The 442,555-nt window shown below is 42.2% G+C and overlaps 2 protein-coding genes, 1 non-coding gene and 2 pseudogenes across 13 annotated transcripts in view; 2 read left to right on the forward strand and 3 right to left on the reverse strand.

The window, feature by feature from the left end:
* The first annotated feature begins 38,431 nt into the window (after nt 1–38,431).
* Nucleotides 38,432–373,244, forward strand: Erc1 (ELKS/RAB6-interacting/CAST family member 1). 11 transcript variants are annotated; one of them, XM_028880482.2, is made up of 20 exons: nt 38,432–38,707; nt 65,569–66,389; nt 97,968–98,381; nt 111,488–111,562; nt 117,792–117,947; nt 119,305–119,388; nt 124,979–125,146; nt 138,304–138,471; nt 151,633–151,770; nt 154,326–154,466; nt 155,472–155,612; nt 162,007–162,200; nt 175,463–175,474; nt 190,381–190,516; nt 199,290–199,421; nt 219,679–219,839; nt 296,385–296,529; nt 307,814–307,912; nt 344,042–344,230; nt 368,240–373,244. In XM_028880482.2, exons 2-20 carry the CDS (start codon nt 65,721–65,723, stop codon nt 368,375–368,377), a joined length of 3,360 nt encoding a protein of 1,119 aa, XP_028736315.1. In that variant the 5' UTR covers nt 38,432–38,707; nt 65,569–65,720; the 3' UTR covers nt 368,378–373,244. The 11 variants fall into 11 exon arrangements, with proteins under 11 accessions (XP_028736315.1, XP_028736322.1, XP_028736320.1 ...); XM_028880489.2 differs by lacking the exon at nt 368,240–373,244 and adding an exon at nt 309,336–309,402 and having other exon boundaries at nt 344,042–344,123; XM_028880487.2 differs by lacking the exon at nt 199,290–199,421.
* On the reverse strand, nt 72,050–72,750 carry LOC119087568 (annotated as a pseudogene).
* Nucleotides 222,508–223,866, reverse strand: LOC114700753 (annotated as a pseudogene).
* LOC114700771 lies at nt 231,900–232,011 on the forward strand. The gene has a single exon (XR_003735734.1). It is a non-coding gene; the product is annotated as a U6 spliceosomal RNA (small nuclear RNA).
* Nucleotides 373,245–438,230: 64,986 nt separating the features above from the next.
* Fbxl14 (F-box and leucine rich repeat protein 14) overlaps nt 438,231–442,555 on the reverse strand; it is a 27,100-nt gene continuing 22,775 nt past the window's right edge. Inside the window, exon 2 of the mRNA XM_037204202.1 lies at nt 438,231–439,149. Coding sequence (XP_037060097.1) covers nt 438,703–439,149 — 447 coding nt within the window. The 3' untranslated portion in view covers nt 438,231–438,702. The remainder of the gene's footprint in view (nt 439,150–442,555) is intronic.

Here is a 442,555-nt window from a genome sequence, read left to right on the forward strand (position 1 = left end):
CCTCCAGCCTGATGACACAAGTGCTAGGCTTACATGTGTGAGAAACTATGCCTGATGCAGCAGTATCTTTAAGTACACGAAAGAGTCTCTCTCTCTCTCTCTTCCAAGTGCTGGGATTAAAGGCATGCACCACCACCGCCCGGCCACAAAATGTTTTCAATAACAATTTGTATTGTAATCTTTAATAAGATATTTGTTAAAGTCTCAGAATTTACTACCAGTCTGAACAATGTGAACCCAATGCCACCTGGCTGACAAGAAACATCCAATTTCAGAAATGTGACCGTGTTAAAATTGTATTTTGGGATTAAAGAAATTACCCTCATTTTGTAGGTGCAGCACAAAGGGATTTAGTGATTTTACAGGAGCCGTGTAGTTACCAGCTTAATCAGACTGGTGGCTGGCTGGGTTTGTTTATTCACTTTAGTTTGTGGGTGCTGGTGGCAGAACCTGGGGTTTCACATGCTAGGGAAGTGGTCTACCACTGACAGAGACACACATTTGACTTCGCCAGACTGTGACCTCAGGGATCTGCCTTAGAGTCAGTATCTTTGCCACAAAGAGAACTTCAGAGTCTAATAAGAGAATTCCCTATACATCTTCACCAGTCATCCCATTCCTGCTGGCAGAAACCTCCCAGGAAAGTAAGTCCTACCATGCACTTTAGAAATCTAGTTTGGGGCTGAGGAAATGGCTCAGTCATTGAAGGACTTGCTACACAAGAATAAGGACCAGAGTTGAGAGGACTAACATCCATGGAATAAGCCAGGCATAGCAGTATGCACCAAGACGAGGCCCAGCTTCAGTGAGAGACCTTATCTCAAAAAATAAAATTAGGCCGGGCGGTGGTGGCGCACGCCTTTAATCCTAGCACTCAGGAGGCAGAGGCAGGCAGATCTCTGTGAGTTCAAGGCCAGCCTGGACTACAGAGCAAGTTCCAGGACAGGCTCCAAAGCGACACAGAGAAACTCTGTTTTAAAACAAAACAAAACAAAAAGTCTCCCAGGTGGTACTGGTTTTGAAGGCATTCATGGAGGGCTCATGGAGAGCAGGTGAGGCTTTAGCACTGTGAGAGGCCAGAAGAGGCCACTGTTAAAGGTGCAGCCCCAGTAGCAGCTGAAGCCCCAGGACTGAAGGGGTCATGCAGAGAAGTTGAGGCTTGGCACCATGAAGAGAGCCCAGGAGAGCCTATTGGTGAAAGTGCAGCCCAGCAGCAGCAGAGACCCCCCCCCCCCAGGACTTTGGAGACACCAGCGCCCTGGGATGACTGCCAAGACAGCAGCAGCCATGGGGTGGAGCCAGCCTGAGCTCAGAGCCAGGCTGTGTGTGCTGTGGGAGGAGCCAGACGATGCTGAGTGAGCCCCAGAAGTCTGACGCTGAACTTTACACTGTTGGATTTTGGTTTTGCTTTGATGTGATTGTGACTGTGTCCTGGGTCTCCCCTCTTGGAAGAAAGATTTATGTTGATTTTATAGGAGCTCACAGTTGAGAGACTTTGAACTTTCAAAGTCATTTTGGAATTTTAAAGACACTGAATTTGTTGTTGTTTTTGTTTGTGTGTTTGGGTGAGTAGGCTGGTCTTGAACTCACAGAGATCTGCCTGCCTCTGCCTCTCGAATGCTGGGATCAGAGGCGTGTGCCACCACTGGCAAAGACACTGGTTTGTAAAGTGTTTGAATTTGTAAAGACTGTGGGATTTTAAGTTTGTAGTATGTTTTATATTGCGATATTTATGAATATGAGATTTCTGGGATGAACAAAAAGTAAAGGTTATTGTTAAACAGTGTTGTATTGTACTTGTGTGTCAAGTTGACCAGGAGTCAATTGTACTGGCTAGTTTTATGTCAACCTGACATGAGCTAAAGTCATCTGAGAGGAGGGACCCTCAATTGAAAAAATGCCTCCATCAGATCCAGCTGTAGGCAGGCAAGACTATAGGGCATTTTCTTAGTGATTGATGGGGTAGAGCCCAGTTCATTGTGGGTGGAGATCCCCCTAGTCAAGTGGTCCTGAATTCTACAAATAAAAAAAAAAAGCAGGATGAAGAGGCTATGAGGAGCAAGCCAAAAAGCAGCACTCCTCCATGGCCTCTGCATCAGCTCCTGCCTCCAGGTTCCCACTGGGTTTGAGTTCCCGCCTTGGCTTCCCTCAGTGGACTGTAATTTGGGATATGTGAGCCAAATAAACCCTTTCCTCCCCAAGTTGCTTTTGGTCATAGTGTTTCATCACAGCAATAGCAACCTTAAGACAGTCGTCAACTTAATTGGATCTTGACTCAGCTAAAAGACACACACCTCTGGGCAAGTCTGTGAAGGTGTTTTCTGGATGGGTAAACTGAATGGTGAAAAATCTAGAGTGGACAGAACCTTCTAGTGTCCGCCCATATAGAAAGAGGGGAAAGTGGGGCTGTGATTCTGTTTGCTTGCCCTCACTTCTTGCTGATGAGTGCATCTACTGTGCTGCTGCTGCTGCTGCTGCTGTTACATCCTTCAGTGACATCAAAACCCAGCTTCTTGGGACTTCCAAGGAAGACTGAAGACCAGAAGTTGTCACCTTTAACACCAGATAGGGACTGCTGAGTCTTCCAGCCCCATAGGCTAAACAGCTAGCAGCCTTGTTCTCAGCCTCTCCCATGTGCAGACAGCTATTGTTGGGCTACTCAGCCTGTATCAAGTAAGGCAATCTACTAAATGCCCTCTGTAATAGAGAATCCTGTCAGTCCTGCTGCTCCATTCTGCCCAATGGAGGGACAACCTTTCCCTGAGGTGTTGGGGGGCGGGGGAGGGGCACCACAAGACACATTGTTAAAATGTTACTATAGTGTTAATGACTAGTTCTTTAGGTGAGCACTCCTTTGGTGTTCATTGTAGCCAGAGTCTTCCTGCCTTGCCCACAGTCAGGACAAATCCTTGTTACCCGCCAGTCCCACAGCTGCTCAGACCCAACCAAGCAAACACAGAGACTTATATTGCATACAAACTGTATGGCCGTGGCAGGCTTCTTGCTAACTTTTCTTATATCTTAAAGTAACCCATTTCTAGAAATCTATACCTTGCCACGTGGCTCGTGGCTTACCAGCATCTTCACATGCTTCTTGTACTGGCGGCATCTGGAAGTCAGTCCTTCTGCCTTCCTGTCCTTTTATTTCTCCTCTCTGTTAGTCCCGCCTATCCTTCCTGCCTAGCCACAGCCGATCAGGTTTTATTTATTGATCAATCAGAACAACTTGACATACAGACCATCCCCCAGCACAGCCAAGTGCAGACCATCTCAGACACCTGCACTCAGGCCCATGGTCCTAATCATCCTCTATGCGGACCTGCTGGGTAACGCCACAAAGAACCCAAGAAGGGCTCCCACAGGACATACAGAACATCCCACAGCAGTTCATCTTCCTAAAGAAGCAAAGCTTTGGGGACTAGGGCGATTTGACTCCCTAATTAGTAGCTGTTGGACTCTCCCTTGCTAGCCTGATGCCTTGAGCAAAAGACTTACCAGTCTGACCCCAATCAGACTACCCTTATCCAGCAATAGCTGTCTTGAACTCCCCTAAAGACACCTTGAGACACCCCTACAAAGATTGCAGCTGATGATCCCAGCTCCCGGAGACATAGACAGACTGTAAAATACTATGTACAGAATTTTGTTATCATGAGCCTTGATAAACTCTAGGTAACCCTATAAGAAGTAGACTATTATGTGTCCCGGGCCAATTAGATGTGTGGGGGTGGGTGGGTGGGGCTTCATTAGTTTTTTTTTCCTTTGGGACAGGGTTTCTCTGTAGCTTTGGTGCCCGTCCTGGATCTCACTCCGTAGACAAGGCTGGCCTCGAACTCACAGAGATCTGCCTGGCTCTGCCTCCCGAGTGCTGGGATTAAAGGCGTGTGCCACCACCTCCTGGCTTTCATTAGGTTTTTCTATGTTGCAATAAATACCTTGACAAAAAGCAGCTTGGTGAGGAAATAGTTTATTTCATCTTACAACTCTCAGGTCACATTTCATTGCTGAGGGAAGCCAGGGCAAAATAAGCAGGAACCTGGAGTCAGGATATGATGCTGAGACCATAGAGGAATGCTACATACTGGCTTGTTCCTGTGGCTTGGTCAGCTTGCTTTCTTATATAACTCAGGACCACCTGACCTGGGTGGCACTGCCCACGGTGAGCTGGCCCCTCCCACATCAATCATTAATCAAGAGAAGTCCTCACAGACTTGCCTACAGGCTACTCTGATGGAGATATTTTTGTGTCAAATTGGCAAAATCCAACCAGCACAGAGCATTTGAAAGGCATGCAAGTTTTGGCCTATAGAAAAGGATAGAAATTTCTCCTGATCAAAGGATTTTAAAGCCTACTGTCTTTCACTGATGAACCAACCTTCCTCTATCTTAGGCTTAAAAGCCAATTTATAATAGAGACAAACTGGGCTCAATCCTGTTTATGATTAAATCTATTTCTCAAGGATTGGGCTTTGTCCCACCTGTGACCTTACTTACAAATGGTTTTGTACTGCTGCTCCAGGAAATAACAACCATGTCTTTGTTTCAAAAAGTTGTTTATAACCATCTTGCACCCTCACCCTGCTCTTGTTTCAAAAGGTAGTTATGACTACCTTGTTATGACTGCCTTGTTATGACCACTTACAATCACGTCTTCGTTTCAGGAGGTTATTATGACTGACTTGTTATGCTTATGTTCTGCTCCAGTCACCCACCTATTTTGCCTGACAAATCCCCCATTTGGAAAACCCCTATGTAAATGGAGTTTCTCTGTCCCACCCCATCCTGCAGCTAATTCCAAATAACCATTCAGAGGCTTATATTAATTATAAATGTTTGGCCAGTGGCTCAGGCTTATTATTAACTAGCTCTTACATTTAAATTAAGCCATTCCTATTAATACATTGCCATATGGCCTGTGGCTTACCTGTCCTTCAGCATCCTGCTTCTTGGGTAGTTCATGGCATCTCTTTCCACACCATTTCTCTTCCCCTCCTTAGTTTGGTTTTTCTGCCTAACCTTATCCTGCCTGGCTATTGGCCAAACACCTTCTTTATTAACTAGTGGGAGTAATACATATCACAGTGTACAGAAGGACCACCCCACAGCACCCCTGTACTTGAGCTGTAAAAATTTTGTCTTCCTCACATCCAATGCTGACCTCTCAAATCCTGCTTTAGGGGGAGGCAGCTCATGTACATGAATTAAAAAAAGCTTGCTTTAATGAATTTCTTGCTTTAGTTAATTTGACCATCATGATTTGGGTCAGCGGTCTTTCTCCTCGAATCTTTGGGATTAACATCACCTCATCAGTGTAGTGGTTATTTTTGCTTTTACTCTATGCTGACATCCTTATCTGCAGAATTGTGTAGTAACAACTGCATCACTTTCACTAGTCTCTCGATTATCTTATTTCCAACAACTGGGCAACCTTTGCTACCTACCTGCAAGAGGGAGCACTATGCCTGGGGCAGGGAGGGGATTACTGCAACTGGAGCTAAGAGACAAGACTACCATTGGTCCAAAGCACAAGCCTCTATGACTGTGATTGGTGCTAAGAGACAAGGTAGGCAAACGGATGGCTCTGACTGGTCCAAACACCCTTCTTGGTCTCATGGCTCCTTCCTGCTCTGGTGTTGCACTTTAGGTCCTCTACATGAGGCCCTCTAAACGACAGGGTCGGGCAGGTAAAAGTGCTTGCAGCGAGCCCCGCAGACCTGAATCTGATTCAGGATCCCACAAAGGAAGGAGAAAGCCAAGTTGTCCTCTGACTCCACCTCCGGCTGTGGTATCCCCCCCCCCCACTGATAATAGTTACAGTAATTTTAAAAGTTCAATCTCTCAGCCGGGCATGGTGGCACATGCCTTTAATCCTAGCACTCAGAAGGCAGAAGTGGATCTCTGTGAGTTCGAGGCCAGCCTGGTCTATAGTTTCCAGGACAGTCAGGACAGTTACGCAGAGAAACCCTGCCTTGAAAAACAAAACAAAACGAGGGCAACAACAACAAAGCTCAAGCTCTCGGTCTATCTTTTCTGGCCAGCTTTTGGGAGCGCTGGCTGTTCTGTGCAGGCAGCAGCCGTGGAGGCAGCCACAGCAGAGGCACCAGCCCCGGAGTGGACCGGAAGGTCCGACAGTTGGCAACCCGTGCTGCTGGGAATGCAACAAGGCAGTTTATTGATTGACAGCCGAGGTAATCACAATGGTGGTCCTGGCAACTCATTACTAGCTTGAGGTTGCTGACTCAGGCTCCCAAGAGCCCAGCACACATATCCACCCTACACCCTGTTTCTGAAGCCCACATCCTGGCTTTGGTACCCAGTCCCAAAGGTTAAGAAAATGGCAGCAGCCAGGACAATATGTTAATCCCACCCCTCTCCATGGGGTGTTGGTGCCTGTGACTGAGGCTGTGTCTGGAGCCCAATTCTTCTGGCTCTGGAGCAGTGGGAGGTACCCTGGTTTGTACCCTGTCTCCATGCATTGTCCCTGAACAGGCAGGCACTCCAAGTTGTCCTGGAAGTGGCCACTGAACTGTGTGAAGAGGCAGCTGACTCAACGGGAAGGGGTGGGGGGCAGGAACAAGATAGGAAGCAGGAGGAGAAAAAGGGAGGGGGGGGGGGGGAGGGGGGAGAGTGGAGCTGGGACCAAAGAGGGTTAAGGGGCTGTAAGGAGCCTCAGAAGAGACAGAGACCCTGAAGCCTGGGTTACCAGAATAATTCCAGACAGCTCTCAAGTCCTCAGCACCCAGGGTGCCACACCGGAGATCCAGTAGTACCAGATGTTACCAAGGGCTAGTGGCCCCAAAGCCACACCTGTAGTGTAGAGGGTCCCCGGTCTCTGAAGCATGTACGAGGCCTGAACTCTGGTGTTTCGGTCTGCCCGCTGCTACCTTTACTGTTCTCAAATGAGTTCATGAGCCGCTAAGGGAGGGGAAGTGGGACATAATAGTTTGAGTTTTTTATGGTCTTTTGCCTGCAGCAAGTTTCCATCTCCTTGTGGTTTTTTAAAGAAGATTGATTTTATCGTTAATCGTGTGTGCTTATTAGCTTTTTTTTTCTTTTTCAATTTGACACAGTCATCTGGGAAGAGGGGAATTGCTTAACTGAGGAATTGCTTCCATCAGAATGGCATGTAGGCAATTCTATGAGACATTTTCTGTACTCCTGACTGATGTGGAAGAACCCAGCTCACTGTGGGCACTGCCACCCCTGAGCAGATGGTCCTAGGTGTTATAAGAAAGCAAGTGAGCACTGGGCAGTGGTGGCGCACACCTTTAATCCCAGCACTCAAGAGATAGAGCCAGGTGGATTTCTGTGAGTTCGAGGCCAGCCTGGTCTACAGAATGAGATCCAGGACAGGCTCTAAAGCTACACAGAGAAACCCTGTCTCGAAAAACCAAAAAAAAAAAAAAAAAAAGAGAGAGAGAGAGAGAGAGAGAGAGAGAGAGAAAGAAAGTGAACAACAACCTATGAGGAGCCTTCTGGGGACATGTTAAATACCTCTATGGAACAATCTGAAGCCCATTCCCAGTGACCCAGTTGGTATTTTGCACTTTCCTGGCAAGTAGTTCACTGGCCAGTGCTTAGAACTAATACATTGTTATACATGAAAGCAAGTTATACCCACATAAGATAATTAAGTTATTAAATTTTACATATAGGTCACTTATATTGACATTGTTCCTAGAGGTCTGGGTCTAGGTTGAGTATTTCTAGGTCCTTGGCCCCTTACTTAAAAAAAAAAAAAAATAGAAAAGAAATAGAAATGAAGGCTCACACAGATTTAGAAAAGCAGAAAAGGAACTTTATACCAAACAAAAAGAATAGATCAGATGAGCTACTCTGTCAAGAGTGCCAGCAGGCCACATGAGGACCAGTATTCAAGGACCTTGACTATTGTTCGGGGCTTCCTTTTATAGGGCTCAAGAGAAGGAGGAGTTTGGTTGCTAAGGAGCACAGTTCAGATGGTTTTCTATTCTAATTGACAGATTAAGTTATACGACCACTTTTCTGCTATACATGTCCCTTCCAATAATGCAGCAGACTCTAATCATATGCACACCTAATTATGCAAAGGCATAAAACAGAAAATAGGAGATTCTAAAAGTTTGCTTAGAGGACACAGTTTGCCTTACTGCACATGAACCCCAGAACTAGTCCAGAACAGATCAGCCTTCCTACCCTCATAGCAGATTTATTGGGAATATATTTGAATAGAAACTGTTCCAAGTCTTACGGTTGTTAAGGAGAGGAGAAGTTTATTCCAATGTTCAGAGTGCACTGTGCACGCAGCTCAATGCAGGTGGGAGGCGCAGTTTGCTAACAGATGGCTAGATGCATTGTTTAGAGAGGGCTGTGTGCACATCGTGCATGCAGAGAGGATGCCAAGTACATTGCTGGAAGAGAGGCGCGTGCAGTCAAGCCACCCTTTCGTTTTGCTCAGCTGTTCCCTGTGTGTGCCTCTCTCCAAGTCCTGAGTCCTGTTTTCATCTTAGCTCTGCCACCCGTTGCCTATCTTTTGACCTTGTCTGCCTTCCCACCCTCCCTCCCTCCCTTCCTCCCTTCCTCCTTCCTTCTTTATATCTCTCTGTGCTGGAGATCAAACCCAGGGCCTTGAGCATGTTAAGCACATGCTCCACCACTTAACTACACTGCCAGTCCCTCTCAAATTGTTGCTGCTTCTTCTTCTTCTTCTTCTTCTTCTTCTTCTTCTTCTTCTTCTTCTTCTTCTTCTTCTTCTTCTTCTTCTTCCTTCTTCTTACTTTAAAAGATGAAAATAAGCCAGAAGTGGTGTGGGGGACCAGCCTCCACCACTTCACTCCTCACTCCCCAGGGTACTCTTGAGGAGTGAGGAATAAGAGATTTAGGTAGAAATATAGAGGGGAGAGAGACAGAAACACAGGATAGCCTCGGGAGGGCCTGGATCCTTATCCACCAGCCCCTTCTGTCTCTTCTAAAGAACTTTTTAAAGCAATGCCAAAGGATGGAGCAAAGACTTCCCCCTAGCACAGATGTTTGCAGACCCTTCCAAACATCTGGTAATCACGCACATGGTCAGTCCATCCCCTTATACACCCCTGCTGGGTAAAGCAAGCTCAGATCTCACTAGGAAACCTCTGTGGGCCTCCACAAAGTGGTGGTCCACACTTGCCTGTAATCCCAGTACTTGGAAGGTGGAGACAGGAAGATCAAGAGTTTAAGGTCATCCTTAACTTGAACTCATAGTAAGTTCAAGGCCAGCCCATGCTACGTGAGATCCTGTCTCAAAAAAAAAAAAAAGGGTGTGTGTGTGTGTAAATACTTAAAGTCTATGTTGTTCAAAATAAATGGCCTACACTCATTATAAAAATCAAGGCCATGAAGATCAGAAAACCTGATGGGGAAGCACAATTTTTTAAATACAAGATCTGCTCTAAATGAAGAAAAAAATCATAATAGCTGAATTAATTCAGATTCTGATTTTGTGGTTATTGTTTGTTTGAGACAGGGTCTCACTAGGTTACCTAGGTTCCTGAGACACTGGACACAAACAATTCTCCTGCCTCAGGCTCACTGGTAGCTGAGATTATATGTGTGGATTCCTGTGCCTGTCTTTGAAATGTTTTTCTTTTTTTGTTTTGTTTGTTTGTTTGTTTTTCAAGACATGGTTTTTCTGTAGCTTTGGAGCCTTTCCTGGAACTCACTCTGTAGCTCAGGCTGGCTTCCAACTCACAGAAATCCACCTGCCTCTGTGCTGGAACTAAAGTCTTGTACCACCACCACCTGGCTTGCCAGCTTTTCTTAATTTAAATCACCCCATCTGCCTTTTGCCTCTGGGTTTTTACCTTTCTCTATTTCTGTATACCTTTCTTTACTACTTATTCTTGGCTTGGATGTAGCTGGGGAGCTGGCCCCTGGAATCCTCTTCTCCTTTTCTCACTCCTCAATCTTCTCTTCCCAGATTTCTCCTCCTATTCATTCTCTCTGCCTGGCAGCCCTGCCCATCCCTCTTCTGCCTTGCTATTGGCTGTTCAGCTCTGTATTAGACCAACCAGGCACTTTAGACAGGCAGAGTCACACAGCCAGCTTCACAGAGCTAAACAAATGCAACATAAGAGAATGTAACACATCCTTGCATTATTAATCAAATGCTCCACAGCATAAACGAATGTAACACATCTTAAATTAATATTCTACAACCAATCACATGACCGAAACTGCAAAGTTCTGCTGCTTGCTGGGGCTGGAACATGTCCCCCCTCATTCAATTACTGCTTTACCAACTCTCTGTTTTTAATAGTTTATCTTCATTGCCTAAGCTTGGCTGTCCTTGAACTTGCTCTGTAGACCAGGCTGGCCTCAAACTCAGAGATCCACCTGCCTCTGTCTCTGGAGTACTGGGATTAAAGGCACACACCACCATACCCTGCTCTAAGCTTTTCTTTAATTCCTTTTCACAAGTTGAAAATTTAGCTGGGTGGGATCTTGCCCTGAGGTCACTATTCCCTTTAGTCCATTTCTTAATCTGTTTATCTCCAGCTCGATTCCACTTCCTGCTGCTCCTTTTCTCTTCAAATTTTACATTTTCCTGCTCCTTTTCATTATAAATCTATGTAAGAGTGACCAGTAATACCCACACAACAGTCAATACTAGGCTGTTTTGGGATCTTGCCCTGAGGTCACTATTCCCTTTAGTCTATTTCTTAATCTGTTTATCTCTTTGAACACAGGACTTAGCTCCATTTCACTTCCTGGTGCTCTTTTTCTCCTCAGCTTGTTCCTTTTCATTATAAATCTTTATAAGCATGAACACTAGTAACCACACGACAGAGTCAGTACTAGGCTCTGCCAATTGAATTAATCCAAATCTCTTCACTTTAGCCTCAGGCAGACTCTTTGGACAAAAAGCAGCCACTTTCTTCACCAAAATCTCACAAGAATGATCTCTAGGCGATATACTAAAATTTGTCACCTCTGAAACCTCTTGAGTCAGCCCCCCCCAGTTCAAATCATTCTCAGCACCTCTGTCTTCCATGCTCCTACTAGTATGACTTATTAAACAGTGCTTAAATTCCACTCCTTTCCTAACCCAAAGTACCAAAGTCCAAATCCTCCAAACAAACATATGGTCAGGCCTATCACAGCAATATCCCAGTCCCTGGTGCCAACTTCTGTCTTAGTTAGGGTTTCTATTGCTGTGAAGAGACACCATAACCATGACAACTCTTATAAAGGAAAAACATTTAATTGGTGGCTTACAGTTCAGAGGTTTAGTCCATTATCATCATGGTGGGACATGGTGGCACACAGGCAGACATGATGCTGGAGAGGTAGCTAAGAGTTCTTACATCTTGACCCACAGGCAATAAATAGGAAGTGGTCTGAAGTACTAGGTGTGGCTTGAGCATATCTGAGACCTTAAAGCCCGCCTCCACAGTGACACGCTTCCTCCAAGAAGGCCACACCTACTCCAACAAAGCCACACCTCCCAATAGTGACACTCCCTGTGAGCTTAGGGACGCAATTACACTCAAACTACCATAAAACCCTTCCTTATGTTGCTTTTTTAAATCAAGTATTTGGTTATAGCAAGAAAATTAACTAATACAGTGGTCATAGAAAACAATGTACTTTGATAACACACATTGTTAGGTGTGTTTAATTCCAAGAAAAAGTTATATTTGAAGGAATGGATGAAAACCTTAACTGCACGCCAGGCAGAGGTGGCGCACGCCTTTAATCCCAGCACTCGGGAGGCAGAGCCAGGCGGATCTCTGTGAGTTCGAGGCCAGCCTGGTCTACAGAGTGAGATCCAGGACAGGCACCAAAACTACACAGAGAAACCCTGTCTCGAAAAACCAGAAAAAGAAAGAAAGAAAACCTTAACTGCATCTTGATAGCTGTGCCTCCTTCTTAGGTTAATCATCTCCCTCTCACTCCTCTCCCCACCCTCTCTCTCTCTCTCTCTCTCTCTCACACACACACACACACACACACACACACACATACACACAGAGGCACACATCTTTTAGTTGGAAGTATTAATACCAATTTTATCCACCTCACAGAAATGTGGGAAAGATCAAATAAATCTTGTGAATTAAAGAGCTTTCCAAGTACTAATTTCCCAAAGATATGAAACACAGTTACTACTAATGAAAAGCCCTTTATAAACCACTGGGCTCTAACAATTGTAAAACAATCAATTTTTTGTGACATTTTCATAGCTCCTATAGAAAATAAGTCTAGTGTTGTCCATTAGCTCAATTACCGCTCCTTTGCAAGAAGATTCCTCATGTCAAGGAGGACCTCCGCTTGGTTTCGTTGCTTATAGTAACTTTATGTCATTTCTTGCAGAAAACCTATATCCTGAAAAGTTATCTCTTGTTCTGCATTTGCTACCTGAGAATAGATGGCCTCCATGCCCTGCGGTAGAATCTTGTGATTTATTTAGCAAAAGCAATTCAGGAAAGCCATCATTGGAAGAATCTAAGCGTGTTCCTGTATCACTGCACACTTATGGGATGCTGTCCTCTTTGAGCAGGTTCAGAGTGACTATGCTAAGCTGGGCAGTGTGTGCTCAATATTTCCTGAATAAATGACCTCTGGAAGGGAATTCGGGGCTTCTGTATAGTTGAGTGGACTGTTTGCTTTTCTTCCCCGCTTCTGATGTGTTTCTTCTTTTGTATGATTTGTCAGTTTAAACCAGTACAAACCAGCTTTGGGGGTTTTGTTTGTTTTGATTTCCAGTACTGATGCTTGGAACCAGGTCCTTGTATATGCTTGTCAACACTCTACTGCCCCTGTGCTCTATTCCTGCCTCCAAATGGCCATGTTTTTCCACGTTAAAAATGGTGGAACAAGACAGAAATAGTGGGCTATGCCTATAGTACTGGCACTTATGAGGCTGAAGCCGGAGGATCACAAGTTCAAGGCCAGCCTGTGCTATATAGTGAGACTTTGTATCAAAAACAGTCATACCCATTTGTGTATACTTCCTTGCAATGGCTTGACTAAATGGAAGTAGATTCCCCCCCCCCCACCTTATAAAATCTCTGAAAATCTAGATGTGGAGCCTAACACTGGAATAGTGGCTTCACAGCATTACCAATGTCCCAGGCTCCTGGTGCCTTTGAATCATCCACCGTCTTAGCTAGTGTTGTTCATCTTCTGCTTTGTGCCTCTTGTTGCCAGAAGTCACTCCCCGACTCACAGCCATATTACAGAGATCACTGTAGCTAGAGTTTTCCTGCCTTGCCCACAGTCAGGACAAATCTTTGTCACCCGCCAGTCCCACAGCCGCTTAGACCCAACCAAGTAAACACAGAGACTTATATTGCTTACAAACTGTATGGCCGTGGCAGGCTTCTTGCTAACTGTTCTTATAGCTTAAATTAATCCATTTCTATAAATCTATACCTTGCCACGTGGCTGGTGGCTTACCGGAGTCTTCACATAGTGCTTGTCATGGCGGTAGCTGGCAGTGACTCTGCCTCAGCCTTCCACTTCCCAGAATTCTCCTCTCTCCTTGTCCCACCTACTTCCTGCCTGGCCACTGGCCAATCAGTGTTTTATTTATTGACCAATCAGAGCAATTTGACATACAGACCATCCCACAGCAGATCACAAATCAAAGGACCTTCTAGCTGAGAGTCTGACAAATATAAGAGGCTTTTGTAGAAACTCCATCATGTAGGCCTGCGGTGTGGGATTCAGTGGGAAAGCAACTGCCTAGCATGCAGAATCCCTGGATTCAATCCATAGCATGGGGTGGTGTGCAGCAGGGGGTGGGATTGTAAGGACAGATGTGCCACCTATGCAAATCTCTGTGGCCAGAACAGTCAGCACCCACCCAGGGAGGCACCTTCATCCAAGTGTATTGCAATCCTGAGCAAACTTATTGACAGTATTCTGTTAGTAAGGGAGAAAGTCAGCATTGATATGGAGCTACTTAGGATGTCTAAGTAGAAATTTTCCATCTTCTTTCTTTTGTGGTGGTATTGTGTTCCCTAATATATTGCACCCTAATAAACTTACCTGGGGTCAGAGAACAGAACAGCCACTAGATACATATAGAGGCCAGAAAATGGTGGCACACACACCTTTAATCCTAGCATTCTGGAGGCAGAGATCCATCCGGATCTCTGTGAGTTCAATGTCACACTGGAAACAGCCAGGCATGGTGACACACATCTTTAATCCCAGGAAATGATGGCAGAAAGTAGAAAGGTATATAAGGTGTGAAAACCAGGAACTAGAGCTGGTTAAGCGTTTAGGCTTTTAGCAGAAGTTCAGCTGAGATTCATTCTGGATGAGGACTCAGAGGCTTCCGGTCTGAGGAAACAGGATTAGCTGAGGAATTGGTGAGGTGAGGTAGCTGTGGCTTGTTCTGCTTCTCTGATCTTCCAGCGTTCACTCCAATACCTGACACAAGGTTTGTTTTTATTCATAAGTCCTTTTAAGATTCATGCTACATTCTTTCTTTCTTCTTCTCCCCCCCCCCAAGACAGGGTTTCTCTGTAGCTTTGGAGCCTGTCCTGGAACTTGCTCTGTAGACCAGGTTGGCCTTGAACTCACAGAGATCCTCCTGTCTCTGCCTCCCTAGTGCTGGGATTAAAGGCAAGTGCCACCACTGCCCAGCCCTCCATCTTATTCCTTTAACCAAAGATGTAGAGGAAGGGTCAATAACTCCCTGCAGCTCATAATACAATATCAGCACCCGTCTGTGTGAGCCCCCTCTTTTATGTTTATTTATTTATCCCTTTAGTCTCACAAACCACTCCCATTTCCCTATGCCACTTCAGCAGTGGTTTTGACTGTAATTTCCTTTACTTAATCAGCTTTCCTGAGTTGTAATTTGAATGATACAATTCAACAATTTTAGTAAAATCTAACAAATTATGCCCAACCACCACAATTAGAATACAGAAAATTGCCATCACCCCCCAAATCCACGTTGTGCCTTTGTGGCCCTCATTCCCAAAATGTTTCCTTTATGTCTATCCTCCCGCCCATTTTTTCTATACAGTGTTACTCTTTCATATACATGAAATCATAGTTAGCCATTAGCATGTCGTCTTTTGACAAAAGTGTTCCTATGCTTTGAATACTTCTGTTTGTATTTGGAAAGACTCATGCCCTGTGGAACACACATCAATCTGTTCTAATCTGTCTCTACTGACTTATCTTCTGACTTATGTTTAATAACCTTTTTGAGGCTTTATCTATTTTTATGAGTGTTTTGTCTGAATGTATGTGCCCCAGGAGGCCAAAAGAAAACATCACATCCTTTAGGACTGTTATGTGGTACCATGTGGAAGATGGGGATCCAACGTGGGTCTTCTGGAAAAGCAGCCAGTACTGCTAACTGCTGAGCCACCTCTCCAGCCTCCGAGTTCTTTATTTTAGTAGAATATCTTTTATTTATTCCTTGATAACTTCACACATGTAAACAATGTATTTTGAGTACATCCATCCCAAACTCCCCCCATACTCCAGCTCATCCCCTCCATCATTTCTGTCCTCCCCTCTTTTGTGTGAGTGATCTACTCAATCCAACTAGTGCTGCCTGTTGGGATGTGAACTGTTGGCTGTAGCTGGAGAGCTTCTTTCCGGGTCCTGCTGAGCCCTGGCAGTCTGACAGCCCACTTGCCACGTGGCTCGTGGCTTACTGTCATCTTCACATGCTGCTTGTCATGGCAGCAGCTGGCAGTGTCCCCCTCTGCCTTCCTGTTCTCTCAATTCTCCTCTCTGTTAGTCCCACCTATACTTCCTTCCTGGCCACTGGCCAATCAGTGTTTTATTTATTGACCAATCAGAGCATTTGACATACAGACCATCAGCACTTGGCGGTTTGACCTGTGTCACTACACCACTTATTTTAATTTTAACTTTAAAATTAAAATATTATAGCACTTCCTTTTATTCCTTTTCCTTCTTCCAACTCCTTTCAGGTCCCATTCTCCTCCTCACTTGCTACAAAACCCTTGGCTTCATCATCCCTAATTGTTATTGGTACATACATACACACACACACACACACACACACACACACACACACACACACACAGATACAGGAATACAATCTGTTGTGTCCATTCAATGTTACATGTGCATGATTTTGGAGATGACCATGTGGTATCGGATAGCCAATTAGGAGGTTGGATAACCAATTAAGTGATTCCTCCAAAAAGGAAGACTGCTGCCCCCTATCCTCCCACCCTGTAAAATCCCTTACTTGTCTAAAGTTCTTTGTGGTGATTTGAATAGGTATGGCTCTCAAGGACTCATGTGTGTGACTGCTTGGCCATAGGTTGTGGCACTATTAGGAGATGTGGGCTTGGAGGAAGTGTGTCACTGTGGGGGTGGGCTTTGAGGACTCATATATGCTCAAGATATGCCCAGTGACACAGCTGCTTCTGCTGCCTGTGGATCAAGATGTAGAACTCTCAGCTCCTTCTCCAGCACCATGTCTGCCTGCACACCATCATGTCTTGCCATGATGATGATGGACTAAACCTCTGAAACTGTAAGCCAGCCACAATTAAAGGTTGTCCTTTATAAGAATTGCTGTGGGGCTGGAAAGATGGCTCAGCGGTTAAGAGCACTAGCTGTTTTTCCAGAGGTCCCGAGTTCAATTCCCAGCAACCACATGGTGGCTCACAACCATCTGTAATGAGATCTCTCTCTCTGGCTGTCCTAGAACTCCTTACATGAACCAGGCTGGCCCTGAACTCAGAGATCCACCTGATCCACCTGCCTCTGCCTCCTGAGTGCTGGGACTACAGGCAAGTGCCACCAGTGCCCGCTCCATTTCTCATTTGATTTCATTCTTTTTCTTTTTCTGACATATCTCTCTGTGTTGATTAGAGGCAAGAGATAACTTTTTTTTGCTAGGACTTTGGTTCCAGGGTCTTTGTTTTAGAATTCTGGCCCCCCACACTATGCAGAAATAAATTTTTGTTGCTTTAAGACATCCTATGTGTGATAATTTGTTATGGTGAACAAATAAAATGTGATTTTCATCTATTATGTTTACCTGCCAGAGAATTTTCCCTACTGTGCCTATATCTTCTCTGGACGCAAGGTTACTTTGGACTCCATACCACCATAAATAATAAAAATGGACATAGTCACAGATATCTACATTTTAAATTGTACGAGACCTTTCTGCGGAACACAGACGAGAGTAGAACTGCTGGGCAGAGCCACAAACTATGTTAGTCACTTGTCTCATCATTGGGACAGAACACCTGACAGAAGTCACCTAAGAGGATTTGTTTGGGCTCGTGGTTTCATGGAGTACCGTCTATTGTAGAAGAAAGATCATATATGGCTTTTGTATTTCTGGGTCTGGGTTACCTCATAATGTATAAAATTTCCCATTTCCATCAACTTGGCTGCAGATTTCATAATTTTTTTCTTTGCATCTGAATAAAATTTTATTGTGTTCACACATTTCATTATCCATTCTTCAGTATGACTCCCTTCTCCAGCTATTGAGAATAGAGCAGCAATGGACAGGGATGTGCAAGTGTCTACAGTGTTTCTATAGACACAGAGACTTCTGGATGTGTCTAGGAGTGGTACAGGTAGGTCACATGCCTGAGGAGTTCAGAAAAGAGTGGTTGTAAGCCACCATGGATGCGGGAAACTGAACCAGGGTCCTCCGTAGGAACTGCAAGTGCTCTTAACCACTACCCCATTTTTCCAGCCCCATTTTCTTAATTATAGCCATTGTGACTGGGGTGAGAGGGATCTCCAAGTAGGAATTTTATAGGTGTCCGCTATGAATGCTGGGAACCAAACTCAGGTCCTCTGCAAGAGCAGTATGTGCTCCTAACAGTTGAGTCATCTTGCCAGCCCCTCCAAGCAGTTTTAATTTGTGCTTCCCTGATGTTAAAACTTGAAACAACTACTTTTTATTATTATTGTGTGCATGTATGTATCGTGTGTATGAGTGCAGGTGTGTGTGCCATGACAGGCATGTAGAAGTCAGAGAACTTTCAGGAATCAGTTTTCTCCGTCCACTATGGGATCTGGGCATCAGCTTCAGCTGGCAGGTTCCCACAGCAAACACCTTTACTTGTTAAACTATCTTGTTGGCTCAGGATGCTGACATTTGAAAAGGCTTTTTTGAAAGCCATTTTTTGTGTTTGAGAGTTCTCTGTTTATTTCTGTTTCCCCGCCCCTTTAAATTGGGTTGCTGTTTTCTTGAGGATCTTTTTTGTTGTTCTTTATGTATTCTAGATCCCAATCCCATCTGTGGATCGCTGGTGAGGATTTTCTCCACTCTGTAGGCTGTTTCTTCACTTGATTTATTTGCTTTATTGTACAGATTTTGGTTTGTCGTGTCATTTTCAGTTAAGTCTAAGAATTTTCAAATTTCCTTCTCCATTTCTTCAGTGACACAGGCATCACTCAGTAGTGTCCTGCCTAGTCTCCATGGGTTTGTAAAATTTATGGCTTCTATTGCTATTTCTAACTTTATTTCTCAGTGGTCAGATATAAGGAATTACCTCAATTTTTTTTTATTTGTTAAGAGTTGCTTTGTGTCCTAATATATCATCTATTTTAGAGAAAGTCCCATGGGCTGCTGGGAAAAGATGTGTATTTTACAGTGGTTGTATGAAATGCTCTGTGATGTCATTTGTTTCTCTCTGTTTAGTTTTTGCTGGGGTAATCAATCTACTGGTAGAGTGGGATACTGAAATCACCCACTATGATTTTGTTAGGGATAAACAGTGATTTTATATCTAGTAGAATTTGTTTTATGAAATTTGGTACTCCTGTGTTTTGTGTATATATATATATAATGTCCTCTTGATGGATTATTGTAATGAGTCTTTTCCTGTCCCACCAGCCATCTGCAAAATAATGACATGGAGACTTATTAATTATGAAAGCTTGGCCTATAGCTTAGGCTTATTCGCTAACTAGCTCTTATAACTTAAATTAACCCATTTATTTTAGTCTACGTTCTGTTGCATGGCTCAGTACTTTATCTCTCTGCACTGCCCATGCTGCTTCCTCCATGTCTGGCTGGTGACTCTCTCCTTCCCAGAGTCCTCTCTGTTTCTAGAGATTCTGCCTAATCTCTTTCTAGCTATTGGCTGTTCAGCTTTTTATTACACCAATCACAGCAATACATTTTCACACAGTGTACAAATATCCCACAACAGATTATTCTCTTAATCAGTATCAAGAAACCTTCTTGCTGGGCACGGTAGTGCAGGCCTTGAATCCTCGCACTCAGGAGGCAGAGGCAGGCAGATCTCTCTGAGTTTGAGGCCTGGTCTACATTGTGAGTTCCAGGCCAGCTAAAACTACATAGTGAGATCGTGTCTGTGGGCTGGGGGTGACAAGAGAGTGAGAGAGAGTGTGCTTCTTTCTCTCTCTTGAGTGGATTTGGTGTGAAGTCTATTTTGTCAGATATTAGAATAGCAATGCCATGTGTTTAATTCTATTTGCTCAGAATATCTCTTGTGCATCCTTCTATCCTAAGACAGTGTTACAGCTTCCTTTCTGTTGCTGTGATGACACACTGACTAAAAGCAAAGGGATAGTGTGAATAGGAATGGTCCCCATATATTCACGTGTTTGAATGCTTAGCCCATAGGGAGTGACACTATTAGGATGTGTGGCCTTGTTGGAAGAATATGTCATTGTGAGGGCAGGCTTTGAGGTCTCATATGCTCAAGCTATGCCCAGTGTGGTACATGGTCTCCTGTTGCTTGTGAATCATGATGTAGCACTCTCAGCTCCTTCTCCAGCACCATGTCTGCCTGCACACTGCCATGTCCCGCCATGATGATACTGGACCAAACTCTGAAACTGTAAGCCATGTCCAATTAAATGCTTTCCTTTATAAGAGTTTCTGTGTCTGTGGTGTCTCTTTACAGGAATAGAAACCCTAACTAAGATAGGTATTTATTGGGATTAAAACAATATCTACTATCTATCTTATTTTGCTGACACTTCCAAGCCACAATCCATTAAGGGAAGTCAGGGCAGGAACTCAAACAGGAACCTGAAGCAAAAACCATGGGGAAACACTGCTTGCTTGCTAGCTAGCTCTTGTCTCACTCTGACACATGCTTAGCTACTTTTCTTATAAACCTAAGATTACTTGTCTAAGGATAGTACTGCCTACAAGTGGGCTGGCCTCTCCTGCATCCATTAATAATTAAGACAGTCTCCTATAGACAGGTCAGTTTGACCTAGGCAATTCCAGAATCCAGGCTTTCCTCTCAGATAACTGGCTCTGTTGACAATGAAAGCTCACTAGGACAGATTATGTGTATCTTTGATGGTGTGTTCCTTAGAAGAACAAATAGATGAATCCTGTTTTTGAAATTTCCTTTTCACATTTATTTGTGTGTATCACACACACACGGGGGTGGGGGAGGACACAAACTCCAATGACGGCCTCATGAACGAGAACACCATTTGTTGGACATCCTGTTATAGTTGAACACATTCGGATGCAGTAAACTGACACAGCATTTACTGTAGTGGTGTTTCCTGGCTTCTCAGTTCTGGGATTAAAACTGTTCTAAGGACCATGAATTTTGTATTTGGGCAAGTTTACAGTTTGAGCATTTAGCTTTAAACTCTAATGTCAAATTTTCTTTTTCTTTCTCTGTGTAGTCCTGGCTGTCCTGGAACTCACTCTACAGACTAGCCTGTTACCAAACTCACAGAAATCTGCCTCCCTCTGCCTTCCAGTGCTGGGATTAAAGACACGCACAACCACTGCCTGACCCAAATTTTCTTTTTACTTTTTCCACAAAGTTTTTTATTTTATTTAAACACTCATTTGTGTGTATGTGCACATGCCGCAGCACTGGAGATCAGACAAGTGCTTGTGTGTGTGTGTGTGTGTGTGTGTGTGTGTGTGTGTGTGTGTGTGCACGCGCGCTTGTCTGTGTGCATGCATGTTATAGCATGTGGAGGTCAGACAGGTCTGGCTAGCCAGTTTAAGTCATTGTTTACTGTTCTAGTTTACAGTGTGAATCTGGGAGAGTGGGGGCCTAAAAAATGAGGCGGACTAAAATCTCACACAATAGCCAACTTATTCAGAGCACTGCACAGTTTATATTGAGGGTGAAGAAGAGTCACCTGAATAAGGTGTTCAATCACAAGGACAAGCTGAAAGTGGCAAAAACATGTTTTCATAGATGCTATGAACAACAACAGCTGACGTAAACTCACTGCTGTATGGGAGGAGCATAAAAACACATTCCAAGAACAATTCTGGTTTGAAGAAACTGAGGTCACAAGATTCTTGTTTTCTTGGAGTTCTCTCACAAGTACTCAGAATTCTCACATGACTCCATTCTTGGACTGTGTTCTGATACTTCATTTTTGAGTACCAGAACTATGGCCAGGCCATCACATACATCTAGCATCTGAATCCCAGCCTTCATGCTTGATGGGCAAATGCTAACCATTGAGCAACCTCCCCAGCCCTGTTTGTCTGGTTTCTGAGATGGTATCAGGAAGGCCAGCCTGGCCTGGACTCTCTGTAGGCAAAGGTGGATTTGTACTCTGTCTGAGAAGGGACAGCTGAGTCCATTTTCTTTTTAGTTAAACAATGTTAGACTTTGATCATATTCTTAGTCAGAGGTCAACTTTCTTGACTGGTTGTTCCTCAATAATCTTGTGAATTAGATATTCTAAATTGTTTCCATTGTTCTGAGACTTCACTGACCAGAAGATGTTTTGTGGTAAGTTAATTGTCTGACCATAAACCTATAACATGTAACTTTCTCATGATCAAAATAACGGCAAAATTCCACTTTTAATCACTTGTTCACTTGGTATAGAAAGATGACTCTGCCTTTAATCTTGGCTACTTTCATTACTGTACTATGGGAGACTGAAAATATGGACTGGCTGTTGTTAAATGTTCACTTTGCAACATCTTGGTGTTAGCTACCTGGTTTTCAACACCCTAACATTTTCCTTTCTACTTCAACTTCCTGAGTCCTGAGATAACAGGAGTACCTCCATATAACCCAGTTACTACTACTACTTCTTTTTTAAAATTTTTACTTAGTTTTACTCTGTAGCTTAGGCTGGCCTTGAACTCAATGATCCTCCTGCATCAGTTTCCCCAATACTAAGATTACAGGTGTGAGCCATCATGCATGGCTCTCAAAACTTTCTATTCCCTGAGGACTCTTCATCAGATGCTTCCTAATATGCAGTATCCGTGAAAACTGAGTCATAAGCACCTGCCTGAGTTTAGTGCCACCAGGGATTACCCACATTTCTTAGGCTCCACAATCAGTAAAACACACCCAGTAGCATCCAACTGAAGGCCTGGATCATCTTCTCTGGGTTCAGTTTCCTCTCCTTTCTATTCTTCCCCCAACTCCCCCAAAACCACTGCCACTTTTCCTTTTTTTTTTTTTTTTTTCCTTCCCGAGACAGGGTTTCTCTGTGTAGCTTTGCACCTTTCCTGGAATTCACTGTGTAGCCCAGGCTGGCCTAGAACTCACAGAGATCTGCCTGGCTCTGCCTCCCAAGTGCTGGGATTAAAGGCCTGTGCCTCGGGCCCCCCCCCCCCCCCCCCGACACCCAGCTGAGGACCGAACCCAGGGCCTTGCGCTTGCTAGGCAAGTGCTCTACCACTGAGCTTTATAAATTCCTAAACCCTCTTTCTTCCTTTCTTTTTTTCTCTCTTCTTCTTTTCTCTTCTTCTCTTTTTTTCCCTGTTTTTCTTTTCTTTTTTTTGGGGGGGGGTTTATTTTATTTATTCATTCATTCATTCATTCATTTATTTATTTATTTATTTACTTATTTATTTGCAGTGTTCTGCCTATTACATGTGTCCTTGCAGGCCAGAAGAAGGCACCAGATCTAATTGCAGGAATTGCAGATGGTTGTGAGCCACATGTGGTTGCTGGGAATTGAACTCAGGACCTCTAGAAGAGCAGTCAGTGCTCTTAACCACTGAGCCATCTCTCCAGCCCTTTTCCCTCTGTTTTTCAAGACAAGGTTTCTCTGTGTAGCTTTGATGCCTGTCTTGGAATGCACTCTGTAGACCATGCTAGCCTTGAATTCATAAAGATCCACCTGCCTCTGCCTACCAAGTGCTGGGATTAAAGCGTGCGCCACCACCCAGCCCACCACCTTTTCTTGAGACAGGGTCTCACTATGCCACCCTGGCTACCCTGGAACTTGCTGTATAGATCAAACTGGCTCTGAACTCACAAAGATCTGCTTGTCTTTGCTTCCTGAGTGCTGGAACTAAAGGTATGTGCCACCTTGGCCCACACTTTTTTCTTTGGTTGTTGTTTTGAAGGCAGAGTCTTATTGTCTAGGCTGGCCTCAAACTCAGGGCAATGTTACTGTCTCATTATCCCAAGTTCTGGGAATACAGTCATGTGCCACCACATCTGGTTGAAATTTTGTTTTTTAGAATAATAGACATGTATTAGGGCAGAACCCACAGTTCTATAAATATTTCAGTAATGTTTGTTGTACTACTTTTCATTTCCTCACTTTTCATTTAGCCCACCTGAGAGGCTGAGTTTGCAAATCCATGGCAGATCACTTAACTAATGTGCTTGAGGCCTTAGGTTTGATCACCAACACCACCAGAAACCGAACTAAACCAAACCAAACCAAACCCAAAAGATGCCATATTGAAGAGTCTTTATTTGGGCATTTCTCAGTGCTTTTTGTTTAAATAAGAGGTTAAGAAGAAATGACATTGTTTATATTGAATACTTAAAGGAATCTAAAGAAGGAAATAAAATTCTCGTATTTACAACTATGATCAGTGGCACCTACCTGTAATTCTAGTACTCGATTTGGTGGATGTAGGAGGCTCATGAGTTCAAGGTCACTTTCTGATACAATTCAAGGCCAGCATAGGCTATATGAGCCTCTGCTTTAAAAACCACAAAACTGTACCATTTTAGACAGACACGGTAGCTGACACATAACTTTAATTCCAGCATTCAGTAGGCAGAGGTAGAAATGATTACTGTAGGCACAGGGCCAACCTGGACTGCAAGATGAGTTCCAGGACAGCCAGAGATACAGGGTAAGACACTGACTCAAAATCCTGGGGCTGGGGGCTGGAGAGATGGCTCAGAGGTTAAGAACATTGGCTGCTCTTCCAGGTCCTGAGTTCAATTCCCAGCAACCACACGGTGGCTCACAACCACCTATAATGAAATCTGGTGTCCTCTTCTGGCATGCAGGCATACATGCAGACAGAACACTGTATACATAATAAATAAATAAATCTAAAAAAAGAATACTGGGGCTGAAGAAATGGCTCAGTGGTTATGGTGGTTTGAATGAAAATGGCCCCCTAAAGGAGCGGCACTATTAGGAGGTATAGCTTTGCTGGAGTAGGTGTGGCCTTGTTGGAGGAAGTGTGTCACTGTGGAGAGGGCCTTTGAGGTCTCCTATGCTGAAGCCATGCCCAGTGTATCTCAGACCACTTCCTTTTGCCTGAAAGTCAAGATGTAAGGACTCTCAGCTACTTCTTCAGCATCATCACGTCAGCCTGCACAACACCTTGTCACACCATGGATGTGGACTAAACCTCTGAAAATGTAAGCCACTCCAGTTAAATGTTTTTCCTTTATAAGAGTTGCTGTGGTCACGGTGTCTCTTCACAGCAATAGCGACTCTAAGACAGTGGTTAAGAGCTCATACTGCTTTTGCAGAGGACCTGAGTTCAGTTCCCAGCATCCATATCAGGCAGCTCATAATGTCCTGTAACTCTAGCACCAGGGGAATCTGACCCCTTGGGTACCAGCACTCTCATGCACACATTCCCCTCCTGCATACTCAAATACACAATTAAAAATAAATAAATCTTTTAAAACAACAAAGTTAGAATTTTACCAGGTACTGAGTTATCTGAGCAAAGTGGTACTAAGGCAAGAGAATTGCTTGTGCCCTGGAGTTTGAGATCAGCCTCTCTCTATGCACGTATATTCATGTATGTGTGTTAGTGTATGTGAATATGCAGGTGCACAGGTGGGTGGGTGCCTGTGACAGTCAGAGGGCAACCTTAAGTATCATTCTCAGGAATAGTGTCCATATTCTTTGAAGAAGGGACTCTCAATGGCCTAGAGCTCATCAATTAGGCTAGACTGGCTCTCCATTGAGCCCCAGAGATCCTCCTTGGCTCTGCCTCCTCAGGACTGGAATTACAATAGAGTGTCACAACACTTGGCATTTATGTGGATTTGGGGATTGAATTCAGGTAGGTCCTTGTGGTTTTAAGGCAAGCACTTTACCAACCGAGCTAGCCCCAGCCCCAAAGATCATGTCTCTGTTAAAAAAAATATTGGGGCTAGAGCGATGACTCAGGAGAATGTGCATTACTCTTGCAGAGGATCTGAGATCAGTTCCCAGCACTCACAATGATTGCCTTACTATTGCTTGTAACTCCAGTTCCAAGGGATCTGACACCTTTTTCTGGACTCTGCAGATTACCTGCACTCATGTGTACATAACCACACAGATACATATATATTTAGTATATATGTATATGTTTGCATATATATTACAATTTTAAAAACAATATAAAATAAATCTACCAAGAAATATCATTTTGGCAAAATGGGTTTTATGCATATTAATTTACTCCTTTGTTAGGAGTATGTCATCACTTATGTTGCTCATGAATCTTGCTTTGGGTAGCTTTACCTCTCACTGTGGCATAAGTCAGGGTAGCTGGCTGGGGGCTGCAAGATCTGTTTTTCAAGCCAGCTCACTCCATGGCTGGCAAGGAAGTGCTGGCTCCTGGCCCAGAGTGCAGCTGAGTTCCGGGCTCAGTCCAGGTTCCTCTCTGCATGGGCTTCTTCACAGGCTGCCTGGAGTTTTTCCCTGGCATATGACTGGACACTGAGAGCCAGCATTCTCAAAAAGCAGAAAGCTGCACTAGCTCTGATTTTATCCAGTCTCCAAAGAAAACAACGCCCCTCTCAAAGACAGAATATCAAAGTCACAATGTAAGAACCTGTGGAATGGGGTATGGCAGTGCATCATTTTGTGAAATTATTACCCACCACAGAATACTAACAAATGGCTAGGGAATGAAGTGGCTGCTAGGCCTCTGATCTTCACATGCAAGACAGGCTGAATTGGAGGGACCTGGGTGGCACAGAATGAATGTAGTGATTCAGAGCTCTTGTGTAGAAAACAGAGGTGGGTGGGGTGCTTCAGTGGCAGGAAGGCATCTGGCTGCAGGAGGTGCTAAGCATTTTCCTTAAGCATCACCATGGTAGTTATTAGTCATCTGGCATGGCTCCAAGACTTTGTCCCATTGTTGGGATGGGTGGGTAGATAGGGTACTTTTGTTGCTGTTTCCTATCCTTGTCTTTTGCTTGATGGTAGTGGTACAGCCTGTCGGGTAGGTGCTGAGAACTGAATCTGGGTCCTCTGGAAGAACTGTAAGCTTGGATGGAAAGGTATCCTGGCAGCCCGGAGCCAAGGAATACCACAAAGTCACACCACACAACAAACCTCACACAAGAAATTTATTAGGAGGGAAAAAACCAGGAGGGTGGTTGCCTGTGCTCCAGTGAGAAACAGCAGCAAACTGAACAGGATACAGAGCTTATATAGAGTTTCTTGAGAGGAGGGTGGAACTTTTCAGGATGGAGACTGGTGGGATTTCATGGGATTTGGGCTTTTTGCTCTGCAGGGTGGGGGCAGGGTCCAGCAGTTAGGGCAGTTAGAGTGTCCTGTGGGTGGAGCTTGGCAGTTAGAGGTCCTGGGGGAGGGGCCTGGCCACTTGTGTGGCTCCAGGGGCTTACAGCAACCAATGCTCTGAACTGCTGAGCCATCTCTCCAGCCTATAGCTTATTGCATTTACGTATATAATTTTCAGGCTAAGGGTGCAGCTTAGTGGTAGACTACTTGCTGACGTGAGCCCTCAGTTTGATTCCCAGCACCTCCAAAAAGAGTTACATTTTATTCATTTAACACATTTTAAGAGGTGGGAATGTAGAGTGCTTGCTTGCCTAGAATGCACAAAGTGCTGGGTTCTATCCCCAGTACTACATAAATCCCAGCAGTAGGAGGTGGAAGAAGGATCAGAATTTTAAGGTCAGCCTAGATTACTCAGGGAATTTGAGGCCAGCTATACGAGAGATTGTCTCAAAAGAAAAACAAAATCCAAACAAAAACACTAAAACCAAGCAAACCATCTCTCTCATATTACTAGCCCTTCTCTTGAGTTAACCTTGTTCTAAACATTAAGAATACAGCTGTGGTGCTAGAGAATGGCTAGGTGGCTTAGAGCTGGCTGCTCTTCCAGAGGACATGGGTTTTATTTCCGGCACCCACATGGCAGCTTACAAACATCTGTAATTCTAGGTTCAGAGGATCACCCTCTGTTGTGGATATTGCTCTGTGTAAATAAAATGCTGATTGGCCAGTAGCCAGGCAGGAAGTATAGGTGGGACAAGCAGAGAAGAGAATTCTGGGAACAGGAAGGCTGAGTGAGGAGATGCTACCAGTCCCCACGATGAGAAGCAGATGTTAAGATACTAGTAAGCCACGAGCCACGTGGCAACTTATAGATTAATAGAAATGGGTTGATTTAAGATATGAGAACAGTTAGCAAGAAGCCTGCCACGGCCATACAGTTTATAAGAAATATAAGTCTCTGTGTTTACTTGGTTGGGTCTGAGCAGCTGCGGGACTGGCGGGTGAGAAAGATTTGTCCTGACCGTGGGCCAGGCAGGACCAGAAAAACTCTACAACCCTCTCTGGGCCTTCCCAGGTATCAGACAGGAAAATAGTGCACATACACTCAATCAGACCAAACATTCCTACACATTAATAAGCCAAGAAAAACAAAACAGAAACAAAAAACCTGTGACCAGGCTGGGTGGTGGTGGCACACTCCTATAATCCCAGCACTTGGGAAGCTGAGACAGGCGAATCTCTGTTTGAGGCCAGCATAGTCTACAAATCAAGTTCCAGGACAGCCAGAGTATGTAGAGAAACCCTGTGTGTGTGTGTGTGGGGGGGGGGAGCAACTGTGGCCAGGTGTGGTTGTGCATGTTTGCAAACCCAGCATTTGCAGGTCTAGATTTAGCTCCATGGGACCCTGTCTCAAACAAACAAACAAACAAACAAACAAAAAAAGAAGGAACATTGGTAGAGTTGGAAAGACCAACCAAGTATAGTAGCAAGTGCTTGTAATCCTAGGACTTGGGAGGCTGAGGCAGGAAGATTACCATGAATCTGAGGTCAACCTAGGCTATCTAGTGAATCCCAGGTCAGTCTGTGTTATATAGTAAGAGCTTGTTTCCAAAAAAAGTTGGCATGATAATGACAATAAATGAGGGTGATGTCTGATGATAACTTTCCTTCCATACTTGAGTTACAAGAACAGGCTAGTATGGTTTGAATGAGGAATGTCTTCCATAGTCGTGGGCATTTAGACACTTGGTCCACAGTGGCACTGCTTGGGGAGGTTTATGAGGTGTGGCCTTGCTAAAGAAAGTATGTCCCTGGTGGGCTTTGAGAGCTTAAGACTGGTCCTGCTTGCATTTGGCTCTCTCTGTTTTGTGCTCGGGTTTTGAAGATGTAAGCTCTCAGCTTCCTGCTCCAGCTGCCATGTCTCTTATCCCTCTGGAACTGTTAAGCCCAAATAAACTTCCTTCCTTAAACAGCTGTGGTCGAGGTATTTTATCACAGCAAGAGAAAAGTAAAGAGTCTGTGTAAAGAGTATCTGTAAGAGTTTATAGGTCTAGAGGTGAGTGTGGTGGCACACACATAGATTCCAGCCTGGGAGATTGAGGCAGAAGCATCAGGATTTCAAAGTCACCCTTGGTGTCTAAATGAGACCCTATCTCAAAGCCCCCTCCTGAAATAAATCAGTAAAATAATATAAACTTCTAGTACTATTTCAGTGTTCAAACATGTATTATTATTATTATCATTTTTTTTTTTTAAGACAGGGTCTCACTATGTATAGCCCTGGCTGTCCTGGAACTTGCTCTGTAGACCAGGATGGCCTTGAACTCAGAGACCCGATCCACTCACCTCTGCCTCCGGAGTGCTGGGATTAAAGGTGTGCTTACCCCCCCCCCCCCCTGCCGCCTGGCCTTTTTGTTTTTTTTTGTTTTTTTCGAGACAGGGTTTCTCTGTGTAGCTTTGCGCCTTTCCTGGAGCTCACTTGGTAGCCCAGGCTGGCCTCGAACTCACAGAGATCCACCTGCCTCTGCCTCCCGAGTGCTGGGATTAAAGGCGTGCGCCACCAACGCCCGGCTTTTTTTTTTTTTTTTTTAAACAAAAATAGAAATAAAGAGATTTAGTAGTGTCAGCAAAGACTAGCAGTAAGTATTTGTTTTGGGGCAATATTAGTCTCCATTACAACTATTCAACTCTGGCATACTAGTGTGAAAGCAGACACAGACAATTCACAACTTTTCATTACATTATATTATTTTCAGATTGTGATTTGTGCTGTTTTGTTAATTTTTTTTTGTCAACTTGATACAAACATAAGACAAATTTGGAAAGAGGGACTCTCAACTGAGAAATTGCCTCTATTAGATTGGTGTGTAGGGACTTTTCTTTCTTTCTTTTCTAAAGATTTATTTATTATGTATACAATGTTCTGTTTGCATGTATGCCTGCAGGCCAGGAGGTACCAGATCTGATTCTAGATGGTTGTGAGCCACCATGTGGTTGCTGGGAATTGAACTCAGGACCTCTGGAAGAGCAGCCAGTGCTCTTAGCGTCTGAGCCATCTCTCCAGTCCTGTAAGGCATTTTCTTAATTGACTGATGTGAGAGGGCCCATATTATTGTGGGTGGTGTCATCACTATGCAGGTGGTACTGCACTGTATGAGAAAGCAGGCTAAGTAAGCCCTGAGGAGCAAGCCAGTGAGCAGTGTCCTTCCCCGGCTTCCCTCCATGGGCTGTGTAAGATAGTAAGTCAAATAAGCCCTTTCCTCCTAAAGTTGCTTTAGCCAGTGCTCTATCACAGCAACAGAAAGCAGGCTAATACAGTTCTTGAAAAAGTTAATATAGGCAGGAGAGGGGCTCAGTGGTTGAGAGCACTTGCTGCTCTTGCAGAGGACTTGGATTTGGCTCCCAATGTCCACATGGCAGCTCATAACCCTTTGCAATCCCAGTTTCAGGGATCTAATGCCCTCTTCTGTCTTTACAGGCAAAAAGAACTGGAGTCCTGGAGTCACAGATGGTAGTCAGCTGTCATGTGGGTTCTTTGGGAGAACAGTTAGTGCTCTTAGCTGCTGAACCCTCTCTCCAGCTCTAAGGAAATTAAAAACAGCAAAATTATACCCAAACCATTTTTAAAAGAGGAAACTTAAGTTTTGGTAACACAGCTGGAGCAATCTTTAGTGGTGGTTTAATTTGATTTTTCTGTGGTTGACTGTTGACTAGTCTCATGGAAGGTTTTTTTTTTTTTTTTTTGGTTGCTTGTTTATGGCTGGTAGTGGTGGCATAAGCCTTTAATCCCAGCACTTGGGAGGCAGAGGCAGACAGGCATTTCTGTAAATTCAAGCCCAGCCTGGTGTACACAGTGAGGTTCAAGAAAGCCAGTTACATATTGCAACACTGTTTAAAAAAAAAAAAGAAAAAATTGCATTTCATTATGTTCATGTTTCACATCCTGTAAGTGGAGGTCAGAAGACAACTTTCTGGAGTTGCTTTTCTTCTTCCACCATATGGGTCCTGGGGACAGAACTCAGGTCCTCAAGTTTGGTGACAAGCTTTAACTGTCCTCTTGCTAACCCCAAACAATGCTTTCTTCAGTCCAGAAGACTGAAGGTTTTCAACACTGATTGCCAGAGTGCTCTGTTTAATGATTAAAATGTATATTTCCTGAGTGCTGGATTAAAGGCATGTGCCACTATGTCCGGCCTGTTACCAGTTTTCTTAATCAGCAGCAACAACAGCAGTTAAGAAAAATAAAGGAAAAACATGCAAGAAAAAAAAAAAAAAAGACATAGAAGATGGTGGCTGCTTTCTAGGTGCTGATACTGGGCTTGTGCTTTCCAGGGCCACCACCTGTAAGTTGTACAAAGTCCTGGCGCTACGGCCAGCAACACTATGGGCATCATGGGGAAGATGAAAGGAGGGTAATGGGAGACAGAGACACAGACTCTGGGCTCCCTACAAGAATAAACCATGTTTTATTTTCCCCACTGTTTACCTGGCTCCTAGAGAGAGCACTGTAAGCAGAGCTTGATCAAACAGTATCTTTGGCCCTTAACTGCACTCTTCCTTCCACACTTCCCTGTAAATATTATCTTTTCCCCTTATCTGACTTCTTCCTTTTGCATTTCTCTGTCCTTTTGGCCTTGTCTGGCCCCAGAGAACACTCTTCCTAGGCTTTGTCTCATGCCTGCAGTTTTCCAAAGTCACAGGGCCATTTCTGGGTCAAGGTTTGTGTTTGAGGAAAGAACTATAGATCATCTGGACCCCAACACCTGGATGTAATGATGGTGCAATCATTTTGAAGTGGATACATTATCATTATGAAGAGGTTAGGTATCTTGCATGCAAGCTCTCTTCTGTTTGGGTATTTTATGCCACTTCTGCTGTGAAATGGAAAAACATGTAGAAAACAAGTATATGAGACTTTACAACACTTGAGAAAACACCTCGATTCTGTTTATGCACAGTGTACTATTTCTGCAGATAGCATCCAAAATTCCCCACAGGCAAGGCTTTCATTCTCATTAAAGGTTGGCCTCAGCTAGCCATCTGGGACTGTTCTATTGTTTTCAGAATTTTACATCCAGTTATGTACACTTTCTAGAACACATTCTCTATTAACGTTATTAAAAACAAGTTTCTAATTTACACAGGTACTTTTTGCAATGGCAATTTAGTTCTTTTACAAGTTGACTCCTCATAAGAAAATGACTGCTTATTTGTACATTGCCATTTTAGTAATGATTCTTGCTTTTATTGTCCTATCATTGGCTTTTTCTCACACCATAGTGTTTTTTTTTTTTTCTCACCAAAAGACAAACAAAAACTACAGCAAAACCAAACCAACAAATACCCCAAATCCCAAAAACAGAGGGGAAAAAACACCCTAAAACTAGCCAACCAATCAAACATACAGAAACCTCAACCCTTCCCAATTTAAGGCAATGCATACTGTACTGTGGGTTTATGTACTAATCTTATACCCCAGGTCCCCAGGCAAGGGACTGCCCCTGGGCTTAATTTTCTTTTTAAGGACATGGGGATGTGGCCTTTTTATTGATCTGAGCTTACTTGGAAGGTAAACAACAAAACTGAATGTCTCAAAAATGAAAAGAATGAATTCTCCAGTGGTGATTGCAGGGATGATTCCTGAAGAATTAGTGGACTGAGATGCTGCTGAACTCTATGGAAGCCATAGGCTATGTGATGCTCTTCAGGAGTTACGCTCTACTGGAGAGCCATGTCTTTACTACTTAGCCAAGTAATACCATAAGAGGATTTATCACTAAGTCAAAGTGGGCTCACTAAGTATGGTCACCCTAAAGTTCACTTTTAGCAGCTACTGTCACTGATATCCATTGTGTGAATGTGGGTTCAAAGGCGAATCTGTCACTTTTCCATCTTGTGATTTACACGTTCTGGGATCCTAAAATGAATCTGAGCTGTTCTGACTTCACCCTTCCTGGTCTTCCTTCCACCATGTCATGTACATGATCAAAAGAATGACTGCCCAGAATGAGGCCTACCCAGCTTCCTCAGATAGCCAGGTGGAAGAATAATATATGAATGGATGAAACAACCCAGTATTCTGAAAATATTTAATGGGAAAGGACCAGAAACATGGGGTTTCAAGAGCTGGCATCTTATTAGCAGTTATTTGCCAATACTCTGGGATTTAAGCAATCGGGGAAAGAGCAACCTTGACTGAAGTTTGTATTTATTGTTCTCACGGTAGTTTTTTTTAATAGCTTCTGAATTGATAGTGTTTTGTTCTCTCTCTAGTTATGAATGAAACACTGCTGAGTGTTCCTAAACACAGAATCTACTTGCTTTGAAATGGTTAGAGTAGTTTGACTTTTAAGCACACTGTTGATCAAGCGTTTCATTGAGGAAGCTGTCAATCAGCTGTGCCAGTCTGATTCTGTAATGAGCACAGATCCTAATGAGTAGATTTGCCCTGTTTCCAGAACAATGCTTAAGGTGGATTCTGTTCTTGAATAGTAATCTAGGAGATTTGATGACATTTTGTTGGCATGAGGCCTGATCTTCCTAACAGAATTAAGAATTCTAATGTTGAAAACTTGCACAGATTTGTGTGGGAAAAGCTTAGGAAAACAAACAAAACAAAACTCTGCAGAGTAATCTGTCCTGGAGTGGTTTGAGGAGGGGGAATTTTGGTTGAGATGGTAAGATCGCTTGAGCAGAGGCAGTCGGAGCTGGCCTGGGCAACATGGTCAACCCTTTCTCAAAATAAACACAGAAGACATTCAACCTCCAGAGGTTGATAAGCAGGCAGAGGCTGAAACCAGGAACTGCAGTTCAAGGAATGCCAAGAATTTCTAGGCAATCACCAGAAGCCAGGAAAAGGCTGGAAGGCACCTCCCTACAGGTTTCAGAGGGGCATGACCCTGTTGATATCTTAGAATTTTTTTGAGGTGCTAGGAATTGGGGGTTAAACCCAGAGCTTCATGTATGCTAATCATGAGCTCTACTACTGAGCTATTTCCTCAGCCCCAAAGCCGTGAAACAATACATTTTTATTGTTTAAAGCTATCCAGTCTGTGGCATTTGTATTGCCCCAAAGAAACGACAACTGCTAAAAATATTTCTGTGGTAGTGATTGAATCTGGGTTCTCATTCATACTAGGTAAGCACCCTACCACTAGGCTACATTTCCAGCCTTCTTTTTACTTTTTATTTAAGAAAGCGTCTCCTAAGTTGCCCACATTATTGCACTCTATAGGCAAGGAGACCTTGTCTTCTGTCCCAGAATCCACAGTATTGGGGAGTACAAACCACACTACCACACTCAGTTCTTGTGTGTCTTTAACCTACATTTTTTTCATTTTATAGATACCTTCTTAAGCCGAATCTTCTTTTTTACTTGTTCTTAGATGTATCTAATGTGACTTAAGTTGTTTTTGTTTTGTTTTGTAGACAGGATTTCTTTCCCTGGCTCTCCAGGAAGAGAAGACCAGGCTGGCCTTGAACTCGCAGAGGTCTGCCTCTGCCTCCTGAGTTTAAAGGCGTGTACCTCCACTGCCTGGCATGACTGAAGTTTTAATGATTAGTAACTCTTTTAAGTATGTATTACATTTATTTAGTGTGTGTGTGTGTGTGTGTTGTGTGTGTATACATGTATCACAACATGCATGTGAACTCAGAAGACCTTTTGAAGAGTTGGTTCTCTCCTTTTACCATGTGGGTCCTGGGTTGGCAGCAAGCATCATTATCCACTGAGCCATCTCTCTGGTCCAAATTTCAGTAATTCTGGTAAACATTTGAGTTTCTCTCTCATAATCACTTTTCTACCTATTTTGGTAACAGACCATCTTAAAATTTTGTTTTATTATTATTATTTTTTAGAGAGTCTACCATGTAGCCCAAGTTGGCCTCAAACTCTGTATTTTCTTCCTCAGTATTGGGATTACAGGATTACAGAACCATGGACTACTTTTTTTTTTTTTTTTTTTTAAACGGTAGGGTTCTTTTCTAGTTTGGGGGCCTTGAGCTCCTGATTCTTCTGTATTCCTCCCAAGTGACTGGGATTAGAAGTGTGTACTACCGTAACTTGGCTGTAGGTCTTAATTTTAACCGTATGAGTGGTCACCCACAATAAAAGCTCCATTTCCAATCTGCCCACAGGGAAGAAGGGCTATGTACTAAGTTTTCATACGAGATCTATGCATTAGTGGTGTGTACAGCTTTTTAGAAAGTTTGTTGTTGCTGCTTTCAGTACTGGGTATTGAACCTAGGGCCTCTTGCCAATCTTTTATTGTTTTGGAAACTGAGTCTCATCCTGTAACCCAGGCTGGCTTCAAACAGCAATCTTGCCACTTCAGTCTCCTGAGTGCTGAGACAGTGTTTTGCTCTATATCTCTGCCTGGCCTAGAACTAATTCTAATGATTAAAGATGTTGAACAATTAACCTCTCCAGTTCTTTTTGACTATTTGGATATCTTTGGGAAAATATCTATTCAGATTATTCTATCATTCTTTAAATATGGGTTGTCTTTGTATTGCTGAGTTCTAGACATGGAAGAGATATGCTTTACAAATCGTTTCCCCAAATCCATGTTGCCCTTTCATCTATCTTTAGGCCCCCTCCTAGGCTCATTTTATTTGATTTTGAGACAGTGCTTCACTAAACAGCACAGGATCACTAAAGCTCAAGTCTCAGCCTCCACAGCGTTGGAACTACAGGCATGGCCACTACATTCAGGTGTTTGCTTTTGATGTGATAGTGTCTCGTGTTAGTCGGTTAGTGTCACCACACCAGACTGAAGATGACCTCTTTGAGGATAAAAATTTCAAAATCTGAATTTCAAAGGACCTTAACTCAACCCATACAATTCTGTCTTCCAGACCACTCAGATTTATGTCTCCCCTCAAATGAAAAATGCAGTGTATGCATGCCAAGAGATCATTCATGTTCAAAATCTTACCTAACTAAACACAGGTTAAATGGGTGTGGCGTCACTAGCCTGTAGTCTCAGCATTTGGGAGACTGAGGCTTTCATATGTACCTTTTTCAGGAAATATATCCTGAAAGTCATTTTATACAATAGTTTGAATTTGTATATAAAGCAGGGTTTTTATAATGTGAAAGGGTATCATTTGAGCCCAGTGGTTCAAGACCAGTCTAGGCAATACATTGAGATTCCCACACCAGGAGAGGCTAGAAAACAACTAATAAAAAAGATTTCCCCAAATTAAAGCAAACAAAGAGATTAAGCATCGTTAATTAAAAAAAAAATCTGAAATGCTGCAAAAGCTGAAAGTTTTTGACCACCATGGTCAAAACTTGGTATCACAGGTGGAAACTTTCATATTATAAAGCCCTGCTTTATGGACAAATTAAAACTATTTTATGAAATGACTTTCAGGACATATTCCTGAAAGAGGTACATATGAAATAAATTAACTTTGGGTATAGAACTTGGGTGCCACATCCTCAAAATGCCAGTCTATAAGTACACCAGTATCTATTCCCACCCCAGGTTGGAAGGTAGTGACACCTACCTTTGGTCCCAGCACTTGGGAGGTAGATCTCTGAATTTGAGGCCAGGACAGCCAGACAGAGAAACCTTGATTTGAATCTCTTGCCCCAAACAAAACAAATCAAAACAAAACCAAGGAAAATTTGAATCACTTCTGGTCCCAACATTTCAGATAAGAGGTATTCAGTGTGTATTATCTAAATTATGTATGGGTTGGGATGAGTTATCCTGAGGCAAATTCTCTCTAGCTAAGAACTACGTAAGTTACATGCTTCCAGGAAACAATGGATAGATATTTTCATTCCAAAAGAGAGAAACTGGAAAAAAGGGAGGCAGCCAGGTGCCAAGCAAACATAAATCACAGCGAGAGTACTAGACGTTGTGTCCCATGCTTGCAGTACCATCCTTTGGGAGACTGAACCAGCTACTGTTGTGAGTTCCAGGGCATCCCAGACAAGCCCCGACACACAGAGATACAGACACCTTTAGCAGGCCAGCTTCTCTCTACTTACTATGCAGAGAAGGATCTGGAAAAATAGTCAAAAATCTGGAAAAATAGTCAAAGAAGAATGGCTTTTAATGGGTGAGTACCTAGATATCTAAGAAATGAAATCTCAATCTCAATTTGTCAGTGTGTGTGTGTGTGTGTGTGTGTGTGTGTATGTGCGCGTGCGCATTGGCAAAGGCCAGAGCAGGACATCAGCTGTCTTCCTCCACTGCTCTCAGCCTTACTGCGTTGAGACAGGGTCTCTCACTGAATCAGAAGTTCATTTTTTTTTTTTTTTGCAAAACTTTTGGGATCAACCTGTCTTCCCTCCCCAGTGCTGGTGTTAAAAACACCTGAAGCCATGCTTGGATTTTATGTGGGTCCTGGGGATTCAAACTCAGGTCCTGATGCTTGCAGAGCAACACTCTTATCCACTAAGCCTCGTCTTCCCAGCCCCAGAAATGAAATCTTCTAAGAGTCCTCTCTGGCTGCTCTACAGTGTCTTGTTTGGCTGCACACACTCAAACAATTGGTTGTCATATGTTAGATGTACTGAAGGGGACTCAGTTCAGCATGCCCAAGCGCTGTCATGATCCAAGTGCATTTTGGGAGGGAACAACTAGAGAATCTGGGAAGGACAAGATAGAATCTGGTGAATGAATGTGAATACTACGGCTGGATGGGGGAAAATGTTAATGAGATTATGAACAGTGTAAGCTGGCTAATTATGATGGTGGGAGGTTAAGGATGAGTAAAACGATGAGTCTTAACTCCTCTCATCTCAAAGGCATTTTAAATTAGCTTAATAAACCCTGGGAGTATGGGGATGAGTATAATTCACACCACCCTTAGACTTCTGGCTTAGAGATAGCTTATCTCCATTTCAAAATTAATGACTGCGTTGTCCCTACCTCTGTATTTTTGCCTGCACCTGACAAAAGGAAAAGGTTGAGATTCTGTGCCAGAGAACTGGGTTGTCTAAAATAAGGCAGCAGCTGCTTCCTAGTTCGCCTTGCTTGGTGTGAGGGCTAAATAAAAAAGGTAACGTGGTGAAGCATTTGGCACAGCGCACGCAGCGCATGTGGACATCAGGTTCCGCCCACGCTCTTCCTCCCCGGCAGGATCGCTGCAGAAAAGCCACCTACTGAGGCGAGGGTCCTTTACGATGACCGCTCGGACAGCCCAGATGACTCAGAGTATTGCCTTCCGCAGCCACATTTCGCAAAAGCCAAGTGTGAGGGGCAAGCTAACTTCTCCTGGACAAAGGGTGCCCAGGCAGCCGGGGCGGCTCTAAGTGACAAGCCCAGAGTTATTTCCTAAGGTGGCAGCGATCCCAGGGTCCGGGTAACGGGCCTGCCAAGGAGGGGGCGGGGCGACTCCAGGTTTGGGAAAGGCCACCCCACTCCTGGGGCTTCCAGCAGTCCACGTCCTACGGCAAGCAGGAGGAGACAAACGCCGCCCCTCCTCGCCCGCACCTTCCTGGCTCGCCATCGCGGCCCCGGCTCTCCCGTGGACGCTCGGCCGTGGGTGTGTGTGTATGCGGGGGGCGGCTCTGCGTGTGGCACAACTCGGCCTCGGCGCCCAGTTACCTTCGTGGCCTCGAAGCGCCGCGCTTCGCGATCCTGCTGCGCCGTCGTCCCCCCTCCCTGAGCCGCGTCGCCAGGCGCTTCCCAGAGGGACGAGGGAAAGCCCGGCGGCCCGCGAGAGCGGGAGGCGGGGCGCGGGCGCCGCGCGGGCGGCCGGGGGCGGGGCTAGGTGTGCGCGGAGGGCGGGGCGTGGTGACGTCGCGGGCGCCGGTCGTGCTGTATCTGTGGCTGTGGCGGCGGCGGCGGCTGTGATAGTGGCGGCGGCAGGGTGTCCCGGAGGCAGCAGCAGCAACGGCAGCGGCAGCGGCGGCGCCGAGGAGAGTGAGGCGGCCGTGTCGGCAGCCGCCCGCGCGTCAGGCGGGACCTCGAGCTGTCCGGCGGTCGCAGGCGCCGAGGCATTTGCCGTTTCCTACCCGGCTCGGCGTTCCCGGCCCTGGCTGGGCAGGGCAGAGCGCCCCTGGGGAGGGGCGGAGCTGTAGGTGAGGTTTCGGGACCCCTCCCCCTCCTGATCGGGCCGGGGGCTGAGGGGGGAGGGTGGGCGGGAAGGATGGGGAGGTCGGGAGGGTGGACCCCGCCCCAGCGCACCCGAGCCCACCGGCGGCCGCGCCCTGCGGAGCTCCGGGATTGGGCGGGAGCGAAGGCGCTGGCGGCGGGGACCTCCGCTGTGGGAGGTGGGGGCTTCGGGCGCTCCGAGACTGGAGGTGGGAGGCATGATGTGGGGAGACGGGGGCATTGGGGGGAGCCTTGGAGTTTGGGGTGCGGCCAAGGTAGCTCTGATGTAAAATGTTTAAGATGATCTTTTTATTATTTTGGACCTGGTGAGATAGAAGAAGAAAGGTTGTATTTCAAAGAGGAAAATGAAGCGTGGATGTTGCCCTCGAGGTAGCTGGAGGGGCTACTGAAGCAGATCTCACATTGCCACTTTAGGGTTTTGATGCTTTTTTTTTTTTTTTGGCCGGATGATGAGTGGAATTCGCGGAGGGAAGAGCCCCTTTGCGTTGACTTGGGGTAGGTAAATTGTGAGCGTGAGTGAATCAGGTTTTACACACAAGAAGGAAGATGTTGGTGTTTAGACAACTTCATTCTGGAGCAACCATGAGGGAGTGTGTTTCATTACTCTTAGACTCTTAAAAGTGCTGTCTTCAGTTTTTAAATTTTTCCTGCGGGCCCCCTACCCCACCTTGTGCTTGATGTCTTTGTACCACTTTTAATTTTTAAGCTGACTTCTTAAGATAAGGCCCAGGACTCAGTTTCTTTGCCAGGCACATTTCAGAGTAATAGTTGCAGGTGGTTGTGGTTGATGGCTTTGAGTGGATAAAACAAACTGAACCGTTCTGTTGGAGCTAATTGTGTGAAAATTATACATGTTTTAAAGTGCAGCTGTCTTTTACACCTTGCGTTTCGATAGACCTTGATCCATTTTGTTTTCATTGTATTCATTGGAGATGCTTAATTTTGGATTAAAAAAATGGACTTAAGAAAAGTGTGTGCGTATGTGCGTGCGCGCTCCCGCTTTGAGGTCAAAGGACAGCCTTTGGGACTCGGTTCTCCCACTGTGGATTGCTGGGGTCAAACTTCAGTTGACCCGCTTGTGCTGTGAGCACTTTCACGTGCCGAGTTATCTGGCTGTCCCTGTTTTCTAGATTTTTTTAAGGCAAGGGCTCACCCTATTCCAGGCTAGCCTCCAACTTACTGTGGATTCTTCTGTCTTAGCCTTCCAAGAGCTGAGACTGCAGCAGACATGACCTACCATGCCTGGCTTTCTTGTAGATTGCTTTTATTTTTCATTTTCATGTGTACTTATTGCAGTTTTTTTTTCCTCCCGCCACTCCGACAGGGTTTCTTAGTGTAGGCTGTTCCAGGAACTCACTCTGTAGACCAGGCTGGCCTCAAACTCAGGTGCTTCGGATTACAGGCATACACGACCACACCTGGCTTTATCGTAGTCTTTATTAAACACTTTCAAAATGAAGTAGGGTTTTTTTCATTACGTAGGTCCCTCCATTTCCAAGGAATATTGTCAATGTCAAGTGCTTTTAAACTGTGCTTCTGGTACCTTGTGGGAGAATGTGTCTTACTTTGTTGGGAGATGTTACTGAGAGTGAGTGGTATTCAGTGTTCTAAACATCAGCATTTCACAGTTTAGCACAATAAACCTGAGTTTTCTGGATTCTTTTTTTTTCTCTCTCGAGACAGGGTTTGTCTGTAGCTTTGCGCCTTTCCTGGAACTCACTTTGGAGACCAGTCTGGCCTCGAACTCACAGAGATCCGCCTGCCTCTGCCTCCTGAGTGCTGGCATTAAAGGCGTGCGCCACCACCGCCCGGCTTTTCTGCATTCTTGCTTCCTATTAGATTATAGTAGTCACAGCCCTTATCATTTATGACTTAAGCTATTTCTTGTTCAGAAAACAGGTCCTTTGATGGATATATATTATGATATAATGAGAGGCAGGACTCTCAATGGTTTACTCATGGAAGAAGAGGAAACTGTCATAAAATGAAATTTAAACAGTAACTTTCCTAATGCTTACCTAATTTATTTGGGGAAATGGCCAAGGGAGTGCTTTTCTGTAACCCAAGAGAGAAATACATTGATTAGTTTCAGTAGTTGGAGATCACTGCCTGTTTTCATGTTTACTTCATGAGCAGACTCTTATTTACTAGAAAAACTTCTGCTTGTAGAGATTGGTAGGAAATAGAGGCTATGATAGTTAATTGATAAAGTGTATAGTTGAATTTATAGTCATAAAATTAGAGATTAAATGATCTATATGTAGACGCGGAATAGTTGGTTGGTACAATGAGTAGTTGTAATTTTAGATTAGCTAGAACAAGCTCCACACTTTTACCCTCACATTTTTACCCCCTCTTTGATATTGAGACAGGGTCTCACTATGAAGACTAGGCTGGCCTTTAATTTACAGAAATCTGACTGCCTATGCCTCCTGAGCCCTGGGATTACAGGCATTCACCACCACTCCAGGCTGGTTTTCAGTTTTGTTTTTTTTTTTTTGAGACAGGGTTTCTCTGTGTAGCTTTGCGCCTTTCCTGGAACTTGCTTTGGAGACCAGGCTGGCTAGTTTTCAATTTTGAAGATTCAGTTAGATCCTGGCTACTGGGATGGATATGTTGGTAGTATACCTGCCTAACATGCAGGAAAGCTGTAGGTTCGACTCCCAGCACTGAAGAAAACAAAATCCAAAAGATACTGGGTGAAACTTGGGTGCACATATTAATGTTTACATAATAATGAATTGTGATTCTTGTAGAAATGAAATTGTGTAATTTGGTGAAGTGTCAGAGGTAGAAATAACCTATTTAGAAACCAGTTTAGAATTTTTGTCTGAAAAAAATCTTGCATTTTATTTAATTAATCAGAATGTATTACTTGGGTACTGGAGAGATGGCTCAGCAGTTAAGAGAGCTTGCTGCTCTTCTAGGGTACCTGAGATTGGTTCCCAGCACCCATGTCAGACTACTCAAATTACCTATAGCTCTAGCTTTAGGGGGTCTGACTTCCTCTTCTGGCCTCCTTGGCCACCTGCACTCATATTCACATCATTCACACTCCCCATACACATAACTGAGAATAGAATAAATCTTAAATATTTTTTGCTAGCTGAATGTGGTGGCTCACACCTGTAATTCCAGTGCTTAGGAGGCTGAGACTGGAGGATTGCCTTGAGTTTGAAGCCAGCCTGGGCTACATAGTGAGTTCCAGACCTGATTGAGCCACAGTGTAGTTTTTTAAAGGTTGTCTGCTTGTCATTCCCTATGCTATTAGTGTTGAGTCCATTGACGTTTGTTTTTCTTCATTACTAAAGTTATAGGGAATTATGTCAGTCTTGTAATCCAGGTTCAGACTAGAAATTTAAAAGTGAAGGTTTTTACAGAAACAGTTGGTTTTTATGTTGTTTATGCCCTTTGTAGGAAGGAGTATGAGAGCTGTAAATGCCTTTTATATATAAGGTATCAGAACCACTGATGGAGAAAGAGCAGAGAACAAAGTGCTATATGTAATCAAATAAGTAGTACATCAGTTATTTTGAGAGCGATGGGCCATGATTATGTGGAATATAATTGAACCGTATGGCGCTTGAGGTTTTCCATGTTTTGGAGTGTCAATCCTGGAATTAGAGTGTTTAATCCTAGCCTTGCCATTGTATAGTGTAGGGCATATTGCTTAAGCTTAGTTCTTTCTTTTTTTCAAGACAGGGTTTCTCTGCATGGTTCTGGCTTTTCTGGAACTTGCTCTGTAGATTAGGCTGACTTTGAACTCAGATCCACCTGCCTTCGCCTCCTGAGTGCTGGGGTTAAAGCATATGCCACAATATCTGGCCTTAACCATAATTTCAGTAAAAAAAAAAAGACAAATTCTTCTGAAAAATTAGAATAATAGTATTTAACCTCTTAGGATGGCTAAATGAACTAATGTAGTTAAAACAGTGTTGGCACATAATTAGCTTGTTTGTTAATACCTTTTGGACTGTATTCCTTGAGCATTATTTTTGCATTCAGTTAAAATATACACATTGAAGGCTGGGAGATGTTTCAGTAGCTAAAGGTAAGCCAAGCTGAACACTTTGAGTCCTCAGGACTTACATGGTGGAAGGAGGGAACTGACTCCTACAGGTTGTTGTCTGGTTTCCACATGCACCTGTGCACACACAAACACAAAGTAAATAATGTAATTCTATAAAACAGTACATGTTGAGCATGTATTATGTGACAAGTATTCTAGGTGCTGGGACTCTAGTAGTGAACAAGGCCGACAAAAATCTGAAATCTCATGGAACATTTGTGCTTATTGAGGAGATACCTGGGGTAAAATGAGTATGAATAAGTTGCACACATTGGATGTTAATAAGCATTGCCTTAGTTCTTTTTCCTATTGCAGTTTTAAACATCCTGACAAGCTTTTTGGAAGGATGGTTTTTGTGTCTGTAGATGACGCCATTTGAAACAATAAAGTCTGTGAACCCTAAAAAAGAATTCCTGACAGAAACAGCTTTGGGGAGAAAGGATTTGAACCATAGTTCCGGAGGGACACTGTTGACTGTGGTGGGGCAGACGTGGTGGCAGGAAGGGGCAGAGGGTTGCTTCATCACACTGTGTGCGCCTACGAAGCAGAGTGAACCGGAAGTGGGTCTGGGCTTATATAAAAAGCTTCAAGGTCCTCCACCTGTGGCCCTCTTTCTCTAATCGGTGTTCCACCTCCTAAAGGTTCTACAACCTTCCCAAATGGTGTCACCACTGGGGGCCAGGTGTTCAAACATGGGACTCCGTGTGGGGGGGCATTTCAAATCACAAACAGAAATGAGAGAGAAGGATAAGTATATGGATGGGAGTTTCCAGTGGTTTATAAGCTGCTGAGTTTTCGGACGGTAAGGGTGCCAGTGCGGAGCCTTTAGCACTAGACTCTGAAATCAAGTACTCTGACTTGTGTTTTAGAAGAACGGCTGTTGCTACTTTGTGGGAAGTTAGGGCAGGGTGGGAGATGGAAATAACCATACTAGGCAGGAGAGTATGTTATGTTTCAGATGGGAATGGTACTGACCAAGGTGACAGGAGAATGAAGTGGTGAGAAGTGGTTGGATTTTTAGTATATAATGAGGGTAGCTAAGTGGTAGCAATTGAATATGGGATGTGAACAAAATAGAATCATAAAGAACAAGTGAGGTTTTTGCTTGAACAGCTAGAACAACTAAGTTGCCATAACTGAGATGGAGATAGCAGTTGGGGGAATTCTGAAAGTTTGGGGAGATGTTCGGGCAAAGTAAGCAATTTCCATCTGGTATTTAAAATTGTGGAGTGTTGAGATCACCAGGGAGTGAATTTAGGTAGAAAAGAGATCCGAACCTCTGAGCTGTGGGGGTTGATTCATCATTTGTTCATCCTGTCGTGAAGTTAGTATGGTTCTCGGTGCTCTTTTGGGGATGTGATAGCAAGCTGACAAATACCTTTATGGTCCTTACCTTAAAAGAAACTGCAAGATACCTGGAGAAATGAAAAGGAACTGGCAGAGTAAGGTCACTGAATAAGAAGGAAAGCCGGGGAGTGAGATGTTCTAGAGGAGCAAAGGGTGTGTCAGAATGTTGGGTAAGAGAATTCTGCTTGACTGTATTGTCTAGCAACACAGATGACTCACTATCTTGGTTTGAGGTAGAGGAGACAGATACAAGCATCGTTCAGTTCTTTTACTTGCCTGGATTGATTAGAAAGTTAAAAATAACTCAACGAAGATGTCTGTGATTTTATTGTTTTTATTCTTATATACATGCATTATTTGCTGAAATAGGTAGTATATGTAACATATCAAGAATTTAGGAAAAGATTTCTTCTGTCCCATCTTAATTTTTCCTAGAGACAGTCACTACCCCTCCCCGCGTTTTGTTTGTTAAAAATTAGAAAAAAAGCTGGGTGGTGGTGGTACATGCCTTTAATCCTAGCACTCTGGAGGCAGAGGCAGGTGGATCTCTGTAAGTTTGAGGCCAGCCTGGTCTACAGAGTGAGTTCCAGGACAGCCAGGACTACACAGAGAAACCGTGTCTTGAAACAAAAACCAAAAACCACACATTATTGCATTGTATGTGTATGGACGTTTTGCCTACTTATATGTCTGTACACCACGGGTGTGCCTGGTGCCTGAGGAATCCAAAAGAGGGCGTTGGATCTCCTGGAACTGGAGTTACAGCTGGTCGTGAGCTGCCATGTGGGTGCTGGAATTGAACCTGGGTCCTCTGCAAGAGTAGCAATGCTCTTCTTAACTATTGAATAGTCTCCAGTCCTCCTCTGGTTTTTTTTTTTTTTTTTTTTTTTGAGTCAAGGTCTCACTCTGTGTCCTGAACCAAGTGACAGTCCTTCTGCTTCCACCTCCTTCGATTTCAGGCATGCATTACCATGTCTAGTTTTTGTTTTTCCTACCAGTAAAATTCTGTGCAATTAAATGCTATTTAGTCATTCTAAAATTGCATTAAAATATTTCATTTTCTGGTCTAATGATGAACTCTGGCTTTATTTTAGAATAGACAACCTAATAATGAGGAACTCTGGCTTTATGTTAGAATAGACTATCTAATAGATAGTTTCAAACCCTTACTGAGGGAAATAGTGATTACTAGGGTTCCACAGAGATTCACTGAGTCACCCCAGACAATAACAGTTTCATAGAATGATATGGTTACTTGACTGATAAATAAAAGAAATGTGGTTGTCATGTACTGGATTTCAGCTATATCTTCTCATGCTGTCTTTGTGGAAAATATGAAAAAAAAGTCCTGTATTTCATTAGGACAGTGACTATCTGTCATGTGTTCTCTGCTGAGCAAATAATAGGTAGTTACTATATTTGATGAATGAATGGATAATAGTACAAGTAAATGAATTCACAAGTGATTGAATGGCTGGAGACAGAAAATAGAGTTGCTTACTGAGGACGGAGAGGTTGAAGAACTGATGTTAAAGGACTCATTCATGTGTGTATTGAAATGAGCAGGCTGGGAGCAGGAGTGATGGTGTAGAGCATAGAGAGCACTGTGAATCTGGTGCCCATACATCCCTGTGATTGTCAGCAGTCAGTGAGGAGGGAGAGGTAGAAGACTGTTGACCCCATAGCGCAGGAATCAGAACAAGGGTTTTCATGAGGATTTAGGAATAATGGCCTAATAAAGGCCATTTCCCAGGATTGGGTGTGGCATGAGAAACTGAAAAAGGCCAAGTGATGAGAAGTGTCTTGATTGGAAAGCCAGTTTTCATTTAAGGCAGAGAGGTAGTGAGAACATTTCGAAGAAATTTAGAACTTTAGCAGACTTCTACAGAAAGTATATTTTCTCAGTTGGCTTACCATTTCTTAACTTAAAAAGTCTCTTCTTGAGAAACTCCACCACTCCATATTTTATTGTTCTAAGTTGCTCTCAGCTTTGCAGCCAAACTTTGTTGTTGTTTGATTTTAATTAATTAAATTAATTAATTTTTGAGGTAGGGTTTCATGTAACCCAGTCTGTCTGGCCTCAAACTCTCTATGACCTGATCCTTTCTCTTCCCTACACTTTGCAAATGTAGGAATTCCAGGCTAGAACCAGCATCCCAGCTATCCAGCGAGACTGCTTGGGAAGAGTTGTCCACATGTACTGTACTGTTCCATTTTTTCACCTGTGATTTTTCTTCTTTGTCTTCATGATTTCATTGAAACTGAAAATAGCACATGAACATAGCCAGTGACTTTTTTCCTGTCCTTGTATTTAATCCTTTAGCAGCTGTACCTGTGGCCTATTGCTACATAATAAATAACCTCCAGATTTAAAATAGGAAGCATTTCTTCTTTGGTAGTTTCTGGGTCAGAAGTCTGGTTGTGTCTGTTGCCTCTGATTCAGGGTTAACAGTGAGGCTATAGAGGTGTGGATTGAGGCTGCTGTGAGCTCGGGCTTCACTGGAGTGGGTTCTGCTTCCAGGATCACACACATGGTTGGTGGTAGGCTGCAGGTTTTTGTTGGCTCTTTGATGGATAAATAAACCAGTCCCTTGCCATTTGTGTCTTTGTGTATGATTACAGGTGCACTTAACAATGGCACCTTGCATCTCGAGCTCTGAAAGGAAGGGGAGATACTAGCCACAGTGTTTTGTAACCTAATTTTACAAATGATGTGCTGTCCCTTTTGCTGTATTTTGTATATTAGATGCTTGTGTCTAGATCAAACACACTCAAGATGGGATTTCATAATGCTATGAAGGCAGAAATTATCCATGTTGGAAATTGCCTACCACAGCAGACCTCACAGTGCTGACCCCCCCCCTTTTTTTTTTAATTTCAAGACAAGGTTTTGCTGTATCTTTCAGGATGGTTTTGAACTCACTACATAGCCCAGGCTGGCCTCAAATTCACAGCAGTCATCCTGCCTCAGCTTTCCAAGTGCTGGGATTACAGGCAGGTGCCATGATACCTAGCTTCCTCCTTTTGTGAAACTCTCTGCCTTGAGGATTTTCTGAGGGTGCTCCTGTGTTTATCGCTCAGTCTCTTAGCTCTGCTTTCAGTCACCTTTTGAATCCTTTTCTACCCACTCATTTAGTGTTTTTCCAGACCATTTCATCACTTTGTGTTTCATTTTATCCTGAGAGGATGTATTTTCATCTTCAATGTATCCCTCTGTCCTGAGTGTGAAGACCAGTATATCTAACTTGTTGCTTGGTGTTTCCACTTGGAGGCTTCTTAACCTCAGTGCATTCCGATCTGAATGAATGATTTCTGCTCTTCTCTAGTGTTTCTTAGTTAGGACATCAATCCAGAAATATGTGTGGTTTCTCTCTCTTTTCTACCGCCCAGTTTACTATTCCTTATTGATTTTCTAAGAGGAGTAGTGTTCAGTGATGGTGTGAATATTTTAAAGAGGTATTTAATGCATTTCCTCCTGGGTTGCAAGCATTGAATGAGTGCTGAGTAAGATTCCTTAGCCTGTGCTCATAACTATTAAAGTTATGAGGGTTTTGTTTTGTTTTGTTTTGTTTGGGAGGGGGCGGAATTTCTCTGTGTAGCCCTGGCTCTCCTGGAACTCAGTCTGTAGACCAGGCTGACCTCGGACTCAGAGATCCACCTGCCTCTGCCTCCTGAGTGTTGGGATTAAAGGTAGAGCTCCACCACCACACCTAGCTACCTCCCACCCCCATCTTGCTTGCTTTTCTTTTCTTCTCTTCTCTTCTCTTCTCTTCTCTTCTCTTCTCTTCTCTTCTCTTCTCTTCTCTTCTCTTCTCTTCTTCCTTCCTTCCTTCTTTTTTTTTTGAGAAAAAGTCTCTAGGTACTCCAGGCTGGCCTGGAACTTGTCATCCTCCTGCCTCAGCCTCTTGAGTATTGAGATTTCAGGCCTGCACCACCAGGACCTGGCTTTGTATCCGGTCCTTCCTGTGATAATGTGAAATGATACAATGGCTATGAGATAAGATATATAAAGTGAATGACACAGGTATTGAGACATAGTGTTAGGCTACTCTAGAAAGGTTACTTGGACTCAGCACCTTGAAAGTAGATCTGATAATCCAGAAAGCCATCAAGAGATTAATGGGTAGGTAGCATACACAGCATAGATTCAGTAGATTCCTCAGAAGGATGAAGTAGATGGCATGAGATATTTTGATGCTGTTCAAATAACATACAATTTAAAACTTATTAGTTATTTCTGCAGTCTCCCACTTAATATTATTATATTGTGGTCGACCATTTTGTACCTGAAACCACAGACAATGAAACTACATGTTAAGGGGTCCAATGTATAGACTTTCTAGGTTTAGGTTTTTGTTTTTCAGCTTCATCTATATGGAATCATATTTATCCTTTCATACTGGAATCTTGACATAGCAGTATGAGTTGCTGAGGTTTGTTCATTTTCATTACTCACTAGTTCTCTGTTGTATAAATATACTATCTATACTATCTATCTATCTATCTATCTATCTATCTATCTATCTATCTATCTATCTATCTGTTTTTCAAGACAGGGTTTCTCTGTGTATTTTTGGAGCCTGTCCTAGAACTCTCTCTGTAGACCAGACTGGCCTTGAATTCACAGAGATCCATCTGCTTCTGCCTCCTGAGTGCTGGGTCTAAAGGCGTGTACCACCACTGCCCGGCTATTATGTTTTTTTTTTTAATTTGATTTTTTTTTTTTTAAACTATAGGGATGTTTGTAGCCCAGCTGGCTTCAACTTACTGTGTAGTTCAGGATGACCTTTAACTCCTTATTTTGTACCTCCTAAGTGCTGAGATTATAAACCTGGTAGGTTTGTTCATTTTGAGACAAGGTCTTCCAATATAGCTCAGCCCAACCTAGAATTTGTTACCCTGATATGTCAGCCTCCCCGGTGCTGGGATTATAGTGTGATCTCCATGTCCAGAGAGGTTGAGAATATCTTTGTCTCTCTTGGTCACTGGGTCATTTTGTTTAGTGAAATGCTTATTCAAATGTCTGGCTCAATTTTCTATTTGAGTGTTTTTCTAATTAATTTATAGGAGTTCTTTATATATTTTGTTCATGAGCTCTGTGTTGTAATATTTCCCTTCACTCAGTAACTTTCCAGTTTGGCTCCCATTGGGCATTTATTAAAAAACAAATTTGCTATAGTCCAGTCAATATTTGCTGCTATTGTTAACCACTTTTATGTTTTGTTTAAGAAATCTTTCCCACTCTGTGGTCCTCACATTCTCTATATTGTTTTCTGAGGGTGTTATTGTTACACCTTCCTGTGATCTGTGTAAAATGGACTTTTGTATAGCTTTAGTTAGGTGTTGAAGTTATCCCCCCAGCATGACTGCCTGATTTTTTTTTTTTTTTTTCTCGAGACAGGGTTTCTCTGTGTAGCTTTGCGCCTTTCCTGGAACTTGCTTGGTAGCCCAGGCTGGCCTTGAACTCACAGAGATCTGCCTGTCTCTGCTTCCCGAGTGCTGGGATTAAAGGCGTGCGCCACCACCGCCCGGCGACTGCCTGATTTTCTTAGCATCATTTATTGATGATCTCTTCCTTTCCTACTGCTTCATCACAAAATAGGACTTTTCTTTTTCTTTTTTGCCCATTGCCAGCCTCTTTTAGTGACTATAGGTTTATGGTCTGTTTTAACATTTGTGTAAGAAGTGCTTCACCTTGCTTTTTAAGATTGTTTACTTTACATTCAGTAGCCATCAGTGACTGTCATGGTTGATAATCAGAACAGTGTGGAATTGTATACAGATATACATCTATACATACATACATACATACATGCATACATATATACATACGTGTCTAGGTGAAATGAATACAAAGTCCAGAAATAGACCCACACATTTATGGTTAGTTATTTTTCTTGAGTAGGCCATCTTTTTTGTTAACCTGTATTAATTAAACAAGTTAATGAGCTTTACTGTGGCATTTTCATATGTGATACACTGATCATATCTTTCCTCCTCCTGCTGTCTCCTTTCAGTTTCTCCGCACAGCCGCCGCTATCTCAAGCTCTGTTAACCTGTTTACTCTTGTGTCATCCCTTCCCCCTTCCAGTTTCTACATAGGAAAGAAAAACATATCACACTTGTTTTTTTTCTGTGTTTTGTTTTTTTATATAACAAAGTGTCATCCAGTTTGTGCTGGTTACTTTTTGTCAACTTGTCACAAGCTAGGGTCATCTGGGAAGAAGGAACAGTTGAGAAAATGCTTCCATCAGATTGGCCTGTGGAACATTTTCTTGATTAATGATTGATGTGGGAGAACACAGCCCACTATGGGTGGAGCCACCCCTGGGCTGGTGGTCCTGGGTGCGATGAGAAAGCAGGCTGAGCAAGCCACTAGGAGTAAGCAGCATTCCTCCATGCTCTCCGCTTCAGTTCTTGCCTCCAGGATCCTACTTGAGTTTCTGCTGTGGTTTTTCTCAGAGATGGACTGTGATGTGTGAGCCAAATCAACCCTTTCCTTCCCAGGTTGCTTTTGGTCAGTGTTTATCACAGCAACAAAGAAGTGAACTAGGACATAGTTCTATCCATTTTCCTGCAAATGGCATAATTTTATTCTTCTCTATGATGATTAATGATGATACATTTCTTTTCATATGTTGATAAACATCTATATGATGAACATTCTATGTCTTTGCTATTATAAATAATACAGCAATAAACATGGGGGCACAGATGTCTCTTGTATGCTGGTTACATTTTGGTTAATTTGTTTTTGTTTTTGTTTTTGAGATAGGGTCTCTATGTAGCTCTAACTGTCCTGGAACTCTCTTGACCTGCCTCTGCCTCCTGAACCACTGGGATCAGAGGTGTGTGCCACCAGGCCCAGCTGATTAGTTTTTGACAGAGTGCTAAGGTGTATTAGAACAGTTGGGTATCAGCATATGCAAGACAAAGAAAAGAACCTCAAATTTTACCTCATAGGAGAAATTCTGAATTACTGGGTGAGGAAAGAATTTCTGTTTTTAAACTTTATTTTGTGTGCATTGGTGTTTTGCCATGGGTGTCTGGTACCCTCAACTGGAGTTACAGACAGTTATTAGCTGCCATGGGGGTGCTGGGAATTGAACCCGGGCCCTCTGGAAGAGCAGCCAGTGCTCTTAACTGCTGAGCCATTTCTCCAGCCCCGAGGAAAGAATTTAAGTTAGTATTTTAGGTCAGCATTCAAAGTATTGAGTGTGTCATTCCATTTTGCTCTGTCATTCTGCTCCCTCTGCTGCTGCTTTTTTTCCTTCCAGGAGTTTGTTTTTTCCTTGAGAGGGATTCTTGGGTCCTTAGTATGTTTTCTAGGCTGATGCTAAACTACTAGGCCCAAGTGATCTTCCCTTTCAGTCTCTAGAGGTAGCGGAACTACAGGTGCGTCCATGCCCAGCATGGATTGCCTAGGTATTAGGTTAAGAGCATAACTCATATAAGGAAATAACACAATTTGATGTTTACCAAATTAAAAGTTTTTGGTCAAGATTGGTAACATGCCTTTTAATCCCAGCACTGGGGGATGGGGGAGGGAGACAGAGACAGACAGATCTCTGTGAGTTTGAGGCCAGTCTTGTCGACATAGTGAGTTCCAAGACAGGCCAGAGCTATATAGAAAGACCCTGTTCTCCCCAAACAAAAAACAAAAAAAAAAGTTAAAATTTTTACTCTTTAAAAGCTGTCACTAACAAAATAAAAAACAAATGACAGATAGGAGAAAAATACTTGCAAATCATATAGTTGATAGAGGACTTGTGTCTTTTATTTAGAACATTATTCTTCTTTTTAAAGATTTTATTTTATTTATATATGTGTATATGTGAGTACTGAGGAGACCAGGAGGAGCATTGATCTTTTGGCGCTGGAGTTGCAGGCGTTTGTGAGCCTCTTGATGTGGTGGTCTGGCCCTCATATAGAGCAGTGAGCATTCCAATTGCTGAGCTGTCTCTCCAGCCCCTTGCATTTAGAACATATAAGGAACTCTTTCTAATAGGACAAACAAGACAAGAACATATGAACAAAAGATTGGAATAGAGCCTTCACTGCCATGGTAATAAGCACCTGGAAAAGATATTCACCGCCATTAGTCATTAGCAGGAGACACCACAGTGAGATAACCACCCACACCCTCAGAGAATAGCTAAAATCAAAAGAATGGGGTAGTGCAGGTGAAGATGTGGGGGAGCTGGAATTCCTGTACATTGTTGGCAGCATTATTAAATGTTGCAGATATTATGAAAACAAGTCAAACATATTACTATATGCCCTTTGCTTTTGTAATTAGGTGTTTACAAAAGAGGAAACGAAAACAGGTCCACAGATTTGGGAGTGGATAGTCACAGCAACATTAATTACAATAGCAAAATTTGGGAGCAGGTGAGGTGATAAACAGTAAAAACGAACAAACTATTAATAAGTTTAACATTATATAAATAGTCTCAAAATGAAGAAATAACTGGTTTATAATTTTATTTATGAGAACTTTACAGGAAAGTCAGTCAAATCAATTGTCAAATCAAGGGATAAGACTGAGGATAAACTGAAAATGAATATAGGATCTTTCTCCTTGCTTTGGATCCCAGACTGGCCTCAAGCTACATATCCTCTTGCCTGAGTGTTTTGAGTGCTGTGTTTGTGGGTGAGTGCCACCATCCCTGGCAAAAGAAGCTTTTTTGTGTTAGTTGAAGTGTTTTAAACATCGTGATGGTTGTATAACTGTACAAAGTTACTAAAACTTATCAACATATACTACAAAATGGTATTTGAATTTTGACTTAATAAAACTATTACATTTCTTTTTTGGCTATGGCCTGTTGGATTTTCATTTCAAAGTTGGGATCATCTTGTCAGATTAAGAACTGCGTTGAGGTCGGGGCTCATGCCTTTAATCCCAGCACTCAAGAGGCAGAGGTGGGTGGATCTCTGTGAGTTTAAGGCCAGCCTGCTCTACAGAGTGAGTTCCAGGACAGCCAGGACTATACAGAGAAACCCTGTCTCAAAACAAAACAAAATATAGCTGTATTGAGGGCCCTGGGGATAGACGGCTTAGTGTTTCAGTGCTTGTCTAGTATGCTTGATGCTCTGGGCTCAACCAGTAGCTTAGTGAAATAAACATACAGGGCCTTGGATATAGCTCAGTAGTAGAGTGCTTGCCTAGCATGCATGAGGCCCTGTATTAGATGCTCAGCACCTTATTAATTGGACATGATGGTGTAAGGCTGAAATCAGGGAAGCGGCTGGAAGATTAGAGTTCCAGGTTATTCTCAGCTGTATAGTGAGTTCAAGGTTAGCTTGGGCTACATAAACCTGTGTCTCCTTAAAAAAGGGGGGAGGGGCGGCGCTGGGGAGATGGTTCAGTGGCTGCTTTTCCAGAGGTCCTGAGTTCAATTCCCAGTAACCACATGGTGGCTCACAACCATCTATAATGGGATTCTATGCCCTCTTCTGGTGTGCATGAAGACGGAGCACTCATGTACATAAAATATGTAAACAAATAGATCTTAAAAAAAAAAGGGTGGGTGTTGATGCTGGCACTACTGGGTAAATCTTAGATAAGGTGGGAGGTGAGCAGACACCTGAGGTGTTTCTCTGACTTGTGAAACATGTGGGTCAAAGAATGATTGTGCCTGCACTCATACACACGTGCACACATGGACCCCTTCAAATGATAACAGGAAGGGGAGGTCCTACATTACAATTTAGTTGGACTTACAAGTTGGATAAAATTGCATCTTCATGATGTGGAGTCTTGAATTGTAAAATGTGATTCCATTGTTGTTTTTCATATCTTAGGTAATTTAAAATTACATTTATTTGTTTGTGAGTATGAGAGAGAGAGAGAGAGACAGAGACAGAGACAGAGAGAGATGGCCATGAGAGCTTGTGGAGGTCAGAAGACAACTTGTGGTACTGGTTACCTCCTTTTGCCATGTGGGTTCCAGGGATGAACTCAGGTTATCAGGCTTGCTGGCAAGTAAGAACCATCCCCAAAGTGCTTTACTTGTTTGTGTTGATTGTTTGCTTTTTGAGACATTGTCTTGCGATGTAGCCTAGGCTGACCCAAATTTATAGCAGTCTTCTTACCTCAGCTGCCCAGAATACTAGGATTACAAGTGTGAGCCACTATATCAGGATCAGTAATGGTTTGTAGTTCTTTTCTTTTGCGGTATTCTTACATATCTTTTTTTTATATTTATGCTTATATATATGTAATTTTTTTTTTTTTTTTTTTTTTTTTTTTTTTTTTTTTTTTTGGTTTTTTGAGACAAGGTTTCTCTTTGTAGCTTTGGAGCCTGTCCTAGAACTCACTCTGTAGCCCAGGCTGGCCTTGAACTCACAGAGATCCGCCTGGCTCTGCCTCCCGAGTGCTGGGATTAAAGGCGTGCGCCATCACCATCCGGCTATAAATATATTTTTTGTATTATTATTATTTTTTAAAGAGACATGGTCTCACAATGATGTTCAGGCTGGCCTTAACTTCCAGGCCTAAGTTTCCCTACCACCTCAGCTTCCTGTCCCTAACTAGCTGGGACTATAGGCATATACCCCTGTGCCTGGCTTTTATTTAAATAATTTTATTTATTCATTAATAAGTAATAAACACCATCCCTGTCCACCCCCCACCCCTGGTTGGTCTCTGTGTAGTCCTGACTAGCTTGTAACTGATAGAGATCTACCCCTGATTGCTAAAATTAAAGGAGTGTGGCACCATGCCTGACTTAATTATTTAATTCTTGGAGATGGGGGTCATGCTTTGTAGTCCAAGCTGATTTTCATTTTGTGATGATTTTGAGTTCATGCCTGCAGTCATCATGCCTTAGCCTCTGTAGTGCTGTGAGTACAAGGGTGAGTCTGGTTGTAAGGAGAATTTTGAAATAAAATTTATTTTCTGTTTACTGTTACTATGTGGAGACAAAATTGAATTTTCAGTATTGGCTGCATTTTTCTAAGTTTTACCAGCCTTAGCCTAATAATTTACTTGTAAACTCTCTTTGATTTCCACATTGTATAATGTGTAAAAACTGTTTTGTCTTTGTAATTCTGGTACCCTTTATTCCCTTCTCTGGCTAGAATTTCTAGCGTTTGGTTGCATAGAAAGGTGATGAGAGATGTTCTTGCCATTTTCCCATCCCAGAGAGAACTGTTCGTCTTTATCTCTGTTAATGGCAAGCACAGTATACACATAAAGCATGGTCAAACCTAGACCTGGTAAGATGAGCCCTTTTAGATTTAGGCAGTTTATCACATATGGCAGCCTAAGTGCTAGTCCTCTGGTCTTTGTGCCACTTACAAAGGATGACAAACTTTTGAAAATGTCTAACTGTCAGCTTGGGGACATTCTGTTGGTAGGGATCTAGTCTAGTTGCTGCTCAAGGAGATTTTTTTTTCCTTTTTCCTGGAGACAGGACCTCATATAGCCCAATCTGGCTTTTAATTCCTGATCCTACTGTCTCCACCTCCTTAGTGCTGGGATTATAGCATACACCGTTGTGTCCTACTCTGCTTGGTGGTTTGATATGTCACTGCAGGAGGCTGTGACAGCTGTCTCATGATAGCCTCCAGAGGGCCATAGGAAAGCTGTAGGGATAACTGGCTGTATCTGGTTTTTTCTTTTTCTTTTTCTTTTTTTTTTTTTTTTATTTCCTAACAAGGGTTTTCTATTGAGTTCAGGCTGGCCTTGTGTTGGTGATGCCCCTGACTCATCCTCCTGTGTCCTGGGATTGCAGGCCTGCCTTCATGCTCTGCTCTGGTAGCAGCTCTTTATAGGCCTCCTATCATCTGCTGCCTTAGGATTCGTACATACAAACCTTAGCTTTCAAAACACCTTGGGAACTATTTCTCTACAGGTATTTGTTGTGGCTCTTTTATAGCACATACCTTTTATTAGATTAAGAAAATTTCTTTTTATCCTGAATTTCCATCATTAATAAATGCTGAAAACAGATGCTTTTCATATCTATTGAGATCAAATGTACTTAATTTTAACTTGTGTGGTTAATTAGATGGAAATTAAAGTTCATTTCTAGCTGGCAGTGGTGGGGCACAGTTTTAATCCCAGCACTTGGGAGGCAGAGGCAGGCGGATCTCTGAGTTTGAGACCAGCCTGGTTTACAGAGCCAGGGCTGTTACATAGAGAAACTCTGTCTCAAAAAATCAAAAAATCAAAAAATAAATAAAAAAAATCATTTCTATTAAAGGATTTCTTAAGTATTTTTGCTTTAAAAGGTTTTACTTGCCCCCCTCCAGGTATTTCTTTTAATGTCTCTCCACCTCTTAAAAAAAGTTACATTTCTTTACTTATTTATTTATTATTTACTTTTGTTTGTGTGTGGGCACCACCATAATGGGTGAGGATTTGTCTTTCATGATTATGGAATATAGCCCAGGCTGATCTGCAATTTTAAATCCCTGCCCCAGCCTTTCCAATGTTGGGATTATGGGTGTGTGTTATCATGCCCAGTGGTTTTGAGTTTTGGGGACAAAAATCTTGCTGCATTGACTTTGAAACTCAAGGTTTAAGTGATTTTCTTCTTCAAGTCTTCTTAGTGGCTAAGACTACAGGTCTGTGCTATCTCCTGGTGTTGCTGTTTTTAATATCCTTAACATACTCATTTTCAAATTTGTTGCTTCCCAAATACTTACGTTGTTTTAAGGAAGAAAATACTGATTGGTTATCTGAAAATTTTCACTTAACATTTAAAAAAATATGAAATGTTTCACATATTCAAAAGGATGAAGAATTACATAATTAATATGTGCCTCCTACTTACCTTGAAAGTGTTGTATTAAAAAGCCTTTGTATAACTACCTCTCTGTATGTCTTTATTTGTCACTAATGATGTAGATATCATTAGCCAGTAACACAGATCTGTATCCACAAAAACTCACAGGTTTTCAGATTTAGAAAGTGATATACATATAATATATTACTTATTTTAATGACTTATTTTTAAGTGAAGTATCTGTGTCTGTGTGCATGTGAGTGCAGGTGCCCAGGTAGGCCAGAGTAAGGGGTTGGGTTTCCCCGGAGCTGGAGCTACAGGTGGTTTTGAGCTGCAGGGCTGAGTGCTGGGAGCGATCCTGTGGTCTGCTGAGGGAGCAGTGTGAGCTTACAGCTGCTGAGCCATCTCCAGGCCCTATGGAATTTAAAGCAGGTCTCAGGGACTGGGACTCTAGTTCATCCGACATACTGCTGTCTCTATTCTGGTACAGGCCTGGTTAGGCCACCAGATTAGTTTCAAACGTTTTGTATTTTGTGAGATTTTGGAATTTGGATTTATGGATAAGAAGTTGTGAACAGGTACTTGTGGTTTTAAATTTCATTATTTTTAATAAACAGGGTTTTACTATTAAGTTGCCCAAGTTGCTCTTGTCTAACTTGGGTTCAAGTGTTCCTTCTGACTTGGTCTCCAAGTAGCTGGGACAACATGCCCTTATCACACTTCACCATGCTCATGATTTATTTCACTTAGGATGAGATTTGGTATAAAATGCGAGATAACTAAAGTTACAATTGAATATTTTAGCATTGTAAAAGATCATGCTATGAGTGAGGCCTAGAGATAAGGGAAGCTCCACAACCTAGAGCTTGCCTCCCTTGAGCTGAGTGGCAGATCGTTGATAGAGGTCTAGGGCTCTGATTACACCACTGTTTACTCTAAGTATCTGGTTGACAAGGTTCTGTCACTGGGGAGAACCTTGATAGAACTTACAATTAACTTGATTAACTGATAAGAATTATTGAAACCTGTAGTCCAGCTGCTTCATAACTGAGTTACTGACCCTTCTGTAAACGGGAGAAATGAGAACAGTGGGAAATACTGTGGTTGCTCCTTTAATTCCACACTGGCTGTTCCTGCCAGAGACCATCTTTCAGGTTGCTCTGCCCTTGTGGTGGCGCTGCTGGAGTTCCCAGTCTCCAGGAGACACTGGAGAGAGGCAGGGTAAGCGTCTATAATCAGGCACATGGCTTGAACAAACCTAGTTATACCAAGTTACACTCAGAAGGTGGAACAAAGATGTATGCTTTCTTTAATGTTAGATTTCTTTTCTTTTCTCTTTTCTAAGTCTACTGTTTATGGAAATACTAGCAATCAGTGTTAAGACCTCTGTCATTGGTCATTGATTACCATGAAAATTAGTGCTGAATGGCCCTTATTTAATGTTTTAGTTTTATAGTGAGACTTTTAAAAAACATGAAAATAATACAGGCTTCTTCTCATTTTGTTAGATGAGGTCCTGTCTTGTACCCTATACTGGCCTTGAACTCTCAGTTCTCCTACTTCAGCCTCCAGATGCTTTTTTTTCTAACAACACATTTATTTTTTTATTTTATGTGTAGCCATTAGAGACAATTTGGGGTCATTTCTCTTTGTCCACCATATCCCTGGGATTGAACTTAGATTGTTGGCCTTGGTGGAAAGCACCTTTACTTGACGAGGTGCCTTCAATGTCATCTCCAAAGTTCACACTTGAGAACTACACAATCAAAATCACAAAAATTTCAGAAAGAACTAACAAAATGACTTAGCGGGTAAGAGTGCTTGATATGCAAATATGAGTACCAGAGTTTGGATTCTCAGCATCCAGGTAATTGCCCACCTGCCTATAATCCCAGAACTCTGGAGACAGAGGCAGATGATTTCTGAAATAGCCTTCTTAGCTTGACTAACCAAAGCAGTGAGCTCTGGGTTCAAGTGAGAGATCCTGTCTCAGTATGTAAGGAAGAGAGTAATCAAAGAAGATAACTTACATCAACCTATGGCCTCCATAAGTATGTGCATACACATCATGCATCCATACACATGTAAACATTGCGTACATGTGGAAAATCACAGAGAATTCTCATAATGTTTTAAGTAAGTTACAATTTTGCATGAGGCTGTATTCTTAGCTAGCCTTGGCCACTTGTGACCCAAGGGTTGGAATCAGTCCTGTGTGTATATGAACATATATATGTTTATCACTTTGTATACTAATGAGTTTTATTATATGCACTTTTTTATGACTTGCTTTTCTATTTTATAGTATATTGTAAATGTCTTTACATGTCAGGTAAAGAAACATATTTAGAGTTTGGAAACAGCAATTTATTTAAACCAGTCTCTTGTTGGAAATTTACATTCTTGCTGGTACAAATGAGACAGTAGTGAGGATCATTGCACATCTACCTTGGAACCTATGAAACATGTAGACTACTTTAACAAGTGAAAGTTGTAGATGTTGGGCGTGATGGTACATGCTTAGAATCCCAGCACTTGGAAAGTGGAGGGAGGAATATCAGGACTTTAAGGCCATCCTCAGCTACATGACAAGTTAGACCGACTAGGATACATGAGATCCAGTCTCAAAACACAAGCAAAAAGGTAAAACTTATAAGCTGGATATGTAGCTCTGTGGCAGAGTTCATCCTTATCATGTGTAAACCCTCGGTTCATTCTCCACTACTATAAAAAAATTAAAAGTTGAAATTTCTTTTTCAAATGGTAGTTCATTTCAAATTTTGATTCTGCCAAATTGTACTTCAGTATGATTTTTAAATCTTTTTACAGAGAGCTTAAAATGAATATTTCTTGATCCTAATAGTTTTACAGCTTTTTGAGAAAACAAACAGGATCTTTCAAAAAATTTTAAGTATAATATTTAAAACACTTAACTCATTTTTAGATAATAAATGATCATTACTGGTGATTATAACCTGGCACAGCAGGCTAGTATAGTGATTGTGAGAGAGAGGCCAGAATTTTAATGGCGGGGCTTTAAATAGCTAAGAGTAGTATATTATGTTTTTGCATTTACATTCTCGTAAATGTCTCATAGCACATTTACATGAGTCTCTTCTATTAGAATTAATTTAAGGTAGCTTACTATAATATGTTGCTGTTAAAGCATTTTCTAGTTCCATTTGTCTTAGGAATATTTGGAGTTTCTCTGGAGAGTGTCTTTGGTTGTAGAGAGCTATTGTCCTGTGATCTGTCAGGAAGGAGGGAGAGATTGCTACTTGTAGTTCCATGGTTTGCTTACAGCTTTTGTAGCAAGAGTGAGAATTAAAGGGTCCATACTGTTAATGTGTATTTGTAGACCTTTGGATACACTCCAGGATTCTGAGTAAGAGAGTAAGTGTATCTGTGGTATGGGGTTAGTGGTGGACATTGTATATTTTTATCATCTAGAAGCTTTGTGGTGGCATGGTGGTGGCCAGGCTTGAAAATCGGTTTTATTGTTCTATTTTGAGAACTTATTGAGATTAGGTAATAAACATGAAAAGTGGTATTTGGAGTATTATGAAACAACTTAGATAGCAAAGAGTTTGACACCCTCTGCTGTTCCTCCTTAACCTTTCACCTAAAAGGTCACATTTGATTCCATGTATATGAAATGTCCAGAATAGGCAGATATGAAATAGTTATTGGTTGCCAGGGATGGGGGACTGTGAAATGGTAAGTGATTGGTTATGGTGTGTGGAGTTCCTTTTTGATATTCTGCAGGATGAGGGGCTTGTGTAGGATGGATGAGGTTGTGAATACAGTTGACCTGGATCTGTGGGTTCTGCATTTATTAGATCAAACCAACTAATGATAAAAAGTATTTAGAAAAAAATATATCTGTATTGAACATGTACACACTATTCTTGTTACCCACTTTCTTTCTTTTTTTTTTTTTCAAGACAAGGTTTCTTCTGTGTAGTTTTGGTGCCTGTCCTGGATTTTACTGTGTATACCAGGCTGGCCTTGAACTCACAGAGATCACCAGGGTCTGTCTCCCGAGTGCTAGGATTAAAGGTGTGAGCTACCACTGCCTGGCCTCTTGTTACCCACTTTCATAAATATAATAAGCATTACAGTTATTTATAGAGTGTACATTGAGTTAGGTATTATTAATGGGACCAGAAAGGACTTAGAGTATAATAGTGGATGTGCATAAGTCTATATGCAAAGCCATCTAATACAAGGAACTCAGGTTATGAATTTTTGGGAGCCAGTCCATCCTACCTCTGTATCCCTCCAACTTTGTCTCTCTCTCTCTCTCTCTTTTTCTTTTTCTTTCTTGTTCAATAATCTTAACTCAAGTTTGTGCTGTCCATATACTTCTGGGGGTTGAACCACACACTGGAACATGGTCACCTAAAGGGGGCCATACCCTTAAAGAAAACTGACTCTCTTCCTCGAGAAGCCATCAACTGTTGATAGCTCCTCAGTTAAGGGTCTGTGAAGGGGCTTTTGAAGCCCTTCCCACTCAGTGTTAGAATGTTGACTGACTTGATCGTGTGTCGGCAGCCACAGCTGCTGTGAGTTCAATAGTGTAGTGGTCCTGTCAGCAGAAGACACTGTTTCCTCTGGGTTTTCCCTGACCTCTGGTTCTTAAAATCTTTCTGCCTTCTTTTTCTCGATGGTCCCTGAGCCTTGGGGATGGGGTGTGATACTGATGTCCCATTTGGGACCAAGCATTCCACAGTCACATGTTCTCTGCACCCTGACCAGTTGTGAGTTTCTGTGCTAACCACCATTCACTGCACAAAGAAACTGAGAGTGACAATACTCCACAGATAGAGAAAATTTAGAGGGCAGCTTGGTATTATATCTGTTTACCAAAATAATTTTTTAAAAAAGTAGTAGGTTCACCCCGGGCTGTGAGCTCCCCAGGCATGGGTTCTTGGGCAGATTTGCAATACCAGGCATGTGTTTCCTTCTGTGGAGCAGGCCTAAGTCCAACCAGAAAGTGATTGGTTATTTCCGTAACATCTATGGCAGCCCCTTTATTGCTGCTCACAGATGGGGAATATTGTTGATAACTTATATTTTCCTCTAATAGCCAGCCTGCATAGCACCTATTATGAGAACGAGGCACCAGGGAGGAACCTTCCTGGTCTTTACCAGCTTGATTTGTGTTCTGTGACCAATGAGTGTCGTGTCTTCAGAAATCAGATCTTACCATTAATATCTGGCCATCAACCAAAAGCCTCTATTTTATTTTTCCAGTTCTGGAAAAAACTGAGTTTTGCTGGATAAACACACACACACACACACACACACACACACACACACACACACACACCCACCCTGGTTTGGAACTTGCTTTATAAAATCTCATGTTGGCCTTGAACTCACTAACCTCTTGTTTCATCCTCCCCAGTGTTTGGGATTACAACCATGCTCAGCTGGTTTGTTTATTTTATTTTATCTTTACTTTTTGAGATGTGGTCTTACTATGTAGCCTAGATTGGCCTCAAGCTCTGGGTCTTCCGACTCCCTATAGCTGTGATTATAAGCATGTTACTATGTCTGCCTTTGTAATAAAGTCAGTAGTTCTTTATGAGAATATGATGATCTGATGTGACTTTGTTTCCCAGAATTTTTCTCAGAACATCGTTGGGCAGTATGCAGTATCTTTTGATCATGCACATTATTTTATTAATGAAATATATGATACTTACACTCAGTGTTACACATGAAAGCACTGGGTAACCTTATATCATGACAGGTTTACCTGCTAAGTTAGTTTAAAAAAAGGGAGGCAGGGGCTGGAGAGAGAGCTCCGTGGCTAAGAGCTCATATTTTTAAAAAAAGATTTATTTATTATTTTAATTAAGTATATGTGGAGGGTGGGTATATACACATGAATGCAAGTGCCCACAGAGGACGGAGGTGTCTGATTCCCCTGGACATGGGGTTACAGGCAGTTGTAAACTGCTTCATGTGCATACTAGGAATCAAACTCAGGTCCTCAGGAAGAGTAGTATAAGGCTATATACTATTACAGAGGCCCCAAGTTAAGATCCTGACCTCCATATCAGGTGGTCTACAACCACATCTAACTCCAGCTCCAAGTGATCTGACAACCTCTGAGAGCACTTGAAGTTGCTTGTGTATAACCACACACAGATACATAATTAAAAATCTTTTAAAAAATTAGTTTTTGAATTTTATGTTATAAATGAAGGATTATAGACTTGTAATTTATCTTGCACTGGGGTGTCTTTTCTAAAAATAGTTTTAAAATTATTTGCTTTTACTATATTTGATATATGAAGCTTTGTATGACTGTATGACTGTGTGTCCATGCATACCTGCCTGTGGAAGCCATAGACTTTGGATCTCACGGAGCTGGAGTCACAGGCATTTGTGCGTCACCCTTTGTGGGTGCTAGGAACTGATCTCAGGTTCTAGGGAAGAGCAGGAAATGGTCTTAACCACTAAGCCACTTTTCTAGTTCCATCATTTTTTTCCTTTAAGAACAAGATTTACTTACTTTTATTTTATGTGTACAAATGTGTTGCCTACATGTATACACACTACAAGCATCCCTGGTGCCCATGGAGGTCAAGAGAGGGCATTGTATCTCCTGGAACTAGAGTTACAAATGGTTATGAACTGCCATGTGAGTGCTGGGAACCAAATCCGGGTCCTTTGAAAAGCAGTAAGTGTTCTCAACTGTTGAGCCATTGCTCTAGCCCCTCCTTTTAAACATTGATTCTGTGTGTATGTGTGGGTATGCGTGTGTGAGTATGAATGCCTGCATGCATGCACATGTGGAAGTCAGAGGACGACTTTGGGGAGTTGGCTTTCCCCCTTGACTTTTATGTGGGTTGTGGGGATTGAACTACTTTCACCAGGCTTATGTTAGGTATTACTTTCTATTGCTGTAACAAAACATTACAGCAAGGTATCTTGTAAAAGAGTTTAATTGGCATTAAAGTTCCAAGGGTTAAGAGTCTGTAATGGTAGAGTGAAGACATGGTGTGAGGCAACTGGAGCAGCAGCTGAGAGAACACATCTCAACTCAAAAGCAAGAGAGGCAGAGAGCTAAAACTCAAAATGGCTGAGTCTTTTGAAACTTCAAAACTGGTCCCTAGTGACACACCGTCTGCAACAAGGAAGGCCATTCCTCCTAATCCTTTCCATACCAATGGGGACCAAGTATTTAAGCATGTGAGCCTGTGGGGGCCAGTCTCATTCAAACCACCACATGTGGCAAGCACCTCTACCCATGGCCTTCCTTTTGTTTTTTTTGAGACTGGTTTCAAGATGCAGCCTTGGCTGCTGTCTTGGTATTTGGCTTATAGACCACATAGACTTCAAATTTGTGGTGATTCTCCTGCCTCTGCCTCTGTTTCTGCTCTACCGTGCCTGGCTAGTTTGGCTATTCTTGTACTTTGAGTCCTCCATTTGAATTTCAGAGCCAGCAGTTTTGAATTGTGAAAAGTCCCTGGGATTGTGCTAACGAGCTGGGGGAAGAACTAACCCTTCATGGTATTTGTTCTCTCATCTGGTAGCATGGATAACCATTTATTCCTTCATTCGTTTATTTATTATTTATTCTTGAGGTATTATTTCATGTCTTCCCGTAGAGTTTTAAATGCTTGAAGATTTTTGTTATGTTTAAGGTCCTTTATAGGTTTGTTGCTGTTAGTAGGATTTTATTCTTTTGAGGCAGGGTCTCATATATGTGAGTTTGTAGATGATGATGACCTTAACCCTGCTGTTTCTACCTCTGAGCTGCAGTGATTGGCATGTTGTGTGTACAACACCCATTTTATGCAGTGCTAGGGCTCAAACCCAGAGCTTTGTTCATGCTGGGCAAGTCTTGTTTCCAACTGAGCTATAGCCCCAGCCTGAGTTTCTCTATTTTTAAATTAAAAGCTCATTTTCTTCTCTGTCTCTCTCTCTCTCCCCTCCCTCCCCCTGTGTGTGTGATATGTGTTTGAGTGTTGGTGGTGGTCAAGTTCAGGTGTTGATCCTGGCTTTCACCTTGTTTGAAACAAGTTGTCTTGTTCTTCAGCTGGCCCCTGAACTTGTGGGAATTTTCCTTTCTCTGTCTCCCATCTCGCCATAGGAGCAGTGGGATTTCAGGTGCCTGCTATTGCACATAGCTCACTGGGTTCTGGGGATGTGACCCCAGGTTGTCATCTTTGCATGGTGAGCACTTTACCCACTGATCCATCTTCCTAACCGTAAAAGCTAGTTTCTAATGGTCATTCCCAGTTTACATGAAAGTATTGGTACTTAAATATTAACCTTGTATTGGACTCTAGTATATTTAGCTGTTATTAGTCCTGATAACGTGTTGAAGTATTAATATTTATATATTGATCTTATGTCTGACTAATATGTTAAGTTCTTTTATTAGTTCTGATAATGTATCCAAGTGTTGATATTTATACATTGATCTTACGTGAATAATAGTCTGAGTTCTCTTATTCAGATATGTCACTTTGTAATTATCAGTTGATATTCTCCCTTTTTCAGTTAGAAAAACATAACATTATGGGTTATCTGATTTTAAAGCCGTGAGAATACTCAATGAAAGGAGGTTCTTCCTCAAATAAAGGTAATAGAACATTTCTGAGAAGGGAAATATTTATTGTTGGGGATTTAATGTGTGATCTTTTCATTACAGATATGGCATAAGATATTTCTTCGAGATTGGACAGCTGGTGACCTGCTCTTTCTGATGGCCTTAAGCTGACTTTATAGCCATAGAGAAACCTCACGGAATTGTGTTGTTTTCTGCTTTACACCATTTCTGGCGCCGGAGTTCGCCCTGCAACCATGTATGGAAGCGCTCGATCAGTAGGGAAAGTGGAACCAAGCAGCCAGAGTCCTGGGCGATCACCTAGGCTTCCACGGTCGCCTCGCTTAGGTCATCGGCGAACAAATAGTACAGGAGGGAGTTCTGGAAACAGCGTTGGAGGTGGTAGTGGGAAGACCCTTTCCATGGAGAATATACAGTCCTTAAATGCTGCCTATGCTACGTCTGGCCCTATGTACCTAAGTGACCATGAAAACGTGGGTTCAGAAACACCTAAAAGCACTATGACACTTGGCCGTTCTGGGGGACGCCTGCCTTACGGTGTTAGGATGACTGCTATGGGTAGTAGCCCCAATATAGCAAGCAGTGGGGTTGCTAGCGATACCATAGCATTTGGAGAACATCACCTCCCTCCTGTTAGTATGGCATCCACTGTACCTCACTCTCTTCGTCAGGCAAGAGATAACACCATCATGGATCTGCAGACACAGCTGAAGGAAGTATTAAGAGAAAACGATCTTTTGAGGAAGGATGTGGAAGTAAAGGAAAGCAAATTAAGTTCTTCGATGAATAGCATCAAGACCTTCTGGAGCCCAGAGCTGAAGAAAGAGCGAGCCTTGAGAAAAGATGAAGCTTCCAAAATCACCATTTGGAAGGAGCAGTACCGAGTTGTGCAGGAAGAGAACCAGGTTAGTTCATTTGTATACTTATCTTTATGGGCTGAAGCCGTGTCTACAGGTAGAGGAGGCATCCCTTTTCTCTGCTGTCTTAGATTTCCCCCATCTTCGTTCCTTTATTTTTTTATTTATCCTTTTTACTTTAGAATTCTGTTTTTACTTTCTCAGTGTTTTCAGATTTGGTCCTATACATGGTCTACAGGTGTGTTCAAGCAAAACACTCACACACGTAAATTAACACAAACAGAAAATCTTAAACCAGGTGGTGGTGGCATATGCCTTCAATCCCAGCACTCAGGAGGCAGAGGCAGGCAGATCTCTGTGAGTCTGAGACCACCTTACGGAGTGAGTTCCATGACAGGCAGGGCTACACAGAGAAACCCTGTCTCAAAACAAACAAACAAACAAACAAACAAAAATCTATGTTTTGAGTACTGCCTTGGCTACATAGTGAGTTCAGGGCTAACTTGGGGTTATATATTGAGACTTTGTCTCAAAATTAAAAGCAAACAAACAGGACTGCACACATAGTTCAGTGGAAGAGCAGTTTCCTAGCATATGCTAGCAGATTCTTGGACCTGACTTGCTGCCTTAGATTGTTCTGAGTGCTCCAGGGACTTTTTGGTGACACAGTTACATTTGAGTCATCTCTGCCCTTGTCGGTAACCTGTCACACATTTTCTTGTAAGTAACCTTAATAAAAAAAAAAAAACATTGGTTTACCAAAGTGAGTAAATAAAAGTTTCAGTAGTCAGTCCAGATCTCCCCCCCCCACTTCAGTATGTAGCTTAGGCTGACATGGAGCTCTTCTGCCTCTACTCCTAAATGCTTAGATTTATGTTAGCTTGTCTCACCACCAGCCTAAGATGATCTCTTCAAGAGTAGGTTCTTTGTCTCTCAGGACATAAATTTAAAGCAGATTTGGTGTTAACCAATGATAGTATTGAGTTACCTACTCATCAATGTGCCTTGCTGAAAATATAACGACCAGTAAGGTAGTTTTATTGTCAAGTGACTTGGAAATGTCTATTTTATTGAAGAAAAAAGTAATTGGAATATTTTTTTGATTTTGAAATAAAATATTTTCTTATGTCTATGCTTTGGAAAGTATGGGGGTTGGGAGAGAAATTGAGTGCAGTATCCTTTCTCTAATTATGCTACATTTAAAGGTAAAATATTTAATCTTTTGAGAAGACAATTATGGGTACTTACCAGTTTTCTGGAAAAGAAATGGTCCACAGGTTTTTCATGCCAAGAAAACCATTATGTGCTGAAGAGGGTGAGCACCGCCTTATCTGGGTCCACCCTGGGCCTAATTAAACACCAGTGCACACCAGCGCTGGCAGAGACATTCTTTCTGCACCACTGTAATTACCACAGAGTTCTAAAATTGTGTAACTTTGGTCCAAAAAACAAAGGGTGCAATTTTAAAGACAGTACAGTGAGATACAGAGACTGAGAATGCTAATTAATAGATTATAGTCGGCTAGCAGTGGCCCCTAATTAAATAGTGCCTTCATTATCCTCTTCATAGCTCCCAGAGGTCAGACAGCTTTCATTTGTAAAGAAGACTGCTTTATTAGACTTCCTAGCAATTAAATACATTTCTGTATTTCAGTTTGAGGTTGGGGATTTTGGGTCATTTTAAATGTTTGATCTGATTGAGCTGGGTCCAGAATCCTATCAGTATAAAAACATATTTGCTTAGGATTGCTTGGTGTGCCTGGTTCATTATTATGGCATTCTCATAGAAGCTTGTTTCTAAAATAAAATTCTCAGATGTTTTTATGTCTCAGACGCCTTTTGTTACTTTCAGATAGCTGGTGATTGCAGAATTAGGAATGAGTGTGTGTGTGTGTGTGTTGTGCACATGCACAAGCACACCTGTTGTATATCTATGTATATCCATATATATTTTGACAGAAAAGTCCTTTTCTTCTAAATTATGACTAAGGGAGACTTTAGTGTAAGCTTGCTGGAAAAGAATGAAATCTTCCTGTGAGCTTTGTGCAGTTGCAGAACTGGTGAGAGCTTTTGGATAAATTACATCTTAGATTTTATTTTACTTATTTATTTAGTTTTTTTCCAAGACAGGGTTTCTCTGTGTAGCTCTGGTGCCTGTTCTGGATCTTGTTCTGTAGACCAGGCTGGCCTCGACTCAGAGAGATCTGCCTTGCTCTGCTTCCTGAGTCCTGGGATTAAAGGCTTGCGCCACCACCACCCGGCCTAGATTTTATTATAATCAACTATTGCACTTTTTATTTTATTTATTTATTTATTTATTTGGTTTTTCGAGACAGGGTTTCTCTGTGTAGCTTTGTGCCTTTCCTGGAACTCGCTTTGGAGACCAGGCTGGCCTTGAACTCACAGAGATCCACCTGCCTCTGCCTCCCAAGTGCTGGGATTAAAGAAATGTGCCACCACTGCCTGGCCTATTGCACTTTTTAAAAAAGGGTTGTTTGGACTGGAGAGATGGCTCAGAGGTTAAGAGCACTGGCTGCTCTTCCAGAGATCTTGAGTTCAATTCCCAGCAACCACATGGTGGTTCACAACCATCAATAGTGAGATCTGGTGCCCTCTTCTGACACACAGACACACTGTATACAAAATAAATAAATGAATTAATAAAAAAAAGGTTGTTCATTTATGTATATGCATGTTTTGTCTGCATGTATGCCTGCACATCAGAAGAGGGCACCAGATCCCATTAGACATGGTTATAAGCCACCATGTGGTTGCTGAGAATTGAACTGAGGACCTCTAAAAGAGCAGAGTAGCCAGTGCTCTTAACCACTGAACTATCCCTGCAGTACCTTGTACTTCTTTCTTGATTATGCCTTGTTAGAGTTCTGTATGTTGAATTTAGTTAGATGCTTATTTGATGGCAGAGGAGAAAGCTCAGTTGGTAAAAGACAAGTATGAGGACCTGAGTTTGATTCCCATATCCCATGTAACAGATGGATATGCTGATGTGCACCTGTAATTCCAGCAGAGAAGGAGACAGCTTGCTGCCCAGCTAGTCTGGTGGCATCCACAAGCTCAAGGTTTAAAGAGAGATGCAGTCTCAAAAAATAAGTTGGAGAGTGATTCTGGAAGACATCTGACATCAAGCCTTAGCTTCTATATGAACACATGTATATGTGCTTGCATACTTACATACTCACATATTTTGCACATACATGTGCACACATACACAAAATAATTATTTTAATGTTCTTTCACTGAAATTTTGTTTGAACAGAATATTCTGTTTAATATTGTAGGATGGCAATTTTTTGATTGTTTTTTGCTTAAATTTTGTGTGCATGTGTGTGCAGACATGCATATGCCATGGTGCATGTATGGAGGTCAGAGTACAGCTCTTGGGAGCTGGTTTTCTTCTTTCACGGGGTTCTGATGGGCACACTCAGGATCTGGAGATGAATTCTTTTGCCTGCTGAGCCATCTTGATAGCCCTAATGTTTTCTTTTTGCAAAGAATATATATTCTTTTTGGAATTTGAGGCTTCTTTTCTTCTATTGAGGTGCTGAGGATTGAATCCAAGGTCTTCTACATGATAAACAAATGCTCTACCATGACTATACCCCTAGCCTAGGATTTTAATTTTATTTATTAGACCTTTGCATGCATGGAAATATGTAAACAACTATTAGACATTTCTTCTTGTAGAGTTATATTTGCTTACCTAGAATATAGCAGGATAATTGGGAAAAATATTCAGTGACTCAAAAAAGTTGCATAAATATCCGATATGGTTTACTTGTAAAGAAATTAAGGATATTTTCCAAAGAATTGAAGTTTCTTAGTCTGTTCTTTCTCCTCTTCAATTCCATGGTGTAATTTAAAATTTAATTTTTGTTCTTTAGTTTTCTGAGACTGGGCCTTACTACACTGGCTTTTGATTTTTCTGCTGGGCATTGAGTACCAGGGCCTGGTTTGTGCTGGACAGGCGCTATTCCACTGAGTTACAACCCACTTCTGGTTTCATTACAGCACAACAGGATTGTTGTTAAGGATTTGCTAATTTATCATAAATTTTCAAAACAGCAGCTTAAGTATAATTTGGAAGACTCACTTTTTATTCTCTTCGCAAAAGAATCAGGAAATGCGTTTAGTCATTAGAGTAATCCTTAGTTTTTGTGGTACTCAGGATCAGGGAGCCCGCCCGCCTTTGGTTGGTAAGCAAGTCCTTCATCTCTGAACCTTCCTCGGCCCTAGCTATAGTGATACCCTCCATTCTGTGAATCCCAGGGGCTCAATTCAAGTTGGCTTTTTTTTTTTTTTTTAAAGATTTATTTTGTGTGTATGGATGTTTTACGCACGCATGCACGCATGCACGCACCGCAAGTGTACCTGGTACCAGAAGAGGTCATTGGATTCCGGGAACTGGAGTTAAAGATGTTTTGAGCCATCTTTATGGGTTCTGGGAATGGAATCTTGGTCCTTTGCAAGAGCAACAAGTGCTCTTAACCACTGAACCATCTCTCTGTTCCCCAGGTTATCAGTCTTGTTGGCAAGTGTTCTTATTTGCTGAACCATCTTGTGGCTCCAGTTGTAGTAATGTTGATCAGGGAAGTTATAGTTTCATTTTACTTTTCAAAGTCATCCTGTGCCTGGAACCTGACATCCCTTTATGGGTGGTGTCCATAGGTGTGTTGGAGGGCTCTACAAGCTGTGGTTTACATAAACGGTGGCTGAAGAGAGATTGTTCTTTTCTTTCATGTTATTTTTATTGATTATTTTTAGCTCTAACACTAGGTAAATTAGTGCAAATATATGGGTTTTAGATTTTGAGTTCTTGGAGAAATGTATTTTCTTTTAAAAAAGTCTTAGCTGGGCACCTTTAATCCCAGCACTGGGGAGATAGAGGCAGGCAGATCTGAGTTCGAGGCCAGCCTGGTCTACAGAGTGAGTTCCAGGATAGCTAGGGCTAAACAGAAACCCTGTCTTGAAAAAACACAAAACCAAAATTCTTTAAGGTTCATTTATTTTTTTTTCCAAAGTGGGAGTTAAGTTCATACACAAAATACTTTAATTATAGTTAAAAAACATTATACAATGTGTAAATAATGTCACAAAATGTAAGGCAAACTAGCTGGTATTTTGGGTAATCTTGCAGTTTATTAAAAATGTAATAAATACTAGTAGACATTTATGCATAGTTTCCTGAGGATTTCTGTTTTTTAGCCCTTTCACCTTGTCCAACATGTTTAAAAATTAACAAATACAAAACAGCATTTTGTCTATGGCATTTTATCTTTATTTATTTATTTAGTTAGTTTTTCGAGACAGGGTTTTTCTGTGTTGTTTTGGTGCCTGTCCTGGATCTCGCTCTGTGGCCTAGGCTGGCCTCAAACTCATAGAGATCTATCTGCCTACCTCTGCCTCCCGAGTGCCGGGTTTAAAGGAATGTACCACCACCATCCAGCGTTGCTATGGCATTTTAAACCTTAAAACGTTTTACAGCCAGGTGATGTAGGAAAAGCTCCAGGAAAAGCTCCAAACCCTGTCTCGAAAACAAAAAAACCCCAAACAAAAAAGAAAAGAATTTTACATTGATAGATCAAAGGCTTCAATGGACTGACAGCTGTATGAAAGGGAAATATGTGTGAAATATATGTAGATAAGACAGATGGCTTTACTTACTAGATTAGGGACAGAAATGCAGCCTCTTAGCATTGAGGCAGAGCTGGTTGTACCTGGGTCCTTGCAGAAGTCCATGCAGCACTGAACTTCAGTGTGAGCAGCACCTTGAACTCTGAGGAGCTGCTGTCCTAGTCAGAATCTCACACAAATCCTGAATGTACCAGGCGCCATTCACAGTTTCTAGGTGAGAGAAATACCCTTCTGCAACAGAGTAACACTGTGAGGAAGTCTGCCCCAGGAGGGGCATGTACACTGAAGCAGTAGCATACCCATGCTACCCTGTTGTCCAGCCTGTCTTTCTGCTGACTCACCACATCTGGAGGAACCACTGGGCACATCATCCTGGCTTCTCCGACCAGGTTTTGCACTGGTCTCCTTTGAACAAACCAGTCAATGTTTGAATTTCAGTTTTGGCATCATATGTGTAAATATGGTTGGTTGCCTCCGCCATGACTCAGAAAGACACAGGAAGCCATCAGCATCTACCTCATGATTTTGGTTGTAGTGCTTTGGGATCATTAAATGGTTTCACTTCAAATCCTAGATCTGAAAACGTTTGAGTCAGGTTGTCCCTGTGTGCATTGTCGCCCTGCCTCTCAGAGTGTCAAGTGCCAGAAGAACCGCTTGGGATTGAAGATTAGTGCAGTTCTTCACCTCTTGTAGTCCATCTGTACTGTTCTGCCAGATCAGACATTTCACCTTTGTAGAAGGCATCTGTTCCTGTCATGTTTTACTCTCACCTGTGGGCAGTCTCTGTAATGTATTTTCTTAGAAAGTGTTATCTATTTGATAGAGGAATCAGTCCATGGCCAGTGGGGGCTAGATAGCTCTTTGACGGCTGTCCACATTCTTTAAGTCATTCTGTTATTAAGTGTGAGTGAAATAAAAGGATACTTGTGAATAAATAGAAGTTTGCCTCATTCTACACCCACTTACCTCTTTTCTTTCCTCCCTACCTCCTCTTAAAACTTTTTTAACATTAAAATTTTAATTTTGCTATTTTCTTTTTGTGTACATGTGTGTATATGGGCACACACATGCCACAACATGTGTGTAAAAGGCAGAGGACACTTGAAGGAATTGGTTCTCTTATGTGGGAGTCTGCTGGAGTCCACCTCTGACCTGTCAAATGGTTCTTGTAGGGAGGCGAGAGGAATGAGGAAATGATAGATAGAAAGATAGAAAGGGACGATAAGAAAGACAGAGACACATGAGAGCTTCTGGAGGGCCCTCCTGCGTCAGTACCCAGTTGCCTCGAGGTTTATTCTAAAGGGCTTTTTATACACTGCCAAGGGGAGAGGCAAAAGACCTCCCCCTTTCAAGATCAAAACACAACGTTCAGCCAAGTGTAGACCCTTCAAAACACCTGGTAAGCACGCCTGTGGCCACGTCAACCCCTTATGCAGACCTGCTGGGTAAAGCAAACTCAGATTCTCCGACCTTGAGTAAGGTCTCACTAGGGAGGCTCTGTGGGCCTCCGCACTCTTATTTCCCCCATCTGGGTCTTAGGAATTGAGCCTAGGTCAACAGGTTTTGTGGCAGCTGCCTTCACTTGTTGAGTCACCTTGCCCCCCCCCCCTCACCCCCAGCTTTATTGAGATATAATTGAGTTTACCCTTGGAAATATTATTTCTTTGTTTGGAAGAAGAATTTGAAGACGCTTGTAGTAATTTGGCCTAGGGAGTTGTTGGACAGTGGGGTGACTGACATACATGCTGTTCTAGAGCAGCGGAGGTGACAGGAGGGAAGATGACAGGGACCTCTGGGAGAGGAGGTCAACGTTTGTGAGACGGCTCTGAAGAATGACTCGGACAGGGACTAAGAGCAAGAGGCCCGTGTCTGTGGCATTACTGGTTAGAATTTAGTTCAGTGTTTGCATATCGGTCATAATGTGACCAATGGGTCCTTGGATGTGAATATTATAATGTGTGCATGTTAATGTTGGGGAATTTACTAGACGTTCAGAAGTAGAGGCTGGCGTATGCTTGTTTACCAGAGCAGTGCCAGGAAGGGAGAAACTGTTAGATGGCAGGGCTTTACATGGATTTTTTCATCCAGATAGTTTTTCTGTTTTGGTTCAATAAATTATGGTATTTTTCTTTGAGGGCAGATAATTTGACAATCTCTGAACTTTCTGAAAATCACTGTGCACTAAAAAAAGTTAAGTCTTTGTGTCTGTGGTGATCTCTCCTAGTCTTCCATTCTAGTTAACAAGTACATTGGAGTTTGTTTGTATGATGAACTAGGAGGAAATTTCTGAAAACAAGAAATATTGCAGAAAATGTGCTTTCAGTGAAGAAACAGTTTTGTATTGGAAATGTTCTGTTCTTCCTCTACAGACAAAATTAGAAATGCTCTTATGAACCAATTTTATGCTGTCGTGTGCATCTCTAAAAATACTCTCCCCCCCCCTGTCTGAAATTGGGGAGTTAATCCTTAATACAGATTAAATACTTTCACTTATCTTTGTTATTTGCACTAATGTTCATTGAAAATTTTTCTTTAAACTGGGTGTAGTGGCAAGTTTCAGATCAGCCAGAGCTCTTACAGAGAGAAACCCTGTCCAAAAAAACCCAAAAGACAAAACAGACAAACTATATATTGTCAGTCATACACCATTTTTGTTTTGCTAAGTGGGAAATCATAAAATGTTTTATAAAAAAAAGAATAATAATTACACCTTTAAATGTTAGTATAAGTAACATTTTAAAAATGTAACTAACATTTTTTTAAATGTTCAAACTGTGTCTGATAGCTCATGTTTATTTCTTCAGTGTCTGGCAGTTTGTCTTGAAGTAGATGAAGAAAATTAATTAGACCTCACACAAATAGGTAATCAGAAAGGACAGTGGCTTTGGATAGTTGAGGGTTTGCTTTGTCTTTGTCTCTTGAGACAGGGTGTCTCTGTGTAGCTCTGGCTGTCCTGGAACTCACTCTGTAGACCAGGCTGACCTCAAACTGTCAGAGATGTGCCTGCCTCTTCTGGGATTACAGGCATACGTCACCACCACTGTCCAGTTTATAATTGAGGATTTTTAAGAAAATTCAGAATTCAACAAGTAGTACATTTATTGAAATATACCTTGTATATCATTAAATATGGTGAGATTAAGCATATAATTCAAATTTACTGAGTCATAAACTATAACCATATAATCAATCATAAGTCATACAATCATAATCATAATCCAGCTTTAGGTATTGGGAATGTACTCAATGGTAAAGCATCACCTTGGTTTAGGCTCTGCACAGTTGAAACACACCCAAACAACAATAAGCAGTTTTGATCTATACATATCACGTGGTAGTTTCTTTTTTTCTTTTTTGGTGTTCTCTGTGTAGCTTTGCGCCTTTCCTGGAACTCACCCTGTAGACCAGGCCGGCCTCGAACTCACAGAGATCTGCCTGGCTCTGCCTCCCAAGTGCTGGGATTAAAGGTATGCGCCACCACCACCTGGTGAGGACAATAAACTTTCAATTGTTGCAATGTTTAAGCGAGATTAAAGGAAATAGTATGTGTAAAATTGTGGATAAGAGGCTGGGTGTGGTGTCGTGTGCCTTTAATCCCCCTACTTGGGAGGCAGAGACAGGTGGGTTTCTGAGTTGGAGGCCAGTGTGGTCTACATAGTGAGACCCTGTCTCAGAAAACAAAACAAAAAGCATGGGCAAGACTGTCTGACATAAATATTCAATAAATGTTTTAGTTGATTGAAAAGTTAAATATTACATGAATGTAAATTTTATGTATTTTTCAAGTATAAATGTACATTATAGTCTGCTACTACAAGAAAGCCATCAATCGCACGGGACATGTAAGGCCTTTAAGAAAGTGGGTCACAATGTGTAATAAACATTGTAGATAACTAACGTGGATAGCAAATCAGCCTTAATATTCCTGAAGGAGTTACCAGAAACTTTGAGTAGGGTAATTAGTTTGCAGGGTTTTCAGTTACAGTGATGTTCATTATTTAACATTTTTATTTCCATAATGACTCATCAGTGAATTATAAAGTGCTTTCCCAAAAGGAATGTAATACCGCTTGAATTTTTCCCCCTGCCCTGAGTGTGTGTCATGATCTACTGTCTCGCCACTCCTGTAGTAAGGAGTTTCTGGCTGGTTATTTAGAACAAAACACTGCCAGTAATTTTAACTATGTGTTCTTGTGTGAAGAAAACTTAACCTCCTAAAGGCCATGGAGATCTCTTTAGTGTAGTCAGCATTTAGTGCTTAAATTTACTCACTCTGCTATTTTAAACTTCGGTTTTCCACTCTTTTTAAACCTTGAACTAAAAATTTTGCTGAAACTTTGTATAAATGCATAACACTATGTTCACATTTTAATTATTTGTTTCATTTACATTAAAACTGGCATTACATGTTGACACATCTTGATTTTTATGTATTCTGCAATAGTTCTGTCCATGAAAATGTTCTTGTAATGGTACTGTTGCCAAATATGTGTCTGAGTGTTAATAAGTATTTCAGATGCTACTAATCACTGTTATAGAGCACTTGTGGATACCACAGTAAATACTTTTTGTTTTGGTGTGTGTGTGGTGTATGAATGTGTGGACTTGCACATGTATGTGGCTTTTATGTGGAGATGAAAGATTGACATTGGGTGTCTTTGTCAGTTGTTTTCCACTTTATTTTTAAGTTTTTATTTATTTATTTATTTATTTATTTATTTATTTGGGGGGTGGTTGGCACATGACACAGTGCATGTGTGGTAGCTAGAGGATAACTTGTAGGAATTTGTTCTCTTTTTCTACCATGTGCGTTCTGGGGAATGAACTTTAGGCGTGGTAGCACATGCCCTTCTCTGCTGAGCCATCTCTGGCCCTTCCACCTTATTTGATTGCAGTAGGGTGTTTCATTGGACCTAGTTCATCTATTCAGGTAGCCTCTCTGGCCAATAAGCTCCAGGGATCCACTTGTCTGCCTACAAACCAACCTCCCAACCCACCCCCCAACCCCCGTCCTATGCCCAGCTTTTTATGAATGCTTGGGAATTCAGACTCAGGATCTGGTGCTTGCTTGACAGGCTCATTACCAGGTGACTCCTGCCTCTCTAGATGCTTTTCTTTACATTCTTTAAATTTTTTGAAATTATATAATTGCATTTCCCCCTTTCCTTCCCTCCAACCCCTCCCATACACCTTCCCCTTGCTCTCTCTCAAATCATGGCCTCTTTCTTTAGTTCTCCCTATATGCAACCTGCTCAGTGCATATAATGTCACCTGTATGTTTATGATCTCAGAGCTGACCACTTGATACTGGATACCCAGTTGGAGGGCCCTTCCCTGATGGAGACCATTTCTTCTAGTCTCTGCATTCCCCGTTGTCTGTAATGCTCTGTTAAGGATTGAGATCCCCAAAGCTTCCCCTCTTTGATGTTAGCATGCTCATTGGTGTTGTCATTGTTCAGATCTTGTTTAGGAGCCATGTTGATGAAACTTAATGTGTGTAGGCTCTGATATTTCTAGGAGATACAGCCTCACAGCAAACTCCCTGTTTGTCTCTCTTTTGAGTTTTTCTGTTCCCATTTCCTCCATGATCCCAGAGCCTTAGATGCAGGAATTGTGTTGTAGATAGAGCAGCTGGGACAGGACACCACAGGATCTCATTCTGTGCATTTTGGATTGGTTGTGGTTTGCTGTAATAGTCTTGTCTGTTGCAAAGATAAACTTCTGTGATGAGGGGTGAGAACCACACTTACCTGTGGGTATAAGGTTAAATATTTAAAATGTAACTAGTAATTTGCTAGCTTAATAAAATGGTAGTTGTAGATTCACCTCTAAGATCCATGACCTCACTAGCTCTGGATGGTTGGATGGGTTTCTAGTACTAGGCATAGATTCCTCTTGTTGAGTGGGTGTATTATTTCTAATCTTCACAGTAGTCCTGTAGGTAAGTGATACTGTTGACATTTATAGATGAACTGAAAATCAACAGAGGGACATCTGGATTTTTTTGTAGGTCTCACTTCTGGTTAGCAACAGATATTTCTCTGGTTACAAAGCCAACTAAAGTGTGATTTTGATATTTTCATTTAAGCACAACAGAGTGAAATGTTGGTGTGTGTTTAAAATATTTATTGGGGCTGGAGAGATGACCCAGTGGTTAAGAGCACCTGTTGCTCTTGCATAGGCCCTGGGTTCTGCTCCCAGCACCCACATAGTGGCTCACAACCATCCCTAACTCTAGTTCCAAGGGATACAATATCTTTGTCTGGCCTCCATAGGTACTCAGCATACATGTGGTATATATATAATCATGTAATCAGAATACCCATACACAAAAAAATAAGAAAAATAAATTTAAAAAATTAAAATATTTGTCAGCAAGACATCAGGGAGAGTTTGTGAACCTCTAGTGGGTTGCTTCTGATTGACCTGGACCAGCAGTTCATTCTTCAGTGACATGGTCCTGATGGGGAGGTGCCAGGGAATTGGAAAGCTAGAAGAGATTATAGGTGGGGTCACTAAGTCTTACACAGACTTTGTCTTATGCACACAGATTTATTAAGAAGTTTTAAAAAGTACTCATTAAGTGCAGAGACCGCATTAAGAGTCATCCATATTTTAATTGAAGATGATATTCCAAGAATAGAATTAGGAGTATGATAGGATCCCTCACTACAGAGGGTTCACATTGAGAGAAGGAGTTGAGAGGATAGGGATCTGTTGAGATGTTTGAAATGTAATTTGAGTAGTTTAAGTGGTTGCTCTCCATCAGCAGGGGTCATTGTCACATGTCAGTGCTTTTTCTTTTTTTAAAGATTGTGTGTGTGTGTGTGTGTGTGTGTGTGTGTCTGTGTGTGTCTGTGTGTGTAGGTATGTGCACATTAGTCCTGGAGTCCCCAGAGGCCACAGAGTTAGAGTTACAGGAGTTGTGAAACACCTGATTTATATATTTAACTGGTCCTCTGGAAGAACCGTGTGTGCTCTTAATTGCTGAACCATCTCTCCAGCCCCACTTTACTTGTTTTAATCAGGCAGAGAGTATTAGATTAACGATTCCCAGACTTGATGGAACATCTTTAAAAATACACACTTGTATATCCTCTTGGTATGTACCTATATGCCATGGTGTGCACGGTGTGCATGTGGAAGTCAGAGGGCATCTTGGGGGAGTTGGTTCTATGTGGCTCGTGAGTAAAGGACTTGCTGCAGAGTTTGGTGACTCAAGTCCATCCCTGTGGCCTCTGGGGAAATGGGGAAAGGAAAAGAATGGACTCCTACAAGATTTCCTCCGACTCCAATGGCTGGTGTGCCATGAATGAGCTGGTTGATTCTCTTTACGTCTCCTTCTCCTTGTCCCTCTCTCTTCCTGCCCCCTCCCTTTCTGTCGTACACATAATAAATAATATAATAAATAAATGCAATTAAAATTACAGTGGCAATTTTCTGATGGCTTGATGGGAATTTGGCTGTGGACTAGCTTTGAGAAGCATTGATATATACTAGGAATCCATCAGATTATACTCATCCCAGTTTGTACTTCCTGCAAACTAAGAATTGGTTTTATGTTTAATTGGCTGAAAAATAAAATTTGTGACACAAATATTGTATGAAAATTGAGTGTCTCCAAAACTTTATTATAACAGTTGTGCTTATTCATGCATTGTCTGTGCTTTTACAGGAAGCTGGTAGTGTGCGAGTGACCTTCACAGAGCATGCTTGTTGACATGGTGTAGACAATAGGATTAATGCGCTGTGTAGTGTTCACAAAGAAACAGGCCCTGTTTTATGTGCTCTGTATGAGATAGGTAGTGTCTACTGTTAATTTATTGAACAGTACTGTCCAAGTGGACTGTCCAAGGCGATACCGACAAGTGCCGGAGACAGAATTCTAGTCCAGAATCTGTGCCTCCACAGCGCTGTGTAGTCTCATGACACCTAACATTTCTTCACTTCCACACTGACTGTTTTAGAAAAAGAAGAAAGGAAAGTATCTGTCTATTGTGGTTGCTCACAGTTACCCCTGAAGAATTGAATTCAACATTCATTACCTCATGATGTGTGAACATTCCGTTTATTTTTGTTAGATTCCATGGGTTTTCCCCAGAGGTTTGTTGATTGAGCTGTTGTACTTGGTGATGTTCTACTTACTGAACTTTTGAACAATAAGTATATAATTTCTCAACCATGAAAGACTTCAGTTTTTATATCATTAGGATAATACATTAACTATCAATTTTGGGGAAGGTAACTTCTGTTATTCACCCTCCTCATAAATTAACATATTATATTGTTTTAAAGGAGTATAGATATGTCTCTCAAGTCATCAACTTAAACTAAAAACATTTATTGAAATACATACAGAAGCCAGGAGTGGTGGCACAGGCCTTTGAACCCAGCACTGCGGAGCCAGAGGCAGGTGGATCTCTTGTGAGTTCAAGGCCAGCCTGGTCTACGTAGTGAGTTCCAGGATTGGCAGAGCCACTCAAGAGTTAAACAGAGATACACTGTTTCAACAAAACAAAACAAAACAAAAATGAAATACAGAAGTGATCAAAAAATAAAAATTTTAAATGTGATTCTTTTTAATAATTCTTGTTTTCATAAAATATGTATTCTTTGTGTACCAAGTCTGAAGGGAAAAAAATTAGGTTACTAGTAACTGGATATTTAGATAGCACTAGCAAACAAATCTCTATTTCTCTTAATTTTTTTTTACATATTTAATTATTTACTGGTTTATTGATTAATTAAAATTTTTAATTTTGTTAGTATATTTATTTGTTCAAAACAGTTCCTTCAACAAGACAGTCCTATTATTGACCGCAGACTCACTGTAAGCAGTGAATTTCACAGTGTTGTGTAGGAATGTGAATCAGTGCCCACAGAGGGAGAAATGCATGCAACAGAAGAAACAGGATCTGCACAAGAGAGCCAGTACAGTAGTGAACACAAGTGAGTCTGTGCAACAGACTGAATACATTTTGTGGTGTGTATGTGTGTGCATTTGTGTGAGCGTGTGTGTGCTGTGGTGCTTATGTGGAAGTTAGAGGACAACTTAGGAGTCAATTCTTTTCATCATGTGGGTGCTGGGATCTTACTCAGCTCATTAGGTTTGGCACCAAGCACCATCATCCACTCAGCCATCTTACTGGCCCGCCTTTTTTACTTTGAGAAAATAAGGCTTTCAGGGAGGAAAGCAGCTTTCAAACACTGCTTGAATGAAAGGATATTTACAAATAAATGAGAATTCATAATGACTTATATTTTACAAAAATGCTTTAAAATTATTTTTATTTTTACTTTTGGCATCTCACTGTAGAGCCTAGGATGATCTTTGAACTTGAGATCTTTGTAGCTGGAGTTTTCCTGTGTCCCAGCCTACTGGCAGTCAGGGCAAATCTCTCCCACTAGCATCCCCCAAGTAAACACACAAGATGCTTATATTATTTAAACTGTTTGGCCTAATGGCTCAGGCTTCTTGATATCTAGTTCTTATATCTTAAATTAACTCATTTCTATAAATCTATACCTTGCCACATGGCTTGTGGCTTACTGGTACTTTACATCTTGCTCCCCATGGCGGCGGCGGCTGGCAGCATCTCTCTGCCTCAACCTTCTTTCACTCAGCATTCTCTCTCCTTATCCCGCCTACACTATCCTTCCTGCCTGGCTACTGGCCAATCAGCGTTTTATTTATCAATCAATCATAGCAACATACATTCACAGCACACAGGACATCCCACAGCAGATCTTCCTGCCCCAGCCTTTAGATTGCACATGAATGCCACTGTGTCCAGCTTAAATAATGTGTTAAAGGTGGCTTTCTTACATTCTAGATACTGCATACATTGCTGATTTAAATTAAAAGAGGTCTTCGGAAGGTGGAGAGATGTCTCAGTGGGGAAAAGCACTTGCTGCTCTTCCAGAGGACCTGGTTCAGTTCTCATTGCTCATGTGGTGGTTCACTATCCCTACCTCCAGTTCTAGGGTTTCCAACACCCTCTTCTGACCACCATGGGCACCAGGCACGCATGTGGTATATAATCCTACATTCAGGCAAAACACTGATACACATAAAAAAGAACTAGAGGACTAATGGCTTCATGCTTTCTGTATTAAAGTACTGTATTTTGCGATTTAAAAGTAATAGGAGCTAGGGCAGGTGTGGTGGTAGTTGGAAGGCTGAGGCAGGAAGACTGTTGCAGCTATACAGTTAATCTGGGCTTCATAGTGAGAACCCAGCTGCTCAGGGATGCATAGCCAGACCCTGTCTCAAAGAACAAAAAAAGAACAATAGCAATTGATGTTCACTTTATTGCCCAATGATTTTTACCTTTTTAAAGTTGAAAAACCAGAGAAGGGCTTAGATACAGATGTAGATGGGGCTACTGAGATAGTGTTGAAGTTGGTTTTTTGATTTGTGGGCTCATTTTTACCCTTCTACTTGGGAAGTTGATTTACTAAATAATTTTGAAAAATTTAGAACTTGCTTACAGGCTTGAAACACAATGCATGTGTAAAACTGATCAGAAGAAATTGAATTTGTGTCAGCAGATTTCTGATCTTTCATATCTCTCTCTCTCTCTCTCTCTCTCTGTCTCTCTCTCTCTCTGTCTCTCTCTGTCTCTCTCTGTCTCTCTCTGTCTCTCTCTCTCTCTCTCTCTCTCTCTCTCTCTCCTCTCTCTCTCTCTCTCTCTCTCTCTCTCTCTCTCTCTCTCTCTCTCTCTCTCTCTCTCTCGTTTTTTGTTTTTTTGTGAGGCAGGACCATACACTTTAGCCCAAGATGGTCCCTAGCCCATCCAATCCTCTTGCCTCTGCGTTTGGATGCTGGCATTGCAGGCTTGAGGCAGCATGCTTGACTCTGATCTTTAGCTCCTGCCCTCCTCCCCCTTCCCCGCCCTCCTCTCCTCTTTGCTTCTAGACTGTTGTTCTTTTTAATAGATAGGGTTACATTGTTGTTGTTCTCTTCCTTGTCCATTCCATTCATAATTTAACATGAGTAAATTTAAAAACTGATGGCCATTACAACAGACAGCTATAATTACAATCCAAAATGTGAGTGCCTAGATTGAGGTGGTATGTTACCGCTCTTGTGACAGATGGCTTACCCCTTCCTTCCTCCTCTGCTTTTTTTTTTTTTTTCAGAGACTAAATCCCATGTGCTCCCCATCTTGGCTCTAGTTGTGTTCTGCCCACTCATTGGCTTCACAGGAACTCCAAATTGGATGTCCTGGTTACTGGCATTATCGTAGGAAGTGGATACAGAGTGACTCTTTGTGCCAAGTGTTCATTTATCAGGAAAATTGTAGCTTCATAAAATTAAACATTATTTCTTAGTCATACTGAGTAAAGCTGAATTTTATTTCTTTTTAAGAATATACTTTTAGGCTGGGCAGTAGTGGCGCACGCCTCTAATCCCAGCACTCAGGAGGCAGAGGCAGGTGGATCTCTGTGGGTTCGAGGCCATCCTGGTCTATAGAGTGAGTTCCAGGAAATGTGCAATGCTACACAGAGAATCCCTGTCTCGAAAAGCCAAAAAAAAAAAAAAAAAAAAGAAAAACCAAATAAATAAATTAAAAAAAGAATATGCTTTTAAAGTCCTATTTTATTTTTAATTATTTGTACATACATGTGTCTGTATGTGAATGTGTACACATACGTGCAGCTGCCTGTGGTAGTCAGAGATGTCAGATCCCCCTGGAGCTGGAGTTATGGGTAGTTGGGAGCCACCTGACTTGGGTGTTGGGGACTAATTCAGTTTGGTTCTAGACAAGAGCAGTACAAACTGTAAATGCAGCACCATCTCTCCAGCTCCAGAATGTACTATGGAAATTGTTACTACACTTCTCTTTCGTGTGTGTTTGCATGCACTGTGCCAGAGTGTGGGCGTGGATGTCAGAGGACAGCTTGTGGGAGTTGCTGCTCTCTGGGATTGGACTCAGGTTGCCAGCTTGGGAACAGTTATCTTTCCCGCTGAGCCATCTTGAGGACCTTTAGCATGTACTTTTCAGTTGATGTTCCATTGTGAATATTTTTAGTGGCGTATTTATTACAAAATAGGTTTTTAAAATCTGAATTTAACATAATCAGAAATTTATAGTGTGTTGTGCTACAGTGTATTTGTTCAGGGCACTGAATGAGTAGACCTAATTGTATATATGTCTATATTGTATATATGTACTGACTAGCACAAAACAACAGCAGGGATTCTTTTGACTTTATATTTGAGATAATCTTGTGTGGTCTAGGGTAGCCTTGGATTTACAGTCTGCTTGCCTAAGTGTAGCAGGAATCTTAAAAGTTCTTATTAATAAAATCAAACCCAAGGCGAGTTATTGGGGTCCATGCTGGTAGATCAGAGAGACAGAACAAGCCACAGCTATCTCACCTTGCCAATTCCTCAGCTGGTCCTGTTTCCTCAGACTGGAAGCTTCTGTGTCCTCATCCCAATGAATCTCAGCTGAACTGTGTTGCTCCAAAGCCTGAAAGCTTAACCAGCCGAATGCTTAACCAGCCAAAATCTTCTAGTTTCTGGTCCTCATGCCTTATATATCTTTCTGCTTTCTACCACCACTCCCTGGGATTAAAGGCTGGCTTTCTGGGATTAAAGGCGTGTGTCACCATGCTTGGCTATTTCCAATGTGGCCTTGAACTCACAGAGATCCAGAGGGATTTCTGTCTCTGGAATGCTAGGATTAAAGGCGTGTGCTATCATTGCCTAACTAGTGGCTTGTCTGTTCTCTGACCCCAGATAAGTTTATTAAGGTACACAATATTTTGGGGAACACAATACCACCACACCTAAGCCTTCTGAATGCTGGGATACAGGTGTATACTCACTGCCCTGCCCAGCCATGACAGGAATTTAATATTACAGAGACTTAATCATAATAATTGAACCTGTGATGTGTAGTATTGAACTTTAAAATTTCTAGTTGCTGTCACAAGTCTCAGTTCATGAGGATTTGCAAACTCTGAAGTTAGACCATGAGTGATGGCCGCCGCTGCTGGTGCTGCTGCCGCGGCACCCCTGCCGCTCCTCCTCCACTTTCCAAAGTTCATTCTGTTCTCTTAGCTTTGACACAGGTATCCCTGTGTAGCCCTAGGTGTCCTGGAGATCTGCCTGCCTCTCATTCTTTTCCTTCTCTCTTACTTTCCTATTGATAGGAAGAGAGAGACCAAGAGAGCTTATAAAATAAAGTGTTTAATGTGGGGCTCACCGGACAGGGTTAGAGTCCATGGCCATCATTTCAGGGAACATGGCAGCAGGCGAGTAGGCATGACACTGGAGCAGTAGCTAGGAACTTCCATCTTGATCTGAAAGTTGGAGGGAGGGAAGGAGAGGAGAGACAGAGACAGACACTGGGAATGGCTTGAGTCTTTGAAATCTCAGAAGCTGTCCCCAGTGACACACCCCCTCCAACAAGGCTACAACTTCCTAGTCCTTCCCAAACAGTTCTACCAGCTGAGGACCAAGTATTTGAACATAGGAGCTTGTGGAGAACAGTCTCATTCAAACCACCACATCTTCCCCTCCCCTCTTCTTTTACAGGTTAACCTCTCTGGCAGTCTTCCTGCCCCAGTTTCCTGAGTGCTAGGATATGGCTTCTTGTAGGCTTCTCTCTTAAAATTTAATGCTTATTTGTGTTTTTCTTTTTTGTTTGTTTCAGTTGGATTCCCCCCCACCCCCCTCCTCAACTCCCTCCCCACCTCCCGTTTTTAAATTTACTTTCTACTTTGACTATGGCTAGCAAATGAATGTACTTAACCTTAGAGAGTACATAATTTAGCATTGAGACAAAAATGAGTGTTAGCTGTTTTTCTCATGGTGTATCACTGCGTGTTCTGGGAATACATTGTGATTATGTGTGTGATTCCCAACGAGAAGAAGGAAGAGATCTAATTGCACTCATTCCTATAAGATGACTGTTGGTATTTCAACATAGCATTGTCTAATCAGTATGTCAGTAAGTATGTATTGAGTGCCTGCCATGCATGCCAGCTAGCATGCTTGGTGTTTTGAGGGATTTCAAAAGAGGAAAGCAGGGAGAAAGAAGAATGGATATGCACATAAAGAGTTTAGAATCACATGAACATGGAGTATGCATATTATGTGGTTTATAAATAGGAGTTTTTGGAGCACTCAAATTTTAGAGTATTTTGACCTGGATACTTCAGCAGTGGAGTTACCTATAAGTTGAAGCTGTTTCCTCACATAGGTATAACTTTTTTTTATATAAATGAAATAGTTAATGTTAAAGATTTCCTTGAATTTCATGTTTTACATACAAGTGTGTAAAATTAGTATGTCTGAAAATAGGTATTTCCCACAATATTGATACTTACAAATTATTGAAATTGGAAGATGTTCATTCATTAATACATTAGAGGGAACATGTACTATGAGTGTATATGTGTTTTGGAAGTAGTATAGCGTCATCATAGCATCATTTTAAAGCACAAACCATGGAATCACTAAGCTCAGAATGTAGAGAGAGATTCCAAATCCATACAATGAAGATAATACTGTATCATGAGGAAAAGGTGGGATTAAATAAGTTAAGATTCGTGGAACATTTAGAATTGGGAATTACATGGAGTCAGTACCATGTAATTCCTTGTTACTGTCTTTTCATTGTAGTTTCTCTTGTCAAGTTTATATTGATATAGAAACCCAGAAAGACCTTTTTTTTTTTAGTGTTTTCTCAGTGTAGGATTATTGATTAAAATTTTATTAATGGTTTTTTCCTTGTAATGAACATGAATTTGTCATATATAAAGTAAAATATAATGGAGACTAAGATTAAGTCTGTACATTTATATGTCATTACAATACAAAACACAGAATTAATCACTTGGAATTCTGTAGATTTTTGAATGCTATTGAGTGTACTTACTGTTTAGAATAATAACTGGATGGTGGTGGTGCACTCCTTTAGTCCCAGTGCTAGGGAGGTGGAGGCAGGCGAATCTCTGGGTTTGAGGCCAGCCTGGTCTACAGAGTGAGTTCCAGGATGGCCAGGGCTGTGGTTACACAGAGAAACTCTTGTCTTGAAAAACAAACAAACAAACAAAATAAATAAATAAAAATAAACATGATGGGTGGGGGGGGAAACTTAGAATCTCTTGTTCATATTTCTTCACTGTATCACTTACAAATCATATAATATCAGTGTTAAATTTATATTGATTGGCTGTTTGTTCTATTTTAAAGTAATTATTATTTTTTGTGTAGACTTTTCACCATTAAGAAGTTTTTGGATTGAAGTATCCTGCTTTTGTTTAATACTTGATATATGTATATCTTAGGATTTGATTTCAGTTTGGAACTAGGTAGAACAAATCTATTCCTCCTTCTAGAATAATGATATGTAATAGAAAAGGGTTTTTTTTTTGTTTGTTTGTTTTTGTTTTGTTTTGTTTTTGTTTTTTTGTTTTTCAAGACAGGGTTTCTCTGTGTAGTTTTGGTGCTGTCCTGGATCTTGCTCTGTAGACCAGGCTGGCCTCGAACTCACAGAGATCCGCCTGCCTCTGCCTCCTGAGTGCTGGGATTAAAGGCATGCGCCACTGCTGCCCAACTCGAAAAGGGTTTTATGAAATAGATACTTAGTGGTTCAAACAATTGCTCGTAGGGCTGGAGCATTTGGCTTCAGGCTAGCTTCTGTAATACTAATAAGAAACTTCTACCATCGTTGCTTTCCTGACAAGGGCAGATAGTCCTCTTGGTGTTGTGATGACACCATGAGCCCAGCACTGCTGGATTCCTCTGTCAGCATATGTACGAGCTAATAAAAACAGCCTCATTCTTCATGTCACTCAGGTCCATCCCAGTCTTGTGTACTTTTGTTTCATTGGTAGTCTGGATCACCTGCCTGTGCTACAAGGGAATGTAGGAATTTGAGTTTTCACTCTTACACTGGGAAAGCAGGACTCATAATGACGTTGTTTTTTAATATTTATTTTGTCCATGCCTAGTGCCTGTGGAAGTCAGCAGGGGGTGTATTTAGGGTGGTTGCGAACCACTGTGTAGTACTGAAAATGGGACCTGTCTTCTGCAAGAGCGTTTGTGCTTTAAACGCTGAGCCCTCTCTCCAGTCCCTGATGGCAAGTTCAACTTCAACTTCAGCTACGTAGTTAGTTGGCAGTCAGCCTGGGATGGATACTTGACACCCTTTCCTAAAGAACAGAGCAAAACAAAAAGTGCAACCCTAACGGATTGTCACTTTGGTATTGTTTCTGAGACAGTCTCACCATGTCTACCTGGCTTGGAACTCACAGTGATCCACCTGCCTCTGCCTATTGAGTGCTGGAACGAAAGACTCCTAGATGGTGTTGTGTACTTGAAAGACACTGTAATCACACTTCAAACAATTGTCATATAAAATAATTTAAATGGGATGCTTCTTTAAAGTAAATCTGTTTTTTTTTTTTTTTTTTTTAACTTGGAAGAGGAAGGTCTTGGGATATATACTGTAATTGGGTATAAACTAAGCACTTTTTGAATTACAGCCCAAATAAAAATCAAAATGTTTTGTGATTTTAACGCTTGCTGCCCTTTGTGGGAGATGTCCTTAACTATTTTAAATTTGATTTTGCTTTACTGAAAAAAGTGACTCAAGTATTCAATTATTTTTGAAACACATTTTATAAGTGAATTTAAAAGTCAGTAGTTGATAATATAGATGTTTTTGCAGTTACATAATGACTATCAATTCCTATAAAATTTCACTTTTGGAAAGTTAGGAATTTGAGGGAGAATACTCTCAGTATATATAACTTTATAACCAGACACTAATAAAATACCATTGCCTTAGGAGATGGATTGCATAGTCCCAGGCCTTTGTGGCTGCTCCAGCAGGTACTGGAAATGTATAGGGAAAATTGAGTAGACATGCTGTTTGCTGTACCGAGACCGTGCAGAGTAATGCTTCTTCAAGTGCCTGAAGAGGGCAGGTAATCCTGGAAGTAGTGTGCAGTTTCAACTTTCTAAGGTAAAGATGAACGTGTTCTTGGTATTTCCCCCTTTTGTTTTGCTTCGAGACAGGGTTTTCCTGTGTAGCCTTGGCTCCTGAAACTCCATATATAATAGTTTATGCTAACCCTGAACTTACAGTTATCCTCCTGCCTCGGGTCCCAGTGCTGGGATTATAGATGTGACACCATGCTTTGCTTTCTGTTTTTATGTAGGAATTCTACCTCCGCTCTTTGTAGATCCTTTGTGGAAAAGTTGCTTATGAATCCACAGAATTCTGGTTCAGTAATAGTCTTCTCTTTACCGTAGTTCTGCATGAACTAACGCTAGTACAGAAACAAACTGGAGAAGCAGAAAGACTGTGTGTTTTGTAGTTTGCCTCTTTTGTTACATTTTTATCTTAGTCACTGGTTTTTAGAGTACTTGCCATAGCTGGTGTGTCAGTTTGACATTTTGATTTCAAAGATCCTATTATAATCTTGCCCCAAATGTCAAACAGTTCCTCAGCAATAGACATAAGCTCCCACTGATGCTTCGTTAGAATGTAAGATGATTTTATAGATTCCTTGTTGTTATGTCCATGGGTAGAGCTTAAGTGAGAACATTTCTATTGACCAATGGAGCTCTTATTTATCGATTTCAGGTTATTGGCTAAATTTTGCACTGTCCTGACTTTGAACTTAATTACATTCTTGAGGCAGAATGGGAAAGCAATTTTTAAAGCAGGAAGATTTTACATACAAGAGCAATCACAAAAATTATTGCTTAATAGCCTTTAAATGTCCCATGTTAGTGTATGTTTCAGTGTTCAGCAAATTTCTTAGTGTACTTGTGTAACTCAACATAGTGAGCTCACTCACGTCTTGGTGAGTGCAAAGCCAAACTGAGCAGTCAAGACATAAAAGAGTGGAGAAAGATTTATTACCTGCAGCAGGCCAGGAGAGCTGGGGAGTTATTTTCAGAGCAGTGTCCTCCTCTGACAAAGGAAGCATGTGATTTTATTCATCTAGCCTATAAATATTCATATAAGTGCTGGCCCATTTCTAAATATGCTCGGGTTAGGAGTACATTCCTGAGCACGTTCAGTGTAAGGTCATGAAGCACATGTTTAAAAGATTAAAGTGATAGACAAGAGTGCTCTCAAAAGTTTTACTGAAAACAATGGAAAGTCCAGTTTGAAGACATGTGAATACAAGAGTTTGCTTCTGACAGTGTCTGCCTTGCTTACTGGCCAGCACTAGCTACAGAAAACACTTTCAGCTTATGGAATGTTTACGTAGTTGTAAGTAATGTATATTGACTAGAGACCAACTTGATCTTGAGGAATTGATTTTGAAGTCTTTAGAAGGGTGTATCCTTCAAGAAACATTGAGAAGGATATTGATCTGTGTTTGTGAGAAGAATGCTGTATCTAGTTTCCTTTGTTACAAGCACCAGTGTGCTGTCTTTAGGAAGCCGATGTATTTAGCAGTGTTGCTTCTCCATTTACAAAGTCAATAATGGGTAGAATAGACATTTTTGCAGAGAGAGAAAGTTTAATTCCTGTAATTCTCTGATACAGATGTGTGTACATGTGTATGTGAGTGTGCATGCACACACATTATATATATGTGAGTGTGTGTATACATATATAAATACAAACATTTTGCAATGGTGGTCCAATGTGTTGGTGATCCAGCAGGGCCTTAGGTATGCTAGGCAGACGTTCTGTCACTGAGTTGCCTTCTTAGTTACCATATTCTTGTTTATATTAATAAAACAAAACAAAACAAAACCCAGTAGGCTGGAGAGATTGCTTAGTGGTTAAGAGAATGTATTGTTCTTGCAGAGGACCTGCGATGAGTTCCCAACACTCAGGTTGGGTGGCTTATAGCCATATGTGGCTCCAGCCTCAGAGGATCCAAGCACCTCTGTAGGCTTCAGCACTCAGGTGCGTGCATGCACACACAGGCGTATCATGATGCCATACTTTTAGCTACCTTCTATTGTTGATGAATATTTTTGTTTTTCATATGTAATACTACTGTGGCTATCTTGGCTAGTGTATTTTGCATTTTTTATATTTTCTGTGATACATTGTTGTTAAAAAATTGAATGTATTTGCCAAAGGTGACCCAAAGGAATTAAAAGAGAGAGCCAGTTTTATTATGTACATTGTGTATTCTTTAAAAGTTTAACATCTATCTGCAACTTTTAGTTTGTAATAAGAAATAAAGTTATGAAAACAAGTCTCCAACTTGTTTTATTACCTGCCTTGTATTTAGAAGCATGTTTAAAATACAGTTTTGGCTTTCTTAAGGTGGCACAACTGTGCTTACAAAACGAAAGGTATTCTGCTAGGGAGTAGCTCAGTGGTGGAGTATTTGCCTAGCATGCACAAGGCTCTGGATTTCATACATAAAGCCTTGCAGGGAGTGGGTAGTACGTGTGTGTATGCACGTGTGTGTATGCATGGATACGATCCCTGGTCCTCCTCCACCTCCAGTCACTTTGATTCCGCCTCCTCAATGTTGAATCCTTGAATAAAATTAGGCCCCAGTACCCTAGATGTCCATTTTGTGGATGAATTACCCCACTTTTATGAATTTTCATGTCCATTCTCTTTCTCTCTTCTGCCTCTTCCCCTCCTTCCCCTCTTTCCTCCTTTGCCTCTCTTCCCCCCATTCTCTTCTTTCCTTTTAGTTATTTTAGTGCTTATTTCTTTTAAGGTTTGGTCCATTGGTAGTCTTGTTGAATTCTTTTCATACTCTTAGATTGTTACAGGTTTATAGTTTATATTTATTTATTTGTGGTTGGCAGAAAAAACTCACACCAAATATGTCTATTTTTGACATTCTTTTTTTATTTTTTGAAACAGAATTTCTCTGTGTAATAGTCCTGTCTGTCCTGGAACTCACTCTGTAGACCAGGCTGGCTGCGACCTCACAGAGATCCGCCTGCCTCTGCTTCCCAAGTGCTGGGATTAAAGGTGTGTACCACCCCTACCAGCGACATTCTGACTTTTAAAACAGTGTTTCTTTTTTTTCCTTCAGTGCTAAATATCATAATTTTCTTCATTATTTTATCTACTTAAAGAACTATGTAGATGTTTTTATGAAAGCATGAGCAAAAGTTTTAACTTACGCGCGCGCGCATGTGTGTGTGTGTGTGTTGCATGTGTGCGAATGTTCAATTGTATGTACCTATGCTCATGAATGTGGAGGTCACAGGAAGATGTTGGGTGTCTTCCCTTCTGCCGTATTGGCCTGAGACAGGGACTGTCATTGAGCTAGTCTGTTTGGCTAGTCAGCTCCCAGGATCTGCTTGCTCTCTCCTTTCCTATTCTGCTGCTGGGGTTACAGACATGTGCTGCCATGTCCAGCTTTTATATGGGTGCTAGGGATTTGAACTCAGTCCTCTTGCTTATGCAGCAAGTATTCTTACCTACTGAACCACTTCCCTCATTTCCAAAGACATATCTTGTTTTATGTTTGTCATTGAAGTTATTGACAAATTATGTCCAGATATTTATATGAGTGTTTTGCTTTCCAGAGAATTTTGTGCTTTTTCTATATAAAAGCTACAATTGTTACTGTTTTGTTTCCCAAGAATGTGTTTATTCTTTTCTTTCTAACACTAATATTATTGAGTATTTTATAAGATATGTGTGCTGACTAGTTTTATGTGAACTTGACATAAGCTGGAGTCATTTTGGAAGAGGGAACCTCAATTGAGAAAATGTCTTCACTAGATTGCTTTTGGGCAAGCCTGTGATGCTTTCTCTTAATCGATGTGGGAAGACTGACTTCACTGTGGGCAGTACCACTCCTAGCCTCATTTTCCTGGTTGCTATAAAAAAGCAGGCTGAGAAAACCATGAGGAGCAAGCCAGTAAGCAGCACCTCTCCATGACCGTGCATCAGCTCCTGCCTCCAGGATCCTGCCATGTTTGAGTTCCTGCTCTGATGTCCCTCAGTGGTGCACTGTGAGGAGGAACTGGAAACTAAAATAAACTTTTTCCTTCCCAAGTTGCTTTTGGTCTTGGTATTTTACCACAGCCATAGAAACCCCGAGACAACACTTCATCTCAATCATGCTGTCATTCTGATTGACAGAGAAATTACGACAGTTGTATGAGTTCCTTTTCTCGTTCTTGTGACCAGTTATCTGACAGGGCGAATCGTAAAGGAAAAGGGCTTCTTGTGGCTCCTGGTTTGAGATAGCCAGAGCGGGAAGAGCATGGCTCTTAGTTGTGGCCAGTGTCTTATTCTCACGAGGCTTCTCTTTTCTCTTAGTTACACCTTTAAAGACAGCCTATAATATAAGCTGCTGGCAAAATGGGATGTCAACATGCAGAAGAATGAAATTAGATATTTTTCACTGTATAATCATCTCACTGTATTAAAATAAATTTAAATTTGATCAAGTGCCTAATTTAAAACCTGAGATGGTCTGGGCATGGACATGCACACCTTTAACCTCAGCACTTGGAAGACAGAGGCAGGTGGATTTCAATGAATTTGAGGCCAGCCTGATCTACATAGGGAGTTTCAGGCCAGCTGGAGTAACACAATGAGACCCTGTCTCAAAAATAAAAGCAATGAAAATTCAAACCTGGTGTTATTGCTAAAGGAACATATAGGGATACTTGGATAGAGTCATCAGCAAGAATTTTCTGAATATTTAACAAAGGAAGTAGCAAAGGAAGTAACCTTAAGAATTGACGAATAAAATTATAAAGCTTGCCACAGTGAAAAAAAAGTCAACAGAGCAAACAGCCCACAAACTGGGAGACAATTTTTACCAGCTCTACTGCAAACAATGGATAATAATTAGAATACAAAAGAGGTACAGATCCTCAACCATCAATCAGTAAACGAGCTAATAACTGAGTAGATAGTTCTTAAAAGAAAAAATACAGGTATTAATGATCACATGAACAATAAATATTTTTGAAAGTGCCCACCATCTTTTGCCTTTAGGGAAATGCAAATTATAACTGCTTTGAGATTCCATCTCACCTCTCAGAATGACTATCCTCAAGAAAACAAATTTCAACAAATGCTGACAACAGTGTGTGGAAAAGGGAACTGTCATTTACTGTTGGGTGTGGAAATTGGTACAGTCAGATAGAAGTAAATACGGAGGCTTCCCAAAAATCTAGAAGTAGAACTATCATGTAATCTTCCTCTTCCACTTTTCCACATGTTCCCAGCCTCTATATCCTACCACTGAAATACTTTGACATCATGTTTATTTCTGCTCTGTTCACAGTAACAAGGAAATAGATTCAGCTTAGATGTCCATTAATAAATGAATAGATAAAGAAAATATATGCACATTAAAATTTTTTATTCATCTGTAAAGAAAAATGAAATTTGCAGGAAAATTGACAAAACTAGAAAATATGTACTAAGTGCGGTAATCCAGGCCCAGAAAGAGAAATATCATGTGTTCTCTTTCATCTGTGGATCCTAGCTTCTAACTGTTAAATGTAAACATGTAGGTGAGAGTAGGTGCGGGAGAGCCAGGGAACTAGAAGGGGCCGGCTCACGAGTCAGAAAAGAAGAATCTGAGGAAGGCGAGTGGTGGGTGAGGTAGAAGAGCAGATGGTCTGTGAAGGTGGAAGTCCAAGGGAAACTGTTGCAGAGGATATGGGGGGATTGAGGAGTGAGGTGGGGCAGGGCAGGAGAATCAACCCAAACTAAGGAAGGATGAAAAGGCACCAAGAAAAGCTGTATTTTGTATGTTAATTTTTAAAAAGTTACTGTAAAAAAATAGATTTTTAAAAGTTTTGTTCCTGAGCCGGGCAGTGGTGGCGCACGCCTTTAATCCCAGCACTCGGGAGGCAGAGGCAGGCGGATCTCTGTGAGTTCGAGGCCAGCCTGGGCTACCAAGTGAGCGCCAGGAAAGGCGCAAAGCTACACAGAGAAACCCTGTCTCGGAAAAAAAAAAAAAAAAAAGTTTTGTTCCTGTGTAGAGAAATGTGAAATTTGCTATGCTGATGGTATTTGAATGTTGTTTTTATTTTGAACCATGTGTATGGTGTGTATTTTTGTGTGGGCATGTGTACAGACAATGCATGTTCTTCCTACTGAGTCTTCTCTCCAAGCCCCTTGATGTGATCTTTCATTCACTAGTCTGTTTTTTGCTTAATTATGTGGGTGTTTGTCCATACTTTCTCACTTTTTCCTCATACAGTCTCTGTCTAGGGATTTGTTTCTTCACTTCTACTTTGCTTAGCTTTTATTTGTGTATTTTACTACACTGGTTAGCACTTGTGTAAGAATTTGGCTTGATGGTGATAGCAGATGCCCCAGTTCTGATTTTAAAGTGAATTTTTCCGACATTTGACCAGTTTCTTTTTGGGCTCTTTCTCTTCTTCTAAAATAGCTGGCAGCAGGTGGATTTTTTGGGTAGGGTTAGGGGAGACAGTAGTTATAATAAAGGGAAGATATCTTGATTGTAGCCTAAAGTGGGGGTATTGTCTTGTGTTTCACTCAAGAATTGCCTCTGAGTGCCACTACCACTAGTTACATTTCTTCCTTCTCTAAAATAGTAATTGCCCCGCCACAGTTACATGGTAAAGTATGTATAGGATTATTCGCTTTAACTTCCATGGCTTCTGACCTCTGAGAATTGATAATGTTAAAAAAGAGAGGAATAGCCTCACTTAAATCATTTCCCTCTTGAATTTCGATTCTGATAGATTTCTGAGACTGTTTTAGACTCGGTAGCTTCTACCTTCCAGGAGTGAGATTACAGGGGTGAATCAAAACTCTGTTTTACTTCTGATATTTTCTTTTGCAGGGCACTCACTAAGAACTGTCTGAATTTTGGGCTTTGAAGGGTAATGAGGAAAAATAGACTTTGAGGAATCAGCATTTCCATGCATCTTTTTACTGAGACTACTAACATGCCATTTGTAATCTGTTGCTGGCACTTAAATGAATTTTGAAAATTGCATTCATACATTAAAATACCTGATAGTTTATTTATAATTGTATCCATGTTAAAAAAAAAAAAAACAACAGTTTTTTTTTTTTTTCCAAGACAAGGTTTCTCTGTGTCATTTTGGTTCCTGTCCTGGATCTCGCTCTGTAGACCAGGCTGGCCTTGAACTCACAGAGATCCGCCTGGCTCTGCCTCCTGAGTGCTGGGATTAAAGGTGTGTGCCATTGCTCCCCGGCTTTACAACAATGATTTTTACAGTTTTAATATTATCAGAAATAAAAATTTACTGCTTGCTAAGAGAATAATACCCAAATCAGAGACTAAAAAGAAAAGACTGTCTTGTCTTTATCAGAAAACCAATCAACCAACCTACCAAACAAACAACACAAATCCAGTCTGGAGCCAGGGCATAGCTAGGTGGTAGAATACTGGCCTGTCATGAGCAAGGTTCTGGGTTTGATCCCTAGTACTATAAAAACACACACACTCACCCCCCCACTCACTCTTGTGCGCACACGCATAAAATCTCTTTAGAAGTCACACGAGTGATCTGATGAGACAGCTCAGTGCGAAAGGTGCTGCTGCAAGATGATGGTGCTGAGCTTGATTTCCAGAACCATGTGGGAGAAGGAGAGAACTGACTTGAAAGTTGTCCTCTGACTTCCACACTTGTACCGTGGCTGGTGCACACATACACGCTCGTGCTGTCTTCCCCTCCCCTCTTTCTCTCACACAGAGTAAGAAAAATGCTGTAAAAATCATGAGTAGTGCTAAGTGAAAAATGACAAAATTGGAAAGATTTGTGGCATACACAGAAAGTAAAAGTTTACTTTGCTAGTAATATTACATGAAGAATCACCTCCTTACTGGAATACTGGTATCTTAGTTACTTTTCTGTTGCTGGAGAAAATACCCCAGCAGTAGAAACGTAAAAAGAGGAGGCTTGACTTTGGTTTACAGTTTGAGGTGTTGTGGATCACAGGAGGGAAGGCAGGGCAGCAGGGGTTTGAAACAGCTGGTCAGGTTGCCCCCACAGCTGGAGAGAAGAGAGAGACATGTCTGTGCTGCGCTAGCTTCCTCCTTTTCATATACTCTAGAATTGAAGCCTGGGGAATGGTGCTGATCACTTGTCGTGTGGGTCTTTTAGCCTCAGGTAACCTCATCAGTCATCCTTCACTGGTATGCCATGTGTCTTGTCTCCTAGATGATTCCAGATCACTCGAAGTTGACAGTTAACACTAACCATCGCTTGTCGATAAAATGGAAATAGTATACCAAAGAATTACATTCACAGAATCAAAGAATATAATGTTACTTTGCCAGGGTTTGAGAAAAAGGAACTATGGAGAGCTATGTGCCAGTGTCCATAGATTTTCAGTGAAGCAAGATGAGAAAGATGTAGTCCAGCAGTGTACCTGCAGTCAACAACAGCATTTTAGACCCTTGAAATCCTTAGGAAGATAGGGTTATGTTAAGCAGTTTTACTTTTTGATTAGTATGCATCACTTTGGCCTCAAACTTGAGATACTCCTGCCTCAGTCTTCCAAATACTGATATTATAGACATGTACTATTATGCCTGGTTTTGGTGTTTGTGTGGTGTTCATGAATTTGTGTGGGTGTATGTATGATACTGAAGGTTAAATTATAATTAAAAATATATATTAACCACTCATTAAATACTAGTACTTGCTAATTAATGTTTGCAATAATTAAAAACCATCTTGTGTTTTGAAATAAATTTTGTTTTTATTCCTGCTGATGTAGTCTACCCTCTCCCTTTACAATACCTTCTGTTAAATTTTGAGAAGTCTAGATTTTATTGTGGCTTATAAAACTAAAGGGCTGCCATGCTTATTTTCTTGGTAGGAGTAAGCACAAATTAAATTGCTGATAATTGTGGCTTATTACCAAAATTTTAAAATTTGAATGAAAAGAGGATAAGGTAAATCCTAATTTGCTGAATGCAGATTTCTGAGAACCCTTAGAGCTATTTTTAGCTGCTTGCAAGCTGCTCTGTCTTTGCTAATTGAAGGGAAAGCTGATTTTGGGTGTTTTTTTGTGATGTTCCCAGCACATGCAGATGACGATCCAGGCTCTCCAGGATGAGTTGCGGATTCAGAGGGACTTGAATCAGCTGTTTCAGCAAGATAGCAGCAGGCCTGGAGAGCCTTGTGTGGCGGAGCTGACAGAGGAGAACTTCCAGAGGCTGCACACTGAGCACGAGCGGCAAGCCAAGGAGCTCTTCCTTTTGCGGAAGACCCTGGAGGAAATGGAGCTGCGGATTGAAACGCAGAAGCAGACCCTAAGTGCTCGGGATGAGTCCATTAAGAAGCTTCTGGAGATGTTACAGAGCAAAGGGCTGTCTGCCAAAGCCACGGAGGAAGACCACGAAAGAACAAGACGGCTAGCAGAGGCAGAGATGCACGTCCACCACCTAGAAAGTCTGTTGGAGCAAAAGGAAAAAGAGAATAATATGTTGAGAGAGGTGAGTGACTGCCTTTTCAGTTGGAATTTCCTGATTGTCTTTCCCCTTATTAATCAGAATCTTGACCTAGATAGATTGATGTGCTCTGCTGTGCTGCTGACTAGGAATTTCATCTTTTGTGTTTTAGTGCTTCACTGGTTCTTTCTTCTTGAATTGAATGACATCATCTGGCATATCTGTTATCAATAACATCCCTACTCCTGTCACCCTCCATGTGATTCCTAGGTACTCCTGAGTCACTGGGGGGATACAGGATTGTTTTGATTTGTTACTTGCCTCAATTTGTTCATAGAGACAGAACAGCAAAACCAGAAACAGTGTAGCAGCCAATTGCTGCCCAATAAAAAATACTAGTAAGAGACAGTACACTGTTACCTCATTTCGCCTATGCTGGTGAAGCTTAAGCAGGAATGAATGTTTGCCTGTGGTTTCCCTGGAAACGACACCTTGCTGTGAAAGATATGTGTTAAAAATCATTTGCCCTGGAGGTGTAGCCAGAAGGAGTGATGTAGAGACACACTGTTTTAGAGGAAACAGACTTAAGCTGGCTCTGTGATTAGACCTCACTTTCTGAGGCAGTGTCATTTTAAGAAAGTGTTAAGGAAGAATTCATCTTACCTGGAGCTAATTTAAAACTGTAACAGATTTTATAAATCTAGTGTCTTAGTTAGGGTGTCTGTTGCTGTGATAAAACACCATGACCAAAAGCAACTTGGGGAGAAAAGGGTTGATTTCACTTACAGTTTGTATCCCAGCCCCTCACTGAGGGAAGTCAGGACAGGAACTCAAGCAGGGCAGGAACCTGGAGGCAGGAGCTTATGAGAGGCCATGGAGGGTGCTGCTTGCTTACTTCATCCCTATGGCTTGCTCAGCCTGTTACTTGTCCGTCCCCAGACCATCTTCCCAGGGATGGCACCCCCCACCCTGGGCTGGGCCCTTCTACATCTATCACTAATGAAGAAAATGCACTGCAGACTTGCTCACAGGCCACCCTGGTGGGAGCATTTTCTTAGTTGGCGTTCCCTCTTCCAAAATGACTCTAGCTTGTGTCAGGTTGACATAAAACTAGCCAGTGCTTCTGGTTAGGCATACAATTCGATTTAGCTTCCCTGGGATTACAGGTACATACTGTCATAGCCAGCTAACTTTCAAAGTGTGATGGGTGGCAGGGGAGTGGGGATCCTCACATTGTTAGGATGAGTCTGAATAGTCCCCTTTGAACATGATTTTGGAGGAAGGAAATTAAAAAACAAGCATGTCCAACTGGGCATGGTAAAGCACGCCTTCAATCCCAGTACTTGGAAGACAGGCAGGTGGATCTCTGGGAGTTGGAAGCCAGCTTGGTCCACACAGTGAGAGAGTGTCACAAACAAACAAACAAACAAACAAAACCACCCAGGAAACTTAACAATGACAGCAAAAACTATGGAGCTGCCAGGTGTGGTGGTGCATGCTTTTAATCCCTGCACAGAGCTGAGTCTGAGTAATCAATTCCTTTTTATAGCTAAAGTACTGAAAAAACTTGAGAGCTTTAGACTATTTTAAAAATGTAAGAAGTTGTATGAATAAACTCCGTACATGGTATGGGAGATATATCCCCCTGTGAATATACCACCAACAGTTCAACCTGCCATTTGTGCATAAGATCTTACAGGAAACACAGTCATGCTACTTAACATTGCTTGAGGGCAAGTGGACACAGTGTCTTTGGAAATACTTCTTTGTTTTCTTACTTTAAGACTTAGCTCACATGTCAGTTCTGCACTGAAGTTTCAGTGTATAGTGTTGCATGTACATGCAGTAGCAGTGATCAGATTACTGAGATCATACATGTGTGTTTCTTTAGTGTTCACTTGCCATTTTACACTAAAGATATATATTTTCTGTCTTTGTTTAGGTTAGTATAACAAAAACTGTAGATGCTTGCTTCTCATAGTTCTGGAGACTGGGAGTCCAAGACCAGGGCACTAGTGCCAGGTGAGGCCCCACGTCTTAGTTTTTGGTCAGCATTCTTCCTGCTGTGTTAGACAGCAGGAAAGAGTCCGACAGTCCTCTATGATCTTTTAATAAGGAATGAGATTGTCCTTAAAACTGAATTACTGAACAAAAAACCCACCTCCTAATACTGTTTTGTTGGGGATTTAGGATTTGAGCATGTGAGTCTGGAGTATCCAAATCACTTTTCTTTCTTTCTTTCTTTCTTTTTTTTGAGACAGACTCTTTTTTTTTTTTTTAAAAGATTTATTTATTTATTATGTATACATTGTTCTGTCTGTACATATCCCCACAGGCCAGAAGAGGGCACCAGATCTCATTACAGATGGTTGTGAGCCACCATGTGGTTGCTGGGAATTGAACTCAGGACCTTTGGAAGAGCAAGCAGTGCTCTTAACCTCTGAGCCATCTCTCCAGCCCGAGACAGACTCTTAAGAATCTTACTAAGTAGCCTTGGCTCTCCTTGGATACCCCTCACCCCAAACCAAGGATGCTAGATAAAATATACATTTTTACCACCAGACCAAATAAATGCTTAATAAAATAAGAACTGAATGATAGTTTTATAGTCTGGTAAAATAACGGTACTGTGACTATATATTAGAAAGCATTCTACTGACATACTGAAATTAGGAGGAGGTCAAGATGGTTGTGCTAAATCGTGTTTAACACTGTGGCGGTTTGGATGTAACTGGCCCCCATAATCCGAGAGGGAGTGGCACTATTAGGAGCTGTGGCTTTGTTGGAGTGGGTATGGCCTTGTTGGAGGAAGTGTGTCACTGTGGAGGTTTCCTATGCTCAGGATGCTGCCCATTGAGTCAGTCAATTTCCTGTTGCCTGCTAGATATAGGTCTCTTAGCTACTCTAGCACAATGTTCCCCACCGTGATGGTAATGGACTAAACCTCTGAAACTGTAAGCAAGCCACCCCAATTAAATGTTTTCCTTGTAAGAGTTGCCGTGATCATGGCATCTCTTCACAGCAATAGAAACCCTAACTAAGGCAGACAGCATTTTCGAAGTTTTATCTATTTATTCCAACTAGAGAAGGGAATAGAATAAATAATATCAGTAATGGAAAGGATGGGACTCAATTTTCATTATTGCAGAAACTAATATACAAATGTCATTAAATTAAATTCCCTTAAATGTATCAATTTAGCATATCTATGCTGGGAATCCTCTGGTAACTCTGGAGAGACTTACGGTAGGTAGATCATGAAACATGCATTTTAATCCACTGGTGGTTTCTATCTGTCCTACCAGGACTTGGGAGACAGTGACAGAATTAAAGTTCAAGGCCAGTCTGATCAAGGAAAACAGAATAGAATCTAGAGATAATGCAGTGTTAAGTATTTGATGAATATTTTGAGATAATGACCATCATTTAGAAAATACCTGGTTATGTAAAATTAAGTTCTAGATGAGGTCAAGAACTACCTAAAAAGAGACATTAGAAGAAAATGTAAACAAAAACTTCATTAAATATAATCTTTGACATGAAAGACTTGTTGCTATAGCAAGAACATTAATAAATTAATTATGTATATTAGAGGATATAAACAAAGATATAGTGATAACCTGGGGCATAGATTTTTTAGCATGTACCTTGACCTTACTTATAGACTTGTTTCTAAAGTCCTAAGAGGCTAGAGGGGCTTGATCCTACTTTATCTTTTTCATTTATTCCCTTACTCAGTGATTATTTAGCCCTTAGTGTGTGCTTGATCTTGTAGATAAAGTGGAGATAAATTTTTACAGTCTGTGTTCTTCTGAGACCCCCAGATTTGAACTGGAGAGTTGGTTCTGCAGTTAAGAGTGCTTCCTGTACTCTCACTTCATTCAGCACATGGAAGAGTGATATGCCTTTCGATCACTGGCTTCCCAGCCTTGGTAAATGATAACAGTAAAATAACGTTTATGATATTAATCATTACAATTTTTCTGTTTGATTTATGAACATGATTCTATGAACCCCACCAAAATTAAAACTAAAATTTTGATTGAGTACTATATATTTTCTGTTTGTGTTGAGTTCCATTGTTGTTCAAACATGAATTTTCTGTTGGTAATGGAATTATATCTTCGCTTGACTTGCTAGATTTTGTGCTTTGCTGGCCCTTTCCTTTGATAGATGAGTGAGGACATCTGTTGGACAAGCAGTAAATTACATGCCATACTTGGTTAGTGCTTTGGTCTTGAACAGTTGGAGTTGTAACAAACTTTGCAGATGATTGCTATACAGCAAACTTCGAGAGCTAATCTATGATTCTCAGTGTCTTGGCAGAGGAGATTGAAATTAGATAGTTGGCTATGGAATTTTAAGAAAATTTTATTCAATTTTATTTTATTATCCAAAGCGTTTCATCTCAACAATATATTTCAGATCTCTTTGCCTCTTTTTTTTTTTTTTTTTTTTTTTTTTTTAAAGATGAGGTCTGGCTATTTAGCCTAGGATGGCCTGGGACTTTTTATGTAGACTAGGCTAGCCTTCAGCCTTTGTGATCCATCTGCTTCTGCCTCCCCAGTGTAGGGATTACAGTTGTGTTCAGTCATACCAGGCTACATGTTCTTTTAATGAGTTAAACATTCTGTTTGGCTGGGTTTGTTTGTTTGTTTTGTTTCCTATAACGTTTTAATCCAAATCTTGTTAGTACAGATTTTCACCTCTTAGGGTTTATAAAAATGTTTGAGGTTAAAAGTGATAATATTTGTATAGATTCTAGACTGTGAATTCAGAATTTTTATTTAGCATATTTGAGAAGTACCTGTGAGCTTTCTTGGCAGTTGGAAGTTACAAGACTAAGAAAGCAATAGAGATGTATAGAGAAAGAAACAGACATTGGACTGGGGATGTATCTTAGTTGATTTAATTTCAGCACTGTATAAACCATGGGAAGGTGGAATCAGGAGGATCAGTAATCCAAAGGTCAGTTGTGTCTACATAGGGAGTTCTAGGCTATCCTGGTCTGTATGAGATCTTGTCTCATAGAGGAAGATAAAAGAAGCAACAACAGATAGTGAATAGGAGTTAGAATGAAAAATAATCCCAATATTAATATGTTTGATCTTTTGTTCTGATTTTGGAAAATGAGAACAATTACATACCTTGTTTATTTAGATATTTCCTGTTTTTTTTTCAAAAATTTATTTATTTTTACTTTATGTACATTGGCATTTTGCCTACCTATATGTCTGTGTGAGAGTGTCAGATCCCCTGGCACTGGAGTTACAGACAGTTGTGAGCTGCCATGTGGGTGCTGGGAATTGAACCCAGGTCCTCTGAAAGAGCAACCAGTGCTTTTAGCCACTGAACCATCTCTCTAGCTCCTTATTCTTGTTTTTATTGTATCATTTTCCTTTCATTTCCATTTTGTCAAGAAGATAGGCTGTCTTAGTATATAATGCAGCTGCTAGCGATGGCAAAGGGCTGTGATCCCACACTGTTCATCACTGGATGAGAGAAGGCACCTAGCAAGTGGTGAGGAGCCTTTCCATGTCGTTTTCCTTCTCCAGCTTTTCTGTGAATACAGTACAGTCATCTAGAGCTTGTGTGTAGGATTGACTCTGGGAGGAGACTTCACAAACGTTTGACCTAAGAGCAATGAGGGTTGAAACTGAAATTTGAAAAAAGAGAAACGTCAGACTTTTAAAGTGCTACTTTCTGTCATCAGTTCTTTCTTTCAGTCATGTTGATAAAAATCAGCCTATTTTTATGGCATTGGGGATTGGAAATATGGCCTTTCACATGCTAAGCCCGGGGCTGTACTATTGAATTAATACACATTATTATTATAATTATCATTATTTTATGATTACAGAGATTGAACCTAGGGTCTAATGCATGCCAGGCAAGTGCTGTACCATTGAGCTAAATCTCCAGCCTATTTCTTTTTAAAATGAAGGAATTTACTGAAGAAAAGGAGCATAAATTGTTCCTAACTTGTTTTCAAACTTCAGGTTATCCATTCGTTGGTAAATTAGAGGAGATAACATATTTCTTATTTACACTAGAAACTATGCAATGTTATTAGGAAATTCAAATAATTCTAAATATTTATAAATACATAATTCTACCCATATGTATTTATATAAATTATCCATTTATATTAAAAATTAAAAAAAAATAAGCCAGGTGCTAGTGCACGCCTTTAATCCTAGCACTCGGGAGGCAGAGCCAGGTGGATCTCTGTGAGTTTGAGGCCAGCCTGGTCTACAGAGTGAGATCCAGGACAGGCATCAAAACTACACAGAGAAACCCTGTCTCAAAAAACAAAACAACAACAACAACAACAACACACACACACACATATATGTATATGTATATATATATATGTGTATGTATATATAATATATTATATATATATAGTCTCACTGTGTAGACAGGCAGGTTTTGAATTCACCTTTGCCTCTTGAGTGCTGAAATGAAAAGTGTAAGCCACCATGCCCAGCTTTTACCTATAATTCATTTATTTTTTTTTCCAGTCTTCCCACCCTATTCTTCCCTCCCCTCCCCTCCCTTTCCTTTTTTCCTTTTCCTATTCCTTTCCTTTCTCCCCTGGTCCTCTTTTCCTTTCCCCTGGCCCTTTCCTTCCTCTTTGCCCATTCCCCTCCCCTCCCCTTTGTGTTCTCCCCCCACCCTGATTTCTTTTTTCCTTTTCCTTTCCCCTTCCATTCCTTTCCCTCCCCTCTTTCCCCTGCCCCTCTTCCTCCCATCTTTCTCCCCCTTTCCTCTTTCCCCTGTTCCTCCTCCTTTCCCTGTCTTTCCCTTTCCTTTCCTGCCCTGACTCCTTTTTTTTTGTCGTGTCCTGTCCTGTTACTCTTGTCTCAGCTTCCTGACTGCTGGAATTACAGGTGTATACCACCGTGCCCAAGTTCAGGGTGTGTGTGAGTGTGTGAGTGTGTCTTGGTGTGTTTGTGTATGCCCAAAGGTCAGCCTCAGGTGTTGTTCCTCAGAAGCTGTGACCTTTTTTTTTCTTCTTCTTTTTAAAATTTTCGAAGACAGGGTTTCTCTGTGTAGTCCTGGCTGTCCTAGAACTCTCTCTGTAGACCAGGCTGTCCTCGAACTCACAGAGATCCACCTGCCTCTGCCTCCCAATTGCTGAGATTAAAGGCGTGCGCCACCATGCCCAGCGTCTATGTCTTTTGAGACAGCCTCTTAGTGACCTGACTTACTGAGCTGGCTAGAATCACATGAATTTGAGGATTCCACTTGGATCCTTATGCTCTCATGGAAAGCACTGTACTAACCGAGCTGTCTCCCTAGTGCCCAAGTTGTATTTGTTTTTAAATGAAAAATTTCAGCCAATAGGGATGAAATGAAGTGAGCAAATAGTGCATTCTTCTTATACCTACTTGAATAGTAGTTTACTTCTATGTTCAGAGTTTCTTCCATTATTTACAGGGCGTGAGCCAGAGTCTTGATATGCTCAGTACGAAAGGGGAGTTTGTCAACCCACTGAATGCAACATGTGTTCACAATGAGCTTTAATGCGAAGGCCCATGGTTAGAAATTGACTGATAGCTTTCAGATAGCTCAGTGGGAAAGCTTTATGCTTGAGAGTGAGCTAGAGTACATTCTAGCCATCTCTTATTATATATGTAGAAGGATCTTTAAAATTCAAATAGTTTTGTTTTTCTTTACCTTTTCTTTGCCTATGTGCTAAGGTTTAAAAATAAAATTATAATAGTTTACCACAAAATGAAGCATTTTGAAATTAGGTAATGGGGAAGAGATTTCATAAAATTAGTTGAACATCTAAATTGTGAAGCATTTCAAAGAAATTCAACTTCAATACTTTCAAGGATAGAAGCACTAAATAACAAATATAAGTATAGAGTTATGCCCTTTGTTACTATGTGAAAATTCTTTATAGTTAGTGTAGTTCATTTTATTTTTGTTTATATAATCAAAACATATTACACTCTTGTTGAGCAAACATTAGAAGTCTCAACTGTGCACTCAACGAGTAACTTGTGTACAGTGTGGGGAATAGATTCATTGTGAACAAGCTATTGGTAGTGTGTTTTAATGCAGGTGGGAGATTAATCTGGACTGAACAATGTATTTAAGTGCTGGGATGGAATAAAGAAAACATGAATTCAATAGATTATAAAAGTTGAAGACATAATATGAAAGTGCTGTGAATCAGGGCTGGGGATGTAGCTTGGTGGAAGAGTCATTGCTTACCGTAATATACAAGTCCCTGAGGCTGATCCTAGCACCTCAAAATAATAGTATCAACAGCTTAATACAATTCTGTAGCTTAAAGAATTATGAAGTATACTCCCTTCTCACCACCACCCGGGTACAGACAGGAACTTTAAAAGTCATCCAGAGCTCCCATGTAGCATCACCATCAGAGCCCCTTTTCCCTCTAAGAACAACCCTGATCTGGGCTTTTATGATCTCTCATTTGCTTTTTACTAAATTTTACCACATCTCTATTCCTAATATTATAACATTATTACACTTATATATTTTAGATTAATATCTTTAATGCCAATAGATATCATAGCTTTGTTTCATCCTTTTTTAAAAAATGTTAATTAATTTTTTGGAGATGGTTTTCTATAGTCCATTTTGTATTGAATTCATTATATATTAGAGACTGGACTTGAACTTTTTTTGTTTGTTTGTTTGTTTTCGAGACAGGGTTTCTCTGTGTAGCTTTTCGCCTTTCCTGGATCTCGCGCTGTAGACCAGGCTGGCCTCGAACTCACAGAGATCCACCTGCCTCTGCCTCCCGTATGCTGGGGGGACTTGAACTTCTAACCTCCCCACCTCCTCTATTTTATGCAATTCTAGGAATCCAGCATCACCTGAGGACTATTCATGGCTTTGTGCATACTAGTCAAGCACTCTACCAGCTGAGCTGTATCTCCAACTCTTGTTTTTTCAAGACACTTTAAAAATTTTAATTATAGATTTAATCTTCCATGTGTAATTCAGCTACTTCTTAGCTTATTGGCTAGAATAGTAATTCCATTCTGTTTGTAATTTCTGTATATGTGTGATGGAATGCACACACACGCACAAAATAATTAAATATTTTTTAAAAAGGTGATGACAATCAAGAGAGTGTTTCATTAGGGAAGACACCAGACATGGATACTCCATAATGACGTACCCATTATGCTCACCCCATAATAAATTACTAGACACACAAAGCAGGAAAATAAGCCTATTTCAGGAGACAGGCATTCATTTATTCTTTTCTTCACCGGAGAATTTAAAACAATATCCTGGCATGATAATTTTACCTCTATTGTCTTTAGTGTGTATCTGTAAATCACTTGGACATTTTCTTGTTTAAACATAATGATATCACAGCTAATACACCTAGAATATTTAAGAGACATTTGAGCTATGAACAGATGGAGGTAAAGTGTTCATCTGGCATGGGAGATGGGAGAGAGTTCAACAGCTCAGCATATTTGGGGAACAACTAGGTGTCCAGTATGACGGAAGTATAGTGATGGCATGAGGTTTTATAGTCTCTCAAGAAAACGTCATATGGGGAGCCTTGACAGCTGTGGTAGTTTGAATGTAATTGGCTCCCATAATCTCATAGGGCATGACGCTATTAGGAAATGTGGCTTTTTTGGAGTGGGCATGGCCTTGTTAGAGGAAGTATGTCACTGTGGGGGTGAGTATTGAGGTTTCCTGTGCTCAGGATACTGCCTAGTCAACTTCTTGTTGCTTACAAGATGTAGGACTGTCAGCTATTCCTTCAGTGCTACATCTGCCTGAATGCCTCCATGCCCCCCACCATGATGATAATGGATTGAACCTCTGAAACTGTAAGGGAGCCCTCTCAATTAAATGTGTTCCTTATGAGAGTTGCCATGGTCATGATATCTTTTCACAGCAATAGAAAACTAACTAAGACAACATGGTTTTGAGTGCTCAACTTGGCTTTTGTTTGTTTGTTTTTTGAGACAGGGTCTTTTGTGTAGCTCTGCCATCCTGCAACTCACTCTGTAGACCAGGCTGGCTGGCCTGAAACTCAGAGATCTACCTGCGTCTGCCGCCTGAGTACTGGGATTAAAGGCCTGTGTCACTACTGCTCCTCTGATCAACTTGGTTTTTAGAGGATCTTTGTTGAGTAAGGGAGGCAAAATGTAGGAAGTTGTTAATGAAAGGTGTGGTTTTTTGCATGGCTCATATTAGGTGGTAGTATTTAAAATGCAGGAAAGTGTTTGGATTTTCGAATGTCTTTTTGTTTTTTCGAGACAGGGTTTCTCTGTACAGTCCTGGCTGTCCTGGAGCTAGCTCTGTAGACCCGCTGGCCTCTGCCTCCAGAGTGCTGGGACTAAAGGCCTGCGCCACCTCTTTCTGGCTGGATTGTGGAATGTTTTGAAGGTACATCTAAGTAGGTTTCCTGTCTTTGGCTTATGGGAGACTAGAAGGTATGAGTGGCTACATGTGTGGTGCAGGTTAGGCTGTTGGAACCTAGTTTTAGGAAAATAGCTTTTGGTCTTAGTTATGGTTTCTATTGTTGTGAAGAGACACCATGACCATGGTAAGTCTTATAAAGAGAAATATTTAATTGGGCCTGGCTTACAGTTCAGAGGTGCAGTCCACTGTCAACATGGTGGTGTGCAGACAGACATGGTGCTGGAAAGATAACCGAGAGTTTAGCATCTGAATCTGAAGGCAGCAGGAAGAGAGAGTAAACCACTGGGCCTGGCTTGAGCATCTGAAATCTCAAAGCCCACCCTCCAGTGACATTCTTCCTCCAACAAGGCCACACCTCCTAACAGTGCCACTCCCTATGAGCCTTGGGGGCCATTTTCATTCAAATCAGCACACTTTTGAAATGTTTGTTACCTATGTAAGTGTGACTATCTCCTTGGATACTTAAAGCTACAGTTAGTAAGAATTATAGCAGAAAGAGTATTGTATATTAATAAAGATTGAATCTGCCTTCCCTTAAATGCTTTGAGCCAGAGTTTTTTCAGGTTGTGGGTTTTTTTGGAGTTTAGAATATTTTCATAGACTTCAGCAGTTGAGCATTTCTAATCTAAAACTGAAATCAGAAATGCTCTAAAAATTTGAATGTAGTATGAAAAAACATTTTGAAAGGGCTTTTGTTCTGTAAGCATCTTAAGAAAAGTTAATCAGTGAGTTTCTGGGTCAGACAACAGTGAGTAAGTTAGGTGAAAGATACAATCAAAATACTAAATCATAGTCATTTTCAGTATTCTTAACCATTTTCATATGGAGTATTGCACTCTGTTCTCTTAGCTAGCGGTGTCCCAGGTTTCAGTATTAGGGAGTAATTCAGAGATAGACACAGATCTGACAAGAGAATTGTCTGTAACTTCCAAGTGATCTTCCAAGTGATCCTCAAAGACTATTAACAGGGTTGGGGATTTAGCTCAGTGGTAGAGCACTTGTCTAGCAAGCATAAGGCCCTGGGTTCGATCCTCAGCTTAAAAAAAAAAAGCATGTATCAAAGTCTATTAACATCCTTCCTATCTATCAATTTATTTATTTATTTAAAACTAGGCTGGTGTCAAACTCATAGAGATCTGCCTGCTCTGTTTCCCTTCATGGCTTGTTCAGTTTGCTTTCTAATAGGCCCAGGACTAGGAGCTGAGGGTGGCCCCATCTATCACTTAAGAAAATGCCCTATATTAGTGGTTCTCAACATGTGGATCCCAACCCCTTTTCGGAGGTTTATGATCCTTTCACAGGGGTCACGTATCCGATATCCTGCATATCAGATATTTAAATGGTAGCAAAAGTACAGTTATGAAGTAGTAACAAAATAATTTTTTGGCTCGGGGTCACCACAATATTTGGGATTGTATTAAAGGGTCATGGCATTAGGAAGGTTGAGAACCACTGCCCTCCAGGCTTCCCTACAGCCTGATCTAATGGAGTTGTTTTCTCAATTGAGGCTTTTTTCTTTCCATTGACCCTAGCTTATGTCAAGTAGGCATAAAATTAGCCAGTATAACTGACCCCTTCTCAGCTTGACATACAAATATACATATCACTGTTAAGTCACAACCTTTCATTTCTTGTTCATCCCAAGATCACACATTAATAAACATATCACAATATAAAACATTAAACTTAAAAGATTCCACATCCTTAAGAATTCAAATACATTAAAAGTTCAATCTTTTTTATAGTATCTAGTCTCTTTTAAAAAGAATGCTGGAACCAAAGGCATGTGCCACCATGGCTGACCTTCTCCTTTCCTGTCTTAGACTCATTAAACTTTGGTTTAAAAAAGAAAGCCATTTTAAGACATTTTCTGATTTTGAACTCCTTGGAAACTTATCCAACGGACTACTTCTTCCTTCCCAGAGTCCCACTGGAGGTGTTCATCATAGGTCATTAGGCACTTGGTACTCTGGAGGTGGGTGCTGCATCTAACAGAGATAACTTTGTAACTCTGTGCATTGCAGGCTGGTTGTGATAGCCTTTGTTTCTGCCTTTTAAAAAGGGATCTTTTCAGCCGGGCAGTGGTGGCTCATGCCTTTAATCCTAGCACTTGGGAGGCAGAGGCAGGCGGATCTCTGTGAGTTTGAGGCCAGCCTGGGATACAGAGTGAGTTCCAGGACAGCCAGAGCTACACAGAAAAACCCTGTCTCAAGAAACCAAATAAACAAAAAAGGTGGGAGTTGTGTTTTCTGGTTCTCCTTTTTAGATCATTTGCAGTTTTAATTTCATGTCTTATTGATATGTCAATCTAGTGATGTGTGGCAGTTTCTACTGCTTTAATTGGTATTACTCTGACTAATTAAATAACTAGCTGTTTAGAATCAAGGGTCCTCTCTGGTGTATGTTGAATTTAGTCAGAATGCAGTCTGGATTCCCCGATCCACAGGTAAGAATCTGTGACAAAGGGTCCACTTACCACAAAGGTTGGCCTAGTTATTTTAACATCTCCCACTTCAAAAAGCATGAGAATAGCTAGGTGTGGTGGCACATGCCTTTAATGGGAGGCAGAGGCAGAGGATCTGGTGGATCACTGAGTTCAAGGCCAGCTAGGTATACACAGTGAGCCTCAGGCCAGCCAGAGCCACAAAGTTAGACCAAACAATGCATGAGCATAGGAAGACAGCTACTGACTCTCTTCTGCTTCTGTTTAGGAGATGCATCGGAGATTTGAGAATGCCCCTGATTCTGCCAAAACAAAAGCCTTGCAAACCGTCATTGAGATGAAGGTAAGTGAGAATCTCATGAAGAACCTTGAGTCACCTTTCCCTCTTAAATGGTTAGACCCCTTCCTGCATGTGTAGAGAGTTAGGGTAACAATAGTACTTTGTAAGACTTCAGGAGCTCCTTTACAGGATTTTCAGTTTCCTTTCAGTTGTTGGACATAATTCAAATGAGACCAAAAGGAGTTGTCTAGTATTTTTTTAAATCAAATGTCAAACTTCTTAAAGCAGAGAGGGGATTATTAGAAGAAGGAAAACTAGTCAGGAGAGAGGGTGAGAAGAGAAGTAATGAGGTAAACATGATCAAATTATGTTCATACTTGTACAAAATGGCACAATAAAACTGGTTATTTTATGTAATTAACATATGCCAATGAAAAGAGGAATTATGGAAAATAAAACTTCTTGGCCTCCAGAGATAGCTATCAGTAAAAGGTTTACTGGGTACCTGAGCTGGATCCCTAGAACTTATGTAGAAAAGTTGAGCTTGTTGCTGGTAACTTCAGCACTGGGGAGTTAGGAGCTTCAGGAAGCTCCCTGAGGCTTGCCAGCTGGCTAGCCTCTCCTACTTGGTGAGCTCTAGGCCAGTGAGACACTTTGTTTGTCCTATAAAACAGGGTGGAGTTTACTTTTTGGTCTATACATGCATACACATGTATGTTACCCACATGAATATGCTTACCCACGTGCACATGCACGCGCGCGCATGCATACACACACACACACACACACACATACACACACACACACACACACACACACACACACACACACACACACACACAGAACTTCCTAATGTTAGGATTCCATAATTCTCTTAAAGTTGATAGGCCAACTTTTGTTTTGTTTTGTTTTTTCGAGACAGTGTTTCTTTGTGTAGACCTGGTTGTCCTGGAACTTTTTGTAGACTGGGCTGGTCTTGAACTCAGAGAGATCCTCCTGCCTCTGCCTCCAAGTGCTGGGATTAAGGTGTGCTCCACCACTGCCTGGTGTACTTCCTACATTTTTAAGAACAAAATTTGCCAAAACCTAAGCCTTAGTAATCAGTTTGCCTGTCGTGTTTTCAGTAAGAGTTGTGCTGTAGGAAGGAAGTACCCAGCTCAGCTTGCACCTTAAAGCACCCTGCAAGTGCTGTTGCTAGGGACAACCATTGTTCTTCAGCATGCTGCATAAGTGCTCCATGCTTAATTCCGACTTTCTCATATATTTGATGGTTGAGGTATATTAAAAGTAGTGCATTTTAACTGCTTAATCAAGGGCATTCTTTTAAAATTTTAGTTATTTATCCTTTTCTTCATTGCCAGTTTATCTCCCTACAGAATGTCATGACTACTACTGTTATTTAGTGTCACTGTCCTGGACTTGTGTACCTTTGTCCATTGTTTCCTTTATCAGTGCAACTGTCAACACATCGGAAAGATCCAGTGATAACTGTAAGATTACTTCGAAAATAGCTTTAGCCCTGAAGACTCTCTGTCTAGAGGACCCCGGAATTTGAAAGATAGTATTTTGAAAAACTGCTTTAAACTAGTCATTAGTTAGGAATCTCCAGGAGTCACAAGAGTTTGCTTTCTGAGATAAACCCTTTTGATTTAAAAATCTAGCTACATTTTATCAGATATGTGACAAGATGCAAGTTCCTAACCTCTCTATGGCTCTCTCAGATTTAAAAAAAAAAATCTGTTAGTGGTAATAAGAATCTCATTCAGTGGTTAATTTGAGGTTCAGTAGTTAAAACCTGTAAATGCTTTGGACATAGCTAAAAGGTGATGTTAGGTGGTGTTACTAATATTTTTATTAGACATATGGTCTGGTTTCCTTTGTTGTTGTGACAATTTATCTTACAGTTCCATGTTATAGCTTACCACTGCTGGGGAGTCAGAGGCAGGAACTTGAGATAGCTGGTCACATTGTATCTCTAGCCAAGAGCAGAGAGAAACAAACGCCCTATTGCTGTCTGCTGGCTTGTTCTTATCTATCTTTCTTCTATCTTGTACAGTTCATGGTCAGTCCATGAATTGGTGCTATCCACATTAAGGGTGAGTCTCCCATCCCACCTCAATTAATGCAATCAAAGCAGTCCCTGTGTAGACAGTCTGATCTAGATAATTCCTCATTGAGTTTCTCTCCAGGTGATTCTTGGTTGTAACCAGTTGATACTTAAAATTAATCATCACACATGGTCCTCCTTTCCTCTCCTTGTGTCCCAGACTGGTTTTGAACTTGCCATCTTCCTGATTTAAGATAATCCTGAGTTGAGGATTATAGGCATGTGCTATCATACCTCTGCTTTATGTTCTTCCTTACAAAAGCCTATTTAGTTCTTTAACTTCTTCATACCCCACCAGAGGCTTGGTTTGTATTATCCCTCCAAATTTGAGAGGTGTGTGTGTGTGTGTGTGTGTGTGTGTGTGTGTGTGTGTGTGTGTGTGGTGTTCATGTGTTTTTGAGATAAGGTCTCACTCTAGCCTTGGCTGGCAACAATATGAATTGACTGGCAATGATAAAACTTTGCTTATGTTGTATTTATTTTCTTTTTCAGTGGGGGAGGGATTTATCAAACAATTTAAATGACTAGTTTTGGGGCTCTTTGTAGTTATATAATAACAAGCTTGAATATAATCTTATAAGGGGCCTTTCAAATGGTTTAATTTTATGGCTTTCCCTCAGTAATACGACATAGGTTTATTTGTGCATGTTATTTCCTGATCCCTGTTGATGCCTAAGGATAAAACACATGTTCACACATGGTTTGGTGTTGTTTGTTTTAAACTCTCCTCACAGATCAGGGATGTGTAATTTTGTTAATTGGCAGTGGATATATTTTAAGTTTTGCCAAGCTTGTATTGTGAAATGAGAGTCTATCAACAAGAAGGGTCAGGTGGATGGTGTGTTGGTTATTTTTCTCATTGCTAGAACAACACACCTGGCCAAAGAGACTTCAGAAAGGATGGTTTATTTTGGATCATGGCTTGGGGGTAGAGTCCATGTCTTGAGGGCAGAGTCCATGGCTTGCGGACAGAGTCCATGGCTTGCGGACAGAGTCCATGGCTTGAGGGTAGAGTTCATGGCTTGAGGGCAGAGTCCATGTCTTGAAGGTAGAGTCCATGTCTTGAAGGTAGAGTCCATGTCTTGAGGGCAGAGTCCATGGCTTGAGGGTAGAGTCCATGGCTTGAGGGCAGAGTCCATGGCTTGAGGGCAGAGTCCATGGCTTGAAGGTAGAGTCCATGGCTTGAGGACAGAGTCCATGGCTTGAAGGTAGAGTCCATGGCTTGAAGGCAGAGTCCATGTCTTGAGGGCAGAGTCCATGGCTTGCGGACAGAGTCCATGGCTTGAGGGTAGAGTTCATGTCTTGAGGGCAGAGTCCATGTCTTGAAGGTAGAGTCCATGTCTTGAGGGCAGAGTCCATGGCTTGAGGGTAGAGTCCATGGCTTGAGGGCAGAGTCCATGGCTTGAAGGTAGAGTTCATGGCTTGAGGGCAGAGTCCATGGCTTGAGGGTAGAGTCCATGTCTTGAGGGCAGAGTCCATGGCTTGAGGGCAGAGTTCATGTCTTGAGGGCAGAGTCCATGTCTTGAAGGTAGAGTCCATGTCTTGAGGGCAGAGTCCATGGCTTGAGGGTAGAGTCCATGGCTTGAGGGCAGAGTCCATGGCTTGAAGGTAGAGTTCATGGCTTGAGGGCAGAGTCCATGGCTTGAGGGTAGAGTCCATGTCTTGAGGGCAGAGTCCATGGCTTGAGGGCAGAGTCCATGGCTTGAGGGCAGAGTCCATGTCTTGAAGGTAGAGTCCATGTCTTGAGGGCAGAGTCCATGGCTTGAGGGTAGAGTCCATGGCTTGAGGGCAGAGTCCATGGCTTGAAGGTAGAGTCCATGGCTTGAGGGTAGAGTTCATGTCTTGAGGGCAGAGTTCATGGCTTGAGGGCATAGTTCATGGCTTGAGGGCAGAGTCCATGGCTTGAGGGTAGAGTCCATGGCTTGAGGGTAGAGGCCATGGCTTGAGGGCAAAGTCCATGGCTTGAAGGTAGAGTTCATGGCTTGAGGGCAGAGATGAGGCAATAGGAGTGTGAGAGGCATCTGATCACTTTGCATTCACAGGAAGCAGAGAGATGTGAGTGTTGCTGCTTCACTGGCTTTCTTCTTTTTATTTAGTCTGGACTCTTGCTCATGGGATGGTTCCACTCATGTACAAGGTTGGCCTCCCAACTTAAACACTTACCTGGATATATATACCCTAAGACACCCAGAAATTTATCATCCAAGTGATTGGAAGCTGGTCTTTGGTGTTGCAAAATGAGATCGTTCAGGGTAATTAGAGCCTTCAGGAAAGCCTACTTTGGTTGGGGAAATGAGACAACCTTTGGGATTGGAGATGTGGGGAATTTCTCAAGGAGTAAATCTCAGAATGCCCATTAGGAGTTTGCTGACAGCGATAGGGGTCAAGGTTTGGGAAATAGTGGGAAAGTGAAAGGGAACTTAATTATCTGCTCATTTCACAGAGAAGTGCAAAACGTGATTGGGAGAGCTATCCTCACATAATCCCAGGCTTGGTACCACTGGAGTTTATGCTAGAACTAGTTATAGTAACAAGGACTAGTTTAACCTGATTCCAAAGAATAAATGGGTAGATCTTTTCCTGGGCAGTCCATATTTGCCTTGAGGCTTTCACAGCTACAGTAATGGTTTTCTCTAGAAAGAAGTTTTTTTGTGCTGTATGTTTGGTAGTGAGTTGATTTTGTCCTATGTTATTGTCATGAATGGAGAAGTAAGGCTTTGGGTGAGGGCTGTGTAAAAGCTGTACAGGTGGTCTGCTGTGGATATACAGAGCTAGGGCTGTTACTCTGGGACACTGTTGTCTTTTTCAGATCAAAGCTGTGCTAAAGATACACTCCCTTTTCCTATCTGTTCATTCCTCTTGTTGCTCCTAGATGTGGGTGTGGCAGAACTTACATTTGACTCTCAGCTATTTATACATGTCTGGTGTTTTAGTCATTTTAAAGAGACCATGTCCTGATACTTGCAGAAAATTTTATGTTAGTCTTAAAAGTGAATTTCTGATTATACAATTAAAGTGTAGGATATGAGCAAGGCAAGAGGACTTCTTCCTCTGTAGCTCCCCAAACCTGAAAATTGCTGGTTGAAGTTGTCTCATGACAGATCCTTAAGTTCTGTCTTTCTGCTCTAGGAATTATGATAGCCAAAACAGCCAATCCAGACATCTTTGATGTAAAGTAAAAAGGAAGTCAGTTTCAGAATTCCATCTCAAAATGTTCTCTCTAAAGCTCCCAAGTCAAATATTAAGTTACACTTAAATTTTTTAAAGCTTCTATTTCTTAGGCAAATAAGTATGTTCAATTACAGATATAAAATTATTTTCATGTAGCCATTTTTCTATAATTGATGACATATAGCATATGTTGAGGAGATAAGTTATATGTTGCCACAAACAAATCAAGAAATTGCGTATAGAAACCTGTAGAACTAGAAGGTGATATTTATGGTAATGGTTTACAAGAACAGTGATTTATTATTTAACATTTTTGAGATGGGGGTTGTCTTACCATGTTGCCTAGCTATCCCTGAACTCCTGGTCTCAAGTAATCCTCTTGCCTTGTTCTAAATACTGAGGACTTTAGACATGTGCTATGGAATTAGTGATTTTTAAAACATTTGTAGATACTTCAGATATATGCCAGAAGTTCAGAGAATAAGACTTCTAATGTATAAAAGGTAACTGTTAATATATAACTATTCACTCTGAAATTCTTCTTCAATTGGAATGCTAGATAATTATTATATATAATTATGAATTTTATTGTATAGTACTTTCAAACAAACTTGTATTCTTTTCTCTTATTTAGTGGCAGAAACAGCCCCCCCCCCCAGAGGTCACTAAATAAAGTAGTGAAATATTAGAATAGGAAAGGTTTTACTGTTAATATTACAGTTTTTCCCCCATTAGACATTTGCTGGTCATAAAGTGCAAAGAATCTTTCACCATTTTCTATTGTTTCTACTCTTTGGTTAATTGTGTCTGCTTGAGTTGAGAGGGTCTGTAACTGGAGGAAGAAATGTGTAATCATGTTGTGAGGATGTAAGTCTTTCTTGTCCCACATGCTGTAACAGCAGGTTTTTCTTTATAGTTGTTGTTACTAAATTCAGTATTTTGAGAGACCCAGTTATTCAGCTACTTTTAATCTTGGTAAATATTTTAACACTTTAACTCTTCCATTGTTCCTAGGATTCAAAAATTTCTTCCATGGAGCGTGGTCTCCGAGACCTGGAAGAGGAAATTCAGATGCTGAAATCCAATGGGGCTCTGAGTACTGAAGAGCGGGAGGAGGAGATGAAACAGATGGAGGTGTACAGGAGCCACTCTAAGTTCATGAAAAATAAGGTATGGAGCAGATGCTTCAGTTCCTAGAAGCTTGAAAAGTTTATGGGTACTTTTCCGTGTTAGTGATGGTGAAGATCTACTTTATGTTTTGTTAGACTTTAGAGGAGTGGTCTTCCCACTCCCACATAGAAACTTCCCAGAATTACTGGTATCATTTAGTTACTGCAGGCTTTTATTTAAATAAGAATTGTTTGATGTGACTAAGGTCATGTTATAGTTTAACTTTCTGTTTCTGTAAATACATTGGAATGATTTGATGGGACTTGGCCCAGTTGCGTTTCTCTTACTGTATGAGACAGCCCATTCTCCACCTCTTCTTGGGAAGTATTGTAAGTCAAATCCCTGAGAAGTGCTTTTTCCAAAACAAGTTCAGTGTTTCCCCTGTAAATAAGCTCTCTCCATTAGGGGAGTTCATTGGCTACCAGGGTTGTTCTTGCCTATGTGCTCGCAGGTGTATGAACAGTGGGGTGGTCAGTACTGAGGCCTGTCAGTGTGCGTTTAAAATCAGTCACAGGATTCTTTCTTCAGATCCAAAGTCATTTAGTTTGAGTCTATAAACTCCTTCAATAAAATTGAAGACTTTAGTTTATTGTGGTTATCAGTTTTATTGTGGTTTAATTAAAAATCATAATTGTAAAAAATTGGACATGGTGGCTGGCACATGCCTGCAGTCCTAGCACTTGGTAGACAGAGGCATTCAGACTGCTGCAACTTGGAGGCCAGCCTGGTCTACATAGTGAGTTCCAGGTTATCCAGGGCTACGTAGTGAGGCCCTGTTTCAAAACAAACAAATACACAAATAAATAATTTTAACAATGAAATTTTAGCTAGAAAAGTATTACTCACTGCATTTCCCAATGTATATAGCAGCTATATTCTTCAGTTTCTTGCAACTGAAAACTGAAGCATTCCCCAAATTTGACTGTCAAGGAGTGGCACAGGTGTGACTTTCTAGTCCGTGCAGTCTTTTTGTCGTGTCTGTATCTGGCATATAGCTAGAGTTTCCCTCTATTACTAAAGTGTCTGTTATTGATTATTCATGCTAATTACATGTTAATTTTAAAGCTAAAAAACTGATGTGCTCAACTTTTTGTTAGCTTGGATTTTCTCCATGATTTTAGGACAAAATTTACCGTATTATAATCTATATTATATTTCCTTTTGGTTGGTCAGCACACTCTAGTTCACTTGAAAAAGTTTGAAATACAGTGTATGCCTTTGAAAATTGAATAAGGGAAACAGATTCAATTATTTTATGTAAGTTATTGTTATTTCAGAGGTCACTGTGGCTCAAAGTCAGATAATTGGAAGATCTAAGTTGACACATGAGTGAAAAACAATAACAATGTCGTGACAGGTAGAGCAACTGAAGGAGGAACTAAGTTCGAAAGAGGCTCAAGGGGAGGAGCTGAAAAAGAGAGCGGCTGGTCTTCAGTCTGAGGTCTTTGCAGTAAGAATTACCTCTCTGTGTGCAGTGATCCCACAGTGGGACCCTGCTGGCTCTGGCTTCTGGGTGGCTTACACTTTCATTCTCTAGCTGGATGGCAGCTCTGCCCATTCTTAGCACTAACCAGCCTGCTCTGCTCTTTTCACTGACCTTTGTTCACAGTTTGACCATGATGTCACTTGTGTGCACTGAGTTCACGTGGGTTCTAGAAGCCCTACACCTGGTTCTTTATTGTATTTGCTGCTCTGTGGATGGTATCTCAAAACTCCCATTCCTGATCCCCTTGTTGAGTAGATGTATTTTGATTTATACAAATAGTCTTTCCTTCCATTCTTTTTTAGGTACAGGAATATACAGATATCACTAGGCCTATCACCTACACCTTACCTGCATTTGAAATTCTTGAGAAAAGTACTTTAATTACATGGAGACATTATCTTTAAGTTCCCATTAGGAGATTTTTGCAACAAATGTTATTTTCTTTAGGACAGATGTATAGAGAGTGATAGCCTAGTTAAAGTTACCTGGGAATTTAGAATTAGTGTGATACTTATTTTAAATTACTAAAACTGCATTTCAAACCATTCTAATAGACAATAATAAAATAACTACCTTTTGTATACTTACTAGAAGCATCTGGGGTGAGCAACACTAATTTACAGATGAGAAAACTCAGGTAACAGATGATGCCCGAGAAACCACAGCTCCTAAAGGCAGGTCTTGATTGGCACCAGCAATCCTGTTTTAAAGTTTACTTGTGACTTCTTCACTATTTGGTCTGTATTGTACATGCACATCTTCCTCAAAGTGTCAGAGCTGAATGGAAAAACTACCCTTGGGAAGAATTGTGGACTAAGACAGGAATGCAGTATAAAAAATAAATTTTGGGTCTGGAGAAATGGCTCAGCGCCTAAAAGCACTGGCTGCTTATTCCAAAGGTTGTGAGTTCAGTTACCAGCAACTCCATGGTGGCTCACAACTATCTGTAATGAGATCTGGTGCCCTCTTCTGGCTTGCAGGCATACTTGCAGATAGAACGCTGTATACATAATAAATAAATCTTTAAAAAATAAATTTTGATAATTTGTGCTTTCTATTAATGGCTAGTTTGTATTGTAAGTTAAAAAGTAAATTACTATGTTTGGAAGAGATCTAAATTTGCATTATGGCGTTAACTATAAGTTATCTGGAGGAGAAATTGGTATATAAGTTCATTTTTTTCTTATCTACTATTATTCACTTATGCATATCAGACAGCAGGCCAAGTACATTTCTTACATTATTTTATTGAATTCCTAAACAGTATGAGGCTTTGGTATAATTTTCCCATTGCCAGTTAGGAAACCAAGATGTAGAGAATAACATTACTGATCTCTTCAGCAACTAACTGCTTCCACGTGCTCCTCACCTAGTCCTCTCTCCTGGGTATTCTAGAAGGAAGATTCATGCTTCCAAATTTTTCTTTACTTTAAAATGTTTTCTTTCTCAGTCTTTAAGGGTTTGTATAGCAGCATGTAAAGCTCATTTAATAATGCACACGGTAAGGAAACAGCAGTCCTGTGCAGAACTGACGTCTCTCTCCGTGCATGTGTGTATTTTGGAATTTTGAGCAAGGACCTTATTATGTAGGATAGTCATCAAACTTGTGATTCTGCCTCAGGCTCCTTAGCATTGGGACATTTGGGTGTGTTCCTCCATGCCTGGCTTCTCTTTATTTTTGATCCATGTTTAGAAGTATCCAGAAATTTGGATACCTTTAAAGCATCGTTTTTTCCTGAGAAAGTAGTAATACTTTGAATATTCTGGACATTTATTTATAGAATAAATATATTTGTAGCCCAATCTATATATTACAGATGGAATAATACTAATATGTATTATTGTTGGTAAAGAGATAGAACTAGTATCCTTACGTATTTGCATATCAGGAAATAGTTTTCATGTGTATAGAAAAATGCTTGTCTTATTGAAAGAGAAATGATTTTAGTGATTCTTAAAAGTCTACTAATTGGTTCTTCTTTCCTTCCTTTCTTTTCTTTTTTCTTTCCTTTCCTTTCCTCTTCTCTCTCCCCCTCCCCCTCTCTCCCCCTCTCTCCCTCTGTCCCTCCCTCTCTTCCTTCCTTCCATTGCTGTTGTTGTTTTCCGGGCAGGGGTGGGGGAATCAAATGTAGGGTCTTGGTGGTATGTGTGAGGAAAGAACTCTTCCATTGAGGTATGTTCCCAAACTAGAAGTCTAATTTTAAGGTAAACTTTGTTTCTTCTTGTGAAATTGCTTAAAAAACCTTTTCCCTTTACCTAAGATTAGTGTAGTAAAATATTTTAGAGATACTCAGTTTTCTAAAACTCAAGGAATTTTGTTTCATCTGCCATAAAAACTACTGACTTAACTGTATTTCTGTTCAGTAGTTAATCTGTCTTGTAGTTATTTCCTGCATGGTAAACCTAATATAAAATCAGAAAATGTCATAAGACAGCTTCCTTTTTAAGTCCTTTTTTTCTTTTAAAGTTTAATGAGTTCAAAATAGGAAAGAATATGGCTGGATGTGGTAGTCACACCTTGAATCTCAGCACTTGGGAGACAGAAGCAGATGGAGCTCTGCGTTTGAGGCCAGCCTGGTCTACATAGTGAGTTCTAGACAACCAGGGCTACACAGAGAAATCTTGTCTTGAAAAAAATAAAAACAAATAAAATTCTTAGGAACAACGTTGGCTAAGAAGGCTCAGTGAGTCAGAACACTTACTGTATAAGCATGAGGGCCTGGGTTTAAATTTCCAGAACTCATGTAAGAAGCCGAGTGTGGTTCATGTGTCTGTAATCCCCGTGCTATAGGGACATGGAGACAGGAGGATCAGCAGGGTTTCCTTAGCTTCAGGTTCAGTGAGAGCACCGTTCTTTTTATTTTTTTTTTAATTATAATTTTTTACCTTATAATTTAATTTTACATATCAGCCACAGATTCCCCTGTCCTTCCCTTCTCCCATCCCCTCTCCCGCCCTTCCTACAGACCACCCCCCATTCCCATCTCCTCCAGGGCAAAGGCTCCCCTGGGGATTCAGTTCAACCTGGTAGATTCAGTCTAGGCAGGTCCAGTCCCCTCCTCCCAGGCTGCGCAAATTGTCCCTGCATAAGCCCCAGGTTCCAAACAGCCAGCTCATACATTAAGGACAGGTCCTGGTCCCACTGCCTGGGGGCCTCCCAAACAGTTCAAGCCTAATCAACTGTCTCACTTATCCAGAGGGCCTGATCCAGTTGGGGGCTCCTCAGCTATTGGTTCATAGTGTTTCCATTAGTTTGGCTATTTGTCCCTGTGCTTTTTCCAATCTTGGTCTCAACAATTCTCACTCATGCAAACCCTCCTCTTTCTCACTAATTGGACTCCTGGAGCTCCACCTGGGGCCTGGCCATGGATCTCTGCATCTGCTTCCTTCAGTCATTGGATGAGATTTCTAGCACGACAAATTAGGGTGTTTGGCCATCCTATCATCAGAGTATGTCAGTTCAGGCTTTTTCTCGACCATTGCCAGTAGTCTATTGTGGACATATCTTTGTGGATTTCTGGGGACCTCTCTAGCACTTTGCTTCTTCCTATTCCCATGGGATCTTCATTTACCATGGTCTCCTATTCCTTGTTCTCCCTCTCTGTTCTTGATCCAGCTGGGATCTCCCGCTCCCCTAAGCTCTCTTTCCCTTGAACTTTGCCCTTCATTACCCCCCCTTCACGTCCAGGTTGTTCATGTGGATCTCATCCATTTCTCTGTCATTGGGCGATCCCTGTGTCTTTTCTAGGTTCCTGTTTGAGAGAACCAATCTTAAGGGATTAAGGCAGGAGGTGATAGAGCGGGACACCCAGCATTGACCTTTGTCCTCTGCATGTGTACATGCAAATATAACACTGCACACATTTACTGTACTCACTGGATGTGCACCTGTAATCCTAACACTTAGGAGATAGAGGCAAGATAATCAGGAGTTCAAGACCAGCCTTGGCTATGTAGTCAGTAGTACAAAGCGCTCTCTCTTTCTCTCTCTCTCTTTCTGTCTCTGTCTCTCTCTCATGCATATACACATGTGCACACACATAAATGCTTAGGAACAATATAAAGAGATATAAATATAAAGAGATATAAAGAAAATGTTCAAGAGGAAGTATTTGTTGGTGTTAAGAGAACTTTGTGGAGCCAGGCGGTAGTGATGCACGCCTTTAACCCCAGCACTCATGAGGCAGAGAGTCTGTGAGTTTGAGGCCAGTCTGTTCTCAAGAGTGAGTTCCAGGACAGCCAGGGCTATACAGAGAAACCCTGTCTTGAGAAACAAAACAAAATACACACACACACACACACACACACACACACACACACAGAGAGAGAGAGAGAGAGAGAGAGAGAGAGAGAGAGAGAGAGAGAGAGAGAGAGAGAGAGAGAGAGAGAGAGAGAGAGAAAGCTCTGGAGATTGCATTGTACTGTTTGATTTATGAGTTGCTCATTCAGACTGATAAACTTCAGATGCCACGTGTAGATTCTCTAAGTGAGAACTTACACATTCTTCATTTAAGTCCAATGTGTTTATCTGTTTATGCTCTTTGATGTGTGTATAGTTGATTAAACAGGTGACTTTTTTTTTTTTTAAGAAAACATCTCTCTAGCACCTTAACCCTGAAAGGAGCTTGGCTTCCTCCTGTTTTCATGATACAGGGTCTCACTATATACCGCTGGCTGGCTTGCAACCCACAGAGATCCAACAGCTTCTGCCTGTTCTGTCTGGGATACAGGTGTGCACTACCACATGTAGCCTAGCTTCTTAGAAGATAAAGCTTTTTTTTTTTTTTTTTTTTTTTTGCTTGAGAAAGAAAACCAAAGAAGCATACCACTAGGATTTGAATTTACCTTCAGTAGAAATATGAAGTTACTTTCCCCTCATGTTTTACGTGCGCACTAATCCTGCCTCTGACCCATAGTCTTCTGGAGATGGAGGCCCAACAAAATGAAGTGGTATTAGGTGATGAATGCTGCCTGGTCTGGTTGAACTGTAATTTCTTCCTCTGTCTTTTCCCTCTAAGGTAGTGGTTCTCAACCTGTGGGCACAACCATTGGAAAACATATTTCTCATGGTCTTACAATCTGAGACACTGCTCAGTAGTAAAATTACAGTTGGGAAGTAACAACGAAAATAATGTTATGGTTGGGGTTCACCACAACATGAGGAGCTGTATTAAAGGGTTGCAGTGTTAGGAAGGTTGAGAACCACTGGCCTAAGGAGTTTCAGAAACTATTTAGAGACAATAACTGAAGATTAGAAGTTTCTGTGTTTGTTGAATAAACTTAGTTTTTGGTAAGGAGCATCCAGTATTAGATGGTGCAAAAAGATTAGTATGCCCTGGCTTATTTATTTGCCATTTGATGAGCCTAGGAACTCAGGACTGCTAGACAAGTGCTTTACTGTTAAAGCACCCCCCCCCCTTCTACCTATAAAGTCAGTTTTACATTTAGTTTCCTATCTTGTGTCATAAATCTGCCAGAGGTCCAGCTACATGGTAGTTGTGTAATTTCTCTTTTCCTTACAATGTTGTTGTGTTTTCTTTTCCAGATTGGCCAGGTGAAGCAAGAGTTGTCCAGAAAGGACACTGAACTACTAGCCTTACAAACAAAGCTAGAAACGCTCACGAACCAATTCTCAGACAGTAAGCAACATATTGAGGTGCTAAAGGAGTCCCTCACTGCTAAGGAGCAAAGGGCTGCCATCCTGCAGACTGAGGTAAAGAGTGTTCTGTGATTTGTGTGGGATCCAGTCCAGTCCTAGTTTCAACATATTATATTTGTTATGTTTAGAGTCATGTGATCATTTTTTTGTGCTAAAATACCATTTTATTTACATTGTTAGGTCTAATTAAAACAGGTGCTATTTCTTTTATGATTTTTAGTATTAGGAGTTATACCATATCTGTACTTCAAACTATGTTTTAAGTTATTCAGATGAGAAGATAGTTATAAAAATGTATCTGATTTCATTTAGATTAAGAAGCAATTCTTGGGGGGGCAGTGAAAGAGTTTATTTCAGCTTACAACTCTCAGGTTACAGACTATTAATGAAGGAAATCAGGGCAGAAACTCAAGGCAGGAACTGATGCAGAGGCCATGGAGGAGTGCTGCCTACTGAGTTGCTCCTCATGACTTTCTCATCCTGAGTTCTTTTTTTATTTTGTGTCTTTCACATCATGCATCTTCATCCCATTTATTTCCCCAATCCTTTCATATCTGCCCTATGACCTTGCAACCCCCCCCTCCATAAAATAAAATGAAGTTTAAGAGAAAAAAAAAAAAAGAAAAATCAGTCTCATCATGGAAACTGCAGTGTGTCACAGTGAGACATGCAGTAAACTCTTTAGTCCATATATCTTTACTTGCAAGTGTTCATTGCAGAGAGTCATTGGTCTGGTTCGAGGTCTCTGGTTTCTGCTACACTATCGATGCTGGCCTCTTGTATATCTTGTTGTTGCCCTGTGTTGTGGAGATCCTGCAGCTTTGAGTCTGTAGGTCCAGTCTCTTCATGTGCTCTAGCAGTTCACAGATGGGGTGGATGTTGGGGTGGGCCAACTCATAACCTGTTTCTGGGCCTGGGTAGTTGCATGGTTGGTCAACCTGCCAACTCTCTTGTCTTCACCACCAGGATGAGCTCTCTTGCATTGCCCTGGTTAGGTCACCCCTTGTAGGGATGAGCAAGGAGCAGGGCCGGTTCTTCCGCTTTCAGATCCTCAGGGTCAGTTCTCCCACACCTACAAGTTCAGGGCTAGAGAAGTATTCATTCTTATCCATGGTAAATTATGAAGGACAGTCATCTTGGTTAGTTTGCATTATATATAAGGTGACACACACACACACACACACACACACACACACACACACTTATGTGTGTATTTATTTGGGTGTATGTGTGTTCATGTGTGTATATGCATGTGTGTGCATGTGAGTGAGGTCAGAAGAAAACTCTTGGGAGTTGATATTCTCCTGCCACCTTGTGGAATCTAAGTCATTAAATGTTCACACTAGCACCTCTTCCCTGGGAGCCATCTTGCCAGCCCTGATGGCATAATTTTTAATGAAGTTCTGCTCTTTTTGTATTTTTATTGGGCTGATTTTGGATTTATTTAAGGAATTTCAAATATGAAATAATGTGGAAAATATCACCTTCAGTTCTTCATTTATAAAGAGGGTTATTGTTTTGGTAACTTGAACATGCATTGCCACAAAAGATTCAGAAGGCAGTGCCTGTGTTTTAAAGGTCTGCCTCACTTCCAGTTTGCTACTGTTAGCTTGAGATGCAAGCCAGCCATCAAGCAGTTGGTTAATGACAAACATGTAAAAGTTTGTCATAGTCTGATAAATAACATTTCTTCTCTGGCAGTCCACTATTCCCTTTGTACCCAGCCTGAATATTATCTTCTTAGCTAGGTCTTACACAGATGGGTTTCTTCTACTGTGAATGATAAAGACTGTATTTGTTATCTCTCTTGAATGGTTTTATATTTGTCTCTAGCCAGGATAGGAGTAGCTGGTTCTCAGAAATGACCTCTGTAAGTTAGTAGGACAGTTGCTCCAGTACACCATCCATCCTAACTGTTAAGGGTGTAAAAGTTAGCCTCTTTATGAATTTGGGGGTTTTTAAGAATTTAATACATTTATTTATTATCCCTTGCATCCAAATAATTTCTCTAGTGACATTTGACAACAGTTTTTCCCCAAGCAACTTCTTTTGTTAGAGCCCAATAAAAGGCAGTTTGTACCAGTTCCTTGAAGGCTGTCATATTTTACTCTAAATTGATTTTGTCCACTTTATTGCAGCTGCTTGATCTAATGTGGAAACCAATGAATTAAACATATGGAAAAGAGCAGGGATCATGGAGCTTTTAAAAGTTCCTCTGTATGTGTATGTGTAACGTGCATTCTTGTGGGTGTGTTTGTATGTATACATGTGTGGAGGCCAGAAGCCAACTTGAGGTGTTCCTCAGGTGCCCTTTACCTTGTTTATTCCAGGCAGGCTCTTGGCTGCCCTGGAGCCTGCTGGTTGGGCTGGGCTGATTGGCCAGCAAGTCTTAGGGATCTTCTCTCTTCTTCAGTGTTGAGGTTACAGATGCATTTTGGGGGGATTTTACTCAGGTTCTCATGCTTTCACAAGCACTTTACTGAATAAACTATTTCCCAACCCCTCAATTAAAAAATTCTTCAAGGAAAACATTGATCTGGAGAAAGGTCTGTGTGGTATCCCCTCCTTCCATCTTCTGGCTATCTAGGATGAGGACTTCTGGTGTTCAGCGCTGTATAGTATTATTGAAATTGTTTCTAATTATAAATTTCTCATTTAATCTGTTGACCTTCACAGAAGTGATCAAACTTTAGTAGAAATAATAATTGAGAACCGGAGAGATGGCTCAGAGGGTAAAGAGTACTGGCTGCTCTTCTAGAGGTCCTGAGTTCAATTCCCAGCAGCTACATGGTTTACAACTATCTATAATGAGATTCAGTGCCCTCTTCTGGCATGCAGGCATATACAGACAAATCACTGTATACATAATAAGTAAATAAATCTTTAAAAAAATCGTTGAAAGTGTAGGTTTAGTTGCACATCTCAGTAAGCCCAGTGCAGATGCTGGCAGAGCCCATGAAGCTATACTGCTAGTTGAGGGGCTATCGATGGCTGCTGGGAGGGAGTGTGGCTGCTGGTAGGTTGTTCATGCTCATGTACTAATTGGACTTAATGGATTATTTAAAAAACGTGAATATGGGAGGGCTACAAGTTTAGGAGGCTTCTTGGGAGTGTGAAAGGGGAGTTGGGCTGATATGATCAAGATACATTATATATATATATATATGTATGAAATTATAACATAATAAAAAGTACTTCAAAAAAAGAGGTTGGGGTGGTGGCGGCGCATGCCTTTAACCCCAGCACTTGGGAGGTAGAGGCAAGGCAGATCTCTGAGTTACAGGCCAGCCTGGTCTACAGAGCAAGTTTTAGGACAGCCAGAGCTATACAGAGAGACCCTGTCTTGAATCAACAAAAAAGAAAAGAAATAAAAAAATAGAGCTTTTGGGTTAGACCTAGGATTGATGCTAACCCTCTGTATTAATTATTAAGTGACTATATAGGAGTTGGTTTTTAACTCGTTTTTAAGCCTCTATTTCTTCTTCTATAAAATAAAGATAATGAGTTTACTATTCCTAAAGTTGTTTTGGCTAGAGTAGATGGTTTATTACTTATGTCTCTCCCAAACATGCAAAGATGCTTTTTGTTTGTTTGTTTGTTTTTTTGTTTTGTTTTGTTTTGGTTTGGTTTGGTTTGGTTTCATTTTTCAAGACAGGGTTTCTCTGTGAAACAGTCCTGGCTGTCCTGGAACTCACTCTGTAGACCAGGCTGGCCTCAACCTCACATAGATCCACCTGCCTCAGCCTCCCGAGTGCTGGGATTAAAGACGTGTGCTACCACCGCCCAGCTCCTTAAATTTTATTTTTGAGGCAAGTCTCTCTATGTAGCCCTGGTTTTTCTGGACCTCTCTATATAGACCAAGCTGACATCAAACTCACAGAGGTCCATCTGCCTGTGCCTCCCGAGATTAATGGTGTGTGCCACTCTGTTTGGCTTGTAATACTTTATTTGATACCAGCTGTTTTATTTGCTCCTGCATTAGTTGCTTGAGCATCCCTGTGGCCATAGCACTTCACAGAAACAACATAATAAAGGACAGATTTATTTTGGCTCATGGATTCCAAGAATTTCAGTTCATTATGGTGAAGAAAGCATAGTGGAACAGTTGAGTTCATAGTGCTGTGAGCATATATTAAAACCAGGATTCAGAGAGTGCAAAGGAACCGGACCCCAGTGTCACCGTCAAAGGCCCACCTATTGTACCCTACCAGACAGACCTCACCTCTTACAGGTTCCATAGCCTCCCAACATTCTACCACCAGGTTGGGATGTAGTGTTCAAAACATGAGCCATTTCAGATGTAAATCATAGGATTCTACTCCTTTTCTATCTCTCCCCCACCCCCACCAAAGTCCTTGGTGCTCTCATAATACAAAATGCATTTAGTCTAATCTTAAGAGTCTCTCATAGTCTCAACATTTCCAGCATTGTTCAAAAGTACCAACTGAGACTCAAAGCAGTCTCTTAGTTGTTACACCAGCCCTTGAAATATCAAAAAGAAAGGTTTATAAATTAGGTGTGGTGGTTGTATGCTTAGTCTTACTTCTTGAGTGAATAGGCATTAGGATTGCCAGGAGTTCAAGGTCAGTCTAGGCTACATGGTGAGACTCTGAAAAGCAAACAAACAAAACCCTGGGCATCTGGGGATACCAGAATTCTAAGATGGAGTCATTCGTACAGCTGATGAAGAAGAAACTGATGGATATTGAGCCTGGGAGAGCTGCCAAGCTGGATATTGATGTGGGATTTCACTTCCAAAGGCTTGGAGTATTTCAGAGAGATTACGACATCACAACAAGTACATTAACGTAAGGAAACGGAGAATCAATGGGCCAATGTGATACTGGCAGCCAATGTGCTTTTCAGCTCCTCAATTTTTTTATTGAGGAACTCAAACATGAATGATGATATAAGTACCTCTGAAGAGGAGCCAGTATTGGGGGAGGGGGGTACTCTGTATTCCTGAATTTGACAGCTTGCCTAATACCCATCCGTGATAAATTCAGTTAAGGCTAAATTTTTTTCATATACTTGATGGAGAACTCAAGTCCAATAAATGGAAACTGGTCCATGTAAAACAAACAAAAACCAAACAAATAAAGTTATGTATTTCCACTGTTCAATGGCCCATAATAAGCATTCCCATTTCAAAACGGAGGAATGGGAACATAGAAAGGAGGGATATAACTAAAATAAAACCAAAAGCTAGGGAGACAGACATTAAATCCTGTAGCTCCATGCCTAACATCTGGAGCATGTTCTGAGCCCAGGTCGACCTTCAGACTATGACCCCCCCTCCCCCATGGCCTCTTTCTTGGTCTGGCTCCACTTTGTGCATGTAACTTTACTCAACAGGTATTCCGCATTCCTGACTTCTCCAGTGTCTTGACATCTCCATTGCAGCTAAATTTACTTTCAAAGTTTCTATAATACTGGCTCCCTGAGAGAAGAGAACCGCCCCCTGCCATACATTTCCTGACCTTTCAGACTTTTTTTTCCATAAAATTTTGGTGGGAGCATCATCCTTGACTGTTGTATCCTGCATGGCTGCAAAACAAGCACGATGTAGCTAATGATGGATCCTGTCACCGACTAAGCAGTAGGAGTTTCACTGGGTCATGGCTTCAGTGTTCTTCAAGTGCCCAGCTAGTTAAACACTTCCTTAGGTAGCTCCGTGTAAGTAAAGCACCCCAGATGCACTATATTTGAAAAGAAGATCTTCAAAAGCATTTTCAGTTTTGCACTTTGAAGCCTTTGATAGGTGTGGTGCTGGCAGGTCCTGAAATGCCTTGAAGGTACCTTTTCTGTTGTTTTGGTGCACATCACTTGGCTTCTTTTTAATAGTGCTGATCTCTTTAGCAAATAACTCGTTGCCACCTTAAATGTGTTCCTTTTCTGGTCCCAATGTACATTTTTCACATTTTCTGCTCTGCGTTTTGTTCCCAATTCTCACTGTAAACTTGGTTAAAAGCAGCCAGCAAATTTCTTCAAGATTAATTAGTATCTTAGTTTTGAATGTGTCCTCCATCAGAATTTTAGCATCCTGGCAAAATATAGACAAAGCAGCCGGGCGGTGGTGGTGCTGCACGCCTTTATTCCCAGCACTGGGGAGGGAGAGCCATGTGAATCTCTGTGAGTTTGCGGCCAGCCTGGTCTGCAGAGCGAGATCCAGGACAGGCACCAAAACTACACAGAGACACCCTGTCTCGAAACAACCAAAAACAAACAAAATCAAAAAAACCACAAAACCTGCCCTTTGTGGCATACTTCCTCCTTTCAACGTTCTAAAGGTTCCATAACCTTTCTAAATAGCATCACAAATTGTGGACCAAGTTCAAATACATGAGCCTAGAGGGTACATTTTTTATTCAAACTACCACACTACGGAATTGAACCAAAGGATATTTGAGTGACATTCCTGCAAAAAATTTGTTGTTGTTATTATTTGTATTTTTTTATGCGGTGCCCTGGATTTTAACCCAGGACCTTGTCCATGCTAAAGATGCAATATCATTGAATTATACCCAAAGTCTCTAAAATTTGAAGTTTAACTTGTATTTTTTGAACCTTTACTTATTTCTATATCTGTGTTTCATGAGTGCTAGGATTCAGACTTTTGTACACATGATAGTTCAGCATGTTCCTAACCACTGAGCCATCTTCCTAGCCCCTTACATCTATCTCTCTATCTGTCCATTGTAGCTAGAGTTTTCCTTCCTGGCCCACAGTCAGGACAAATTTCTGTCACCCGCCAGTCCCACAGCCACTCAGACCCAACCCAGTAAACACAGAGACTTATGTTGTTTACAAACTGTATGGCCGTGGCAGACTTCTTGCTAACTGTTCTTATAGCTTAAATTAATCCATTTCCATAAATCTATACCTTGCCACGTGGCTCGTGGCTTACCGGCATCTTCACATGCTGCTGGTCATGGCAGGAGGCTAGCAGTCTCTCCCTCCGCCTTCCTGTTCTCTCAATTCTCTCTGTTAGTCCCTCCTATACTTTCTGCCTGGCCACTGGCCAATCAGTGTTTTATTTATTGACCAATCAGAGCAATTTGACATACAGACCATCCCACAGCAGTCCATACATTCATCCATCCATCCACCTACCTATCTTGTGTGTGTACATGTATGTTTGTGTTTGTACATGCACACAGACACACACCACATCCCATGTGTGGAGGTTAGAGAACAATTTGCAGGAATTGGTTTTCTCCAACTGGGGATCCAAGTCAGGCCATTAGGCTTGGTAACACATCTCCTTTGCCCACAGAGATATCTTACTGGACAAGATGATGTAACTTCAGATCAAACACTCTACATCTCGGTTCTGTCGATTTCTGTCTCTCTCATGGAACTCTGCAAATTACAGGGAAAATACAAGAAATAACATGAAAGAAACTTCCAGTCAGATTTAACATACATTGATAGTTATCCACATTATTCATGTTTGAATATTTTTCTTTGAAAGGCCCTAAATGAAGAAAAAAAGTCTAAAATTATTAATGGAAACACTGGCTTAAATAGGAATATTCTTTGAATCTCAGGGGTTTAGAACTAGTTGGGGTTAGAAATAAAGATTTAGAAACTATCATTATGGTGATTGATAGAGCCTGTGGGCTGAGTTAGTTTTTCTAGACGGAATTTTTTGCACTGTATAGAGAATGTTGAAAAGGTTCATTCAGAGTTAGGAAGATTCTCATTGACAATGCCAAGAGAGACATGGAAGAAACCAAGCAGGTTTTCCTACTCTGTTTATTGTACAAGTGTGCATTTGCTTTGTAAGAGAAAGCAAGGATGCTTAATAGTTTGATGATCAGAATTATGAAAATGGCAGAAAGGTAGATATTTTTCTGTTTCCATTGGTAGAGCAAAACCTTGTGGTTTTAGTAGGTTGGCCTACCAAATTTACCACAGACTTTGTTCTTGGCAAACGAGATAGATGTTTCTTGTGCTCAGTTCATAGGGATAAACAAGGCCTTATCCCCCTGCTAGGAGTGGTGTTAGGTTGATGACTGTGTTTCCTGAGGGATTTTCCTACAGGATTTTATGTGGTTTGCAAAATATGGACCTTATATAAAATTACACTACACATACAGGTCATTCCAGACCAATAAGGTTGGTGCAGAATTCAGAGCAAATCAATACAGCTGTACCAAAGTGGTTTTTGTGGTGGTTTTATCTTAGATCACTTGACCAGCACATTTAAATTCTGTATGGCATAAAAAAAACTGTGAGTGCATATGTGCACGTGTGTACAGACACACACACACACACACACACACACACACACACACACACACACACGACATGAGTTGAATATTTAGTAAAAAAAAAAAAAGTTAGTTTAGTAATTAGGGCAGAGACTTTGATAGTTTCTGTACTAGTTTCCAGTCACTCTTACATCAGAGGTTTATATGTTTATAATGAGTTATCATTCCTTTCCACTCACCAGTTCCTGTGGGTCTTGAACTTGGCAATCCCTCACAGTGACATGCAGGTATTTATAACTGGTCAGCATTGTCACATTCCCAAGCATTAAACTGATTCAATGTGGAAGTATACCGTATGTATCTACATGCGCTGGGCAAAGAAGCAGCATATGGGGAGCCTCACAAATGCTATCCCATGAGACACTGGGCCATTGGAATGATTAACACTGAGAAATGATGAGGATATTTTCCTGCTGTGTTATCATCTCCAACTTAGAAATGGATAGCCTTTCATTTTCCTAAAATTAAAACTTGAAAGAACTTGAGAGACCAAAGACTTCCCCACAGTTTAAATAGACTGTTCCCACAGTCGGCACTTGAGTTGTCCTAGTTCTTGGCTGTCACAAGTGAACCTTCCATGAACACTGTGTGCAAGTCTTTTTGTGGATAATACTGTTATTCACTCAGTGAATTTGTGGATCATGCAGTAACTGTAACTATAGATGCATGTTTAACTCTCTAAGGAACTTCCAAACTATTCTTTAAAGTAGCCCATACAAAGTGGCTCAGATTATTTTGTTGTCATTGATATTACTTTCTGTTCTCCTCTGCCCTGCAGCATTTATGTTGGGGAGTGAGAAAGAAGTTGATGGTGGTTTGAATGAAAATGGCCCTCACAGGCTCATAGGGAGTGGCACTGTTGGGAGGTGTGGCCTTGTGAAAATGACAGAGATAGAGAATGCCGCAAAAAAGCTCAAATGGAGAGGCACCAGCCACAGAGAAGGGGCAGAACAAGATAAAAAATGATGGACTTGATTAGATTAGATACAGCTTCCATCAAGGGGATGGGAGGGACCCCCCGACGTGAGAGTCTGCCCAGGGTCTCTGGGTTAGACTTTTTATGAGCTCCTGGGCTCATTTCCCTTCATAACTTCCCTTCTTTCTCTCTGATTGGTCTTGTCCTTGCCAGCAAGTTCTAATGGTTTCAACATGTAACTCCCTTGGGATGGAGGGTATAACCCCTGGAGCAAGGGTCAGCTCATCTTAAAACGACCAGTCCCCTTTCATGCTACCATATCTGTCTTATGTGTGTTATGTGAGACATCTATTGGGAAGATGGGACACAAATGTTTCTTCACACAGATGGAAACTGACAACAGACCAAGGTAACAATTCTATTGAGGTCTAACTTGGTGAAACATTTAGTTTACTGGATGTACTTACAGGAGCAGGAAGGACCCAAGGCAGTTGTATCATTGAAAAGCCTACCCCAGCTCACAAAATCCTGAAGCCTAGAGCCCTCTGTATGACTTACCATCAGCTTGGTAGGTTACAGACTCTCCTTTAGGTAGCTCGACTAGTTTCTTCTAAGAAGCTCCCCTTGCTGCTTCTATAATCTTTTTTTTTTTTTTTTTTTTTTTTTGCTTCCAAACCATTTCATTGTTTGTATTAAAAATATTTTCTAATAGTGTATTAACAGAATCTGTTTAATAGAGCAGGGCAGGATGGGGCATGTGCTTTTCCCAGCACTTGGGAAGCAGAGGAGGTCAAGGCCTTTCTGAGCTAGATTCTTTTTTTTTTTTTTTCCACCTTTTTAAAATTTATTTTTCTATTATCAGCTTGGTACAGTACAAATTCCCATCCCAATTGTCAAATGTTTCATTGAGGATTGCCCAGTAGTTGAGCAAAACCAAAACTCACTATAAGCCACAGTTATCCTAGGTTCCCCCCTGCTATATAGCCTCCCTGGTTCTGTGGGTTGCGGTTTGATTGTTCTTTGCTTTATATCTAGAATCCACTTATGATTGAGTACATACCATGTTGACCCTTCTGGGTCTGGGTTACTCACTCAGGATGATATTTTCTAGTTCCATCCATTTGCCTGCAAATTTCATGCTGTCATTGTTTTTCTCTGCTGAGTAGTACTCCATTGTGTATATGTACCACATTTTCTTAATCCATTCTTCCGTTGACGGGCATCTAGGTTGTTTCCAGATGGCTATTACAAACAGTGCTGCTATGAACATAGTTGAGCATGTATCTTTGTGGTATGATTGAGCATTCCTTGTGTATATGCCCAAGAGTGTTATAGCTGGGTCTTGAGGTAGATCGATTCCCAATTTTCTGAGAAACCACCATACTGATTTCCACAGTAGTTAGCATTCCCACCAACAGTGGAGGAGTATTCTCTTTGCTCCATATTCTCTCCAACATTGACTGTTATTAGTGTTTTTGATCATAGCCATCCTGACAGGTGTAAAGTGGTGCTTCTATAATCTTGGGGAGGGGCCTTGTGAATTATGTAAGTTTCAGTTTTCCTAGACATAAATGTACTTCTTGAGTCTTAGGATCCTCCTTTTTAGAATTTCCCTAGTCTTAAAGAGCCTTTCTCTAGGAGGGAATGTTTTAACCTGGAGGAAATTGCTATGTAATAATGTGATACTGTCATCATTATATCAATTATATCAATAATATAATTCAGTGTAAGCATTGAATTCCCAGTGCTTCCTGTGAGCCAGGGCAGCACACTACCAATTGAGCTATGCTCTCAGTCCTAGAGCTATTTAAGTTTCAATGTAGAGTTTAGTTAATATTGACAGGGCTAACCTCTCAGAGCCCCTTAGGGCCTTTTGTAACTTTGAGGAATACTAAGAAGTCCTGTGATCACAGAGTTCTGAGAAGGGAGCAGGGGGGCTCTATTCCTAGTACTGGCCTCTTGGTCTTCAGAGGGCCAGCACACTGGGAATGATGCAAGTCTTCTGAAATCTCAAACCCACCCTAGTGACACACCTCCTCTAACAATGCCAGAGCTCTTAATCCTTCCCCAACAGATCACCAACTGGGGAGCAAGTATCTAAACAAATGGGGCCCATTTTCTTTCAAACACCACAGGCCTTTGCAGATGTATTCAAGGCCAAGATTTTCCAGGAGTCATCAGAACGTGGGGAGAGGCCAAGACAGAGCTCCAGCCCTCACTCAGTGGGAGGCTTGTTCCTACACATACCTTACTTTTAGACTTTTCTTAGTCCCCAGACCTGAGTGGGGAAAATAGATTCTGTCTGAAGCTGCCCAGTTTGTGGTACTTAATTTTTGCAACTGTAAGAACTGAAGACTGAGGTGTTTGGGATTTCTAGCTTGTTGGGTATTTTTAGAACATTATCATGTATGTCAGTTACTTTCAGAGAGACTTTTAAGAAATAAGGTTCTGCTTCCTTCCATAGGCTAAACTCACCAGTCTTCTTCATCAGAAAGGTGAAAGCTTATCTTTGGCTATTCTCTCTCATTTTTCCTTTTTATGGGCAATGAAATTCAAGCTTCTGGACCTGACCCTGATGTGGACCTGTCATTAGCCTCCTTTCCTGTGACCCCTACCTGTAGCCTAACTATTCTCTGTGTAGCTTCTTGGGATGTTAACATCTCTGATCATTGGTATTTATGGTACCTGCACTCTGAAAGGTTCTCTCGTTATCTTCCTCACCAGCTAGCATCTGCTCATCCTTCGTAAGTTGTCCAAGCTTCTCTAGCATCCAGTCACAGACTTTCAAACTGAGTTATTCTTTTTCCTAAACTTGTGTATTTAGTGTATGCATTGGAGGTAAGAGGATGACTTCTGTTTTCTGGGGATTGAGCTGAGCTTGGCATGCTTGGTCATTGCCCACTGGGCCATCTCTCCAGTCCCTATTCTGTACTTTTAGAAACACTATGCTTCAGTTCTAGTGTTTTCTGTAAAATACTTAGGTGCTCCCCAATGTTCCTGTCTTCTCCATTAGGTTCCAACTTCTGCAAAAGGAGGGGAGTAACAATTGTCTTTGTGTTCCCAGTGACCAGAGTATTATAATTTCTGGAACAGAAATACTGGCCATCATTTCCTCCTCTTTACAAGTCTTCTATTGGCTTTTGTTTGCAAACAGGATAAAATTAAATACTGTATTTGGTAGTTGGGGCCTTACTATATGTCATTTTAGGCTTAACTCATGCCCTTCTTTTTGCCTTATGCTCAGCTATCTCAAATGAGTTTACTAAAAGATGCTGTGTTGGATGTTTATGTTTCAGAATACTCTCTTTCCCTTCCTAGACTACTTCTGCTTTCTGTTTCAGGTCTAGTAAGGGTCTATTTGTCATTTAAAGACCAAGTCAAATGTTGGTTCTTTCAACAGTCTTTCTGACTAATACACTCTTTGGAGGAAGGCTGCTGACTCCTGTGAACTGCCTCGATGATTTTTATTTGATATTTTTGAATACAGTAAATTTGGAATGTGTAAGTTCTAATCATTTCACTTATTGTAATTTTTAAAATAAAGTAATTTAACTCCTCTGAATCCCAGTTTTATTGTCTTTAAAATATGGGCAGCTCTATTCCAAGGATTTCTATTCTGTAGCTAGTCTTTCCCTGTCCCACCAGCCAGCTCCCAAATACTGACATAGAGACTTATATGTAATTATGAAAGGTTAGGCTTGTTTCTAACTAGCTCTTATAACTTAAATTAACCCATTTCTGTTAATTTACTTTCTGTCTCGTGGCTTTATTACCTTTATTCTCTACTGCCCATGTTGCTTTCCTGATTCCTCCATCTTTGGCTGGTGACTCTCCACATCTCTGTCCTTCTTCTTCCCAGTGTCTTATCTGCCCCCCAAATCCTGCCTAGCCATTGGTCGTTCATCTTTTTATTAAACCAGTCCAAGTGACAGATCTTCACAGTATACAAAAAGATTATTCCACAACACCATTCCTCTCCTTTCTGTTCTGTTCATTGTTTGTATATCTTCTATTCTTAGGTGGATGCTCTTCGATTGCGTTTGGAAGAAAAGGAGACTATGCTGAATAAAAAAACCAAACAAATTCAAGATATGGCTGAGGAGAAGGGTACACAAGCTGGAGAGATACACGACCTCAAGGACATGTTGGACGTGAAGGAACGGAAGGTCAATGTTCTTCAGAAGAAGGTAAAGCACAGATGTTCTGAGCACAGTGGCCCACTTGTGACAATCTTATTCTGAGCACTCTGCCACCTGACCATTAGAACTGCTCTCCTTCTGTTTACATTTTGCAGAGGACTTGGAATCATTGTTGCAGGAGGTAGATTGCTAAAGCTGCTCTACAAGTCAGCCTTTCGTGAGCTCAGCAGTATGACTGTCTTTCAGTAGGATTTCTCATCCTGTTTCTTAGAAGTATCTTAGAAATTGACACAGTATTTGGCCAGCTAACCTACTATCTTTCTTTCATTGGAATAGACATCTATTAGTAGCACATGGATCATCCACTTCATTGCTTAGGTGACAGTTTTGAAGAGTACAGCTTCCTGCTGTATTAAGCATATAATGTACAGGACAGACCTGCAAGCTGAGTTGCTTTACTTTGTCCCTCGATTGCAGCACTCCTCATGAGGTAGTAACATGCAGTAGTGGAAGCCTGGCTCACCTCTTTGACCATAATCATTATTGGAAATGGGCTTATTTTGGAATAAAATTAAAACTACTAATATTTTTTCTAGTTTTTAACTTATATAAAAGCTGTCCTTGAGGTAATAGCTATAGACATGTCATTTGTGGTTCATTTCTGTTGAAATGATAGATTTGCAGTGTTTAACATTTTCCTAGTTTACTGTTAACTTGCTAACAGTCACCAAGGAAGAACCTTCTTTGCTGAATTTGGCAAAGACTTAGCCTTTTTTCGGAAGAGGATCATATCCTGTGTTTTCACTTTATGTTCATTTGTTCTCATTTATTTTTTCAATTGTAAAGCTTTGAACACTCTAAATATCAGTTGACTGTTCTGTTAGTGCATGCTAATTTGTTGTTTTAAAAATCTGGTGACTTTTGCCAGGCAGTGGTGGCATATGCCTTTAATCCCAGCACTTGGGAGGCAGAGGCAGGTGGATCTCTGTGAGTTCGAGGCCAGCTTGCTCTACAGAGTGAGTTCCAGGACAGTCTGTTAAACAGAGAAACCCTGTCTTAAACAACAACAACAAAAATCTGGTGCTTTTTATATCTTTCTACCCACGTGCTCACTTCCTCTATGCTTCAGAGATAGCTTGCACATAGAGAAGCAAATATATATTCTTATTCTGTTTACATTTTTGAGGTATTCTTGACACCTGCATAATATATATATATATACAGGCAAAAGTATATGTATGTGTGTACATGTGTGCATGCGTTTTGACACAAATCTTACCATTCCTATTACTTTTCCTTTTTTAAAAGTTAATGTTTCCAAGCTCCACCCAAGGATAGGTGTTCCAAAGGCATTATTATTGTATTGATGTTTTACAGTTATGCTAGCAAAGTTTATTCTGGGTGGCATGGCTACATTTTCTGCTTTATATAAAATAATGTTACAAAAAAATATTTACAGTTAGCTTATATTTGTATAAATTACCTTTCTAGGATCAACTCCTTGAAGTAGAATACCTTGGTGAAATGATAGGCATTTCTTTTTTGATTTTTCGAGACCGGGTTTCTCCATATAGTTTTGGTGCCTGTCCTGGATCTTGCTTTGTAGACCAGGCTGGCCTCGAACTCACAGAGATCTGCCTGGCTCTGCCTCCTGAGTGCTAGGATTAAAGGCGTGTGCCACCACCTGGCATGATAGGCATTTATAATTTTGGTGACCTTCCCAAGTATCAGCTGTTTCCTACCACCAGTGTATGAGGGTGTGACCCCTAAAGGCTTATCTAGAGTGGGTTTTTATCAGCCTTTTTGCTTCTGCCAACCTGGTAATGAGGAGATAGTTTGGCATTATGGCTGTATTTCTTTTCTCGTAAACACGATGGAATGTAGTTTTAGGTATTTAAGGTCTTTGAATTTTCATTTCTGCAAAGTGTCTGTTCATAGGTTTATTTACTTTTTAGTGATTTGTAGCAGTTTTTTTTTTTTTTTGTTTTTCGAGACAGGGTTTCTCTGTGTAGCTTTGCGCCTTTCCTGGAGCTCACTTGGTAGCTCAGGCTGGCCTCGAACTCACAGAGATCCGCCTGGCTCTGCCTCCCGAGTGCTGGGATTAAAGGCGTGCGCCACCAACGCCCGGCGTGATTTGTAGCAGTTTTGTTTCCCAATTAAAAACGGAACATGTTTAGTTTGTTGTAACTTTCAGATGTTTGGTTTTTGACTGTATGTATGAATGTCTGTTTAATCAGTTAATTTTTTAATAACATGAATTTTGTGGTATATTTCAAAACTTATGTGTTAGAATGTTTCTTTTATTGGTCTATATTTAGTGGCTTTGTTTCAAGTTTTGTTATTTGTGGTATATATTAATAAGCTATTATTTCCACCATACTTTTTTAAATTTAGTGATGCCTAGCTATTTGTGGTTCTCCATTTCCTTGTGTGAAATTTAGAATCTGTTTATGTCTTCATTGTTGTGTGACACTATTCCTGGGAAGACTTAAACGTTTACTCACCTCAGTTAGGGAACTGATGACAGACCAGAGTTTGGATAGGACCAAAGTCCACCTTGGTGAATCAGTGAGTTTTACTGGGGTTACATGCAAGAATGTGGCTGAGGCATTACTTTCAGGAGTAGAAATGAGGCAAACACAGCTGCATCAGCACAAGCCTACCTCACTCAGCACAGTGGCTGTCCACGAAAGTTAGCAACCTGGAGCACACTGTACAGCCTGCAGGCGGCTCAGCAGTTGCAGGCATCTTTTCCTTCTGAGTCAGTTGGTCTGAGCTTCTTCCAGCAGCTATGCTGGTCTTTGTTTCTTCTGGGCTCTTGGGCTGATCAGTTTCTTCCATGCTACTTTGTCTCAGCCTCTTGTAAGTAGCTCAGCTTTTCTCAGTTTTTCCCCAGCAGTCTACTATTTTATACTATTAGGGAGGGAGAGGCCTGGGGATCTGCTCAGTTTCAGGGACTGATTGAAGCTCTTTTGATTTGTTTACTTCCTGTTAAAACAGCTTTCCTGGAGGATGGAGTGTTTTTACCTCCTCTTAGGACATCCTTTGTTTCACCTTTCTGTAATCTGCTTTTGAGATTGGTTCTCCCTTCCACCATGTGGCTTCCAGGATTGAGCTCCAATTTTGAAGGGCAGTGGCAGTCACCCTTATGCACTGAGCTATCTTGACAGCCCTTTGTATTAAGTACTCAAAAAATTCCCTTTAGAGCTTTACTCTGAAATTACCTGGCCTGTGAGAAAATTATAACCAATTCTCACATCATGAATTTGACTTGAGTGACTATAGCCATCTTTATTGTCCTGTTAAAATTATTCAGGAGAGAAATAGAATTCAGTGTTCTTTCTTTTAGCCTTGAACATTTTCAGTAAAGAATGTAAGAAACTTGTCTGCAGTGCACTACTGTAATGTAACTTACTACGAAGAAGTTAGGCAGCCCTGCAGAGATATTTTCTTTGTAATACTAAATCCACAGTGCTTATCAATTTACACATTGTTCCAGGAGCAAGGACACTAGGGAGTGGTTTCCCTTGTCATCCTGTTTTTGGCATTTGAGTTCTCTGGGAAGGTGTCCTGGGTGTCCTGGGAAGTAATTGGTACTTTGACACAGTGATGGCAGTGGTAATAGCCAGGTTGTTAGCCCCTTGACTAAGCCGGCCTGGTTCCTCTGGGCTGCGTTGCCCCTCATAGTCTTCCAGTTCTTATGTACTCTCCATATCTGTATACATTAGTATATCCCTGTGTTCAGAGAGTACAGGAGGCAATTGCAGATGGCCAGGGGTCACAGTGTGATTGTCATTGGACTCCTGCTTCCTAGAATTCTCCTTGAAGGAGTCTTGGTGTTATAGTAAATTTCTTTTCTCTATAATAAATCAGTGAGCTTGAAAAAAGGTAAATATTCGAATCTGAGCTACCTTCAGAATCAGTTTTAAAACTTTACAGCTTCTTGCTTGATGCATGTCAGCATCTTGAGTTGGTTTGCACAGATGTACCAGGGATCCCTTCTGTTTTTTTTTTCCCCTTGCTTGCTTATTTTGCCTTGGTGAAATTAACTGAAATTTACATTTTAAACAAGTGAAGTATCTTATGATTATTTCCTACAGACTTATTATTAATTAAGTCTCAAAGGTTTCTTTTATTTGTTGTCGCCCAGCCTTTCTTTGGTTTTACAGAAAACTCCCCAGTTGACAGCTAAGTTTATTATGTCTCAAGAATGAGCCTGTGAAAGCCTTAGGTTAAATAAAAGTTTGTTTGGATGCCTTGTAGAAATCCTTAGAGGTTTCTATGAAATTAATAATTTGTGTGTATGAATGGTGTGCCTTGGCACTACTGTGGAGGTTGGAGGACAGTTCAGGGAGTTAGTTCATGCTTGCCACCTTAAGGCATTTGGAGATGAAACCTTGGCTGCCCGGCCTCTGCGTAAGCACCTCTACCTGGTGAGCCATCTCCCTGGCCCCCTAGAGAGTTTCTGTGTTACTGAGTGCATATGACTTATTTTTTTCTTTCGTCATTATCAATAAAACTATGAATATCTATCCTGGATATTTGAAAAATGTGGCAAAGCTAAAAAGAGAAAAATGTGCCAGGTGGTAATGGCACACATCTTTAATCCCAGCACTCGGGAGGCAGAGCCAGGCAGATCTCTGTGAGTTCGAGGCCAGCCTGGTCTACAGAGCAAGATACAGGACAGGCACCAAAACTACACAGAGAAACCTTGTCTCAAAAAAAAAAAAAAAAAAAACCCAAAAAAACAAAAAACCCACCCCCCCAAAAAGAAAAATGCGTAAAAATAAGCTTCTTTTTTAGATTTGATATTTTTTTTTTAAAAAAATGGTGTGTATTGTCTGTATGTTGGAATGTGAGTGTATATATGCAGGTGCTGGTGTTGTCTAGAAGACAGTGTAGGATCCTCCGGAGCTGGAGTTCCTTTTGATTGTGAGCTGCCTGACCTGAATGATGGCAACTGATCTCAGGTCCTCTGCAAGGGCAGGAAGGGCTCTCAACCTCTGAAGCACCTCTCCAGCTCCTAAGCTTCGCTTTTAAATTGGAAAAATATTGGACATATTTTTAATAAACTTTCTTTATACAACAGTACATAATAAGCCCATCTCTGTATCTTAGTTCTTGAGAATATGAGCTGTAATGGTTGCCTATCCCCTAGTGCGCACACTTTGGCCAGTCTCCTTTTGCTTTGTCTTTGACTTTCACTGACTTGGTTAGTGTTACAAATAATAGATGAAGTTTTTCTGTTGGAAACTAAGCCTAGTGTGCTGATTTAATTATTAAAAAACATATTCTTTTATTAGATCTGAGATGGTTTAATCTGTTTAGCCATTGTAACTAGAAAGCTGAAAGCATTGGTTCACACACAGGATAGACACCGAGATCATAAATGCAGTCACACTGTTGCTGTTCTCTCAGGCTTGGTCTTTTAGCAATTTCAGTACATTTAAGCTGTGCAAAGTTTTCAAAAAATGTTTCTATTATTTTGTATGTATAAATGTCTGCGTACTACATGCATACCTGGTGACTGCAGGTGCTGGAAGAGGGCATCGTATTTCCTGGAACTGGAGTTATAGACAGTTGTGAGTCACAATGTGGGTGTTGGGAATCAAACCTGGGTCTTCTAGAAGAGCAACCAGTACTCTTAGTTACTGAGTCTCTCCCCAGCTTTGCAGAATTTTTAACATATGCCAACATGATGTAAAAAGAATTTCAACTATTTTCGTAATTGCTTCCTAATAGATCTTGACAGGCAGTGATTTTGGTCTCAGCAACTTTTGCTGCTTTTTATCTAGTTCATTATGCAAAAGATCTTAGAAGGTAGTGTTCTATACAATGAACAAGACCATTAGGAAATTCCCTTTCTTGCAATTAAAATCTATTTGGGTTGTATTTTTGTAAGGGTCATCCATATACTTCTTACATATAGTAGTACCTTCCCTCACCATTTTTCTTTTGTAGTTGCAGTTACCTGAAGCTAACTCTGATCTGAAAATATGAATAGAAAATTTCAGAAACTTACACATTTGTAATTATGAACCTCTCAGGAGTGTGGTAAAATTTTATTTGTCCCATTTTTTCTTACACAGGACTTGAATTATCCATTTGTCAAGTGTATTTGCACTGTGAATACTGCTGCCTGTTGGTCAGTTAGGAGAAATCATTCAATAAATAGTCTTCATTCTTACATTGTTCCCCAAACCCAACCCCCCCCCCCCAGACAGACAGCCCTGGCTGTCCTGGAACTCACTCTGTAGACCAGGCTGACCTTGAACTCAGAAATCCACCTGCCTCTGCCTTCCTGGTGCTGGGACTAAAGACTTGTGCCACTATGCTCTGTGTTCTTGTATTTTCTAATAAATAGAAATATGCTTAGTTAAATAAAGGCCGGAGGCCAAAATAAATAGGCAATATAAAAGCTGCTCTTTATGGTTCTAGTTGTGTCTTGTTAGTACACTTTATCAAACTGTAGGATGACAGAAATTAGGGCTCTTACTTGAAGAAAGAAAAATTCACTGTGCATTAGTGTGTTTCTGTTTTTGTAAGTTTATGATCATCCAGACTACTTCTACCATCGATACTGGAAGGTGTTTGCAGAAAATGAAGGGGAGGGAGGGCCTTTCTGATTGATGGGCTTCATCATCATAAATTTAATTCTGCTTAAAAAAGCTTGTGGAGGTATTGTCAAAGCTGTTTCTCAAGTGGTCCGGGTGATTGCAGGAAGTACTTTGGGATTTCTTTGGTAGAGGAAGCCTCTCTTGGCAGGGATTAAGGCAGAGTACTCAGTTCCTCTTGACTGGACTTATGTGGATTTATGTCTACTCATAAGCCACTCAATGAAACGTGATGACTCCTGACAACTGTCCAATGCTGATAAAAACCAGAATAAAAGATGTTGGTAAATCTTTTTTTAGTGTATAAAAAAATCTGTGGCAGTGTATAATTGGTATGTAGATTTGGTATTCCTCGTGCAGTGTTGAATTTAGTTTTATTTTTCCTCTGGTATCAGTTTTTCTATAAAAATAAAGTATAAATCAGGTATGGAGAAGACAGCCTCATATGCTATTTTATTTTCAACTCAGTAATGTGATGATGAGAGAGGTTTCAAGAAATTAATCTTAGAGTAACTTTTTAAAATAAAGAATATTTCTATTTCAGTTCACCTGTGTTAGATTTTCTCTTTAGAATAAACTCCAGTTCGTTTGATTATTAAAAATTTTTATTCATGCAGAAATTTGATGCATGCTTAAATAGGTACTTACTGTTTTTTGTTTATAACAGGTAGGTTATACATAAAGAGCCCATAGAGGACCAGTGAGGCTTGCCACTGAACCCGACAACCTGAGTTGGATCTCTGGAACCCACATGGTGGGAGAAGAGAACTGACTCTAGCAAGTTGTCCTCTGTTTTTCATAAACACACCAAGGCATAAGTGTACCCACACAACCACATAATAAATAAATTAAATGTAAAACAAAAAGTCCTTGGGATTGCAAAATGGGTCACCTTACACAGCAATTTGTCTGGATACTGTCTATAGTGTGGATATGCTAGATAGAGGAGTGAAGGTTAATCATACTTTTTGGAACAGTGTGCAATTGAAAGTTTATAAAACATAGTAGGTCCCCCCTTTCCACAGTGTGAGTTTTTCGACAGTTTCTTGAATACAACCCAAGCTGGCTTTGACCTCATGATCCTCCTGTCTCAGCTTCCTGAAATCCAAGACTATGGTTTAGTACCACCATACCCGGCTGAATTGCTTTTTCCCTAGAATGTTTCGTCTAATATTTTCAGATTATGATTAACCCCTGGTAACTAGAAGTAGAGTAGAAAGTAAAATCATGCAGAAGTGGTAGACTATTCATTTCCGTAGTCTTCATGTCTGTCAATAAAAATTAGCATCATGGTCGGTGGTAGTGCACACCTTTTTTCCCCAGCACTCGGGGCAGAGACAAGCAGATCTCTATGAGTTCCAGGTCAGCCTGGTCTACAGAGCGAGTTCCAGGACAGCCAGGGCTACACAGAGAAATGTAGGTGCAGTTTCTCTGTGTCTCGGCCGCCGCTTCCAAATAACCATTCAGAGACTTATTATAATTATAAATGCTTGGCAATCGCTCAGGTTTGTTACCAGCTAATGCTTACATTTTAAATTAACTCATATTTCTTATCTATGCTCTGTCATGTGGCTTGGTACCTTATCTCAGTACGGCAAATTCAAGTCTTTCTCTTTCTCCTGCATATCTTGAGACTCCTCAGACCCTGCCCTTCTCTGCATTCCCTCTGCCCTGAAAATCCTACCTAGCTATTGGCCAATCAGCTTAACAATGAGAGAAACACAGTGTATAATAGGATTACTCCACAGTGCAGAAATCCTGTCTCATAAAAATACAAGAAAAAAATACAGAATTTTTTTTGTATGCATGTTCTACCTGTTATAGACAAAAACCAGTAATACCTATTTAAGCGTGCATTAAATTTCTGCATGAGTAAAATTTTATGAAATAGGATCTTTATATCTCTAAAGTCACAGAAAAGATTATAATAATACCATACTAATAAAACTTCCAGTGTACTTACTGATCATGTCTACCCACTTTTATACCCTCTTCTTGGTTTCCCTTGGTCCCCTTCTTAGCACATTTTCTAGTTTCAGGTCCTTTTCTTTCCATATATGAAAACAAAAAACACATAGGAGTTTAAATATTTAATTTGCCTTCCTCTTCTATTTATTTTCCTGAAAGTCAGGATCTTGTTCTTCATGGCTAGTAATACTGTTGTTTACCATTTTTGTTCACCAATTGTTTGGCACTTAGGCCGATTCCACACTTGGCTATTGTGAATTTTACAGCAAACTTGCATATATCTCTAGTATGCTGTCTTAGTTAGGGTTTCTATGGCTGTGAAGGGACACCATGATCATGGCAATTTTTTTTTCCTGTTTTTTTGAGACAGAGTTTCTCTGCGTAGTTTTGGTGCCTGTCCTGGATCTTGCTCTGTAGACCAGGTTGGCCTCGAACTCACAGAGATCCACCTGGCTCTGCCTCCCCAGTGCTGGGATTAAAGGCATGTACTACTGCCGCCCAGATGACCATGGCAATTCTTCATAAGAAAAACATTTAATTGGGGCTGCTTACAGTTTCGGAGGTTTGGTCCAATATCGTCATGGCAGGAAGCATGGCAGTGACACATGGGAAAGGAGCCAAGAGATTGGCCGGTATCAGGAAGAGAGGGTGAGCCACTGGGCCTGGCTTGAGCTTCTGAGACCTCAAAGCCCACCTCCTGTGACACACTTCCTCCAACAAAGCCACACCTCCAATAATGCTACTGCTTATGAGTCTATGGGGGCCGTTTTCATTCAAACCACCACATTTATGGATTCCATTTTCATATTAAAAACTCAGAGGTGGGAAAATGATATGGGAGTTCTATCTTTAATGTTTGGAGGGACCTCCATATTATATTGCACACTGGCATTATTCACTTACATTCCTAACAATGTATGAGGGCTCTACTTTGCCCAAATTTTACTAAAATATCAATTTTAACTGCAGTAAGTTTTCATTCGCCTGAATGCTAAATGAGCATTTTTCACAGTTAGTGGCTATTTATATTTCTTTGATGTCTCCTCAGACTTTCTTAAACTTTTTTAGTTCTATGTGTAGTTGGAGTCTTACGTAGGAAATCTGCCTGTGTCAGTCAGTATTCTGAAGTTTTCCCCTAGGCCTTACTCTAGTGGTTTCAAATTAAATTTTTGATCTTAAAGCCTCTTGTTTTTTGTTTTTAGAGTAAGATAAGGGTCTAGTTTCAGTCTTGTATATTTGGATGTCCAGTTTTCCCATCAACTGCCCTTTATTGAACACATATTTTTAACGCCTCTCATTGAGACTCAGTTGAAAGTTCCTTGATGAGTTCACGTGTGTCCACCTGGTTCCTGTCTGCTTTTGTGCCGGCGACGTTCTTTTTGTTACAGTGCCTGCAGCGGAGCCTGCGGCAGTGCAGTGCCTGCAGTGGAGCCTGCGGCAGTGCAGTGCCTGCAGCGGAGCCTGTGGCGGAGCCTGCAGCGGAGCCTGCAGCAGGGCAGTGCCTGCAGTGGAGCCTGCGGCAGAGCCTGCAGTGGAGCCTGTGGCGGAGCCTGCAGTGGAGCCTGCGGCAGTGCAGTGCCTGCAGTGGAGCCTGCGGCAGGGCAGTGCCTGCAGTGGAGCCTGCAGCAGGGCAGTGCCTGCAGTGGAGCCTGCGGCAGTGCCTGCAGTGGAGCCTGTGGCGGAGCCTGCAGTGGAGCCTGCGGCAGTGCAGTGCCTGCAGTGGAGCCTGCGGCAGTGCAGTGCCTGCAGCGGAGCCTGCAGCAGGGCAGTGCCTGCAGTGGAGCCTGCGGCAGTGCCTGCAGTGGAGCCTGCAGCAGGGCAGTGCCTGCAGTGGAGCCTGCGGCAGAGCCTGCAGTGGAGCCTGCAGCAGGGCAGTGCCTGCAGTGGAGCCTGCGGCAGTGCCTGCAGTGGAGCCTGCAGCAGGGCAGTGCCTGCAGTGGAGCCTGCGGCAGTGCCGGCACTGGTGCTTTTTACTCAGGTTTCCATGGCTACTTAGAGACTTTTTATATTTTTTTTGATTTTTTTTTTCTAGTTCTACAAATTTATTTTCGGTATTCATGTTACCCACTGTTCTATTGAGGCTTCAGTATTCCCGTCCCTCTACCCCCCACCCCCCCAACCCCCACCAGGCTTTTTCTTTTGGGCAACCAACCAGCTCCCACATTGTGACATAGAGACTTACTTGTTTTGAATGCTTGGCTTTGGCTTAGCTCTTTTCTTGCTAGCTCTTGTAACTTAACCTGTTTCTTGTTTCTCTCTGTGCACCTTTGCCTCAGGGCTTCTTACGTTTTTTTTTTTTTTTTTACTCTCTTGCTGTCTCTGTGTCTGGCGGGCTGATGGCTGCCTGGCTTCTTGCCTCGGGCATCTCTCTCATTCTCTTCTCTTCCTCCTTCTCTCTTTCCTTTCTTTCTTCTTGAGCCTAGATTTCTCCTCCTACTTATCCTCTCTGCCTGCCAGTCCCACCTATCCCTCTTCTGCCTAACTATTGGCCTTTCAGCTTATTAATTATTAGACCAATCAGGTGCCTTTGGCAGGCCAGATAAAACAGATGCAACACATCTTTACACAATTAAACAAATGCAACATAAACAAAAGTAACATACCTTTACACAGTTAAAGTAATATTCTGCAGTATATCTCTTTGTCTAGTAGGTTTGTTTTTTTGTTTTTTGTTTTTGCACCCTTTCAACACTTGGGGCATATGAAATTATTGTATTTCATTCCAGTTTTCTTCATATAGCTTTGAACATTTTTCTCATTTCTCTATCTATATCTAGATACAAATTTCATAGTTTATTGTGTTGGCAATATTTCTTTATTATTTCTCATTAAATTATCTTTTATTCTAGTTGGATATAATGTTCTTAATGATGGTGTTTAATAAATTCTCTTCTGAGTGTTAAGGGTTCCCCTAAGCCTTGTCCAGTTGCAATAATCTTGGTTTGTAGTTATTTTCTTTGAGGACTGAAATGCCTCGTTCCATATCCTCCTAGCATGTAGAGTACCTTATATGAAGTTTTTCACTGGCTAAGGTATTTGCCTTTAAATATCACTTGGCACTTCTCTATTTCATAGTGTAATATTCTTTCTTAGTCCTGTACTTTTAAAAACTTGACTATAATAAATTTTAGTCAATAATTATAATAGAAAGTAAATATAAAAGAAAAATAAGAAAAGATGAAGAGCAAATGTAAAGACCACATATCAGACTCATTGGGAGAAGAGGTACAGGTTGGAGGCATAGAAAGCCTCTTTAACAAAAATAATAGCAAAGACTTTCCCCAAATCTTGGAAAATGGGAAAACCAACTATAGGAAGCATTTAGAACCTCAAACATACATAACCATAAAAGTACTTTGCCACAACATTAATTATAGTCCTTGCCTTACTTTCCATGTGTCTTAGTCACTTGTTTGTTTTTTAGGATAGAGTCTCATGTAGCCAAGACGGGCCTTGAACTAACTCTGTGTCTCAACTTGACCCAGAACTCTTGCTTCTCCTGCCTCTTTATCTCAACATGCTGAGATTGTAGGCATGCACCAAATGCACAAACTATGTTTGGTTTGTGGTGATCTTTAGTTCCTGTAATCTCAGAATTATTTACCAAGTCTTCATTGAAGTCGTTTCAGTTTCATTTCCACAGCCATGAAAATTATCTAAAGTTGACAGACCATTTCTAGGATTGAAAACTTCTAATTATTCCTCTCTTTCTGAAATTCATTCTGTTCCTTAGGAGGCCAGAAGGTGCACATACTGCCCAGCTTTAGCTTTATAACAGGAGCCCTCTTTCTTTCTTCTCATGTTATATAATGAAAGCAGGCCTCTTCTTTTTTCTTAGTATGTCAGTGGCTGGCTTGTTACAGGGAAATTGGTAATTGTCTAGTGACGTACGACTTTGAATGTGCCCAGTCTTGTCTTGTCTAACCCAAGCAGCGTCAGGCTGGTTAGTACTTGGGTAGGAGAAATCAATAATTCTTTTGAGTAAATGAATGCATCTAAGTGTGTGAAGAAACGAATGACCACACTGAGAAGTTTCATTGAAAATACTTGCTGTTTAGATAATGGGTTATTTAAAAATCTAACACTAACATTCATGAACAGGTTCCCTTACCCAGCTGATTTGGTTTCCTGTCTGGTTGCAGTACTCTTAGTCCTTCTACTTGTTGTGCAGCAGTCTCTCTTGGCATTCCCAGAGGCATCTTAGAGGTCATCTGGCCGGGCGGTGGTGGCACACACCTTTAATCCCAGCACTCGGGAGGCAGAGGCAGGTGGATCTCTGTGAGTTCGAGGCCAGCCTGGTCTCCAAAGCGAGTTCCAGGAGTCCCTCTCAGCACCGCTGTCTTTCTGTTGGGACTTGCCGTTTGACAAGACAACTTTGTCTTCTTTTGTTCGGGATTTGCCTATTTGTATTATATTTATAGAGTACTTATCTTTTCTCTGTGGTGGTGTAAGATTCTGGCTGTAGTAAGGGTATAGAGGTATGTAGTAAGGGTATGTGTTGCATATAATTTTGAAACAATTAAACTTTAAATTATTTCTACAGAGAACACATCCACACCATAATTAGTTTATGCTTTAAATAATTGTTATTTCGCCTACTTCTACCATTTTTAATGACTTTTTTCAGATTGAAAATCTCCAGGAACAACTGAGAGATAAAGAAAAGCAGATGAGCAGCTTGAAAGAGCGAGTTAAGTCTCTCCAGGCGGATACCACCAACACAGATACAGCTCTAACGACCTTGGAGGAGGCTCTTGCAGAGAAAGTGAGTGATTGGCCTGACTCTTCCCAGACCTTTGAGTTCTGCTTTCTTGTTATTCTGAAATTGGCTATAAACACAGGAGCATCCTTTCATGGAAACAGTTCTTTGTTGCTGATGTGCATAGTATAGAAAGAAAGACAGTTTAGTTACTGTTGGATGTTAGCACCAACTACTAGGCAAGATTGGTTGCATACCAAAAGGCAATAGTCACATTTCCTGAAGAAACAGCATGTGTTCCCCATTTTGCTGCTTTCTGAAGCAAAAGAAAATTCATTATTTAACAAAATGTGTAGGATACTGGACATTGATTATCAGGATGCTATCCTGGATTAGCTCTCCTCTGTTACCTTCCTATGACATATATGACATGGATTTTATTCATGAATATTACATACTTACTACTTTTCTAGACTTGGCTTACCCCTAAAATAATTTAAGTTTATTTATTTTTATGTCTATAGCTGTCTGTGCATCACATGTGCCTTGTGTCCTTAGAGGCCAGAAAGGACATTGAATTTCCTGGTACTGTAGTTACAACCAGTTGTGGCTGCCATGTTGGCTGGGAATTGAATGTTAGTCCTCTGGAAGAGCAGCCAGTACTCTTAATCACAGACTCAATCTCATGCAGCCACTTGGCTTGTATACTTAATTTTACCTTTATGAGCACATTTGACTTTTTAAGAAATGGTTGAATGAAGAAGTCCTCTAAACCATCTTAGAAGGTATTTTAGAGAATCTCCTTATGGTGTTTTTGTTTCGTGTTGATCTTTTGTTTGTTTGTCTTTGTTTTTGGATGTGGCTTGTTTTGTGATGGAGGTCTCATGTGGGTTAGGCTGGCCTTAGGTTCACAGTGTAGCTCAGTGTATTTGGGTTCTTCAGAGGAACAGAACTTATAAGATGAATCTGCTATCTACTCATCTGTAACAAGAATCTTAAATGGTCTAATTAATAAAAAACTCAGTGCCAACTATTGGGGTAAATTCTACAAGATCAGAGAAACAGAATAAGCCACAGCTAACCTCACCTCACCAACTTCTTAGCTGATCCTGTTTCCTCAAACTAGAAGCCTCTGAATCCTCATCCGAATGGATCTCAGCTGAACTGCTGCTTAAAGCCTAAAAGCTTAAGAGCCTGTAGTTTCTGGTCCTCACACCTTATATACCTTTCTGCTTCCTGCCATCACTTCCTGGGATTAAAGGCTTGTGTCTTTCCCAAGCAATACAAGAGATCTCACGTGCTGGGATTAAAGATGTGTGTCATCATACCTGGCTGTTTCCAGTGTGGCCTTGAACTCACAGAGATCTAAATGGATCTCTGCCTCCAGAATGCTAGGATTAAAGGCGTGTGTGCCACCATTTTCTGGTCTCTATGTCTATCTAGTGACTGTTCTGTTCTCTGACCACAGATAACTTTATTAGGGTACACAATATATGGGGGACACACAATATCACCACATCCATCCATCCATCCATCCATCCATCCATCCATCCATCCATCCATCCATCCATCCATCCAGTGGGGTTAGAAAGGCTTACAGACTGTGGTCCAGCTTGTCCAACAATGGCTGTCTACCAATAGAAGGTTCAAGAATCCAGTAGTTGTGAGTTCTCTATTCTGGGTGTCTCAGCTGGTCTTCAGTATATCCTGAAGAAGAAATGAACTTGCTCGTGAGAGTGAGAGCATGCAGGCAAAGAGAGAGCTAGCTTCCTTCCATGTCCTTTACATAGGCTACCAGCAGAAGGAGTGGCCCAGATTAATCTACCTCAAAAGGTCTGAATTAATGGTTTTTTTCCCACCTCAAAGATCTGGATTAGAAGTGGGTCTTTACACTTCAAATGATTAAGAAAAAAAAAAAAATCACTTACTGGTATGCCCAGCCATTTGAGTTTTAGTTAATTCTAGATATAGTTCACTTGACAACTAAGAATAGCCCTTAACACTCAAGGTGTTAAAACTTGATCCTCCTATCTCTAATTCCCAAGTGTTGGGACTAAAGGGTTATCCCATTATGCTGTACATTCCTTGAGATATTTAACTGGATTCTTTTAGAGGCATAAGGCAGCATTCCTTAGGGTAGCAGAAGTTTTAATTTTTCTACCTCATCTTTGCCTTCTTTTATGTTAGATAATTGTATCATAGCTTGCCCCCCCTTTTGATATATGAGTTATGAGTAATTTCTGTTGCTTTGTAGGTAGTGTGTGTCTGTATCATTATAGTGAAGAATTATGTTACTTATTGTCCTAAGGGCATACACATAAGTTTTTTGTTACTTGGAAATTGAATATAAATGGTAATATTTCAAGAAAAGGCTTTAGTGATATCTAATAATATTCGAAATGATAGGAAACCACTCTTGGTATTTAAAAATAAACAAAGTTGGACATTTCTTGGTTACAGTAGGAAAAATGAGTTCTTTGAAAAGTGAATTCTTAAAGAGCTTACCATTGTCTTTTTAATAGATGATAGAAGTGTTGAATTTGGCCAGAGGTAGCAGAGTATGTTACATAATATAAGTACACATGGGTGTTTCCTCTTGACTTGGTGTGCTTTCTTTTTAGGAACGGACAATTGAACGCTTGAAGGAGCAACGGGACAGAGATGAGCGTGAGAAGCAGGAGGAGATTGATACCTACAAAAAAGATCTTAGAGACTTGAAAGAGAAAGTCAGCCTGCTGCAAGGAGACCTCTCGGAGAAGGAGGTCAGGGTTACCAGACATACTCGGTTTGCTTAGTCATTATAGTGTATGCATCTGCTGCTGTCTGCACAATGCAGGAAAGGTTCTCTGAATGTTCTGTGACAAGCTTTCTAGATGCTCAGGAAGCTGGGAGGGCTACAGTAGATTGCTTATCACTCCCTAATCCTTTACTACTTTGTTCTCTGTTCTAAGACTTGGTTTCTTTTGTGATACCGATACTTTGCAGATGCTAGAGTACCTGCAGCCTAGTTATATATGGAGAAACACTGCTAATAGTTAGAAAAGTGACACACAAAAGGAAGAAATCCAATTATAGCCACTGTTAGAAACATAGTTACCTGTAACTTAGGTGACTTCATGAATCTTGATCTTAATTTTGAATAATCCTGTTAGTATAACTTAAATAGCTAAAATGTTGACTGCTGTGATGAGTAATCCTGTAGGTTTGTCTAATGTCTTTAAGAGAATTTATACAAGTAAGTTTCTACAAGAATTTCCTGCTAAAAAAGGGGAGAAATCCACATTCAAGTTAGTGTAGTTACTAAGTTTGGCTACTTATGTTCTCAAAGCTCAGTCTCCGTTTATTTCGTGAGAGTAAGTATATTAGGTTAGAACTCCTGTTCTGTTTTGAGACAAGGCCTCCTCTATCTCAGACTGGCCTTCAACTTCCGCTCCTCCTGCCTTCACCTCCGAGTGCTGGAATTACAAGTGTGTTCTGTGCCTGGTCTATGTGGTCCTGGAAATTGAACTAGGACTTGATTCATGTAAGGCAAGCTTTTTACCTGAGCTGCATCCCAAGCATTTTTTAGGACTCTCTATGTCACTGTTCATTAAGTCCTGAGGATCAGCATTATTTTGATTGATGTCTGGAAACTAAAGCTAATCCTGTTTTATAGTTCATAGATGTTCTTGAAATGGAAACTTGTAGACACTATGAATAAACATTTAAACAGTTAAATCTACATTTTATTTCACAGTATTTATCTCAACATGTCTTGCTGCTTTTAGGCTTCTCTACTGGATCTCAAAGAGCATGCTTCTTCCCTGGCTTCCTCAGGACTGAAAAAGGACTCACGCCTCAAGACCCTAGAAATTGCTCTTGAGCAGAAGAAGGAAGAGTGCCTGAAAATGGAGTCCCAGCTGAAGAAGGTTGAAGAGAAAGTTCCCGTTCTTACTTCTCTTTACATACGAACACAGTAGATAGCACTGAGTCTGTCCATCTTCCCTCCCTCCCTCCCTCCCTACCTCCCTCCCTCCCTCCCTTCCTCCCTCTCTTCCTTCCTTCTTTCTGCTAAGGAGTTCAGTGATCATACAGATGTTATAGTTCTTTTCTTTGCTTTCTTTCTTTTCTTTTCTTTTTTTTCTTTTTTACTGTTTAGATGTACGTTTGGTCTTGTAGCTGTGACCAAACACCTAAGATATACAACATTAAAGTAGGAAATGTTCCTTTGGATTTACAGTTTGAGCGGTTACAGATCATGGTGGGATGATCTCATTGCTTTCAGTCTTGAGTGCGATAGAGCATCTTGGTCCCCGAAAAGCAGATAGGAGTGAGGACAAAGTGTTCCTTTCAGGTCGAGTGCCTGGTGACCCACTTCCTCTACTGAGACCTTGAGTCAACCTCTCAGCAATGTAGTCACGTTATGGTTCTATGATTAACCCTCAGATTAGGTCAGAGCCCTTCTGATTTACCCACTCACTTCTCAGTTCTCCCAGTTCTGAACATCGCATGCACAAACCATGCCTTCAGCACATGTGCGTTTGAGAGGAGGAAGACTTTCATCTCTGAGAGACAGCTTCTAAAAGGTTCCTGCAGACTGCTCTTTGCTTATTCAGGACTGCTTCTCTTTCCTTTTGTTTCAACCATGCTGTAGCTTCTAATCACCCCAGTTTAGTCTAGAATTTTGCTAGTGTATTAACATACTGGCCTTTCACTAGAATCTTTGAAGTCTGTGTTTAGTCTGTGTATATATGTTTTTTTTTTGTTTTGTGTGTGTGTGTGTGTGTGTGTGTGTGTGTGTGTGTGTGTGTGTGTTTGTTTGTGTGTGTGTTTTGAGATAGGGTTTCTCTGTGTAGTTTTGGTGCCTATCCTGGATCTCACTCTGTAGACCAGGCTGGCCTTGAACTCACAGAGATCCACCTGCCTCTGCCTCCCGAGTGCTGGGATTAAAGGTGTGCGCCACCACTGGCCGGTTTGTCGTGTATTTTCTTTCTGGTTATTTTGACAATTTCTTAATAGATATCGTACATACTGATTATTATCACCCACCTTCTCCTTTCCATCCCTTTTACCCACCTGAGTCCCTTTCTCACATGCACTTTTTTTTTTAACACACTGAGTTTAAAGCCCATGTCTCAGTTTACTTTCCATTTATGTGATAAACACCTTGACCATAAGCAACATGAGGAGGAAAGGGTTTATTTCCTATAGCTTACGGTCCATCATGAAGGGAAATGAGGGTACGAGCTAAGGCAGGAACAGAGCAAGAGGCCATGGAAGGGTGCTTCACCTCCTGGCTGACTATTCAACCAAGGATCATCTGCCCAGCAGTGACATTGCCCACATTGCTAAGTCCTGCCACATCAGTAGTTAGTTAAGAAAATACCCCGCAGACTACAGGCAGTCTTATGGAGGCAATTTGTCAATTGAGATTCCTTCTTCCATGATGATTCTAACATGTCAGGTTGAAAAAAAACAAATCAGCACAGTGGGCTGTGTCACAATGGTTTGGTATTCATTGGAACTTCTTGAACTCATCAGTGCCTACTACAATGTTTGCCACTCACCATTTGTAGATCATAGTTCAGCAGGACAGGGTAGGGCCATGTAGGCCCCTCCACAATCTATGATTGACTTGACAGCAGGCCAATCTCATAGAGGCCCACTGCTGACAGCCATTGCTATGTGAGATCATGATTGCATTAACTATATCATGCTCACAATATAGCATTTTATAGTTGTTTTCCTGTGTCTCAGCCCTTGCACTCTTCCCACTTTCTCTTCTGTAATATTCCCTAAGCCTGAGATGGGGTAGTGTGAGTGATTTGTTGAGGACTGAGCACTCAACCATCACCTTTTCCTAGTATCTGGAGCAACCATGAGTCTTGCATTTTGCCCCCTTTCATTCCAAAGAGAAGTTTCTCTGATTAAGAAAGAAATTTCAAAGCCATCCTGGTATACAAAGTTTTAGGATAGCCAGAACTGTTACACATAGCAACCATGTGTCTAAAAACAAACAAACAACAAAGAACAAAAGACAGAGAGTAGTATTTCTATGTGGGTGTAATTAGAGGTATTTAGAAGGCAGCTTGGCACTATGTTAACTTAGCCAAACAACAGTGTTAAGTTACTCCTTGGGTCTAAGACCTTCTTAGCTCTGGGTTCTTTACCTGTGTTAATAGCATCAGGCATGAAATACTTGTCATGGAGTGGGCCTCAAAACTAATCAGAGTGCCACTATTGCACCAGGGTTACACACTGCCTGGCAAATGGGTATTGTAATCCATAGGGTTCTCAGCTGGATAAGACCGTTGATGCCTTTTATTCCTCAGTAGCCTGTAGTGCACTCTCTGTACTATGAAAGCTGGCTACCAGAGAGGACACTTCCAGCTCAGTCCCAGTTTGATTTCTTTGTATTCATTTTACTTCTTTCTTTTGTCTTATTACTGTGTCTAAGACAAAGTACTATGTTGAATTGTAATACAGTGTCTTATTCCTGATTTTAATGAGAATGCTGTGAATTTTTCTCCATGTAGGGTTATGTTGTTTACATTTGTCATATATAGCTCTTACTATGTTGAAATAGGTATTTCCCATGCCTAGTCTATCAAGAAAGAGTTTTTAGCATGAAGGGATGCTGGATCAGAAAACTGTTCTGTATCTATTGAGATGATTTCTCTTCTGTTTAAAGTTTTTTTTGTTTGTTGATTTGCTTTTGTTGTTTTATTTATTGAGACAGGGAGGGTCTCTATATCCTTTTTGGCTAGTAACTTGTTTCTGTACCTGTACCTCTGCCCTCAGAGTGTTGGGATTACAGATTTGTGCCTCCATGCCTGAGGTTTACATCTTGAATTAAATATTCTACTCTATTTGCAAAGTTAACTAATTAATTCATTTATTTTGAGGCGTGTTTCCACTATGTAGCCTTCACTGTCCTGCAGTTTGCTCTGTAGATTAAGCTGGATTGGAACTCAAAAACTTCCATCTACCTCTGCCTCTCCAGTACTAGGATATATGTTACCATGCTCAGCTGTAGAATTGTTTTAAATAAATGTTTGTAATAATTAAATATCCTCAAAATTCCATTTTAAAGTATAAATGAACCAAGAAGAGTTTAGATATCAATGTCTCTGGTATAAAATTTGTTATGATGTTAAGAGAGGGTTCATAATATTTTTTACTTTTTATCCCCTTGTAACATATTGATCTTATCCTTAATGGTTATTTATTCTGGATCATCATTGGCCCCTGAGTTATGTTTAACCTTGAACTCCTCTTTCCCAGTCATTCTTCTTTTCCCACCATTCACTCCTGTGGACTGATCTATTTTACTCTAAAAATATTTTTTAAAGGTTTATTATTAGGGCTGAAGAAATAGCTCAGCGGTTAAGAGCATGTATTGCTTTTTTGGCAGACCCAGGTTTGATTCCCAACACCCACATCAGGCAACTCTCAGCTACCTGTAATTCCAGTTCCAGTTTCAATGCCTCTGGCCTCCATGGGCACCTACATTCACAAGCACTAACATATACACATGATTAGAAACTTTTTAAAAAGATTTATTATTATTTTTAATGTGTATATTTGTGTGTCAGAGTATGTGAATGTGGGTGCTTATAAAGGCCAAAAGATGGGTATTGGATTCCCTGGAAGAGCAGCAAGAGCTCTTAACTGCTGAGTTATCTTACATGCCTCATGCCTGTTTTTAAATCAAATAGAAATTCTTTTGAGTACATTATACAAATTCATTTGTTAAGCGATTTTCTGTCCTGTCAATTAACAGAGTGGGCACTGAGAATGTGGTGGTAGACAATATAGAACTGTCCATTGTCTTCAGAGAATTAATAGTCTCTGGTAGAGAAAATAGACACACAGCCAGCAAAGCCTAGTAAATCACAGGGTCTAGGGTATAGAGGACCCCTCCATGGAAGTGACATTTAACTAACTGGTGACCTCAAAGTTAGGATACTCTAGCATGTATGAACCTCAGGCCACTGATATTTATACTTTCATATTTATAGCATAAATAATAGCTATATAATCAAATGTAACTAGATTTCTCTTAGTGGCATTGATTAGAAGCTGTTGTTGATACTTGTTTAATTGCCTTTTGTTGCCCCTCCCCCAAGCCTCTTTCTGTTTCCTATTTCCTGTTATCTTTTTGTATGTGGATGGCAGGGATGTCTTTATTCATCCTGCTGTTGTTTGCACCTTCGGTTTCTCTTTCTTTTTTTTTCTTGACTTACACATATGGTGAACGTTCTGTGCAATGCCTCTTGTCCTCCTTGCTGTTAGACACACTGTTTCACAAGAATCAGTGTAGCTTTCTCCTGTCCATGAGAGACTGATCCACACAGGAATTTCCCTCCTCCTTAACTACAGAATTGACAAAAGAATGTGAAACAAACCAATTTCAGACAGTTGAAGAACAGTTGTCCTTGTTTATTTCCCAAACTTACATAGTTGTTTCTCAAGTCACTTACAGGTTAAGGCAGTAACTTTGGAGGAGAGTAACTTTTTCCCCCAACTGGGAATGGAATCTTAAACAAATGAACTTAGTTATGTATTCACTCTCAAAAATGTAGATAATACTTTCATGAAAGATTTAACTTAATTTATACACTTTTCCTTTACTTAGGCAACTTTGTGTCACATTTTCCTAAAATACTTTCTGAAGAATTTATCTTCTTCTGTAATAAGATTTATTTTTCTGCTTATTGAATAAGAAAAAATACAATGTTCTTAGTCTTTATCTTCTCATTAAGTACATTCATTATATACATGTGGCTTTAGAAGTTTGGGAGAAGGAATATTTTGGTTTGCTGCAAGCCATTTGAAACTTGGTCCTCAGCTGGGGGTACTGTCTTAGCAGTTACAGAACCTTTTAGAAGTGAGGTCTGGATAACAGACAGAAAGAGGTCACTAAAGCCCTTAGGTTAAGGTTTTGGCCGGGTTAGACTTGTCACTGAACTCTCGGCTTCCATCTGTCCCCAGCATGTCACCGATCATGCTCTGTACTTCCAGCTCCCACCACCATGAATGGAGCCCCGACAGCTATTACTTCTCCATGATAGATTTTACCTTTAAAGCACGAGCCAAAACAATCCTCTCTTCCCTTCAGTTTCTTTTTTCAGGTATTCTGTTTAAAAGAACAAGAAAATTAATATGATGACTAATTTGAAAATTAATTTTTTATTATTTTATTTTTATTTTTTTGGATTTTTTGATAGGGTTTCTCTGTGTAGTTTTGGAGCCTGTCCTGGATCTTGTTCTGTAGACCAGGCTGGCCTCAAACTCACAGAGATCCACCTGCCTCTGCCTCCTTAGTGCTGGGATTAAAGGCGTGCACCTCTGCCACCCGGCAAAAATTAATTTTTTTTGTCTTTTTTTTTTTTTTTTTTTTTTTTTCAGAGCTGAGGACCGAACCCAGGGCCTTGCGCAGCGCTCTACCACTGAGCTAAATCCCCAACCCCCCAAAATTAATTTTTAATTATTGAATTTGCAGTATACTTTAAAATATACTGACTTTTATTAGCTGCCTTTTACAACAGAAACCTGAATAAATATGCCTTTTCTTAGGTCTTAGAGTGGGTCTTGCTTTTAACTTCATTTGTCAGTCCCAGGTTATCTTGTAAAATTCCGAACTTTTGCTTTAGCAAAATATACTTGAGAGTAGCTATTCTTTCTCTCTCTATCTCTGTCTTTCTTTCTTTGTTGTTTTCAAGGCAGGGTTTCACTATGTAGACCGGGCTGACTTTGAACTCAGAGATCCCACCTGCCTCTCTCTGCCTCCCAAGTACTGAGATTATGCCCAGCAGAAAGTAGCTATTTTCTTAACCCAGCTCCATTTGCACAGCATCCAGTTGTATCTGTATGATTCTAAATGCCATAGGCTATGTGATTCATACATTTGGTAAAGCCACATATAGAAGGAAATTCAGTTAGGAACTAAGTCTAGTCTCAGCATTGATGGAAGAGGAGAAAGATCAGAATTTATAGCCTTCCAGTGCCATCTTCATTAATTTCACTCAATTCTGAGGCATCAATTGGGTTATGATGAGTTTTGGCCTCATAATAAGTATTCCAAGATAAAATAGTTTTTAAAAGAAATCCATTTGTCAACTAAAATAATTCCTTTCCACTAATCTTTTCCCTTTGTAATCCTTAAGCAGAGAAAGGCCATTAGAAATTGAAGATTAGCCATTTAAATAGTTGATAACACTCTATTTACATTGTAATATAAGTAGTTCTTCAGGTATGGTTTGCTCATTGGCCCTGTATTGGCTAGATTTTGAAAATGAGACATTGAATTTTTTTTTGTAGGCACATGAAGCAACATTGGAAGCTAGGGCCAGTCCAGAGATGAGTGACCGAGTACAGCACTTGGAGAGAGAGATTGCCAGGTACAAAGATGAATCCAGCAAGGCCCAGACAGAAGTTGACCGCCTCTTGGAAATCTTGAAAGAGGTGGAAAATGAGAAGAATGACAAAGATAAGAAGATAGCTGAATTGGAAAGGTAAGAGAAGGGAACCTGAGTGGAAATCCCTGTGGCAGAAAATTAAAGCATGTTTTTACAACTTTGATGAAATGGTGTTTTCAATATTATCTACCTCTGAATTAGGTTCTTCATTGCCTTTTACTACTCCATTATTTACTTATTTTTTTTAAGTCAGTGTAAATGTTTTGTTACACTCCCTAAAAGATGACATGAAATGGGGATACAGTGAGAAACTATTACTTGAACATCACTGACAAGAGAAAATGTTTACTGATTAAGGGCTATTTCTCCTAGCTATTCAAGAGAGTGCAAAGAGATCCTAGGTTTTATCATTGCTCAGTATGAGTGAATGATCCTAAGTATAAGAAGTTGATATCTTGCCCTAGAGCTCTGCTGCTGAACTGATGCTCTTTTGGGCTGTGGATTTTTAGAATGCATAATTTAGAGTGCTGGAAAGCAAATGATTATAGCAATTCGCTTGTCAAAATTAGGAGGGACATTACGGTGATAATGCAAGAGACTCAGGTGATTCTTAATCAGGTTCGAATTTTGAAATCTTCACAGTGGGCTGCATTTGAACAGATCCTGCCAGATAGATAGCTGTCCTGGGATATGTTTTGTCTTTTTGTACTGAAGATGAAGTATATAGTCTGTTATTACCCTCTCCACTTACATGGTCTATTTAAAATAATCTCACACATACAAATACCTTTTCCTGTATAACTTCATAGTCAACATATTCTTCTGGATACCCACAAAGATTGACAGTGACTGCATGAAGTCACTAATTCACATAGATCTTTAGAAACTTGTTTTAGGAATAATTTATTTTTCATTTTCTTCAAAACTAGGAATTATCAGACATCATCTTTAAATTGTTTGTTAGGATTTAAATTTTGGGAGTTAGTAATAGACTTGATATTTTCCTTTCAAACTACTATTTCTCCTATTCTATATCCATAGACTTTGATTCCTTCAGTGAACCAAAAATGTAAATAATAGGATCTCATTCTTGCCTGTACATCTCTTTAGTTTGATATTAACTCTCTGTATATTCTATAGTTCTTGATTATTTTTATGTGTATGAGTTTTTTGTCTACATGTATGTGTCTGCACCACATGCATGCCTGGTTCCCTTGGAGCTTAGAAGAGGTCAATGGATCCCCTGAAACTGGAGTTACAAATGATTTTGAGCCATCATGTGGATGCCGGGAGTCTATCCTGGGTCTCTGGAAGAGCAGCCATTGTCTTTAACCACTAAGCCATCGCTCCAGCCCCTTTGATAAAGTTCTTTAAATCTAGATTTTAAAATTACTAGAGCTTCCAAGAATATAGATTGTGCACATTTTCGTTCATCTTGATCTTTGAACATCTCCCTTTCCACAGCATGTTTGTGTGCACACACTTACTTCTATTCTTACGTAGATGAGTTCATCATTGAGGGAAGCCAGGGCAGATATTCAAGCAGGAACTTGGAGACAGAAACCAAAGCAGAGCTCATGGAGGAACACTGCATACAGGCTTGCTCTCAGGTGACTCACCCAGTTTCCATCCTTACACAATCCAGGACCACCTGCATGGGGGTGGCACTGATCCAAAGTGTGCCGAATTCTCCAATCATTAATCATACAAGTGCCCCACAGACATGTCTACATGCAAACAGGGTGGAGGTAATTCTTCAGGCGAGGTTCCCTCTTTCCAGATAACTCGAGTTTGTGTCACATTTGGAAAAAGACAACCAGCATACCTCAGGAAGCAGTGACCTTCCTGTCTCTGTCTCCACAGTGCTAGAGTTATAGGTACACATACAGCTACACCTGATTTTTTTCCCTTCTGGGGATTAACCTCATACTTATCCACTCTTAGCCACTGAGCCATCCCCTTGGCTCCTATACAAGTAATTAAAACAGTACTGATATTACTTATTATGCAAAAGTGATTCAATAGAGACAAGCCCCAATTACAGGATGGCCACATATTACTTATACTTCTAGCCATTTCAATTCCAATTTTTCTTTGGTTTATTGTTTTCTTTGTTGGTTAGTTATTTGTAGTTTTGTTTGTTTGTTTATGGGTCTTTTGAGACTATGTTCTCTATGTAGCCCAGACTGGCCTAGAACTCTCATTGCTCTTGCCTCAGCCAATACTAGGTTTTTTTGGTTGTGAGCCCAGCCTTTAACGGCTCTGAAGAAGATGCCTCTGACTTGATTCTGCGGCTAGGCAGCTTGTGAGTTTTGGGATACATTTTGGCCTCTTTTCCCATTGATATTTACTGCCTTTTCCCTCTAGTATAGTGGTTCTCAACCTGTGGATCATGGCCCTTTTGGGCATCCCATATCAGAATCAGATATTTACATTACAGTTCATATCAGTAGTAAAATTACAGCAATGAAGTAGCAATGAAATAATGGTGTGGTTGGGGGTCAGCACACCTGAGGAACTGTATTGAAGAGTCACAGCATTAGGAAGGTTGAGACCCACGGCTCTAAAGTTTGCTTCTACAGATTATCAACATTATCTGTGCTCCAGTACTTGACCCACATTAAGACCAGTATGCTGAGTGAATGTGTTCATCATTGTGAGAAAATGACCACAAGGCATCTTTGTAGGTATTACAGAAGATTGTTATGGACATAATAACATACCCTCCTTCAAACCCATGGGTGAAATTGTCTCTGTCTTTTCACCAGCTCACACCCAATGTCTCTCCTGGCCATTCTCTTGCTCCTACTCCTTCCCTACTCCTACCACTCGTGGTCTCCTGAAGTTCTAGCACCGAGTCCACTCTCCAGGTCTGCCCCTTTAAGGTCTGTGAAAGCAGTGTCACCCTGTAGAGCCAGCCTTGTCTGTACTGGCATGTGACTTGAAAGCTGATGAGAAGTCTTGTCCGACATGCTGTGTTCACTCTGCACCTCGGTGCTTTTCCCAGATGGTCACTTTCAGGTTATGTATAACTTATTTGGATTTAGCTTCCTGGGTCTTTTGTCTCTGACTAGAGAGCAAGAATATACAACTGTGACCTTAAAAGGGTGTCCTACATCCTGGTATAGTGCCCCCACTTTTTCCCCTTGCTCCTCTCTTCAGTAGAATTCACAGTAAAAACAAGCTCTGCTTCTCAGCCGCACAGCAAATGGCTCCAGGAGGGTGCACGTTAGGGCCCTGGGAGACCTAAGTTTAAAATTGACCTCCCTTGCTGACTGCAGGTGGTCTTTACTAGCTGCCTATCTTCCTAGGCGTCAGAGAAAAGTGAGGATGTCATCTTCTAGGTGACAGTGTGAAGGAAATGAGTTATTGTGTACTAATGCCTGGTAGTCAATTGTTAGGCATGGTTTGGTTTGGTTTTACTTCTAGAATTAGATTATCCCAGCCGGGCCTTAGAACAGAAAAGGGAGAACAGCAAACTTTTACTGTTTTCAAATCAAAATCGAAAGAAGGTTAGCCAGAGCAGGCTCTGCCCCAAACAAAATGTGGAGAAACCCAAACTACCTGGTCTGGGGTAGAAAAGACTTTAAAGTGTTGTTTCTCGTAAATGTCAAAAAATCCAAACCTTGGAAACTGAACGGGCCATCAGCAAGTGGTGGTAGATGCTGTATACAAAAGAGCCTGTGCCAAGGATGATGATGATGATACAGAAGATGACCAGTGTGTACAAGGACAGCTCCTTCTCAGAGATTTCCCAGATGACACAGTGATAGGGACCAGGACAGCCATCGGTGCTACAGTGAAAGTTGTTTTTACTTATCAGGGGCAGGTGTTTGTTTGTGAGCAGGCAAAAAGACACAGTCTGGATGCTGACCTGCAGGAGGATGTGGAACAGATTCAGATATAGTATTTCCTTTTCCTGGTGGAACTTCAGGAAGGATATCTTCTGAGAGGGGCTCTGTGTCTGGATTGCCTTCCTTGAGCCCTTCTCCATTTCCACTGTGTCCTCTGACACCTGCTGCATGAACTTCACCTTTTGCTTGTTGTGCTTATGCCGAATCTGAGCTATGAAGAATTCCGTGAGGAAGAACAGGATTATGAAGATGAAGTAGAAGTAGCACCACATTCCTGAAACAGGAACGGTAAACGTTTGTTCAAAACACTCCATAAGACAAGGGTAGGGGATATTTCCATGGCATTTGAAATCCTCGTAGATTTGGTACCATGGCATCCGGACTACATACACCACCAGGCTGTACACTGAGATTAGTCCTAACCACAGTGTCCGCCCAGCATAGTGGCCAGATTTGTCACCTGCTGCTGAGTACAGCACAGGGATGACTCCAATCATCAATGCAGACTCCATATCTTCTGATTCTAGGAACTGATGGAACTAGAGAGAAGAGCTCTTGGCAGCACCCTAGGAAGGAAAGCAAAGCAAAGAGAAGTTGGGGTCAGAAAGCGAGAACAGGTTCTGAGCAGTCTAACCACCCATGAAGCCCAACCTGCTCAAGTTGTAAATAAGTGTCTCGAAGATTTTTGCCAGTTCAGCAAGTCCTTTGCCAGTCCTTTCCACAAGCAGTCATTGCCTTCTCATGATGTATGTCCTATGTGTCCAGGTCAGCCTAGAGCCTCTGGCCACCAAGCAGTCCTGCTGTGTAACAATTACAAATGTAACGTCTAATTTTCTTGTTAGATTATGGAGTAAGTGCTCGGGGCTATAAACTCAACATTTAGGAGCCCATATTATCCATGATGGCATATCAGCATAATGTGGACCTAATTACATAAAAAATTCCCATTGTGTCTGTCTATTCTAGGTTTATTATGGAAATCTTTATACTTTATCCCTTTGCCAGGAAATTTCCCGAGACTAAGAAGAAAATACACATCCTTGTCTTTCCTGCTGTTAAGCACACAGGGCACATTACTTATGTTCACTGTGTTCTGTGTGCAGCTCTTGAGGTACAGCTGCCACCATAAATGTATAGTAATGTTAGCAGTGACAGTTCATGGACTGTAGGTACAGTGTGAGCTTTGGGTTAGGTGTCCATCTGTGCATTCATTTGTTTGGAAGATAATTGGGTGCTTGTGTCTCCTTTTCTCTGTCTCCCCTCCTCCCTCCCTCCTCTCTCTCTCTCTCTCTCTCCCCCTCCCTCTCTCCCTCTCTCTCTCTCCCTCTTTCCCTCCCTCTCCCCCTCTCTCTCTGTGTTTGTGTTTGTATGCATGCACACATGTGCGTGCGCACATGCTTGCTTGTGCTTTACTAGGAATCAAACCCAGGCCTCCACATATGCTAGATAGTAATCTCCTTCAGTTCTTTATTTTTATTTTGAAATAAAACAAGGTCTCATACTGTAGCCCAGGCTAGCTTTGAATTTGTTGTTGTCCTGCCTCAGCCTCCGTAGTGCTAGATTATAGGAATATGATTCGCCCTGCTTTAGCTTACACATATCTTTTATATGTGTAAGCTTACAATAGTTAATAGATGCTTTCAGGGTTTTATTATGGTAAAATATTCCTAGTATAAATTCTATTGTTGAACCAGGCGGTGGTGGTGCACGCCTTTAATCTCAGCCTGTTGGGAGGCAGAGGCAGGCGGATCTCCGTGAGTTTGAGGCTAGCCTGGTCTACATGAGTGAGTTCTAGGACAGCCATGGCACTTACATAGAGAAACCCTGTCTCGAGAAACTAAAAAATACATAACCATCAACTCTACTCATCTACCAAACGATTTTATATTCTCACATTGAAACTCTGTACCCACGAAACATTGTCCTTCCTCTTTGAAGATTACCACTTTGCTATGTAGTATTCAAATTTGTAGTTTTCCTTCCATTTAAGAGTCTGTATATGTGCACTGTGTGAGCGTTACCACTGTAAGTGCCAGCCGACACTGGAGCAATTCATGCACAAGGAACAAGTGATGATGGGTACAGCACTTGCTGATGGGTCTGGCAAAAGGGGTCGATGGCAAAGAAGGGCCAAAGGAGGAGGTGAGGAAAAGGGAGTATGAACACTCTGGGTAAACACTTGTGTGCCAGGCTCTTTACTATAAGCTGACAATTATGAACTGGGCATAATTATTCTTGTGTTTTAGTTAAGAAAACTGAAGTTTAGTTTTCTTTAGGGGCTGGCCACTGGGAGTTGCCATACTCCATACTCCAGTGAGTATATGGACAGCACAAATTGGTATATATTTTTTTGGTATATATATTTTTTCTTCCTTTTTGTGTGTGTGTGTGGGGGGGGGGGAAATCACAAGGATGGGGGGGTGCACCTGGGAGGACTGGGAAATGAGTGTGATCAGGGTGCAATATATGAAATTTTTAAATAATCAGTTCAAACATGTTGGGAAAAAAAAAACCTGAGACCTAATTCTGCTCAAAAGACTTACTTCTAAAGTGATTTATTGGCAGTTAGGTTGTTCTGCTGCTAGGTCACAGCTCAGAGTCCCTTGTACCTGTTTTTCTGCAGCAGTAAAGCTGTACTGCGAACCTTTGACCTAGGACATCAACTGCCACTCTCCCAACGGCTTTGGAATTTCTCAAAGAGCCACTCCTTTGGCTGTGGCACCTGGCAGTCTTTGTGGGCTCTACCAATCGGGAATGCAGGGAAATCTACAGATTAGCCTCCTAAAATAGATTGCTTTAGAAGGAGCCTGCTGTCAAGATTTGGCCAGGGCTCTCATGCCATTTCTGTCTGGATCTGCCCTTTTTCTTCAGGCTGTGCCTGTATTTTCAATAGTGTGAACTTGGGAGCGATCATCGGGTTCACCAAACATTATTATCAGCCTCTTTCCCTCTTCTTTTTAATTCTTCAACCTCTAGATTGTGCCTTCATGTGTGTTCATGTCCACAAAGTGTACATTTGAGTGTGAATTCACATTTACATGTTTGGGAACCAGAGGTCAGCCTTCAGCTGTCATTCCTTAGGCACCATCACCTTCCTTTTTGGCAACAAGGACACTTACTTGGTCTAGGATTCACTGATTAGGCTAGGTTGGATGGCCAGTGAGTCCCAGGGATCAGCCTGTCACTGCCACCATAATGTTGGGATTACAAGCATGTGTTAAAAATATGCCTGGCTTTTTTTCCCCTAAGGGTTAAATTCAGGTTTAGCAAGCGATTTGCTGACTGATTTCCCTCCCATCCCAGCATCTGTTTCTACATTCTCCTCATTGCCTGCTTTAAAACAGAAAACACAGAAATTATTAGCTAAGATCCTTGTTTATTTTCCAAATCTACAAGTCTGTTTTTACTGATTATTGCTCCTTCTTCTCGGTCACAATGGTAGAAAGACTCTGTCCCTTCCCTTTGGACAGTCACTCTCTTCAGTGAGCTCCACATTGACTTAGAGCCCTTGTCTGTTACTCAGCATTCCCATAAACTCCCAGCTTCAGCTCCTCTGCTAGAACCCTCCCCTAATTAGCATGGAAGCCATCTCTTGCGTACTGTGGCCCCAACTCTCCACTGTACTTCACAGTGAAGCTCCTTAAAGAATTGACTGCTGTCTTAGTCAGTGCTCTACTGCTGTGAAGAGACACCATGACCATGGCAAACTCTTATAAAGGAAAACATTTCATTGGGGCTCCTTATAGTTCAGAGGTTTAGTCCATTATCACATGGCAGGAAGCATGGTGGCACACAGGCAGACATGGTGCTGGAAAAGTAGCTGAGAGTTCTACATCTGGATCTGCAGGCAGCAGGCAGAGAGTGAAACACTGAACCTGGCTTGAGCTTCTGAATCCTCAACACCCCCCCCCCCATAACATACTTCCTCCAGCAAGTGTACACACATTCCAACAAGACCATACCTCTAATAATGCGACTCTGATGAGTCTGTGTGGGTTATTTTCATTCAAACCACAACTGTTTATCCAATTTGTTTTCATATCCCTACTTCTAACCCACTTTTAGCCCTTTCACCCTTTTGAGTATAACTCTCATCTCTGTTACAAGAATGATAAATTTGCTTTTAGTCATACAATGAGATACCTAATTCCCTGGTCAGGTTTTTTGTTTGTATTTTAAAAATTTGTTTTGCCTGAACTCTCAGGCCTTCATTCTCATTAGATTTCAAATAATTCTACTAGATGAGATGTATATGCTATATTTTCCTTTTCCAGTACTTTAGATTTTTGTTTGATACCATAGGCTGCTGCAACCTCCTTGGACCTACAGTTGTAAATAGATAAGAATAGAAACACTTGGTTCAGTTTATGTTTAACTCAAAAAGCCTTTCAAAAGAATGATTATGTCCATCATATTCCAAAATGTGGAAATAGTGCTTATTTCTGAATCCCAATTGAGTGACATAAGGTAGAGCTCATTGTGTGTTTCCTGAGAGTGAATGGAGGTACAAAACCAAGTGAAGAAACTACAAAATGCTGTAGACTTGGTAAACACAGTGTTGTTTAAGTATGCCTGCATGGCATCGAAGAGTAGAGGAGGAAGGATGTAGTTACACATGCTTGCAATCTCAGCACACGGGAAGATGCTGAGAGGAGAACGGTCTATTTAAAGAAATGAAATGGCCAAAAGGAAAGGAAAGATGGGCGCATAATTCGCCTGCACATGACTGCTTTTTTACCTGGTCCTGTTTGCTTCAACTTCTTTCTGAGTAAGCTGCTTGCTTTTGTCTTTTTGATCAATTTCATTCTCTCATTTAATAGGAGGGCAAATTACATGGTTTTACAAACTTAGGCCTTCCATCATTTCCTGTTGTCATTTGTTGATCTTCGTCCCAAAGTCCCTAGTGGGTTCAGCACCTTAAAATCTGTTATGGCTTTGTCTTTGTTTTTTATTTTTTCCCTTAAAACTGTGAAGATTCAATATAATTAATATTAATTAAAGTATAATTCAAAGTGTAGATGTTTAGCCCTGAAATGTGCTCATTCAGAGGTGTGCGTATGCAAAAATTTAAATATATGCATATTTTAAAAAATTATTGATATGAGTGCCTGCAGGCAAGTGCCCTGGAAACCAGAGGTCTTCAGATCCCTTGGAAATGAAGTTATAGGAGATTGTGAGCCACCTGATTTTGGTATTGGGGACCAAACCCAGGATTTCTGTAAGAGCAGCAAATGCTTTTAACTACCAAGCCTTCTTTCCAACCCCATGAAGAGGTGTATTTTGATGCTCAGGTAACATAATGGCTCATGATAAATACATTGGGTAAAAATAAGATTTTATTTGTTCATTTAAGAATATGCTTAGTTTTTTTTCCCCCTATGGCCTTTAAAAAGGCTGGTGTCTTTAGATGTTAATTTTATTACTGATTCTAATTTTTTGACTTTTTGTATCCTAAGCAACGATAGTTAAAGATCATTAGGAACTGTTATCTATCTACAGATTGACCAATCTTTGCCTTTAAACTTTGTGTTTGACACTGTCTGATATATGATGAAGGCCTGTGGATTCCTACAAATTTCTAAAATATATCTTAGTGTCAAGTATGCCTAAAGGAGGTAGACATTTTTATCCTTAGACATCAGACATCTTCCCTGTTGCTCTCTGATAATGTTTTGTTTGTTTTTGGTTTTGAGACAGGGTTTCTCTGTGTAGTCCTGACTGTCCTTGAACTTACTCTGTAGGCTAGGCAGGCTTCAAACACAAAGAGATCCACCTGCCTCTGCCTCTCGAATGCTGGGATCAAATGTGTACGCCACCACTCCCTGGCTGGTGACTTTATTTTTTAGAGATAAGGAAAGTCTCTCACTAACCCTGGGCTCCTGATTTGGGCAAAGCCTGAAAGCCAGTGATGTGCTTTCCCCAAACAGTAGAGTGATATGTGTGCCAGCATTCCCAGCTTTTCCGTGAGTGCTAGGCGGCCACACTCAGACCCTCATGCTTGCGCAGCAAGCACATTACCCATGATGCCATTTCCCAAGCACTCCACTCCTTTATTTGAGTCTGGGTGTCTCTGTAGCCCCTGTAGGCTTTGAACACTTGATCTTCCTGCCTCACAATTACAAGTGTGCACTACTGGCTCATTTCTCTGTTTTCATTTCATGTCTTTATTTTATTTTAAATAATGAAGGTATTATCTTTTTAAAAATCCCATATGACTTTTAAACTTTGTCTCCAAGTGTATATTGAATTAGACTTGTACAGTAAAGCACTTTTTTTAAAAAAAAATTAAATAACAAATTGAAATTTTGCTGCCACATGAAATGGTTATCTTTTTCTTTTCATTTTTGTTAAGGTGTGAAAGGTTTTATTTTGACTCCCAGCGTGAGAGGGTGGGCCACATTGCATTGGCATTCAGGGAGCTGATAGAGGTACATGTGGACGCTTTGCTTTCTTCCCATTTCAAAACACTCTCTCATTCTCTCTCTCTCTCTCTCTCTGTTTTCCTTCTTCAGTCTGCAACTCTAGCCAGTGGGTAGAGTTTTGGCTAACTGAATATCTCATCACAAATATGGCTGTAAATCTGATCACATTGGCAATAAAGGTTAACTATCATATGTCTCCTTCCTTGTCAGTACATTATAGCATTCCATCTCTGTTCTTCAGAGGCTTATGGAGCTTATAGATATCTCATAATACAAGATGCCTTTTCTTTTATCTATAGTAATGACCGAAAATCTCAGTAGTTGTAATATTGCTTGGAAGCCATTAGTCTAAGGAATAAGGTTGCTCATTGAGCAAAGGCACTTGCTGCAAACCTTGGTAGCCTGAATTTGAGCCTCAGCATCTAATGGTAGAGGGAGAGACCCAACTCCTGCCAGTTTTCCTCCTGTCTCCACATTTGCTATGCCATGCACATGTGAACATGCAAAGACATACACAGATAAATAGCTTTTAATGAACCAAGACAAACTCCTAACTACAAAGCCCCTTGAACACAATGTGTAAAGATGGACCAAAGTAACACTGAAACTTGTTGGGGCAAACACCGGATGCTACAGTTCCATTTGTTTGCTGGCTTGTGATGGAATCATTTGGACTCTTTACAGCCTTGGGTAGCCCCACCCTTCAGCTGTGCTACAAGAGTCTCTCTCTCGGGTCAACTGTACTCTTTGCCTATAGCTTTCCCTTAGTCGAAGTCTCACAGTCCTGGCATTTTCTACATCCTGGAGTCTCCATTCCAACTCACTTCCTACCTTTGTCTTTTTAAGGTCCCTTTGCAGGCAGTCTAACTCTGCTGTCTACTGTCCAGCCTCAGTGTTGTTCTGGCATCTTAGTGTAAGCCTCTATGACACCACCACACTTGACTCTTGTGTATCTGCAAGCTACATGGACAGTGCTGCCATGTTCTGTTGCAAGGACAAGATGTGGCCCATCCACGGCTGTGATGCCTTTGTGCTTTGGCAGCTGAGCCTGGGAAACCATTTCCCTAGGTAGCTGGTTTTAGTCCCTTTATTTCCACTCTCAGCTCAGTCCTCTGTTGCAAGTGAATGCATTTTTGCAAGCTTTGGGGCCTTGTCCTCAAGGAACCTTTCCTATTGTTCAAGTATGAGCTTTCCACTAGTTGCATTAATCACTTTAATAATCACACCTACTTCCTTCACTCTCACCTTGTCTGTAAGTTTAAACTCACTCATGTGCCTTTCCTTGCCTAAGTGCATATGTTTAAGAAATATCTTTGTATTTCTGTTCTGTTTCACTGTAAATCTGAGGAAGTTCAGTCAGTCTGGATGTTAGGTGATGTAGAAATTTAGTCTATTACTTTCAAATTCACCCTAACTTTAGTTTGTAGGACACAGGCAGAACATAAGACAAGTTTTCACTTTCTGATAGTCTTCGTTTCCCCTGAAACCTTTTGAACTAGGTCTTTACCGTCTGCATTGAAACTCTTCCCAGAACAGCCCATTCATCTTGGCTTACATATTAGGGCTTCTCTAGCGTCCTGCTTCAATCTCTTCCACATTACTTTTACAAATCAGTTCCAAATGCCAGAGAACCACATGGTAAGTTTATTACATCAACAGCCCCACTCCTTGGTAGCAATTGACTGTATTAGTTACTTAGTTGTGGTCACCAGATTTCTTACAAGAAACAATTTAAAGGAAGAATGGTTTGTTTTGGCCCCTGGTTTGAGAGTGTAGTTCATCATGGTGGGAAGGCATTGTGGTAGGAATGTGAGGCACTTGGTTCCAATGTGTCTTCAGTTAGGGGACAGAAAGAGATGAATGCTCTGTTTCTGGTTTTTAAAGTAAAAATTAGGTCATGAAAGCAATCATGATGACATTGGGCATTATAAATCTTAACTGCTGAGGAAGTAGTACTTATTTCAGTTATACTGACTAATTTTCTGAAAGAGAAGCCTGCCTATTATAAAAGGCAGTAATGACTCATAGAACTTTTGTGCTGTGGAGGGCCATTAAACATGGCTACTTTGTATGTTTAATGCTAAACAGTGTTGGAAATGAATTTTTTAAACAGAGCCATTCTTGTTCATTATTTCTGTTACACTGTGTTATTCAAGGATTTTAGTAGATATAGATTGAGGAATGTTATGATTAAGGAAAAATTCACTTTGAGAAAATTATTTCAAATTTTTTCTAGGGTATTTGTAATCTAAGAGGAACCAAAGCTGTCTGTGTTGTTCTTTTTCTATGGGATGAATTGGGGCCTCTCCATGAGATAGAGTGCTGAGGGAGTAACCAGACTTAAGGTGGAATCTAAAAAACTCAGCTGGGGAGCTGGAGAGATGGCTTAGAGATTAAGAGCACTGACAGCTCTTCCAGAGGACTGGGTTCAATTCCCAGAACCACATGGAGCTCACAACTGTCTGTAACTTCAGGATCTGACACCCTTATACAGATACATATGTAGGCAGAATAATTAAATAAATTATTAAAAGAAAAACTCATCTGACTGAAACTATAAAGCCTCTAATGCTGGGACTGGCTAGAAGGCTCAGCTGGTAAAGATGCTTGCCACCAAGCCTGAGGACCTGAGTTTGAGCCTTGGAAATGCACATGGTAGAGTGAGTGTAGACTCCTAAGATTTGTCTTCTGATTTCCACACATACGCCATAGCCCACCTATGCCCATACGCACACAAACCACCCACTAATGCTAGTTCTAACTATTTAAATCAGAGAATTGACACCCTCCCCCTTGTCTTTAAGAAATTTGCTCTCCACTACAGGAAATGGTCAATTTTAGAAAAAAATTTTAAGGAATTTTCATGAAATAAAGTATTAAACTCTAATAGGAAATGTATCTATTGAAATCTGGAATTCTGGTTTTTAGCACCTGTGAAGAATCTGCATGATCTTGTCTTCTTTACTCTGTATTTTATACCTTACCTCGGTTCATGAATGTTAGTATTTTTTAATATTGTCCTCATTAATTCTTTCTAACTTTCTCTTTCACGTTTTCTTCCTGGATTTGCTGTTTCCTTCAGTCTCACTTCAAGGTCAGTATGCTTGCTCTAAAACCAATGTAATTGAGGCTCACTTACTAACATTATTTCCCATTCTAACAGGGACTAGAATGATAGAATGTATTCCGAGAAAGTGATGCCTTGAAATCTAGTTCTGTTTTGAAGAATATGAGTTTTTCATGACAGTGGACACAAACTTTTGTGCTTCTGAAGATAATGAGACTATTCAGAATGCAAAACTTAAACTGAGCAGGTTTTCAGTGAAATTCTGAAGATGTAAAGAGCCGCTGCGGGGTAGGGTGGGAGAAATTGTTTTCATGTTGTTGGCACTTTTTTAGAGATGTCTTAGTTAAGAACTTAAGCAGGGTAAAATGAGCAGTAACATTTTAAACTGAAGTGTAAAAATTATTGTGGAGTTAAAATTATAAGCTTGCATATATCATATACATTTTACCTAGCAATTTTCTTATTATAATAGTGAAATGATATGTAGTTTCTGTTTATGAAAGCATCCATCTCTTGATACTTATGGCTGGTGCTAGACAGGGCAAGTTATATATTTTCATGGGGATCTAGGTACAGGGAACATGGTTGCCCCAGGTTCAGGCAGGCAGTGATGATACTTAGTTGTGTGTGATGTTGTGCTTTAGGTATGTTTTTCCCCAGACAGGGTTAAAGTAGGTAACTCATTTTTTTTTTTTTTTTTTTTTTTTTTTTGGTTTTTCGAGACAGGGTTTCTCTTGTGTAGCTTTGCGCCTTTCCTGGAACTCACTTGGTAGCCCAGGCTGGCCTCGAACTCACAGAGATCCACCTGCCTCTGCCTCCCGAGTGCTTAAAGTAGGTAACTCATATTGGTCTTAAATTCCTGATCTTCCTGTCTCTATATTATACGAACTCCAGACTGAAAAGTAGTCCCAGATTGGTTTTCCTAGGTTTCTCATGTGTAGGTTTTTCCTTTATAAAATTGGGATGATTATCAAATGTAGTGATTAAATGAGTTAATCCAAGTGGCATAAGGGCATAGGAAATGATTATCAGATGGTATTATTATTATTATTACTACCCCTTTTTGTCTTTTTAATGGAATTATATTTGGTCCATTATATTATAGCACCATTGCCATATATTTCAGATTCTTTAGAACACTGTTATTCATATTGCTTCATACTGTCACTAATAATTAAGGGACTGTTTGGAGAAGTGTGTCAACAGATGATTTTGTTATTGTGCAAATACAGAGTATATTTTATATACTTAATGTATACTTAATACCGAGAGGCTTGTGATGGCACAGGACACTATAATTTCATGCAAGCACAGAATGTGCTGCACATTGTACTGTGCAGTGTTGGCTGTATAGCCCTGCAGCTTGTGATTGTATATGTGTAGAAGATGGCATTTCATCTATAGGGATTGATATGTGATGGCTTCACCTTTCTTTTGAAATGTAAAATGTATATCACAGACTGTGTGATAAAGAAGAGGGTTTATTAGACACTTTCTTCTGTTTCTTCTCATTGAAATTTTAATGCTTAAGTTGAAGACCTAAGGTATTACATTTGAAAAGATATTATTTTGGTGAATTATCTTTCCCAAGCTTAACTCATGAAAAGAAAGGGGGTCTTCAGCCAGACTTACAACATCTTTTTCTTGTCTTTGGTGAAAGCAATTAATGATCACAAAACCAGCACTGCAGAAGATACTTAAAAGAATTGTATACACAGGAGGGAGAAAGCTGGTCGTAGCTGTAGAGTATAGCAACATTAAAATCTGATCAGAGGACTAGAGCAGCAAACAAGAACTAGAAAAGAATCAAATATATCCTTCGAGGTAAATCAGTAATGACCTAAGATAAAGCAAAGAAAAAGAAACAGCAAATATTACTTGAACCACCTTTGCTGGCCAGTTTTCTGTCAACTTGATATAAGTGAGAGTCACTTGGGAAGAGGGAGTCTCAGTTGAGGAAAAGCTACCACCACATTGGCCTGTGGGGCATTTTCTTGATTGAAAATTTGAATGGGAGGGCCAAGCTTATTCTGGATTGTGGTCTCCATGGGCTAGTGGTCCTGGATGCTATAAGAAAGCAGGCAGAGCAAGCAATGAGGAGCAAGCCAGTAAAGCAGTATCCTCCATTATCTGTACTTCAGTTCCTGCCTCCAGGTTCCTGCCTGGCTTGAGTTTCTACCTTGACTTCTTTCAGTGATAGACTATTACCTAGATGTGTGAGATGAAATAAACCACTTTCTCCCCAAATTGCTGTTGGCCATGGTGTTTATAACAGAAATAGAAACCCTAACTAAAATACCAACCAAGGAAATAATCATCAGAATTACAGAAATCAGCAAGTATTGTTTAGTAGTAACCCTAAATGTTAACTGCTCCTAGTTCCCCAAGTAAAGACTATAAACCAACTGAGTGAATCAAAATTCAGGAGCCATGGACCAGAGAGATGGATGGTTCAGCAGTTAAGAGCACTCATTTTTCTTGCAGAGGACTCAGGTTCTGTCCCCAGCACCCCTTGTGGTGGTTTATAATCTTACATAATTCCAGTTCCAAAGCAGTTGATAATCTCTTCTGGTCTCTACATGCACTTGACATATATGTGGTGTACATACATAAATAAATGTAAAAACTCATACATAACAATAAATCTTTACTGCCCCACACACACCAAAAATAAAAAAAAAAAATTCAAGATCCAGCTGTTCATTGTTTGAGACGGACCTTATTGGTAAAATTACATACAGAGTGGAAGTCAAAGAATAGAAAGCTGTATGGGTACCAAGCAAGTATAAGCAGGAAACGGGCAGAAGTAGCCATTCTTATATCTGACAAAGTAGACCTCAAGCTCAAGTTAGAAGAGATAAAGAGGGGTACTAATTATTTATAAGGGGAAAATTCAAAGATGACGATATAATGATTATAAATACTTAGCACAGAATGTTGATGTATTGAGTTTCATAAAACAAATACTGTTGGACATATAGAGACAGTTGGGTCCAGATTAGAATAATACTTCATGCTCTATAATAGAGAAGTCTTCTAGACAAATAACAAAACAAAACAAGAAACTTCAGACTTAGACTGTATCTTAGATGAAATGGAATCAACAGATATCTACAAACTTTCAGCTGGAGAATATACATTCTTCACAACATATTACAAGATAAATACCACATGTGCGCCTTAATCCAAGTGTTAAGAAATATAAAGATTTGAAATAATTTCACATATTTTACAACATTGTAATGGAATGAAACTAGAAATCAACAGGAAAATAAACTATACAGATGTGGAGATCCCCCCCCCCCCCCCCGTGTGTTATATACTTAGATGCACACATACTAAGTATGTAGATGTGACTAGAGGCCAGAAGCCAACATTCCTCAGGCTCTGTGCAACTTTTCCTTTCTTTAAAATAAAAATAAAAACCATTGAGACATAGCCTGTAACTGGTTTCTCTCTGCTTCCTCATCTCTGTGATTGCAGGTGTTTGCCACCATCCCTAGTCTTTTTTCTTTTGTTTTCAGCATGTGTTCTGGGAATCTAACTTGAGTCCTTGCGTTTGCTGAGTGAGGACATTACTGAATGAACCACATCCCCAGCCCCAAGTAATACACTTTTGAATGATACATCTATAATTTGCACCGAGTTTGGAGTAATGATAGAATCTCTTTCTCTCAAAAACAAACAAACAAACAAAAAACCCCACAAAGGATTGCGTGGGTTCTCTTTTTAATTCTACCATATATTTAATGATAAGACTTTTCTATTTACATCCCCCCCCATTGTTAATTAGTTGCATTATACTCACTCTGAGCTTCTTCTAAGCTAGTATTACCATTGTCTCCCTCCAATTGTCATGATCATCTACTAGGACCTTAAGTGCCATGACTGTTGTCTGATATTTACATGATCCTTTCCTAGGAGAGGACATGGTCGTTAGTAGGACTGATTGGTAACTTATTGATTGGTGGAAATACCTTTGCTTAAGTTCTGAGGGCAGAGTTTCAGAAAATACAGCAATCACTGGTTGAATACTCAACTATCACCTGTTGAGAAAAAAAGCTTGCAAAAGAAACTGATAAGTACCTACTACTACATAATTATATACTTACTATTTATAATATTATATAATTATATAGTTCACTCAAAGCCAAACCCAAAGAATAAAGTTAGCAAAGGGCTCAATTTTTTTTTTTTTTTTTTTTTTTTTTGATTTTTCGAGACAGGGTTTCTCTGTGTAGCTTTGCGCCTTTCCTGGAACTCACTTGGTAGCCCAGGCTGGCCTCGAACTCACAGAGATCCGCCTGGCTCTGCCTCCCGAGTGCTGGGATTAAAGGCGTGCGCCACCACTGCCCGGCTATTTTTTTTTTTTTTTTTTTGAAAGGGCTCAATTTTTTATGACAGGTAATTCAGAAGCAAACACATTCTTGCTAACTTTAGTAACTACCAGTTTTTTATTGGTAAAATATGAATCAAGATGGTATATTTGCTTTCCTGGACTACCATATGGTAGTGTGACTCCATATATGATTTTGTTATTTTTATTTGTTTTAAATTGAGACAGGACTTTACTCTGACTGCCCTGGAACTCACTATGTAGAATCGGCTGGCCTTGAACTTACAGACATCTATCTGCCTGCCTCTGCCCCCACATCCTTGGTGCTGGGATTAAAGGGGTTTGCCTAGCCAGATACAATTTTCTTTAAGGATGGTTTCAAAATGGAAAAATGTTAACAAACTGTAAAATTTCTTTGCATTAATCACCTGTCATTGTAACTAGCTGCTGCTTATCATTAGGACTCATACCATCTTGAACCCTTTATTTTGACTATGATTTATTTGTAATAAGGATGACAAAATAATGTCATATATGTTCACTAAAATTAAATGCATTTAAACTTAGTGAAAAAGATGAACATTTGTGCTTTTCATTCTGTTCTAAGATCAGAAAAACAAGGAACACTACCAGCCTTAGTTTATGAAGCTGTTCATTACACTGAAACCAGATCTAGATAAGGACTCAACAGCAAAAGAAGAATTATAGAGTTGGGTTCATTGGGTAAAAGTGCTAGTGGTGCAAGCATCGTGATCTGAGTTTAATCCCCAGAATACACAGGGGGAAGAGAGAACTAACTTTCAGAAGTTGTCTTCTGAGCTCCACTATGCACCCTAATAAGTGAATGTACATCCAGAGACACACACAGGTAAAGAATTTTTTTTTTTTTTTTTTTTTTTTTTTTTGAGACAGGGTTTCTCTGTGTAGCTCTGGCTGTTCTGGAACTCACTCTGTAGATCAAGCTGGCCTTGAACTCACAGAGATCCACCTGCCTCTGCCTCCCAAGTGCAGGAATTAAAGGTGTGCGCCACCACCACCTGACTGATAAAAACATTTTTTAAGAAAATAAAATTATGGAGCAATTTCCCTGATGAATATGAATGCAAAAATTCTCAAATTCTTAAAACCAATTTCATCAATATATTAGAAGGTTCATTTCCTGTGAAAAAATTGGCTTGATTCCATGGTTGTATGGGTGATTGACTCTCTGGAAATTGATACATATAGTATGTGATCACTTCAGTAAGTGCAGAAGAAATCTTTATAAACATTTAGTGTTCATTCATGATCATGGATCCTCACCCAGAGAAGCTAGGAATAGAAGGAAATGCCTCAACATGTCAAACCTGCAGCAGTATTTTACTAAATTTTGAGAGACTGAGGTAGGAACAAGACAAGAGGGTCTACTTTTCCCTCTCTTATTCAATATAGTACTTCAAATCTTACTTAGAGGAAGAGAAGGAAGACATCAAACTCTTTTCTTTGCAGATGACATGATCTTGTACTTAACAAAGTCTAAATGGTCAACCCCAAACTCTGAGATTCCACAACCACTTGGAGCAATGTAGCAGGATTCACAATCAATACGAGGAAAACAAGCTTATCTCTGTACCAGTAATGAAGATACTTAGAAATCAGGAAAGCAATCCTACTCATGATAGCCTCAAAACAAACCAAAAAACTCAGGTTACCAAGGAATATATCTAAGGAGGTGAAAGACCAGCACAATGAAAACTGAACAGTGAGCCGGTGGTGGCACTCACCTTTAATCCCAGCACTTGAGAGGCAGAGGCAGGTAAATCTCCAAGTTCAAGTCCAGCCTGATCTACAAAATGAGTACCAGGAAAGCCAGGGTTACATAGAGAAACGCTGTTTCGAAAATAAAAAACAAAACAAAAAAAGCTGAACAGTAAAGGAAATTAAAGAGGACAGTAGAATATTAAAAGACTGGCATAATTAATATTGTAAAGATAGTTATTACCTACCAAAAATCCTGCAGATTTCATGTAGTTTCCATCAAAATTCTGGGGATATTCTTCATGTAATCAGAACAAACCATCCCCAAATACATACGGGACCACAAAGTACTGAATAGTCAGAATAATTGTGAGCTGAAGGAGCTGCTCTAGAAGTATCTACTACTGCGTGTAAAGTCACACTATGGAGCGGTGGCGACAACAGCTGTGCATAGCTGCACAGGTGACACCTGTGGACCAGTGGATTAGAAGAGAGGACCCAGGCAGAAGCATGGACAGCCAGCCACCTGAGCTGTGACAACGGTGCTAACAGCAAACAAAACTTAGATTTTAGAAAGGACAGCTTAACGGTGCTAACAGCAAACAAAACTTAAATTTTATGAAGGACAGCTTCTTTATAGATTGTGCTGCAAAACAGGATATACACAAGTAGAAGGTTGAAATTAGATGTGTATCTTTCACTATATACAAAAATCAACTCATAATAGATCAAAGACCTTGATGAAAGAAAGCAAACATCAAAACTGCTAGGAAAAGTGTAGGGAAAGCAGTTCCAGATGTAAGCATGGGCAGGGATTTTCTGAAAAGGAAAAGGGAGTTCATGAAGTAACAGCAAGAATTGAGAAGTGGGGCTGGATAGAATCCTAAAGCTTATTGCAAAGGAAGCAATCTATAGGATGAAAAGACTGCTACCAACAGGAGGAAAACTCTGCCAGAGATACAGCTCGGAGAGATTAATACTTAGCATCTGTAAAGAACTAAAAAGTGGAAGTACCCCAAACTAGTCCAGTTCGTAAGTGGGTAAATGAATTAAACAGTTCTGAAAGAATTACTATGACTGGCCAGTAAACATAAAGGGAAAAAAAGTTCTTTGCAGCCATGTAAATGCAAATCTCAAACTGTTGAAATTCCATACCATCTTTGTTGAAAGACTATTATCATGAAGACATATGCTGGCAAAGACAGTAGAAGAAAAGGAATTCTTAATGATGTTGATGTTTCATATTTGTTCCTACAAATTCATTCAAGAAATACCTTCTATTTTACTAACATACATTTTGATGATATTTCTTTTTATGTACTTATTATAGAAAATAATCGAAAAGGGTATATAATGAGACAGGAAACTCACTGTGCTCTCCTCTATTGGAGTTACTTTGTGTGTATACTCCGCTCACATTCGTCATACACACAAGACAAGGTAGGCAAAGTCATTGGAGAGAAAGGCCAGGTAATGGTTATTCTTAGTCTTTAGAATGTAACAGTATTAGACACAAACTGAAATAAAGAAAAGATTGAGAATGAAAATAAGGAACCATGTGGAGAGTGTGGACCACGTTCTCCTTTAAGATGGAAGCTCTCTTATCTTTGACAAGAAGTTAAAAGTAACTTGTCTAGAAAATCAAGAAAAAGAAACTTATAAAGAAAAAAGCAAAGACACCTTGATGTTTTAAAATTTCTCCTGTGTAAGCATGCAGTCATGTTTGGGTGCGTGCTCTGTGTTGCCAGGTTTTTATTAAAGTTTCTGGAATTAATGAAGGCAAGTCACTTGAATGATATATCTAGCATTTTGAAAATCAAAATGTGAATTTTAAAAACATACACAAATGGGGTACAGGGTAGACTAGATTGCGAGCAATGGGTTTCTTAAATTCTTTTCTGAAATAAAATTCAAAACTGTGACCTAGTTCTGTGTTGTAAGGAGTAAATTTAAATTTTTTTTACTTTAAGATATAATTATGAATTTAAAAAGTGCTGAAAAGTAAAATTGGCTTTGATTGGATCAAATGTTTACCCTGTAATACATGCTCTTAACCCAAAGCCAATCCAGTGGTTTTAAGTGGGTTCCTTACTTAGTGTGCCACAAGGCCTCCAATAACTAGGCCTTGCTACAGACATCACTGGCTGCCAGCATCATCTGGAATAACTCTCAGATACAAGGTGAATGGATTTTATGCATATAGTATGTGAAAAGCATAAGAACAATTTTGAAAATAAGCAGTTTGATTCATGAAAGCACAATTTTTCTTCACTTCCTTGACTTTTCTAATGTTAAGTCCCTGATCTGTTATGTTTTCTTCTTCTATTAATTGATAGAATGCTCCATTTTGGAATTGTTAAAATGAAATTAGGAAGTTGGAAAATTAAATGTAAATGTTATTTTTATTTCTTCTGGTACTATTTTATTGTGCTGTCTCTGGTGGACAACTGTAAACACTTCCTATGACACAGTGAAGTCTGTCACTACCTTCCCAGTGGTGTAGGTGTGTAGGTTCTATGATTTTGTTGTCAATGTCATTCATTCACCATTTCCTCTGGACCACTTCTCCTCCACAAACACTAACTACTCATAGCTCCACGGAGGGTGGATCCTTCTGAGCTTATCTCCTACCCATGGTAGCATGTCGATGGGCCTACTTTGTTTTTGAAGCAGAGTCTTGCTAAGTTGGCCTTGCTGCCCTTGAACGCACTCTAGTCAGGCAGGCTTTGAATTGTGGTCCTCCCAGCTCAGCCTGGGACTGCAGGCCTGCACAGTTCTTTTTTAAAGGATACATTGGTTTGTTTTTAAAACAGGGTCTTACAGTATAATAGAAACTGACCTGAAATTCACTATACGAGCCAGATTGGTCTCAAACTTGTGATTCATTCTTCTTTTATAGCTTCTGGGGTACTGAAATTTCAGGTGTGTGCCACCACATTGGGAATTGATTTCAAGTTTTTGAGGAACTTCCATACAATTTTCATAATGGTTATTTCACTGTACCAGGATTCTTTTTTGTCCACATCCTCACCAACACTTGCTATCTGTTTCTTTTTTATTATAGCCACTATAAGAGATGATATATTTCTGGGCAGTGGTGGTGCATGCCTTTAATCCCAGTACTCAGGAGGCAGACGCAGGCAAATCTCTGTAGTTTTGAGGTCAGCCTAGTTTTCAGAGCAAGTTCCAGGACAGCCAGGGAGATAGAGGGTGCGGGGGGGGGGGATTCTAAGAGGTGTTATTTTATAGGTTTGATTTGCATTTCCTTGTATTGTTGAATATGTTTTCATATATAGATAAAGCTATTCCTTTTCTGTTGAACACTTTCCCCATATAAAAGTTGGTATTTTGCATTTTGTTGTGTAAAATATCAAATCTTTTGCTCTTTTACCCTGCAACCAAACCCCACCTTCTTTGAGATGGATCTTTTTGAGTCTTGTTTGGACTAGTCTTGTAACCCTGGGCTCACATGATCCTCAGACTTCAGGCTCCATGTAGCTGGGACTGTGTCAACTGTTACCCAACATCCTTTCCTGTCTTTAATTTTGTTCTTCTTAGTGAAATGAATTTTTTCTTAATTTGCATATTAACTTTCTCTCAGGTTTATTTTCTGGTTTGCAAGTATTTTCTGCCATTTTGTCTGTAGGATTCTCTTTACTCTGTTGTTTGGCATGTGCCAATTTTTTTAGCTTGATTAAAACCTCTTCTTTGTAGTGAGTACTTTTAGCACAAAAATGAATTGCTTATTGTTAAGGAATTCTTTTCTTTATGTTATCTTCTGGTAGTTTGATAGTTTTTTGTTCATTTAAATTTTTAATATATTTTGTTTATTCTTTTGTATATGATATGAAAATATAGGTCCAAGCCAATTGTTCTTCATGTAGATTCAGTTTTCCAGTATTATTCATTAAGAAACTAGTCTTTCCTCACTTTGTGTTCCTAGCATCTTTGTAAAAGTTAATTGACTCTAACTGCAAAGACTTGTTTGTATGGTGTCTATTCTGTTCTAATGATGGCTATTTCTGCTTATATACTACGGACACTATAATATTTTGGTTAATGTATATTTGCAATACAGTTTGAAATCAGAAAGTGTGAATTTTAAATTCTATAAATACAAATGTAACATAAAGCAAGTAAAGAAATAGTTCATAGATTGGGAGAAAATATTTAGACAATGTATAAGAGATCTGCCATTAAGAAAAAGATGTCCTAAACAATGATAGTGCTAGAAACAGGAAAGACCAGAGACCATATTAAAAGAGGTTCAACCTTGATAACCAAGAAGCTGCATTTTGGAACTTTAATGGACTGGGCTGAGAATGTAGGACAGTGGTAGAGGCTTACTTTAGCATGTGTGTAGGGCTCTGGGTTTCATGTCCGCATTCCACCCCACCCTTCAGAAAAGTCCCATACTTGAGAGACTGTCTAGATAGTGCCAAGTGTTAGTTGATGTGGTGACATGTGGCATATAGTCAGATATTCCCTATGAGAGAAAATTAGTAAAGATATACCATATGACCTAGTAGTTTGGGTTCTGAACTTATCCTTTGGACAATCTCTTGCATAGGTCTGTTACTTTTTACCTAATAGCATTGTTTGTCATAGCAAGAAAATTGAAAAAAATCTAATTGTGTATCACCTTGAGAATGTATTAAAAGTTTCATTCATCATTTATAATATTATAGTAAAAATTGAAGGGATTAAGAAAATCCATCCCACTTTCACTGATAACTCTGAGTTTCAGATAACATATGGAAAATATATAGTAGTTTCTTGGGAAATCTTAAGAAATTAGAAAATGTGTAATCTAATGAAGCATCTATGTACGTGTAACAAAATTGTAAGAAAAGAATTTTCATTTTATTTGGAAATAGATCTCACTCCTGTATATGAGACTGACCCAGAGCTTACTGTGTAGCTTAGGTTGGCCATAAAATTATGGTAGTTCTTCCTCACCTTTGCACATACTGAGATTGTGGGCATGAATCATTGTACCTGACAAAAAGAAGGCTATTTTAGACATAGCATTGAATTTCATACACTTTAGACTACTCACAGTGAAGGATAGAGTGATAGTGTATGAGAGAGTGTGGCACAGAGGAAGCTGTGGTAATAGGTAAGAGATTTTGTAGATGAAGTTTTTCTGGTCCCACCTGGCTCACAGCCACTCAGATCCAAATAAACACACAGATGCTTATATTAATTAAATTTGTTTGGCCTAAATGGCTCAGGCTTCTTGCTAGCTAGATCTTACACTTAAATTAACCCATAATTCTTACTTAGGTTTAGCCACATTTTCCTAGTTCTGCCTTCACATTTTGTTTCTCATGGCGGCTGCTGGCAGCATCTCCTGACTTCGCCTTCCATTTCCCAGAATTCTCCTCTCTCCTTATCCTGCCTACACTATACTTCCTGCCTGGTTACTGGCCAATCAGTGTTTTATTTATCAATTAATCAGAACAACATCTTCACAGCATACAGAAAGACATTCCCAGCTGTAGCTAGAGTTTTCCTGCCTGGCCCACAGTCAGGACAAATCTCTTTCACCCGCCAGTCCCACAGCCGCTCAGACCCAACCAAATAAACACAGAGACTTATATTGCTTACAAACTGTATGGCTGTGGCAGGCTTCTTGCTAACTGTTCTTATAGCTTAAATTAATCCATTTCCATAAATCTATACCTTGCCATGTGGCTTACCGGCATCTTCACATGCTGCTTATCCTGTTGGCGGCTGGCAGTGACTCCTTCTGCCTTCCTGTTCTTGCTTTTCTCCTCTCTGTTAGTCCTGCCTATACTTCCTGCCTAGCCACTGGCCAATCAGTGTTTTATTTATTGACCAATCAGAGCAACACATTTGCCATATACAACATCCCACAGCACTCCCCCCCCCTTTTTTTTTTCTTCAAAAAGGAAGGTTTTAACCTTAACAAAGTAAAATACATATAATTTGGGAATTTGGGCATAGCTTCTCTAACTACTTTCTGCTGGAGCGGGGCGCTGTATCTTATGGGGACACAAAGAAAATTTTAGGATTATGGAATAGTCCATGAGGCTGTATTGTCTGAGCCAGTTGCCTTGAATCTGATCTGGACATTGGATTATCTGGGCCATAGTGTCATCGGAGACTTTTAAGGGGGTCTTGGCTGGTCAAACCTGATGTATCTTAATCTACAACAAATCCATAGCCTCTGGCTTTCTGTGGGAACAAAAGCAGAGTCTCCTTTCCAAAGCAACACATCCTTACATCCAAATTTTTAAGTCAAAGTATCTTTAAAATATACGTATTGGTTTATTTCAACATCTTTCATGATCAAATGTTTTTCTGTAGTTAAAAATCACAAAGACAACACAATCCAGATTCTCTGTGTAATATTCATCTTTACGTGGCTTATTTTTTATATTAATTTTGTCTTTTTAAAGACTTTATTTTTTAAAACTATGTATTTTTTATATAACTATATATCACCTTTTTTGTCTCTTTCAAACCTACATATATTTTACACACATTGTAAACTATTACATCTGAATCTGTCTTATTGTGAATCTATTGCTTTAAACTGCAGCATTTGTAAGACTGAAACAGCACTATGGCTGCTGGCTCCCCCCACCTCAGTTTCCCAACATGGCGGTGGTACGTTTACCGCCAGCTCTGGGAGCTATCGTGGGTCTATGCTTTTATCCAGGCAGTGTGTAGCCCAGAAACCTCTTTTTTTTTGTTTTGTACTAGCAAAGGCTAAATCTACCATGCAGCTTAATGTGTCACTTGCAGAGGCCTCATTCCCGCCATACTGCATACAGATCGAGCGCGCACGCTAGGAACCCGCCAGTAGGCAAGCTGCCGCTCATTTGAGAAAGACAATTTAGGAAGCTGTTTTTAGCTCCGTTTTAGAATCTTTTTTTCTTTTTTCTTTTCTTTTCTTTCTTTCTTTTTTTTTTTTTTTTTTTTTTTTTTTTTTTGGTTTTTCGAGACAGGGTTTCTCTGTGTAGCTTTGTGCCTTTCCTGGAACTCGTTTTGGAGACCAGGCTGGCCTCGAACTCACAGAGATCCGCCTGCCTCTGCCTCCCGAGTGCTGGGATTAAAGGTGTGTGCCACCACTGCCTGGCTAGAATCTTTTTTTCTCAGGTTTTAGGTAGAAACTCTTGCCAACTCGTTGGGCGCCATTTGTAGTTAGAGTTTTCCTGCCTGACCCACAGTCAGGACAAATCTCTCTCACCCACCAGTCCCACAGCCACTCAGACCCAACCAAGTAAACACAGAGACTTATATTGCTTGCAAACTGTATGGCTGTGGCAGGCTTCTTGCTAACTGTTCTTATAGCTTAAATTAGTCCACTTCCATAAATCTATACCTTGCCACGTGATTCGTGGCTTACCGGCATCTTCACATGCTGCTTGTCCTGTTGGCGGCTGGCAGTGACTCCTTCTGCCTTCCTGTTCTTTCTTTTCTCCTTGTTGTGGATATTGCTCTATATAAATAAAACACTGATGGCCAGTGACCAGGCAGGAAGTAGGTTGCCAGGCAGGAAGTAGGTGGGACAAGGAGAGAGGAGAATTCTGGGAAGCGGAAGGCTGAGGTGGGAGACACTGCAGCCACCGCCAGGACAAGCAGCATGTAAAGACTCTGGTAAGCTACCAGCCACGTGGCAAGGTATAGATTTCTAAAAATGGGTTAATTTAAGATAAAAGAACAGTTAGCAAGAAGCCTGCCACGACCATACAGTTTATAAGTGATATAAGCGTCTGAGTGATTATTTTATAAGTGGATTGTGGGACTGCGGGGCTTGGGGAACCTGGAGAGAAGCCCTCCAGCAACATCTCCTATCTGTTATTCCTGCCTATACTTCCTGCCTGGCCACTGGCCAATCAGTGTCTTATGTATTGACCATTCAGAGCAACACATTTGCCATACAGAACATCCCACAGCACTCCCCCCCTTTTCTTTTTTCAAAAAGGAAGGTTTTAACTTTAACATAGTAAAATTATATATAACAAAACAATTCTCACGGACGAATTATAGTTACAATAGCTAGTCTATTTTTAATAGTCTATTTGTATTTGGTAAAATTAAAGAAGAAATATTCCATATTTTTGAGCCTACGGCTTCATATCTATCTTATCTTTTATCATAACTAAGGAAATTATAACTATCTAGTCTTCAACTACATCAGAGACCTCAGAAGGATATACTATTACCTGAGAAATGGTAGAAGGATGCAAGCAACTTTCAGGAGTCTTTCAAGAGTAGACAGAGACAGCTGGCCGCCTGGACAGTCATCCAAAGTTGGGGCATCTCTCTTCAGCCCATAGGCTTAGAGTCTCGCAGTCACTTCCCTCTGTGTCTTGTAGAATGTCTGGCAGATTTCTTCTGTTTCTTCCACTAAGTTCCGAGCCATTTATATCATTATTTTCATACACATATACAATAGATTTCACCTATTGCATATTTGAAGCATTTAATACAGATGCAATGATTTAATACAGGTGCAATGATATCTCAAAAACATATCTTACTTAACTAGCCAACTAATATTTCAGTACATTGATGTCAAGATAGTGCTTCTGTTTTTCAGGCCTGAGGCTTCAATTGATTACTTTATCATTTCACAGCCTCCTGTGCCTTTCTTTTATTCTGTAATTTCATTGTATGCGCCAAAATATATTTCCATTAGGAAATTGCAGCATTATTGTGTATAGTTTCCTATATTGGTACATAGGAAAAAACTGGAATTATTGAAAAAGAATTTTCATCAGGAACATTTTGTTGCTGTCCAGATACTCCTTGTTGGGCATGACATATAAATAAACATCTCCCTCTGGTGCATACATGAAAGCTTTGTCTTCCTGTCCATCAACAGGCAAGTGAAAGACCAGAATAAGAAGGTAGCCAACCTGAAGCACAAGGAGCAGGTGGAGAAGAAGAAGAGCGCACAGATGCTGGAGGAGGCCCGGAGGAGGGAGGACAGTCTCAGCGACAGCTCTCAGCAGCTGCAGGTCAGAGCCCCGAGTCTGAAGGAGTGCATGCCAAGATCTGCTCCCCGTTGTCTGCTGTCTGCTCTTCCTCTGTCTTCTCCTCTTCCTTCTCTTTCTAACCATGCTTGCTGCCTTCCTCTTAGACGACCTGGTTAGCCAAAAAGGAATGGCTTTTAAATAGAAAGGCAAGGTTTATTCCACAGCTATGTGAGGATACCTCAGCGTAGGAGGAGTCATCTTGCTTCAAGGTGTTCACATTTAATGGTAAGTTCAGTGTCAGTTTATTGAGTGTGTTACAGAAAGCTTCAGGGCTGTCAGTACAACTGTCTGCCAATTCCATTCATTACAGTGTGTTGGTAATTTCGGAGTGTGTTTGTGTCGGTCTTCCTTTTTCCATCTTACTTTGTATTTTCCTCCTATTCTTTTTCTTTTAAAGTTTTAAAGTTATTATTATATAACAGTGTTTATAATAATAGTTATTATTTTATGTGTATAGGTCTTTTGCCTGCATGTATATGTACCACTTTTGTGTGCCTGGTACCCTCAGAGGGTGTTGAATCCCCTGATACTAGAGTTACATATAGCTGTGAGCCACCATGTGGGTGCTGGGAATTGAACATAGTACTTTGGAAGAGGTGCCAGTTTTCTTAATCACTGAGCCATCTCTTTAGCCTCCCTCTTTTTATTTTTTTAAAGGTAGGCACCATCCTTTTAATTTTTTAAAAATATTTTTATACGTATGGATATTTTGCCTGCATAGCTATCTGTACCTCATTTGTACCTGGTGCCTGTGGAAGTCAGAAAAAGGCACCAGATATCATGCAGCTGGAGTTATAGATGGTTGTGAGCTGCCATGGGGGTGCTGAGAATCAAGCCCAGCTCTTTTGGAAGAACAAGAGCCCAATTATTCACGTTAATTAAACCAGGCCTAATCACAATAGTAGCAGCTATAGTGTGATAAGTGCCGATTAGCTTCATAGTCTTTATGTTAGGTCTAAAGCAGTTGGGGAATTCAGTGCAAAAGCACTAAAGTGCTGTAATGGCCCAGCTTCCTAACTGATGCAACAGTGATTTTAATGCCACATCTCCTATGTCTGTAGGCTGGCCCCATTTCTCGTGGCCATGATACTTTAGAAAGAAGGTTTAGTTTGTAGAGTATGCCAAGCATTTGCTGGAACCATCTACAGCCCACTGCTGCCACCTTCCTTTTTTGTCCTCTCAGCTTTCCTGAGGTGTGGCAGGCACACCGTGCAATTCACAGTTCTTGACCACAGTGCACATACATTATGTAATACTGCCAAGGTGTTGAGATGAGGAGCCGCATGCCTGCGTGGGTTGATGCAGTGGGGGTAATCTCAGAGGTCAGAAGAGAAAGTGGGCTCTCCTGAAGCTTGAATTACAGGTGACTGTGAACCGTCCAGTGTGGATGCTGGGATCTGAACCCAGGTGCTTGTAAGAGCATTATGTGCTCTTAACCACTGAGCCATCTCTGTAGCCCTCTTCGGTTTTCTTGACCTGGGAGGGCATAGTTTGGCTTCTTAGATCTAGGTCCTTGCTTGTCCAATTTTTCTGTCATATAGTCTCCAAAATTCATTGTTGGTAGAGCTTTGGAATAGCTTAAATATGTATTTCTGTACAAAAGACTTTACAAGACTTATTATACCATGAATATTTAAAGTTTTTTTAAAAAACACTGTCTATAGCATCGAACTGTTTTTCAATTCCAGTTGCTATTCACTAATACAGGACTTGAGTAGTAAAAGTAAGGTTCATGTTAGTTATTAGTTGTCCCGGTTAAGTTCTTTCATCTCCCTCCCTCCCTCCCTCCCTCCCTCCCTCCCTCCCTCCCTCCCTGTCTCTTTCTTTCTTCTTTTTTTATTATACTGTAATTTAGTCTCATTTCAGTTCAGTTCTGAAGCATTTTTTCTAAGCTATAGTTTAACTTAAATTTGATGATTCACATTTCATGCAGGCTGTTAGGTATCTTTGGTAAACAATTACTGAGTACTTTTTATAACAATTGTGCTTAGGGTTGGAAGGACACAGTGATAATAAGAAATGTTATTTCCTGTACATGAACACTAGATATACTTATTAAAATTTTTTGTTGCAGAATATGACAAAAGATCTAGTTTGATACAATAATTCTAGTTATAGTAATTGCTTTGTGCTATTACCATATTTTAGTGAAGCTATATTTGAAATGTAGATGATATGGATATTTTGCCTTAAATATGGACAGTAATAACAGAGAGAAAATGTGAATAGTTCTTGAAGCATTTCTTTTCTAAAATTTATGTTAGTCTCATGAATTATATTTTATTATTTAATGTGTATAGGTGTTTGGACTGCCTCTGTGTCTGTACACAAGAAAAAGATGCTGGATTCCCCAGAACTGGAGTTGTACATGGTTGTGATCTGCCATGTGGGTGCTGGGAATCAAACCCTGGTCCTACCAGCTGAGCCATTTCTCCAGCCTCATCTCATGAATTAGAAGGAAATTGGATTAAGTTTACATGAGCACTTACTTGTAGTCAGTTTGAATCAAACCATTTAAGTGGTTAGACAGAAATGAAAAATAATAACAAACAAAAAGCCATAAACTCATGATTCTAGTCTTAAACAAAAGTATGAAATCACAGCTTAACAGATCAACAAACAAAATGACACATACACAGTTACAAGAAAATAATTGTGATTAGATAGAATACAGTTAACATTAGAGTGCATGAACAGATAGAACACAGTTACATTAAGTGCATGGACAGATGGAACACAGTTAACATTAGAGGGCATGGGCAGATAGAACAGTTACATTAGTGCATGGATGGATAGAACACAGTTATTATTAGAGGGCATGGACAGATAGAACAGTTACATTAAGTGCATGGATGGATAGAACACAGTTAACATTAGAGGGCATGGACAGATAGAACAGTTACAAGAACAGTTACATTAAGTACATGGATGGATAGAACATGGTATACATTAGAGGGCATGGACAGATAGAACAGTTACATTAAGTGCACGGATGGATAGAACCCAGTTAACATTAGAGGGCATGGACAGATAGAACAGTTACATTAAGTGCATGGACAGGCAGAACACAGTTAACATTAGAGTGCATGGACAGATAGAACAGTTAAATTAAGTGCATGGATGGGTGTAGCAGTTACATTAGAGTGTATTCTTAGTAGAACAGAGAAGATTGTCGTAGGGGAATGCCAAGAGGTCATCAGTAAAGCTTGTGCAGACTTAGGCTCACATCTTTCCTTGTTTTAAGAACTGATCAGCAGAGAAGGAGACTTACAAATACAAAGCTCTAAATAGCTAAAGTCAGGAAAACTGTGGTCTGTAGGTTAACAGGGTGATCTAAAATTTAGCAAAAACAAAAGAATCCTGATATGAATTAAAAAATGTCAGAGGCGCAAAGCTACACAGAGAAACCCTGTCTCGAAAAACCAAAAAAAAAAAAAAAAAAAAAAAAAAACCACCAAACCACAAACAAATGTCAGAATTGCATTTTAATTCAGGTTATATAAAGTATAGATCATATAAGGATCAGTTCTTCCTCAAAGCTTTATCTTAAAAGAAGCTGTAACAGTATTTCATTTTGCTTAAGAAATTTGTTTCACTTGGCGACTTCTAGAGATGAGTAGATGGGGAAAGTATGACAATCAATCAATCAATAGATAAATAAATAAATACGGGAGAAAACGAAGTTTTCCTTGTAGAGGGAGCAAAGATATAGACAAATAGATGGGACCAGAGGGTTGCAAAAGTTCAGTCCTTGGGATTCTCTTTAGTTTTAATACAATCTGCAAGTGTTTCTTTGTGATTTCCTATCTTTCAGTATCTTTCTTCAGTTTTGATAATAGTTATAAAACTATCTTATTAATCTCTTGTAAGTTAGCAATATTATCATTTCTTCTCTTAGCTGCTTCTAAATTTTATTTAAATAGACTGCACATTTATTTTCTTAAATCCATTGCCTAGGACTTCTGCTTTAGAATGCAAAAATATCCAACTTGGAAATACCCAATGTTCCCCATTTTCTTTTCAAATATTTACAAATTAAATTATCATAATCATTAGATATAAAAACAACTAGAGTACCAAATAATGTCCCCCCCCCCAGATATTTCCCTGTTTTTGAATTTCTGTTCTCTATTTTAATATTTTTTTTCTTTCCTGAAAATATCAGTCTTCTCTTCTGGCTGTATTGTGTTTGCTCTATGGGAGTTGCTCTCTCCTCTCCCTCCCCATTATGTGTTTTTTTATGGGAGTAGCTCTTTCATAGTCTGGCCCCCCATGTTGGTTCTTTCCACAGTGTCTGCTTTTCACCTTGTCCATTTGTATAAACATACGGGAGCTCAAAGACCCTGAGTGCTCACCCTTTATTTCTACTTGCCTGGCCGTGATAGACAGTAGGTTTCTCTCCAACCCAGAAACAGGCTATGTTGTCCTGCTTCCCTAAGAGTTTGGATCTCCTGGGAAAATCAGGGTAACACTTTGCCCTGTTGTTCTGAAAGGAACAGATAGATTTAATGTCTTGTATCTGTTTGTGATCAAGTATTCTTAGAATTTTAAACTAAAAGGGGAAGACGGATAAGCAAGAGAGATGAGACAGAAAATATGTAGTTAGCTCGTGAAGAAGTGGCAGGAGGAGGAGTCCAAATGCTGATGACAGTGCTTTAGTCCATTATCTTCATGGTGGCGTGCAGACAGACCTGGTGCTGGAGACAGCTGAGAGTTCTACATCTGGATCAGCAGACAGCAGAAGCAACTGTGTGTCACACCGAGTGTAGCTTAGGCAAAGGAGACCTCAAAGCCCACTCCCACAGTGACACCCTTCCTCCAACAAAGCCACACCTCCTATAGTGCCACTCCCAATGGGGGCCATTTTCTTTCAGACCACCACACATGCTGTCTTACAGTTTGTAGAAGGCAAGGAGACAAGAACAGAAATAAATTTATTTGCGAGGCAGGCTTGGTGGCAGGGGAGTGGGGGAAGTGGAGGTTGGGGAATGTGGTTAGGTATCAACTTGCCTCCTTGGTTGTAGAAACAACTTTTTTTTAAAAGTCCAATGGAGGAAAATGACATCTGAAATTATCCCATTCTTGAAAGAAAGGAATCCGGGGTTTCTCTGGAATGTAAAACTCTGACTCATTCTGGGTCTGACCGTTTGTTGCTTCTTGGTCCATTCTTTTGATAAGTCTAGAATGGGAAACTTTTATATCTTTTTCTTGGTCAGCTTCAACTAATGTTTCCACATGCCTGTCAAAGAGGTTCATATTGCAACTGTAAACAAAGGTAACGGTTTATTAGATGAAAGGGGCCCAGGTACCTCTTTAAGAACATCTTCCCTGCTACTTGCCAGGGCTTCAGCATAGCATCAGAAAGCAAAGTCTAGTACTCTAGAGGGACCGGTCTCAGTGACTTGTGCAAGGGAATTGCTTAGGGACCTAACACTCCTATTAACTTGCCCGAGTGACCTTCAGTTAAGCTGCCACAGGCTTTGACCTAATCACCTTTGAATATGGTGTGCCCCTCTCCCTTTTTTTAGGAGATGAGAAATTCATTGATAGCTTCCATTTCCCTTTCCCATCTCTCTTAAAGTAGTCACACGTTTATTTCTTTTACTCTGTAGTGTTCTTATTTGCCTTTGCTGAATAAATGTTGTTGGCAAAGTAGGCTAATCCAGTGATAGGAACCAGTGGTATGTTGTTAGTTCTGATGAGTGTGTAATACCAATTGAAGTTAAACTGCAGATACTGCTCTTGTTTTAAGTGTTTGGAAGTATTAGAAGATGGTAACACATGCTCTTTCACTGTTCTCAAATAGCTGTTAAGTGTTTGTGTGTGTTACACAGTACTTTTCCCACCTACCCTATTTCTACTAGGTTACCAATTTAATAGTTACTGGTGCTATTGAAACGACTTGCTTGGAATGTAGCTCAGCTCAGTGGTAGAATACTTGCCTAGCATATGCAAGGACCTGGTTACACCCCAGCCTCACCAAATAGGTGAACAACAGTAAAAAATTGATTAGCTCCACATATTAGCCCACATATTTTCTTTGTAGTTTTATTTTTAATAAAGAAATAATCATTGTTTCTGTTTAGGTGGTATAATCTGATGTTTATTATATGCTTATGTTGTAGAGTAATACATATCTTCACATTCTTACTTATTTACAATAAAAACATTTAAAATCACCCTTTTGCAATTTTTAGATCTGGGTATGATGGCCCATTACTAGAATCTCATCATACTACACGTAGGAAGCTGAGGTTGTAGGATTGAGAGTTTGAGGCCCAAGAATCCAAACTGAGCTAGCAACACAGACAACCTTACGTCTTTTATCCCTGTTGTAGGTGGTGAGTGTGTCTCATCCTATTTGTGGGTGTTTGACTAGACAATCTGATACAATTAGCTAACCACCCACAGAGGAAGGACAAGGTTCTGGAAATAAGAATCCTTGTTGAGTTAACTACCTTAGATTAAAACAAAACAAGGCAAAATGTTTCTCATATAAATGCTATCATCTACTTCCATGAAGTCAGCTTTTGAGATCCCATGTGTTCATTTTACCTTTATGTGCTTATTAGCTCATTGCAGTTAACCTGATGTCCTTTGGTGTCATCTTCATTATGGAACACAATCTCTCTTTCTCTCTCTCTGTGATTTGGTAGTATTACCACTATGTATATACAGCACATTTTCTTTTTTCATAAGAAAAAAATTGAGCTTAAAGACAATTTTATTAGAGTTTTGAAAAGATATTGGCAGTTACCTAGACAAGGGAGACAGAAAAGAGGAAAATAGAAATCCATCTGAGTTAGGCTGTCTTAGAGAACTTTAATTTTTAAAATTATTATTGTCGCTGTTGTACATGTCTGTGTGATGAGGTGAGGCATTAGCAACATACCATGTGCCTGTATGGAAGTCAGAGGACAACTTTGTGGATTTAGTTCTTTCTCTCTACCTTTTTGTGAGTTCTAGGGAATTGAACTGAAGTCATCTAGCTTTACTGGTTGAGTCACTTCACTGGCATGAAGATGGCATATTTCCTTTACCCATTCCTCTATTAATGGACACTTGGGTTGATTCTTGGCTCTTATTTAGCCATGTGCCATTACATGGTACCGTAGAAAAGTAGCCAAATAGATGTTTCTTCAATCTACCAATTTCCTTTCATTTAAATACACAAGCGTGGAACTGCTGAGTCATTTAGTAGTGCAGATTTTAATATTATGAGGACCCTCCATCTGTTTGCCATGTTATGTATAAGAGACAGTGTCCCTGTTTACATCCTCTCGAGTATTCACTTCCTGTGTTTTCTATAGCAGTCGCAGAGGAGTGAGATCGCTCTTTGTGGTTTATTATATTTCCCCAATGATTTGTGATATTGAGGATTTTGTTTTCAAAATCATGTGCCATTTTTATGTTTTCTTTTAAGATATCTAAGCATCTCTTTTGTTCTGTTAATGAACTGGATTGTTTTCTTGCTGTTCAGTTCTTACGTATTTTTGGATATTAGCCCTTGTCAGATTATAGTTGAAAATTTTCTCTCTTTTGTAAGAGTTACTTTGGCTCCTTTGATTATTTGTTGTAATGTAGAAATTGTTATTTATTGTCTTAGGTAATTCTGTCTGTCTGATTTTGCTCCTATTGCCTGAGGTTTTGAGGTTTTTATTAAGGAAAAAAAAGGCAAAAAACCTTTCTCCAATCCAATATCATGAAGCTACCCCAAGTAGTTTCTCTTTCTTTTGTTTTATTCTTTTTCCCCCTCTTTCCTCATCTTTTTTGTGACAGCATCTTACATTGTAGTTCAAGGTGGCCTTGAGACCCACCTGCCTCAGCCTTGTGAATACTGTGTATGTGGGAGTTACCACACCTGGTTTTAGCTTCAGTTCTTTAATTCATTTTGAGTTGGCATATACTAAGATAAGGGCTTGCTTTTATTCTTCTTTGTATCAACATCCGGGCAAACCTTGCTACTCATTTTCATATTTTAATACAAGACAATACTGTGTTCCAAATCCACTGTAATTTTTAAGAGTTTGAGAATAGATCAGGCAATCCATGGTTCCATTCTTCTTGGCTTTTCCTTGTATCTTTCCTACCCTTGTACTGTCTTAGGTCCCTAAAGATTGATTATATGGATGGGAAGTTACATTTTAAACTCCTAGAGCTTATTACTTGCTTAACTAAATTGTTCATTCATATCCAAACAAGTCACACACGTGTAGTTATTTTCCATTTTTTCATGAGAAGAAGATAATGTTTCACTTTCTGGAAATGTTAGGAAGCATCTTCGTTTTTAAAAAGATGTTTTTCAGAATTTGTCTGTATGATTGAGTCTGTTACGCAAGTGTGACTTCCTGGAGGAAGAGAGTGTTGTGGAACTGACTCGAAGTAGAAACTCCATCAGAGCTGATTTCAAAAGCCCAGTTTAAGCGGTGGATTTAAAAACAGTTTTAGGTTTTTAAATAGTTAGCCTCTTACTACTTATGCCGTCTAGCACCAGTTGTTTCCTTCTCTGTTGCAGAGAGCAAATCCATCATGTCTGTCTTGCTTCACTAACTTGATCCTATGCTCTTAGTGATAGACTTCAGCTTCCTTTACTTCTCTTCTTCCCTTGTTCAGTTCTTTACTCTACGGAGGTATCTTTCTGGCCTTAATTTGCTTCTGGCGAGAAGGATGTTTAATAATCAAATAGCTCCTCCTTGATGCATAGGTCCTTCTGAGTTCTGGTTAACCTCCTTCACGAGTCTTCCTCGTTTTCCAGGACAGTCTCCGTAAGAAGGATGACAGGATTGAAGAGCTGGAAGAGGCACTGAGAGAAAGTGTGCAGATAACTGCAGAGCGTGAAATGGTGCTGGCACAAGAGGAATCAGCCAGGACCAGTGCTGAGAAACAGGTCTGCGATTTTATGTAGCTACTAGCAGTGGGTAAACACAAGGTAAAACCAGTGTAGTTGGGTGAGCCATACGTGCTGACTGTTCATGGGGCTTCAAAACTACTCCATCAAGTATTATTTCTTAGACTTACACAGTGACTAAAATATAACTGTGCAAGGGTTGGCTCATGTTACCGTTGAGATCTCTGAAGTAATAATTTAGGGGTGATTCATAGATGTTTATGTAGTAAAAGCTAGTAAAATATGTGACTGACATAACATGCAACATGTCTGTTTGCTACATGACTGCAAAACCCCAGCTTTGGAGGTGAATGAGAGAACATAAACATGTCTCAGTTAGAAAATAGTTTCTTTTATATCTTTCATTCAAAGAGCATTTAAGGTTATAAAAAGTTAATAGCATATTTGAACAGCATAGATATGGTAGTGTTCCACTACCAGATTACCCTGTCTCAGCCTTGTGTAACTTGAAAGGTTCTGCCATTGCTGTTCATGGAATCTGTTTTATATGCTTCTGCTTCTCTTGTTAGATCTCTTTATGCTTGCTTTTGACTCTTTATTAGAAGGAATAAATAAAGATGGGAGCTATAAATGAAAGGAACAGGTTTATTAAATAAAAACTGGCATCTTAGTTCCCGTTTTGAAAATGTGACTCTAGGTTTTAGATCTACCTAGCACAGATACCAGAACATTTAATTTTTATAGCACCCTGCCCCTTGTGTATATGAGAGACTAAAATTCTTTTTTTAAATAATATTTTTCTTTTTTTTTTTAGATTTATTTATTATGTACACAAAGTTCTGCCTGCATGTACACCTGCAGGCCAGAAGAGGGCACCAGATGTCATTATGGATAGTTGTGAGCCACCACATAAGGTTGCTGGGAATTGAACTCAGGACCTCAGAAAGAACAGCCAGTGCTCTTAACCTCTGAGCCGTCTCTCCAGCCCGAGACTAATAAATTCTATCTAGGTGTCTTAGTTAGGTTTCTATTGCTGTGATAAAGCACCATAATCAAAGGCAACTTGGATCAGAAAGGGTTTATTTCAGTCCATGTCACAGTCTATCAATGAGTGAAGTCAGGCCAGGAACCCAAATAGGGCAAAGGACCTGGAGGCAGGAACTGATGCAGAGGCTATGGAGGAGTGCTGCTTTCTGGCTTGCTTCCCCCTGGCTTGCTCAGCCTGCTTTCTTATAGAACCCCAGGACCACTTGCTTAGGGGTGGTACCACCCATAGCGGGCTAGGCTCTTCCGCATCAATCAGTAATTAAGAAAATACACTATATATAGGGTTGCCTACAGGCAAATCAGGCATATGTTTCTACTGAGGGTCCCTCTTCCCAAGTGACTCCAGCGTGTGTCAGGACACCAGGTAAAAAGAGTTCCGTGACATAGTAGCAGGAATCTAGTGGGAAAATCCTGCTGAGAAAGAAGCTGCTGTTCCTGGGAATTCAGGCAATCAGATGGTAAAGAAGTGCCCACTTCAAGGCAGATCTACCGTAGTAGGCACCTCATAGAGGCCCTAGCTGTAGTAGCTTCCTTAATAGCTTTTAGTACTTTAGTGTTCCTGAATGTCTAACAGTGTTTATGAGATTGGGTATATCAATATTTGGAGGATATATGTTTATAATTGTTCTGTCTTCTTGATTGACCACTTTATTCATAACTAATGATGTTCTTTGTCTCTTTATTGATTTTGACTTGATGTCATCTCCCCTTAGGAGCACCTGATTTATCAGGATTACTGTCTAATGAGCCTCAGCAATCACACTGTCTGGCTCCCTGGCTGGGGTTACAGGCATGTGCCGCCTACTACTCCCAGCTTCATTTTTAACCTGGCTTCTTGGGGTGGAGTGACATCCTTATGCCCACACTGCAGCCACTTGACTGACTGAGCATTCCTCCCAGCCTCCTGCCCTCCTCTCTCTGATTTTGTGTTAGTACCATCCACCTCTCAATTTCTTTCCAGCTAACTTGAAAAGCACATAACTAAGGACATATTCTGCTTCCATGGAATGAAACTTTATTTACTCCTTAAATTTGTGACCCATTACTTAAAATGTGGTTTACAAAATGTACAGCTTACTCTTAAAACAAGATGCTCACATTTACCAGCTCCTGAGATAAGTGCCTTGTTCATGCTATTATTTCATCACCGAAACAACACATCTGTGCTCACTTGTCCTCTACAGAGCAGTACAGAATGGCTTCATTTCTTAAGAGTATGAGATCTCTCTGCTTGAAGTAGCGTCCCTCTTCTTAGCACTAGTCTGGAGGGATCCTACTTCTGTAGAACTTCTATGGCCTTTCAGGTCTGACTTTGTGTCTTTGTAGGATTTTGAATAGTTCCCTTCACTTACCTGTTTTGTAACCTGTTTTAATATATAATATATAATATAATTATATAATATATAATAGGTATTGAAAATACGTCCACTGTTTTCACTAGTATAATATGAGCTTCCTGAGTGCAGGAGGTGTGTCTGTGGACTATTGTGGCTTTGATAGCAACAACCTGCTGGGTAATCACTGGTATTAAATGAACATCTAAGTGGTTTAATTCTATTTTAATTGTGAATGAATGAATGAATGGAATTTTATTCTGACCTCTGTGCCTTTACATCATCACCTGCACTCTTTCCTCAGCCCTCAATGTGATTTTTAAGAAACTTTCCTTAGGCCGGGCGTTGGTGGCGCACGCCTTTAATCCCAGCACTCGGGAGGCAGAGCCAGGCGGATCTCTGTGAGTTCGAGGCCAGCCTGGGCTACCAAGTGAGCTCCAGGAAAGGCGCAAAGCTACACAGAGAAACCCTGTCTCAAAAAACCAAAAAAAAAAAAAAAAAAAAAAAAAAAAGAAACTTTCCTTAGAGGGCTGGAGAGATGACTCAGAGGTTAAGAGCACCGACTGCTCTTCCAGAGGTCCTGAGTTCAATTCCCAGCACCCACATGGTGGCTCACAACCATCTAAAGAGATCTGGCACCCTCTTCTGTATACACAATAAATAAATAAATAAATAAATAAATAAATAAATAAATAAATAAATAAAAATAAAAAAGAAACTTTCCTTAGAGTTCCCCTTCTACTAGTGTATGGGATCCTGCATGCTTATAGGAAACGTGTCATACAACTTAAATGTTACCTCAAGACTAGTTCAAACTGCTACTTCTCTACATTTAATAACTGTCTGAAAATTTGTGGGAAAAGAAAGGAGTCATTTCATTTTTAACCAAAAGACTCCCTTCAAACGTTGAGCTTTATTATAACCTGTGTGTGTGTGTGGGGGGGGGGTTTGCATGCCAGCCTGTGTGTGCATGCATGTACATAGTCACATGATACTTGGGAGTTCCCTTTCTGCATTGTAAGACATTTTATTTATTTATTTATTTATTTATTTATTTATTTATTTATTTATTTATAGCAAAACAAACTTCTGATAAGGTAAAATGATTCATTTTGAAACTACATTGTATTTTGTTTAAAATCATATTTATAAAGTTATTTTGTAAACAGTTTTGAAGTAATAATTATCATCTTCATATAAAACAACAAAAATATATCTCAAGTTTCAATAAAATTATTAATAAAAGATAAAACACTACCAACCATCTGTAAAACTAACAAGTACAAGGGCAACGGCATGATTTTTAAATATCATAGTATTAGTAATGCTGAAAGATATAGATATAGAAATGTTGAGGACATTGTCAAATGAAAACAGTGTTATGAAAGTACAGAAATTGAATATGTACTAGATAGTGAGAATGGGATTATGTAGAATTTAAACCTCTTTAAGTCAGTGGCATAATTTTTTAGTATGGTAGACATTCCTCATTGTATGTATTATAGGATGATAAATCTGTGAATCTGTAGATTCCTTCACATGATCTTCTGTTTCCTTACTGCTCTTAAAGTTTATCTTCATGTAAAAACAAAACTTAGATTAGTCACGTTTTAGCCATTATGACTCCCTCTGTAACTTTGCCAGTTGGGGTCAGTATGTAGCTATTGCAACAGTTCTAACATTCTAGAAAGTAACCATATGAGATAGTAGAACCTAAACTCTCAAAAACTCTGATTTGTATCTAATAGTATTTTTTAAGTATGCATTTAGAATGATCTCTTGTTATTATGCTTTCTTTTATAAGTGTTTTTAAAATTAATAGCTTATGACTTCCTTGACATTCAGGAATTATTTATGCCACCAATTTGGGCTTGAGTTTTAATTTTTCATTGATATTTTCTAAAGTTGTAATCAAATGAAAAATTAACTTGCGGTGGACTTAAAGTAAAAGGTTGGTACACCTTTTACTTTAGGAATTGTCCCATAGAGATAATTGCTAGAAGCTATTGATGTTCTTATGGTAGATGTGGCATACTTTTATCTACACTGTGTGAGAGACCTTTGTACAAGAGAGCATCTGGGGAACCTCCAGCATTGGACATATGCTCTGTTTATAATGAGTGCTTGAGAGTTTTGGACCTTATTCTTTTATTTCCTATGGAGTTTAATAGACTCAGTTACTGATCATGGCCGTAGTTATCCAAGGTACAGTAATAGGTGAGCCCTGGGAATTGGGCAGCTTCTCACTGGTTTCTGTGTGTAGTGATGCTGTCTTTATGTACATCATACTGAATGTTTTCACTGGAAGGATTTTCCTAGAGAAATGTGCACAGTATAATTTGTCCTACCCAGTAGGTAGTTCTTGTATGTGTTACATCCTAAATTATAGTTTGCTAATTATTTCTTTCTCTTTAATAAACTGTTAAAATTGACTAGAGGTTAGTGTGAAGTATATTGGATCAAAGATCAAACAGTATGAATTTTATTTTTTGCTCTTTTTGCTAGCTGTGATTTAGTAAATTCCCTAACTTCTCCAAGCCCTTCTTTTAGATGGAAGAAATCATTCCCTTCACAAGCATCCACTCATGTCTCACAGTGTGATAACCTCTAAGGCTCCCTTCAATGTTGAGCTTTATTATGGCCTCTGTGGTGTGTGTGTGTGTGTGTGTGTGTGTGTGTGTGTGTGTGTGTGTGTGTGTGTCTGTATGGAAGGCTGTGTGTACATGTATGTACATACTTGATTTTGGGGAGTTCCCTTTCTTGGGTTGTCAGGCATTAAATTCCATTTTTTTTCTTCTGGCAAAGTAAACTTTTGATAAACTGAAATGACTAATTTCATTTTCCACAGTTTGTTTACCTGAGTTTCCTCCCCAGATTCCAGATGGTAGAAGGAGAGAACCATCTCCCACAGGTAGTCCTCTGACTTCCATATGTATGCATGATTGCCCCTCACCAAATCGGGGGCATTATTTTTAATTAAAAAATAATAGTTGCAGCCGGGCGTTGGTGGCGCACGCCTTTAATCCCAGCACTCGGGAGGCAGAGCCAGGTGGATCTCTGTGAGTTCGAGGCCAGCCTGGGCTACCAAGTGAGCTCCAGGAAAGGCGCAAAGCTACACAGAGAAACCCTGTCTCAAAAAACCAAAAAAAAAAAAAAAAAAATAATAATAATAATAATAGTTGCTATGCCTTTGCTAGTGATATTTGAGAAAGAAACTGTGGCCTGGTATTTGCATTATTTGTAACCTTTCTTCCAGAAGTACAGAGAATTACAACCTTTTTATTTTGCTTGAACCTTGTGAACTTGTTTTGTAGCCAGAAGTTTCTCCGGTCCCCGCACCCCCCCCCTTCCTCCCAACCCCCTGTGGTCCCACAGCCTCTTATGAAATAATCACACAGAGGCTTAATATTAATTGCAAATTATATGGCCGTCTTCCTAGCTAGCTCTTATAACTTGACTCAACCTATTTCTATTAATCTATGTGTTGCCATGTGGCCATGGCATTATTACCAGTCTGTTGGCACCTTATTGCTCCTTTGGTGGCAGGCTGGCCTCTCTTGGATTTTCCCTCCTGGCTCCATCCTGCCCTGCCATAGGCCAATGCAGATTTACTTATTATCCATTGGAAGTAACACATGTTCGCAGCATACAGAAATATACCCCACAGTATTGTTGGTTGCTGATTCAACCAGATCATAGGAGTTACTTAATCATACAAACACATGAGCAAAGAAAAGCCAGTCTGCTGAAACAATAGTTTGCAGTGCATTCATTCATATGGTTTCATTTTTTGTTTGGTTGTTATGTTTCCAAAAGTGACTTACATTGAATTGTCATCAATTAAACGTTTTCCTTCTCATGGCTTCTTTCCAACTGTGGTGACACAAGTCTTGACAATAGGGTGATAATTGTTTTGAAAAATGTGTGCTCAGGTTTTATTGATGGCTGCCTTTTCAAGTTTTACTTAGTGCTGAGTGATTATTATAAGATTTATCTACCTAAGTCCTCTAGCTTGATTAAAAAAGAAGAAAAGAAAAGGAAAACTGGGGTTACCTGTAAAGAAGCATTTAGCTTACATTGACATGTTTTGTATTTCTTTTTAAGGTTGTCTTTAGTTGCAGAAGATTTATGACTGGGAACATGAAAGCAGCACAGTGAAGGTGTGGCCAACCAGTGACAGTTCTGCATCTCCAGCCAGTCTCAGCTGTGCGGATGCATACAGTTCCCTGGCTGTTAGAGAGATACTGTACTTTAGAGAAGGCTAAAGTCTTTTACAAAGTCTTCACCTGGTCGGCATAGTCATTATTTTAAGTATCATTTACTGAGTTCTATTTTGTCACAACTTATGGCAGTGTTGATTTAATGGTGAGATGCAGAAATCTACCAAGATTTAAAGTTGTATTATGAAAGGTGGTTTCTTTAGGGCTGTTGTCCGTGATTCATACTTTGGGTCCTTTACAGATGTATCTGATGGTCTGAAGTCTGGACTTCATAAGTCTCATCCTAAGTTGGACTAGTATCTGCTACCATTAGTATATGTCTAATATTCAATTGGGATTTCTTGAATAGAAGTTTCAGTGAACAGAATAGGAGACAGAAATGTTCTTAAGTTACATGTACCTTTAGATGAATAGTATAGATAGGAAAATTAATCTCTTTGATGGCCTCTCATTTATTCTGAGGTCCTGATCCATTGGGTCTAGTGACTCTCTTCAGATAAATTTGCCAAGGTAAATCCTCCAACATTGTCCTGGATATAAGCCCTCCGTGGTGGAGCTCTGCCCTGCCAGGCTGTGCTTGATTAACTTTGACTCCAGTAACTTTCATCTCTCCTATGTTTGCCCTCTGTGTCATTAGACTTCACAAGTACTTCAGCATGAGTTTTTCATTTTCTTTCTTTCTTTTTTTAAATTCATCTGTTTATTTTACATCCTGGCCACAACCTCCCCCCATTTTCCCCTTCCAGTCCCTCTCTGCCATTCTCTCCACCCCACCCCACCCCCAATCTTCTTCTCTTCCATCTCTGTCCAGGAAAGGGCAGGTCTTGCATGAATATTAACAAAACATCAAGTTGCAGTTGCAGTAAGACAAAGCACTTCCCCATGTATTGAGGCTGGGCAAGGAGACCCAGTATAAGGAATAGGGTTCCAAAAGCCTGTAAAAGAGTCGGGGACAGCCCCTGTTCCCACTATTAGGAGTCCCAAAGAGGACCAAGCTACATAACTGTAACATGCAGAGTGCCTAGGTCAGTCTCATGCCGGCTCCCTGGTTGTTGGTTCAGCCTCTGCAGCCCCTGTGAGCCCAGGTTAGTTGTGTGAGCCTTCCCATGGTGTCCTTGACCCCTCTGGCTCTTACACTCCTTTCTCCTCCTCCTCTTCAGGATTTCCGAACTCTGCCTCCATCTGTTTGGTGCTGGATGATGTCTGTTTGGTGCTGGATGATGCCTCTCTGATGACAATTGGTCCAGGCACCCTGGAGGAGGTTCAGTTTTTTTCATTTTCAACAGATGCTCATTGACCTTCTACCCTGGGCCAGGCCCTGACACACATCTTAACCTTCTTTAATGTGAAGTGTTTGTTCTTCACCTTGACTGTTAGTTATAGGATTCTTATGTGTTTGTTCCTATTGACCTTCAAGCTCTTATATTATCACATTCTTAAGAAAAGCCTGGCTTCTTCAAGGTTCATGGCATTCAACTGTAGCTTGAAAGTTTTCATTGAAGACTTAATGTAAATATCTATATCATAACCATCTTTAACTTTGTTTTCTCAGTTTCTTGGCCACCGGCTTTTGCTCCCAGTGTATTTCTTCATCCCAGCCCAGGCATTCTAAACCTTGGTGGGTTTTTTTGTTGTTGTTCTTTGTTTGTTTGTTTGTTTCTTTGTTTGTTTTTCCAAGACAGGGTTTCTCCGTGTAGTTTTGGTGCCTGTCCTAGATCTCGTTCTATAGAACGAATTGGCCTCAAACTCACAGAGATCCGCCTGGCTCTGCCTCCGGAGTGCTGGGATTAAAGGTGTGCACCACCACCGCCCGGCAGCTAAACCTTGTTTTACTCTAGGCTGCCTTCACCATTCCCGTTAAAGCACTTTCTCTCATCACAGTGTGTCCTGCCTTGTGTTCCTGATGTGCCACTTTCCCGCTCCCTTCTGACTACAGTTCACTGGCGACTTTTGCTTCATATCAGTCCATTAGTCTTGCTTTCACTTCTCTTCTGTTCTGCTTCAGTTTCTTGCCTATCATTCTAATAATTAAGTTTTAAATCCTTGTTCTTCTAATTAGGTCCCTTTGTTACCCTCCTGTTAACATCACAGATAGAGGTGAACTCTCTTAACACAGGCCAAGATCCTTCTTTGTCTCTTCTTCCCTTTCTTGTCACCCTGGCATCCTTATTTCCTTTGTTCTGGAGTTTCCACTATTTTGATGATTTAACTTCATCAGAGTGTGCTTTCTTGTCACACTGCTGCTGCACACAGGGAAAAGCTATAATGCTTCCTTCTCCCCAACCTGTCTGTCTGGAGAAAGTTTTATCTAGGACTTGGGGTAACACCAGGGCCTGGTGCTGTACATTCTCATGGAATCTTGTACTTTATTGCAGAACATACTCTTGGTTTACAATTAAGTTTTATAGTTGGTGACTGTAGCACACAGTATATAAATAGTCTCCGATGCATATCTGGCACTTGGTAGGAGTTAAATATTTTGGTGGGCAGGAGAATAATGCAAGAAAGATGCCTTGTTGGGCATGGAAATAAGCCCACCAATAGGTCAATAGATTTGGAGAGTGCTTCCCATGAGTGCTGATGCATTTTAGTAGAACAAGCTAACTGGGAATAAGATAGAGTCGTGTGGGAATCAACTTTGCTTCCTCTGGCAAAGAACGTTAGTCTCTGAACTTTTTTATTCCAAAGAAGTTATGATAATGATAATACATACTTCATAGGATTGTGAAGTTTTAATAAGACAATACATATGAAGGATTGGGAACAAGGCCTTTCAGAATAGTCAGATACTATAATGTTGTCCTGTTAAAGAAGTATGCTGTTAATCAAAGAAGTACCATGCACTAGCAAGAAGAAATACTGGGAAAATATTTTATAGTGTAAATAGTAACCTAAAGCTAAAGCTCTATTATAAATTAAAATCCTCAATATCAATTATAGGAAACCTAATATGTGTGTGTATATATCTGTGTGAGTGTTTCTGTGTGTGTGTCTGTGTGCCTCTGTGTTTATCTGTGTCTGTCTTTTCTAAATATATTAGAAATGTTTCTCAGCTTTGAACTATGTGTTTTTGTCTTCCTTCCAAAAAATTATAAAACATTGAATTTTTTTGAAGACAGGATGTGTATGTATATATTCCTGGATGGCCTGGAACTGTCTGTGTAGACCAAGCTAGCCTCAAACTCACAGAGATCCTTCTGCCTCTGTCTCTAGGTGTTGGGATTAAAGGTCTGTACCACCATGTGTGGTTGCAGATTGAGTCTTAATCTAGAATTTTGTTAGAGTCAAGAAAACTAACAGACTTCTCATGTGGCTGTTTTTCATTGTGACTACTTAGCTGTTCAGGTAAGCTTGAGGGTTATCTTTCACTTTAGTTTTGTTTCTTACCACTCCTTTTTCCTTCTAGTCATTTTCTTTTTTTAAAACAAATTTATTCTTTTGAGGAAGTCCTACCAAGATTCTGCATAAATAGTGTTAAAATTACAAAGTGTCCTTTGCTGTTCGTTGTAGAGCAGAGGATGATGGGAAACAAGATGCAGACTTTGGTAGCACTAGAAGGTCCCCATTGCTTTGCTTTTGTAAGGAAAATAGTCTGTGGTTGAGTCATAATTTTCTCCTTTTTTGTTTTGTGCAAAGTTTATTAGCTTGTGATTTAAGTAAAACATCTGGTACTGCTGGCATCACCTACTATCAGACCTGAGCTTTCTCCCTAATTTTACTGTAGACAGTTATGTTATATGCTTGAATCTCAGTTCTGACAGGGCTTTTTGAATGTTTATCTTAAAACTTCTGCCTTTCAAAAACTGTGCTGTGACCTGAAGCACATTTAAAGTAACGGGGAATTTCTTAATTGGTTAGCATAAGATTTGTCTCTTCTTTTCCTTAGCTGTCATACTTTCGTTTCTCAGTGCCAGTGACTCAGTATGGTCGAACAACCATTGTGACCATTGTGTCATAGGTGCTAGATAGCCAGGTTTACTAGCTGAATATGTTCTCTTAGGTTGCAGAAAGGAAACAGAAAGCAGGATAATTTGGGGGCTGGAGAGATGGCTCAGAGGTTAAGAGCACTGGCTCTTTGCCAGAGAGCAAATCAAGTGATTAGCTGGAACTCCTGGTTTATGGGTATTATTCTTGCATTGTGCATAAAAATGCATTACAGCTTATTTGGAGGTGCTGGAGTGATGGCTCAGCATTTAAGAGCATTTGCTGCTTTCATAGAGGATTCAGGTTTGGTTATCAGCACCTACATGGTGGTGCACAACTATCTATAACTTCAATTCTGGTGGATCTGACGCCCATTTCTCACCTCTTCTGTCACCAGGCACACACATCGTACACATACAGACATGCAGGCAAAACAGTCATACACGTTAAATAAAGAAACCTAAGAAGCCAGGCGGTAGTGGCGCACGCCTTTAATCCCAGCACTTGGGAGGCAGAGCCAGGCGGATCTCTGTGAGTTCGAGGCCAGCCTGGGCTACAGAGTGAGTTCCAGGAAAGGCACAAAGCTACACAGAGAAACCCTGTCTCGGGGGTGGGGGTGGGGGGGGACCTAAGGAAAAAAATTTAAACTTACTTGGTTATATGTATGATCAGAAGCAGAAATACCTTATAAACCTAGCACTGAGATGAGTGGGAAATTTTAGGCATTCTCTAAGAAAATTGTACTTTACTAATGCAGGAAACTCAAGAAGTGAAAGTTCTGAACTCAAGTAGAACTTGTCATTCAACATGGTAGACGAGATGTTAGGAAAACAATATCCAAATAACAGTTGAAAAGGGTCAGTGAAATACACATTTATGGGTCAGTAAGATAAGGTAAAAGAGTATGGCTTTAGGCTTTAGTTTTGATCTTTATTTGACAATGAGAAAGAAAGAATCTAGCATAACCCAAGGAAGAATAGCAAATAGGCAGCAAACCTTCTAACCCCGTTTTTTTCAAAAAAGCAGCCCACAAAGCCCACAAGTATTTCTGTGAGCTGGGAAGGAAGGAAAGGTACCCAGTGGATGATATTTAGAATGCTTTCACTTTGTAGCTACTGGTCCTGCAGAGTTAAAACGATAGATGTTTTTGCCAGTAATTTGAACATTTAGAGTAAATTATCCATGCCAAGCAAAATAGTACTTGGCAAAGTTTGTTCAATAGGAGAAAGAAAACCTGAAAAAAAAAAAGAAAATTAAAACTTTCCCACAAATATCAAATCTAGAGATTTATATTGGTGTCTGAGAAAACTTAATGGGAACATGGCTCATTTGAGGACCTAACTAAGGTCAGCAGTTACTTTGAAGATTGTTCATTTGGCAGAGCCAGAATTAGTCTCAGCCTGTGTCACATCAGCTAACAATTCATTGCTCAAGGCAACTCAAGTAGCCTAGCCAAAATCAAGGTCTTCTGTATGCCAGGAGGCCATGGTAAGAGTGTGGGTATGCTGTGCACTATTCCTATAGAGGACTGGATAATTGGGACCACTAATTCAATCTACCAGTGATGCCAAGTAGGAAATATTATGTGAATTTGTGTAAAGAAGGGATTTCTTAAGCAGATTATAGTAACAAATCTTAGAATAAGTGCTTGAAAAAATATGTTCATATACTTTATCAAAAAATGAAAGACAAAAGTAATAGATAAGCTCTGAACTAGGAGACAAGATTTGTATGAGTATAGCTCCGTGAAATTTTAAAAAATAACAAAAACATGCAGTTAGGGATAAATTAGACTTGGAATTCCAAAGAAGAAACTACATAGGTGGTCCTTAAATAACTAAAATATCTTTATCCTCATAGATTAGTATTAAGATAATTGTACATGGGCCGTGGATATGCTCAAGTGGTAAAGGCACTTGCTTCCGAATGTGATGGCTTGAGTTTGCTCCCTGACTCATGGTGTAAGGAGAGAACTGGCTTCCCAGACTGTCCTCTGAAGTCCACACATGCCCTGTGGCATATGCTCCCCTCAAAAATAAATTATTTTTTTATGAAGTTAATGGAGGAAGTTCCTAAAAGATAATTGAGAAACTATATTGCAATAATGAGCTATATGTATCTGCTTATGTTATGATAGGTATTGCATGATATTCTTGTGATGGCATGCTGTCAAGAACGAACAAAAAGTCAAAACCCAATCTATGAAAATCTTCAGGTTTTACCATTTATATAGGAAACTTGAAGTTGGGAGGAACACATTATGTGACACTGTGAGAAAACTACCAAGTAAATCAAGAAAGTATTGCAGATTGTGCAGGACATGGGATGTCATCTTGTCAAGGTTCATGGCATGGGAAATTACAACTGTAGAGGACTAGGACTTTTGTCCAAGTACTAGTCCAAAGAATTTTCTTTCTTCTGTGACTCGCCTTAGTAGTACTCATTTTAAAACAAAACAAATAAAACAATAAATCAGTTGACCACAAAAGTTAGCATTTATCTTTGGTCTCTTGTTTCCTTCCCTGGATTGACTTGTTCATCATTCTGTCAGTACCAACCCTGAATCCTCTTAGTGTACCTTGAAGTCAAGAACTGTGAATCATCTGACAGTTTTTGTCCTTTTCAAGATGATTTTGCCTATTCTGACTCTTTTATTTTTGTATGAATTTGAGGATCAGCTTACCAATTTCTGCAAAAAAATAAAAACACGTGATGTTGCCATAAAAATTTTTTGAAGTTGTAAGTCGATTTACAGTTTTGTCATCTGAACAGTATTAGGTCTTTTGTTTCATGAAGTTGAATGTCTCCTCATTTAAATCATCATCAATTTCTTTCAAGCTATTTATAGCTTTTATAATACATTTTATGTTTCTTTTGTGAAATGTGTATCTGTACATTTCACTCTCTTTAATGCTGTTTTAAATTAAATCATTTAATTTTCATTACTCTATATGGTCATATAATTGGTTGTGTGTTAATCTTGAGTCCAGTGGCATTGGTTATAACTGATTTTTTTCATGAATTTCTTAGATTTTCCTTTCTATGCTATGTCTTCTTTAACTAGAGATATTTTTGTGTTCTTCTTTCCCATGTGGATAACTTTTTAAACGTGTGTTTGTGTGTTTGTTTCGGTTTGGGGGATGTGTGGCTGCATGTGTGGAGGGCTATGGAGTCTTTTCTCTCCTTCCACTTGTGTATGGGATCCAACCAAGGTCATCAGGCTTGTGTGCAAGCACCCTTATTTGCTGAGCCATCTTGCTTGTCTTCATGTGGGGAACTTTTAATGTTTTAATTAATATCCTTTTTGAGAATTTCATACATAAGTACTGTATTTACACCATTTCCCTTCCCCCTGCCTTCCAGCTCTTTCCATAAATTTATAACCTCTTATTCATTATTACTCTTTTATACATGTAGGCATACATATAAATTTATAAATAAAACCTGATGAGTTATTTTAGTGTTGCTCCTGTGTACATATTTTTAGGACTTACTACTTGGGATCAGATACCTATCAGGGGACCCATCCTTGGAGAAGGCTGACTCTCTCTTAGCAGCCATTTATTCCCTGTAGTTTACTCCGCTCTTTCTGTCAGTCACCTCCGTTCCAGTGTGGAGTGGAATGATGAAAGCAAGCATTCCAGTCTTAGAGGGAACACATCCAGTCTTCCATCATCTTTCATTTGCCTTTGTCAACTGAAGAAGTTCTAGTCTTAGATTTTAAGTTGTTTTTATCCTGAAACGGTTAGAAATTGTCATACTTTTCAAAAATCTATTGAGATGATTATTTATTTTGTACTGCATTTTGTTAACATGATATATTACATTGTTTGACAGTTATATGTGAAGCCAACCTTGCATTCTTTAGATAAAGTCCAGTTTTGAGGAGTCTTAGTCTTCATGTTTGGTTTTCCAGTGAAGTTCTCTTTTCTCCGTAATTTAGTCTCCTCTCTCCCTCTCCTCTTCCCTCCTAAGCTTCTCTCGGTGTTAGGTGGTAGATGTTATTTTTCAGCAGTTCTTATTCTCCTTGCTTTCTAGCACAAAAGATCATTTGTACATTTCTCACCCCAAACCTGGAATCAGTTATCGTTGTGTCCCACCTCCCCACCTCCACCCACCCCCGTTGCCCCATGGAGCCTATCTATCGCTTTAGTAGTAAACTACAGTTGATACACTTGTGGCTGTCATCGCTTTTTGTGCATGTGATGTAACGCGTAGCTATTTTGTTCTTGATTCTAGGATATAAACTCACAATTTCCCCTTTTGGCGGAAAAAAAAGGAGCATGATGGATGAAACAAAGCCAGAAGATTCCATTTATCAAATTTATAAACTGATAAAAATAGGCAGTGATTGCCGGGCGGTGGTGGCGCACGCCTTTAATCCCAGCACTCGGGAGGCAGAGTCAGGCGGATCTCTGTGAGTTTGAGGCCAGCCTGGTCTACCAAGTGAGTTCCAGGAAAGGCGCAAAGCTACACAGAGAAACCCTGTCTCAAAAAAGGCAGTGATATACTTGGAAATATAATCATGGAGTTTAAAAAGCAATGTAGGTGGGCTGGCAAGACGACTTAGCAGGTAAAAGAGATTGCTGGCAAGCCTGACAAACTAAGTTCAGTCCCTGAAACCTATAATGTAGAAGGAGAGAACAAAGTCCCACAAGTTGACTTCTGTGGTGTGTGTGTGTGTGTGTGTGTGTGTGTGTGTGTGTGTGTGTGTACATGCACACACCCAGGAAGATTAGGAGTTTAGATGTGTGTGTATGTGTGTGTACACATGCACACACACAGAAAGATGAGGAGTTTAAGCCCAGCCTTAGTTACATAGTGATATTTCAGGCTGATATCAAACTGTCTCCAAAAAAGGGGCAGGCAGGAAAGAAATAATACAAATTAAGAATGCTGATTTTTGTTTTTTAAAAACTTGTGGGAATACAGTTAAATAACTGTACTTAATCTGTTTAGTGGTAGGTATGTTAGTTTTCTACATGTGGGGGATACATTCTAAACTTGTCTCTAAGGATGTCTGAACTGCAAACCATACTGGATGCATATAGTAAAGTTTAATTTATTTGTTAGGTACAGTGAGAACATAACAGTAATAAAATCATTAGAACTACATACTGTATTAGAAGTTACGTGGATACGGCCTTTCTCAGTCTTTCTTGCTATACTTTTCCTTGAAAGAGAACACTTTACATCTTTTCTTTGTCAGCATCACTTTGCACTTTAGAGCCATTATTGAGTAAAAATAAATATTACTTGAACACAAGCACTGTAAGAGCGAGTCAGTGGGTTGATCCCGGAGGCTGCTGCTGAGTGACCTGAAGGCAGACAGCAGACACAAATAATTAGTAATTCACAGCCAGCTGGAGAGAGGAGGGTTGTGAGATTTCATCACACTACTTAGACTAGTGCATGATTAAAAAGTTTCAATTGTTTATTTTTGGAATTTTCCAGTAGATAATTTCAGACTACATTTAACTGATACGACAAAAAGCAGAACCATGGAGAAGGGATAGATGTCTGTTTTGCTGTTATTCTGGAAAATACACATAGGGTCTGGTCTTTATATCAAACAAAACATTTCACATTTCTCATTTCTGAAATTTGAAGGTAATTGTACACAGTGAAGGACTATTTTTTCACTACCTTATGTAGTTATTCTTTACTTAATTTCTTATCTTGTCGAAAAGTAGATGGGAATATTTTTAAACCATGATCTTAATTTTTGTGCTGTTAACAGCATTAAGTAAATTAGACACACATAGTCATAAAGTGAATTTTGACCATTGCGTTGTATGCAGAAATCAGTGTCTATGATTTATAAATCTCAATGTGTATAATCAAGAGTTTGTAAAAATAGAATTATTTTATCACTTTGATGTAGACAGACTCTTATGCAGGGCATAAAACACTCCAAGCATATAAGAAATAAGAACACATTTATTGTTGGTTAGTGGTTTCCAGCACTTGGGAGGCAGAGGCAGGCGGATCTTCCATGTTTGGGCCAGCCTGGTTTACAGAGTAAGTTTCTGGACAACCAAGGCTACAGCAGAGAAACCCTCTCTGGAAAAAACAAAACTAAACAAAAACAAACAAAAAGCTATGTTTAGTAAGATCTCCTCATTTTAAATATTCCCTATCAAAGCATCATAGAATATGTCTTTGTGTTTTCACAAAGTAAAATATGCAGTTACTAAAATTATGGCACTATAATCATACCATCAGTATGGATGGATCTTAGAAAAAGCCAGATAATTATATGCTATATGATTCTATTTGCAAAGTTAAGCAAGCAGAATAATCAAGTTTGGAAAAGCAGAATGCTAGGCTACTTTTTATCTGGAAAGGGATATAGAGGAATTTTCTGAGTTGCTGACAGTGTTCTGTTTATTAATCTATGTGCTAACAAGATGCATTGACTTTGAATAGATTTTTCAAGCTCTACATTTATTGTGTATCTTCCTGTATTTTGCACTTCCATAAAAGATGTACCAAAAATTGTTTAGCTGCAAAATGATATATGTAGCTTCCTTTTGTGTAGGGAAAGGAGGACTTGAATGTTTACATACATACAAAAAAATGTGTAAACTCTTTCTAGGGTATATAAGAAACTGATATGGAATGGTGCAATACAGGATGCCAGGGAGACTTTGGAAATCTGTTTAGGCAAGGCAACAAATGCTAATAGAACAAATACATCTTGCTCTTCCTGTGTTAGAATACCTGTACATGGTGCACATTCATTCACCATTGATTTTGTGGTTAGTGTAAGAGTCTCCACATAACATATTTACTCAATTTTAGAAAGATTTACATAACCTAAATGGATAGAATGGAGGTAACTCTTATCAGTGGTTCCTAGAAAGCTGAGGGTAATATATATTCATGTACAATTTGCAGATGTGAATATGTGCCCAAGGAGATCCAACCATTAGGGCAAGGATCATTTTGAGCTCTTGGGAAGATATAAAAGTAATGCAGGTATCCAAATGCAAACATGCTTTAATTGCTGTTGAGCAGCAGATTTGGTTAGGTACCAGGCACTCACCTGAAGGAACCTGTGAACAACTCTGGTGTGCTTACTGTAGGCCTGTCCCCAAATAGCTCTCAGTTTTAGCACAAAAAAAATTGGTTTGTGTGGGAATGAGTGAATGACAGAATCCCTGCCTCTCTCTATCCTCTTCTCCTTTTGAAAAGATTAGTCATCAGCATGGTGAGAGATACTAATATAAACTTTAGTGCTCTGTGCTTACCTGTGAGATCACTGTTTGGTGATAGCATGCTTTCCTCAGTAAAGTTTTTATTGAAGTAATTCAAATTTGAATAACCAGAATGAGTGAAAATGACTTATGAGGTACAGACCTTCCTCTTTGTGTTTGTTCCTTTCTCTGTATTTTAGCATTCTGTATTTTTGTTGCCTTGCACATGTCTTTTGTTTGTTTCAGATCTATTTCTATCAAGGCTTCTCCTTGCCCAGATCTTTTTAAAGCATTGTGTCTCTTTTATCTGATCATATATTTTTTGATTTACAAAAGAAGAACTCTCTCTTATTTATTTATTTGCTTGTTTGTTTGTTTGTTTGTTTTTTAAGACAGGGTTTCTCTGTGTACTTTTGGTGCCGATTCTGGGACTCACTCTGTAGACCAGGCTGGCTGCGAACTCACAGAGATCCACCTGGCTCTGCCTCCTGAGTGCTGGGATTAAAGGTGTGTGCCACCACCACCTGGCTAAAAAAAAAAAAAGAACTCTTTAATGTGTAAACAATAGAACTTAATTCAGATGTATAAAAACTACTCTGTGTACTGCCTCTTTTACTTAAGTTTGTCCTTTATTTCATAAGATCTTTCTATAAGTAATTGTTATTATTTTGTGCTTTATTTTTTACTTTTTTATTTGTGGTGGGTTAGTGTATGTGTGATTAAGGGAGTGCACACATGCCACCTGTGGAGGTCAGAAGACAGACAACTTTGTAGAGTTAGGTCTCTTCTTTGACCTTTATATGGATTCAGGGGATTGAACTCAGACCACCTGGGCATCATTAGGATTATGCAACAAGTACTTTACCAGCCGAGCCACCTTGCTGGGCCTATTCTCTCTCCATTCCTCCCCACTCTTAAATATTTCTTATTACATTAGAGTATTGTAACTGAAAGTTTTTCTATGTCACATATGGTCTGCAGCCACTCAGACCCAAGTAAACACACAGAAGCTATATTAATTAAAATTAGCTGAGGCCTGTCCCTGACTAGCTCTTATATTTAAACTAACCCATTTCTGTTAATCAATATGTTGCCACATTTTCTGTGGCTTTACCTGTGTGCCATTACATGCTGCGCTCTGGACGGCAGGCTAGTCTCAGCCTTCCACTTCTCAGAATTCTCCTTGTCTGTTTATCCCACCTATACTTCCTGCTTGGCTACTGGCCACTCAGCATTTTATTTATCAACCAACCAGAGCAATACATTCACAGCATACAGAACATCCCACAGCACCTCTCCTTTTCTGTCTAATCAAAAAGGAAGGGGTTAGCTTTAACGTAGTAAAATTACATATAACAAAACCGTAATCAAGCAAGAATTACAGTTATAATTTCTAGTCTATTTGTATTTGGCAAAATTATACAAAATATTCTATCTATCCTATATTTATGAGTCTAAAGTTTTATATCTAATTTATCTTTTATCATAACCAAGGAAAATTATAACTATCTAGTCTTCAACTACATCAAAGACCTCAGGAGGATACAATATTACTTAAGTAAACAGAAAGAGCATTGTAAGCAACTTCCAAAACTCTGGAAATGACAGTGACAGCTGCCTGCCTGGACAGTCATCCAAAGTTCCTCTGTAATGTTGGGGCATCCATCTTCAGCCTATAGGTGTAGTCTCTCAGTCACTTTTCTCTGTGTCCTGTAGAATGTCTGACAGTTTCTTCTGCAAAGCAGGAATCCGAAGGACCATTTTGCCTTGCAAAGTTCAGTGGTCATCTTCCTATGGGTCCTGCATGTCCAGTCGATACAACATTTTGTCAAGCAGTCCAGGCAAGAACAGTTTCTTGCCCAAATGGCTATTTTTGCCAAGAAGAAGATGAAGTTAAAACCTTCCTTTAAAAAAAAAAAAAAAAAGAAAAGGGGAAGTGCTGTGGATATCACTCTGTATGCTGTGAATGTGTTGCTCTGATTGGTTGATAAATAAAATGCTGATTGGCCAGTAGCCAGGCAGTAAGTATAAGTGGAATAAACAAACAAGGAGAATTCTGGGAAGGGGAAGGCTGAGACAGCAGACACCTGCCTGCCCTCCAGGGAGCAGCATGCAATGGCACACAGGTAAAGGCACGGAACACATGGCAACATATAGATGAACAGAAGTGGGCTGAGTTTAAATGTAAGAGCTAGTCAGTGGCAGGCCTGAGCTAATGCCTGAGCAGTTTTAATTAATATAAGCTTCTGAGTGATTAAAGCGTCTTCAGGGTCTGTGGAGCTGGGCAGGACCAGAGAAAACTTTAGCTACAAAGTATGGGATGGGATGGATTTGTGTTGTTATTGTTGTTGTTTGTTGGGGCCTGAACTGACAGTCTTGGATAAGCCCTCTACCCCAGAGATAAATCTCCACCCATGTTTATTCTTGATATATACATTGTCAGAAACAGTTTAGAAATTTTTGATTTCTATGATCATGTGTGTCTTCCATTTTATCATCCCAGGAGTTGCCAATGGCCTAGCTGCACTCTCTGTTTTTGACCATGGTGTTCTTCTTTCTGTATGTGTTGTAGGTGGAAGAGCTGTTGATGGCCATGGAGAAGGTGAAGCAGGAGCTGGAGTCCATGAAAGCTAAGCTGTCCTCCACGCAGCAGTCCCTGGCAGAGAAGGAGACACATCTCACCAATCTCCGGGCAGAGAGAAGGAAGCACTTAGAGGAAGTTCTGGAGATGAAGTAAGTCTGCACCATTGTGCTTTGGCCTCCACTTGGTTGAAATACCTCAGCTCATTTATTCTTGTATCTTTGTGCATTATCCTGTTTGTTACACTTAGCCCAATTATACTGCCAAATGATTTCTCCCTTCTAGAACCAATTTTGTCAAGCATGGCACAAATCCTACCTCAAAACAATTTTTTTTCTTCTTTTGCACCTAATTTTAGAGTGTTATAACAGTATATTTTTGCAATATTTAAATTCATCTGCAAAGATCAGGTCAGCTGGGAAGAGGCTATTGCTTCTCCTGTCTTATTACCACCTCGAATCTTAGACATCTTAAAAAGTTCTTATTCTAGGACCACAAAGTGGCCTCCCCTGTAAAGGTACTTTGTGAATCCTGATGATCTGAATTCAGTCCCTGGACCCATGTAAATGTAGAGGGAGAACCAGTTTCACAAAATTGGCTCCTCACTTTTCATACATGTGCTTAGGCACACATGCGTACACACACAAAGTATATTTTTTTTATTAAGGAAATTACTGTAAGCATTTCCAAATGTATATAAAAGTAGAATAATATAATTTCCATAGACTTGCCATTGATTTGATAATTAATATTTTGCCACATCAGTGGCAATTTATAAAATTGTTACTTTCAGCAAAGCTGTATGTCATTTTCCTTCTTGAGGAAATCATGTCGGTTCCTGAGATTGAAATCTGTATCTGCTAATACATTCCAGTTGTTCTTTGTATACTCTGTGAACTGTTGTTAAAAACAAATATGACTCTCATGTCTCTTGAAATATAGGAACAGGACTGTTTCAATGACAATGAACAGTTATCACCCCATGTGTAGCACTCCAGTGTTCTGCCAAACCCACGTTTTCCGTGCTGTCTTTACACCGGACACAATGTCACTCTAAGTTGTCTGTATTTGTTCCGGCTTCTTTCCTCTGTCATCTTACTCACTGGTCCCTCCGCTCTGATAGTGCTCTATTTTCTCTCACGCGATAATTCCTGGCCTATCATCGTCTCTATTTACTTCAATACCCAGTCTCTCTTAACTAAAATAAGTTATTTCCCACCACTAGCAGTTTAAGCTGTTAATGTCTCTTTTCTGTTGCTTTGAACTGTGATCCATTGTGAATACATGGAGCAGATGTGTCTGTGGTGAAAAGCCATACATACGTTATTAAAACATGTTTAAATTCTATATTCTGTAGTTCTCTGAAATGTTTGAAGACCATCTATCTAATTAAAATGTCTGTGTTTGACCTTGAAAACATACCTAACATGACTATAAGTTTGATGACTAACTGCTAACTTGTATTTCTTCATTTTCCTAAATAGCTTTCAAGGACTAGAACTTTACATTATATTTTTAAGTGAGCTGCATAGGTACAATACCTTAAACAAGAAATAGAAAGACATAATATAACAAAAAAAACCTTAAATTTTTATCAGTATACAAAATATCTTAAATAAGAGTAGAAACATATATACAGTATAACAAATATATCTTTAAATTTGTATCAGTATATAAAAATCTATACCATTTTAATAGTTGCTTTTTTAGTTTGAAAATAGATTCAGTAATCTCCCCTTTTATCCTATCATTTCTATATCCTCCTTTTTTTCTTCAGAATGAGATCCCTGAATCTAATTTCCTTTTAGTTTCCTCCCTGACCATGACCAATAACAACTTGTAACCAACCCCCCTAAATGATGAGAAACATCCATCAAAGAACCAAAAACCACCCATCCTACTTCTTGGGAATATGGACATCATGTTCTTAAATTTACTTTCTGCTGTGAGTGCAATAGCATCTTTAGGGGACCCAGAAAAAAAGTGAAATAAAGATCAAGTCCCCGGAGAGCTAGCTGTTGTCCAGTCTCAGTGTGATGGGAAAGTGCGGGCCTTATCTGAAGTCCTGGCCTAGTAGTCTATGAGGCTGGACCATCTTAACTAACCACCTTGAAAGTGTCCTGAGCAGTTTGTAGTCCAAAGCAGATCTTTGAGTGGTGTTTGTCAGCTTAGTGGCATTACCACAATCCAGGTGGAATCGTTGTTATAGGGCCCCATCATCCTTTTGGAGACTTCAAAGACCGATGTTAGGAATGGTCACAGTTCACTGTAGAAAACGTAAACATTTTAAATGTCACATACAGCAGATCTTGGAGAGGTTAAAGGACCACAGTCTTTTTAAATACATCCAGGATATACAAACTTAGTTCCTAGTTATCTGCTTCATACTCAAGCTCAAAATCACATATAGGAAGCTAGATGAAGCCTATTTCCAGAATTAGTTAGTACTCTATATTACAACAAAAGGTTGAAATATATGTGTGTGTTTATATGTGTGTGTGTGTGTATCATATAAATTTTGAGATAATAAGTTGTACCTTAAGAAAAGTTTTAAAGTGTCACAACCAAAGGGTTATGAGATTAGTGGCAATAGGATAGTCTCTTGATTTTGGTTTTCTTCTGTCTCATACCATGTAGCTCTTCTGACATAAGACAGACCTTGAATTTTCCTTTATCAAGTATGCCTGAGTTTAGAGGAGAGAGTGATGCTCGAACTCCAAAGCCAGCTTTAAATTTTAATTGAGTTGGGGCTACAAAAAGACATTTGCCTTATATGTCTGTAGAGCAAAGTAGAAACAAACATTTTGGATGATTTATGAATTTTTTTATTATTTAAGACCTTTATTAACAGGTGCTTGCAGTTTGTTGACTGTTTTTGAAAAAATCAAGTTGTAAACTTTTATTACAAATTAAAAATGAAGTTCTTAAAAATCTCAACTTGACCAGATATGAAACAATTTAAAAACCATTAAAGGTGTATTGAGAAAAACCAGACCTTTTTTTTTTTTTAGACACATTTGTCATTACCAAAAAGAGACATCTTTAGGTAAAAATAATAAAAACCCCATGCTGCATAGATAATGCAGATAGTTCTAGTGTATCTGTTCAATGGGCAAAAAGCAAGCACTTAAGGTCTTCAGCTCCAATCTTTGTTCATTTCTTATCGCTGGAATTTCATATCATTTCTTCTTGTTGGATGACCAAACCGGATGATGGTAGAGATGGTAAGCCAGCATTTACTCAGCCCCGCCCTGCTCAGCCTCTAGAGCGGACCAATTCTCAGCTGGTGGATCGGCTGCTTTTGTCTCTTTGCCATCTTGTGGTTTAGGGTTCTCTGGACGTCTGCGTCGGTAATTGAAGTTGAGGCGGTACCAACGTTGAGGTGGCTGCTGACCTTGGGTCTCGTCTCCTTGATTTTCCTTGTCCTCTTCATTCCATCCTCTCTAGGCTGTCCTTGGCGAGGAGGGCCCCTGCGGAATCGTGGTCTGTAACCCCGATACATATTCTGTCTCACTGGTCTACCTTGCTCCCCTGCACCTTGGTTGTCAGCACCCTCCATCACTTCTCCTTGCACAGGAGGGTTGGAATACTGTGCTCGACGCCCATAGGGTCTCCTCAAGTAGTAAGGTGGGAACCTTCGCCTGCGATAGGAATCTTCGCCTGCGATAGGGCCGGCGTTGTTGGGCTTGGCCTTCAGGAGCGCTTCCCGACCCCTCGTTCTTTTCCCCACTCTCACTATTCTGGTAATTTTGCGGGTAATTGCGCGGAGGACCCCTACGACGTGGATAGCGTCTATAATGGTTACGGTCTGCTGCGAATTTACTGCCTTGAACTGGAACTCCACCAGGTCCTGTACCATTTGCTGCCTCCGTATCCTTTTCTCCTTCAACAACATCAAACTCCACAGTCTCTCCATCTCCTATACTGCGAAGGTACTTCATGGGGTTATTCTTCTTTATGGCAGTCTGGTGTACAAATACGTCTCCTTGGTGTCATTCCTGTTGATGAAACTGTGATCCGTTCCTTACATTGAACCATTTTACTGTTCCCCGTTGTCCCCGCCTGCGGGCTCCACTCCCTGCGCAGCTGCCCGTGGAGCCGGGCTTGGTGTCGGGCGCTGAGGGCAGCTGCGGGTGGGTGCTGGGTCTCCTCCTGGCTGCTCATGGTTGCGGGGGTGGGGACTGGGGCTGGTGGAGACGACGGCTGCGGCTCCTCCCGGGGTGTGATGGTGACTAGGCCAGCGGCGGTGGGGCTCTCTCTCCGATACCGATCGAACTTGATTTATGAAATTTTTTCCTGTTGGAAATGTGTTATACCATATTTACTCCTTTCTTGGGACATTTTCTCTGGATGATTTGTCCTTCTTCTTTAGATATCTTATTTTTTCAGTGGACTTCAGATTCTTTAGATAGATGTTTTTATTCTCTTGGAAAGACAAAAAGAAAACCCTGCCCCAACCCTAACTTTGGGGGGTTTCCCATTTATTTGGGAGGTTATATCTTATCTAATGAAAGACATCTGTCAATCTTATAAGTTAATTTCGATGGAATGGCCATGCAGTTGATGAACTATTGCCTTTCCTAATCAAGATGTTTCTCCTTTTCGAATCTAATCTTTATCAGTCTTTATGGTATCCATAGCTTTTCTTTTCCTGTGGAAACAAAAGCAAAACCTCTTTCCCAATGTAACACATTTCCTGGTTTCCATTCTGTGGTCAAAACATCTTTAAAGTATACAGGTTGATTTAATTGAGTTTTTCCATTATCCAGTGTCTCTCTCCAGCTCTCCTTTTCTCATTAGCATTAAAAAATTTAAAGTTAAAGAAACATGTGTAAGCTATCTCTGGGGGTCTTTATTACCCCTTTTTGTTTATTAAGCGTATCTCTTATAGTGCGATTAGATCTTTGTATCACTGCTTGTCTTTAGAATTGTGTGGTATACCTGTAATATGCCTTAAATTATAATATGCAAAAAGCTGTTTCATTTTAATAGAGACATATGCTCGATCATTGTCAGTCTTAATTTGTACAGGTATTCCCATGATCCCATAAATTCTGACAAATGTGTAATTACAGAATCAGCCTTTTCAGAACTCAAAGTAGATGCCCATTGAAATCCTGAATAAGTATCTCTAGTGTGGTGCACATACTTTAATTTTCTAAACTCTGCAAAACAAAACACATCCATTTGCCAAATTGCATTTCTTTGATTACCCTTTGGGTTACTTCCTGCAGGTAGTGTAGTTTAGTTGTAGAAAGAACAAGTAGGACAGTTCTTTATAATTACCTTGGCTCATTACCAAGTAATAGAGAACTCTTTCTTCAAACCTTTACTATTAACATGGTGTTTCTTATGAAATTCGGAGGCTTCTAGCACATTTCCTAGCAGTAGCTGATCAATTTCATCATTACCTTATGCAAGAGGGCCTGTATGGGATCGGATGTGGGATATATATATATAAGGGATGATTTCTATTCCTGATTTTTTTCTTGTATTTGAATAAATAACAAAGTTAATTCCGAATCATCTGGAATAAGTTTCAACATGCGAAAACAACTCTTTCTGCATATCGAGAGCCAATAACTATATTAAGAGGTTCTGGAAAATCTCATAATACACTAAGAATAGCATATAATTCTGATTTGTGAACTGAATCATAAGGGCTTTGAGTCAGTTTACTTATTTTTCCTGACTTATAACCTGCTTTTCCTGACTTATTTGCATCAGTATAGAATGTAGGGGCTCCAGAAATTGCTGTTCCATGTACAATGTAAGGAAGAATCCAATTAGTTCTCTTTATAAATTGAAGTCTCTTGCTTTTGGGATATTTGTTGCTAATCTCTCTTAAAATTTCCACATATTACTTCTCCTATCAAAGTAGCATCATAAGCATTAGATCTAGTATCAACCTATTTCTAATCCATTCATCTGTTGGTGCCGATCTTGCCTTTAAAGGCCTAATCAGTCTTTTGCATTCTGAATTAGCATTTTCAAAAGCCAAAGATTCGATTAATTTTTGTCTAACTTCTGGATCTGATTACCATTCTATTTACAGCTGAAGTCAATCTTTGTAAGAAAGCAATGATGGCTTCTTTTGTGTCTTGTATAATTTTAGTAAATCCTCTTTCCCGATTTTTCAACCCTGTCCCAAGCATTCAAAGTTGCTGTATGGCATAGCACCAAGGTGTGATCATCAAATCTAGACTGTCTTTGCAAATCAGCATAATGGCCTCCGAGGAGCTGGTCTTGGGGAATTTTTGTACTTCTAGCTCTGTCTTGTTGTTCTATTACCATTGTAAATGAGGGCCATCTTCCAATATTTCTGTAGCTAAATCTGCCCAGTCTTTTGGGACTTATGTTCAAGGTACCCATGAATTTTAACATCTGCTTCACATAGATGAATGCATACCATATAACACGACTGCTTCTTTAAATCTCTTCAAATCTAAAACTTCTACAGGATTCCAGTGAGCTTCTGCATAGTCTTGGGGTTGTCTGTCATCTGGTCGTCATGGTAACTGGATAAACTAAAGTTGGTATTCTAATTAGTGTGGGCTGCTCCGCTTCAATTTCTTAATATAATAGTGTGGTAAGTTCTGCTCTAAATTCCTATGTCTGAATATTTTTCTTATTTTCATAAGTACTTCTTTCCAAGGCATGTATCTTATCAAAGTTTAATTATTTTCATTAGCAAGTCTTTTTAAGGCTTGTATTTTATCAGTAGTCAGTTTTTCTAAAACTTGCATCTCATTAATAGTCTTTCTAAGGTTTGTATCTCATCTGTCAAATTTTCATATTTGGCACCATTATCAAACTATTTCTTAGGGATAAAATATGAATTACCAAACTGATAATAATTAAACTTGGTATTTTGTCAATCTCAGCTAAGTGATTTATCTCTTCATTCATATTTTGCATTTGCAAGCCTTCCATAGTAGCACTAAACAGGGTCTTAATTCCCTGCATTGTGATATTTTCTATTCTTAACATGGGAAAGATTCCCACCCACCCCTCTTTTTTTTTTTTTTATTTAAAAAAGCCAAAACCCCTAATTTCCCCTTTAAGAATTCCCAGGTGTCTCACCAGGATGGTGTAGCCAGAACTGCGATGATGTGGTGGGGGGCTAATCAGCTGCAGTGAAGATGTTCAGCTGTGCCCATAGGGAAGGTGGGCTTGGCAGGGTGCCCAAAGCCATGCTAATTGCTCACATGGGTTTGGGGCCATTTTGGCAGTGCTGGAGGGGAGGGCGGTGAGCCCTAGGAGAAACCTGCTAGGCTGGGAAGCATTGTGGGAGAGGACCAAGCTACCTGCCACTGGAGGGTCCCATCAAACAGAAGATACCAGCTCATGGGACAGTGGGGATGAGGGAGCAGGCTATGGCAGTGCACTGCACAACCTGAAGGACAGAGCCAGCTGGCAGTGGGTGGCTGTGGGCTGGTGCAGTTGTGGCTGCTTCAACACCTAGTTGTGATCTAAGGCCATGTGTTGGGTACCAGATAAAGCCTTAACCTAAATTGTTCTAGTGTTAATAAAAACTTGGGAGCTAGAAATTGAGAAAGAAACCTGATAAATCCAAGGAACAGTGGAGGGGCAATCACTTAACCTTATTCACGTTTTCCCATCCCAAAGCCCTGGAAACCCGCCCCCCCCTTCCTGTCACTCTTTATTTGACTTCCTCAGTTTTCCTAACAACTCTGACTAATCCCTGCTCAGCCCATCACTACCTCCCTCCTTGATTCAAGGTGGCTTTTATTGGCACAGCTGTGGGATGGCAGTGCAAACAATTCTCCTGCGACAATCTTCTGTCTTCACACTGCAGTAAGGAGCTTGTCTAGTGCTCTCCTACTAAGCATCTGATTTTTCTATGCCTAACCTCCATCTAGAGCGCCTGTAAAGAAAATGGTGGTTCTTAACAGGTCTCTCTACAAGGGCCTGTAGATCAGCCCCTGTGCTTCTCCCAATAGTACAAAGCACCAGTTGTTAGTATTCTTTTCATCTACAGCATAATATGAAACACTTAAGTATTTTATAAAATGTAGATTTCTAGCCAGGGGTAGGATGTGCATATTGGTTCATGCCTTTATTCCTAGAACTTAGAAGATAGTAGCAGACAGATCTCTTAAGTTCTGAGTGTGAGACCAGCCTGGTCTACAAATTGAGTTCCAGGACAGCTAGGGCTATACAAAGAAACCCTGTCTCAAAAAAACCAACAAAAAAAAAAAGGAAAAAGAAAAAAAGAATAAAAAAGGGGGTTTCTAAAGTTTAGCAAAGAAATACAATGATTTGGAAATTCTCTATCAAAAACTGCAGTTAATCCAGGTTGAATTGTACACAAAACAGTGTAGATGACAGTAAACTTTCAGTTCCTTTTATGGGGCATTTATTAGAGTGGCTTTCAAGCCGGTGGCCAGCTTGTCCATCAGTAACTGTTTCCCAACAGAAAGTCGAGGAATCTGATAGTTGTTCAGTTCATGAGGCTATATATGTCAGCTGACTTCTGTATACACTGGAACACCAAGGAATTAGGTTCTAATACCAGCAAAGAAATAGCTCAGTTGCAGGATAGATGAGCCAGTGAGAGGGAGAGAGAGGTCAAGGAGCCAAAAAGCAAAAAGCCGCTTCTTTAATGCCCTTTATGTAGGCTGCCCCAGAAGGTATGGCCCAGATTTAGAGTGGTTCTCTCTTACCTCAAATGGTCCAGATTAAGGGGTGGGGTGGGGTGGCAGAGTAGGGTGTTTTACAACCTCAAAAGATCTAGACTTAAGGCAAGTCTTCCCACCTGAAATGATCCAATCAAGGAAAATCCTTCACAGGTATGCCCAGCTACTTGGGTTTTAGTTGATTCCAGCTGTAGTCAAGTGGACAGCCAAGATCAGCTGTCACATAGTCAGAGCCTTTCCTTTTTCTGTCTGGACTCCTATTCTTTACATGTTGGGTCAGTACAAACCATCCTGGCTGTAGTGCATCTTTTCTGAGAATTTGCTAAGAATGTTCTTTGTTGCTGTTAATTTATGTGAGGTTTATGATATGTGTTTCTTTGCACTTAATGACTAGTAGGAGCATATCCAAGCAGTAACAGCCTGGATGTGAGCTCTGGCTCTGGCACTCATTAACTCTGTGACTTCAAGTTATTTAGCCTTTTTGGGCAGCAACTGTTCTCATTTTTAAAGTGATAGCCTTTCATAGGAAATGATCAATGGATTGCTTACATAGAATTGAGAACAGCTCTTGTACAGTAAGTAGTTAATAGTAAACTTTTTAAATTTTTTCTTTTAATCTATTAAATTAATAATTGAGCAAACAAAAAAGCTTTCTCAGTATAACTAGAGGGCCTGAAGTGTCAAAGAAATAGAGGGCACTGCCATGAGAAGGGCCTGGCCACACTTTGTGTAATTCTGTACCCAGCATGACAAACCGTCTTTCTCAAGAAGACAGCAGTGACCCACTTATATGTAAAATTCTTCAGTAAAGCACTGGAATTGTCCAGTTTTATGGAACAGTCCTGACCTCATCAAACCAAGAAAAATGACCTAATATTCTTTTCCATCTCTAGCATTTATGATTATAACTTTGGAGCATCTGTTACAGATAAGTGGCAGCCATGAATTGGGGAGATGTAAAACTGCAGTTGGTGGCCTGCCAGTTCTTCATTAGGAACATTTGAGCTGGTTAAGCAAACCTAAAGAGAAGGAACAGTTTTTATTTGCAAATCCCACAATGGTCTTCTTTTCCTTCTTATGCTGTGGTTTTGTTAACTACTATTTTTCATTACCCTTTTATTTTGGCCTCTTTTCCCCAAGAAAGAAAAAAGAATGAAAGGAGGCGGCACAAAATCATAAAGTACTAAGAGTAACGACTATAGTAATTTTAATTCTAAGTTAAGTCATGGAGATTCTAAAAAGCTGGTGTAGTCTCTACTCTGAATTCATTTAGCATCCCCCTCTCTCTTAGTAGTCAAACAAAGCTCAGAAAACCCTTTCATTTTTTTTTTTAAAAAAGGATTTATGTTTATTTTCTTGTTATTTTAGTATATGTCACATGTGGGTAGGTCTGCAGAGCCAGAGCTTCAGAATTTTTAGGTCTGGAGTTAGAGGTGTTGTGAGCTGCCTCATGTGGGTGCTGAGACCCAAACTCAGATCCTCTGGAAGAGCAGCAAATACTTTTAACTGCTAAAACATCTCTCTAGCCTGTAGTTGGTTTGATTTTTTTTTTAAACTCTTTTGGGGTCTGCCACCCAGCTCCCAAATAAATACATGGAGACTTATTTTTACCTATGAATGCCCAGCCTTAGCTTGACTTGTTTCTAGCCACCTTTTCTTAAATTATTCTGTCTACCATTTGCCTCTGGGCTTTTACCTTTCTCTAGTCTATGTATCTGTCTTTCCTTTTTACTATGTGGCTGCCTGTGTAGCTGCCCCCCCCCCCCCGTTGTCTTCCTCTCCTTCTCCTTTTTTTGCTCCTCACTCCTCTCTTCCCTAGATTTCTCCTCCTATTTATTCTCTCTGCCTGGCAGCCCCACCCATCCCTCTCCTGCCTAGTTATTGGCTGTTCAACTCTTTGTTATACCAATTAGGTGTTTTAGGCAGGCAAAGTAACACAGCTTTACAGAGTTAAACACATGCAACATAAAAGAATGCAACACATCTTTGCATCATTAAACAAATATTCCACAACATAAACAAATGTAACACATACTAAACTAATATTCCACAATGCCAGCCCCTTTTTATTCTTGATAGATATGTTTATCAAGCTATTATTTTAATCCTTCTGAGAATTGATTTGTGCATGTAAAGGATAAAAGAACTGAGTAGTTATTTGGGAATCTAGAGCTGTGCAATAGATGACATCCTCCATCAGTCAGTTGGTGGATCTAGAGCTGTGCAGTACATAGCATCCTCCATCGGTCAGCTGGTTAATCTAGAACTGTGTAGTGCATAGCATCCTCCATCAGTCAGCTGGTTGGTTAATCTAGAGCTGCGCAGTAGGTAGTGTCCTCCATGGGTCAGCTGGATAATTTAGAGCTGTGCTGTAGATAGTGTCCTCCATCAATCAGCTGGTGGATCTAGAGCTGTGCAGTACATAGCATCCTCCATCAGTCAGCTGTTTGCTCTATGCTGGCCACTGCTTCTTTCTTCTTGTTGATTCAACTTTTGGGTCTATATTTAACAGCCCTTTATTTTTTTCTAAACCTTCTGCAACCTCCCTAGGAAAGTTTTATAGCTTACCATTTAGATTCATAACATGAAATTTTTTTTTTGTTTTGTTTTTTGTTTTTTGTTTTTCGAGACAGGGTTTCTCTGTGTAGCTTTGCGCATTTCCTGGAGCTCACTTGGTAGCCCAGGCTAGCCTCGAACTCACAGAGATCCGCCTGGCTCTGCCTCCCGAGTGCTGGGATTAAAGGCATGCGCCACCAACGCCCGGCCCATAACATGAAATTTTAAAGGTAATTGTAGTCATTCAGAGAATAGTATGATCTAGTTGGAATTAAATAAGTCACTACCCATATTAAATATGAGCTTATTAAACAATTAGGTATTGGTGAAATTATTAAGGCCACTCCACGTAGTTAAAAGGAAGATTTATTTAGTGGATAACTTACAAATGAAGGGATAGGTAGGTCGTGGGGTCTGGGGAAGGTATATCGCAGTCTAGTGGTGTTCTCTGGAGCTCTGCTCAGTCAATCTCCACCCAACCGTCAAGGGTCCAGGAACAGAGAGAGCGCTGGCCCATCCAGATCTTGGATCTCTCGGTGCCTCCCTTAGCCCCGCCTTGTAGGCATGACAGTTGCCAAAGCCTCAATGGGGGTTGAAACTTCCAGATCATAGCTGAAATGGCTACCCACTACAATTAGGATTTTATAGATACTGTCGACACACAACTGAAAAGTACAAAACTATAGAGTAACTGCAAATGTATTTAGAACATGCTTGGGCTTCCCCCCCACACCTTCGTGTTATTTATATAGGCAGCACTTAAAGTTCACTGTGCATTAGTGGGTTCATTTTCCACAGAAATGGTAAATACCAAGCGTCCACACCATCTTACAGCAAACAAGCAGGCAATATTAAACTCTCAGACTGTGACTTTCAAATCATAGGAAAAAGTACTTGCTGCTAAGCCTGACAACTTGAATTCAGCCCCTGGAACTCATTTGGTTAAAGTTGTCATCTGACCTGCTGACGTGTGCACTGGGCCATACATGCACAAAGACAAGTTTTTAAAGGAGCATGTGTGTTTGCTAAAACTGGAACAATACAGAGAAAATTAGTATGACCCTTGCACAAGGATAAAATACAGACTCGCGAAACATTCCATTAAAAATAAAAGTATGACTAAATTCCACTAATAGATATGTCAATGAAAAGTAGGGGGAAAATTACCAATACAATAAGCCATTAAGTTAACACGGTAAAAAATGAAGAAATGAACAAATTATTCAGAACTATCTGAAGAAAATAAATAGAAGGAAAGGCCATAGCTTTCACCAGTAACCCTGAATGTAAATAATCTTCATTCTTTACTAAAAACACAGAGTTGCTTAGCTAATAGCATGATCCAACAAAATGCTGCCTGTAAGAAATTCACTTCTTCTTTGAAGACCTAAACAGAATGGAAGGATGAAAGTAAGCAGAATCCAAGAACAAGCATGGGTAGACATGTTTGTTGGTAAAAACTACTGCATATTGATAGTCTTTGTTAGGATTTCTATTGCTGTGAAGAGACAACTCTTAAAAGAAAAACATTTGATTGGTGTGGCTTGCTTATAGTTTCAGACGTTCAGTCCATTATCATTATGGCAGGAAGAATGGCAGAGTGCAGGCAGACATGGTGCTGGCTACATTTTGATCAGAAGGCAACAGAAAGTGGACTGAGACACTGGGAGGTATCTTGAGCATAGGAAACTTCAAAGCTTGCCCCCCACAGTAACATACTTCCTCCAATCAGGCCATACCCACTTGAACAAAGCCACACACCTCTTAATAGTACTCCCTATGAGATTATTGGGGCCAATTACATCCAGACTACCACATTGATCAAGGGGACATTTGTTTATAAGTTTATGCCCCCAACTGTTGAAGTATCCAATTTTATAAGAAACAGTCTTACACATAAAGGATATTTAACCTTCACTGTAACAGTGGGTCATTTTAATACCAAGAGAAACTCTTTGCAGAACTAGAAAAAAAAATCCTAAGATTCATATGGTAGCACCAAAAACCATAAACACCTAAAGAAATGTAAGCAAGAAGCAGTACTGCAGGTATAATTCTCTAACCATTCTCATACAGTGGGTATACTATTTGGGATAAAAGAAGATGTGAAGCAGTGAAACATTAAATGCATTCAAATCGGAGTATCTTCAGGACCCAATTGTTAATAGAGATGTTAAAAATACATATTGGAAGTTGGGCGTGGTGCCTTTAATCCCAGCATTTGGCCATCAGAAGCAGAGCTATATCTCTGAGTTCAAGGCCAGCCAAGGCTACACATTGAGATACTGTCTCAAGCACACAGTTTTCATTAAAGATATGGCACATGGTGGACTCACCATGCTCCAGGAGAAGGCCACTTATCCAAGAATATAAGGACAGTACCAACTGTACTTCATTTTTTTTAAAACAAGAAAAGGACAGAAAGTTGGACTTGTAGGGAAGGGGCAAGGGATATTGTAAGCAGAATTTTCTGTCCCACCATCCAGTTTCGAAATAATCACACAGAGATTTATTATTAATTGCAAATGCTTAGTGGATAGCTCAGGCTTGTTTACCTCATGTACATACTTCTGTTCTTGCTTGTTGTGCATCTCATGGCATCTCCTCTGACTCTGCCCTTCTTTTCCCAAGCATTTTCTCTGTCCCGTAAATCCTCCCCAGCCATAGAACAATCAGCTTTTTATTAACAGTGATTATAACACACCTTCACAGTGTACAGAAGGATTATTTCACAGCATTTCCCCCTTTGTGTCTAATTAAAAAGGAAGGCTTTAACTTTAACATAATAAAAACAGTTATCAAGTAAGAATTAGTTACAATATCCAGTTCATTTGTATTTAGCAAAATTAGAGAAAATATTCTATCACTTATCTTTGTGAGTTTAAAGTTTTATATCTAATTTACCTTTTATCATAACTAAAGAGAACTTTAAGTCTAATTATTAAGTCTTTAACTCCTTCAAAGACTCCAAAAGGGTGTAATGTTACCTAACAACAGGGACATCTGGCTGCCTGGACAGGCACCCAAAATTCTTCTGTAATGTTGGGGTATTCAACTTTGGCCTACAGGTCTCGTATATCTGACTTACATTTTTGAAAAGCAGGGAATTTTGAAGGACTGTCCTACCTTGTCTTGGCAAAGTTTGGTAGTCACTTTCTTTTGCATCATGCTGGTCCAGTTTGGACAGTATACTGTCAGCAATTAAGGCAAGGGCAGTTTCTTTGCCCAAATGGCTAGCTTTTGCCATAAAGAAAGTAAATTCCACATGGAATTTCTTCGATGCCCATCATCTTCTTTTGAAGTAAATTGGTTCTGCTAGGAGCAGAAGTGTCTCACTGTCATGAAAAGCCTTAGGTTATAAAACATATTAAATGACATATTCTGTAAATCTTTGAAGTGTATCTAAATAGATCTGTTTAACATTGAAAACATGCCTAATATGACTGTAAATTTGATTATTATAAATGTCTATTAATCTGTATTTTTAATTATACATTATATTTTTAAATGAGCTCCATAAACACAATACCCCAAACAATAGTAGAAACATACATGCAGTATGATAAAATCAACTTTAAATTTGTATCAATAAACCAAAATGTACCACTGTAAAATAATTTGAGATTAATAGTTGTTTTTTGGATTAAAATAAATTCAATAATCTACCCTTTTTCCCTATCATTCCAATATCATATCCCTTTTTTCCTTTAGAAAGAGATCTTTGAATTTAACTTTTGTTTAACTTTTTTTTTTACTATGATCAATAACAGCTTGTAACCCCCGCCCCAAACAATGACAAACATTCATAATCCACTGAATAACCAAACCCACCTATACCCCATCTCTTGGGAATGTGGGCATCATTCTCTAGACTACTTCCTGTTGTTTGTAGGTACTGGTATCTTTGGGGGAACCTTGAGAAAATCAGGATAATCCTTAAGTCTTGAATTGAATAGTTTTGTGAGGTTGGACCATCTCAGCCAGCAGCCTTAAAGCTGTTTTGGATGCAGAATTTTGAGGAGACTGTAACAGAAGTATTTTGAGATGCTGGATCACCTGGGCCATCCGTTTTCATTGGTGTTTGGTCTCCTTGTTCTGATAATACATAAAATTTTAAAGTTAACATATATTTTTGTATTAATGAAAGTGTAGACTATGTGTTATACAGAAATTAGCCAAAGATGTTTCTGTTTTTTAATGTTTGAGCATGGAAAATATATGTTACATGTTTTATAGTTTTTCTAGGTTTATTTCTTTATGTCTATAGGTAGGATTTTCAGGGTGTCTTCCCTAATCAAACCTAATCTATATCAACCTGAAATGAATCCATAGCCTCTCATTTCCTGTGGAAATAAAAGCATAACTAGCTTCCATTTTGAAGTCAAGACATTTTAAAAAATATATAGGTTGATTTAATCCAGCAGTTTTCATAATCCAGTGTGTTTTAGCAGCTGCCGTTCCTTCATTAACAATCAGAAAATCTAAAGACAATACAACAACATACAGGATCCAGACTTTCATTTCCCATTTTTACATAGCTTATTTTTTTATTACTTTATTTCTTTTCTTAAGGGCTTTACTTCATTATTTTTAAACTATTTTTTAATCTATGACTGTTGATACTCTCTCTTCCAAGCCTATGTATATTTTAAACACACTGTAACCCATTTAGAGGTTTTTTCCACCTGGATCTGTGTTTACTGAGCATCTATATTGTTTTTTGGTTGCATGAGATAAAACTTAAGTTGTTATGTCAGCTGCTGGCACTGCTCAGCTCAGTGAATGGTGCTAGCGCTTGGCGGTTGTCAATGGGCTGCATCCCGCTGGTAGCTGCCAGGAGACAAGTCTCTGTACTGTGGCCACCATGAGATTGTGAGACTAAGAAACCATGCTTGGCTTTATTTTTTTGTGTGTGTTTGGAACTTTTTTTAAGCATCTCAGGTCTTATGTGGATGTAGGTGCCCAATGTTTGGGCGCCAATTGTAGGTGGAGTTTTCTGTCTCATCGCCCAGTTCCCAAATAATCACATAGAGACTTACTATTAATTATAAATGCTCGGTATATATTTCCCATCTTGCTCCCTTTGCACCTCGTGGTGTCTCCTCAGACTCCACCCTTCTTCTCCCCAGCATTATTTCTGCCCTCAAAATCCCCCCTAGCCATGAGCCAATCAGCTTTCTTTTGACAATAATTGCAGTACATCTTCACAGTGTACAGAAGGATTATTCCACAGCAGGAGGTGGTGAATATGATCAAAACACATTGTACGGAATTCTCATAGAACTAATTTTAAAACGAGAAAAGTATACATTGGATAAAGGACATTTTCTTCAATAACAACATTGGAGAAACTGGATATCCACATGTAGGAGGTTGAAACTAGACCCTTATCTGATTCTTTTAAAAAGGTTGTGACTATGTAAGAACTAAAAATTATTTGAAAATTCTAAGGCAAAACACTTTAGGTTACTCACATATGCAAAGATTTCCTCCATAAGACTCCAAAAGTATAGGAATCATAAGCAAGAATTGACCACTGGAATTACATCCAAAGACTCCGCATAGCAAACTAGATGGAGTAAAGAAGCCACATGCAAAATCTCACAGAGGATTCAGATATGTAGGGAGAATCCCATTTGTACAGTTATGCTAATGATAGTAGATAAAATATGGCAGGTGTGAAAACAAAGGGAAAAGGCAGCTGTGTGTGTGTCCATATACTTTCAGTACACCAAGAAACATACGAAGCATTTCAAAATATGCAGTATGTTACCATGGCATATAATATAATAAATTTAATAGTTTTATTCAGTGTTCAGGTATGAAATTTTCAAAGTATCTATCTATCTATCTATCTATCTATTTATTTATTTATTTATTTATAAAGAATATCTGATGAAGTGGGAGTATGTAGCCCAAGGTGAATCAGCCAAATCTTCAGACACCTTTTATCCTCCCAATTTATATTTTGCAACATATTCCTACTAAAAAAAAACCACAGTGGGCTTCTGTGGATTCTGACAAGCCGACTAGGAAATGCACACTACCACAGCAGCCTAGAGCAGTTTTGAAAAGAAAGAGTAAATTTATGTTACTTTTATTTTATGAACATACGGGAGTTTTTCTGGCTAGAAATACTGTTATCATTGAGAGCCTGGTGGTTAGTAGTTAGCAGTAACAACAAACACTCTTGACCTTTAAACGTAGCCTCAGTTTTACAGGTAGCAATGTATAGGTCTGCAGAGAACCAGCAAGAATTACCTTGCTTCTCCTGGTCTCTTCCCGGGATGTGGTGTCTCTTGCTTAATGTTGTCCTTATTGTGCCCCTTACCTTTACTACACATCTACCCTGCCCCTCTCCCTTGCCTGACTTGCTTATGTTCTTTATATAATTGCCATTTGTGGCTCATATTTCAGATGTGTAAACCGGCGAGAAATAGGAGGAATTGTACGAGCGAGAGATGTTGAGACCATGATTGGAAAAAGCACAGGGACAAATAACCAAACTAGTGGAAACACATGAACTATGAATCAATAGCTGAGGAGCCCCCATGGAACTGGATCAGGCCCTCTGGATAAGTGAGACAATCAATTAGCTTGAACTGTTTAGGGGGCCCCCAGGCAGTGGAGCTGGGACCTGTCCTTGGTGTACCTGCTGGCTTTTTGGAGCCTGGGGCCTATGCTGGGATACTTTGCTCAGCCTGGGTGAAAGGAGGAGGGGACTGGACCTGCCTCCACTGAATCTACCAGGCTGAGCTGAATCCCCAGGGGAGTCCTTGCCCTGGAGGAGATGGGAGTGGGGGGTGAATTGGGGGAAGGGTGGGGGTGGGAGGAGGGAGGACAGGGGAATCAGTGGCTGATATGTAAAATTAAATTAAATTATAAAATTTAAAAAAAATTTCAGATTGCTATTATTTAATGCTGACACCTGGAATTCAGGTTTAAACTTGTTAATGAGAACAAGATAGTTCTCTTAGAGAAATAGCATTGATTCAGATATAGGTATTTTTTTAGTAAAAGACAGATACTAGAAACCCTCTGTACCACCACCACCACCACCACCACCACCACCACCCACCCCCACCCCGTTTCTCTTCTCGGCCTCTCCTCCCCCTTTTCCTTCTCACTTTTTTCTGGGTTTCAGTGTGTAGCCCTGGCTGGCCTGAACTCACGGATAGCTGAATGTTAGCATTGAACGCATGCACCACCACACCCAGCAAGAAACACTCATACCATGGCTTCCTCTACTACAGCATGAACTGTACTCAAGTCTCACTTAATTTACATTTATTTTTTCTTTTCATTTTTGAGAATAATCAGTACAGGTCCGATTACTGAACTGAGTAAAAGTGCTACTCAGACAGTTTTGTGAAACACAAGTGTTTTGGAACATGTTTTCTAACAAGTTACTCAGGAAATTACATTTCCCACTTTTCTTGAGAATCTTAATCTAATTATTTTACAAGTATGTTTGGGAACCTCCAGAAGTTCCATGTTTTAGTCAGTCCTCCAGAATTTTGTTCCTAGATACCTTTCTGACCTTTTTTTTTTTTTTTTTTTTTTTTTTTTTTTTTGTGCTTTTTATCTCTACTCCTCAAAACAGCCTATTCCAAGTTATCTTATTTTTCCCCTTTTTGGGTTTTTTTGTTGTTTGTTTAAACTGTTATATTTAGGAGTATTTCCCATAATTTTGCCTTTTAAAGCCCTCCCACCTTCTTTATTCTCATGACTCACATCAAATCTTATTGACTACTTTAAAAAAATTATTTTGTGTATGAGTGTTTTGCCTACTTATGTTATGCATGTCACATTCATGCAGTGCCCTCAGGGGCCAGAAGAGGGCATCATATCCCCCTGGAACTAGAATAAGATAGTAGGTGGGTTCTGGGAAACAAACCTTGGTCTACTGCAAAAGCAGCAGGTGCTCTTAACTGCTGAAATATCTCTCCATCTCCAGCCCATTGTTTTTGGATTTGCTGCATGCTCCAAAATTCTGCTGAGGATTGTGGGTAAAATATTCATTGCGATACTAGTTTCCCTTCTTTTGAAAAACTCACACACTTGCAGGCACCCAGTGTCTTGTGAAGAGTGACCATATTTTACAGCAAATCACCAAGTTTTGTAGCTGAATATAAACTTAGAGCTATGGTGAGTGAAGAATAGCTTTCAATAAATCTTGGAAGAAATGATACTATTTCAATAGAATTTCCTATATATGTTTGTTTGTGTTGGGCTTGTATTTTAATAAAATTACTTGTATGTTTCAGTTGATATTCAAATTTAAAAAATATATTGGAGATATTTGGCATAGGGAAAGTTACTTAGTTTAGTTTTCCTTATGGAAAGCCAGTCTTACTACTACCCTAAAGTATAAGGTTCCCTGTATGTCCGAGCCAATTCGGCATCTCAGTACAGCTTTCCATTCACCTGTTAGTGATTGTGATAGTTCATTGCTGCTGTCTTTACTGTTGTACGTTCCAGCGTGTTAGCAGAGTGAACCTCTCTTCAGTGTCCTTTGCCAGAGCCATCTGGAGCCTTTACACTTTTTTATGATACTGAGTAGTTCTTTGAAGAAGTCCTCAGGAGATTTTAATAGTTATTTGCATTGATTTTACAGACTAATTTAGGAAAAATGTGGACTTTTATAGCATCAAGTCTTAGCATCAACTGCCTCTGTTTAGTCAAGTTTCCTTTCTGACTCTATTCGGTTCTTTCCTGTTGCTCACAGTGAAGGTTCTGTTAGGGAAGCCGTGTGGCAGGAGCGTGAACAGCTGGTCACACTACATTCACTCCCTTTCTGCTCTGTGTTCAGCCCAGGGTCCCAGCCCATGCAGTGGTGCTGCCCATGTTTGGGATGAGCCTTCCCACCAGTGAGCTCAATCTAGAATTTTACAGATCTGTATCACCCAGCTGATACTAGTTCCTGTCACATTGGTAGTATTAACCACCACAGTGACTTTAATTAACACATCGAGTATTTTGCTCAGCAACATTCTTAAATATCTGCTAGGTTTATTCCTAAATAACCTCATTTATGACAGTTTTTTTTTCTTTTAAATTTTCTAAATATGTTACTACGGTGTCTAGAAAGTCTGTGTTTAGAAACTTGATGTGAGAAAATGAGAATGTAGCTCAATTGGTAGAGTGTGTGTTCAGTATGCATAAAGCCTTGGAATTGATCTCAGTAACACGTTTTTTTTAAAGTTTGTGGCAATGCATGCCTATGACCCCTCAAACACACACACACACACACACACACACACACACACACACACACACCTCTGTAATATCCAACACACAAGAGGTGAAGGCAAGTACATCAGAAGGTCAAGGCCACTTAGTGAGTTTGAGATGAACCTAGGCTAGAGACAGATGTCTCAAAACAAAACAAAGCCACCAGTACAAATGCCTAATGTCCTTTTGTATGCCACATTGCACATTATTAATTTTGTTTGTAAAAGTCACACAAATTATTATAAAAAGGTAACTCCGAGCTTTTGATAGAACACTACAATCAAATTTTATTTCTCCCTTGCCACATAGAGCAGTGTTCTTGTTTGTTTTTCTTGTTGGTTTTCCTGCCCTGCTCTTCCTGGCAGGCTCTGAATGACCAGTCCTCATCCCTTGTCCTCACAGGCATTGGGCTTCCCAGTTCTTTCCACCACTCCAGCCCTAATGCTGTTACAATGATTACTAGTTACCATTTATTTTTATGGTTATGATTCCTCTTCTGACTTGTTTGCTTTTATTACATTTACTCTGTCTGTGTGTATGTATGTTTGTGTATGTAATCACATGTGTATATGTGCCATAGTATGTTTGTGGAGGTCAGAGGATAGCTCATGGGGGTCATTTCTGTTCCAAAGATTGAACTCAGGTCGTCAGGCTTGGCAACAAGTGCCCTGGCCCTTCCTATGAGCCATCTACCACCCCAAATGCTTAAATTGTGCCTTTCTTACTGTTTTCAGTCCTGTACCTTGTGACTATTATCTTTTTCTCATTATTCAGTGTTATCAGAGATTTTCCAACTTTGTTTCATTCCAAGGAGGCAGATTTGGAGTTTGTTGGCTGTGTGTTTTTTCCTCCATTGATTCATATATTATGATTTCTGTTCTTATTGTCTCTTTATTTTCTTTATTCACTATGCTTGTTTTTTCTAAGCTATTTGAATATCTTCACATATAATAGACAACTACATACTATTTACTGGTGTGTGTGTGTGTGTGTGTGTGTGTGTGTGTGTGTGTGTACACATGTGTAGAAGCATGGTGGGAGGATATGTGTGTGTACAATTGCATGCAGATCAGAAAACAGGTATCACTTATCAGGGACTGTCTGCCTTGTTTTTAGAGACAGTCTCTCATTGGCCTGAGACTTACCAAATGACTATCTGTTCAGCTGTCCCAGGGATCCTCCTTTGTCTGCTTTCCCAGTACCACCTTGCCATGTATGCTAGTGTGCTTGTGTGTGTGTGTGTGTGTGTGTGTGTGTGTGTGTGTGTGTGTGTGTGTATGTGTGTGTGTGTGTGTATGTGTGTGTGTGTGTGTATGTTTGTGTGTGTGTGTGTGTGTGTGTGTGTGTGTGTGTGTGTGTGTGTAGTTATTATAGAGACTCAAACTTAGGTCTTCATGCTTGCAAGGTAGTGCTTTCTGTTTTTTAACAATTCTATTTTCTCTATATTAAGTTTGGCATTGGATGTGACGTGTGTATTTGAGCAGGAGGTTTTGAGACAGTCTCACCATGTATTCCAGGCTGCTCTCAAACCTAGGATCCTGCAGCTTCAGCCTCTCTGGTGTTCAGAGTACATTTATGCATAACCACACCTAGCTGAGTTTTTCCCCCCCCTTGGGAATTATGATTTCCAAACCTTTTGTTTTTTAGTGTATGTATTATCTAGAATTTAATGGGAATGGGGAAGAAAGATTCATTGCTATTTCACAATAGTTTTACATTGTGATGAGGAAAAATGAAAACCGTTAAATGAAAGCAAAGGAATCATAAATACAACCCACTGGCCAGGTGTACATAGGGACATTAGACTCTATTTTGAGTTTCATTCTTCTTGTTGCTTTCTTGGATGTCAGAATTCCATAGATGCCCTTCTCTCCTGCCTCCTAACCTCTTCTACTCAGTATGTCTTAGGGCAGACTGAGCCACATGGCCAAGTCATGGGGAGGGGAGGGAGGGTTACCTCTTTGACATAAGACTCATCAGTCTTAAAAGTGACATCATAGATGGAGTCTTTTGGCCCATCTATATCAATCTCTGAAATCCAGAGATGGACTGTCTTTAAGGCACATCACGGAAGAGATGGATACATAAAAAAGCACTGGAAGGCAAAAGGTGTGGATGCTGGTTAGGTGCCCAGTAAAGTCTCTGCAAGTGCCTCCTATCTGGAGTCTTTCAGGGCTCCTATTTCATTAGCTTTTTTTGGGTGTAAGAAAGAGATTATCAAGCAGTAGCTGGAGAAATTGATTAATGTATTCCATTAGGAAGAACTTTGCTATACTAATTGAAAGGATTCTGTTGCTTCTGGATTTTACAGCATGTCGTGATTTGAAAGAAAATGGCCCCCAAAGGGAGTGGCACTAATGGGAGGTGATGGCTTTGCTGGTGTAGGTATGGTCTTGTTGGAGGAAGTGTGTCACTATGGAGGCGGGCTTTGAGGTCTCATATATGCTTAAGCCACTTCCAGTGAGACAGACCACTTCCTATAAGGACTCTGAGTTCCTGTTCTGGCACCTGTGTGCTGTCTGCCTGTGTGCTGCCTTGTTTCCTGCCATGATGATAATGGACTCAACCTCTGAACTATGAGCCAGCTACCACAATGTTTCCTTTATAAGAGTTGCCATGGTCATGGTATCTCTTCACAGTCATGGAAATCCTAAGACACAATGTGATGTCTCTTGTTTTCTGTTGAAGCTTCTATTTCAGAGTACCTGTTCAGCTAGCTGTCTTTCACTGAAATAAACATACACATACATACATAACACATCCCCAACCCCTTTAAAGGGCTTTTGTTGCTATTGAATCTTCCTTTTCCATACAGAGGATGATAGGTTTCCCCTGGTTGTGAAGGGAATGTTTCCATGGCACTACTTCCCCCGGAGTCCTGTTTTTTCAGGGCAGCTTCCTGTTTTTCTCCATGAAGACTCAGGATATCTATTCATGGATTTCCCGTGTTAATTTCTGTGCATGAGACTCTGAATGTGACTCTTATGTATTGGAATTTCTCATGATTGGTTCTTTTTCACCAATAGCCTTTGCTGTGGACACCTAGGACCCTTGCTGCTTTAGTGTGTGCCCAGCAAGTTTTTCTAGTGTTCTCTGTTTTTACAAATAGAGCCAACATTTGTGACTTTCTTTTCTGTTCAATAGCATTAGATCCATCTTCCTTTGATCTTGAGCTCTGAACTTCCTCCCTATTCCTTGGCTAGTTTTTATCCACTGTCAACCATTTCTGCCGACACTGTCATCAGTGCCCTGGCCCCAACACTTGCCATTGTTGGTACTTCTGACTTGGCTGTGTTCATTCCCTGATGGTGTTTCCATTCAATACAGATACTGCATTCTTACCTTTCAGAGCACACAGGGAGGCTTTCCATGTTGGGCGAGTCCACAGTGTCTTTCAGAAATCTAAGTTCCAAGCTAAAGTAAATTTATCTTCTTTGTAGATTTCCCTCCATTTCCCTTGTGTAAATGTTTCTTGCCCATTATTTTACTCACATAGTTTTCCATTTTGAAGCCTTAAACACCCATTGAATGAGTTTGGTTCCTGCATTTTAGAGAAAATATCTGTTGTAAAAATTTTGCCATTGCGGCCAGGCGGTGGTGGCGCACGCCTTTGATCCTAGCACTTGGGAGGCAGAGGCAGGCGGATCTCTGTGAGTTTTGAGCCTGGTCTCCAGGACAGGCACCAAAACTACACAGAGAAACTCTGCAAAACTACACAGAGAAACTCTGTCTTGAAAACAAAAAAAAAAAAAAAAAAAAAGAAAAAAAAGTTGCCACTGCTTATGGGATGAGGTAAATTGTATCTCCTGTGAACCACAGTTTTATGTGGAAAAGCAGCAAAAAGACAATGATGAAAGATGGACTTTCCACTCCTCATTTTCTTTCTGAAGTGTTAGTTTGTGCTCTAAGTTTCTGTAAGGCTTACTTCTGTTTGGAACTTTTCCCTTTACTTAAACTTTATGTGTCTTGTGGAAGAATTTATTTATTCAGTATTCGTTAACGAAAAAAAAAAATCTCTTGGTGTTCCCAGCCTGCTCATAATGTCCAGCTCCCGTTGCTTTGGCTCAGAGTTCCAGTATCCCTCATGATAAACACCTTCGTATCTCATTATACCTTAAACTGCATACACTCTCGGAGCAGGCTTGTAGAGGGAGCATACTGTGCTGTTTAAATGAGCCATGACAAGCCTGGGAGTGGAGCTCACTGCTGGGAAGTAGACCAGGTGGCACTAAAGGGACCATTCCATGTGGTAATTGCTTAACACATTAATATTGAGCTAGACCTGGCAGCCTAGAGGAGCAGTCCGCTTGCAGCTCTCATTTCCTGGGAGGAAGAACAGTCCCACAAGGCTTGCATATTTGCATCTTGCACGTCATAGTGTACAGGAGGACATGCTTTTTATTTCTAGGTCTACTTGTTATATTTTATTACCTTCCTGACAAGATCACTGTGATTAAACCCCTAAGCATTTCCATTCTGATACCATGGAGATAAACTGGGCTATTATGAAGAAGCCTTATTGTGATAAAATAATGTGCTATGGATCTGACCTAGTCAGATTTGTTGACAAGGACAGATCTACTTGTTACATCAGATCTATATTAACTTAAATATGTTAATTATTCATCTTATGGTTATTCTGTCTGTTATAGTATATCCCAGTAATTACATAATACATAAGAGCTAGTATTCAAATCTCATACAAACAATAGAACTATCTTTATATGATTACAGTTGGGTGATTTTGCACTCAGATGTCCCCTTCCTAGCAAGCATCACTCTTGGAAGTGGTGATAGGCTTCTGAAGCAGGAACAGCCCTGGAGAGTTTTCTGACATGCTAGTGCTCACAGTGTTCTCTGTCGTGAGAAGATGGCTGCTTTTGCAAACTTCAGCTTTTCTCAGGTTCTCTAGATTATCATGAGAAGAAAGATAAAATCAGTGTTCCCCCCCCCCTCCCTGGACAATAACTGTCAGGTCAGTTAATTTGGAATAATAAATAAAGGGATTTTAAATAACTAAATTTTAGAAGCATTTTCTAAAATAGCTTGTTTGTGATTTTGCTCTGGGTTCAGTTAGCATGTATTTTCTTCTTCCAAACCCCCATCTCTTGATGGTGCTGTGCTGAATGCTAGCCCACACAGTCCCTGTACTTAATGTTGGATAAGGTGGTGGTGTTTCAGTATTGGGGTATACAGATTTTACATGAAGCACTTGTCTGTGCCTCAGTTCTATGGGGCTGTTAATTTTGAAGGTGTTTCTTTACTCTGGTTGCTTCTTGCCTTCTCACCATTTTTTGTTTTCTGTGTGTCCCCATACCGGCGAATGACTCATCTTCACTTTCAAAGCACAAGGAAGTTCCAGAGCTGTGTTTTATGTTTATGTTTAGCTAATCCCAGAACATCTTTATAGTAATCAGTCACTGTTTAGGGAAGATTATGGCTCATGAAGATTTTTTAAATTTAGAAGCAAACATTTTCATAAATTACTATTTAGGTTAGATTCATGTTCACTGCTGTCTTCGTCCATCTTAACTTTTTCAAACAATATTGTAAAAAGATGTTTTCAACTTATATGGTACTGCATATTTCCTTGACTAGAATGGAATTAATCTATAATGAAAATAGCATGGTATTTCTGTGTTCTATTATAGATACGATGAAGTATGAACCCTGGCAATTTGGTTCACTATAATAAATCTCACCTCAACACTGAAAGCAAGACTCAGAACGTCAGGAGATAAATCTCAAAGATCATTATTGTGTATGGTCGTTGTGTGTGGGTCGGCTTTGTTTAAGTGCAGTAAAAGTAGCAGGATTGCTTTTAAGCAGTATCCTAGTCTCTGACAGGGTTAGAGACACTATGAGCCTGAGCAGCTGTTGAAGTGTAGGTTTTTGGGTCGAGATTGTGTTTCCTTCTTTAGCTGTGTGAGTAGTAGTGATTGTTTCATAAGCAAATTCCCCTTGGATGTTAGAATTTTGCAGCAGAGTGGCAGCAGATAAAGAGCCAGGGTAGAAAAGTGTGTATGTATGTGGGGAGGGTGAGGATCAGTCATATTAAAGTGGGGACATTTTATTAAAAACTCAAGCTCTTCATAGTCTAGGTTCACAGTTACAATACTTGACATTTCTTCACTTTGTCATATTATTTGCTAAAGGAAAACCGTGTTTTTGTATTAGAACACAGGTTTCCAAAAACTTGGTTCCAGCATAGTCAGCAAAGTTCTCATGATTCCTTGGCCAAAATAAATACCAAACATTTCCTAACAGCACTTAGACCCTTACATTTTAAATATGTCCTAACAATTTCATAATCATGTCAAAATAAGGAGATTCATATTAATAATATATTGAAGGAAAATCCTTTCATTTTAAATAATTACTACTTGGATAAGTGCTTATTGAATACTGCATAGTTTTCAAGCCTATGCCTCATATTGAACACTTATTTCTTTTCTTTCTTTCTTTCTTTTTTTGTTGTTATTGTTTTTCGAGACAGGGTTTCTCTGTGTAGCTTTGGAGCCTGTCCTGGAACTCACTCTGTAGCCGAGGCTGGCCTGGAACTCACAGAGATCCACCTGCCTCTGCCTCCCGAGTGCTGGGATTAAAGGCTTGTGCCACCACTGCCTGGCGAGCACTTATTTCTTGATCCACACTGAGTTTTGTTCAATGTGGAGTGAACTTATAAATCCTATTTCTACAATCACAATGTCTGAATCCCTTAAGCAATTATATTGCAGTCTTCATCCCTAAAGTTTTAGTAATAAGAAAGGGCTTCTACAAGGGATCATGCTGATGAAAAGCCCTGAACGGGATTTGTTCCTTACAAAAGAACTCACAAATATCTGTTTATCCCTTTCATCATGTGAGAAAAACAGCAAGAAGGTGGCTGCCATGAACCAGTGTGCCAGTCCCTGATCTTACACTTCCCCACTTCCTGAACTGCAAACCATTTTTGTTACTTATAATCTTCCTGGCGCTTTGAATTTGTTCGGGCTGTGGTCCTAGAGATTAAACCTCGGGCCTTGGGAACACTAGGGAAGCACTATACCACAGAGCTGCATTTTCAGCCACCACAGTTGATCTTTGTTATAGCAGCCCAAACAGATCTAAACATACAGCAGCTATTGAAAACTCCACAAAGATAGAATAATGTAGCATAGTCCCACATTGAACTGGTGGTAATTTGTACATTATCTGACCTATCACTGTGTTTTGCCCAACTTTTAAAATATTCAGCAGTAACTTGTGAGGTCTCTGACATACCACAGTTCACAATTTGGGAATCATGTTCACATTGTAGAAAGGGAGAGTATCTAATGCATATTCATGACATTTTAGTTTAGAAATAATTATTAGTATGTCATATTGTAGGAGAAAGAGTTAAATTGTTTATCAGTCTGATAACAGAATAATTTTGGATCTTCCCCTACTTGTATGGAAGTAGCATGGCATATGAATGAAGGCCAATGGCTTTCCTGTTCTTGTTTCTTTATTTTGACCCCATTAGGAGAGGTAGTATATAACTCAACACACACACAAATGAATAGCTGTGTACTAAAGTGATGCCACACTAGTCAGCTCCCATCACTGCTGTGAGACACTGGAGAGTTAAAGGAGAAGAGTGTTCCTTGTCTCATGCATTCAGAGGTGTCGGTAGCCTCAGGCCTTGGTTACTTGGCGCAGTTGCTTTAGGCCTGTGACAAGACATAGTGGAGAAGACATGGCAGAGGAAAGGCGGTCATGTTGCCGGCTGCCAGAATGTAAGGAGAAGGAGGGTCCAGGGTCTCATATCTCCTTCGAGGGCACACCTCCAGTGCCCTCACTTCCTTCCACCAGAACCCCCACCTAAATGTTTTGGCACCTCCTAAAAGCACCATCAGTTGGTACCTTCCTTCAGCACATGAGCCCTTGGGAAATATTTAAGATCTAAACCATAACAAACACTCTGTGTTCATTGTGGCACTTTCCTCTCTCCTTCCCTTCTCCACCTTTCCTTCCTTCCTTCTTTCCATTCTCCAGGTGAAGATGAGTGTGTTTTAAAGCATTCTTCTTAGGACTCCCCTAACTGAAAGACACTGATAAGGGCACAGAAGTCTGGGCCCAGCTGGGTTTTAAAATAGGCCTCACCATTTCTTTGGCAGTTTCCTGTGTCCACATCTATAAAATTAGGAAGACCCAGTTTTAGGGGATTTTAAAGGAGATAATATGTGCCAAACACTTAAAATAGCACTTGATTATTAGTTACTGCTTTGTTACTCAGAGTCTCAACAGTAAAGGCTAGGATATATAGGAATTGGAGAAAAGCAACGGTAAGCTATAAGTGGTACTGAATCTACTAAAAGGGCTGGTTTCTAAGGAAATGAAATTCTAATGATTTTTCTGACATTATAGACAAACCAAGACTCAGCTAATTAAATCTGCTTTAGGCCAGAATTTCTTGGAAATGGTAGCTATGATAAGAAATTTGCAAGCACTATTCCACTACTGTCCAGAAATGAATGATTACTTCATAAGGTTACTGATATTCCTCTGGCTATTTCACTTGACCAGTTATGCTTTTCTTTCTTCCTATGGAGATAAATTTATACAGGAAAAATGTTTTCACTTATGACTGGCATGAAATTTGATTAGATTTGAGTAATAGAAAAGCTTTTCCATTGGCTGCAGATGATTGAATTTCTGCTATGTAGCACTCAAATATTATGTTATCCAAGGTACATAGTCTCACTATTTGGAAACTACTTGCTCTTTCCTCCTCACCAGCATCTTTTGAATCTTAGGCAGGCTTAGGTAGCAGAATTTCTCCTAGGCATGAACTCTCTGTGGGGAGTTGCTGGTGCTTACAATCTTCCATCAATAGGCAGGGAAAGACATGGAGTTCTTGACATACTCTTGATTTAGATTGGAGTTTGTGTTCTGAAGCCAGTGCTACAGACTGCCCTCCTGATACCTTAAACTTGATCTCGAGCAGCTGACAAGCTAAAAAAAATAGTTGCCAGTGGTAAAGGGAAGTGACGTGCTCACCTGTGACCTCCTAAACCCCATGGACTGACTTTGATTTTTCACAATCTGTTTCTTTGTTCAAGGAAGTAAAAGAATATTTTTGACTTTTATAAATATTTCATATGTTGTCTCTAGTTAATCCCTTTCTTAACTCTGATTTTTTTTATTTCTTCAGTTTATTTTTAAGCTGAGTGATTACCATATTGATGAACAACTCTAAAGAAGTTTACTTTCAATTAGACACCAAGGAAACAAAACTATTAGTCAACAAGTGGGCTAGTGAAATGAGCAGACAGTTTCTAAAAGAAGAAATACAAATGGCCAATAACTATTTAAAAATGTTCAATATCCCTAGTTATGAGGGAAAGACAAATTAAAACTAATGTGAGGTACCACCTCACCCCAGTCTATCATCAAGACATCTGACAGCAAATGTTAAAGAGAACCAGGGAAAGATTCTCAGCCCTATTCACTGCTGGTGTAGTACAAGTTAATACAGTGTGGAAGTCGATTTGGAGGCTTTTCAATAAGTTGAAAGTAAAACTACTATATTACTCCGCTATTCCACTCCTGGGTATATACCCAGAGAACTCCATTTGCAAATCCATGTTTATTGCGTCTCTATTTACAATTACGAGGAAATGGAATCAGCCATTAAAGGCTTGTACCCATACCAGCTTAATACGTTCCTTTCTACTCTCTCATTGTATTTCAAAGACACTGTCAACTATTTGAAAATAGACAGTGTAGTATTTGCTCTTCTGCTACTGTGGTAAAGCAGCACAGCCAAAAGCAACTTAGGGTGGAGCTTATCTTGGCTTAGGGATCCAGAGTCCATCTGGGTGGGTAGCTGTGGCTGCAAGCAGGAAGCTGAGGGGCACATCTTTTACAGCAGAAACAAAGCAGAGAGCAAACTAGAAATGGGGCAATGCCATATACTCTCAGAGCCTGCCCCTAATGACCTGTTTCACCAGAAAGACTGCTCCTCCTCAGCCTCCCTAAACAGCCGCACCAAATGTCAAATGCTCAAGCCTGCGGTGGACATTCTCATTCCAGCCACTACAGACACAGATAAGGAACTGCTTGTTTTCTTTTGTTTTTGTTTTTCTAAGACAGAGTTTCTCTGTGTAGCCCTGGCTGTCCTAGAACTCACTGTGTAGACCAGGCTGGCCTCAAACTCACAGCGATTTGCCTGCCTCTGCCTTCTAAGTGCACGGTGTGCACCACCACCACCCTGCTAGGTAACATTTTAAAACAAACATCTGTAGGAGTTTCTTTCTGTTTTATTTGTTTATTGTGTGTGTGTATGATAGGTATGTCATGTGTGTGTGATAACTTGCCTAATGGTCTAATGCTGTAAGAAACTTTTCTTTCTGTCTGCTGTCCATTAGATTTTAGGCAGTGAACATCATACCTAGTAGCTGTTTTTTCCCAGTGCTGAGGATTAAACCAAAGGCCTCGTGCACATGGCAAATGCTTTAAGGCCCCATGTGGTGGTATACATTTGTAATCTCAGCACTCAGGCAGGAGGATCACCATAATTTCAAAGCCTAACTTGTCTAGTTGGGAATTCCAGACCATTTGGGGTACCTAGTTCAGGGCTACATAGCAAAGGCCTGTCTCAGAGAAATGGGAACATCAACAACAAAAAAATTCGTTAAAACTCAGCTATACACTAAGCCCCCAGCCTCTAAAGATGTGCCTCTTACCAAATTTACACACAGACTCATTCCTTTTCTAGTGCCATTTTCCCTATGAAATAGTCTGTTTGTTTATATTCTAGTCTTGATGTGTAATGGGATAGAAGAGAGAGATACTGGGTTTGAATTTGCAGAATGGCACCTAAGTCTCATCACTTTTTCAAATGGTAACAAATACATCGGATCCACAGCTTCGAATAGGAAATGTCTCTTACAAGCTAATAAATACTTTCAGCCTAACTCAATGCTGGTTTATGTGCTTCTGTTATGTATTTAAGTTCTTCTGACAAGCCTCTACTTAACTCATAACCAGATTGAGACTTAATCGTACCGGATGATGCCTGGAATGTACATAAAATAAAAACAGTTATTTGATTATTCATATATACCCTACATGTCTCAGTTAACTTATTGAGTTAGGTTACTAAGTTGTTATCAATTTTTTTATTCCACTTACTTGTGAAACTATAATTATGTATTTTTACAATTGTATGTTCCAATGATAAATTTGTATGAAAAAATATTTTTATGAAACTTAACGTTGAATGTTTTAGAAAAAGAATATGGGTAAGTCATTACCCATAGTTGTTGCAACAGCTAGATCCAAGTCCTGACTACTTGGAAGGATGAGACAGGAGAATGACTTGACTCTAGAATCTTAAGGTCAGCCTGGGCAGCATACTGAAACTTGATGTCTAGAAGGTGTTGTCTCTGTGTTAGGTAAAAGACAAGATACTGGTAATTTTTGTTCTAAGTACTTGAAACTGGAATTACTTTTAAATGCCTTTAAAATGATTGAAAGATCTATAAAAGATATGGTAAAAAAACAAACAACAAGCTTGAGTCACTGGGTCATACAGTGTGATGTGGACCACACCAACTCTAAAGATAGCAAAGCAGAGCACACTCCTGTATTTGACTTTGTAGTGAAGTTATTAGTCAGCTAGTCAATTTGCATTATCATGTAAAAGAGTTTCTTTTGCATGAAAAGAGTCTCATAGTTTGTTGATTCTGTAATCGCTTAAAATGACTTTTATAAAGCATATAGATATTATGAATTTTTCACAGAAATGTCAGAGACTTGATTCTCAGATAGTAAATAATTAAAAATTATAGCACTCTTTCTTTGATGTGATAGATTGAATTTATTGATACAGATTTGGTTATAATTTCAAAGAAACATTTGTCACAGGATATTGTGATGTGTGTGAAAACAAAACAAAACCTTAGATCTTCCCCACATACATTCCCACCCCACCCCCCTTCACAAAAACTGATTCTGTGCCCTGGGAACCTAGGACAGCCACATGGTGATATGACTTGCTTGGATTTGGTGTTTTACTAAGATACCTGCCAGTTGGAATTAGAGCTTTTGGAGCATAACCAGGATGGACTAATTATTAGCTTACCATATCTAAATAAAAATGAAAAGTCCTACAAGATTCTGTACCCAAACTCTGAAAAAAAACGTGGAGCTGTTTTTGGACTAAAATTTCATAGCTTTTGTGGCTAATGAGGCATGAAATAAATTGGCAAGCTATACTGCTCAAAGTACAGTGGTACAGTGTGCATGTTCTGATTCCCAGCCCTTGGGATTCCAGCAAAGGTCACAAATTAAACAGTCAGGATTAATCAAAACTACAATCAAATAAAACCCAATCATTAATCCTCTCCTGAGTTACAATGGAGTGATTGTGTAATTGTGTGAGAAGCATTGGAGAGGACTCTTTTGTAGTGTATAGGAAAATCAACACGGAGGTGTCAAGCAGAAAAATGAAACCCTGCAGGTGAAGCTGTCTCTGGAGCCAAGAGAAACTGGCAGAGCATTTAGAGTTGCAAATAAGGCCTCGGAGCATTGGGGGGCCCTGGCACTGAGCAGCAGAGTGTGTGGGTGTCGCCATGGAGCCCTTCACAGAGGTTAGTTTATGGTCTAACGAGCCATTTGCTGAGCAGCTCAGTGTTGGGGGTAGCAACAACTCTAAGTGCGCGCGCGCGCGCGCGCGCACACACACACACACACACACACACACACCAAGTTAATGCCAAGAATTTACTGTGTGATTCATAGCTTTGTTATGCAGAAGGAGAGGTTATAGAAAAGATTTTGCCAGAAAACTTCATCCTCAACAAAGCAGGGGTCGTGGCAAAGTAACCCACCTTGCAGTCCTTGTTCCTGCCTTCCGAAGAAGCCAGTGCTTTACAGTACTTGTCCTTTACTGCTACTATTTTGTATTCCAAAACTGATGATTTTCTTCTTCAGTGTTCAAGTTTTTTCAGTCTTAGTGCCAGTCCTATTGCCTGTGTTTAAAAGCCAACAATACTGTCCAGTGGCTCTATAAACATAACTGTCACTTATAAGCCAGGTATATAATTTCAGCACTCAGGAGGCAAGGCCGGAGAGTCAAAAATTGGAGGCCAACCTGGGCTACATAGTTTGTGTTTCTACCCCCCTAAAAAAAAAAAAAAAACCACAGCAAGCAAAAGACTCAGTTGTTTTTTTTGTTTGTTTGTTTTTTATTCCATGTTATATACGGATATAGTTCTGTGTTGGCTTTAAGGAGAATATTTGTCCAAATGTTGTCTTTCTGTCTCCTTTGCTGCATATACAAAACTGAAAATTTCTTTTTAATACTCATTTGTTCTGGTGGGGCCAGGGCATGCACATGTGGAGGTCAGAGGACAACTTGCTGAAGTTGGCTCTTTCCTTCCACCGTGTTGGTTCTGGGGATTAAACATGGGCTACCAGGCTTGGCCTACCACTGCACTGTTTCATCAGCCCCCAAGACAAACGTTTTGGGCAACCTACCGTGCCCCACATTTTGTCCATGATCTGAAGCCTGGAAACCATTGCCTGGTTGGTGTTGAAGTACTGCAGAACTTGAGGGACATAGCTCAGATGGTAGAGTGCTTGCTTTTCCCTAGCACGCATTAAGCCCTGGGTTTGAATCTAGCACCACATAAAAACAACAACAAAAAACACATGGTGGGGTACACTCTTAATCTCAGAGTCAGAAAGATCAGAAAGTTCAAGGTCATCCTTCCCTTCATGGTGTGTTTGTGACCCCCCCCCCCGATCTACATGAGACCCTGTCTCCCAAATAAATGAAGTAAAATTTAAATAAGTAGGTAAACAAATAAATCAGAATTAGTTTCTTATGCTGCTCTTTGCTATTTATGTATAAACCCTCTTTTTACAAATGCTGTTATGTCCTGTGTTGAACATGAATTCTTTTATTTCCTTTTTTGTTTTGTTTTGTTTTTCGAGACAGGGTTTCTCTGTGTAGTTTTGTGCCTTTCCAGGCTGGCCTTGAACTCACAGAGATCCGCCTGCCTCTGCCTCCAGAAGTGCTGGGATTAAAGGTGTGCGCCACAACCGCCTGGTGAATTCTTTTATTTCTTATGTAACTTGTAAGTTAAGTTACATGTCATGAACATGAATTATTTCTTAAGTAACTTGTAGGTTAAGTTACACTGGTAAGTCCCATAAATTTATATTACTCAAAATATCACTTTGACTATAGTGAGACTTCACTGTAATGGTACATTCTTTCGGATTTTGTCTTTCCATTTAAATTCTTATAAATCCTGAGTTCAGTTTTCGTGGAAAATAAGGCCTCAAATTTTTGAGAATAGTTTCTGTACTTTGTGCCCTCACAAAGATGTCCTTGCATTGTTTTAATCTTGAATCTATTCGTGTGTAATAGCTTTATTTCTAAAGTAGTGACTAATATATTACAAATGGGAAATCATAGAGAATATTCATGTTTATAATGTGATTATTATTTTATATTTCTTTATACAATTTTACATTTAGCTTTATGTATGTATGTAAATAGAATATTTTATACATAGTTTGCAATTTGTTTTTTAGATGAAGAATATTTGGGTTTTAAGCTTTTTCTTAGCATACAAAATAACAGATTTCATAGTTACATTTTCATACCCATGTGTCATTGTGCCCTGCTCAGACACTGCCACTGCCACCCCAGTTACCCTCTCTTATGCCTCTTTAACTTGTCCCTTCCTCCCTTCATGTAGCTCCCATTCTGCTTTTATGTCATGTATAAGAATATGGATAAAAATCTAGATTTCATATAGATTCCTGGCACCTCAAGAGCCAGTCTGTGATTCTCAGGTCAGCATGTTCTATATAGGCAGTTCTAGGCCAGCCAAGGCCACATAATGAGACCCTGTCTCAAAAAACAGTAACAAAAACTGGATTCCAGATGTAATACGGCATTTTTGTCCTGTGTCCCCACAATACCTTTTCTTTTCCCCCTTCCCTTCCCTTCCCCTATGTTTTAGTTACTTTTCTATTGGTGTGATAAAGCATCATAACCAAGACAACTTTTAGAAGAGTTTATGTGGACTTAAAGTTCTGGAGGGTTAGAGTCATTGATGGAAGAGCAGGTCCTGGCTGCAGGAGCAGGAAATGGAGTACTCACATCTGGAATGGAAGCATGAAACAGAGGTCTAACTTGAAATGGCTGCAATCTTTAAACTCTGAAAGCTCACCTCCTCCCACAAGGCCAGATCTCCTAAACCCTCAACCAGCACCACCAGCCTGAGGCTGTGGGAGACAGCTCAGGCAGCACACCCTATCCGATCCCCTTCCAAATTTTATGGTTTGTCAACTTGAACATTTATGTTCTCTTTATTGACAGCCTTTTGTTTTGGTGTATTACAGTTCAGAGAGTATCTTTTTTTCTTTTTGCATAGGTTAAGTATATTTCTCTAGGATATATTCTTTAATGGAATTGCTAATAAGAACACACACACACACACTTTATTTTATTTTGGTTTTTTGAGATAGGGTTTCTGTGTGACCCTGACTGTCCTGGAATTTACTCTATAGACCAGGCTATCCTTAGACTCAGAGATCCACCTGCCTCTGCCTCCTGAGTACTGGGATTAAAGGCATGCACCACCACCGCCTGGCATACATACTTTATTTTGATACCTATTACTAAATTGCTGTTAATGTTAGGCTCTCTCTATGTAGTCTTTTAATATTTCATCACATTGTTGTATGTACTGGACAGTATATATCCAGCTATTAAATTTTTGCTGACCTATTTTTACATTTGGGTTATCCTTTTATATCACTACTAATGCTCTCCTTCTTGCCAATAGTATTCCACAATACATTTAACTCTTCTTCTATTGGCAGATAATTAGATTATTTTTAACATTTCACTATTACATATGTTGTTATAAGATAATAAGTTTACATGAATGCACATTTTTCATAAGTGTGAAAATACTCTTAAACCAAAGTCATTTTGTATGTGTGCATTTGTAGAATAAAATCCACAAGTAGAACCATAAGATCAGAGGACATACACATTTATAAATCAAGTTGATTTTTTTTTTTTTTTGGTTTTAATATTGATTTCAGGTATGTATCACCACACATAGCTTCTATTGATACCATTAAATGAGAATTGCAGCTTGGAAGCAATATGAGTGAAGGCTTTTTTTTTTTAAACTATATGTATTTGTGTGTGTTTACATATACAATATTTTGAAACAATCTCACCATCTAGTCCAAGATGCTCTGCATCTCAATCCTACTGTCCCAGCTTCTTCCATACTAGTATTATAGGTATACATTGTCATGTTTGACTATTTTATGTATTTTTTTAACATTTTTGAAAACCATATGAATGGGACCTGGGTTTATAGTGGTATAGCGCATACATAGATGTGTGAGAACAAAGATTTAATCTGCATGGTCAGAGGTGGGGAATGAATGTATCACCTGTATAATATTTTAAATGTTTCTTTAATATAGCAGTAGAAGCATGAGCTTTCAATGTAGAGCTGGATTTTATTATACAATGTGTGACACAGTCATTTATTTTGCTCTCAATTTCATGTATACAAATTAAAATAGTAAATGCCTGTCTCATAAAGTTGCGAGAAATTCATATGAAAGTACAGAATATACAGGTGCTCATGATGCATGATTAATCAATTAATATTAAGGTTTTTTTTTTATTTCCTCCATTCTGCCAGTTAGGAAATACCATAAAGCAGCAATTCCCAACTTTCCTAATGCTGCAACCCTTTAATACAGTTCCTCATGTTGTGGTGACTCCTAGCCATAAGATTAGTTCATTGCTACTTCATAACTGTAATTTTTCTACTGTTATAAATTGTAACGTAAATATCTTTGTTTTCGATGATCTTAGGTGACCCCTGTGAAAGGGTCGTTTAACACCCAAAGGTCATGACCCACAGGTTGAGAACCACTGGCTTAGAGCTTATCTTTATACAGATAACATTTAACATTGAATACACATTTCTGTTCCTCTTTCTTCAAATTAAGTGTGGAGGCAGAAGTGAAGTCTTTGTTTTACTAGGAAAGAGGCCATTACCTGACTTGGTCTTACAACAGTGACTACAAAAGAAGTCATAAAAATATTTGCAGACAATGGAAAAGTAAACATAGCTTGGGAACTGATCTGTGTAGAAATGAATATGGAGTTGAGCTGGTACAAAATTTCAAGAAGCAAAATAGCTGTTCTGAACCTGTGACTCATGCAGTTGATCTGAAACTAAGTTCACGCATGTCAGGGATGGACGTGGACTTTTGAATGGCCTGCAGATGTAAGGTCTGTAGGATGCCTGGATGTCAGACTAGAAAGGGCTAAAAATTTTAATCCTAGTGGTTTCTTGTGATAACCAAACTGCCCTGGAGCACTTGCCAACTCCAGTGATTTGGAAACATTTTTTGTGTAAGGTCGTCATGCTGTCTGTTGGTTGGTTTACCTGTGAGCATTTTAGTTTCTGTATGCAAGGTACATTTGGCATAATTATATAGTATATAATTATATACCAGACTTTCATTTCATACTACCTATATAAAACTATTCATAAAACACCCCAAAAATGTGGTTTTTATGGTAACATTAAAATTATTACCAAAAATAAAATGCCCGTACTTCTTCAAAAATAACTCTAGAACTTACCTTTGACCCCTTCCTCTATTCTCAATCATTCTGGTACCATGTCAGTCCATTCTATCTGCTTGATTTCTTTTCTTGTCTTTTTTTATACTTGTCAGTATCATAATTTGTGCTTTAAAAGTAATTCTGGGTTGAGGTATCTTTAATTGCCTCCTAAGTTATCTTCCTGTCTGATTGTCATACTCCTTGCTTATTGCGCAATAGCATGATTGCTCTAAGATTCCCATATGCTGGCTCTTCCTCTTAAAATCTTTTTCCATCGCTATCCACTCACCTCATAGCCCTCACAGAATGCTTCTATAGTGTGTCTCGCTCTACATGCCACACCACTCTTTCTGTTACTTCTAAGTATAACAGTAGTTCATTTCTTCTTATTGCTGCATGGTATTCCATCCTGTGACTATGCCGCAGTTCACCTACTGAACCATAAATAGAAATTGAGGTGCTGATAGTTTGGAGATGGTGTTGGTTGTCTCCTTTCACCTTTACATGGGTTTCAGGGATCAAACTCAGGTAGTCAGGCTTACATCATAGGACAGCAAAGACCTTTAGCCACTGGGCTGCCTCACTAGCAGGACAGTTAGGAGATGGCACATATAAAACCCTATGTTTTATTTACCTCTCTGACAGATTTTGGGCTTATTGAAGGCATGCACTCTTTATGTTTGTCATTATGATGTCTAGTGCATTGAAAGAGTGGACAGAGAAGGGGAAGATTGCCTTAAGGGTTTAGACAGTACTGTTGTCTTTCTTAAAACAGTAATTTCTTTCACAACCTATGTTTCTCTAGGTCTTTGTTGCAGTTGTGTTCACTTATGGTTCTTTGTAATGGAAACTTGAACTCTAAGTACTGGCTAGTTAATGGGTGTGATTTATTAAGCAATTATGTTTCCATGCCCTACTTAGCCTAATTTTCCCACTCCTTCAGTATGACTGTTCAGATTTTTATTTCAAAAAGTTGACTACAAAAAGTCAGTGGCATTCCTTACATATAAAAGTTCAGCTTTACAGTTGTAAACAGAACTGATGACGGCTGCACTTAGACTGCAGTGTCTCCCAACCTCTTTGTTTTTGGACTCTACTGGGAGTTTATTTTAGAGATGACAGAAGAGAGTCTTGATCATCATGTAAAGTATAACCTCTTGGAGTAAACAATAGGATTCTGATTGCTTGTTTCAATTTGTAAATTTAGTTTAGATAATTAAATCCTTACCTAAAATTTGCTTTTCATGGTCTAGTTGATTTACATTACTGCTCCTAAAGCACGGTGGGGTGTGTCCACACAGTGACAGACTCAACTGTGAGTTCATGTGCAGCTGCACTACTTCTTGTCCAAAACAGGAGCACTGCAGGAAGTGGCCTGTGTCATATTATGGTCATGCTAAAGAAAGTAATACTGATTATGGAGTAGAAAATAAACGTTGGTTTTCACTGAGTACATTCTAGAAACAAGGACAATAGTCCTCTATTAGTGGAGGCCATGCGTGTGAGTTCACTTACTTGCTAAAGCACATTTGTAACCCCGATCAACACTTGTGACATTTCAGTTATTCACAGACGTGGGCAGAGTAGCAAACGATTTGAGTCACATTCCAATTTGTAGCCAGATAAGGTAACATTTGCCTGTCTGTTTAGTTGTTGTATTGTAGACAGGTGTCCTTCACATGGTCTTTGTAGCACCACATTTCCCCCTTTTGCTCTTTTTTTTTTTTAAACTGGGGATCTTGCTATTGCATATCTTTAAGCCTAGGGCTAAAGTGGTATTCTAAGTCCGTGCTTAGCTGTGCCTTACAGAGAAAATACTTATATTAGATGAGCTTCATAAGTATATTAGTTAATACAGGGCTTTTAGCTATGAGTTCAGCTCTTTTGTATTGTACTTATTATTATATAAAATATGATACCTTTAAGCAGAAACACATATGAAACAAAATTTGATGATAATAATATTATGGCCAGATGCTTCTGTGAAGATGGTTCTCTCACTCCTCTAGTGATTGACTCCTTATTTGCTAATTCAGTGTTCACGGTACTTTATAGCTATCATGAATAAGGAACATTGATTCTACTTGATAGTCTTCTACTTAAGATATTATCAAGCCATATTTCTTAATTTCTCTATCATGTATTACAAAGGACAGTTGGCTTCCACTCACTACAGATAGATATGTAAGTTTATCCAAACATAAATGTTTTCATTCTCTGACCTCAGCTATTATGTTTGGTACAGGTGTCTTACAAAACTAATGACCGCCTTCTGCAGCCACACCCTGTGGACCCCAAGGACAGGGAAGTGACACATGGCACTGTCAGCGCTGCAAATGCAGCTTCTGCTTCGACGGTGCTTCACTTCTAAGGAAAGACGGAACAGCTTCTGTTTGGGGATCCTGAGACCTCTTGAGTTTATCTTCCTGGTGGATGGTCTCTAGGTCATTTGAAGATGAAAGGTCTTTTACCTATAGCCTTAGGTGGGAAGGCATGCAGTTGGTTTAGAAAGCTTTATAAATAATACATGGAATTAATATAAATGCTAATTTTCCTTAACCATTTCTGTACACTTATGAATTGGTTGTACCCAAATACATAGTGTAAAGTACTTCTCTCCTTTTGTGCTAATTAAGTGAAAGACTAAAAGTTACTAGCATATTCTGTTAATAAGGAGGCTGGGACTTACTCATCTGCACATACCATGCCCAGCAGATGGTACTGTGTTAAAATCAGTCACCCAAGTGTTCTCTAGGTTTTGATGCTTTCAGGACTCACTTGCTTCTAACTTTACTATAGGAGATGGAACATATGTCCTTGTGTTCTGAGGGGATTGTATCCTTGAAGTAATACTGTTATATAGTACTATCCATCAAGAAAAACAGCCATCATCTTCATTGAATCAGCTATGCTTGCTTGCAAAATGTCATCACAGCTTGTTAACTGTGGATATTCTCTCTTAAAAGGAAGGAGTGGGGAGGATCATTGGACCTTCACCTGAGATTCCAGCAGTAACTCCTCCCAGCCATTTGCATGCATTTCTACCCTAATTGAACATGGCCCCTGGATCTGCAAGATGCTAGCCTATATTGGCTGGGGAAGACTAACAGAGGGGGCTTTATCTATATAGCGATGGAGAAAACATCAGACATGTCAGATAGAGACTTTCCAATGCAGCTGCCTTAGAGCCACACATGCCTCTGCCCATAACCCCTCACCCATATGCAAGTAAACTTAATAAATTCACCGATGCCCTGGACGAACTGTGGTGGAACAGAACTTTGGTTTGTCACTGGGACCTTATAAAGATCCTCTCATCTATCCTATTTGTCTTCAACTCTTCCTGTTAATCTTTTGATGAAGACCCTCTTTTACTGAACTATCATTATATTTTAGTTGTTACAAATTTGTTCCACACTTACCTATAAGTTCTTATTTACCTTTATGACTCCCACCTTCTAGTACAGATCAATTGTTCTGTGGTAGATTTGTAGCTCTTGTGTGGTAAAGTAAGTTTATCCTGTAACACGAATTGCTAAACAGTCTTATTAATTAAAAAAAAAAACTGGAGCCAGATATTGGGGTAAATTCTGAAAGATGAGAGACAGAACAAACCACAGCCAACCTTACCTTGCCAGCTCCTCAGCTGATCTTGTTTCCTCAGACTGAAAGCCTTTGAGTCCTCACCCGAGTGGATCTCAGCTGAACTTCTTCTAAAAAACTTCTAGTTCCTGGTCCTCACACCTTGAAAGTGTGAGTTCCTGTTTCCTCACACCTTATATAACTTTCTGTGTCCTGCCATATTACTTCCTGGGATGAAAGGTGTGTGCCACCACACCTGGCTCTGTTTCCAGTGTGGCCTTGAACTCACAGAGATCCAGGTGGATTTCTGCCTCTGGAATACTAGGATTAAAGGCGTGTGCTACCACTGCCTAATTTCTATGTTTAATATGGTGGCTGTTCTGTTCTCTGACCCCCAGATAAGTTTATTGGGATGCACAATATATTGGGGGACACAATATATCACCACATTTCCCTCTCAGGGTACTGATGTCCCGTTCTCTGAGTTTGCTGGGCTCCCATCTATCACTCATTGTGTACAGTCAGTGTTGAAAGGGGAGCTCTGGACTACCCCACCTGCCTAGACAGCAGCAACACCAGCGTCTAATCTCCAAAATACAGTAAGGTAACACAATCTTTGATCTAATATTTTTGTTTTTAAAACAAAAGCAAAATGAATTTTTGTATTTCTGTTCTTAGAATGGGCCCTGGCTTATGAAAACACTTAGGAAATGTCATCATCTCTCACTTCAGCTGCTTAAATTGACTCCAGATTCCTTAGCTTACTGATTATTTATGCCTTTTAATTCATGCTCTTCTGCTGCTATACTTCTGCTATACTTCCTTCTACAAGGTAATTATTGGCAAGTCATTTCTCAACATAAAAGCCTTTCAGTAACACTGTCTCTGCTGGGCCAAGTCTCGGCTGTTTGTCATTACAAACAACCTAACACTAGCCTGCTTGTCTAGCTCCTTGGACTGTCCCCCTTCTGTTCTCACCTTCCCTCTTCTCTTACAGCATATACGTATATAATGAGGGTACATTTAAGATAATTTAGTATGTTTACTTACTTATTGGGCAGGGGGTGTAGAGGACAGTTTGGAGCCTGTTCTTTCCTTCCACCAGTGAGTTCTGGGGATCAAACCAGGAGTTCATGATGCTGATAGAAAGCATCCTTACCTGCTGAACCATCTTGCAGGCCCTAGATGATTTTTTAAATCTCCGGGGCTTGGTACATCTTGCTGGAAATGGAACCACTGCAGTATCAATGAGGAGAAAGCATTGTCCTTCCCTGATTTATTAACTCATTAAAATAATTATTATTTGTTAGATGATGTTAAAACTCTTGAAAAGTCAAACTAATACAAGGTAAAACCTTACAGAAGACTATGTGGGATGCCTTGTACGACTCTAAAGAATTGGCTGAGTGTGAGTTTGAGGGTAAGTTTCAGAGACGGCAGTTGAATTTCTTTTTAAATATTAAAGTTGTTTTCCAGTAGAAATGAAGAGGAATTACACTGTAACCTTGGGAGGACATTACTTGGTAAAAGCAGACAATTGTTGTTTGTTTTTTACTTTTTGGGGGGCCCACCACCCAGCTCCCAAGTAAATCATACACTGAGGATTATTCTTAATTATGAATGCCTGGCCTTAACGTGGCTTAGTTTCTAGCCAGCTTTTCTTAACTTAAATTATCAAATCTACCTTTTGCCTCTGGGCTTGTTCCTATTCTCTTACTTCTGTAAATCTTGCACTTATTCCATTGCTTGCTGTATACCTGGATGACTGGTCCCTGGAGTCCTCCTTCTTTGGCTCCTAGATCTCCCCTCCTTTCAGATTTCTCCTCCCATGTATTCTCTGCCTGCCACTCCTGCCTATTTCTCTCTCCTGCCTCTCTATTGGCCTAGTGGCCATTGAGTTCTTTATTAGACCATCAGGTATTTAGACAGGCACAGTAACACAGCTTCATAGAGTTAAACAAATGCAACATAAACAAAAGTAACACACCTTAAAATAATATTCTGCAGCAGACAATCATTAGTGATTGAGGAAATTTTCGTTTCTCTGAGTGAAACAAAAAGGTCATTCTAGATCAGTGTTCCTCCTACCTAGCATTGACTCATTTTCATCATGGCTGGAAGCTCACTGTAAATGGAGTCACTATGAATGAGAGATGGGCTTAGGAGGAAAGTTGGAAGCAGATCCTGAAGACATTCATATACAATTCAAAAGACTTTGCCTTTCTCTATATTTATATCTTGAATGGATGTAAAAATAATCAGTTTGTCACATTCCTGTAATCCTCACACTCTGGTGGTGATAAGAGGAGTATTGTGAGTTTGGGGCCAGCCAGTGGTACACAGCAAAATCCTGCCTCAACAGTGGGGAGTGGTCTAGATAATAGCAAATAAGTCATTTTACAATCAAGTTTCATTACTTAAAAAATGCATAAAGTAATAGCTACCAACTCATGGTGCAGTCATAAGTACTCTTGTCTTAAGCTGTGAAAATAAGAGTGTATGGTGGACTCACAGGGCATGCGGGGTTCCTTACTTTTCCATTCTTTGAGTTAAGTTTAAGGAAACTGGTAATCATAAAGACTTGTATTTGCAGAATTTAAAGGAAATTTAATAAGAGCACTTGGATTAGAACTACAGCCTTTGATTACACCTGGTTCTTCCACAGTATACAGAACATCCTACTCCTTTTCATTTCTTCAAAAATAAGCAGAAACTATTGTTTTTTTCATTCCATTGTGGTAAATCTAGTTCATAGAAGAATCACTAAGATTAACTATGCTAAAATAAGCCCATTCTGGGGAAGTGGGTATTGAATTCCAGTACACTCATTCTCAGTAATGATGTCCCCAGTTTTCAGCAGTTGGTTTGTTTTAGGTTTACCTTTGCTCATCTAGGACACCTTGACAGTTTTGTGGTTTGTATCCTTACAAAGTCTCCTGTACCTTGCTTTGGCAGTGTGCTTTTGCAACACCACCCCGCCCCCCCCCCCACTCCTAGCTTGGTCTTCTGCTTTGTTAACCGTAACTTGTTCATTTTAGGACAGTCAAGTTAGTTCAGTTATCTCTTACATTTCTTTTCATGTTTGATTTTTCTTTGTCCTATTGATTAAAGAGTAATAAAAGTTTTATATCCTAATGATGAGTTGATAGGAAGGAAGGGAGGGAGGGGGGAGAGGAAGGAAGGAAGGAAGGAAGGAAGGAAGGAAGGAAGGAAGGAAGGAAGGAAGGAAGGAAGGAAGGAAGGAAAGAAGGAGAAAGATTAGGAGAATGAGACTCCTGGCATGCAGGAGTCTCAGGGTTTGATCCCCAGTACTGCAAAAATCAGGTGTAGTGGCTCATGCTTGGAATCTCCGCATTCTAGAGGTGGGAGCAGGAGAATCAGGATTCTGGAAAAAGTTTAGAAGTTTCAGTTCAACCTCAGAATATAGAGAGTTTGAGGGTAGGCTGGGCTACCTGAGACCCTGTCTCAAAAAAAATAAAAACAAATCAAAAACAACAACAAAAATTCTCAAATAGAGCAGTTGAAAAGCCTACTTCTTTTCCATCTGTCTTATTGCCAAGGTGCTTATCACATACTAGGAAAATTATCATTTGTATGAAGTCATCTTAATAGGCCTCACTTTAATGTGTTTTTACAAATGTCACCTCTGATTTCATTATTTCTGACTCTCATAAACATACTAAGTCATAAACAAACTAAGATGTTTACTACCTAGCACATTGTGTATGTGGGGGGGGGGAGGTGACACATATGGGTCATAGTTTGTGGGGTGGATGCCCGAGGGCTACTTGTTGTCTCTTCCACCATGAGTTCTGAGAATGAAACTCAGATGATCGCTTTTACCTTCTGAGCCATCTCGCCAGCCCATTATGGGACCATCTCTGTTGTGAATGGGGTTCATCTTTAATCAGACTGTCAGTATGCAGCACATAACTATTTTGAGGGGGATGAGGGGAATTAGCCTTTTTTTTTTTTTTTTTTTTTGTATATGTGGTGGGGGCGGGACATACATTTGTTCCAAGAATGTGTGTGCATTCATGTGGAGGCCTGAGGTTGACATTGGGTGTCTTCTTTAATCTCTTTATTTTCTCTCACAAAAAGCAAGAGCTTGCTGATTCAGCTGTTCTAGCTAGCTAGCTTGCCCTAGGATCTGCTGAGTTCTGTAATTATAGGTGGGCTGCCACACCTGTAAACTAAGGTCTTCCCAATTATTTGGCAAGTACTATCCACTGAGTGCCTCCCTAGCCCAAATAGTAAGCGTGTGTGTGTGTGTGTGTGTGTGTGTGTGTGTGTGTGTGTGTGTGTGTGTATGTGTGTGTGCGCACATATATGTGTATGTTTGTGTGTGTATGTGTGTGTATGTATGATTAAATTTTGTTTTATGTATGTGTTTTTGCTTGCCTGGATGTATGTGCATCACATGCTTGCCTGGTGCCCACAGAGGTCAGAAGAGGACATTAAATCCCTTAGAATTGGAGTTGTAGAAAGTTGTAAGCTGCCAAGTGGGTACTGGGACTTGAACCCAGGTCCTCTGCAAGAGGATTAAGTGTTTTTAACTGCTGAGCCCTTGATCTAGAACATTCCCACCCCAATATCTAAACGTCCTAACAAATCACTCTGGACAATATATCTGCAGTGTCTAAAGAATGAATAATTCTGATTTCAGTGTCAAAGTGCTTAATTGGAGAACTGAATTGTAAGACCAGTAGTAGAAGAAACACCTGCAGTCAAAGGAATGGCATTGTAGTTATTTCACCTCCGGTAGTTCACTTTCCCTCCATCCAGTGTAAATTAACTTAGTTAACTTTGAAAATAACTTGTTTAAATATTCAAAAGTTTCAAAGCACTTTTATATATACGCAGTGTATATAAAACTAAATTTATGCGGGGTGGTTGTGGCGCACGCCTTTAATCCCAACACTCGGGAGGCAGAGCCAGGCAGATGTCTGTGAGTTCGAGGCCAGCCTGGTCTACAGAGTTAGACCTGTCCAGAACAGGCACCAAAACTACACAGAGAAACCCTGTCCCGAAAAACCAAAAGAAGAAAAAAAAAAAAAAAAAAACAACCAAACTACAAAAAAGCACAACTAAATTTACATTTCAGGACACAGAAATAATCACACTGCCATGCCATTTGAAAAAGGCTTCAAATACTAATCATCGGTATTGGGAGTATTGAGAATCAAATACTGTAGCTGGGTGTGGGAGGCCAGCTCCCACCTTTTGAAGGGTTCTAATGAGAGAGGGATAAGAAATATTAAAAAGAAAAGAGAGATCTAGATGGTGAAAAGAAAGACAGAAACTCAGGATGGCTTTGGGAGGACCTGGGTCAATACCCATTGACCTTTTCCATTGATTCAAAAGGGCTTTTTATAGCAATGCCAAGGAGCAGGTCAAAAGACATCCCCCTTGCAAGATCAAAGCACACAAGTCAAGTGTAGACCCTTCCAAACACCTGGTAACTATGGCCATGGTCAAATCATCCCCTTATGCATCCCTGCTAAGCAAGCTCAGATTCTCGGACCCTGAGTAAGTTCTTACTAGGAAACCTCTGTGAGTCTCCATAGCTGGGTAAGGAAGCCATGATCTTCCTCTCTTATATATTTGTATATCTGCCTGTATATTGTACTTATAATCCACTTTCCCAATATTCTTTATATTTCTCAGTATTCATAAGCAGAAATTTTAACCAAAAAGTAGCAGAAAAATAACTGAACATATTTTATCCTGGGAAAAATTAAACATAGCATTCCAAAATAGAAGACACCTGGTATGTCTTAGTGTGTTTGTTTATTGCTATGATAAACAAACACCAGAACCAAAAGCAGTGTAATCCATCATTATTGAAGGAAGTCAGGGCAGGCACTCAAGGTGGGAACCTGGAGGCAGGAACTGAAGCAGAGGCCATAGAGGAGTACTGCTTACTGGCTTGCTCCTTGTGGATTGCTCAGACTGCTTTCTTATAGAACCTGGGACCAACTACCCAGGGGTGGCACCACCCACAGTAAGCCTGGCCCTCCCATATCAATCATTAATCAAGAAAATGTCCCACAGTTGCCCTGATCTTATGGAGGCTTTTTCTCCACTAAGATTTCACTCCTCTCAGATGACTCTAGCTTATGTCAAATTGACAAAAACCTAGCCAGCACAGGGAAAATATTTTGCTCAGAAGGAATGATTTTTATTCATTATTTTAAATGTATAATATGAGCCAACCCCTTTGCTTGAAGCCAGTATGGCTAGTTGTTTTTACTTCCTGTACTAACCTCTTTTACCAGATTTTTTTCTTTTCTTTCTTTTTTAATTTTTTTTTTTTTTTTATTTCTTTTACCAGAATTCTCTCCCCCCTCCGTCCCTCTTTCCCTTGACAGAGTCAGTATGTTGCCCAGGCTGGCCTCCAACTCAAAACATGAGGATAACCTTGAACTTTTGATCCTTCTGCCTCGAATTCCTAAATTCTGAGAGTAAAGCTGTGCATCGCCACACCCAGTTTTTATGTGGCACTGGGGATTGAACCCGGGGCCTTGAGCAATCTAGGCAAGCACTCCAAAAACCAAACATCCCCAACTCCAGAGTTTTCTTGTGTGCGTTCACGCTCTAAGCACCCACACCCTGGCAGATTTGACTCTGTTGTTAGCAGTACGTCTAAGGGGGGAGGGGGTCCATGTTCTCTCCCTCCTCTGCATCTTGGCTTTCTTGTTGAGTCCTGGCAGCATTGTATATTTGGACAATGCCTTTTTAGTGTCATTATCTAGTGTCAGTCATTCTCTGTTCTTGGGTAACTGAGCCAGTAAATTAGAACTGGCAAATGCATATATTGGGGTAAGAAGTATCCATCTGTTGTGAATTTCCTTTTGCTTTGGAGAAGCCAAAAGGCCAGGAATTAGTGACTGCTTTAGTCTTCTCTCATGGTTGGCAGCTGACAGGCTCACTGATGAGGTGATAATGAACTCAGAGTCTGCCCTGCTGGCTGGGTGGGAAGAAAACTCCAGACAGCAGGCATACCTCACTCAGGAGCCTGCCAAAAGGTTCCTTTATTATAGAATTCATTTCAGAGGTTCACAGGTAGACTTTCCTGGATGCGTTTCAGAATTATAACTTACGATTCCAAAGAATATATATTATTTTGCTTTTGACATAGCAAGTCCGAGGTTTTCATCTTGGTTACTTGGTGGTCACAGAAAAACTGGGAAGTGAGGCTTGAAAAAAAGTTCATTTTTGAACAAAATTTCTTTTCCTTAGATATGGCGAATTCCCGATTCCTATATTGTTAGCTATTCCTGTTGATTTAGTTGCTAGAATGTTTCCTGGCCATCTCATACTTTTATAAACCATGTCAGTCCTTAGACCTGGGAAATGGCTCAGTGGATAAAGTGCTTGTTGCACAAGCACTTTGAATGTTGATCTCCAACCTCCACATAATAACTGACATGGTGGCATACATTAGTAACCCCAGTACTGAAGGCAGGGCTCCTTGGCTAGCCAGTCCAGCCATTCCATTGAAGGAGCTCAAGATTCAGTGAGAGACCTTGTCCTAAGAACCAAGGTGGAGAGCAGTAGAGGAAGATGCCTAGCAATGACATCTGGCCTCCACATGCACATTCAGGTGAGCACACATGCACAGTTTTTAAAAATACCTCAAGAAAATCTAGTTTTGTTTTTAGTTATGAATATTGGTAAATCACCCATTATTTCAAATACAGTTCCACTGCTGTAAGGGGCACTACAGACAAAATTTTTAAAAACTATTTTCCGTCTATGGTTGGTTGAGTGCTGATGCAGACCCCACAGTTACAGGGAGCTTGTTGTTTATAGCTCACACAGGAGCATCTTGATGTACAATATGTTTTAGATTAGTTATTAGAACTGTGATAAATATAAAATATTAAAATGACCTTAGAAGCCTTTAAACTTAAAAGATTCTCACTGAAAGGAAGAAAGACCAGTTATAATGGATGTTCCTCTTGCTCCATGTTTTCCCCTTAACATTTATAAAGAAGCTGTTCAGTTCTCCTTCTCAGCTTTAGGCCGGCTGAGCATGAACTTTGGGAATTGTTAAGAAATTGTATTATTATTTCCATCCAAGTTTCCCTTTGTCTTTGGCATGCAGTAGTTTTCTACCAGTTAAGCAGCTAAATAAGGAAGAACCTGAATTGTGTGCTTGTGCTAGGCATCAAGAGGAACACAGAGTGTGCCAGTAGCCTGCATTATTATTGCTGAAGAGTGCCAAATGCTCGGGGCCTTTCCTCGTTAGCGTCTCTTGAAAATTAAAAGGAACCTCTAATATACGGCTTATAATAAGTTGGAGACTGAAAAAATACTAAGGGTTTACGTTCAGTGGTTCAATCAAAGCTGCTAATTTTGCCACTTAGCTGTTGAGTTGGCTTTCTTCCTTATTGTTTGCAGTTGGCACTTTCTTTGCTGTAGGCAAATAATTCTTAGAAGCCAAGACAGTTCACTTTGTTGGTAAATACAAGAATGAGAGCATGTCTCCTAAGTGTGCAATTTAAAATTAGGATGATAGTTGGGAAAGACAATTTAATAAAAATATATAAATGCATACATCTTTCAATTTCATTCCTTGTTTGATACTTTAGGGTTGCCTGCATTAATCACTTAATTATCTTTATAAACAACAACCACCACCATAAAGAGTAAAGTACATAGACATTGAAGAATAATTCAAGTTTCATTGTTTTAACTCAGTTTTTCTTTCATGAATAGGGTTTATCTTTCTTTCACAATGCAATATATACAAATTGGTCTGTTGATTCTTTTTTCACATCTCCAAGCCTCCTTGCTGATTTGCTTGTGTCTCATCTATTTAATTTGATCATTAATTGTTACTTCTGCAGTCACTTCAGTATGATAAATGCCTTTACTTTGTAGTATACACACCCATACCAAAGTTAATTCCTGTTGGGTTGGGGATCTGCTCTCAGTGGGATGCTACCAGTCTTCCACTTGGATATTCACAGTCTAAGAAGTGATTCATTCCTACGCAGAAAACGACGCCAAAGTTAATGTTAATAGTGGTGTTAGGTCCCTTTAATTTATTTTCCTTGAGGAATGACAAAATCTTTTACAACTTTTTCCATCAATCCTTATTTTCTTAAAGTGAAGTAGAACAATCCTTGCAGTACTAATTTTCAACCTCTGACAGAGCAGAACAATTTAAAGTCAAAATATTTTCCTCAAAGTTCATTAATTGAACAGGGATAAACTACAGTCCCTGGCCTCTCAACTTAAATTGAATAACTAATTGCATTAAACTCTGTTATCCCACCTGAACTGTTTTTCAAGGGACAACTCCTCAGGCTTGCCATGATTGAGATTCCTTAGCTTTGAGGGCTTTGTGTAACAGAAGCTCTGCCTTTGAAGCAGAAACGCAGCTCCTGGGGTGAAAAGGAAGTAAAACAGCTTTGCCCTGCTCAGGGCACAGTCTCCAGACTGTACTGGGCATTTTTCACTGGCATCAAAATAATAGGCAAGAAGTACTTTGGAACCATGTGCCATAATTCTTTGGAAAGGTACTTAACACCAGCCTACCGTGTGTTAGTCCTACCTCCCACGTGATGGAAGGAGAGAATCAATTCTTGCACAGGTTGTTTTCTCTCTCTCTGTCTCTGTCTCTCTGTCTGTCTCACACACACACACACACACACACACACACACACACACACACACACCCTGTGGCACCTGCACACATACAAACAATAAATAAATATATGTGACTTAAAAATCAATAATTCATTAATTTTAGGGTTTTGAAAATTATTGTACTCTTCTTACATTTAATATTAAAAATCAACACATTTTTTAGTTATTTTGTCTTCTGTCTTAAGGGCTTTGTTTTGATTCTTACTCTTCTGTCCCAAGTTTAGTAATTGCTCTATTAATTTAATGTGTGTGATCATATTCTGTTTCCCTAAAAATTTCTTAAGGCTGCTACCCATTGCTTTGAATGTACAGTTCAGATACCTTAGCATGTCAATCAGAAGATTCTCCTAATCTGTTCCTTTCCTATTGTTCCCCTTCCTAGCACTCAAGTTCTTTCTCCTTCCACACCCTCCCCACTGCTCTTCACTGCTAACTCCTTCACGTCTCATCCTTGTCCTACTGAAGCAGGAGCACGTAGTGGTGGGAGCTGGGTACTGGCTGGCAATAGTGCTCCAAGAAGACAGCGGGTCTTCGTTGTCTTCGTTCTTCCGACTCTGTAGAACTTACTTCCTGAGTATAAAGGTTGGTTTGGTCTTTTAGTCTGGGAAATAACCTTTTTCTTGATTTCTAATAAATCTCATATCTCAAAAAGGATAATATAACAGCCTAAAGGAAATCAGCCATAGGCATATTTAATAATAGCCTTCTATAGCTGAAATTCTATTTAGAATACGAAAATACACCAAATAAAACAATTGCTGTGCTATTTCATATTTCCTTAGTGTGGATGAGATTAACTTGTAGAAAGAAGCCTCCCAGCAGCCTGCGAGAGAGCTGCCAGCCTGCATCACACGCTCACGCTCTTTTCACCATGGAGGAAACTGACGCTGTGGTAAAATGAGCCAGGGTCTCAGTCATTCCACTGAGTGAAAAGGAACAGATTTGGAGCTTGATGGCTTTTGCCACCTAATGCTGTTCTCTAGAATTTACTCACCTGAAAGGGGGAAATGTGAATATTTAAGATGCCCCAAAAAGTGAATGTTAAAGTAATTTGGGGGAAGTAAATGAATGGGGGTTATGTCTGTGGTGGAGGGTGAAGAAATATTGAGGAAGTAGAAGGAGCAGAAGATTTAATGACAAGGAATATATGGGGATTGCAGGAAAGGGAGGAGCTAGAGATGATTTAAGCTAAAAGCTCCCAGGATCTTTGACCTCTGTTTTCTTCTCTGCTTAGTTTCTCTTTTAAAGAAATTCTGGAGAATAGTTTAACAATTCCCTCTGGAAGAAAACAGGCCTTGCTTAGGCGGTAATGCCTAGACTCTAGGACTAGCAGCAGGGGTGCAGCCCTGGAGCCCTGAGCAGTCTCTAGTGTCCCTGGCATATAACAGGAGCAGAAGCTTGACTTTGTAAAGAGCCATATTTTCTATCATTTCTCGGGTAAAATTTGAAACCAACATAACATGCGAAGATGGAAAGGCAGGAAGTACAGGAAGGCCTGTGAGGAATGTCGCACTGTCCTGCCTTTCTGTCTCAGCTTCCCTTCCTTTATCATTACTTCTTGTTCATCCTGTGCTCTAGAAGGTTAAGGCTTAGCTCACTCAGCTTGCTGCCAATCGCTTCTCACTCTTTGTGCCAGTTTTTGTTTAAAGTTGAAAGATTCATTGATTTTTTTCAGACATTTTATAAGGAGGGAAAATGAAAATCACTCATAATCCTCCCTAAAACTGATTATCTGATACATGACTGTACAAGCTATATTTTATATTCACATCAAGATTTTCTCCTACTCACAGTAAATATTTAAAGCTTTCTAAATCAACTAATGTCAAGCTACATCATTAGTTATAGCAAAAACATACTGTTCCACCGAACAGCATGCCCCACCTTATTTATCAAGTACTCTTTTGTTAAGGATGTGATGTGTGCCCAGTTCTTATATTTTAACTCAAAATAATACATTCCCACCTTATTCTACCACGTCCCTAACTCTTCCAGAAGAACACACACATAGTTTTAAAATTATTACTATTAATATTTTTATTTTCCCTCAATCATCCATTTACTCTGTACTACAATAAATGTGACAAACCAGATATTAGGTTCTAGAAATAGAAATTTTACATTAAATTCAGTTGTTCAATTTGTGCAGTCATTAGAACATATTCAGTGTGTGCTCTGTGTCAGGTCCTGCTTGAGAATAGATTTCCATTGTGTTCTCTATATATACTTAACTTTTTAATTTGTAACATGCAGTTTTAGTTTTTATTTAAGTTATTGTTGAAAGTTATGTAGCATAAAGTGTATCATAACTTTCTTTTTTAAGATAAGGTCTCACTATATAGACCAGGCTAGTGTAGAACTCAGAGTTCTGCCCGCCTCTGCCTCCTGAATGCTGGGATTAAAGGTGTATGTCGCCATGCCCAGCCTTCATTTTCAAATGAACATTTTCAAATGAACCATTTGTGAGTGTTAAGTATATTCACACTGTTATGCAACAGATTACTAGACCGTTTGCATCTTGGGAACTGAAATTCTGCACCCATTCAACATTTTTTTCCTTCCTTCAGCCTCTGTGGTAACCACTATTCTGCCTTTTGTTTCTATAACTATGGCTACTTTAGATACTTCACATAATTAGGCTCTTTTTCCCCCTTGCTCATTTCATTGAACAATGTCTTTAAGGTTTATCCAGTATTCTAAAATAGGGCCTTGGATATAGTTTAGGATGGTTTGTTCTGCCTGAGCTTCCCAAGGGCTGTGTGTATACTACCACATCAACTGTATATTTTAATTGTATTTATTTATTTGTGTGGATATACACGTACATGCGGCACACACACCACCACCACCACCACCACCACCACCCCACCCCCAGTGTACACTTGGAGCTCAGAGGTCAGTTTGTGAAAATCAGTTCCCTCCTTTCCCCATAAGTTCCAGGAATCAAACTCAGGTCATCAGGGCTAAAGATAAGCACCTTTCCCTTCTAAGCCTTATCAAGGTGTATTTGTTTGTTTTTTGTTTTTGTTTTTGTTTTTTTAGCCAGCAAAGAATTTGACCTTTTGAATTCTAGCTGGCATAATTTACATAAATTCTGTTTACAGTTCCTTGTGATAATCACTTTGAATAGTTATCAAATTTTAAACTTCAGAAAAATATGTATAAGAATTTCTTACATTTCAAGCATTGGTAAACAGTTGTATCTGTCACTTCCTTGTTTGGGGAATTCATAGATGAAAAAAGTTAACAGCTAGCTAGCTGTGGTCTCTCAGCTGGGTAGGCAAGGAGGAGCTCTTCAGCGGCTGGCCTTTCGGAGCTTTTGTTCCCATGGTTTCTGACAGCATCCATTGTAGGCCACATGCAAAGAGCAGCAGTGGGGCCATTTTGTAAAACAGTTTTCATGCAGGCTTTGGGCATCAGGACCCATTGCTCTACGGGTGGTTACAGCTTACAAAGTCAGGATTGGTCAGCCCTTTGACAACAGCCAGTGATGCAACTCTGATGTCAACCTAGGAGTTAGAATTCTTTTGCCCTTAACACCAGCCAACATTACCTTCTTAGCCAAGGAATCCAAGATGCTACTTTTTCAGCTGCCTTGCTGTTCTCACAGCTTGACCACTGCTCCACTGTCTCAGCTGATGTTGCCACTCTGCTGTCTTTGCTGCTTTGTTCTTACAGTATCAGCTCAGGGTGTGCTCTTGATGGCAAGAAAAGACTTCTGGAATGGGGGATGCAGCTCAGGAGACGGTGTCCTGTCTAATTCACAATTTACTGACCTCAAGAAGCCTGTGTACAGCCAAGAAAGGATATTGGGACAAATCACAGAATACTTTACATGCAAATTAAGGTTTCTGTGTGCACCAATCACAGCCTTGCCTCTTTAGCACCACCAATCACAACAATCCCTCTATGCCACTAGAGGAAGTGCTTCACCTGTGGCCTAGGTGCAAATGGTTGCAAAGTCATCTAGAGTTCATAGAGGCTTTGGATGGCAAAAAGTCTGATACAGACCATTTGAAATAGCCTTCTCTGAGGCCGCACTTTCAGGAGCCAGGATAGTCAGCTGAGTCATCACACAATTGTCTCGAGGCATCTGTAGAATGTTGAGTGCACCCAGTCAAAGAATCCTACATTTGCTACATAGGGAGTCCAATTGTCCCATCCCTGAAAGTCTTAGCTTATGTATAACAAATATCAGAAAGAGTGCTTACAAAAAGAATTTATCCTTAAGAGTTGAGGTTGGTAAGATGGTTCAGCAGGGAAAGGTTCTTGTCACTAACCCTGACAACCTGCATTCAATCCATGGGACTCACATGGATGAAGGAAAGAAACTACTCCTGCATGTTGTCCTCTGACCTCCACATGCACTTGAGCATATTGTTCATATACATGCATACATATAGAGAGGGGGAAACCAAGTGATTTTTTTTAACACATGCTAACAATGAATGGTATTTATCATCTTCCCATTGCCCAAGGGAGATGGAACCTCCTTATCTTTCTTAAAGGAGTATAGGTTTGGTCTCCCCTAGTCTACAGTGGAGAAATATATAGAAACATGAAATTATAATAATAGATATCAAGGAGGCATGAGCAGGTGTCAATGGGAAACTGTAGACAGGGCAGAAACCATGTCTACCTGGGAACATGACCGTCACCACTGTAATTCCATTATGTCCCTCTTAAAAAGCATATCAGAGAAGGGAGTACTAAAAGTATGCCCTAAAAAGAAAACAGCATTTGAAAAGTCACATAGCTATGACATATTAATGTATATTTGAGAAATTATTAGTAGCAATAGCTAGAGCAAAGAATGGTGTAGGAAAATTCTAAGGAAAACTGGCAGGACCTTGTTTGCCATGCCCCTAAAGTTTTATTCTGGAGGTAGAGAAGTCAGGCAAATGATATGATTCAATCCTTTTTCCAGAATTCCCAAGCTCACTCTCCAAGGCTGGAGAGGAATGAGATAGACAACAGCAGAAAACTAGTTAAGGAGCCTGCATGAATGTAGACTGGAGAACTCTCAAAGTGTAACATTGAGGCAGACTGTAGGTAGAAGTTTGGTAAAGCAGATGCCAGTGTTGTCTTTTACCTGTCCCATGTGCTATCATCGTACAGTTCTTTCCAGCCCCTAACCTGACCTGGCATAAAGCAGCTTTGAGATATTTATTAAGAAAAAAGCTGTGTTTTGACAGACAGGTACCAGAGCACCTAGCCTAAAAGCCAATTTACAGTTCTTTGGGGGATCTCCTATGAGCAACAGGAGGCCAACATAGCCATATGCAAACAAGCTTCATAAGCAATGGACATTTTCCATTACAACTCCATTTCTCAAACGAATGCTATTTGTCACAATTTGTATTTCCCTATTATTTATTTAATGGTAACTGTTTCATATTTAAATAGACTTTAACATTAAAATATAGCAGCTTTGGCATTGTTTTTGTCTTTCACAGTTCAGAGCTGTGTTGTTGATTGTTTCAGCATAAAGATATTCCTTTCATTCAGTCGTTGTCCTCCGAGCTCCACTGAGGAATGCTGTGTCCAAAAACAAAAGCCCTATGTCTCTTCTTTCTGGAAGCAGATTCTCTTGGAACTTGAGAGTTTTGTTACCTTGGTGTTAGTACAGTGCCATTTTTAGGGAGGTTGGCACTATTCATCACTCATTAGCTGTCCCTGGAAACATCTGTGGCCTGCATCTTCACCTTCTGCCATGTTAGACAAGACTTGATTGCTTGTATTTCATTCTTTGCATTACTACAAAGCTTCACACATCATGTACTTCCTTTAATGCTTCTCAACTATGTGTAGATATGCTGAAATGAATGTGTGGTGTGTGTGTGTCTGTGTGTGTGTATACGTATATGAGTGCATGTGTATACAAGCCAGAGATCAACTTTGGGTGTTGCTCCTCAGGAGCTATTTGCCTTGGTTTTTTCAGTCTCTTTTACTGAGATTCAGACTTGCTACTTAGGCAGTACCTCATGCATGGAGACAGTCTATACATTTCAGTAACCTAGAAAGATGGAAAGAGGCTAATACACTAGACTCCATGGTTTTCTTTCCTTACTGTAAAGGAATATATAGCAGGACACCATGGTATTCTGTGTCTGCAGTTAGCTACATGTGCCCAGAACATGTGCACGAAATCATCCTTATTAAGTAAATTTGCCTCAGTTGTGCCCAGGAAGACCAAGGTTTTAGAGTTACTCCCTTGTTTATAATAGCAAATCCTACACGTCTTTTCCTCCAGAGCTACATGCAGAAGCATAAAATCATGCTAGTATGTAGCTGCTCTTTGAGCTTTGTCGGTCAAACCATAGAGCAAAACCGCTTAGCATTAATGCTTTATTCTAGCTGGAAACTGGGATTTGTTGTCTTTAAAGGAGTTCTCTTTGTTTTAGCCACTTGAAGAATTTGGTTCAAAGAGTTGAGAACCTACAAGGCAACTTGTTGTTTACTATTTGGCTTCAAGTCATAAGTCCTTAAAATGCAAGAAACACATGATCTTTACAACTGTTTTTTCTCCTTTTTCCTCGAGACTAGAGCTTATGCTGATCTTGGTTTGAGATATAATCAACATAAATAATATTCTAAATGCCTTTTTAAATAAAAACCACAGAGCCAGAAATTTGAGTTAAAGCCTTAGAGAGATCAAGGAAATATGGAAAGCCACCAGCCAACCTTACCTCACCGACTCTGCAGCTTCCAAATAGCGCAACTTCCTGTCTACCCAGGCTTTATATGTCTTGCTTTTCTGCCCTCTCATTGGCTCTCTTAGCCCAGCTACCTCACTTCCTCTTCCTACACAGCTCTGTCACTTTCTGTCCGTCTGTACAGACCTCCAGGTCTCTATGGTTGGTACTGGGATTAAAGGCATGTGTCACCTCGCTTGGCTCTGTTCCCTAGTGTGGCCTTGAACACACAGAGATCCTGCCTGCTAAGAGATAGGATTAAGAGCATGTGCTACCACTGCCTGACTTCTTTGTTTACTTTTATAATGGCTTTCTTTTTTCTCTGGTTCTCCAGGAAAGCTTTATTTATCAAACCACAAATAAAATATCACCACATTTTAGCACAAATAAAGTATCACCACAATTGGCTGCCCTGTGGGCCTCCATGTCCAGTAAACCCTGGCAGATAGGTCTGCAGAACCATTCCAGCAAGACTCCTTAGTGGGTTACCTAGAGCAAAACCAGGTTTGTTCTTTCATCTTCTTTTTAAGAAAGAGGACTAAAAGGAAAGTAGACACATGGACCTTGCTTTATACTGTGGGAAATCAGGGAAGAACAGGAGCATAGAGATATGAGGTACCATAGACATCTGCTCAGAAGGGCCTCCTGTTGAACGCAGCCCACAAGGGAAAAAGAAACCGCTTCAGCAAGTGCAGGCCAGCCCTAAGAGGCAGTGGTTGCTTAAGACCCATTGTGTTGTTAAGTAGTTTCAGAGATGTCCAGGTGTCCTGATTTAAAGGCACCACTTCTTAAGTCAGGAAACTGTGTCTTGTTCTGAGGTCTGGTGTAATAAATACATATTCCTGGGGGATAGTATGTCTGGGCCCACGAACCATGTTACAGCCTGTGATTTATTTACACTGTTAACCACAGTTAATAGCAAATATAAGCCACACGTGGTCTCAGGGTGGCCTCTTAACTGGAACATGTCATAGATCCATGAAGTAGGACAAAGGCAGAGAGCAATTTGTGTCATGTCCAGAAAAGTTCTTTCTCTGCTGTGTGACTGAGTTGTGGAGTTGCTCCTATTCAGCATTTTTCCTGGAGTGTAGCCATGGGCTGTTTGTGTCTTGTTTTTTGTCCATCCGTTCTTTATTTCATTGCTTACGGTGCCAAAAACTGCTCTAAGATGTCTACTATTTTCACTAATTTCTTGGATTGATTTCTAGAAAGTAAAGTTAGCTTCAGCTTTTTAGATTGTTGGCCATATGGTTTTAAATAGTCTTTAGAGCACCAGTAAGTCGATGTCCTAGTTTACATCTCTGCTGCTGTGACAGAACACTGACCAAAACCAACTTGGCGAGGAAAAGATTGATTAGGTTTACAGACCATAGTCCATCATCAAGGGAAGAACTAAAGCAGAGCCCCACGTAGCAACACTGCCTAGTGGCTTCTTCTCCTGGTGTGTCGGCTTACAGTCCAGGCCCACCTGCCCAGAGCTGGTACCACCCACAGTGGCCTGGGCCCACCCGCCTTAATCAGCAATCAAGAAAATGCCCCACTGATATGCCCATAGGCCAGTCTGATGGAAGCAGTTCCTCTATTTCGATTCCCTCTTCCTAGCTAAGGCAAGGTTTGTATCAAGTTGGCAAAAAAACAATGACAGCTGGTGATCATTCTTCCTCTTTCTCATCTCTGTTAGGATTGCTAGGATCATATGGCAGTAGGAATTCTATCTAGCTCCTCCGACTTCATTGGATTTTAGAATACTAAGAAGGAGATTCTATTAGAATGGCACTTACCAGGTATATGGGGTATTCGATTTCAAGCCCAATGCATATGTACTTTATTAAGGTGTCAAGGTCTTTGGTCCACATTTCCATTATTTAGTTGAGTTTAAAGAGTTCTTTACTTATTTTACATACCAACCTTTGTCGGATACATCTTTTGCAAATATTTTCTTTTAGTCTGTTGCCTGTTCTCAACTGTTGAAAATTTTAATACACATTTAAAATAACCGTACGTATGATTCTCTAACAGTTTTCAGAATACAAAGATTTTCGTATGTTTAAACAATTTAAAAATCCTTGTTTTCATGGAAGGACATAACTAAAAAGTAAAAACTTGTAAAAATATGTGGCTAACCTGCTGAATAAGAGAGGATTATCTTCTAGTTTTGCTTTACAAATGTCACTCATGGCTAATTGAGAAGGAGATAGCCAGTCCCTACATAAACCACAATGAGAAGGCTCTGAATAAATGCCACTAGACCTCCTCTTTCAACCCAACACCATCTGTGGAAGCTCCCTGTCAGTCCCAGACTTTCCAACAGTCACAGACCTTGCCCACCCCTTGCTCACAGGTCTCTTAGGGCTCACTAGACTTCAGGATAATAATATTCAAGATTCAGTCCACATCCTGGCTTTCTTGATGCTGTAGCCATGGTCGCAGGGAAGGCATTTAGGAAAAAGAAAGGAAATGTGTACTGAACTGAGCTGAACCAGCAGATGTAATGGGGTCAGGGACTGTCCTTGTGAGGCCCTGATGAAATAGGCTCTGAGAAAGGAAGAGGCAGCATGGATTTGTGGGACATTGAAAATGTTTAAGTGACTGGGGCACTCAACTGGAAAAGTTACACAGGAACCAAACAGTAGTTTGAATGTCATCATGTGTAGCTTCTGCATTTCCTTTTTCACCGAATGGTAAGTTTTACAGCTAGAATGTTCTTAAAATTCATCATCTTAATCCAGATAACATCAAATTGAAGTCTGTCAGTGAATCTCAAATAATGTTTTTGTTGTCAGAGTTTTAATTCTTCAACAAGTGCCTTGTAGTCTGATAAAATGATGTGCGTCTATCATCTCGATCTACTTAGGAAAGCAGAACAGGGGATCATTTCAGTAATTCGCTGCAGGCAACAGACTGAGGTACCATCTCAAGAGAGAAAGCAGGCAGACACATTTCTAAGTGTACTCAAACATGTTCACCATGATCCCAGAAATCTGAGAAAATAAAAAGTAATAGTCCTACTTAAAGATGACCTTTCTTTGAAACTATACTTGTTTTTACTTAGTCTTTGTGTTTTTTTCTCTCTGCTTCTTTAAAGTACATACAAATATCTCTACATTGCAATACATGTTTATAGTAAAATAGAGCTGTTTTAAGTTTGAGTACCCTTTTCTTCTTAGTATGAGGGTTTTTAAGGATTTACTTTTGTTGTTTTTAATTATGTATATGTATGTGTGATGTATGTATGTAGCTTTGCAAATGGGAGTGCATATGTGTAAAGAAGCCAGAGTCATCAGATCCCCTGGAGCCAGAGTTACAGTTCGTTGTAAGCACCCAGCATTGGTGCTGGGAACCAAAATCAGGTCCTCTACAAGAGTAGTGTGTGCTCTTAACCTTGAACCACCATCTCTCCAGCCTCGGAATGTGAGATTTGTTTTCTTCTTAAGTTTTGTGTGTGTGTGTGTGTGTGTGTGTGTGTGTGTGCGCGCGCGCGCGCGCGCGCGCGCGCACCATGGTGCTTATATAGAGATGGAGCATCCACGCTTTAGGACCTGAGAGATGGGGAGCTATGCCTGGGCAGGGCAAAACCAGAGGAAACTCTGGTGGAGGTTCATAGCGATCCTGACATGCAAATCGGTCATCCGACCTGAGTATCGGGGCAAAAGACTAATTGAACCATCTAGTAGCTCCTAAATAGTCCCTCCGACGTTTCCCACAGGATAGCTGGCACTCTCACAAAAAGACAATCTCCTGGGCCCGAGGTGGGATCCCGAGGCCCCTCAGTCCATCTCCAGTCCACCAAGGACACACCACCACCCAGCTAGTTCAGTCATAGAGCATGAGGCTCTTAATCTCAGGGTTGTGAGTTTATGCCCCACATTGGCACCACTTGTAAGTGAAACCATGAGAGTCTGTTAAAAGGGTACCAAGGATTTATTAAGATATAAAATGGGGGGGGTGCACTCATACATAAAGAACAAAGTAAACAAACATGGTGGTCTTCCGTTCAGCCTGGGGGTAAGTGGAACCAGCATCCCATCTCTGACTACCACAAGGCAGAGCGAGCACGCCTCTCTCCGTTTTAAGCAGTCACTTAATCCTCCAAGAGGCCACACCCTAAAGCTGATACTCCAAAGATATTGGCAGAATTAATACCCACAACATAGAGGTCAGAGGACAACATGTAGAAGTCAGTTCTGTCCTTACACCATGTCCTGGGGATCCAACTCTGGTTGTAGCTTGACACCAAGCACAATAGCATACTGAGCCTTTTCGCCGGCCCTTAAAATGTAGTTTTAAGTATTATTTATGTATGTTCAGTCTAATTTCTTGGTTCTCATTGTAATAAAAATCCCAGAGCATGAAAAGAAATGTAATTGTCTTACCCAGAAGCATCTTTAGGTAAGACAAATAATGAATTTTATAAGTTAAGAAATGAGAAAGTGTTACTATATTTGCAGGTACGGTTTCCGTATTGTTTTTAACATAATTTTAAAAAGGATCCTACCAGTTATGGTGGCCCATGTCAGAAGGATATGCTGAAAGGGTAGAGGCAGGAGAATCATAATTTTGAGGTCAACCTGGGCTATATATTGTCTTTTCTGCCTTTGTCATTAATAGCAAGGAATTTTAAAAAATGATCCTGAATTTCCCATCCTTTTATATCTGTCTTTCTCTATACTTAATACAGAAACAAATTTTTTTTCTAAATTATACATAGCATATGGGAGGGAACAGGACATGATTATCAAGCTGATAATAACAGTTCATCTCCCTAGTGCCAGCAAAGGCCCTGGGCTCATCCCTACAGTTTCCCAGCAGGTGCCTCCTCCCAAACCAGTGCAGCAGAGTTGTTCTTACAGGGTTTGCTTAGGAAAACTCCAGACACTGCCTGGGGTGTGTTCTCAGAGGTTGCCAGAAGCAAACACTGTGGTTCTTCTTTCTCTACTAATGAGTCAGCAATCTTGTCATTCATCTGCATCAGTTCGCTAGCGGGACAGTGTACTACAAGTCCAAAGGTTAGTTGTTGGGTATGTTAGGTATCTGGTGAGATACCAAAGTGGAGAGTTGAGGCTGTGCCACCACTGACATTCTTCTTGCAAATATCATAGACATTGGACCTGAGAGACAGTGGAAGCTAGAGAAAAGGCAAGTACATGTCCTAGGTAGCATGGTGTGGACAGCTGGTATCAGTGTGCTATTCGTCTAAGACTAGAAAAGGTTAAGTAAACAGTAGGACAGTGACAAACTACAGGGATTAATGGCTGAAAGCATTCAGTGATTCTTAAAACAGACACTGAAGTAAATGGAGGCATTCTGAAGCTTGAGTTCTGAGGATTGATGTAAGAGAACTTTAGTTTCCTTTGGAAGCAAACTTCCTGAAGAAAGAAGACAAGATAAATGGAGCAACCCAAAAGTGTGTGCTTGCAACATCAGGTGCACTTCTTTTGAAGAGACCATGGCTTCACATGGAGAGGTCACATTTGGAGGTCAGAGGATTTGGGGGAGCTGGCTCTGTTTTCCACCATGTGAGTCTTGGGGATCAAACACAAGTCCTCAGACTTGGCAACAAGCATCCTTATCCACTGAGCCATCTCACAGGTCCTTCCAGCTTTTACCAAAGGCAGGTACATAAAAAGCAGAAGGGAACCACATACATTTACATACATATGCATGCACATCCTTCCATTTACTGCAGGTGTGCCAGGATGTGTGTCTTACATGTGTCTTACATCCAGCTTTTTCATGTGAGTTTCAGAGGCCAAACTGAGTCATCAGGCTTGTGCAGCAAGAGTTTTTACTCACTGAGCCATATCTATGGCCCTCTTCTAACCTTTAGACTAAAGCTATATTGTGTGTTCTGCTCCATAGAGACTTTTCAGAAACTTTGTTGTTTAATCCACAAAACTAAGCTGTTGTAAATTATTTTGCTAGCTTACCTAACATAATTGAGGGCCTAGATTCAAATACCAGCACTTAGAAAAATAATTAAAATTCTTTATTAAAGGTAAGATAAATGTTCACTGTTCACTATTTTGACAAAAATAATGGAGTGAACTAGATATATATTTAAGTCTCTTTCAAGTGGGAGTGCAGACTGGTGTAGTTTTCTCTATGAACTTGTCAGGGGGTCAGAGTCCACGTCTGTTGCTTCTGCGTTCCTGGTCTGTACTCATGTCCATGTGATTCCCCCATAGTCACTGCAGTTTGAACATAGTGGAGTCACCCTTGTTAAGAACAAAGCCGGTGAGCTTTAGATAAAGAGAAGAAGCCCATTGATCCTGGAGTAACCCCCATAGCACTGTTACTGCATACTGGAATGCTGGGCTTTGTTAGGGTAACGTCTCCATATTCATTATGAACAAGAAGGGGTGTAGAAAACTTTGCTGGTTCCATGGTGTTTTCTCTGCAGGGCTTTATATGAAGTAAAACACACTGGAAGGGGTGGTAACCAACAATTTAGGGGGTAGGTGCTTCTTCTGCTTAGCAGCTAACATGGCCACTGTGCACCTCAGCTAATAGGAGATGGACAAGGGAACTTCGCACACGATTTCACCACTAAGGTGCTTTGATCGGTATGTTCAAAGAAAAGATGCTTACAATATCAGGAACAAGATCTGGACCCAGAGTCAGCAAAAGAAATCTATGAGGAAACATTATTTTCAGAAAGTCCTGTTGCTCTGATGTAGTCATGAAGATTGAGAGGCTTAGCTATGATGTATTAAGACTATTTTCTTTTAGAAAGTAAGAATGGAAATTCAGTATCCAACCAGTGAGTCTCAAAATACTGTCACTATGACAATTTCACACCTCATCCCCTATATAGCTGTCATTGCTAAATATACACATAATCTCTCCCTTGGATGGTTTTCAGAACTAGTTTAAAAGATGCCCTGAAAATATGGATTCGTTTCTTACTGTGATTTGAAAATGTATCACTCAGGTTCATTCTGTGGGCTAGACTTAGTAAAATTCATTTTAACAAAAATATTTGGATGCTCAGTATACAGCCCAGGGTTAGAGTGCCTTCCCAACATGCCTGAAGCCCTAGGTTCCATCTCTAGTACTGCATTTCCTACACACACACAGTTCAAAACATGAAGAATATAATAAGCTTTGAAGCTGATTTGAATGAAAACTTTGCAAGCACCATTAGAATAACTGTTGTTTCTCTCAAATAAATGTTTTTATATAACTTCCCCAAATGAATTTTCTTTAAACTTACCTTTCATTTGAAGTGTAGGTAGATATATTTCACAAAAGAAGGAAATTAATAATTTTTGCTAAATTAACTTTTAAGCAAATACCTTTACCTTTGCATATTAATAAAATGAAGATTTCATTAATCTTAGAGTCTCCAGAGTTGAGTTCATGTACTTTTTAGACAACCTAGTATAGTCATAGAATGGAGACTACACGCTATTTTTACTATTGCTCTGTGTCATAACTGCATCCTGCAAGTCTATTAACACTTCTTACAGTCTTAACAAAACTAATCTTTTCTTGTCTACATAAAAAATTTGAAAAGATTGCTATGGGGACTAGGGATCTAGCTCATCAGAAGATGCAAGCCTCCTGTTTTAATCCCCTATTTTGCAAGTGTGTGTGTGTGTGTGTGTGTGTGTGTGTGTGTGTGTGTGTAAGAGAGAGGGAGAGAGAGAGAGAGAGAGAGAGAGAGAGAGAGAGAGAGATCACATATCACATACATATTATCAAGTGGATGCCCCAGTTTTTTTTTTTAAATGATCACTGTAAGACCAATTGTTAAATGGTCTTTATTAATAAAAAACATGGAGGCAGATATTGGAGTGAAAGCCAAGAGATCAGAGGAATAGGACAAGCCACAGCCAACCTCACCTCACCAGCTCCTCAGCCTCCAGAGAGACCTACTTCCTGTATACCCACGCCTATAAGCCTTTCTGTTCTGCCATCTCATTTCCTATCTCCACCCAGCTACATCACTTCCTGTCTGTCTGTACAAACCTCCAGACCTCTATGATTAGTGCTGAGATTAAAGGCATGTGCCACCGTGCTTGGCTCTGTTCCCACTGTGGCCTTGAACTCACAGAGATTTGGATGATCTCTGCTTCCCGAATGCTAGGATTAAAGGTGTGTGCTACCATTGCCTGACTTCTGTGTTTGCTGTAGTGATGGGCTTTTTCCTCTGATCCTCAGATAAGCTTTATTAGGGTGCACAATATACTGAGGGACACAATATATCACCACAGATCACTGACTAAAATTTTATTTATTTAGTTTATTTTTCTTGTTTTTAATACAGAAGGAATTTTACAACATTTGATACATGAATCAATATTAAGATCCAATTAAACTATTAAAAATAAAGAGCAAAGCGAATCTTTTTAAATTACCTAGTTTGTGCATGATTGTCCTCGTGCCCAAACTTAAGTTTTACAAAGTCACTATTGCAGAACATCACCAATACTGGTGTAAGACCTGGTGTGTGGCTGACACTTATTATATTAATTGGTAACTTGTATCTTGTTTTGTTTGTGGCACTAAGATTATGATATCAGATCACAGGCAAGTAAGTACAGAAGTTCTGGACCTACATGTAGTTCAGCCTAAAATGTGAGCTAGCAAATCCCTAACTCGTTTTTCTTCTGGAAATCAACCACAGAGAGGAGCTCCCTCTTCCTGCTGGTGTATCAGAGGACATCCCCAACCCCCACCATGTTCTAAGCATAGATGTGAAGTAAGCAGCTGCAAGACATCGAGACTGTCCCCTGCATTTGCAGGAAGGCTATCCTAGGCAGGCCAGTCACAGTCACACCTTCTGCTGGATATTCATTGATGGAACAGGTTTCTCTTAGAGCCCCACCTGTGACTCTTAAATTAGGAGGAATCAAACTACAGCATGCTGCTCATTGTATAGAAACATTTTCTGTTAGTAGAGGATTTCTACTCATAACACCTCCCTGGCCATAGCTAGGCATCCTGGCCTTTTAGCTTCCAGAGTCTTCTAATCATTCCTCCTTGCCTCTTTCCTCTTTAGCATTTCTGATGTGTCTTGTTTTAAATCAAATCATTCCTTACTCAGTGTTTTGAGTCTCACTGATGTGTTCTGAGCAGATGCACCAAGGGTTTCAAATCTGTGTTCATTCCTGAGGCTGTCACTCCAGAGGACATCTGCTTTGACTCAAAGATGCTCTTCTAAGTTCTCTCCTCATAGGATCCCTCCAGGCACCCTCCAGTCCTGGCACAGCTTTGGCTTTCACACTTGCACTTCTCTGTCAGCCATGCCATCCTGATTCCCTGTCTAGGTACTCCAGCGCTTTCTGCCCATATGATGCATTAGCACTTGTCCCCTGTTGCTTCACCCCATTCGTTAGTTAAAATCCTAGTATTAAAAAGGACAGTTGGGAATGAGGGCACACGTCTGTTGCTCCAGCACTTGGGAGGCAGAGGCAGGAAGATCTGCAAGTTGAGGGCTAGGGTGTCTATATAGGAGTCCCAGGATAGTCAGGGCTACACAGTAGCATGACTCTCAATAAAATAAAATAAACAACAAAATCAAAGTGCTACTCCACCAAAATCATTTACAGATATCTGATGATCTCTATAAACATCCAGTCTGAGATGCTCAGTAATACTTTCATCTTTCCAGTTCTGCTGTTATCACATATGGGTACAACAGGTATTCGTTTTGTGAAATGAAGTCTCTTAGTGACTTTTTCCCCTTTGGTACCACTCGTGCCCTCTAGAGAAACTCAGATTCATTTTCTCATTTCAACAAAACTGTCCTAAGTTTTATTCCTGTACTTGTAGTCTTTATAAGGATATCTGGTATATTTACTAATCAGTCTTTCTGGGTTAGCCCATTAAGCTGAGATGACAGCCCACTGTCATCTCCAATTAGATGGCCTCTACTTTGTGCTGCCTCATAAATTATGGTTCCAAGCACTGGGCCTTATGGTCAGTCATCACCTGTCAAGTTAGCCAGCCGATCTCAGTCTCAGCCCCTCCCCTTCTTGTTTCTTTCTTTTAGTGGAGGACAACTTGACGGAGCTGCAGGTGTCCTTCTAATGTCTGTTTCTCTTGTGTTTGCAAAACTTGATGTTACTTGCTCTGACTTGGTGCTTGATTGTCTTACATGCTGCTGCAGAATTGAGGGCAGGGAGCCTTAAAAGGACAGCAAAACACAGCTTCAAAATAAGGAGAAATGCTAGAACCATTAGGAAGTTACCCCAGCAGGTAGGAATGTTGCCAGAATTCAAGACTGATGGTTCAAGATATATTTGGTAAGAGTCTGCCACTCAGAACTGTTCTTGGCACTTGGAGTGCCTGAGTGAACAAAACAAAGATTCTGCCTTAATGGGACCTGCATTCCAATATTTTAAGCAAAGACTTTGAGTGAGTACTAAAGACTGGCATGTAATCCCATAGTTTGTAGAGTAGACTAGATAATCATAACACTAAATAATAGAAAAAATGATAAACAGTTTGCCATGTGCAGAGCAGAAAATTAACAATCTTTAAAAGTTCTTGGCTTTCAGGGTTCATGAGCTGAGATTCTAGAATGAAGATACTTTGAAATTAAGTATGGCATTATCATTAACAATATCTAAAAGGCATAAGTAACTCTAGTATCTGTAAGGGAAAGATGAATTAGACAGGGAGTGATGTGTACATATAATGGGATATTATTCAGTGTTGAAAAAGAAGATGCTGATACATACTACAATGTAAATAAATCTTGAATACATTCTGCTAAGTGAAATGAACCAGTTGCAAAAGATAATTACTGAATGATTCCATTTTTATAAAATACTAGAGTAGCCAAATTCACTGAGACAGAAAGGAGAATGATGGTTATCAGGAGCTGGGGCAGGAGAAATGAGGAATTATTATTTAATGGACAGAGTTTCAGTTTTTCAAGACTGAGAGTACTGGCAGAGATTGGTTGTACAATTAATTGTGTGGATGCATTTAGTACCACTAAACCTCTGACAAGTTTTGTTTGTAAGTGGGCTGGAGAGACGGCTCAGTGGTTAAGGATGCATGCTGTTCCTGCAGAGGACTGGAGTTGGTTCCTAGCACCCACTTCACAGCTGCTGATAACTCCAGCTCCATTCTCTTCTGGCCTCCTTAGCCTGCATTCATGAGTACATACCCACATAAAGACAAATAGGCATACACATAATTAAAAGTAAAACTTTGTAAAAGATGTTACAGATATTCTATCACAATTTAAAATTAATGTGTGAGCAGGCTGAAAAACTTAATTGCTAGAGAAAAAATAGTAAGATAAGCCATCAGATGCTATACTTGGGAAAGCTGACCTTACATGTGTGAAAGAATTGAAGGTTACTTACAAGACAGCTGTCTTCATCATCCAGATGATGTAAGTACACAAAAGCAGATACAGACAAGGAAGAAATTAGGAGTCAGTGGAGGAGCTAGACCTTGACAGAGACTAACCAGGCACATTGCAGGTGGAGAGGGTTACGTGAACACCAGGGAAAAGAGGTAAAAACTAATGAAGGGGCACTGAGGGACTGCAGGAAAGACGGGGGCTGGAAATCCAGAGGTGGTCCTGAGTGTAAGCTGAGTATGTGATGTGCTGAGAGACCCAAGAACATTGGCCTTAGAGAAGCAGGTTAGTATAGGATGACAGGAAAGTGGGAGACACAGGCCCCAAATAAATGGGTGGTAGTGGTCACAGAAATGACAGTTCCCAAATAAAGCTGTGGTTTCATTGAAGACTACTAGAAATGAAGAACAATGCTCAGTGTTCACCATAGGAAGCAAAGCATAACTGAATTATGTAGGTGCTGTCAGCCTGGGGACCTAGGAAAGGGTGGCTCCATTAACCTGATGGGGAAACACGATGGTGGAGGACATAATTAGTGCTAACATTTTACATCCAGGCTATTCCCTTATATCTAAGTAAAAGAACAGAACACAAGAGCACTTGCTCAGCTATGTTCGTATCAGCATTGTTTGTAATAGCCAAAACCTGGAAACAACCTAGATGCCCTTCAACTGAAGAATGGATAAATAAATTGTGGCACATATACACAATGGAATACTACTCAGCAGAGAAAAACAATGACATCATGAGGTTTGCAGGCAAATGGATGGATCTAGAAAAAATCATCCTGAGTGAGGTAACCCAGACTCAGAAAGACAAATATGGTATGTACTCACTCATAGGAAGATGCTAGATGTGGAACAAGGATGACTGGACTGTTACTCGCATCACCAGTGAGGCTACCTGGAAAACGGGACCCCAAGAAAGACACAGAGAAATGGATGAGATCTACAAGAACAGCCTGGACATGAGTGGGAGCAATGAAGGGCGAGGGTCAAGGGAAAGAGAGCGGGAGATCCTAGCTGGATCAAGAAAAGAGAGGGAGAACAAGGAATAGGAGACCATGGTAAATGAAGACCACATGAGAAAAGGAAGAAACAAAGTGCTAAAGAGGCCCACAGAAATCCACAAAGATACCCCCACAAAAGACTGCTGGCAATGGTCGAGATGTTCCTTAATTCTTACTCCTTGTGCTTCTGTGGAACACACATACTTACCACTCACCCCAAGTCACCGTTCCAAGCTTGCTTGCAGTTTCTTGCTTACTAGTGCTGGAAGGCCACTGTTTTAAACTTTCAGAAATCGTAAAGGTGTTCAGCTTTCTCTGCCTTTGATATTTGTCTCTAGTTTCTGAAATCTGCCCAGAAGGGGGGAAGGATCAGAGGGGAAGTCTCACTGTTTCCTGGAGCTCAGATGCCACAGTAGTGCACATCTTGATTCCATTAGACGTTGCAGGTCAAAGAGCAAGTTCAGCCGGTGTAGTTTACAGCAGCAGGGACAGAGTGACTAGCCACTTTAATGACTTGCCTTTCTGCTGCAACTTATTAAGGAAATAGGGGTTGCTAACCACTGAAATGTTTGTATCCACAGTTGACGGGGTGGGGGTGTTTGCTTGTTAACTGCGGAATAGACTTAGAACAAGAGAGTGATCTGGCAGGAAGTGCACTGGCATTTTGTCCTGTGATCCTGTGGGGGTTCTCCCTTGTGTCCTCTGAGTTGCTTCCTTGGGGTTCTCCAGGGAAACAGGCTGCTTGTACTAGCAGGACTCTGTTTGGGGGCAGCCTCTAGTTAGAAGCACTCTTAGTGATCAACTTCTGTTTGTGTCCACTTCCTCTAAAATATTCATGTTGGGGTTAGGACCAAACTTCTAGATCTCAAACTCTTACTAGACAGAATCACTCCTGACTTCTTTTCTTTTCTGTGTTTCTGTTTCTATCAGAGAAATATTACCTTTATCAGAAAGTATCTTTTTACAAAGAAGACTGTTTTCTGTGGGCAGCAACTAAATTGAAGTTCTTCTCATAGTTTATTTTTTGCTTCGTTCTGAATTTTGTTGCCTCTGAAAAGCACAGCATTTTAAACAAAAGTTTGAACTTTTTTGCTCTGCAATCTGCCAAGCACCTAAGTTCTGGCTTACTATGCACTCTTACTTTCTATCAGATGTATTAGGAAAACAGCAAAGCTAATTTCACCAAACTTAAAGCTGTTGATGTTGCTTACACATCCTTGTCTTGTCTTCTTGGACCTTTCCAAAGGATATAGCTCAGTAGTGGAACTCAAGGCCCTGAGTTCAGTCTCCATGAGAGAAACAGGGAGAGATACCACAATGTTTTCAAGACCTCTCACCATTGTTACCCAAAAAGATCCAGCTTGTTCTGCACCTAGGACGCTTATTATCAAAAAGACACATTTTTTGCAAAATAACCTTTATTCAGTAACAGGCAAATGTGAGAAGTCAGGAATCCCAGATCTCACCTGTCTCTCTAGGATAGGTCAAGGGATTTTAGTGGGGCATAGAAACAAGGTATTGAGAGACACAGGGAAACAGTTGAAGGTGAAAACAATGAAGCTGTGAGTTATTGTGGAATATTAGTTTAAGATGTATTACATCCATTTATGCTGTGGAATATTTGTTTAATGATGCAAAGGTGTGTTGCATTTTTTTATGTTGTATTTGTTTAACTTTGTAAAGCTGTGTTACTTTGTCTGCCTAAAACAACTGGATTGGTATAATAAAGAGCTGAATGGCCAGTAGCAAGGCAGGAGAAAGGAGAGGCAGGGCTAGCATGCAGAGCGAATAAATACGAGGAGAAATCTAGGCTCAGGAGAAAAGAGAGGAGAGAGGAGCGAGAAGAGGAGAGGAGGACACCAGGAGCCAGCCAACCAACCACACAACCAGCCACAGAGTAAGAAGGGAAGAAAGATACACAGAATAAAGAAAGATAAAAAGCCTAGAGGCAAAACATAATTAAAGAGAAACTGGATAATTTAAGTTAGAAAAGTTGGCTAGAAACAAGCCAAGCTAAGGCCAGGCATTCATAAGTAAGAATAAGTCTCTGTGTATTTATTTGGGAGCTGGGTGGTGCGCCCCCAAAGAGTAAAAGATAGATAGATAGATAGATAGATAGATAGATAGATAGATAGATAGATAAACTACAGTGAGTGGCCTTGTGTAGTCAGAAAGTTTGTCTGGTCCCATCAGGCCTCCAAAATCCTGTGGCCTGCTTATAAAATAATCACTCAGAGGCTGAGCAGTTATAATTAATATATTATAACTGCTCAGCCATTAGCTCAGGCTTATTACTGACTAGCTCTTACACTTAAATTAACCCATAATTCTTATTCATGTTTAGCCACATGGCTTGGTACTTTTCTCAGTTCTGCCTTGTCATCTTGCTTCCTCTGTGTCTGGCTGATGACTCCTGACTCTGCCCTTCCTCTTCCCAAAATTCTCCTCATCTGCTCACCCCGCCTATACGTCCTGCCTGACTACTGGCCAATCGGCATTTTATGTATCAACCAATCAGAGCAACACATATTCACAGCATACAGAACGACATCCCACAGCAGCCTTGCATTTGGATAGCCAGATGGCATCCTGTGCTGCATGTTGAAAGTGATGACTTTGTTGTTCTCTAAAAGTGAGATTTCAGTGTTGGTTTGTTGTCTGCTTTTTTTCGCAAGACAGGGTCTTGCTCTATAGACAAGTCTGGTCTCAAATTTGTGGTAGTCCTACCTCTGCTCCTGCCCCAGGTACTTCCATTACAGGTGTGACTCTTCATGCAGGGCTTGAGTGTGGAGTTTTGCCCCTTGAGGGGCTTGCAATGAACCCAGTTCCAGCTAGTTTTAGCCATTACTAAGTTCCAGAAAAACAGAGGTACTGTCTGTATAGTAAAGCAATAGAGATGTATTGCTGCACTTGGCTGTACGATATCTAAAACTGATGAGAGTAGAAGGTCTCGGGTTTGGGCTCAAGGGGACACTGAGGCAGACTGTCTTTTTGGATACAAGATTGGCTTATTAGAAGAGCTATTAATGCCAAGGAAAGACAGCATGGTAATGGTCTTGGGGAAAGTTGAGGCCCACGTGTCAAAGTGAGGTTTCCAGCTTACAGGTTCCAGAAAAGGAGGTGATTGTATGCCAGGAAGCTGATGAGTCCATAGTAAATGCACATTAGCAGTCTCTGATTCCCTGATGGCAATGGGAGGGGCTTGTTTTCTTGAATTCTGAGGAAAGAGTATGTGTGACCTTGAGGATATGGGAGAAGTGAGGAAAAGGCACCCATTTAGTTAGTGTGCGTTCACTGTATTGGGTGTACAGGTGTTGGGTAACCCAGTAGCCTGAGGTCTGGTAGCCTAGAGCCTTGTGTCAGGATGGGAAGAGACACAGCTCAGGTATGACCTGAACAGCATCTGGAGTGGATCCCAGTGGGAAGCAAGTGAAGCTCCAGAGTCTAATTCATGTTTTCTTTGGGCATTAATAGTATCCATTACAAATTTGTTAAAATTATAATGTAACAAAGAGAACAATACTGTCTCTATCTCTAACTGTCCAAGCATGCCATTTATGAAAGAATTGGAATTCAGTAAAAATACTTCAATAATATAGAATAATTTTCCCTTTTTCACATTGTGCTTTCTTCTTTTTCATTACCCCCACCCCCATGTATGTGTGTACATGCATGCACACAGAGACCAGAAACTAGTCATTTCTCTCTTTCCATCATCAAACTCAGGTGACAGGCTTGTTGGCTTTTGTGCATTTTTCCTAAGTCCAAAGCTCAAATCCCTATCATCTTTGTATTTTGTATCTAACAAAGGTGTTGATGGCACTATATAATTATAATGCTGATATTAATTCATCATTTGCTCTTGGCCTAGTAGCAATCAGTACACAGAAATGCAGGATCCTCACTGAGAATCCTCATTCCAACTTCTTAGATCCTGAAAGAAACATGATAATCATCAACAGGAAGCTATACAGTACACAGTTCAACCAGCTTGAACTTCAGCTTTAAGGTCACTTCACCCCTGAACATATTTGTTTCAAATGATCATTGGATGTATTTAGACTGTCTGTCTCTTTGGTGCTGACTAGAGCCTGACTGTGTAAGCCACCTGCCATTTTCCCAAGTTCCACAATGTTGAGACAGTAGAACTGATACTCAGATCCATGAGAATCCTGTCCTCCAACAGCAAAAACTAGTTAAACAAATTTTTATTCTTATGTTGTAAACTGATCTGTGGCCCACATTTGTTAGTATTACTTATTCAGAGTTATAGATGTACTCATCCAAAATAAAATCTTAGACTATTTAAATGATAGTCTTCCAGTTTGTGGCCTCCCTAAACTTTTCCATATGACTGCAATTGAAGCTCAATTATCTTAACAAAAGTCAGAAGCAAAGTTAAGCTTCCCCAGTGCATTCTCAGATTCAGCATTTCCTGGGTCAGAACCTACAACTATTATATATAGTTCCCCTATAGTAACTCAGATCTGTCTCTTTCTGTCAGAGATGACCTAGTGTAGGATGGGTTTGAGTCCATGGATAGTTTGTTCCCCCGGTTCATTCAGTTTATTTGTACGTTTCTTCTCCTTGATCTTTGCTCTCTGGACACGAACTACAGAGTAGTTAGCCAAACTGTGGCAAAGAGTAGGGTGGAAAGTGAGGTCAAGATTAGCAGGAGAAACTGAAAACTCTCACCATGAAAGCTGACGTCTAACAGCATGCACAGAATAAATTCAATAAACCCAAGAATGAAAGTTTCAGTCTTTTGTACAGTACTCCACTGAGCCTCTGCCCTTTTCACCAGCTCTGTCCCACTTTATTTTTTAGAAATAATTTCTTTCCTAATAAACTGTAGCTGTTTCTACCTCTGTCCTTATGTCCCTGATCCAATTCCTCGTTAAAAGAAATCCCAAAGGGTATCCACTGAGCCCCAATATCTGCCTGTAACAAAACCACTGGTAATCTGTGATGTTTAAATTATTGTTGCAAAGTATATATAAAGATCATTGCCAAGAAAGTCACACTCCTAAATTTATTTGCATTAATGAGATCCAAAGACTTACTGATGGGAACAAATAGCTAATTCTAAGGGTCCACTTTCTTAAAGTTTGCAAATCAGGGCTGGCAGTATGGTTCAGTAGGTGAAGAAGGCACTTGCTCCTAAACTTGACAATCTGAGTTCAGTTCTCATTTTAGAAACAAAAAATAATCTCACGTCCTACAGAGGAACACGGGGACAAAGCAGAAGCAGCTCAGCAAGGCATTCTTTTTGTAAAAGGTACAGCAGGACTCAGAGTGGGCTAGCAAGCCACCAGGACAGGAAGTTCACTTGATTTTTGTAGTTTCTCCTGAACCCCGTCGGCTAGGGTTCAGTCTCTCAGTCTTTTGCTGTTGGCCAATTTTTAAAGAGTCAGCATGAAGGAAAGAGGTAGAGGTTAAGATTTGTTTGAAAGTCACACAAGCTATGGGGAGATTTATGGAATATTGGCCCGTGGTGGTCAAACTAACTTTAATAAAGGTTTGTTTGTTTTTTTTCACACCCAAGACTCACATGATGGAAGGAGAGAGCTGACTCCCCCGAGTTATTCTCCCTTCCATGCATGTGTACACTCACATTTTATTTTTGAGGCAGAGTTTAACTATGTAGCCCTTGCTTGGGCCTCACTAAGTAGACCAGGTTAGCCTTGAATTCACAGAGACTGGCTTGCCTCTACCCTTCAAATGCTGGGATTATTGAAGGCATGTGTCACCATTTCTGGACTTACTTTACTTTTTAGTTGAAAAAATAAAAATATAAAAAAGAGTTCCTACATAGAGTTGTAGCTTAATTAGAAAAATAAAAGAAATTAGTGACTGTTTTGTTTAGTTGGTGTAGTCTTGTCAGGTATATATATTTAACTACTTAACTCACCCTGCTGATAAGTACTGGGTGTCAGACCACAGCACTACAGGACTGTCCCTTCCAGTCACAGTAAGAAGCCAGATCTCACCGAAGAAATCAGGCCACACATACTCGTGCACACAGAGAGAGAGGTTGTTCATGTACTCTCCACTGCGATCCCAACAAAGTTCAGAGGCTGCCCTGTGCTGTGGTTTTTACAGGTCCCGACTTTAGGTTCTACCCAGTACTTGGCTCTTCCATGCTCTTTGTCAAGTAAGCAATGTTGAACTAAATCACACGGTGTAGAACCTCCTGCTACCCTATGAAATGATATAAAAGTCAGTTATTTTCCTTTCTTCTCCAAATTTTCCTTTGTAGAGAACTACAAAGACTTATTTCAGGTTTTGGGTGAATGCTCATGTTTTCTTTCCTTTGCAGGCAAGAAGCTCTTCTGGCTGCTATTAGTGAGAAGGATGCTAATATAGCTCTTCTGGAGCTGTCATCCTCGAAGAAGAAGACCCAGGAAGAAGTGGCTGCACTGAAACGGGAGAAGGACCGCCTGGTGCAGCAGCTCAAACAGCAGGTAGTAGTGGTCCGAGGGCACAGGTCCCACTGCCTTTTCAGAAATGTCTTTGCCACTGTGGATGTTTAGGGCCGTGTGTTTCATGCTATATATCATATACAGAAGATTTTTGTAATTAGAGACTTCACAGGTCTATGGTTATATCTAAAAAAAAAAAAAATTCATAGAATTCTCAGTGATTGGACTAAATCAGAACATGTCACAGGTCCTGAGTTGTTGTTTTTTTAATGTTATAGAAGTCACTGTGGTCAGTCTTTCATTTGTACTCACACTTGATTACTTATAATGTTGAACATTTACCTTCTCTGTGTTTGCATCTTTTAGGGTTCAGTTTGCTTTCACTTTGTTGAGACAAGGTCCTGCAGTGTAGCTCTGGCTGGCCCAGTACTCATTTTGTAACCCAGGCTGGTCTTGAAGTTGGGACACTCCCCTGCCTGAGCTTCCCCAGTGCTGGGATTATAAGTGTGCCTCACCATGCCCAGCTGTATCTGCAAGAAACTATTGTCATAGTTTCTAACAAGAGGACTTAATGAACAGTATAGTTCTGTTTCAGTGTTGATAGAATCAAGACAGTAATTGACTCTCAGAGCAGATTAGCTCCAAATGTCAGTGGTTAGTAAGATCTGTACTCGCCTCCAGCCTGTACTAGCAGATGAGTGTGTGCTTCAACTCTATGGCTTCCGAAGCCGACTCACAGACTTCATAGCACCCCTTTCTCCAGGACCCTCTCTTCCTTGGACCACACTCTTTACTATCAACAGATCCTTCTAGACTCTCGCCTGAATTTATTTAGCAGTATTGACCATTATTTTTAAATGCTTACTGTGTATCAGGACTTCGCCTGGCTGCTGCTGACACAGCAGACATGGCCCTGAAAACTTGCATTTATTGAAGGATCATCCATTTTATCCATCATTGTGGATATTTTGTCACACAAGGGTTTTCATGTAATCTAGTCTGACAAAGACGTATTTCTTCAAGTTATACTAAAAAACTGAGCAAAAACATTTTTTGTTACTGGGTTTTTTTTGGGGGAGGAGTGGTGTTTGTTTGTTTGTTTGTTTGTTTGTTTCAACATCCTCTCAGATTACTTAACAAACCTCATTTTAAGATCCTAGAAGTATGCCGGGTGGTGGTGGTGGTGGTGGTGGCGGCGGCGGCGGCGGCGGCGGTGGTGGTGGTGGTGGTGGTGGTGCATGCCTTTAATCCCAGCACTTGGTAGGCAAAGGCAGGCAGATCTCTGTGAGTTCAAGGCCAACTTGGTCTACAATGTGAGTTCCAAGACAGCCAAGACTAAGAGAAACCCTGTTTTGAAAAAACAAAAAAAGAAAAAATATATCATGGAAGAAGTTTGTCTTTGTTCATTATTGTAAACATCTGTCAAGAGTGGAGTAGAACTACAGACTAAGAGTTTAGGGTTAAAATTCACCGATTGGGGATATAAAAGCTAAGTAGGCCAATAGGGTTGTAAATAATGTATCTACTCACAGTGAAAAGACTTCGGTGAGTTGCAGTATATTTATGCTCCATTTCCCACAACTATAAAATGAATGTTACGGAAATGTAAAGATGAATTGACTTGTATCTTCTTGAGAAGACCAGTACTTCAGTGCCAAACTTCTGTGTATAGGTCTCTGGGTGTGTACCTCAGGAGTGCCTGGGAGCTGGCTGACCTTCATGGCCTAAAATTATCACTATGTTTTGTCGTGCTCCGTTGCTCGAAGCCCATTCCTGATCCCATTGATACTTCTTCTCACTGTTCAAGACTGGGCATCACTCTTAATCTAGGTGTCCCCTGAGATTACACCTAAGTGACTAGCATGGAGTAGGGGTGGGATATTTCCCTAGTTTTTTTATTGTGTTATATTTTAACTGTTTAACCCTTCAATCCCACTTTATTTCCCTAATCTCCCAAATTCTTACTGTAAAGGAATATTTTTTACTATCTCTGAGTATTTCCATAAAGTGGGGGAAAATACCCATCAATGAAGTGGTTTTTATTTTTTATTTATTTATTTATTTATTTATTTATTTATTTATTTATTTATTTATTGGTTTTTCGAGACAGGGTTTCTCTGTGTAGCTTTGCGCCTTTCCTGGAACTTGCTTTGGAGACCAGGCTGGCCTCAAACTCACAGAGATCCACCTGACTCTGCCTCCCGAGTGCTGGGATTAAAGGCGTGTGCCACCACCGCCTGGCTTGAAGTGGTTTTTAAATTAATTAATTTCTTTGTGTATTTTGTTGACACACATGTGCCATGGTGTGCACATGGAGGTTAGAGGACACCTTGCAGGAATCTGTTCTAGATAGAACTTGGGTTGCCAGGCTTCATAGTAAGTGTCTTTACCTGCTGAGCCATATCACAGGCCCTAAGTAATTCTTTCATGCGGTTCTGTCCATTGTCCTTGATATATAGTTGCCAGGTTTTAGTCTCTCTGGGAGTTACTAGGACACATGACACTTTATTGGCTACCTTCACTCTTGTTTACTGCTTCACCGTATAAAGCTAATTGCTCTGGCACCACTGATTTGGGCCTGGAGATAGGCCCACACTTTGATTTGGCGCATCTTGGATTCTAGCAGACCTAGCAAACATCCACTTATCTGAAAACTAACATTTGTACATACTTTCAAATGTCTCCTGAATCTTGCTGGAATCTGGTTCCCACAATGACAGTTGCCAGTGCTCTGTCCATATTCCATTTATAAGCAGGCTGTCTGTCCCTTGTTGTATATGCACTGTCTGGACTCCTTTGCTACAGACATTTTACTTCTTATTCAGGAGTAGAATGTGTCTTTTCATTTTCACTTTACACTTTTCTCTCGTAGGCTGAGGGGCTGGCCATGGCCCACCTTGGAACAAATTGTGTATTATTGTCCTTTCCTCCATCTCTCACAGCAGCACGCTCAATGGAGTATGAGATGTGTTATTTGTGGTACTTAGTGAGCTCATTGCAGCCCTTTGTTAGAGACTGGGCCATGCAGGTGCAGAGTACTCCCCCTTACTCTAACTTCGCTTTCGGTACACACATTTCCATCATTTCTTCCTCGAGGAAATACAGTTTGAGTGTCAGTTCTTCCCTTACCAAGGGCAGATCATTTGACTTGTTAGAAATGTTTGTCTTCTTTTTCCGGTCTTGAAGATTCTACGAATGGTTGTAAATCTCCTGCTATCCATCTAAATGATGTCATTTATTTTTATTTAACTTATTAAGTTTTAAGAAGAACTTTATTAATGTTATTTAGAGGCTTGTCAGACTTTACTTTCTTAAAAGCTCAGATTGGTTTTTTTAAATTCTTTGTCTTAGGCCTTGACCTACCCATTAGAGCAACTTCTTTTTTTAGTTTTTTGTTTTTGTTTTTACATCTCAACCACTGTTTCTCTCCCTCCTCGTTTCCCAGTCCCTCTCCTCCTCACCCCCTCCATCTACTCTTCCTCTTCATTTTTTTTTTTCATAAAAGGGCAGACTTCCCATGAATATCAATTAGCCATGGTATATCAAGGGTATATCAACTTTTTATGAAGACTATCTTTCATTAATCTTTGACAATTTAATACATGTATACAATTTAACTTGATCATACCTACCACAAGACTCTTCAGTTCCCCTTCCTCACACCTTCATGTCCCCACATCCCCCACTGAGTCCAGTTAGTGCTGCCTGCTGGAATGTTGACTTGGTCTTTTATAAGTAACCATTGTTGCAGTGAGTTCATGAGGGCAATGGCCAAATCAAGTCTGAAAGACAGCAGTTCTTAGCACTCCTCATCTTCTGGCTCATTTGTTTTCTTTTTGTTTTTCCTTTGAGACAGGGCTTCTCTGTGTAGTTTTGGTGCCTGTCCTGGATCTTGCCCTGTAAACCAGACAGGCCTTGAACTCACAGATCCGCTTGGCTCTGCCTCCTGAGTGCTGGGATCAAAGGCATGCACCACCACCACCTGGCTTGCGCTTACATTCTTTCTGATATCTCTCTATAAGTTAGTTCCCTGAGCCTTGGTGGGGTTGATAGAAATGTCACAATTAGGGCTGAGCACTGAATGGGCACATAGTCCCAACATCTGACCAGTTAAGAATCTTTTCATTAACTGTTGCCCACTGCAGAAAGAGACTTCTCTGGCCAAGGTTGGGAGCAGCTCTGATCTAAGGCTGTAAATGTAAATATTTAGAAGGCAATTTGACAACATTTCCATTTATCAAAACAATAGGAGTAGGTTCCCCCTAGGGTCTTTGACCTCCTAAGCCATGAGTTTTGGGCTAGGTTTTCAGTGTGGAGCAACATAATAAATATGTAGATTCTTACCTATCCGATTTACTCTTGACTCTCGGTAGTGCATACAGACATCTCTTCTAAACATAAGTAAAACGGTGTAAAGAAACACTAAAGATCTAATGTGAACCAAACTTGATGAAAGTCACCATTTTTTGATTTATTTTCTTTCTCTATAAAGAAAAAAAAAATGTTGGATGAAAAATCTTTCTAGCCAGCCAAGAAAATAGAGCTTTCTGTAGACTAGTTACAGGTTTAAAGCCCTTCATTATGAATTAAATTTGGAATGGGAGTCTTTTGCCAATAAAAATAGTGGAGAATAAGCCTTTAAAGCTATATACATAATGTAGAATCCTGAGTTACCATCATTCTTCATTGTTTAAGAAATGATGACAAGAAAAATCTTTTCCAATATTTTTGATCCATGGTTTGTTTGACAGACAAGGAGTCTGTGGATTTAAAGGGCCAACTTTATTCAAAATTTAAAAATCAGCATATATAACTGAACATGCAGATTTTTTCTTGTCATCATTCCTTAAACAATGCCAAACATTTATATTGAAATAAAATATATAAAAGAATATGCATAGATTATATGTGTCTATTATACCATTTCATATAAGGGACTTGAATGTCCTCAGGCCTTGGTATCCATGGAAGAGAGAGTCTTGGAGATTAGAACCAGTTCTCCACTGATAGCAAAGAACAGTTACACATCACAAAGAACAATTATTTTCAATTTAAATCTCGACTAAAGGACTATATTGCATGGTCTGTTGGTCTCATTTTTCACTTTCAGTGTGTTACTTTAATACACATGTATACATGTATAAATAACTTCAGTTTCGTTTTTACTTGGGCACTGAGAGTGGCCACATTTGTGTACTTTCCTTTGTGTTCACTGTCAGTACTGACAGTGTCAGTGTTGTAGGTGGTGAGACGAGCTCTCAGTTCGTTCAGTAAGCTTCCCTGTTTTGAACAGGACTGCAGGTGATGCTGTCACTGAAGTTCTAGAGCAGGGTGAGGAGTATCTCCACATATCCCTCACTCCCCCTGAACCCTTGGCAGCCTCCCTCAAGTCTGTGTTGACAAACGGCTTTTCACCCGTGCTCTCCTTCTTCCCCATTCACGCAGCTCTGCCCACTGCCCAGCTCCAGAGTCACTCCTTTGGTTCTTCAGCTTCTGTTACACACACCCTGGTCCCAATTACCACATCTATTAGTCATCTTCTACTCTATAAAATTCCCCTCGACTTCACACAGTAATTATTATTTCAGGAATTGGGGAATAGCTTAGTCTTTGATTCCATTTAGGGTCCCTTGTATGTTTGCAGTCAGGCTGATGACCAGATATACAATCATCTAGGCCTGACTTGGACTCTCGGAGAATCTGTTTCAAATCCTCGTATAGTCTTGACCCTTCATAAGGTTACTTAGAATATGGCAATGGATTACCATAAACAAGTGAGGCAGGGGTGGGATTCCTCTGGATGAGATTCTCAGTGTCTGTAACTTAAACTCAGAAATTATATACCATCACTCTGCCTTGACCTATCACACAAGCTAGCTGTACAGTTTGGGAGGGAACACACAACACCAGGAATAGGTGGAGAATGGGATCATTGCTGGCCATCTTGAAAGTTGGCCACCACAGCAAATATTAGGAGTAGACAAAGTAGCATACTTGTGCAATAAGAGTGTTATTCAACAGTAAGTAGGAATGAACTACACATACAGAAGTAATACAGATGAATCGCAAAACAACAGCAAAACAGTCATGACAAGAGAGTTTTTACTATGATTCTATTTGCCTGTTGTGTAAGAAAGCACATTATACATCAAAAGAGAACCTGTTTCTATTCTGTCCCCCTCCTTAACTTACTGGAGAGCCTGTGACTTCTATTCCTTCTTCCTCTTCTAGTTTTAGAGTCATTTGACACATTTCTCTGACAAGCATCAATCCAGTGTTGGCTTGGAAAGAAATAGACTTTAAATTTGTTTTATTATTTTTTGGGTATGGATGGTTTGCCTGCATGTGTATTTGTGTATCACCTGTGTACCTAGTGCCATTAGAGACCAGAAGACAATGTCTGAACTAGAATTAGAGATGTGAAGGAAAAACAGAATGTTCTCTGTATGTGACTTAAACAGTTATATCTTTCCACTGTGTTGATACTGGGCATTAAACACAGGTCATCAGGCTTGATAGCAAGCACTGAGCCATCTCAGTGTTGGAACACATCTCCTAGGCTAGCCTCTAACTTCTGGTCCTCCTGCTTCCACCTTCACGGTACTGGGATTACAGCACATGCCACAACACCCAGTTTTAAGATTTGATTTTCTATTGCACATTAGCAACTATTAGCCACAGAGAGAGCCAGTAAAATAACATGCTAGTGGTTACAGGAGTAAACTGTGTAAGTGAGGGAAACTGGAAAATAGAGTCCACAGGACTTTGTGACTCCATTGCCAATACACATGAGTAGAAATAAGGAGTCAAGAATAGTTGACATTTTAGGTTAAACAACTTGAAGAATTGTGACTGTTAGTAGAGGTAGACATATATGTCGCGAGTCCTGTTTGGAAAGGTGAGACCTGGGGAAGCAAGGGAAGTCACAGTGCTCTTCCTGACAGCAAAGTTGACATCATACCCCACTGTCTTTGTCTCATCCAAGAAGAGAAACAACAGGACAGTGTAGAAGGACAACTGCACAGTCTCATGTGGGGGACTCACTGGCTGTCACTTTCCTCCTTGTCAGAGCATCGTCATTTTAACAGTGGGTTGTCTGATCCCCTCAGGTGTCTCTGAAGGGGTGATACATCTTTTTGTCTGGTAAGCAGAGCCTGCAATAGCTTATCAATTGCTAATAAGAATAATCCTTTCCTTTTAAACACCAGGCTTATTTCTGTTCTCTTTCTATTTTGTCCTCTTTCTTGGCTTAACTGTTTTTCTCAGAAATAGTTTCTGCAACACCTTGTTTAGGTATTAGCATGCAACTCTGTCCTAGTCGGCTTTACTGTTACTGTGAAGAGACACCATGACCATGGCAAATCTTACAAAGAAAACATTTAGTTGGGGTGGCTTGCTTATAGTTTCAGAGGTTCAGCCCATTATTATTATGATGGGGAGCATGGCAGCATGCAGACAGACATGGTGCTGGAGCTGAGTGCTACATCTTGAAGACAACAGGAAGTTGACTGACTGTTACACTGAGGGAAATGTGAGAAAAAGAGACCTCAAAGCCCATCCCCACAGTGATGCACTTCCTCCCAAAAGGCCACACCTCCTAATAGTGCCACTCTCTTTGGGGGCCATTTTCTTTCAAACCACCACAGACTCTTAGAAGAAAAGGCTAACAGAATAAATACTGAATGCCTTTTTCTCAGGAATATGTAGGTATGCATTTATGGCTTTAAGTAAAGTTTTATTTCAGCCAGTTACTTCCCTCTTTTTCTTTTTCCTTCTTTTCTTTCAAAACAGTGTTATTCTTTATGCTTCTGGATTTCAGACATCCTGTGACAGAGTAGATGAGAGAAGACATTTGGTGTAAAATGTCTTCCATGGCAGTGGAGAGCTTATTCCCTTGCCTTTTCATCTTATCTCAAGAAACACAGCACACAAAAGCTGCTCCCAAGCAGTCACTTGTGTGATCTACATAGCATCTCATGCCTGTGAGAGCCCACCCTGACTGTGCAAGGAGCAGGTTTTGCATCTGGTTTTAAATAAATCTGGGAGCACTGAACCTTGGCCACATTTCCGTCTTTTAGGAATGAAGAAGGAAGTTCTTGATGCTGATCTTCAATCACTTATGTGGTCAAACATATAATCCTTGGTCTTTCTCAGATCAACATCTTTGTATTTATGTACTCGTTCCTTAAAAGTACTTAAAATACTTCTCTGCCTTAATTATGGATTCATATATGCTTTATTATGATTGCTTTTACATTGTAAACATGTCCTAAATATCAGGTAGGTAGGAAAGATTGTCTCATGCTTTAAAAATCTAACTAAACACATATCTTTGCCCACATCCATAATACAGTCAGAATAGAAGGTTTTTGTGATGAAACGAATGATGTGTAGATGCTTTAGTGTAGCTGGAGGTTTTCCTGTGCCCCACCCAGTCCTGCCTGGGCAGCAGCTGTTTTTATAAAATAATCACTCAGAGGCTTAATGTTAATTACAAACTTGTTGGTGTGTGGCTCAGGCTTATTACTAGCTAGCTATTACATCTTAACCCATTTCTGTTCATCTGTATTTTGCCACGTAGCCGTGGTGTTACTGGTCTGCTGGCATCTTGCTCCTTGGGCGGCTGGATAGCAGGTGTCTCTCTGTATCTTTGCTGGATTTCCCCCCCCATAATCTGTCTTGCCATAGGCCAGAGCAGCTTCTCATTAACCAATGGTAGCAACACATTCACAGCAAAGAGAAAGACCACCACCAGCACTTGGTTCTTTCTGTAGGTATGACTTTGTTGTAGTTTCTCATCCCTTCTTTCTCTTCTGAGAGCTGCCTTGCAGACTTGTCAGTCATGTAGAGTGCTCCATGACATAGAAAATGACTTATTCTTAAGGTTACCTTAGTCTGTTCAGGCTGTTATAACAAAATAATCAACTGTGTAATTATAAACAACTAAAGTTTGGAAGCCTAAGACAGGGCTTCAACAGAGTCACCATCAGTGGAGGGCTTACTCTGCCTTCCATTTGTCCTTCTTGCTGCCTGCTCACAGGGCACAATGGATGGGTGAGCCCTTAGCCATCTAAGAAGAAGACTAGTATAAGACTTTAGCCTCCTAAAAGCCACCCCCTCAGTTCTTCAGCACTGTGGGGAAGGTTCCAGATGTGAACTTTAAGCAGTTACAAATATTCAGACTATAAGAAAGGTCACTGGAAAGCATTCTAGAAAAGAAAAATTAGGTATCACAATTTGTCGATACAGATTCTCTTTCTGTCATACACTGGAAGGAGGAACTGACTTAAGTGTGTGTGTGTGTGTGTGTGTGTGTGTTAGGTTAAAATATAAAGAACTTGAGTGCCCAACAATATAGGATTAATTAAACAATCCATTCTGTACAACCAGGAAAAAATTAGGAATAAGGCAATGAAAATTAATGATTATCATCATCAGACTAATCTCTAAAAAATGGAGAAATTAAGGTTCACAATTTACCTTATAATGTGCCTAAGGTTAGATAACTAGTTTATGGAACTAGAATTTAACCTAACTCAATTTGGCCCTAAAGTTCTTGCCCCCAGGCACCATTAGGTAGTTCTGTAAACATTGGGGGTGGGGGGTGTAGTGAAAATGCTTTTAATTCACCAAGAAATGTGTTCGAGATAAACCGTCAAATTTTGACAAAGCTAAATGAGACAGTGTCTTCTGCCAGAGATGAAAATACCCTGCTTAATAGAGTGGTGTTTCAAGTACCATGCATATAGAGATAGGCACCAAACAGGGGTAAATCAGAAGTGCTTCCTTTTATGTGTTCACTACTAGGAGGAAGCTGAGTGGATATACTTAGTGTTTTAGTATCTGCTGCTGTGTAAAAGACCATGGCAAAAAACAGGTGTGGAAGCAGTTTATTTTGGCTTCCGCTCCAGAGGGATAAGAAGAGCCCATTATGGCAGGGAAGCAAAGCAAGCAAGTGACAGAAGGCAGCAGGAGCAGGAGCTGAGAGATCACATCTTTTCCCTTGAACACAAAGCACGGAGAAGTAACTGGAAGTAGACAGTGCTATACACTCTCAAAGTCTACACCTAGTGACATCCCTCACCCGCAAGGCTGCACAACCCAAACATCCCCAAACAGCACCTCCAACTGAGCCTATGGGGGAGACATCTCTTTACACCACACTTAGATAAGAATGGTGATTGTCACTCATCAGAGGAATCATGGGTGATCTTTCTTTAACTTTATTCTTCAGATTGTGTTCATGGTAAATATTTAAAAATCGTACAATATAAGCAAGACTTTAATGCTTTAAAACTTTATTTGAACAATATTTTTATTAGTGTAACATGCGTTACTTTTGTGTATTCTGACCCACAAAGTGGCTTTCTAAGATGCTTGGTGTAGCACTCATTTACCCAGTTGCCCAGAGTTACCAGTCCTCCTTTTTAGGAAAGATGGAGGAGTGAAAAGGATTTTAGAACATTTGATTATTTTCAAAACATAAATTATTTATTGATGGCTGTTAAATTTTATATGTGTGTCTTCTGTCCTTATCACTTTGCTTTTTAATTCTTAGATTTTTCTACATGATTATATTATTTCATCTGTGATAACTTCTCCCCAAATAGTTGTGATCTTAATATTTATATAAAATCCACCCAAAACTGAATAGCTGTTTAAAAAGATGAAGAGTCAGTTCCTAGATAACATGAAAATGAGTCCTACCTAAATAAAACTAAAAAATTAAAGTTGCAGAATACCACGTGGAGTACAATCTAGTCTTACTTAGCAATATTTAAAAATACTGTATAAAGCCCTGGCTTTGAGACTTGTCTTCCCTGCACAGTTACCTGCCTATCTTAGCTCAAACGACCATAATAAATGCTGTAGAATGGGTAGCCAAAATAGTGCTTATCTGTTTGCTCACGGTCTAGAGGTCTGAGGTGAGGTCCAAGATGGAGCACGATCTCTGCTGACTCCTTTCCTGGTGAGAGCGCTCTTCCTTACCTGCAGAGGCTGTCTTCTCTGTTCACCTAGAGATCTGTGACTCATTTGCTCTTAGAACACGGCCATAGTCACAAGTTAAGAGTCAATCCTTTGACTTCACTGAGTCTGAATTGGTTCTTAAAGACCTTGTCTGCAGATGCCGTGACCTTGGTATTAGGGCTTCAGTATTTGAATAGCTTTGACTACACCCTTGATGGTGTGCTCCCAAAGTCTTTGTTGAATTGATTTTATTGTAGACAGGACTGGTTTTGTGCTCATGAAAGTCTTTAAGGTACTTGTTGCTCTACCATATATTATAGGGATTTTATCTCAATTTAAACCATGAATTTCTTTTCAGACACAAAATCGAATGAAGCTAATGGCTGACAACTATGAGGATGACCACTTCAAATCTTCCCGTTCCAATCAGACAAACCATAAACCCTCCCCAGACCAGGTAAGATTGTGCTGGAATGTCTCATTCTTTAAAAAGTATGCTTTCATATCCATGTATTTGGTGGTAGCATATTGTAAATTCTAGGTTATAAATTTAGAAGAAGAATCTCAGCTTTTTCTCTAATAATTCCTATATAAGAAATTGATGGTTCTGAATATCTTATGAGCATATGCTTCAATTGTTTATAAGAACTATTATTAAATATTTGCATTGATGAGAAAAAAAAATGAGTCCTACTTTTATTAAAGAATCGGTTCCTTGTTAGGAAACAAGACTTTTCTCAGGCTCTGCAAGGCACAGCTCAGGATAGAAATTACTTCTTGTTGAACTGCAGTTATGTAGCCTGCCCATCTTCTGTGAAAGGTACAGCTGAAGGCTGGGATTTACCTAAGTGCTCAGTAGCTGCCCTAGCATGTGCAAAGCCCTGAGTTGAATTTCCAGTACCACAAAAAAATTAAAGGTGATAGATGAAACTTAATTTCTTCCCTTTGTTTGTTTCCTGGTGGGCCCCTTCAGCATGACATTCTCAAGGATGTTGTTGCTTTCAGCTTGCTACAAAAGAGATATTCTTGAAACTGAAGGGAATCACACTCAATTGCAAATTTTTTAAAGGAGAAAAAACCCTCCTAAGATCTTGAATGTGATGAACAGAGGAGAGCATTGAGCAGATTACCTCATATCTCTGTGCTCAAATCAGTTCCAACATCTCTGTCACACCCAGTCTTAAAATACATAAAAAATAAAGCTAAGGGGAAAACAATAGCCAAGTAATTATATCCATATGACTGCAAAGTCAAGGAAAACTCCCCTGCTAAACATCTCTGCCGAGTGACAACTGTGGCATTGTCTTAGAAGTAGCCATAGAAACTGGGTCGATGAAAGAAGCAGCTGATATCCAAATTGTTAGTTTAAGACCCAGAAGGAGTGCTTGCTTCTATGTGATGTCTAAGCCAGCCGAGACACACCTAATCCTTCAGAGGGGAAACAGACTCAGCCTTCCATACAGTGGAGAGCTGTCTGCTTGGTATCCCCTACCTCCAAACCACTGTTTGCTTCGCCTGCTTCCTGCTACTAGAATCCAGACTAGCTAGCCTCTGCAGGATATGTCAGGTATTTTCCAGGGAGCAGGTTTAGATATGAGGTGGAGGTGATTGGAGTGGGGAGAAAGGCAACAAGCAGATCCTACAGAAAAGCTCTGACTTGATTAATGTTGCACACCCAGCTCTGGGAAAGGCAGAAGAATAAACATGGAACCGTAAACTAATTACTAATTTGTAATTTAGAGGACTAGAACCTAATGTAAAGAAAGCCAAGAACTTCTTTTCTGCTACATTATGTTTGTGTCTTTGTTTTAATACTAACCAACTCTTTTTCATTCCCATGCTGCCCTGGGGCATTGTTCCCATGTCATCTCTCCCCGTAGGATGAGGAGGAGGGTATATGGGCATAGCCAATCAGATGCTCTTAGTTCAGCCATTTTGTTCAGAACGGTGAGAACAGCTTTCCTTAACTACAGAAATGATTTTCGTTTGTTTCCATTTCTCTTTCTCCGTGATCACCTTCACATCTTGCTCTGTACAGTCATGAACCCTGTGTGCTTTCTGCTCCTTCACTTTCACGTGATTCTTATGTGGATTGCTGTGCTTTTGACAGAGTGCCTTTTAGTTCTTTCTGTGTGTTAATGGTCACGTTATAATTTCTTTCTGTACATTTTGGGCAGAACTTCCAGGGCATATAACTAAATTTCTACAATTAATGATTTTATTGCTAAATCATCCTATCTCTAGTGACTTTACAGTGTCCTGGTTAGTAACCTACTGCAAATTGACATGGGAGGCAGACAAATGTGCTGCTATAAGCCTATGTTAGAAATATACTTTATGATACTTATAAATATATAGTCTGTTTTATTTTTGTTTTAAAATCACTGTGCTGTGAACTATATTGTACCTCCTCATGTTCTCTCTGCCTATGGAAGAATATGCTGGATTCTGAGGGTCAGGACCTAGGATGTCCCTAGGGCTTTGACATTACTCTTAGAATATCAATAAAGAAAAGGAGGAACAAAGGAATAAAAGAGGTCTTTTTTTTTTTTTTTTAGCAAAAAAATAAAATGTTTTAAATTCCTTTTCATAGATTGCTGCTTTCTTTTTTTTTAGCAAAAAAATAAAATGTTTTAAATTCCTTTTCATAGATTGCTGCTGTGGTTAGCAGCTGCCAGGACACTGTCTAGATTCCTCTTAACAGGCCAGTTGGCTGGAAAACAGTCCAGCTGTGGTGGTGTCTTCCTTTGATCTGATGCCCTTGAGGTTTGACTAAGGAAATCAGTTTCTAGGAAAGTGATCATTGTGATTACTAAGCTCACACATCCTGGTGGCCTTGCATCTGCTGGACACACTGCCCGTGCTTATGTTGACCTCACTCCTTTGGAGTCATTTCTCCCTGAAATGTCTGTGTCTTGATGTTAAACTGCTCAAAAATGTAACTGTGTCAACCTCTGAATATTGAATACAGCCAAGAAGGATAAGAGGTAAGTTGTTTAATGGCCAGCTTGCCATATGACTTTTAGCAGCAGGTGTGAAATATGCAGAACCAGAAAGTGTGTTGTATATCAGAGAAAGCTAGAAATCAAAGGAAATCTGTGTCCTGATTGTCTGCACACTCCAGGAGCATGTATTTGTCACCATGCGGCATGTAGGAGCCACACAATAGCTGTAGTTTAGTAGTCATTTGTAAACGAATTTGATTCTACCTTATATGAACAGAGCTGTTTTACCTGTAGCCCTTTTTCTAGTCAATGATAATAAACACATTGTTTTAGGAAACAAGGTTACTGGGTACTTTCATCAGGAGATTGAAAAATAAACAAGCCATCTCATGTCCTGGGCCCAGAATCATACATGTCTGCTGCTATGACAGAGCGGCCTCTCTAACATGCTTCCTCTGCTCTTGCACTTACCCTTTCCCAGCTGTATTCTTAGGGATCACCTGCACCTGCTTCTGCCAATGGCTCCCACAGCACCTTTGCAGCTAGCTCACCAGACCTGTTGTTTTTACAGTATAAAACTTCATACTTTCTAAACTTTGCCACAAACTGTATATGGTAAAACATTTTACCTAAGAAAAAGCACTAACAAGGACTGGGGTTACAATGTATGCATATACTACCAGCATTTGGAAAGCTAAGGCAAAAAGATTTCATGTTCAAGGCCATCTTGGGCTATAAAGCAAGACCGTGTCTCAAAAACAAGATCAAGAGTTGTATGAGTGACCCCTAAAGCACTGCAGGAGTCTTGGCTTCTTTCACTCCTGCATTCATTTCTTTGTTGTTTCTACAGAGAATAGATTTTCTCAACAAAATTGTGAATTTGAAAATGATATTTCCTTACCAACTTAAGAACTTAAGGTTTTGTCTAAAGCGTTTTGTAAGACAACACTCATTGGTGAGGCTAGAGCCTAAAGTAGACACCAGAAGTAATCAGAGCTGAGAGGTCTGAGTTGGGCCAGACTGGAGACTGCAGAGCCTGAGGGTTCTGTGTGCAGTTTTGAACAGTCTCTGTTCAGTGCTCACAGTAGCACCTGCTGTTGAGTGTGACCTCTCTACTCTGACTTCCCTGTATGAGGCAGTGGTGGTAAGAAGTAGAGAAGTGAGGCCGGCTGGCGGTAGCTCACACCTTTAATCCCAGCACTCGGGAGGCAGAGGCAGGCAGATCTCTGTGAGTTCGAGGCCAGCCTGGTCTACAGAGCAAGATCCAGGACAGGAACCAAAACTACACAGAAACCCTGTCTCGGAAAAAAAAAAAAAAAAAAAAGTAGTAGTAGTAGAAGAAGAAGAAGTAGTAGTAGTAATAGTAGAAGAAGAAGTAGTAGTAGTAATAGTAGAAGAAGAAGAAGTAGTAGTAGTAATAGTAGTAGTAGAGAGGTGATGTGACTGCAAGGCCAGCACTAGACACTCCACTTAAGTCTATGGCCTAGGGAGAGTGGGGTCACCTCTCTGCAGTGGTTTCTTTATCTAGTGCAGGAGTTTCTCAGTGCTTTGTGTTAATGTACGATACTGTCAGCAGTTTCTTACATCCCTAAACACTGTGCTTTGTGGATGCTCTTACCATTTTGCTGCTGTTAATTTAGATCTCAAATCATTAAATTCGATCTCACTCCCAGAATAAGTTTTCAGTGACTTAGTTACTATTATTGGAAATACCATCATCAAGTACATTGTTTTCATTTCAGAGATAAGACTATGGGGCTGGGAGATTTGGAGGTTGTGACTCAAGGTTCCCAGGCATTTCTGTGTTCTAGGATGAGTAACTAGAAGCAGTTATTAAGTGGTAACCAAGATAGATTTTGTTACCAAAAGTTTGATGCCACATGTGTTGAGGAATATTTTCCTTTGGGAAGTACCTTGCCGGCTGGCAAGACTGCTCAGTGGGTGAAGACACTTGCTAAGCAAGCACGGCATCCTGCATTCTGTCTCCTAAGCCCACATGCGGCAGAGGGAGAAAACCAACTCCACAAAGTTGTCTGCTGACCTCCATATGTGCACCGTGGTGTGCACGTGCACAGACAATGACGATAATAATAATTAAAAGAAGACACTTTGAATTTGTTAAGAGATTTCCTGTAACATATACTTAGTGGCATTTTCTTTAAAAAGAATACATTCAGTCAGTATCAGTGACATATTTGCCTACCATAGGACATCAAACAGTACAGATTTGACCACCTCAGCCACCCTAGTGGAGAGTACCAGAACAAAAATGTACTGGCTAGTTTTATGTCATCTGGACACAAACTAGAGTTATCAGAGATGGAAGAGCTTCAATTGAGAAAATGCCTCCATAAGATCCAGCTGTAGGGCATTTTCTTAATTAGTGATTGATGGGGGAGGGACCAGCCCATTATGGGTGTGCCGTCCCTGGGCTGGTGGATCTGGGTTCTATAAGAAAGCAGATTGAGAAAGCCATGGGAAGCAAGCCAGTAAGCAGCATCCCTCCATGGCCTCTATATCAGCTCCTGCCTCCATTTTACTGCCCTGTTTCAGTTCCTGTCCTGACTTCCTTCAGTGATGAATAGTGCTATGGAAGCATAAGCCAAATCAACCCTTTCCTTCCCAACTTGATTGTGGTCATGGTGTTTCATTGCAACAGTAGAAACCCTAAGACAAAAGGTTTCCTGTCTGAATTAGCTTGTTCATGCTGCTCTCTGTCCCTTCACTTTATCTTTCTTCTTCCATGACAGAACATAGGACCTGAATATAGCAATATCAATATGATTACTTTTGCATTCCTGTTATCTAGAACAATGCCTATGTATAAAATGCCCTCAGTTTAATAGATATATACATACACGCAAATTAAAATACATATGATTATAAAATAGAAACTATACATAATATATATAAATTATCTTCTAAAGATCACAAAATCCAGGGAAGAAGAAACAATTTCCATTGAAACCAAGTATACAGAAATGGCTCTGAACCAAAGTACTGGCGATATCAGCATCACTATTATTAAAAAAAAGCATGCAGACCAAAGGCATCTGGATAGCAGAACCTCAGAGAAATGTTGGAGATGTAAGGCAAAGCTGTAAAGAAACTTTAACTTTTGACTCCTGCAATTTCATTCTAACTATAGCAGATTGAGTATAACTCAAAAATATGTTCTGATTGCCACCTGAACATCTAAGGGTAAAAACTTGTCTTTGTGTAACCTGTGGCTCATAGCTGTGAGACTAACCATATGCTGCTTTTGAGATTGTTTTAGAAGTTCCTTTATTTCAGTTGCCTTTGGGTCTGTTCTAGTGGGGTGTTGACGGTGTTCCCTTATTCACTGGACACTGTCTTGGTTAGGATAACTGTTGCTGTGATGGAACGACATGACCAAGAGCAACTTGGGGATAAAAGTATTTATTTCACTCACAGTTCCACATAACAGTTCATCATGAAAAGCAGTGAGAGCAGGAAGGAACCTGGAGGCAGGAGCTGATGCAGAGGCCATGGAGGGGTGCTGCTTACTGGCTTACTTCCCATGGCTTGCTCAGCCTGCTTTCTTATAGAACCCAGGACCACCAGCCCAGGGATGGCCCCACCCACAATAGGCTGGGCCCTCACCATCAATCATTAGTTAAGAAAATGCCCTACAGGCTTCCTACAGCCTGAGACATTTTCTCAATTGAGGTTCCCTCCTCTGATGACTCTAGCCTGTGTCAAGTTGACATAAGACTAGCCAGTGTGATACATACTAAAAGTATTCTAGTTGCAGTAGTTCTGCAGTTTGTAAGGCTTCTAAATCTTTAGAAAGTCTGTAGACAGAGGTGTCTAAATAAGTCAGCAGAATTGAGCAGTGCAGTGCAGGAGTGTCCAATCTTTTTGCTTCTCTTGGCCACATTGGATGAAGAATAATGGTTTTGGGCCACACATTAAATATATGAACAGCATCAAAAACTAATAGGGGTGGTCTGTGTAATTTTTGTGATATTTACCACTACAAATAACCAAAAAAGTATTCACATAGTCCCAATTATATGGCACCTCATGCAGAGTCTTTTAAAATCATCAGGTACTTTCCAAATTTGTGATCATTAATAAAACAAACATATAATAAGCTCCATTGATTTTTTTTTTTTAATTACAAAAGTAAAACTATAGCTAGGCAGTAGTGGCACACACCTTTAATCCCAACACTAGGGAAGCAGAGGCAGGCAGAACTCTGTGAGTTCAAGGCCAACCTGGTCTACAGAGTGAGTTCCAGGACAACCAGGGCTGTTACACAGAGAAACCCTGTCTGGGGGGGAAAAAAAAAGTAAAAATATGTTACAAAACTAGTCGGATGTTTGGCCTTGTGTTTGAGAAACAAATGCATCAATATCTGGTTACATGATAGCAGTTGCAGTTCTCAGTGTGTGCTTCATTCTGTGGGCATACGTGTACTTATATATGCATGTATACACACATGTGAGTTCACACATACATGTACGCACATGAAGGCCAGAGATTGACATTGGGCATCTTCCTTCTTCCATAGCTCTCCATTTTATTTATTGAGACAAAGTATTTCAATGAACCTGGAGCTCCCTGATTTAGCTAGTCTAAATAGCCATCTCCTGAATGCTGAGGTTTTAGGTGGGCTCCCTCTCGGGTTTTACCTGAGTTCTGAGGATCCAAATTCTAGTCCTCGTATTTATGGGTGAAGCTTTTATCCCCGGAGTCCTGTCCCCAGCCTTTGGGGTCCTTCATTGTGAAAACAGTTGTTCACAAATACAGGGCTGCTGTTAACGGAGATGGCCTGGATCAGGCGTGATTGTGCTGAGGTGCACTTGTCTGTGGGAAGGTAAAACCTACACAAATGAAGTGAAGAGACACAGTCACAGTGTCCTTGAAATTGAATGTCGGATTGCATTTCTACGTATTCCATCAGACAGGTCCACTGAGTTTTGCTATCACAAATCTACCAAAATATTAATTATTTTCCCGGAAATCTTCAAATCTGCTCTCAAGTTTTTGTATCAAATTGAAAAGCAAGCTACATATTTCCACTGTCCACAGAACTGTCAATGCATTGAAATGCATAAAATTGCCTTTATTTGAGCTTGCCATAATTTCAGTTCCATTTGCAACACTATTGATTGGAAACATTACATTGACAAATTGATTTTTATCATGAATTTAACTTTGTATTTAACTCACTTAAATAAGTAGTTAAAACCATTAGAAATGCTAAATATATATATAAGCCAGTTTTCACCATAGAATTCTGACACAAATTTAGTTTATGACCTCACAGACAAGATGTTGAAGATCATAAGAGCTTTTCAACATTAGATGTCAATTTAACCATCTTATTTCTAAAAAGTAAATGACGTTGCCATAGTCTGCATCACTCAGTGCTATAAGGAAATTCTTAGAATTGGTGATGATTTAATCCTTTGGCCATTATGAAATTCACAAATAAATATGAAACTCACATGTAAGTTTTCTTGATGGAAGTATATAGTGTGGCAAATGCATCCTCTCCTTTTAATCTTCCAAGTTTCTCTCTCTCACCTGCCATCCCCAGGGTGTCGTCATTAATGGTCTGCATGTTGACAAGTGGACAAAGACAGTTAGTTTAACATACTTTTTTTACTGTTTTTTTTTTTTAAGTCATTGCAATGTAATGTCATCTGCAATGTAATGCAATCTGTAATGTCCTGGAACTCTCTTTGTCCATCGGTCTTTCAACTCAGAGATCCAACTAACTCTGCCTCCTGAGTCCTGGGATTAAAGGCTGTGCCATCATCACACCCAGCTCTTTAATGGAACCTTTTAAGGAAATTTATGACCTTGTGTTGGGTTATACTCATCACTATTCTTAACCACAGGTTAGACACTCGTGAACTGCAGTATTTGTCAGCATGGGAAAAAAAGGTGCTTCTGTAATTGTTTTGGAACAATACTGAGACGAAGTTTTTTCTTTTATCATAGCTTTTATCGTAGTCTGATCCTGTATTTTCAAAAGTGGATTAAATTTTTTAATAAGAAAGTTCTCTCCTAAAAACTCTTAGAACTTGAGCCAGAAAATTCTCAGAAAGCAGGAGTTCCTAGCTGTAGAGGAATGGGAAGGAGAACAACACATTAAATACTTAAGTGGGCCAGGTGTTTTCATGCCTCTTTCTATCATATGTATTTTCACAGGTTCCCTGAGACAAGCATACTGCCTCCCCACCTTTATAAAAGAGAAAACAGAAGTCATAAAAGTTAAACAAGTTTCCATGATTACACAACTAACAAATGGGACCGATTTAAACTCAGGACAAGAGTGCTTGAGTCAGGGGTGGGTAACTCAGTGAGAGCACTTGCCTAGCTCTCCTGTCTCCAATCCTCAGCACCATAAAAACAAGTAAACAGGCAGGCAGATCTCTGTGAGTCTGAGGCCAGCCTGGTCTATATAGTGAGACCGAGTCTATTATTTTAAAAAACCCAAACTACAGGTCCCATTCTTTTCCCATGCTATTATACCAAAAAGAAAAGGAATCTCCTACTCTTGAGTCTAGTACTTTGGACACAATAAATACTATGTTAGGGACATGCTGAATAGAATTATATTCCTAATTGGGGAAATGACAAAATCCCCATTAACCGTAAGGAATTTCTTCTGTAGGTAATCTAAGGCACCTTTTACTGAAAGGAACTTGGTGGCTTTTGACATTACTTCACTGGTATTTCCTTAATAACTGTAACTACCCAAGATCTGAAAGAAAGAAAAATGGAGCCATAGATTAGGAAGGGAAAATAATTGGGACAGAGAAAGTCAGGCAACATTTGAGTGAGTAGAGGAGGGAAAGAAAATATTTTGTATAGGAACTGTCTTGAAGGAGCTTCCAGTCTAAGAGCATGAAGAGGATGACATACAGGGACTAATGAGACAAGCTAGTAGAAGCATGAGCTGCCTCTTTTCATGTACTGCATGGCTATTCCACACCTCAGCTGTGTCCTACCAGATGCAGACAAACGGCAGGGTTGACCAGTACAGGTGCATAGTGATCCGTACAGAAGAGTCAGACAGGAATGAGCCTCTTAAGCCGGGCGGTGGTGGCGCACGCCTTTAATCCCAGCACTCGGGAGGCAGAGGCAGGTGGATCTCTGTGAGTTCGAGGCCAGCCTGGTCTCCAAAGCGAGTTCCAGGAAAGGCGCAAAGCTACACAGAGAAACCCTGTCTCGAAAAACCAAAAAAAAAAAAAAAAAAAAAGGAATGAGCCTCTTGGAAACTGTCTGCAACCCCAGCGGACAGCTTCCTTAGCTCCCTGCTGCTTCAGGATCCTGATGAGAATATGGGAACCAGGTAGGCTGGTGCTAAGCTGCTGTGTGCCTCACACTCTGTATTCCTGGAAGAAGTGGTAGTGGCAGTGGGGACACAGCTCTGAGACCTGTGATCAAGTGAACCCAGCCAGGTTTCAGATTTCCACCACAAACATAGAAGGTCAGGACCTGTCAGGATGAAGCAGATTTGGAGTTTATAGAGAAAAAGTCTTGGGCTGTAGAGAGAACTCTGATGGGGTTTGTTTGTTTGTTTGTTTGTTCATTTGGTATTTGTCTCTGTTTTTTAAAGCCCTTCTGTACAAGCACAAGAACTAAAATTCCAACCTCAGCACCAGTGTTTTTAAAAACTAGACATGGTCCCGCACATGCCTCTAACCTCAGGACTTGAGGTGGGCTGTGGCAGAATTGCTGGGGCTTACTAGCTGCCAGCCTGGCCAAAAACCAGAAGCCCAAGTTCAGCAAGAGACCTTGCCTCAAGGAAACAAGGTGGGAGGTGAAGGACACTGGACACCTTCTCCAGGCCTCTGAATACACTCGTGGGCACCACACACTCACAGTGAAAGAAGACCTTAACATAGTCTAAGTGTGGGTGTTGAAAGGGGCAAGAGGAGGGAGGTTAGCTCTAACAAAGGACAGCTGGGCTGGCAAAATGGTTCAGTGAGTGACAGCACTGATGCCAGGCCTGACGACCTGAATTCACTCCCATGACCCACATGGTAGGAGAGAACTAACTCGTGAAAGTTGTCCTCTGACCTCCGCATGCAGACCATGGTACATGTAAGCGTGCCTACACACACAAAAAGATAGATAGTTACATGATAGACAGTTGGATAGATAGATTGATTGATAGATAAATGATAGGTAGATAGATGGATAGATACACAGACAGACAGATGATAGATAGATAGATGGCTTAGGGGTTAAAAGCAAAAACCGTTCATAGCACCCACAACACACAGCTCACAACTGCCTATAATTCTCTCTTCTGGCCTCCACTGGTGCCTGCACTCACATGTGCCCTCTCACACACAGAGATGCACACGTACACAGAATATTAAAATTTTTTTCAAACAAATGTAATAAAAAGTTTTTAATTTAAAAAAAAGGACAGTTGTGGAACTTGAATGATAGCTATTGTTGAAATGCTTGTCTTGAAAGCATGAGGGACCTGAATTTGATCCTTGAGAACCAACACTTTTTAAACTTTTTTTTCTTTTATTAAATTTATTCATTTATTTTGCATCCTGACCGCAGTTTCCCCTCCCTCTTCTCCTCCCTCCTTCCTCCCTTCGCCCCAGTCCACTCCTCCGTTTCTGTTCAGAATGGGGCAGGCCCCCCATGGGAATCAACAATGCATGGCATATCAAGTTGAATAGGACTAAGTTCCTCCCCTTGTATTAAGGCTGGGCAAGGCCACCCAGTATGAGGACTAGGTTCCCAAAACAAAAGCCAGCCAAAGCATTAGATACTACGGTCCCTGCTCCCACAGCTAGAAGTCCCAACAGTTGACCAAGTTACACAACTGTTGCACATATGTGGAGGGTCTAGGTTGATCCCATGCAGGCTCCCTGGCTGTCGGTCCAGACTCTCTGAACTCCTATGAACCCAGGTTAGTTTTTTCTGTGGGCTCCCTTGTGATATCCTTGAGCCCTCCTCCTCCTCCCTCCCTTCAGCAGGATGCCCCAAGCTCGGCCCAGTGCTTGGCTGTGGATCTCTGCATCTGTTTCCATCATTCACTGGATGAAGGCTCTCTGATGACAATTGGAGTAGTCACCATTCTATGAGTATAGATAGCAGAATATCGTTAGGTATCATTATGTTGACATTTTTTTTCCAGTCATGTTTGATTCTATCCTAGGTCTCAGGGCCATCCAGCCTCTGGGTCCTGGCTGTCCAAGCAGTGTTAGGGATTGCCTCACTTTTGTGGTATGGGTCTGAGGCTGAACCAGCCATTGGTTGGCCACTCCCACAATATCCGTCCCACCCTTACCTCCCCCCTACCCACTCCCCACACACATCCCATAGGTAGGACAGACTATAAATCAAAGATTGTGTGGCTGGACTGGCATTCCAACTCCTCTATTGGAAGTCCTGCCTGGTCACAGAAGATGGCCAGTTCAGGCTACACATTCACCATTGCAAGGAGTCTTAGCTAGGGTCATCTTTGTAGATTCCTGGGAGTTTCCCAGAACCAACATTTTTTAAAGGTGGAGTGGATTAGTGTGTGCTTATAATCCCAGGACTGGAGTGGCAGAGACAGGCAGATCCCTGGGGCTTGCTGACCAGCCAGCGAACTCCAGGGTAGTGACAGACAAACTGTCTCAAAAGACAAGGTAGCTGGTAACTGAGATTGCCCTCTGCCTCCACATGGACATGCACACATGTGTATACACAAACAATTGTTCACACTCAAGTGTGGGCATGGGCTTCTCAAGGGAGAGTTGTGCTTAACAGCAGCTGCTTATGTGAGTTTTGCTTTTGAAGTCATATTTTCATATGAGTTTAAAGACTGAAGTAAAAATACTTTAGTATGCTTTTTTTTTTTTAATTAGGAATTGCTTTCCTTTTAAGAAAGAAATATATATGTGGGTATGTACACATGTGACTGCAGGTACCTTCAGCATTCAAAGTGTATTGGATCCCCTGGAACTAAAGTTACAGGCATTATGAGCCACCTGATGTGGATGCTGGAAACTGAGCTCTAGTCCTCTGCAAGAGCAGCAAAAGCTCCTGACTGCTGAACCACAGAACTTTTCTGTAGTACATAAGATTATAAAGTGGCTAGTGAGATTCGTTATAGAGGTTTGCGGGTAAGAAATAAGGACTGGAGAGGTGGTTTAATGGGTGAAATCCTTGCTCTGCAAGGATGAGGACTTGAGTTTGGATCCCAGCACCCACGTAAATGCCAGGCATGATTTGTGTCTGTAACTCCAGTGTTGGGGCAGGGAGGAAAACAGATAGATTCCCTGGAGCTCTCTAATCAGCCAGTCTAGCCAAACCAGTGAGCTCCATATTTAGTGAAGAGATCTGTCTCAAAAATTAAGGTATTTAGGATAAAGTAAAACATCCATTGACCTCTGGGCTACACATACAAACAATATACATACAGAGCCAGGTTTGGTGCACACACCTTTAATCCCAGTGCTTTGGAGGTGATAGCATGTGGATCTCTATGAGTTTGAGCCAGGCTAGTCTACATAATGAGTTCTAAGACAGCCATGGCAATTTACCCTAGTGGCCCAGGCTCCCTCTTGTGTCCTGTCAGATATCAAAGTCCAATTTTGTAAGAGCTGTCTCCATCCTCCTAATTTTTGAGTTTAAGAATGAGATCCCTTGAGTTATAAAAAGAAATTTAGAAACATATTTTTAGTTGTATACTGAGACTATAGCAAAACAGGAGAAATTCCAAAAAGGACTCCAACTAGATTAGAAGGAAACTTTTGCATGATTATATGTGATTATATGAGCAGTTCCCAAAAGAAAAAAACAGTAAAGCAAACCAAAACATAAAGTCTGGTCAGAGCTACTGTTTACAAATGGAACTACCTTGGTGCATAAGCCTCTACAAGCAGTTGAGAACATTCTCCATATCCACAAATCAGTATAGCTGGAGAAATAAGTTATGGGTCCTGTCATGTCCCCAAACTTACTTGGAAAGACTGCCAGTGTCACACCTTGTCTTCCTACCACATAGAAGGCAAAAGGTTTTCCCAAGTAGGAATTCCCAAAGCTTGAAACTGACTCCTTATCATTTTACTTTTGAAAGCTACTTATTAAAGGTTAGTTAGCCTGTCTTTTGATGTCAGGTTCCCTTCCACACTGGTTGCTATACAAATGCATTAACAAAGTTCCTGCTTTATCAGGTAAGGTAGAGAACAAAACTCTTGTATCAACAAGAAAAATAAATTCTGATCTGCCACATCAAGAGTTTCCAAGTCACTTTGGTGGTTATCTATATTTCTGTGGGCCAGGGCTTTAGAAAGAAACCCCAGACAGCTGCTTTTGAACTTTTTAAGTCACCATACAAAGGAGTAGGTTTCATTATGGTGGTTTCTTACTGCACATCGTCATACTTTGCTTTTATTCGTTGCCCCTCCCCTTAACACCTACCAGTCTTTCTGGCTCTTTTTCTGCCCCTCTTCTGCTTTCATGTTGCATATGTCCCATGGCCCTCTCTTCCTCCCTCTCCTCCTCTTTAAAATTTCTTCCTTCTCTCTGATTGTCCCCATCCTGCTTTCATGATCTACACACACATGTGCATGCACACACATATATAAGTGTAAATCAAGAGTCTGCATGTGAGAGAAAATGTGGTATTTGTTTTGGTAATACTGGCTTATTTCACTTAGCATAATGAGTACCAGTTCCATCCATTTTCCTGTAAATGTCATGATTTCATTTTTTACAGCTAATAAAATTCTGTGTTACATTTTCTTTATTCACTCATCTGTTGATAGATTTCTAGGCTAGTTCCACTTCCTAGCTATTGTAAATAGTGAAGTAATGAATACACATGTACAAATAGTAGTTCTATTTTTAATTTTTGAGGACCCTCTACTCTGACTTCCATAATGGCTGTACCAGTTTACACTCCCACAACCATTGTATAGGATCCCTCTCTCCCTACATCTTCACCCGTATTTCTTGTCATTTATCTTTTTGAAAGCCACTCTTACTGGGTGAAATTGATTCTCAAAGCAGTTTTAATTTTCATTTCCCTGATAGCTAAGAATTTTAAACTCTTTTCAAATATTTGTTGGCCTTTTATATTTCATCTTATAGTCTATTTATTGAATGGATGACTTGAGGTTTTGTTGTTTAGTTTTTGCAGCCCTTGTATACCTGTTGGATGTGTGGTTGGCAAAGATGTGTTCTGTTCAGTGGGCTCTCTGTCTTCACTTGGCTCATAACTTCTTTTGCTGTACAGAAGCTTTTTAATTTCACATCACCCCACTCCCCAGTTCTTGAGATAATTTCCTGTGTTGGGGGGTCCTTTTCAGAAATTCTTGCTGCACCTAATATCTTGAAGTACTTTGCTTAGCAATTTGAAATTTTCAGGCCATTGGTTCATTTCTGATTGATTTTGTGCAGGGTGAGAGATGAAGATCTAGTTTTTGTTTTTCTGTGTGAGTGTATCCAGTTAACTCAGCATTCTTTGTTGAAGAATATGTCTTTTTCATACCTTTCTTGGCCATTATGTGGTATTAGCTGTGTGGGTTTATTTTTGAACTCTGAATTCCATTGGCCAGGTATCTGTTCTATACCGGTATCTTGGCAGGTTTTGTTGACTCTATAGTATTACCTGATGTTATACCTTCAACACTATTTTTCTACTTAGGATGGCTTTGGCTATTCTGGACCTTTTGTGTTTTCATATGACTCTTAAGAGGTTTGTTTTTTTTCCCCTGGCTCCATGAAGAATATAATTGGTGATTTGATGGTGGTTATGTTAATTTGTAGATCACTTTTGGCAGTACAGCTATTTTTACAGTATTAACTTGGCCAGTTCATGAGCATGGACAGTCTTTCCATCTTGAAGTGTCTTCAGTTCCTTTATCCCATGTCTTCAGGAGGCCTCACCTTTCCTCCTAGATGTTCTTCTCTTCTCTGTCAGGAGCTGCCTGGGCTGTATAAACCGCTGTGGGGCCTTTTATATCTGAGGCGACACTACAATGTGCATATTAGCTTTTATAGCAGGAAGATAGAAAACAGAAAGGAAAAGAATTTCCAGTAATCTTGATACACTCTCAGTTGTCATTTTGCCGTATCACTGTTCAGTAGTACTGTTTTTCTTAAGAGATGTCATCGTTGTGATGTGCGCACAATGATGCACCTACACTTCCTACTTTCCTCTTTAATGAAATGTTGCATCTCATCTATGAAACTGAAAGCAGTCTTTCTTTAACTTCCCTTACGAGGTATTTACATAGTTTCTATGGCCTTTTGGCCTGGTAGTAACGAAGGTACTTTGCCTTTAGACCCCACTCCTCAGTTCTTGAGTGTAACTGTATAACTTCCCACAAGTCACTTAACATCTTTGAGCGTCCATCTGATTCTCCTTTGCTAAGTCAGTAATAAAACTTGTGTGGTGAACTAGAGAGAGAGTCCTGAGAAGGGAGAAAGAACTGTTAAGGGAGATGAGAAATGCAATAGGAAACCAACTGGGGGAAGAAATGGGAACGAAGGAGAGCAAAGTATAATGGTCTGTACATTTGAAGATGCTAAGATGAAACCCATTACTATAGGTACTAACCTAAAATAAATAAACGAATGAATACATCTTCATTAAGGATATTGTGAGGATTAATGTCCTCACTTATTTCATGCATGTTATTTACCCTTTGCCAGGTGCCCAGGGAGTGGTCAGTAGTAGCAGTAAGGACAGCATTGGTGGTGGTGGTGGTGGTGGTGGTGGTGGTGGTGGTGGTGGTGGTGGTGGTGGTTACACAGCTTTCAAATAGTCATGCTACTGTTTGCCTTGTCCATACCTCCTGTGCCCTGTTATAAAATGCACTCTTCTGATCACCTGCAAATCCTAGACCTGGTAATCAATTGTTCTTCTTGAAAATGTAATCATAAAAAGTGCTAATCTGCCGGGCAGTGGTGGCGCACGCCTTTAATCCCAGCACTCGGGAGGCAGAGGCAGGCGGATCTCTGTGAGTTCAAGGCCAGCCTGGTCTCCAAAGCGAGTTCCAGGAAAGGCGCAAAGCTACACAGAGAAACCCTGTCTCCAAAACCCAAAAAAAAAAAAAAAAGTGCTAATCTTCTTCCTGAGCCTCTGGATTAATCCCCAGAGAGCTCGACACCACCTCAGCAACTCCATTGCTTTGTCCTTGAGGGACTGCAGTGGGTTAGCTGCAGGTACTAGTGCCTGCCTAATTACCTCCCAGAAGCACCCCACAATAAACAGATTTTTTTTTCCCTTTTCTGGAGTTTTCTGACTAAGGAAAATATTCATGCAAGAGCAAAAAATCATTTAAAATGTTATCACCTCTATATACTGCAGTTCACAGACACATCCTGAATTCTTGTGGTTGTTACTGCATGATTTAAGGAGATTTTGTCCTTTAACTCACTTGATTTATTTCTTGGACAGAAGTGACAGTGTTTTAAACATCTCTGAAGTATATGCACTCAGATTCATGGATTCATATCATAATGACGAGTATTTGACTAATGAAGAAGGTACCCTCCTCTTCCTGGTATTTTTTATGACTTGGGCATTCTTCCTAAACAACCAGATATCCTTGACATTGTGCAAAATGAAACCTTTCACATTCTAATTGTTTTTCACCATCATCTGAGAATACTGAGCCCCTACCAAACTCATAAATTCTTACTGAATGAAAATATTAGCAGAGTTTGTGATATATCGCAGTGGTTCTGGATTCAATCCCAGCACTGTCCCGTCCCCCTCAAAACAAAACAAAACAGTTTTTGCATGTATTTTACTTAATTTTATGCAGGAGTACCATCTGTTTTTAATGTTTTTGTTTCTCCCCACACCCTAACAAGTTATCTAATCTGACACCACTTACATGTACATGCCCTACGCTGACCAATCCTGTTCTTATTGCACTTTCTGTCATATTGTATATTAAGTTCAGCACCCAGCCCCTTAGGTTATCAATCCAGTAAAACTCTTTTAACGCTGTTTTGAACAACAGGTCTACTTGTCTATAATGTGGTATTGTCTTATTTGGTGATGCTGTAGAGGGTTGTTAGTTGACTCCTGTCTTCTCTGCACTCTTAAACAGCAGTTTTGTTGTTCAAGCCGGGCTCCGTGGTACTGCTTTTGTTAACTTGTCCTTGACTCCACGCAGTTTCTTTTCTGTACATCCTCTCCGTTAGAATTCTTATGTATTTGTGGTTAAAGGAACATTTTTTTAGACACAAAACTGTATCATCAACCAAAACAGAATAGCCCTTCTCTGTGATGTCTCTTCCTCTTCCTGATTCTAGGATGAGACCATGTTTCCAGCTGGGTCTGGCAGTCAGTGTTTCTGGGATAAATTAAATGAGCACAGTTGATTGAGGTGTAGCTGGACTGGATCACTGCCTTCCCATTATGCCAAAAGATCAAAGCAGTATACAAATAGCAGCTTTGTCTAGAAAATATTCAAAGCAGATGACTCATTCTTCCAGTGAAAATTCAGATTTTTAAGGCACAATACTTGTTAACAAGACTTCATTGAAAGATGGTCAACTCTGACTGTTTCTTCCTAGATTTCAAGACTGGAATCACACACTTAGGCTGAGGAGGTGTTTGGCAAGCTTAGAACGGTCTTCAACCACCTTGCCTGAGACTATGAAATTAGCTATTCAGATTTGCTTTTGGCACTCTGTGTATCAAGCGGAAACATCTTAAATTTAGTCATATAGTCATTTGGTTGGTTGGTTAGTATTTTAAAATCTAGCATTCATATTGTTATATCCTCTAGGAACTGAATCAGAATATTTAGTACTGTATTCCATGTTTTAACAAGTTGAAACCATATTCTGCACATTCCTTTGCCATGTTTATGTGGTTTAAAGCTTTTAATTATTTTGGTTTAAAACTGATTGAAGTGAGAAATAAAATTAATTCACAAATATTTCCTGGGCATATTCTGTGTACCTATGATGTACCAGGTTTTTGGAGAGTAATAAATGTCTCAAGACCATTAAACAAACACTACACAATAGATTTTCTACAGCAAGGAAAATGTTATAAATTGAAGTGGGAAACCCCAGATTCCCACAGGAGACTTAGTAGTTCACAGGGAATATGATACTTGAGCTGACTCTCAGAGGATCAACAGACATTTACGAGACAGATACTACTTTACATGGATAGTATTTGCAAAGCACAGAAGCATAAACAGTATAATACAGTTAGTGTCTTCTCTATAAGAGTTCTCTGTGACTAGTTCTGTGGGTCTGTAGGCATTATCTTTTCCTATGCAACACATTACACCAAAACTTGGAAACATAAGGGAACAATAAACATTTATGTGTTTAGAGATTTTGTTTTATTTTGTATATGTAAGCATTTTGCCTACATGTATACATTGTGTGTGCCTTGTGCCCAAGGAGGGACAAAGAGGGTGTCAGATCCCCTGGAATTGGAGTTCAGACATTTGTGAGCCTCTATGTGGGTGTTGGAAACCAAACCCAGGTTTTCTGGAAAAGCAGCAAGTGCTTTTAACCACTGAGCCATCTCTCCAGCCCCAGTGAATGTATATTATCTTTGTTTTCTGAAGTACTGCTTCTCACTTGGGAATCTCTGATGTGGGGTAGAGGCAAGGTGTCACTGGGGACTGCATTTATCCACAACCTTGACTTGGGCTGGAGCATCCTGTTTGCATCCACAGTTAATGCTGGGCTTAAATAGGAACCTTTGGTTTTTCATCTTCTACTGCAGTGGCTTTGTGACATGATAGCTGACTCAACCTAATGTTAGTGACCTAAGAGACCAGAGCAGGCAAAGTCATGCTGCCTTTTATGATCTAGTATCAAAAATTATCATCTTCTCTACCTTGCTTATCTTCTTAGAAGGGAGTTACTAAGACTGATCCACATTTAATGGAACAGAAAGACTTGGGCATCAACTTATGGAAGCATAAATACCAAACATATAAGCTTACTTTTAAATCACAACAGGGTGGCAGAAAGAGGAATAAGTCTCAGACTGATACAGTCATTAGCAACAGGTTGTTAGCAATGACTTTGCATGGGGCTAGGAAAATGGCTCAGTGGTTCAAGTGCCTGCCACTCAAGTGTAAAGACTACATTTTGGATCCATTGAAGCCCACATAAACGCTGGAAGGGATGGTGGCCTTCTTATAATTCCAGCCTCAGAGAACAGAGACAAAGATCATCAGAACAAGCTGGCAAGCCAGACAAGACATATTGGCAAGCTCTGGGTTTGATTGAGAGACCCTGCCCTTTGAATAAGGTGAAAGAATGATCCAAAGATGATTCTGAACAACAGCATCAGCTTCAAGCTTCCATCTGAACATTCACACGTGTATATTTGCACACATACCCCATAGTTGCACCCACACATATGCCAAAACATGCATATATACATACACACCCACACAGGAAAAAAGGGGGGGGGGGAGAACGTGAAGAGCAACCTGCATTGCCCTGGAGAGTGATGGGAAGTTTTATCAGTGGTATAATTTTCATCACAAGAAGCATTGGTTCTTCAAAAAAAAAGTCCAGATCATTTCTAGGGTTTCATATTTACAAGAGAATGCTATCTAAAAGCTTATTTGTAGTTCAGAAAGTATACTTGTCCACAGGAACTTTTCAGATAAAAACAAGACAAAGCCTGCATATTTTGCATTTGGTCAAGGAGAGAAATGTCAGGTGTTAAGCTCCTGGTATAGCAACTTAGCTTCAATCTTTTCAAGTTGGGTCACCACTCAGGGTCCTAAGAAAGTAGATGGCCCAGATGACTACTAATATTTCTTCCATCACTTATGTTCTTTTAAAGTAGATGGCCCAAATGACTACTAATATTTCTTCCATCGCTTATGTTCTATATAAAAGAGAGTACAGAATCTAGCAAGTTTGGATTTAGTGAGTGTTTTAGAATTACTTAACCTCAAAGACATTTAAATGGGGTCCTATAACCTATTTACCAATATTTAACTCAGGTTATACGAACCAGTATCAAGGAATTTATGCTGGGAGCTTTTGGGAGCTAATGTTAATATAATATAATTCTCCATTAATTTATATATATGCAACTTAAAATATCCAGTTTTTCTTTCTATATTTTCTTGTTATTTAAAACAGATTTTAAATTTAAATATATTTTGATCATATACTTCCTTTCCCCCTCCCTACTCACCCAACTTACATTCTTTCTCAAAAAACAAGCAACAACAAAACTGAGAAAACAAAATAAAACCACACCAAAAAACCAACTGTGGAGTCCATTATATGTTGGTCAACTACTCCTGAACATATAGGGCCTGTCCTGGAGTGATATACCCAGAATCACTCTATTGGAGAAAACAGATTTTCCCTCTCCCAGTAGGTATAAGTGACAGTTCAGTTAACCTTTATCCCAGTGGCTAGGTTTTCATTCATTCATTTTTTAAAATATAACAAAATAAGATAGAATAAAATAGAACAAAAGCTATTACATCCAAGTTGGACAAGACAAACCAACAGAAGGAAAAGAGCCCAAGAATTGTAGACCCCGCCCCTCATTCACACACCAGGCATCCCATAAAAACACTAAACTGGAAGCCATAATATATACATAGAGGATGTGGTGTAGACCCGTGCAGGCCCTGTGCATGCTGCTTCAGTCTCTGTGCTCTGGTGAGCTTTGTATATGTTGATTTAGAGGGCCTTATTTGCTTGGTGTCCTCCATCCCCTCTGGCTCTTACACTCTTTATGCCTCCTCTTCTGCTGGGTTTCCTGAACTCTGGGGGAAAAGACTTGATGGTTACATCCCATTTAGAGCTAAGTGTTCTCAGGTTTCTTACTCTCTGCATAATGTCTGGCTGTGGATTTCTGTATTTGTTCCCATCTGACCAACCTGTCTGTTTTGTGTTAATAACCATGCTGTTTTTATTACTATGGCTTTGTAGTACAATTTGAAATCCAGGATGATGATACCCCCATCATTTCTTTTATTATTCAGGACTGTTTTAGCTGTCTTGGTTTGTGTGTGTGTGTGTGTGTGATTCTATATGAAGCTAAAAATTGCCCTTTCAAGATCTGTGAAGAATTATGTTAGAATTTTGATGGGATTGTATTGAATCTGTAGATTGCTTTTGGTAGGACATTCATTTTTACTATATTAATCCTTCCAATTCATGAGCAGGGGAAATTTTCCCATCTCCTGATCTTCTTCCATTTCTTTCTTCAATGACTTGAAGTTTTACTCTGCAGAGTCATTACTATTCTTTTTGATATTTAAACTGTATCATTTTATTTATCAGTAAGAATTGTGCTTCAGACATTTCTTTTTATGCCTATTGCCAAATCTAAATTCTCATGTAGTCAGTATTACTGTTGATAATACTTGTATATACTTATATAACAGTAATACGTGTTATAAATAGATTTTTTTTAAAAATAAGTATTTGTTAACTTGTTTCATTGGTTAATGCAAAATTATAAGAATTTCTTCTCTAATGTTAGTTTCTCTATTTTCTGACATTGGTCTGTTGTAAGGATTTGCAATTTTTTATGTTTTTTTTTTTTCTGGTTATGTGTATGGGTGTTTTGCCTGCATGTGTATTTGTTCACCACATACCCACAGAGGCCAGAAGAATCTCAGATTCACTGACACTAGAGTCACAGATGGTTGTAAACTGCTATGTTGGTGCTGAGAATCAGAACAGGGACTTCTGGAAGGACAGTCAGGACTCTTAGTTGCCAACCTGTCTCTCCAGCCCATGAATTTACAAATATTTTCTTTCTTTTTTCTTTTTAAAGAGTGATTTATTTTTAATGTATTTTATTTATTTATTTATCTAAATTAATTTTTTAAACTTCAATTTATATACATTGGTGTGAAAGTATCAGATTTCCTGGAACTGGAGTTACAAGCAGTTGTGAGCTGCCATGTGAGTGCTGGGAATTGAGCCAAGGTCCTCCAGAAGAGCAGCCAGTGCTCTTAACCACTGAGCCATCTCTCCAGCCCCTACAAATATTTTCTAAAGATGTAAATAGTAAATGTTTAACACTTTGGCTGCTCTGTCATAGTGTTGAAAGCAGCCATAGACAATACATAAGCAAATGAGTGTGGTTGGGAATTAACTTGATAGACCTCTAAAGTTGATTTTTTATATAGTTCCTGTGTATCATAAAATAGTCTTTGGATTTTTCTTTTAGCCATTTGAAAATGTACAGACCAGCCGGGCGGTGGTTGCGCACGCCTTTAATCCCAGCACTCGGGAGGCAGAGGCAGGTGGATCTCCGTGAGTTCGAGGCCAGCCTGGTCTACAAATAGAGTTCTAGGAAAGGCGCAAAGCTACACAGAGAAACCCTGTCTCGAAAAACCAAAAATAAAAAAAGAAAAAAAGAAAAAAAAGAAAATGTACAGACCACTTAGACTTGTGGTCCAAGCCTATAATCCAAGCACTTGCAAGGCCCAGGCAGGGGGTCATGAGTTTGAGGTCAACCTGAGCTGCATAGGAAGGAAGGCCCTGTTTCCAAAAGAGAAAAGTATATAAAGCAGCCTTAACTCAGGGCCATACAGAAACAGGCAGCAGTGCTAGACTTGGTCCAGAAACTGTAATTTCCCAGTTCCTGGTTTCCTCTGTTCCTTCTCCAGTCCTTGGTGCAGCTGAGCACTGGGGTTTACTTTGTATGTACTTGAATCCTCACAGAACAGCTGTAAACATTCCCATCATAGCTGATGAATCCTAGCTGATGATTATTGTAGGCAATAACAAAGTGTCTCCTCCAGAATTGCAAGCTTCTTCACTAGAATGTGGCAGGTTCTAGAATCAAGCCAGTCCCTGTCTCCAGAATCTGAGCTTCACCACAGCATTATATTGCTTAGCTGTTCTGTACTATTTCAGAGTACCTAAGATTTTGTAGCATATAACCTGACACGGAGAGCACCTGTACACACATTTGTTCTCTCTCTTTCCCCTCTCTCCCTGTTCCCTTCCCATCTCCATCCCCCTCTCTCTCTCTTCCTTGAACTCCACCACCCCCACCCCACGCTAGAAGGCAGCCTCTGAACCTGGATACCCAGTAATCAGTGTGTGACATCATTAACCAAGGCTGCCTGCTTTTGGCCGCTGTGTTTATGTGGCCACTTCTGGCCATAGCCACAGCAGCCATGCTGCTTTATTCCACTGGTCCTAAAAAGTGGAGAATACTTTGCTAAGCATAGCACACCTAGACTTCCATCATTGAGGAGTCTGAGACAGGAAGATTGTGGGTTCAAGGCTACCCTAGACAACATAATGAGACTCTGGCGAGATAGACAGACACGTACATCTACCACTGTTTGTGTTAAACAGGCTGTGAGTTGCTGGATTCCACATCAGCTGTTGCCATAGCAGTGTCCAAAGTAAATGCAGCTCTGTTCTGTCTATTTTGTTTGTTTTGTGACAGGGTCTTATGTAGACCAGGCTGGCCTCAAAATCTTGGCAGGCACAGTCTCAGTCTCAGCTCCCTGAGTTCTGGGATTACAGGTGTGAGTGACCACACCCAGCTCAACATAGCTCTTCATTAAATTTAGAGGTTACAAAGCATCATCTAAGTTAATTTAATTCCAGGACAGCTAATAAAATGTCATAAGTGCAGTAGCTGACTTAGAGCAGACAAAGTTAAACAGCCAGGCAAACAGTTGTGCTTTCCTAGAGCTATAAGTTATCCTGGCTCCAAGACATGCCAGGATACAGCAGAAGCGCCTGTTCAGAGCAGCCCAGCCTCCACTGGCCAGACTGTGTTCTCCATGCTGGCACTGGGTGTGAGTCTTTAGTAACATGTAAACCTAGTGCTTGGTTCTCCTTCACAAAAATGTGTGATTGCTGAAACAGCCTATTAACAAACTAGGGAAATTGAAATCATTCATGTATACCAATTGTATAGTAGCACTGAACTCAAGATGTTTGAGAGAAACCCATCACCTTAAAATGGCTTTGCAATATTCTTTGAAGTGATGCATATTTGGGGTGTGTAAATGGTTTATTAGCTGGACATGTGTGGGATATGTAAATGGTTTATTAGCTAGATTTGTAACAAGCCTATCAGACCCAATGCTTGGTGAAATGGACAAAGTGGAGAGACTTGACCCTGTGGATGACCCACACACAGTTTGCTATTTCCTGTCAGCCATAGATTCTCTTAAAATGTATAGCCGTTGAAGCCCACAAAGCGACCTAGGATAAAGGCACTCTCAGGACTGCCAGGATGGCTCAGAGGACCTGTTGCTGCCAAGCCTGAGGACCTGAGTTCAGTGTCTGGGACAGGCATGATGCAAAAAGAGAACAGGTTCCTGCAAGTTGTACTCTAACCTCCACATTTGTCACTTGGCACATTCCCAACCCCCCCCCACACACACACACACCAAATAAGTAAATATAAGCAAATAAACAGTAATTTTAAGGACTCTCTCAACTAAATTTGATAGTGCTTGCCTGAAATCTCAATACTTGGGAGGCAGACATAAGAGAATCTAGGAATGGAACACTATCCTCAGTTACATAGTTAATGCAAAGCCAGCTTGGACTATGTGAGATTCTGTTTTGAGGGAGAGCAGGAGTCCCTCAGTGTTATGATACATATATTGGAGCAGGTTGCTTAAAGCATGTAGACTGCATTGCATCCAGCTGTTGCTGGCTTTATTCGTTATTTTTCCTCTTGCTGTGATAAAATGTCCTGACAAAGCCGCTTAAAGAAGGCAGACTCGCAGTTCAGAGTCGGTCGGTCTGTCATAGAGAAGCCCGGTGCAGAAGCTGGAAGCCACGTCTCACCTGACAGCTACACTCAAGAAGCAGTGAACAAGGCATGGATGCTGGTGCCCATCTAGCTTTCTCCTCTGTGTGCTTTCTAGGACATGAGCCTAGGGATTAGTGCTGCCCATGCTAATGTGGGACTTCCCACCTCAGTTAACCTGACCAGGATAACCCTGCTCAGGTGTGCCCAAAGGCTGCCTCCTAGCAGATTCTAGACTTTATCAACTGGACAGTCAGTATTAACTGTCACAGTGAGTTCACAAGGCTGAGTGTATACTCCCTGGGAAGCAAATCTGAGAAAGCTCCTACTGAAAACATGGACTGAAGCTGGTAAGATGACTCAGTAGGTAAAGCACCTGCCTGGCAAACATGCTAACCTAAGCTTGATTCCTGGAACCCACATAATGGTGGAAGCAGAAAATCAACTCCACAGACTTGTCCTTGACTTCCCTACATGCTCTGTGGCACATGCCCCTGCCACCATCTTATCCATACAATAATAATAAAGATCAATTTTTTAAAAAAAAGATAAACTAACATAATGAGAAAAGGCTTTTTTTTTTTGGCACTCTCTAAGCCCTGTTCTTTGGTCTCTACATTTGGAGTTCATGTCCTTCTTTCCATCTGAACACCCATAATGCAGTATTACTTAGTTATGGGGAATTAGTATCTGTCCTCGGGATTTCCTCATTAAATTCCTTTAAAATTTAGATGTGGATCTATGCATATATAGACACACACACACACACACACACACACACACACACACACACATGATCTTATTATGTAGCTCAGGTTGGCCCAATCTCATATCCTTATGCCTCAGTCTCCTGAGTACTGAGATTACAGGCATGCACCACCACACCCAGCTTTGGAGTCACCTTTTTCCAGTACTGAAAGGTAAGTCCTGGCAGATAAAATATGAAGATATTGTACAAGATTGGGATGCTTATTTTCTTCTTTATTTTTTAAACATTTTTTCAGAGAATATATTTTAATCCCTTCCACAGCTCCTCCCAGATCTTCATTAACCATCAAACCTCATGTTCCCTTCTTCGATTCACTCCCCACCCAAAAGAAAACAAACAACCAAAAAAACAGTAAGAATTGGAAAGAGCATTTTCAGTACCAAATTTCTTCATTTAAGAATAACATCAACTAACCTGGGCTCATAGGGGCTCACAGAGACTGACCAGTCAGGGAGCCTTCATGGCACTGACCGAGGCCTTGTGAGTATGTGTTACAGTTGTGTAGTTTGGTCTTGTTGTGGGACTCCTAACAGTGGGAGCAAAGGCTGTCTCTGACTCTTTGACTGGCTTTTGAGACACTACTCCTCCTACTGGCTTGCCTTGTCCAGCCTTAATACAAGGGAAGGTGCTTAGTCTTACTGCAACTTGATATGCCATGTTTTGTTGATATTCAGGGGGGCCTGCCCTTTTGTGAATAGAAATGGAGGCCAAGTAAATGGCGGGGGGGCAGTGTACAGAGGGAAGGTTTGGTGAGAGACTAGGAGGAGATGGGGGGAACCATGGTTGGGATGTAAAAATAAATAAACAAAGTTACAAAAAAAACACCATCTCTAATCAGGCAATGGTAGCACATACCTTTAACCTCAGCGCTGGGGAGGCAGAGGCAGGCAGATCTCTGTGAGTTCAAGGCCAGCCTGGTCTACAGAGCGAGTTCTAAAACAGCCAGGGCTACACAGAGAAACTCTTTCTTGAAAAACCAAAGAACATCTCTATGTAGGCACCAAAAATCTCTTTCAAAATTTATACATTGCATAGGATAACACAAACTCTTAAAAGACATGGGCATCTTTGTTACTTGTCGTTGATGCTTATTTATGAGATTAAAAATGACTATGATGGAAGAGTAAATACCAGAAACCCTCCAGCTGTGGCTGATGTTAAACATTTTAATGTCTATGACAGGGAACCTCAGATGAAGTGACCTGGAGCACAAGGAGTCTGATTTCTGACTAGTGTCCTTGCTGGGCACATGGTCCAAGCCTGGCAGAAAAGCCCACAACCTGGTTCCTTCTGCTCCACACACAGGCATGCTCAGTGACGACTGGAGATCAACTCTAAAGGGCAGTGGAGGGGGAGGTTTCCTCTCAAAATGCAAGAAACAGAATGGAGAGAAAGCAAACTCTAGAACCTATAAAAGCTCACAGATCTTAAGAGAAAAACAACAGAATAGCAGCAAATGAAAAGACAGGGTGAAGGAGGCCATAGGAGAGCTGCAGAGATGGTGTGGTGGGTAAAGGACCTGCTACACACGCACAGCCTGTGTACAAGCTGGGCACAGCAGCACATGTCTGTAACCCAGCACTGTAGGCAGCAGGGAAGAGGAGCGAACAGAGCGTCTTGAGCACTCACTGGCCAGGCAGTCTAGTCTATCAGCAAGCTCTGGGTTTAGTGAGAGACCCTGTCTCCAAATGTATAGTGGAAAACAATTTATAATGATCTCTCTCTCTCTCTCTCTCTCTCTCTCTCTCTCTCTCTCTCTCTCTCTCTCTCTCTCCCTCTCCCTCTCCCTCTCCCTCTCCCTCTCCCTCTCCCTCTCCCTCCCTCCCTCCCTCTCCCTCCCTCCCTCCCTCTCTCCCCCTCCCTCCCTCCCCTCTCTCTCCCCCCTCTCTCCCTCTCTCATTCTCACACACACACACTCACACTCACTCACTCACACAAGTAGGCGCAGAAGAAGAAAGAAATAGGAAGGGAGGAAGGAAATGAGTTGCTATGGTAAGGCTTTTGTGTTTGTCTGCAGGCAGCTGCCATGTTGCTACTTTTCAGGTCCATCTGTCCAATGGGTATGTATTAATAATGCCAAGTACTTAATGTTCAACTAAAGCAGCAGTTCTCTTGAGCATATTTTAGGAACAGAACCTCAGAGGATTAGAATAGAGTGTGACCTGCCAGTGTTGGCTCCTAAATGTATGCACATGCATGCAAAAAAAAAAAAAAAAAAAAAAGGCCATCTTTCTGCCTTTGGCCCATGTCTGCCCCTCCTTTACATACAGCCGCAGTCCTCACTTTCCTGCCTGCTCAAAAACAGGGACTCTTATCTTTTGTTTGCGTCATTTTATCCATGCCTAGATTTTTGTTTTCCGTCATTTCTCATTCCTTTGTTTTAGCTTTGAAACTTTGCTATTCAGTAAGGAAGTCATTCAGAGGATGCATACATGCTAGTCTTTTAACTCCTCTACTCATTTTCAGCTGAAACACAGTAAGGGGTGTATTATAGAAAGGTAAGCCTCAAGCCAAGGCTGAATTGAAGATTTCTCATCGATTTTAGCTCTTCACAGCAGGGAGGAATTTTGAACACTTCTACTCCTCGTGTTCGGAGTCTAGTGGACTGTGTAAGGTTCTTGGGTTTTAGTTTGTTTGGTATTATTGTTATTATCATCACTGGTGATAATATCATTATTGTCATTACCTGTCTCGTTTCTCATCTGACTATCCCTTTAGAGTGTAGTCTATACATACCTTTGCTTGGTTATCTTCTAATAACTAACCTGTGTCCTTAAATGGAGCATTTTCTCTACTTAATGCCATATTTATCATGTAGGCCTCATCTGTTTCTGTGTATCAGCCCACTCCTTGGTAAATGACTGTATTAAAGTAAGTACTGCAATTCCTATAGCCCTCGCATGCCCTATGAGCACATACGTAGACTATTGATGTGCTCAGCATAGTCCCTTCCCTCATTAGTGGCAAATGCTATCTTTTTCCCTGTCCTTCCCATATATTTAATTTATTATAATGCATAAGTTGCCATCACTTTAAACTGCATGAAGGTTAATAAGCAGAATGCAAGTAGCAGCTCTGTGATAAAGATTTAAGATCGATTGCATCCTAAGTCCCATTCCCTATCTCCTTAAAATGTTGAGTACAGAGTCAGGAAATAGGGGATGCTGTGCTTTTTTTTCTGGAGTGGTGATGCTTTCTTGGGGCAAAGCTCGCAGAAGATTTGTGAACTATAAAACTAAGAGGAAATAATAACTTACCTTCAAAAATGATTTCCATACTTCTTATTTCAAAATGTATAATCTACAGTTTTCGTAGACGAGCTTACGTTTCAACAAGCCATAAAGCCCTTTATAGCCAAGGTCTTCAGAGAAACTTTGTCCTTTTTTTTTTTTTTTTTTTTTTGGTTTTTTGAGACAGGGTTTCTCTGTGTAGCTTTGGCACCTTTCCTGGATCTCGCTTTGTAGATCAGGCTGTCCTTGAACTCACAGAGATCCGCCTGGCTCTGCCTCCCAAGTGCTGGGATTAAAGGCGTGTGCCACCACCGCCCAGTGGAACTTTGTACTTTTAGAGCCAGGTATTTGTTAGTGATAAGACTTCCAACCACTGAGCTTGGTAGTGCACACCTTTAATCCCAACAGTTGGGGAGCAGAGACAGTGGATTTGAGGCCAGCCTGCTCTACATAATGAGTTCCAGAATGACCAGAACTACATAGTAAGACCCTGTCTCAAAAATAATTAATTAATAAATAACAATTTCTAATATGTTTGTCCATCCTTTAACCCAGGGGACCCCAGATCTGAGCTCTTACTTGTCCTGATGTGCTCAGTGTCCTTCTCATTACCCCTCTCTGCAGAGAGGGTCACAAGGTCCCAGTGACTTTCTGGTCCAGAAATTTTATCAGTCGAACAGGTGGCAGTGGTAGAATGTCTCTTATTAATTAAGCATGTGGCAATACTACATCATTCCCAAAGGAGCTGAGGGCAAAAAGGGTCCTGGGTAGCCAGAGGATAACATTCTGGGAATTTCTCTCCTTTTACCAGAGTAAGCATCAAATTGAGACAAGGGGCTTTATCTCATAATTTAAGAGTTCCTGGGAGGGTTTTTTTTTTTTTATTTGTTGTGGAAAGTAAATGCATGATGGTCACAGTGTGCAATCATGTGAGAATCGACCAGATGCAGATGGAAAGTATTATGAAGTGAGGGCTGGGACTCAGAGCTCTGGGCTTTCTTACTTTAACTTCAGCTGGGTTAGCCTTTACTTTTTTATTTTTTATTTTGAAATGTTAAAAGTTTATTGGCTTAACTTTAAATAAAAGTGGCTTACTATCCTTGCAGCTAAGCCGAAGTGCAGTCTTAAAACTTGATGGTGTGTTCTATCCAATATATTTCTTGTAAAAAAAAAAAATGTATAAAGTGAGGGTTATTCTAACATTTCTTGTTCTCTATTTGTTAGGATTAGCTAAGGAATGACTACAACACCAATGTTTTGGGAATCCATTAATCATTTGGCTTATGCTTCAGATGGCAAGGCTTATTGTTTCAAAGGTTGCATCCCAGAGGATTAAAAATAAAAAGCTTGTTGGATTTCATAAACATATTTGAAGACTAAGTCAGACTAAATCTCTACCAAGGCAAGATGATTTATTTAGCAATTTAAGGGTTCTTGACATCAGTTTCCAAACTAAAGTCTAAAACAAAAATGAATCTATTATACAATTCAACTATTATATTTACCCAAACATTAATCATTCATCTCATAAGTTCTTTTAATATACAGTAGAACTACATCCTCATATAGTCCCATTGGGTAGAAGACAGCATACCACTAAGGCATTCGCTAAGTGCTAAACTGAATTTTTTCCTTCCATTAATTATGATTTGATAGGCAGTATACCTGATCAGTGTTATAAAAATACTATAGAGTACATGTGTAATTTTTTGTCTCACCAGCCAGATCTCAAATAACCACACAGAGACTTATTAATTATAAATGCATGGCTGATAACTTAGGCTTGCTAGTAACTAGCTCTTACAACTTAAATTAACCCATAGTTTTATCTACAATCTACCACATGGCTCGTTACCTTTCTTTGACATGGCATGTTCATCTTCCTTCTCCTCGCATCTCTCTGACAACTCCTCTCTTCTTAATCCCAGCACTCTCTCTGTCTGCAAGTCCTGCCTAACCTCTTCCTGCCTAGCTGTTGGCCATATAGCTCTTTATTAAACCAGTGAGAGCAACACATCTTTACAGTGTACAAAATGATGATACCACAACAATAGAGTTTTTCTATATTTTTAAAGAACTCTTTCATAAATGAGCTGCTTTAAGTGAGAATGGAATATATAGCTCCACAACTTTGCAAAGAATTTAACACTCCATCCTTGACTTCTCTGATCAACTGCAGTATTGACCCAGGAGGATTGCTCAGTGAGAAGAAACGTAAAATTGGTGAACAGTATTCCCTTGCTTCCTTTGTTTCTCAGAGTTTAACTCTCTGCTGGACCTCTGTTCAAGAATGCCAGTGAGCCAGGAGTGCTCCTGGGGTCTTAGTCTTGTCAGTTAATTGTGGGACTTTCCTAATAAATGCCACATTGAAAGGCAGTGGACAGTAGTTCAACAAGGAATCACAACTATCCACTAATATATATGCGGTTAATATATTGTTTTAGGGTTTCTGTTGCTGTGAAGAGACACCATGACCCCGGAAACTGTTAATAAAGGAAAACCATTGAATTGGAGCTGGCTTACATTTTCAGAGGTTTAGTCCATTCTCATCATGGTGCAACATGGAGGCATGCAGGCAGACATGGTGCTAGAGAAATAGCCAAGAGTCCTTTATCTTGACTTGCAGGCAACAAGAAGTGGTCTGTCTCTCTGGGGGTAGCTTGAGCATAGGAGACCTCAAAGCCCACCCCACAGTGACACACTTCCTCCAAAAGGCCACACCTACTCCAACAAGGCCACACCTCCTATTAATGCCACTCCCTTTGGGAGCCTTTTTTTTTTTTTTTCAAACCACCATATACATGAACAGCTAAATCTGCCTCTGAAGATGTCAGCAAGGAAAACTCACTTTAGATATAAAAGTAATTTTCCAGGAAGACTGAGAGTGACTGACACATATTAAGAACTTTTAAGTTGTGTGCATGTGTGTGTGTACACAAGGACAACAGGTCCCCTGGAGTTGGAATCACCGGCAGTTGTGAGCTACCTAACTTGAGTATTGAGAACCAAGTTTCAGTCTTCTGAAAGAGCAGAAATGGTTCAGCAAGTACAGACACTTGCCTCCAAGCCTGCTGACCTGAATTCAGTCCCCAGGACCCACATGGTGGAAGGAGAGAACCAACCCCCTCAAGTTGTTCTCCGGCCTGTACATACTCACCATGACACAAGCACACAAATAAAAGTCATCTTCCAAACAATAGAATTTTAGTTCCCCGAGCGTGAATAATTTAGGTTCTAATAATATTCAGCACCTTTTCATCTGACTTTTTGATGACATGGATAACTTCTCGGAGGGTTGTAACGAGGCAGGTCTAACCCTGACTTAGGACAACGTGGAGTCTGGTTTAGTGGAGCTGACCTGGAATCCCAGCATTCAGGAAGCTGAGGCAGGAGGATCACAAGTTCAGCATCAAGGATCATAATGTACTGAAGTTGTATGTGGACAAATGGCATTTTTGGATCCCTCATGGCATCTTTTTTCAACTTGCTTCTAGAGGGAGTCCCTGTCTCCAGACAAAATAAGTCAAACAAATAACCCCAAGAGTAGAGCTAAAAAGAAAAAAACAGGCCCTCTTAATTGGCTGGGTTCAGTAGAGTAGGGAATGTTTTTGTTTTTCCTGTCCTGGTATTGAAATGTCAAATGATCTGTGTGTTTAGATCTCATAGGTAATGAACCATACACATGGAATATTGTAGAATCTTCCTTTATTCTGAAGAATACAAAAATAATTTCTCAGTCTTTCAAAAGCCCGCTAGTTATCTTAGCTAAGTGAAAATAAAGTTTAACCAAATACCTTCAAGCTATTGTTCCCCTCTCCTAGTGCAGTCAGAAGCTGGCCCCTGAAACCAATTAGTTAGAGAATCTATTCCAACAAATGCTCTTACTAAGAAATAGCGCTCAACTAGTACAAAAAACCTCTCTCATAATTTATTTTTTTTTAACATGTACAACTATAGAACTGGGTCTGGTTATATTGACATTATCACAACTACCCCTGAGGCTGAGGCAGGAGGATCACAAGTTCAAGGCCAACTTGGATAATGTAGCAAGACTCTTTCTCAAAATTTATATTAAAAATAAAGTAAGGGCATAGTTCAATGATAGGGCACTTGCCTAATATGTATGACTCCCTGGGTTCAATTACCAGCATCACACATAGACACCCTCTATAAAATCTGATAAGCATAGAATGGTGAAAACATTCATATTTGGATCTTACCTTTTAGTCGTAACAAATATATCTTGAGGAGTTCGTTTTTAACTTTTTCCCAATTTAAAATATATAGATGCATACAGATATGCATATATGTGTGTGTATATATACATACACTCACACACATATTGCATGTTTTTCCTTGGACATGAACTCGAGAGGTGTGGAAAGTGGAGAAGATGTGAAAGTAGAAGGGAAGACCATCAGAAAGAGGGGAAGGTTAGGGAAATCAGTATTATCAATGTCTATTACAGCAATGTATGAAAATATCACAGGCCTGATAGGAGGCTGAGACAGGAGGATCATTGCAAGTACATAGCCAGCCTCAGACAACCTAATGAGACATTGTCTCAAAACAGTAAAGCAAGAGCTGAGGACATAGCTCAGTGGCACTTGGCTAATGTGTGCAGGGCCCTACGTTTGATTCTCAGTACTGTGGTAGGGAGGTGAGGAACGATCACAAAGAAACCTCATTATTTAGTGTAACTAATTTTCTACCTGTAATAGGAACTGGATAGAAAAATATTCATTTGAGACAGGGTCACACTGTTGCAAACTCATTGCTGCAACAAAACACCATGACCAAAAGCAAGTTGGGGAGGAAAAAGTTTATTGGCTTACACTTCCACATCAATATCCATCATCAGAGGAATCCAGGACAGGAACTCAAAAGGATCAGGATCCTGAAGGCAGGAGCTGATGCAGAAGCCATGGAGGAGTGCTGCTTACTGGCTTGCTTCCCCTGGCTTTATCAGCCTGCTTTCTTATAGAACCCAGGACCACCAGCCCAGGAATGGCACCACCCCAATGGGCTGGGCCCCTCCCATCAATCACTAATTAAGAAAGTGCCCTACAGCCTTATTTTACAGAGTTGTTTTCTCAATTTAAGTTTCCTCCCTTCAGAAAGCTCTAGCTCGTGTCAAGTTGACATAAGAGTAGCCAACACACTCATGATCTTCCTCCCTCAGACTCCTGAGTGCTGGCATTAACAGGCATGTACCACCATGTCCAGCCTTTCTCAATCTCTACTCTTTCCACAGTGAGTATGCATTAGGGGTCAGAAATAAAACACAGTTGTTTTTGAGGAATTGATGTAGTTTGTGGAGAACTATCTGAATCCTTCATTTTCTAAACCTCTGCTTTAGTTGGGACACCTTCTTCCTTCTCTAACTGAGTGTGTTGGTCTGCCTGTTGTAGATAGGAAATGCTGGTGCAGAACTGTCACCAGGTGCCTGTGAGCCTTTCACAGCAGCACGTTAGTGTTCAGCTGTTACCTTTAAATAAGGTGTGTGTGTGTGTGTGTGTGTGTGTGTGTGTGTGTGTGTGTGTGTGTGAAGATTAGAGTAATGCCAAACTGATTCACTTTCCTGTCATTTGTCTAGCCAGACCCACTGTGTATTTTATACGATCCTAAGCTTGAGGTAAAGATTGTTTTCTGTGGGATTCATGGAGAAGTTGGTATCACTGTTTAAATGAATACCAGCCCTTGTTTCTTTTTATTTGAAGGTAGATGATCTAGTCCCTTATTTATGAGATGGGGTAGAGGTGTCTTGTTAATAGCAAAATGCCAGGCTATTGGCATGCAGCAGGTACAAATTTCTGGGTGTAAGCCCTAGGAACCACCTAGGCTCAGCAGCTCTCATGGCTGACATTAGTCTTGCACTTGCTACTCTAGCTGCCTGCTGGAATGCAAGACCTGGACTGGATCTTTCTGATCACCTTGGATTGTGACCCCACTGCCAATACCTGGCCAGAGTTTTGTCCCCAGAACATAGAACAGAATCCATCATTCAGTGTACTCCCAAAGAGAATCCAAGGAATAGTTACTCTCTGGGACAAAAGGAACCAGATAGGAAAGAAATTTACAGCAGGTCTCTTAAGAAAAATGCAGAGCCAGTGTTACAAGTGAGGATTTCAGGCCTTGGCCGTAAGTCAGGTACTTGGTGTTACGTAAAGAACTCCTAGTCGCTGTTTGCAGAGAAAGACTATCAGATAGCCTCTGAGAGATGAATGAAGGGAACTCGGCCAGAATGAGACAGACTTAGTAATGAGTTATCTCATCATAAGTCTCAGCCAAGAACAACACGCACCTTTTCCAGAGACTGAATTTTTCTTCCATTCTGGGAGGTAGAGGACCACGTGAAGTATGTTGCCCAGGCTTTCAGAAGAGCAGTTTTCACTAGCAGTGAGATCTTTGGAAATCTGCTCATAACAAAGTACACAGCGCGCTTGTGGGGTCACTGGAGGCTTTAGGCAGCAGGAACAACATCTGTGTAAAAACAACTAGTCTGGACTGGCAAAATGACTCGACATTTAGCCTGAAGACCTAAGTTCAATCCCAGGACCTACATCGTGAAAGGAAATAATCGACTCCCACAGATTGCCCTTTGTCATCCACACATGCCATGACAATCTCATCCATATACAAAATAAATAAGTAAAATATAATTTAAAACACACACACACACACACATATCCTGTGTCAGTCTCCTGCCACGGTGCAGAGTTCTCCGTCTGGTACCAATATACTCAGCCATAGTCCCTTCTTGCTTCCCAGTAAAAAGTGCTGTGAAATTGTTTCTCTTTATAATTATGAAGATTGCAGTTGTGTTGAGAAGAGTTTTATTCTTGGTTTGGGAGGCATAAAGAATATTTGAACTTCTCATTTCAGATTAACCTTGACTTTCCTACTTTTTTGTTTACCTCAGATCATCCAGCCCCTCTTAGAACTTGACCAAAATAGAAGCAAGTTAAAGTTGTATATTGGACACCTGACAGCCCTCTGCCATGACCGAGACCCCTTAATCCTTCGTGGACTCACTCCACCAGCTTCTTATAATACAGATGATGACCAGGCAGCTTGGGAGAATGAGCTGCAGAAGATGACCCAGGAGCAGGTAGGTCTTGCTTAAGCTTTGGCCCAAGCACACGTCCCATCTGGATGGGTAGTGGTTAGTGGTAAGGACATGGTTCCAGGTACTGTGTGTGTGTGTGTGTGTGTGTGTGTGTGTGTGTGTGTGTGTGTGTGTGTGTGTCAGTGTGAAGATGTGTGTATAGCAGGCATGGGTATATGTGCATATATATACACACATGGAGGCCAGAGGTCACCTTCTCATGTCATTTCTCAAAGAGCCATCAGCCTCTTTCTCTTTTTAGTCAGTATCTGTCACTGGCCCGCTGGCTGGCAGCTCACTACTCCAGCTGGCCTGGCTGACCTGAGAGCTCCAGGGGCCTTCTGTTCTCCTTTCCCAGAGCTGGGATTACAGGCGCACACTACCACACCCAGCTTTTTCCTGGGGCTGGGGGTCAGATTCTCAGACTTGTGTGTACAGCAGCACTTTGCCAACTGAGCCATCTCTTTAGGTCCCCAACATCATTTTTAATTGATTTATAGTTTTTTGTTTATTTTCAAATCAACAGAAAGCACACATAACATTATTTTTGAAATACATGCTGAGTTAAACATGTATTACTTCACCTTTTAATTTTTTTTTATTTTTTTATTATTTTTTTTTGTGTGAAGGTTGATTTCACCAAAGTTAGAATTTCAGGTTAATGGAGTACCCAGGAATGTCATCTTCCTCCTGCTTCTGTTCTGCATACTCATCAGTGTGCTACCAGAGGGGTGGTCTTCACTGTAAATACATCCTGGATAGCAGCAGCTGGGAAGTGTGACCCAGGGGTACCAACCTGTAGTCTAATTCTTCTGGGTGTCTCTTGAGAGAGTTGGGGTCTGGTTAGCACAACCTTCTACCCCAGGTCTGTGACGCACTCCAAACTGCTAGCCCTGTCAGAGCAGCAGCTTGAAGCTAGCTAGCACTGGAGGGGTGGGCACTACAAGGGGAGGTTGGGGGTCTTTGGACCCCAGGACAGCAACAGCAGGCGAGCAGTAGATGTGTGGTAGTCTAAGTCTTCAAAACGGGCACCTCAGGTCTCATAGAACTGGGTGGGGAGGAGGAATCGTCCTCAGATTGGTCTTCTTTGGTCCCCTTCTCCAAAGTAAAACAAATGTTAAATTATTCCAGGAAATGGATACCTTGTAGCATCCATTCCACGAGGCAGTATTCTCCCCTCTTCAGCCAAAGCCTTGGTGACACAGGGCTGGAGGAGGTGGGCTGGAGAGAAATAGCACACCTACCTTAGAGAGGGAAGAGTCCCACAGACAAATAAAGGCCCTGGGGGTTGGCTGACCGAGAAATCCATGGGAGTCTGCTTAAGGAGTAGGAGGAAATTTATTAGGATAGAGACTGAAGAAATACACTCACGAATACAGAACCGAGTAAACAGCTGAAGTCGTCCTCTGTTCTCAATGGGAGCGAATCCACCTGGCAGTTTGATCACACCAGGAAACTGGAACCAGGGAGAAGGGACCTCTTGACTCCTCTCCCTTTCAAGAGGGCACCGCCTCCTTCCAGCCATCTAGCCCAGGGTCGTGGGTGGAGCAAATACCACTACAGCTGGCTTCAGCCAGGTTGGTCCCCACCCTCTCCTGCACCCCTCCAGTGAGCACCCTGTGGTTTTGTGGAGGAAGATGAGGGAGACATAAAATACCCTCTCCTGGCCGTATTTTATTGTTATTGACAGTAATCAACATTGTTATATTACTGGAATTGTTAGGGTCAAAGCTGTGGTGGTATTGTGTTCCCCCAAATACTGTGCACGCTAATAAACTTATCTGGGGTCAGAGAACAGAACAGCCACTAGATATAGAGGCCAGAAAATGGTGGCACTCACGCCTTTAATCCTAGCGTTCCAGAGGCAGAGATCTGCCTGGATCTCTGTGAGTTCAAGGCCACACTGGAAACAGCCAGGCATGGTGACACACGCCTTTAATCCCAGAAAGTAATGTCAGGAGGCAGAAAGGTATTTAAGGCATGAGGATGAGGAACTATAGCCTGGTTAAGCTTTCAGGCTTTCGAGAAGCAGTTCAGCTGAGATCCATTTGGATAAGGACTTCCAATCTGAGGAAACAGGATCAGCTGAGGAATTGGTGAGGCGAGGAAGCTGTGGCTTGCTCTGTTTCTCTGATCATTCAGCGTTCACCCCAATAGCTGGCTCAGGTTTGTTTTTATTAACAAGACCTTCTAACAACTCATGCAACACAAAGCCTCAATCCTGGAAGCTTTAATGTGCCAGTCTTGTCTACCCATCCTCAATGGGGAGAGTAAACTGACTAGTAATAGTGAAAAGCAGAAAAGGGAAATTGATTCATTTTGGCCACATTGAGGAGAACAGGGTTCCAAAGACACCCGCTTCTTCCAATCCATCTTCTGGGTCCTTACATGAAATTTAGGCTTAAATACAAGGCTTAAATAAGTAGTCCCAGCCAAAGTATGGTCCCCCCTGTCACTGTCAGAGCTATGTGAAATCTTTTCAGGAGACAGGTTCCTCTGAGGCACCAAAGGCAGCCTTTTCTTTCTTGCAGCGTGAGAGTTCTGGGGACATTCCAGTTCCTTGGAGACCATTGTTTCAATGGTGTGATAACCAAAGGAAAGGACATGAGTGTCTCTTTAGTATATATTCATTCTTGAACTGGGGATGTGGCTCAGTGGTACAGTGTTTGCCATGCAAACAAGAGGTCTGGAGTTGAGACCCCTAGAATCCATATAAATGCTAGGTAGGTGTAGCAGCCCTCTGTAAGCCCAGCCTCAGAGGACCCGTAGAAAGCTAGCTAACAAGACTAATTGTGTTAGCAAGCTCTGGGTTTCATTGAGAGCTCCTGCCTCAGAGAATAAAGTAAAAAATTAATGAAGACTCCCAGTATTGACCTCAGACCTCCCCATGCATATTCATACACTCACATTCATGCACACACATACATGAGAAAAAGTAGTATCTGAATTCTTGCTAGGACAGATGGTTGTGTAACAAATCTCTGAACTCACTCCTAGGTGAAATTTTAAATTCTTGTTCCACCACCTCCTCTACCCCTGTCCCATCCGATAACCAAAGGAGGTTTGTATTTCCCTAGATAAAAAGGGAGGACTGGGCCAGGTGGGAGAGGCACACCTTTAATCCCAGTGCTTGGGAGGCAGGGGCAGGCGGATCTCTGAGTTCCAGGACAGCCTGGTCTACAGAGTGAGTTCCAGAACAGCCAGGGCTACACAGAGAAACCCTGTCTTGAAAAACAAAAAGAAAAGAAAGAAAGTGAGAACTAAAAAGGTTCAAGTTTGGGGTTCAAGAATACTGAGGCAGACTGTTTTTTTTTTTTTTTTTTTTTTTTTTTTTTTTTTTTTTTTTTTTTTTTTTTTTATGAGAGATCGATTAGGAGAGCTGTTAACTCCATAGATGGCAGCAGCTTGCAGGGTTTCTAGGGAGAACTGAGGCCCACAAGGCAGAGTGAGAGTCCCTTCTTCATGTACTTTAGAGGAAGCGGGTGGGGAAGGGATTGGAAAGTTTGCTGGTTGCTGGGGTAACAGTGAGTAGTCAGTTAAAAGAGTGTCAGATGGCCATAAACTTATTTCCTACCTAGCAATTACTAGGAGAGACGAGAATCTAGGTAAACTACTGTGGTGACAGGAACTGTCACAGTCCAGCCAAAGTGAGGAAACTTTAATAAGACAATGCAATCCTGGTTAATAGGAATACCTGGAAAGCCAGGGGAAAACATGGTGGGCCCCTTCTCATACCCTCCAAGAAAAGTATGGTGAAAATCAAACCATGCCCTCGAATTCAATTCAGTGGAAAGATATGCTGGGCGTAGTAGCTCTCAGCTGTGGTTCTAGCATTCAGAAGGCTTAGACACAAGCAGATTACAATGAATTCAAGACCGTCCCTGTCTACTTACCTAGGGCCAGGCTAGCCTGGGCTGTAGAATGATTCTGTCTTTTAAAAAAAATGCAGAAAAGAAACAATATGTTTATCTTCATCCATTTTTCTCTTGCTAGAAGCACAGTACCACTACTTGGATAAATCATAAAGAAAAGTTTATTTTGGTTCACAGTTCTGGTCCAGGGTCAAGGGCCTGCATCTGGGGATGGCTTTTTTGCTGGCAGCATCCCCAGGTAGTACATTGTATCACATGGCAAGAGACAGCAATCACAGGAGAGATCTCCCCAAAGTGGCTTGGATAGCACACCCATTCTGGAAATAATGCATCCGTCCGTTAATGTATTAGTGTGTGAGTTAATCCAGGCAAATGGGGTGCTCTCACCTCTGAAACTCCCTACCTAGCTTCACACTTTCTCTTTTACTAGGGATTACATTTCAACCTAAGCTTCAGGGGCAGCAAACTGTGTTCACGCTGTTTGTAGTAGTGTTCCTTCTGCCATCCGGGCTTGAAAAATCTCTCTGACCAAATAGAAACAAAACCCAATGAATGTGTAGAAAGTAATGGCTCTCCCCATCTTACCAGACATACACATAGTATTACAGAGAAAGTAACAATAGTGGGATCAGATAAATCAGGACCCAGAATCTGGCTCTGGCTCGCTCCAACTTTGGGACATCAAATCATTTGTTTGTTTGTTTTGCTTTTTGGTTTTTCAAGACAGGGTTTCTCTGTGTATCCCTGGCTGTCCTGGAACTCACTTTGTAGACCAGGCTGTCCTTGAACTCAGAGATCCACTTGCCTCTGCCTCCTGAGTTCTGGGATTAAAGGCGTGTGCCACCACTGCCCAGCTATAATTCTTAACCTTTGTGAACCCCAGTTTTTCAGCTCTACATTATAGTATTTCTTCCTAGTATTACTTGACATCTAATGAAATGACATTACTTATTAGCGTGTTGAAAGAGGTTGTCTAGAGTAGTGGATATAAAGGAGGTAAACACCAGATCTTCTCAACAAAGGATCACTTAGCGTGGACTTGCCCTGTGGGCTGAGTAAGTTTCTCAATTCCATAGTTGTTTCTTCTCCAGGTAGTTGTGTCTTCCAGAGGACCCTGGTTTGAGTCCCTGCACCTACATGGCAGCTAACAACTTTTTGTGGCTCCAGTTCTGGGGGATCTGATGCCCTCTTCTGAACTCGATGGACACTGCATGCACATGCTGTACAGTCATATATGGAGGCAAAACACCCATATACATAAAATAAAACAAATGAATGAATTTAGAAAGAATAAAAATGGAGAGTTCTAATATATTAAAAAGATAAATAAATCTTCTCTTTCCAAATGACCCAGAGATGAGACTATAAATACTCAGAGTTAACACATTGAAAGTTGAAGGCCACTGCCTCAAATAGATTATAGGCAGAGCCTGGAAAGAAGTTAGGAAGTGAAGTTTTGTCACTGTCAGAATTCAGTAATGATCCGTTTAGAAATACAGTGATTGACGTCAGCCTCCAAATCTTACATTCCTGGGAATTTTGAGAGAAGTTGTTTATCTTATGGTTTATATTGTTTTTTTGTTTGTTTTTGGTCTTGCTTCATTTTGTTTTTTTCTGTGTTGTGTTGTTTTGTTGTTTGGGTTTGTTGTTGTTATTTATCCACTTTTGACTCGTGCAGCCCAGGCCGGCCTTGAACTTCTGGTCTTCCTGCCACCACCTGCTAAGTACCGGGCATAAGCCATGACTGACTCACTTTGGTGTTTCCTTGGGGTCTGAGAGATTAGTTTGAATAAAACTGGACAGAGATACATGGAAGGAAGCAGACACATGCACCTCAGTGCCGTATGCTATTAGTGGCAGCTAAGGTATGTGTGGTGTGTGTGTGTATGTGTGTGTGTGTGTGTATAAAAGAGTCAGCCAGCTTTGAGTTTGTCTCTTTGATCTTTGTTTTCTTTTTCTTTTGTTTGTTTGGATTTTGTTGTATTGCCACAAGGTCTCATGTTGCCCTGGCTGATCTGAAACTTACTGTATAGACCAGGCTAACCTCAAACCCATACAAGTCCATGGACCTCTGCCTCACAAATAAGGTGTGTGCTCCCCACCCAGCTTTGCTCTTGGTTCCTTTCCCACCCCTGCCCTTCACTCTTCAGTGCTTGAACTCTGTGAGGCTTGCGCTGCTAGATGCCGGGTGTACTTTGTCCTCACCGTTATTTTCAGGTGATCCTTTACTGAACTCTCCCAATTGGAATGTTCCTCTTGTTCTCTAAGCAGGGAAATTAGGAGCCTGTATTTCTAGTCCTATGCAGACTTTCTTTTGAACTTCCTGTTAGTCTCTGTCAGTGCTGTGATTCAAAGAGCATAAAAATGGAGTCATAAAAATTATTTGCAGCAAATTCTAAAGGGCTTCCCTGTGAAATTTTTCACTTGCTATTGTTATGTTTTGCTTCTTTTCTGTTTCCAGTTTTGTCCTCAGATCTTTCCTGTCTGTGTGTGATTATATCACTGTTTTGCTTGCTTGCAGAGACAATCATCTAGGCAGTCCTTGAACTTAGTATGTGCATGAGAATAGCCTTGAACTCAAGATCCTCTTGCCTCTTGCCAAGTGCTAAAATTAAAGGTGTGTGATACATCACATTTTTATTTTTTCTTTTTCTCTTTCGTGTGTGTGTGTGTGTGTGTGTGTGTGTGTGTGTGTGTGTGTTCGTTCATTCGTGCACGCCTTAGGTTGATGCTGGTCCTGTTTTCTGATTTGTCTTCCACCTTATTTTTTAAGACAGGATTTCGTAATCAAACCCAGAACTGGCCTACATAGCTAATCTCTCTAGCCATCTTAGGAGATCCTCCTCACAGGCTGGAGGTACAGATGGGTTGCCTTGGCACCCAGCATTCATTTGGATTCTGAGGGTCTACACTCTAGTCCTCTTGCTTGCAGGAAGAGGACTTTAACCACTGAGCCGTCTCCCCAGGTCTATGGCACGTTACTTTTTATGAACTAGTTCAAGCATCCCCAAAAGTATAGAGGTTGATAGAATGTTTCCTGTGGTGTGTTAAAAGAGAACTGTCGTGTCCCGTTCCCTGCCCCCCCCCCCCCCGTCCGTGTCATCGTCGTGTCCCCCACACACACTCCAGGTCTGGAACACTTGGTCCCCAGTTAGTGGTGCTATGTGGGAAGCATGCAACCCCTGTGAAGGGGCCATTGGACCCACAGGCCGAGAACACTGGTTTAGAAGGGGCAGCTTGGCTGGAGGAAGTCACTAGGAATAGGCTTTGAGAGTTTAGATTCAGCCTCACTCTACATCAGTTTGCCCTCCCCGTTTCATGCTGTGATTGAGGTATGAGCTCTCAGCTTCTTGTTCTTTCTCTCATAAGTTGCTTTTGATCATCACAGCAACAGAAAAGAAACTAATACAAGACCCTATCTCAAAAATAAGAAACAAGGGCTAGGGAGATGGCTTCATTGCTAAAGGATCTAAGTACTTGGCACGCAAGTGTGAGGACCAGGATTTGCATCCCGAGAACACATGAAGCTAGATGCTATAGCAACATCCCGGTGCTGCTAGGGGAGAGAGGAGGCAGAGGCAGGAAACTCTGCAGAAGCTCATAAGCCAGTTCGCCCAGTGTAAGCAGTAGTGAACAAGAGACCTGTCTCAAACAAGGGTGAAGGAAAAGATCAACTCCTGAGATGTTCTTTGACTTTGACAGGCCCACATTCATACACACACACACACACACCCCTACACATATTAAAATAGAAAACAAATTTTAAAAATTGGAAAGTGCTGTGGCACATATTTGTAATTCCAGCTGTGGGAAGGCCAGGGCAAGCAGAACCCAGGGCCTGCCAGGAAGCTAGTGTATCTTAATCAGCAAGCTTCAGGCCAATGGGAAACCCTTTCTCAAAAAACAAGGTAGACTGGGGCTGAAGGTCAGTGGTAGAACACTTGCCTAGCATCGGTGAGGCCGTAGGTTCAGTCCCCAGGACTGCCAAGAGGGTGGGTGGGAGATGGACAGCTCCTGAGAGATGACACCTAAGGTTGTCTTCTAGCTTCCATACTCACATGCATGTGTGCCCCACATGTGCAGACATGTGTGCATGCGTGTGCATGTACACAATTAGAAATTTAAGATTTATATTTTGAGTAGGTAGAGGGAGGGCTCTGCAATTCAGGACATACTGCTCTTACAGTGCCCACGTCAGGCAGCTTCTGATGGGGATCTGACACCTTCTTCTGGCCTCCATTAGCACCTGCATTCATGTACACATGCTCACACCAACGCATGTGCATGGACATAATTAAATATCTTGGCTTTTAGTTGTCTGTCAGTATTTTGTTGTAACAGTCACACCCCGACCTCCAGCCTCCCTTGAAGTGTTAAAGCAGTTCAACTGGTGGATTCTACTAAACACTAAAAGTGGATTTTCCCCCTAGAGGACAAATTCTTTTTCTGTTTTTCCACAATAAATGCTAGCTTCCCATCAGGGGTTGAACCACACTGGAATGAGTTTGTATCAGCTGCTCTGTGGATCACTGAGCTTGGATTCTAATCCCTGTTCCCAGCACTTGGTCTCATTTTTATTTTTTAGAAAATATTGTTCCAAAACTTGTCTCAGGCCTTGTCTTCTTGGATGCTTTTTCCATTTGTTCTCTCCAATTGCTGGGTAACTTTCGTCCATCCCTCTTTTGAAAGAAGTGGACTCCAGTGACTGTGCTGGAGCGGTACTCAGCACCCAAGCTGGAAGTTGTGTGCACCACTCCGAGCTCACCAGACACTGGCCGTAGACAGACATTCCATTCTTCCCTCCTGGATGGCTTTGCCTTGGCTGCTGTGCCACCCAAGTGAGGCACACGGACACAGGAGCTGGGGGGGCGGGCAGAGCCTGAGAACAGCAGGGACAGAGAGGAGGAGGAAGAGTGGTTGGTGGTGGGTGATGGACTTTGTCCTGGTTCTCAGCCTCAGTGTTTGTGGTCTGCGTTTCTTCTTCTTTTTGTGATGTCTGAACTTGTTTTCTCAGCTCACATGCTGAAGTCTCGTCCAAAGCACTAAGAGCAGCAGCACGTAAGAGGCCAGACTAGCAATCTAGCAGAGACGAGCAGAGCCCTGAAGATAAATGTGCGTTCGCCTCGGAACTGAGCAGAGGAATGTGTGCATGCTGTATGTGTCTTGACACATTTATGAAAAATACACAGTCTAGTGGACTCGCTTCCTTCTCAGCTGTGCTCTCCCCCAATCTGGCATTTTCTTCTTCCAGAGTATCTTGCTATTTGGATGCTGAAATATCTGGCAACAAAAGCTTATTTAAAAAAATAAAAACAGGATTTGGGACTGGAGAGATGGCTCAGTGATAAAAGTGCTTGTTGCACAAGCATGCGGCTCTGAGTTTGACACCACCCCAGAACCCACATTAAAGCCAGGCAATGGCGTGCTCCTGTGCCCAGTGCCGGGGAGGCAGAGGAGGGTGCTGGGTCTTACTGTGAAGATGAGGAGGACTGCGGCACAGAGCTGAGTAGACACGGGAGGGCCTCAGAGCCAGCAGAGCACTGACTTCCGGCTTGAGAACCCAGAACTCCTGCCTTGTTTCTCATGATATTCCCTAGCACTAAGTTGAGAAAACAGAGAGGAGATGGAGACTGACTATAGAGAATTATAGTCAAAAATAGCACTTTTGCATTCTTGAAATTACACAAACATTAAATATGATTTCTCCATTCATTCCCAGTATAAGAATAGTGGGTTCTGTTTGGTGTCTACATAGAAGAATATACTACAGGCTCGTGCTAAGTGTAGAATAACATTATTTGTGTCATTGGGGGAAGAATTACAAATTAAGGGACCTATGTTAAGTAAGAGAGTATGTATGTATGTATACATGTATACATACACACACACACACACACACACACACACACACACACACACAAGTCCTTCTAGACAGGCAATGTGATCCCAACTACTTGAGAGTGTTGCTTGAACCTAGGCATTGGGTCTAGCATGGGCAACATAGGGAAACCTGAACTGTTAAACCAACTTTTCCCCAAATTTGTTCTAGAGAAGAGGATTCTGTCATCTCTGTCATATCTGTCCCTCACTACCACACCTGACACTTCCTATCTAGGGAGTTCCTGGTTCTTCTCACTCACCTTACTGCCCTAAGCTCACTGGGACTGTATGAAATAGCTTAAGGACACACTCCAAATACAGGCCTCCTACATTTCAGCTGTGCGGCAAAACAAACAAACAAACAAACAAAAAAACACTGGGCCCTTTTTTCTCCCACAGATTCGTGTGTGTGTGTGTGTGTGTGTGTGTGTGTGTGTGTGTGTGTGTGTGTGTGTGTGTGAGAGTGAGAGAGAGAGAGAGAGAGAGAGAGAGAGAGAGAGAGAGATGGAGAGATGGAGAGAGAGAGAGGCTTTAATCATGATCGTACCCCCCTACGCCATGCCGCTGCCACTCTATCTCCTCCCTGCACCACCAAATCCCTTCCTCACAAGTCATGGGGCCTGACTTCGTGTAATTGTTATTGCCATGGTCCACACTGGACTCAAGTCCTCAGATACGAACACAAAGCAGTTGTGAGACAGCAATACCTTTAGCCCCTGATGCCTCATTCTCCTTGGTGTTGAAAGGAGCCCCATGAAAGCCCCAGGGGAGGCAGTTATTCGTTTACCATGTCGGAACACCAGTTAGTTTTCAGTTGACCGTGGTAAACAGAAGTCTGCTGTCTCCAATGTCACCTCCCACAGATAAGGCTATCCCAACTAAGGAAGGCAAACATGTATCCAGCTGAAGCTGTGCAAGCCATACCAACACAGCCCTTTTTGACACTGAGGTCCCAGTGCCTTAGGACCATTTGGAAATGAAAGTTTCTAGGACAGTCATGGTATTTGAAATAAGTTACCATTAGTTCTCATTCAGAGTTTTAGATTGATTTATTTATTTATTTATTTATTTATTTATTTATTTACTTATTTACTTATTTACTTATTTATTCTTTACCAAAAATTTGATGGTACTGACCCTCACTGGCACTATCTGGAAATAGAAGTCACTTAAAGTTCTTCAACATAGTGTCTACTGGATGCATGCCTGAGAACATGAAGGTAACAGTGGCTGTGTGTACTGGAGATTCTCAAGGGAAAACTGTTGTACAGTTTCAAATAGAAATATGAGTGAGACCACACCCTTCCCCGTGGAACTCGACCTACCAGGACAAAATCAAAAGAGGGATCCTAATACATAAGCAGTTTTCAGCATGCATGCAGACATTGCTGCCATCTTCCTCTACACATACCACCTCTCTCCATAACTCAAAGCCTCCCCCGCCCCAAGTCAGGGAAAATGCTGACTCAGCCTCCCTGCCTGCTCTAAAAGCCCCAGCTATTTTGAATTACCCAGCCCTCCACACTAGCCACCTTCTTAGGCATTCTAGCTATTGTTGTTGGAACCACTGCCATCGAAGTGCTGAGAGCCTTCTGATTCTGAGTCAGAAAGATGGGACCAGGCCGTGCTCACTGTCATACTCCCAACATGGAGAGTTAAGACAGGATATCAGTGGTCATTGGGTTCCACAGCATTGTATACCAACAGCAATCTATTAGCTTCCTCCAGCTAAAAAACACCATATAGGGGCCTGTGGGATTTTGAATGTCATTGGCCTCCATAAGCTCACAAGGAGTGGCACTATTAGGAGGTGTGGCTTTGTTGGAGAAAGTATGTCACTGTGGGGGTGGCCTTTGAGGTATCATATATGCCCAAGCCATGCCCTGTGCCTCAGTCTATTTCCTGTTGCCTTCTGATCAAGATGTAGCCAGCACTATGTCTGCCTACAACGCCTCTGTGCTCCCCATCATGGTGATAATGGACTGAACCTCTGAAACTGTAAGTGAGCCATCCCAATTAAATGTTTTCCTTATAAGGGTTGCTGTGGTCTTGGTGTCTCTTCACAGCAATAGAAACCCAAACTGAGACAGGGGCTCACATAGAAATGTATCCCCTCCTCATTCCAGAGGCTGGAAATCTAAGATCAAGATGTTGGTTCTAGGATCCTTGGTTCTCTGTGGCAGACTTCTCACTGTGTCCTCACATGATCTAGTCTCTGTACCTGCACATCCCTGGTTCCTGCATGTCTCCAAATTATTACTACTTACAGTACCAGTCGTGAGGTTAGGGCCTATACTAAAGGTCTGATTTTAGTACAATCACCCTTTAAAGATCCTATCTCCAAATACAGCCATATCCCCAGGTTCTGGGGATTAAGGCTTCAACTTGTAAATTTTAGCTGGACACAGCTCAGTCCATGAAAGCTTCATGCGGACTCCTTCAGAGCTGATTGCTGGTGGGCCACTGTTTCAAGGTTTTGATTTAGCTGATTTCCATACCAGCTATGGAAAATGGATTCCAAATAAGCCTTGGGTTTTTACTCACCCAAAGATAAGGGGTGCTGCAGAACTTCTATCCATGAGTGACACAGGACTCCCTCAAGGGACACAGGGCTTCCACCCAGAGAGCCGTGTGAGGAGCACTTTCTATTATTACAGGGCCTTTCTGGAAGATCTGTTGTGGTCACAAAGCCACAACAATGTCACTAACAAATGAAATCAGGACCATTGTGAGGGATACAGTGCTGGTACTCTTCTACACCGCACAAAAGCTGTCCTACTGCTCTGCCCTCCCTTTGACACAAAAGGATGCTAGGCACAAAAGAAAATGCTGAACCTAGCTAGCATGTGCTCACTGGCTAGAAGGGACCTTTAAGTTCAGCCCTAAAGCTCAGGCTCTGGTGGATAAGATTTTTCATGGGGTCCTTCTTAGTGAGAAATAATGGTTTTAATGTTATCAGCCTGAGTCTTTTTAAATCAAATTGTGAGCCAGATATCAGGCAGATCTTATTTCCACCTAGGCAAAAAAAAAAAAAAAAAAAACATGTGATGTGATGGTTGCTTTAAGCTAGTGTGATAAACTGGGCATGGTGCCCACTCCAGTGATCCTAGCAAAACCAGGTCAGTCTTGTCATTGTAGGCCACACATGATGTTGACATGTCATCGTTCTCCAGACTCTCTGACTTCATGCTATGTGATACATCTAGAGTCTATGGGAAATTGCTCTGCATTTGCTAGGCTGAAACAGAATCAAGTTTGATCAGCATTCATTCCTAAAGGAGAGTGTTCCACAGCTGAAACTCAGAGTGCAACAAGCAGAAGGAAGGGATCTTGGGAAGAGAAGGTGTGGCGTCTCCAGCCCCTGCTGATGAGACCCAGAGCAGGTGCCGTGGAGTTCTCAGGAACTGAAACTTCCAGCTAGAAGTAGCTTGCAGCTTCCCGCTGGGTATGGTTGTTTGCTAAGGCAAACCAGGGATAGGCTCTGCTTAGTCAGACATGAAGTCTGGAAAGAATTTGAAGAGCACCTATCTCAAAACAGCTGAAGCCAAAGAGTGAACTGGCTCCTGCAAGGTGGGGAAGCTAAGTGGCGTGTGAGGCTTCTGGTTCAGGTACTGGCCCACTGTTGCTCCTTGCAGCCTGAGAATAGATTCTCAGTGTGTCAGCTCCAGCTGAGTGTGTCTCAGGATAGCGGATGAAGTGTGCCACCCAAGCCTGCAGGAAGGGGTAGTGACCAGTGAGGAGTATTGGAGTGCTCACTTAACCTCTTGCAGGGCTGTAACTCTGCCACCTTCACTTGTTCCCTATAGGACTGCTTAAGTCCTGTTGAGTGTCGTGCAGCCGGCGGCAGTGGCCTCTCAGACATTGGGGGTAATTGCACAGGGCCACGGGGAGCCTTATCTGGGCTCTGGTTTATTAGGGTTGGCCTTCTCAGGTTATAGGCAGAAGAATGATTCCAGGTTTCTCGGTCTCTCCCTTGAGTGGCTCAGGCTGAATTGTTTCTTGACTTCTCTTGAAGGCTGAGCCCACATTCTGTTTCTGCTCCCTAGAAGGAGAAGGTGGGAGGAAAGATCTGTCTATTCTCCAAGTGCTTGCCTTGTGTTCTCCGTTTAGGCCAAAGACCTGTTGGAGGTCTGAATGCTGTGGCTTTGCCATACTTCTTGGGGAGCTGCACTCATCGCATGGAGAACCTTAAATATTCATTGAGCCAGATTAGGCTGGAAATATCCCTAGAGTCTCTCTGTCCTACCCTTCTTGACCTGTATAATTACTGACTGCAAAAGCCTGAGATGCAAGAGGTTGTGGGAACATTTTTCTTTCAGCTGTAACCTTCCTTAAGGAGCTTTCAAGTCATATCCCATACTTTCTTCCCTTCAGCATGCTAAATTTATTAACATGCAACCCTGCCCCCATCCACCTCCATGCCAAGCAAATCAGACACGGCATTCCATATCACAGTGGGTGCTGCTTGTGTCTCACCACTGTGCATGGTCATCCATGAACTGTGGTTAACCCAGAGACCACTTGGATGAGCCCACCTGACCCCAGAGTCTGCTTATTAATAGACCCCTTCCATGGTTCTACGTTACTGGACCAGGAGTGTGTGCCCCACTAAAGGATCATCCTGTCACTTCCTGCAGGAGTGACCAATCAGATAATACATCAGGTTTGCACTACATTCAAGAGAAAATCCAGCGAGATGACCACAGGAGGCTCTTCAGTCTTTGCCCATCACTGACACTGATGTGGGATACCGCATGTTGGAAGAGCTGTCCTAGGAGCAGGCGTGTTGTGCACATGCCACAGTGGCTGCAGGGTTCCCTTCTCTCTTCCCACGTGGCCAGAGAACTGAGCGGGCCTCATGCTGCTTCTGCACTTCAGTCTAGCTGCAGCAAGGCCTTATCCTACCACCCGACAGCCTCGGCATTAGATTTCCTAATCCGTTGTTTGGTTTGGGGGGGGGGGGGTGGGAAGGGTTGTGTCTTTTCTATCCTTCCCTTTTGACACTCTTCATCTGAGAGCCAAACCAAACACATGGGCCTGGCCAGCCACCCTGCCTGGGTCTGTGCTTCCCAGAATATTGCTGTTGTGATAGATCCCTTCAGCAAGAGGGAGGTTTTCTTTCAGTTTGATAATAGTGGGCAAGCTCGGTTTATTTCAGTTAGCAGATGAGTGAAGATAATGTGAGGTGCTGTCAAATCAACTTAGAAACAAGACTTTGAGAATTCTTGATAGTTGGAAATGTTTGTTTAGACCATGCCACTGCAAGCCCATATAAAGTAGATCCAGGCTGGGTAACATGTCCTTGTGACTGACTACCTACCCCCGCCTCAGGACTATGCCTCTGTAAGCCACCATAGCTAACTGGCTTATTGTTTGAAGGTTTCTAAGGACGTTTCTCCATGGGAAGTGATTCCCATTCTCTTGGCTCTTCAAACTCAGTGCATAGGGCACCAACCAAAGCAATGTAAATGTCCCATTGAGTTTCTTCTGTCCCACTTTTTTTAAACTTTTTATTTATTCTTTGTGGCTTTTACATCATGCATCTTGATGCCATTCATCTCCCTGTCCCTTCATATCCACCCTCTGCCCTTGCCAACCCCTCCCAAAAAAATAAAATTTAAGAGATGAAAAAAAGAAAGAAAAACCTCATTGTGGAAGCTGGTGTGACACAGAGAGTCACACAGTGTACTCTTTAGTCCGTACATCTTCACTTGCAAATGTTCATTGCACAGAGTCATTGGTCTGGTTTCTGCTATGATACTGGGCCCTCACTGGGACTTTTCTTGGATATCCTGTTGTTGCCCTGTGTTGTAGAGATCCTGCAACTTTGGATCTGCGGGTCAGGCCCCTTTACATGCTCCAGCAGATCATAGATGGGGTGCATGTTGAGCTGGGCCAACTCCTAGTTCTGGGCCTAAGAAGTTGCTGGGTTGACCAGCGACCAGCTGTCCCCCGTCCATCCTCACCGCCAGATTGAACTGCAGCATTGCCTCTGCTAGTTCACCCTAGGCAGCAAGGGGCGGGGCCAGTTCTCCTGCTTTAGGCCCTCAGGGTGGGCTCTCCCACACCTGCACCACCAGGGCCAGCTCTTCTGTGTTGCCAGGCAAGGTGCAGAGATCACTCTCCTGGGTACTACAGCTGATGAGGGTCAGGGACAGCTCTCCCGCTCTCAGGAGGTCTGGGCCAGATCGCTCCTGCTGTTCCCACTTTTGTCTTTCATAATCATGGGTGTTGCTATGTTCCTCCTGTCCCTTTATCTCTACTCACTCAGAGCAGGTATTTCACTCTACCAAGGCATAGCCTCTCAGGAGAGAGACAAACCTGGGGAGGTGTTAGGGGCATGTTATCACAGAGGAGATACAGATTAGCTCATCTAGGGACAAATGTCCTAGACAGGAAAGCAGTTACATTTTAAATGTGTCTGTATATAAGTCGGTTAGAGATTGAAACATTAGTATCTTAGCAACACTTGCAAGTAGAGTGCACATGCATTTAGAAACTGTAGGTCTGACTTCTAACCCCAGACTGTGGGTGGTGCCTGCAGTTCCTGAGGTGAGCACCCTTCCCTACACCTCTTCGGGTCTGGCTCTTACCTGTAAGGTAAAGACTGGAACTGACGGTTCTCCTGTTCCCTCCAGGCTGTGAGTTGAAAGTTTGGCATTGCTCTACTTTGAATCTAACATAAGCAGCCTGGTATTTCCGTGATTAGACGTTTGCCTGGCTGGGGATAGGGGTGGGCAGGACAGGGAAGGAGGCAGAGAAGGAAGATCCAGAGTGTAAGGCCAACCTGGGCTGTACAGCTGCCTCCTTGATGTTTGATTTTACTCAGGACTAGGGACTGTTGCTCCCAGTGCTGGGGCAGAGGAGTCCCTTGTTTGGTTTTAGGTTTGGCTTGGAGGAGGGAGAACCTTTGACTGTAACCCGGCGCCTTGGGCATGCTAGACAAGTCCCCTGTCAATGAGCCACGGCCCCAGTCCTTAATTAATTTTCAACCTTTGAAAAATAATGGTAATTAACATTGAAAAGCCCGGTTACACTAAGGCATATTGCTAGCATTCATCCAGTACATGATTAACAAATACTTACTATGTTCCAGGAATAACATATTGGAGTAATAGTGGGATTGCATGATTTTTATGCTTCAAAGCATAAAGTCCTCTGCTGTTTAAGGAAAGGCAGAAGATCCTTCCTATCAGTGCATAAACTTACAGTTTCTGGGGAGAGAGTATCATTTTTAACCTGTTGAGAACCTGTAAAAGTCTTCAGGATTAAGCTCTAGCTTTCCTTGGCACCAATGCTAGTAAATTCTGCAGTGTGAAAACAGTGACCAGATGCCTATAGGAAATGGCTTCCTGAATGAGAAATTACTATGCCCTCAGATCCCTCCAATCCCACAAGCTTTATAGTCTGTTCAGAATTGTAAAGTAGCAAAATGCATTGCAGTTTATTCCATATGTTTGAAAAATTGAAACTGGAAAGTTCATTTTGTGTCTCCATAACTCCTAAGCAGCTGCTGGTTTGGATTATGAGGCTATAGGACAAGTCTAGCCAAGACAGGGCCGTTTCTATGTGACCCATCACTTCCAGGGCACCACGCTCATCGGTTTTACAGCTCAGACTTCAAAGCCTGTGTCCTGAGATCTATTGTTAAAAAAAACCAAACAAAAACAAAAAGCTCAAGTTTTTGTCTGCTTAAACTAAACTAAGCATTTCAGTGTAATCTTGTGCCTGTCACCCAACCATCTGGAAAAGGGACTTAACTGAGTCATGCCCGCTATTTACTGACAGTTATCTGGAGACCTCTCTAAGCCTGCCTTTCCAATACCTATCAGAAAACCTCTCTTTTACCTCCCAGCAGTTTACTTTGACGTGGAGCCAAGTCTACAGAATACTCACTTTTTTTTCTACTTAAGAATTCCTAACATTTGGGTCTCTGGTGGCTCCCTGTTGTGTTGTGTCTTGTCTTATGTGTGGAGAGACATATGGGTCCTGTTCTTAGGTCATAGCATGCACTGAGCAGATGTTTTGGGCAGTGGTCCCAAGGCAGCCAGTTCACTGCAGGCGGCTCTCTCTCGCTCTGTGCATCCCACTTCTACTTCTTGTTATTGTACCATCCGTGTTGGCTGTCCTCTATTACTCAGCACTGAACGCAGGAAGAGGCTGGCCAGCTCTTTGGACAACCCTTCCCAACACTACCTGTTGGTGGAAAGTTGTAGAACTCCATCTCTGCTCCATTTATTTGCCTCTTGTCTATGGCTTCACGGCAGCTCTGGGGTAGAGACCAAGGCACCATGGCCACTGGCTTCACATGCAGACTGCACACCACCTTGAGTGCTCCCTGTGCAGTCGCTGCTACGTTTGTGGCGCGTGGCTCAGGTCCCTTTAGAATCCCCTCACTACCTTGAGGTCAAGAGTGGGTGGGAAAGCTAGACAAGTCCTGCCAGTGGTCACCTTCACGTCCTGTGCTTTTCCTGCACTGCCATCTTTTGGGAACGCTGAGCAGGATGGGCACAACCAACACAGGCCATATCCGGGGGTCCATATGATTTTGATTTCTTTGTTGTGTTTCTGTGGAACTGGAACCCAGGGCCTTCCATGAAGCAAGTAGTGTGCTACTGAGTCACACCTCACCTCAAAGGGCAGAGCTTTGAAAGGTCCTCAGAGGTGCAGCTAGGTGGGAGAGCATTTACCCATTGCACAAGGGCCTGGACTCAGCCCCAGCAGCAGAGAAAGAAAAAAAAATGTCTTCAGAAAGAATTAGTATCTGTTCCTGCAGTTTCGCTCCCTGGCCCTTCTTAGTTTGTCTGCTATTTGCAGGTGTTTTGCTAGGCAGCTTCATGTATAAAACAGAATTCCTCCAGGAGTTTACAGAAGAATTGAGTTAGCATGAAGCCTTTCTTAAAACAAGACAGAACAAATCCTACAGCAGTGTTCCCAGGTCATAGATGTGGAGAGGAGTTGTATACAGGAACATCAACAATGAACACTCACAATAGTGAAAACTAAAAAGCAACACTATTTTATTTGTTTATTTATTTTTTATTTATTTATTTTGGTTTTTCAAGACAGAGTTTCTCTGTGTAGCTTTGTGCCTGTCCTGGATCTCACTCTGTAGCCCAGGCTAGCCTCAAACTCACAGAGATCCGCCTGCTTCTTCCTCTGCCTCCCGAGTGCTGGGATTAAAGGCGTGCACTGCCACCACCCGGTGCAACACATTTTATAATACTAGTAGTTTGTTCAAATATGCTCAGAAGTAATGAAAGGGGGAAAAAGAAGAGAGGTGTGTGTTGAATATATTAAGACACTAAAGCACTTAGAATAATTTTTGTCCAAAAAAACTGTATAAGTTAGTTATGTGGTTATTATCCCTTTTTATACTTTTTTTTTTTTTTTTTTTTTTTTTTTTTGCGAGACAGGGTCTCAAACTAGAGTCTCCCAAGTACTAGTGTATCCTCCCAAACGCAATTTGACTCTTGTTAAAGCTTGAGGGTAGACAAGATTGCCCAAGAGAGGGTCTAAGAGGAAGGTAGGGGCCCGGGAGGGAAGCACAGTACTACATCACTGGTTGCCTAGAACTCAGGGACCCCAACAGCAGCACAGTGATGGATCACTTGTCCAGTACACAGGGCCGGGAGGGTAGCACAGTGCTAGGGCATTGCCCAGCACACACCAAACACTGGGCTCCATCTCTAGCATCACACACAGAACAGAAAAATGGCACATAGACAGAGGAGAGAGATGTGGGACAGGAAAAGAAAGCCGGAGGCTGTGTCCTGTTGAACTTGAGGGCAGAGACTTTTGAAGGAGGTGTCATCGGTATCTGATAGAGATTGTGCAGCTGGGGAGTCTGGGGGAGTCTGGGGGTGGTAGTTTTCTTGTATTTTAGGTTTTGAAATATGATGCATATACAGAAAACCTAAGTACACAGCTACATGAGTATTGACATACCCTTAGATAACCCTGACAAGAAGTACCATAGCAACACCTGAGAAACCTTTGTCACACCCCACTACTATACCCCGTCCTCTGTAAGTCAGCTGACAGATCATGCTTCTTTTTTCTTCTGTTTTTATACCCAGAGTCATCAATGTGGATTCCTTCATATTTCATTTCTTTCATTCTACATATGTTATGAAATGCACCATTTTTTTTAATGCATCCAACCTACCCTCATTGGATTCCATTGTATATATACCACAAAAAACAATTGTTCTTGAAAGAGGGACTCTGACTGAACCTGGAACTCACCAATTTGTCTAGTCCAGCTGGCCAGCAATTCCAGGGGTCCTCCTTTTTTTTTTTTTTTTTTTTTTTTTTTTGCCTCCCCAGCACTGGGATTACACACACGCACATACACACACACACACACACACACACACACACACACACACACACACACGCATGCACAACCAAACCTGGCTTTTCACAGGGGTGCTGGAAATGAAACTCAGGCCCTCAGGTTTGCTTGGTAAGCACTTTGCAAACAGCCATCTCCCCACCCTTTATCGTCCATTATTAATCATTCGGTTGCCAACAGCGTGGCCAGTAGAGATTATGTCCCCGCTCTTGTCTGTCTTCTGGTGAATGTGCGTGTACATGAAGGTTTAGTCGTTGGGTCATAGGATACACACATGCTCAAGTTCAATGAATGCTACCAAGTCCTCCCAGAGCAGCTCTGCCTCTTTGCAATTACACTGTACAGGAGTGTGGAGAAGTCACGTGGCTCCACATCCTTGGCAGCATGTGATGTTATCTGACTTTTAAATCTGTACCCATTGTGATGGATACTTAGTGGTTTCCTATGGTTTTTTGACTCTTGTTTCTCTGATGATTAACAAGGATAAATACATTGGTATGTGTTTCCTAGCCTTTCCAATATGCAGTTGATCCTCCACACCCTTGGGTTATACATCCCTCAAATTCAACAAACACAGTTTTAAAATACTTGGGGAAATATTCCAGAAAGTTCTAAAAATCAGAACTTGAAGTTTCCATGCATTGAGCACTCTGAGAGTCCACCAGAATAAAGCTCTCCCCTGCTGCCCCACCCACCATTTCTCTGTTCTGAGTGTCTCTCCATCACTCGTCACCTGAGCACTGTTCACCTCCAGTGTCAGCTCTGTACAGTACTTAGGCTATGATGGTTGATGGGGGAACGGCTTTCTGTACACTGCGAATATGTGTTGCTCTGATTGGTTGATAAAACCGTTTGGCCTATGGCAAGGCAGCTTAGAGGCAGGCGGGAAATTCAAAGAGAGAGACAGGAAGAAGGCTGGGAGAGCCACCAGCAAGCCGCCAAAGGACGGACGCAGGTAAAGCCACGGAACATGTGGCGGCATATAGATTAACAGAAACGGGCGGAGTATAAGTGTAAGAGCTAGTCAGTAGTTAGCCTAAGCTAATGGCTGAGCAGTTTTAATTAATATGAGCTTCTGAGTGATTATTTTATAAGTGGGCTGCGGGACTGCCAGCTACAGATAGTTGTGTCTGGACATGTTTTCCCTCATCACTCTCTAAATAATACAGTATAACAACTGTTTTTTTGAGACAGGGTTTCTCTGTGTAGCTTTGGAGCCTGGCCTCGAACTCACAGAGATCCGCCTGCCACTGCTTCCCGAGTACTGGGATTAAAGACGTGCACCACCACTGCCCGCATAATACAGTATAACGACTGGTTACTTCACGTTTACGCGGCATTCAGTATTATGAATAATCTAGGAGAAGGTATGTAGGTTATATGCAAGTACATCATTTTATCTCATTTTTTATAAAAATGAAGATTTTGCTGTCCACAAGGTGTCCTGGAATCTGCAGGACCTTCCTGCAGACATAGGCACTGAGTGACAATTGGAGTCTTTTGTAAGAAGAACTATTCTAGTTCCTTGGCCTTGTGAGTTTGTTGTTTTCCTGCTGTTGTTAGTGGTGGTGTTACTATTGTTGTTACCGATTTGTAGTTCTTTATGTATTACACTATTAATCCCTGTCCATCTTATACATGCACTGCAGACATCTCCCATCTGCCAGCTGCTTTTTCTTTCTCCTAATGGTGTTTGAAGAGAAAGAGGTGCTTAGTTTTGTTTTTGTGGGGATTTCTTTGTTTTTGTTTTATTTGAGTTTTCTTATTTGCTTGTTCATTTGCTTTTTGTTCATTTTTTGTTGGTTGGTTTTGAGGGGCAGGCGGGGTGTTTGCTTGTTTTTGTTTAAGTTTTGGGACATAAGGCCTCACAAAGCCTAGGCTGGCTTTCACCGTAATATGTAGCTGAGGATGACTTTCAACTCTTGATTTTCCTGCCTGCCTCCTGAGTGCTAGAATTACAGGCCTAGAGCAACACATCTGGCCTTTAGTTTGAATATAAATTAACTGGTTTTTCAGGTCTTTTTTTTTTTTTCTTTCATGGTGAATGTCCTTTTGTGTTCTGCCTAAGAAATCTTTGCATTGTAGCTTTGGTAGTATGTATGCTGAAATTGGAAGGGTACAGAGAAGGTCAGCATGGCATTTGAACAGTGTCTCTTTTAACCTTCATGTGTAGTGCAGGGGACTTGTTGTGTTTGTAAATTTGGTTGTTTGTTTGGTTTTTTTGAAACAGGTTGTCTCTGTGTAGCCCAAGCTGTCTTCACACATGCAATCCTCCTGCCTCAGCCTGAGTGCTGAGTTTATAGACAGGTGGCATTGTGACGAGCCCTCCTGTTTTCTGTTTTTCATGTTTTCCATTCAGACATAAATTTACTATCCATCAGGAACTGATTTTGTGTATGATTGAGATATGGTTATAAGTTTTCTTTCATGTAGCCCTATAGATCATAAAATCCAACCTTTCCCTACCATACAGATGATACCTTTTGCCATAAACCAAGTGATCATGTTTGTATAGGGTTTTTTTTTTTTTCTGAATTTTCTTACATTCATAGCTGCCTAAGGTTTTATTGGGGTTGCACTGAACCTATGAGTTAGATTGAGCAGAATTAATACCGTCTTGAGTCTCTGCTCCTTGGTCATGTTATATCCTTCCATTTAAGACATTTTTCACTTTTGTAAATAACATTGTGTTGTTTTTAGGTAGAGATTTCACTAACCTTTCAAGAAAGCATGTTAGGTGAGGAAGCGGTCATGTTATTGTTGTTTATTAGGGATGACCCGAGAGACAGTGTACTAGAGAGTGCACTTTTAAAGTTTGATGGTAAAAGCTGCAACCAGCTTAAGAAAGACCATTTCAGGATCTTTTCAGGATAGGAAAGGTCCCCGTGTCCTCGGACCAGGGTGAAGAGAGCTTAGAAACACTGTTGATTGAAGGAAGGGATGTGCAGGGGTTGCCCAGAGGCTACAGGAAGAAGGAGTGAAGAGCACTGGGGGGCATTTTTTGAGGCAGGACATTTTGTATATGGTGTCACCTTAGTAACAGGGACAGCTTCCCAGCTGGTAAACAGGACCACACCATCGTGGGCACTGTGTCCTTGCTTCCAAGCACCAGACTCTACATGGAGAATGTTTGAAGCAGTCAGATTTGCTGCTTTCATGCACTCCAGTCTGCATTTGGAAATCTTGATTGGTTTGAGCAGAGTATACACTTCCTTGTTTTCTCTATTGGAGATAATGCCTCTGTATCCATTTCCCAATTGTCCCTCCTTGGGTGTCTGAGTTAGAGTAAGGTTTAGTAGAAAGCCGCCCTTCCACAAAATCTTTGTTAAGAGCCACAGTCTCACTCACATGCATATGCCACATACAGAGAGAGAGAGAGAACTCACTAAGGTCTCACTCACATGCATATACCACATACAGAGAGAGAGAGAGAGAGAGAGAGAGAGAGAGAGAGAGAGAGAGAGAGAACGCACTAAGGTCTCACTCACGTGAATGCACTACACACATACAACACACTTGACCTCCAGTGATCCTCCAGCCTTAGCATCCCCAGTAGCTGGAACCCCAGGCATGCCTCACCACCCCAGTTCTTCCATAAAAACTTGCAGTAGCCAAGTGACTGGAAGAACATGTTTTGAATGTGAGGGAAGTAAGGTGCTAAGATGAGGAACTTCAAGCTCAAGTTACAGAAGGGTCTGACTGACTCGTGGGAACAAACCTGTCTTGTAGGGCAGCAAGAACTGTGCTGTGGACCTGACTTCTCTGGGCCCTGTTTTCATGAGCAGAGTCTAGAAGCGTGTGCGTTTGATCATTATTTTGGTGGGGGAGGTCAGCTCTGTCCGTCTGTCTTTCCTGATGGATCCCTGCTCGCACACCTGACCCCAGCTCTCCTTTCCCTTTCAGCTCCAGAGTGAGCTGGAGAAGGTTGAAGGGGACAGTGCCGAGCTCCAGGAGTTTGCCAACACCATTCTCCAGCAGATAGCCGATCACTGCCCGGACATCCTTGAGCAAGTTGTCAATGCCCTGGAAGAGTCCTCCTGAGGTGCTCCAAGCAAGGTGACCAAGGAGCCGCCTCCACACCAGACCCTGCCAGCTGGCCCTGCAAATCCGGCCATTTGTGTCTGTCATACTCTGCCTTCTGCTCTGAATGTTGTCTCTGCACAGATCTCCTTGGTCTCCGGGAAGAACTGCCCTGTCGTCAGCAGAGCTGGGGAGGCCTGCACTCTGCCCTTCCAGGAACAGGAAGCCGGAGCCTGGTGGCCTCCTCTAGAGTCTGTTCAGAGTGCTTGGTGCTGAAGCTGAGAGTGAGTGCTTGCTCCGCAGACGGTAGAGAAGGAGGGAGCGAGCGGGTGGCCCGGGACAGAGAGAGGAGCACTCCCCGCCTGCCCTGCCCTGCCCCCGTGTCTGCCCTTCTGGCCTGCTGTCATGAGCATGGGCAGAGGCAGGCCGGGGCAGCTTAGCTCCGGCCCAGCTGGGAATCCTGGCCTGTTGCCTGTCCCACCTGCACTGCTCTCGGCTGACAGGAAGCTAATGTGCACGGTGCTCACCCTGCTCACTCCTGTCGAAGACCTTTGACCTTCCCACCCTTCACCGTTGGGTTAAATGGCTGACCTGAAGAGAAGAGGGTTTAACAGGAAGGGCCTGTTGTCACTGCTTGCAGCCTTGCTCCTCCAGAAGATGTCCCGTAGGGCCATGCTGATTCCTCCTGATCATCACCCACGATGCTGTCTGCTCCCTCCACCTTGCCCTAAGCTACTGTAGGACAGGGCTTCCTAGAGTATGTGGTCCATGGCCCACCCTCTCAACTCTACTCTTAGGGTACATCCTCAGAGTCACAGCCTCGAGCGCTGCCTAGAAACTTCCTTTGGCACAACTGAGTTTGTCATATCTCATACACATTCCTCCCTCTATTCATTCATTCAAAAAATATTATGAAATGCTCACTGTGTGCACATCAGTGTGTGAAGCACCCATCTTTGGAAAAGCCTCTGATAGGGAGAGGTGTGGGGATCCTGTGAGACGTGCTCAGTTGAATCATGGCGGTGAAAGCATGCCTTCTCCCCTCCATCTTCCTAGAGGTGGCCTTCTCAGACCAGCATTCTCTGTTTCCCACTGTAGAGGTGTCAGTGGACTTGGGTGGCTGAGTCACCTCTTGGCCTGCAGGGTCCCATTTGGCAGTTCAGGACCTTTGCTGTTGGTGTTGTTACCCTGACAAGTGTTCTGTGTAGGTGGCTGTGCCTGTCCATTTGTGTCAGCTGCCTGCTTAACACATGCATGCACACCCCAGGGACTCAGCCAGCGCCATGAAACCAGGTGCAGACGACAGCAGTCACAAGGAACCAGGCTCTGAGAAACAGACAGCAGCACACATCTAGTCCTTCAGACCCTGAAGCAAACACCTCAAAAGAATGTAATGCTGCCTGTAAATCCCCCACAGCCCTCAGCCTAGGACCTCATGAGACTGCCACTACTGCCACACTAACAGTCCCATCCCTGTTCCCCTTCTTCCCTGCCATAAAGTGTTCCCTTGTGGGAGATGGTGAGGTTGGAACGGACTGCCATGAACCTGTCTGAGGTGCTTTCGGAGATTCCAGCTTGGCCAGGAATATGGAGATTAGGCCAGAAATGATCACTGCTGCTCAGTTCTCTCAGTTCTTTTCATTGTCCCATCCATAAATCCTGTAGAAGACCCCAGTATTTCAGGACAGGAAAGTCAGAATCTGATTGTATGCCCATAACATAAGGAAGCCCCACCCAGTAACAGCTTCACAGGCTATGGTGGAATCCAGAAAGCAGGAGAGTCCGAGTCCACAGGAGCAGCCTGGCACTGACGCTGGTCAGCTGTTCTCCAACTGCTGTGAGGGATCACCCCAGGCAGGCCTCCCTGGTGTACCCACTGGTGTTTGCCTGCCACTCTTTACCTGCTGCTCTCTCTGTCTTTTAAAACTTTTCTCCATCAGGTCCCTGCAGAGAGGCTGCAGGAGCCTTGCGGGACCCATGCTTGTTGGGAAGGCAAGTGTGTAGGACGCCATTGTCTGATCTGTGCACCACAGCAAAGGCGTCTCCACCCCGGGTGGAGATCCAGTGATGCAAATGGTTCTGGAGACTGGAGCTAAAGTTGAACCATAAACATGGCCTTTGTATTAGGCGAAGTTAATAGGTTATCCAGCATTCAGATCTTACTGACTTTACGTCATTCATTGAGCCAATATTTACCAAATACATAACTGCTTTGCACTAGGACATGTCATCCACGACTGTCTTCATGCACTTACATGATCCTCCAGACATCTGGCCTGGAGAGTCACTGCAGGTTGGCTAGGATCATCCCCATCACTTCCATCCCATCGTCAAGCCTCATACCTTTTGCACCTAAACACCTCTATTCCAAATGAAGGTCATCATGAAGTAAGAAATGAGGGCTGGAATCCAACCCGGGGCTTCTAGCTAAAGCAGCAGCATCCTTAGTAGGCCTCTGTCCTGGGTCTTCAGTGACTGACTGACTGACTGACTGCTGGCATCTGACTGGGACCGACAGGCACTTAAAGGCCATTAAAGATGGAGAAGGCCGAGTGGGCGTCAGCAACCAGCGTGTGGAGGGCCACCTGCAGTTCCTGTCAGCCTTTCTTCTCACATCTTCCCAAGACCTGAGCAGCCCTCTGCCTCACCTGGGGGCCTTAGAAGTTCTAGACAAGCAGACGACTGCCAGCACCAACAGTGTTGCAGGTCATGCTGTGACTGGTCACGTCCCTCCATCTGTTTGGCTCACTCTCTCCCTCGGGAGAGAGGACGTCAGTGCAGATGGCCCTCCTCAGTGCCGCTGTCCTGCCCTCCACTGCCGACACTGGCATGGATTTGGCATCACCACCCTCCTGTCTGACTGAAGCGCAGGCCCCCTGGCCCCCCTCCAGGTCTTTGAGGAAGGGCCAAAGCAAGGCTGCGCTGCTGCGTAGAAAGTGACAGTCACAGGCCGAAGTCCCAGCAGCCCCACGTCAGCAGGATCGGTAACTCTCAAGCCGTCTCCCCGGCCTCACCTGCCTGCAGAGTCCAGAGCCCAGGCAGAGGAGCAGGAAGGGATGAGGCTGCACCACAGGCCTGTTGGGCACCCCCGTCACTGCCAGTCTTGGAGCTGTTGACCATTCAAAGACACGCTCCCTCCTGTGAACCAAGAGGATGTCAGGGACGAGGACACGCGTGACCTGGGGATCCTTCTGAACAAAATGGCTGTCTGTATTCTTTTTAAACAGAAACTTTCCAAACTTTTTAGTGTCAAAATTGTAACCAAGTGTCCTGATTATTCCCACTGTGTTTGGCAAGTGCTGTGACCCTCTTGTAGGTATTTCTCCTCCTGCCTCTTTTGAGGGAGAAGCGATTTTAGGGTTGATTTGGAGGAGCGGGTTATCTGTCCCGTCCCGCCCCGCCCCCTCTTTGTTTCTCTGCTTGTTTGATATTGTCTGTGTGATCCAGAGAACTGGGGCAGTTACATTGTGTCCATTGTTGAGAATATTCAAATATTAAAACGTAGTTATAGAACTGAAAAATTAAAGAGCTGTGTTTTTAAAAATGCAAACCCATAAATAATCATGTTAACAAAGGAATTCAAGCTATGGGCAGCCTAGCTCCTCCCCCTCCAGGGTGGTGAGGTGGTAGCCAGGCCAGCCCTTGGGAAACACGTGACTACACTTGAGGTGGGTGACTGCCTGGGAACAAGAGACCTGCTCGGTGGAGCAGTGAGAATCCGGGGCTCACGGACTCTCAGTGTGTCAGGGTTTTCTCTACATCCTCAGGACCTCTGGGTAGAGATTGCAACGTTGGTGACCCCAGAACCACCCGTACCCTCACATTGGGTCAAGCCTCGTGTGCCTAGTGCTGTGTGGTAACCTGGGCTTGGGCCTGCCTACCAGGCCACAGGACCTCTTCTTGCCTACTTGGTGCTATTTCATCATGACCATCCAGCAGGGCAGCCTGGTCTCCAGAGCCTGCAGGCCGGTACCATGGATGGCCCTCAGAGCCTGCAGGCCGGTACCATGGATGGCCCTCAGAGCCTGCAGGCCGGTACCATGGATGGCCCTCAGAGCCTGCAGGCCAGTGCCATGGATGGCCCTCAGAGCCTGCAGGCCGGTGCCATGGATGGCCCTCAGAGCCTGCAGGCCGGTGCCATGGATGGCCCTCAGAGCCTGCAGGCCGGTGCCATGGATGGCCCTCAGAGCCTGCAGGCCGGTGCCATGGATGGCCCTCAGAGCCTGCAGGCCGGTGCCATGGATGGCCCTCAGAGCCTGGCCCTCTCTGGCTTGGGATCCTAGATTCTCCCGTTTGAAGCTTTTTAGACCCAAACCTCCTTAGCTCCAGAGATGCCAGAGCAAGAAAGGAAGTGAGCCAGGCTGAGGCAAGGAGACGCACCCCTATGCCACAGTGAGCACACCAGCCCAGCCCCCCCTCCTGCCACACCAGTGTTACATCCCTCCTTGAAAGCATCTAGTCCCGCCTGAGGCACATGCCATCCACTGGGCCTGCAGCCCAGTGCAGACCAGAAGCCTGCCTTGCGCAACAGACTGTTCCAGGATGGGGACCTGGGCTTGACTCCTCACCCCTCCTTCAGAAGAGGCGTGTTGCACTTTAGTGGGGAGCCCAGAACCCTGGGCACTGGCTTCCTGTAGCTTGAGTCCCTGTAGGGAGCAGTGGTGGCGGCCTGGTGGCTTGTGTGAAGCAGCCGCGGCTGCCGTCTTCCATTGTGCACGTGCGTGCCGTTGTTAGCGTCGAACTGCCGGCCTGATGATGACATTACAAAGACGTTGTGTTCTGTTCAACTTTGCCTTGGTAACTATTGTAAACACTTTGTTTGACGTTTTTTTTCTTTTTTATTCACGAACTAAATCCATCAGGAAATTATAAACTTATTTAAAAACTGTGTGCTGCAGCCTTCTTTGGTTTCTGCCAGCCTGGTCACGCCCCTGGTTATGGTCTGGAAAGCAGAAGAGCGGCAGTCCTCCGCCATCTCCAGCAGCAGACTAGAACCTGTGTACTCCGGGTTCGGGGAGACCCACAGCAGACTGGCCTGCTCAGGCAGGGCGAGGCTCAACAGGAGCGTACCCTTAGATTCCCACTCAACTCTGGTCATCTTTCAAAGCCCATTTCCAACCCCCTTTCCCTGCCCAAGCAGGTTGTCCACAAGTGTCCATCACCCAGGAGGAGTAGACCAAGGTGTTTACTCCAAGACGGCAGAGGAGGAACAGGTGTGGCCAGAACTGGGATTCTCCCTTGAGGGGTGTGTTCTGATGGTCACCTCAGATGTGGGCTGCATCTGCAAGTGCATCACAAACACCAGAAGAGTCAGGAGACCTGTGCATAATTGTGGACGTCATTGTTCATTCTGGGACATCCTGAGACCTTGTGCCCACAAGAAGTGTTCTGGGGTGTTTTAGAGAGCTCACATTCTGATTAACTTTGTTATCTGTGTCTGTCTTAAGAAGGAAGAAGAAACTCATGTAGAGCTTGGCACAGTGGCTCATGCCTCTGTCCCCAGTATCTGAGGTGGGAAGATTGAGGAGACCAGCCTGGGCCACACAGTGAGACCTATCTCAAACCAAAGTCTCTGACCCTCTCTCTTCTCTGGAAATTACAGCACTTGGCTGTGTTAGTCGGTAGGAATTGTGAAATGGGAGAATCACGCATTTTCAGGTCCCTTTCCCGACAGAGCTGCTGTGTAGACAGACTGCCAGGCAAAGGAGTACCTGGCCCTCCGCACCAGCTGAGGCATGCTGCTGCACAGCAGAAAGCCACAGGTACAAGCAGACCACACTCGTCAGCAGTTTCCAGGGGGTCCCATTCATTTTTTTAAACTAACTTATTCACCCCATTGTTGACTAGTCCTTAGCTGCAGAAGATCACAAGCTTACATATGGTGCACATAAACCCATGCAGGTACACACAATCTTTTTTTTTTAATGGTAATAATAAAAACAGGCATGAGGATAACACATAATTATGTTTTCCTTAATGAAAGCTCCTTGAAAGCACAAGGTTACTCTTCTGCTCATCTGTGAGCTGCTTTAAAGTGATCCAGCTGTGTGTTGGAGAGGGGCAAGGAGCAGGACACAGTTGCAAAGAGATTGGTCCATGAGTGGGTGCTTGAGACTGGGTGTCAAGCTTTCAAGGTCCACTAGTAAGCCATGCTCCCTATTCTGAGGTCTGTGAGGTTTCCCTGATCAGCCTCAGGAGTCATATATATCTACTGTGTTTTCCCAGTCACCACACATGAGCCTCTTCCCCAGGACCATGCATCCCATTCAAAAGTGGCTTCTAGAGTACCCATCACTCGGCTCCCTGCCATAACCGCCATTGGGGACATCTGGGCACAGAGACCTGTGCTATCTGCCTGTTGGCTGTCTGCTAGGCTCTGGTGATGGCGTGCCGCATCCCATCCCCACAGCAGTTCCTTGGGAGAACTTGTTACCCATTTCACAGATGAAGCACAGAAAGGACAAGGATCTCAGGCCAGCTAGCAAAGGCGTGGCAAGAGCTCTCCGTTGTGGGTTCTCTCCGCAGCTGCGGCTGCTTCTGGGCTAGGGGAGGAGACTAGTCCCAGTGCCAGCTGCTGGGGGAACCTAGGAACAGCAGCACTCAAGACCAGTTTAACCCCTAGTGGTGTCCGGGGCTGAGGAGGTTGTGTGGGCAAAAAACAAAACAGTGCACAGGAGTCCGGGCTAGCCAGTGGCCTCTGGGGGCCTACGAAGCGATGCTTGACTGAAGAACAAGACCCAGACATGATGGCCAGCCAGGGTGAGCAACACCTCACGTCACCAGTTCACTCTGCACAAACTCATAAAATAGGAGCGCCTCACCCCTGCAGCGTTGATAAGAAGAACTATAAACAAGAAGGGGAGAGAGCCTAGCACAGCAACCCTGGCGAGCCAGCACCTTGCTGGCTCTGAGGCTGTGTGGGAAGCGGTGTCTGTCAGCACAGGGGCCACTGCCTGTGTTCACCGCGACCCTCTGGTAGAGAAGCTCAAGTACAAGCCAGATAGCCCGGAGCCACAGTCAGCTAGGGAGAGGCCTGGCTCACTCCTTTGTCAAAGGATTTCCGGGCTTTTCTGGCGCCTCACAGAGCCCATGGTCCTGTCAGAGGGCCAGGGCCAGGGAATGGGATGGTGGCATCAGACAGAGAGACTCCTGCCAGCCTCAGAAGGGTGGAGGCATCAGGGCCATATGCTGGCTAGGAGCTCAGAGGAAATAGAGATGGTGTGCCTGGCCTGCTCACTATCAGGTTGGATATGAGTCACATGGTCTGGTGGTGTTAGGCTTTGGACACCATTGGTTTCCTGGGAATCACTTAAGGTCCTAGCCATCTTCAGGCTAAGCTTTACCGGAAAGGAATGATGTAGGCTGGTAGTACATCAGTGTTCTTGGTACATACATCACCCCTCTACTGGGTCCTTAGGAGTTGGCAATTTCCACAGCACACAATGGCTTATGGGGTACGATGGTATATTTGCCCCAAAAGTTCATGTGTGGGAAACTTCCAGATTTGTATTGATGGTATTAGAGGTAAGGCTTTTGGAAGGCAATTAGAGTTCAATGAGGTCATGAGGGTGGCACCCCACCATGGGGAAAGAGGCCCTAGCTGGCACACTACCCCATCACCCATCTGGTGTCTTCTGCCATGTTAGCATGTACACCCCAGCCCTACCAGATATAAAATGATGTCAGCCCCATGTGCTCAGACTTCCCGCCAAACCAGCCTCGTTCCTTATGAATTGCACTCTCCGATAGCATGTCACATGTCAGAAAGTGGACTAAGACAGCTGCATTGGACACCTACAGCGGGGAGCCAGGGCCACTGCTACACTCTTCTCCCCAAGCTGCTGTCCATACAGCAGCACACTGACGTTCCCACAAGACCATGCCTGCTAGGCGGAGCTGTCCCTAAGGGAGGCAGACAGATGGAGACAGAATGCTGGTCCTACTAAGCTGACAAAGAACCAGCTGAAACCTTGACCATGAAGGCAGGTGCACAAGGAGTTAAAATGTAGAACAGGTTCCCAGCTGAGCTTTGCCCTGACTAAGTGTGTGACCTTGGAGCCATCACTTAAGGTCTTTGACCTCCAGCCATGTGCTTTTTACAATAGAGCTAGCACACCACACACACACACTTCACATGTTTATAACATGCACACACACACACACTTCACATTTGTAACATGCACACACACACTTCACATGTTTATAACGTGCACACACACTTCACATGTTTGTAACATGCACACACACACTTCACATGTTTATAACATGCACACACACACACTTCACGTTTGTAACATGCACACACACTTCACGTTTGTAACATGCACACACACATTTCATGTTTATAACATGTACACACACACTTCACATGTTTGTAACATGCACACACACACACTTCACATGTTTATAACATGCACACACTTCACATGTTTATAACATGCACACACACTTCACTTGTTTGTAACATGCACACAAGAGGATGCACAGTCTAGGATGTGACTCAGAGGGAGAGCACTTGCCTAGTGTGTGCCACCTGTGTGGTCCATTCCCACAACCTCAGGGGGACCGGATGCGTAGCAGCATCAAGTCCATGGCAATGAGAAAGTGTGACGCCCGACAGTCGTCTGTTATATTAAATTCACTTCAGAGCCAACGCTTGCCTTGGAAACCCCTGGAGATGCTGACAGTGTGCTTTGCCCTTCGGGAAGGGTGCTGCTCTCTGAGCAGATCTGCTTCGAGGCCCATCACTCACCATCTGAAATCCCCCAAATAGAGAAATCAGCTGAAGACCAGACACCTAAGGAAGGCCTAGAACACGAAGTTTCCCAGAGAGGGGAAGCCACTTGTGTGTCCCAGACTCCATCCTGGTGACTGTGGCCTGCCTTCCTGCAGTTCCCTGGGTGTGGACCCCCACCAAGGGAATTATATGCCAACAACCATATTGTTTCTGCTTTGGGAAGGAAGAAGCCCAGATAGCAATGCCTCAGCATCTGGGCCCCATCGCCCCATTTGTGAGGATGGGCTCCTGAATAGGAACTCTGCCTGCCCTGGCTCTTAGTCACTGTGACAAATGAGACCCAGGGAGCCTGGAACCCAATATGGGATTCTTTGGCCAGGCCATCACATCATGGAGTTCAGGCCTCAGCATGCTGACATCCTTCTTGGGATGTTTCTAAGCTCCCTACAGAGACTTAAATGTGCGGGGGACGCCTCAGAGTGAGGGTCGCCTTGATCTCCACCCTCTCCTTCCAGGACCTGTGGCTTGCTTAGCTACTTCTGTCTCTTCATTGGCCACAAGCCCCTGTAAGCAAGGTCTGTGCTTACTCCTGGGTCCTCTGCGGGTCTATGCACAGACCTGAGCTTGCCAAGCAATTAAAAAGGCCTCGCTTCCCACTAGCTTCTTATCCCAACACGTTCTTTCCCACAGCTGGCCCAGCTTGAGCTCCAGCTTCCTGATGTCAGGTGGGAAATCCTGCCCCCGCCCCCGCCCCCACCCTCACCCCACCCCCACCCCCATCTCCAGACTGTGGAGCTGCCATTAATGCTGGCCGTAGTGATGAGCCACAGGTGGAACCTGTCTGTCCTGAGAAGCAGCTTGGGAGAAGACAGCTGGGCTCTGACCCTGGTGCTCAGGGTCCTGGGTGAGGCTCCCACCATCTGGGGCCTCCTCTCCTCCCCTGCTCCAATCCCCTGGTCCTCCCAGCCACCCCCAGGAATTCCCACAGGGGTTTCTAAGAAGCTGAACCTGCCTTGGGGGGAGGGAGCAACATCTTAGAATCCAGTGCAGGTTACAGTCCTCAGGGGCTCATTTGATGTCCTGGGGACGTGCCAGGGATTGAAATGTAACCAGTGTTCTCCCGAGCGTGTGTGCACACAGCGTACGTGTGCAGCCCTGCCTTCACACACGTGTGCACACAGCGTCTGTGCGCAGCTGTGCCGACACAGCGACATGGGCCAAGTGAGGGTCTCCATGTTAAGAAGGAAATGGATAAACAAGGTCAACATTTTTGTTTCCCTCTGAGACTTGCAAAGAAGGTGTTAAGAGCACAAGATTTAAATCATAAACTTTGTTAAAAGGCAAACGGCTTAATGTGTGACTCTTGCCAACTTGGATGTGCTCCTTGGGGTAAATGCTACACTGAGCTAACGCAGAAGGAATCGTGGGAGGAAAAGGCAGGGTGGGAGCAAGCCGCAGGGCAACCGAGGGCAGACCAGCTGGAGCCCAGAGGGCCATGATGCCTTTTTCTAATTTCCCTCCTACAGTTGCCTTGACTGATGGAGCCTCTGTCAGTCCTCAAGGACTCAGAGCAAGGCAGGGGGGGCCTGGAGAGACCCAGAACAGGCCCAAACTGCCCATGGAACGATTGCTTGAGGATCAGGAGAGACAGCCAGAGGCCTGCCCTCTGGACCTCTGAGGACCCCCGTGTCTCCCTGTCCGTCTCCAAAGACAAGCTGCCTCTTCCGTGGGGGCGGGAACCGTGCTTGGCACCGCACAAGATGCACGGTCCCCCTGCTTGGATGGGAATTAAGATGGAGACATAGCCTACAGTGATTGTGCAAGTGGAGACAGGGTCGGGGGAGCCAGAGGAGCCTTTACAGGGCCAACGGTCATACCTCCCTCCAACCGAAGTCTGCTCCATCACTGTCCTCCCTCCATGGCCCTGCCAGGCCCAGCTTCACTCAGCCCAGCTTCTGGTCCTGATGTCTGCTCTCCGGCACTCAAGACTCATGGAGACATCCCCGCTGCCCCACTAGGTCCCTGCGATTTTGTTCATTGAATTTGCAGATGCTCCACCTCTCCGACCTTCCCCCGGGCAGGTACCTTCCTCACCCCCTTTTCTGTGCACCTGAATAGGGGCCATTCTGGTTCACGCTTTTAAAAAGTGAGCCAGGCAGCGGTGGTACACACCTTCTCTGAGTTCTCACGATCTCTGAGTTTGAGACCAGCCTGGTCTACAAAGCGAGTTCCTGGATAACCAGACTACATGGAGAAACCCTGTCTTGAAAAACCAAAAAAAAAAAAGAAAAAAGAAAAAAGAAAAGAAAAGAAAGAAAAAAAGAAAAAGGTTTGTGTGAATGTGTGTGTGTATTTGTGTATCTGTGTTTGTGTGTGTTTGAGTGTATGTGTCTGTGTGTCTATGTGTGTGTCTCTATATCTGTATATGTGTCTGTCTGTGTGCGAGTGTGTGTGTATGTGTGCATGTATGTGTGTATATTTGTGTGAATCATGTATGCACATGTGGCCTTTGAGATAGGGTCTCTCGTTGGGAACCACAGGATTGTTGATTAAGCTAAGACAGCTGCCTCTACCTCCCCAGCTCTGGGATTCCCAGCACATACCATACCCGGTTTTGTATAGCCATGCTTGTGGGTGCTGGGGGTGAAACTGGGGTCCTCATGCTTGTCGGTGCTGGGGTGGAGCTGGGGTCCCCATGCCTGTGGGTGCTGGGGTGGAGCTGGGGTCCCCATGCCTGTGGGTGCTGGAGCTGGGGTCCCCATGCCTGTGGGTGCTGGGGTGGAGCTGGGGTCCCCATGCCTGTGGGTGCTGGGGTGGAGCTGGGGTCCCCATGCCTGTGGGTGCTGGGGTGGAGCTGGGGTCCCCACGCTTCTGCATCAAGCACTTTACTGAAGTGCTCTGCCCTCTGCCCCGTGACATTCCTAGACTTTCTCCACTGAGCTAGCCCCCGTGGGCTCTGACTTGAGAACACGTGGCGTCTCCAGACAGCATGGGGGGGCTGGAGAGGTGGCTCAGTGGTTGAGTTCTTGCAGCTCTTGCAGAGGACCTGGGTTCAGTGCCTGGCACCCACACCAGGCAGCTCACAATCACTTGTAACTCCAGCTCCAGGGGATCTACTGTACACCTGCATGCATGTGTGTGCACATGTACACAGAGAGAGACACACACACACACCTCGATAAATGTAAATCTTGGATATTTTTTAAAAGATAGAATGGGGCCGGGCAGTGGTGGCGCACGCCTTTAATCCCAGCACTCAGGAGGCAGAGGCAGGTGGATCTCTGTGAGTTTGAGGCCAGCTTGGTCTACAGAGTGAGTTCCAGGACAGCCAGGGCTACACAGAGAAACCCTGTCTTGAAAAACCAAAAAAAAAAGTAGAATGGGAACAAGAAGAGACAGACTCAGCTCCTGGATCTACCTGTGCTGCTCTTTCTGGCGAGTTAAGACTTCCGGGGACCAGCTGGCCCTTTTTGCATATGAAGGAACACTACCATGCTATGCTGTTAAAACTTGTGAGTGGCCACCAACTTGTAGACTCCTGGAGTCTGAGGCCTTGGCTATCTGTGGTTTGGTGGTCCTGAGGAGCCTTCTGGATACCTTTAGAATCACTTCCCAGATACGTGTGTTCATAGGTGAGTAAGTAGCCCCTGGTTTCTGCCTCTCCAGCCAGGGTTTCCATTCAATTCATGGCTGTGAATTCCTCTTCCTTGAAGTAGCAGCTGGACGGGAAGGCTCACAGTGGCAACCAGTCGCCGGTGCACAGGTGGCAAGTCATAGCATCGGGAAACAGAAGAGCGAGCCTGCCGCCTGCCTCCTTCCCACCGCTGCCCCTGTGCCTACCTGCCAAGGGGCTCTTTGAGACAGTGTCCCACCTCATGCCTGCTGAGCCCTTGACCAGCAACTGCCTCACTTTATTTTTCTCTAGTTTTTGCCTTTGCTAAAACACACACACACACACACACACACACACACACACACACACACACACACACACACACACTGTTTCTTCCCTTTCTCCATGCACAGTGGTCAGGGCCAGGAAACAGTGCTGGCCCTGTAAGCCCGACTTCTCCCTGCTAGGTTGTGGGCCAGGGAGGATTTCAAGGTCAAATCTACTCCCAGAAGGGCCACAAAAGAATTTCTCCTGGATGTCTGGGACATAAGTCCCAGCTGTTTGCAGCTGGGCCGAGTTCGTGGAGGAGTTTCCTGAACGAGCCCACTATTTATGTTCTTCTGCAACTCTCACTGGCTTGTTTAAAGATATGTTTATTTCAGGTTTGCATCAGTCATTGCTGACTGAGGAAACTCTAGTTACCATAGGAAGTCTTAGCCCTGCAGCCCACACTAGGCCTCCTCCCATACCCACAGACATAGTCAGCCCTTTGCCCAGGAACTGCCTACCCTGCAGAGGGATGCATGCCTCCTTCTGCACCCAGCCACCCGTGACACAGCCTTTGCTGCCTTACACCAAGCACACCTTGAGTGTTTTGTATCATCCCACAGTGGCCCTCTTAGGGCTTTAAAAATGAGAGTTAGAAGGATGTTTGTAGTTGGAGTTTTCTCCAGTCCCTCTCAGATCCTCAGCCACTCAGACCCAAGTAAACACACAGACGCTTATATTATTTAAACTGTTTGGCCTAATGGCTCAGGCTTTTTGCTGTCTAGTTCTTATATCTTAAAATAACCCGTTTCATCTCTGTGAGTTCGAGGCCAGCCTGGGCTACCAAGTGAGTTCCAGGAAAGGCGCAAAGCTACACAGAGAAACCCTGTCTCGAAAACCAAAAAAAAAAAAAAAAATTAACCCGTTTCTATTAATCTATAAATTGCCACGTGGCTTGTGCCTTACATCTTGCTTCTCATGGCAGCAGCGGCTGGCAGTGTCTCCTGACTCAGCCTTCCACTTCCCAGAATTCTCCTCTCTCCTTATCCTGCCTACACTATCCTTCCTGCCTGGCTACTGGCCAATCAGCGTTTTATTTATCAATCAATCAGAGCAACACATTCACAGCCTCCCCAGCAGATGTTATTAATATGACTACCTCTATAGTCCTAAGAACACACAATGGCCTTGGTCAGGCCATGTGCCCCTCTGCTGTGAGGTTTCATCAGACTCATGGGGAGCCAGATAGAAAGCCAGTCCTTTGCAGGTCTCTGGGGATCAGTGTCCACACTGCACACTGGCAGTGAATAAAGTGTACTTTGAGTCTGCTTAGTCATTGGCCTGCCAGCCCAAAGACCCAGCTGAAGGATCCTATCTGGTCCATAAAAATGTGCTAGAGAAAGACATGTAAGGCTCAGGACAGCTATGAGACTCACCTGCCCTACAGTGTCAGAGGGATTAAACCTCCGACCCCAAGCCCAGGCACCTCAACTCCCGCCTCTGAGAGTCCGTGCATCTTCTCTGGATGCAGCTTGTTAGTGTACCTCAAAAAGGAAACAGTCATGGGATCATGCTGTACATCAGCAATCCCACCCCCATGCATGTCCCCCCCAAAAAAAGACCGAAGGCAAATCTCAGAGATTCCTGCCTACCCATATTTACAGTACCATCATCCACAATGGCCAGGAGATGAACGGTGACATACTTGTACAGTGTCGCTTCCTCCACCATAAAAAAAATGATAAAAAAAAATTTACACCTACTACAACACCGACGAACTCTGAGGACATTATGTTCAGTGAAAGGGACAGACACAAAAAGACAAATACTATATAACCCTGTCTGCATGAAGTACAGAAAAGCAAACTCCCAGGCACTTCAGGAATGGAGGAGAGGGAAAGAGAAGTTGGTACTTTGAGGGCCCTAAACCCACTCTCCTGGCACATACCTGCAATCCCTGCATTGGGAGGCTGAGGCAGGAGGATCTCTGGGCTGTCAGTCCCACTAGGGAGAATACGAGTCTGAGGTCCAGCTTTGAAGATGTTTCTACAACACTGTAGGTGTTTAGCCCCACCGCACTGCGTGGTCATGAATAAATAAAATGTCAAATATCATGTATATGTACCCGGAATAAGAAGATTATTTTTTTGTTTTGAAAAACATGGTTCTATACCAACCCTGACTGGACTGGCTCCACTCCCAGCCTGCTTATGTCTTCTGCTCAGCCAGCCATGACCCAGTATTCTGGAACATGAAAAACTCCTGATGCAAGGATCCTCATCCTTCCCCCAGGCTGCCCAGAAGACACCACTCTCCAGAGCCCGTTGGCCCAGGCTAATTGGACACCATTTCAGCACCCTTGCATCTCAGGCAAACCTCTGGAAAGTGTGCACACACTTCTGTTTCCCCGTGAGGACAGCACAGGATACAGAGACTTGGTGTAGAACAGGACCAAGAGGGGTGCTTGCCGGTGAGTGGAACCGGGCTATTTGCTCCATTCCCCTCATGCTGGAAGGATCCCAGTGACTGCGCACATCTCCAGTCATCAAGCAGCCAGTTCTGGTGAGAACAGGACTATGTGCTAGAAAGCCCATTGTAGATTGTTAACAGTAGGAAAGGTTCTCAGCGATAACCATGTCCTGTCTCTTCCTTTGAGACATAGGGGTCTAGAAACATCGAGCAGTCCACCTGTAGGGAGAGTGCAAAGTCCTGAGTGTGTGTTGCTTGACATGGACATGTCCATGTCTAGGACCCCAGTGTCTCAGACCCATGGGGAGACTCGAGGGCATGGCAAAGCCTTCCCTGGTGAGGCTCGGGGCCATGGCGCAGCCTTCCTCTGGTCCTAGTGCAAATGTTACCAGGGTGAGCAGAAAATCTCTGCTGTGCTTTCTCCTCCCCTAGGATGCTTATGTCCTGAAGACTGCTCCCCTACAAAGATGGCTCCTGCCAAGGTTAGTTAGACCTGCCTCCTTATTCAGAGGTATACCAGAAGCCTCCTTGTTAAGCTGTATGCGATACCTCTGTGTCCGTTCATGACGAGTTCCTGGGGTGCTCCAGCTCCTCCCTCAGAGTGAGCACAGCCCACCTGATCCCAGCTTTTCTGTACATGTGTCTGTGTGTCTGTCCTTTCTTCATTTTGTCATTACCCGTAGCGAGGTTCCTGGGACCCACACTGTGCGGGGACACAGCATGTCCTCAAGACCACGTGACCAGTGAATGAAGCATGCCGAGCAGTGAGAGGGGTTAGAGCTGGAGCAGTCTGGCTGTGGCCAACAGGGACAGCCAGCACTGTGTGACCATAGCGAGCAACACCATGTTCCCCTTAGATCAACTGAAGGGGTGGCCAGCTGTGGGGAGGTGACAGGCAGAGCTGGATGCCATCCCCCTTGACTCAGCTTCAGCAAGCTGACATCCATCTTACCAGAAATGACCGTGAAGGAGCATCACCCTCTGCCCTAGCTGGAAGTCGAGAGCTCCGTGGGACCTGCTGTGGGAAGCAGCCGCTCACGTTTTAAGGAGCTGACTTCATCTGGTGTGGATAGAAAGAGACTGCAGCTTGCAAACTCAGGAACTGCCAGCAACTTCAAAGCTCAGCGATGGGCCTCTGGGGACTGGGCGGAGAGTCTCTCTCAGTCCCCGCTCAGGGGTCGTAACCCCGTGAAGGGTGCAGCAGTTCCGTGAGGGGCAAATGCTGGTGTATGCTCAGTGTCACATCTCACCTCTGAAATGGCCTCTGTGCAAGAACAAATAACCCGGAAGTAACTTAAAACGTGTTCTCTCCACCCAGCTACTAGGCCTATGGCAGTATCTGCAAATAAAAATCAGAAATATTTACACTTTTGGGACTAGGGGTGTGGTTCAGCAGTAGAGCATTTGCCCAGCAACTGAAGGCCCAGGTGAATGGGACCTGTGCACGGAAAACTTTTCCAGGGAACTCCCACAGTGTTATCCGAAGAGCTGACCATGGGCTGAAGACTAGCATCCGGCTGGAGGGGTGAACGCTGCCTGGCCATGTTAGTGGCTTGTAGCAGGAATCTTAAAAGTTCTTATTAATAAAATCAAACCCGAGGCCAGTTATTGGGCGAATACTGGAAGGTCAGAGAGACAGAACAAGCCACAGCTATCTCACCTCGCCGGATCCTCAGCTGGTCTTGTCTCCTCAGACTGGAGGCCTCTGAGTCCTCATCCGGAATGGGTCTCAGCTGAATTACTGCTCAAAAGACTGAATGCTTAACCAGCCAAAATCATCAACCAGCCAAATGCTCCTAGTTTCTTGCCCTCACGCCTTATATATCTTCCTGCTTTCTACCACCACTCCCTGGGATTAAAGGCTGGCTTTCTGGGATTAAAGGCGTGTGTCACCATGCTTGGCTGTTTCCAATGTGGCCTTGAACTCACAGAGATCCAGAGGGATTTCTATCTCTGGAATGCTAGGATTAAAGGTGTGAGTGCCACCATTTTCTAGCCTTTGTATCTAGTGGCTGTCTGTTCTCTGACCCCAGATAAATTTATTAGAGTACACAATATTTTGGTGAACACAATACCACCACAGTGGCTGATTTAAAATGAATTGGAAGCCAGGCTAGGGGGTCCTGAGAGTTTGGGCAGAAGTAAGCTAAGGAATTGGCCCTCTGGTTAGTGAGGAAAAGCTAGCATATGTTTAATGTCAACGGAAGGCCAGCAGGTGTACAGAGCACCTACTGAGTGCTACCCGGAGCCCTAAGTTTGTTTTGCCATTGCATCTTGTTTGAGGTGCTGGGGGGTGAATCCAGGGCTTCCCGTGTGCTCTACCACCAAGTGACAGCCTAGCTCAGGACCGAAGATTTTGTGTGAAACATGGATAGCGCCTTGGGACAGGACCTGCAGATGGTGATGACGTCCTGAGTCTGGAAGGATGGGTCTAGATGGGCTAAGCGCAGCAGAGACTATTCCAGTTAGGGGGGCAGTCCCATGGGAGGCCGCCTGGAGTGTCTGCCCTTCACTTCCCGGTCGCCTACGATACAGGCAGGTTCGGGTTAGGCTTTGCGTTAGGCTTAGGGTTGTGTCGGGAAAGACAGATGGTGAGCTCCGTTCCGAACAGTGTGAGTGACGAAGTGAGGCGCCACCGTGCTGACAGTTGAAGTGAGACTCCTGGGACTTCGACACGAGCCTCCTCTCGGAGCCCTTGACCGTCAAGCTCACAGGCACATCAACTCCTAAAAGAAAGGCACCAGAGGGTCGCGATGTCCACATCCGGCCTGGGTAGCTCACTGGTGAGACACGAGCAGAGTGTCCTATGGCTGTGAGGCTGGCTGCAGCCTCAGGCCTGGGTAGACATGTGCACCTGCCCTCCGGTCCCTTCCCCCGTCCCTGCCAAGTTGCAGGGGACTTTGTGGAGCCTTGGCTGTTGTTAAAAGGCTCGCACCTTCACAGCACATCAGGATGGAGTCGGGGGCCCCAGCCCCTCCACCTGGTGGTCATTTGAGGCTGGCTTTTCTCCACACACTGCCCTTAGGAGCCATGGAAACCGCTGCACACTTGTGGTTCATCCTATTTGATGGGTAGCAGAGCGCGGAGGGACATATACCACAGCTTACTTCACCATTTGCTCACTGGGAGAAGCTGGACTCTTATTTTGGGCAATTACAAATGGAATGCCTGTGAATTTTCCATTTTCGCTTTGTAGACGAGCATAAGTTTTCGCTTCTCTGGGATAAATGCCTGGGTGTGCAACTAAATGAGCACACGGTAAATGTATGTTCAGTTCTTTCTTTTGCTTTTTGAGAAACTGCTTGGGGCTGGGGGTGTGGCTCGGGGACAGAGCACTTACTTAGCCTGTGTAAGATCCTGAGTCCAATCCCCAGTACTGCAAATAATAATAATAATAATAATAATAATAATAATATAATTCATATAAACTTCCCAGGCTTGTATCCAGTGTGGCTAGGTGAAAGACACCCACCTTCTCCACACCCTTGCTGGAACGGGTTCCATCCGGCTTTAATCTGTGTTCCTCTGTCAGGTGCCCTGTTCTGTCTGAGTTTTAGGCTGTTCTCTTTCAGTGATGCTTCCCTCTGAGTGTGTTTCCATGTTTGCCATTCATACATCGTCCCCAGGAAAATGGCTTTTCATAGCTTTTCTGTGGTAGTATTGTGTTTCCCCAAAATATTGTGCACAATAATAAACTTATCTGGGGTCAGAGAAGAGAACAGCCACAATGTTAAACATAGAGGATAGGCAGTGGTAGCACACGCCTTTAATCCTAGCATTCCATAAGCAGAAATCCCTCTGGATCTCTGTGAGTTCAAGGCCACACTGGAAACAGCCAAGCATGGTGACTCACGCCTTTAACCCCAGGAAGTGATGGTAGAAAGCAGAAAGATATATAAGGCGTGAGGACCAGAAACTAGAAGCATTTGGCTGGTTAAGATTTCAGGCTTTGGAGCAACAGTTCAGCTGAGATTCATTCTGGATGAGGACTGAGAGGCTTCCAGTCTGAGGAAACAGGATCAGCTGAGGAATTGGTGAGGTGAGGAAGCTGTGACTTATTCTGCATCTCTGATCTTCTAGCGTTCACTTCAATAACTGGCCTCAGGTTTGATTTTATTAATAAGAACTTTTAAGATTTATGCTACACTTTTCCTCAGATTATAATTGGATTTTTGAATTTTAAAAAATATGTGTGTGTGGTGTAGTTATGTATACATGTTGAGCAGAGGGTGCATACACCAGTGTGCGTGTGTGTGTGTGTGTGTGTGTGTGTGTGTGTGTGTGTGTGTGTGTTGTGGGGGGAGAGGTCAATGGCTCTCTGTGGTGGTATTGTGTTCCCCAAAATATTGTGTACTCTAATAAATTTATCTGGGGTCAGAGAACAGACAGTCACTAGATACAAAGGCTAGAAAATGGTGGCACTCACACCTTTAATCCTAGCATTCCAGAGATAGAAATCCCTCTGGATCTCTGTGAGTTCAAGGCCACATTGTAAATAGCCAAGCATGGTGACACACGCCTTTAATCCCAGAAAGCCAGCCTTTAATCCCAGGGAGTGGTGGTAGAAAGCAGAAAGATATATAAGGCGTGAGGACCAGAAACTAGAAGATTTTGGCTGGTTAAGATTTCAGGCTTTTGAGCAGCAATTCAGCTGAGACCCATTCTGGATGAGGACTCAGAGGCCTCCAGTCTGAGGAGACAAGACCAGCTGAGGATCCGGCGAGGTGAGATAGTTGTGGCTTGTTCTGTCTCTCTGATCTACCAGCATGGACCCCAATAACTCGCCTCGGGTTTGATTTTACTAATAAGAACTTTTAAGATTCATGCTACAGCTCTCCATCTTCTTTTCAAAAGATTTATCCATTTTTATTTTATGTATATAGGTATTTTGCCTGCATGTGTGTCTGTGTACTATGTGAGTACCTGGTGCTTGCAGAAGCCAGAAGAAGGCATTGGATCCCACAGAATGGGAGTTACAGAGAATCATGAGCCACCCTTCCACCTTAGTTTTTGAGACAGGATCTATCATTGGTCTGGAGCTCACCAGTTCCACAGAACTAACTGGCTAGTGAGCTCCAGCGGTCATCCTGCCTCGACTGTTTCTCCAGAGCTGGGATTACAGGCATGGGCCACCATGCCTGGGTTTCTTAGGTGTTTGCTCAGGATTTGAATGCAGGTCCTCATGTTTGTGTGGTATTTGGTAATTTTATTGAGTAAGCCATCCCTCTGGCCCCCTAGTTGGATTTATTTTTAATGTTGAGTTTTAAATTTTCTTCACATATTTCAGATATAATAGCAACTATACCATTTTAACAATGTTAAGTGTATAACTGAGCAGCATTAGGTATATTCACTCTATGATGTATTTATTCCTCTCCAGAACTTTCTAATCATTCTCATCTGAGACTGTGCTTAGGAAACTCTTTCCCAGCCATTGGCAATTGCCATGTTTCTTCCTGTCACCATGACTTTATCTATTCCAGCAAAGTCACATAGATGGAATCACATGCTGGCATCTCCAGGGGACCACTGTGCACTCCAGCCAGGAGCCCTATCTTTCCTATGGCTGAGTCATCTAACACTGTATGGCTATGCCACAGTTTGTTAATCTGTGGTCAATTAGTGGACCAGTGTATGTAATCTTCCACCTTGATTATGATGACGGACACTGCTGTGTGAGCATGCAAACGCCTTATCTTAGTTACTTTTCAGTCGCTGTGAGAAGACACCATGACCAAGGCAACTTATAGAAGAAAGAGTTTATTTAGGGCTTACAGTTTCAGAGGGTTAGAGTCCATGACCATAATGGTAGGGAGCATGGACGCACCTCAAAACCCACCCCATTGACATACTGACATACCCCCTCCAACAAGGCCACACCTCCTAATCCTTCCCAAACAGTTCTACCAGCTGGGTACCAAGTACTCAAGTGTATAAACCTGTGGAGGCCATTCTCATTCAAACAACCCCAGACCTCTTGATCTGTGGTCAAGTCCCTACCTTGATCTTTACCCATCTGAAAGTGAGCCAGACTCTCTTTTGCCCAACTTGACATCCAACTCTTGCCTCTTCCCTTTCTGGACCGACTCCTGGGGCCATCAACAAGTGGGCCCATTGGGCCACTAGAGGGAGCTCCCTGTCTTGGGATTTGTTGGGGGTCTTTGGCCACCTCTCTATAGCTTTCTGGAGGTAGAAAAGGGGAGACTAACAAAGAGCATGGCAACCCCTGCCCTCCTACCCAGCTACACTCTCAGCTCTCGGAGGCCATTTTTCCAGGGTTTGACCTGTCACAGACTCAGGAGCTTTGATCCTGGGATTCCAAGCACCGCGTGGAAAATGACATCATTATCAAGGCAAGCCTGGGAGTAGAGAGTTAAGGTCAGCATTAGAGGACACCCTTCTCTCCAGCCTTAGTATGGGAAACGGGTTTCCTGGCTGCTTTGAACTTAAATGCAGCACATACGGGGAGCACTTGGCCTCACACAGTTCTCTGGTTTCCAGTTCTTCTTAGTTCACATCTACAGTGTCAGAGCCCGGGAGTTTCTTACCCCCACAGTAGGCTCATAGCTTCTGGAAAGGAGAGTGGGGGACTGCTTCCAGTCTTGGCAAATCCAGACAAGGTTTTCCCTAAGGCAGGCAGAGTGTCCTGAATCTCTCTGCCTGGCTGGTGGGAGGTGAGATGACCAGCTCCCTCAGACCCCCGGTTTTCCCCTATAAAATGAGGTCACAGTGACACACTGAGGTCCTGAGGTGCCCTGACTCTCCTGCAGGTCATGGGGGGGCGGGGCAGTACCACTCCACATCCTTCATGTCAACACAAAATCACATGGAAAACATGCTGGCTAACATTTGGGAGTGTTCCTCCCAACACTTGGAAGGCTGAAGCAGGGGGATGGTTTGAGCCTATGAGTTTGAGGCCTGTCTGGATACTACAGGGAGAACCCGTGGCAACCTTTTGAGGATCTCATATTTTTGCCTCTAGAAAACCCTACTTAAATCACTTAGCCACCAAGAAGGAAACAGAAAGGAGCTAGGATGTCACCAGGCTATGAAAAAGGTGAAGAGGGCCCTAGAGCGGGAGTTTGGAGTCTGGATGTGAAAGAGGACTTTAGCATTTTGCTGAGGGTGAGGTTAGCTGGCCTCCAGGCTAGCTGTCTCTTGCCCGGCCTCTCCTCTACTGCCTGGCCTCTCCTCTACTGCCTGCCCCTCTACACAACTAAGCCTAAAAACCCAGTACTATTTGTCACTCACAGTTCTGGAATCAAGGGCACTGGGACCATATGTGAAGCTAGAAAGGAAAGGAAAATTACTGGCTACATTTCTGTCTCTTTGCTGAGTTCCATCTTTAGCTCTGTTTGTTATGGCCAGTGCGTGGACCTTGAGCTGGGTAGCTACCGGGAAGGGGGCAGTCTGCTGCAGTTACCTCCGCAGCTGGCTGCTGTGTCTCCGCGTCATTTCCATCATTCACTATTTTCTCCAGCCTAGAGGCTCTTACTGTGATGCCCAAGCTGATCTTGAGCTGTTGGGTTCAGGTGAATCTCCTGCATCAGCCTCCCAAGCAGCTGGGACTACAGGTGTGAACCACCACACCTGGCTAACCAACGTATTTTACAACTTCAAGGGGTAATAAGAACTGCAAAACTTCCCCCAACTCCTCTTCTCTACCCCCCACCCCAGTTTATCCAGGAGATCTCATCTATTTCCCCTTCCTGGGGCTATCCATTCATGTCTCTCTTAGGATCCTTCTCTTTACCTAGCTTCTCTAGGGTTGTGGATTGTAGTCTGGTTATCCTTTGCTTTGCATCTAATGTCCATTTATGAGTGAGAACATACCATGTTTGTCTTTTTGGGTCTGGGTTACTTCACTCAGGATGATTTTTTTCTAGTTCCATCCATTTGCCTACAAATTTCATGTTGTCATTGTTTTTTACTGCTGAGTAGTACTCCATTGTGTAAATGTACCACATTTTCTTTATCCTTTCTACGGTTGAGTGGTTTTTTTCTAGGTTCTGGCTATTATAAATAATGCTACTATGAACATAGTTGATCAAGTGTCCTTGTGGTATGGTTGAGCATCTTTTGGGTATATGCCCAAGAGTGATATTGCTGGGTCTTGAGGTAGATTGATTCCCGATTTTCTGAGAAACCACCATACTGATTTCCAGAGTGGCTGTACAAGTTTGCACTCCCACCAACCATGAAGGAGAGCTCCACATCCTCTCCAGCATAAGCTGTCATCAGTGTTTTTGATCTTGGCCATTCTGTTAGGTGTGATATGGTATCTCAGAGTCATTTTGATTTTTATTTCCTTAATGGCTAAGGTTGTAGAGCAATCCCTTAAATGTCTTTCGGCCATTTGAGATTTATGAGGGATCGAAATGGATGAGTTGGGGGAGGGATGGAGAGGAAGAGCAATGAAAGAGATATCTTGACAGAGAGAGCCATTATGGGGTTAGGGAGAAGAAACCTGGTGCTAGGGAAATCCCCAGGAACCCACAAGGATGACCCCAGCTAAGACTCCTAGCAATAGTGGAGAGGGTGGCTGATCACACCCCTGTAATGATTGGTGACTACCCTAATTGTCATCATAGAACCTACATCCAGTGACTGATGGAAGCAGATTCAGAGATCCACAGCCAAGCACTGGACCGAGCTCCTAGAGTTCAGTTGAAGAGAGGGAGGAGGAATTATATGAGCAAGGGGGTCAAGATCATGATGGGAAAACCCACAGAGACACTGACCTGAGCTAGTGGGAGATTGAGGACTCTGGACTGACAGCTGGGGAACCTGCATGGGACCGAACTAGGCCATCTGAATGTGAGTGACAGTTTTGTGGCTTGATCTGTTTGTGGGGCCCCTGGCAATGGGACCAGGACTTATCCCGGGTACATGAACTGGCTTTTTAGCGCCCATTCCCTGTAGTAGGAGGTTGCCTTGCTCAGCCTTGATACAGCAGGAGGGGTTGGTCCGGCCCCAACTTGGTATGCCAGCCTGTGTTGACTCCCCAAGGGAGGCCTTACCCTCTATGATGAGTGGGTGGGAGGTGGGGCAGGAGGGAGGCTGTGGGGGGAGCAGGAGAAGGGGAAGGAGGGAGAACTGTGGTTTGTATGTAAAATGAAAAAAAAATTAAATGAAAAAAAAGAAAACTTCAAAACCTAGTTACACATTGGGAGGCAGAAACTTGGAAAACTAGAGTCAAAAATGCCAGCGAATCAGGACGGACAGTGAGCGAAGAGTCTTGAACTGATTCTGAACGTTGAAATATCGGAACTGGCTGTCACCACCAATGATGTACATACACTCACTGGCCGCCATCTCCTGACGACCGCATTATATCGTTACCTGTAGTTCTTGGTGTAGGGCTGAGGCCTCCTGGGCTTTTCCACATCCATGTTAGCAATACCGAACAGATCAGCCTTGAAAACACACAGTTCTTGGTGTAGGGCTGAGGCCTCCTGGGCTTTTCCACATCCATGTTAGCAATACCGAACAGATCAGCCTTGAAAACACACAGACAAGAAACATTATACAGACTGAGCAGACTGTACTTATGCATGTGGGAATATATGTATGTAACAGCAATTAATGCATTTGAGAGAGAGCAAGGGGGCATGTGGGAGGGTTTGGAGGGAGAAAGGGAAGGCTTTGGTAATGATATAATTAAAATCTCAAAATATAAACAAATAATTTAAAAATTAAAAATAAAGAAAGAAAGAATATGGACTGAGCAGGTTTCATTTATGCGTTTAGGAAGTGTGTGTGTGTGTGTGTGTGTGTGTGTGTGTGTGTGTGTGAATGTGACTGTGTGTGTGAATGTGTGTGTGTGAATGTGCGTATGACTGTGTGTGTGTGTGAATGTGTGTGAATGTGTATGTGTGTGTGTGAATGTGACTGTATGACTGTGTGTGTGTGTGTGTGAATGTGACTGTGTGACTGTGTGTGTGTGTGTGTGTGTGTGTGTGAGAGAGAGAGAGAGAGAGAGAGAGTGTATGTGACAACTAAATAAAAAGAGGCCATGAATTTGAGAGAGAGCAATAGGGGATACACGGAAGGGGTTGGTGGGAGGAAAAGAAAGGGGAAATTATCTAATTATATTACAATTCTGAAAATAAAAAATCAAAATAAAACAAAGGAGGGCTGGGCATGGTGGCACACTCCTTTAATCCCAGCACTTGGGAAGCAGAGGCAGGGACTCTCTCTGAGTTTGGGGCCAGCCTGGCCTACACAGAGAGTTCCAGGACAGCCTGGGCTACACAGAGAAACCCTGTCTCGACATCCCTCAACCCAATTTTTTTTTTCCACCTAGACAAATGTTCCAGGTAGGAGTTGTATTGCAAAGCCCTCAGCTCACAGAGGACCAAGTCTTTCGATGGTGATTACAGGTCCAGAGACAGGGCTGGAGAGATGGCTCAGCGGTTAAGAGCACTGGCTGTTCTTCCAGAGGTCCTGAGTTCAATTCCCAGCAACCACATGGTGGCTCACATCCACCTCTAATAGAGTCTGAAACCCTCTTCTGGCATAAAGTTGTATATGCAGATAGAGCACTCATCTACATAAAATAAATAAATAAATAAATCTTTAAAAAAAAGGAAAAAAGAAGAAAAAAAAATTTAAAAAAAAAAAACCAAAAAAAAACAGGTCCAGAGACAAACTGTGGCTTTGAGGGGTTTGCGTCACCTGTGGGTCACCCCTTACTATCTTTGTTAGCACAGTTCCACACAAGTTAGTGAGGACAGAACCCCGAGACAGCTTCGGGCCTGAGTCTTGGGTGCCTGCCCGTCTCTAACGGGAGGTGGAGGGCACTGCCCTGCTCCTGCTCAGCGCATTGCTGGGCTGCGAACAAAGCAGGTTGCTGGGACCCACGAGGCCTCTCTGCTCTCCAGAGTGCTGGACCTGTGGGACCCAGGGGCTGGGTCTCAAACTGGTCTGAGGAGCAGGACATGTGGGGACTTAAAAGTTGCAGATGCCAGCAGCCAGAAGGCCCAAGCACCGCCTGGGAAACTTGATTTAATTTTTCTTCCTATGAAGCCAGTAATTCAACCCCTCACTGCTCCCCAAAGATCTATCAGTGAACAGGTGACCTGGAAGCGCCCTTTGTCCCCTGACATAGGAATGTCTTTCACACAGGCCAGCTCTCCCCAGGAGCAGACTGACCCCTCAGCTGGAGGCTACCTCCATGCCGTGGTACACTCAGGGCTCTTCCTGCCAGCCTCTCCCAAGGTGGTCCGCCCTGTGGGTAAGAACAGCTTCCTCAGAGGGAGGCGGGAGGGGCTTTGAAAGCCCTCTACTCCCAGAGCCTCTTCCTTTCAGGGGGCCCAGCTGCTCCCAGCTCCGCCTGGCACTTTCCCCCTGTTCTCCAGCATCCACAGCCTCCTCGTTGTGGAGAGCACCTCACTTGACCCTCCCGTGACCCTCCGACTCCCCCTCTCCCCTTCTTAAATGGGTGGGCATTATCTGCACATGCTCCCTCCCTGACCCTTGGCAGCCTGGCTCTTGGTTTATCAGCCGGCATCTCCAACCTTCAGGCGCTGCAGCCCCATCCCTGGTTTCTCTTTCTTGTCAGTACTTAAATGACCCTCCTGACATTCAAAACTGAATGCACATGTCTCAGAGCCATGGTTTTCAACTCAGACCCCCGTCTCGCTCCACCTCCCTTGACCCAATCACATTTGTTTAGTCTGAGGCATGCTATAGCCTGTGCTCTTCAGCAAGCTCGGAGGAGGAAAGTGGCCTGCTTAGGTGAGCCAGCTGCTCAGGAAGGGACAAGAGATCCTGGCTGGGACTCTGGTGCCTGAGCACTGACAGGGGCATCTGGTGCCAGCTTGGTTTCTATTCTGGCTGCACATGACTGTGAGCCCCACAGGGACGGACACCCGCTTCTGTTCCTCCTAGTGTCCCTCGGAGTGGAACTCATCATTGGAGATAATAGAAAAGGGGACAGGGGGGTATTTTAACAGGGTTCTCTACAGGAAAAGAATCAATGGGATGAATATTAAAAGGGGATTTATTAGATTGGCTTACTCACTGTGTGTAGTCCAACAATCGCTGCCTGCATACTGAAGAGCCAAGACCCCATAACTGTTTATTCCATGAGTCCAGCTGGGTGCCTTAGCAGTCCTCGTCTGGTGTTTTAGGCCCGAAGGATTCCCAGAGAGCCACTGGTCTTTGGTCCATGTTGGAAGAATGAATTAGCTGGGTTCCAGTCCCGGCAAAGGAACGTCCTAGAGCAGCAGCTGCAGCCACAGCAACAGAGTAGAGGAGCCCACCAGCAAAATGTGAACACAATGAGGCAAAAAGCAAACCTTGGGCCCCCTTTTATCCGGCTGCCACCAGAGGGCGCCACACATTTAGGGTGGGTCTTCCCACTTCAAATAACCTGATCAAGAAACTCCCTCACACATGTGCCCAGGGCCTTGTCTTGACTCCAGGTCCATTCAAGTTGACATCCAAGATTGACCATCATGCCCACATACTCACAAGGCATAGATAGGAGGATCAGGAATTCAAGACCGTCCTTGGGTACTTAGTGAGTTTGAGACCAGCCTGTATTATATGAGACATCATCTCCAGTCTACCCAAAGGCAGAGGTTGAGGGTTACAGGTGGGGAGATAGCATATCTTGCCAGATAACACCTCATCTTTGCCCAGCGCTGGGCAGTTGGCTTACAGGGTTGTGTTCACTCCCCATCTTCTCTCTGTGGGCCCCTGACAAGTGAGGAGGGGATGAAGCCATTCCCAGCCCCTCAGCTGCTGTGTCCAGTTTTGCCAGTTTTTAATGACACTTTCCACAGCTTCATTCTAGGTAGGCGTGAAACACTAATTCATTAAAGGGATGGTTCTCTTGGGAGAAGAGAAATGGGGATTAAGTTCCAGGTGTTCTGGGTTGGGGAGGTGGCGTGCCACCAAGCCTGATGACCTGAGTTTGATCCCCAAGAACCATTGTGGTAGAAGGAGCAGGCCAATTCCCACAAATTGCTCTGTGATGGCCACAATCACATGGTAACACATCTGTACACACACACATGAATTAATTAATTAATTAAAATCCAGGTATCCAAGAACAAAAAGCAATGTTAGACTGGGCAAAGAGAAAATCAGGTCTACTAACAGTGGAGCCATCTAAGTGTCCTGCGTACACACTGCCTGAAGGAGACAGTGTGCTTCCACTAGCACTGTGGGACAGACGGAAGCCTCCTGTTCCACAAGGCAGGTGTCTGACCACCACTGTCTTTCAGATGGGGAGGCCAAGGCATAGTGAGGTCAGTGGCTTACCTGTGATCACACAGGCAGGAATCCCCACGAGCTGCCTCCAGCTGACCGGTCTCTCTTGGGGAGAGGTGATCACAAAACCCTTGAGCAAGATGAACAGGACATTATCTTTGGGTGGTTCTTAAAGTACCCACGGACATGGAAAAACAGTTTGCACCAGCTGAGCTCACTGTATATGTCAAATTCTCAAATCCACCACTAATTTAGCCTCCTCTGCTCATATCAAAAATTCCTTCATGCCTCCAGCATCAGAGTGTGAATTTTTTCCCTCACAGAGACAGAGCCAGGTAAAAATGCATGCTAGAGGAATTTCCTTCTATAGTGTTGTGGTGTGTACATGAAATAGCCAATATACACTCATGTGTTTAAACACATGGTCTCTTGATGGTAGTGCAGTTTGAGAAAGTTGTGAAAGAAGGTGAAGCCTTCCTGGAGGAAGTATGTCGTTGGAGGACGGGCCTTGATGTTTTATAACCCAGCACCACTTCCTGCTCTATCCCTGCTTCTGGACTGATGATGTAATGTGGTGGACCAGTCTCATGTCCCCGCTGCTATGCCTTCTCCAACGCAGTAACCTTGATCCAAAATGGACCCTTTTCCTTGTTTTTGTCAGAGTATTTTATCACAGCAACAGAAGAGAAACCAAGACAGAAATTGGTGCCAGGAGTAGGGTTGTTGCTGTGATAAACCTGACCGTGTGGTGCATAGGCTTTGGAATAGGTTTATGTTTATGGGAGGGGTATGGGAGCATTTGCAATTTTAGGCTAATAAAGTCCTTGAATGCCAAAAGCAGTGCTCAGTGTGATGTTCTGAAGACCAGAAGACCAAGGGAAATGGGGACGGTGGAGACTTGGCTTGGAGTTTCAGAGGAGACCAAGGGTTCCAGCAGGCCCTGGGAGAGAGGCCATTCAGATTCTATCTTGATAAAGAGTCTGGGTGCATTCTGCCCTTGCCTTGAGAACTTGTGTGCAGCTGAATTAACAAATACAGAACCAATATCTTTGGCAGTAAATTTTGAGACAGAATAACATTGAGACTGGGGCACAGCTGCTACCTATTATTCTTATGCAGGTTTATGATGGAAAAGAGCAATAGTAAGACAGAAATAAATAAATAAATAAATAAATAAATAAATAAATAAACATATATATGTATATATATATTTATATATATACACACACACAGTTTGGAGAAAAAAGAGCACTAGGGATTTTAAGGTTGCGGCCATGACACATGCTGAAAAGGGAGGTGTACTTGTTAAAGAGGTTGGCATGGCTAAGGAGTGGCCTCCTGCTCTGCACTGGAACAGTAGGAAAGGTGACCTGAAGGCAAAACCCTGCCCACTAAAGGCCCAGCTTATGAAGCGAGTGATCCTAAAGGGTTTCCTGCTCTTAGGAAGCAACTACCTAAGGAAGTTTTCAACCAGGCATTGGTTTTGTAGGCATAAAAATAATGCAAGATTGAGGGAGTCATGGATTCTTATTCCAGGTTCAGACAATGGGTGACAGGATTGAAGTCCCCACGAGGCGGCCCTGAGAGGCCATTATATGAAGCTGTGAATATGAAACCTGGGTTATGATGAAAACCCCAAGATGTTGGACATGCCACAGTCATGGGATGTCTGCCAAGGAGAGTTGGATGCAGGGAGTGGAGTTAGTCCAAGCGAGACATGTATTTTGGAGGGGCGGAGTCATGTCAGCCTTTTGGAGCTGAGATGATTTATTAGAAGTCCTAGATGCCAGACATGGAGTGAGATCATTGGTGTTTTCCCTGCTGGTTTCAACCATGCTTTGGCCCAGTCTTGCCATGCTATGTTCCCATCCCTCTCTTTTGGGCAAACGTCTGTTGGAAGTATGCAATTTGGTTTTCTTTGTTTTGTTTTTATAAGTGGTCACAGTTAAGAGATTGCCTTGAGTCTCAGAAGAGACTTCTGAAGTTGGACTAAATGTATTTTGCATCACGAGATGCCCATGAGCCAACTGGCACAAGAGGTATAATGTCCCCCATAGGCTAATATGTCTCAACATCTGGTTCCTATTTGATATGACTGTTTGGGAAAGTTGTGAATGCCTCAGGAGGGAAAGCCTTGCTGGAGGAAGTACACCAGAGGAGGGTGGGCCTTGGGATTTTGTTTCTTTGTTTAAGACTCATTTATTTTTTATTTTATGTGTGTGTTGCCTGAGTACACATTGCATACATGCCTGGCACCTGCAGAGGCCACCAGAGGGTGTTGGATCCTCTGGAACTGGAGTTATGGGTGCCTCGAAGCAGCCATGTGGGTGCTGGGAACCGAATGCAGGTCCTCTTGAAGAGCAGTGAGTGCTTTCAACTGAGGAGCCATCTCTCCAGCCCCAGGCTTACCCTCCGTAGCTCAGGCCTACTTCCTGCTCTGTCTGTTTTTGAACTGCTGATGCAGTGTGATGGCTGGCCTCACCATGCCTTCTTCACCGTGATGGGCGGTAAGCCCTCTGGAACCGTGAGCCAAAATGAACCTTCCCCTGAAGTTGCTTTGACGGGGTATATTATCACAGTGACAGAGAGAAACTAACACATATACTGCTGGAATGTATGCAAATAGAACCCACTTACTCAACATGCCCCAAATTGTCCCAGCTATTGTGAGTTTGGGGTAGTCCATGGGTGGTGTGTGAATATTGTGTCAGATCCACCAGTTTTGAAAACTCTGATTCTTAGAAAAATACTAGTTTCTATGTCAGACCTAAAGAGCCAGCAGGAGACGGATGTTTTAGACCACGTGCACTGGGGACAGGGACTGGAGAACAGCTGTTGTACTGAAGGCCATGCGTCAGCTTTGCCTCATAGTCCTGCCGGCATAGTCCTGCAGGCTCATGGTCAGCTCCTCCACCACCTCCTGGGAGGGGATATTATTGTCTGTGCATCCTGAACAAACCCTTTGCATTGGTCTAGATGAGCGGCCTTTGTAGGCCTGGTGGATTGCCACACCAAGGTGTTCTGTCACTATTCAAAGTTCTTCCTCATGGCCTTGGGTCTGGTGACAGCCGACCTAAGGATACACTAACTAGAGAGCCCAAGAAATCCCCCAAGAGCTAAGGAGTCTCCCTGTCCTCTCCAGTTGTTCTGCTTAGAAGAGAGACTCCCAAGTGTGTTTGTCGGCCTGTGAGTGCTGAGGACAGTTTCTTCAGTAATCAGAGCCAGGGTCATTCAACATTCCTGTGGGGTCAGCTATTATTTCCTCTTTTCTCCTCTGCTCTCCTTTCCCTCCCTCTGCCTCCCTCCCCTCCTCCCTCCTCCCCATCACTCCTTCCCTTCTTTTATTGGATGCAGGATCTCTCTGTAGCCCAAGCTGACCCAAAACTTGTCCTTTCTTCTTTTTATTTGTTATTTTATATTATTATTTGTTTTTCTTTTTTTTTTGAGACAGGGTCTCACTGTGTAGTGTTGGCTGGACTAGAGCTCACTCTGTAGACCAGGCTGGCCTCAAAGTCACAGAGATCTGCCTGCCCCTGCCTCCTGAGTGCTGGGATTAAAGGCGTGCATCATTGCTCCTGACCCTCTTCCCCTTCATTTTAAACCTCACATACTAAGAATAATGTCTGATTTGGGAGAAGTGAACACCACCAAAAAAGGGGGGAGTGAGGACAGTGGCCTTTTCTGTGCTCAAAATATCCTGACAAAAAGCAATTTAATAGAAAAAGTGTTTATTTTGGTCATTGTGGTGGTTTGAATGTAATTGGCCCCCATAAGCTCATAGGGAGTAGCACTGTTAGGAGGTGTGGCTTTGTTGGAGTGGGTGTATCCTTGTTGGAGGAAGTGTGTCACGGTGGGGGTGGACTTTGAGGTCTCATATATGCTTAAGCCACACCCAGTATCTCAGACCACTTCCTGTTGCCTGTGGGTCAAGATGTAAGAACTCTCAGTTCTTTCTCCAGTATTGTGTCTGCCTACACACTGCCCTGCTTCCTGTCATGATGATAATGGCCTAAATTGTAAGAAAGCACCTCAATTAAATGTTTTCCTTTATAAGAGTTGCCATGGACTAGAGATATGGCTTAGTGGTTTAGAGCACTGACTGCTCTAAACCAGAGGTCCTGAGTTCAATTCTCAGCCCACATGGTAGCTCACAACCATCTATAGTGGAATATGATGCTCTCTTCTGGCATAAGGTCATATATGCAGATAGAGTGCTCATACACATAAAATAAATAAATCTTTTAAAAAAAAAGAGTTGTCATGATCATGGTGTCTCTTCACAGCAATAGAAACCCTAAGACAGACATCATGGCAGGCAAGTCATGACACCAGGGATTGAGTGGCTGGCTACACTGTATCCACGGTCAAGAAGTAGAGAGTGATGAACACTCGTGTTCAGCTTGCTCTCTCCTACTTATTCTCTTCATTGTTTAGTGAGTCTTTTCCCTCAATTAACCTAACCCAGAAAATCCTTCGCAAATGTGACCAGGGATTTGTCTACAAGGCAATTCTAGATCCTGCCAGATTGACAACCAATGTAAAACAGACCTTCTTACCAGTCTTGACTCTGGAGTACAGGTGCTATATAGACCTCTCTAGAACATGGCCCAGGCCATGCAGCCCACTCAGGATGTGCATCTTCCCACAGGGGCCAACTATTTGACATACCCTGAACAAAGGAAGAAAGGAGGGATGTGCTGGACAGTTAGCTGGAGCCCCTTCCGTCTGTCACCTCCTCTCTGTTGACAGCGAGGAGCCAAGCAAAGGAACCTTGTGCGCTCTTTTAGTTAGAGGTCTGCGTTCCCACATCTGTTTCTCTAGTCTAAACTTCCTGATGCTGAGAACTCATGAACTGAACCCCACGCTGCATTCTGGTTCCATCCCCAGGTAGCATTCTGGAGTGATTACAGTCACCAGAATCAGGCTTCCTCTAACTTCCACAGAGCTGTGACCACCCGACCCCCCACCAGAACAAATGCTTCACTAGAGGGAAATAGTGGGGCCTATTTATGACTCCACAAAGAAGACTCAGATTTTCTGCCTCTTTTAGACAGCTCTCTGTTGTGGAATATAGCCTTAACTAGGCAAAGATTGTTACATTTGTTTATGCTGCATTTGTTTAATTAAGTAAAGACGTGTTACATTTGTTTCACCTTGCCTGCCTAAGACACCTGATTGGTCTAATAAAAAGGTGAACAGCCAATAGCAGAGAGGGCGAGGTGGGGCTGGCAGGCAGAGAGAGTAAGTAGGAGGAGAAATCTGGGAGGAGAGAGAGAAGAAGAGAGAAAGAGAGGGACAAGCCCAGGGCTAGAAGCCAGGCAGCCACCAGTCAGCCAGACAGGAGAAGCAGGGAAAGTAGGACACACAGAAATGAGAAATAAAAAGCCCCAAGGCAAAACGTAGATGAAGAGAGACAAGGTAATTTAAGTTATAAGAGCTAGCCAGAAAGGAGCCTAAGCTAGGCTGAGCATCCGTAACGAATAAGAAGCCTCCGTGTCGTGACTTAGGAGCGGGTTGGTGGCCCAAAAGGGAAGGCCTGCTACAGCTCCCTCCCTTGTCCCCTGTGTCCCCAAGGAAAAAGCCTCGAACTAGAGTCCCGGAGAGGGCAAGGTCCCATAAAAACCATAAGGTATTGATTTATTGGCTCAGAAACCACGTTCACTCCCAAATGAGAAACGTCACGGGGTACCTGGGCTGCTGCCCCAACTCCAACAGTCTTTCTCTCCAATAGGGGGTCACTTGCTACAAATATCTCTTCACTCTTCCTATTGTGAGCCCCCTCCCCAACAACCCCAAACAACAGCTCTTTTCACCTCATCAATGTGATGAGCTCCTGGTCTCTTTAATGCTGGAACTTCTCTGCTGCCCCTGACCCCGGAAAGGGGCATCTGTCCCCTTGGTTGGTTTCCAGGTCAAAAGCACAGTCTTTGATTATTACTGGGGTTTCCTTCTTCTGACTGCACTGAATTCAGAGGCAATTTCTTCAGGAGGGTGACCAATTCACAGCCTGGAGTCACGTGCTTTTGGTAGGAGTCTTGTCACCAGGGTCTAGGACAGGCTCCCGCCACCAGCTGGAGGCCTGGCCTCCCCGAAGCCTCTATTAATGCTTTTCACCTTTCCCGGTTCTTTGGGCAGCTCACTGTGGTGTTCTGTGAGGTAACAGACTAGCAGACCATAGGAACCGCCATAAAAGTGTTTAAATTCTGGTCTGAGCTAAGGCCAAACACTGGCCTCTAGTGACCTTTGCAGGCTACTAACAGCAGGGTCCTTTTATGTGCCTCATGTTTATCGGGAGAACAACCCAGCCAGCCCTAAGTCCGTGCAGAAGCCTTTCCCTCTAGAACAATCCAGGCATCCGAGTCCTGCCTGTGTGGGTGCTTTATGAAGTGTCCCGACCGAGAAGGGGAGACCAGGGTTTGGAGAGTGGAAATAGTTCCCGGGTCGCTCTGTGGCTCCGGAGTCCTAAGAGTACGGTAAGTCACGCGTCCGCACCCCACGTCCACGCGAGGTTGCTGTGCTCTGTCCCGGCAGAGCCTGCGGGCTGGTGGGCGCGGAGTCCCCGGCGCTGGAGGCAGGTGCGGGGGCCGGTCCGGCGCCGGGGAGGAGCCCTCCGGAGGGGCGTCGCGCGCGGCCGCGGGCTGCGGGGGCGGGGAGGCGGCGCGGGGCGGGGCAGCAGGCGGCGGAGCCCCGGGATTGCGCGCCCCGCGCCGGCGCTGCACTCGAGCCGTGGCCACCAACCGCGCCGCCAACTCGGGGCCGCAACTTCCCGGGATCCCGCGCTCCAGGCCGGTGGCGGCGCCCGGACGGACGGCGGGACCCCGCGTCTCCTCGGGCCCCGAGCCCGCGTCGCCTGCGGCCGAGCCCGAGCTCCGGGCGCCCAGCGCCCATCAGGGCAGACCCGGCACTCCGGCGGGCAGGCTCCGGCCGCCGATGAGGAGTACCGGGCGGCTGCGCGAGCGGCCCCCGCGCTGAGCCGAGGCTGCCCCGTCTCGCGGCCGACCCGACGCCGCAGCCCCCGCAGGTAAGCTCGGGAGTCGGCCCCGCGCCGGCCGAGGGCGCTGCACGGCCAGGTGGCGGGAAAGGGGCGCGCGGCGACCGACACCGCGGGCTGCTGCGAACAAAGCTGGGGCCGCGCGCGGGTGCCTGGCGCGGGCAGGTGGGGCGCGGGCGTCTAGGGGCTCCGCGCTCGTCCGGCGTGTGGCCAGGAGAGGGGCTGGCACCCGGGGCGCTGTGCGTCTCTTCTCCGAAGCGTGAGCCCGGAGCTGCTGTGCCTTTCCCGGCTTGGCCGGACCCAGCTGCAGTTTTTCCGCGCGACTGTACCGCACGGAGTGTCTCGGACAGGTACCGCAAAGGGGTGACTTTAAGTTCCTGCCCCAGGCCAGAGCGGGTCGCGTCCTGGAGATGTGGAGCTGTCTGGTTCGATTGCTCCTTCGCATCTCTCTCTCCATCCTCACGGGGCGCCCCGGCGGGTATCTGGCCCAGCACTCTGGTCAGACTCAACTTTCTTGGGTATTGCATCCTTACAAATCATTGTTGGATACTGCTCACTTTGCTTCTAGAACGATCGGTTCTGTTTTGCAGGCAGAGAAACTGAGGTGGCTCAGGCCCAGGGTGAGTTACTCAGTGAGTTGATGGGGGAGGAAGCATTTGCCCTCCACCAGGTCTTTCTTCCCTGCTTTTGCTACCAGGCCACGTTGGCAAAGGTCTCAGCGGTGGCCACCCTGGGCAGTTTTAGTGTGGTACCTGGAAGAAAAAGGCCCGGGGTCAAGTTACCAGTCTCCAGAACTGCTCAGGCCACCTTGGAGCCCAGGCCACCCTTTTACCGGAACTGTGACCATGCTGTCAGTGGATGGAGAGAGCAGGCAGGCAGGGGCTTACTCCTTGCCAGATACCAGCAGGCAGGCCCATGTGGGAGCACAGGGCTCCTGGAGTCGGAGGTACACTCTGAAAAAGCTGGAGAAACTTCCCCGGCACCCACTGTTGCTGCGTGGATCCGCATGGAGGCTTGCTTATTTATCAAAGGCGAGACCCTGATCTCAGGCACAGGCTGGGGATGCCAGTCCGGCAGCCACAAGTCTGGCCTGGCAAACACCCCATCTTGGTGAAAGCCTGGGTGAGGGGAAGGCTAAGTGATGGTTTTCTTTTATTTCAAAATAGTGGCACATCTCTCTTTGATACACGATTGATAGTTATAAATAACAAGGAGGAGGCGCGTTTTAAAAACCAATGCCTAGAGACCCTGAGGACCAGGGTGAGGAGTAAGGCAGTGTGGGATCTTCATGGCATGTGAGGGGCAGGAGCCCAAGGAAGGAGATGTACCAGGGCTCCTAACCAACAGGTGGCTGACACCGTGAGGGGCTGTGAGAGACCTCCTTTGGCCGTTGTTTTGGTTTTGTTTTCTTTTAAGGGTTTCCCTGTGTAGCCCTGGCTGTCCTGGATCTCGCTCTGTAGACCAGGCTGTCCTCATTCTCAAAGATCTGCCTGCTTCTGCCTCCCGAGTGCTGGGATTAAAGGGGAATGCCACCATGCTCAGCCCTCTTTACCTCCCCAGCTCCCCTTCTCTCTCTCTGTGACACAGTGTGGGGACTTGTGTGCCAAGGGAGCCATCCAGGCGTGGAGGAGCCTGCTGGCTCTTTCCCATCTGTGGAATTCCCGAGTTCCCAGGCCTGGATCCTCTGAGTATTTAAGTATGTGAGTGATGGTGTTTGCTCAGGCTGTTTTGAACTACAGCTACCTCTTTAGTGCTTGGGTAGTTGTGACACCTTCTGGGGTTTCTTACGGGGCCAAAACAATCCTTTGCTTAAACGCTTTCTGTCTGGAATTAAAGCTAAAAGGGCAGGCCGGAGTGTAGCTCAGGGGTAGAGTGTATGCTTACTGTGTGTTTCAGAACAACACACACACAGAGAGAGAGAGAGAGAGACAGAGAGAGAGAGAGAGAGAGAGAGAGAGAGAGAGAGAGAGAGACAGAGAGAGAGAGACAGAGAGACAGAGAGACAGAGAGACAGAGACAGAGAGAGACAGAGAATATTCCGAAAGTTGCTGGTAGACATGTACTGTGAAAAGAAATCAGATCTTGGGTTGTCCGCCTGTGTATTTCATCCTTCTCTTATCCCAGTGGCAACTGAAAGATTTTGCTTGTTTGCAGTCTGGGGCTGGAACCCAGGGCCTTGAGCATGCCAGGCAAGTGTTCCGTGTCTGAGCTCATTCCTAGCCCAAATGGATTTTAAAATGATTTGGTTGTTTGTTCTTCTTTAAAGGGGAGGCCAGCCTGGTATGTTGTGACTTTAACTTCTAGGATGGCTCTGGATTGTTTCATTCCGACTTCTGTGGTGTGGCACGTGGGAGCAGTCCACGATCCTGAGTTTGCTCTCCTGGTTCCTTTTTCACCTCTGTCATTTGTCTCCTTGACAAGTCCTCAGCATCCACACCTCAGTACAGTCCTCAGCATCCACACCTCAGTACAGTCCTCAGCATCCACCTCAGTACACTCCTCAGCATCCACACCTCAGTACAGTCCTCAGCATCCACACCTCAGTACAGTCCTCAGCATCCACACCTCAGTACACTCCTCAGCATCCACACCTCAGTACAGTCCTCAGCATCCACATCCCAGTACAGTCCTCAGCATCCACATCCCAGTACAGTCCTCAGCATCCACATCCCAGTACAGTCCTCAGCATCCACCTCAGTACAGTCCTCAGCATCCACATCCCAGTACAGTCCTCAGCATCCACCTCAGTACAGTCCTCAGCATCCACCTCAGTACAGTCCTCAGCATCCACACCTCAGTACAGTCCTCAGCATCCACACCTCAGTACAGTCCTCAGCATCCACACCTCAGTACAGTCCTCAGCATCCACCTCAGTACAGTCCTCAGCATCCACCTCAGTACAGTCCTCAGCATCCACATCCCAGTACAGTCCTCAGCATCCACATCCCAGTACAGTCCTCAGCATCCACATCCCAGTACAGTCCTCAGCATCCACATCCCAGTACAGTCCTCAGCATCCACCTCAGTACAGTCCTCAGGGGTTCCGTTGTGATGTAATAAGCAGCGATTTTATTTCAAGTCTCTCAAGACTTTTTGAACGGTTGTAGATATGAAAATCCCCGTGTGGCGAGAGTGCTAGAAACCACGTATCCAGGCCTCCGAGGCTGGTTTCTGTTGAGCATTTTCAGACTGTAATGGGAGTCCAGAGAATCCAGGGCATAGGGACGGTGACCAGCACGAAGGCCTGACCCTCTCTCTGAGACACTCCTCTGTGCTTCTCCTAGCAGCGTGTTGGTGGTGGAGTTCCAGAAATGGACCTCTGCGGATTCAGTTCTGGCTGGGTCTTTCCCTTCAGCAAGAAACACCCATGGTGCCATAGAGCAGGTGACTGCCCTGCTCTGCCCAAGCTGTCGCCACCCCTGGGCAGCTGTTTACCTGGCTAAATTTAAACCTCCGCCCTCTGAATCCCAGCCTGACCCTCTGGCTCACCGGCTGCTGTGACCACTGGCCGGTTGCTGTGGCTGCGTTTCCCGACTTCGTCCCTGTGGTTACAGTTTGGTCTTTTTGTGTCCTGTGAGTCCTCTTTCAGGCTTTCTAAAGTTGGCTTCTCCCCTCCCTGCTTCTCCACCCCGTGGCTTTCTTTTCAACTCTTCCCTGCCGGCTGATTTAGAACCTGGGTCAGTATTGGTGGGAGCCTCGCCCTGACACCCTTCTAGAAGCCATGCATGAAAGTTTCAGGAAAGCTGCTTTCAGGCTGCTACTCTAAGCCCTCAGGGGCACTGACTATAAGTCACTCTCAGCCCTTGTCAGGTTCTGGGGTCCCCTCACTCACTATGGTGATGGCAGCCCTAAAAACACTAAAGGCATTTTTCTGAGTTTGGCACACCCAAACTCCAGATCCCAAAGAACTCACCTGTCCCGTGTACGCTGATCTTTGCATCCTTGTTTCCCCCTGGATTTCTGCCCTTGTCTCTGTTTTGGAGATGGGATGTGCGTTATATCATCTCTCCTTTGGCACTTACTTTCCATAACTTCTGTTCTGACCCCTGTTCCTCTACATGGCTTTGCCCTTGCAACTTGTGGAAGTTATGGTGCTGTGGCCCCAGCTCGGGTGGGAGGCATTGCCAGTGGCCGTCCAGAGGTGTGCACCACTGGAGGTGAGCAAGGGTGCTGAGGAGAAGGCCTGGGCTTGTCCTTTCACAATTACCGTTTCAGAAAGCATGGTCTCACCAGCACGTTTTGTGGTCACACCTCTAGAGACTTAGGTGGGTCTCCTGGTCTGTCCTAGCTGGGATCCCTGTGGCTAGGTGGCATCCTGAAGATTATGGCAGGGCTCTTTGTCTATGGCTTCAGATGACTTGGAGACAGGCACCTGTTTTGTTGTTATTGCTTATTGGTTTTGCAACTTAGGCACCTAATTAGGGGATTTAAAGCTTAACTAAAAAGTTAAATCATTTGTCTTTGAGCTCATCCTTTGAAAGTTTTCTTCTCAGTAGCTCCCTTGAACCCAGAATACAAACTCCTAAGCACTTGTCCTTGTCCTTGTGACTCACAAGCTCAGGGTGCATCTAGCCAGGTCTGCGGGCAGTGACTGAGTTTGGGTTAGAAGAGCCAGTTGCTCAGAAAGTTGGTTCACCAACTGCATCCTCCACAGCTCACCGCCGGTTTATCGGCAGATGTCAAGTTAGAGTTGCCGTGAGTCCTGCTGGAGGGCAGAATTGAGCAAATCTTTACTCAGAATTTCCCGAGAAACTTCTCAACTATGTTGAAAATAGTAACAGAGCACAGCATAGCACAGGACATCATAAAGCTGTGGTGGCTGGGCTGGTGGTGGTCCTGATGTTGCCGATCCTCACTGCACTTGCTCACATCATGAGGAAGCCCAGAGCTCAGAGTGGGAGGCACTTAGCCGCTGTGCCTCTGGGCTGTGCCTCTCCTGTGGGCCGTTCTTGAGCCCGTGGACAGAGCCCGTAGGAAAGAGGCCGGTATGCCAACTTCCCTCTCACCCCAGAGGGAAGGAGGCGGCCGAGGCTGGGGAGGGCAGAGCACAGCTGAGACGCTGTCACCAGTGTATCTTTACCCGCATTTGCTGAGAAGTTTCTCCTGGGAAATTTTGAGTAATGAGTTACTAAACACTCTGCAGACATCTTGTTTGGGGTCCGAGACCATCAGTCAGGGTAATGAACTCTTAAAGAGATGTTGTCTAGGAGCTGAGAAGTAGAGGCCCCCCAGTAGGAGCAGGAGCTGGTGTGTGGAAGGTTGGGGAGGGAGGGGGACTCTGAATGATACACTCTGAACCAGGAGCAAGAACAAGCTGGGGTGGGGGTGGAGAGATGGCTCAACAGTTAAGATCACTTGTTGCTCTGGTAGAGGACCTGGGTTCAGTTCCCAGCAACCACATGGTGGCTCGAAACCGTCTGTAACTCTAGTTCCAGGGGAGCTGATGCCCTCTTCTGAATGCCAAGGGCACCAGGCATGTACATGGTGAGCATACACATATGTAGGCAAAACATTCACACTCATAAAATAAAAAATAAATCTAAGAAAATGATAAATAAAGCAAGTTGGAGCCCCAAAGACTGAGGCCAGGGCTCCATGGTACTTCAGTCGACTTGGGTGTGAAACCCCATGAAACTGCCATCACCAGCTATATAGTCTTTGGTGAGTCAGGGCAGATGACTTCTTTTCCTCAGCTTCCATATTTGTAGGCTGGAAACAGTACCTCACACCTATGCTGTGTGTGACCTCGAGGCGGGTTGTGAAGAAAGGGGTGTGTACGGCCCTTTGGCCATGCCTGGAGTTCTGCAGGACTCGTCCCAGCCCTGACAGTGAGGTCTAAGGACCACTTTCTTGGCAATCTGCTTCTCATTCAATCTGCATTCAAGATGGAGGCTGCTGGGGCTGGAGGTGGCTCAGAGGTGGAGAGCTTGCATGAGGCTCTGATTTCCATCCTCAGTAGTGCAAAAACAAAAACAAAAAACAAGAAACAACAATAAACAGACAGAAAAAGAAACAAAGAAGAAGACAGTAGCTGCTCAATTGGTTTCCATGCTGTATTTGAAAGTTTTCTCCAGTCCCTCCCGGCCCACAGTGCCTCAGCTGCTTATAAAATAATCATTCAGAGGCTTAATATTATTTACAAACTGTATGGACTATGGCAGGGCTTTTGCTTGCTAGCTCTTATATCTTAAATTAACCCATTTCTATTAGTCTATGTTTTGCCACATGTTCCGTGGCTTTCCTGGTCTGCTGGGAACCACATATATTCACAGCATACAGAAAGACATCCCCAGCACCATGCAGCACTCAGGAGTCCTGCTGCCTGTGCCAGCATACTGTTAACACTCAGAAAATGAGGACCGCCGGGCGGTGGTGGCGCACGCCTTTAATCCCAGCACTCGGGAGGCAGAGGCAGGTGGATCTCTGTGAGTTCGAGGCCAGCCTGGGCTACCAAGTGAGTTCCAGGAAAGGCGCAAAGCTACACAGAGAAACCCTGTCTCGAAAAACCAAAAAAAAAAAAAAAAAAAAAAAAAGAAAATGAGGACCAAAGGGCTAGTTAGCACAAGAGGTAAAGGAGCTTGCTGCATAGCCCGGATGACCGGCCTTCAGCCCAAGTAAAGATGGAAAGAAGAGAATTGACTCACTCCAACACAAATGTCCTCTGACTTGACTTCTGCTTGTGCACACACGTGTGGACAAACACACACCCCCAACTGTGAAAGGAGGCACAGGACCTACACCTGACCTGGAAGTACATCCCCACCCAGAGGCATTTATAATTTGTGGTTTTAAAGGTCATGCCGAAACCTTGGAAATGTCAAGGAGCTGGCTGCTGTTGGGAACTTCCTCTAGAAGCTACACAGTGAACACAGAGCTGTTTAGACACAGAGCAGGGCCCACCAGCTTGCTCCGACATCCGGTCCTTTTCCAGTGTGCCACATCTAGGGGGATGGACCAAATCTTTCAAGTTGTCAGGGCCCAGATAAGATTCTTTAACTTGTTGGGGCCCGGGGGCTGTGTCCCCACACTGCTCTTTACCTCGAGTCTAATAGGGTGGCTTAAGGACTTGGCCACTATCAACAGATCTTAGTTCTCTATCATTTAGTTCTGTATCATTTCCGCTGCTATGCATGGAGACCTTTCACATTTCCTGACAATACTCTCTCCACTTTTCAGCAACCTAAGGCACAGCCAAGACCTAGCACCACGGCCAGCCATACCCCTCACTGCCTGCCTTCTACCTCCCAGGCAAGCCGCATTCCACACACCCCTCACCGGCTTCCGACACCTCACACCCCTTTGACGCCCTGTGGACACCTGTCCTCTACCACAGTCTGAGGCTGTCTTGTCTACTTATCAACACATGATACAAAGCTGCCCCCACCCTGTGTTTTTATTGTTCTCCCCCTCTTCCTCAAAGCTAAGCTGTATCCAAGCTAAAAGTGCACAATACATGTGCTATTTGGGTTGGGTTTTGGCATTTGTTTGAGACAGGGTTTCACTGTGTTACCCTGGCTGGCTGGCCTGGGATTCACTATATAGACCAGGCTGACCTTGAATTCACATAAATCTTCCTGCCTCTGCCTCCCAAGTTCTAGTCCTCACTCTGTAAAAGCAAGCTCCAGGCACCTGTTTCATCCATAATAATGGTAATGCTGGACTAAGTAGAATAAGGCAACACCCTTGGTCACCGTGTCCTACGGTGACCTTGTGTGGTTTCCTTGGAAATGTCCTGATTTTTGCCAAATGAAATATTTAGAGTGTCACTTTTATGCTGGGCATCTGTTGACTAAGCGTTTAAATGGATGTAGGAGAGTCCTAGCAAAGACACGTTGCTCCAGGCTACCTGGACCCAGAGGCTGGAGGATCCTGGGCTCTGGGCAGCCTCCAGCAATCAGAAGTCTAGGATGTCTGCCCCTGAGTTAAACGGGGTCTTGGCCCTCGAATGAACCAGCACGCAGTCGCTGCCCCATGCCTGACTCTGGAGTTGGTCGGATGGAGTGAGGTGGTGTGCCTGGGGGTAATTCATAACCACCAAAGGTGCCGCTCCTACCTGGAGGATGTGTGGAATGGAAATGAGAGCCAGAGGTTCCTTTCAGTCCACTGACAGAACACAGCCCCAGGGGGTGCGGGTGACTCATACCTGGCACTTGTCTTCTTGTTTGTGGATTTCTGGGAGTGACTTTGAAAACTTTGTAGAAGCTTGTCTGGTGAGGTGAAATAATATCCCAGAGAATGAAAAGAAGTTACATTCTCAAGCCAAGGTGCCCCCAACCTACTTAATACTTGACTGTTCCTCTGTCCTGTTGTCAGAAAGCGTGTCGGATAGAATGTCATTAACACTAGCATGAATGTCTTTGTCGTGATAGAGGAGGTCTAATAAACCGAGTCCTGTGTGTCAGGTGCCAGTGTGAAGAGGTGGCCTTGGGCAGCTTACCCAAGCCCAGCTGACCTCGACTTCCCCACCTGTGAGCATCCTTCCAGAGCCGGTGTGAGAAGTAAATGAAGGGAATCCCGACTGCTCGTGCAGCGTGCCCACGGGGCCTCGATCATAGAAAGTGCTCAGGAAATATTTGCCGTAATCACGCTCCTGAACAACCACAAAGAATGCCATTGTGTGGCGGGCCGAGAGTCGGCTACGGTGTAACAGCAGCTTGCTTGCTGTGTCTGGGAGTCAGGGTGGTGTTTTCATCCTTAAACAGGCATTAATAAGCTCACAGACATGTCAGTTCCATGGTGATCTGACCGAGGTAGCACTGCGTTTTCCATACATACAGCTTGTTGCGCTGTGACCAAATCAAAGACTCTGGTCAGGGCCTTCGTGGACAGCCTTGAGTGGACCCTTACAGTGGGGCTCTGGGACACACGTTAGGAGTTGTGTGGCCCTCTTAGGCTCAGCCTCAACACTGTCTTGTGTAGATGGATCCCCTCGGATCTCTGACTGGTGGAACACATGTGGGCTTCCTTCCACCATGGAGGGCCTCCTGTGTTCTCTGTACCTCTTTCTCTGCCCTGTCCTGTCTTGCCATGGAGTGCAGGGTTGCTGCTCTTTGAGGGAAGTGGTGGGGATCCAGCCAGGGCCTCAATGCATGCTGGGCAAATGTTCTTCATTAGAGTATCCCAAAAACCCCCTTTCCTGTTTTGGTAAACTTATTGACATGTAACTGACATGCAGAGAAAGCCACACATTGGAAGTGTGTAAGTCAATAAATTGGGACAAATGTATGTACACATTTAAACTATCCCCTCAGCTCCAACATCCTTACTTCCCCAGTGAAGTCCCCTTTACAGCCTAGCGCACACTACACACCACGACCCCAGGCAGCTGTGTGCGATTTGAGTCACTACAGTGAGTTAGTCTTACCTGTGCAAAAATTCCACATCACTTGAATCATCAGAACTGGCGGTTTCTCCTTTGCTGTTCAGCTTCTTTTGCCTGATGAAATGTCTGAGACCTATCTGGGTTGTTACAAAGTGGTTTGTTCCTTTTTATGACCAACATTTGCATATTATCTTTTCTATTTGGTTGTTCCAGATTGTTACAAGTCTGTGGTGTGTGTGTGTGAGTGCGCGCGCTTGTGTGAGTGTGTGTACATACTTGTGTGTATGCTTGGGTGAGTATGTGTACTTGTATGAGTGTATGTACTTGTGTATGTATACTTGTATGTGCTTGTGTGTGTGTGTGTGTATACTTGTGTGTGCTTGTGTGAATGCGTGCTTGTGTGCATGCTTTACAGACCATAGACAGTAGCTGTCCTCCTCAACTGCTCTCCGCAGTTTTGGAGACAGGGTCTTTCACTGAATCTGGATCTCACTGACTCTGCTTAACTGCCTGGCCAGTGCGGTCCAGGGTCCTTCTACTCCTGGCTGCCAGCATGGGGGTTACAGGTGTGCTCTGCCATGCCCAGCTCTTTCTCCTGGGTGCTGGGAGTCTGAACGCAGGTCCTCGGTGAGGCAAGCACTGCCCGAGCCATCTCCCGCCTAGATCTCTGTCTTTTCATTTCGACGGTTAGTCTGCTTTCATTAAACGCCACTTTTGAACTTTTTGCTTTGAGCTAATTTTAAATTTATAGAAATATCGAAAGAATAGTACAGAAAAATTTTACATACCTTTCACTTAGTTTTCCCCAATATTAACATTTCACCTGACAACAGTACATTTCAATGGGAAGTTAACATTGTAACAGTGTTGTTGATGAATTCCTGGCCCTTATTCCAATTTCAGGAATTTTTCCCAAATGTCTTTCTCTGGCTCCAAATCCAATAAAACATCTCATACTAAATTCAGTTGCCATGTTGCTGTGGTCGTCATCATCTCTGTTTCCTCCTCCTTTGACCAGGCCTCCCTATGTAGCCGAGGCTAGCCTCAAACTCAAAATCCTGCTCTACCTCAGTTTCCTGCATGCTAGGATTACAGCTATCCCCTGGAATGCCTAGCTCTTGTACATTCCTTATTTCTTTAGCATTTATTCATTTATTTTTGGTGGGTGCATCCGGGTAGACATGTGGAAGTCAGAGGACAGCTTCGCCCCAGGAGCTGGTTCTCTCTTTCCCCCACGGGAGTCCCAGAGCTGGCCCTCAAGCCCTTAGGCTTGGCAGCAAGCACCCTTACCCACAGAGCCATCTAGCTGGCCCCTCCTCTTCCTCAGTGTGGAGACACTGGACATCTAAGCTGTAACAATTACCCTTACTTACCCTGGCTCCAGTCCCCCCCCACCACCCCTGTTGTGGGCCTGGAACCTAGGGTCTTGTGTATATTAGGAAAGCAAGCAAGCTATCGCTGAACTACACTCCTAGCCCTTACCCGACATTTCTGAAATGTACACCTGTAGAGTGTTCCTCCATCGGTTTGCATTTGTATATTTCTCGGGACTCAAACATGGTTATGCCAACATGCATTATTACTGCGGTGTTGGCTTTTAAACATCTGATGGGGGTTTTGCATGGATTAGTACAAGTGTACCGTGTTGTTCATTTGTTCATCTGTTTTCCTCAGGTTTTTGTCTCTGTGGTCGTAGCTCAGAGCTAAGTGCATGCTTTTCGCTCACACCTCTCTGTAGACACATTCTGCAGATGTAACTGACGGCGGTAAAATTCCCTCTCCATGTCTTAGTACATTGTCATATCTTGATGTCTAAACGTTAATATTTTTGCTTTGGCCAGCTGCCTTTTAATTTCGAAAAGCCTTCATATGCTCACATTTTCAACTCTCGCTCTTACCCGGACATCCATCCATCTGCAGCCAATGAATATCCTTTCTCAACACCCCCGTGGGCATGGCTCTCCTGTAGCAGCCTCTCATTTCACTTACCTGGAAATGTCTTTATCCCATTCTTGGTTTTTGAATTATTTCTTTTTTCCGGATGCCAAAATTATTACATTCCCTTTCAGCACTTTACAGATGTTATTTCAAATCTCTGTGGTTTCTGATGAGAAGTTTGTTGTCCTTCTCAAAATCACTGTTCCTACCTATCTGCTCCTACTGCCTCCACTGTGTGTGTGTGTGACAGAAAGACACACACACACACACACACACACACACACACACACACACACACACACGCAGATGCCAGGGGGCAATGCTGGGTGTCTTCCTCAATCTCTCTCTACCTTATTTTTTGAGGCAGGGTCTTGCTAAACGTAGAACTTACCAGTTGACTAGGCTGGCTGGCAGTGAGCACCATCACCCACCTTGTGCCTGCTTCCTGGCTCTGGTATTCAGATGTGTACTGCTGCATCTGAATTTCTTTTTCTCTGGGTGTTAGAGATCTGAACTCAAGTGTTAGCATCCACTTTACCAGCTAATTTACCCATGTAGTCTCTGCTACCTCTACTTCTAAGACTTTATTAATTTAAATTTAATTTACATGTCGTTTAAATAAATTTAATAAATAAGTAAATTTAAAATTTCTTTTATGTGTATGGGTATTTTGCCTGCAGAGGCCAGAAGGAGGTGTTAGTTCCTCTGGAACTGGAGTTGCAGATGGTTGGGAGCAGCCATGTTGGTGCTGGGAATCGAACCTGGGTCCTCTGAAAGGGCAGCCAGTTCTCTTAACCACTGAGCCCCCTCTCCAGCCCCCAGACTTTATTAACTTTTAGCAGTTGATCATGATGTGTCTCGACGTGGTTCTTTCTCACTCGTAGCTCTTACAGCCTCTTCAGTGTGTAAGTTAGTGGCTTTAGTAAATTATTTGTGTATTTTTCCTTCTCCATTTCCACCCTCTGATCCTGACACTTATTTAACTACATGGATGGGTCGGTTCTTTCACACAGGTTCCTAAAATTTATTTTCTTTCTCTGTGTACGCGGGAGGGATGGTTGTGTTTGCACATGTATGCGCATGCACACGGAGGCCCGAGATTGGCAGTGGTGTCTTATTTTTTAAGACAGTGTCTCTCACTGAACCTGGAGTTCACGGACTCAGCTAACCTGGCTGGCCAGTGAGGCTTGCCTCCAGTTCCCCCGCACTGGGATTGTAGGAGCGTGAGATCACACCGGCTGTTTTGCTTACATGCTGGGGAGCTGAGCTCGTGTCCTTAGGCTGGGCAGCCAACGCTTTCCTGTCTGCGCTGTCCCCCAGCCCCTCTGGTGATGATCTGAGTACTGGGCATGGAGCTCATCTGTTTCTAAATTCTGGGCTTTGGTTAGGCCTAGTGGTGCGGCTGCCCGGGACCTGATGCAGGAGGATTGCAAGTTTCAGGCCAGGCTGGGCAACTTAGTGAGACCCTATCATGGAATAAACTAAGACTATATAGCTAGGTGGTCGAGTGCTTGCCTCAGATGCTTAAGACCTTTGATGTCCAGTATTGAAAAAGCAGAGATAAAGCAAACCCCTCTGGCCTCTTTAGCTCTTTTGGGGCATCTTGGTTTTGTTTTCTTCTTTGGCTGACAGTTGGGCTGCTGGCTCATCACTTTGTGTCAGTGTGGCCTGCTCTGACCCTTGGCCACTGTGGAGCTGTAGAAAGCACAAACATCAACCAACTCCACAGGACACAATGTGTCTGGAATTTTATTGTAGCAATAGGAAGCTGACTTTGCATCCTCAGGTTCTAGTGCTGAAGCCATAATCCTCGTGACTGTATTTGTTTTGTTTTTTGAGATAGAATCTCACTACATAGCCCTGGGTGGCCTAGAACTCACAACACAGACCGGGCAGGCTTGGAACTCACAGAGATCTGCCTACCTCTGCCTCCTGAGTGCTGGGATTAAAGGCGTGTGCCACCATGCAAAGCCAGTGTGACTATATTGGGAGCTTTGGGGAGGTAACGGGTTAGATGAGCTTGAGAGTTGGACCCTGCTGTGGTTTGGTTGTGGTTTTAGTCTTTCCGAGGTCATGTGATAGAAATCTGGTCCTCAAGCCAGGTGGTGGCACACGACTTTACTCCCAGCTCCTGGGAGGCAGAGACAGGAAGCTCTCTGTGAGTTTGAGGACAGCCTGGGCTACAGAGTGAGATCCAGGACAGGCACCACAACTACACAGAGAAACCCTGTATTGGGGGAAAAAAGAAAGAAGAAATCTAGTGGGTGGTAGAACCTTTGAGAGGTGTGGCCTAATATTAGGTAATCATGTCATTAAGGATTCTGCCCTGGGAAGGAGGGATGCAGTTCTCATGAGGCCACCTGAGATCCTGAGAGAGTTTTTACAAAGAAATCCCTTCTGGCTTCGGCCTTTCCATGTGACCTCTTCTTTCATATGCACTTCCCCAGCCATGCCATCCAGTATAAGTGACAAAGCCAAGGGAGCCCTCACCAATGGCCAAAGTGATGGGGTCACCTGATCTTGGTCTTTAATCCTATAGAACAATGAGCTAAGTAAGCTTTTTTTTCTTTATATATCACCCAGCCTTTGGTATTTTGTTATAGTAATGGAAATTAGACTCCTGTAAGCATTGTGATGGGATTGGTACTCTGATAAAAAGGCACCCCCTCTCTTTCTTCTCCTTATTCTCTGCCTTCCTCTCCCTCTCTGCTGTGGGAGAGGTCAGAAGAGGGCATTGGATCGATCTCCTGGAACTGGAGTTCTAGGTAGTTTGTGAGCTGCCGTGCAGGTGCTAGGAACTGAACCTTGGTCTGCACAGCAGTGAGTGTTCTTAAGTACTGAGTCTTTAGTGCGGGAGACCATCCGTAAGCCAGTAGGGAAGCCCTTACCAGACCCTAGTGAGGGAGCCCATCCGTAAGCCAGTAGGGAAGCCCTTACCAGACCCTAGTGAGGGAGACCATCCGTGAGCCAGCAGGGAGGCCCTTACCAGACCCTAGTGAGGGAGACCATCTGTAAGCCAGTAGGGAAGCCCTCACCAGACCCTGACCAGGCAGACATCCCTGACCTCGGGCTGCCATAGTTCTCTAGGACCATGAGAAAGTAGTGTTTTGTTATGGCAGCCTGAGCAGGTATGATGTAGTTTTGATTTGATTTGCATTTCTCAAATGGCTAATAAGGAGCAATGGGTGTAGCTCATTGTAAGCTCATGCTTAGGTGGTATGCGTGAGGCCCAGGGTTCCATCCTCAGCACCACACACACACACACACACACACACACACACACACACACACACACACAATCACACACACTCACACTCACACACACACACACACACACACACACACACACACACTCCCTCCTTCCCTCTCTCTCTCTTCCTTCCCTCCTAATGGTTAATAATGTCGAGTCTCTTCAGGACTAAAGGCCTTTTACACATCTTTGGAGAAATGCCTGTTCAGATCACCCATGTTGTTTAGTGTTATCATGGAGATATCGCGTATATGATTTGCAGGTACCCTTTTCAAGCTTCTCAAGTTACTGGTTTGGGGTTCACTGTTCAACTGAAGACAAGTTTGAATAGTGAGCACTAGTACAGACCCCTGGTGTAGCTTTCTCCTCCGTTACTGACAGGAAACAGCCTGCATGTGCTTGGAAAATCAGACCAACATGATGAATTAGCAAAATGGAAATCTTCTGATATTCAAGATACTGTGTGTGTGTGTGTGTGTGTGTGCGTGTGTGTGTGTGTGTGTGTGTGTGTGTGCGTGTGTGTGTGTGTGTGTGTGCGCGTGTGTGTGTGTGTGTGTGTGTGTGTGTGTGTGTGTGTGTGGTCATTAATTGGTATCCTTGAGGTTTCTAGTCTGTCAGAGCCTGGGGACTTTCCTTTGGGACAGATATATTGGGCTACTGGAGTGCTTGCTTGAGTGAGGCTCCTCCTAGGGCCGGGTCTCGGGTGTTCTACACCACACTGTTAGTGCCTTGCTGCGGGTTTAGACGGCTAAAGAGGAGCGGAAAGCCCTTCAGATACACAACTAAGCTCTTTGCAATAGAAACCAACGCCATTTTCTACAGGAAGACTCTTCTCCTCCTTAACTCAAAACAGTGCAGACTAGCATGACATGTGTTGGTTGGTGGTGGTGGTTTTTGCTGCTGAAGCTCAGCCTCGTGCATGTTAGAACGTTCTGCAGCAGAGCTGTATCCCAAGCCCTAGGTATGACTCTTCTGAAGAAATGTGAATTGAAAGTTTAGTTTTGAATTTCATGGTGCCCCCTCAGATAATGGGAGCCTGTCTGAGATCACTCAAACTTCTGTGGAATGTTAGAATCATGTCAAGCATTCTGAAGATCATTTCTGGTATCCCGTTCTAGTAACAGGCTCGTCACTGCGAGGTGAGTCACATCTGTGCCAGGTTGCAACTCTGTGGGAGCGCATTGTCCTGGAACAGCCGACACTGATAATGCGTAACGTGTGTGTATGTCACATTTGTCTGTCCAATAGTGAGGATATTGAGGTGGACAAGCCCCAGTGTGAGGGTGTCAGGACTTAGGACCTAGCTGTGTGGCCTCAGGCTGTCGTAGACGTCTCAGGAGTGACCGTTCGTTTGGGTGTCGTGTGCGTGACCATCTCATTGAGCAGTGTGAGGATCAAATGAAGTACTGGGTCAGAGGGCATCTCGGCACTGCAGTCGATTCTGCGTGCCCAGCTGGCCTCTGGAGTCGACCATGGCATTGCACGTCAGGAGGTGAGAAGTCTGGCAGGCCAGAGCTGCTGATCTTGTGGGTACAGGGCAACAACAGGCGGCAGTGCTGGAAGCCGGAGGGAGGGAGAGACTTCTCCTTCCATCTTTGGCTATCCCACTGTTTGGCTCCCGAGCCCTGGGTTGTTTCTGTACAGCTCGGGCTCACGGAAAACTCCGAGAGCCCCCAGCTGTCTGAGGTCTGTGAGTACTTCGTTACATGTCAGGCTTGAGAGCTCAGCCTTGTTGCAACATGGCAGACCCGCTTACTCTTTACCGTCTTCCTGTCCACAGCCCTGGGGATGCGTTTTCTGTCAGCCACCCAGTGCTCAGCATGTCGGAGTAGCCTGAGGTCTGGGCCTTGGGAGGGCACACAAGGTGAGGTCGTTTAATACATTCCTGTGGGAGCTGCATTGGCTCCGGCATACTCGATGCTTTCCTGGGAGGAGAAATAAAAGGCCTTTTTAGGACAGATAACTGGGCAATGTGGCTCACACCCACACCATACACTACATGCAGAAGTGGGGACTTTCCCTGGGTCTGGCTCTTAGAACGGGAATGAAATCTGTGCCCCGAGATGCCATGGAGCCACGCCAGGACACGGCGTGTGTGCTGCCGTCTTGAGCTCTGCCGAGGCGCTCCTGCAGTGATGCTCATCCTACTGCTTTGTTTCTAGTCAGACTCCTCTGCCCACTGTCTTCCCTGACACGAAATCCCCATCGGGTGTCAGGCAGCAGGCCTGGCCTTCAGCCACTCTTGCCGTGTGGTGTAGCTGCTGCTGCACACTGTGGTTAGCCCCCTGGCAGCCCCTGGCCCTAGCCCGGTGGTGAAGGTATCGTGCTCGGGTGGCTGGGAACCAGCACCCTCGGTAGAGCACCCGCCGACCCCCTGTACACTGCACATCAGAACTTGGGAAGGCTAGATGGCCAAGAGCTGCTCTTATCCGTTTTCCTTTGTACTGTTCCCTCAATCCTGTTCAGTGGGGCAGGCTTGCGCGCACACACACACACACACACACACACACACACACACACACACACACACACACACACACACACACACACACACACACACACATGCACCAAGATGCTGTAACACCGGGGTAACTTGGACACAGGCTGTTCAGTGTACGATTCCGCATGGGTGTGGCAGGATGCTCTGACACCACCAAGGCCTTTTTTTGCCCTCTAAGAGTTTACATTTATACACGAAGCGTTTTTAAATTGCAGAGAGAGCTCTGATGGAGACAAGGTGGAACCAATTCCGGGCCAAAGCCTTGGGGAGTCACTGAGTCTCAGCATCTGTCCCTACAGGAAGGTTTGAGGAGTCAGTTCTGAGAGTTTGGGGGGCCACTCAAGAACGGAATAGTTTTCTTTCAACGCAGGTATGTGATCTTTTCAAATGGTAACAAAGCTATAAGGGCATGAGTACGTCTTTTTCAGGGCTTCACAGGCAAGTGCCCCACCATCCACCTGCACCCCATGTTCATCGACACTTTCCGTTTGGACTTAGCTACTAAATAAATGGTGTTTCTAGTTACTTCTTTCAGCCTAGAGACTCCGTGTGAAAAAGAAATACTGAGCTAGTAAAGACAACAGGAACTATGAGTTCATCGCCCTGAAGATGCCTTTGGCGTCACGCTGTGCTCTGGCGTTGTTTGTTTGCTTGGCTCTCCAGGCTAGTCTCCAACTCACGAGCTCAAGTGACCCATCTGCCTCAGTCGTCCTAGTAGCTAGGGGCTACAGGCTGTGTTATACTTTTGTTTTCTGTACTGCAAAGGAAGTCAAGAAATGTCCGTTACCTACCAGACTGAACCTTTACAATAGTCCTTTGATGGGGACTGGAAACGTGGCTCTGTGGTTAAAAGCACTTGCTGCTCTTACAGAAAGACCCAGGTTCGGTTCCCAGCACCCACGTATTGGCTCACAACCATCGGTAATTCCAGTTCCAAAGGGACCTGATTCCCCTTTCTGATCATAGCACCAGGCACACATGGGGTACACATGATAAGGCTAAACACTCATACACATATAAATAAGTAGATAGATAAATAAATAAATAGAATTTTAAAGATTATCCTTTGAAAAGTAGGTTAGTCATGTAACCTCCGTGGCTGTGGTCCGCTTCACTTTCCAGGGGTCCCCATTGCTCTTGACTGCAGAGACCCAGCTCCATCTGCCTGCGGAAATGGTCCTTTCTTGGTTCCACGAAGCTGTCAGTTGCTGCTTTTCAGAACGATAGGGAATTTTGGTTGTTCTGATTGTGAACCTTTGGTTCGTTGGTGTATGTTTTATATTGTTCTGTTGCCTTGCCTTCTATGAACCAGTAAACACCGAATCGTGGCGTCTTGGAAGATGCAGCCATTGAAGTCAGCCTGGATAGTGCCCACAGTGTGTGTTACTTTATTGAAGTGAGTCTGTAAACACCTGTGACCCAGTTCTGTGGTGAGTGATTTGTCTGGCAACACTGAAATTTGCATTCTGTGGTAAAGCATGTGTCTGCCTGACAGTGCCTTCTGAGGACTGAGGCTTCATCAAGGATTGACTGTGGGAATGAGTCAAGGTTCTCACACTGATGACTTCTGACTGGTTCCTGGCCTGTTCTACATTCAGGTGGGAAGTTCTGGGGCAAGAATTCAAGGATTCACCCACCCAGGGAGTAAGAGCCCAGAGTCACAGAACAAACCATTTCCGGGCAGGCATAAGGCATGTGTCTGAGCATAAAAGGTAGCTGTGGCTCTAGGTCTGGTGGACTCAAACCTGGTTGTTACCTGTGTGACTGGACTAGCAGCTCCTGGACTCCAGGGAAGATGGAGAGAACTGCCTGGGGCCATGCTGAACTGGATGTGGCTCGTCTATCCCGCAAGTGGTAAACAGGGCACTGAATGTCTTCAAAGAAGTTTGGCAGTGAAGGATAGAAATTGGGTAGAAACTTGAGGGGAAGCAGAGGCCAAAGGACACTGGGAGGTGGGGTGTGACGGGGCATAGACACGTGATAGGGGTGTGACTGGAGGGGAGACAGGTGGCGCCCCTAAACCTGTAGTCACTCATACTAAGTGGGTGATTACAGGTGACTGGCTCCTGGATCTTCTTCTGTCAGGGTGCTTCAGCATTTCCTCTTCCTTTTGCCCCACCTCAGCTGTCTAGATCTCCGTTTCGCTGTCCTGAGGTCATGTTGTGCTTTTTTAAAACAATACTTTTATGTTTGATTAACATACACATGCTATGCACATTACTGGGATTCTCTGAGGCATCGGGGATCCTTACCTTACCATACTTCCCAGCCCTTGAGTAATCACTGGTCTGTATTCAGCTTCCTCATATGCACGGGGACATGAGATATTTGTCTTTGGTGTTTAATTAGTTCACCTAACATAACATCCTCTAGTCCCGCCCATGTAAAGCTAAGGGTTTCAGCCTTCTGCAGGCTGAACAATACTCCGGGGGGCACAGCTACCACCTGCCATGCTTTCATGCTGGACCCTCCCACCTTTCACCTAGCCCACTCGCCACAGTTCCTTCTCCTGGCCCCTGGGGTCCTGAGGAAGCAGACTTCTCACACCAAGAGATGGAGGCTCTTCTTCTGGCCTCCCGATCTCCATCTGAGCCATTCTTGGTTCCCAGGAGTGTCCAGGACGTCCTCATGCTTTGCATCCACCACGAGCTTCTGTGCCGCCTGACCAAGGCTGTCTGGGCTGTCTGTCTGCGTGTATGTTTCCTGTACTGTTTCTTTCCCGCTGTGAGTGACCTCTGTGCTTCCCACTGACCCTCGGTCCTTACCATCACACTCTTCCTCAAAGCTGCACACTGTCACCAGCTCATGATCTTGTTAGGATAAGTGTCAGCACACCCAAAGCCCAGTTACACTTTTATTATTAGTCCCAGCCACTGACTGATCTCTGTCCACAAAGCAGCAGGTTTTAGGGCTGAAAGTCAGCCTGGGATCATGTAACCCAGCCCAGATCAATGTGAACTCCTCCCTTGAGGCTGCTAGGTATTTAGTGATACCCCTCACCCCAAAAATGATGGAAATGTTTAAGAAATGATGATTTCACCCAAATTAAAGATTCATTTTTCTTTGCTTACCACAGACACTACTGTGATCCTACACAATGTGAATTCCCCCGCCCCCACCATACTTGTTTATACTGTGGAATTCTTTCCTCAAAGGAAGTGGCTGAGGTGATCCACTGCCAGGTCAGAGGGAGCCAAACTCTCAAGAGCTGAGGCTCTGATGCCACCTTGAGTGGTTGTTGCTATGGCAGTCACATTTGGAAGCCTTTGGCTCTGCTGTGGACTACTTCCTAGGGAAAAGCATTCTGCACTTTCCCAGCTGAAAACTGAGAATTGGATACACAATGCGGAGTCAGCCCGTTACCACGGACCACAGACAGTGCAATCCCTGCCCATCCCCGAGAGAGGATGTTCCATACCCTTCCAGATTCTGTTCTTCTGCCCACACCTCTTACATAGATCAGGCATCACAGCCTCAAAGATCCATTTGCTGCCTTCCTGAACAGGACGCCTGAATTAGCATGCTCGTGGGCTTCTGCCCGTGGCCTGCTGCTGTGTGCCATACCCTTCTGCACCTGCAATCTTGCGACACCACTGCAGGGTTCTTGTGATCCTGCCCCCTGCCCTCCATGGGCATGTGGCAGTCTCCTCCGAGCTCCCAAAGATGCTTGCACATGTAACTTCTTATAGAAAACATTGCACATTCTGGTGTAAACATGCTCAAGCTATTCAAAAGAACCCCTCTGTTTATTACTATGCCCAGGGCAGGTCTGGGTGAATCTGTGCCGGATGAGCACATCCTCCCTGATGAAGCTGCCAGGCAGGGTTGTAGTAGTAACACTGCCATGTAGGGAACCCACAGATTCAGGACAGATGGCCTTTGAGGAAGGACTCTGAAGAAACCACCAGATTGACTGTAGGAGGGAAACTGCCAGCGGGGAGGAAAGTGAGAAGAACAGAAGCCCAACAGGGAAAAGATGCGGGAACCTCATTGCGGTGGAGGGGTGCAGAGGGGAAAGAGACTGAGCAGAGGATCAAAGGGGAGGGCCACCTACCAGGAAACCACTGGCAGGAAGGTGCGCAGGGTGTGGAGGGAGGCCCTGGCAGGCCCAGAGGCATGGTGCCCACCTGGCTTGCGGCTGCCCGGGGTACTGGGACTAGGCCTTCACTCAGAGGCCTGTTCCATGCCTAGCCAGACGTTGGCCAGCTCTCACACACCTAAGTAAGTCCATGCCCAGAGCCACTGCCTGAAGAATACATTCATTCAATCCCAACCACCCCACTGCAGCCCAAGGACTCTGGATACGATGGGCCGTGGCTCTGATCTCCTGACACTGACTTGGTGGCTTGTGGCTGAGAGGCTCTAGGGCGTTGTAAAGTGGATTCTAACTCTGTTCTCTCTCCTGACTGACTGACTGAGAGGCTGGCCATGCCCTCGACCCCGCTAAGTTCCACTTCGCCTTCTGTTACCTAGAAAGAAGATAATTTCACACATCAGCCTGAATGTTGTGAAATGAATATAGAACATTTTCCTGCGGGAAATGCTACACCAGAATGGCTCTCCTATGTAGTGGAGTTTTCAGTGCTGCTGCTTCTCACTGATGATTCATAAAATTTCTGTAAAGGAATGCATAACCAAGTGAAACCCAAATGGTACCTGTAAAGACGCAAATGCTAAGAAATTGCAATTTTAATTAAAAACCTTAAAGATGTAGAATGTGTGAAATAGCAACTTATTACCTTACCTCTTTGAATTCTTTGAATTTGATGTGGACATATTATATGGCAAAGAATTGGGCACTGAGTCTGTCCACACCTTTTCTGTATATAAAAGGGAAGTTTAGTATGCTACCTATTAGGACAAACAGGAACAGCTGATACCAATAATAACATGGCATTTATATTAAATTATAGGGCTGTAGTTCAGTGGTGGGTGGGACACTTAACAAGCATGAGACCCTAGGTTCCATCCCCAACACTGGGAAAATATTAAGCTGAGAGTGGTGGGTCGCACTTAGAATCCTTGCACCAACACTTGAGAGGTGGGTGGGGGGAGAGGGATCAGGAGTACAAAGTCATCCTCAACTAGATAGCAAGGTGTGTGTGTGTGTGTGTGTGTGTGTGTGTGTGTGTGTGTGTGTGTGTGTTTGGTAGTTTCCCTAGTTGCAGTCTGAGTGTGTCTTGTTCCTGGAGGACTGTGATAGGTGATTCATGCACTTGGCAGCAGGAGGAGGCTCCTGGTGATGAGAATCATTTCCCAAACCCCTGGAGGATTCTGTCTGCTCCATTGATTCACATTGCAGGGTAAAATCCTATTGCCTACAACTTAACCATCAAACAAGGGTTCAAAGCCAGGGGAGGAATTACATGCCTACAATTCTAGCACTTGGGAGACTGAGTCAGGAGGATGAAGAATTCAGGGCCAGCCTGAGCTACATAACAAGACCCAGTTGGGGGAAAAATGAAGAAAAACTAGAACCAATTCCATTAAAATCAGGAATAAGACCGGGCTGTCTGTGATTTCCCACTCCTTCTCAAATGGTGCTCAAAGCAATAAGACAAGAAAATGAAATTAAAAAGATACAAATGGGAGAAGCCAGATTTTGCCTTTTTGTAGATGATATGATATTATACATAACAGACTACCAAAATTCTACCAGAAAACTTCTAGAAAGGATCAGTGACTTCCATGGCAGGATACAAACTCAACCTTTACCCTATTTTATAAGGGGATGAATTTCATTCAAGAGGGCAGAGCCATTGTGGCTCAGTCCTTCTCCAAAGGTTCTGCCTTCTAAGACTATTGCTTTGTGGGCTTAAGTTCCAATCTGTGAATTTTGGAGGGACACATACACACACTCAGACAATAGTTCTACCACAGGCACCCCTGGAATTCATATCCTTCTTTATGCAGAATAAAATTATTTCACCCCAGAGGCCCCAGAAGTCTTCATTTGCTCCAGCACCAATTCAAAGAGCTCAAACCCAGAACCATCAGATTTGAGTGGAACACGTGAGTCAGATGTATCCTGGAATACTGCTCTTTAGCTGCAAACTCATAAAGTCTCTATGTTATCTGCTTCTAAAATACAGTTGTGAGCAGAGGTGGGGTAGATTTCCCATTGAATAACAGTTCCCAACTTCAAAACCTAACATAGCAAACAACATGAAAGGTCGATTTTATTTGTTTTAGAGAGGTTTTTTTTATTATGTAATCCTTGGTGACCTTGAATTCACATTGTAGCCAGGGTGGTCTTGAATTCCCAACATTTCTCCTGCCTCAGCCTCCCCAGTGCTGAGATTACTAGTGTGCACCACCATGCCTGGCAACAATCTTGAGGGTCAACAATAAGATAAAACAAGGCTGGAAATGCAGCCTTTGCCTGGCATGGATGAAATTCCAAGTTCAGTTCCCCATGCCTCCCATAATCCAAAAATCTAGAATATTTTTCAGCTCTGTGCTTCACTTTCTGGACATATTGGGAAGGGATGGATTGCAGTTTTTTTAAGTAACTTGTATATTGTTGGATTTTAAATTTTTTTCTCTAATTAGAATCTCATATATATATACATAAACATTTCCAGTGCTGGGGATCAATTCCAGGGCCTTTTGCCTGCTAGACAAGTGTTCTACCCCTGAGATGCATTCCCAGCCTCATAATATATTTCTAAGCTGCCTACTTGTGTCTGTCTCCTTACCCTACTGTAAGAGCCTGGGTGACTGTGTTTCTAGCTCAAAGCTGGATGGAATGAATGACTTGACTACATCTCCAGAATCAGAATCCAAGTCTGTGCAACTGATTTTCTGCATAAAACTGAATGCTAAAGTCTGCCTTTCTGAGCCTCTTAATTAGAGCATGGTATTTTTTTGTTTGTTTGTTTTTATTTTTTTAAGACAGGGTTTCTCTGAGTAGCTCTAGCTGTCCTGGAGCTCATTTTGTAGACCAGGCTGGCCTCGAACTCACAGAGACCCGCCTGCCTCTGCCTCTACCACCACATGGCAGGGCACGGTATTCTTCACTGTGGTAGTTTATATTGATTGTCAACTTGACTGAACATAGAATCACCCTGGAGACAAATTTCTGATCATGGCTGTGAGAGATTTATTTTCTAGACTAGGTTAATTAGGTAGGAAGACCCATCCTAAGTGCTGGACTAAATAATAAAAAAGCCGGCTGAGCAATAGCATTCATCAGCATTTCTTTTCTGACTTAAATGCAATATGATGAGCTACCTCAAGCCTCTGCTGCTATGATTCCCTCCCCATGATGGACCATATCCCTTTAAACTGTAAGCAAAAGTAATCCATCTTCTCTTAAGTCTCTTATCAGATATTTATCTAGCAACAAGGATTGAAACTAATCTAGAAAATTGGTACCAGGAGTGGGGTTGTTGCTGTGATAAACCTGACCATGTTGTTCTCAGGCCTTTGGAGCTAGTTTGCAGAAGAAATTATGGGAAGGTTTGCAATTGTGGGCCACAAAACCCCCACCATGCTTCAAACAGAAATTAATGGACCATTCTGGTGGGTGATTAGAAGGCAAGAATGCTGAGAAAAACACCAGTAGTGGAGGCCTAGTTCATGAGGCTTCAGAGGGGAACAGGGGTATCAGGAACTGTCTAGGGACTATTCCTGTGGTATTCTGGCAAAGTTTCTGGCTCCATTCTGCCTGTGTCCTGAGAATTTGAGTGATGTTGAATTTAAAGGAATGAGCTAATTTGTTTGGCAAAGAAATTCCAAGACAGGATAGCATTCAGTCTGTGTCACATGGGTACTCACTGCTCTCATCGGTTCTATAGGGAGAGGACAAAAAATGGATCAGAGAGATGAGAAAAATGGGAAATTTGATAAGGAAAGGTGTGTTAACATGTTCAAACTTTAGGACAAGGAGGGGGCTGGATAGATGGCTCAGTGGTTAAGAATGCCTGCTGATCTTCTGGAGGACTCAGTCACCAGCACCCATGTTGGGAGACTCACAGCAGCCCCTAGCTCCAGCTCCCAGGGATCCATGTCTCTGGGGACACCTGCACTTACATGCACATACCTGCACATGAATGCACACCAATACACATAATTAAAAATAAAATACATCTCTTGTTTAAAAATGTTTGGAACATGGGAATTCCATCTTTCCTCCTCCTTTCCCCCAGCGTCCCCTTGTTTACGTCTCAGTGAACACTGACTGAGCACTTGCTGTGAGCACCACTCTTGGTGCTTAGTTAAGTCCCCTAATCCAGTAGGATGAGTATGATCTCTGGTGTCTTCACTTTGACACTACACACCAAAGTACCACAAACTGGTGGCTCCAGGTCTGAGTGTGTTGCCTCACTGTCAGTACTGGAAGCTAGAGATCCAAGAGCAAGGTGGTAGTGGCGCTGTTCCTGCCAAGGGCCATGAGGGCCACCCACCCACCCAGGGCCCCTTTCCTCTGAGTCTGCCTGGCCATCATGGGCACGGTGGCCTGTAATAATTTGTTCCATCCAACCACCTTCATACGGCGTTCCTCCAGTGTCTCTACCATCATGCTCCCGTGTGTGCCCATCTGTGTCTTCATTCAGAGGTCCCCTGGAATTGGAGTTACGGGGGCTTGTAAGCCACCACATGGGTGCTAAGAGCCAAACCCAGGTCCTCTGGAAGAACAGGGTGCTCTTAACCTCTGAGCCATTGCTCCAACTCCTCAGGTGACTGTGTTTTAAAAATACTGGTCATTCTGAGTCAGGCCCCACCGAATAACGGTGTTATAACCTGGTGATCTCTGCAAGGCACAGTTCCCAAGTGAGATTTGCATTCAGAAGAACTGGAAGCTACAGTGTCTGCACATCCTTCTTGGAAGATGCAATGCTCTCACGACAGCTCTGTCTCCCTGGCCTTCAGCATCTTCTCCAGTCTCTTTCCGCTCGCTGGTCCTTTAGCATTTCTCTTAGCACTGGCCCTGTCATGGTGTGGGGTTGTAACCACATCGGTTAAGGATCTTGGCCAGCACTGTCTTTTCTCTTTTTGTTCTTAGGGCTTAGGGGAATCATTGACACTGTCAGGTACTCCATTTGGATAAACAAATGATAAAAGTCATTTTCACAGATGCACTGCATTGAAGACATCTGCATTTTAAAATGTGTGAACATTTGAAAACTCCTCACAGATCCTGGAGTCCCATACATAGTGAGGCATGTCCAGACAATTCTGATACATAGCTAAATATGAGAACCATTAATCCCACAGCATCATCGAATGGTTTTCCCATCACGAGCGTAGTATGTGGTTCTCAGTCAGATTTAGGCATCTTGGATCTAAGCAGGACTGAGTGCCTCACAGTTTGACACTTGACAAGTGGTGCTCCCCTTAGTGACTACCGCTTAGTGACTACAGCTTAGTGACTCCCGCATGGGCAGAACTGGGCCTGCCTTAGTTCCAGCACCAAGCACAGTGCCGTAGGTAGTGAGGATCCTCACTGGTGATGTCTGCTCGGGTGAAGCATCCACTAGCTACTGTCGTGGGTGCTTGCCGGGCACCTCCTGCCTCCATATAATCTCAGCACAACCTTGTGAAGGTAGGCTTCCGTGTTCCCTTTCTGGAGACAAGGACACAGAGGTGCAGAGGTGACATCCCCCATGCTATACAGCAGATCTTCAACGGAACTGTTCATTTCTGTGAGTGTTGGGGATCAAGTTCAGAGTCTTCTGCTCGCTAACCAAGTGCTGTCCCTGAGTCCCCCAGCTGGCGTGGCTTGAGTTGACAGCCCAGCGCTCTTCCTACGGAGCTGCAGCGTGAGTGTGCTCAGTGTCCAGTTAGCGTCCACAAGCACTAGGTCATTCAGAGGCCATGTGTGCTGCCAAGGCGTGGAGAGTCTGAGGTGTCTAGGAGCCTCTGTTCGTTCTTTCTCCGTTCTGACTCAGCCTCACTGCTGTGTCGCATGATACGCAGAGCTGTGCGGCTGAAGTATTTACCCCGCGGAATACCCAGCATCCTCACTCGGGCACACCGACGTGTGTGCAACGGCCCCCCAGCCAAAGCTTTGCAAGTGTTCCCTCTTCCCTCTCTTGTTTCTTCAATGCTCTTAAATCCCCTCCCCTTTGTGGGGCAGAAGCGCCAGAGTGGGTGAGGGCAAGCAGGCTTCAGAGGCCCCTATCACAAACTGTCCTAACACCAGACTTCAAGTTGGGGTTGGTGTTGAGAGTCCTGGGGAAGGGAGGGTGTGATTTGGCCTTATGCCTGGTCTCCTGCTCAGAAGACTCACACAGTACTTGGTCCCATCACCCTAGAGGCATTGCGTGCCAAGGACCCAGGCCCAGCTGTCGGGCATGAGAAGAGACCTAAGTGGCCCCATCTCAGAGACAGTGTCGCCTTTATCATCTGAAGTGCTCTTTGCAGTTTGATGTTTTTCTTGGATCTTGGTCCTGAGTTTGTATTCCAGGTAGATGTGTTCCTCATTCCTGGTGGCCTTGTCACTGCGGCTGCTTCCTTGAGCAATCTCAACTCAACCGTGTGAGCCTGTCAGAGAAATGCTCACCCCAGCCTGCCTCCACTCTACCCCAGAATCTTTCAGAGATGTACATACATTCCCTTCAAACTCTCACGTGGCTTTTCTCCTGTCTTAGGGTTTCTATTGCTCCGATAAAAACACTGACAAAAAGCAACTTGGGGAGGAAAGGTTTGTCTTGTACTTCAGGTAACAGTCCATCAGTGAGGGAAGACAGACAGGAACTCCACAGGCCAGGAATGTGGATGCAGGAGCTGGTGCAGATGCCAGAGAGGGATGCTGCTTACTGGCTTGTTCCCTATGGCTTGCTCTCAGCCTGCTTTCCTAGAAATTCAGGACCACCTTCTCAGGGCTGGCATCACCCATAGTGGGATGGGCCCAGGGCCCCCACATATCAATCATTAATCAAGAGAATGCCCGACAGACTTGCCTGCAAGCCAATAACATGGAGGAATTTTCTTGATTAAGAGTCCCTCTTCCCAAGTGACTCTGGTTTGTGTCAGGGTGACAAATGCCTAGCCAGTGCGCCTTGTTTTAAAGGGTCTTAAACAGAATTACTAATGACGACTCTGGTCATAGAAATATCACCACGCCTAGGAGACGGTGAGCACAGAGCCCCTCCTGGAGCGCAGTCTGAGACTAGGGGTAAATTTAGGAGCTCTGAGACCCACTGTGTGCCGATCTCCTCTCCTCCTCGTGGTCAGCAGCCTAACAAACTGCATCAGAACTCACTACCTGAACAGTACCTCGATGGAGTGGGATGCTCCACAGTGGTTCTGGGATAGGGATATCATAGTGTCGGACTTTATGATATACAACCACATTTACAGTGAGTAATTTGGAAGCCATCAGGCATTGAATTATTGATTCACGAGACGAATAGGTACGATATAGACCAAATTGCACCACAAAATCCCAAGCACCGTCTAAATTCTCATCTAGTATACTGTTAAACTCTGGCTAATTAAGTCTCACTGCAGTTTGCAGATCATAGCTGCGTTTGCATTTTTATAAAAAAGACAGATCTTCATTGTAGTGATATGAGCTTAATGGAATCTGACCTGTATTACTCTGCCAAGAGAAATTCAGAGGTCCCAATTGGAGCCAATGTGGCACAAAGAACTGACCCTCTCCTTCTCGGGAAGTGGGTGGCATCATTAGGGAAAGCACTGAGTCAGTCATTTTTGTGGCTTACCGTTGCCACATTGTAGTTCCATGAACTCGGAGGACATCCTCAGGGACAGGGTGTTATAGTAGAGAGAATGAAGGAATAAACATCAAAAACTGGGTTTAAAGCCGGATGGTGGTGGCGCACACCTTTGATCCCAGCTCTCAGGAGGCAGAGGCAAGTAGATCTCTGTGAGTTCAAGGTCAGCCTGGCCTACAGAGCGAGTTCCATGACAGCCAGGGCTACACAGAGAAACCCTGTCTCAACCCCTACCCCAACATAAGGTTTGTCCCCAGCTCTGTGGCCCTGACAGTTTATCTGACCTCTTTGTGTGCTTGTCAAGACAGAGGGGTGAAGCGAGGCATAGGGATTTTGTCTACACATGTTCCTTCTGTGTACCCCATACTGGCCTTGAACCTGTGACCCTCTTGCCTCAGTCACCTAAAACACCATACCTGGCAGAGTATAGCTTTTGTGAACTTTGGGACAGTTCTTACTTAACAGAGAGTAGAGATCCCTTCTTCTCCCCAACATTCAGCTGCCTAAGTGTTTTTGTTCCTTTTATGTCAAAGCATGATTATGTGGGAAAAGATGATTTCAGTTTTGGGGGGTAGTTGAGGACTACTAGATGTGATAGCAACCGTTTCCAGGTCTGGTGGGACCGTTAGAAGAGTACAGCCAAAAAGGGCCTCTGAGGCAACAGGGGAGGATGCTCAGTGGTGCCCTTGACCTACGCACAGACAGTCAGAGTTCTCTCAGGAGCTGGAGGAAGGTTAGCAGAAGACTTGGGTAGAGAAAATCGGAGCTTAAATAGGCCTCCTTTTTCGTCTAGTCTGGCCTCTTCTTGACATGTCCCAGCAACTGTTCCCTGATCACCACAGAAGGTCTCCCACCTTCCAAACCAGACTGACTAAACCACTTCCTTAAATGTTCTCCCAGCCTGGAGAGGCTTGGCCTGGCTGCCCGGCCACTGTCATGTGCTCGCTTTTCCACTGCCTTCCGTCACCGCCCCAAGGCCACTTTAATTCTTCATCTTTCATAAAGTATTCCCTGACTCATGGAAGTGAAATGATCCAACCCAGTTCGTAAAAGTAGAAAATGACTCCTCTGGACCAGAAAGAGAGAGAGTCTCCATAAGAAACCCAGCCGCAGACCCGAGTAAGAGGGCCGCATAGATTCCTCAGTTCCTGTTCCGACGGGAAGAGCCCCCCTGGGGAAGGAAGTCCATCTGTGGAATGCACAGTGAATTCTCTTCACATCTGGGAGCTCAGCAAACATTATTAACGAGCAGTAATGATTTGTCAAGTGATAGAAATCGTTCCAGGGGAGGAACAGGGTAGGAAATACAGAGTCCTTCCCATGTTTCAAGGGGAATGAGGAGGCAGGTCATCCAGATGTGTTTTCTTAGGGGAGCTGTGAATTCCTTGTGTGCAGCTCTCACAGTGTAATTGTACCTTTCTTTCTCACCATTCTTTGTGTGTACACACACACACACATATTTAAGATGAAAGGGTAGAATGTGTCATTGGTTATCCAGTATCTAAAGAGCTTGGAAGTCACAACTCCATACCCACAACAAGTACTGCAAAGCATTCACAGTCCAGGGCTTAGGCTTACCAAAACACTGAGATCTCATCTTAGGAATATGGACAGTTCCTCCCCATCCTCCCACCGAGCCCTGGCTCCCTACCTTACACATATCACCATGTTACCGCAGGCATGTTTGCAGCAGTGTTTGAATGTGTTCTGTATTAGTTATCGTCGGCTGCTCTGATAAAACACCATGACCAAAGCAGCTTACACAGAGTTTATTTTGGCTTATGGTCCCAGAGGGAGAGTCTGTCGTGGTCAGGGAGAACGGAGCAGGAAGCTGAGCATCTTCAGTGGCAAAGTCGAAGCAGAGAGAACCAACTGTGGCCAGTTTTCCACAAGCATCTTAGCTGAAACCAACACAAAAGATAGGTCTGCAAGTGCCCGGATGCCAGAGTGAGGCGCCTGCCCACTCTGTTCTGGCTTCTGTGTGTGCTCTCTTGTTCTGCTTTCTGCCACAAAGCAAGAAAAACCTCACCAGATTCGGCTACCCGATCGTTGACTTTCCAGCCTCTAGACACTTGAACCGGAAGAAACTTATTTCCTTTATAAATTACTCAGCTGCAGATATTCTGCTCTAGCAATAGGAAATGGACTAAGACATCAGTCATGTCTGGCTATGAAGAAAAAATGCAAAACGTACTAAAATGCAAATAATGAGACGGAACAAAGACCAAAGGCAGACTCAGTGTAGCAGGGATGTTGGCTCTAACAGACTAGGAATCGAAAACTATGGTTAATGTGCTAGGGCTGTAATGGAAAAGTGGGCAGCTTGTAAGGACAGATGAGCAATGTGTGAGAGAGAAACAAGAAACGCTAGAGAGCAAAATCACTTAGCAGAAGCAAGGAGAGCCCTCGACGGATGCAGCTACGGAGCGTCTCTGGGTTCGGGGTGCACCAGTAGAAACCTCCAAAGCTGAAAACCTAGGAGGAAAAAGGATTTGGGATAAAGAGATGAGAGTAAGAACTATGAGCCCGCTAGGTGTGGTGGCGCACACCTTTAATCCCAGCACTCGGGAGGCAGAGACAGGCGGATCTCTGTGAGTTCGAGGTCAGCCTGGTCTACAGAGCGAGTTCCAGGCCAGGCAAGGCTACATAGTCAGACCCTGTCTCAAATTCCCCACTAATACATAACTTTGAGACAAGCACAGTAGATGTAGTGACATGTGTAAGGGGGACACCAGAAGGATGTGAAAGGGAGAAGAAATATTTGAAACAACAATAACTGAGAATTTCTGCAAGATAATGTCAGGCACAAAACCATTGACCCAGGAAGTTCAAGTTCAAGTTTAAGCAGGGTAGATGCTATAATCCCAATCTTAGCACTCAAATGTGCTGCCCCCAAAAAAGTGTTACTAGGAGGCCAGGTGTCATGACACTACACCTTTAATCCTGGCACTTGGGAGGCAGAGGCAGGTAGATCTCTGTGATGTCTTCCAGGACAGCCTGGTCTACTTGTCTCAAAAAAAAAATTACCTGAAACATAGGGGTGACCTATGTGGAGCTGTGCTACTGTGGGAATTGGTTTCTCCTCTGGGCTCTTAGCTTGTTAGTAACGTGATTTAAAGCAGGAGTTAGTAGGATGCTTGTGGAAAACTTTATTATTAGGGTTGGGGAGAAAACAACAGGTTGAGCAGTCTGTACATCCCAGCAGCTGCAGGGAGGAGGGATATGGAGAAGAGGAAGGCAGGTAGCCATGCCTTTTGAGTCAGCCAGCAAGCAGGCACATAGCAGCAAGCCAGCTACATTTCTAAAGTAGGGCAGCTTCAGAGAAAACACAAGTTTAGACTTTGGCTAGTATCCAAAAAAAAAAAAAAGGAGGAGGAAGAGGAGGAGAAGGAAGAATGAAGAAGAAGAGGAGGAGGAGGAAGAAAGAAGAAGAAGAGGAGGAGGAGTGTGGTGGCCCAAGCCTAGGGCTCAGAGGGCTGAAGCAGGCAGCTCTGTGAGTCTAAGGCCAGTCTGGTCTACAAAAGGAGTTTCTGACCAGCCAGGGTTACATAGTGAGACTCTGTTTCACAAAAAGATAGAAAAGGGAATGTTACACTTTCTGAGTTAAGTGGATAGGCTTAGCAGAGCTGCATAGCAGCTCTGTAAGTGACAGTAGCTGAAGACAGGGTTCAGGGAAAGAAAAGAGGGTAATTATTCCTCCCATCTTTTCAGCATGGCTTTAGGTGAGTCAGCCTTCCCGAGGAGTGGTCTCCTGCCCAGGTGGTTCACAGCTGTGTTAATTGCTTCTTTGTGGCTGTAATAAAATACCAACCAAAAGCAACTTGGGAAGGAAAAGGTTTATTTGGCTTACACTTACGTGTTACAGTCCGTCACTGAGGGCAGCCAGGGTGGGGACACAGTCATGAGCAGACATGGGACCATGGAGGAAATTTTACTGGCTTTCTTCCTATGCCTTGTCAGCTTGCTTTCCTATGCAACCCAAGACCATCTGCCCAGGTATGGCTCTGCCTATGGTGGGCTGGGTCCTCAGGTATCAATCAAATTAATAAAATGTCTGACACACATGCCTGTGGGCCAGTCTAGTGGAAGAAATTCCTCAGTTGAGGTTCCCTCTCCTCAGGTGTCTTTAGTTTGTATCAAGTTGACAAAAACTAACCAGAATAACTGACTCATGTCAACTTGACACATAAATGTACCACTATAAACCATTAACTTTCCTTTCTTGTTTATCCCCAAGTACAGCTTTGAAAAGTCCCACAGTCTTTAAAAAATGCTGTCTCTTTAAAAGTCCAAAGTCTCTGGGCTGGGGAGATAACTCAGCAGTTAAGACCAGTTGTTGTTCCTGCACAGGACTGGTTGAGTTCCCAACACCCATATGGTGTCTCACAACCATTCCTAGCTTGGGTTCCAGGGGATCTGACATCCTCTTCTGATGGAGGAAAGTCTTTCTGTATACTGTGAATATGTGTTGCTCTGATTGATTGATAAATAAAGCTGTTTGGCCTATGGCAATGCAGCTTAGAGGCAGGTGGGAAATGCAAAGAGAGAGACATGAAGAAGGCGGGGAGAGATGCTAGCTAGTTGCACAAGGAGCAGCATGTAATGGCACACAGATAAAGCCACGGAACATGTGGCAACATATAGATTAACAGAAATGGCTGAGTTTAAATATAAGAGCTAGTCAGTCATTAGCCTGAGCTAATGGCCAAACAGTTTTAATTAATGTAAGCTTCTGTGTGTTTACTTGGGGGACGCAAGTGGGAGAGATTTTTTTCCAACCGCCGGCTGGCTGGGACACAGGAAATCTTCCAGCTACACTCTTCTTTCCTCTATGTGCACCAGGCATCATGTACATAACAATAAAATAAGTAAGTCTAAAAGAAAAGTATAGGTCAGAACATTAGAGAAAGAAAAAAAACAAGGTAAAATAAAACCTTTTTTATTGTAATTGATCTAACAGGATGGTAGTTTATTAAAAATAATAATAGCAACAGCATATTTTGTATTATATGTGTATACATGTGGATAAGCTAAAGGAGTGGCAGCAATTGTACAAAGACTAGGAAGGAGGAATTGGGATTATGTAATCAGAAAGTACATGTACGTACCTGTCAGTCAACATAGAATTTAAAAGTGAACTGAGATTTAAAAAAAAATTGGGGCTTAGATTATAAGTAAATAAACTTTATGGAGACCACTTCAAAACTAGGAAAGGGACAGGCAATAGCAAGGAAAATGTATTCTATACACTTAAACTACATCAGTAATCACTTTGAATGCTGGTAGTCTAAAGGCACCAATCAAGAAACAGATTGTCATGGGTTGGGTGGCTCAGAGGCAGGAGGATCTCTGAGTTCAAGGCCAGCCTGATCTACAGAGTGAGTTCCAAGACAGCCAGGATTGTATAGAGAAACTCTGTCTGGGGGTGGGGTGGGGGTTCCTTTCCTCAGACTCCAGAATTGCTTATGCAAAGAAGGGTTCTTAAAGCAAGAACTGACAGTTGATTGCGATTCACTCTAAGAGTCTTGCTGCTAGTGTGTGTGTGTGTGTGTGTGTGTGTGTGTGTGTGCAGTTGAAGTTAAGGCTCTTTTCCTTTCTGATTAACCCCTCCCAGGTTTGACCAATGTCTTAGTTACTTCTCCATTACTATGATAAGACACCATGACCAAGGCAACTTATAAAAGAAAGTATATAATTTGGGCTTATGGTTTCAGAGGGGTAGAGTCCATGATGGTGGAGCAAAGGAATGGTGGCAGGAACAGCTGAGAACCCCCACCCCGATCTGCAAGTAGGAGGCAGAAAAAGAGAAAGCAAGTACTGGGAGTCATAGAGTCTTTTGAAACTTCAACCAGCCCCGGTGACACATCTCCAACAAAGCCACACCTCCCAATTCTTCCCAAACAGTTCCATCAGCTAGGGGTTGGGTATTCAAATATATGAGCCTATGGGGGCCCATCCTCATTCAAACTACTGCAGCTAGTACAGCACCCTGCCCAGAGAATACTAGTCTTAGTTTGGGGTCATGGTGGTTTGAATGAGAAATGTCCCCCATAAGTGCATATATTTGAAACCTTGGTCCCCAGTGGGTGGTGCTATTTGGGGAGTCTTTGGGGGTGTGGCCTTGCTGGAGGAAGAGCATTACTGGAGGTGGGATTGAGATCTTATAGCTTCATACTACTTCCAGTGTGTTCTCTCTGCTTCATGTTTGAAGTTGAGGGTGTGAGCTCTCAACTTCCTGCTCCTGCCTCTGTGCCTGCTGCTTACTGCCTTGCCCACTGTGATAGACTCTTACCCTCTGGAACATAAGCCAAAATAAACTTTCTTCTATAAGTTGCTTCTGGACTTGGTGCTTTCTCACAGCAACAGAAAAGTAATACAGGTTTTTTCATAGACCTGCTGAACGGCACAGCAGGTAGGTGACTTCTGACACCAAGGCACGGGGAGGTGTGGGAATGGGGGAATGACAGGAGGGAAGGCGGCCAGGGAAGGTGGGAGAGCCAGTAGCAGGTGATGGCTGTGGGCTGGGGGAGCTCCAGCCTTCTGTCCAGGGTAGGACACCTCCAAGAGAACCTGGAGTTGGTTGGGTGATGTTCCCGGGAGCGTTTGTTCCTGGTGCTCCGTTCCTCTCAGGTGGCTGTGGGAGTGTGGTTCCCCAACTCTTAGGCAGGACAAGGGGGTAGGCACAGCTGTATCTTCTGCAGCTGCTACAGCTGCAAGCTGAGTTGAGGTACGCCGTGTTCTTGGTGAGTGACTGCCATCTCCCCCGGATGCAGCAGCAGTCATAAGTAGTTTGTTGTTTGGCTACAAAGGGAAAGAGGAATGGGGTTAAAGAGGGAGCGCGCCCATATCAGTTCTAGGGTACGGTGAATATTCTGTAATCCTTTGTGCCAGGAACATGGATCTTAGTGTCTGGGTGGTTCTGGCAGTGATGGTAAGGGCAAAGTACAGGCTGCCCCATGCTACCTCAGAACTCCGCTCCTTCCACCTTGCCCACTTTGTTCCTGGTTGAGAATAGTGGTCAGTTAAATGTGCCACAACCTTCCTAATCATTAGCCGGTCCTGTGACTGTTAAACTGGAAAGCCTGTTAGCCACTCCTGTAGGAAAGCATCCTGCGTATAGCTTAGAGAGACCTGAACGGATCCTTTTATACATGGCGATAGTTGTTTCCAACTTGGATTGCATAGTTTATTTTTCTCAACCCTAGGGGTAGAATACAGTCTGCATTGTGTCCATCCCAAATCGGTTTCTAGTAGGCTGTGATTATGGGGACTGTTCTCAAAGTACTGAATGCATAAGGCTCCCAGATGCTTGCACAAATCCACCCGCCAGGTGAAAGGAACGGCGTGCCGGCTCCGGTGCCTTGTCATTCAGTTTGACCTCCAAGTATAATCTGTGTCCTCGAAACTGACAGTTGGGGTAGGAGCGTTAGGTGAGGGTGAAATGCCTGGTAGCTCACGCCTACATTAAACAGAGACCATGAGGACTGGTGCCAGCATTTCACCACGCGGGGTTCTTTCTGCGGTCTGAGCCGTGAATGCCATGCTAAGTGGGTCATTGTGAAGCGCAGCAAGTTAATTTTTCTCCAGTAAAAGTAAAAACAAACCAGTAGAGTCTTCTGCTAACTTTGGCAGGTTCGACCCAGCTAAGTGGTTTTGTTTCTTTGTATGAAGGTTTTACAAAAATGTTTTACCAGAAAATGGAAGAGCAACCAATTTTACCATTGAACCAAAGGGGGAGGGGGCGCATCTGTAGCTCAGAGGCTGTTGCAGAAGGCTTAGACGACTTCGGTCGCCAAGTGGCTGCAGCGGTGCAAGCCTTTAATCCCAGCACTCGGGAGGCAGAGGCAGGTGGATCTCTGTGAGTTCAAGGCCAGCCTGGTCTACAGAGTGAGTTCCAGGGCAGGCTCCAAAGCTATACACACAAAAAAACAACCCTGTCTCGAAAAACCAAAGAGAGAGAGAGAGAGAGAGAGAGAGAGAGAGAGAGAGAGAGAGAGAGAGAGAGAGAGAGAGAGAAGACTTAGGTCTGTTGGAAGCATCCATATCAGGTAGCTCACAGCTGCCTGTAAATCCAACTCCAAGGGATCCAGTGCCTCTGGCCTCTGTGGATATCTGTACTCACGTGCACATACCTGTATACAAATACACTTCATTATTTTTTCTTAATCCTCCCTCTTTTTAAGTTAAGATTGGGAATTGTTAAAAACTCCAAGTAGCAGCTAGGCACGTAGCTGTGGAGTAGGGCTGGGACTGGCTTGGTTTGCTTTTCCAGGTCTAGTGCTCACATTTTGGGTTGTCCCCCTTATAAGGCAGAGATCTGTTTGGATCCCCACAGCAGGTGTGGCTCTTGGCTATGTTGTTGGTAGGTGAGGCGTGTGTCATCAGACCTGTGTTGACTGCCTGAAGCTCTGGATCCCGCCCCTAACACAATAGACAGGCAGGCAGCTGGCAATATCCCAGTCATATGTATTTTTTCTTTATAATTATTTCCTATGGCTAGGCATAGTGACATATACCTGTTACCCCAGGGCTCAGCACTCAGAGACAAGTTTGAGGCCAGCTTGGTATACATAGTGAGTTCCAGACCAGCCAGGGATACATGGAGAGACCCTGCATCACACACACACACACACACACACACACACACACACACACAGAGAGAGAGAGAGAGAGAGAGAGAGAGAGAGAGAGAGAGAGAGAGAGAGAGAGAGAGACTACCTTGGTGGGCTGGGAGATATCTCAGACAATAAAGTGTTTGCCACACAGCATGAAGTTCTGAGTGTGAGTTCCCAGAACCCACATAAAAGCAGGACAGGGTCTTACCCCCAGTGCTGTTGGGGAGGGCCACAGGTAGAAAAGACCTGTGGGTCCCTAGGCAGCCATTCTAGCCAACCAGTGAGTTCCAGTTTCAGTGAAAGACCCCACTTAAAAACCAACGTGGAGAGCAGCGAAGACACCTCCATTGCCCTCTGGCCTCCACATGCACGATTACTTTGGGACGCGCACCCAGGAGTAACCATGGTAACTTTTAAGTCAATGCTGAGATTTTAATAGACTTGTTTTGGCTGGTAAAGTTAGTGCTCTAAGATTGTCCCTGCCTCGCTTCAGTCATTGCTAAGGGCTCTGTCTTCCCTGTGGAAGAATCAGTGGAGCCTGGTGGACTGAGTGTCCCAGATCTTCCCCTGCTTCTCTGAGTCCTTCAGGAAGTCACCTCTGTGGGACTTAGCGTAGTCCTGTGGACTGGCTTCAATCACTTCATAAGGTAGAGCCTTCCAACCCAAACATCTCCAGATTGCACCACCCTCAACCTTCACATCAGGGATCACATTTCAGTGTGAGTTTGTAGGAGACAAATTGTATTCGGCCCACAGCATCCCTTGTAAAGTCACCCGCTCTAATCAAAATACAGACATTTCTCTGCCCTAAAGCTTCCTTCCGTGCCTTTATAATCTGATTCAGATATGTGTCAACACAAATACTGTGCCTCTCCAAACATAGGGACATTTGTTTATGGCTTTGTGTTTGTGTGTGGTATATGTACATGTGTGTGCACAGAGTTGTGGAGGCCAGAGTTAGACACTGGGTGTCCTGCCTTGATTGTGCCTCAACTTTGGTTTTTCGGTCTTGAAATGAACTTGATGCTTAGGATCACCCCTGCCTTCTCCTATGCTGAGCCCAGCTTTTTTTTTCTTTTTGTGGATTCTGGGGGTCCAAACTCAGGCTCTTACGCTAATATGGCAGGTATTTTACTGAACAAGTCATCTCCCTAGACCCGCAAGAATGTTTTGACCAGCTGGGTGGTGGTGGCACACGCGTTTAATCCCAGCACTTAGGGAGGCAAAGGCAGGTGGATCTCTGTGAGTTTGAGGCCATCCTGGTCTACTCAGCAAGTTACTGGCCAGCCAGGGCTATATAGTGTGACATTGTCTGACCAAGATAAAGAAAACATGAAGAGTGGAGGGATGGCTCAGTGGTTAAGACCACTTGCTGTGCAATAGTGAGGACCTGAGTTCAGATCCCAACACCTACATGAAAATCTAGATGGTCACACATACATATGTCACCCCAGTGACACAGGACAGGTCACACATGTGCCTGTCACCCCAGTGCTGGCAACTGGAGGGTTGCGGGGGTTTGCAGGCCACAGCCTAGTGCTCCATATTTAGTCAGTGACCTTGTCTCAAGAGAATGAGGTGGGGAGTGATAG

This window comes from Peromyscus leucopus, chromosome 3 (assembly GCF_004664715.2).
Source record: "Peromyscus leucopus breed LL Stock chromosome 3, UCI_PerLeu_2.1, whole genome shotgun sequence".
NCBI lineage: Eukaryota > Metazoa > Chordata > Mammalia > Rodentia > Cricetidae > Peromyscus > Peromyscus leucopus.

What these genes read in the sequence shown, in the direction of transcription:
- Erc1 (XM_028880482.2), top strand. Translation starts at nt 65,721, where the DNA reads ATGTATGGAAGCGCTCGATCAGTAGGGAAAGTGGAACCAAGCAGCCAG. An exon ending in GAGGAAGTTCTGGAGATGAA is followed by an intron (nt 219,840 to 296,384) that starts GTAAGTCTGCAC and finishes TTTCCTTTGCAG; the next exon opens with GCAAGAAGCTCTTCTGGCTG. An exon ending in AGAAGATGACCCAGGAGCAG is followed by an intron (nt 344,231 to 368,239) that starts GTAGGTCTTGCT and finishes TTTCCCTTTCAG; the next exon opens with CTCCAGAGTGAGCTGGAGAA.